Source organism: Ornithorhynchus anatinus, chromosome 8 (genome assembly GCF_004115215.2).
Source record: "Ornithorhynchus anatinus isolate Pmale09 chromosome 8, mOrnAna1.pri.v4, whole genome shotgun sequence".
Lineage (NCBI taxonomy): Eukaryota > Metazoa > Chordata > Mammalia > Monotremata > Ornithorhynchidae > Ornithorhynchus > Ornithorhynchus anatinus.
In genome coordinates, this window is record NC_041735.1 from 20200472 (window position 1) to 20723834 (window position 523363).

At 46.5% G+C, this 523363-nt stretch overlaps 12 protein-coding genes, 3 long non-coding RNA genes and 2 other non-coding genes across 42 annotated transcripts; 9 read left to right on the forward strand and 8 right to left on the reverse strand.

Annotated features, from left to right (window-relative positions):
* The first annotated feature begins 3739 nt into the window (after nucleotides 1-3739).
* ZNF512B (zinc finger protein 512B) lies at nucleotides 3740-58614 on the forward strand. Of its 2 annotated transcripts, XM_029070260.2 has the most exons (17): nucleotides 3740-3795; nucleotides 15021-15146; nucleotides 29535-29614; nucleotides 30560-30688; nucleotides 34704-35038; nucleotides 35214-35461; nucleotides 37131-37202; nucleotides 38454-38588; nucleotides 38748-38872; nucleotides 42748-42840; nucleotides 43259-43360; nucleotides 44477-44644; nucleotides 45851-46042; nucleotides 48558-48659; nucleotides 49187-49249; nucleotides 49816-49914; nucleotides 50853-58614. In XM_029070260.2, exons 2-17 carry the CDS (start codon nucleotides 15023-15025, stop codon nucleotides 51174-51176), a joined length of 2391 nt encoding a protein of 796 aa, XP_028926093.1. In that variant the 5' UTR covers nucleotides 3740-3795; nucleotides 15021-15022; the 3' UTR covers nucleotides 51177-58614. The 2 variants fall into 2 exon arrangements, with proteins under 2 accessions (XP_028926093.1, XP_028926094.1); XM_029070261.2 differs by lacking the exon at nucleotides 37131-37202.
* A 14443-nt stretch (nucleotides 58615-73057) lies between these two features.
* On the forward strand, nucleotides 73058-117673 carry UCKL1 (uridine-cytidine kinase 1 like 1). 5 transcript variants are annotated; one of them, XM_029070519.2, is made up of 15 exons: nucleotides 73058-73188; nucleotides 90750-90940; nucleotides 92613-92719; nucleotides 93176-93346; nucleotides 94234-94305; nucleotides 98229-98418; nucleotides 101338-101399; nucleotides 107255-107274; nucleotides 111185-111283; nucleotides 112064-112157; nucleotides 113472-113534; nucleotides 113766-113888; nucleotides 115132-115239; nucleotides 116380-116536; nucleotides 117348-117673. In XM_029070519.2, the coding sequence occupies exons 1-15, from the start codon at nucleotides 73103-73105 to the stop codon at nucleotides 117422-117424; spliced, it is 1620 nt and encodes a 539-aa protein (XP_028926352.1). In that variant the 5' UTR covers nucleotides 73058-73102; the 3' UTR covers nucleotides 117425-117673. The 5 variants fall into 5 exon arrangements, with proteins under 5 accessions (XP_028926352.1, XP_028926353.1, XP_007666955.1 ...); XM_029070520.2 differs by lacking the exon at nucleotides 107255-107274 and adding an exon at nucleotides 103735-103751 and having other exon boundaries at nucleotides 73059-73188; XM_007668765.3 differs by lacking the exon at nucleotides 73058-73188 and adding an exon at nucleotides 81477-81869.
* Nucleotides 117674-126810: 9137 nt separating this feature from the next.
* LOC114813704 (corticoliberin-like) lies at nucleotides 126811-138411 on the forward strand. The gene is made up of 3 exons (XM_029070220.1): nucleotides 126811-126922; nucleotides 137427-137482; nucleotides 137843-138411. The coding sequence occupies exon 3, from the start codon at nucleotides 137850-137852 to the stop codon at nucleotides 138156-138158; it is 309 nt and encodes a 102-aa protein (XP_028926053.1). The 5' UTR covers nucleotides 126811-126922; nucleotides 137427-137482; nucleotides 137843-137849; the 3' UTR covers nucleotides 138159-138411.
* On the forward strand, nucleotides 134443-134537 carry MIR1388 (microRNA mir-1388). The gene has a single exon (NR_034845.1). It is a non-coding gene; the product is annotated as a microRNA mir-1388 (primary transcript).
* A 391-nt stretch (nucleotides 138412-138802) lies between the features above and the next one.
* On the forward strand, nucleotides 138803-140584 carry LOC114813700. Its single transcript, XR_003761421.2, has 2 exons — nucleotides 138803-139979; nucleotides 140288-140584. It is a non-coding gene; the product is annotated as an uncharacterized LOC114813700 (long non-coding RNA).
* A 262-nt stretch (nucleotides 140585-140846) lies between these two features.
* Nucleotides 140847-149525, reverse strand: LOC100076642 (tripartite motif-containing protein 54-like). The gene is made up of 12 exons (XM_039912892.1): nucleotides 149388-149525; nucleotides 146244-146392; nucleotides 145430-145601; nucleotides 145141-145236; nucleotides 144358-144591; nucleotides 143898-143920; nucleotides 143661-143785; nucleotides 143001-143078; nucleotides 142756-142853; nucleotides 142156-142348; nucleotides 141144-141205; nucleotides 140847-141035 (listed from the first exon to the last, which is right to left on the reverse strand). The coding sequence occupies exons 1-12, from the start codon at nucleotides 149523-149525 to the stop codon at nucleotides 140847-140849; spliced, it is 1557 nt and encodes a 518-aa protein (XP_039768826.1).
* A 1078-nt stretch (nucleotides 149526-150603) lies between these two features.
* DNAJC5 (DnaJ heat shock protein family (Hsp40) member C5) lies at nucleotides 150604-162903 on the reverse strand. Its single transcript, XM_001509712.4, has 4 exons — nucleotides 162760-162903; nucleotides 160872-161085; nucleotides 159055-159226; nucleotides 150604-157821 (listed from the first exon to the last, which is right to left on the reverse strand). The coding sequence occupies exons 1-4, from the start codon at nucleotides 162864-162866 to the stop codon at nucleotides 157718-157720; spliced, it is 597 nt and encodes a 198-aa protein (XP_001509762.1). The 5' UTR covers nucleotides 162867-162903; the 3' UTR covers nucleotides 150604-157717.
* On the forward strand, nucleotides 162403-178935 carry LOC114813724. Of its 2 annotated transcripts, XR_003761459.1 has the most exons (5): nucleotides 162403-162617; nucleotides 166498-166583; nucleotides 168044-168234; nucleotides 173679-173747; nucleotides 178600-178935. It is a non-coding gene; the product is annotated as an uncharacterized LOC114813724 (long non-coding RNA). The 2 variants fall into 2 exon arrangements; XR_003761458.1 differs by lacking the exon at nucleotides 178600-178935 and having other exon boundaries at nucleotides 173679-174183.
* A 34073-nt stretch (nucleotides 178936-213008) lies between these two features.
* TPD52L2 (TPD52 like 2) lies at nucleotides 213009-242776 on the reverse strand. 7 transcript variants are annotated; one of them, XM_007668768.4, is made up of 10 exons: nucleotides 242646-242773; nucleotides 236551-236693; nucleotides 234091-234239; nucleotides 232577-232636; nucleotides 229621-229680; nucleotides 223657-223758; nucleotides 219055-219081; nucleotides 217497-217538; nucleotides 215670-215718; nucleotides 213009-214841 (listed from the first exon to the last, which is right to left on the reverse strand). In XM_007668768.4, exons 1-10 carry the CDS (start codon nucleotides 242662-242664, stop codon nucleotides 214746-214748), a joined length of 747 nt encoding a protein of 248 aa, XP_007666958.1. In that variant the 5' UTR covers nucleotides 242665-242773; the 3' UTR covers nucleotides 213009-214745. The 7 variants fall into 7 exon arrangements, with proteins under 7 accessions (XP_007666958.1, XP_039768797.1, XP_001508042.1 ...); XM_039912863.1 differs by having other exon boundaries at nucleotides 242625-242773; XM_001507992.5 differs by lacking the exon at nucleotides 229621-229680 and having other exon boundaries at nucleotides 242646-242772.
* A 9720-nt stretch (nucleotides 242777-252496) lies between these two features.
* On the reverse strand, nucleotides 252497-322550 carry ABHD16B (abhydrolase domain containing 16B). 9 transcript variants are annotated; one of them, XM_029070904.2, is made up of 6 exons: nucleotides 322374-322550; nucleotides 321542-321928; nucleotides 320614-320698; nucleotides 310773-310857; nucleotides 308408-308439; nucleotides 252497-254141 (listed from the first exon to the last, which is right to left on the reverse strand). In XM_029070904.2, exons 2-6 carry the CDS (start codon nucleotides 321589-321591, stop codon nucleotides 252759-252761), a joined length of 1635 nt encoding a protein of 544 aa, XP_028926737.1. In that variant the 5' UTR covers nucleotides 321592-321928; nucleotides 322374-322550; the 3' UTR covers nucleotides 252497-252758. The 9 variants fall into 9 exon arrangements, with proteins under 9 accessions (XP_028926737.1, XP_028926736.1, XP_028926738.1 ...); XM_029070903.2 differs by having other exon boundaries at nucleotides 321542-321937; XM_029070905.2 differs by lacking the exon at nucleotides 322374-322550 and having other exon boundaries at nucleotides 308408-308436; nucleotides 321542-322339.
* A 928-nt stretch (nucleotides 322551-323478) lies between these two features.
* LOC120638567 lies at nucleotides 323479-333688 on the forward strand. The gene is made up of 3 exons (XR_005660276.1): nucleotides 323479-323517; nucleotides 324999-325114; nucleotides 333508-333688. It is a non-coding gene; the product is annotated as an uncharacterized LOC120638567 (long non-coding RNA).
* Nucleotides 333689-338556: 4868 nt separating this feature from the next.
* On the forward strand, nucleotides 338557-439263 carry ZBTB46 (zinc finger and BTB domain containing 46). Of its 3 annotated transcripts, none has more exons than XM_029070437.2 (7): nucleotides 338557-338657; nucleotides 355635-355762; nucleotides 372301-373270; nucleotides 404508-404792; nucleotides 425387-425455; nucleotides 427180-427355; nucleotides 437579-439263. In XM_029070437.2, exons 3-7 carry the CDS (start codon nucleotides 372334-372336, stop codon nucleotides 437966-437968), a joined length of 1857 nt encoding a protein of 618 aa, XP_028926270.1. In that variant the 5' UTR covers nucleotides 338557-338657; nucleotides 355635-355762; nucleotides 372301-372333; the 3' UTR covers nucleotides 437969-439263. The 3 variants fall into 3 exon arrangements, with proteins under 3 accessions (XP_028926270.1, XP_028926266.1, XP_028926267.1); XM_029070433.2 differs by lacking the exons at nucleotides 425387-425455; nucleotides 427180-427355; nucleotides 437579-439263 and adding exons at nucleotides 414714-414886; nucleotides 415775-415826; nucleotides 415919-417481; XM_029070434.2 differs by lacking the exons at nucleotides 338557-338657; nucleotides 425387-425455; nucleotides 427180-427355; nucleotides 437579-439263 and adding exons at nucleotides 351430-351721; nucleotides 414714-414886; nucleotides 415775-415826; nucleotides 415919-417481.
* On the reverse strand, nucleotides 411719-411856 carry LOC114814041. Its single transcript, XR_003761784.1, has one exon. It is a non-coding gene; the product is annotated as a small nucleolar RNA SNORA7 (small nucleolar RNA).
* A 3896-nt stretch (nucleotides 439264-443159) lies between the features above and the next one.
* Nucleotides 443160-461158, reverse strand: SLC2A4RG (SLC2A4 regulator). 3 transcript variants are annotated; one of them, XR_003761486.1, is made up of 9 exons: nucleotides 460977-461059; nucleotides 455851-455963; nucleotides 455092-455315; nucleotides 454680-454780; nucleotides 453828-454077; nucleotides 453532-453636; nucleotides 453135-453259; nucleotides 452169-452382; nucleotides 443160-443289 (listed from the first exon to the last, which is right to left on the reverse strand). XR_003761486.1 is itself a non-coding variant. In XM_029070439.2 (8 exons), the coding sequence occupies exons 2-8, from the start codon at nucleotides 455924-455926 to the stop codon at nucleotides 452271-452273; spliced, it is 993 nt and encodes a 330-aa protein (XP_028926272.1). In that variant the 5' UTR covers nucleotides 455927-455963; nucleotides 460977-461158; the 3' UTR covers nucleotides 451354-452270. The 3 variants fall into 3 exon arrangements, 2 of the variants coding, with proteins under 2 accessions (XP_028926272.1, XP_028926271.1); XM_029070439.2 differs by lacking the exon at nucleotides 443160-443289 and having other exon boundaries at nucleotides 451354-452382; nucleotides 460977-461158; XM_029070438.2 differs by lacking the exons at nucleotides 443160-443289; nucleotides 453532-453636 and having other exon boundaries at nucleotides 451354-452382.
* A 10251-nt stretch (nucleotides 461159-471409) lies between these two features.
* Nucleotides 471410-486130, reverse strand: LIME1 (Lck interacting transmembrane adaptor 1). Its single transcript, XM_029070238.1, has 6 exons — nucleotides 486037-486130; nucleotides 474603-474738; nucleotides 473969-474026; nucleotides 473630-473720; nucleotides 473042-473442; nucleotides 471410-472357 (listed from the first exon to the last, which is right to left on the reverse strand). The coding sequence occupies exons 2-6, from the start codon at nucleotides 474710-474712 to the stop codon at nucleotides 472013-472015; spliced, it is 1005 nt and encodes a 334-aa protein (XP_028926071.1). The 5' UTR covers nucleotides 474713-474738; nucleotides 486037-486130; the 3' UTR covers nucleotides 471410-472012.
* On the reverse strand, nucleotides 486042-494542 carry ZGPAT (zinc finger CCCH-type and G-patch domain containing). Of its 2 annotated transcripts, XM_001510397.4 has the most exons (8): nucleotides 494457-494542; nucleotides 491586-492349; nucleotides 490588-490721; nucleotides 489750-489905; nucleotides 488905-489036; nucleotides 488247-488649; nucleotides 487006-487188; nucleotides 486042-486130 (listed from the first exon to the last, which is right to left on the reverse strand). In XM_001510397.4, the coding sequence occupies exons 2-7, from the start codon at nucleotides 492194-492196 to the stop codon at nucleotides 487050-487052; spliced, it is 1575 nt and encodes a 524-aa protein (XP_001510447.1). In that variant the 5' UTR covers nucleotides 492197-492349; nucleotides 494457-494542; the 3' UTR covers nucleotides 486042-486130; nucleotides 487006-487049. The 2 variants fall into 2 exon arrangements, with proteins under 2 accessions (XP_001510447.1, XP_007666974.1); XM_007668784.3 differs by lacking the exon at nucleotides 486042-486130 and having other exon boundaries at nucleotides 486139-487188.
* Nucleotides 494468-514774, forward strand: ARFRP1 (ADP ribosylation factor related protein 1). The gene is made up of 8 exons (XM_001510459.5): nucleotides 494468-494847; nucleotides 497743-497842; nucleotides 498803-498890; nucleotides 499899-499981; nucleotides 502073-502154; nucleotides 502283-502353; nucleotides 511528-511628; nucleotides 512451-514774. The coding sequence occupies exons 1-8, from the start codon at nucleotides 494489-494491 to the stop codon at nucleotides 512536-512538; spliced, it is 972 nt and encodes a 323-aa protein (XP_001510509.3). The 5' UTR covers nucleotides 494468-494488; the 3' UTR covers nucleotides 512539-514774.
* The last annotated feature ends 8589 nt before the right edge of the window (nucleotides 514775-523363 follow it).

Here is a 523363-nt window from a genome sequence, read left to right on the forward strand (position 1 = left end):
ATCCACTAGGCCATGCTGCTTCATTCTCCGTGGAGGCCTCTTTTCTCCGTCTGCCACAAGCGAATCCCCGGCTTAAATTTTCCGGGACTGGCCCTTCAGGCTCAGGGCTACCTAAGGACTGCCCTGTCTTGGAGTAGGAAATGGAGAACCGGAGAGGGAGGGACAATTTTGACATCATGGAAAAATGCTCCCTGCCCATCCCCATCCTTCCCCAGGTTCATGGTCCCCAGGAGGGACCTCCAATCTTCATTCCAGTTGGTTCAGCCATGGCTGCCCAGGAAACAGAGAAGCACAGTACAGATTCAGAGTGGAAGGTTTGGGCCAAATCTGCTGGGCAGGGAACATTCCTTATTCTTGTCAGGGTCGTACTCATGGCTCCGAAGCCTTTGACTTTGGCGTCTTTCCCCTCCCTCGCTGCTCAACCCCTTTCCTGAGCTGGATGTCAGGGTTAGACAAGGTCAGATGACTTCCGTCAGCAATCCAGGCCAATTCCCAGGATTGTAGCTCAGAAGGGAAACTCACAGATGACTTCCTGGTTGACATCATTAGGTGTACGGGATTAGGGGAAATCCAGAGGCACTGCTACTCTCTAAATCTTCTCTGGAAAAGTGCGCATAGCCCAGGGCAACTTACTCCACAGGCTGTAGGACAAATGTCTAAATTCCCTTTGGCGGTTATCCTACCCTGAGGCCCGGCTAAGAGTCCAGCCCGGCTTGGAGACAGCTTTTGGAAAAGAGCTAAACGTCTCAGATCCGGGACCCTCAATCTCTCAGATAATGTGACACTTTAGGTTTGCAACCCCCCTCCTCCCTCCAGCCGGGCTCTGCCAAAACTCTGGCTTAGAAGGAAGAGGAAGGGGGACGCGGGAAGGAAAGGGAGGAACAAGGAGAGACTTGACCCGGATTTTTGAAGATAGATTTCCCTGAGCGGGCTACACCGGGGATTGATGGAGGGCAAAAGGGGTGTGGAGTTGGGCCTGTCTGACCACCGTCTAGTCCGCCCGTGCCGCAGTGGACACGCTCGGGATTCCCCATTTTAAAATAAAGGTGGTCGTTGTTAAGCACTCACTCTGTGCCTAGTACTGCACTACGCTCCGGGGGTACACACACTATATAGAGATCGGACGCAGTCCCCTTCTCCTGTTCAAACGTAAACTGGTGGTGATCAGGGATCGAGTCTACCAACTCTGTTACAACGTACTCTCCCAGGCGCTTAGGATAGTGCTCGGCACCCAGTCAGTGCTTTAATAAATGCATTCATTCAATCGTATTGATTGAGCGCTTACTGTGTGCAGAGCGCTGTCCTAAGCGCTTGGGAAGTACAATTCAGCAACAGAGACGATCCCTGTTGGATTGATTCCGTGGGTGTGGCGGGGAGGGAAGGGGGATAGTTTTCTTTATAACCTTTATTTTCCCCTCCCCCAAAGGTCATTGAGTACTTATTGGTTTGGGGGGCGGCAGGGAAGGTGCAGGCCTGGGTCACCAGCCCCCCGCTCAGCTGGATGAGAACCCATCTTCTTCCCCTTGTCCCTCCGCCCGCCCGCGGGTCGGAGGGTAAAAATAATAACAATAATAATAATGATGGTATTTGTGAAGCGCTTACTATGTGCCAAACACTCTTCTAAGCGCTGGGTGTCGAGCAACCCCAGCCTTGGGGGAGTAGGCGGCAACACGTGCAGTCCAGGGATGGAGAGAGGCGAGGGGATGGCAGCTCGGCTTTATTATTTTTATTGTTATTAAGTTTCCCGTTCCTCCCCGACCCCTGCTCGTCCCCCTCCTCACCGCCTCCTGCCCCGCCACGCCGACCTTCGGGAACCCTAGAGAAGCAGTGTTGCTTAGTGGCCAGAGCCCGGCCTTGGGAATGAAAGGTGGTGGGTTCTAATCCCGGCTCCGCCACTTATCTGCTGGGTCACCTTGGGCAAGTCACTTCGCTTCTCTGTGCCTCAGTGACCTCATCTGTAAAATGGGGATGAAGACTGTAAACCGCACACGGGACAACCTGCTTGCTCTGTATCTATCTCGGCGCCTAAAACAGTGCTTGGCACATAGTAAGTGTTTAACAAATATCATCATCATCATCATCATCATTATCACCCCAGGGCTTAGAGCAGTCCTTGGCACATGGTAAGCCCTTAACAAATATCATCATTATTATTATTATCACCCCAGGGCTTAGAGCAGTGCTTGGCACCTAGTAAACCCTTACCCCATCTCATCATCATTAGCATTATGATCACCCCCAGTGCTTAGAGCAGTGCTTGGCACCTAATAAGCCCTTAACACATCTTATTATCATTAGTATTAGGATCACCCCCAGATCTTAGAGCAGTGCTTGGCACCTAGTAAGCCCTTACCCCATCTCATTATCATTCATTCAATAGTATTTATTGAGCGCTTACTAGGTGCAGAGCACTGTACTAGGCGCTTGGAATGTACAAATCGGCAACAGCATTAGCATGAGGATCACTCCCAACGCTTACAGCAGTGCTTGGCACCTAATAAGCCCTTAACCCATTTTATCATCATTAGGATGAGGATCACCCCCAGCGCTTAGAGCAGTGCTTGACACTTAGTAAGCCCTTAACACATCTTATCATCATTAGTATTATGACCCCCAGCGCTTAGAGCAGTGCTTGGCACCTAATAAGCCCTTAACCCATCTTATCATCATTAGGATGAGGATCACCCCAGCGCTTAGAGCAGTGCTTGGCACCTAATAAGCCCTTAACACATCTTATCATCATTAATATTAGGATGACCCCCAGCGCTCAGAGTAGTGCTTGGCACCTAATAAGCCCTTAACCCATCTTATCATCATTAGGATGAGGATCACCCCCAGAGCTTAGAGCAGTGCTTGACACTTAGTAAGCCCTTAACACATCTTATCGTTAGTATTACGACCCCCAGCGCTTAGAGCAGTGCTTGGCACCTAATAAGCCCTTAACCCATTTTATCATCATTAGGATGAGGATCACCCCCAGCGCTTAGAGCAGTGCTTGACACTTAGTAAGCCCTTAACCCATCTCATCATCATTAGGATGAGGATCACCCACAGCGCTTAGAGCAGTGCTTGGCACCTAATAAGCAGCGTGAAGCAGCGTGGCTAGAGAAGCAGCGTGGCTCAGTGGAAAGAGCATGGGCTTTGGAGTCAGAGGTCATGAGTTCGAATCCCAGCTCTGCCACTTGTCAGCTGGGTGACTGTGGGCAAGTCACTTCACTTCTCTGGGCCTCAGTTACCTCATCTGTAAAATGGGGATTAAGAATGTGAGCCCCATGTGGGACAACCTGATTCCCCCGTGTCTCCCCCAGTGCTTAGAACAGTGCTCTGCACATAGTAAGCACTTAACAAATACCAACATTATTAATAAGCCCTTAACCCATCTCATCATCATTAGGATGAGGATCACCCCCAGCGCTAAGAGCAGTGCTTGACACTTAGTAAGCCCTTAACCCATCTCATCATCATTAGGATGAGGATCACTCCCAGCGCTTAGAGCAGTGCTTGGCACCTAGTAAGCGCTCAGCCAAATCCTACCCTCCTCGCAAGGATGGGGGGGGGGGAGGAGTGGGGCGGGCGGTGCGCGCCCTCCTCACTTTTCTCGGGATTAAAATAATACCGCGAGAGTTGCAACTTGCATCCGCCCCCCCCCCCTCCGGGCCCCTCCCGCGCGCGCGCCCCCGCGCCGTAAAACTGTCAAAGGTAGAGGGCGGGAGCGCGCCTGAGCCAAGCGCGGCGGCGCGCAGCCTGCGCCGGCCCCGGGGAGCCCAGCCCAGCTCGCGCCGGGCCAGGCCGGAGGTAAGCGCGCTCCCCACCCTCCCCCCCACCCCCCCGGACCCCCCCACCCCTCCCCCATCACCTGCCAGGGGGGCAGTGAAAAAGGGGAGGGGGCTCCTTCTCTCTTCCCCCTCCCCGCCTTCGTGGGGGGTGGGGGGCGTTTTCTCCCTCTCTCCCGCTCCCTCTTACTGTTTTCCTTCCTTCTCCCTCTCCATAAAAAAAAGTCGCCATTTTGCTTCACTGCCTTCTGCTCGCTCCTGTGGGTCGCCCCCCTTCATTCATTCCTCCGTTGGCCCGGTAGTGTTTATCGAGCGCTTACTGTGTGCGGAGCGCTGTACCAAGCCAGCCCTCGGAATGGACGATTCCCCTCCCTCCGTCTCCAAAGGAGCCCCCCCTTTTCGCCGCCCCCGCCATCAGATCTCCCCTGGCATTTCTGTCCTCCTGGGCTGGGGAAGGACTGGCGGCAGGAGCAGGGGGAATCGGGGGTTTGCAAGCGCTCGACTTGGCTGGGAGGGGTGGGATCCCCTCCCTCTCCCTCCTCCCCAAGCCGGTCCCCCTTCCCCTGGTGCCCGGCCACCCACGGTGCCCACCAGAGGCCGGGCCCCGGGTGGGAAGGAGGGGCTTTTGACAGGTGGGTGGCAGGGAGACCCCCACTCCCCCAAAGGGGAGAGGTGGGAGGGTGGGGGAGACTGAGGCAGGACCGGGTCGGGGGTGAGATGGCAGCCAGGCCCAAGCCGGGGTGGGGAAGGAGGGCACGGGCATCCAGGTGCCCGCCTCCTTCGGCCCGTGACCTCGCCTGACCTGGTCACCGCCTGGAGGAGAAGGGATGGAGAAGGAACGGCAACAGCGATTCCCCCCACGCCCCGAGATGCCAGCCCCTCCCTGGGCCTCTCTGCCTCGGGTGGCCTGTATTTCCCATTCCCTCTGGGAATTTTTCACAGAGGTGTTGGGGAAGTGAAATCCTCACTCCCCATCCAAGGAGCCTGGGGAGGGACGAGGAGGGAGATTGCCTAGTAGAGTGCTCTGCACATAGTAAGCGCTCAATAAATGCTATTGAATGAATGAGAGTGGGGGAGGTCACCTCGGACTCCTGGAGGCCGAGGGGTCGAAGGCCGCCGGGGAGGGAGACGAGGGATAGGCCTCCTCGAAGTGGGGGAGGTCACCCCGGACTCCTGGAGGCCGAGGGGTCGAAGGCCGCCGGGGAGGGGGACGAGGGATAGGGTTCCTCTAAGTAGGGGAGGTCACCCCAGACTCCTGGAGCCGGAGGGGACCAAGGCCGCAACCCGAACCGCCCGGCAGAACTGGGAGTCCGCGGCCGCCCGCCGCCCAACAGAGCCCGGGGCCTTTGGAGACTTCAGCCCTGAGTCCAAGGAGCTGTCACGTCCCGTGGTCAGGTGGGAGACGGGCAGAACTCTAAAGATTACCTTGATTTCCTCCCCCACTTCACGAGACCTCACAATTAAGAGACCTCAAATGCCACCAGCCCTTGCCCCCCTGCCACGTACTTCCCAAGCACCTAGTACAGTGCTCGGCACACAGTAAGCGCTCAATAAAGACGATGGAATGACTATCTCTGACCTCTCATCCCCACCCCCTACCCCCCGCGAAATGGTCACTTTCAACGCACATTCCTAACCCCCACCACCACCCCCCGAAAGGCAGCCTGACCCTAATGTCCCCACTGCCAAAAGAGAGGCATTGATGCGTCCGATATCCGCATCCGTCTGGGATGCCCTAAAACCTGTGTTGAGAACTTTCCCCGAGGGCCCCTGCAGACCCTTGCAGGAATAGAAGTTTCCGAAGCCCGGCTCTCAGCCGATTATTTCTCTGAATTGCTTTCTCTGTCCCCAAGATTCCCTCCCTCCCCCCCCAGTCCCCACTTCTTAGTTACTTTTGACAGTCATTTCTAGAAGACAGCTGATGGATGACAGCTCCTTGAAGGTAGGGACTGACTCTACCTCAGTTGCACCCTCCCAAGTGCTTAGTAATGTGCTCATAGGTGCTCAATAAACGTCATTGATTGATTGAGCATATTTCTCCGTCCTTCTGCTCTCTCCCTCCCCACAACCCCACTTTCCGAAAGGCTAGTGAAGTGACCAGGGCTGAGTTGAAATTGGAACAGGGTGAGGCAAGGAGGGATATAGAGTCGCTGACGAATACTCAAGAGTTCCTCTGTGGGGTTTTGCCCCCTACATGTATTTTCTTTTATGTTTTAAGAAGACAAAGGGTTTGGGAAGGAACACACAATGTACAGTCTGCCTAGGTTAGGGAGAATGAGGTCCTTTTGCTTTTAGCTTTTCCTGGAGATGGGGTGGATAATAGAGAGTCAGTCAATCAAATTTATTGAATGCTTACTGTGTGCAGAGAACTGTACTAAGCGCTTGGGAGAGTACAATATAACAGATACATTCCCTGCCCACAGTGAGCTTAGGGTCTAGAGAGGAGCTGGGGCCTTTTCCCCCACAGTGGTCAGAGAGGGCACTGCCGAGACATCCCGGCTCTGAGCAGGACTTCTCAGAGCCTTCAGCACCACGGTTTCAGGGTGTTGCCCTTTAGGGCATAAGGGGCTGCCTTTAAACCAGAAAAAAGAGGGAAGGGGTGTCCAGGCAGAGAGTGCCCCCACCCCCAAAAGTGGAAATGAATGAATGATGGTGGGAGCCATGCCTGCCTCATCTTGTAGACTGATCCATAACTTAGTTCCGGGAGCTGCCCTCCCATCCACTTCCATCCCTGGTCCTCTATGCTCTGGACCCGGCTGGACTGAGTCTGGACACTAAACCAGCTTTCCCGGCAGCTGCTCCCGCCACTCCACCCTCCCGCCAGCAGCCAGCTTATGCCTTCCACTCTGGCTTGAGGGGTTTTCCCCTCAGGATGCAGCAATCTTACAGACCCCTTCTTCCCCCTCCCTCTCTCCCTCCCTCCCTCCCTCCCTCCCTTCCTCCCTCTCTCCCTCCCCTCCAAGTTTGCTCTGAAATAGTGAAACTTAATCTTGGAGGAGTGAAGGGAGGGAGTCAAAGTTAACCCTGTGTGCCCTGAAAGTCTTTCGCCTTTAGATCCTTGTCTTTTTCCTCTTTGCTCTAAACCTATAATTTTTTGTTTTTCATCTATGATTCTGTCCTGCCAGGCCATCCCAACGAGGGAAAATCCATTACATGTCTGGCCTTGCCTCTGCCCTCCACATCCAATAATAAGACTCAGTTGCACGCTGGGTTCTGAATGAGGCCGGTGACGTGCCTTTGAATTCAGGACACCTCCCAGGTTGGTCGGGGGAAAACCCCAAAGTCACCTGCCATCTTGGACTTTCCCTGCCTCCCCATTTCCCATCCCACAGCTCCAAGTTCCGTTGGACCAGTTAGAACCCAGGGCTCTGTGAATGTAGCATTATCCAGATCTTGCCCATAGAGAGCTCACCTACTGAAAAAGCGCTTATATGGATGCCTACCTGTCCCAGCTCACCCACTCACCAATCAGTACAAAGAAAAAGAGGACTGTTTGTGATTTGTTACTCTGTTTTATGGTTTTCCTTTGTTAGATGGCTGCAGTGTGCTAGTCTATAGGAGAGAGGGGAAAGACAGGGAAGAAGAGAGGTTTGAGAAGAGGAAATTTTCATGGGGAAAAGAATAAAGATGATGGCCTTGTGAAATTACAGTAAAGCATTTGATTTAAAACTTGAGAATTTTAGGTGTAAAAATCTGAGGGAATGGCAGTAGTGTCCCACCACCAACTTCGACTTACAGCATGTCTCGGTTTATTGGATTATTGATTTTTGGAGCCGTGGCGGTCATGGGAATGTGCTTGAGAGATGGGTCGGTGTTTGGATTTTGAGATGGAGTCCCACTGGGTTTGTTCCATTCAACTGTGTCCCTCCCCACCTCACAGAGTTTGGGGTGATAGTCACATGGCTTTCAACCTAAAAACCTACTAAGGAAAGACTGAGAGGAAATGCCTCACCAGGTATCTAGTGGAGACATAAAAAGGAGTTTCCCAAATGAGGATTGATGGACCCTAGATGATGTGACGGGGGGAGGTTGAGTGCAACCCTGCTTGGAGGCAGATGGTTGGAATAAATGACCTCTGGAGGAACCTGTCACCCTCTTACTGAGAACAGAGCAGGGTACTAAGTGCTTGGGCGACTACAATACAACAGAGTTAGGAGAGACATTTCCTGCCCACAGTGAGTTTATAGTGTATAATATTCTATTAAATAAACATGATGACTTTTAATAAAGAACCCTTGAATGCCATGGGTTTACTTGCGACCAGGGAGGGAAGATGGTTGAAGGAGCAGGCACAGGGAATCAATTAATCCATCATTTATTGAGTGCTCATTGTGTGTAGAGCACTGTAGTGAGCGCTTGGGAGAGCACATTATCACAGAATCGGTAAAGAGATTCCTTGTCCACTAGGACCTTAATCTAGAGGGAGAGAGAGACATTGAAACGAATTATGTATATGAGTGCTGAAGGGCTGAGGCTTAAAGGTTATAAATCCAAGTGCCTGGGTGACACAAGGGGAAATCAGGGGTTAGTGGGGGAAGGCCTCTTGGAGGAGATGTGATTCTATTAAGGCTTTGAAAGTGGGAAGAGTAATAATCTGTTGAATATGAAGGAGGAGGGAGTTCCAGGCGAGAGGCAGGATGTGGGTGAGGGGTCAGTGGTAAAATAGACAAGATCTAGGTGCAGTGAATAAGGTGGCGGCAGAAGTGTGCAGTGAATGTGCTGGGTTGTGTTAGGAAATCAGTGGGGTAAGATAGGAGCAGTAAGGTGGTTGAGTGCTTTAAAGCCAGTGGTAAGGAATTTCTATTTGATACAGAGGTGGATGGGCAACCAGTGGAAGAACTCACCGATGGGAATTAATTCCAAGTCACTCTTCCCTCATGTTTCAAATGACTGTTGACTTTCAATATTCCTGGATTCCTTTAGTCTCCCTGAGCCTGCCCCTGCCACACTCCCTCTAGTCTCTTGATGTTTGAGTTGGATGGCCACATCATTGGAGGTTTTGCTTCACCGTAACTGAAGTGTTCCCCTATGCAGACTGAGAAGTAACATGACCTAGTGGAAAGCGTATGGATCTGGGAGTCAAAGGACCTGCGTTCTAATCCCAAATCTGCCATTTGTTTGATGTGTGACCCTGGGCAAGTCAATTAACTTCTCTCTGCCTCAGTTACCCCATCTGTAAAATAGGGGTTAAGCCCATGAGCCCCATGTGGGACATGGATTGGATCCAACCTGATTACCTTGTATCTACCCCAGTGCTTAGAACAGTGCCTGGCAAATAGTAAATGCTAAAAAAATTACCTTTTTAAAAAAAAAAAAAAAGATGTTGGTTCAGCAATTTAATTCGACTCCTCCCACCACTTCCTAGTGAACTAGCTGTGGGGCCTTCTTCTTTAGCATTTTTTATGATATTTGTTAAGTGCTTACCCAGTGGCAGGCACTATAACAAAGCACTAGTGTAGATAGAAGCTAATCAGATTGGACACAGTCCATGTCTTACATGGGGGCACACAGAAATAATTCGTATTTTACAGCTGAGGTAACTGAGGCACAGAGAAGTTAAAGTGATTTGCCCAAGGTCACACAGCAGATAACTGGCAAAGCCAACATTAGAACCCAGGTCCTTCTGACTCCCAGGCCCATGCTCTATCCAATAGACCACATTTCTCTCCAGGTCACCACGACTCCTACTTCAGTGTGGCTTTGCAAAACCCACTCTTTTGGCCACTAGAAGGATGTTTGTCCCTGCCAGGGATTTGCTCCCGAATTCCTTGCCTCTGGGGCCCCTTTCCTCTCCTGCCTTCCCAGCACCTGCTCAGGAGAGGGAAACCTTGCATGAGTGGACAAACCTACTCACTTGAACAACACCAAGCCCCCAGAAACTAAACCTTACTCTTTCTAATAATAAGAAGAAGAGTAAGATTTACAAGGCACTTACTAAATGCCAAAGCATTATTCCTAGCCCTGGAAGAGATCCAGGATAATTCCGACTGCTGTGGCCCTGGGGCATGAAGAGATCGGAGGTGGACTGGGGGAGAGGATGGTGGTGGGGAGAGATCCGGCTGAACAGGATACTTAGCAGTTCAGCTAGTGCAATGGCACGCGTTTGCTTTTAGTTGCATTGTTCCTCGAGGACGGTGTTTCCTGAGGGGCACGGAGTGGGTGAAGTGAGGAGGAGCTCACCAATCTGACTGTCTCTCCCACTCCTCCCAGAAGGTAAAGTTCTCTTTCAGGAAGATCCCCAGGATTCTTCCAGGAGCCCATTAGTACAACTCTTTAACTGGGCAGTGAAGCTTCTCTTCCTGCTCCCCTGGGGCCGGTGCTGTTGTCTCTGCAGTCTGCTGGCCGCTCTCTGCCTAGGGATCTGGGCCCCAGACTCACTCATCCCTGCACAGCCCAGAGTGATGAAATAGGTATCGGGAGGCAGGGGCCGGCTGTGGCAGAGCTGCGCTGACACCATAAATGATGGATCAAGTCAGTAAAACGTGAAGGAAAGTGTTTCAGTTGATACTCAGAACATCTGAAACCCCAAAGTTTAACGTCACTCCCCCTCCCTGAGGCTTTAGCGCTCTCAGGCTGGATAATTGTCCTGACTGGGAGCTGTCGGAGAGAAGGCAGGAGACGGGAGGGGAGCAATGGGTTACTACTGTTTGCTGTTGGGTTATTTTTTCTCCTTTTATAGCCAAGGCCAGGCCTCCCAGAAGCAATGAACTCTGCGTGCCCTGGGTTCCGATTAAACACTCTGCTAAGAACTACTGAAGAGTAAAAATCCACCTCCCAGGTTTGATACACAGTATAGACTTGCTTGGTCGCATGTAGGTGTTACCTCCTTGAGGGACTGAGAAGAAGAGAGAAACTTAGAGAGAAGGGAAGGAGCAGGTGTGGGATGGTGAGAGAGACTAGGAGGAAAGAAGCTCTAGGTCCATGTTCTTAGATCTCTCCTACAGTTCAGGATCTTCGTGACGTTATTAGGGGTGGGATTGTTGCTAAGCCAGGCTGTGGGATCTCTTTTTAAGTGTGAGCCTCAGTCTGAAGAGGAGGGAAGAGAGAAAGTTGGGTCATTTTCTCTCGCATCAATAGGGGCTGTGTCTCAAGACTCCCCTTGTACAGTAATAGGTTTAGTATAATCATCGTCAGAGATGACCTTTTCCACTCTGTGGGTACTAGTACTTACTACCTACTCTACCGAGTGCTTAGTACAGTGCTCTGCACACATTAAGCACTCAATAAATATGACTGATTGAGTAGGGAAGCAGGCACTGAAAGGGAACACATTTTTTTTTTCTTGCAGGTCTTCCCCAGTTTTTCTCTCGCATAGAAAACTCTCTCAAAAATCATTGCATTTAATCCAGGGCCTTTTGGCCCCGTTGTCGAATTCCTTTAGGTCAGCTCCCGGACCACAGCTAACGTGGAGTTGTAGAAAATCTCCAGCAGACAAGCTTAGGGCTGTCCTTCCCATTCTCCAGCATGTCTCTGCCTCTGTCTCCACCAGTGTGACTTTAGCCTGAGCCCCTTGGGAGGGGAGGAGCAAAAGGAGAAGAGAGAAGAAGTTATTGACTGAGCGTGGTAGGGAATGTGTCTCCCAACTCTGTTGTCATCTCCCAAGTGCTTAGTTTAGTGCTCTGCACAAAATAAGCACTCAGTAATTGACAAAGGCACGATCGAAACCCAGAGGTTGGTCTTATTCAGATGCCTAATAAGTCAGTATTAAGCAGGCCCTGAGCTCAGATCGAGGTACTGTGGAGAGGGACAGAGGAGGACAAGACATGCTTGGTCTCTTCCTCCAAGAATGCCAGCCCAATAGGGGAGATGGGACAATTGGGGATTCGCTAGCCTACAGGAAGTCATGAAGTGCAGGTGCCAAAGAGTAGAACATAAGCTATGTAAGAATAAAATCATAGAACAATATATTAGAGCAAGGTAGAGCCACAATTTGGCTTGGGAGAGGCTCTATGCCTTTTTTCTTCTTCTTTATCGTATCTGTTAAGCACTTACTATGGGCCAAGCACTGTAGTAAGCACTAGGGTAGATACACAATAATCAGGATGAACAGTCTCTGTCTCATTTGGGGCTCACAGTCTAAGTAGGAGGGAGAACAGGTATTCTCCCATTTTACAGAGGAGGAAACTGAGGCACCGAGAAGTAAAGTGACTTGCCAAAGGTCACCCAACTGACAAGTAGCAGAGCCGGGATTAGAATCCAGATCCTCTGACTTCCAGGCCCATTCACTTTCCACTAGGCCACACTGCTTCTGGGGCCAGATCTGTTCAAGGTGAACCTGAATCTAGCTGGGTCAGGTTGCCTCTGCAGTGCCCTGTTTCAGGTGAGGGCCCGACACCCACTTCCACAGGACTTGGGAGGTTGTTTCGAGGGCTGGGGCAGCCCGTAAAATATGGTATTTATTAAGCCAATAGCAGATACTAAGCACTGTGCTACAAACAAGATAATCAGATCAGTTGCAGTCCCTGATTCACAGCCTATGAGGTAAGGGGAGCAGGCATCTTACCCCCATTGTACCAGTGAGGAAAGTGCAGTCCAGAGAAGAAAGTGACTTGCCTACGGTCACACAGCAGGCCAGTGACAGAGGTAGACTAGACCCCGGATTTCCTGACTCACATTGTCATGCCCTTTCCACTAGGCCACACTGCCTCCCATAAGGGAGCACCGAATTTCTGGCTTCACTAGGACAAAGAGCAGTGTGGGACCAGGACTGGCGGCTCAGACAGAAATTGAGGCAGGTCAAACCAGGCCAAGCCCTGTGTTTCCTGACCATGTGAGATTCTGCCTGGTGGGTCAAATCTGGGAAGGCTTCATGGACGGGGTGTATTTTTAATAGCTTCAAAAAAGAAGGATGTGATTTGGCAAAGAGGAAGTGAAAGGGCATTCCAGGCGAGGAGATTAACATGGGCCATGGCCTGGAAGTGGAAGTGTCGTGTGTGAGAGAGAAAGACTTAGAGGGTTATTTCATTGGAGTAGAGGGCATGAGGCGGCATATAGTGGGAAATGATAGGCGCTAGATAAGGATGGCAGGTGGTTAGGGAAAGACCTTGGTGCCTCCTAAGGGAACCATAATAATGAGGACTCCTTGTCCAGAGGTTTAATATTGTGGAAATTTAAAGAACTAAAAACATTAAAAGTGAATTTAAACTTAAGTTATGCATAAAAACTCCCCAGATGGGGAAACAACATGGCCTAGTGGATAGAGCATGGGCCTGAGAGTCAGAAAGACCTGAGTTCTAATCCCGGCTCTGCCACTTGTCTGTTGTGTGACTCTTGGGCAAGTCACTTAACTTCTCTGTGCCTCAGTTACCTCATCTGTAAAATGAGGGTTAAGACTGTGAGCCCCCTCTGGAATCTAGACTGTGTCCAACCTGATTAGCTTGTATCTGCCCCAACACGTAGTACTAGTGCCTGGCATATAGTAAGCATTTAACAAATATCATTAAAAATATGTGTAAATACAAACAGAATGTTAGGGCAAACACATTCAGGGTGGCATCAGTACAGTTACCAAACCCTTCAACCTGAGGGTGGGGCGAAAGGGGGTGAAGAGAGAGAGAGAGCGTGTGTGTGTGCATATGCACGCACGCATCCGCGTCCTTCGTGCTTGGAATACGATCAGACGCAGCTCAGCTGGTGCTGGCACACACGTGTTCCCCTGGGATTTTCTAATCTGGTCAGGTGGACGCTCCCCTACTCTCACCTCCACCCCTACCCCCACAGCCCTCACCTGTCAGCGGATGTAAACTCACTTGGGATGCCTGATCTATCGTCTGACCTTAATATGAAATGAAATAACATTTTCAACTAAATCAAAAAAGAGGATTTCAATTGCTCATAAATAGGAGGGGAGAGCATCATTGCAGAATTTCAGAATCTGGCAGGTCTGGTGGACCCTTCCTAGCAAGTCCAGGGCATTCCCTGCTGAGTTTTCATTTTATCTCCAGGCCACCCTGCCTAGAGGACAAGTGGCCTGGTGTTAAGAAGACTATGGTTGGGGAACCGTCCAATGGAGGCCAGCGTCACCAGGGGACAGGAACCGGGAGGAGATGGGGGGAAGAAGAGGGAAGGGCGGAATTGCCTCTGCTTGAACAGAGTCCTGCAAACTACCTAGTTCTCAGCCGCAGTCTTCAGAGTTGGAACTCCAACTCTCTGCCTGGTGAAGCTCATTTCTGGGATCACCTAGGGGACCAAAGTCCACGTCACCTAGCGACACGGATCTCTGAATTGGGTCTTAGCAGTAACCCTTTGCCCTCTGCTGCCCTGGAAGCGTGAGTGGGTCGAGATCATTGGAGAGTCCTCGAATACCAGGCCGATCCACTGGAGGAGGAGTTGTGGTAGAAATGGAAAAGTCTTTCTGATGGCCACTTTTTCACTTTCCATTATTTATGGGAAGATGTAACTTGAATGATTAAGGAGAAGATTGCCATTAATAACAAAAGCTAAAAAGAATTAGCTCTTTTTGTGAGGTTTCACTTTGAACTCAAATTGAGAAGTTGGAAATGGATATGTGCTCTTGCTGAAGCCAGTATTGGCTTTTCGTTGGTGGGAATTGAGCATTTGGATTCGATCCTGGATTGAGCCAAAGGGATATTTTCCCCTGAATGACATAGGAGGGATTCCTCCCTCTGAGGCGGTCATCCATCCACCTCAGTCAGTGACATTGTCCTTGCTTTACAGATGAAGCTCAGGATATCTGGTCCAGTTACCATCTGTAGGAGTTGGGGTGTAGGGAGGGTGGGGTGTGGAAAAGAGACCCAGCCCTCCCAAAATCCCAAACAAAGCCTGATTCCAGTTCCTCAAGGAAGAGACACTGTCTCCTAGAGAAAGGGCTCCCCTGATTCCCACAAGCAGCTGGCAGATCTGCCAGGAGTGACTGAACTTGGCAAAGTTGTGTAAGCATGGCCTGAGGGCTGAGGGAAAGAAAAGTCACTGACTGGGCTGAGGCCCTTGTCCAGGCAATGAAAGATAGTGCAGATGGGGGATGGGGATCAGGGAAATAGCTTTCTCTGCAGGGAAGGGGAGGGTGAGCATATGGCGTGGAGCACAGCTTGGAAACCCCTTCAGAAAGTTGACCGCTTACCTTAAATAGGAAGTACCCCCATCTTGTGACATACCTCCCAGCTGTGGGTGGGGCAAGGAGGCTCCACATAAGGTCTCTGATCCCAAGGATTCACTTTGGTCTCGCTCTTTAACTTCCATTGCACCCTATTCTCAGCCCCTCATCTGGGCTCCTCTACTTGTTTGTAGCAATGGCCGATCCATTCTGTGCTGGAGGGGGAAGAAGACTCGCGGGGTCCAGCAAAACTGGAGCAGGGAAAGACTCCAGCAGGACGGAGCGTCGGCTGCCTCCGGCCCAGGAGCTTCCAAACATCGGTAAGAATGTTTCCACTGGGCTGTTCCCCTCAATCCTCTTCATCGCTCAGACCAAAATTGTTTTCTTTGGGGATCCCAAACTTTCTTCTAACAGGGGCCCTAAGGATGTGTCTCTCTTAAAAAAAAATTCGATCCCTGGTATTTATTAAGCACTTACTATGTGCAAAGCACTGAACTAAGTGGTTGGAAGAGAACAATACAGTACAATTCTAATAATAGAATTAGCAGACACGTTCCCTGCCCGTAACAAGTTTACAGTCTAGAGGGGGAAGACATTTGACAGAATCATCTGGATTTTCCACCTGGACTAATTGCTAATTTCGGTCCAGAAGAACTGCAGATGATCGGTCACCGTGTGAACTTTGCCTGTTGTTGAAATTATGTCTGATTTTTGAGGCCTCATCAAGTGAATATATTAATAGAAGGTTCTGATTTCTGTTCATTCATACTATCACACCTTTTCTGTCTCCAGCATCATCCCTGAGTAGTTGTTTCTTTTAAAAAATTCTCCCTTCCTCTCAAAACACACGTTAAGCATTCAACTGCATGTTAAAATATATGAAATAAAATTATGGTGTTTTATCTCTTCCATAGTCCTGCCTTCCTTCCCTCCCCACCTCTCAAGACTTTGCGAAACAGGCTTATTTTTAAGCACATCGATCCCTGGAGACACAGACCAGCTCTCTGAGGGGCAGTCTGGCCGGGCCTGGCTCGGAAATGTCAGAACCCCTGTAATCTCAGCTCTGTTTCCTGGCTTTGCTTAACAGGAAGAGGGGGCAACCTGGCAGGAGGGCAGGTGGGTTGAAGGAGGAAACTCTGAAATCAGAGGAGATGGGGCAACGAAGTCCGTCCTGCCGACACTGTCGAGGAAAACACACTCCGAGTTTCCTCCGACTGCCCCGACTTCACCCTGAGTCGGGCTGGTTTGTGATCATCTCTGAGCTGGGGTCCCAGCTGCACTTAAAAAGGGAAGGACTGGTACAGAGATAACGTCAAGAGGAAACCACGTGCGCTTCAAAGCGCCCGCATCCCTACTTTGAAGCTGTATCTGCTCTGCAGTGAGCAAGAATATCGGGCTAGGCTGGGAAACGTCTGGGCAGAGCTGAGGGTCTGAAGAGCCAGCCCAAGGCCCCTGTCGTCATCCCCGGTGCCAGAACCTCCTGAGCCCTGGCTCTGACCCTGCTCCCGCTTCCCACCCTGCCGCTGGTGCTCTTCCAGAGCAATGATTGGAACCAAGGAGGTGATTTTTGGACCTGGAAGTGCTCATGGCTCCGGATGCTCTGTCTACTTCCGGGAAACAGGCCACCAGCTGCCTAGAGAGCCACCCTGTTTGCCCTCAGGGTTCCAGAAAGTTTGGGTTGGCTCTGGGTGAGGAATTCGGACTTTCTAATTGGAACTTTCTCGGGCTTTTGGACTTCTGAGCCTGGGGGCTCACCTCCTCCAGTTTACCTGAGGGCCATGATGATGCTGACCCTTCTTGGCCCAGCTCCACTTCCCTCCTATATACGAGCTGAACTTTCTGAGTATTTGGGGTGCCTTTCACTGTTAAACGTAGTGGTAACCTAGTGTCTGGTGTGTGAGTGGCTCCCTTTGGATAGTTTACAAGGGGTGGGGAAGATGTGGTCCCTGACCACCAGTTGCTTATGAGCCAGAGGAGTTGAAGGAAACACATCGACATCGAACTCCCCCCCGTAAGCATATACAGGCATATACCTAATACATATGTGTTCACAGTCCCATGGAAGGGTAATCTGGATTAATGGCGAGTTTTACCTCTCCTCTGTTCAGGCAAAAAGGCCTCAGAGGGCAGTCATTTTGGACTGGATTTTGAAAAACAGCTAGGTGATTGGGTAGAAGGACCAGAGGTTGATGGGAAGGTGGGCTCAGGTCTCAGAGCTGGCTTGTGGTGGTGGGAATAATATACCAACAGTAATTGTGATATTTGTTAAATGCTTACTATGTGCCCAGTACTTTAATAAGTGCTGGTAGATACAAGATAATCCAGGCAGATTTAGAGCCTGTCCCACTTGGAAGCGGAAGCAGGAGGGAAAACATATTTAATCCCCATTTTATAGTTGAGGAAACTGAGGCCCGGAGAAGTTAAGTGACTTGCCCAAGGTCACACAGCAGGCAAGTGGCAGAGCTAGGATTAGAACCCTGGTCCCCTGTCTCCCAGGCCTGTACTCTTTCCACCGGGCCGTGCTATTCCCAAGGCTCAGAGCCCTAAAGGTTGAAGGTGAAGGTGGGATGATGTGAATTACATGGAGTCTCTGCTGGAATTTGGTGGGGAGCTCTTGAGCAGAGGAGCCTTGCTGTGGGCCCAGTGCTTCCTAGGTCTCTCTGTTCAGTCAGTAACATGGCATTGAACGTGTTTCCTGATTTACCTGCACCCGTGAGAACAAAGCCTCATGGTCTTTGGCCAGAGTTAATGTTAAGCTGGAGAGCCGGTTCCCCTACATGTTTGTCCTATTTGCTTTTTTTTTTAAAATGGTATTCATTAAAATCACTGTGTGCTAGGCACTGTACTAAGTCCTGGAGTAGAGACAAGCTAATCAGGTTGGACACAGTCCATGTCCCACATGGGGCTCACAGTCTTAATCCCCATTTTACAGATAATGATACCGCGGCACAGAGAAGTTAAATGACTTGCCCAAGGTCACACAGCAGACACGTGGCAGAGCGAGGATTTGGACCCAGGTCCCTCACACTCAGGCCATACTCTTTTGCTTGAGAGAGAAAACTTTTTGCAAAGTGAGGAGGGAGAAACCTTGGTCCTGCCCCCGCTTAGGCCCCAGCAGGAGTGTGCTTGTCAATGTGGCCAACAGCTCTGACAGCTTGTGTTTGTGTTGAGTGGATAGTATGCTGCATATTTGCATTCTTTGTCAAGCTGGCTTGGTCCTAATGAGGAGATGAATAGTGTTCATCTGTAGTGTGTGTATGTGTGTGTGTGTGTAATTTACCTATCCTCCAAAATCCCAAAGCAGCCAAATAATTAGGAGCTTTTTATAAAGGGAGACCGTAGGATCAAGAATCTGCACAAAAGAATTGATTTTAGGATCGTGTTTTGCACAGGGTAGTGTACACTTTCTCATCCCTGCCCATTGTGCTCTAGTTGGGGGGGTAAAGGGACAGCACACTGTGGTATGCACCCAAAGGTTTGTTTTACCAGCCGAAGCCACTGATGGCTAAAGGGATGGCAGCATAGTGTCAATGAGGTAGTGTAGCCCCATGATCCAGAAGGTGGCTTTGGGGCCTTGGTAGCCACTGCGGTGTTTGTCTCCCAAGTTAGCTAACTGTTGGTCAGGATTCCTGCAGGATGTGTCCCCCTCAAGGGACATCATAGTCAGAAACCCTCATCACTCAGGGCAGAGCTTCAGGAGACAGTCTCCTGTTTACAGAGCCGAGACTAGAATCCAGGTCTCCCGATTCCCTGAACCGGGCCCTTTCCACTGGACCACCAGCAGGGCTAATAGCTCCAACATTTTCTAGCCCCTGATTCTACCTTAGTGGATTCATGATTTAGCCAAAAGTCAGTCTGAGTCCCTAAGATAAACCAGTTCATGGCACATAATAAGCACTTAACAAATACCATCATTATTATTATTTTACCATCCATTAAGCAAGGAAACGTGAAGTGAACATGGTGCCTGAGCAATCAGCTACTCCATCACACTGCACGTGTGTATGTGTGTGTGTATAGTCAATGTTGGCATCATGGCGTAATGGTTAGAGCACGGGCCTGGGAGTCAGGAGATCATGAGTTCTAATCCCAGCTCTGCCACTTGTCTGCTGTGTGACCTTGGGCAAGTCATTTTGCTTCTCTGGGTTCCTCAGTTCCCTCATCTGTAAAATGGGGATTGAGACTGTGAGCCCCACGTGGGACAGAGACTGTATCAAACCTAATGCTTAGTGCTTAGTAGAGTGCCTGGCACATAGTAAGTGCTTAAGAAATATCACCATCATCATCATCAGAAGGGGTGGACCACACTCTCTACTCCCATTTCCTTTCACCACCTCCTCTCCTCTTGACCTGGCCAGTTCTGAAGAGATGTGCCCCTGAGTGAGCTTTCCCATGGCCAGGTGACTCTCACAGGTGACATCCTCTGGGACACTGCTGGTGCCACAGTTGTCCCATGCCAGTCTTGGCATTGTAATCCAGCAGCTGGATGATGATTTAGGAGTGTCTGAGGCTGCTGTACCAGAATGAAATATGTTTCCCTTTCCAGTTTTAAATTTGACTCCATCTCCTTCATCCTTTTTATGGCATTTGTTAGTCACTTACTAAGTGCCAAGCACTGTATTAAGTGCTAGGGTAGATAGAATATATTCAGTTTGGACACAGTCTCTGTCCCACGTAAAGCTCACTGTCTTAATCCCCATTTTACAGATGAGGTAACAGGCCCAAAGAAATTAAGTGACTTGCCTAAGGTCAAACAGCAGACAAGTGGCAGAGCCAAGATTAGAACCCAGGTCCTCTGACTTTCAGGCCCGTGCTTTATCCATTAGGCCATGCTACTTCTCTCCCTGTCTGGGTTTGGGCTTCCGGTTGGGTCATTGGTGGAAAGTGTTTGTCCAGGATTGTAGCATCACCTCTCAGTAGCGTGCCAGTGCTCACAAGTTACTCCTTCACGCTGCAGCCTGCTCCATCCACATGAACCCCAAAATAGGGATGGTGGGGAGACAGGTGCCAGAAGCCACCCATTTTGAGTCCAGTCCATATTATTTAATGGCCCAGCCCATCCTCGTCCACTGACTGGGCAGCTTGTGGTCAGAGGCTCATCCAAGCCTACACCCGGCTCTACTTCCCCTTTGCTCTCTCCTCTTCTCTGCCTCAATCATGGAGTTCCCAGCACCTTCTCTACTCCAAGACTGGTCACTCTGACCCTTGAAAGGGATGTCCCACAACCAGAGATAGTAGAGAGTGGGAAGGAGCTAGGTGGAGCCTATAGGAGGTCAAGCTTTGGGCAAGGGAGAATTTTAAGGAAAACAGGAAAAATTCTACCTGCAGCATGTCCTTCATAAGGATGCCAATGCTCATGGTAATTGCCTACTAATACCATTCTAAATTGACTGACTACAATCCCAGGGAAAGCTGAAAAATATATGGTGCAGATGATAGATATTTAGGACTGGCCCTGGCCAGTTATACAAATGGGGTCAGATATGCTCTAAGATGAATGGGGGAGTCTCTATAGCAACCCCTGGGTCATTCGGGCAGAGGTAAGCAGGGTGCCATCCCTTATACCCGAGATACCCAGTGCAATTTATTACCAAACTCCATCACCATAGCTGCGATGTGAACCCATCCGGAGGTAGGGGAAGACAGCTGTAAGGACAGATGTTGAAAGATGAGGAGTTGGTTCATAAAACGCTTACACACAGCCATCCCTATTGTCCTAAATGAAGATGTAATGCAGGCCCCAGTTCCTGGATGGCTTTAGAGGAAATAAATTATCTGCTTTCCCCAGTGGGTTGGTCATCTTCGCTCCCGGGAGAAATGAAGTCTGATTTATTTCCTTTTAAACTTTCAGAGGCTCCTGAGCGGTAGGAGGTTGAGAGCATCCAAGGTGGTTGAAGAGGAGTGAATTCTCCATCTGAGGAGAAATCATGCTACTTGAAGCTGAGAACTGGGGGAGAACTTTGGGAAGATTAATTTATGCAGCAGAAACCCGGGTTCTCAGGGTCCTGATTCCTGACTTCAGTAGTGGGCACCAGGGCAGGGCTGAAACCTCAGCCAGTGAATCAGGAGTCGGCAAGCTCTTTAATACCCATTATTTGTGCTGGGTCCCACCTTTCATCCTGGAAGATCACAGCACCAACCGGATGTTCACTGGCCCTCTTAATGGCAGGTCAGGAGTACAAGTGCTAGAATTGCTGTTCCTATTTCACAGACAGGGAAACTGAGGCCCGGAAGCGGCAGAAACATGCCCAAAGCCACACAGGTGGCGCTGGATTTCCAGTTGTCTGACTGTATGCCAAACCCACTAGATAATACCTCCAGTAGAAAGATCAAAAAACCTGTTTTACCCCTGATGGTTTGGAAAGGGGTTGGGGAAACCTGCAGAATTGTTCAAGTCAGAAATTGTATCTGGGATGTCCTGAATCATCAGTGTTCCTGTCCAGAGATTTTCAGTCACCAACTTAAGAGGGGAAAAGATGCTTGACTCATAGATAGCCCCCCTACGCAGCAACAGTCGGCCTTTGAAGGTAATTCAAACAAATGGTTTTATTGAATGGAATCATCTTAGGGTACAGACTACTCTTCTAACAAGAGCCTGAGGCAAGTATGGAGGCAAGTATGGCAAACTACTGGCAAATTTACTCGCTTTAAAAAAATAAATCCCTGCTTGCCTTCACATGCTTCTTGCTTCAAAGACACCTCTGGCTGTCATCAGTGTCACCTCACACAGCAGGCTTCTAGTGCCTTTGTCCAAGCTCTCAGCTAATGTTTACTAATTAATCTTCAAGGAGCACTCCTGGAGGCCCAGGGAGTCAGGGGAGGAGCCAGCCCCCCTTCCTTCCCTTAAAGAAAGAGCTGAGGGGGTGGGGGGAGGGAGGACGGCTCTGATAATGAGCCTAGGGTGCTATTTTGAAAAGTGATTTTTTCAAAGTGGCAGAAGCCAATATCCAGAACATGCTTAGGTAGTACCAGCAAACTGCAATCCCAGAATCATCGCCGTCCACACTCACAAGGGCTAACGTGGCATCTGAGAAGTTATAATCCAGCCCACGCAGCAAGCGTCCAGTGATTTCTCTCAGAGGGTTAATGGGGCTGGGGCTGCTTCCAGATTTTGAGCCTCCCCAACAGCCGTAATAAAAATACAAAGTGGGCACGAAAACAGAAATCCTCCTCCTCATTAATAATAATAATGATAATAATGGCATTTGTTAAGCGCTTACTATGTGCCAAGCACTGTTCTAAGCACTGGGGTAATAATAATAATGTTGATATTTGCTAAGCGCTTACTATGTGCAGAGCACTGTTCTAAGCGCTGGAGTAGATACAGGGTAATCAGGTTATCCCATGTGAAGCTCACAGTTAATCCCCACTTGACAGATGAGGTCACCGAGGCACAGAGAAGTTAAGTGGCTTGCCCACAGTCACATAACTGACAAGTCGCAGAGCCGGGATTCGAACCCATGACCTCTGACTCCCAAGCCCGGGCTCTTTCCACTGAGCCACGCTGCTTCAGGTAGATACAAGGTAATCAGGTTGCCCCACAGGAGGCTTACAGTATTAATCCCCATTATACAGGTGAGGTGACTGAGCCATAGAGAAGTTAAGTGACTTGCCCAAAGTCACACAGCTGACAAGTGGCGGAGCTGGGATTAGAAGCCACGACCTCTGACTCCCAAACCCGTGCTCTTTCCACTCCTCTGCAGCTCCTTTAATTATTTATTGAGTCCCTACTGTGGACAGAGCACTGTATTAAACACTTGGAAGAGTACAAGTGTTAATAGGCACGATCCCTGTCCTCAAGGAGCTCACAATTCAGCTGGGGAGGCCGACATAAAAAGTACAGAAAGCACTAGCATTTAAAGCTATTACGTTAACTGCTGTGGGGGATGGGGAGGCCATACCTAAGTATTTAGGATGTGAGAACTCTAGGACGTAGGCGATAACGCTAGAGATAGGGTGGGGAGATGTGATTTTAGAAGGGCTTTGAAAATGGAGAGAACCGTGGTCTGCTGGATATGAAGGGGGAAGGAGTTCCAGCCAAGAGGGAAGGTGGGACCGAGAGTCATTAGCAGGTGAGGAAGAGCGAGGGACATTAAGTAGGCTGGCATTAGCAGCGTGGCTTAGTGGAAAGATCCCTGGCCTGGAAGTCAGAAGGAGCTGGGTTCTAATCCCAGCTCTGCCACTTGTCTGCTGTGTGACCTTGGACAAGTCTCTTAGCTTCTCTGGGCCTTAGTTACCTCTTCCATAAAATGGGGATTAAGAGTGTGAGCCCCATATGGGACAAGAACTGTGTCCAGCCTGATTAACTTGGACCTACCCCAGCACTTAGAACAGTGCTTGGCACATAGTAAGCGCTAAGCAAGTACCATAATTATTATTTCTAGAGGAGCAAAGCAGGCAGACTTGGTTGTAAGGGGAAAGGAGCAAGGAAAGGTGGATGGGAGAGCTGATCGAGTACCTTTTAAGCCAAGTACACTTGACACTTGCTCACAGTGCCTTAACAATAACCCAATCTTCCTACAGCTGTCTTCCCAATCCCATCTCCGTTATCCAAACCAGAGCCTGACTTTGAGCCTGGCCCTTCCTGTCTTTAGCTGGTAGCCAGTGAGGGCTTTAGTTTATTCTTGGCTGTTTTTGCTCTGTCTCTTTTCAAGTGCTAATTGTTCTATTACAAGCTGTTTTTGTGCCTCTTCAAATGGAGTGTTTTATGGCAAAGACTTTTTCCCTCTCCCTTTTTCTTTGCCTTTTCAATTCCTTGAATCGTCATGAGAACATGTGATGATTCCAGTTAAAGCATAGCTGCAGATCAGGGTAAAGACAGTTTCTGTTCTTTTACAGCACTTAAAAATTTTGAACAATACAGAGAGTCGGGAGAACTTGTGGCTCCATAAACCAAGGTTCTTCTTTCAGCATGATGTCTTATCGCCTATGTGCTTGACCCTTCACATCTCCCTAGGAGCTGGACCTAGCATATAATAATAGCAATAATAATGGCATTTGTTAAGTCTTACTATACGCCAAGCACTGTACTAAGCACTGACTAAGCTACTACATAATCGGGTCAGATACAGTTCATGTCCCACATGGGGTTCACTGTCTAAGTTGGAGGGAGGATAGGTATTCAATCCCCATTTTACAGATAAGAAAACTGAGGCACAGAGAAGTTAGGACTTGACCAAGGTCACACAGCTGGCAAGTGGCAGTCCCCCGACTCCCAGGCCTGTGTTCTTTCCACTAGGTCACACTGCTCCGTGGGAGGGATCTTTTCTGAGATCGTTCCTTAGATCTGAATCAATCAATCAGTGGTATTTATTGAGCCTTACTGTGTGCAGAATACTATATTAAGCTCTTAGGAGAGGACAATAGAGTAAGTAGGCAGGGTCTCTGACATCGTGGAGCTTATGATCTAGTGGGACCACCAAGAGGCTATCTGGGGTCTTTCTGCCAGAGAATTGCTAGGGAATTCAGCAATCAGGTGTCAAGGCAGATAATGCTGCAATAATAATAATAATAATAATGATGGCATTTGTTAAGCGCTTACTATGTGCAAAGCACGATACAAGATGATCAGGTTGTCCCACGTGGGGCTCACATTCTTCATTCCCATTTTACACCCAGAGAAGTTAAGTGACTTGCCCAAGGTCACACAGCTGGCAAGTGGCGGAGCAGGATTAGAATCCATGACCTCTGTCTCCCAAGCCCTTGCTCTTTCCACTGAGCCATGCTGCTTCTATCTGTGACCTAACTCCTAACTCTGCTCTTAGTGCTGCTCTGGGCTCTATTCATTTCTCAACAGCTTTTCTACCCTGCCCCCAACTCTCAAAATAATTCCCCAGTTCAAGGGATTCTCGTCAGCAAGGAGGAATTTAATACTCGTTAGCAAGGAGGAACTTAAAGCCGAGATTGAAACAAGAGTTCAGGATGGCCCAGTGGAAAAAGCATAGACCTGAGAGTCAGAAGGATGGGGTTCTAATCTCGACTCTGCCACGAGTCTAATGTGCTACCTGGGGCAAATCACTTAACTTCTCTGTACCTCGGTTACCTCATCTGTAAAATGGGGATTAAGACTGTGAGCCCCTTGTGGGACAAGGATTGGGTCCAACCTGATTAGCTTGTTTTTACCCCAGTGCTCATTACAGTGCCTGGCACATAGTAAGTGCTTAACAAATGTAAGCTTGTTATGGGCAGGGAATGTGTCCGTTTATACTCTCCCAAGCACTTATTATAGTGCTTTGCACACAGTAAGCGCTTAAAAAATATGACAGTGAATGAATGAATGAAAGAACGAATACCATTTTTTAAAAAAAGGCTACAGTTCCCTTGTTCCCAGTCATCAGGCACTTCCCAAAGGGCAGACATGCAGATGTGGTTGTCCCCTGCTCATTCTTTTACACACATCTGGAATTTAATTGCTGAATGGAGTATATTGTTTACAATGTGAAGTTGAGCTTGACTGTGTCCTCAGAAGATCTTGTTCTGTCCTCTTCTTGCATGCCCTCCATTTCAGTGGGACAACCCGGCACCTTCTAATCAAACAGTGATATTAATCGAGTGCTTACTGTGTGCAAAGCATTGTACTAAGTGTCTGGCACTTGCTAAGTGCTTTTAGGTGCCCTGTTCTTATCCATTCCCCTGACAGATCCCATCCAGCAGAGCTGTGTGATAGTGAGCAACAGCTCATGATCAATGTCATCAAAAGCATCTGTTGAGCACCTCTGGGTGCAGGTTATTGAACTAGGAGACCCCCGCCCCCCCCGCCCGATGCTGGTCCACTGATTGCACTCCAGCCCTTGGTTTGTAATCCTGTCTTGCCCTTTGATATTAAGTATAGCTACAGGTTGACTAAAAGGAAACTGCTTAGGAAGCCAGATGGGCCCTGAACCTGATTCAGGTTTCTCAGAAAATGGAACACTGTGCCATTCTGTAGGTTATCCACTTGGTATGAAGCTTGTTGCCATCTGGGTGTTATCTTCAGTATGTACTGGGCTTCTTGATTTCAGTTTCTACTTTGTCTACTCAAGAATAAAGGGACTATGTGATATAGAAGTAACTGAATCATTTGTCAGCACTTACCTTGCTCATGAGAATCTTTGCTTGGAGGTTTTCCCTGGAGATGGTGATACATAATCTTTGATTTCTTCAGTCTTACTGTCAGCTATTATGTCTTCACAGATTACTGAACTAAGCACTTGGAAGAGTACAGTGCAATAGAGTAGGTAGATGCCCACTAAGCGCTTACAGTCTAGAGAGGAAGAAAAACATTAATAGATCATTATTAATAAATATAGGTTGTGAATTACAAATAATTGTAATTATAAATAAGGTATAGTGATTATAAATAATTTATAATTGTTCTCTCCCAAGAATTTAGTACAGTGCTCTGTACACAGAAGACACTGAATAAATACTATTGATGCTTAAATAATAGAGCTCTTCCAATTTTGTTGAATTGGGGGTAACACATAGGTGGAGATATGCAGATGATTAGATTTAGAGCTCTTTCAGTCAATAAATCTGTATACTAAGAGATTATAGAGTGCAGAGCACTGTTCTAAGCACTTGGAAGAGTACAATGTAACGGAGTTGGCTGAGATGTTCGCTGCCCACAGCGAGCTCACATTGAAGAGGGGAAATAGACGTTAATAAAAATAAATAAATAAATCACAGATATGTACATAAGCGCTTTCAAAGATGTTCAGAACCTGTTGAGTTAGAAGGGTTTCCTAGTGGGTCAGAGACAAATCCCAACCCCAGCTCCCTTGTCATTCTCAAACATAGAATGTGTTGATCATCCCTGACCTTCTCCATAGAGACAGGAACAGACGATGCACACTCCTGACTCAACAGGACATTCCATTGTGGAGTAATCTCAGCATCTTGGCCATTTTCTCAGAGCAACCAGATTTGCTTAGTAACTGCCAGAGTCCAAGTCCGCTGACAGTATCAAGTGGTTTTTGTAAAGCCTGAGAAAAAACTGGTGAGGTCTTGATGCTGTTCCCTCGACTTGTCCCATACCTGTGCAGCAAAGATAACTGCTGAGCTGCTTTTTGGTTTGAAACCACATAGCAATTCTTAATGTGCCTTATAATACTAATTATGGTATCTATTAAGAACTTACTGTGTGGCGAGGACTGTATGAAACGCTGGAGTAGATGCAAGATAATCTTTTTTACGAGATGTTCTTCCCCATGACTCTATTTATTGCCATTGTTCTCGTCTGTCCGTCTCCCCCGATTAGACTGTAAGCCCGTCAAACGGCAGGGACTGTCTCTATCTGTTGCCGACTTGTTCATTCCAAGCGCTTAGTACAGTGCTCTGCACATAGTAAGCGCTCAATAAATACTATTGAATGAATGAAAGATAATCAATCGTATTTATTGAGCGCTTATTCTGTGCAGAGCTCTGTACTAAGCACGTGGGAGAATACAACAAACACATTCCCTGGCCACAACAAACTTACAGTCTAGAGGGGAAGGCAGACCTGGGGCTGGAGGTGGGGGGATGGTGACTAAAGGGAACATATCAGGGAGATGCAGAAGAGAGTGGGAGAAAGAAAATGAGGGCTTTTTTGGTATTTGTTAAGCGCTTACTATGTGCCAGACACTCTTCTAAGTGCGAGGGTAGATACAAACGCATCAGGTTGGACACCGTCCATGTTCCACATGGGAACCACAGTTTATGTAGGATTTAATTCACAGATGAGGTAACTGAAGCACAGAGAAGTTAAGCAACTTGTCCAGGGTCACACAGCAGACAAGTGGTGGAGCTGGGATTAGAACCCAAGTCCTGTGACTCTCAGGTTCATGCACTTTCCACTAGAACACACTGCTTCTCAGGCAGGATACTTCAGGCTAGATGGGGGAACACTTTAGTTACTGTGAAGCAAACCTCAGCTGATGCAGCAAATATGACAATAGCAGACAGGCTTTGACCCTTGGCATTTAGAAGTGAAATTAATTAATCAATCACTAGTATTTACTGAGCACATGCTTTGTACTTAGGGCTTCAGAAGGGTTCAGTAGAGTTAGTAGGCCTGGTCCCTAACTGCAAGGAGTTTACAGTCTAGTAGGGAGATGTACACTAAACTAAATTACAGAGAGGGGGAAGGAATAGAATATAAAGGTAATTCTCTAAATATTATGGCGGGGCTTATGTTGAAATGGCAGTAGTTGGAAAGAGGTTAGGTTAAAGAGAGAGTAATCAGGGAAGACTTGTTGGAGGAGATGGGCTTTCAGAAGGTCCTTGAAGGTGGAGAGAGCAGTGGACTGCCAGATGTGAAGGGGGAAGAAGGGAGAATGTGAGCAAGAAATTGGCAGTAAGAAAGATGACAGCAAGACAAAGTGAGTCAGTTGGCACTAGAGAAACGAAATGTCTAGGCTGGGTTGAAGTGGGAGAGGAGCAAGGAGGTTGGGGAAATCTGAGAGTGCTCTAAAGCTAATTATCAAGAGTTTCTTCTTAATGCAGAGAGGAATGGGCATCCATTGGAGGTTTTCAAAGGTGTGAAAGACTTGCGAAAACCGATGTTATAAAAAAATGACCCGGGTTGCAGAGTGAAGAATGGACTGGAGAGAGGAGAGACTGGAGGCATTAAGTAACAATAATAATAATAATTATTGTGGCATTTGTTAAGCACCAACTATATGCCATGCACTGTAGGAAGTGCTGGGTGGATATGAGCAAATCGGGTCAGGCACAGTTTTTGGCCCACATGGGGCTCACAATCTTAATCCCCATTTTAAAGCTGAGGTAGCCGAGGCCCAGAGAAGTGAAGTGACTTGCCCAGAGTCACACAGGAGACAAGTAGCAGAACCAGGATTAGAACCCAGGTCCTTCTCCCAGGCCCATCCTCTATCTACTAGGTCATACTGTAAGAGTTGGTTAATGGGATTATATGAATCAGGGTGTGGGAAGATTAACCAAGGAAGGCTTATTGGAAAAGCTGGGATTTTAGGAGGCCCTAAGCAACTAGTTTGGCCATCTTGACCAATGAAGGCAGGGTCCCGGCCCCTCCTGGGAATTGGGATAGAGAGGAAAGATGTAGAGAGTTAACCCTGCTGTGTAGTTGGATGCTCCTGGAGTCTGGGGGAGCAGAAAGCCCCTCAGAAAGTAATAGGACCACTAGACTGTAAGCTCCTTGTGGGCAGGGATCATGTCTACCACCTCTAAGTCAGTGCTCTGCACACAGTAAGCACTCAATAAGTACCACTGATTCATCGATCGAGCCCAGCACTGAGTTAGCAGTTTGGCCACGTAGGGACCAGGGTCAGCTCCCAGGCGAAAGAACTGTTGTACAAGAGAAGTAGTTTGGCTTAGTGGAAAGAACACGGGCTTGGGAGTCAGAGGATGTGGGTTCTAATCACAGCTCCATCACTTGTCTGCTGTGTGAATTTGGGCAAGCCACTTAACTTCTCTGTGCCTCAGTTACTGCATCTGTAAAATGGGGATTAAGAATGTGAGCCCCAAGTGGGACAACCTGATTACCTGATCCCAGCGCTTAGAAAAGTGCTTGGCACAAAATAAGCACTTAACAAATACCATTATGATTATTACAGGAATGGGATTAACAGCAGCCAAGGAGGAGGAGTTGGTGTCATGGTCAGTTGGCAGAATTGTGAGAGCCAGAGATAGACATCAACCAACAGCACTGAAGTGAACAGCCACACATAGCAGAGTCCTGATTTTTTTCTCTCTTTTTTCTGCTCTCCCAGGAAATGTGACCAGTGACAAAAGTGAAGGCAGAAAGAAAGGGCGGCCCAAAGCAGAAAACCAAGCGCTGAGAGACATTCCTGTAAGATGGACCAATTTCTCTTTCTATCTGTCTCTGTCTTTTTCAATAAAGCCAGTGAATAAGCATGTTGAAGAGGCCCTGGAGAAGATCCAGGTGGGGCCAGCAGACCAGATGTGTCTGACCAATACGAGGCATTTTGGTTTAGGAATCGGTTTGCTGAGACCAGCTTTTTGCTTTGAGCCACTCTGCTCCCTCCCCAGTTCTGAGTCCCCCATCTGGGGACCAAGCAAAGCCACAGTCACAAACATCCACCCTCACCCTCCTCACACACAGTTGGACAACTGCACAGCCCCAAAAGTAAGTACCGAAATACCCGCAAGGACAGAATTGGACTTTTTCCAACAGAAGCTACGGCTGCCTTTTACAAACCCTTGATTGAGCTACAGTCCAATTGACCCCCAAACTGAGTCCATAATAGCAATAATTATGGTCATTACTACTATAATTATCAAAAGTGTGAATCCCTGCCCTCAGCACTGAAGTAGGTATAAGAGAATCAGATCAGGCATGGCCTCTGACTCACACAGGGCTTCCAACTTAAGAAGTAAAGAGAACTTAAGCTTCCAACTTAAGAAGTAAAAAAAGAATCTTATCCCCATTTTGCAGATGAGGGAACTGAAGCTCAGAGAAGTCGAGTGACTTGCCCAAGGTCACCCAACAAGTCAGTGGCTGAGGCCATGCTCTTTCCACTAGTCCATACTACCTCCCCTGATTTTGCCCTGCTTGGAATTTTTAAAGAAAATTCCTCTTCCCATTTAAAGGGTTTTTCCTATTCTTCTCCATTATCACAGGGTTTTCCCAGTGTTATCTGCTTCCACTGCAGGACCTCCCCTGAAAAGTAGGTGAGCTGTAAGTGCATCTTTCAGATGGGAACACTGAGGCAGGATAGGATATGTGGGAGGAGTGGTTTATTCAACTAGATGCCTGCTTGTTTCCTCTTCCCAGCTTTCCCTGATGAACCAGTGGAAGGATGAGTTTAAAGCCCATTCGCGGGTGAAATGTCCGAATTCTGGGTGCTGGCTGGAGTTCCCCAGTATTTATGGGCTGAAGTACCACTACCAGCGCTGCCAAGGGGTAAGATGTTCCTGATCTTTTTTGTGTGTGTGTGTGTGTGTGTGTGTGTGTGTGTGTGTGTGTGTGTGTGTGTATCACAGGGATCCAACTCCCAGGGTTCAGGTTTCCCCATGCCTAGTGCATTTCTTCCTTCCAAAGTATCTCTTGTCCTAGGCAAGAAATGAGTTGTACACTTACCTGTCAGAGGATCAACTTTCACCTCTAGGAAGTTTCATTCATTCAGTCGTATTCATTGAGCACTTACTATGTGCAGAACACTTGGGAGAATACATTATAATTGTTATATTCCTTGCCTACAACGAGCTTTTGGTCTAAAACTTCTGAAGTTCGGTATTCAAACCCCTTCCTAACAAGCCATATAAGGATACTGCTACCCACTCCCCTATCTGCCCATGCATAGCCCACCCTCACTAGGTTCCACTGGAACCAAAATAAGCATGGAAGCCCAACCCTCCTGTCGACCGTGGCCCCATCTGGAGAGCAGGAGTAGCAGCAGAAACGAAACACCTGGGATGAAATGGGAAAGCGCCATCCAGGGAAAGGCGGGAACTCCCTGTCTGCCAGCCCCTTTTAGCTGTTCATCACCACCGGCCTGCAGGAGCACGGAGGGCTGGGTTAAGAGGGACAGGACCTTTAATTAATTTGCTCAAGTGAAGATCCAAACTGGAATCATTTCTAGAACTGATTTCTTCCAGGCTGATGTAGAACTATGTCTTTGGACCGGGTGAATGGAGTAAAATGCTTCTCATTCCTGTCATTCCCTGGGTCTAGAGAGGATAGAGGGGACAATACAGGAAAGGGAAAGTGTGCGGGTCAGTAACTGTTGTTTCCTGGGGTTTCTATGTGGAAGTTCTCTAGGCTGGGAGCTTATTGTGGGCAGGGAATGTGTCTACCAACTCTGTTGTATTGTACTCTCCCAAGTGCTTAGCACAGTTCTCTGTGTATAGTAAACGCTCAATAAATACTACTGATTGATTGGAAGCGACCATGGGGTTTGCTGAGTTAGGGACTTGTGCTTCAAGGTGGTTCTTCCCTATAAACGTCTCCCCACCATTCACCCACCTCCTCCTCGTCTAAACGTCCCCCCACCATTCACCTACCTCCTCCTCGTCCACCATGTTGAGTCTATCTGCCCAGGGTGTGTCTGACTCCTTTCTGGGAAGGGAGGATAGGGAGGGCAGAAGAAGGTGACCCCTTGAGGGAGAAAACCCTTGAAAAATAAGGAAAGGAGGAGAGACCTTTGGCCAAGCCCTCTTCCCAGTGGAAAGGAAAGAAAGAAAAGAAGGAAATATCAGAGTAACTGAATTTCTAAATCAGCTAAATTGATGGATGGAATTGAGGAAAAGGTGCTCAGAATTATGCAGAAGACAAGTCCTTCCATTCCCTGAGAAAGTTAAGTGTGTCCCTTCTACACACTGCATACATCCCAATTGTTTTTCTGGCAAGAGAATGTGTGTGTGCGTTTGTGTGTGTGTCCATCCCTGTCCCTCGATGCACACATGTATATTGCTGGATGTATGCATCTCCATGGGGCTCCCAGCAATTTATCACCCAGTGAGCAGCAATTTGCACTTCATTTTCCCTGAATAGCAGTAAACGCACAGGGAGTGGGGTTGGAAGCTGGAAGGCTACAGCTTTTCATGGGTTTTTTGGAAAAATTTCAGTTTGGATCTCAGAGATTTTCCCTATGGAACTCAGCAATGCGTTTATGACTGGGGGTGTATTTGTATGTGTCAGAGTGTGTTTGTGTGTACGTGGTATGAAGAAGTGTCTTTGCATCCAGGAATGTGCATCTCAGATTCTCTGTGGACTGTCCATGTGTGTCTCTGGTGGAGGAGTTGTCTCTTTGGGATATGCGTGTGTCTCTTGGGAGACTGTCTCTGTGGAATGTGTGTCTGTGAAGGATTGTGTATCCATCTCAGTGGAGAGATTGTTCTGTTTCTGTGGCAGCAAGAGAATGAGTGAGCGAGTCTGAGGCAGAGGATGAATGTGTGTCTCCAAGGGGAGGGGAGAGCATGTACATAACTGTAATTAGGGGACATGAGTATGTGCCTGAGTCAGCAGCATTGCATATGAGCCTCTGTGGTGGGGATGGGGTGTCTAGTTGGTGGGGATAAGTGTGTGTGTGTGTGTGTGTGTGTGTGTGTGTGTGTCTGGTGGGGATCTTGCCAGGGTCTCTGGGAGGAGTCCGGAAGGGGTGAGGTGAATGACTAGGGGGCATTTGTTGAGGTTCCCTGGAACTGTGTATATATGTGCGTGCCTGGTTCTGTTTGTGAATGTCTGTGTGTGTGTCTGTGTGTGTTTATGTTGAGACAGAAATCTGTATTAAATTACCAGGCCACAAAAGGAAATAGCTCTCCTGGATTATGTGATTTCACCTCTAAAGAAAACCACATTACCCACAAGCCCCTGGGGAAGGGGTGGGGAAAGAGCAGTGAATTGCTTATGTAATTGGGGCCTCTGGAGTGGATGGGTTTGATGCTTTGGATGGTAATGGGGAAGGAATCTCTTGGGCCACTTGTGTTGTGCTCCTAATCATGCAGACATGGGTATAATAAACTCTCTTTCACACTTGTGTATGATAGATGGCCAGTCTTGAGAAATCATACACTGTATAATAATAAACCTCCTAATCATTACACCCTTGTGTATCATAGTACTACTGACTATATTTTTTGTCTGTAATATATGAACAAATGTGAATATTTTGAATATGAGAGAGTGGACAAATACAATGAACAGGTATTATTTTATGTTTAATATTTGCATATTTGGTTATGTACAAGAAATGGTCCATTATAGATTCACGTATTCATATATGAGTACATATACTTGTGTGTGTGTGTGTGTGTGTGTCCGTCCGACTGCAAGAGTGAGGGCATATGCTACGTTTTGTTTGCTTATTTTTATTTTTCCTTGTGTAGTAGCCATTGGTATTCTGCACCATCCCTGGCAGGCTACATGCAAACTAAATTGTCCAGTTATAAAGGGAGTAAAACATTCATGAGGAGCAGTATTATCAACTTATTTGCAGGAATCTTTCTGTAAACAAAGACTGGTCCCTACCCCTCCCCTCGTTGACATTTTCTTCCATGTTATGGCACTGAATCTCAGTGTGGTTTTTCCAAAACTCCCCATTTTTCTGAGTTTGGGTATTTGTCTGCGAGCCAAGGCTATGAGCCCCTCTGACTCAATATCCCCCTTTGCCTGTAGAGGGGGGGTTTATGGAGCAGACCCTTGCCTTCAGTGAAGCCAAGTCCTCTGAACGAATCATTTCTGTGCCTGCCGCATCTAGCGGGTGGATGGCTGCCTCAGTGCAGGGAGAGGGGCTAGGTCCCAGAGGACTGTATACAGGGAGGAAGAGCCAGAATGCTGACAAACTGTCACCTCACCTGGTTCCCTTCTGTGACTCGGAATCCACCGTGGCTCTGTTCTGATCCAGAACTCCCTGGAGGATATTAGGTGATGGTCTGTGCCCATGGGAAATGGGCTCTCTGGACCTGAACTGAATGCTGGAGCCACCCAAACTTTTAGGGGCCTATTTGGCAATGGCCCTCCAGGGCCGTCCAGGTCGCAGTTTCACAGGCTGGGGATCCAGTCGGATTCAGGACCTTCTCCCTGGTCCATAGGGCTGAGGCTTAGCCCCCTGCTAGTAGGGTGAGGGGGGGAAGAGGCAGAAAGTCAACATGGACCTATGAGGGACAGAGGCCATATCCAACCTGATCACCCCAGTGCTGAATATAGTGTGGCACATAGTAAGTGCTTAACAAATACCTCCATTACTATTAATATTACCCAGTAGTTCTAGAGTCCAGGCTGACAAGGGTTGGCCCATATCCTTGGGCTCCTGACTGCAAGCGCAGACTCTCCCTTCACGGGGTGGACCTACCGGCTGCCCTGGTTCCAGCCGAGGCAGAGCAAGACCCTCCCATTTGCCATCCTCTTGGAGTTCTGAATGATATGGGGAGTGTGGACTGACACCCCAATGCACGTATAACACTTACCTGTCTTCTAGGGTGCAATCTCCGAGAGGCTGACGTACCCCTGCCCCTACTGTGAAGCCGCCTTCACCTCCAAGACCCAGCTGGAGAAACACCGGCTGTGGAACCACATGGATAGGCCTGTCCCAGCCAGCAAACCAGTCCCATCCAGTAAAGCAGTCCCTACCAGTAAACCAATCCCAACCAATAAATCAGGGACAATTAGCAAACCTGTACCAATGGGCAAACCCGTCCACCCTCCTAAACCACTATCAACCAGCAAGCCAGTACCAACTAGCAAACTGGTCTCACCGAACAAGACGGAGAACAGACTCCAGAAGACCGTTGGGAGGAGCAGTGGCAAGAAAAGGTACCAGCTCTAGCTGCTAGAGGCCCTTTCTTCGGCCCTGGGCACCCTAGGGAGGGGCTCTTCAGGCCTGCTGGTTTGGGAGGAGATGACTTATCCACAGTTTCCTTGCCCTGCTACCACCAGCTCAAACCTGAGGTCAGTGTGTGTGTGTGTGTGTGTGCTTTTCCCCCCCCAGAGCTGCTGAGAGCTCAGACTCCTCCCCCATCCACCCGAAGCAGGTGAAGCTGGAGAAGGCCGCTGCCCAGCACCCCGAGAATGGGGAATGTGCCATGGAGACGCGGGAACGCAAGGACTTCCAGCTGCCCGCAGCCGGGACCCTCGCAGCGGCAGTGCCCACCACCAAGCCCTCATGCTGCAAGGACTCCAGACAGGGTGGCGGTCAAGCGTCCTTCCCGGAGGAGGACCCCGAGCGGATGAAGCACAGTAAGAGTAGAGCCCAGGATGTGAGAGAGGGACTGAGACTGAGGTCTGGGGGAGAGGAGAAAGCTGGACCCTAGGCTCTGCTTCTAGCTCTACTCCAAAATCCACGGAGACTTTTTGGACAATCCTAGACCCACTGCCCCTGGCCCTGGCTCTGACCCTTTTCTTACCTGCCACCATGTGGGAGGCACCCTGGAGAAGTTGTAAAGAATTATGAGGATCCCAAATCCAAGGCTATGGAGGTAGACAAAATCCACATAGGGTAGAGTTTTGCCTTCAAGGTAGAGACCTGTTCGGAATGCAAGTCTTAAACTTGTGAACTGGGCTTGGAAAAGCCTGATCAGGCATGGGTCACTGACCTACTTCCTCCCGTGCCCTTGTTTTGGGGCATTTAGAACCCAAGAGGCCTGGGTCCTAGCTGATGAGACACAGCTACAGAAGCACTGTGTGTGCATTTTTGCTCAGTCCCAATTGTCCCCAGCAGGCTGTATATGTTGCAGCTTGTATCGTGCATGTGTAGAAGCACTCCCTCCAGGACCGGAAAGAAGGACTGGGGTCACCTTCCACTCCTAGCCAGACCCAGGCCAAGCCTGGTGATCACCATTATGGGGCTCAGTGGAGGCCAAACCTGGGGCCAAAGATGTTGACCCTAAGCTCCATCTGAATTAGTCTATCAGCCAACCATCTGTACTGAGTGCCCAGGGTGTAAAGAGAGACCACTGTACTAAATGCAATGGGGAGATGAAGATGAAGAACAAGACCTGAGCCTGTACTGGTGAGGCGCTCATGGTCTGATTGTGAGGTTCAGGACAGAGACAATTATTAGTGACGAGGCCAGATCAGGAGCCTCTCAGCTCCACCAAAAGTGAAGGGAGAAGGCAAATTCAACTTAGAAGAAACAAATACATCCCCTCCTCAGAGTCAAGCCATAAGGTAAAAGAGCTCAGCACTGGGTTTGGACCATCGTTATAGCCTTGAACTCAGGGCTGAGCCTTCCTGTGAGCCACTCAGCCTTCAGAATGCCCTGAACTCTTAGCAGCTGTAGAATCCACGAATGGACAAGTCCAAATTCTGTGGGACTTTCAAAGAGCTGTACCCTGTCAGACACTGGTCTCCCAAGAGAAGCCAGGGAAAAATGGCTTCTCTCTAGAACCCAGAAGTTCATCTAGAAAGGGTGGTGCTTGTGGCACGAAGGTCCACTCCTCAAGTCTCCCCATCCATGGCTGGTTAGGTTGGGAGCAGAGCCAGAGGGTGAATTTAGGACATCTGCCCCAGAGCTGAGCATGCACCTGCTTGCACCTCAACCTACATGAGGGGATTTGTGTCAGGAAAAGGGATCTCCCTTTTCCCCTCTCCCTGCCCTCCAACACACACACTTTGGGAACCCAGCCGAGGTCTCAACAAAATATTGAAGCTAGGGTGGAGGGTTCGATGGGTGGAGAAAAGTGGGGAAATGCAAAGGAGTGCTGGGCCTCTTCAGAGGCTCAACTAACAGGAGGGGCCGGATTGGTGAGTGCCTCCCAGCCTGGGGACCGGGGTCCCCCAAAAACGGGAACTCTTCACCCCCTGAACTGGCGGGGAGGAAGGAACTATCCTGGGCTGGGGGGCCCCAAACTTGCACTACGGTTATTTGACCAGAATTGTCCTTTCCGTTTTCTCTCTCTCGAGTCAGGAAGGAAACAGAAAACTCCTAAGAAGTTTACTGGGGAGCAGCCGTCAATCTCAGGGACGTTTGGGCTAAAAGGTAACAGGCCAGGGAGCTCTGTCCATGTAGCAACTCGGTTTTCCAGTGCAGGGGCGGGTGGGACCCGAACCCAGGGCACCCGGCCCCACTAGAATCCCTGTCGTTTCTCAGCAGCAAAAAGGGGTTCCATTCTCCATGCAGCAACTGCAGCTACTCTACCTGAGGACCCTTCCTTACTCAGGCTGGTGGCGTCTCGTATAGCACACCGACAGCTGAGACTCAGGCCCAGATGCAAGTCTCCCCGCGGTTGTCACCAAACTCTGGATGGGTCAGAGCACCGGACAGCAGTGGTTTTAGGTAGTTGTCCTGTGTGAACACTGCCCTTCAGCCCTTCACCAAAGTCCGTAGCCTAACGTCACTCAGAAAGGTGACTCCGGCACCGCCACTCCACCCCCTTATCCCCTGAGGCTGCATCTGTTCTATTGTACTCTCCCAGGTGCTTAGTACAGTTTCCTGCATGTAGCTCTCAATAATTACGAATTATTGATTGATCCCTTGGGGCAGATCAATGGACTGAACCGTCTAAGGAAGGCGGGTTCTTGCTAACCTCAATCTGATCATTTCTGCCCCCAAATCAAGAGGCACTCAGTAAATGCCACGGATTGATTGATTGATTGATGGATGGATGGATCAAGGCAGTGTGGGAAGGAAAGGGGCAGGGAAAAGCCTGATGCCTTTTGTGGGGTGATCTACCACTCTGTCTTACCTGTGACTTCCAGCTATCTGGTCAGCGATACTTGGAAATCATCTGAGCTTGGGCTGGCCCAGATACAGGTCAGCAATGTGGGCATTAAAGCCCCAGCCCACCTTGGGTTCTGGTGTTGCTTCTAAGCCAGGATGGACGCTCCTGTGGTACGATCAGTTGCTGTGTGGAGAGGAGCATTCGATCCACATTTCCTTGGGACCCCATGGTGAAGATGGGAATTGGCACCCCTTAGCGTGGCAAGTGAGAACAGGCCCAGTGCCTGAAATCAGTCCAAAGCTAAAAGAAGTCAGGTAGAGAGCAAGGATGAAGTTCAGTAAATACCTAAAATAACTGCTGCTGCTGCTGCTCACCACAGTCACAGGCTATTGGTCAGAACAGAAAGAAGCGAAAAGTGTTTGGCTGTGGTCTACCCAGCTGTTTCAGTGTCCCCGGTGTCAGGAGCCTTAGGCCAGGGCTTGCGGCCTCCAAGGACCCAGTCTCAGGCTCTGCAAGAGGAAGCCAGTGCGAAGGGTTGTTTTTTGTGAAAATCTCCTTCTCTGTCTTAGGTCTCGCTAAAGTGGAAGATAAAGCCAAAGCCCACCGAGCCAAGAAGTTGGAGGGAGTTTGCAGCACTGAGGATTCAAAGAAGAAACCTCAAGCGTCGAGTGTGAAAAGGGAAACTGCCACTTACCTCAGCACAGGTAAGCGCCAGATAGCCGCAGCTTCTGCGGCAGGGGCGGCTTGGAGCCGTGAGGCCGGAATCTGGTTCTCCTAAAGGCTGCCTGTTTTTCCCCTGAGGTAGTTTGTCCGAGCCTCCCAGGCCCCTGGCCGAATCTCTGCCCCTCCTTTCCCCCTCTCAGCAAGCCCAGAAGAGCAGTGGCAGCGCATCATCAGCGAGAAGGGGGAGGTCGCATGCCCTACTTGTGGAGTCGTCACCAGGAAGACCATCGTCGGGCTGAAGAAGCACATGGATGTCTGCCAGAAGGTAAAGACTAGCCCTCTGTGACCTCGAGTGAAGTGGGAAGAACTTATAGCGGACCGGGCCTTGGGTGTAGACCTAGAGAGATGATGGGGATGGGCAGATAGAAAGGGAAAAAGAGAGGAGTCACCTGAGGCCTGAGGAAAGGAGCCTGGAGCAGCAAGCCAAGTGACAGCGAGGTGTGTGCTGTTCTCCAAGTGAGTGCGAGAGGGAGAGAGAGAGAGAATGTATGTGTGGAGGAGTGGGGATTCCAGATTCACAGACAATGCTGCTGCAGCAGATAATAGAGGGAAAAGATAATTACAGTCCGCTCACCTTCCTCTTGGTCATCTCAGGCAGGGAGATCATGGATAATTGAAATCCGCTAATGATCCCCAAGACTCCTCTAGCCAATAGCTCCAACTTCCTCCCCAACCCAACTTTCCAGGGGCAAATAAGCAGCTAGAGTGACAGGTTTGAGGTTTCCTTCCATTCCCTGCCCTGTGGTACCCAGCGGAGGTACTAATTCATTGTGAAATGACAAATTGGTGGGCATGTTAGAGAAGGGAAATAAACAAGAGCCCAGATATTCCGAGAACTGCAGATTGACCCCTACGTATCTGAGAAATGGCTGAACATTGTCAACTTTCGAGCAAGACAAGTTTACATGCACATGAGCGGGGAGGGAGAGATTTACTAATTGTCATGCAGAATTAGATTTCTGTAGTTATCTCAAGCCAGGGTAGGGCTGAGGGCTGCAGAGAAGGGCATCTTGGTAGCCCAGGGGTCAGGGTGTGGGGAGTAAGAAGGGGAAAAAATTCATGTTCATCACATGTTCATGAGAACTGAAACAACCTGCATCAGACTAAGTGAAAAATCCCATTTCGAGATAGATTCATGATTCAACTTTAGACCAGGCCAGTTTGCCTGATGGCGAGGCCTCAGGATATTCAAACAGTAGCTTTTTCTACCTACCTAGCAATTCATTTACCTATCTAGGGCCTGATTCTCTTTAAAATGGCAATGAAAATTAGTATTCATCTTTGTTTAGTGTAATGAATGTGAGAGTCTTCAGTGATCACTCAACCCCTATTACACATTAGAGAATTCATACTGAATTGGAACCCTCTAAATTAATGTAGACATCACAGAATTCCTACTCAAAAGAGCATGGGCTGAGAGTCAGAAGACCCAGGCTTTAAACCCAATGGTGCTTTGTGACCTTGGGCAAGTCACTTAACCACTTTGAGCCCCAGTTTTCTCATCTGTAAAATGGAAATAAAATCCCTGCTTGCCTTTCCTCTGAAAGTTTGAGCCCTGTAGGTCAGAGACTTGTCTGAGCTGATTATTGTATATATACTTCAGTGCTTAGCACAGGGCTTAGAACTAGGGCTTAATAAATACCATATTAATTAAATAAATAAAGTGTCCTGGGCCTGAAGGAAGTCAGCTGGTAGATCCGAAGGAAACCAGCCAGAAGCCCCAAGTTCATAAACTCTGCCACTCCTTTATCAATCAAAAAATGCTATTTATTGAGCACGTACTCTGTGTAGAACACTGTACTAAGTTCTTGGGAGAATACAGTATAATGGAGTTGGTTGGCCCGATCCCTGCCCACAAGGATCTAAAAGTATTGGAAAAGTTTGCAATCTACTGGATTGAACAGTCAGCTCTGCCATATGGTGTGTTTTTGTGTGGTGTTCTGGGTAAAACAGCTGTGCCCATGCACATGGTGTCAAACACAAAGTGAATACTACAGTGAGAGTTTTCCTTAAAACTGTAGGAGACTGTATGAGGTTTTCACTGCTATGTGTGTGAGTGCATTTCTCCGCCCGGTAGATAGTGAAGAGGTGGGTATAGTCAGCATGACTGGGGCTACCATACTTTTCTTGGGCCGATGATAATCTCCCGAGACCCAAAGAGATTTTCATTTGCCTTCCAGGGCGGTTTAAAATGAGTTGTGCTCTGGCAGTGATTTCGGCAGTGAAAACCCTTGGATCAGGATTCCAAGGGGTACATTAAGCAGTTGCTGTCACCCCAGCACCTCATTCCCCCTGCACCACACATATAGGTCATTCCCCCATAATATTGTAAGCCCCTGAGGGTAGGGAGTGGACTTTTTACTTCTAGGCACTTCAGGAAAGCACTTAAGAATGTAGCTTGCACAGCAGTCATGGTCACTACGTGATTGTAAATGCCATTGATCCTAATAGCATGTCAGGTGTACTGTCACTTTAACTGATGGTCATCCTGGACAGGACCAGCTCTAGACCTTTTGGCTCCCTGGACCAAAGTCAGAGATGCTGAGGGCAGTTGAACCAAGCAGGAGAAGCAGAAGTCAGAGAGAAAAAGCATCCGAAACTGGATGCCATCTTCAGCAATTGCCTAGTTTGCACGGATGTAACCGATCCAAGGCTTCATCATTTTTCAGACTTTACAAGCACTTTGTTCCCCCATTAGCTCACTGCAAGTTGGCCCTGCTTTGCTTTGCCGCTGGATGGGAATAGCAACTGCATCAGGGAAAGTACCAGGTCATCGCAGTGTTCTCTTAAAGGCCAAAGACCCCTTTCCCCAAAGTCTCACAGCTCACCCACTCTTGGCTGCCTGCCTTCATGCTGTCCCAGAGTCACTGTAGCGGCTGGAAAACAAACCACATTACAGATGGAGCCCTTGGCAGGGGAGGAGAAAAATAGCAACTGCATCCACTGCCTCCCTGCTGCTTTCCTGAACATTCTGCTGAGACCCTGTCTTCCCTGTGACAATATAAGGATTCCCTTATAGTAATGTTAAAGGACCGAGCAGACACCAGGGGCTGGAATCTCTAACTCTAATCAGCAGGCAGTCCTGGTAGGTGTTCCTAGGCAATATTTGCATCCCCATGAGCCTGGAAAGGTCCCTCCCCTCTTGGCTATAGGCTCTTAGATATTTCAGAGATTGCTGGGGGCCTGCTTCCTCCATAGACATTTACTAGCACTAACTCACAGGATTTAAAATGAGTGTCTGGGGAGAACCAATCATTCAGTCAAAGCATCAAACACTGGTACTTACTGAGCACTTAGTGTGTGCAGGGCACTGTGCTAAGCACTTGGGAAAGTTCCATAGAGTACAGAAGAGGCGTTCACTGATTGATCGATTGACCGTCTGTATCAGCAACTGTTATTGAGCACCTACTGAATGTAGAGCACCGTATTGAGCGTTTGAGAAGCAAACTTAGGTTCCCTGATCTCGGAGTTTACAGTCAATCAATAATCGTCATTTAGTGCTTATTCTGTGCAGATCGCTATATTGAGCACTTGGGAAAATACAATTAGTTAGATTTGATATCTGCCCTCAAGGAATTTACAATCCAATGAAGGAAAAAGGCAGACATAAATTATTTATAAATAGTGGAATAAATAATGGCTATATATATATTCAGAAGTACTGATGGTGGATATAAATATGTAAATATTTAGAGAAGCTTTTGGATTGATGTGACTTGGGACCCCTATCTTTGAGGAGCTTATAATGCAATGGAAAGGCAAAAGAAGAGGAAACGTGTGAAATAGATTTTTAAAGACTGCAGTTAAACAATTGAATAAGTAATAGACATGTGCCTGAGTGCTAAGGAGGTTGGCAGAGCCAGAAAGATGGAGTATTTGTTAAGGAATGCTTCTTGGAGGAAGTGGGAATTTAGGAGGGGAGGGACGTGGAGCAAGAGGGAAAGGGCATTCTACGCCAAGGGAAAGGAGTGAGCAATGAATGAGTCAGAAATGGGAGAGCTGCAAGCTAGTTAGTTGGCTGTGGAGGAATGAAGAGTGGAAGCTGGCGGTAGTGGGGGGACAGATTAGGAGAGAATAGGTGACAGAGATAGGGCAGGGAATAAATTGGCTAGCACCCTGATGTCAGTGTGATTTACTCAGCTGCAGGACGCCCTAAAATGTCAGCACTGCAAAAAGCAATTCAAGTCCAAGGCTGGACTGAATTACCACACCATGGCGGAGCACGTCAACAAGGTATTGGACATCCACCTGCATGACCTTCCCTACCCCGCCTTGCCCCAAACAACCCTATTTCCAGTGGGTGGGAGAGGCCAGCAAATAAAGTGAAAGTTCCCATTTTGATTCTTGCCTCAGTGAACTGGTGGCTTAGGTTAATGACCCAGGGGATCTGGGGGAGGGAGGAGGATCTGAGATCTCTGGAGGGTTCTTACAAAGAGAGGGTGATGACGAGCTGTCATTACTGAGATGTTCACACACACACACACACACATATATATATATATATATATATATATATATATATGTGTGTATATCCCCTACCTCTGCTGTGAATGGAATAAGGAGAAATGAACTGAAATGGCCGCCGGGGAGGTGGAAATCCTCTCTGGGCCAACCAGTCCCCACGGGGCACTGACTCTGACCATGGTTCCAGGCCGTGACCACCGTGGAGACCTCCGAGCTGGATGAGCAGGAGGAGCGGGAGAGGCTAAGGAAAGTTCTGAAGCAGATGGGGAAACTGAAGTGCCCCAATGAGGTAAGGGAGCCCTGCGTCTGGCGACTAGTTAGAATAATAACTGTGGTATTTATTAAGCACTCACTATGTGCCCAGCACTGTACCAAAGTACTGGAGTAGATACCCTGACCACCAAAACCCACACAAAGCAATGCCCACAGATGCCCAGGTTGCTAATTGCCTAGTGTCTCCACGAAGCCCACCCAGATGGAACTACCTTTGCCCTGAAAGATTTCCTGGTGCCTCCTCCCACAGGCTCCCTCACTTGCTAGACTATTGATGCAGTGAGAAGAGGAGTCAGAGATGGGCAGATGGCTTGTAAGGGAATGAGATGGAGAGAGAAATATGGGGATAGGACAGGGGGATCAGCTAGTCATGCTGGTGGTTCAGGATATGAGGGGGGTGGTCCTAGATTCTTGCAGGATGTGTGCATACTTTGGAGCTGTTGAGGGGAGGAGGAGAAGGAGTTATTGTTTCAAGGAGGGGTGATGGGCGGTAGGGGTTCTGACTGATGGATTCCACGCCCCTGATGTGGCACCTTGTGGAAAGAGCAGGAGTCTGGGAGTCAGCAGACCTGATTCTAATCCCAGCACTGCCACCAGCCCTGCTGGGTGACCTTGGGCAAGTCATTTCATTGCTCTGTGCCTCAGTTTCCACATCTGTAAATAGAGATTCAATACCTTTTCCCTCTCCTCCTAAACTGTGAGCCCCATGTGGCACAGAGACTGTGACTGGTCTACATGTAATGTATTCATTCATTCAGTCAGTCATTTATTGAGCACTTTCTATATGCAAAGCACTGTACTAAGCGCTTGGGAGAGTACAGTATAGCAATAAACAGTCACATTTCCTGTGTACAAACCCCAGCACTTAGTTCAATACTTCAATATATTAATGATTATAATAATTGTTATTATAATTATAGTTTATTTGTCTGCCATTTTGTGGCATGGAAGTTTGGAGCAGTACTGCTGCCCCGAGGATTCTTCTGCAGCCTGTCTCCCTCCCACTCAGCTTCTCAGAGATCAGGAGGGAGATTATGATCCTTGATAGGGGGCCGGAAGCACAGCTGGGTGAAGGGGGAAGATGAGGGGGCTCATGCCCCTAAATGACCCACTCTGCCTCCTATGTTCCCAGGGCTGTATGGCCACCTTCTCCAGCCTGATGGGTTACCAGTATCACCAGAAACGCTGTGGGAAGCAGCCATCTGAGGTGGAGAATCCTGTGTTCACCTGTCCACACTGTGGCAAGAAGTACAAGTCCAAGGCCGGACATGACTATCACATCCGGTCCGAGCATGCTGCGGTGAGACCCCCAGGGACCTTCCCATTTCTGCACCTCTTTGCCCTCAACACCCCCTTTTGTTTCTTCTTCCTTAACCTCCTCCTCCCCATTTTCCTTCTCCAACTCTCCATTAGCTTCTTGTCTTCTCTCTTCAATCAATCAATCAGTGGCATTTACTGAGCATAGCTCCCCCTTTAAAGAAATATTCAAATGCTGAATGGCCTCATCCTGTGGCCCTCACCTCTGGAGCAGAGCCCTCTCCTGTGTGAAGGGTCAGTCTGTCCCCTGTCCACGTAACTGAGAGATTATTCTCCATAGTGAATCCCCATGACAACCAAAGGTAGTCCCTTGGGCTCTCCGGGAGGCTAGTCTGTATCTGTGTCAGCCTAGTATGCTGCTCATCCTGGCCAAGACCAACGACCTCTCTGAAATGGGAGGCCCCCTCGGGGAGCCAGCAGGTGCCGGGTTCTGGAAGTCCTGGGTCTTGTGTGTGGACGGCCCCGAGGAGATGTTGCACTGGTGGCCCCAGGAGAGGCTCCAGCAGGGAAAGTCTCTATTTGGGGCATCGAGCCCCTGCACAACAGGGTGGGAGGGATGAACCCGGAGATCCGACCCATTTCCTGAACCTCGAAATCTCATGCCCATTGTCAGCAGAGGCAACTGACTGCCAAGCTTGTGGCTTTAACCAATTTCAGCGCAAGTGAGTCAGTGACCCATAATGGATCGGGAGTGAACAGCTGGGTTTCCACAGCCACATCCTGCTGCACTGAATCACAAAATCCGTGTAGAAGGACAGGACAGCCCCATCCCCCTCCACCCAGGGTCACTGGCTGAAGAACGTGAGCAGTTTGGAGCTCTTTACTCTATTTCATTAATTCTTATTTGGAGGAAAAAGGTGTAGGTGTGAAATCTTAGAATGGCGCATTACTGGCGCATCCTGAGAAATCACCACTGAGCCCTCCCTTCTGTGACTGGATCCTGCAGCAGTTCTGCAATACTGCCGCAATACTTTGTCTCAGAGGAATAGAAATTTCCGCCAAGACCCCAGATCTGGGCCGAAACCGAACCCTCGGCCAAGGCCTGAGACTCCTAGCTACTGAGCTCTGAAAATTCTCCAAAATGTCGGAAGTCTGTGAACTTCAGCGTATCTGAGAAAAGTGGAAAATTGAAAAAATCCCTGCCATTCCCTCGCCTGATCTCTCTGCCGCCCTCCTCCATGCTCTCCAGCCAGCAGAGGAGCCAGAGGTGAAACCCGAGACTGAGGTCATACTGGACTTTGAGAGGACGCCCAGTGGCCGGATCCGGCGCACATCGGCCCAGGTGGCAGTGTTCCACCTTCAGGAGATTGCGGAGGACGAGCTGGCCAGAGATTGGACCAAACGGAGGATGAAAGATGATCTGGTGCCCGAGACAAAGCGGGTAAGGGCCTGCCCTTCCTCCTGACTTCTCGACTTGGGGGCAGGCAGAATGGAGAGTCCTGTGTCCAATGGAATTCACTGGGAATAGAACTGAAATTGTTGTTCTTGTATGGTTCGAGTTCTGGCAGGTCACGGCATAATTGCTCAGGCGTCCCCACTCTGTGGGTGCACAGCAGGGTCCCCGCCCCAGAAGAAACCATCAAAAACCTACCTGATCCAGTGGGAGGGCTGGGAAGGAGCCGGATGATTTCTGGTCAGGCAGGACTAGCTGGCACGATGAAGGTGTCTCACTCCAACTGATCAGAACAAACCCCAATTGATTATTTAGTGGTATTTATTGAATGCTCATTGTGTGCAGAACCCTGTACTAAGCATTTGGGAGAGTACTGTACAACAGAGTAGGTAGACACGAACCCTGCCCACAAGGAGCATACAGACTAGAGGGGAGACAGACATCAAAATAAATTAAAGTTTAGATTTGTACATAACTGCTCTGAGGATGGGGTGAAAATCTAAGTGCTTAAGGCCAACAGACCCAAGTATCAGTTTATCGTATTTATCTAGCGCTTACTTTGAGCAGAGCGCTGTACTAAGTGCTTGGGCGAGTACAATATAACAATAAATAGACACATTCCCTGCCCACAACGAGCTTACAGTCTAGAGGGATGCAGAATGGAGGGCAAATAGGGGAAGTGAGGGCTTAGTCAAGGATGGCCTCTTAGAGGAGATGTGGTTTTAATAGAGCTTTGAGGATGAGGAGGGTGGTGGTCTGTTGAATATGAATGGGGAAGGAATTCCAAACTGTAGGGAGGATGTGGGCAAGGGGTGGGCGGAGAGAAAAGTGAAATCAAAGTTCAGAAGTGATGTGTACAACTTAAGTTGTAGTAGGAGATCACTGAAGTAAGGTAGGATGGCGAGGGCTGATTAAGTAACTTAAATTTCTCTCTCTCCTTCCTCAGAAATCTCAAAGAACAACCAGAAAACATTATCTCTTTGTCATCTGTTCTAATATGCTTCCTAACCCTCGCTGGCAGGAACTTCCTGCTCTCTAGACTAAACCCCTCTTGTTGCAGTTTCAGCCTGACTTCCCCCATTCTGGCCTCCGTGAATCCCAGTCCTTTGTATAATTGGTTTGAAATTAGTTACAGAGTTCAATGTTAAGTATTTACTTAGGGTTTAAGACTTTATTTTCTTTGGCAACTTACACTTTCAATCCAGGGCTGCAGTTGGGAGGGGATACTGATTTCCTCCCCATCCCCTAGCCCCAAGTCTCAGGTCCCTGGGTTTCCTGGTCCTTTTTAGTCATGGGGCCAGGTCTTCCAGAGCAAAACAACTCACAGAAATGACCCAGCTTGGAGTTTGCTGCCACTAGGCAAACAGCGTGTGGTTTTGGTTTTATAGGGGTCATGTTTTCAGAGGTTGGGAGATTGAAGAGATTTTCCACAAGAGGAGAGAAGGATGGAAATAAAACTGGCAGTGCGAAGCTCTCCCTCACCCTGTTCTCCCCCTCCTTTGCTCCAGCTCTTTGTTCCAATCAGGGTGTGTTGCTTGGGCTGTGTGTTTCTCTATCTGGGTTAAGATTTTGGACCTGGCCCCAGTATGGTTATTTGTTTGAAGACAGGACTGGGAAGATCTTCCAATTTCAGGCTCTTCAGAAAATAAACAGAGGAACTGATTACCCCATCCTGCCCGTTGGGCTTTCTGAACAGAGGTGTCTGTGTTTCACACCAGAGTATTGTCTAGATTTCCGTTGAGCTGGCTCAAAAGACTTCTCTCTAACTCTCAAATCCTCCCATCTCCAAATCCATCTGACCCTTCTGCCTTCTTCCAGGCCACTCTCCTAAAGTGTGCAGATGCATGCGTACCCGCACACACACACACACACACAGCACACACAGGCCCTGCCTCCCCATCTACTTTAAGTTCATCATCTCAGTTCAGGCTGTGGGAACTGGGAAAGTCTCCTCCCCACAAAGGACTTTAGCATCCAGCGAGAAAGCCATAAACTGCTGTTGGTTCTCTGGCAGGATCCTACTTAGGCCGTGTCCATCGTCGTCATCCTAATCAGTGGTATTTATTGAGCACTTACTATGTGCAGAGCACTGTACTTGGGAGAACACAACATAGCAGAGCTGGCAGACATGTTCCCTGCCCACAGTGAGCTTATAGTCTAGAAGGGAAGTCCATCCAGAGGGACAGTAATGAATCAGGAAAATATTTTGAGTGGGGAAGCCAGGCATCAGAGATGAAGCACCATTACTGGTACAAGAGAAACTTTCTAATAATAACAAGAAAGAGAGACAGGGTTGCGATGCTGTTGCAGAAATCCTCTCCCTGTTTTCAATTCACCCCCCTCTGTTCTCAACCTGTTCCACCTCCCCAACCAAGCAACAGCCCGGTGGCATGCACCCTGGGGGTTTGGTACCCCCCCCCCCCCCCCCCGTCAGCAGAGTGTCTGAGCCAAGTGGCCCAGGGCCATCAGGACCACTTAATGGGCCATTCTGTGTTGTTTGCAGCTGAACTACACTCGGCCAGGACTCCCAACGCTAAACCCTCAGCTGCTGGAGACCTGGAAAACTGAAGTCAAGGAGAAAGGACACATCAACTGTCCAAATAACGTAAGAAAGCTCCCCAGTGATAGCAGACTGGGGCCGGCGTGAGGATGGAGGGAGGTTTTGAAAAGGGAAAGTTGGCAGCAATGATGGATCGAAAGCTGGGAAACCCCCAGACTCCCTCCCCGAAAAAACTGGGACATTGACGCTGAAGTTCATAGAGTACCGGTATCCAGGCATGAGAACACTTTAGTGATACTGACCACTGGATCCTTCCAGAAAAGGGCTAGAAAGCAAATCTATGCGCTGGAACTGTCCGTTCTCATCTTTGGGAATCGTCTGGCTGGCGATCGTTCTGGCTGCCTGAGACCAGATGGTATTCAAGGAGAGCTGCAGTCTCTGTGAGGGGCCGGGAAAGTGTGGGAACCCTGGGGAGCTGAGGAACAGACTGTTTTCTCCCAGCAGGTATATCTGGGGAAGCCCTAGAGTAGGCTTGATCTTGGCGTGCAGGAGCTAAGTGCCTCTGGAATTCCATAAGCACTGAAGCAGGTGGTTTCCTTCTCTGCTCTCTCTCCTCTCTCTCTCCCCGGTAGTGCTGTGAAGCCATCTATTCCAGTGTTTCTGGCCTGAAAGCCCACCTCGCCAACTGTAACAAGGTACGTCTCCATGGGGCTGCTCTTCCCATGGTTTATTTGTTTGCATTTTCAGGAGAGGGAGGTGGTGGTAGGAAGTCAATCTGAAGTGGGAGAAAAACAGAATTTTGTTGGAAGGCAGATGGGGGTTTTGTATTTTTCAGCCTTCGATCTGGACCATTTTTATGACTCAGGCCCAATTTCCACAACCACAACTATGCCATGAGGCACAGTAGTTCTAATAATACTATTTATTAAGTGCGCACTGTGTGCAGAGCACCGTCCTAAATTCCTCTTCATCAAGCAAATAGTCTTGGGGCACATGAGGGTGTCCGCAATGGTGTGGCTTTGCCCCTCTCAACGTTACTTAATGTTGGTTCAGGAGCACCCGTGAGTCTGTGGCTCTGGGCTCTGAGTAAGTCAGGCCTCCCCTAGGGAAACCTGGCACCCTGGGGCCTGGGAAGAGGGGGTTAGGGCTGGGGGGGGGGGGGGATGAGGAAAGCTGTGGGAGATTGTGAGCCCCTGGACCTGGAGAAGGCCAGGTGTCTGACCACCTGCCTGGATGCCAGCCACTGTTCTATGCCTTGCAGGGAGGCCACTCGGTGGGAAAGTACCGGTGTCTTCTGTGTCAGAAGGAGTTTAGCTCAGAGAGCGGTGTGAAATACCACATCATCAAGACCCACTCAGAGGTGAGACCCTGGGGTAGTAGAGAGCCATGCTCGCTTTCCCTCCCTGGGGCTGCACAAGAGGATTTCCTATTTGGCTTATCTGCATTTAGGGAGAAGGGAGAAAATGGTGGGAGGAAAGGGACGATCTCCATCCTGCGTGTTTGTAGCCAGGACAGGCCACTCTCCATGAACTTATAGATATCCCTAGGCTCCAAGGAAGAAACCAGGGCCCAAGTCTCCAGATGTTTAGGCCACACAAAACTAGATAGAGGAGATGGTGGGCCCAAGATAGAGGAAACCCACGTTTGCCCATGTAGTCCCTTTGTTCTGGGTCTCCAGTCCACTCCCAGATCTTGTCTATCCTGCCGCAGCCAATTTTAGCAACATCTCACCCCTTATTGTGCAGTTGCAGCAGGGGCCCTTCTAACATGTGGGTCAAGTGGACTTGGATCTAGAGTGATTGCACATCCACAGGATTGGGCAGGGCCACCAGGAGTCAGGAACAATCTTTGCCGGGCAGGGGGGGAGCACGCACGCACGTGTGTGTGTGTGTGTGTGTGTGTGTGCCTCTAGTATTTGGAGAGGGGAGGCACTGTATGGGGGATTGGAGTGAGAGCAGAAGTGAATGGTGTAGCTCTACTCTTGCTTTCCACTCACAGAGCCCAGTGACACAGTCTCTGAGTTCAGGATCTGGGCTTTGAGGCCTCACTCTGCTCCTCTCACCTTAGCCAGCTGATCACCAAGAGTGATTAAGAGAGAGGAAGAAGCATACCCACATGGAGTGATACATGGGTACCCCTGCCCTTATTCCCCACCTCCAGGAGGTGGGGAAAAAGGCTGGTGGCCAGATGAAATGATTCCCAGAAAGGCCCTGCTGGCCCCAGTAGGATCAGTACTGTGGCGAGGAGGTGAGAGAGGCATCCCGGAGTTCATCCTAGGCCTCTTCCCCCACATCACAGAATTGGTTTCGAACTGCGGCGGAGTCCTCACCCAAACAGAAGCACAGGGAACAGATCTCACCCAAGAAAGAGAAGAAGAAAAGCACATCAAGTGGAAAGAAACGAGGCCGGAAGCCCAAGGAGAGGCCCCCTGAGGCCTCATCCCCCAAGAGCAGAGAGGGTCCAGCTGCTAAGACTCATAACAAGCGTCCGGGTGCGGAATCCCAGCTGCGGGAGGAGTCGCCCAGCGGCCCCGGAGAGGTGGCAGCAAGAGACAAGGCAAGCCAAGCGCCGCTGCCGCTGCACAGCAGAAAGGGAGGAGCCAGTAAGATGCCTGAGAAATGAGAATGGGGGGATTTGGGTGTTTTTTCAAAGACTGTCTTAATTATTAGTTTACAACCCAGGGTCATGGGGTGATCTGTTTCTGATTCTTTTTCTGTCCCCCATTTCTCTGGCTCATTGTTTTTTAAAGAAGAAACAAACCACTTTAAGGAGATCCTAGGCCTTGTTTCACACTGAACAAACAACAACCAACTGTGCAATTCCTGTCCAGTTATGACTGACTCTCTCTTATCCTGCCTCTCTTTCTCCCTCTCTCTCTCTCTCTCTCTCACACACACACACACACACACACACACACACACACTTGTGTGTGCATGCATCTCTTCCACAGGTGAAAAGTTCTGCCCTGGAGCTGAGACTGAGTGTTCAAAGAGAAGTGCAATAGTCGGGAAGCGGGTTCTGGGGAGTGGGGATAGAGAGGATTGGCCCCTTTTTAGTTCCCATTTCCTGTTTTCCAAGTTGCAGGGGGTCAAGTCAGGGAGGTGATTATTTGCACCTTTGAATGATGGCTCCCATTTGATTTCCCGGAAGTCCCCCAGAGGCTCCAGGACAGTGTTTCCCAGGAGTTGGAAAGTGGGGGACTTGAGGCAGGACTGAGCAGTGTGGAGGAGGAACAGAGTGGGTGGGGTGTAGCCCGGCATGGGGCTAGGCTGGGCTGAACTTGGCAAGGAGAGGGAGAGCGGGAGGCACTGCAAGGACCAGCTATGTGGGGAGGAGGGTTGGGCTGTCTGTCTTACTTCTCCCAGGGTTTTAAATCCATGGTGGGGTGTGGACAAACAGTGGGGTCAGGGCTCTTGATTGGGTAGTTTGGGCAGTGGGGAAATGCGGGGAGGGTGGGGAGGGAGGCGGCTTTGAGATGGTGTGAAGGTGCACTTGTTTAATATAATGCTATGCTCCCTATGGGCGCTCCATAATATTTTTCGGTGGTTGGCTATGTGGACCAGCCTGGTTCTGCTCAGAGCCTGACCTCTACGACTTCCTGGTCATATTGCCCTTGTCCCCCAGACCCAAAACTGTCAATCAGCCCAAAGGGTACATTTCTGTTGCTTCAGCTCCTGTAGTTGGGGAAAAGCTTTCAAAAGCTTACAGTTGACTGGTTGTGACTTCTTTTCCTCCACCAAGGGCCAAGATAGGACTAGTTGGACTTCTGACATCTATTCCTACCTCTGACCTTCCTGATTCTGTGGTTTTCTTCCAAACATCCCTGAAGTAAAATTTCAAACCTTCCTGGGTCAGGGGCAGGGGCACGGCTCTAAGCTGGTGCTCTTTCCTCCAGGCAGACAAAGCCTGGCAGCTCTATCCCTCAAAAGAGGAATCTGACCAGGGCCTCAGGAGACTGGGGAGAGGTGGGTAGATGGGGAAGCATTTCAGTCCCACATACTCTCTCAGCTCAGAAATGAAGGTCAACTTTTAAAAAAAAATGTTCAGTTGGGTTGACTAGAGCTGGGAAACTGGGTCACTTTGGGGGTCAGCCCCACTGGTGAGCCAGCTCCCCCCCACTGGCCCTTTCAAACGCTGTTTTGGCTCTCTCTGAGCCTATCGCCCAACCCCGCTCCTTAGCCGTTTCTCCTTCCTGCTCCAGGTATCTCTTCTACAAGCCTCTGAGCTCTCCATTCCATATCTCCAGGCCAGGGATCAGTGTCCTGGAGGAGAGGCTCTGAGGCATACACTCCGGGGCTGAGTCTTCACAAATGACTGTTGCATGTGTTCCTGTAACCCTAGTCTCTGGCACTCTAATTATTGGCTAGTCAATAGCCACCAGGGATCGTTCTGAATTCTCTTTAGGGCTCCGGCTGCTTGGTGTTGTTCCCAAACTGTGGTCATTGAGCCGTACCCATCCCCACACTCTGCTGCCACCCAACAACCCCTGCAATCAGAGCACTAAATTGAGCCAGTCTGCACCTGTTGGCTACTTGGGCAGAAAAGGAAAATGAACCAAATACTTGGGATTTGCTGGTGTAAAGGTCTGTCTGCTTCTTCTAGGCAGTCTGCCTAGGATGTCATCACATCGTTTGTTCTCCGAAGGCCACTTGCCCCAGTAGCCAGCAGTCCCTTCCGAAAAACAGTCTCAGCTGGGTTCTGCCAGTCCCAGGAAAGCTGCTGTTCTTTCTTCTTTTCTCTTCTCATCCTTCACCACCCGTTCCTTACCTCTTCTGACTTCTCTCCTCCATTAGTCTTTTGCTGCTCTCATCTCCTTCCTTATGGGCTTCTTTTGAGCCCTTGCTCCTCAACAATAGATTTCTGGAGTGGTCCTGCAGGACTTCCCCCTGCAGCTGTGATGGAAGCCCATCAGATAGTCAAAGTTTAATCAGCTCCCTCAACTGGATGATTGCCCTGCCATTTATCAGAACAACACAGTTGAGAGAGGGTCACAGTAGAACACATTTATATAAACACTCTATCTATGCCTAGGGACATGGGTACAAATGTTTGTATATATGATCCATATATATATATATATGTATGTATACATATATATATGAAATTCAGTACATATTGTTGTTTACTTATATAAATGTTTAAAGTTTTAGATTGTAAAGGCTATTTTAATCGTAATTTGCAAGGAGAGTTTGAAACTCTAACAATTTGAAAAGCGTCTATTCTTGTAGATGGAGGGAGCTGAGGAGCTAGGGGACAGGGATTTATAAATGACAGTAATGGTGGGCCAGGGTATTTGTGCTTAATTCCCCAAGGGCAAATCTCATAAGTGTCCTGGTTTTTCTACCCCAAGAGTAGCTCTCCCCACCCTCACTCAGCACTCCCTTCCGAGTTCTGTGGTTGTGGAAATCGGGCTTTTTAAAAACTAATTTTGTATTCTGTTATCCAGGGCAAACAGTCGCCTAGCGAGTAGAGCAGAGTCTTACCAGTTAGCCAGAGTCTGGCTGTTTTATAAAGTTTTCCCAGTAGTGAGGGGGAGAGCCCTCTGTTGTTTTAACTGATTTCTCTCCTCCACCAGCAAAAGCTGGAGTGGAAAGGGATATGAGCCAGCAATGGGAGGGGCAGCGGGAGAGGTGAGTGGAGCCATTTTCTAGGCGTTTGCAGGAGTGATGACGGGTCAGCTTCATGTTTCCTTACCACTCCGAAGTTGTGCTCTTGCCTTGATCCACAGAAGCAATGGTTGCATGTGCAGGGTCCCCCAACGGGGCACGTATGTACATGCTCAAGCTTTGATACATGTGTAAAAATTGCAGGCCCAGGATAGGAGGGAGGGGAGTGGGAGGTGGTGTTTCAGCTCTGGGCTTAGTACTATGACTCTGGCTGGAGATGAGACCTGTAAAGAACGTATGGTAAATCTGCTTCAAAAATACACAGGCTACATGGAAGCTTTATCAGACTCCTATCCTGCTTAAATCATTCCTCTGGGTCTTCAGATCTCCAGAGGGGCATGTGTGCTCCCACTTCATGCACAGGAGGGAAGCATTAACTACCCTTCCAGATCTGGAGTTTGGATCCACTAGCTCCCTCAGGTCCCTGCTCCTCAACTTCAGCCCCCAGGAATTCCCAGGAAGATGGAGAAAAACAGAAGCCCGGAGTCTTTTCTCTGATTGAGGTTGTGAGCATCTAGAAAGGACTGGACCCCCAAGAGAAGCCCCAGGGAGTAATCCTTCATGCTCTCGTGAGCACCATTAGATTTTCTGTAGCTGCCTTCCTTTCCGAAACTCACAGCACTCTCACTTCTCTTCCCATCAGCCCTCAGAGAGCCAGGGCCAAGTATTTCTGTCCCCATTTTACAGATGGAGATGCTGAGGCATTGGAAAGTTAAACAGCTTGCCCAAGATCATGCAGCAAGTTAGAGGAATTGCTGGATTGGCACCAGGACATAAATCAAGTTGAGTTTCACCAGAGGTAACAGTCAAGAGTTGGTAACGGTTGAGTGCAGACTATATAAAAAGCCTTGAATTCAAGGCTGAGGAGAGAATGGCAGAAAGAGTACACTTGAGTCTTGCTGTCGAGGAGCAAACAGCATGATGAAAGAGATGCCAGGGCTGGGATGTGCACATTCAGCTGTTTTTGGGGGGTTTTATTTTACCATTCAAGTTCTAAACAGAACTCAGCCAAGCTGTCACCTCGAGCAGCTTTTCCTCTGCCCAAACTGCTCTTCAGACATTAATACAATCCCACATGCTATTCTAGTAGGAAGGAAGGGAAGGTCTCCTGAACCCCCAGTTATAGGGACCCACCTGCAAGCGAGAGAAATATTAGTGAGGTCAGAATACTGATGGACCGGGGTTGGCTTCCTGTGAGAGACACTGAAGCTGAATTTAAAGCTAGTTTAGGAGTTGCTCATCCTGAGAAGTGGCAGTCTGTCACCCAGTCATGTTGGCTAAAGAGAAGTAAAGTCCCAGCAATTGTAAAAATACAAGGTAATCAGATACTAGTATCCTCGGGCTAGCGGAGAGGAGGAGTGAGACAAAAACTCACTATTAGAGATTATTAAGGCACTTTATTTCGATCTCCTATTCTCTGTTTCTCTCTTCCTCCCTTCCTCCTTCCCCCACTGTACTGAGTGTGTGATAGGCTCCTGAAGGAATTGGTGAAATTTCCATTCAGGTCTAGGAGATGGGTGGGAGGGTGAGGGTTGGAGTAGGAATGTAAAGCCCTGAAATGCCATTCGTCATAGATGTCTTGTTGATGTCACAGTCCCTGTTGCAAGCCCCAAAGATGGGGCTCCAGGCACATTAATTCTGCCTATTCAAAATCTTGTTTGATTTTGCCAGTTTGGATCACATACAGATTTGAGCCCCAAATGTGTTTTTCTTTTGAAAAGTTACCATTTTGTCCCAGGCCAACTTGATTCTCATTCTGCTTCCCAAGACGTGAAACTTCTTTTTCAAATTTGATCCCACCTTCCTTACAGTTCAAATTGAAATTGCTAATGAAATCACCTCTGTCCGACAGTTTTCTCAAATTAATCTCCCTGCTCCTGTCTGCAGGGAGCTTTTGTTTCCAGAGCCTCCCTTCCTTTCCTTCTCTAAAGGCAAAGGTGATACCAGGGCTTTTTGCACATCCTCTGGTAAACAAACTGCTTCTAGTGACCTGTTCTCTGTACTGAACCTGCTCAGCCCCTCAGACTTCCTTTCCCCTCCCTTTCGGGTGTGTTGAGAGTCTAGCTTTCTAATTCCCAGCCTCTGACCCAAGGGAGCCTATTGGAACTCCCTGAGGCTTCTAAACTGAGATTCCATTTTTTCCACCTTTGTCCCTAACTCTCCTCCCCTCCTCCTTCCTGGCCCCCAGAACGGGAAGCAGAGTCCAGTGATCAAACTCAGGTTTCCTCCCACGGGCTCTGGTCCTCCTCCACTCTCCTGGGATGTGTCTCAGCTGCTCACTCCTCTGCCCGCTCTGCTTCAGAGAACAGAGAAACTGCTGGAGACCCCACCCCCAACTAGAACCTGAGAATCAGGCTTTGTCCCGGCTTGTCTAAGCACCTTGAAGGTAAAGGCAAAAGCCATAGGCTTCTGAGTCACTTTATTTTGTCCTGCGGTAGTTTTACCGGCTGATAGGAACGAGAGAGAAAATATATTCTTTACATGCAGCACCTCCCCTTAGGAAAACTGCACATAGTTCACATCCCTCCCTTAGTAAGAGGGTGGCTGTCTGTGGCATTCTAGTTTTTTGTGACTGTTTCTTTGGGGGGGGGGGGTGGAAATGAAAGTTTTATATAGCGCTTGGTTTTGCTGCCTTGCACTAGGACTTTGCTTCTTCTTATGCTTGCACTTTTTGGGGGTGGTATTTTTTGTGATATGCCCCCCCCCAGTGTCTTCTTGAAGTTGTGACATCAAGCCATTGAGTTCTGAGAGATGGGGAGTAGCTAGGTCTGGTATCAGATGTTGCTTTTGTTACGTGGCCTGATGGTGTGTGGATCCTTTAAGAGTAGGCAGGGGTGCCACCTCCAAATGGTGTCTAGGCTGGGGAGAGCTTGGGCCAGAAAGACACAGCTGGGGCTGGGGGGCCAGGATTCACTTTTGGACACCTCCGCCTGCCCAAGGCACTCAGGTGGCAGGATGCCTACTGAGGGTGCTCAAAGGGCCAGGGGCCTCTGTGGATTACAGGCTGGGGGTCAGCCCCTGCCCAGCAAATTTGTGCTCACTAAATGAGGTGGAGTCAAGACTTTACACAGGTTGTTGAGGGAGAGGGAAGGATGCCTATGGTCATGTGAGCATTCGCTGAAGTAGTCCCGGAAATCCCAAACAGGAGCAAGGGACTCTTTGGCTGGAGTGGGGTGGTGGGAGAGAGGGAAGGTCAGGGAGATAACTCTTGAGCCTTCCCAGAATTCCCAACAAGTTTGGCAGCTCGAGCCTTAAGGGGTCAGGCAGGAAGATTTTGGTCCAGGTCACAGGGGCACAAACCATGTGATAGGCTCAAGCTTATATTCTCCCATCTGCCTGTGGACTGTCACCCTCCCGTCAAGTAACTCATCTGTAAATAAGAGCATAAGCTGTAAGGATCTGTGGGTGCTGGTCTCTGGCTGGGTCTGACCCCTAGAGAATCACCAAACAGGGTTTCTCTGAGCTCACACTAGAAGTGAGCTATTGCCCACTCTGGGGCAACTCTAGACTCCACAGGGATGAGCCATATGTCATATGCAGCCAAGGGCCAGGAGAGCACAAAGACTTACTTTCTTAGTATCAGCTGAATGGGGGGTGGCAAAGGCCTCTCCTTTCCCTAAGCATTTTGGGGATCTTGGCTCCTCACTCTGTCTCCCAACCCAGAATATCCTCCCCAAGCCATATGTCTCATCTCTTCTATTTCCTGAACAACCTGGTTGTCAGAAGTCTTCAGCTAGTCAGTTATTTCCAGATTTTATGGACCGCTTCAATGGGAGCAGATGCCTCTGCCTGGAGCAGGGGAGGACAGCTTTAAAGATAGGGTCCTGAGTGAGCAGGTCACAAATGGGAATCCAGTCTGACTGCTCAAGCAACACTCTTCCACCGTGCATATCTATACCTGCCCAGGCCCACCTCTCTTTCCTGTGATGCCAAGCTCTCCCCATTCTTCCCCATTTGGGGGGGCAGCCCCCTTGGGGGAGTTTCAGACTAACTTCCTTTCTCTCCTGGATTAGGGACTCAATTCCCGTAGTTTGTGGCATATTCCATCCGACACACAGCAGGAGAGAGTCTGCAGTGGTCCAAACTGATCCAGTAGAAAAGTGACAAGAAAATCCTTTTGATTGCAACTTTTCAGATTCCAACATTGGGGTAAAGGGGAGAAAATTTTTTTAGTTTCCTCACTGAGCACAGCTGGGGTTGGGTTGGGGGCAGATGCACATTGGGAGACAGTCATTGTAGGATTCTTTTCTAGAGACTGTTTCATTCCTCTTTCTTTTTTGGAGCTGCACTTATGATATGAATTTTGTCATTTGGCATCTGTACGTGTCTTAGATATTGTGAGTTATCCAGCTGTTGTGACTAGTAATAAAATATTTTATATCCTTTTGATACTACATATTGTCATAACTATTGGATTTTTTTGGTGCTAAGATATTTTTGGTCCTAACTAGATTTATCGTTTAAATCTGTCACTAAATTTTTTTGGTCCAAACTAGATTTGTCATTTAAGTCTGTGACCTGTCAACCCAGCCGATGCTTTCATTGATGGCAGAAATTTTGTTTCCATACCCTGCCTTTCTCCCGGGTCCTAGCGGGAGCTAGGACTTTTCTACCCCAGTGAGTGGGAGCTCTCAACAGAATAGGTAATGAATACAGGAAGCTTGAACTCATTTGGGCACTTGCAGGCAGGTTGAGCTCTGTGAAGAAAAGGGTCTCTTAACCATTTCTGCTATTTCCTGCGAACTAAGAGGATTGAGAAGGAAACCAAACTGGGGCATCTAGATGGAGCAAGGGTTTCCAGACAAAGTACTGCTGCTGGCAGTGTTACCCCAGGAAGGCAGGTGGACTGGTGAAGGAAGTTCTGGGATCCATGTGGGAACAAGCTTGGGCTCTGGGGAAGGCAGAGTTATCCACTGTCTCTAATCACCTGTTGCCTTCTGGAGTCCTCCCTCTCATTGAATGTGCAAGAACACATGACCTGAACCCTGGGCTGGACTGAGAACCCCATAACCCCCTCATAGGTTGAGCTTCCTGGGGAATCCTGGAGAGCTTTCTGGATACGTTCATTGCCCAATTCAGTGATGTTACCTGGCCCACGCAGCCTAGCTGGGTTGAAGTGTGAGTGCCACTGGTAATTATGGCCCTCACATTCAACAGACCAGCATGAGGTGGCATCTCAGGACTTATGCAAGGAAAAAGGCCTGCAAGTCTTTCCTTCCCCTCCTCCAAAAGCCATTCAGGCCCAACTGGCCCTGGCCGATAGCAAAACAGATGTCAGGCACCAGGACCACCCCATCCTCATAGATCTTGGCTTGGGCCAGGCTGCCCCAGTAATTTTCAGCCTTCTGGAGGTTATACCGGCCGATGTCTCCATCGACCTTCTTCCCATATGCGCCCACCATATTGTGCCATAGTCGTCATTAAGCAATTAAGCACTCTGAGCTCACTGAATATTTGCCGAAGGCTTTCCCATTTTGCCTTTCAGTTTTCCCTCACCTCCTCCCTCGGAGGAAGCAAGTCCCACTCTCCCAACATTTCAGAGAGGAAGCCAAAAAGAGGTCAACTGCCCAGGCTACCTTATCCAGGCTCTTCAGATAGGCCCCCTGCACCCCATAACACCCATCACGACAGTAGTCCCCTCCCCCTGTTATCTTGACCAAGGCTACTGTGGATCTAAAATTAGCCCAGGCAGTATTTTGGAGGGGAGAACACCTCTCAGTGGCTGGGGTGTCTGTGGACACTATGGAGAGGGTGAGTGGATGAACTCTGTCTTCAACCTTAGATTTGTGGTTTCCCCAACCAAGCTGGCCTGCCTTCTCTCCTGCCTGGGACCTTCCCTTTCTCTTCCAGGTTACCCTTTGGGTCAGGCAAAGGAAAGGGAGAGAGAAGGTCAATATTGATCCTTCCCCTTTATCCATTTCAGAAATGCTCTGAAAGGGCAAGTTCAAGGTGAAGCAAAGTTCTAGGAAGGAGCTGTCTCCCATTGTCACTCCCCTAGCTGCTCGGGATCATCCCACTGCCCTCATTCTCTCAAAGAGGAGCGTGCAGAAAGTGGATCCCATTGCCCTACTCCCTCCCCTGCAGGGGCTTTCAAATCTGTCCCATCTGAAGATTGGACAAAATGTTCTGTAGACACTTTCTTCCCACCCCCCAACCCCTGACAGCCAGAAAGAGGGATCTGCTGAATCATCATTTGCGGCTCAGCTTCACGTACTTTTTCCCATAAAGAGTTCTTTCCTTGGTGTTGCCCTGAATGGGGAGTAAGTCTCTCTTCTGGAATTTCTGGGACAGCCAGCATCTTGGAGGCATCTGGGAAACAGGGAGAAGGGGAAAAAAATCTAGAGGTTGCTTGAAAAATGACAGATGTCATTAGCTGGTTCTGAATATATTGGGAAGGCATCTTGGGTCTTATTATAGGAGGGATTGGACTCAAAATGCAGATTGGAAAAACTGAGCTTCAGGGAGGAGGGATTATATCCACACCCAAATAAGTATATTTGTTCCCATTAGGGTGTGGGTTTGCCTCACTGAATCCGTAATGCTTCTCAGCACACCTGAAGCCAGTAACATTGGTGGAGATAGTAGCGAAGTTCTTACAGACTGGTTAGGCAGGAAGAGGTCTTGGGGGAAGCAGAAAATGAGGCCATTCACTTCTTCTCTTCCCATTCCTCCCCACGTTACCCTTAAATAAAGTTAACTTTTTGTCCTTTGAGAAACTGATTGATAGTGATCTCATGAGGTCCTTTAGGTTGCTATAAATTATAACAGTGGTGTTTGTTAAGCACTTACTCTATGTCAAGCACTATACTAAGCGCTGAGGCAGTTACAAAATAATTAGATAGTCCCTGTCCCACCCAGGGCGCCCAGCCTTTAAGACCAGTCTCTCCCTCTGCTGTTATATCTTGGCAAGGGGTGGGACACAATGGGCAAGGTTTTATCAACATCCTCCCTTATTCTCTCACCCACACACAGTGATATGCACGCAGCAACAGAGCACAGGTATCCATGTGGAACGTGGACGTAAAAAATTGATGGGAGGAGCACATGGGCCAGGTGCTCTAAAATGTTTCCACGCCCCCTCCTAGGTAGTCTTTGACCCCTCGAGACTGGATGGAAGCCATGTCCTTTCCAGACTATGGGCCGGGGTGGGGTGTTGGAGGGCGTGAGTGTTCAGGATTGGAGGTCTAGATATGGGCTTGGGGTTCTTTCCCCTTTTTTTATGCACCTCATCAATACAGGGGATGGAAGAGGAGCTTAAACCTTGGCCCTGTAGCTTTAGGACATTGTGGGCTGTTTTCAGTCTCATCCTGAAACTGAAAGCCAGCATGGCGTTCCCAGATGCACTTTGGAGAGTGATCCCAGGGAGTCCCCTCTGGGTTTGCATGTGCAGTTGATTACATGACTAAGTCGCTCAACAACCATGAGTTAAAGAAAATCGCAGCGGTCCCCTGGCCTGAAAGTCTGCCTGCTGGGCCTGTTGTCACAGGGGCAATTCCTAGCCCCGGGAGAAGCCTGAACTGTTCAGGTCACTTAGCTGTTAGCACTTTATTCCCACTAGAGAGGGAGACCTGCCCACAGAGCGATCCTGGTAAATTTGGTGTTTGGAGGTCAGGGAGGCAGTGAGGTACGCAAGGAAGACCAATGAGAGGACACAGCTAGTCGAAAAATTTCAGGTTGAGGTGAGAGGGAGATATGTTTAGTGCCACGTCCTGAACAGTGAGTCTTTGTGTCCCGCTCCTAAATCAAAGTGCAATGCCCAGGAGGAAACAGTTGTAGGCGGCGAAAGTTGGATGTCCCTTATATCCTGGGAAATTCCAGACTAAAAGCTGGTACGGTTTAATTGAAAGAATCTGAACTTTTCTATTTTTGTTTTCTCTGCTAGCATGAGCATTTCTGAGCAATCCGTGTCCCATTTTATTTTCACTGTTTAATGTCACTCCCTTGGAAAGTCTGACACTGCTCTCCAAAGGTGACGTGTGTATGTTGGGAATAGGAGAGGGCACATCCTTTGGCGGTTGGTTGGAGGAGTACAGGGCTACCTCTTGTGTTCAGGACCCCTTGGCCAAGCTGGTGGATGCATCCTGATATCAGTAGAGCCTCAGCTAAAAGAGATGAGAGGTAGCTATCTTGTTTGTACCACAATTGAGATGTGACTTTCTCACCCTATCACCTGATTTTGATTCCTGCTTGAATCCAGCTTGTGCAGAGAACACGGGCAAGGGCCTGGGGGGGGGGGGGGCGGTGCAGGGAGGCTCTAGATCCTCGGAGGCCATGTGAGGAAACTGGTTTAGTTCTCCAGCCGTGAACTAGTAGAGCCTCATCCACCCTTTCCCATATTTGTGGTAGCTGTGACGTTAAGCTCAGGATTCAAGTGGCTCCTTGGTACCAGAGAAGGAACACAATTGAAGGAGAGCTAACATGTCCCTGAAGCTCCCCATATGGCTGGGGGTCTGAGCCATTCCCTGGTGGCCACGGTGATCTTTCTTGTCACTCCCAATGCAGGTAAAAAAACAGATCACATCCAGAGCAGCTGGCTCCTGAAGCAACCTTGATCACTGAGCGTGGGTATTTCTTCCAGGTCTGCTGCAAGGGTGAAGAGGCAGAGGCCCAGGAGGCTCTCCTATTCACCCAGGCTACTGAAGCCTTAGCGTCAACCACACGTAGGTCCAGTCGCCCGGCCTCCTAACTCTCTTTGGTGTAGCCAGACCTCATCCAGAGATTTCTTTTGGGCACAGACCATGGCTCTCACAGAAAAAAGTTTCATGTGAAGTTGGGAAGTGCAGCAACCTGAACTTTACAGAGGGAATCATAGATAGAGAAACAGAGGGCCCAACTTTGTGACCCGGAAAAGTTAGAAGGGGGAAGCAGGAAAGCAGTACTGTCCAGCCTGTGACCGCCCCCCCGCCGACCGCCCTCAAATACAACCATGATGTGGTGGCTTACTCATTATTTGCCACACGAGTTAATCTTCGAGGGTTAGAAGGTGGTAACTGAAACTGTCCATTGTAGAATGGTACCCCTCCAGGCCTGAGCTCTGGAAAAAAAAAAACTTTGGGGACTTTATTCTCTTTGGACCTCTCGAGTTCAGAGATAACTTCTCCGAATCTACCTCGAACCACATAGAGAAATGGGGCAGAGGTGGGTTGCAGGCACAGTGGTGGGGGGAGTCTGAGAAAAGAGACTGCCTGCAGCCATACATTCTGGCCTTCCTCACACTGTTTGGACCCAGAGAGGAGGGCTCACGAGCACCCGGCCCTGGAAGCTGACCATGACCATGAGGTCTTAAGGCAAGAGGTAAAGGTTTAAAAAGATGGGGACAGAAGCCTGGTGGGAAGGGCTTGTCAAGTTGAATTTTCACACACAAAAAAGCAAAGGATGCACTTTATTGGCATGTGCAATGGTGGGATGAGTCCCTGGAGCCTGGGCAGATGGAGATTGGCTATTACGGCATCTCACACACAGCTCAGAACCAACTCACCCTCCCGCCTCCTCCCTGGTCAAGCCCCAGGGGGTGCAGGGAAGTGGTAGAGGGTGAGATCAGATGCATGTGTCTAGTATGCGCTGTAAAAAGCTAATCCATCCCTAAACAGGCCTGCAGTGGACACACTCCCTCCCTTCCCCTCCCCTCCCCCTCTCCCCAGACTCTCTTCCCCAGAAACCAGACAAAGAGCTTGCCGTCCCTGGAGTGGGGTGAAATGGTGGGCGGAAGCCTTACTTGTCAATGATAACAACGGTTCGTTTTTAAACACCGGGTTGAAGGGGCGACGCTTGGGACACTGGCTGCTTCGGACTGTTGGGATGGAGAGTAACTCAGGACCCCGGAGGCCCCCGCTACTGCCCCTCCGCGTGCCCTGGGGCCCAGGACTGGCCCAGACAGCTCTTCCCGTAGCCCGAGCCGGCCTGGGCTGGGCTGACTTCCTCGGAACTGAGGCTCCTCCTGGTTGTTTGGGCCCATTTCACAGCAAATCAAACTCTTCTGTTGGGTTTTTTCTATTGCTGGTTCTTAGTACATTAAGTGCATTTTGGAAAGGGTTTGAATTTATCACTTGTAACCATATATATACATATATATTATATCTATAAAAGTGTTTATTTGCAAAAATGTTTTAACGGTAAGCTATCTTATAATAAACTCCCAATTTGTGACGATCTGTTCTTTTGTTAATCATTGACAAATCCTCAGCTTGAGAGTACTGTAATAAATATGAATAACAGCACCACTGAATACCTAGAAGGGATAAATCATTGTACTGTATGTATTAAAAACGACTGTATCAAATAAATGTTTATTGATTTTTTTTCCATGGTTTGGTGTGAGTGAATCTGTTGCAGACCAACGTCCACTGAGTCTCCAGAGGAACAGTTCGGGGAGGGGAGAGGTCAAAGCAGAAAGCCAAAGCTCTTTAGGACGAGATTCAAAAAGAAGTCATAAAAGGGCTTGGCACAGGAATTTGGGGAGAATCTGCCTCTGGGGCACAGCTGCTCCAAGTGAATATTTCTCCCATTAATCTCACTTTTGGTCTGTTGCATTTGACTTGATATTTTTTGCTCTTTATGAGGAGGCTTAAACCTATTTTTAGGACTTAGAAATAGTTTCTAATCAGCTTGGCCTAGTGAAAAGATCACAGGCCTGGGAGTCCAAGTTTCCAGGTTCTAATTCTGCCTCTGCCACTTGCCTGCTGTCTGACCATGAGTGAGTCACTGCACTTCTCTGTGCCTCAGTGTCCTTAGCCGTAAAATGGAGAATCAATACTTTTTCTCCCTCCTACTTAATCTGTGAGCCCCATGTGGGACAAGAACTATGTCTGATCTGATTATCTTGCATTGTTTGGTACATAATAAGTACTTCATTAATATCACAATTTATTTTAATCATTTTTATTTAGTTACCCCATGATAGAACTAAGAACCATATGTGGAGAGAGACAGCTGTGGAGCAGGCCTCGACTGAATGGAGTCGAGGGGGAAAGGAATCCTGGTGTGCTCTTCTATGGGAAGAGCACATTTTTCTCAACATTAATTTGCAAACATCTTCCCACTCAAAAATTTCCAGTGGTTGTCCATTGCTCTCCACTCAAGCAGAAATGTCTGACTATTGGATTCAAGGCACTCAATCAGCTTTGTCTTCTTCCTTATTCACGCTCTCCTCCCATTACACCCCAGTTCACACCCATCATTCCTTTAAAGCTTAACTACTCACTGTGCCTCATTCTCATCTTTCCCGCCTGGAACTCCCCCACCCTTCATATCTGTCACACCATAGCTCTCTCCATTGTCAAAACCTTTGGAGATCACGTCTCCTCCCAGAGGTCTTCCCCAAGTAATCTCTCACCACCCCAGTGAGAAGCCACTTCAGCCCTTCTGCACCATCTAAAACACTTATTACAACCTTCAGAGCCCTTGTGAACATATATATTCTAGTACTCCCTTTTTTGTACTTCTAGTTTCTGTCTCCCCCATTAGGCAATAAACTCCTTGAGAGCAGGTGTTGTGTCTTCTAAAACTTTTGTTCTCACCCAAGTGCTTAGTAGTAGATATTTAATATTTATTGAGCATTTATTATGTGCAGAGAACTGTACTAAGTGCTTGGGAAAGTATAATAAAGTTGGTAGACATGATCCCTAACCACAACAAGCTTAAAGTATACAGTCACTCTGTAAATGCCAGGAAAAGTAGTTCATGAAGATGAGGAACAAAGGATGCAACCATCCCAAGCAAACTTACACAGTTTGATGGCAGCAAATCTGGACATGAGATCCAGATCTGGATCCAGACAGGCCACAGAAACAGCATGGCAGCATGGCCTTGTAGAAAAGGCATGGGCCTGGGAGTCACTTGGACAAGTCACTTCACTTAGTGCCTCAGTTTACCTCATCTGTAAAATGGGGATTTGAGACTGTGAGCCTCAGTTGGGACAGGGGCTGTATAATAATAATGGTGGTATTTGTCAAGCACTTACTACATGCAAAGCACTGTTCTAAGCGCTGGGGGATACAAAGTGATCAGGTTGTCCCACTTGGGGGGGGTCACAGTTTTTAATCCCCATTTTACAGATGAGGTAACTGAGGCACAGAGAAGTTAAGTGACTTGCCCAACGTCACATAGCTGGCAAGCGACAGAGACAGGATTAGAACCCATGACCTCTGACTCCTAAGCCCGGCTCTTTCCACTGCGCCACGCTGCTTCTCTGTCCGACTTGATTTTCCTGTATCTCTTCCAGCACTTAGTAGGGTATCTGACACAAAGTAAGCACTTAAAAAAAAACATTAAAAAAAGATATCCCAGTCTCAGCGCTGTGCCCTTCTCTTCTAGACAGAGCTGCCCAAGTGGATATGTGAAATTCACTGATACTGGAATATTGATTTGTCACAAGCAATTCCATGCTCTTCCTTGGGCTTCCATATTTCTCTTTAGAACAAGAGGCATGACTGTAAGCTCCTTTGGGCGGGGAATGTCTTCTTCTTCTGTTGTAATAGTATAATATTACTAATAATTCTTCTGTTGTATAATTGTAATATAATTGCGACATTTGTTAAGCAGTTACTATGCGCCAAGCACTGTACTAAGCACCGGAGTAGATACATGATAATCGGGTCCCACACGGGGCTCACAGACTATGTAGGAGGGAGAACAGATAATGAACCCCCATTTTGCAGAGCAAGGAACTGAGGCTCAGAGCAGGAAAGGGGTGAAGCTGGGTTTAGAACTCTGGTCTTCCGGCTCCCAGGCCTGTGCTCTTTCCACTAAGTCATGCTGCTTCCCGAGTCTTCAGAATAATACACTAGGCTCAGTTAGTATTCAATAAAAACCGTTACCACTACTGTTATCCCAGCTGTCTTCCTACCTTGCTGGACTAATGGAAAGATAAACAAGCACAGGTCTCCAGCGCTTAGAACAGTGCTCGGCACATAGTAAGCGCTTAACAAATACCAACATTATTATTCACAGCAACCCCAGGCCTTGGGAAGAAGCTGAGGACTCGGTTTGAGGTCTGGTTATTCAGCAAATGCTGGGACGCTCTCGGTGCTGCTGTGTTTAGGACAATGTTTGGTACAATGCAGGGTGTTGAATAAATAAATATGATGCTGATGCCAGGCTTCACGGAGTAGCTAGAGTCAAGAGGAAATCCTTTTCGGTAGCAGCGGGCGGCAGCAGCAGCAGACCGCCCTGGTACACAATCTGCGGGGGTGAGTTGGACTGAGAATGAATGTAATTCTGGAACCCCCACATCATCATCTTTCTTCATGGCTGTGGCTGGACCCCTAGCCCTGTCGTGGTCACCTACTCGATTTAAACTAGCGTCGTCAGGTAGGAAGTTGGGGTGGGAGAGGGAGCTGGTGGGGGGCAGTGGGAGAATTTAGAATTTGAAGGTGTGACAGAAACAGGAGCGAGCCTGGAGTATCCCAGGTGGGAAGCCAAAACCAAACTTCCCCCACTCCCGCAATGGCTCCCAAACAAGCCTGTGTGGTGCATGTCAGGGGCAAGGAGCAGAAGAGTGAACCCACTGGTGAAGCCCACTAACACCAGGCATGGTTTGCCAGCTCAGCAGGGCAACTGCCAGCTTGGCAAGGACACTAATTATTCTTTAAGGGATGAGCAATGCGCATGGAGGGAGGGAAGATGTGTCCCTGCCCCCTCCCCACCCCTGCAGCCCTGCTTCATCCGTAACTCCCCCTTTCCCCGATCCTGGGATTCTCCTCAGGGTCCTGGGGGGCAAAGTTTGTTGGAACTCATGCATCAGCCTCTTCCAAGACTGTGTGGGCTTTACCTCTTCTGAGAAGCCGCACTCGCTTCTTAGTTACAGTCAGAGAGAAGAGAGATGGGAGAGAGAAACAGGGGCCCTCGGGGGTGGGAATGCCACATTTCTGCCCCCCTTCCAAGCTTAGCCCAGCCTCTGGGCAACACTGCCATTAAGAAGAAGACACCTACCTAAGTCCACTCGGTGACCAGAGATGAGGAATCTTCTATCAATCAATCAAATCGAACAATCATATTTATCAATCACAGAGCACTGTGCTAAGCGCCTGGAGAGTACAATACGACAATATAACGATGTTGAGAGACACATTCCCTGCCTACAATGAGCTTACAATCTAGAATGGCATACAGACATTAATAAAAGAAATGTATTCATTTATATTAAATATATTAATGTAGTTACTGCGATTGTTCTTTGCTTTATTGTTCCTCAGGCCTGACCTTTTCCCAACCCCCACGTATAGGGGGTTGTAGGGGTTTAAAGGACTTTTTAAATCAATCAGAAATATTTATTGAGCGCTTACTGTGTGCAGAATGCTGTACTGAGTGCTTCTTAAAATCTGCAATGAAGGAGAGTCCACCATTCTTCCTGAAATCCAGTCTCCCAGCTAATCGCAACAGCTCGCCCAGCAGTGTTAGGGTATGTCCTCCTCTTCTGCTTTGGGTCTCCGTTAGTGGGCCCAGTCAAGTTCGAGTCCGGAACGGGTGACCCAACCCAAGGCTGGCCATTCTGTGGCTCGGCCCCATCCAGTCCCTACAGGGTTCTTGCAACCGAGGCTTGTTCCGCTCTCTTTTCTAGACCAAGCCAGGCCAGGCAGGTTTGGAGCAGTGCCACTGGATGGAGCCAGCATCACACGGACAGCTGCAAACCGGTAAATCTGCAGCCCGGCTTTCCATCTCGCCCACGGATCCTCTACCCATTACCCTCCACCCACTTCCCGTTTGAAAGACCTGCGTCTGCCTATCCTATCAAACTCTCCTCCAAGATTTTCCCGGGAGGGTCCCGGGCCTTTGATGGGATGTCTGAATCAACGGCCTAAAACCCGTCATCTCTAGCAAACTACTCAAGCTCTTTTTCCCCCCTCGGCCTGGATGTGCTATCTTATTTATTTATTCCTATATTTACTTGTTTATTTATTCATCGTGTTTGTTAAGCGTTTACTATGTGCCGGGTCCTGTACTAAGTGCCGGAGTAGATACAAGTTAATCAGGTTGGTTACAGTCTGTGTCCCACGTGGGCCTCGCAGCCCTAATCCCCATTTCACAGATGTGGCTACTGAGGCACAGAGAAGTGACTTGCCCAAGGTCACACAGCAGACAGTGGCAGAGCCGGCGTTGGAACCCAGGTCCTTCTGAGTTCTTCTGAGCCTTCTCCCACTTCCTAATCGTGCCTCTTCATCTTAGCACTCGTGCATATCAGGTCAGTTTTTTCATATATTCATTTCAGTAAATGGTATTTATTGAGTGCTTACTGTGTGCAAGAGTACTGAACTAAAAGCTTGGGAAAGTACAACATAACAGAGGAGGTATATGCGATCTCCTCCCACAAGGAGCTTACATGTTTAATTGCTTATGGATATTTTAGGTAATAGTAATAATTATATTAATGGTATTTATTAAGGGCTTACTATGAGCCAAGCACTGTGGTAGATACAAGATAACCATTGAAGCAGCGTGGCTTAGTGGAACGAGCACGGGCGTGGGTTCTAATTCCAGCTCCACCACTTGTCAGCCGTGTGACTTTGGGCGAGTCACAACTTCTCTGTGCCTCAGTTACCTCATCTGAAAAATGGGGATTAAGACTGTGGGCCCCATGTGGGACGACCCTCTTTCCTTGTATCTACCCCAGCATTTAGAACAGTGCTTGGCACATAGTAAGCGCTTAACAAATACCATCATTATTATTATTATGTTGGCCATAGTCCCTGTCCTTTTTGGGGCTCACAATTTAAATAGGAAGGAATTGGATTTAATCCCCATTTTACAGAGGAGGAAACTGAGGCACAAAGAAGTGAAGCCAATTACCCAGTGTCACACAGCAGGCCAGTGGCAGAACTGGGATTAGAGCCTAGGTTCTTTTGACTCCCAGGCCCACGCTCTATCCATTAGGCCACGCTGCTTCTCTTGAGAGCTGGGATCGGGGTCTTCTTGTTCTGTCTATTTTCCAAGCACTAGTACAGTGTTCTGCATACTGTAGCCACTCAGTCAGTGCTATTGACGAGGATAATCGTAAGGATTCTGAGAGGAAAACTGCTGATGAGCACCACAGATCAGAAGTGGGCCCAGCCTCAGGCTATGTTATTGATTCTCCGAATCTGGAAGCAGCAAATTTGCGGGTAGGAAAACTGGTTGCTGTTGGCACATTACTTTAGTGGTGGGAGGGGCTGGAGAACCCAAGAGTACGGAGCATCTGCTGACCACTTTCCACACGTTTTCTGCTTCTTCTAGTCTCAAATAATAATAATAATAATGGTATCTGTTGTAAGTGCTTAACCAGGTTGGATAGCGACCCTGCCCCACACGAGCTCGAAGGGCCCTAAGCACTGAACTCTAAATGAAGAGCTGCTAATTTGCCAACAATTGGTAATTAACATTCATTTACAGTTGAAGTACCCAGCAAACCCCTTAGGCGCTGCTCCTTTCTCCCGCTGTGTCATGAAGATTGCTTGGTCCAGCCTAGAGTACTACTTCTACTTAGTTCTACTTAGATGAGTTCTACTTAGATGCCTACTAGGGCAAGGCATCTAGTTCTACTTAGTTCTACTTAGATGCCCTGCCCTGCTTTCCACACGAGGTTAGACTTGCCCCAGGTTTCCTGTAGCATTTCCTTGCTACAGGAACACTTCTTTTTATTTAATATCACAAGGCAGGCAAAGATGATAGCAGAGCCAGAGAAACTGGGCTCTATTCCAGCTCTGCCACTTGTGTGCTATGTGACCTTGGGCAAGGCACTTCACTTCTCTGTGCCTCCATTACCTCACCTGCAAAATGGGGATTAAGACTGTGAGCCCCCTATGGGATAAGGACAGTGGCCAACCTGATTTGTTTGTATTGACTTCAGCATGTAGTACACTGCCTGGCACATAGTAAGTGCTTAACAAATACCATTAAAAAAGGGGGCTCTGAAACAACTTTCCCATGACGTTTTTGGATAGACTTCCCAGTGACATTACAAATGAGAAAAAGCAGAGATGACAGGACACCATGAAAACATTCTTGAGAGAGAAGGGATGTAGATGTCAACTGGGTTTCTTCTAATTCATTTAATAGTATTTATTGAGCGCTTACTATGTGCAGAGCACTGTACTAAGAGCTTGGAATGCACAAATCGGTAACAGATAGAGACAGTCCCTGCCCTTTGACGGGTTTACAGTCTAATCTACAGACAGTTCTAATGACTGTCGGGGCCCGGAGTTAACTCTTCTGGTTGTTTCTTTAACAGTTTTCTGCAGGGAAAAGGCACAGAGTTAGTGAAAGGAGGACTGGGCAGTGGCCCCCGATGTCCCTAGAACATTTAGGCCTTAAACCCGGGGTCCGTTTGCGGACCCATTCCCTCGCCCCATTCCTCACCCCTTTCCCGCCCTCATTCTTTCATTCATTCAATAGTATTTATTTAGCGCTTACTATGTGCAGGGCACTATACTAAGCGCTTGGAATGTACAATTCGGCAACAGATAGAGACCATCCCTGCCCAATAACGGGCCCACAGTCTAAACGGGGGAGGCAGCAAAGTAAAACAGAACAAAACAAGACAACATCATCAGGATAAACAGAATCAAGGAGCTATACACCTCATTAACAAAATAAATAGGATAATAAATAATAGTCATTTATTCATTCACTCATTCAATCGTATTTATTGAGCGATTACTATGTGCAGGGCACTATACTAAGCGCTTGGAATGGACAATTCGGCCACAGATAGAGACCATCCCTGTCCAATAACAGGCTCACAGTCTAAATGGGGGAGACAGCAAAACAGAACAAAAGACAACATCATCAAGATAAATAGAATCAAGGAGCTATACACCTCATTAACAAAATAAATAGGGTGATAAATAATAGCCATTCATTCAATAGTATTTATTGAGCGATTGCTATGTGCAGGGCACTATACTAAGCGCTTGGAATGGACAATTCGGCAACAGATAGAGATCATCCCTGCCCAAAAACGGGCTCACAGTCTAAACGGGGGAGACAGCAAAGCAAAACAGAACAAAACAAAACAACATCATCAAGATAAATAGAATCAAGGAGCTATACACCTCATTAACAAAATAAATAGGGTAATAAATAATAGTCATTCATTCGATAGTATTTATTGAGCGATTGCTTTGTGCAGGGCACTGTACTAAGCGCTTGGAATGGACAATTCGGCAACAGATAGAGACCATCCCTGCCCAATAGCGGGTTCACGGTCTAAACGGGGGAGACAGCAAAGCAGAACAGAACACAACAAAAACAAGACAGCATCATCAAGATAAATAGAATCAAGGAGACTATTAACAAAATTAACAAAATAAATAGGGTGATAAATGATATATACGATGAGCACCGTGCTGAGGGGAAGGGGGAGGAGCAGAGGGTGGGAAGGGGAGGAGGAGCAGAGGGAAAGGTGGGGCTCAGTCTGGGAAGGCCTCCTGGAGGAGGTGAGCGCTCAGCTGCCTCCACGTGACCTCAGCCTCGCACGCTCCATGGCCGCCCGCAAGCCTCCCCCCCCCGAACTACGACTCCCAGAATGCAACTGTCCCTCCCCGCCGGCTCCAAGGGAGTTGTAGTTCCCGACAAGCAGCTCGGCCGGAGCCCGTCGCGGCTGTCCATCTACAACTCCCAGAATGCAGCCGTCCGCCGCCGCGCTGCCCCCAGGGAGTTGTAGTTGCCGACAAGCCGCTCGGCCGGAGCCCGTCGCGGCTGTCAAACTACAACTCCCAGAATGCAGCCGTCCGCCGCCGCGCCGCCCCCAGGGAGTTGTAGTTCCCCAGAAGGGGCTGGGCGAGAGCGCGGCCGGGCTTTAAACTACAGTTCCCAGGGTTCCCCGCGCCGTCGCCGCCTTCTCCTCAGGCCTGGGTCCCTTTTCCCTCCCCTCGGGCCTCGTCCCCTTTTCCCCTTGGACGGGGAGGCGCGATGGCGGCGGCGGCGGCCCCGGGTCCCGCCGCTCCGGACTCTTCCTCCCCGAGCGGGACGGAGGGCGAGCCCCGCCAGGAGGGCAGGTAAGGGAGGCCGTTGGTCATGGCTGCCAGTCCCGCGCCGGGCAGGGGGCGTCTCCCCCACCCCCCGTCGCACGTGCCAAGCGCTTAGCACAGCGCCTTGCACACGGTGGGCGCTCAGTCCACACCACCCGGGGCGGGGCCGCCTGGCAGGCCCCCGCCTCCTCGTCATGGCGTTTGCTGAGCGCTTACTCTGTGCAGAGCACTGTTCTGAGCGCTGGGGCGGGGATAGAAGGGGATGAGGTGGTCCCACCTGAGGCTCACAGTCTTCATCCCCATTTTACAGAGGAGGTCACTGAGGCCCAGAGAAGGGAATAATAATAATGGCATGTGATAAGCGCTTACTCTGTGCAAAGCACTGTTCTAAGCAGTGGGGGAGGATAGAAGGGGATGAGGTTGTCCTACGTGGGGCTCACAGTCTTCATCCCCATTTTACAGAGGAGGTCACTGAGGCCCAGAGAAGGGAATAATAATAATGGCATGTGATAAGCGCTTACTCTGTGCAAAGCATTGTTCTAAGCAGTGGGGGAGGATAGAAGGGGATGAGGTTGTCCTACGTGGGGCTCACAGTCTTCATCCCCATTTAACAGAGGAGGTCACTGAGGCACAGAGAAGGGAATAATAATAATAGTGGTGGCATGTGTTAAGCGCTTACTATGTGCAGAGCACTGTTCTAAGCGCTGGGGGAGGATAGAAGGGGATGAGGTTGTCCCACATGGGGCTCACAGTCTTCATCCCCATTTTACAGATGAGGTGAATGATAACAATAATGATGGCATTTGTTAAATGCTTACTATGTGCAAAGCACTATTCTAAGCGCTGGGGGTGGTGGTTACAAGGTGGTCAGGTTGTCCCACGAGGGGCTCACAGTCTTCATCCCCATTTTACAGAGGAGGTCACTGCAGCACAGAGAAGGGAATAATAATCATCATAATGATGGTATGTGTTAAGCGCTTACTATGTGCAAAGCACTGTTCTAAGCGCTGGGGGTGGTTACAAGGTGATCAGGTTGTCCCACGTGGGGCTCACAGTCTTCATCCCCATTTTACAGATGAGGAGAATGATAATAATAATAATAATGGCATTTGCTAAGCGCTTACTATGTGCAAAGCACTGTTCTAAGCACTGGGGGGGGGGATAGAGGGGGATGCGGTTGTCCCACGTGGGGCTCACAATCTTCACCTCCATTTTCCAGAGGAGTTAACTGAGGCCAAGAGAAGTGAAGTGACTTGCCCAAGGTCACAGAGTTGACAAGTGGCGGAGCCGGGATTAGAACCCACAACCTCTGGCTCCCAAGCCCGGGCTCTTTCCACTGAGCCACGCTGCTTCTCTTAAATACCCTTGATCGACTGACTGTGCTTGGTGTTGTGCTTAACTTTCTTTTCAAGGGGTCCTCTATTTCTTTGTCACCGCTGCTATCGTCTCTGTAAGGATTTTTAAAAACGTCAATCTGCGGGTGAGCAACATCTCATAGAATTCTTGGGGAAAATTGCTCTCTGTTGTCAGGTGACCCTCTCTGTTTGAATGGACCATTTAATAAGAATAATAATAATAATAGTATTTGTTGAGCACTTACTATGTGCCAAGCACTTTTCCAAGCACTGGTGTAGAGAAGCAGTGTGGCTTAGTGGAAAGAGCGCAGGTTTGGGAGTCAGAGGACATGGGTTCTAATGCCGACCCCGCCACCTGTCAGCTGTGTGACTTTGGGCAAGTCACTTAACTTCTCTGTGCTTCAGTTACCTCATCTGTAAAATGGGGATTAAGACCGTGAGCCTCACGTGGGACAACCTGATCACCCTGTAACTACCCCGGCGCTTAGAACGGTGCTCTGCACATAGTAAGCGCTTAACAAATACCAACATTATCATTATTATTCTCTGTGCCTCAGTTCCCTCATCTGTAATAGGGGGATTAAGACTGTGAGTCCCACGTGGACAACCTGCTTACCTTGTTCCTACTCAGTGCTTAGAACCATGCTTGACACATAGTTAAGCGCTTAACAAATATTATTATTATTATTAGAAACAAGGTCATCGGGTTGTCCCACGTGGGGCTCACAGTCGTAATCCCCATTTTACAGAGGAGGTGAATGATAATAATGACGGCGTTTATTAAATGTTTACTGTGTGCAAAGCACTGTTCTAAGCACTAGGGGGGATAGAAGGGGATGAGGTTGTCCCACGTGGGGCTCACAATCTTCACCTCCATTTTCCAGAGGAGGTAACTGGGGCCCAAGAAATTAAGTGACTTGCCCAAGATCCTCCAGCAGACAAGTGGCGGAGTCGGGATTAGAACCCACGTCCTGCGACTCCCAGGCCCATAAGTAGATGAGATTTCAAAGACAGTCAGTTATAAAGCTGCGGGATACTGGTTGATCTTCCGTAAATCCCGGCGTCTGCATTTGGAGGTTGAATTGATTCTGGCCGATCAACACGGAGAGGGGCAAGGGCCAGGAAGCTTCTCGAAGGAGCCGGGGAGCCTGGAAACAGACATGGGGAGAGGAGGTTTTCCTTGTCTCCTTTTCTTCTAGCCCCTACCACCCCTCCTCGGCAACCCGCGTCCCCATCCAAACCCCCGCCTCGGCCAACTGTCTGGTCGCTGCCCCGTCATTCGCCGGGGTACTTTGGTTGGTGAGAACGAAGTCAGAGCCTGAACTTGGCTTCACTCATTCGAGCGTATTTATTGAGCGCTTACTATGTGCAGAGCACTGTACTAAGCGCTTGGAATGTACAGTTCGGCTTCAGCATGGGGCGACTCGAGACATGATGTCAGCAGGGGAAAAGGATTAACAAAGTTGTAACCTCCATAGCTGGTAATGGTATTTGAGAAGCAGCGTGGCTCAGGGGAACGAGCCCGGGCTTGGGAGTCAGAGGCCATGGGTTCAAATTCCGACTCCGCCACTTGTCAGCTGCGTGGCTTAGGGCAAGTCACTTCTCTGTGCCTCAGTTACTTCATCTGTAAAATGGGGATTAAGACTGTGAGCCCTAAGAGGGACAACCTGATCACTTTGTATCCTCTCCAGCATTTAGAACGGTGCACATAGTAAGCGCTTAACAAATGCCATTATTATTATTATTATTTGAGTGTTTTTTGCAAACTAGGCCGGATACTAGGCTCTGAAGGCAAACGGAAAACCAGTTCAATTTGCCCAGTGGGCTAATTGCTTCTCTGAGGGTTGAGGAACTTTCCCTGGCTACTCTGCAACCCAAATTGCCGGATAAATGGAGACAGCTATAACATAAAGCTATTTAGGAAACTCAACATCACCATTACTGGAGGGTGGATGAGTAATCAGACTTAGGAAACAGAGTTGGGCTTTTATCTCAAAATACCACTTGATGTATAAGGTACAGTTAATGCATGAGAATCAAAGTGGGGGAAAAATGTATTTTATTATCCTGATTGTTACTATTTTGATCTGAATAAAGAATTGAATGTGGTTTACCTCATTTTGCATCATATAAAGAGCTTCAAACGCCAAGGAGGCATTTTTGAAATTTCTTTTTATTCGATTTTGGTCTACTCCTTTGCCAATGAAGTTGAAACTGTAGACAGACTGTTAAGTCTGACAAATTTATCCCCTCTAGATCGTAAACCTGAGGGCCGGATCACGGTACTGACTTCATAGTCCTCGTCTGAAGTGTTCCGCAGAGTACGTTCTCAATAGATACCATTGAAGGTGCACGTTTCTCCAGTGCACGGGCTGTGGGAGTTGTCTGTGAGTGGCATCATGGATAATATATTTAAGAGAAGCTAATGGCTTTGCAGTTTTTTTATGGCGGTCCAGGCCTACTCAAGTTGTTTTTAGTCATTCTGGGAGGGTTTTTCTGAGGAAATAACCAGAAATGATAGTGCCCGGTATTCTTGCCTGAAGCGTACGATTTAAAGGACCATCCATCAGCAGAGGGAGCAATTGTCATCCCCTTGAAACGACTGTCCCTGCAAAGGAGAGAAGGAATCAATCGTATTTGAGCTCTTCCTGTGGGCAGAAGACTGTGCTAAGCGCTTCGGAGAATACAGGGTAAAAAGACAACAGACACATTCTCTGTAACTTACTCTACAGGGGAAGACAGACATTAATATAAATCAATAAAGTACAGATGCGGGTTGTGGGCAGGGAACACGTCTGTTTTGTTTTTGTGTTTATACTCTCCCAAGTGCTTAGGAGAGTGCTACGCACACAGTAAGTGCCCAGTAAATACTCTTGATTGATGTGTTTGTAAATACTTTGGGGCTGAGGGGGGCAGTGAATAAAGGGATCAAATCAGGGTGAGCAGGAGGGAGTGGAGAAAAGGAAATGAGAACTTTGGGGATGTGCTTTCAATAAGACTTTGAAGGGGGGGAGAGTAATTGCATGTCAGATATGAAGAGGGAAGGCGTTCCAAGACAACGGTAGGATGTGGGTGAGAGGTTGGCAGTGAGATAGATGAGATCAAGGTACAGTAAGCAGATTGGCATTAGAGGAACGAAGTTCACAGCCTGGGTTGTAGGTCAAGTAGGAAGTAGGAAGAGTTTAGTTGATTTTTTCTGGGTCCTGAAACAGAATTTACTGCTTTCTTTGGAAGAGAAAGTACATATTGATTGCAGCGGCCCATAAAACAAAGTGACCCTCTATGTGGAAATATGTCAGAAGAAGAAGCAAAGCCTAGTGGAAAGAGCATGGGGCTGGGAGTCAGAGGACCTAGGTTCCAATTCCGGCTCCACCACTTGTCTGCTTTGTGACCTTGGGCAAGTCACTTGACTTCTCTGTGCCTCAGTTACCACATCTTTAAAATGGGGATGATGACTGTGAGCCCCACGTGAGTTATGGACTGTGTTCAGCTTGATTACCGTGTGTCTACTCCAGTGCTTACTACAATCCTGGGCACATGGTAAACACTTAAGTACCATTAATTAAAAAAAAAACACCCACCTGTTCCATAGAAGGTAGAGTGGAAGGTTGATCTCGTCCACTCCAATTATGATAATGGTATTTAGTGCTTAATATATGCCAAGCACTGGGGTAGTTACAAGATAATCAGGTTGGACATAGTCACTGTCTCACATGAGGCTCATAGTCTCAATCCCCATTTTACAGATGAGGTAACTGAGATGCAGAGAAGTGAAGTGACTTGCCCAAGGTCACACACAGGTGGCAGAGCTGGGATTAGAACCCACTACCTCCGACTCCCAAGCCTGTGCTCTTGCCACTTAGGCCATGCTGCCAGCCCAAGACCTCTGATGCCCATTTGAGTACTTACTGATTACAGAACTACGGGCATGGAAGAATACAGTACAATAAATAGCCATGTGAGCATTCATTCATTCATTGTCATATTTATTGTGCACTTACTGTGTGCAAAGCACTGTCCTAAGCACTTGGAAAGTACAATTCAGCATCACAGAGAGACAGTCCCTGCCCACAAAGGGGTCACGGTCTACACCCTATCGCTAGGCAGAGAATACCTAAAACATCCTGGACAGATAGTTGCCTTTTAAAAAAAAAAATACTTTGAATCAATCATTCAGTTGTATTTATGGAGCGCTTACTGTGCGCAGAGCACTGTACTAAACGCGTGGGAGAGTACAGTACAACAGAGTTGGTAGACAGGTTCCCTGAGCACGACGAGTTTGCCGTTTGAAAGGGTGGAATTTTACCGCAGCCTTTATTAGCCTACTCTTGTACTTAATCCCCTTTACAGGTAAAGAGAAATACTGAATGGCTTATTCATTCATTCAGTTGTATTTATTGAGCGCTTATTATGTGCAGAGCGCTGTACTAAGCGCTTGGAATCTACAATTCGGCAGCAGAATTGTATTGCATCCTTATCGTTTGCATCCTCATTTGCAGGCTACAGTCTCCAGGGGTTTAAGGTTTCAGACAAAGGTCAGATATAAAGACTTGAGAAGGCTATTGAAAAGTAATTCATTCAATTGTATTTATTGAGCGCTTACTATATGCAGAGCACTGTACTAAGCGCTTGGAATGTACAGTTCGGCAACAGATAGAAGACAATCCCTGCCCAACAACGGGCTCACAGTCTCAAAGGGGAAGGCAGGCAACAAAACGAAACAAGTAGTCAGGCATCAATACCATCAAGATAAATAGAATCATAGATATCTACATATCATTAATAAAATAGAGTAATAAATAATATGTAAAAATAAGCACAAGTGCTGTGGGGAGGGGAAGGGGGAAGAGCAGAGGGAGGGAGTAGGGGGAATGGGGAGGGGAGGAGGGGTAGAGGGAAAGGGAGGGCTCAGTCTGGGAAGGCCTCCTGGAGGAGGTGAGCTCTCAGTAGGACTTTGAAGAGGGGAAGAGAGTTTGGCGAAGGGTTTTGAGCCCAGGGTTCCATTTGAAGGAGTACCTTCCGCTTTCTCAACTGTGCTGCCTGTTTGAGCATCATTCCCAGTCATCGACGGCTGTATATTAGTGTCTCCGGAAATTCATTCATTCACTCAATTGTATTTATTGAGCGCTTACTTGGTGCAGAACACTGCACTAAGCTCTTAAATGGGCACCAGGATGGGAAAGTGCTTAAAATTTCCATCACCCAGACGGATACTTCTGAGACCCGAAGGGCCGTGTGCTGTCTCTGAATGAATATTTCGTACTCTTCCAAGCACTTAGAACAGTGCTTTGCACACTGTAAGTGCTCAGTAAATACGATTGATGAATGTATTGTACTCTTCCAAGTGCTTAGTACAATGCTTTGCACACAGCGCTCAAATACAATTGAATGAATATATCGGACTCTCCCAGGCGCTTAGTACAGTGCTTTGCGCACAGTAAGTGCTCAATAAATACGATTGAATGAATGAATGAATATATTGGTCTCTCCCAAGCGCTTAGTGACAGCGCTTTGCACACAGTAAGGGCTCAATAAATAAGATTGAACGAATTATGCTCCTGAAACTAGACTCTTGAGCGCCTTGTGGGCAGGGAAGGTGTCTACCAACCCTGTTATATTGTATCCTCCCAAATGCCTAGTACAGTGCTCCGCACACCTAGTAAACGCTCAGTAGATACCATTGATTGGACAAATGCCAGACTTTCCCTTTACCTCCTCTTGCCCTCCCCGTCCCCAACCCCTTTTACTGCCCCTTCGCCTTCCCTGGCCCCGCCCCTACCCGTGTAAGCTTTGCCCCCTGGCACCGGCCAGAAATCCTCTCTAAACCAAGCCACACTGCAGTCTGCCAAGAACCCGATCCCGTCTCCAGCTTTCCGAAGATAAGACATCTTGGGCGGTTGGTTTTTCCCTCCTCTCTACGCAGGGAAGCGCTGCTGACTCAGTTGTTCAGCCGGTTTTAATGCCCTTGGCAACAAGATGGCTGAGAGGGCAGAAGGCGGGAGCCTTTAGTGAAGCGGAACGGCCTGGCTATTCTTAGCGGCTGGAAGGTCTTAAACCAGGAGTGTAGTGTTTCAGATTTGCTCATGCCTGGCCGGAGGCACCCTGGGGAAAGACTGAGCTGAAAACCAAACCAAACTTAAAAAGGATGGTATGACTGTAGGAGGGGGAGAGGATGTCACAAAAATGGGGAAGGGTTGAACGCTTCCACATACACCCTTGATTGAACGTGAGGGTAACTCAACTCTGCTAGACTGGGATCTCGTTGTGGGCAGGGACTGTCTCTATTGCCGTATTGTATTTTCCCAAGCGCTTAGTAAAGTGCTCTGCACAGGGTAAGCGCTCAGTAAATACACTTGAATGGATGCTACCCTCAACTCTGTGAGAGTAGCTCAGTAACTCAACCCTGGCTCCCAACCATCTCGGTGACTTTCTGGATACGCCCAGAGGACGTCTGTTAAGGTTGCTTAAATGAAGTGTTTCTACCTACATCCAGCATTTAGAGACTGTGAGCCCATCATTGGTCAGGGATTGTCTCTATCTATTGCCAAATTGTACATTCCAAGTGCTTAGTACAGTGCTCTGCACAGAGTAAGCGCTTAATAAATACTATTGAATGAATGAACACAGTAAGCACTTAACAAATATCATTATTATTATTATAACGACATAGCGTATCTGAGAAACTCTAATGTCTTTCCGAGAGCAAACCTTGAGCTTTAGAGGTTGAAACTTGAGGGACTGAGCCTGTAGGTGTTAGAGCTGCGTGCGTGCGTATGTGGATATTCCAGCCAAAGGGGCTGGCAGAGGAGGTGTTACTGTTTTGCGGTTGTTGTTTTTGTCAGTGCTATTAATATCAGGTAATGAACCTAATCTCTCAGCTAAGTTATCCTCTTATGCCTGTTGGCCTCTCTGGAAGTCTGAAGCCAGATCAGCCCTTGCTTTCTTTCTCGTAACTCGCATCCTGTTGCCGTCACCCCTCTTTGCAGATCAGAAACATTTAATTACGTCTTCTAAAAAAAATAATCTGAACATTCACCTCTTTCTCACATCCTAGGCTCCTGAATCAGACCCCTAGGGCTCACCCTCATAGAGAGCAACCCCACTCATGGATCCGAAGTACAATGTCTGTGGAACTTCTACAGCCCTCTTTTAGTATTTTTGGAATCAGTGAGAAGGGAAGTCTGGAAACATATACTCAAGAAATAATTTATCAATCACATCGATAAATTATACCCAGTATCCCCACAGAATCCATTTAATTGTGTGATTACTTCAAACTTGGGAAATGAGCAGTCCTCCTGGTTACCCAAGTATCAGGATATCAGGGTGCTGGGCCCTCGGGGCTGAAGCCAGGTGAGTCTCACAGTGGTTTTGTTTTATTTTGTTTTTGAAGCATTATATCGTTGCGTTGCCTCCAGTTATTGTGCTTGTTTATGTCGCTTGTGGCTATGGAAGTCAGGAAACCAACGGAGGAGCCACTGTGAGTTAGGAAGATTAGAAATCAGGTATTGATGGTTTGTTTACATTGCTATTATTAATCTTAACCTTTTTATGCTGGGTTCCCTCCAATGCATGTAAACCTTTTTGGGTTTTTTTAGTACAGTTTTTTGTCTTGTTTTTTAATGTAGTTTAAAGCATCTTAAACTGTTAGTTCGGGTAAAAAAGTGGTTCTGATACTTTTCTCCTTGTGCTATCAGGAAGATCTGGGTTCTGCTTTTGGGTAGAGATACTTCGTTTCTGTGAGGAATTACATATATGAAAATAGTTCTTGGTGTTGATAAATTTTGTCTGCTACAAAATAAACCGGGACCAACTCCTTTCAAACCCTTTTATGCCTACAGATTTTCTGCCTGAGTTGTCATTGACCATTTTGTTGAGTTTCTCATAGACTTTTGAAGCCCAAATCAGACCCCCTGGTCACACTCGTCTTTTTAAAATGTCTCTGAAATTGCATACTAATATGACAGAATTTGAAAGGAAGGTAATCATTGGATTTAACACAGTAGGCCAAGTAAATAATAAGAATGAGAGCTGATTTTAGAGTAAAGGGAAAACTATAAACATTCCTGGCTGAAAAAGAAAACTATCTGCATCCCAGAGATGGGTTGCAGAGGCTTTGAAACATTATTTAATCTGATTCCTGTCTTTTTGCTTACGGCAATTTATATTATTTTTTAAAGTCTTGTTATTATCTGCACTACCTTTCAATTTCCATTATGTGACATTCAATAAAATTATGTTTATGAATGGGTTTAGTCCATTGTGTGAAACGGTTAGATGAGAAAGGTGATGTCAGATAAATTTGTGAAGAGAGCTTGGCTTTATGCTAATCAGTATCTTCGAGTGATAGGTATACTACCAAGATAATGATAGTTCAGTATGTTCTCTTTCTCAGGACTTTTCTATAGAAAGTACTGAAATACTGCACTTTGAGGCAGTGGGGAAGGAGAGCTGAAAATCACACAGTTCATGTTCAGTAAATAACAGAAGTTAAGAGTAGGAGGACAAACACCTTGACTAGGAAAAGATAAGTGGAGAAAAATAGATTATTTTTATAGAATTGCTCTTCTCCAACCCCCAAGTAGTACTTTAGAGACTTTTTTTTATAGTATTTGTTATGCACTTACTGTACAGACACTGTACTAAACACTGGGATAGATACAAGCTAACCGGGTTGGACACAGTCCATGGGGCTCACAGTCTTAATTCCTGTTTTACACATGAGGGAACTGAGGCATAGAGAAGTGAAGTGACTTGAGGTGGACAAGTGGCAGAGCTAGGATTAGAACCCATGACCTTTTGACTCCCCGGCCCGTGCTCTGGCTACTGCGCCATGAGCAGGCTTCAACAAGCAATGAAAAGACCCCGAGAAGCAATGGTGAATTTCCTGGGTCTAATCCAGGCCAATCCTGAAAGACCCCTTTCTTATCTTTTGAGCAAAGGAGGAAATTTATCCCAAGTCCTCCAGATTTAAAGGATCAGAAGCATACGAAGTCGAGACCCATCAGCTTCTTTCCTCTAGGGGCAAAGTGGAATCTCAGCTAAGCTCCTCCTTTCCACAGAGGCAAGCATCTCTCAATCTGATCCAGGTAGCTCTAGTGCTTGCGTATGGGGAAAGGGGAAAGATAAATTTGGCTCCTCTTCTCCCACAAACAACTAACAGAACTGTTCCTAGTGGAGGTTCAAGGAAATCCTCTCCCCTCTGACCATATATCTTCCCTTCCCTGCAGCCCCTGATTCTTGTGGAAGAAAATTAAAAAGAGCCTCTGCCCAGGAATCCAAACTCCAGAAAAGTAGAGGACATGTGCCTTCTAAATCAGAGGCTGTTTGGGGGGGTTTCAGGTAACCTCTCTTTTCAATCAGTCCATCAGTGATATATTTTAATCAATTGTATTTATTGAGCACTTACTATGTGCTGAACAGTGTACTAGGCACTTGAGAGAGTACATTACAACAGAATTAACAGGCACATTCCCTGCCCATAACGAGCTCACAGTCTTGGCCATCTACTTCTATGTGCCCCAGCAGGAACACAGTCGACAAGGAAGTGAGAGTACCAGTGCCCCTGTGCCAAATACTATTACTGCATTAATCACCAGTATTTTTGAGCACTTACTCTGGGCGGGGGACTGTACTAAGCATTTGGGAGAGTACAGTGAAACAGAGTTAGTAGATAAGTTCCCCTCCCACAAATAATAAAATCCTCCATAGAGGTTCTTGGTCCTGAAGTCTCAGAACTGAGAATCTGCTATTATTTCTGACAATAGGCTCCATCATTCTGGGTACAGAGGATTGTACTAAATGCTTGAGGGAGGACAAGGAAGAAAAAGACATATTCCCTTCCCCGAAGACGTTAGAAGAGATTAGTTCAGTGCATTACACTCAGTCAATACCATTACTACTACTTTGACCTTTGACTAGGACTTCAGGATCACTTGAAGCCCTAGGCAGGAAGCAGAGCTATCTTAACCCATTTGCCTGAAGACCAAGCAAAGACGATCCAGGGAACTCCTAGATTCAGTTTTGAAATGGGGCTGGAAGGGGCAGTGGGAGGAGAGAGGGTTCACAGGGGACAGAAAGAAAGATGATTGGGGAGGAAAGAGGGATGGAAGGGGACAGAAAAAACTCTAAGAGCAAGGAGAAAGGGAATCAGCAAACCTGAGAGGGAAACATTTCTACAGGAAGAGAAAAAGGGGAAAACAGAGAGGGATAGGGAACCGGAGCCATTATAAGCAGCATGGCCTAAAGGGAGTGTGGACTGTAGATTCTAGACTCTAAGCTCACTTAGTAGCTCGTTGTCATCGGGGAATGTGTCTACCAACTTTATTATGTTGTACTCTCCCATATGCTTAATATAGTGCTCTGCCCACGGTAAGCACTCAATTAATAAATATAATTGCATGAGGAGGCCTGGATTCTAGTCCTCATTCTGCCACTTGCCTGCTTTGAGACCTTGTGCAAGTCATTTAGCTTCTGGACCTCAGTTCCTCTTCTGAAAGTGGGAATTAAACACCTCCTCTCCCTCCTCACTTAGACTCTGAGCCCCTTGTGGTTCAGGGACTGTGTGCTATCTGCATGTAGTATATATACCCCAGCTCATAGTATACAATACTTGGCCCATAGTACGCACTTAACAAATAGCATTTCTTTGATGATGATGAAAATGAATATTCATGCATTCATTCAGTTGTATTTATTGGGCTCTTAATGTGTGCAAAGCACAGTTCCAAGAGCCTAAGAGAGTATATTTTAACCTGATTGAAGACCAGAAAATAGTGCATTATATATGCATAATAGATCCCATTGCCTTTTTCCAGGAGCCAGGCCTCATAGTTCAAGTTTGAGATGTCGTCACCATCAATCTGTCAAGAATGTTGAGTAAATGTGTTTCATGTGAACTTTCAATATTAGAAGGTGATTAATTTCCAATGCTTTTAGCATGCCAAAAAAGTATTAAAAGAAATCCAGGTTGGTGCCATGCAGGTTTGGAGACAATTTGTAAGTCAGAGGCTACTTGCACCCCTTGATTGAATTAGGTGATGGTAAGACGAAAGGTAGATACCATATTAAAGGATCAAACTAGTGAGCATACCAAGGCAAACAAGAAAGGTGGCAGAAGGACAAGGATCCTGCCCTTGGTAAGATGTGGGTTTTTATTGCTCATACCTGCTGAAAGTTTGCAAGCAACTCCTGGTCCCCATCTCTGAGAAGAACTGTCATTCTTTTCCTTGACTTCAGAAAGGGAGGTACAATCAACATCTATTACTCAGTCATCTTTATAGCAGAGCATCTTTGTGTTTGCCCTGGTGTCATCCATTAATGTCAGCATCACCCTGGGAATGGTGCTTGTTAGTTAATTGCTGTTGCAGAAGCATCCAAGGGTGAAAAAAGCAAAATATGCACACTAATTGTTCTTGCTTCTCTCATCCAGTTTCTCCATGTTGGAAAGGATATAGCTGTTTTTGTTTATCTCAGAGTAGATGGGCCAAAAGCTTTCCTCATTAGGTACTGACGGATATTTTTCTCGTTGCTATGACTTGAGCTTTTTTCTTTTTCGACTGTATTCTACCTTCAAATTAATTTAAACTGAATCCTAATGACATAGCACCTTCCAAGTGTTTCATAAACTTGTCTCAGTTTTCTGGTGAGGTTCAAGCAGATGGGGGACTCTCTGTCTTGAAGCCAGAGAAACTTGGGCAAATCACTGATGTTCTAAGTTGGCAATCTAATCGGCAAGCTCTTTCTCCTCTTCTTTCCTCCTCACCAAAGTCGGCTGAATCCTAGCCCCAAATTCTGCCCATTAAATTTAGGAAAAACTATGTGTTTTGTGGGGCAGTTTATTTCACTCGTTACCAAGAAATGAAGGGCAACATTGAGGGGTTTTGGGGTTTTTTTGGGTTAAACACCTATTGAAGCTGTGTGCTCCCTTGGCAATTGAAAGAACTGTGGCACCAGCAGTGAACAACAAACTTTCAGATAGAGAACCGTGTTGTCAAGGGATCCGTTAGGCTGATGGCCAAAAAGGATTTTCGACAGAGGATTGGGTGAAAGCCAAGAACAGTCTTAAAACAAAAAACCCCATTCCTATTCTGTTCAGAACAGGGAGGTGGGGAGAGGCATATTGAAGCAATTTTGCTCCACAGGATTAGAGCGAATCCTGAAAGGGAGAAAACTTCAAAGATTTCCAGGCTCCGTAGCCAGTATTACGATATGACAAATGAAAGTGGCAGGTATTACTTACTAGAGCCCTTTCTAAATGGGCAGTAGACGACTCTGTGGGTTGGGGGTAGCACCACATGTTAGGAAGTTAGAGTCCGGAATGGTTCCTTACCCATGAGCAGGTTTTGCAGGAGCAGGCAGGGACCTAACTGACATTATTAAATGCCAGGTCATATAGATGATCTCTCTCATCCCTTGGCCAGTCGCCCACCATTGCCACAGCTGTGCTTCTCAAAAGGGGTTTTTGAAAGGTTAGAGCTGGAATGGTCCTGTGACCTGTACTTTTTTTACTCTGCAGCATTAGCCCAAGGCTTTCAGGAGTCTGGGATGTCTGTACATCCTCCTGCTCCTTCCTGGTCTCGTCTCTGGCTCTAAAAAGGTGCTGTGAGCTCCAGATGCTCCATAACAGTGAACTGTAAAAAAAAGAAACCCTGTCCAGTTTGTTTGCAATTTATTCATGCCCCTTTAAGATGGAATTAAACAGCAACTGTCCAGTTACTGTTCTAGAAGGAGATCGTTCCCCAGTGAGAAACTGATGGAAACCCTTGGACCCAAGTGGTTCTCTTGGAAACCCAATTGGTTCACTAACTGCATTCAGTTTCGCCGAATGTCATGATATGTGTTGTCTGGGACCTAGAGAAAGCTGGGCTCTGAAGGCAAGTATATTGATGTTCAGATGTTGAGTCAGGCAGGGAATGTGTCTACAAACTCTGTTGCATTGTACTGTCCCAAGCACATAGTGCAGCACTCTGCATGCAGAAAGTGCTCAATAAATACCATTGATTGATTGAGCCATTCATCAGTTGTGTCATAAGAGTGTTGAAGGGGTGCTTTGGAGCCAAACGATTAAAATGCAATGCTCAAGGAAAGGATTTCACTTCACCAAGCTTGGCTGTGTACCTGGACCTTTATTTCCTTTCTCAGAACTTGTCAGCTCAACTGAGATACTTGTGCTAATCACATCTCTCCGTGTGTGCGCGCGTATGTGAATATATCAGTTAGTCACGAGAATCTCCTCCACCCCGAGCAGCATCTGGTGAGGGAGTTGCTTTTTAATTTTAGTTATCTTAAAACTGACGTAAGAGGTAGGAAAAATAAGGCAGTTGAAGAAACATATAGTTGGCTTCTTTTAAAACTGACATAAGCAGGAAAAATAAAACAGTTGAAGAAACATCTATTTGGTTAAAGGCAACTAGACGATTAAATCTTTTTCTTTGGATAGGATGAATATTAAAGATTAAGGAAGTTTAATTTATTCCTAAAAACTTGTAAAACCTGAATATAAATAAAAGCATATATTTGGGATTTTGAGTGGTCATTATATTTAAAGACAGCCTCATGGCTGTGTATTTCAGAAATGCCTTTATTTCATGTTGGTATTGTCAAGCTTGTCAGTTTGTAGATGATGCTACCAAAGGCGAAACTCCATTCACCAGTGTCTTTAATAGAGAATATTTTGGCCACTTTGTCCATTTAAATGAGCAGTGCCAGTGCACCTTTTCTGGCCCCTTGCCATTCAAGTGAGCCTTATTTAAACCATGAACTCTGTGTGGGACAGGGACCGAGCCTAACCAGATTAACTTTATTTACCCAGTGCTTGATGCATAAGTGCTTAACAATACCATAATAATTTCTCAAGACATCTGTGGATACAAGTTAATCAGGTTGGACACAGTCGCGGTCCCACATGGAGCTAACGCACCTATCCCATTTTACAGGTGAGGTAATTGAGGCACAGAGAAGTTAGGTGACTTGCCCAAGGTCACACAGTTGACATGTAGCAGATCCAGGTTTAGAACCCAGGTCCTTCTGACTCCCAGGCCATGCTGCTTAGTGGATAGAAGGAATAAGTAAAAAATCCCAGAAGTAAGTGAAATTTGGGCTCCGCTGTCCTAATCTCTTCCTCCACGCTCTGGATGTGATATATGCTGTCTTTTTTTTTCTGATTAGGGTGAGCCCAGCCCTTTGGCTTTTCCTTATCTCTTCTCCCCTCCCTAACTTCACATTGTGTGGCACTCTCCTGACTTCTTGCTGTTCATAGCTCAAAAGCAGAAAGTGCTAAGGGGTGTGCCAACCAAGATTAGTATAGATGGTTCTAGTCCTGGCTTGGAGTCCTGGCATAGAGCCTACATCTGAGCCACAACCCAATCAGCTTCACTTAGCCTTAATATTGCTGCAGTTGAAAGGACACGTGTAAGCAATTCCTTTTCTTATTTTGAGCCATTAGGTAAATAAATTTGGAGGGAGCTTTTGGGCATTTGTGTCCTACACAACTGGACCTAGAACTTTTTCAGTTTGGGATCTCATCAGGACTGCTTTAGCTAGAGTGGAAAGGGCAGTTACCTTCAGGGGCTCCCCGGGTCATCCAACAGCCCTCTCTTCTCCTCTTTCCTCCTCTCCCTTCTTATTGAGGCCAGTGCTGCTGAGGGGCTAAAAATAGTCCCTCTGGTGTTGGGAAGAGGAGCACTTTCTTGCTTTTCAGTAAAAGAGGTAAAGGAGAACTTTGACCTGGGAGTGGAGAAGAGGGTAAGACAAAAATCCCGGGGCTGCTAGAGCCATAATCTGACTCTGGCCCCCAACCTGCAGTGATGCAGAAAGTAAAAGTTCCAAAAAAGCTGAATTTCAGGGACCTCTGTGGTCTCTGTCTTTAGGGTAAAGGGCATGTCACCTGTCATCAGTCTCTGGTGTACTCAATCCCAGCTTTGCATAGGCAAAGGAAGGTTTCATGCAGGGCCAGATTGTCTCCCAAATCTGATCCAAATTGTTGGGCTGGAGATTTGTAGATCCCTGCTTCCCTTCAGCAAATTTCTTTCTAAATCATATTTGCATAAAGTCATGAAGCTTGAAGGAAACTTGAGAGTTCATCTGGGCTAGCCTCCTGGCTCCTGACCAGTAGTACCGAAACCACCCAACACTGATATTTTCTGTTCTTTCTTTTAAGAACTCTCCAGGGATGACCACAGCCTTTCCTGATAAACTATTCCAGTGTTTCATCATCATGAGAAACCAGGAATCTCTTCCTTATGTCTAAATAAAATTTCTTACTGAAATTTAAGGTCTTTTCATATATTATACACTAAGTTGCTAGGGTGCTGACAAAATCCTTGACTTGAGACTCTCATCAGGATCAGATTATTAGCTCTGGCTTTTTCCCCCGGGGTTTTTTTTTAACTATTTAACTGTGTATTTTTCATTATTTTAATGCCTCATGAAAGGGCCAGGAAGCATTTGAAAGAAGTCCTGTGGATATGATTGTAAAAACATTATTTTCAAACCCAACTAAGTTTTTAATATTTCTGTTCAAGAAGACCTTGAGTTCTAATCCCTTCTCTGTGGGACCCTGGGCAAATCTGTTTCTTTGTGTGTGAAATGGATATGGCAGTGTTATTTATGAAGTTGTTCTGGAGAATGATAATTAAGTCCTTTTAAAAATATCATGAAGTCTTCCCCGATTAACCATGTTTGTTCTATTTACTCCTTTCAGTAACCGTTTAGTATTTACTATAAACCTGAAGAATAATTTGTGTAATCAGCATTTTACTGTCAACCGTGCTCTTGTAAATTTTATACATATGCTCTGCTGAATGTGTGATAGGTTATTTGTGAATTGGTGTTTTTGTGTTTAACTTCGGGTTACCACAGTAGTTCCTTAGAGATAGGAACTGTGTCTTTATCTTTCTTTGTAACTTCTCACAATATCAGCTGTAGTACTTTCATTCATTCAATAGTATTTATTGAGTGTATTTATTTACTGTGTGCAGAGCACTGTACTAAGCGCTTGGAATGTACAATTTGGCAACAGTTAGAGACAATCTCTGCCCAACAACCGGCTCATTGCCACACAGAGGGCAGTCAGTGCTGTTGACTGACTGAAAACAAGGTTATGCAGAGAGCTCCTATCTCCATGCAGCTGAAGCACCTTCTCAGGGGCATTTTAGTACCGCGCAATGAAGGAATGTTTACGTCCATTTTCAGGTGGCTCTCCAGATAAATTCTTGCTCCCTGTCTTTGCAGTACCAGTGCCGAATCCTTAGACAGACTCCTCCCTTCAGTGGGCACAGGCCGATCACCACGGAAACGGACTACCAGCCAGTGCAAATCAGAGCCACCTCTACTGCGGACCAGCAAAAGGACAATCTACACAGCTGGCCGCCCCCCATGGTACAACGAGCATGGGACACAGTCAAAGGAGGCTTTTGTTATTGGTAAGGTTGCATAGAAAAGAGATGGCTGATCCTTAGTTCTGACTACTTGACTCTGAGACTTGGGTACTTGCTTAGTGGTTCTCTTCTCTTCTAGTCACTCTTACCTTGTCCTGGGTTTTCTGTTAGGCTCAATATGGAAGATTTTCTCCCTCCTCAGCATCATTCACTAGCAATGAAGATAATCTCCCTGGAGCCCATTCTTCCTCACCATTGGGGACTCTGGTTGAGTCTTTCTTTGGCTTTTAGACTCCTCATCCACAATGGTAGGTTTGAGAAGATCTTATAATGAGTAAATATGGTTCAGTTGTTGTTTTGTTGTATTGAACCAATGTGTTAGAAGCCCTATAAGGATTCAGGTAAGTACTTGGGCCCGGTCAAACCAGGTCAGGTAAAAAGCCAGGACTTGCTTGGGCCAGGGTGGAGTACTCCTCTTCCCTTCTCTTCATTCATTCATTCAATAGTATTTATTGAGCGCTTACTATGTGCAAAGCACTGTACTAAGCTCTTGGAACGTGCAATTTGGCAAGAGCCCTTCCCTGCTGTTCAGTTCTCATTCTCTCTCTCTCGTTCTCTATTTGTAAAACACTTACTATATGCCAGGCACTGTACTAAGCACTGGAATAGATACTGGGTCTCACAGACGTAATCCCCATTTTGCAGTCGAGGTAACTGAGCCACAGAGAAGTTAAGTGACTTACCCAAGGTCACACAGCAGGCAAATGGCAGTACTGGAACCCAGGTCCTTATGACGCCCAGACCCATGCTTTATTCACTAGGCCATTCTGCCTTTCGTAAGGCCTTTGGGCCCCCTGGGTAGGCTTAACATGATGTGTCGTGGGAACCATGTGCATTTGTGAAAGCAATGGGATGTTGCTGGAGGGACTGGGACCTACAGTCTATGAACTAGTCCTAGCAACCTAAATCAACAACCTAACTCATGTAAGCAACCCTCCAAATGTGAGGTTGAGGTCCTTCTGGTCCTGTCAGGAGTTGGAATGGGCTTAGCTCCCACTATTGTTCAGCTATTGTTCCCACTAGGGTTCAGCTTGGAGCAGACTTGGCTGGACTCTACTGAGAGTCTTGACTTGTGGTTACTTGTTACCATCTCTAAGACCTGAACTAGGTGAGCCCATGTTTAGTATTCATTTCACTTTTTCTGTTCTCTTAACTAACTGGACTTTAAGAATTTAAATTTTGTCCATAGCCCAGGTTTCAAAGTTTATTAGCTCCTAATTGGGAGGGAGAATGCCTTAGTGGAAAGAGCACTGGACTGGAAATCAGGAGATCCGGGTTCTAATCCTAGCTGTGGAACTTGCTGTGAGACCTTTGGCAATGTCATTTAACTTCTTTCTGCCTGAGTTTCCTCATTCGTAAAGAGGGGATAAAATACCTGTTCTCTCTTCCTCTTAAACTGTGAGCCTGGGTGGAACAGGGTCTTTGTCTGATCTGATCATCTTGGACCTACCTACCCCAACATTTAACACAGGGCTTGATGCTTAACAAGTATCTTCACTTTTATCATCGTATTAACTAGATTATGAATATAAACTTTCAGGAGCTTATGGGTGTTTAAGGGTCATAGGTTTCAAGCAATTAGAGAGGAGAGTGGAAAAACTTAACAAAAGAAATAGTGCGTGTTCCTTCCATCTGATTTGTGTCTCTTTCGTGGCAGGCCTGGGTGGGGGGACTGCCTCTGGAAAAACCACTGTGGCCAGAATGATTATAGAAGCTCTGGATGTTCCCTGGGTGGTCCTGCTATCCATGGACTCTTTCTACAAGGTGAGATTCCGACTCGCTCCCCCGTGAGAATTGGTGTGAATTCCCCGTCCACGGACAGCTGAGATCCATTTTGTCATTACAGCTTGTTCCTCTTTCAGACACAGCCGTATATATAGTTAGTCATCCTGCAGAGATGAAGCTGACACCCCTCATGGAGAAATTGACTGATAGGATTGAGTGTGGCTAAAAAGAGCGATGCAGAACTGATAGTTCCAAACACACCATGTACACCCAAAGATTGTCCCTCGTTGTGCGGATGGGTTTGGTGTTTACCACAACTAGAGCAGGAATAGTATTTATTGAGTGCCAGTAAACTTAGGGCGTAGTACCCATAACACGGTACTAGGCCCAGCAACCCAAGTCTCCCATATTTCTCCTTTAGGTTTTCAACTCCATCCCTGTCTCTTCTCAAGGCAGAAAGAGCAGCCCCTTTCTTGACAGTCTTTCTCTTAACAGGTGCTTACAAAGCAGCAACAGGAGCAGGCAGCCAGCAATGACTTCAACTTTGATCATCCTGATGCCTTTGACTTTGACCTGATCATCTCCACCCTCAAGAAACTGAAGCAGGGCAAGAGTGTGAAAATTCCCATTTACGACTTCACCACACACAGCAGAAAAAAAGATTGGGTATGGCAGGGGCAGAACTCGGTCTTCTCTGGGTTTTCCCATATCGACCTGATTTAAATATGCTTTCTTTGCAGCTGATTTCTGGCTCAGTTGAAATAGATCAACCATCTGTAAGAAGTAGAAACTGAAGAGTGGTTGGGAGAAGTTGTTGGTGGGTGGGTGATACACTTAATTGCTATGTCTACCTTTTGTCCTCAGTTGAAGTCTAATTTTGGGCAACTTGTCTAGTAGAGAAACTTCCTCTTTTGAAAACCGGCAGAAACAGAGGTCACAGTTTCAAGATGCTGTTAGGATAGCATAGGCCGAGTGTCCTGGGAACTCCAGGGTAACCTAGAAATGAGGGAAAGCGTTAGGGATAATATTAGATGGTTCACTGCTAACCATGAGAATGGCTATCAAGTAGGATTAAAGCCACACAGTTCATGTTGCTAATTGGAGAAGATACTGAGCTGATTGAAACGTTGCTATTCCTCTTATGTTCCTAAGAGGCATCCTCTTTTCCTGAGAGCATGCTCTGACTTCTGAGTAGTGTCTTTTCACACATTAGAGAATTTTTCGGCATCAGGACTGTTTGTTCCCTTAGCTGGCCACTTAACTTCTCCATTTGGTCCCAACTCTTTTATTCCAGGAGAGAGTATGTCAAAGATCCCACATCAGCAATCAAAGAGACACCCACTGAAGCTTGAAGGTGGTAGGTTTAAAATAAACAAAAGGTGGAGGCCATATAAATGGAGGTTACTTAGACTTGCTGAGATTCCTATCCTCCTGGCCATCTGTACTGCTGGTTCCAATGAAGACTGACCTTTTTCTTTCTTTTTAGTCCTCTGTTCTAGTTTATTTGTCAAGAAGAAGCTTCTTAATACTGTTATTTTTTTTTTCCTTTTCAGAAAACTCTGTATGGGGCCAACGTGATTATTTTTGAGGGGATCATGGCATTTGCAGATAAGGAACTCTTGAAGGTGAGAAAGGATTGGTTTTCAGTTTTCAATGAGACGCAGAGGGGAAATAAAGGGTCTCATTCTACTTTAGTTGGGCAGTCTTTTATTGAGCAGCTGTTGGGCCCCAACAGTGGCTTGAGAACAGTGGTTCTCCAGAGGGAGTTTTGCTGTGTCTGCTTATGCAGGTACCATGACATTTTGATGGCTGTGTGTTTTTAAAATCACACCCTCCTACCCCCTGAAAGCTCCCTTCTTGATTCCTACACTTCTCCCCGCCTAGCACTTGGGTGCCCTTTGGCCGTACTGGGGTAGTGGATATCAGCATGGATGGCCACGTTTGAAAGCCGCCGCTCTTTGACTTTCGTTGTGATTGGGGATGAGGACAGTGGGTAAGTAAGAGACCCCAAGAGGAAAGCTTTGGCAGTGAGAAGAGTAGATATCCTTTCTAAAGCAGCTGTCCCATTCTCCCAGCTGTACTAGTGGGAGAGAGCCAAGGTGGAGATCACCAAAGAAAGAAATATTTATAAAACGTAGTTGAGAAAAAAGGATATGGAGCAAGTCAAAATACTGAGCTCTTAAAATTCAAAATGATTTTCAAAGCAGCCCTCAAAGGATCCGTCTGTCCTTCCCAGAATAGTGTGTGTGCATTAGTGACATGTTGTTGCTCTCACAAGCATCCTGGGCACTTCAGGTATGCGGTACCTTCACAACTGGCAAGTCATTAACACGTCACAAGCCAGAAGGGACATGATCCCCATTCAACTAAGGTTAGGTTAGGAAAAGTGATCCAGTCCAAACTGCTTGTGTTGACCTTAGTACTTGTTGAAGTAGCCACAGGTTAGTCCATGGTTATTTTTTTTTCTATAAAACATCATCCCTGTGAGCACTGCTCTAAAATTTAACCGGCCAGTTGAGGAATGGAGATTCAGAACTAGTCAATTGAGTGGAAGCTGCAGGGAGCCAGTTCATGTGGTCAGTATTAAATAGCATCATTGATTTGCATCATACTTGACTGAATAATTTAAACATTATTGGCTTAATCTTCACTTACTGGTAAGGGAGGGAAGGGGCAATTAGGCATACTTTCCCATTTTAATTTAGAGGAAACTTAGTATGGAAAAAAGGGATGTTGTGTCCAGATATTTCAAAACCAGAATTAGATTCCAGGTCTCCTGCTTCCTAATCCAGATCCATTTTGTCTCCCCCTTCATTCCTTTTACACAGGAAGAGCCAAAAAGCACCTGCCAATAAACTCTGCTTTTTCTGCCAGAAAAGGAGCTTATTGAGGAAAGGCTTGGCCTGGTAGAAGGAGGAATTCCAGTTCCACCACTGCCTGCTATGTGACCCTGGCAAGGTCATTTAACTTCTCTATGCCTCAGTTTCCTCATCTGTAAAATGGGGATTTAATACTAGTTCTCCCTCCTACTTAGACTGTGAGCCCCATGTGGGACAGGGGCTGTATCTAGCTTGATTAATTTATATCTACCCCAGCACTTAGAGCAGTGTTTGACACCTAGTAACAGCTTAACAAGTACTAATTACTATTAATAGTATTATTATTATTATTTTCTGACCACATCCCCAGTCAAAACAAGAGGTTTTGGGCAATATCCCACCCTATCTCTTAATATATTGGTAGCAGTTTGCAAGCTGAGATATAAAGAATTAATTTTTAAATAATGCCCTTTTGGGGCCATGTTTCTAATCGCAGCTACCTGAGGCAAAGTTCTGCTCCCCAGTTTTGCTATCACAAGGCGGCTAGCAACTTTAGCACTATTCTGTGGGCATTTTGACTGAAAATACGTTGCTACGTAACAGTCTTGCATACACTTCGCAATGTGCTGCAGTCCTGGTCACCTACTTGCTCCTTGCACCCATGGTCCCAGCAGGAACATGGCTGACAGGAATGAGAGAGTGTGGTTGGAGCTAATCATACCGCTAGGGCTATAGCCAGTTCCTTCACACAGCTTCTTTTCTCCATCCTAAAATCTTCATGACTGGACCGAAGCTCATCCATCTTTTACAGTGGGAAACTCCATCAACTGCACATACGTGGCATTGCCTGCAAATAAAAAATTATTGAGGTTGAGCATCAGGATCTTATATGTTCTGAACATTGATAGCACACTGGGCACCATATGTGATGATGAAATTTATCTGTAATTGTGGGTAAACAGGACACCACCTGCTCAGGTCTTTGGAACCGATGTTATGAGAAATCTTACTTAAACAGTCCTACCACCTGAGAGCTCTGCAACTTCAGACCCAGTGTTCCACAATTCCAGAACCCTTTTTCAATGGGGGAAAAAATGCCCTATGTGGAAGAATAATAAAGCCACAAAAGACACGATAAAGGTCCTTTTAAAAATATCCCTTTGTGTGCAAATACCCTTTATAAATGAAGATTATAGATGAGAACGTCTGTGCAAACGTGTGAAGCACACAGAGTCGGAAGTTAGAGTAACACTTCCCCATCTCCATTCTGACATCACTCAGTTTGCAGCCACCCTCTGTGCTGAGAATGTGCATTCAATTTGTTTGAAGGAAAATTATTTATTCTTTCCAAGAGAGCGAGTATCACTCATCCAGATTGCTCAAGTTATTATAGATTCAACATTTAGGTTGTTTTTATGACAGTTTAAAATGTATGTGAAAGAAAGTAAATGTTAAAAGGAAATGGGGTAAATTTAAACCAGTTCTCTGGATTTTTCTGGCATCCTGTCTCATTCCTACAGTATTTGGTCTTTTCTCTTATTTACTTTGCATTTCTAGAGCACCAGGTGCAAGCTAAGAATTTTACCAGGGTTTTTATTATTTCTCATAATGAACCTGTGAATTTTTCAAGTGAAAGTTCAGGCAAAGAAAGGCGTCTAGACTGTTAAGCTCATTGCGTTCAGGGAATGTATGTACCAACTGTTGTACTCTACAAATTGCTTAGTACAGTGCTCTGCCACAGTAAGTGCTCAATAAATGCCATACCATTGATTGATAAATGGCATCTTCAAATAATGAGTGAGCAGGCTAAATGGAATTTACTCTGAATAGCCCAATGATTAACTTAGGAAAGAGGGTGAGTCAAGCTCAGCTCCTCAATTGATTGAGGAACCATTTTTTAGAATCCATTTATATTTCTCCCAGTCACCTCAGGAGTTTACTTTAGGTCTATGCAGGATGGTGGTTTGACTTGGTTATATCTAGCCTTTAATCAGTCAATTAATGGTATTTGTTAAACGCTTACTCTGTGCCAAGCACTGTTTTAAGCACTGAGGTGGGGTCTAAGCACAAGGTAGGTTGGACACAGTCCCTGTTCCACATAAGGCTCACACTCTTAATTCCCATTTTACATATGAGGCAACCGAGGCCCAGAGCAGTGAAGTCACTCACCCCAGGTCACACAGAAGGCATGTGGCAGAGCCAGGATTAGAACCCATGACCTGACTCCCAGGTCCATGCTGTATCTACTAAGCCACGCTGCTCCTCTATAATACAACAGAGTTGGTAGAAACAATTCCCGCCCATACAAGCTTACAGTCTAGAAGGGAGTTTACAGTCTTCCTGCGAAAAACCCTCTCTGAGCCAACTTCCAGGGTTCATTTGAAGTGAGCTGTTAAAGCACAGCATTTGCCTCTTTCATCTTCTGGGTTTATCCTACTTAACTTGTGGCACATGAATTGTTGCCAGTGTAGATGTACTGGAGAATGAAATGTATTTCAGTGTTTAGCAGTAACATGCTGGTCAGTACAATACACCTTCCCGTGTGTCTCGTTGCACCCCTTCCCCCCCAAACATTTCCCCTCTTTCTAGGCCCTAGACTCTGTCTCACAGGGATCACGCAATCCCCAGTCAAGCTTACATTTTCTCCATGACATAAAGATTCCACCAGAGAGGTGGAGAAACCACTGAGGGATTGGGGCTAAGCCGAGTTAACACGCCTCTTGCATCAGCTTTTAGACATGAAGATCTTCGTGGACACTGATTCGGACATCCGTCTGGTCCGACGCCTTCGCCGGGACATCAGTGAGCGGGGGAGGGACATCGAAGGTGTCATCAAGCAGTACAACAAGTTTGTCAAGCCAGCCTTTGAACAGTACATTCAGCCCACCATGCGGCTAGCTGACATTGTTGTCCCAAGAGGTAATATAATAATCATAATTGCGGTGTTTACTGTGTGCCGAGCACTGTAATCCATCATTATCTATTGAGCACTTACTGTGTGCAGAGTGTTGTGCTTAGCACCTGGGAGAGTACAATATGTTAGGTGCATTCCCTGCCTACAGCAAGCTTACAGTCTAGAGGAGGGTACAAACGTTACATAAATTTCATATATGTACATAAGTGCTGTGGTGCTGGGGACAGAGGCGGTGACTAAAGGGAGCAAGTCAGGGCGATGCAGAGAGAGTGGGAAAAGAGCAAATGAGCGCATAGTCAGGGAAGGCCTCTTGAAGGAGATGTGCCTTCAATAAGACTTTGAAGGTGGGGAGAGTCATTGTCTGTCGGTTATGAAAAGACAGGGCGCTCCAGGCCAGAGGCAGGATGTGGGCGAGGGGTCGGTGGCGAGATAGGTGAGATCGAGGTACGGTGAGCAGGTTTGCGTTAGAGGAGCAGTGTGTGCGGGTTGGGTCACAGTAGAAGAGTAGTGAGGTGAGGTAGGAGGGAGCAAGGAGATCGAGTGTTTTAAAGTCAATGGTAAGGAGTTTCTTTTTGACGTGTAGGTGGATGGGCAGCCACTGCCCTGGTGTAGATACAAGATAATCGGGTCCCACATGGGGCTCCCACAGGCTAAGAAGGAAGTAGAAAAGGCATTGACTCACCATTTTTCAGATAAGGGAACTGAGGCACAGAGAAGTTAGGTGACTTGCCCAAGGTTTGCCCAGCAGGCCAGTGGAGGAGGCAGGATTAGAACCCCAGAACTCTGACTCCCAGGCCCATTCCCTTCCCACTAGCTCATGCTGTTTTCTCTACTTTATCTATGTGCCCTTTCTTAGTTCCTAAAATCAGGGCTCAAGTGAGGGCCAAAGCGATAGTTTGGGTTTTAATGGAAGCTGCTGTATAAATGGTAAATTCCATTACTATCTTAGCTTTGACTCCTTGTGAGTCCTCAAACCCTTCATTCCTAAAGAAAATCTGACCAAGCTATTTTATCGGGCTCCACCTAGTGGTATCATTAGGTTATTAATGCAAAAAACCCGCTAATCGATCAACTTTGAGCAGGGCGCGGTACTAAGCCCTTGGGAAAGTACAGTGCAGGAGAGTCGGTAGACACGATCTCTGTCCACAGGGAGTTTACAGTTTACACGGGGATACCGACATTAAAGTAAACTACAGATAGGAGAGATGGTAGAGTATATGGATCTTAATCTAAGCATTGTGGGGCTGGGGCAAATATCAAAACGTTTAAGGAGTACACAGCTAAGTGCATAGTCGATGTAGAGGAGAGGGTGGATGGGGAAATGAGGGTTTAGTCAGGGAAGGCCTCCTGGAGGAGAGGTGATTTTAGAAGGATTTTGAAAGTGAGGAGAGTGATGGACTGTTGGATATGAAGGGGGGCTGGGAGGAAGATCCAGGCCCGAGGGAGAACGTGGACCAGGTTTTGACAGAAGGATAGATGAGATCGAGATACATTAGGGGAGCAGAGTGGGCTGTGATAGGAGACCAGCAAGGTGATCAGTCAATCGATGGTATTTATTGAGCACTTACTACGTGCAGAGCATTGTACTAAGCAGTGGGGAGAATACAGTTCAACAGAGTTAGCAGACACATTCCTTCCCCACAACGAGCTTAGGTAAGGAAGGAAGGAGAGAGCTGATTGAGTGCCTGAAAGCCACTCAAAGTAAGGAGTGTCTGTTTGATGTGGAGGTGGACGGGCAGCCATTGGAGGTTTTGGAGGAGTGAGGCTTTCACCTCTCGCTGTCATTCCTGGCCTTTCCACCTCTGAACTTAATGAAATTATCACTGCAGAATTCTGCCGTTGCCCTACTCCCTCAACCCCATGCCTTGATTTACTTCTCGGTCATCACACTGCATGATGTTTACAGCATGCCTTCTCAATCTTTGAACTACTTTCCAGTTTGAATAAGACCCTACAGACCAAAAAGCAGTGGTATAGAAGGTGCATAGGGAACATTCGGATGAAGCCAAAGATGTGATCCCTGCCCTCAAGCAGCTTGTAATCTAAAAGTAGGCAGAGCGTGCCAACTAGGCCTTAGGAATAAGAGAATAGATTTAAGTAATAGGCACAAGTGAATAAATAAATAAGCACATCAGATCTGAAGTGGCTTGCTAGCTGGCAACATGCTTTTAATTTTATTATTAGAAACCTTTGGTTGTGAGTTGTACGTGGGGTTTCTATTTCTCAGAACTCCAAATTAAATAGATTCCAGAAAACTTGAATGAAAGAAACGTGAGTGTGATGATGCCCTCTCAAACTGAATTCTAACTACTGAGAAGATTAATTGGATTATTATGTGTGAGAAAATTCTAATGTCATCTTTTGAAACTCAGTGCTCTGGTTGAGAGGAGGTTGTCAAGAAGGTTCAAAATTAATTTTTAAATGTCAAGCAGATAAAAAAACAAGAGTGTTAGCATCCCCATTACTTTGCCAGCAAATTAGAAAAGTGCACCAGTATTTTTATAAAAGTTCCTGTCAGCTAAACAATCTCTTCTGGACAAATGTGAAAATAAATAAACTGAGCTATTTTAAGTCCATTAGGTGCCATATGGCAGCAGGAAACCTGCAAAGTTTGAGATGGGAGCTCAAAAGATGTAGCTCCTTTTAAACAAATCACTCCTTCACTCATGTCTGTTTAGACGTTCCTCTTCAAACAGTAGCCAAGACAACCAGATTCCTCAGTTTCAGATGAAATTCTTGAATTCGGCTATTGCCACCCCCGTACAAAAGTCACTTTTTAAACAACGCTTGGCAGCTTAAAAATTGAAGGGGAAAATTATTATGATCCAAATATATGTTCCCCTTTACAAATATCTGATTTATTTTCAGAGTGTTTCAGCTGCAGTGTATAACCGTTTGTCTTTTCTCCTCCTCATGCACATAAGGAAGTGGAAACACAGTCGCCATTGATCTAATTGTGCAGCATGTTCACAGCCAGCTGGAAGAGGTAAGTAAGGGTCCGGGCTGTTTGCAGGAAACAGGAGAGATCAGAAAAGAGAAACCTCAGTTACACAGTGCCATGGACTACTGCAATATAAGCTAGTTTATTACTTATGTAAGCCCCAAGGCTAAGGCAAAAATGCTTTCCAGAAATTGTGAGGCATTAAAGCGCACCAGAAAGACTTTTAATTGCCTCTCTCTTCGCCCAGCCCAAATGTCTCCCTTTCTCACCACTTGAAAGATGTGGGCGGGTGGGTGTCTCCGCATCTTTCTTTCCATCTACAGAATTTTCTGCAACCTGTATGTCCAAGGGGAGTGAATAACGAACATTTTCCCTGTAGATTTTGCCTTTTCCCGTGTTGTTACCACCTAATAGTATGTATTAAGTGCCCTTGCATTCTTGTGTTGTCCAATGGTCTATTTCATATGCGTATGAAATAGACCGGCTCAGTGGCACATTGTTCTCAAAAAAAGGATCAGAGTTCAGACTTACAGGAGCAAATCTCAAATGCTGAGAAAAGAAGTATAACGGTTGCAGCATAGAGCCAGTGAGCCAAGAAACCAAGTTGAGATTATTCTTGTTCTCGACTAGATTGGACAAAGGATGAAGTTATTGTGCTTGCATTTTAGAGCAATTCCTGGCAATTTTATGTTGCAAGTGTTATGAGCACAAATCCTTTTTCAGACTTCCACTGTGATGTTAGTCCATTTTCCTTTTGTGTATTTTAGCTCTCTAATATCCTAATATCTCTCTAAACCTAATATCCTAAACGTTTGTTGTGTTTTTTTTAAAAAATAACAACTACTTTGAGGCTTTTGTTAAGGAAATGCCATTCAAGGAAAGTTCTAAATTCTGTATTCTTTTGCCACATGTTTCAGTTTAGAATGAGTTTGAGAGTCTTTAGAAGCCGTATTGCCAATGCAAGTCGCCTCTTTGTAAAGTCTGTAAATTTATCCGGTAGATTGGCAGCCATAAATAAAGAGAACTAATTTTGCATGGTGGAGAGTTGGGGAAGAAAGAGTAGCGAAGTGTATCTTCAGAGCTTCAGCTTTTTCTTGTCAGTCACCCACCTCTTTAAAAGTTCCTCAATTATTAAGAATCATAAAAACAGAGCATGGAAGGGGCAATGATCATCGGATCAGTTCTTCAAATTTCAGAAGGACTAAAAGCATTGTGCTGAGATCATCAGGGAAGAAAATTTTACAGCTTCCCTTGGTAATTTTTACATCAAAAAATTCTAGTATCTACTCAAGATCCTGCCAACTGCAGTCGGATCCTCCCTCTAATTCAGTCCTCAGTGCGATTGGAGGGCATTATAGTTAAAGTTAAAGCTAAATCCCCTCCCAACCCCCTTCTACAGAAAGGTTAAATGATCCCAATTCTTAGTACTAATTCACACTGTTTATTTTGAACAGTCATTCCTAGTTATTACTGAAGAACTGGGACCCGTCTATATTTCTGCAGCCTTTGTAGTCTGAAAATTTGTGAGAATTATTGGGCAGGCTCCCGTGATGTCTAGATGTCTCGATAGCTTTTTGAAGCACCTCTCTGTACCCCCTGAAGTTATCGAGTTTTTGTCAGTTGACTTGGGCTCCAACTCCTTACACAAATGGGAGTTTCTATTACTTGAACTGCAAAGTTGTTCACTCCACTTAGGAAGTTATTTGCTTGCTTTGCTCAGGTCTGAGTTCGGAGTAAAATGTGTTCGGGCAGGTAGAGAGTTGAAACTGGGCTTGCAGACAGTTCTTTAGTCCCACCTGGCCTTTCTCAGAGTCTCCTGCTGGGCGGTTATCGTCTGCTTGATGGATACTCCGTGCCGGAGATCATAAAGCCACTTGCTGTGGTGCTGTGTTAACTAGGATATCAAAAGAAGTCCCTAACTGGGCAAGCAGTAAGTGTCTCACATAGAGATTAATCCTCAGTCACATCAGAAGCAATGCTAAAGGACAGTAGCTGCTAGGTCTAAGAAGTCCGATTACCCAAGTATCACTTCCGGTGACATGCGAGCAGGGTGGCCATGTCCAGAAAAGGACTCAGAAAAACAAGTCAATTCTTCCCAGCCGCTTCCCTTGACATTTTTTTGTAAAACACTTTGCAGATCATACACCATACAAGATGCTTTGCTTTTAAGGACACCCGCACTGAGCAAATGAGAATCAAACAAACCTTCCTTTGTGGTTCCTTTGTGGTTGGTGGGTGGATCGGGAGATGAACATTGCCTGAATGTGATTGCCGTGAAGTTCAATCGAGTTTTTCCCTGCCTTTAAAAAATTGATTCCTTAATTGCTGATGATGATGCGTAACCCCAATTGCATTGTGTCTTTCTGTGTTGCTGCCACAGCGTGAACTCAGTGTCAGGTAAGATTCTTCTAACCCTGTCCTGTCTGCAAGGAATAAGGCATTTCCAATACCTGGCTTGAGACACACTATTGGTGGCCAAAGCCTAACTCAGGCTTAAACTTCATTCTCTTGAATTCTGTCTACGCTCAGCACTAAAATTGGTAGAGTTCCCTCATCTCTAGTGGAGCAGGAAATGTAGTGCTTTGTTAACTGGACACATATTAGATAGTGGATATGTCGCTTCACTGGTATAACAGGTGTGGTCTTGATTGGGTAATGATTTTGCCCAAAGATATTTAGCTTTATAAAATTTTAAAAGCCAAAAATATATATCTTCCCAATCCAGATTTGCTACTTCAGAGATAAGAAATTGTGGTCCTGAACTCCACTAGTTGGTGGGGTTTTTTCCCTTAAGAATGACTTTGTTGAATTTTTTTGGAATTTGTTTTTCCCTTGCTTAATGACTAGTTTTGTCAGCCAAATCCTTCCTCTCTGGAATGAAATGACTTTCTTAAGAGCAGACATAATTTATTGCAAAGTTCTTGTCAGCGTGAAAATCATTTTTCCCTTCGGTTGGCGCTGAGTGCCAATCAGGGCAAAAAAACCCATAAAGTTAAATTAAGTCATCTTCCTGAAATCTATTCAGCTTGTCGCGTAGTAGCCCGGTGAGACAGGTTTTTAAAGAGGCTCTGTCCGTCCACAATTAGGGAACCGGCATTCACAGGACTCAGGAAAACAGGTCTTCAGCAACCTATAGTGCTCCATGAAGGTGGTCAAACCCTGACTTTGTCTATGGCCTCACACGATTCTAAGACCTTGTGATGAAAATTTGGCTCAGTAAAGTGATACCCAAGTTTCACAGGATAATAAAATGCAGGTTCATTGGGAGGGATTATGGGTTTTACCTCTCTCACATTTTGCGGGGAGTCAAAAGAAAAATAAGCCACCTCTTTATTTAGTTAAAACTAATATTGAGAAGATGAGATCCAAAGAGGATATATGATACCATTTGCAAAAATGGTCACTCTTAAGTAGTAGTCACCAAAATAACTCGGGTATTGCAATGCAAAGATTTTTGGTCATCTTCATTTCACAAACAACTTCCATTGTTTCCCAGGGGAATGTCAGTTCTTTCTCTGCATTTTGATAGACGATTTGGTGGTCCCTCATAAATGACACTAAAGTAACTGAAATCAAAGGACCGGGATTCGACTGGGTCTGTCAAAGCTCTTCCGAGTTTTATTGACGATCCCCCTTTGCTCCAATCCTTCAAATTAACTCACCCTTACAGTTTCTAAGAAACAGAAGACTGATGACCAAAAGTCCAGTTAGCAGATAAAGACTGAAATGATACTGTTAGTGGGAGAGCCCTGTTTTGTAAACCATTGAAACAAATATGAAAAGTGTAGGTTGCTTTAGCTTAAAGAAAGGCAACACAGGCGTGCTACCCACTATGTGTCTGTTGGTTACAAATGTCACTTATTTTCCTAGGAAACGTAAGTATAATAAGTATGTAATTTAAGAATAGATTAGAAACTCAGAGTTGCTGAGGACCCATATTTGTAGGCTGATTAACAGACTTACACGTGACTGGGCTATGTAGTTGATTGTGACAATATATTGAATCTTTCCAGGGGTTGTTTCTTCATCTGGGAACTGTAGATGATTCCCAGGAATTCCTGAGCCAAATAGATAGGACCACTTCCTTGAATACAGGTGGAAGAAGTTCCACGGCTTTGGGATTTGCTCGAGTCTTAAAGCTTTGAATTACATCAGTTCTCTCAGTGGTAGCAATAAAACCCTAGGAAATCCATATTATTTCCAGAAAAATACTCTCCTTCCTTCTGCTTTGTATGTATTTTGTAGTGCTAAAATAGCCCCTTATTTTTGCACCAGTATTCGTAATCCTTACGACTAGAATATGTCAGGAGCAGTATCCCTATTTTACGGTAAAGGAGATTGAGGCTCAACTGACCTTCTCTGGAAAACCCAGCAAGTTACTTGTGGTAAGACCGGTATCCGAACTCACGGCCCGGAATCGGCTGGCCAGTGGATGATCTGCTGAGCCGAACGCCTTATTCTTCGGCCTGCCCTAGATATGAGTTGTCTTCTAGACATTGAAATTCACATTCATAGTGCGGTTTAATGGTTGAAATGTCAACCGTTAAAGCAAGCTACGTGTTTGAAATGCCTCAACTTCATTTGGTCCTCGTTGCTTCTGCATAGCTCTATGCCTCTGGTCTGCTTCCTGTAAAATCGCATGTACAGCAAAGAGCTGACACCTCTGCACGGCCCTTTCTGAGAATCGGTCACCCTTCTGATTTTATTTTACTTTTTCTTTGTTTCCTTTTGAAGCTTTTGTTCTGCAAAAGAAAAAATAGTTTCCAAAGTTTAGACCTTTAGAAAACGCCTCAAAGCGGCCTGTTGAATTTTCCATTCGTTGGTCAGCCACAAGGAAGTGGTGGCAGGAAGCCCAGCGTACCTGCTTCAGACACAGGAAGCGTGACTATCATGATGGGAGGCGCTCCTGCAGTTCCCCTATGAGCAGCGCCCGTTGGACAAAGGGCGCCACGGGGCCCCTCGGAGTCGGCTAGTCGGGTTGGGTTCACGGTTGAGGCCATGGGCAGGACACATTCGTGTGGTCTCTGGGTCTGGTTTGCAGTTAGACCTGGAGACTTGAGGTCTTGAGGAGAGGCAGATCAGACTCGCTCCAAGGACAGGTGGTATTGTTCTGCCACAGCCTTCTGGGCTTGTGCAGAGTTCCCTCCCGGTGATCTCCCCAAACTTGCCCTAGATTGCCTGTCGCCCGGCTCCCAGAACGGAACCGGCAACTAAGACCTCGGGTTCCTCCCATTTAGAGTATCGGCAGCATCCTGAACACTTTAAGAGGACTCCTACGTTAATACCTTAGCAAGCCCTGAGCGGGGCAAGCCTCCTTCCTGTCTCAACTCCTCAAAAGGTGTCTGTAGGGCATTCGATTCTCCCGTGGTGATGATACTGGGCTTGGTATGACACATTTTTTTCTGCCTCACACATAGTCACACACTGTCACAAACACACATACACTCACCTCTCTTCCCCCCGCCCCCCAAATTGGTGAATTCTACAGTCTTCGAGGGTGAAGACCTACTGTGTACATATTAACCGAACCAGAGGAAGAAAATATATGATGTTGTCAAGGTACATCTGATTCAAGTGTCTTCAAGTTGGATAGAATGCACTGTGGGGTTTTCCAGGATCCAGAGAGTCTAGATTGAACTGTACATTTTAAACCATCTGCGAAGCAAGCAAAGGCTCAAATGGAAAACCCACTGCAGAGGACTGTGGCCTCAGCTTTGGGTCTGTTGCATGTTACTGACTAGAGATAATGCCTGCCGGGTAGTGTCCCCCTCGCCTCCACTTTAACTAAATTGCTTTCTTTCTTTTTGTCCTCTTTTTTTATATATATACATGTATATGTATAAACCTTTTGTTTCCTGCCTTGTTCCCTCCCCGAACATAAACTTCAATCTGGCGAGCAGAGGAAGCTACGCTGGGATATGTGAGGAAAAAGTTGCAATATTTTTATTTTGATACTAATTCTGTTAGCTTTGTGGTGGAGGTTTCTCTCCAGAGCTTGTTTGCATGCTGGTTTCAGAGTGTGTGCCTGTGCACCCAACCAATTCAGGACCCCTGGAAAGTTCCCCCCAAAGCAAATACAAAATGGCTCCTAGTATCTCTTTCTTAGCTCCCACAAAAGGAAATCTGGCCTAGGGGCTGGCATGAGTGAGTTCTCACCCTAAGCCATGCTGGAGATTTCAGCAAATGCCCCTCCGGTGGCCGTCATTTACCGAATGGGAAGATCTTACCGCCAGGTCAAGACTTGATTAGGGCTGAAGCCAGACAGAATGATTCTGGTTCTTCTGTCTTTTGTAGCTGATTTTTGGATACTGCATCCGAAAAAGTCAGTGGTTGGAGGCATAAACTCGAGCGTCGGCAGTTCAGCACAGTCTCTGGCCGGGGCTTGACCCCTTTCTGAGCTATGGGGATTTAATGCTTGCTCATTACATCCATGATCAACAGAATTTGGAGGGGGTAGAAATACCAGCGAACGTGATCTACGTTACTTAACAGAGAGGAACATTTACTGCGGGGTCTGTGTGAAAGGAGTGTAGGGGACGGGCTGGACTCTGTTTAGAAGCAGTTAGGATGCAGTTTAGAAGCAGTCTAGCCGCGAGACTGACTCAGTACTGGCGCTTTCAATCGGCTTCATTGCAATGAACTGAAACCCTTTTATGTTTCCCTAATCCTATCTAATTACAAGAGTGTTCGTTTGCCTGTTCAACAAAATTTGAGCCAAAGTAATTCCACCTATGGCAAATTAATACTGTCCCCCGTCCTTCTTTCCTCCTTACTCCCTGAAAAAAAAATTATTTTCCAAATAGCTGAAAGAGCCAGCCTCTGACTTTAATTTCTCAAAATGCTGTTTTTGCCATTTTAGGCTAGAATTCATTAACAGTTCCACACACAGTTGAAACTGACCAGGTGGGGAATGAGAAAGAGATACCATACTTCCGGGGTTTCAGTACCCATGCCATTAAACCCTCCTGCCCTCCTCTCTCCCCTTGCCCCTCTCCCCAAAATAAACACCTGTGAATTGCTGCTTGTTTGATAAAACTGCTGAGCAGTAATGATTATGATGATGATGGTATTTGTTAAGCGCTTACTATGTGTCAAACACTGTTCTAAGCTCTGGGGCAGATACAAGCTAATCAGTTGGATACCATCCCTGTCCCACATGGGACTCACAGTCTTAATGCCCATTTTAGAGAAGCAGCGTGGCTCAGTGGAAAGAGCACGGGCTTTGGAGTCAGGGCTCATGAGTTCGAATCCCAGCTCTGCCACTTGTCGGCTGTGTGACTGTGGGTAAGTCACTTAACTTCTCCGTGCCTCAGTTCCCTCATCTGTAAAATGGGGATTAAGACTGTGAGCCCCACGTGGGACAACCTGATTCCCCTATGTCTACCCCAGCGCTTAGAACAGTGCTCGGCACATAGTAAGCGCTTAACAAATACCAACATTTTACAGATAACTGAGGCACGGAGAAATTAAGTGACCTGCCCAGGATCCCCCAGCAGACAAGTGGCGGAGCCGGGATTAGAACCGAGGTCCTTCTGACTCCCAGGCCCGTGCTCTATCCACTAGGCCGTGATGCTTCCTAATGATGTCTTGCTTCGGCAGCCCAATATATTAATGGTAGGGAGTGTTACAAATCTTCTTCCTCTTGTTTGGTGACAGGGAGCCATGGGCTATTCTAAAACCTCAGTTCACCTTTGATTTTTCCTTTGAAACCCACTCCCTTCAGATCGCTCCTGGCCACATACTTAGTGAGTTCTGCTTTGGAAAATGATCAGTGGTATTTATTGAGCGCTTACTGTGTGCAGCACACTGTACTAAGCACTTGGTAGAGTACAGTGTAACAGAGTTGGTAGATGCGTCTCTCCCCACAAGAAGCTGGACTTGTCAAAAGCTACTGATGCATAGACTTCTCATTGAGGAAGGGAGCACCGAAGTTACCAATGAGTGGGAACAAAAATGGACAAAGATTAGAGCTTAGAAACTACCATTTTTCCTCACTAACCACGTGCAGCTTGCTTCCCTGATTGCCAGTGGCTGAGGCTCTGAGGTGTTCTGTTTATTTCCTACCGAGAGATGCACACAGTAAGGCCGACTTCCAGGAGTCACGCTTTCCAGTTGTGAATGAATCATTAGACCATTCACAGGCCAATGTGCGTGTTCCATCTAGCCTGTCCGTAATGTCTGGGAGGAGCTCATCAGCTTCCAGTCCTTGCTGAAGACTGCCGTGTCCTCGGAACGTTTATATCGGTTAAAATCCTGTCACTGGTGCATCCAGTCCACAGCTGGAAAGGGAGACTTCACCCTTCTGAGGCCTTTCAACAGTGGGAAGAGAGAGTCTCTGGCTTAGTAGCTGGTCACGGCCACCGTGAGCATGTATGGGGATAGGCGGATGCAGCTGTAGATTTCTGAGAGGAAGGCAGTGAGAGGACCCCTTTTGAAACATCAGCCAAACATGGACTGGAAATAACTGATATGGCCAGCAATTATAATGAAATAACCAGAAACCCTCAGATATGCCACGAAGGCTTTGCTAGTCAGCGGTAAGCACTAGCGTGATTTACTATTGTTTAGCCAACAAAGCAGAACGGGGAATTTGGACTAGATGTTTTTACCCCGGCTCCGCCCCTTGCTGCCTGCTTAATTTTCTGCCGATTCTGATTTGCTCATGCTTATTAACCATCCCAATAGATGATGTCTTGCTAAGCAGTCCCCCTAGTTGATGTGTTCTTCTTGCTTGGGGATACCACTATTCACGTGCACTAACTGGGGTACTGCTCTAACCTTGGAGTGTGTTCTAACCTTGCCTGTTCTTCCAATGGGGAGGGTTGCTATTTGACTCAGCCATATGGAAACCTGATAGAAACATTCCCAGGCCCAGCAATGTTACCTTTTAAAGCAGATTGGTGTGGTAGAGTCATTGTGATTTGCCTGTGTACGGCCCCCGGAAACTCCCAACCTTTGACAGTATGAAATATTTTTATAGGACCTTCACTGCAGAGAATGTGACATATTTCAAAACACACTGGAGTTACTCCCTATTTCAGCTCCAGGAGCATCCTACATACTATCCTCCCCATTTTATTGTTCTGGGGAATTTAGTGACTTGCCCAAAGTCTCTTCAGAAGAGCCAAGATTAAAGCCCTGAACTCCTCCTTTCCAGACTCCTGCTTAACCCCCTGAATCTCAGTGCCTGTGTATTGCACTGCTGTGGGATTTCCCAAACTCCAGAGTCCAGGAGGAAATGTCTTTAGGGCCTCAGTTTTCATGCCAAATTTTTCTGAAAGCTCATAAAGTAAATCAGATTTGATTATCCTGTTTTACCCCAGCACTTAGCACTTAATAAGTGCTCCGTAAACACCATAACTCATCAGGTTGATTTCCAATTAGTGTCTCCTTTCTAACTCCCATTCTAATTCCGAAAGCGCTGACTCCATTTCAGGAATGTTTAACTTGAGTGATGGGAGACTTGTATCTTCTGGCTCTGGCCCCATCAGAAGAGTAGCTTCGCTGGCTGAAAATTACCGGGTTTGTTTGGATAATACTTGGAAAGGAATAGCCAGAAAATTTGGTTTTGCCTCTCCCCACTCCCTTAAAAGGAATAGGCACATTTCAACCATCTGATCCCCCGGCGTTACTCTGCTGAGCCCTTTGAAAGATCCATATGGCTGGGCTAGGTACTTTGGGGAGGGTAGTTTGGGGAGGGTGAATCCAAAGTCTTGAGGGACTTTCCCATCCAATTGGTGCTCCTGGCTTTGAGCAGGTATCCTCTGGGAAAGTACCCGCTACCAGCAGGCTCTTGCATAGCATAGAATTGATGTCGTGTTGTTTTCCAGGGCAGCCCTGGCCTCGGCCCACCAGTGCCATCCTCTCCCAAGGACACTTAGCGTGCTGAAGAGCACTCCCCAAGTGAGGGGGATGCACACCATCATCAGGTAAGTGAGAGGTTAGGAAGTCATCCAGAGCCTGCCAGAGAGGGGATTCCCGACAGAACTGGGAGCCAAAGAAAGGAGGAGCAACCTCTGTCCCATTGGCGTAGCCAGGCCAGGACAAATAAACTCGAAAGTCAGAATAGAGACCAATGCCAAGAACAGCTATCTTCTGGGATCGTTTTTACGTGCTTCCTCAAGAAGCCCAAAATTCGCCACTGCTCGAAACTCCTTGAAATAGCTTGGCCCGTGGCAGCCCAACTTGCTCACCCTGCTCTAATTGATCTGGCGGGATCTCTGAGAGAACCTCAACTCTTCTCTGGTAGCAGTGAAAACAGTCCCTCATGAGAGATGGGAACATGGCTTGAGGCTTGGCTACAGGTGCCAAATTCCAAGTGGGATAGAAAGGCCAGATGATTTGCAATATAGATTGAAGCTGAGATGGGAGACAGGATCCTGCCCTGGTCTTCTGCATAATTTTCCATCTTGCTGCAGCAGACGTTTATCGGACACTGCCACACACACACAATTCAGCTGGACTCGCCCGCCCGGGGTCTCCCTATCCAAGTCAGACAAGCCAGAGCCATGAGGAAAGGGATGGGACCCGCTCAGGGAAGCCTGGCTGACCACTAGCTGTAGAGCATAAAGCCTTCAACATCCTTCCCCACTGGCAGTGCTAAGAAGAATCCTTCCATCTCTGAAGGGGAGGACACTGTTTCCCCTACCTCTCTCCATCCCCTCTCTGAATCTTTTCACATTGCATTTAATATCTGCTTCCCATCCCAGGGACAAAGAAACCAGTCGAGATGAGTTTATTTTCTATTCCAAGAGGCTGATGAGATTACTCATCGAGCATGCTCTCTCTTTCCTGCCATTCCAGGTAGGTTTACAAAGCGGGGGCGGTGGGGAGTGTTGTGGTGGGGGCGGGGGATGTTCTTCCAGCCTTCTGGGAGGACCTTTTTACTTTACGGCATAGACTCACCTTAGAAAGGGATTGGTGGGAGCAGGATTCCCCATAGACCTCTCATTCCAAGGATTTCTCAGACCTGACAGCCTTCCTTGTGTGGATTAGCCAAGGCTGCTGGGTGCAGAAGTAACTCGGGAACCTTCCCACTCCCTGACCCCCCGGAGAGATGGCATTCCTCCACCGGGCTTTAAACCGTCCCTAGCTACGAACAGCCGTGAAGGGGAGAGGTGTGTGCCATTTGTTCTGCTTCCTGCTGGGTGGGGCAATCTTCCTCCTTAAGCTGCCTGGCTGGCTGAGGGCTTCCTTTTCCTAGCCATGAGGCTGGGGCCGGGGTCCCTTTTGTCTGAAACCTATTCACCTCCCACCCTCATTATGACCTGGTCTTGAGACTCATTCTGGAGGCAAAGCCTCTAAATCCACCAAACCACAGCTCTCCCTACTTTCAAAGCCCTCCTAAAATACCATCTTGCCCAGGAAACCTTCCCTGATTCAGAACACCCCAGTGACGTCAACTTGACCTCACCCTTAACCCCTATATAGGTCATTACTTGGGACTTATAGAGCTATGTATATTTTTATTCGTAATAGTCATTTTTTCAGCCATTTCAATCTGATGCATGTTTTACGTCCCATTATACCTTTATAGTTCCTACTATTTGTAGTTATTTTTATGGTATTTGTTATGTACTTGCCTTGTGTCAAGCACTGTTCTAAGCACTGAGGTAGATGCAGGATAATCAGGTTGGACACAGTCTAAATTGGAAGAAGGCTAGAAACCCAATTTAGAGATGATAATTGAGGCACAGAGAAGTTGTGACATGCCCAAGGTCACACAGCAGACAGCTGGTGTAGCTAGGATTAGAACCCAGGTCCTTCTGACTCCCTGGCCCATGCTCTTTCCACTAAGTCACACTGCTTCCCTAGCTTGTCTGTGCATCCCATTTGATGGTCAGCTCCTAAAGGCCAACAAACCCAGTTGTCTTACTACTTGTGCTCCCAAATGCTGATTAGGGTGCTCAGAAAATACACTGTTCTGTTGATGACGATATGATGATAATTATGGTACTTGTTAATTGCTATGTTGCAAGCACTATTCTAAATGCTGGTTAGATACAAGTTCAGCAGATTGGACACAGGCCTTGTCCCACATGGGACTCAATCTAAGTAGGAGGGAGTAAGATGATGACGATAAAGCCTTCCCCCCCTTTGTACTTTTGCATTTCCCAGGGCTGCACCGTCAAGACCCCTCAGGGACAGGACTATGAAGGAAGATCTTATGCTGGGAAGCAAGTAAGTGGAGGTGCCTGCAGTGCGGGGGAACGAAAGCCTCTCTGTAGAGATTGAAAAGACCTAGAGCGGTGCTCCGCGCACAGTAGAGGCCCAGCACGTATTGCTGTTGGTGATATCCATCCCTCCAGGTATTTGGGTGATAACCGTTCCTTCACCGGCCCTCGGGGAGGGCTGTAAGAACCGTGAACCTCAGCTTCTCTACTGTTTCCTCTCCCGCACCGTGTGTTACAGATCACCGGCGTGTCCATCCTGAGAGCCGGGGAGACCATGGAGCCGGCACTCCGGGCGGTGTGCAAAGACGTCCGAATTGGCACCATCCTCATCCAGACCAATCAGCTCACAGGAGAGCCAGAGGTGCAGCCGAGGAGGGGGAGAGGGAGGAGGAGATGAGCCATTGAGGGTGTGAGGGCCAAGCGGTTAAGGAGAGGCTCACACTTACCTTGGGCTGTGTTAATGATCTGGGTTTCTCACCTCCAACCACAAGATGGTTCATAATGTTTTCCAGTCAGAGTTGCAGGAAGTCTGATCCAGAATGTGAGCGGTGCTCTTAGAATGTCTGTGCCCAAGACTCACTGTCTACTCTGGGCAAGTTACTGGTGCTGGAGCCCTCTCTTTTCTAGGCCCCTATCTAAGCCATTGAGAAGGTAAAGGAGACTTGGAGGAGCATGAGTCCCGGAAGATAAGGTAGTTGGAACTCTTCTTCCCAATCTGACTGGGTTCTTCAGGCCCAAGAGGCTCTGAATCCTAAATTGGGCTGGTGGCCCAACAGATTCAGGATGAATTTGGGATATGCAAGCCTGGAGACTGATGGGGGATGGAGAGGACAAATCTAAAGGACTGTGGGTTTGGGTGTACGCACCTGTGCACATGCGAGCCACACACCCACAAAGTAGTGATTAAATTGTTGGGGCGAAGAGTTTCGCCTGGGTATTGCAGGGTGGCCCACCATAAAACTTGCTCTTATTTGATCAATCAATCAGCCAGTGAATCGGTGGTATTTGAGTGCTTACTGTGTGCTGGTATTAAGCGCTTTGGAGAGTAGGATTGTTCCCTGCCTACCAAGAGCTTATTATCGTAATTAGGGGCCTATCACTTCTTCACAATCCTCAGGAAAGGCTACGTCAAGACTTATCATTGTTCATGTTCACCAAGTTCTTGGTGGATTGGGAATGTGTCTCCCACTCTGTTGCACTGTACTATTTCAAGCACTTAGTACAGTGCTCTGCACATAGTAAGTGCTCAGTAAATACCTTTGATGATGATGAAGGCTCACAGTACACTAGGCAAGGAAGAGCACACACAGTCATAGCCTCCACCCTCAAAGGGCTGACACTAAAAAGGAGTTTATTTCCCAAGGAATTGACTTTGATAGCTGGCACGAGGCATCCATCTCTGTGTGATTAGCTTGTAATTGTTCTACAATCCAAAAAAACGCAACCAATTAGAAATTCTAGGTTCAGATTTTCCCATCCCTTTGGGGTTTCTTCCCTGTGAAAATGCACTGAGGTGTGCCTCATAGAGAAGAGCAGCACCCGTCAGAGGCCTCTCCCTTTCACCGCTCCACTTCTGACCCCCCTTTTCGCCTTTGCTTTCCCAGCTTCACTACCTGAGGCTCCCTAAGGATATTAGCGAAGATCACGTCATCTTGATGGACTGTACCGTTTCCACGGGCGCCGCGGCAATGATGGCCGTCAGAGTGCTGCTGGTGAGTCACGTGGGCGATTGGTGTTTAGATTCGGACAAGAGAGTGGGGTGGAAAGCCAAAGGGGAGCCACCGCAGCTCTCTACACGATGTCTTAGAGAACACTGACTCTGCGCCGAGTCCTCAGATTCCGGAGACTGAGTGAGCCAGGGCGGATCCTGAGTGAGTCAGCCAGTCAGTCGTTTCTTTTTTTAATGGTATTTGCTAATCGCTTACTATGTGGCAGGTACTGTACTAAGCTCTGGGGTAGGTGCAAGCTAATCAGGTTGGATATAGTCCTTGTCCCATATGGGGCTCACAGTCTTCATCCCCCTTTCACAGGTGAGGTAACTGAGGCACAGAGTAGTTAAGTGACTTGCCCAAGGTCATACAGAAGACAAGTGGCGGAGGCAGGGTTAGAAGACAGATGCTCTGACTCCCAGGCCCATGCTGTCTCCACTGGGCCATGCTGCTTTGTTGAGCACTTACTATGTGCAGAGCAGTGTATTAAACACTTTGGAGAGTACAACAGAGTTGGTAGACACGCTCCTTGCCCACAAGGAGATTACAGCCTAAATCTCTGTCACTGTGACTTTGTAGAAAGAGCACTTTTCCAGATTACAATCCCAACTCTTCCACTTGCCTGTTTTGGGACTTTGCACCAGTCACTTACCTTCTTTGGGCCTCAGTTTCCTCACCTGTAAAATAGGGGTTCAGCCCATGTGGGACAGGGACTGCGTCCAACCTGATTATCTTAAGCTTTCTGTGGGCAGGGAACGGGTTTACCAACTCCTTGGTAGAGCACCGTCCCAAACACCTAATACAGTGCTCTGCCCACAGTAAGCACTCAGTAAATACCACTGATCGATTATCTTGCATTTACCTCCAAGTTTTGATACAGTGCTTGGCCCATAGCGAGCCCTCAACAGATGCAGACCACAGTTAATAAATAATATTAGTCTCATCTCCTACCCGCCAAATGAGACCTATGCAGTGGCACTGTAAGCACCATCAGAGCCACACCAGGTGCACCTTGGTTTCCTTCAAAGCCCCGCTGGAGCCCTGAGGTGGGGAAAGTGGGGCCCAGAGTGGGTGTGAGGTTGCGGTTAGTTCTGAGCAGCACCGGGGATGCCTCCTGATCCCCTCTTTGATGTTCTCTCTTAGGATCACGATGTCCCCGAAGACAAAATCTTCTTGCTCTCCCTGCTGATGGCCGAGATGGGCGTCCATTCTGTAGCCTACGCCTTCCCGCAGGTCAAGATCATCACCACCGCTGTGGACAAGAAAGTTAACGATCTCTTCCGGATCATCCCCGGCATCGGTGAGCCGCCTCGCCCGCCCGGAGCCCCCTCTGAGCCGGCTGGAGGCCGGGACGGGGCTAGAGGGAGGGGTCGGACCTGCATTTAAGCTGATTCTGGTCCCCAGAGAGCAGCCTCGGGACCAGCGGGATGCAGGAGGATCCATCCTCGCATCCCGGATTTGGCCGTGGGGACTCTGACGGGGAGATGCTAGTTTTAGTCTATCGATAGTATTTATCGAACACTCACCGTGTGCAGAGCACTGGGCTGGGCATTTGGGAGGGTTTATTGAAGTTAGAGGTTACAATCCTTGCCCTGAAATTACAGAGTGGCCAATTTAAAATTCATGGCTATGTGTGCCAATGCCTAGATTCTGGTACCTGCTCAGGGATGAAGGGTGGGTCTGAAGGGGATCAGCTTCCATTGTCATCAGTGGAATTTATTGAGCGGCTACTGTGTGCAGAGCACTGTACTGGCAGACTACAGTACAACAGAGTTGGTAGCCACGTTCTCTGCCCACAAGGAGCCCAGTCTGACAACGATCAGACGCGGGGCGGCGCTGAGCTGCACAGTACGCGGCAGGTCTGAGCGTCTGAGCCTGACTCAGCTGTGCCTTCAGCAATCCCCTCGGGAATGCGTGTCCCCCCACGGATCCCAGCCCGCCGGAGCGCTCCACCTGCTCTGTGTGGCCTCGCTCCGCTCCTCCTGATCTCTTTCACGACCCCCTCCTGTCCAAGGTCCACTGCGGGTTGGCCGGGGGTGGGCACTCAGGTTCCTGGGACGACGGGATTTCCTGCCCCATTCAGGCCGGCTCGTTCTCGGTCCCTCCTGCAGGAAACTTTGGAGACCGCTACTTCGGGACAGACGCGCCCCCTGATTGGAGCGATGAAGAGGAGCCGGTTGGCACTTAGCTCCAACCGGCCCGGAGGGAGACTGCCCACCACTGGGGCTGCCCCAGACTCCAGCTGCCTAGTTGCAGAGCTGAACGTGCATAGCAAGAGCCAGGGCTACCTAAGTTGGAGAGAAATTGCGTTATTTGGGTCCTGGTGTGATTTTAGAAAGAGATTAATTTATTTTAATTTAATTTTTTGCCAGTGTAACCTTTTTCAAATGTTTTATATATATATATATATATAAAATAAAGCTTTAACCAGATTGTACAGCAGGTGGTTGAGCTCTGCATGCACTGGGTGGGGCCAGGCCAGAGCAGAGGAGGGCTGGGATCCGGCCCCATTAAGGTCTTCCCCGTGACCTTCGGCAGAGATAGCTCACAGGCGCTCTGCACAGCTCCTCCCGTCCCCACAGGTCATCAGGTTGGGAACGGTCTACTCACCTGGGAAGTGGCAAGGTTCTCGCTGGTAAACTGAATCCGCTCACAGAAGCGAGGCAACCCACCAGGCTGCTGGACTCTTCCCTAGGCCGCAGTAGTGCTGATGTTTGGAGCCGTTGGATCAGAGAAAGTAACAAGCTATAAAAAGAAGTCTGTAGTGTTTGTTGAGGGCTTACTATGGGCCGGGCGCTATACTGAGTGCCGGGGAAGATACAAGGTAATCAGGTTGGATCCAGTTCCTGTCCCACATGAGGCTCACAATCTTAATTCCCATTTTACAGGTGAGGTAGCCGAGGCACAGAGAAATTAAGTGACTTGTCCAAGGTCACACAGCAGACAAGTGGTGGAGCCACTAGGAGAACCAGGTCTTTCTGACTCCTAGGCCTGTGCTCTATCCACCAGGACACGCTGCTTCTCTAAACGTCCTTGCTGGCCTCTGCCCTTGTGACTGGCAACAGGCGGACCAGTGCGTGGTTGGGGGGAAAAAATTAGCATGGCTTTGGAACCCGACTTGGGGAAGAGGACCTTGCGTGAGAAAAAGTGAGATAAAGCCAGCATCCGGCACTCAAGGGAGCGGCAGATGTGGAAGCCAGGCCCTCCAGGCCAGACTCCTTTTTAACACATCTTGACGTGAGGGCCAGGAGGGGGCAACTACTGATCAACAGCCAGGTAGGTGCCCCCGACAGACTGAGATAAAGCAGTTAACCATTTGTATTTACTGAGCATTCACTGTGTGCAGAGCATCGAACTAAGTGCTTGGAGGAGTACAATAGAACAGTCGGAAGGCACGTTCCCTGCCCTCTTGGGCCGATAGATTGATGCCCTGGCTTTCCTGGGGGCCGGTATTCACCCTCTGTACATGTATACGCGGGTGAGCGGCAGGAAAGATCAGCAAGAGAAGCTGGAACCGAGGGAGTCCCCCGATTCCTGCCTTGGGAGACAGCAGCACTGTCACAACTAACTCACCAGCAGTGGAGACGTTGGGATGGAAGCAGTGTTGCCTAGTAGGTAGAGCCCGGGCCTGCGAATCAGAAGGATCTAATCCTGACTCCGCCACTTGTCTTCCGTGTGACTTTGGGCAAGTCACAACTTCTCTGGGCCTCAGTTACCTCACCTGTAAAATGGGGATTAGCCTGTCTGTACCCCGACGCTTAGTACAGTGCCTGGTGTATAGTAAGCACTTAAATACCATTTGACAGGGAGACGGACACAGGCGAGGGTGTATGTGTGAGCAGCTGCACTGCAGCCTCTGGAGGAATATGGGAAGAATCGAGAGTTGTGAGTCGGTCGTTAAAAAAAAAAACGCTCACCTAAATCCTATTAACTTAGTGCAAAACACTGTACTAAGCTCATAAATGGGCACCAGGCTGGGAAAGTGCGAATCTGTAAAATGGGGATTAACTGTGAGCCTCACGTGGGACAACCTGATTACCCTGTATCTCCCCCAGCGCTAAGAACAGTGCTCTGCACATAGTAAGCACTTAATAAATACCAACATTATTATCATTATTATATTTCTGAGAGCTCAAGGGCCGAGTACCATCCCTGATTGAATATTTTTTACTCTTCCAAGCGCTTAGTACAATGCTTTGCACACAGTAAGCCCTCGATAAATACAGTCGAATGACTACGAATAGGAATATATTGTACTCTCCCAAGTGCTTAGTACATTGCTTTGCACACAGTAAGTGCTCAATAAATACGATTGAATGAATCAATTAATTAACCAGGCAGAGTGACTTAATAAGAATTCTAATAGTCGATAAGTGCTCACAATGTTTTAAACACCGGGGAGGTCCAAGATAATCAAGTCATATACAGTGCCTTATCCTACATGGGGTTCACGGTCTCAGGGAGGGACAGCAGGTATCGAATCCCCATTTTACGGACGAGGAAAGAAGCACCGAGAAGTTGAGCGACTTGCCATGGGTCACGGCCGGCGAGCGGTGAAGGCAGAATTAGAACCCAGATCTTCCGACTCCCAGACTCGGGGTCCTTTCCAGTAGTCCACGTAGGTGGGCGTGGGCAGGACCCCAGGCCTCTCCCAACCCCGCAAGGGCGGGTGGAGCGCCGAGGGAGATGAAGGCTAGCGTGGTATGCGACTGGGGGCCCCGTCCGCCCAAATGGCACCAGCTTGACTCCTCCTGCCAGGGCACCGGCTTGGCCCCCAGAACAATAGCGCGCTCACCCGCCCATCCTGTTGTCGCGCTCGATGGCCGCCCCCCCCACCCCCCGGCACTTGCCTCTTCATCAGAAGCCTCAATCTTCTTCCTTCTCTAGAAACACACACAGTGTGGTTGCAATTGCCTTTCCTGCTAGCAACCTGGGGTTTTGAAAGCCCCTTTCGTCAGAGTCGGGTGGGGAGGTAAGCTGCTTGGAAAGGAAAGGCCGTCCGATACACCTCCGAAGGCCGGGGAGGCGCCTTCTCTGTACCCGACTCCCCTCCCCACTGCGGGGAGAAACCAAGAAACGATATAAACCGAAACGGTTCCCGTTTTGATTTCCTTCTGGGGAAGCCACAGTCCCAGTAACCCCTTCCCCCCCTTCCCCCGGCCCCCTCTCCCCCCACCCCTTTGCCTCCCACCGCACCCAGCCTGCTTTGCTGTTGATAATGGGCCTCCAGGGGCCGAGGCCCAACCTAACCCAACGAACTCCGGAGGTCACTAGCTTTGACTATTGTCCAACGGGTTCCGTGGCGCCAAGAGAAAAGAGGCTCGGGGCCGGGGATGGAATGGGCTGTCACTGAGCCGCTCCGGCTGGGGTTTCTCCCTTCTGGGCCACTTGGGTAAGGGGAGGAGGTGCTGACTGGCCTGGGAGCCAAAATCACCAAAAGCGATTTCACTGAATCCCAGGATGGTCCCCGGGCAACTACTGAAGCACTCGGTACAGTGCTCTGCACACAGTAAGCGCCAGACAAATACCAACATTATTATTAATAAATACGACGGAATGAATTGAACGAAATACTCCCACCAACTCCTCCCACTGGCAAGAGAACAGTAGAGCTGCCTCCTCCCTGCCTGGCTCACTAGCTTGGTGTAGCCCAATTGTGAAGCCTGGGGGATGAACTTGGGGCAGAGTAATAATTAGGGTCTTCGTTAAGCACTTACTCTGTGCCAAACTAAGCACCGAGGTGGGTACAAGATGAGCAGATGGAGCACAGTCCCCATCCTAGGTGGGGCTCACAGTCTAAGTGGGAGGGAGAACAAGTATTGAATTCCCCACTCGACTGGTGAGGGAACTGAGGCACAGCGAAATTACGTGACTTACCCAAGGTCGCACATTAGGCACGTGGCAGAGCCGGCCTTAGAACCCAGGTCTACTGACTCCCAGGTCTATGCTCTTTCCATAAGGTCACACTGCTTCTAGAGAGAGAGAATAAGTTGCTGTCAAATAATCAGAATCCCAAAAAAGTTCATGATGTATGTTGAGCAAAGGACCCAGGTATACCGGGAGTCCAGTTTCCCCAGCCTCAGTGCTGTCCCTCACTGCTATAAGGACCAGAGCACGGGTCCTGTGAGCCCCTCCTGGGATTTAATTCCCATCTGTAAGCACTTTTTCCCAGGGCTTAGTACAGTGCTCTGCACACAGGAGGCGCTTAATAAATATGATTGCTACTAATAATAACTGAAGCCAGCTAGGACTTTGGGGTCAGAAGGCCCAAGAGGCCTGTGCCCAGGCCTGGGGCCTGATGGCGCGAGCCCCCAGTGAAGGTCGCCGTGCTCCACTGCCTCCTCTAACCTGTGCGGTCTCACCCCGCCCCCGGGCTGTGGTTCCGTCCCTGCAGATAATAATTATTGTGGTATTTGTTAAGCACTTACTATGCGCCAGGCACCGTACTGAGCTCTGGGGTAGATACAAGCAAACGGGGTTGGACACAATCCCTGTCCCACCTCGGGCGCACGGTCTTAATCCTCATTCTATGGATGAGGAAACTGAGGCACTGAGAAGTGACATGACTTACCCGAGGTCACCCAGCACATGTAGTGGAGTCGTGATCTGAACCCAGGTCCTTCTGATTCCCAAGCCCACGCACTATCCACTAGGCCACGCCGCTTCTCTTACAGAACGATAACCGTCCCTCTGGAGACCTGAGCCAGGCCGAGCCTTCGCTAACCATCTCCAAGCCTGCGTCGTCTCGCCCTCTCTAGAAGCGGGGCTTTCGGCCAAGGCGCATCGGCTATCGGAGCACCGGGGCACAAGCCCTCGCTGCCTGGGGCACCAACATGAGACTGGGGGCGGCGGCTTCACGGGAGAGCGGCCGCAACATAAAGCTGGTGGAGGGAAGGACATCCAGCGGGGGTCTTGGCTCCTGTGAAACAGCTGCTCGCACCCCCTGCAATCTCTGAAGAGGCTCCTGAATCTGCAGGGAGGACTACGTCTGTGCCAAGCATCAATCCATCAACTCATCCAGCCACCTATCAATCATGTCAGGGGAACCGGGGGTTAGTCACTTATTTAAATCACTTCATTTCTCCACGCCTCAGTTCCTCACCTGTCAGGGATTCCATACTTGTTCTTCCTCCCACTTAGACCGTGAGCCCCACGTAGTACGGGGACTGTGTTCCATCCGATCATCTTGTATCTACCCCAGTGCTCGGTGGCAGGGCTTAGCGCGGAGTAAGTGCTAAACAAATACAATTATTATTCTGACCCAAATTCATCCCCCAGGCTTCACAGTTGGGCTACACCAAGCTAGTGAGCCACGGAGGGAGGAAGCAGCTCTACTGTTCTCTCCTGCCCAGGCCTGCATCTGTCCAACAGGTCTGCTGCTGGAAGCCTGTGACTTCACGTGAAGGAGCACCCGGCCCGGAAAGGAGGTGGAGAAAGCTGTTACCGCCTCTCCCCGTCCAGGCCTTGACCCGGCTCGGCCTCGGCTTTGTTCCCCGCAGCGGCCCGGCCTGGACAGGGCGCAGCAAGAGGGGCGGGACCACTGGGTTTTGAATTCCCCATCAGGCCGCCGGCGGGCTCTAGAGCAGGAAGCAGGTGGCCTCTCGCCTACCCCCCCCCCCCCCGTCGCCCCCAGAACAGACTTGAAGTCCTGACCTTTCGTAAGCTAGCCAAGAGGTGGCCCACTTAGGCAGGGCCCCCGCCGAGGGCCGTCCCGCAGCCGACGGCCAGGTCTCCCCAGCACGAAATGAGGAGGCGAGTTGGGCCAATACCCAGCTAGTCCCCAGTGGTTCCCAGGCCTTCCCGAAGAAAGGCAACCGATCCCCCTCTCTGTCATACCAACAGCTTTGGGCCGAATGACGCCTGGCAGGTGAGAGGGCAGGAGAGGGTAAGAACACCCCAGGGGCCCATGCTGGGACACAGAGGACCAGGAGTCCAGCAACCAGCCCAGTTCTAAGCAGAAACAGACCCGGACCCGCTCCCATCCTCCCCGGCACGTTCACTGGACTCTGTCCTGCATCCCGACCTGGAGGTTGCCTAGAGGAGGCGAGGAGAGATGGGGGCGAGAGAGTAAAGCCCCTCTGGCCCGAAATTAGACCCCAGACTCCACATCCTCTCCCTCTCTGTCTCCCTCCTGCCCTACCCTTCCTGCTCAGCCCTCTGAGCTCTGCTTTCATTTGTTTACGGCAAACTTCTGGCAGCACACACACCACAGCGGAAAATCTGTGTGGGTGGATGGGCCGGGAGCAGCCCGATGTCTCGTGCTGTCTCTGGCCAAGAGACAAGACACCTGTCCGCCCCCGTCCTCTCCCCGACTCTTCTCTCTCCGGTCCACCCTCCCCGGCTCGGCCCCCGCCCCCGCCCCCGCCCCCTCCCCGCAGTGGCCAGAGCCGGTGAACCAATGGATGGGAAGACACCCGAGCACATTCATATAGCATTTGCTGCAAAGATACCTATCTGAGAGGCCAGGGCCAACTACTTCCTTATATAGCCTGAAAGAGACCAGGCCTGCAAGCCACAAGCAAAACCCAAACTGGTAACTCTTCCCGAAATGAGAGGGACCACCCTTTAGCCCCGGGGTCACTCTTGCCCTGCAGTTTCCTTAAGGCTTTTGGTCAACTGTCTCCTTTCCCCTCTGTCCCCCCGACCCCATGTTTCCCAACCCCAACATCAAAGGTGAGCAAAAGTCACATCACCCAGGAAAGAGTGGACAGAGAATATGAGTCCCTAGACTGGGATCTGAGACCCGCCCAGGCCGACAGCAAGCGGGACACCTGATTGCTGGAATCCGGGATGTGCCCCGTCCCTAATTGACAGAAAGTGGGACAGCTGATTGCTGGGCTCTGGGATGTGCCCAGCCCCTGACTGGCAGCTGGTAGGCTGTTTCCTCATCTGTTGAAAGACTCCTACCTTGGGGAAGCTGTGAAAAGGGAGCAAAGAGCTTTGGAGGAGGCGAGCTCAGCCAGAGTGTAGCCTCCCGTGGGGTCAGTCTTAACCCTGCACAAGCCCAGGAAAAGGTTGGTGGTGGGAGGTGAGGGGCAGAAGGCAGGGAACAGCTCTGCCATTTCTGGGAGCGGGACTCAAGCCCGCTCACTGGGGCTGGAAGCCGGACGGAAGCCAGAGGCCAACAGGACCCCAGAGAACCAAGCTATCTTTGCGCGCGTGCCTGGGTGTGTGTGTGCACGCGCGTGCCCGCACCCACGCATCCATATGTGCAGACCTCACGGCCCTGCTGGCCCCAGTGCTGGGGTGTGGTGATCACAGGTCATCCCCCTCTCCTGACAGGAAGCCTGGAAGAGTTCCCGGCTCCATTTTTCCACGTCTGTGCTAATAACACCATCCTGCTCCTAATCACACCCCACTCCGGCTGCAGTGGCTCTGGCCCCTTTCTGGGGAGGGTCCCAATCACAGTCATAATAATATTCCCATTTTATGGAAGGAAAAATTGAGGACCTCGGGGCTTTTTTTTTTTACGGTATTTGTTAAGCACTTATTATGTGCCAGACACTGTTCTAAGCGCGGGGGCAGATACGAGGTAATCAACTTGGACACAGTCCCTGTTCCCTATGGGGCTCACGGTCTTAATGTCCATTTAAAGATGAGGTAACTGAGGTTCAGAGAGGTGAAGGGACTTGCCCAAGGTCACGCAGCAGACAAGTGGCAAAACTGGGACTAGAACCCAGTCCTTCTGACCCCCAGGCCTGTGTTCTATCTACTAGGCCATGCTGCTTCTCACCAAGAAGCCATCACTTGCCCAAAGACACTCCTCACCCCAGCTGCAGACTCCTGCCCTCCTTCCCTTCCCTTGCCCAAAGACACCCCTTGCCCCAGAAGTAGGCTCCAGCCCTCCTTCGCTCTCACCTCTCCCCCTGCCCTCCAGGCCCCCTGCCTCCCCGGGGTGCCGGCAGGAGGAGGAGAAGGAGGAGGACAACGTGGAGAAGGAAGAGGAGGAGGAAGACGAGGAGGAGGGGAGGACGGAGGAGGAGGAAGAGGACGACGATGAGGGGTGGGCCTTGGTTGGGGTCTGTGTCTCTTGCTGCAGTCTGGGCCTGGGAGAACATCCATGAAGACTGGAGCTCTCTGAAATTGAATCAGTGAGTGTGGAATGAAGGAGGGTGTCCTCTCCCAGGTGCTTAGCACAGTGCTCTGCACGGAGTAAGCAAACAAATACCATTGATTGACTGATTGGTGTGGAATGGACAGATGTGAGGGACCTCAAAGACTCTGCAGTCTGGGTTGGGCTCCGTGTGACCCACATCAGCGTTGCGTGTTTTCCCTCCTCCCTGCGGCCTAGAAGCAGCGGGTCGCAAGCCCCGCTTGCCAGAGGGGCCGTGTGAGTTCGGGAAGGGTGAGGACCCTCTCCGGTGGCCTCTGTGACCATTGGGAGAGGGTGGGGGGAGTGGCCGGAGGAAGGGTCCTCGCCCTCGGCGGTATTAGCAACGATGAATAAGCCAAGCCTCCTATATGCGGACCATCCAGCGCTTAGAACAGTGCTCTGCACATAGTAAGCGCTTAGCAAATACCAACCTTATTATAAGCCTCCCTCAGGGCCGAGCCGTCCGACACGGAGACTGCCGCGGGCCGGGGAACCGCTGCTGCCTGGAGTGGGGAGGGGGTGGGTCACTAATAACAACGATAATAATACTAACTGCGGTATTTGTTCAGCCCTTGCTACGTGCCAGTCACTGCACTAAGCGCTGGGGTAGATACAAGCAAATCGGGTTGGACACAAGTCCCTATTCCACATGGAGTTCACAGCCTTACTCTCCGTTTTACAGATGAGGGAACCGAGGTGCGGAGAAGTCAAGTGACTTGTCCACGGTCACGTAGCGGACAAGCGGCGGAGCCCGCATGCCCCAGAGGGAGGAGGAGAGGGGATGCTGATGGTTTGGGGAGGAAGAAACGGGGCGTTGAGGTCTTGGGGGATGAAGAGTGGGGGTGCTGAGGCCCCGGGTGGAGGAGAAGAGGTTCTGATGCCGGGAGTTGGGTGGGGAGGGATGGAGAGATCTAATTCAATCAATAGTATATATCGAGGGCTTACTAGGTGCTGAGCACTGTACCGAACGCTTGGAATTTACAATTCGGTAACAGAGACGAACCCTGCCCAGTAACGGGCTCACCGTCTACTTCTAATAGATCCGTAATTATATTTATTTGTATCGATGTCTATGTGTATTGATGCCCGTCTCCCCGCCTCTAGACTGTGAGCTGGTGGTGGGCAGCAGGGACTGGCCCCCTTTATTGTTGCACTGTGCTTTCCCAAGCGCTTAGCACAGTGCTCTGCACGCAGTCAGCGCTTAGTAAACCCGAATGGATGGGGAGGGGCCTCTGGGGCTGCCGGTGGCTTCAGGGCCCGGGTTCCCAAGGCCCCCCAAGATAAAAGGGACTGGTGTCAGGGAAGGGGCCTCGACCTCCCTCCCCCAAAGCCCGCCAGCGAGGCGGGGGTCGGTGCGGGGGTCCGGGGCCGCCCTGCAGGCTGCGCCCCGCGCCCTCGTCGCCGTGTCCAGCGTCACGGAAACTGGCCCGGGGGCGGGGACAGGAAGCCCGCGGCGCGGGCGGCAACGTGACACTAAGCGCTCCGGCCGGGCCCCGCGGGGGCGGGGGCATAAAAGAGGCCGGCCCGGGCCCAGAGGGAGGCAGAAACGACCCGCTGACCCACCGACCCACCCCGCAGAGAGCCCGCGCCCGGGTGAGTGAGCTGGGGCGAGGGAGGGAAGGAGGGAGAGTCCAGGAGGGGGGAGATCCCCGCCTTGCCCCAATCTACTGCCCCCATCCACTCCCCCTGCCCTCTGACCCCCTCGAAGAAGGGGCCGGGCAGAGGGAGGCTAACTCTGCCCTCCTGGAGCCCCCTTCTCCCCAGCACCCCCCCCCCCCGCCCCAGAAAATAATCATGACGGTATTTGTTAAGCGCTTACTGTGTGCAAAGCACTGTTCTAATCGAATCCCGGCTCCGCCACATGTCTGCCGGGTGACCTTGGGCAAGTCAGTTCGCTTCTCTGGGGCCTCAGTTCCCTCATCCGTAAAATGGGGAAGAATGCGAGCCCCATGTGGGACAGGGACTGCGTCCAATCTAACTTGAATCTACCCCAGCGTTTACAACGGTGCTTGGCAAAGAGTAAGCACTTAAGAACCGTTATTATTATTATTGTAATTATTGCAGCAGGGAGAGCCCTGGCCTGGGATTCAAGACCTCCAGGGTCTGGGCCTTTCAGCCGCCCCCTCGGCCCCTCTGAGCCTCGGTGGCTTCTCAGAAAAATGGGGAGAGAAGTTGGAGTTTATTCCAAACTGCAGCACCGTCAGTGTGCGGGGAGCCCGGGAGGTAGGGGTGGAGAGGGCTCTGCCATAGTCAGCAAATGAGCAGGGACCGTGTGGGGTTTCCGTGCCCCCCTCCACTGTGGCTGTCAGGAGTTTTCTCCCAGAGACTTGCTCATTTTCCAGCTGCCAAGCCCCTGTCATCAGCTTCCCTCAGGGTTTAATTTACGGGAACAGACATGCCCTGCAGCTCAACCTACCTCTCTCAGGAGGGATCCAGGGGCACGCAGAGAGGAGGCGCGGGCAGAGAGGAGACGAAGGCAGAGAGGGGTGAGGATGATGGATAGGCGAGGGAAAAGAATGGAAGGGAGGAGGGGAAGAAGGAGGAGGGGGAGAGAAGGAAAAGAGAGACAGAACTGGTCTTGACCCCAGAGGCTCCTGAGAATACGTTGAGACGGGATGCTCGCTGCTGTTTCTCCGCTGTTACTCACCATCTATCTCCCTGGGCTCCGGGCCCAACGAAGCCTCCCAGACTGGCTTCTATCTAAATCCCGAAAGTCAAATCTATACTTTTCTCGGCCAGACTCTGGGAGGGCCGTCCCGGGACCCTGCTCTACTCCACATCCTTCTCCTCCTCTTCAGCTAGTGAAGAGTGCACGGCAGTCCCAGCCAAAAAAGGGATTGAAGGCAGGGTTTTTTGTTCTGTTTTGTATTACGGTATTTGTTAAGCACTTACGATGTGCAGGGCACTGTTCTAAGCGCTGAGATAAATAGAAGATAATCAGGTCGGACAAAGTCCCTGTCCCATGTGGGGCTCACTGTCTTAATCTCCATTTTACAGATGAGGTAACAAGCACAGAGAAGCGAAGTGACTTTCCCCAGGTCACACAGCAGTAGCAGAGCCGGGACTAGAACCCAGGTCCTACTGTCTCCCAGGCCCGTGATCTAACCCACAAGGAATATAGCCTCCGAACTGAGAGAACGATTGATAGTAGAAAGTGGGAGTGTGTGTGTCCGTCCGTCCGTCCCCACCCCTCCAAGAGAGCCCGGGGAACAGGGCTGGCAGGCCGAGGGTGGGGCTGGTGCATTGGCTCAGAGAGGCGGTTTCGGTGTGCGGGGAGGTGAGGAGGGCAAAACCGAGCAGACGTTTGAGGTGTACACATGCCGAAGTAGCAGGGCCACAGCCTAGGCTGCCAACCGGGCCTCCTCCCTTCACACCAGGAGGTGGGGGCAGGCCATGAGGGGTTAAGGAGAGCCCTAGCCAGAGGCCGGGTAGGTGGATGGACAAGGGGGCCAAGGGATTCAGGTGCCCACATCTGAATTCTCATGCTGGAGGGGGAAGGGAGCAAGGAGCCGAACGATCTAACGATCTGAGAGGGACGGACAGTGTAATCTGTGTTGGCACTGCCAAGGCCCCAGAGTTTTGCACACTGTGGGCGCTCAAATGCTATTGACTGATGGACAAACAGGACAACTTTCCCAGTGTACCCCCTTAGTGCTCCACAGCTTCCCACCCTCTTCCCTTTGCTGCCACCCCCACTGAGCCAAAACACTCCCAGGAGTGTCAGAGGGGAGCGTACCCCTCCTTCCCCCCCGACCCCGGGCCCGCTGGGTGGGAGGGAGCTTGGATATGGAGACCAAAGGTTTCCACGGGCCCAGACCCTCCGAGATCTAAATCTGGCCCCAATTTAGCGCCTAAAGCACGTGGCCTAGCCCTGCCTCAGGGCGAGAGGGAATGGGAGAGCGGCGTGGGTGGGGAAGCGGAGGCCTCCTCCAGCCGCAAAGGGCCCTCCCTGATGGGGGGTGGGAGGCAGGATGCTGGTTCTCTTTAAGTTGGGCCTCTCAGAAGGGACCCTGCTCATCCTAAACATGGGCCAGAGCACTGTGCTGGAAACCCTGGTAGGAAATGCTTTGCCCTCCAGCCTCATCCACCTCCATCCCTCTCTTCTCCTGGTCTGGAACTCCCTCCCTCCCCAAGTCTGACAGGCCACAGCTCTCCTCACATTCCAATACCTCCTCCGACAAGCCTTCCCTCATTCATTTCCCAGCACCCTAAACCACATCATTCCATCAACCAACTCCAGCATTTATGAACTTATTTACCCCCATCTTTGGCATGGTTAGGCAACTATTCATTTTGACCACTCTAATCACAAATAGTGTTATGTTTATTCCCCCAGTTTGAGCGTAAGCTCCCCATGGGCAGGGAATGTCATTTGTCAGTCAACTGTATTTACTGAGCGCTTACTATGTGCAAAGCACTGTACTAAGCGCTTGGGAAAGTACAATATAACAATACAAGAGACACGTTCCTGCCCGCAATTAATTTACGATTTTCATTCTGTCCTTCCTAAGCAACAAGTACAGTTCAGTGCACCAGCGCTCAATAAATTCTACTACTTGTAGCGAGAACAGAAACAGACCGTTAGTGGCTAATATGGCGGAAACACCAGGCGACAGGCAGGCGGGTTAACTCCAGCCATTTTGGAGGGAAAGGAAAGGGGGGAGGGGAGACCAGACCTGCCCCCACCTCTGCATGAGGCTAAGCCCCCACACCTTACTTTCATTTTCCTTTCAGTTTTGAGCCCCATGTCTCCTTCCTCTCCCCCTGCCCAGCGGAGGACAAAATGAAAATGATCATTTAGCAAATGAGCTAAAGACACCCGAGTGATGTCCCATAGAGTGGTAATGACCGCAGTGAGGGGCTCAAAAAGAGGCCTGGTGGCCCTCTGTCTGCTGGGCCCTTCTCCAGAGAGCCCCTCACCAGTCCTGGGAGAGAAGGAGCAAGAGCAACTCCATATGAGGAAACTAAAGCAGGGAGCAGGAGGGAAACGTATACAAAGGCTTGATCCCTTGATACTGAACCTGGGACTTTTCTCCTGAAAGGGAGATGCAAAATTGGCAGAACTTTAGTTGGGTGGGCTGGGAGACACCCCCCCACATACACACATACCCAACCCAGACCTGACTGCTAACACTGGATCAAAATACCCTATCCTCAGGCTAGGAAAACCCTTCACCCCTTCCCCCAATCTGCTTCCCTCCATTCTCTCTCATCAACCCCAAACCATGGCATTCTCTAGATCCAGTTCTCATCATCCTCTTCTAACAGGCCCTGAAGAAAAAGGAGAGAGGGAGACGGAGGTGGGGAGGGGCTGGACAGGGCTGGTGCAATGGGTCCAGAGCAGGGACCCTGTCTAGGTGAACCTCCCAATTCCCATCATCAGTTCTGTTTGCTCGGATCCCTGCAACAGCAAAGACACCTAGCTCTCCCACAGCAAAGGATTCAGGTGCAGAGGGGGGCTGAGAGGGTCCCGGTATTTGTGCTGAATTGCTCCCTGGCAGCCAGAGTGACAAAAGCATGTCAGGACCTGAAAAACTCAAGGAGGGAGCACGAAGCCGAAAGGCCCCTATACTCGCTCCGAGGAAGATGGAGAGGGAGGAAACTTTGAAATCAGAAAGAGAAGCAGCATGGCCTACTGGAAAGAGCACGGGCTTGGGAGTCAGACCTAGGTTCTAATCCCGGTTCTGCCAACTGCCTGCTGTGTGATCTCGGGCTAGTCACTTAACTTCTCCCTGCCTCCGTTTCTTCACCTGTAAAATAGGGATTAATTATCTGTTCACGCTCCTACTTAGACTATGATCCCCAAGTGGGGCAGAGACTGGGTCTGATCTGATTAACTTGTATCTATCCCAAAGCTTAGGAGAGTGCTTGACACATAGTAAGCGCTTAACAAATGCAATAATAATTGCCATTACTACTATTATTTTTGGAATCACTCAAGCTTCCACTGACCAACTGGGCCGTGCGGGAGGAGAGAGGAGTCTGCTCAATCTATATTTGGGGAAACTGAGCCCAGGTGGGGAGACACCACAAATGGACCACCCAGAACGATGACAGAGTTAGGAGCCAGCAATCCTGCCTGCCAGGCTCAACCTGGGCCCCTCAGTGGTGCCAGCTAAGAATGCCAAAGAAAGAAGCATTAGGAAAGTCCAATGTTGGGGTGATTCAGTCACTCCCCCAAGGTCCAGAATGTCCTCCCACCCTCGGGATTTGTGAGGACAAGTCCCCTCTGCTCAGCTCAGGACCCGAACCCAGCAGAAGCACGGTGAGGGATCAGGAGAAAAGCTAGAGGAGGAGAAGGAAGAGATCCAGAAGTGGGGGACCTGATTCTGAGCAGCTGCAGAGAAATGGGGAGAAGTTGAGGGGTGAGGGGAGGGTCTGGGCAGAAGGATCTGGGACCCCATTTGGGGATCAGGATCCCCGGATTCCGGTCCTAGCTATGACTGTAGGCTAACGCGGGTGAGGACTGCACGGGCGCTTTGCCATGTGCTGCAGCCCAGCTGGCCTACTCGCTGGCTGCCTTCCATCCCCCAGAGGGACTATGACTAGCTAGGGCAAGAGAGTGTGAGTTGTGCCCTATCATCAATTCCTCTGGGCAGATTTCAAGTTCTGAAGTCCCGGGACCCAGGCTCATCCAGCCATCGCTCCCGATTCCCTCGTGATAGTCTCGGGAAGACCGGTGTGGCCCAGGGGAGAGAGCACGGGCCTGGGAGTCAGAAGGACCTGGGTTCAAATCCTGGATCTGCCACTTGTCTGCTGTGTGACCTTGGGCAAGTCACTTCACTGGGTTTCAGTCACCTCATCTGTAAAATGGGGATTAAGTCTGCGAGCCCCATGTGGGACAGGGACTGTGACCGACCTGATTATCTTGTAACAACCCCCGCGCTTAGTGCAGTGCCTGGTGCTTGGAAAGTGCGTAAATGCCAGAACAAGACCAGAACTAGGATGACCCCAAAACCAAAAAAGAAGTTTACTATGGGCCTGGAAATCTTTTTACTGTGGGCCTGGAAATCTTTATCTGTAGCTGGCTTCTAGCCTGGTCTCCTTCCCCTCACCCTCCTGGGAAGTCGCGTAATGGTGAGAGGCAATTTTGGGAGAGGCGAGTTAGAGGGGGAACACAAATCCTGGAAGTTGGGGAAGATAAAGGAGTAATTCAGGGGGATTGGGACAATTAGGACAGATCAGGGGCATTGGCGTGGAGAGTGGTGGAGAAGGTTGTGTGCAACTAGAGACCGGAACCCAGAGTGAGGCAGCAAATTCTCCCGAAGATGGCGGTCCACTCAGCGTCAAAAGTAGCTCATTGCTGACTACGCGGGGTGGGAGTGTGGAGCAGCGGAGCAGGTGGGAGGTTGGCCAGAGGCGGGAACACCATAATACACATTTTCCACTTTCCCCAGCATTGTTGCCCTATTACAAGATTAGAACTGTAGTGGGGGAAAAACAAGTTTGCATCATTTGGATGTGATTCATTTATTATAATTAGGGCGTGGATTTTGGGGGCAGGTGTTTAACTAATTCAGAGAATAATGATCGGGTTTTATTTTTGTAAATTCGAGGCAATTTTGTGTTTAGACACCAAGCCCCTAACTTAAACAAGGTCGCCTTGCTATATTTTCCAATTCAGGATCGATATCCAAATCTTGGTTATGCAGTGAGGGCTTCATAGGGGAGAGAGAAGAGCGATGACACACAGTAAGCAGAAACTGACCTAGGGCGACAGCTACCCAAGGAAACTCCAACCCTTTACAGAGGGGGGGAAAGGGAAATTCCCCAGAAAGAAATGATGCGAGGCATTGAAAACACCAAAGTCTCCCGACCAGAGATCACACTTCCAAAACACACATAAACTGAATTGACCAATGGAGACAAAACCACTACCAGAGTTCCGGGAAATTCTAGCGAGCAGATGCCTGTGTGGGCCGAGCAGTGACCTTGGGCAAGTCACTTAACTTCCTTGTGCCTCAAGTTACCTCATCTGTAAAATGGGGATTAAGACTATGAGCTCCATGTAGGACATAGACCTGATTCTCTTGTATCTACCCCAGCACTTAGTACAATACTTGGCACATAGTAAGCGCTCAACAAATACCACAATTATCATCATTATTATTAGGGTCACAGTCCTGGCTGTAAGGGGTGAGCTGACGGACTGAGCAGCTGCTGGAAGCAGAGGAGCATTTACTCCTAAAGTCCCCAGTCCTCCTGCCTCGCCGTAGTCCACTCTCGAACAGTCCCGGTGGCCAGCTAAAGACTCCCCGAGAGTTTTTCTGGGTAGGCCTAGCCCTGAATGGAGATAACAAATTCATCACACAGATGAATTGCTAAGCGCTAACGGTGCTAAGCGCTTAGTACAGTGCTCTGCACACAGTAAGCACTCAAATACAATTGAATGAATGAAATGACCCATTAGGATGGATGCATGAATCACCTTAACTTCATTTTGGCAGAGAAATTGTTTTTCAAAAAATGAAATATTACCTTTTTCATTTGGGGTGAGGGGGAGGGGGTTTAAATCAATTCAGAGAGTAATGATTAGAGTTAATTTTTTTAAATTCAAGTAAATTTTGGGATTAAATACCAATCCCCTAAACTAAACAAGGTCCCCTTAACACTGCTCTTCGGTGGAATTCCAGATCAGGACTTGCTAATTTAACTGTAATTTTAAGAACATGATTCAGGGGATAGAAATTTAGTTAGACTAGGGAAAGGTACTTAACGAGTACCCACTGGGCGAACCGCACTGTACTAAGCATTTGGGGAAAGTGCAACCGACACAAGTGATACATCCTCATAAAGAACCGTACCCGTAAATATAATGCAAGAAGCACACGGACGGCTCATCTCCTCCCATTGTCCTATCCCTTACCGCTTCCAAGTGAATGTCTGAAAACACTGGGGTGGGTTCTGCCTGGTTGCTCTGCACCTCCGCTGCGGCCCCGATCTCACCGTCACTCCACGCGGTTCGTTACCTGTCAGCAGAGCCGTTGGTCTCTGTGGGTGCCGCCACGTTTTCCAGCTCCATTTCTATGCACTGGTCATTCGGTCAAGATCCAGGCCAGGTGGGGCCGTCCGGTCTCCAGCTTTCCAGGTTGGCGCGATAGGTGGGTGCCTGTTCAGTGGGGGGCGTGTCTAGGACTGTCTAACCTGAGAATGGTGATGTGTGAGGGTCAATCTCAGGTTCGTCAGCCCATGAAACGCCTTCTCCAGATCCAACGCAGGGGCGGCGGCAGCGGCGGGGCAACGCAGGGTCTGACCAACTCGGGCCACAGGTAAAAAAAAAAAAAAAAAAAGGTGACCAGGAGGGTGGAAGGGACTCTCTCGGCTGGACCCTGAATAGAGTTCAACCTAGAGCCCAGACCTGAGGTAAGCACTGTGATGAGGGCGATGACGATCCCTCGGTCGTAGGTCGTGGAGCCCTCTTGCCCGGAAGAGAGGAATGGACGAGGTGACTTCAGTAGGGCCTAGCTAGGAAAGCTGGGACTCTTACTCAATATCTTTGAGTGGACAGTCCATATTCCATGATCCCCGTTCATGGAGAGGTGGGCCCGACCCTCTTCACCCCTCCAGGCCTCAGTGACCACGAACCACCAAAAGGCTCTGAAGCTAGACTCCAGACTGGCTCTCCTCCCATTGACTAATTCTTGTGCCCCCTCCCAAGAAGAGCTTTCCAGGACACGCTCACAGCTCCCGTTCTTGTGAGGGAGATGGAGAGGGCACGCTGAGCCTGGATTAACTGAGCTGGAGCAGGGACCCTCTGAGGTGGGGTATCATCACGTGATTCTATCTGCTCCAAGCCTGCCCATTCCAGGTCAAACCCAGAAGGGGAAGGGGCTGGGAATGAACCACTGACCAACTGAATGGGGAATCCTAATTTCCTGGGGCTCGGGATGAGGGGGTCAGTGACTCTCCCAGTCCCACGACTTCTAGAGGTAAACTCGTTTAGGGCGGGAAACGTGTCTACCAACAGTGGGGCACCGTATTCTCCCAAGTGCTTAGTACAGTGCTCTGTGCACGGTAAGCACTCAGTATATTTGATTGAGTCTCCCAGAGAACCCCTTTCCCACCACTCCCCGGCCCGAGACCCACAGGCAAACCTGTTTCCTGATAGTCCCTGTCCCTCGCCATCACTAATGACCAGAGTGGCATCCCAGTGTCTCTGAAGGTCTGTCTGCTGCTTAAACCATAGTCTTTTCACTCTGGTGCAGCCTCTCCTCTTGTCTTCCGTTCTCGGGAATCCTCTCTTGGTGGAAGGTTGGCCAGGGGAGAGAAGAGGAAAAGGGAGAAGAGAAGTAGGGATGTGGCAGCAGGTACCCTAAACTTGAGATCTGGGAGTTTTATCTAGTTTCATGAGTTCAACCCTATTTTCACACTCATTCCCTGTCCCTCACCCATTCTCCCAGACGCTCAAGAGTCGCTAAGAAACAACACAATAGAAATCTCCTCGGCAGCCACAGCTTCACTCGTTGGGAAACAATCACACATACATTGAAGGTAGCAGCTCCACGGCTGCCGGTAGCAGGAGCTGTGCCCCTACAGGTTTCAAATCGTGGAGGTGAAGCTACTGTTTTCACCTCCCAGTTTGGGGCTGGACCTCCCCGCCTCACTTATCCCAAGCATCGGATCCAGGGCTACCAAATGGGGCTGAAAAGAGCGTGGCCTAGTGGATACAGCGCGGGCCTTGGAATCAGAAGGACCTGGGTTCTAATCCTGACTCTGCCACTTGTCTGCTATGTGAACTTGGGCTAGTCACTTCACTTTTCTGTGCCTCAGTTGCCTCATGTGTCAAATGGGGATTAAGACTGTAAACCTCATGTAGGACAGGGATCGGATCCAATCTGATTAACTATCCACCCCCGAGTTTAGAACAGTGCTTGACACATAATAAGCGCTTAACAAGTACTTTAATTAATTGTGACCCATTAGCTTTCGAAACCCGCCTGGCTCTCCTAAATCTATTCTGCCTGCTCCACTCCTAAAAGTTTGCTCCATTTTGTCCCCGTACTCACAAGGAAAGTTGGCATCCAGAGGGACACACGTCCAGTCTGGCACAGACACCTGGACACCGAGCGTCTCACATGGACTCAGCCAGTCCGGCATTCACTCACCAACACCCCCCTACCTCGGTAGCACAACGATTCTGGAGGCAGAGCCCGAAGACTTCCCTGCCCTGAGCGCTCCAAACCCTTCTGGGTTTGTGGCGGCCCCCTGGACTGTCCGAGCTACGGGCAGGGACGTCGCCTGTGGGAAATGGGGGGCCTGGGTCAGAGGAGCAGCGTGGTTTAGTGGAAAGAGCACGGACATGAGAGTCAGAGCTCCTGCGTTCTAATCCCGGCTCCGCCACTTAGCTGCGTGACTTTGGGCAAGTCACTTAACTTCTCTGGGCCTCAGGTCCCTCATCTGTAAAATGGGGATTAAGACTGTGAGCCCCACACGCGGGACAACCTGATCACCTTGTATCAACCCCAGCGCTCAGAACAGCGCTTTGCACACAGTAAGCGCTTAACAAATACCCTAATTATTATTAACCGCGGGGGGGGGGGACCGGGCCCTCGTTTAGAGAAGCGGCGTGGCTTAGTGGCAAGAGCACAGGCCTGGGAGTCAGAAGGTCACGGGTTCTACTCCCGACTCCGCCACAGGTCTGTTGTGTAATCGTGGGCAAGTCAGTTGGCTTTTCTGGGCCTCCGTTCCCTCATCTGCAAACTGAGGATTAAGAGCGTGAGCCCTCAGTGGGACGGGGACCGTGTCCAACCTGATTACCTTATATCTACCCCAGCGCTCAGAACAGTGCTTGGCACGTAGTAAGCCTTGAACAAATACCGTCGTTATTCCTATGATTATTTGCCCCCTTGCATCCCCCACTCCCGTCCCATCGGGAGGCTCCAGCACCAGGGACAGCGCCCGAGCTCCCTTCCCTTCCCTTCCCTTCCCCACCGCATCCTCAGCCGGTCCTTCTGATGCCAAGGCCCGGGACGTAGCCCCTTCCTCACCCCCTCATCCATCCGTGGCCCCATCACGTGAGGGATGGGGAGGGCCTGGAAGGGGTGTGGGGGGGGGAGGGACAGGCCTATAAAGCAACCGAGACCCTCCCTCTGGGCAGCCGCCCCTGGATCCTCCCACTCCGCTGACCGGCGCTGGAGCCGCAGAACCTCTTCCGTAAGTGTCCGGGGCCGGGAAGGAGGGCAGTGGGTGGACTCCACGTTCGGTCCTTCCCTCCTCCTCCTCCTCCTCCTCCTCTTCTTCCCCCGGGCATCCACCGGTGGAGGCGGCCATCCTCAGTCCGAGAGCCCGAGCCCGCAGGGTTTCCCGGGGAAGAGGGGAGGTCGAGGGCGGTGCCGCGCCCCTGCCCCTTTGCCCCGCGGTCCCCCGTGCCCGGCCGGAGGGCCCCTGGCCAGGTGAGGCGGCGGGTGTCCGGCTGGGACAGGAGGGACGAGGTCTTCTCAGCTCCGCGGCCGCCGGGGGCAAACCAAGGCCCGGGAGGGGCTCGGCGAGGGGGCTTAGAGCGATGTGTTGCAGGTGGGGGATGACCATGTTGGCGCTGGCGGCCGTGAGCGTGTCCGTCCTGCTGCTCCTGCCCCCGGCCTCCGGCTCTCCGCTGACCCTCGCCTGGGAAGCCTCGCCGGTCCCGGTTCCTGTCCCGGCCCCGTCCCGCCGTGGGTGGAGCGACTCCTCGAGTCCGGCGGGTGTCAGGGCGGGCTGGGGGCGGGAGAGGAGGCCCAACGCGCTGGACCTGTCCTTCCACCTGCTGCGGGAGCTCCTCCACCGGGCCCGGGAGGAGCAGCTGGCTCGAAAGGCGCACGGCAACCGCCGGAGGCTCCAGGCCCTGGGCTAGGACTCGCCAGGGACGCGCGCCGGGACGGGGTGGAAAGGGATGGGAAGGGACGGGACGGCACGCACCCCAGGGAGCCAGGGAAAGGAGTCAGGAAGGGACGGGATGGGAAGGGACGGGATGGGAAGGGACGGGAAGCAGCCCAGGGAGCCAGGGAAGGGACGCAGCCCAGGGAGCCAGGGAAGGGACGGGACGGGACACAGCCCAGGGAGCCACGTAAGGGACGGGAAGGGAAGGGACGCAGCCCAGGGAGCCAGGGAAGGGAAGGGATGGGAAGGGACGGGATGGGACGCACCCCAGGGAGCCAGGGAAGGGACGGGACACGGCCCAGGGAGCCAGGAAGGGAAGGGATGGGGGACAGCCCAGGGAGCCAGGTAAGGGACGGGAAGGGAAGGGACACAGCCCAGGGAGCCAGGTAAGGGACGGGAAGGGAAGGGACACAGCCCAGGGAGCCAGGGGAGGGAAGGGATAGGGACGGGACGGGATGGGACGCAGCCCAGGGAGCCAGGGAAGGGACGGGACGGGACACAGCCCAGGGAGCCACGTAAGGGACGGGAAGGGAAGGGACACAGCCCAGGGAGCCAGGGGAGGGAAGGGATGGGACGGGATGGGACGCACCCCAGGGAGCCAGGGAAGGGAAAGGAAGGGGCGGGACGGGAGGGGGTGGGAGAGGGTCCACCACGCAGGTCTGCGCCCCGGCCTGGGATCTGGACGCCGGACCGCTGGACCTACAAATGGACAAGTTTGCTCTGCGACAAGTGGCGGGCGGGGCTGGGTTGGGGTTGGGTGTTCCAGGAGGCCCGGGCTGCTGGAGGAGGAATCTGCTTCCTTCCTTCCCGGGAGATCTCCGGGCCTGCCGCTCTCCCCCGCGCCGCGCTCCCGGACCCGCAGGGGGTCGCATCGACTCCCCCTCCGCTCCCTATCTACCCCAGCCCCCCGGGCCCCGCTGAATTACAGGCGGGAAAACGCGGAGTCCCTTCCCGTGTCGCTCCGGAGAGGGAGGGGGACGACAGAGGAAGTTGGACTGAATCAAGTCGAAGCGGTTTATCGAGGGAACCTGTAAAACCCGAATCTTAAAAGGAGGGGGAAGCAAAGCATCCGTCACAGGCCACTCCCCGGCTGTTCGACAAGCCACCAGACCCTCTCTTCCTCTTCCCGCCCCCTCCCCACGGCTGCTGGGGGCTCCCGCCTCCCTTCGGCCTCTGTCCAACTTCAGCCTCCGTCCGGCCTCGACCTCCCTCCAGCGTCGGCCTCCGTCCAACCTCAACTTCCTTCCAGCCTCGGCCTCTCTCCAGCTTCGGCCTCCGTCCAACCTCAACCTCCCTCCAGCCTCGGCCTCCCTCCAGCCTCGGCCTCCGTCCAGCCTCAACCTCCTTCCAGCCTCGGCCTCCGTCCAGCCTCAACCTCCGTCCAACCTCAACCTCCTTCCAGCCTCGGCCTCCCTCCAGCTTCGGCCTCCGTCCAACCTCCTTCCAGCCTCGGCCTCCCTCCGGCCTCAGCTTCCCTCCAGCTTCGGCCTCCGTCCAGCCTCAGTGGACCACCTCTCCCTGCAGGCCCGAGCTCCCTTCCCCTCGACTTCAGCCCCTACTTCCAGCCTCCACCTCCTTCACTGCTTCTGCCTCAGCCCGTCAGCTCCGGCGGCCTGACCCAACTCCTCTTCTTCCCACCGCCCCGTTTCTCCGGCCCTTCCTCCTCCTCCACCATCACCGGGCCCCTCTGTCCTCATTTAAGTCCTCACAGAGCCCACCCTCTCCAGGAAGCCTTCTTTGATTTAGGCAAGAAAGGTTGTCCAGCTAGTCCAAGCCGCTTCTCTGCCCTTCGGGAGTAAGAAAGGGGAAAGGAAGGGGATGAGAACAAGCTGTGGGGGGAGAGGGAGGGAGGGAAAGAGGGAAAGGGGAAGGAGAGTGGGGAGGGAAGGAGGGGGGAGAGTAGGGAAGAGGTAGGAAGGGGAAAAGAGAGGGAAAGAGGAAGAAGAGTGGGGAGAGTAGAGGAAGGGAGGGGGTGGGAAGAGAAGTTGGAAAAGAGGGACGAAGGGAAGTTGGGAGAACAGGAGGAAGAGGAGGGGAAGGAAGTTGGGAAACAGTCGTTGGAAGAGAGGCACGAGTCTTTTCTTTGTTCCACCCTTTCCACAGCTGCCCCCAAATCTTACAAAATGAGGAAAGAAGGCCTGACACCCCCCACTCCCATCCCTGTGCCCAGAGAAAACCGAGTCTGTCAGAAACTTCCCTGCCCCAGCCAGGGAGGACGCCCGAGACCGCTCAAACTCATCTTGTTTGTCTCTCTGCCTCCGTGTTCCACGCCAGAGTCCGCATGCAGATGAGCCAAACCTCCTCACCCCCTCCCCACTGGCCACCCCTCTCCCAGCCCCATCCTGGAAGGGGGCCGGCCACCCAACAAGGGGCTGCCAATAAAATGAGTAAAACTTCAAACCAACCCGTGTGGAGCTGTGGGAAGGAGAGTGAGAGGGGCTAGAATGGTGGCAAAAGACTCCCCGGCCTTCCCCATCTCCAAATCAGCACGTCAATCAATCAATCAGTGGTATTTATTGAGCACTTACTGATTGCCCACACTCCCAGCTCCCCTCCCCTTGCGGGTCCTGATCCCCCCCCCCCCCCCCGACCACTTCTTAGGCGCCGTTCGGCCTGCCCACTCTCACCCGGGGCAGCTGGGGCAGTCACACCTGTGGACCCTTCAGCTTGGGGAGGTGAAGGGGGTGGGGTCGCCCCCAGGGTCCGCACCGACCTGTGAAGATTCCCCAGGGCCCAGGAGCCTCAGCACCCAGAAGGGGAACGTGGATGGGGATGGAAGGGCCGGGGGAGCCAGGGGAGAGATGGAGTCCAGATCCGGAGCAGTTCCCAGTCCCGGGGGCAGAGAGCGGCCCTGGGAGGAGAGAGGGGGGTCAGGGAGCGGGGCCCTCCCACAGGATGTCCGGGTGGAGAGCCGAGGGGCTATGCCAGGGCCAGCCTGCAGCTAGGTGGGCTTACTCACCCATCCTAACTGGCCTCTCCAGAGGGCTGATACCTGCCCCTGGCCCTCCTCATCCTCCCCCTCTGAGATCCAGACCCAGGGGGTCAGGGAGGTCAGGGCCCTGGTCAGAGAGGGAGAACACTGTCCCACGGATCCAGCCGGCCAGACTGTCGCTATTCCCCAACCCCTTAACCCCCACACCTCCCAAGGCCCCAGGCTTCTAGCCCTGCCCCCAGATTGACTACTCCGCTGAGCTGGGGAGGAACAGTGAGGGTGGAAGAGATGCAGGAGGGCCAGGGCACAGGTGGTTTTGAGCCTTCCCCCAGTGCTGCTCCCTTAGGCTGGTTGGCAGGGCCTGTGTCTGAGGGGAGAGACGCCCACCCTCATGCCACTCCCCCCCCCCCCCGCCCCCGGCTGCCCACCTGCAGTCAATACTGAGGGAACCAGGGCATCAGACAAAAGTGAGGGCCAACAGTGGACTCTGGGGTCACAGGCCCCCTCCCCTCGACAGGAACCTCAGGCCCCAGGCTCTAGGGATGAAGAGGGAGAGGAAAGAGTCAGAGCGAAGGGGACCAGAAGGGGAAGGGGCTTCCTATACCCGTCTCTACTTCCCGACCCTTCCACCAGCCACCTATCAAGGGGTCAGTCTTGGTGCCTTTAACTTCAGCTGGGAGAAGCATCCCCCAGTGATCAGCCCAGTGCAGGGAGCGGGGGCTCTCCCAGAAGGTCCCAACCTGCCAGAGCTGGGAAAAGGAGAGAGATGGACAGGGACTTGTTTGGAGCTCAGAGGGCAGGATTATGAAGCAGTCAGGGCCCTGACAGGCTGAGGTTCAAGTCCTTCCTCGCTCCTTGCCAACCCTTGGACGAGGTGCCACCCAAAAGGGGCTGAATGGCTTCCCTTCCCCCACCACACCTGACCCGGCCTGAGTTACACTTACCTGGCTCGTTCCAGCTTGCTCTGCGGCAGGGTTCCCCACATTCAGCTGGCAGGTCTCTCCGTCAGGGTCCCACGCTTTGGGACTTTTGCCCTCACCTCTCGAGGGGCTCCCTGCAGCCTCCAGCCCAAAGGGGCCCAGCATCGGAGGTGCATCTGCGGGCCCAGAAGTGTTATCCTGGGCATCGTGTCTGGCGGGCAGACTGGGCGGTTTCTGCCAGGTGTCAGGGACTCCACCAGTTTCTCCATAGGGCTCTGGAATCTTCTCTGCAGCAGCACTGAGCTCCTGGTTCTGAGGCAACCAAGGGGAAGGAGCTGTGTCGGGGTGTTCCTGGGAAGGCGGAGTGCGGTGGGCTCAGGGGTCTAAACTCTTGCAGGAGGCAGGCTTGGGCAGGGCTTTGGGGTCAACGTCCTCTCTGTTGGAAGCAGCCGCTAGCCCTGGAGTGGTGCCCCTAGACTGGGCAGCTGAAGGGTACCAGGAGGTTAGCCTATCATTACCTAGGGCCCCGGATGCCCAAGTCAGTCCTGAAGTGGAAACCTCTGGCCTGCTGGCCCGAGGGGGACTGAGAGGGAGCAGAGCAGGGCATGAATGACATTCCAAAGTCAGGATGTTCCAGCCCAGGCCAACCCAGCCTTGCCCTCCCCTGTCCAACCTAATCCAGCCCAGCCCCAGCCCACCAAGCCCAGACTAATCCCTACCTGCCAAACAGCTAGCAGCCCTTTGACCTCTTCCTTGGCCCCGACTTCGAGCTCAGCCTGTGTAGGCTCCTGAGTCGTGGCTCCAGGGACGTCTGATGCTTCAGGTGCCGGGGGTCCGGGCTCCTGCCCTGACTGGGCCTGGACTGCTCTCTCCTCCTCCTCATCTTCCTTCTGCTGCTGCTCCTGCTCCTTCTCCAGCTGCCCCTCTCCGCCCCACGGCTCATCATGGGCCTCAGCCGCCTCACCTCCTTCTGCTCGGGCCTCCTCAGCCTGTGGATCTTCCTCCACTTCCGCAGCCACCACCGTCTCCTCGGGTTCCTCCACTGCAATGGGGAACGGTGGGGAAACGGTGAGGTCAGGAGGAGGCCCAGAGTCAGAGGAGAGGCCGGAGGGGTCTGGTGGCTGAAGAAAGGCCCAGAGGCCAGGGAGATGGGGAACGGGACTTGGGAGGGCTCAGAGGAAAAGTACCAGCAAAGCGAATTGCTGAGCACTTTAATAACAATAATAATTAAAAATGTGATATCTGTTAAACACCATGTGCCAAACACTACTAAGCAGTGGAGTAGATACAAGATAATCAGGTCCCACATGAGGCTTACATTCTAAGTATGAGGGAGCACAGGTACTGAATTGCCATTTTGCTGTTCAGGGAACTGAGGCAGAGAGAAGTGAAGTGACTTGCCCAAGTCACACAGCAGTTAAGTGGCAGAGTGGGATTAGAACCCAGGTCCTCTGACTCCCAGGCCCATGCTCTTTCCATTAGGGCTCTCTACTCTAATTGAAAAGCACTTATTGAGAAGCACTTCACTTATTGAGCCATAGGGTCCCCCCAACACCAGGGAGCAACATGAGGGCTCAGTCGACTTGAGTGATCTGGGGGAGTAGGGGAGAGGGGCGCTTCTCACTCTTGATGAAGTCCAGTTGATACAGTGCCCGCTCCTCGGCGTTGAAGTCCACAGCATAATGGTCCATGTTGGCATAACCCAATTCCACCGACTCCAGCTCAGAACCTTCCATGGCCTCGGAAATCCTGGGAGAGGGGAGGAAGAGGGGGGACCAAGAAGATGACAGGATGTTGAGGTACCGTGCCGGCATGCCTGAGGGCCTAGGAATGAGCAGAAGCCAGGGAAGGGTGTACTCACTTCTGAATGAGGACCTTGGCATTCTGGGGCAGAGCGATGGGAAGATAGCTCAGGGGATGGAAAAGTCCAGGGAAAACCAGTCAGAAGAGGAAACAGGAAGAAAATCAGTTTAGTCGCCCACTCCCCCATCCCCTGGTCCTTAGAAGGGCACGTGCTTTGTAACTCCTGGGAACAGAGGCTCCCTTTACCTCTTCCCACTCCCTTTCTCTCCCAGTAACTCCCTCCTCACCCCAAGTGGTCCGGAAAGCTACCTCCTCTAGGAAGTCTTCCCTACTTTAGGAGAAAGAGAATAATCCAGGCCACAGGAATGAACGATAAAGGAACAGGAAAACCGAGACAAGAATGCACAAGCCTTAGAGTATCTGATGTTGTCCCTGAGGACTCATTCTCTGCTCTCCCAGCCCCGCAGCCCCCCAAGAGAGGACAGGGGTGGGAGGCAGCCCTCCCTACTGGGATCGACCTGCAGGAAAAGCGGCATGTGGGGCTCCTCCATGGACTGCAGCGCCGTGTCCACCAGCTTGGACGCGGCTTCGATGTGGTCGCTGTAGGCGCGGGTCAGCGTCCGCAGATGCTGCGTCTTCTCCGCCTGCTCATAGGACACACGCTGAAGCATGATCTTCCTCCGCTCTTCCAGGATGGCTGACATGCGGTCAAACTTTTCGTTTAATGTCTGCTTCTGCGCCTTACAATTGTCCTGGAGAAGGAAGAAGAGGGGTTTCCCAACTGGCCGCTAGGAATGTCTGGGCCTGCTGACCAGCCCAGAGGGAGAGGGGAAAGGTCCAGCAGATCCTGGACTGGGGTCCCAGGGAGCTAAACCGTTCTAATCTAGGACGGAAAACTGTATATTGCTCTACTAGAGTCGTTCACCCTTGGAGCAAGATCTAAATGAGCCGCTCGTGTTGGAGAGAGCTAATGATCGCATTAGGCTCTAATTAATCTTAAGAATTCTTTGGATTCACATCACCAAGGGCTCAAACTGCTTTTTCGTGTGGCTAATTCTTATTCTGTAATTTTGGCCACTCAGATATGCTAATGACTTATTAGCACATGTGAATGTCTAATTTTACTATGCTTTGGTCATGATGCACACTTTGGGACCGAAATGCTGTTTGTTGTTGGTAATAAATGGCCTGTGATCTGGAAGTGCTAATGAGGGGCGAGTGAAGGAGCCCCCTGATATGCTGTGGACTCAGCTAGGAGTCTCCAACTCTCCCACATCCTGACGGGCCCTCGCAGCTGCTACCTCTACGTTCCGGCAGGTGTCCTGCAGGTCATTGACCAGGACCTGGATCCGGTCACTGGCAGCTACCAGGGCTCCTACGCCATTGGTCAGCTCAGACTGTGGAGAAAAGGAAGGGGGGAGGAAGAGAAAATGGTGAAGCCGGAGGGAGAAGAAGAGAGGAGAGAGGAGCAGAAGAGAATGCTAAGCACATTTAACCCAGTCCCCAGAAATGAGACCTCCATCCCCCGATCCCCTTCCCCCTGGTCCCCCAAAGTACCACTGAGACCAACGACAGGAGGAGGGGACAGACCTTCTGCTTCAGGTAAACATCTGACAGAGGGGCGACCTCGCAGGCCTTGTGCTCCCCAAAGACCTTGCAGAGGGAGCAGGTGGGGACGCTACAGGTAACACAGTAGATGTTGATCTTCTCTTCCTCATGCTCCTCACAGGTTGGGCACTCTGTTTTCAGCAGAGGTCGGGGGCTGGAGCAGAGAGAGAAGGAGGTCAGAAGGTTGGGAGGTCCCTGAGGTCTTCAATCCATTGATCCAGGGCCTGGACCCCATGGAGGTAGCATTAGGGGGAGTGAAAAGGGTGGAGGTGGAAGAGATGTGAAGGGTCAGGGTGGACCTAATAGGAAAGGGGAGGAGCTTGATTCTTCAAAACAGATTCAGGTTTTGGTTTTAACCTGAGCTCCGGAGGAGCGAGGATGGAGGGGAGAGAACCCAGAATGGGCAACGGGACCTGGATTGGACAGTAGGGTCATAAAAAGAGAGGCCTCTCCCAGGGGGCAAACGAGGAGGCTGACACGACCGGCTCCGGGAGCAGCGTGCCGAGGGGCTTGGAATGGGGATGACTGGACCCATCCTGTGGGAGTCCCATCTCAACAGCTGCTCTCCCGACACCCAGCCTTTATTCGTATTCCCAGAATTGGGACTGCAGGCTCATTTTCAACTACACCCCCTCCACCCTACACAAGGACCCCGAAATTGTCACTGAATAGTGTTTCTGGCCCCTCTCTCCCACTCCGTGCTGGTTCTCTCCAGGATGGGGACCTCCTACCTTGAGGGCGTAGAAGACCTAGCAGACTAGGTGGGAATGAGGGGTGAGCGGGACAGGGGCAGCACCTGGCAGACTCCTGCTTGTAGATGTCGATGATGTTCTCCACCAGCAAGTTCCTCTGCAGCCCATAGATGCCATGACGGTCCAGGACCACTTCGTGGCGGCAAGATGGGCAGCGAAACCGGCCACCAGATCCCAGGGTCGTACCACGGGACTGAAACACAGGAGGGTCGGTGTCACGTGCCGCTTGGGGTGACGGAACTGGTTGAGATGTTGGTTTCAAGGCCCAATACTGTTTCCAGTTCTTCTCCTGGGCCTCTGCGGAAGGTGCTAAGCAGATACTGGGGCTGAGCACAGATATCCTAGTCATTAGCACCCAAATAGACTTGTTCAACTTTTGAAGAATCCCCTAATTTCCCACCTTCCTAGCCAGGCTACTCCAGACCTTACCACTGGTGGGCATGTAGGCTTGCTCCTCCTCTACTCAATTGCCTACTTTTGTTTTTATCATTTGCATCTATGCTCACACTCATTATTATTACAAATAATATATATATAATGTAATAATAATAATTGTGATACTTGTTAAGCACTTACTGTGTGCTAGGACTTACTGTGTTTAGCCCTGGGGTGGCTACAAGGATATCAGGTTGGACACAGTCCCTGTCCCACATGGGGCTCATAGTCTTAATCCCCATTTTACAGATAAAGTAACTGAGGCACAGAGACGTGAAGTGACTTGCCCAGGTTCACACAGTAGACAAGTGGCAGAGCCCGGATTAGAACCCATGACCCTCTGACCCCCCAGACCTTTAGTACAGTGCCTGGCACATAGTAAGCGCTCAACAAGTATCATTAAAAAAAAAAAAGACAAAGACGATGATAAAATAAGGTGTGGGAGGGCATTTGGGAAAGTGTGGTCTGCTGCCCTATGCCTCCCGGCTAAGCTGAAGAAGAGCAAAACACACATAGACTGCACATATTTGATTTTTCTTTCCCACTTTTTTGCTCTCTGCTACTGGGCTTTTCCTTACTCAACTCTTAATTTCCACTATTAGGACACAGGTAGCAGGTGGGCAGAACCAGAGTCAGCCCTTTCACTTTTACATGGTTTTACATTAGTCTGCCCTGGAAACGGGAGTTTCTGGTAAAGTGGGGTTCCCTGATTGGTGGGCTACTTTTTCACTGTGGTTTTAAACCTTTTCCACCACACTCCTTCACTAACTCCCAGTGCCACTTCCATATATCACACCCCTTCCGATCAGGACCCTGAGGGACAACAAGAACCACCCAAGATCTGGCTTCTCCTCCTAGGGACCCTCTCCCTCCCCGCCAGCCGGGCTGGAACTTGAGCCAAGGAAATTACACACCCTTTAAGGGAGAGGAGTCCAAATCCTAAGAAAATCTCCATTTATTGACTCACCCAGGGAGATTTCTGGGCTGCAGGGGAACCCTCAAGAAGAGAAAAGCTACTGTAGAACACAGGGAGGAATATTTTTAAAGGGAGGCATCATCAGATGTTGGGCATATGCAAAGCTCTGAACACCAGACATTTAATAACCAGGGCAGGTGACACATTTCCCTGGGGTAAGTGGTTGCAGTTGAGAGGAGCACATACTCAACTCCTGAGCTATGTGGAGACATCTGCCTATGATCCTTGTGGATAATTCTAGCATTGTGGCCCCTGAACCTACTGCTGACAGGATGGGGATTCCTAATATAGCTCGAACAGCTAAGGCTGAAAAATGAAATGACATGAAGGGTGGCCCAATATTTTCCTCCCCAGAGGTGGGTCATTAGCACTGATAAAGCCCACCCAGCCCACTGCCCCAGAAGATGGCAATAGACTAGCTAAAGATGCCCCAGACAACTCTCTCATTTGGCAGGTACCGCTCTAGATTGTAAGCTTGCTGTGGGCAGGGAATGTGTCCGTTTAGTGTTGTATTGCACTCCCCCAAGCACTTAGTATAGTGCTCTGCACACAGTAAGCACTCAACAAATATTACTGAATAAATGGATGGATCCCCCACCTTCCAAGGACTTGGACATACCTTCACTATCCACGGATTTTTAAACATCCCTGTGTGAGTCATCCATGAAGGACAGAAGGGGCATAGCTGTGTATTCCATTGGGCCTCTCAGTCAACACTGCAGTAGTCAGGGAGACTGAGGCCCAGAGAGAACCCCTGTAATTCACTCCTGCCAGACCAGAGCCGAGAGTCACCCTGCGGCTATTGACAGAAGTTAAACTGAAAACTAAGGATGTTGGATTCTATGGTCCATTTGCACCACAAAGCCATTCTACCCCTGGAAAAACTCACCAAATAAATTTTGATTTGCTTCTGGATGCAGTTTATCATCAACAGTTTCGAATGCCTCCTGGGGCGGAGCACAGTAGTAAGCACTTGGGAGAATACAATAAAGTAAAAGTCCACAGTCCTTGCCCTCAAGTAGCTTATACTCCCAAGTGGGAGATAAGTGGACATATAACGCAAACGTTCAATGGGTAAAACTGTACAAAGGCATAAATCATAGAAACAAAAGCAACAATAAAATTCCAAGCGTTTCAGTTCAGTGCACTGCACACAGTAAGCACTCAATAGCATTGATTGATGAGTGCTCAGGTGTCTGATGGGGTATTTTACTCTTTCTAGTGAGCACATGGTAGGCTCTCAATAAATGTTGATTGATTGATTGACAGCTGACCAGGAGGGTGGGGGATTACTCAGGGAATGCCCTTTGCTAGAAGTGGATTTTTAGGGCTTGGAAGGTTGGGGAGAGTGAGAGGGGGTTTGATCTTTGATCTTTCAGGGTCCTGCTAGGGCAGCTATGCTTCTACCCTTCTGGGCAGATCAGGCTCTATTTTCTAGTCCTTTGGATATTAGAGGCAGACACATCTATAGTCCGAGAATACACATTGTTCTGCCTCCATTGGACCAAGATTGCCACACAAAACTATCTAAGTCAATCTAAAAAGCGACAGAGAGGTTCATCATTTAGGATGCATGTGAGCCCGCTAGATTAAAATCCTTCCTTGCTAATTTCCTCTGAAAACCCCATTTCTGAGCTATTTAAAAATACAACCAAATCAGAATCCGGGGCAACTGTTTTCTGGACACTGGGAATGGAGGTCAAAGGGAAAGATGCTAGCGGCAGAGAAGGCTGGAAAAGAAAATCCAGAAAATAAAAAAGGCGGACAGAAAGCAAACGGTCATGAGGCGCCTCACCTGAAATATGTCATTGGCACACTTCCGGCAGAGATTGTGCTGGCAGGGCAGGATGACAACGGGCTTGGAGAACAACTCCAAGCAGATCGGGCAGATAAGCTGCCTCTCCAGGCTGTCCATGGTGGGGCAATCGCGGGAAAAAGAGTTGTATTCCATTTTAAGAGACATGTCAAAGAGGGGAAAACATTAAAAAAAAAAATTACAAGGCTTTTTTGACCTTCTCCCACGGTCCCCCCGACCCCACCTTCACCCAGTAGCTCTTAGACCAGGAAAATCGCCCTGCCTGTCTGGGGTGTGTGGTGGTGCCACGGGGCGGGTGTGGGGAAGCTGCAACCCCAGCCTGTCAACTGGGCTAAATGCAGGCTACAGCTGTCTGGACACAGGTCTCCAGGGCTCTGCCTCGGGGCCTAGTTACAGTTTTCTCATGTTACCTCAAAGGCCCTGGCCCTGCAGGGAAGGCAGGTAGGCAGACTGGCTCCAGAGCCTGGACAGCTGGGGATGCTGTTCCTAAACTGCTCAGCGGGGACTTGGTTCTTCCTTGCAGAAACTTTCATGATGCTTGGAAGTCCCTTGGAGTAGGAGAGTTTATAGCGGTGCTCTTCCTCATTCTTCCTGAAGATCTCCAAGGGCCCGTGGTGCTCGGTGGCCTCCACCTGTAAAAGGGGTACACGCTTCCCGGCCACTGATTCCCTAGGAAGATTAACATGTGAGTGAACACTACAAAGCGTCAGAAAGACGCCTCAAATCCAAATGAAGTCTGCCCTTTCTGATTTTAAAATTATCCTCCAAATCTCTGGTTCCCAGAGAAGTAGGAATTCAAACATGGTTGGGCCCAGCTGACCAACCTGGGCTCAGTAATTACAGATTTCTCCTTATTCCTTAGCCTGGAGCTAGGATCTCAGCAGACTTCCAAAGCCGTGGAGAACAGGTTTCTACCCGATGGGAATTTCTGTGGATATCTATTTTCTGGGGGAGTAGCTCAAGTACCCTCAGTTTTTTATTCATTTGTGGTAAACAGAATTTCAAGCCCAAGTTCCTCCCAGGTAAATTAGCCCTATCCCAAAGGACAGTGATTCCTACACCCCTTTACCTTTTTATGTGCTTTTTAAAGAAAGTCAACTTGCCTACTATCTAGTTTCAGCTACAAGTTAAACCGCATTACTAGTAGAGGGAAATTTCAAAAGTTAACACGCCACAATTTATCTGCATTGAAAACATTTATTTTACAACAGTGGTTTCAGATAATTTAGCAATCTTTATTTTAGTTTTATATTCAGACATACAATACATAAATTACCATGCTAAATCATAAAATAATTCCTTCGGCTTTAACCTTATGTATGTACAGGAGCTCAGTAGTATCAAGTGTTCAATCCACGAGGTTCTAACTGCCACATCTACTTACATACAACTCAAACTATGGTCCTTTAGTAACATAACAAAATATATATGTCTATATATATATATAATCGCTTTTTCAGATGCGTTTATTCTTAGATTGTTTTTACATTGCTATTTTTTAACATAAGTTTTTCCCTCTCCCCAGAGTTGCAATACAATGCAAAATTCATTCTCATTACATCTTCCCAATACAATAAAATCCACCTTGAATCGCTTCTCTCAAGGCCTCGCTTCCGTGCAAACCACCCCCCAAACTACTACTCCTGTTTCATATGGTTATGGGATGACAGAAATCCAATCCCTTTTCTCTTTCCCCATCCCAAAAGGGGACAGGGTAAGAGGAGACAGGCTTGCCGGTGGCTTAGGTGGGACAAAAGCATCAAATTAAAGAATGTTAACACCCAAAATTTTGTTGTAGAGTGGCAAGTTTCAGGGCTTCTCTACTGAGCCCGACAGTCCGAAAATGGATTTCAATATTAAAGGAAAAGACTTCCAAACACTGCTGAGGCTTTCGTGTTCTGTCATGCCGGTAACTCACGAGGAAACGCTCTGTGCTTTGTGCTGTTTACTTGAGGCAAGGCCACCAGGCCCAGGAGGGCGGGGGTTGGTTTGTGCTCTCCACCAAAACTGAGCAGGAAATGGATGGTGTTCGAGGGGCAGTCACCAATGTGGGAGGCTTCATTTCTGGTTTATACTTTGCAGCTGGGCCTGTGCCACCCTCATCTCAAATACCTTGTCCTTAGGAGGAAAAAGGGCATTTGGGCTAGGCAACAGAAGACGGGACTGAACATCTCATGTTCCAGATGTACTTATTCTAATCACGGCGAGATCTCCAGGGACTCCACAAGCAAGTTGAAAATGGGATTTTTACCTTGGTGATGGAATGATCTCTCATTCAACCACATTTCATTTACACAACAGGCTATGGATCTTTTAAAAAAATTTAAACTAGTTTTTCCGTTTTTGCCCTTCCGCAGCTGGAAGAAGAAAGCTTAGGCTTGGGACCCAAACTGCCATTCCCTTATTGTTTGTATTGTATTCTCCCAAGCGCTTAGTACAGTGCACTGCACACCGAGAGCACTCAATAAATACAACTGACTCTACTTTCAAGTTAAGGGTTCAAAGGAGTAGTTTCGGGAGCCAAATTTCCCCAGCAGCAATGCCACACCTGTTGTATAAATATATATTACACATTTATACACACAACACAAATACACAATATCACAATTCCACACCTACACCATGTGTTTTGAACCTTGCTTTGAAACTGACAGGGAAAGAATTCATTCTGCCAATCCCACAGGTGCCAGATTTAGACAAAAATCCCCCAAAGATCTATATTTATGCATTCGTACCTCTACATATTAGAAGGCTCAGCAAAAGTACCTCCTTCACATTGGCTCTCAACTCACTCATTCCCAAATCTCTCCCTCCAAACCTCCTTCCTATGGTTGCCTTCTATTTCTTTTGTTTAAAAAGAGAGTTAGGCTAGAACACCCCAACTCTCTGGACAATCTTTAGTGACCGTCTGATGGCAGCTGAGAGGATTCAGAATTGGCCACACAGGCACCAACTGCTGAATGTGCAAGAATGACAAATGCTACAACAAAATCACTTCATGGCTGGGGGTGGTGAAACAGTGAAGGAAAGCCAGCTTGTCTTTTGGATTGTCACCCTCTATTTCAGAGACTAAGAATCAGAGAATTCAATTCTCCCACCTTTAAAGGTTACACAATAAATCCTAAATCATGCATGGGGCATTTTCCAAGCTTGTCTTGCAGGACAAGTGCCATCGGGTCGTTTCAGCCCCTTTCCTCCATCTCCATTTCTGACAGACTATCTGCCTATGTACCAATAGCTTTGTATAAACCACTGTCTGTGAAATTTCCCGGGCAGCCCTCCCAGAATTGAAGCAATTTTGTCGAGACAGTGGACCTCTCCTTCTCCAGAAATCCCTGTAGGGCTTAATTTCTTCAGTTTAATGGAGTGCTTTCTAAATATTGCACACTAGTCCCCGGGCAGGGCTCTGCTTTAGGGATGGAGTCAGATTTGCAATCTCACAGAAGAGAGGCTTCACGAGGCAGTCACCGCCATAAGGCATCACTGGCCTGTTTAGCAACACACTGGAGGTGAAAGTGGAGCTGGTGAATGAAAGTGCTGAGCCAATCCCTGGGCAACGGGCAAAGGATGCGAGTGGGAGGCGCAGATGAGGAAAAGGAGGGAGGCTGCAGGGTAAAAAGCGATTGAGCTCGGAACAAAAGTATAAATCACCAGATGGGCTTTATAACATGATCTGGTTAGGGGTAAGAGCACCTTTCACTAAATAGGACGTTTAACATTATTGCCAACCCCACCTCTGCAGTTTTACAATTTAGAGCTTCTTCCCTCAAGCCTTGTTCTGCAACCTTTTTCCTAAATAGGTTTGACTTGTTCTGCTGGCTGGGTCCATTTCAGAGAGCTTCAGAAAGGTTAAAGAACACTAGGAGCACTAATATCTAAAGCAGTTTATAAACATTACAAAGCTAAAAATAAGACTAAAAAGATAATATGGATCTAAAACATCACTGTGTGGAAATAGAAATCTACATAATATCAGACGTCGTCATCAAGACGCTTACACAAACAAGTCTATATACAAATTCAGTTAAACAATTTTCTACACAGTTAACCAACAAAAATAAAACCAATTTCTAACACAGGTGCAATGCCACTTAATGCACTTCAAGGGAAACTTCTACTCCTGGCTTTAAGGGCCAGAGTCAGTGGGGCTTCCACATCCTCAAGAATGGAACATCAGCTGCCTCAACTGAAGTTTGGTCACTAGCAAAAATGGCCTTTTTTTTTTGTTAAAGCATTGACTGATATTAAGCAGCAGAGTGGAGTTAGAGAATGCAGTGCTTCTCTTCTAAAAGACTAGCAAGCATTGTTGGCCCCAAGATGTAGTCTCAAAATCCCACCATTTTAAATACTAGAGGGATTAAATTTGCATATATTCATGGATCCTTACCTTGCTAACAGTTTTTATTTAGTGGACTTTAAGATTCGAGTTTTTAGGTATTTTTTCAAGTTGACTCTCCAAAACCCACACCCCCTATAAATATACTGCAAATACTACAAGGTGGTGAACTTTAATAAAAGGCAAAGCTCAAGGTTGATGCTAACAAAGCACAAGAGAAAAAACTGCTTCTTGTTTAAGTTAAAGCTTCAAGTTTTGGAAGGATACATTCTGCATCTCAGACAGTGATCGTGGGGGCCTTGAGTTTGCCAGCAGTTGCATTTCTCAGCCTTGGCAATTTATGCCAGTTTAGGACACAGACCACAATTCCAGTTTTAAAAGAAATATTGACCGTTTGTAAATCTGGGACCCAGGACCATGGCTGAATCTTGGCACATTGTAGTTCGAGGTCCAGAAGCCACTATTCCTCCACTAAATTCTGATGTGCAAAAAAATTAATGACCGTAAATTCTATACTACTCCCCTGCTCTCCCACACATTTTAATATTTTTTAAATTGCATTTGTAAAACTGGACAGTAAATATGGCAACCTACTTTGACACACAAGAAAAAGGATCCTCTGAGTCTAAGTTCTAATGAATTACCTTATCTATATATAAAAAAAATTAGGATCCCCTTGACACTAGTCTAAAACCCAGAAATTAAAAGTTGTAGCCAACACCCCATCCTTACAGATGAACTACAAAGTTCTATTCAGTGGGAAGGGGAAAGTGCACTGTGACAAAACCATTTGTAATAGAGACTATAGTCTTCGACAAAATCAATGAAAATGACTTTCTTCTTCTAACTACCAAGACCTGATACCTGTATTTCTTCTGCAGCAGTAGAAGGATCATAACCATTTATTACATCACAGTTCCTTCTACTCTTTCAAGATTTCGTTTTAATTGAAAATTTGAATTTTGTTTTGGGCAGCTCTGGAAGAAAACCACTTCCAATATATTTTTTCTGATATACTATTACGATGGATTTTAATGGAACTGAAGCTGTAACATCCTCCTGGGTTAGTAAACAGCCCAGCAGCTTCCCCGGTGATTCCATCATATTCCATTTAGGGTGGACTAAAATGAAATTCCCTATAAATTTCCCAGTTTTCAAAGAACAGAAATAAACTGTCGGAATTTTAAATCAGCCCTTAACTACCTATTGTAGTGATGGCCTTTTTGTGCTGACTTCATACACTTCTGGTGACCCAAGAGAGTGGATACAGACATTTCCTGTTGTTTAGTGTTTAATTCTAAGAGCAAAACTCTCCTTTTGAAGTTTTCTTAGGGCAACCAGCATGAAGGGTCACTGAGATTGATTCACTCTCAAAACCAACTCCAAAGATGAATATAGTGATGAAAGCTTGTGCCTGCTCTTACCAATTACTTCCAATTTTTATACTAGTCAGGGCTCCCTATTGTACATCTCCTCAGCATGATTTGTTGAAATATGCACAGGGGGAAGGCATGCTGTCAAGGTCAACCAGCACTACACAACATTTATCCTTGAAAAGTTTTCAAAGAATAAATCATCTCGACCTCAGCTGGACCTTTCAGAGCTGCAGTCAGAGGTTTTAAACTAGCTAACGTACATTTTGGCAATAATTATAAAATAGTCAAGGCTTCCTCCACCTCCCTAATCTCACCCCAATTTACGCTCAGCAGCTGGTGCTGTCACCCTGGTTTTCACTGGGAGGGCAGAGGCCTGTCTGACGCTTTAAACCCCCTCGTGCTTCTAAGTAGGAGCCCTGGACTAAGAGAACAATGAATCAGTCCTACTAATCAATGGTCTTGGGAAACATACCTCCGGGCTGATCCAGGATGTCTTGCTCGGCACTGTGGTTCAGAATTCCATGAAAAATACAACATTAACTTTCCCCAGGAGGATTCAATGTTATGATCAAAACAGCAACATAAGTATCTGATCTCTTGGCTTCTTGAAAGACAAGTCCCCCAACCTGATCATCATACAGAATCATGAGGGTTTTGGAACAGATTTCCATGAGAACCTACTGGCAAAGACACACAAAATATTCTCTCCCAGCTTCTGTTAACTGGGCGCATACCACAGATGAATTGAATTTGGTTAAAAGCATCTTAATCAAGACCTGACATATTAATCTGAAGAGTCTATCATTATCTAATATTATTTGTTAACTTTCTAGAATGAAACATCAGTGCTTAACAGAACTGGAATGACCAAAAGATTGCTGAACATAGGATTCAGTTTTAAAGAGAGCTGAAAATGCAATTGATAAATCCAGTTTGACAAACTGGAATACAATATTATCTAATAAATTGGCCACCCCCATTGCTTTTTGGTAATCCAAGAACTACTGCATTCTATAGGTACTCAGAAGCCCCCCAAAAGTTCTCTCTGGATAAAGGATTTTAGGTATGTTTTGTTTCATTTCTGCTCAACAGTGCAAATTTACAAACCATATCTTCTCGGACCTTTTACATCAACTAAATGTGGGCAAGGGTAGGCCGGGAACATTTACCAGATGGTAATTCTTCTATATCTATGAAAAGCGTAAATTTCATCCTCAATGAGGAGTCTGTGTCAAGTGGGGCTTGTGGTAGAGTTCCCAGCACCAACGGCGATCCAAGCAAAGTGCCTTGTGTTTCTCAAAAGTGATTCCTTAAACCTGATAAAGAGAGAGTCCCACTAACCAGGCTTTCAACAGGGAATGCTGACCAGAGGAACATGAAATGAAAGGATGAAATATGAGAGGACAGCATGGAATTAGCAAATTAACCAAACTAGAAATCACTACAGATTGCAGTTCCGACTTCAAGTGTAGGTGTAGTGTGTAACTGCTGTGATGTGTTCTAACCCCTCCTCTCCCTGCCAATTTCAAATTCCCTTTAGTGGAATCTGTTATACAAAACTGAAGCTAAAAATACCACTGATAGTCACAGCATAGAGCAAATGCTGTTGGGATAATCTAAAGCAAAGCCTCTAAAGTCAAATGCCAATACAGAAGACCACAGTTTCAAACATTGCTCACACATGATTTGGTTTTGATATCCAAAAAGTTACTCTTTCTTTTATAGTTTCTACAACAAATTTACCTGAGGGGAGGTGGGGGGGGGGGTGTGTGGAGGGAGAACTACAATGGCATGAAGTAAACAAGGCTGAACAGATCAAGTGCAAACAATACATCGCACAAGCACAATCGGCAATGCTTTCTACAGAGTAATTTACACGTTCCAAGAGTCCTTCAAAATATAACAGTTTTCTGAGGGTCAGGAGCTGTTCATCATTTGGGTGGCTGAAGAGTACAAATAGAAAGGTAAAGAGGTAAATGGGAAAGACTTGAGCCAACCAGAAAATCCCCACCTAGAAATGTCTCTGATTTTGGCCTCTCTGTTTGAGACAGGTTTGGGGAGAGGGAAAGTACTCTTGCATTTGCTAGAAAATGATGAACCCACTCCCTTCTTTTTTAAGGTCATCACAGTTCAAATGTATGGAAGCAGATGGCTTCTCATTGATTTTTGTTTATCTTCTTGGTCTGGGGAAAAGCAAAATTAGGCTGGTACCCCTGCTGAGAATGCAGAATGTCTCCATCATACTCTTAATGTGGTAACTCCTCGATACATTTACAACACGGACGTACATTGAACGTAATCCCAAACATGCTATATAAAAAAAAAAAGAAACAAGGAAGACCGTAGCTAAACTGCTTTAAATACTGCATGCTACAGCACTTCATGTATCATCAAGATACGACATTGAAGGTGACAGAAAAGGCTGAAGAGATTACAAAATATTCTCGGCAGGTCAGCGGCTGCCCTTCCATTGTGACAGGAGTTGCTCCCTCCCCATTCACTATTTCTACTGTTCATGATTCTAACGTTGAATTGGCCAGGTACTGATTTAACCATTCTAATTACAGCATTTTTAAAACTTAGTTAAATCCATCAGTATGGTAGCTGGGGTGGGAATCGGCTGTGAGCTGAGTTGTCTCTGTGGCTGATGCTGGCTGTATCACAATAGGTGTGTCTGAGGCCTCTGAAAAACGAAAAAGAAAACACAAACATGCGCTTTACTAAACCGTGATAAACTCAGGGATGCAGCATTTGATTATACCCAGTCTACAGCATTTTCTCCCACTAAAAGACCAGCTGAGATTTGGCAGCTGTGTGACACTAATAATGGTAGACCACAATGTTGCTACAGTAGCACCAAGAGTATTCAATTATTTCCTCTTACTTCCACTATAAAATATGTTGGATTTAAAATGTTTCAGGTTTCAGCTACGCATCACTTAAGCTCACGCTGAGTCTTTAAAATTTTTCTTCCCACGGTTCTAATGTTACTTCAAAACCCACTAGGGAAAGTGGGGAAACCTAACGAGTTAAAAAAACAAACAAAAAACAAAACCCCACTCATTTCTGTTTTTACTGATCACATTTCATATACCCCATATTCATCAAAAAAGGACAGTTCAATTACAGAATCTGTAGCTTTTTATCACAAGGGAGTTTAGTCCAAGTTTGGGGACCTTTCTAGTTGTTACCATGTAAACTCCTCCTGTAGACTGTAAACTCCTTGTGGGCACGGAACATGTCTATCAGCTCTGTTATATTGTATCTTCCAAGTGTTTAGAGAAGCAGCGTGGCCTACTGGATAGAGCACGGGCCTAGGAATCAGAAGGACATGGGTTCTCAGCTCTGCCATCTGTCTGCTGTTTGATCTTGGGCATGTCACTTAACTTCTCTGTGACTCAGTTACCTCATCTTTAAAATGAGGATAAGAAAGCGAGCCCCACCAGGGACAGGGACTGTGTCCAACCTGATTAGCTTGTATCTACCCCAGTAGATTAGCACAGTGCCTGGCACTTAGTAAGCACTTAACATATACCATTTTAAAAATCATTACTATTAATAATAATGGTACAAGTGTTTACTATGTGTCAAGCACTGCTCTAGGCACTGGGGTAGATACAAGTTAATCAGGTTGGACTCAGTCCCTGTCCCTGGTGGGGCTTACTCTCTTATCCCCATTTTACAGAAGAGGCAACTGAGGCACAGAGAAGTCAAGGTCACACAGCAGACACGTGGCAGAGCCGGGATTAGAACTCAGGTCCTTATCCTGGGCTCCATCCACTTACGTCAGGCTGCTTCTCCTTAGTGCAGCAAGCACTTAGCATATAGTACAGCAAGTGCTCAGTAAATGCAACTGACTGACGCACACGTGGACAGTGAATCTAGTTGGTCCTCCATTACTGGCAACGGTGCTTACCCTTCTCATCTGATTGTAACTGCGCCTCCAGGTCCTCTGGAGAAACGTAGTATTCCTGGTCATCACCTTCAGGAGGTTTAGGTTTACACTTTCCACAGCAGCAGTTAAAGCAGCAGCACAGGCAGCAGCAGCAATAGCAGCCCGTGATGAGCCCACAGAACACAAAGAGAGCCTGCAAGAGGGGGGGTAAAAGAGAAACTATAAACATGACACTTTCTCTCCCAGAATAGACATGTTTCATCACCTCACCAGGAAGGCTTCAATTAAAATTAAAATGAACAAACATCTCAACCACATCAATAAACTGACCTGGATTCAAAAATAGCATCAGTTCAAAATGAAAAGGTTGAAAGATTAATGTGACATTTCCTTTCCCCCTCAAAAAAAAAAAAATCAAAACATCATTCATGTTCAAGCAACTCTGTGTGATATTGTGGTTAATGATTAGGATCAGTTCCAAAGAGTGGGATTTAAGCAGTAGCAATCCTTGTACAACGATCCCAAAATTATTGTTTAGAGACAGCAATGATGATTTAACACTAAAAGAAACATTTCACTTAAAAAGATGGGAGGAAAAACAGCCTAAAAGGGGGGTGAGAAATTCTTTCATTCTTGAAACAAATCTTTACAGCAATCCAAAAGGTTTGCTCATTTTATCCTGAAAAGGCCTATTTCATCTTTGCCCTCCCAAGAGTTTCTTTACTACTCAAAAGAGTTTCGATTGGTGATCAAATACAATTAGATCTACCCTGGATGCCTTGGGCAGAACTCAATATTCTGGCTACTATAAATGCAGCATTAATTTTTCACGTTTCAAAAAATCTTAATTACAAAAAAAAATAAATTCAGATTTAAATTTTTAAAAAAGGCATTTTTTTTCATTCCAGGCTTCACTTTGGCATTTATTTATAAAACTCATATAAAACACCTGCATGGCAAGCCCTTCTTCAGTAATAGTTTTTCCTTCTGCTCTATGCAAATGACACAAATGGCTAAGTGAACACTCACCATCATTGCTATTTATTTAGCAGTATAGCGGAGTCAAGGCACTCAAAATTAAGCAAAGTTATCTGACTCCAGTGTCAACCCCAAACTTAAAAATATCCAGTTCTTGGTTTTGAAGTGAGAGGTCTATTTTTGAAGGAGACAAAAGTTGACACTCATGCAAGAGATAAACTCAAATAGACTATGAGGTGCCAATTATTCAAGGAAATGGGCCAGGCTCTCTAAAGAGTGGGGTGAAGCACCCCCCAAAAAAGGATGTTTCATGCATTTAAAACTGGCTAAACCTTCCTGATACTAAATTCCAAAATACATGCTGATTTCATCTAAGGCAGAGATACTGACAATTCATCATACCATTTCCCTAAATTGACCCAAGTCAACTGGAGCAGTGTGGGTTTGCAAACCTACTCATGCCTAATTTGGCATAGAAAGTGTGAAGAAAAACAAAATTAAAAAATGGAATTATAAATTGATTATTTGGACTAAGATTAAAACTGAAGTTCAATTGGACAAAACCTTAAAAATCCTAATTATAAAGTGGGTGCCTCAAAAGCTCTAACACAAAGAGAAATAACCATCTTGCAAGTGAAAGGGCCATGAAAAACACAGGAGAACTTGGTAAACACTCAGACAGATTTTCCACAGATGATCAAGTCTGGAAGATTGTACAGTACTTCGTTCATAGGAGGTGCTCAATAAATGCAGTTGTTGACAGTGACGAAGAGAACATGACCAAAGGGCATTTAAGATTTGATGTAGATTTCAGAGAGCTTACTTGAGTGCTTAAGAGTAAAAATATCCTTGACTCTCACCTTTGCCCACCAGCTGGATAGCACAAAGTAAGTATTCACATTCTCCTCTCCAAACTGTTCTGCTACATAAAGCCCCAGTGAGCCATACTTGTCATATATGTTTCGTTTTGTGGCATCAGTCAATATTGCATGAGCATTGTTGATCTCTTTAAATTTGTCTGCAGCTTCTGGATTATCTGGATTCTTGTCCGGATGATATTTCAATGCAAGTTTCCTACAAACAAAGAAATATTTTTCTGCTGTTTAAACCTGGTTAAGTCACGTCTAAAGGCCCTCTCGTTGTTTCCTCCAAACTCTACAGGGGCAAACTACTTTGCTACGGCATGATTGCTGATTTTTTCCACTTCTGCGCCAATTCCTTGGGAAGGAAGAAAGGGAGGGCACAATGCCTTCCTTACCTCATTCACAGGAAGGATGGCTTCCTAAATTTGGTCTCCTAAATTGGTTCTATTTCAACGATGCTAAAAATAAAGCAGTAACGGCATCAAATATTATGACTGTCACACCAGAGAATCCAAGTCCTGCAGTTTGCATACTGTGGGTGCCCAATTAACAGCCGTTGACTGATAAACCTTTCGCAGAAGGGACACAAGGCTTATTACTGACCTCTGGTGTCCTGTTCATCTCATCACACGTTACAATAATTAGGGAAGAAAACAAAATTGTGTGTCTTTCTCTCCTTCCCCAGCTACACAACCGCTCTACAATCTTAAAATGGACTGGAGGAAAATTCTGATATAATTAGCTGACTCGATCTCTAGACCAAATGTTCACTGAAAAATCTGAGCGAACAAACAGATTTTTACGAATGACTATTCGAGGGAAATTCAATGCTGAGTCGAACTAGAAAATACTTGCCATCACCTAGAGGACAGGTAACATGGCAACAGCGTATCCTGTTCTGAGGCAATGTCTGGTGGAACTTTTATTGGCACTTGTTCATTTTATTAAAAGGAGTCAGATGCAAAGATTACAATTTCAAAATAGAATAGGTGCAAAAATGAATACAATGAAGTCAGAACAATATGTGTCTGATCAGTTCCTAAGAATGCACCGTCAAGATAAATATGGGGTAATTGAGAAATATCACTTTAAAGGTTTATAAATGTAAAGGCCGCCAGGGCAACAGCAAAGCCTCATGGATAGAGCATGGGCCCGGGAGTCGGAAGGACTTGGGTTCTAAGACCAGCTCCGCCCCTTGTCTTCTGTGTGACCTTGGGCAGGTCACTTCAATTCTCTGTGCCCCAGTTACCTCATCTGTAAAATGGGAATTAAAACTGTGAGCTCCATGTGGGACACAGACTGTGTCCAACCTGATTAGCTTGTGCCTACCCCAGCGTTTACAACAGTGTCTGGCACATAATAAGCATTTAACAAATATCATCTTAAAAAAGGTCTTCATATTGGTTCTAACCTAAAATTGAGAAATCTTTCAGAATGAACATCTGTCTGAGAAATCACTAAAATTCTAAAGTTCTTGAGCATCACTGCATTCTGGGCAGTCACAATCATATCAGAAAGAGCTTAATGCAAACCAGGCTCTAAAACAGATCTTTCAATGTATTCAAACAACTCACTCAAGGCTGCTCGAAATTAAGTTTTGAATTCAGTGATTTTAAAAGCATGTAAAGTGTCTCTTTTTTAAACTTTAAATGAAAATGATTTTCTGAAGTTAAAAAAAAACTTACATCCAGAAAAGAGAAACAAGAAGAGCGGGGTTCATACCTGTGGACAAAACTGATCCAGGTGAGATGTTACCCGTCGGGACTATTTTTTTTTCCCCAAATAAAACCAGCTTTTCTTTAACCTTTCCCATAAATCAGAACAAGATCAAGTTTTCTTCAAACTAAGTAAGCTAATGCCAGGAATCCAAACTCCACATCCTTACCTATATGACTTTTTAATGTCATCTGAGGTCGCATTCTTGTCCAACCCTAGGACATGGTACAATGATTCTCCAGAGGTAGAGAGTGAACGCTGCCTCTGGTCTGCCATCTTAATGGGATCTACAGAGGAAAAAAAATTGAAAAATTGAGAAACTATCTAAATTGTTTAGCATGCTAAACTACAGGACCCCAAAAGTTCTCAATAAATATGACTGAACATAACAAAAAAGCTCTTAAGAACTTGAACTTCGTACTAGAATCTTAGGCCAACCCCTTACCGAAAAACTATGCTAATGCTCTGGCTGAAAAGAAAAGATAAAAGCAGAAAAAACACTATTTCAGAGCCATTAACAGGCCTTAAATATTACAAAAAAAAAGGCTGCTAAACTCAATATTTTTTCTTTCCTGAAGCCTCAGGCACTGACTATGGTGTGACAAAAAATTATCACTTTAAAATGAGGTAAATTATAAAATCTGCACGTAACTCAAACTGTTAAAGTGGATGGGGATGCACTAAGAACTCTTCACAAACACTAATTTAGAATATGAATTCAGATTTCACCAATTAGCTGAACAGTTCAAATATGGAAAGCAAAACCCACAAATTAAAAAAATCATGCTGCAATAAAACAATCATATACCATACATTTAGTTCATTCTGATTTCTTGCAAAGGTGCTGGACTAGACTGAAACTATTCTACCAATCATATTTACAGAGTTCTTATACTTTGTGCAGAGTACTGTGCTAAGTGTTTGGGATTTGGAACAGATTTGGAAGGCACCCTCCTTGCCCACAAGGAGCTTACACATTAAGTTACTGCAATGCCCCTTCATTCACATTACTTCAATCATTCATTCAATCTTATTTTTTGAGCACTTACTCTATGCAGAGCACTGTACCAAGTGCTTGGGAGAGTACAATATAACAATAAAAAGACAATTTCCCTGCCCATAGCAACAAGGTGAATTGCCCTACATTCATCTAATCCCTACGTGACAAAATTTAGAAGGGCGAAAGAGGATCAGTGTGATTTAGCTTCATTTAACTCCTTTCTACCAAGTGACATTTAAAAGCACAGCCTTCTCTCTAAACACCAAACTCATTTAATGAAAGCTATTCATTTTATGTCCCTTTATTACAGGAGTTTGACTGTGACAATAAAAGTTCTGCATCTTGGCACAAGCCCTCTAGGTTGTCTAGATCCCACTGGTAACACAATTAGACACAGTGCAAAAGGTTAGCAAACAGTTAGCAAATAAAAACCATAATAGGATTTCATTCTGATGAAAACTCGGGTTACCATAACTAAGAGCACAAGGAACTCAGTTACATTAAAATAATACATACAAAACTTAATCCTAGACATCTGGGGAATATAGAGAATATTTTTAAAAAAGACAAAAAAAAATCTGTTCCCCACCTTGGCACAGCTGGCCTATGAACAAATGTGGACATTCAGTGAGTTAGAAGTACAGGTAAAAGCAACTTGCCTAAGTGAATAAATAACCTAACAAACATAAAGTGATACATGAGTGCTACAGTGAGGGTATCAACCTGGAAATATACGAAAGGAGAACAGCTAAGAGGCGGGGGTTGAGTGTTGATTTGAAAGTCATCATGTAAGCGAAATTGAAATTCTAAATAAACTCTCTCCAAAAGGTAAGTCTGAGGGTTACATGACAACTTGTGCAGTGGGATTATCACTACCTGGATCATCATTTCATGACATTTAGGAGAAGGACTTCAGCTTCCCAGGGTTGAAACAGGTTGGGGAGGAAAGTAGGAATGGATGAGGTAATAGTAGACTGTAATCTACTGCCTGTAGACCATAAACTCCTAGGGAACATAGAGAGTTTCTACCAACTCTCTCCTATTGTACTTGAGCAAGCACTTAATAGAGTACTCTACACAAAGTAAAGGTTCGTAAATACCATCAACTGATAGGGGATACAGAAAAGTTGCTTGATAGATGTCCTATCAGGTCAACTATCAACTACTGAAAGAAGAAGTTGATTAGCATTAGCAAGGCATTTAGTTCAACAATTTTGAATCCTGTGCTGTTGCAGGAGGCAACATAAACAATTCAGGATAAAGTTGAACTTGGAACAAAACTCCCAAAAAACTCCTCAAAAGAAACACTCTTCATTACCATCATCCATGATATTTACTGAGCATTTACTCTGTGCAGAGCACTGTACTAAGTGCTTCATTCTCCTAAGGGAAGGTTTACAAAAATTCTTGATTTCTGTGTTGAACTGAACAAAATGGCAGTCGAGCCCAAGACAACTGATTTTTAAAAATAAGCAAGATTTTTATTTCCTCCACATCTCCAGAATCCACCCCTTCCTCTCCAGCCAAATTGCCGTTCCCTGGTCAAGCACTAGCCACGTCCCAACTACATCAGCCTCCTTGCAGACTTACCTGCTTCCATTCATTCAATCGCATTTATTGAGTGCTTACTGTGTGCAGAGCACTGTACTAAGCACTTGGAAAAGCACAGACTCTTCCATTACCAATCAATCACAGTCCAGTCCATACTTAACTTTGCTGCCCAGAGCACTTTCCTAAAAACTGTGCTGTGCATGTTTCCCCACTTTCCAGGATCTCCAATAGTAGTTGTCCAAAGCAGAGAAGCAACGTGGCTTAGTGGAAAGAGCACGGACTTGGGAGTCAGAGGTTGTGAGTTCTAATCTCAGCTCTGCCACTCAGCTGTGTGACTTTGGGCAAGTCACTTAACTTCTCTGTGCCTCAGTTACTTCATCTGTAAAATGGGGATATGACTGTGAAGCCCCACGTGGGACACCCTGATTACTCTGTATCTACTCCAGCGCTTAGAACAGTGCTCGGCACACAGTAAGCGCTTAACAAATACCACCATTATTATTATTATTGTCCATTCCCCTCTATATCAAGGAAAACTCCCTGGCCATGGGCTTTAAGACAACTTAAAGAGTTATTTCCCCACAACTTACTCTTGTCTTCTTGCTCCCTCTTGTTCACCTCCTCTCTCCTGCCTAGACCTCCCTCCCCCTTCACATCCAGTAAACCACTCCTCCCACACATCTTCAAGGTCTTTCTGAAACCACATCTTCTTCCCACCCTATTTCCTTCTCAACTCTCACTTCAAAACTTCCTTGCCCCTCTTAAGCATTTGGGCATTCATCCTGTCCAAGTCCAGTACAAAACTGTCATCATCATCATCAATGGTATTTATTGAACACTTATTGTGTGCAGAGCACTCTAAGTGCATGGGAGGGCACAATACAACAGAGTTGGTAGACACGTTCCCTGCCCACAATGAGCTTTCGCTATAGAGGGGGAAACAACTTTAGACTTGGTTGCCTACCTGTACCTGTAATTTACTTTAGTGTCTGTCTCCGCCCACTAGGTTATAATTCCTTTGGGGTAGGGATCATGTCTACTAACAATTGTACTCACCCAAGTGCTTAGTTCAGTGTTCTGCACAGGGTAAACATTCAATAAATACTACTGATTGATAGTTTGAGAAATTCCCAGGTGGACAAACTTTAAGTGCTGAAACCATTTATACATCACGGCTTCAAAGAAAGTCCAAGACCTCACTAAGGACTTTTTTTTGCAGTATGGGCAACACAATGTAGGGTTGCTCTGTTAATACTTATTTTATAGCTTAATGCCATTTTTAAGATACAGTTCCCTTACTTGGTTACAATTCTATGTTATGACTTCTTAGTGAGACTTTTTTTCTTTATTTTTAAGATGCCAAACCACACTTTATGGAACATGTTGGCCCAGCAACTTCATTCAATGGGGATAATAAAATACCAGAGAAACCACCTCATAAGGTAAGAACAAATCAAAACTGAGGCAGCAATAAAAACATTGCTGTTTTACACCTCCACAGCAAGAACCTTTTATCCTCAAGCATACTGCACTCCTTATTTGAAAGTTATTTCATACCAATGATGAGCCAAGGGCACCAAATGAAACATACTATAACTGGTAACAGTCTAAAGGTACGTCAGCAGTTTTGGAAAACAATGCCCTATTTATTTTATGCTATGTGATTCTGACAAAATGTATACAAAGAGCTATGGATTCATTGAGGAAATTCGGGCATATGCTTTTGCCAATATTTCATTTCAGTTCCAGATCTATAGTTAGCTCTGTAAGATGTTCATTTTGGCTTGTTTCGATAGCCTGAAAGGTGGCATCAATTGCAATATTTTCTCCTAAAATATTTTCTTCCAACCTCCAGTTATAAAGAAGAAAAAAATATTTGGCCAGACCAAGGAATGACATTGAATGATTGTTGTTGATGCTGCTGTTATTAGTTCCTGAGCGAGTATGGCTGGCTCTTCCCTTCCTTCCCCGGGGAGATGAAAGCTGCCTTGTGTCCGGGCGGGAGGGAGACCCTCCCCCAGTTTCCGGCCCCCATCCCCTGCCAAGCCTCCCTGTGAGGGGACCCTGCCTGCTCCTCTGGGGTCTGGGGGGCGGCGGAGGAGCAGGAGCCGGGAGCCTGCAGACACATCTGTCCGGCTGTCCAAGGACAGGCAGAGTCTGTGCAGCCCACTGCTGCCCAACCTCAGACAGATGGACAAACAGATGGATGGACAGACAGAGATGGACGGACAGACGGACAGACAGACCGATGTACCGACGGAGAGCCGGTTTCATTTTTAAACATTTCAGGTGCAGACAGTGGCTCTCCATATTTCACCCTCCCTCCTATTTCCCTTTCATTTTTCTAGGATATTTTAAAGGATATTTGATTTTTGACTGTTACTTATAATTGATTTGCCAGTTCCTTTGGAAAGTTCAAGAAATTAACTGAATATTTTGAAAGAGCAATTTCCTCCCTTTCCTCTAATGCCCTTTCTTTACTGTTTTCCTTTTTTTCATATTCTTACCAGCACTCCTCGATTTATGATGTTTTAAATTATGATGAATAGCACACCTTAAACCTTTCTATAATTACTCTATTCCAGCCTTACATCCATTCTGGCTTTATACCATCATCTTTCTTGATGGCACTTCCTCCACTTACCATCTACAGAACAGTGCTTCATCCACCCTCCCTAGCAACTCCACCGCCCTCCCCCTGCCTCTTCTGCTCCATCTCTTTTTTAAACTTTTCATCCCTCTTCCCCTCTAATCATTTCACAGTTTCCACGTGGCACCCACTCACACTCATGCAACCCATAACACACATCCCCAAATCTATCCCCCAGGAGCCCTCTTCTCTTCTCCTTCCCAGTGCCATATTTTGGAACTTATTTTAGAGCAGTTCTCACTTGTTTCACAGGTAAGCCGGTTCCTTCTCTGGCTGTGAAACCCAGCTCTGCCACCTGCCAGAATGGCCCCAACACCCGGGACCGACCCAGAGTGGGTCAGACAAGCCGGGGTGGGAATGGAAGGCCAGGAGGGACTCCAATGTCACCTACCCTTCCTTCCCCACATACAACCCCAGGATCCAGATAGCTGTAGGGACCAAAGGTAAGGCAAGGGAAGACGGGGAAGAGGAAAGCATGACTGTGCCCTCCCAGGCTTTTTCCCCAACCCCAGTAAGTCTGTCTCAGCATACCTGTAGAGGTCCTGGGAGACAGGGAAGAGTTGCAACTGGGCACAATAATAATGAAAATTAATCACTGTGCAGGGTACCGCCAGGTGGAGTCACTAGGAGGGTTAACATGACCATTTTCTTTCCGTTGAAGTCGCTTATCCTACAGTCTAACCTCTCTGACTCTGTGTTCAGTAATGTAGTCATATTACTCATCTGGAACCCATTGCAGACCCAGAAATGTGCAATTTCGGTAAAAACAAGCTATGCGAACTTGGCTCAGCAGTCAACTTCACATTTATGACATTGTTCCTATCAGAAAATTCACTCTCACATGTGTTTTGAGATTTTTCGGGACCAGCTGTGTCCTAAAACCGAGTACTACTTGGTTTTACATTCTCATTTTATCTCATGATGACCTTTCAGTCCAACAAAAAATACAAAGCAAGGACAGTTCTCCCAAAACAGATTAAAAAAAGACTCCCACAAGAACTCCAATCAGGATACTTTTTCTCTCCAATACTTTCAGTTTAATTTGAAAATAAACATGACTTGGGTTTCTACTTAAAAATCTCACCACTAACACATTTTGCTCTTGATTTTTTTTTTTTTTAACATAGTCCCTGTTCCATTATGTTAGAAAAGCTTCTCCTGGAACCCAAGGTATTATTCACTTGTTCAATTGTATTTATTGAGCGCTTACTGTGTGCAGAGCACTGTACTAAGCCCTTGGAAAGTACAATTCGGCAACAAATAGAGACAATCCCTACCCAACAACAGGCTCCAAGTGGCTTAACTTTAAGGAAAGTCAGGAAGAGCTTGCATTGGGCTAGTCCATTCCAGGAGGGATTTTCTCTATCTGTTGCGAATTGTACATTCCAAGTGCTTAGTACAGTGCTCTGCACATAGTAAGCGCTCAATAAATACTACTGAATGAATGGAGTAGGACTCGCAGACATATGCTTCATTATTATCCACCGTTGTAGTAGGGGGCTACTGGAGGCCACGGCTCAATCCACGTGGACCTGGGCCAGGGGGAAGTGTGAAGTCTGACTCCCAATCTCAGCCCTTGCTGGCTGTCTCTTTCTCATCACCTCCCCTCTCCTCCCAGGAACACCTGCTCTCTGCCACTCACCATCACATCCTCCCTTTTCTCCCCAAGAAGATCTATTCGCTGCTCTGGTTAAAACAGTTTTTCTTGGTCTGCAGCTCTCAGCCATATGATGTTTTCACTTTGGCATTCTTTAGTTTCTGGGCCTTGGCTCCCCCACAAATGATCACTAATGTTCATATTCTAGGAGAGGGTGCTACTTGCAAGAGACAAACAGTACTCCTCTAATTGTTATTCACCTCCACCAATTTATTTTGCACAATACAACCTATCTAAATCAGTACTCTTAAAAAGTGTATCTACAGCAGAATTAGCAATACACTCAATTCTGAAAGACTGTGGATTTCTACCATACTTTCTGGTTAGATAGCAACAGCGAAATTGGGGATTCTTCAGATGGTGCGTGCCTAGTTTGTACACGAGTGTGAGTCTCCCCCTCTAGACTGTGAGCTCATTGTGGGTGGGAATGTGCCTGTGGTTATATTGTAGTCTCCCAAGTGCTTAGTACAGTGCTTTGCACACAGTAAGTACTCAGTAAATATGATCGAATGAATGAAGGGCACGGCAAGAGCACCATAACCTATTTTCCTTATAGTAGGTATGCAATCCCGCCCCCCCTCCCCATGTTAATGGACAACTGAGTGTTCTTAGAGCAGTGGCATCAGCATCATTTATGGGCCACATTCAACATCACTTGGCAAGCTAAGCTCACAAACAGTGAAGTTCTGGAATGAAGTCAGTCTCCTAGCATAGAAGCTACCACAGTCATCATAACACAGCTCCCCTGAGTGGGCCATGTAAGGGGAATGAATGACAGAAGGATACCACACAACTGCAGTAAGTCAAGCTGAAATTGGGAAACTTGAAAGCAAGGAGAAAAGGACACAAAAAAACAAGTCTTAGCAAATGCTGCATCCCAGATAAAAACTGGGAGTTGATCTCCAAGGACAAAGCAGCGTGATGTACGGCTATAAAGAAAGGAGTGGCTCTTTTGGAGCAAAAACACTGTAAGGAATGAGAGACAAGGAGACAAAAGTAAAAAGAGCACTAACTGCTGCAAACATCCAACACTACAACACAACAAGGGACAGTCTTTTTGTGCACACAACATGGCCAGTTCTGTAGGTTCTAGCTGGCCTTTTCGGTAACAAACCATTCATTCATTCAATAGTATTTATTGAGCGCTTACTATGTGCAGAGCACGGTACTAAGCGCTTGGGATGAACAAGTCGGCAACAGATAGAGACAGTCCCTGCCGTTTGACGGGCTTACAGTCTAATTGGGGGACACGGACAGACAAGAACAATGGCAATAAAAGACGGACAGACAAGAACAATGGCACTAAACAAAGTGAATTTTAAGTCAACTATATCCACAGTAAATATATTTAAATAGACTGTGAGCCCCATCTGGGACAGGGATTGTGTCCATCCTGATTAACTTGTACCTACCCCAGCGCTTAGAACGGTGTTTACTACATAGTGAGCATGTAACAAATACCATAATCATTATAGTGGATATCCCTGCTCTTTTCAAATATTTTCCATTTGAGAGTTTGCTCAAAGCAATTCAAAAACGAACAATGTTCTAGTGAAAAGTTTTCCTAATCAAGGATTCTACAGATTGTGTTAACCAAGACAAACTACCTTGGTTCTCAATTGGGGCACTGAAATCCACGCCACTAAAGGTCAAAGAAATATGAAAACACGCTGAAGTTGCAGGATATGGGGCCACTGTATCCCATCTTAGTGTTGTTTCTCTATATACTTCTGCTTCTGGTGATCTCCCGGGACAATTTAAGGCTCTGGTGGGCCCCCTCCAGAAAATATCATTTGCTGGAGCATGTAAGCACCTCCTCCTCCCAAGCACTGCCAGAATCATTTTTTTAAGAATTATCAGTGAGATAACAGAACAGAGAACATCAGGAGATATGTTGAACACACACATATCAATGGATGCTTCCAATAGTGATGGATTCTGGCCAACTACTCAGTTTTCCTAATGGATAAAATGATCCTGATTCCCACAACCCTAATGGATTTCTCTTAATATTTACTCCAACCCTCTGAGAGACCTTCCTACTCCTCCCACTAAATGTTTTTTAGTGAAGCACTCTTCATCTCTGCTCCTAATTTTATATTCTTCATAATAGACCACGACTCACAACATGAAATATCACCAAAACATCCTACCTTCACAAAAATCCTAGATTCATTTGCATAAGTGCCCCACCCTAATTTTTTAAGAGGAAATAAAAGATGATTTTTGCACCACATAATCATAAGCAGTAATAGAATTGAGCAGTGGCGGGGGGGGGGAGGAGGAGAGAGGAGAAGGGAATGCGGGTTTATTCACTGAGGGCTTATTGCACGCAGCTCTTGGGAGAGTGCAATAGAAGAGAGCTAGTCTCAATTACCCTCTTGCCTTTCCCTTCTGGCCTCTTTTTTTCTTCTGCTCTCTTTATTGTGAGACTTAATTCTTACATGACCTTGTAATAATCACAACCTTGTTTTTATGTTACAGAAATTATGCCCCAAAGTGGGACAATTAAACACATAAATATGGTAATCTCACTTTGTTACACAACAAAGACCATTTCTCAGGGCAAAAAAAAGCTATAAAACAGAAGATATATCCAGATGAATTTTCTGCCGACTGAAAATATTTAGAAAAAAACTGAATAAAACAGGAAGTATGATTTCAAAATTCCATCTGTTACAGTCAAAGTGAAACTTGTTTCAAGCATCCATTATTATTCAATCCAGTTTTAGGATTTTCATGTGTATGTTTATTGGGTTAAATAGTAAACACAGTGAAATACCTAACATTTTCAAAGGAATGCTGAAAATAATTGCATCAGTCTCTTGAGTTAGACTGTAAACTTTTTAAGAGAAGGGAATGAGTCTTATTTCTATTGTACTCTCAAGCCCCACTTACTCTCAAATTAGTGTGCTAAACATAATAGGATTCAATATTATTGACTGACTGGAGTGAATTACTATATTTCTACAAAGATCTTCTACTTCACATTAGAGTTGGTGCTAATGGACTTGATTGTTAGAAAAAGGATTATTTAACAACAAAAATTTATGAAGTAGATAATACAATAATATATTAGAGAACACTTTCGGTAATAAATTTGGATAAAACTACCGATTCCTGAATGTTTCTATTACATCTTTACCCCCCCCAAATGGTATATCTGCACCCTAATTTAATCAATGCAAATGTAGCTGCCTCTTGAAATCAAGCTATAGAAAACAACTTTAGTAGGTCCACTTCTCCCAAGCTGAGGAACTGGAAAACGTTTTTCGGGCAACTCATGCCTATCTGTAAAGAACGCAATTGTAATGATGGAAAAACTGATTGTTGGCACGCATAAGGGGTTGATCAAAATGCATGTATAATAGCATTAGTTTTCCTGAACTTTGGGCTCATCAGGAATGTAACCCACATGCTATAAGAAAAACTGACTCTATTTTTAACACTGCTAGGCAAAGTAGATTGATCATACCCCCGCATTTAATTTGGCTCCTTAAATAAGACCTGTCTTCCAAAATCCCCAGCAACACACTACTTAATCTACCAAAGAGGATTTCCTGAAGATGTTTCTCATTTAAAATACTCTGATTATACTGGACTGCCTTTAACTCTGTAGTATACAAAAATATACTGAGCATAATTCTCTATTTTGAAGGATACAGTACTTCCACTCTAAGGAATGAAGGTAAAAATGTTGTAAAAATGCAGTATAAACACTAACAGGCCACTCTGTTCACCTATCCTTTTCAAAATATAATTTTTAATCTTATTATGCATTGAATCGAATCTGACAATATAGTACTATTACTGTTATTTTTTAATAATGGTCAAATTATACGGTAGATGATTTCATTTAAAGAAAGCCACTTCAGCTCAGCAATTTCTCTTTGGGAGGTTTTCTTTTTTAAATGGTATTTGATAAGCACTTTTCATGTGCCAAGCACTGCACTAAACACTGGGGTAGATAAATGCTAATCAAGTTGGACACAGCCCTGTCCCGTATTGGCCTCACAGTCCCCCATTTTACAGATGAGGTAACTGAGGCAGGGAGAAGTAAAGTGATTTGCCCAAGATCACACAGCAGACATGTGGCAACGCTGGGATTAGTACCCAGGTCCTTCTGACTCCCAGGCCTATACTATCTACTAGGCCACCCTGCTTCTCCAAGTTCTCATATTTCTTATACTCTTGTATTGTGGTCATGATTCAAATTTTCTTTTTTTTTAGTGAAATTTCCTCTTCATATTAAATGCATACAACCCACAATACAACCGGTTCCAGCAAGGCGAGGAAAAAGTATGTGAGCAATTCTCTTTGACAATTACAATGTTTAAAATGTGAATTTTTAACCACACAAAAATCAACAACTCTATTTTCTTTCTGCACTACTTCTAAAGCCCAAGCAATTATCGCATAAGCTTTCTTTAGCATAGTTTTAGGAATGAAGACCCAGGAAACACTCTATAATAACATAGTTTCAAAGTACATTTTTACACTTCTAGACACTCATTAATTTCCATTTGCACATTTAATTCAACTGAAAACTGTAAAAAAAATACAATTAAAAGCTTCCAATGCCTAATCAAAACTAATCTATTATTTTCCAAGGAACTGCACATCTAGTCTACCTTTCCAAATGTTCTATTACACCTTGATAATTTTGGGTAGCTTCTTTGAAGGATTAAAAACCAGCAATGGAAAAAAAGAGCCAATAAAGCATCCACTCCAGGTTTATTCTCTGTAGTGTGTCCTTTGTCAGAGATGCTTTTATTAGGTTTTAGTTGAGGTTTTTGTCACCATTAAGTCATGGAACTGCAGGATGTGTTATAATGATGAAGCCAGCCTCTACCCAGAAAAAACAGTATCCCAACTGGATTACTGCATCAGCATCCTCTCTGATCTCCCAACCTCCTGTCTCTCCCCACTTCAGTTTATACTTCTCTCTGCTTCCCCGGATTATCTTTCTACAGAAACGTTCTGGGCACATCACTCCTCTCCCCCAAAATCTCCAGTAGTTGTCTATCAACCTCGGTATCAAGTAAAAACTCCTCACTATTGGCTTCAAAGCTCTCCATCACCTTTTCCCTTCTTACCTCACCATCCTCCTCTCCTCCTACAACCCAGCCCTCACACTCCTCTCCTCTGGTGCCGCTAACCTTCTCATTGTGCCTTCTCACCTCTCCCGCCGTCGACCCCTGGCCCACGTCCTACTTCTGTCCTGGAATGCCCTCCCTCCTCACATCCGCCAATCACACTTCCCCCTTTCAAAGCCCTACTGAAGGCTCACCTCCTACAGGAGGCCTTCCCAGATTAAGCCCCCATTTTCCTGTGCTCCCCCTCCCCATTGCCCTAACTCGCTCCCTTTGCTCTACCCCGCCCACAGCATTTGTGCCTATCTATATATGTACCTATTTATAATTCTATTTATTTATACTAATGATGTGTATATATCTACAATTCCTTTTATTTATATTGATAACAATGCCTCCTTACTTGTTTCAATTCCCATCTCCTCTCTTCAAGACTGTGAGCTCGTTGAAGGGGTTGCTGAACTGTACTTTCCAAGGTCTTAGTAAGGTGCTCTGCACACAGTAAGTGCTCAATAAATATGACTGAATGAATGAATGAATATCACAACACTACGTGAAACCAGACTATCTGATGGTGGATGGTTCACAGAGATGGGGCAGGAAACACCTGCTAAGAAGACATGCCCCCTTCATAGTGGCAGATGACTGGAGCCGGCTAGGCAATCAGCCAAGCGCTAGTCTCAGGCTTTCCAAGTTTGTCCAGAGGTATAAGTGATAGTCTGATGAATGATACCCCCTCCAGTCCTGAAACAAGAGCTTATTAGCTTATTAGACTTATTATTATTAGACTGAGCCCCATGTGAAACGGTGTCTACATCTGACCTGATTATCTTCTGCCTATCCTAGGATTTAGTGCAGTGCATGGCACATAGTAGATACACAATTATCATGGTTATTATAAGTAGTAGTAAAAGCACTTTACCACCATCACTAACTCATAAGCTCCTACAATGAACAACTGAGATGAATAAAAAGAACATTTCTTCACAAATTTCGACTCGTCCCAGAAACCCCAGATCTAGGAAGCTGATTACCATAGAAGATTTCAATTACTGAGTTGATAGTAAAGGGAGTGGGGAGTGAGAGTTGGGGTGGGGTTGGAGGGGCGGAGGGCATGATTCCATATGGGATTGGCAATAAAAGCAGGATAGTCTACTCTCAAACACCATTTCAAGATCACTAGCGCTATTTCAAACCTATCAAATAAAATAAAAATAGTGATGTCCAGATCCCTGATTTCTGAAATTGCATTTCAGCCTGGGAGATCCCAAGATTTGTATGGCAAGCTTCCTGCTGGACATACAGGACCATTAATAACAATGTATGTCTAAAGAATCATGATGTACTTGACAAATGTCCTAAGTGTAAACACTGAAGATGTAGTGAAGACAATTTTACACTCTCAAAGATGCTAAGGACCACACACACGCCGTACAAACCCTTGAGTAAAATGAGCATTGCAGCTAAAAACATGTTTCTGTTTTTCTGGTGAGTTAATTTCCATAAATAATTTTAGCTGCAACACCTCACTGTGGGACTCCTATCCAACTGGTGAGCAGAGGAAGTAAATTTTCTGGCCAGCTGGGTTCCCTCCCCCAGCAGGGTGATCTGGAGGCGTTAGCTGGAGGAGACTTAAGACAGGAAGCAAAAAACTCCTCCACAGATATCCTGAGGGCAGGGGGATTTGCCTCAACCAATGAATAATAATACCCAAGGAGCGGTATTACTCTAGGCTGTGTGCCTGTGTTCTGGTAATACTAGGTCCAGGACCACAGAGAGAAGAGCCCTTTGAGAATTTCCTGTCCCAATAGAGGTGGGTCTTTATCCTTCAGATTAGGGGTGAGCCTAATCCCCCCACACCAAGCAACCCATCCAATAAGGTCTAATGCTTGGTCTTGCAATCCAAGAGTTAGATCTGGGGGAGGGGAGAAAAACCAGGAGCCGCCAAAATTCACCCAACAATTAGCTCAGGCTCTCTAGAGAAAGCACTTGGGGACTGATAGCTTGTGGGAAGTTTTCCAGGGGATTAAGGAAAGGGTGCCAGTCAAAGGAACTCTGTGTCAGGCTATTACATAACAAAAAGGAGTTAAGGAAAGTTAAGATTGGGTAGTGCAGAATTAGTTTTTATCCTTTGAGGATGCCTAAAGATGGTAGTGATGTTTACAGGGATGCCTGAGAATAACTGATTGATCAAACAATTTTAGACTGACTTATGTGGAGGACCCCCTTTCCCATCCTGTGTTGTTTCTGATGTTACTTGTGCTTGTGGGATCCTCTTAACATCTGCCTAGAATCATGTGATACTGATACCCAGAAGTAACTAAATGGCATCTCATCAACTATAGCATAGTGCTACAGAGGGACCAGAAGGACATATGGATCACAGCAGTCATGCATGGAGTTCCCTGCCGGACTGATCATTGCCTGATAATTCTCGAAGTTAGGTTCCTGGAGAATGAAGATACCCTGCAAAGAATTCCACAGCAACATTACACCGGCCCTGCTGAAACAAACACCTCCCTCGCAAGTTCCAACATAAGCAGCAAGAGGATATTTCTCTGTTAGCTTGTTTAATCAGACAAAAATACTGAAAATACTGGACATGACGAATCAAAGCCACTGAAAGTGGTTCAATGAAAATAACTCTAAGATAAGAACAGATTACTTGAAGCAAAGCAAGCAATACATCGTCACCACCTTGCAAATCTCATGATCTGTCCAAAACAGAGGGTTAGAGAAACCTAAGTAATCATGTGCAGAGCATATACAACAGGCTGTGGAATGCCAAAACTGGGGAGACCCAAGCTTATTCACACTGCCACCAAACACTACTGCTATATTACTACACACTACTATACACACAACCACAGCCTCTGAAGAGGAGCTGTGGTTTCAAATTTGTCACAAACAAAAACAGCCTAGAGAGATGGTAACAACATTTCAATAGCTTCTTGAGCATAATGCCTAATATCAAAAATGAGGTTGCAAAAAGCACAGAAAACTTATTAACAGAAAACAAGGACCTTATTCCAACTATTGAAAGAGTTGACGCAAAGCCATAAAAAATGGCAAAGCACTGGACCTGACAATCAATACTCTGAGATATACATGTGTATATCTCAATAACCTATACATGTGTATATCCAATAACCTATACAACCTTTTCCTTAATACATGGAATACTGAAGAAATACCACAGGATCTCAGATGCTACCATCAGAATGCAACAACTATCTTGACATTTAATATTCTCTGTTCCTGGCAAGAATCCCAGCCAGAATTCTTCTAGAATGGCTACTAGAATGTAATAATGATAATAATAATAATAATTCTCATATTTATTAAGCGCTTACTATGTGCCAGACACTGTAATAAGCGCTGGAGTGGATACAAGCAAATTGGGTTGGACACTGTCCCTTGTCCCACGTGGGGCTCACAGTCTCAATCCTCATTTTACAGACAAGGTAACTGAGGCCCAAAGAAGTTAAATGATATGCCCAAGGTCACATAGCAGACAAGTGGAGGAGCCGGGATTAGAACCCATGACCTTCTGATCCCCAAGCCCGTGCTCCATCCACTATGCCATGCTGCTTCATAGACCACAGGTTTCCAGAATCACATATAGATTCCCCATAGAATAACACATCAGATATGATCTTTGCAGACTATCGGATAAAGGAGAAATGAATGGAGCAGCACCCAGGCCCTTATACAAATTCCAAGGATGATACCAGGGCATTTGAAATGGTTTGTACTTATGGGCTCTGGCACTCAGTAAATCTGGTTGCCCTATAAAGTTCATCAAGATCCAACAACACCATGGTTGGTTGTATCAGAGAAGAAGGCCTGCTTCCTGATCCATGCCTTATCAACAGTGCGGTAAAGTGATGCTGCATAATTCGTTCATTTTTCTTCAATTTGGTCTACACAACTCTATTGAGGGATGCAACGTGGGATTTGGATGCTGATGTTAGCGCATGTTTCCAATCCTTCAGCTGTGAGGCTACAAATATCCTCCGAAGTCCCAGGAACAGTTATTCACGAATTTTTCTCTGCAGATGACTGCCTCCTGGAAGCCCGCACTCAAAAGGAATATGAAGATGATTGTGAATCCCTTGACACAATCAGCCTGGTGCCATGGACTTGCGGTAAATTTGAAGAAAATAGAGTTAATGCACCTGCCTGCATCAGGGAAACCCTTCAAACAACCCAAATCTTCACTAGCAGCACTGAACTGAATGCCCTCATGGATTTGTTACCTAGGCAACACATTGTCGAACGATGCAACAATCAACAAGAAGGCAGAAAAATCAAATAGAGAACATTGGTGAATCCTTTGGGAAACCATCAGTGTGGCATCAGGCTTCAGACCAAATAAAATCTGGAGAGCTGTAGATCTGACAAAGCTTTTATAGACCTAAATCCACCAAAATGTTAAACCTTGTTCTTTATGCAGTTCTATCAATGTCACTTGCAGGTTACATCAAACGCCAGTAGCAAGACAGAATTACAAAAAAAAGAACAAATTCATATCTATAATAACAATAATGGTAGTTAAACACTCACTATGTGTCTTGTGCTGGGATAGGCATAAAACAATCAGCTCAGACACAGCACCTCTCTCCACCCTCCTCCAGCCCCTCACTGCACCTTCCCCACCAGTCATTTGACAGGATCCTACCCTTATTTTACTGAGACTCTTAAAATGAGAGAACAAGATGGTTACGGCTTACAACTTTATAAAAATTGCATTTCAGATATAGGCGGTAATTTTAAAATCATATTTGGACTTGGACCAAAATAAACTCATTCAGCTCATACCTGAATCAATTAATGGGGCACACTCAGGTAATTTCACTTCCCGGCTTCCAAATCTCTCATGCTAGCAGGGAACAAATATCCTCTTCATGAGAGTTCTTGATTTTCCCCAATTACAGGTCTAGGAACCATCTCTCATGTTTCAGAAATTTAAATATATTCGTTTATGCTTCTAGTCACTGCTAGCATGGAAGAGTCCAGGACAGGATGTAATAATGATAATAATTATGGTACTTAAGTGCTTATTATGTGCCAAGCACTGTTCTTATCACTGGGGTAGATACAAGCTAGTTAGGTTGGACACAGTCCTTGTCCCACATGGGGCTCCCAGTCTTAATGCCCATTTTACAAATGAGGGAACTGAGGCCCCAAGAAGTCAAGTAACTTGCCTAAGGGCAAACAGCAGACTTGTAGCGGAGTCAGGATTAGAACCCATGACCTTCTGACTTGCAGGCCCGTGCTCTATCTGCTACGCCATTACAACTTGGTGAGGGGAGGAGGGAGGATAGTGGGTGAAAGTTACTGGTGAGGGAAAATGGGGAAGGGAAGAGGGAAGAGAGAGTAAGGATAAAAAGTGAGAGAAACTGATGCCGCCTCTACTGTCAGTCTCCCCAACCACAGAGAGGTTGCTTCCAGTTTTAGAAGTCAATGAATTGAGGCCCAGCTGCCTTGCTACGACACACTACAGCTACCTAGATGATTTGCCCAATATGCAGGGCCCCATTAGTGTGGGATCTGCAGTAACTGTCCTGTCTTCTTCCCTTCTCCTTTGGCCCTGTTTCAATCTAAATTGGTGGTGAAAGTGGCAAAACATCTTCCTAGCTGGAGCACAGGGAGACCACTGTAAACAGCGCATACCGATGGGCTTGAGATCATAGAAAAATGAATGCAAGTGTAATATAACAACGAGGGAGTCTCAAGAGAGTCGCATTGTCTTGTATCTCCATTCCGCTCAAGGGGACGGCATTTGCCTTAGCCTTGAACACGTGCCAAAATTTGACTAGCCAACCCCTTATCTGAGAGACTGTAACACTTGGCATATCTAGAGTCAGTTCAGAGAAAAGAATGAGATGGAAGCACCACCTCAAGCTGCTCGATAAAGACCAATCCCCAAATTTCTAAAAGTGACAACGGCTTCCTTTGGGTGTAAGCTATAGGAAGGACAGGGGTTGAGCCTCTGAAATGATATGAACAGCTGTGAAGGATGGCTGAGCGGCCATTGCCTCTTTTATAAATATTACAGCAGCACTGAGGAACCTTGCCAAGAAGGGTTGTGGGGCTGGGCTCCCCGAATGACTAACCAAGAGAGGAAGGAAGGACAAGGGAGGAGCCAGATGGAATACCTTTTAGGGATCTTCTTTGAGTCAGGTGGGGCCCCTAGGATAGAGGTCACCATTTTATTGCAGGATGAAAAGGAGTTAAAGATTCATTCAATGGTGCGCCATTTAAATTAACAATATTTACCAGTGCTTGCTGCTTGTCCCCTAAAAATTCTCCAAGAATGAAAGCTCAGAAATATTTGGAGTTGTTGTCCATGCCCTCTAGTCTGTAACTCCTTGTGAGCAGGGAATGTGTTTGATCTAGTGTTTCGCTGTACTTTACTAAGCATTCGGTGCAGTCATTCATTCATTCAATCGTATTTATTGAATGTTTACTGAGTGCAGAGCACTGTACTAAGTGCCTGGAAAGAGCAATTCAGCAACAGAGAGAGACAATTCCTTCTCACAACCGGCTCACAGTCTACAAGGGGGGAGATTGACATCAAAACAAAGTGGCATCAATAGTATCGATATAAATAACTAGAATTATAGATATATACACATTAAAATAAGGAAACAGGCATTAATATAAATAAATAGAATTAGAGATATGTACATACATACATAAGTGCATACATACATAAGTGCTGTGGGTGGGGAGAGGAGTAGAGCAAAGGGAGCGAATTGGGGTAATGGAGATGTGGGGGACTGAGGAAAACGGGGGCTTAGACTGGGAAGGCCTCCTGGAGGAGGTGAGCCTTCAATAGGGCTTTGAGGGGGGGAAGTGTGACTGGTGGATTTGAGGAGGGAGGGCATTCCAGGACAGAAGTAGGACGTGAGTCAGGGTCGACGGCGGGACAGGTGAGAACAAAGCATAGTGAGAAGGTTAGCACCAGAGGAGAGGAATGTGCGGCTGGGATGTAGAAAGAGAGAAGGGAGGTCCGGGACAAGGTGATGGAGAGCTCTGAAGCCAACAGTGAGGAGTTTTTGCTTGATACGGAAGTTGATAGGCAACTCTCTGAGGACAGGAATAGCGTATTTATAGCCTTCTTTGTGGGAAAGCTGTGAGCTCTGTTAGAAAACTGCAAGAAAACCTCCAAAAGGAGCTAAAACCATCCCATTTCATATGCAGTACTGACCCATTCATTTCTTTCTCTGGCCCCAAAAGAAGGCCAGACTGCAAGAGATTTAAAAAAAAATTCAAAATTAATTTAATAACTTACTTTCCCAAGTCAAAGTAATTTATCCATTCATAACAGCTTAAAAATAAACATTTCCTAATACTCTTAGAAAACACTTCCAAATATTTCAAGAACTTGCTCTTAATGCTTTCATCAAAGTGGGGTCAAAAGAGTCTAGGTTTCAATTTCAATATATACTTCAGGCTATTATTATCTGACCTAATTCAAATAAAATAGAGCAGTATGGCCTAACAGAAAGAGCACAGGCCCAGGATTCAGAGAGTCTAGGTTCTAATTCTGGCTCTTCCACCTGCTTGCTGGGTGACCCTGGGCAAGTCCCCTAACTTCTCTGTGCCTCAATTACCTCATCTGTAAAATGGGGATTAAGACTGCGAGCCCCATGCTGTGGGCTATGTCCTACCTGATTCGCTTATATCTACCTCAGCATTTAGTACAGCGCCTGGCAAATAATAAGTACTTAACAAATACCACTGGAAAAAAAATACAATTTTTCTTCAGCCAATTATGCTCAAAATTGAACTCTGATTAATTTATATTGAATTATATTCCCATCCTACTTCAGCCCCCAAGAGATGATTAGAAAAAACAGAAAAAAAAGCTATCCTGTTTCAGTTACTTTGCACTACCAGCCCGGGACAGAGTCTAATTCCCACCTGCCTATTTTTTCACATTGCTCTCCACATAATAAGTGCTTAACAAATATCCTAATTACTACTATGGACCTACGTCTTCCACACTTGCCCAGACATTAGTGCTCACTTCATGACCATCAATAGGCCAGAATCTGCGGCCCACCCCATATGAGTTGAGCCCCTAGACTGTGATATCCCCATCTGGGTCGCCCTACACCAAACTAGAAAGTGATTAGTGGGAGTAGAGAATTCCAGGACTCCCCTTTGGGGCTAGTATTTTGCTGTATATGCCACTAGCTGACTGCTGGGACTACTAGTGCCAACAGCTCATTAGAAAAAGAAAAAGAACAGATGCAAAATTGTTCTTGCACAAACAGTGCCCCCCTTTGCGGCGCCGGGCTCCCTCATGAGCAGGTCTGTGGCAAAAATGGCCCGGAAGGTGGACAACAGCAGTCTTCCCCATTTCTGACCACCATCAAATCCCCAATCCAATGGATGGCTGGGCATCGGCCTTCCTTCTCCCTCCACCCAGTCATTTCAGAACATGGAAGATTTTCACTTTCACCTTCAATGGCTGTAACAGAGGGGCAGCACGGGGAGCAGCAGAAGAGGAGAAATAGCTTTCCACCTCCAACCCCTTTCTATCAAGATCTGATCCCACCGGTCACCTGTGACTTGGGCCTGTTTACTAGCATGAAAAAAACAAGCTTGTATTCACAGTTGAACACCACCCCAGTAAAAGCATGATTATATTATATGAACTACTGCACAGTTACAATATTGTTATATTAGGAATTACATTTTACTGTAAAATACTACCAAAGTATCTTCCTCCCATATTATAAACTTAATTACATGTAGTAGCAGATGCAATGACAGCGATTCTGCCACCTACAACTTTGATCATTTCATCTCCAAGAACTAGTATTCACTGGATTTTTATTAAAGCTTTTTTAAAAAAATCTTGGGTTTTTTTCTTGTTCTAGAAGCTCACTGATGTTCATATGCTCACTCCATTTAGTTCATGCCCTCACTACTCTGTTATTTCCCTTCCCACCTACATTCTCTGAATGAAAATTTCTTGGCTTGTCACCATATATTTGACATTTAAAATTACTATCATGAAATGACAATTCACTCAAGAAGAATTCAAATTATTTTGCAACAATTTTAACAATCAATTCTAGCAATATGTAAAATAAGGGCCTAATTATGTGCCTAAAAAATAGTAATGCTGGTGCGTATTACAACAAACAGCCTAGACATCTGAGAGGCTCCTACTCGAATTCTATGAATATCTGCTTGCACTTCTCTGGTAACTGCTGTTCTTGTGCAACTCAGATGGACCTGGAAATAGGTACAGGGGCCTAGCTGATTTTTGTCATGGAAGCCAAAGCAGAGAAACTTTATTTCATCTGAAATGCCAGCAAATTAAACACTGCAAAGCTCATTTATTTCTCTGTGGCTCCTCCAAAATCCTAAATCAAGAGATAGGTGACAAAAAAACCAAAAACGGATGATCATTCCAGAGATAAAATACAGTAAAAGATGAGCAATTCTCTCTGGATAAAGATCATGGCTGAGACCAATTCAAGGTCTTTAACATGAAGCATGTTTGGCAGGATGCACTGCCAACCACCTTTTCCACTCTTATTGTAGAAATGTCCATATGCTCAGATGATAGTTATCCACATCCTCACAATAGGAACGGGTGTAGAAAGCCAGAACTAAAGCGGTTTCAACTTGAGTAACATCACCATGAAAACAGGCAGCAGAAAGACAAGACTTTAATTAATCAACAATGGTACTTACTGAGCACCCCACTGCATGATAAATACAGTATTAAGCACTTGAAAGAGTACATTAGCAAACAAAAAGCTTATAGTTTAAAAGGAGACAGATGAAAAGTTATTTACACATAGTTGAACTTGCAGGAAAAAAAAGGATAAAGCAGGAAACAAGCAGTTCAAACATCAGGATGGAACAACTGAACAAATAATTGAATGCACAGGTAAGTACATAAAATGACATAGTAAATAAACATCCTCATGGACCAACTCCTTCAAATTCAGGCATCTCTAAATTTAGCAAACAAATTCCTAAAAAGCTGTTCATAAAGCAGAATTCTGCAGATACAAATTGCAGCTCAGCATGGGTCAAATTTCTTCAGTCCTGTTCCATCCCAAATGAGTCCAGGAACCAGAGGGACTGGAAGAGGTTTCAAGTTGCTGCTGGGCCACAACCATATTTTTTTTTTTTTAATGGTACAGGTTAAGCACTTACTCTGGGCCAGGTAACGAAATAAATGCCAGGAAAGATACAAGCATAACAGGTTGGTCACAGTCCCTGTCCCACATGGGGCTCATAGTCTTAATCCCCACGATGAGGTAACTTAGTTACAGAGAAGTAACATGATTTGCCCAAGGTCACACAGCAGACAAGTGGCAGATCCAGATTAGAACTCAGGTCCTTCTGATTCCCAGGCCCAGCTCTATATGCCAGGTCATGGTTATCTCCATGGGGCTGTGTAAACTGTAGCCTCAGCTGCCCACATGGATGTCTGCACCTGAGTGAATAAGTCACAAATGCCCAGCAGTCCCTCCCACCAGACAGTGGGTCCCCAACATTAAATGGGAAGAGTGTTGGGCGGGAGCCATCTAAGGAGAAGGACATTTCTGAACCAAGCCTGAACCTGTGGGTTCAGGACCTACAGGCTGAGCTGAAATATTCGAACTATTCTGAATAGCACACATTTTTCTGAAGCACTTTCATATCAATTATCTATTTCATCCACACATTATCCCTGACAGGCAAAGGGGAACAGGAATTATCCCCATTTTACAGGTGAGGTCATTGAGGCTCAGAGAAGTTAAGTGACTTACCAAGGCCACACAGCAGATTCAAGGTATGGCTGCACTAAAACCAGACCTCTTGACTCCCAGAACCATGATCTTTCCACTGGGTTATTTCGCCCAGAGTGTGGGCTCAGCGTGAATTTCTATTTTCCCATTGATTTACCCTTGCAGAAAAATTGCCAGCCCTAAGTTCTGAGACCTCTGCAGAGCAGTTTTAGTTTCCTTCTGGTTCTCCCTGACAATGCTTAGCAAATCACCTCTTTACTTCCTTATGAAATAATTGGGCCAAGCCAAAGTGGCAGCCAGATCACAGAGAATTACTCTTGTTTAATTTCCATTCTTTTCTCCATTTCATTCTTTCATTTTTCATCTGTTTGCAAAAAAGCTCACAGTCACTAACCCCCATCTAGAGGTGCAGAAAGAGAAAAAACCATCTCAGCCGCTGGAAGTAAGCTGAGCAATGCGGCAGGAGTCACTTGGATATGTCCCCAAGTTCCCTGAAGGGCTCAGGGGAGCCCTTGACCTTTAAGGGAAAGGTCCCAAACCAACTCTAAAGAGCTTTCTCTGCCATTGCTGCCCCTGAAACTCTACTACTCTCCCACTCAGACGACATCAGCAGCTCCTCTACCAAAGGCTTAATTCCAGAAACACAAATTTAAATAGTGCATAATAAATCAATTCCCTAATTTATAAATCGCAGCAGAAGTAGCTACATTTACCTGTAAATACAGCATATCTATATTTCCTTTAACCTGCAAAGAGAAAATTGCAGGCTTGTCACTAATTATATAGTCAACACTAGCAGGCAAGCACAAAAAAACCCTTCCAACATAGCTGCGGGTACACATAAAAACACAGTAAATGTCTAGACCTCAACTACTTGCGCAAATCTTTCATATCCTAATCAGCGATTAGTACAGGGCTCTGATCCCAGTCATGGTGAATGGGGTCAAGAAACTCAAAAAATTCAACTAAAGTCCACAAGCCAATTTTCTTAGGTTATACAGTAATGTACTAAGAGCAGTAAAAGATGGGGGAAGGCTAGATTGGCAGAAGACCCGCTTTGTATATCAATGCTAAGGCCCCAAGAACCTAAACTCCTGGAATAAGATCTAACAGTAACATATACATAACCACAGTCTGGTCTGAACAAAGCTCTCACAATTACAGTAAATCAAAAGAGCACTACCCCCAAATTTTCCTTGACAAATAATGGTACTGATATAAAGCAAACATAATTGTAGAGGGCTTCATATTCAGGGAAGAAAAACAGACATGTAAAAATATAGGTTATTTTCATGCTACCCCCAGTCCTGTTAAAGACTTTAACATGTTTTCAAACAAAAACATAAAATCCAAAATATATCCAACAAATGGATCTTTAAAAAAAATCTCAAAAATTTTGCATGGACAGTGCTCTGCGCACAGTAAGCATTCAGTAAATATGACTGATTGATCTTGGTTAAATTTGGCTGATACATCAAGTTTCAGTCTATGGAAATATCTCAGATGCCACCTCACCAAAAACCCAGAGAGGAATAGTATTTCAAGATGAAAAATTTAAGCAGATGATGACCTGCAACTTCTGACAACAACAGAACAGTATGATTCTGTGTTAACTTGGGGGCTCTTTTCAACCCCCGGATCACCGAATTACAAAAATACGAGAGCACTATAGAAGCTTAAGCACCTTTCAGCCAATTGTGACCTTTCATAATACTAGCACATTAGAACAATCACTCCTAGAAAACAATTTAAAATTACTGAGGAAAAATTAGAGTTAAAAGATGCCCTTCTGTAAAATGAGGAAGAATTCTAAGCCAGATGTTCCAGGAAAACTATTCTATGATCACTGGAGAAGTTAATCAATACTTGCCGTGCTTGGCTTCCAGAACTCAATCTAGGCTTGTAAAAATTCTTGCCGGATCAGCACTAAAGAGGCCTACTCTCAAGGCACTGGTCCAGACAGGCAGCTGGCCCACTCCCCAATTCTGTCATTCCTGGGCAGGAGTCTGCAACCTTTGGCTTAGGAGCCATATCTGGTTCTTCTTGGAATCAAATATGGCTCTTGAGTTGGGCAGGAAAGTGAGAGGTGGATGCAGCACTTAAAACTGTTAGATTTACATGGAAATAAGCGACAATAATGTGTGTTTCAAACGTACGACTGGCTCTCTGTGCACCAACCGATGAAAAGTTTCTGTTTGTCTCTTCTGCACAGAAGGGATGCTGACCTTATGTCTGATGGATACCATAAGGGTCCCAAGTGCTTCCACCAGCACTAGAATCCTTGGGCAATCCAAATCTCTGAGGCCTTTTCTGTTATACAGGGAAATAATATGCTCAACATTTGAAATACTTTTACAGGGACTTCAGACGTTAAGAACAAAAAGCACTAGGTAACGGTTACAAAAGGCGGTTCAAAAACAATGTAACCAAGTTATTATGCAATTTCAATTTTTAAGTTGAGCTGAAGGAGAAAGGGGGTGGTCATCACATAATGTGACGTCAGTCTCAATTTCATACCAAGCAAACAAGATTAACACCTGAGAAAAACAGATCACTCTTGACCACATAGAACCTGCCCCTGTGAGAAAAGGAAAATCAGGGTAATCAATTAATTGCTTGCTCGGGATGATGGAGGCAAAAGGGAGGAGGAAAGGGAGACGTAGAAGCTTATATGGTTCTCCAGAGTAAAGAAAGTACTGGGAAACATGCAAATTATAAAATCCCTTCTGTTACATAAAGTACCGCTGAGGGAAGAGAATGAAGGAGCTAGTGGGGGGCAAATGTAGTGACCCCATTCAATCTCTTCCCTCCCTGCTCCCTTTCTTTGACTCCTTATTAATAATAGAAATAATAATAATAGTAATTAGGGTACTTGTTAAGCACTCACTACATGCCAGGCACTGTACTAAGCGCTGGGGTGGGTATGAGCAAATCAGGTTGGACGCAGTCCTTGTCCCACATGGGGCTCACAGTCTCAATCCTCATTTTACAGACGAGGTAACTGAGGTCCAGATAAGCAAAGTGACTTGCCCAAGGTCACAGAGCAGACAAGTGGCAGAGTCAGAATTAGAACCCATGACCTTCTGACTCCCAGGCTGGTGCTCTATCCACTGTGTCATGCAATAAGAATCTAAAACAGCAGCAGCAATAGGAGGCACTGATAAGTTTGCTCCACCCCAGATATACTTAGAAGTGCTTTTTTAGAGGACTCCCTCTACCCCAGATGCACTTAAGTAATGGTTTTTTAAAGGACTCTCTCCACACCAGATGCACTTGGTAATGCTATTTTATTAAGCCAAAGGAATTCCCTGGTGTTTTAGCACCGATTATAGATCACCTCTTGGCTAACAGAGAGAATCTGGAACCTCGTTCCTCACCCTAAAAAATGGGTTTTTGACTGGAGTCAGTGCTAGTGTTGAGCAAGCTCGAAATGTCACATCTTTCTCTTTTCTACTTCCTTGGTAGAGGTTGGGGGTTGTGGTCAGAGAGACATGAAGAGACCAGCACCTCACTCTGTCAGTTGAGAGTCGGCGGGGGGAGGATTTCTCAGTTGTCAACTAAACTTGCGTGGACTGCGGGGGTGGCTCCATTATTCATTTCCTCAGAAGGGACCTGAATCAATCAATAGTAATTAGTGAGCACCTCCTGGGTGAACAGCACTGAACTAAGCACTCAGGAGAAAACAAACAAACCAAAAAGAGTTAGACAATATAATCCTTCCCTTCAAGAAGTTTACAGCCTACTGGAAAACAACAGAAATGGGGGGAGAGAAAGAGGTAGGGAGAATGCAGCGTGGCTCAGTGGAAAGAGCACGGGCTTTGGAGTCAGGGCTCATGAGTTCGAATCCCAGCTCTGCCACTTGTCGGCTGTGTGACTGTGGGTGTCACTTAACTTCTCCGTGCCTCAGTTCCCTCATCTGTAAAATGGGGATTAAGACTGTGAGCCCCACGTGGGACAACCTGATTCCCCTATGTCTACCCCAGCGCTTAGAACAGTGCTCGGCACATAGTAAGCGCTTAACAAATACCAACATTATTATTATTATTAGTCAAGAGGTGGGGCTGTTTTTCTTTTCCCTCCCTTTTCTTGTCAAAAACCTTTTAAATGGCCAGACCAGAATGGACTGTAGGGCCAATTGCAGGTGATCTGTTTTTTAAATGCCTCAATTAAATAATGCACATATTGGAGGAAAAGATACATTTTTATAAATATTTGGGGTTTCACTGCAAGATTTTAAGACGGTACTTGTTTTTAGAGAGGGAGCATAGCTTATTGGAAAGAGCACGGGCTTGGGAGTCAGAGATCATGGGTTCTAATCCCGGCTCCGCCACTTGTCAGCTGAGTGACTTTGGGCAAGTCACTTAACTTTTCTGTGCCTCAGTTACCTCATCTGTAAAATGGGGATTAAGACTGAGCCCCCCCATGTGGTACAACCTGATAACCTTTTATCTACCCCAGACCTGAGAACAGTGCTTGGCAAATACCATCATCATTATTATTATACCCCTCCATCCTTTTTAGTAATGTCTCTGAATAGCTCTTCACTAGAATGCCCATTCTCCACGTCTCATTTTCTTAGACCAAGGATTTAGCAAGCCTAGTATAATTCTAGATTCACAACCACTGACCACAATATACTACTTTCACATGTTAGAAAACAAAAGGAAAAAGACAGGAAAAAGAGCTACCGCCTCTGATGTACTAGGTGTTACCAGCAAATAAATCCTCTACAGACTGTCCAGGTAGGATATAAACAATGAAAAACTCGACTATAAAAATATTATTACATGTTGGAAGAAAGTAATATGCCTAAAATATAGAACTAAATAATTTGGGCACAGTTTAATAATCCAAGAAAAAGAGTATTGCCAATAAAATGTTTTCCAAAGTTCTCAGTTCACAGGGATTTATGACAGATTACATTCCTTCATCAGACAAAAATTCTGCATTTAACTTTAGTTATATGGAATATGCTTCATGGATACAAATAATATACTTGCAAGCAGCAAGTGTTTTTAGACTCCTAGAACCAAAGGTCACTTTAATTCCCAGATATGAAAAGTACATGATAAAAACCTGGGTTTTCAGAATGTATTTACTTTAAACATTAAAACTATAAAGCTGGGTGGGGCTATAATGGTCGGACAACATCCAACAAGAAATATAAAATGAAGGAGGGGGATGTAAGTTAACAGGCAGGATGTGTGAAAGGACAAGGTGCTCTGAAATTAGGGACTCAGAAAACATTAGAATTAAAAATACTTTTTAAAGTCTAATCTAAGATTTCAAGTCAATTGCATAACTATAATTAAAACAATCTGCTCTTGCGTTCTGAATCAATGGCATTTAATGATGGCCTAGGAACCTTTCTCTTTTTCTCTGTTTCTGAAAAACTGTGTTTCCATGTGCCTCAGACTGTGTTTCTATATGTCACTTTTTCCTTTAGGCGACTACTTCAGTGAAAGAACTCAACACTTGCGGTCCCTCAATCATCATGCTGCCACCGCAGCCATACAAACCAGGTTACAGCTCTTCACTCCCACCATCACCTTATTTCAGAGCCAGGTAATGGCAACATATGGAACGGTCACAGTCACATGCATGCAAAATAGATCAAATTATTTTAATAGGGAGTTCAGGCATAGTTTCCTAGGGATGAAAACTGGGTATTTTTCCCTTAAATTCCATTGATCAGAAATAGGGCCAGAATGTCTATTTCAGAAAGACTACAAAGACCCTTTTTTTGAACCATACTAAAAACTATTTAACAGTTAAAATTTATTTGGAGAGAAAATGACTTCCAATGGAACAGAAAAATGTAAACTCATTATACACTAAATATGAGAAGCAGCGTGGCTCAGTGGAAAGAGCACGGGCTTTGGAGTCAAAGGTCATGAGTTCAAATCCCGACTCTGCCACTTGTCAGCTGTGTGACTGTGGGCAAGTCACTTAACTTCTCTGTGCTTCAGTTTCCTCATCTGTAAAATGGGGATTAAGACTGTGAGCCCCATGTGGGACAACCTGATTCCCCTGTGTCTACCCCAGCGCTTAGAACAGTGCTCTGCACATAGTAAGCGCTTAACAAACACCAACATTATTATAACAAGAATTATGATAAAAGGACAACAATTGCACAGGGGTTGAACGATCATTTTTCCCCTCGTTTGTTAAAAGAGCAGAAAAGTAAAACATGACAAAATGAAGCAATCAACCTGACGAGATTTTCTACAATTCCTCATAACACTTCCACCTAAAGGTGAACGGCATATTTGGGAAACTTTTTCCTTCAAAGAGAGATTATCTAGCTTTACAACGACTTGGGTAGCTTTTAAATGTCCAAGAAAGGATTGCTAAGGGTCAAAATATATTATCAATTTTTTTTTCTAAGGTCAACTTCTGTCAGCCTTTCCCAAGGAACTGTGCTACAGTTCAAAAAATTAAAAGCACAGCTTGAATGGGAAAAAGCTTATCATCAAAAAATGGATGTGTTTTTCAAAGTACAGGACTCTCACTCCTCTCTTCCCAGCAAGAAGGGAAGATTCATTGAGGGCTGTTGAGGAGGAAAGCTTGTTACAAACAACTCATTATTCCATGCTGGACAGCTCCCAGAGAAGCAGTGTCTGATTTCTAACTGGCCTAAGCATTTCAGCCTACTAACTAGAGGTGGAGCATTGCATAACAAATTACATTTCAAGGGAAATTAGTATAATCAAGTCACAAATCTCTCAAAAATTAATGGAGACCTTCAAATCTGAGAATGGGTATGTATGTTTCCTTCTTCGGCTGTGAGCCCCATGTAGGACAAAGACTGTGTCCGACCTGACTAATTTGCATCTACCCCACTGCTTAGAACAATACTTAGCACATGGTAAGCATTTAATATACTACTATTAATAAAAATATTAATAATGAAGATGCAGTGTTGCACTGAATCTAGATTGCTTTCCCCACACCACTTTCATGGTAAATTTTTGAGTGTCACACAGCTTCAGAGCCTATGTTTGTGATCTCTACGCTCTTTTCTAAAAGAATGAGCGACTGTAACTTTAGAGAGGCAAGTGCCAAATACTAAAATTATGTTTACAAACCTCAGGATGTTGAATATGATCAGTTTTTATTTGCTAATGACAAACATTTGATGGTAAGCATGTCACTTCCCAATCCAAAGAAAAATTGAAAATGTACTAGTTGGTTAACATGGAAAATGAATCACAGAAACAACATGAAAGAAAAAAATGAAAATACAAAACTCCCAGATACCAAAAGTGCTGTAGCTTCAGTCAGCACAATTATCACACTTAAAATCTATACTAACATGTAACTGTTCAACCAGTGAAGCCACCCACTAGCTGATAATCACCTCTAGTTTACATTATGCCTAGTTACTATATTCAGTTCTGTCATACTGCACGCTTTACACATTTTTGACAGAATATGACAGAATTGAATATTCTCTCAATCACATGTATCTGCCTGGAGACCATAGTGGACATGTGCAAAAAGCATGAACAATGGGTAGGGACCACAATAGGTTTTAACTTGGGGCTCTGCTAGAATGATTAGAGAACTTGGTGTAATCTGGTTTGATACAGCTTCACAAATCATTCACCAATTTGCAATATTTTAAAAATAAGGTCCTTGTAAATAAGAAGTCATAACAATACTAATTACTGTGGCATTTATTGAGCACTTCCTATGTGCCAGGCACTGTACTAAGCACTGGAGTGGATACAAGCAAATCAGGTTGCACGCAGTCCCTATCCCACTTGGAACTCAGAGTCTTAATCCCCATTTCACAGATGAGGGAACTGAGGCACAGAGAAGTGAAGTGACCTGCCCAAGACCACACAGCAGACAAGTGGCGGAGCCAGGATCAGAACCCAGGTCCTTCTGACTTCCAGGCCCAGGCTCCACAAGGTCAGACTGAAGAACCCTGGCAGAAATATGGCCTTGGGCAAGACTCCACATAAGGATCCAACAGTCTGCAGGAAAGTTTCAGAAAAGTAAAATACTCCCTTTATCCTGTGGGCCAATTCGACCTGATCAAACAGTAAATATGCATACAATAAGGCTGATTATAGGAGATGTTTAGGACAGATTATCTGGTGTGATGAACCCAGATGTCCCAGTGATACAACTTCCAATCCTAGTAAAATCAGTTCAACCATCTTTCTAATAGTATCATACAATTTTAGGCTCTCTTTATCATGCAGCTAAAGGAGATTCAAAGCCAAATCACTAGTGTATTAGCACACTGACCTGAGGTGAAGAAGGAAGGGATTTTTACTTTTATGAGGTTTTCCTGCCACTGCACTGTCTTTAAGAAGTATCATGGCATTGAAGAAGAGTAGTCTACAGCTCAAATCTCTTTTCTTCCTCCACACTTGTGCATGGATTGGTTACAAACCCTCTCCACCCTAAACACTGCTGTATTTCATTAATAAAGCTGTATAAGCAGTTTGTTAAGCAGTCTGGGATCATTCAAGATGAAAGGCAGTACATAACGGTACATTAGGACAGTAGTTAGAGGACTGCAGGGGTTGCATTAATTAACAATACACTTTGCTAGAAATGTTGTTGAAGTCAATGGGCCTTGGGAGAGATTTCTCTCTTGCTTACTTTTCCCATTTAAATGCACTCAGTCCAGCCATAATCTGTGCTCTCAACTTTTGTTTTGGATAAAACATGATTAGGGAACATTCTTCTGACAGTGAAAGCCTGTTGAGCTCAGTGTGTCACAATATCAAAGAAGCAGCTTGCATGGACACACACTTCAGTGGGGGTGAATACTCCTAAAATCACATCTCCTCCAAGAGGCCTTCCCAGATTGAGCCCTTTATTTCCCCTCTCTGTCCTCCCCTCTGCACTGACTATGCCCTGTACTACTTAAGCACTTGTGATACTCTCCCCAACCCCGCAGGCCTTTCGTAAATACCCTTAGGGTCTATTTTCTGCCTTGACTACTGGACCTGCCTCCTTGCTGAAATCCCTGATGCTGTCTCTCCCCACTCCAGTCCATGCTCCACTCTGCTGTCCAAATCATTTTCCTTCAAAAATGTTCAGGTCATATTTCTTCACTCCTCAAGAAACTCCAGTGGTTGAACATCTATCTACCCCTGCATCAAACAAAAACTCCTCATCATTGCCTTGAAAGCACTTAATCCCCTTGCCCCATCCTACGTCACCTCACTATTCTCCTACTACAACCCAGGCCACACACTTTGTTCCTCTAATGCTCATCTTCTAATGCTCAACCTCTCACCCACATCCTACCTCTGGCCTGGAATGCCCTCCCCTCCTTATATCAGACAGATAACTGCTCTCCCCCACTTCAAAGTCTTATTGAAGGCACATCTCCTTCATGAAGTCTTCCCTGACTAAGCTCTCCTCTCTTCTCCCACTCCCTTTTGTGCCGCTCTTATTTGATCCTTCATTCATCCTTCCTCCCATCCCCACAGCACGTATGTTTATATATCTGTAATTAATTTATTTAAATATTCATCTATTTATATTGTCTGTCTCCTCTAGACTGTGAGCTCATTATAGGTAGGAATGTGTCTTTCTGTTGTACTGTACTCTCCCCAGTGCTGAGTATAGTGCTTAGCATACAGTAAGTGCTCAATAAATACAATTGAATGAATGCACGAATATTTCCCCTATCCCTACTCTATTTTAATGTCCCTTCCTCCCTGTAGACTCTTAGTTCTTTGTGGGCACTGACTGCATCTCAACCAGCTCTACTGTTCCGTACTTTTCCAAACGCTTCGTACATTTCTCTGCACAGAGTAAGCACACAATATTGATTTACTGAAGCATGGACTTTCCTTAACCCAAGATTTTGCAAAAACGCAACCTTCGCCCTCTAGGGGAATGTGCCTTGAGCCACAATATGAAGATACTATGTAATTGGTAGCCTAAAACAGTCATTGCGAAAACACTTCAGACTATTGTCTGGCTCTAAATATACATTATTGTCTGTATATGATGCTGGGTGTGGTGTCGCTGAAGAAAGTCTGTCCAACGATCCATTCCACACTATGTATATTGACAGCCCTTTGCCACAGTGATGCCTTGGTTAGGTGCAGTGACTATTATTTTAAAATCTGCCTCTTGGTATGCTTTTCCTGGAGAAAAGCCAGGTTGTGCTGTCATCTACCAAGGGTCCTCTGCTTTTGAGGCTATGTTTCAGCGTATGCTTTGTTCTGCTCTCCTTCCTTGTGCATGCTCTATTTCGGCTAACCACACATACCTGCTCACACATCCCACCCAAAGAACTTGTTGGGATAACCCATCACTTCATTTCTGACTGGGTTCCAGGACTTGTTGGCGGGCCCTTCTTGCTGGGAGATGCTGATCAAACTCCTCAAGAATCTAGATATGCCTTCTTTTTGGGTTGAGATCTTACAATCATAAAAAAGATCAAACACCATTACGGCTTTGAAGACTCTGTTATCTTTGAAACTTGATGCCCTAATGTAGCCATACAGTCTTTCACTCATCGGAAGTACTTATAGCCCATCTTGATTCAGTTTTTTCCTATCTAGTTCTACTTTGAAGGACAGCATACTTACGTTACAATCTAGGTACCAAAATTTTCTAACATTCAGTTTTACGTTGCCAATGAAAATACTGGATTATGTGAGGGTTTTTCCTAGTGTATGCTGGGTTTCTTTCAGGATTACTGTCAACCTACAGGACTCTGCTCTCCCAGATCAGGCAAAGCTAAGCCTCTTCTTTGTTCTTCCTTTAATCTTCATGTCCTTCCACTAGCTTAGCTCAGGAAAGAGGGGCTACTTTGTCCCATGCTTCCTGGCTAATGTGGAGAAGAGAGGAAAGAATGCACAGACTTTATAGATTTTAATTTTATTTCTCTTTTCAATAATTTTTGAATCTGCAATCTGCCATTACAGAGCTCTAATAGGGTTTAAACTGGATTCAGAGAGCAGGGTTAGCCATTCCTCTTTTTTTGTATGTTTTTCCACTGACCTGACCCAGAAAATGAGGGATTAAGGAAAACAATCTTCCTTATTGGTGTGGGGTAAGAGGCCTGAGCTTTGATTGACTGTTTTTCAATTCTTCTATCCCACTCCTTCGATTCTCTTTTAAGTGCCACTTTCATATCATAGACTTCAACTGGTGCACTTAAACTGTTAAGCTCGTGAAGGGCAGGGACCGTTTCTGCCAACTTTGTGGAACTGTACTCTCCCAAGCACTTAGTACATTGCTCAACACTCAATAAACACAACTGATCGATTGACTGTTTGGAAGATTACTGGACCTATGACTATTATGCAGTGGTTTCACAATCAGGCAATTGCTGGGGACAGTCCTTGCAATCTACACAGAGGTAGAAGATCTGAGGATGTTGCACTGTTCCTCAAACCATCAATCAACTACATAACCCTTGCTCTCATGCTCTGGTTGTTTCCACCTCTTATGTGTTTGGATGAGTAGAGAACAGCTAAGCATTTTCTTTTGCAGCTGCTGTTCTTTTTTGTTTATTTTTTCTTAATTTTGTTTTTCCTTCAGTTTTACAGGAAAAAGAGATTTCTCCTGACTCTTAAGCTATTCAGAAAATCCCACTTCAAGGTGACTTATGAAATGGGTGTGGGCACAATGGTGTCTGTTGCTGAAGTCTTTGAGATATAGGCCAGAGACCACAGACTATATCCATTCTCCCTGCTCTCTCACAATGTAGGCTGCTGAGCTTAAGGAACCCAAGCAAGAGCATGTGGATAATTCAGTGCAAGCCATCACCACTACAACAAAAACAACAAGAGATATCTGGCGATGGAGGGGAGGGTACAGGAACGGAAAGGGAGAAAAAAAATTTGCTTCTTGCTTGTGTATTTTCATGGGAATTATGTCCAAGTTTACAAGAGATTTTGGATACAGGGTCAAGCAACTTCAGTCTGGAGATAATTCCATATAGCATTTCTATACCGCTGACTCTACAAAGCAATTCAATATAATTGGCACAAATTCAGCATGTGCCACCAAAGCAATCATCAATCAGCACTTTGCAACTGCTGGGTGTTGCTCAAAGACTCTCATGACTCTGATGGCCTGCTGAATTTGCAGCACTTCCAGATGCCTTACTGCAACCTCAAGAAAAGGAGAAGCAAGATGGTTGAAGAGAAGTTGAACAAGGCTGGATGGATCTATTACACAGATCTACTTCACTTCTACAGTGATGGAAGAAAAGATCAGAAGGCACCATCACCTCAGCCAGCACTGGCCAGCCAAGGGAGAATCGTAGCCTTAAGATCTTGAACTTTCCTGAGCAGTCAAATTCACCTGTCAGAAAATGTCAAGGCTGACAAGAGGCTAATGGCCTAAAAATAAGAAAAACGGTTGAACAGCAGTTAATGGCTAAAATTTTGCACATTCAGAGTGCTCTGCATCTTGTCTTCTTGGACAGGCACTTACTACAGTGCCTGCACACAGTAAGCTCTCGGTAAATATCACTGATTGACTACGTACCTTGTGCCTCAGGAATTAAGAGGTCATTTAGTTTTCTCAGCTCTGCTTGCCAAGTCTGTCTCTCCCTCTAAACAGTAAGCATCATTGTGGGCAAGGAATGTGACTACCAACTCTGTGGTACTGTTCTCTCCCAAGCACTTAGTACAATGTTCTGCAAGCAATAAGTACCACTGATTGATGATTGCCATGAGCCATATACACATTCTTTTGGGTACTGTAGGTAACACCAGGGGTTGACAGGTATGCCTTAGAGATACACTTATTGCAGTGTACTGTACTCAGTGGGTGCTCAACAAACTCTATTAGACTACTACTTCTCTTGCTCCTGTCTGGCATACAGACGATCCCCTCCCCTCTTCCCTCCCTCCCTTCTTCTTAGGCTGCTCTTGTAGCTAAATACTTCGTGACTCTCTCTTTTTGGGAGAAGGAGGAAAAATTCTCATCTTGCAGCAGCCAGAATAAATCCCTTCGCTTTTCAAATGCTGGACATAAGTATTCGATAGTTTATCGACTTCGGGGGAAAAAAAAAACCCCGCTTCAGATCTGCAACTTCCCTGGAACGTGTCACTCACACTACTAGAGTCTTCCAATTCTGTTATTTCAGCCCTGGCTCCCTCTTCCCTTCATCCCTTTGTCTCCTTGGGTTGCGCCCAAGGTGAATGGGAGGAACTTGGGACGTTAGCTGGCTCTACTGGCAGAGCCATGTTACAAGTGAAGTTGGCAAACTAAGAGAGGAAGCTACACCTAGGAAAGAAAGTGCAAGTCTTTAGTCACACAGGGGCATAACCATCATAGCTGCTCTGTCCTCAGCAACACCTTAATCCAGGTTGTTAACTGAGTTCTACTGTCATTAATTTGTTATGCTAAGATCACTGTGGACAGAGAATGTGTCCATTCTCTTGTAATACCACTGAACAGTCACTCAGTTGTATTTATTGAGTGCTTACTGTGTGCAGAGCACTCAGAGCTTGGGAGAGTACAATACAACAGAGTTGGTACACATGCCCCCTACCCACAATGAGCTTGCAAGTCTAGAAGGGGAGACAGACATGAATATAAAGAAATTTATAATATATAATTTATAGATACCTAAGTGCCATCTCAGAAACATACAATTTCTTCATTAGAAAATATTTCATTAGAAATGCCCTAATGGTTTTACCACTAGAATCGGGTTGTTCTCAATTTTCAAAGTCAAGGGAAATAGAAGCAAGAAAGACTGAGAAACCACTTGTCTGGTTCATTAATACACGGTAGTGCCTATAACATATTGTATAAGCTAATTTCCAGCTCAGTAGTACTTCTTGAGCTTTTGTGTGCAGAGCACAACAGACACAATCCCTGCCTTCAATCAGTGAATAGTAGTTACTGAATTCCTTCATGCAGAGGCCTGTACAAGCACTTGGAAGAGTATAATAGAGTTAGGAGACATAATCCTTGCTCTCAAGGAATTCACAATCATTCAGTTGCATTTATTGAGCACTTGACTGTGTGCAGAGTGCTGTATTAGGTGCTTGGGACAGTACAATATAACAGCGTTAGTAGACACGATCCCTGCCCACAACAAGTTCACAGTCTAGAGGGATATAGACATTAATATAAATAAATTACAGAGATATACAGAAGAACTGTGGGGCTGAGGGAGGGGTGAATAAAAGGTGCAAATCCCAGGGCAACACAGAAGGGATTGGGAGAAGAGGAAATGAGGGCTTAGCTGGGGAAAGGCCTCTTGGAGGAGCTGTGCTTTTAATAAAGCTAGTGGGGAGACAGACACCAAAATAACAGAAGAAAGAAGAAAAAGGAGATAAGTACGATCTTGAAACATTCACTGAAGAACCACAAACCAGTTTCAAAAATAACAGTGATTATTGTGGTTTTTTAAATCATTTACTACGTGCCAAGCACTGTTACTAAACACATGGGTTAGATACAGGATAATCGGGATGAATACAGTTCCTGTCTCACTTGGGGCTCACGGTCCAAGAAGGAGGAAGCAGGATTTACTCCTCATTTTAAAGATGAGAAAATGGAGGCACAGAGCAGCTAAAATACTTGCCCGAGGTTACATGGCAGGCGAGTGACAGAGGGGGGATTAAAACCCAGGTCCCCTGACTCCCAGGTCCATATTCTTACCATGACACCCCGCTGCTTAGCTCTACTATGGTATATGATATTCATCTGAGGATGTAATAGGTTAAAAAAAAGTTCCCTGCTCTATTTTTGTGCATATACGGGCTGTCCTTCAGGGATACTTGAGCACACGCATGGCGGCTGACAGCCTGCAGCATTGTCTTTGAATACGAAGAACTAACGGTGTGTGGGTGTGAAACAACGGGCAGAGAAAGAGGGAGACAGCTTGGGCAAATACCCACAGTTCTGAACAAAATAAAAGGGGTCTTAATTATGGATTGAAGGAAACCTCCCAACCACTGTTCCTCCGCAGTTAGAAGGGGTGATAATGGGCCCTGTATCTTGGCCCCGTATCACCCCAATTCCAGCCCTGGGTAGGAATGTATCCACCAATTCCAATACCTGACCCACAGTTTTTCCACGGATTTGCTACTCTTCGTGAGGCGGCTAGTGTTTGTAATTCCACATGCCATAATGGTCTCGTTCTTGCTATTGCCTCCTGGCAGTCAATTCCCACACTATATGGCCTGAAGTTCCTGTCTCTTCAAATCAGGACAGCATATCTGCCATCCATGGCTTTAGTCACCCCACCCCACTCACTCTACACCAACAGTTTGGGTCTTTGGCTGTCATTATCCCTTGAGCACATCCAGTCAAGCGTAATGGAGTCACAATCAATGTCATTTTTGATCTGAAAGGTCAGGTGGGCTCCAGGCTTTCATTGCTGTGCTGCTGACATCTTGCCATTTGATCCTGGGTATGGGTGATGAAACCACTCAAGTCCCCAGCTGAAAGTCCCAGTTCTGCAGCCATAAAAGTAGGCCGATCACCATCACTAATCTGGAAATCTTAACTCTGGTCTGGAGATTGATGCCAGGCTGGCATTCCACTCTGCCAGCTGCCTGAAATACTGACCTAGATGGAAGCCTTTCCTTGCCCATTTCCATTCATTTTCATCAACACACATTTAAATATTTAACGGTTTTAAGTTATACCTTCTATGTGACAAAAATTAAACTTTGCCTTAAAAACCAGCAGCATAGTAACTTAACGAACCCCTTCGGCAGTTAATCTTATCTGATTCCCTGCAGCTAAGTGGAAGTTTCTCAACATCCACTCAAAAATGTTTCCTTAACTATCAACTCTATAATCACACAGATGCTTAAGAAGGAAAAGCAACCCCTAAAACGCTTATGATCATCAGACTGGGCCTGACAGTCTGCAATCCGAGTAACCCAGAGGCAGTTGACAAGAAACTGAAAAGCTTAATGTCATCTCTAGCTGCTAGGATTCCACCTTGGGCCTTTTAAATAAGGAATTCTTCTCTTCCATTCTGCAATTATAAGAAACGAAAAAATTCATTTATCTTTCTCAAGAAAAGCCAAAACTCCAACAAAACATAAGAGATTTGGTGTTAAAACTACTACCTCTTATCTACATCTTAAGCTACGGCAGATGACTTAATAGAAGTCTCTACAAAACTGATACACAATAAATCCAAAGGTGCAAGAGGATCCTCACCAAGCAAAAGAGGGCTGACATCTTTGTGCGACAAAGAGATCCAGGGTCAGTTTCTATTTCTATTCGCCTTGCTCTCAGACACTGCCTGTCTGGCATTAGTATATTCTCAGTCTACATATTTTATTGCAAGATGCTGAGAAGACATAAACACCACACACAAGTCTGTCGTTAGTAACACCAACTCGAAATCTCTATTTCATCACGGGCATCCAATCAGAACATCAAAGGCCCCATCTAGACATCTTCCATTTGTCCATCCCACAATAAATTATGTTTTCCACGAATCATTTTGGTGACAAGAACACTAGTCTTCCCAAGGATCCCCATGACCGGATCGTATAAGCAACAAAATGGGTAATATATTTAGCTGAGCCTAATTCTTTTTTAAAAAACAAAAATCGAACGCAGTTACATGGGGCAAGTAAAAACCTCTGGCATTCCCCAGCAGTCATTCACCCCCCAGTCAGTTTATGCTTCTCAGACTAAACTAACAGAACCTGGTTGATGTATGTTTGGTTTTTTTCCTCTCCTTTCTATTGAAGCTGTTGTTACGGCGATTTTATTTTTATTTTAAATTCTGGCGCTGGCGGGGGAGGGCGGGGAAGACATGTAGGCACGAAAGAAAGGCCATCCACCCTCCACACGGGGAACGCACAACGCACTTCTCCCCCCACCCCCAAATCTTGGGGGGAGGGGGGTTGGCGATACCCCAAAAGTGGGTCTTCCATTGGGCACACCCCGGCAGCCACCCTAACCCCACCCCCATCCCCGTCAGTCCTTTTAGGGCCCCCCACAAAGCCAGCACTTAGAAGAGTGACTGGCACATTCATTCATTCAATCGTATTGAATACAGCACTCAATAGAGCGCTCAATATAGTGCTGACTATGTGCAGGGCACTGGACTGAGCGCTTGGGATGGACAATTGGGCAACAGAGAGAGACCATCCCTGCCCCACGACGGGCTCACAGTCGAAACGGGGAAGACAGACGGCAAAGCAGTAGTAAATAATACTCATTCATTCGTATTTACTGAGCATTTACTAGGCGCAGGGCACTGTACCGAGCGCTTGGGATGGACAATTGGGCAACAGAGAGAAACCATCCCTGCCCCATGACGGGCTCACAGTCGAAATGGGGGAGATGGACAGTAGAGCAGTAATAAATAATATTCATTCATTCGTATTTATTGAGCACTTACTATGTGCAGAGCACTGGACTGAGCGCTTGGGATGGACAATTGGGCAACAGAGAGAGACCAGCCCTGCCCCACAACGGGCCCACTGTCGAAACGGGGAAGACAGATGGCAGAGCAGTAATATTCATTCAATCGTATTTATGGAGCACTTACTACGTGCAGGGCACTGGACTGAGCGCTTGGGATGGGCAACTGGGCAACAGAGAGACACCAGCCCTGCCCCACGACGGGCTCACAGTCGAAACGGAGATGGACAGCAAAGCAGTAATAAATAAATTTCATTCATTCGCATTTATTGAGTGCTTACTTCGTGCAGGGCACTGGACTGAGCGCTTGGGATGGACAACTGGGCAACAGAGAGAGACCAGCCCTGCCCCATGACGGGCTCACAATCAAAACAGGGGGGGGGGGGGGACGGACAGCAGAGCCAAAGAGAAAAATAGAACCCAGGGGATGTACACCCTATTAACAAAATCAGCGTGGCTTAGTGGAAAGAGCCCGGGCTTGGGAGTCGGAGGTCCTGGGTTCGAATCCCGGGTCCGCCACTTGTCTGCTGTGTGACCTGGGGCGAGTCCCTTCACTTCTCTGTGCCTCAGTGACCTCATCTGTAAAATGGGGATGAAGACTGTGAGCCCCACATGGGACAAACTGATTCCCTGGTGTCTAGCCCAGTGCTTAGAACTGTGCTCTGCACATAGTAAGTGCTTAACAAATATCAACATTATTATTATTATTATTAAATAGCTTAGCAAATACCAACATTATTATTATTATTAAATAGGGTTGTGGCACGTAGTAAGCGCCTATCCCATCATCAACAACACTCCCCCGTAGTGCACTACTCTATTTTGGAGGGGATAATAGGAGCCCCCCCGCCAAAAGGGCAGGTCCCCCGGGGTCTCGATGTCCCATTCCAAGCGCTGCGCACAGGGTAGGCGCTCTACACTCCAAGCACTTAGGACAGTGCTCTGCACGTAGTAAGCACTCAATAAATACTATTGAATGAATGGTGTTCTGCACGTAGTAAGCGCTCAATAAATACTATTGAAAGAACGGTGCTGTGCACGTAGTAAGCGCTCAATAAATACTATTGAATGAATAAATGGTGCTGTGCACGTAGTAAGCGCTCAATAAATACTACTGAATGAATGAACGGTGCTCTGCACATAGGAAGCGCTCAATAAATACTACTGAATGAATAAACGGTGCTGTGCACATAGGAAGCGCTCAATAAATACTACTGAATGCGTGAACGGAGCTCTGCACATAGTAAGCGCTCAATAAATACTATTGAATGAACGGTGCTCTGCACGTAGTAAGCGCTCAATAAATACTACTAAATGAACAGTGCTGTGCACATAGGAAGCGCTCAATAAATACTATTGAATGAATGAACGGTGCTCTGCACGTAGTAAGCACTCAAATACTACTGAATGAGTGAACGGTGCTCTGCACATAGTAAGCGCTCAATAAATACTAGTGAATGAATGAACGGTGCTCTACACGTAGGAAGCGCTCAGTACATGCTATTGAATGAATGAACAGTGCTCTGCACGTAGGAAGCGCTCAATAAATTCTAGTGAATGAATGGTGCTCTACACGTAGGAAGCGCTCAGTACGTACTATTGAATGAATGAACGGTGCTCTACACGTAGGAAGCGCTCAATACATGCTATTGAATGAATGAACAGTGCTCTGCACGTAGGAAGCGCTCAATACATGCTATTGAATGAATGAACAGTGCTCTGCACGTAGGAAGCGCCTAATAAATACTATTGAATGAACGGTGCTCTGCACATAGGAAGCGCTCAATACATACTATTGAATAAATGAACGATGCTCTGCACGTAGGAAGCGCTTAATAAATACTATTGAATGAATGAACGGTGCTCTGCTCATAGGAAGCGCTCAATACATACTACTGAATAAATGAACGATGCTCTGCACGTAGGAAGCGCTCAGTACATACTATTGAACAGTGCTCTGCACGTAGGAAGCGCTCAATACATACTACTGAATAAATGAGCGGTGCCCTGCACGGAGGAAGCGCTCAATACAATTGAGTGGATAAACGCTGGCTTAGGAAGGAGGGAGGCCCGGTCCTTTTCCCGCGGCGGGAGGGCGGCGGCGGGGCTCTGCGGCATCGCCTCCTCCTCCCCCTCCTCCCTCCGTGTCGTCCTCCCCGCAGCCGCCCGCGGCTCCCTCCATCTTGGGCGTGCGGGGGCCGGGGGGTGCGGGAGGCCCGGGGGTCCGGGTGACGAGGAGGAGGAGGAGGAGGAGGCCGTGAGGCGGCGGCCACGACGACGACGACGACGACGACGACGAGGAGGCCTCGCCCCCGCCCTGCCTTCTCCTCGGGCGCCTCACCTGCTTCCCGCCTTCGTCCTCTTCCCCCCTTCCTCCTCCTGCTCCTCTTCTTCTTCCCCGGGCCGGTCCTTTCGCTCCCTCGGCGAGACGGCGGATCGAAAAGCGGCGGCGGCGGCGGCGGCGGCGGGAGGAAAAGACGGGCCTGAGGAGAGGCGCGCGCCCGCCCCGCCCCGCGCACGCGCCGCCCGGCCACGGCCCCGCGCGCCAGCCCCGCCGCGGAGCCTGCGCACTGCGGCCCCCGCCGCGCGCGCCGGCCCCCTCCCCGCCCCTCGCGCCCTGCGCGCGCCGGCCCCCTCCCCGCCCCTCGCGCCCTGCGCGCGCCGCCCCGGCGGCGGTCAGCGTGGGGGAGGGGCCGCCGCTCCTTCTCCTCAACTACTGTGGGCCCAGCCCTGCTCTAAGCGCTGCGGGGGCGGGGTAGATCCCGAGGTGATCATTGTTCTTGTAATAATAATAATAATGATGTTGGTGTTTGTTAAGCGCTTACTATGTGCCGAGCACTGTTCTAAGCGCTGGGGTAGACCCCGGGGAATCAGGTGGTCCCACGTGGGGCTCACCGTCTTCATCCCCATTTGACAGATGAGCGAACTGAGGCACCGAGAATAATAATAATAATAATGTTGGTATTTGTTAAGCGCTTACTATGTGCCGAGCACTGTTCTAGGCGCTGGGGTAGACATAGGGGAATCAGGTTGTCCCACGTGGGGCTCACAGTCTTCATCCCCATTTTACAGATGAGGGAACTGAGGCACGGAGAAGTTAAGTGACTTGCCCACAGTCACACAGCCGACAAGTGGCGAAGTGAAGTGACTTGCCCGAAGTCACACAGCTGACAAGTGGCTGAGCCGGGATTCGAACCCCTGAACTCTGACTCCAAAGCCCGTGCTCTTTCCACTGAGCCACGCTGCTTCTTGTCTGTCCGTCTCCCCCGATTAATAATGTTGGTATTTGTTAAGCGCTTACTCTGTGCTGAGCACTGTTCTAAGCGCTGGGGTAGACACAGGGGAATCAGGATGTCCCACGTGGGGCTCACAGTCTTCATTCCCATTTTACAGATGAGGGAACTGAGGCCCAGAGAAGTGAAGCGACTCGCCCCCAATCACACAGCTGGCAAGTGGCGGAGCTGGGATTCGAACTCATGACCTCTGACTCCAAAGCCCGGGCTCTTTCCACGGAGCCATTAGACTGTAAACCCGTCAAACAGCAGGGACTGTCTCTATCTGTTGCCGACTTGTTCATTCAAGCGCTCAGTACAGTGCTCTGCACATAGTAAGCGCTCAATAAATACTATTGAATGAATGAGGTCGTCCCACGTGGGGCTCCCGGTTGTCAACTGCATATCTCTTCGTCACCCTATTTATTTTGTTGAAGAAGATGTCCATCGCCCATCATTCTATTTATTTGCTATTGTTTTAATGAGCTGTCCTTCCCCTTGACTCTATTTATTGCCACTGTTCTTGTCCGTCTCCCCCGATTAGACTGTAAACCCGTCAGAGGGCAGGGATTGTCTCATCTGTTGCCCATTTGTCCATTCCAAGCGCTTAGTACAGTGCTCTGCACCTAGTAAGCGCTCAATAAATACTGTTGAATGAATGAATAAGGCCCCTTTGGCAGATAATGATGTTGGTATTTGTTAAGCGCTTCCTCTGTGCAGAGCACTGTTCTAAGCGCTGGGGGAGATCCAGGGTCATCAGGTTAATCCCCATTTTACAGATGAGGGAACTGAGGCCCGGAGAAGTGAAGTGACTTTCCCATGGTCACACAGTTGACAAGTGGCCGAGCCGGGATTGGAACCCAGGACCTCGGACTCCCAAGCCCAGGCTCTTTCCACTGAGCCACGCTGCTTCCAGATGAGGTCATTGAGGCCCAGTGAAGTGAAGAGCCCGGGCTTGGGAGTCAGAGGTCCTGGGTTCGAATCCTGACTCTGCCACTTGGCAGCTGTGGGACTGTGGGCAAGTCACTTCACTTCTCTGGGCCCCAGTGACCTCATCTGGAAAATGGGGAGGAAGACTGTGAGCCTCACGTGGGACAACCTGATTATCCTGTATCTACCCCAGCGCTTAGAACAGTGCTCGGCACATAGTAAGCGCTTAATAAATACCAACATTATTATTATGTGCCGAGCACTGTTCTAAGCGCTGGGGGATCCAAGGTGATCAGGTGGTCCCACGTGGGGCTCCCAGTTTTAAAGAAGCAGCGTGGCTCAGTGGAAAGAGCCCGGGCTTGGGAGTTAGAGGTCCTGGGTTCGAATCCCGCCTCTGCCACGTGTCCGCTGTGTGACCTTGGGCAAGTCACTTCACTTCTCTGGGCCTCAGTGACCTCATCTGGAAAATGGGGATTAGGACTGTGAGCTTCATGTGGGGCAACCTGATGACCCTGTATCTCCCCCAGCGTTTAGAACAGTGCTCTGCACATAGTAAGCGCTTAACAAGTACCAACATTATTATTATTAATCCCCATTTGACAGATGAGGTCACTGAGGCCCAGAGAAGTGAATAATAATAATAATAACGTTGGTATTTAAGTGCTTGCTATGTGCAGAGCACTGTTCTAAGCGCTGGGGTAGACACAGGGGAATCAGGTTGTCCCACGTGGGGCTCACAGTCTTAATCCCCATTTGACAGATGAGGTAACTGAGGCACAGAGAAGTTAAGTGACTTGCCCACGGTCACACAGCTGACAAGTGGCAGAGTCGGGATTTGAACTCATGACCTCTGACTCCAAAACCCGTGCTCTTTCCACTGAGCCATTTTGAAGTGACTTGCCCAAGGTCACACAGCTGACTAGCGGCGGAGCCGGGATTAGAACCCGTGACCTCTGACTCCCAAGCCCGGGCTCTTTCCAGTCGACCAAAGGCACCCGGTCGATGCGGGGGCAACCTGCGGGTCCGAAGGGGTCGAAAGAGCAGCGATGGTTGCAGCGTGGCTCAGTGGAAAGAGCGAGTCAGAGGTCCTGGGTTCGAATTCTGCCTCAGCCCCTTACCTGCTGTGTGACTGTGGGCAAGTCACTTCACTTCTCTGGGCCTCAGTGACCTCATCTGGAAAATGGGGATGACGACTGTGAGCCTCACGTGGGACCACCTGATGACCCTGGATCTGCCCCAGCGCTTAGAACAGTGCTCTGCACAGAGTAAGCGCTTAAAAAATACCAACATTATTATTATTACCACCTTGTATTCCCCCCCCCCCCTCCGCCCCCAGCGCTTAGAACAGTGCTTTGCACATCCCAGCTCTGCCACTTGTCAGCTGTGTGACTGTGGGCCGGTCCCTTCACTTCTCTGGGCCTCAGTTACCTCATCTGTCAAATGGGGATGAAGACTGGGAGCCCCACGTGGGACACCCTGATTCCCCTGGGTCTACCCCAGCGCTTAGAACAGTGCTCTGCACATAGTAAGCGCTTAACAAATACCAACATTATTATAGCAATGGCTCAGCAAATGCCGTCATTATTAATCAATACGATTGAATGACGTGGGGAATCTGGGCCGCACGTGCACGCGCAGGCGGGAGCGCGCGGGAGGCTGTCACGGCCAGGGTCTCATTTGCATATCGTTGCTAGGAAACCAAACTTGTCGCGTCGCCTTCTTCGGCAGAAGTGACAACTCGTCCGGCCTTTCACCAGCTGCTTGCAATGTGCTCGTTTCCCAAGAGCTTTGGAGGCAACGCCAACAATGATGGTAGCTGTTGAGCGCTCACTATGTGCCAAGCACTGCTCTGAGCGCTCAGCATTCATTCAGTAGTATTTACTGAGCGCTTGCTCTGTGCAGAGCACTGTACTAAGCGCTTGGAATGGACAATTCGGCAACAGAGACCGTCCCTGCCCAAGGACGGGCTCACATGCAGCACTGGATGCAGCTGGCAAAGCCAGTGAGGCCCCACACGGTTTTGCTGCTCGCTAATAATAATAATGACGATGATGAAGGCATTTATTAAGCGCTTACTATGTGCCAAGCACTGTTCTACGTGCTGGGATAGATACAAGGTTATCAGGTTGTCCCACTTGGGGCTCACAGTCTTGATCCCCATTTTCCAGATGAGGTAGCTGAGGCCCAGAGAAGTGAAGTGACTTGCCCAAAGTCACACAGCTGACAAGCGGCGGAGACGGGATTAGAACCCATAACCTCCAACTCGCAAGCTCGGGCTCTTTCCACCGAGCCACGCTGCTTCTCTACCCTTGAGGTTAGGGGAGGAAAAAGGCAACAGCAACAAGAAGCCTTCGGGCACCTGCAGTTTTTATTGGAGCAATGAAAAGATTTTATTTGAAGCTAGACTTACCTCCCGGCGGGTTATTTCATTAATCGTAACCACACAAAAGGTATTATCTGCATTTCTAATATTTCACCCCAGACTTGGCCTCTTGCACACGGAGCAGGCTATCTTTTGCGCGTGGGTTCAAAACCAATAATCCTTCCTCAACGGATAGGCTGAGGCTCATTAATTTTCACTTTCTAGGGTAGAAGAGCAGAAGTGTTTTAGAGAAGCAGCTCTTTAGGGGAAAGAGCCACCAGCCTGGGAGTCAGATGATCTGGGTTCTAATGCCAGCTGGGCCAGTTGCTTGCTGTGTGACCTTGGGCAAATCACTTACCTTCTCTGTGCCTCAGTTCCTCAACTGTAAAATGGGATTATAAACCTGTTCTCCCTCCTACAAAACGTGAGCCCCATGCAGAATGGGCTCTGTGTCTGACCTAATTCACTTGTACCTACCCCAGTGCTTAGAACAGTGTTTGACACATAGTAAGCACTTAAATACCATAAAAAAGTGCTCTTGCAAGGAGGGTAAGCATTATAAACCCAAGGATAGGGAGAAATGGGGGACCAGAGGTGACCGACTAGCAACACCAAACCCAAGAAAACCTTCTCCACCCAACACTCCAACTAATATTTTTCAGTTCAAATTGGCAGTCTGGTTAACACCACAAATGTCAATGAATAACAATGCTGACTGCCAGCTCCATGACATAACAGGAGTAATGGAAGTGTTTTAGAAAAAGAACTCCCCAGATTGATTTAATGACTAAAAGTGGAGTCACACCGCAAATGGATAGATGGCGGAAGGGATGGCATCTGAAGTGATTAACTGAAAGGTCAGCTTGATCTCAACCTTTCCCCAGCACCACTCTGCAACAGACCAGGAGGAGCGGAGGGGCATGATCCCTACTTTACAGCTCAAGGTGTAGCCAAAATGATCTCCACCAAATTGCTACAAGTCTTGGCAATTGTTCATCTCAGCCTAAAATGACCAGTCAGGTTTCAACATGTTCATTGGTAAATGTGCGAAGAAGCCTGGCCTAGTGGAAAAAACAGGGGTCTGAGAGTCAGACCTGGGTTCTAACCCCACTCAAATTTATTAAGCACTATTTACTGTGGGCAGAGCACTGTACTGTTTGGGAGCACACGATATAACAAAACACATTGCCTGCCCATAACAAACTTACTCTAGAGAGCACTTGTCTACTTGTCTGCTGTGTGACCTTGGGCAAGTCTCTTGTCAGTGCTTGTTACTTCATTTATAAAAATCAATCGTATTTATTGAGTGCTTACTGTGTGTAGAGCATTGTACTAAGCACTTGGGAGAATATAAGAAAGGAAAATGGGGACTAAGACTATAAGCCCTATGTGGGACAAGGACTGAGTCCAAACTGATTAGTTTATCTACCCCAGCACTTAATACGTTGCCTTTAAGCCCATTATTTTGGCCCTTGGAGTGACTTCAATCCCCTACTTCCATCATTTAAATGCATTTAAATGCCTTGTTTGCATCATTTGGTTTTTGCAAAACAAAGTACTAAAATGTACCTCAAGAGTAGCTCCCCCCTGCCAGATTAATGCCATGAGGCTCAATTTCACCAGTGGGTGCACCAACACTAATTACTAATTCTCTCATAAAGGTAAATGGACATGGAACAGTAGTAGGAAGCATAGACTATAATCCTGAGCAATTAAAATTACCAATCATGCTAGGGATACCCTATCCATCTCCTTCTTATCCTTTGGCAGATGGTATAATTTTAATATTCACTCACAGATGCAGCTAATGGATAAGGAATTATGCAATCAGTTCTACAACCTAGTTGCCTTCTGTTCAAAGTTGGTCCTCCATTTTTTATGGTACTTGTTAAGTGCTTACAATGTGCCAAGCACTATATTAAGTGCTGAGGTAAATCCAAGATAATCAAGTTGGACAGTCCCTGCCCCACCCACATGGGGCTCCTAAGTAGGAGGAAGTAAGATTTCTTCTGTGTGGATCAATGTTTTGACCACCTTGATTTTGAGTCTGTTCTTTAATGCAAAATCCCCCTTCTCTAAATGCTTCCAGTTTTAGACATTGCCATGAGAAAGTGGTCACAGATTCACCTGTTTCTTTAGACATACTGCTTTCTACAACTTTTCCAAACATCAACAGACCTTTGTATATGCTGTGTGTTTGTGGCCAAGTATACATGGGATAAGATGTATTATTGATAGGAATCTGCATAGGACCAATATAATTCACGTTGCCATTCCAACATTGGAATGGAGACGCACTATGGCCTAGTGCTTGGAAGATGGTGGGATTGGGAGTCAGGAGACATGGATTTCCATTCCAGCTTGGCTTCTGGCCTGAAGTTTGACCTTGGGTAAAATCACTTCACTTCTGTGCCTCAGTTTTGGGATGTTGAAATTAAGGATTTAAGGATTTTTCTCTCCCCCCGTAGACTCTAAGATCCTTGTGGGCAGGGGATGTGCCTATCGTCTCAGTTGCACACTCCCAAAAGCTCAGGGCAATGCTCCAAATAGTAAGTACTCAGTAAATACCATTGATTGATGGATTGCAAGTGCTCTGGAAAAATAAAAAAACTCTACAAATGCCCATTTTTTTTTTTTTTATCAAGGAGCGTGTTATTCAAAGAGGAGCAGCATCAATGAAGCCATGGTCTGCCCCATCATCAGTCCCAGATATTCGAATGAGAGCACATCCACCTGACCGACAGACCTCACTTCAAACTTTTTCAGCTCCAACCTAAGCGTGGGTCTTTTAGCTATCTCTAAAATCCAAAGGGAAAATCACCAGCCTTCCCCAAGAATAGCTATTAACTGCAAAAAATGCAAGGTAACACCACGCTTTGGTCCAATACAGTAGGCAATTAATTCCAACAACTTTCAGCCCGATTGCAAAGTGACCATTTAATGTTTGCCAATTCCTTTTCGGTCAGAGTGAAAAGGGAGCTGTAATGGTAGATTTGGGATTTTTTTTTTTGGAAATTGGACATTTAGTTTCCCCTCTGCACATTCTATATGTATATGTCTCTGAATCCGTGTCCTGAGTATTTGTTTTGTCTGTACTGTAAAAGATTGACTTCAGATTTTAGATTTTAGTAATCAAGAATTGGGTCATCTTAGCTTGAAATTGTGTGCGGTGCTTGGCCACACCACAGAAGATTTTGGTTTTGAGTGATTGATGCAAGATAGAGCCAGACACTAGGGAGCTGGCTAAATATTCAAGAGCATGCCTACCTACTGTGACTGAAGTATAATAAAACTGAAGTCAAACAGAATTTTACATCTGTCCAACAGAGCCCCCAGATAATATTAACTATCAAACACTATCCAATTCTCTCCTTTCATTGGATTCTGGGGCCATCTTCAGGACTCTATTCGCCACACTTCAAGTTCTGCCTTCTCAACCAGGAAAAGGTGGGCAGCTGGTGTTCCCTGCGGGAATAATTCTGAGCAACCAATTCACATATATTAGAAAAAAAATGACTCGGGATTGGGAATGTCAGGCGATGCCCCAGATCAAAGTATTCCTACAATTGAGTAAGATTGTTGCCTCAAAAGTTCTCCATCCAGAAATCCCCAAACCAATGGTCTGAATCCTGATTGTATTTATAGGTCTCTGAGGGGCTTTTTGTCCTTGTAATATAACATCTTAGAGCTACAAACACCTTAAAGCTACAAGTGATAAAACATCAACATTTCTACAGTACTTGGAGACAAGTCCAAAAAGATAAAATTCCACAAGCTGTTTTTCCCCCCATAGGAATGATTTATTGACAAATTACCTAATATTCCGTTGTAATGGGGAAGAGATCAATTCCCATCCCTGCATCTATCTTCTCTCTGTTCCCCCGTCTGACATTTTAAGCCACAAGTAATAAAACTCAGTAAAATGATAGTTACACGGCATGCTTCCTACTACATCTGCCTCAATGTTGCATCAAATGCAACCTCTAAAGGGGTGTTTGGATTGATAAGAAGATTCAAATGTACCAGAACTTGCTTCTTTAGAGCAGGGAAAGCATTAAGGCTCAACAAAATGAGGTCACCTTATACTAGAGGGACTAATCCTTCAGTCAGTGAGTTTGATATGCATTCAAGTGAACCTAAAGATTTCAGTCCCACTGCTGAGAGCCTTCATGCTAGGCATAGCAACAAGATGCTGCCAGGTAATGTCATTCTGAAAAGGGGAAAAAAAAAGATATCTCCTGAGAAATGTTGATATCATGTTCAAAAGATACTGGACAAAGTCCCTTCCAGTTGTGAAATTCATTCCAGCCTGATCCAAGAGAGGTCTAGCCTGCCTTTCCATTACATCTAGAATAAATGTTCTGTAAACTATGGCAGGGTCAGACTCACTGCCCAATAGTATAAAATCATTTAGAACTATTCATAATCAGAAGAGCCCATATGACAGAGGATGGAGGTGGGTTGCTCTTATCTCATCCATGGCCAAGTGTTGTTTAAAACCAGGGTTTATCCTTCTCTAATCTGGCAGAGCTGTCCCTACCTTCAGAGGCCCTTAAGCCACTTTGCCCAAAGCAGTAACCGGATAAAAGCTGATGTAGCAACAAGCCAGAGAACGGAGAAGCAAGTTTTATACACTCAAGCAGAGTGAGTTAAATAAACATACCAACCAGCACAGGCATGCTGCCACAAAGGTTAAATGCAAAACTCCACACAGTGCTCAAAACCCAGGTCCAGAATACTTATTTTTCTCTAGATATAAAAAGATTACAAACAAGTAAAGCATAAGGCGATGTAAGGCTTGCATTTCAGCTTGAGTTCAAGATAATATTATTTGGATATGAGGCTAACGCTGTTTTGTTTAGCTTTGATACTTGAAAAATCCACTGCATTTTAAAAAATAAAGACTTTAGTTTTGTTAAAGCTAGAGCATTAGTGTAATAATTAGGCAGCTGCTAAATTGAGTTTCCTTTCTGGGGGAAATGGACAGTTTCACATTTTGACCACTTTGAAATAAGAAGAGACCAGTCAGAACCTTCCAGGTGACTTTGAATTCTTAAGACTATGGGGGGTTGAGGAAGGAATGCAAGTTTTCAAATGAGGATTCTTCCGGAATTGCCCCCTTTCTTGTTCCCAAACAGAAAAATCATCCATTTGGACACAGTGGAGTTTCTACATTTTTCCAAATGGGAGTTCGAATTTTGGCTCAACTGGCCCCTTCGGGAACCAAGATAAAAGCCTTGTCCATTTCAAAGTGCCCCCGGAAAGGATAGCACAGTGATACATTTCATCTATAAACTTTAGTGTAAAATATCTGTGTACAAAACTTTGTGTTCTCTACTCTACTTGAATCCAGCAATGTCTATGCTCTGATGGGTGTAGTTTCTCAAAACTGGACTCTATCCACTTCCTTGATTTTTTTTTTTTTGATTTTTTTTTTTTGTGGAGTTGCTATTGTGACAACTGGAGGAGGCTCTTGCACTCAGTGTGCAGCAGGGTAAAGTCACAGAGAGGAGTTAGAAAGAAACGTTGTCCTGCAGGGGCTTGTCACCAGTTCCTGTTGGAGAGTGGAGGTTGTCGCTGTCATTCTCCCTGCCACCCACGACTTTGGACTGTAAAAAGAGACACAAGAGAGAGCGACAAAGGACATTAAATATGACTGAATGGACAATCAAAGGAATTAAATAATGAAAGATACAGCAATCATATTTATTGAGGGCTTAGTTTGTGCAGAGCACTGTACTAAAGCTCTTGGGAGAGTACAATATAATAAAGTTGTAGACACTTTCCCTGCCCACAATGAGCTTACATAAAGCCAATTATCAAAACTAATGGAGAGGAATGCTGGTTCAGCTAACAAAAAGAAAAAAATATATAATTAGGTTTCATCCTCTCAGACTAGGGCACAGTCCATTTTGCTCGGTTATCCCAACTTTTTATTTTGGTTATTTGTGTTAACCTAACTTCAAATAACTAGTTTTTACGATACTGGCATCCAAGTAATCAGCCAATAAAAGATAGGAACAAGGCATACGTCTAGCACATTTGAGATATGCATGAATACAGTCAATAAATGCTCTGTAAATGATGCAGCAGGGCTAGTAGAAAGAGCATGGGCCTGAGAGTCAGAAGGCCTAGGTTCTAATCCCGACTGCCAATTATTTGCTGTATGAGCATGGGTAAATCACTTAACTTCTCTGGGCCTCAGTTTCCTCAACTCTAAAATGGGAATTATATACCTGTTTTCCCTCCTACTGAGACTGTGAGCCCTATGTGGGACAGGGACCATGTTAACCTGATTAACTTGTATCTACCCCAGTACTTAAAACAGTGCTTGTTGACATATAGTGAGCTCTTTAAAAATTCAAGTGTTATCATTATTAACAACAATAATAATGATAGCCAGGAAAATTTAGGAGAAGAGTCAAAACCATCATTACCTTTATAGTCCCAACTCGATCTTCAAAAGACTTGAAGGTTGCAGAGTTCCTTTACATGACAGGGAGAGAAAGGGGAAGAGAAATCTGAATTAAGGAGTAATTATATGTGAGTGTTTTGGAGATGCACTGGAAAGATATGACTGCCAAGAGTAAGAGTACAAGAGCAGAAACATGACCAACAATGACACTAGCAAATATCCATCTAAAAGAGCCTTTTATTTCCTAATTATACAGATAAGATGCCTTTTAAAACAATTTAAAAATGAATACCCTAATGTGGTGCCCAGAAAAAAACCAGGCTCCTTATAATGCCTCACATTTGAGGAGGTCATGATCTCTAATGGAGGCTATTCCAGCTTACAGCTGCAGAAGTTTGAACTGCTGAGTTTGCAGTAATATAGAAGCGGAAACACTGATAGGGATGCAAGTGGCAAATCACGAGAACTGGAACCACTTCCTTCACACAGTTTCTTAGGCCTAGAGTCTGAGGACCAGGGCTTAGCCATTATTCTTAGCGGGATAATCCTCACCATTGCATGCCGGGATGCTGGCAGTGTGGGGGTGTAGCTATCAAAAGTAACCAAAGTTTTTCTTTTGATGGGAACTGCAACAGAAAGGGCTGCTATATGAAAAACCAAGTTTATTTCTCCTTTATATTCAGTTTGAATATATTCTTGGCCCTAATCTCTGCAGTGTAATTTAAAGAGAATGGAAATCTAAAATTAGCCTAATAGACCCAGTTTAATCTATAGTCTGTAGTGGATTTCTTAGGTGATGGAGAGGAGTGGGGTGGTAAGGAAAACAAAACAAAACCCAGAGCTTCTGCTGGTAAATAGGGAAACAGAGAAAAGGGCAGAGACAGAGAATATGCCACCGTTCCAACTCTTTCATGGAGACCCTCTTTCATAAAAATATTGCCATTCCCCACTAAGCCAGACCATGTGCAATACGATGTATACACAGCCTCCAAGGAAATGGTTTAAGAGTGTGAAAACTTGTGAATGTGGAATCCATGTCCATTTTATTGGTGGCTGTGTTTCTTTAATATGAAAATAGGAGCTTACTGAGTGCTAAAGAGCTCGATATCTAATGAGGAATACACCTCCAATGTCTTTCAGCAGGAAACTAAGTAGCAAAGTCTCTTTGGCTCCTGAAATGTTCCCCAGTTTGAAACAGAAAGGCTCCCAATTAAAAGTAGTAATGTAATCTAAAGAAATTATGTAAGGTTTACTAGTTCTGTAAACCTAGTTCTGTAAACCGATTAGACTGCAAGCCCGTCAAACGGCAGGGACTGTCTCTATCTGTTGCCGACTTGTTCATCCCAAGCGCTTAGTACAGTGCTCTGCACATAGTAAGCGCTCAATAAATACTATTGAATGAATAGTTCTTCTATATCTACCAAAAGAGAGAGAGAGATCCTGGATGAATCTAACAGGAATGGGTATGATGCTTTAGGTGTGAGAGACTATTTACCCAGCTTGACAAAGCAGGTGACTGGAGTCTGGGCTCCTTAGGGACCTTTTTAAAGTACAAAATTGCAGCACAATTTCGCAGGAGAAAAATTTCTCTGGAGAGCTCATTAGGAATGTCTTACTCAACCACTACTCGAGATATTTCCAGAACCTGTGCAAGAAAAATCACACTTTGGCTTGAGATTTCAAGAGATAAAGGAGTAGTGAGAAGTGGTGCGGAGGTTAGAAAATCGATGTCCTGTGATAAACATCATTGGAAAATAAACTCTGTGGCTGGATCCCAGCCCCCTTTTTACATACTCTCTACATAGAAACCCATACTCTTTGTGGCTTGCTAAGATCATTTATACATTACCTCATGGCTGGCATACTTATTGAATGACGGATGGAGTAACTGCTACTTGGAAGCATTGTTAAGACCAGAAAAGGAAGCAAAGGTTAATATCGCAATTCAGACAGAAATGAAAAATTTCTAGCATTCATTCATGGTTATTTTAAACTTTGGTTCACGTACAAAAAAAAGTCTTTCCAAAAGGAGCATTTAAGGGAAAGTGTTGCCCATCACCCAATTCAACAGTTTGCTAGCTGCCAAACTATCTGGCTTCCTGCTAAGATGACAAAGATCTGACATTTCAATCTTTTCTTTCCCTACCACCTTTCCTAAGAGTCCTCTGGGGTTCCTTTGGCTGGTATATTGCACCACAACTCAGAAAGTCTAGAAGATGTTGATCACATTATGAAGAGTTGAAATATTTACGACTGCCCATATTTCATGGTGCAACAACCTAACATTCTTAAACAGTTCACAGCAATTTAAATGAAGTTCTTGAAAAAGATAAAAAGGACCATGCTAGGTACTTAAAGTTAGTTTCAGCGTTTTCAATTCATCAGTGTTGTCGGATATAGCTTAGTTTAAAATGGTCTCACCTATTTAAGATGCTTTTTGTTGTTGTTGCTTGCTCCGACCTACTTGGCTTGCACAGAGCACAAAGTACTTTTGGTTTGGGGTTTTGCCCATTAATTTTTGATATAAGGTTTGCATGAAATAGTTACTCCCAGATCAGAGATGATTTAGAACTATGGGTTAAATTCAACAGATCCCTTCTTTAGCTCCAGTGTGGAAAGAGTGCCCAAATGCCTTGAACTAAATAAAACTAAAAACGAACATGGAAACAGGAATAAATGCTTCTTGGAAGAATGAAGAAAAATGAAAGAGTGGTTTAAAGAAGGAAGAGGATACCCCAAACTAGAGAATTTCAGTAACAAAGGTCAGTATGGTTCTTTCAAACAGAAATATTTTTTTAAGAGTCAGTGCATAGCCAGTACCTTGAAAATGATGCTCTATAATGAATGAGATGGATAGCATGCTATTTAAAGCTTTTCTGCAATGCCACTGGAGACTGCACGATCTGCTTGTGTCAGTATAAAAAGATCCAAACCTCCTTAGATATGCTCACTTAATTTAGGTAAAGACATACCAGTTGAACACAGCCTGCTCCAGGGACTCAAACTAAAATGTATCTGGCCTAAAATGAGATTTGAGTGGTAATTTAAAAGAGGAGGGGAAAAAAACACACACACATTAGACAAGCCTGTCAAGAATGATTACAGGTCAATAGCCACAAAATTGGTCACAGGGCTCATTTCTGACATTGCAGATTAAAGCTGTGAAATGTCATTCCTAAAACAATGTTAATAAAATTGTCTAAAGATGGTGCTGATGTATGAGAGAGAGAGAGTGCAGAGAGTGAGAGCAGAGGGGCAGAATCCAGACTCATTTGGGACTCAAACCCTCTGTTGCTGCCTCAGCCTTTAAAGAACAGGACTGAGTCAGAATCTCTGTCAGCTCTGCCCTGCACTGTTCCAGAGAAAGCCTGGTGTATGTTACGGTGTTCATGGAAGGTTAGTCTTACCTAAAGGAATATGAGAAGGGATGAGCCCTAAAAATTAAAAAAAAAATTGACAGCAAGAGAAAAGAGGAAATATAACATTAGGCTAGAGAATCAAGCTGCCTAAACTGTTCTCTCAAACCCCTTTTCCAGGAGAAATAACAACCTGGGAGTCATATACTCTGAACTTAAATACCTTTTGTGAGCCCTAATGCCTAAAAAGACTTCTGAAGAGGTGAAAAATGTAACTCTATGTAAACTAGTTACAACATTTTAGAGATGTTAAAGACAAGTTCCCCCAAACCTGTAAGCTTAAAGTGCTAGTATTGCTAAAGAAAGGCTCACAGCTCAGCCTGAAAATAAACTCGGTGCTACACTCAGGCCTTTAAAGGTACATCACGCTAAGAATGAAAGCACAGTTAGATATTCATGCAACAAACCCAATGCTTCATGAACCCAATTCACATTTAACAACTATTACAAGAGTTGTTTTCAAGGTGGTAAACTCTGCATTCATAACCTTTTCCTAGAACAGAGAAAAGTAAATGGAAAACTTGGGAGCTAACTGAAAACATTACAGTTTTTTTCCCCCCTCTCAAAGAGGTTGCGCTAAACTGCTTAGGAACCTCAGTCTATTAAACATATGCCTTCCTCATTACATGTGAAGATTTAGTTCTCCTTAAGGCTAAAATCCATTTTGAGATTGCTGTTGGTCTTTGTCAACTCAGTGTTCTTGCCACCCACTAAATGGACCCTAAGAGATACTGATAAGTTCTGTCACATAACCCTCCCTTTAATGCAGCCATCCTCAAATAATCTCTCTTGCACTACTTGAGACATGGAATCACCAGATTTCAATTAAAACCCAATCTAGTAGAACACTTGCCTAACTCGGCTTGCTATTCCACAGGTGCAGACATGTTGTGGGGTTGACTTGGCTTCAAACAGCCCTGGCCCCTTCTGCCTTCCCTATCTAGCTTCCCCATATACCTCCACAGAGTCCCAGGTCAACCATAGTTTCTTTTAGGAGTTGGCCGGACAGCCACATAAGGAATTCAGCTCTCTGGATGTGAGCAGCTTAGGCCACACTCCTCCTGTACCTTGGAGCTTCTCAGAGAAATCAGAGGAGCAGTGTAGTCTAGTGGATAGACCTTGGGCCTAGGAGTCAGAAGGACCTGGGTTCTAGTTCCAGCTCTGCCACTTGTCTGCCGTATGACTCTGGGCAAATCACTTAACATCTCTGTGCCTCAGTTACCTCATCAGTAAAATGGGGATCAAGACTGTGAGCCCCAGGTGGGACAGGGACTGTGTCCAACCCAATTATCTTGTACCTACCCTAGTGCTTAGCACAGTGCCTGTCACATTGTAAGTGCTTAACAAATAACCATTAAAAAAAAAAATCTCCCTGGCCAACTCACCTTCCCCATCCTCCCTAGTCGTTAAAGAAATGTTTCCATCAGACTTCTGAGTCTTGTTGGTGAGGCAGTGTGGCAGAGGTAGCCTATAATATGGATATTATTCCTGTTTCCTTATATCTCTATTAAAATGGGCCTTTTCTGTTTAGAACAAAAATTGATACCCTTCTTCTAAACCTGGCAGTCAAGGGGACCCTAACATACATGCCGTGATTTAAGGTAGGGTGCACAGTAGTGATCCAATCAGATAATCCAGATTCCCAAAAGCTGTTGTAGTTGATTTGCGAGTTTACATACCTAAACAGATGCGATTCTGCAATTGCTCTAAGCACTGGGAAAGTTCTAACTAAAACTGCATCCACCTAGAATGGTACCCTAGAACACTCAGAACCGACTGATTTGGGTTTAATCAGTTGCCATATTTATTGAGTGCTTATTGTGTGTAGAGCACTGTACTAAGTGCTTGGGAGAATACATTATAGAAGGTAATTCTAAAGAAAATTTAGATTAAAAAATTATTTTGATTACAAGTTTCCTCTTCTGGACTGAAGATTCTTGTGGGCAGGGATTGTGTCTACCAATTCTATTGTACTGTACATTCCCAAGGGCTGAGTCCAGGGCTTTGCATAAAGTAAGTATTCAATAAAAATACCACTGATTTATTGATTGGAAGGTACAAACTTTAGTTCTTTCATATACTGTAGCTTGAAAGAAAGACAGGAATTCAAAGAAATCAGTTTTAGTTCCAAAAACCCACTCTCTACTCTCTGACAAATGCTGGAATAAGGCAGAGGAAAAGTGATAGATTGGTAAAAAGAAAATATGAGAATATTTCACCTAATCACAGAAAGTCTGTTCACGGCAGGCAATTTGTAGCACTCTCTGTAATCTATGATCACATGCATTATAGTCAACAATGATTCATAGTGCTCGTAAGGGAACCAGGTCAGCAAGAGCCTATTCTCCTTCCGAAAATCACTGTGTCAAATCGACAACCTGGAATTTGCCTCCAGCAAGAGGGAAAAATATCAATTCTAACAGGAAAAGGGCATGGGTTAGTTCTGTTGCAACACTTGAATTTAGCACGAGTTCAAGAGGCTGCTGCCTAGTTTAAGCAATCCATAAAAGTCACACCTTTAAAAAAAATGCCCAGTTATTTAAGAGCTTTAAGGACTGGTAGGTAGCTTCTCAGAGGATCTCTTACTCAATTTCAGGAGAACCCTTCCAAAGGACTTGTAGAGAAAGCAAATCATGTTGCTTCGAAGTTTTTGGGCAGGATCTCTGACTCCAAGAATATTTCAGAGACATGAACAGAGTCATAATTCCAAGAGGCTATCTTCTGAAAATAGTAGCAAAGGTGTTAAAAAGGTTCCTACTTCTTCAAAAGTTGAAAAAAAAAGGTCACCTTTGGAGAGAAAGCTGGGAATCCGAAAGGTTCTACTGGAAAATTTAGTTATGGTTAGTGTACTTCACCCTCCAAAACCCCAGACCACCAGTCTTGTCAGAAGAGCCCAATTATGATAAGTGAGAAAATGATACTAGCAGCATGTGATCAGAGGTTACTGCCAATGCTTACCACCTGAATTCCACCACCAGGCAGGAGGATGAGTTCCAAAGAGGACTGCTGTGATGAGGGAACTGTCCAATCTAATTCCAGATGCAGTTTGTTACAGGATTTAAACAGCCAGGAGTTGAGTTTTGTTACAATTCTTAATGACTTTAGCATCAGCTCCCCTTTCTCAAAATACTGCATAACGGCTTCTTTACCCACAGGCAGTATGAAGGGGAGTAGGAGGTCTTTTTTTGCCCCTAAATACACCCTGATAAGCATACTGCCTCCCTAACCACCAAATGGAGCAGAAATCTTAATGATTTCAGCAATGGAATATTCCAATAGCACTGGGTGCTTTCATGAAGACCACTGTACTAGCCACTGTCGAACCCAGTTAATTCACATGACAACATATCCTGTTTTAGTTTTTCTGCTTTGGTAGAAAATGATGCAATACTGTTATGCAGCAGTTTCCTACTTGCCTGCCTGATTTATATGTTTGGACAGTTCTAAAGTAATATACCCAAAATAAGGAAGCTAAAAGTTTCAATACCCTAAGGAAAAAATACATTTAAAACTTCACAAGAAAGGATCAAATCTAAGATGCTGTGGTTAACCTTAAAAATACAAACCCTAACAAAGATACCGTGTTATCACCTTGTAGTCAATCGCACCAGAGTCCAAAGTCTTACACAGATCTTAAAATGTTATCATGAACTCAACTACCGATTTCTATGTCCCCTAATTTTCTGAGTCCAGCATGGTCTCCCTTGATGTAATCAAGGCTAACAAAATACAAAAAAACCCCCAAAAAACCCACCCCAAAACCCCACAAAAACAAAGAGGAAAATCTGAAGGGAAAATCCCACAGAGAAATAAAAAGCAACAATTATAAATGGTTTTCTGTACAATCTGAATTACATTATAGCTAAGAAGTGCACTTCATTGAGGGCATGGATTATGAGTATGAATGTTCTGTATTAGGGCCTCACAGCAAGACTCTTCAATTCAGAATCTAAATACGGGCAAGGGTCCACTATGGGATACATTATAGCTGCTTAAAATGGGCAGAACTGCCCTCATAGGCACCCCACTACCCCATGGCTACAAAGGAGTTCACAATGACAATCAACAGCACCTCATCGGTCCCCACAGCTTTAACTTCCACCACAGCTACTGCTGTGCTACAAAGAGAACAGGTAATGGCAGGGAGGGAAGCACATTAGTACCCACTGGGGCTGATCCACTCTTCAGAGAGAAATCGAGCCTCGGGTGTCCACTGAGCTTCCACAGTCCCAAATCCACAAGAACTTTAACCTGGCCCTGGTGGTGGAGAGCAAGGTCAGCTTGAATAATTGAAATTCCCAGCAGAACGGAGATAGCCTTTACTGGTGATTTGGTATGGCAACCACCTCTGAGGTCTACAAATGAAAACTTTCCAATGTCAAGACGAGACTTTTTCCTCTCCTTTTTTCACCCCCAAAGGTCACACTTCACTTTTAAGTCACAGTTGACCAAATGTGTATCTTTATATTTACCGCACTTTTTCTTTGAATGAACCTTTCTCTACTGGAACCCCAGGGCTGGAAAAGGCTAAGGGCCCACTGTGATGGGTTAATGATCCCTCAGCGTTCAAGGGAAATTGTGGGTGGAACTTACCTCATGTCACCAAATTTTCTACTGATAGCAGAGCCCACATTGGACAGAGCAGCTGAAGTCTTCTGCCCTGCTTGAGAGAGTGTTTCCTGAGTCTTCTTGTAACTAAACAGAAGAAAAACATGTTAAACACACCAGATATGGAAAGGGAACACCACCACCCAGTAAGCAGAGAGAAAAGCATTATAGCAAGTGGGAAAAAATGCCCAGAATCAGAAAAAGGTGCCCAGAAGGAGTAATTAAGACAGATTAATAGTGAACAGCATTGCTGCAACTGAAAACTGGTTTCTTTGATTTGGGTAGCCTAAGGGATTCAGTTTAAGGTGCCAATGAAAATGTCTTAGTGTTTTATTAGAAGGAAGTTTTTTTTTCCCCCAGCCTTCTAAGTTTATATCCCTAAAATGTGAGAGAAATTTTACAAAATTGATTTCACAAAAGTTAGTTAGTACCAACTCAGGGAAAGGAGTCAGAAAAATCCCTTCAGTTACCTTTGACCACACTTTTAAAAAATTTCATGAAATAAAAATTTTGCAAAACAATCTCCTCCTCATTCACTTTTGAGAAAAGAGCAGAAGGCAAGTGTGCCAAGTCCACTTTCTGCTATCGGTAGGACTTAAAATGGGTGAGATCTTCCTTGATTCACATTAACTTTGAAAGATTCTTTTTCAACGTCTTTATTTTCTTTTCGGAATGGAGTCCACACAGACGCAATAGATTTTTCTCATTTACAGTGCAAATTTCAAACCCTCCATTTGTCATGTATCATCTTGAATTTACAAATAGAATTTAAAATCTGTTTAGGTCTTGCCCTCCTCACCAGGCATAGCATATTACTCCACCCACCCATTACGTACGTGAAGGCTGTGACTATTCTCTGAATGAATAACCTAACAGGCAATTTAAAACAAGTTGATTATGACGAAACCCATTTGAAATATCATGAAAGCTGAAAAAGAGTTAATATTCCATGTGAGATTTACCCTCACTAGGGTAAATTAGAACTTTCAACCATCTCCCATTTTCCAACAGGTCACAATTAACATGAGAGAGCCCAATAATCTCCAGCACCCCGAAATCCAAGACAAAGTAACAATGAGAAACTAGAAACTATTCATATTTTTAATAAGACACAAGCCAGTCATACTCCTTAAGGCCTAAGGGTCCAAGTTAGAAGTGAGAGGAAAGCTTGAAGCCTTCATTCCATATTCACAGATTCTAATGTCAAATTATGAGAGAAATTTCATGCATTCTAGAAACTCTCCCATTCTTTGATTTTCATTCCAACAGAAGTAACTCATTCTGAGAGGATACATTAGAAAAGAGAGAGGCAAAACTGACTGCAATTACCCTGTAGCGATCACACTTTGGCTTTCATATTGCTTAGATTGTTCTGAGGCAGTACTGATCTCCCAACATTGTGCCTTAAAAGATGGTCACCTCACTCATGTAACTCATCCAAAAGCACTCACAAGGAGGTGCCTAACTTTACTAGTAAATTACCAAAAGAATAGGCAACGTCCAAGGTAACAAAATTCCACTTTCTATTCAGTACCACAACATCACTGAAATAAATTACACTAATTTATTTTTTTAAACCTGAAACCCTGATAATCATGAAGCCATCCAAAACAAGAGATTAATCAAATTTTCAAAGCCCTCCCAAGATCCCACCCCTTCACATAAACTTTACCCAATTAACTCCCAACACAACTTAGTTGTATCGACTCATCAGCCATCTTCAGTTCCCAATCACAGCAGTTGAGTAGGTTTTTGCAATGACATATTCAATTTTTCATTCCTATTACTCTATTTGTAAATAGGTTTATGCCTCTTCCTTCTCACCCCCTAACCCCTTAAAGTGTAAGAGCCAAACGAGAAGGGAATATATCTCTTCTTCTAGTGTGCCAAGTGCTTAGTTCAGTGGACTGCACCCAGTGGGCTCTCAAATATTATTTATACTACAGCGTTTGATTTTTGAACCACTTGTTCTTAACCTTCTGTTTGGTCAGGAAGCCAAATTTCACCACTAAACAATTTATCTTTAACACTGCAAAATGCACTTTGATCAAAGAAAAAATACTAAAATCCTGGAAGGAAATGACTAATAAGATTCCTATAATTCAGCACATAAACGTCCTCAGAATTCTCTTCCTCCCAAAACTCCAAGTCTGGGATGTTAACATAATATTTTCCTTGGTCAAGGAAAAGTTGTCCTATTTATTAAAAAAAAAAAAGGCAGCCCAATATCTACTAGAAGTGAAGAAACCCTGCTGAGGGAGAAACAATCCAAAAACCTGTTCTTATGCCTTGAAAATCAAAATATTTCCTTTTATGACTTGAATAATCATTGAACAAAAAGGTAAATAATCAAAATGAATACTTCAAACTTCACTCAGGACCAACACAGGGCATTTAATTAAAACATTAATTAAAACCCGAATTTTAAAAATCACTAATGATTAAACAAAAGCTGACTATGATGAATGCTCCACTAAATGTAAACATTCAATCCACATTAGAAGGAAACAAATCTTTACTTTTTTTTTGAAAGAATATATTATTATGTATCTTGGACATATTACTTTTAGTATGACCCCCCCCATGGCAATTTTTTAATCTGCAGTTTTTTTGTTGCATCCAATATAAACAACTTTATCTACCATTATCTACCTCAACAGTGAGCCAGTTCTAAACAGCCACCCCCGCACTGACAGGCATTTGATAATTCAAAGGCTCTTAGTACAGAACAGCAAGTTCCGTACCAAAATCTTCTTTGAAACCCTGGGGAGATGGTAGCAATAAACAGCCAAGGCTGGAGCTCAGTCCCAGATGAACCTGCCCCCCAGTTTCCACAACCCACATCTGGCAAAGAAAAAATAAGGGTGTCCTCCTCTTGCTGCATTTTTACTTATTTTGATGTTTTATTTTCTCCTAAATCCATCTCCACTTCTTTAATGAATTGGGTACAAAATTTTCCTGGGGTTAGCTTCTTCATATTTAAAGACCATGGCCTAGTGGAAAGAGCAAGGGCCTGGGAGCTGAAGGACCTGGGTTCTAATCCCAGCTCTACAGTTTGGGCAAGTCACAACTTGGACAACGTGGGTGACGTTAGGCAAGTCACCTAACTTCTCCATGCCTCGATTATCTCATCTGTAAAATGGGGATAAGATTATGAGCTTCATGTGGGCTATGGACTATGTCCAATCTGATTGGCCTTTATCTACCCCAGCACTTTAAACAGTGTGTGACACATAGTAGGCATTTAATGCCATAAAAAAAATGTCCATGAAATTGACCCATAGGTGCAGCTGTGGCTGAAGGGGCCAGAGTGAGCCTGATAGCCCCACCCTCAGCTTTACTGTTGTCCTAGCTTCTGCAGCACCTGGTGATTTGTGCCTTTGCATTTCTCATTATCTTCTTGAAGATCCACTCAAGATCCTGCTCCTTCTTGATTTGCGGTGCACCATGAGGATCTGTCACATTATGTTGTCTGAGGCTGGGCTTCACTGCATCCTTAAAATATTTCTTGAGAAGCAGTGTGGAATGGTGGAAAAAGCACGGGCCTGGCAGTCAGAGGACAAGGGTTCTCATTACAGCTCTGCCACTTTCCCGCTGTGTGATCTCAGTCAAGTCACTTAACTTCTCTTTTCCTCCATTTCCTCATCTATCAAATGGAAATTGAATACCAATTCTCAGTTCCCACTAACCTGAGTCTCCCTGTTGGACCAGGTCCAACCTTATATCTACCCCAGCGCTTAGTACGGTGCTTGGTACATAGTAAGAGCGTCACAAATACTACAGATTATTATTCCTTTGAACCCCCTGTTTTGGTTACTCCATTTCAGCTCATCATATGCAGTAGCTGTCTGGAGATTCTAATCTTTCTCTTGTCCCACTTGATAAAGTTGTGTTGGGGTGAAAGCTAGTTGACTAACTTCTTTCCAGCACTTCATCATTTGAGAATCTTTTGTTTCACTCGAAGGTGAATAAGATCTGTTAAATTATGCTGATGGGGCTGTTCAAAGACTCAATTACTGGCATTTACGATAAACTCAAGTCCTACAACCATATAAATGTCTGGACAAGATTACTGTTCCAAAACGTTTCATTTTAGTCTGAAGCTGATACCATGTGCCACTGCACTGGCTGAGGATCTCTTAAAGGATACGATGACCTTCTATATTCAGTTTTCTACCCCTTGTTTTAATCACTGCATAGGTACACAGGACAAGTGCCATATAAACACTACAATAGAAATCACCACTGCTGTCACAGTAAATGAAAATGGACAAGTTCTAGAGCTGATGATGCACCTATTGTGATACACAAGCACAGAGCGAACACACTGTTGAAAAAACTGACAAGTTAATCCTCTACATAGGAGCTTTGTGGAAATACCATCATCTACCAACACCATCATCTATGCACCCGAATCTGTGACCTTTGGGCATTCGATATCTGCCCCACTCTCAAGCTCACAGCACTGATATACATATCTCTAAATTACATATTATAAATTTTTGTTCTTAGTAATGTCTGTCTGCCCCTCTAGACTGCAAGCCCATTGTGGGCAGGGAACATGCCTGCCAACTCTGTTGTACTGGATTCTCCCAAGTGCTTAGTACAGTGCTCTGCACCTAGGCACTCAATAAATACCGCTGGTGTTCACAAAGAAAGGTGAAAGTTCAGACTGCGGCAACTATCACAGTACCTCACCGAGCTCCCATTCCTGGCAAGATTTTAACCAGAGCCCTTCAGAACCAGCTACTGAAAAAACAGTGCAAACCTGGTCCTACACAGTTTGCAATGTGGCTTCACACCATGGCATATCCCAGTGAACTTGATCTTCAGAACACAAACATAGGAGAAGTACATGGAAAAAAGCATGAGACACCATCTGGTGATGAGACTCTAGCGACTGCTCCACAATTTGGCTGCCCTGAAAACTTGATCAAGATTCTGAGACTGCTTACTGACAACATAGCTGATTGATTGAGAACAATAAGTGGGTACTCTTCTTCATCTATTCCCCATCACCAATGAGGTAGAGACAAGCTGAAGATTTTGTCTATTTCTAGTCAATCTATTCTACTCAACCATGCTAGAGGGTACAAACAATCCAGGAAACTCTTTCAACTCTTCGAACAGCTTTTGAGAATCACTGAAATTCCTAGAGACATTCAAGAAATGCAAATACTGTCAGACAACCAACCCCCATTTATTATCATCATAAAATTGTTAACATGCCGGGTTTTTAAGGATAAGTGTCCTAAAAACTTAGTTTTAGACATTCCAACTGAATCCTGGTCTTCAAGTTTGATTTTGTTTGAAAAAAAAAGACTTGACAACTTTTTAGATTCCATTCATATAGATAAGCTGCAGAGGTTTTTGAGAAGAAATCCAGACACAGTCCTATCTTTATTTTTCCTAACATGTAATGACCGAAGTTGGAAGATAGGAGGAAGATGGCAGGGGTGAGGGAGGGGGGACCATCCACTCAAAAATAACTCATGTTTCTCTAATGAAAAGCCTGAAAAGGGGATATATAACGCTGATGTATTGATTCTGAGATCTGTTCATTGGATTATTTCTGATTTCCATGTCCACTCAGTGATTGTCTTGTCTGTGCAAAGTACAAGGTGAGATTCTGGGTGACAAGGATCAAACCACCGACCAACTTGCTTCACACACTTCCTTACTACCAACGATCCAAACCAATTCAACTAGGGACTTTCATAGTTAGCATGGAAATGAGGCTAGAATGAATTCTAGACAGCAATCAGTTTATGAAAAGAACTACACTGATGTGACCATCAGTGGTTCTGAAGCATAGATTCCTTCATAGGAGTAATTTGAATCAAAAGAAGCAGTTAGCTGAAGGCAGAAACTGTTAGTTGCAATAAGATTTATTAAAAAACCCACAAGAATTAAAAAAAATTAAATTGTGCTAAATATTCAGACACTCACGCTTCTGATTGGGTTAATTTCTCATTCCAGTCCTCCAATGTGCTGCTTGCTGAAAGATAGCTACAAACATAGGGATGTTAGAAAAAAAGGTACCAACCCTTTTGACATCCACTTTCCCTCTATTCTTTAAGTCCAGTAACAGCTCTAGACATTGCAATACAATCTTTCTGCAGATTTTGAAAACTCAGTGCTGATACCAGGCAAGTTCCTCTTTTCAGGAGAGCCCTGACCAGTAGTAACTGCACACATCTCCACTCTCTTGGGTCTCTCTCCCCCTCTTTTGAACCCTACTGGAAGCATTATCTTCACAATTCTTCCCATCTGAGAGATACTGGAAATAAGTGTACAGTTTAGGGTGTCTGGAATTGTCACACGAAATACTGCTCCACCCCCCCAAAAAACACCTAAATATCTCAATTAGTCTTCTCCATGGATGTGATGCCCAAATTTGCAAAAATACATCAATCTTGGCAAATCATCCAGCAAAATCTCTAATCTTCCAGATAGCCCAAATCACTAACCAGTATACTTATATCAGCACACAATCTCATCTATCACAGTTTCATGAGTTCCTACATAGAGTGAGTACATTCACCACAATACTAGAATCTCTTCAGAGTTTTAACAACTTGAGCTTTCCATCTCTTGGCTCCTGTCAGATATGAGACAGAAATGAACTGGAGAAAATATGTTTTAGAAGACCAAGAATTAAGGTGAATTTTGAATAAAATGGCTTAGTTCCATTATTTAAGAGATAAAAATGTTTTGATCAGAGTATGCCAAAACAAGGTGAGTTCTCGGTATCATCGACCTGAATGATTCACAATGACAAAATATCAGAGAAAAGGCCAAACAGGATTTAAGTTTTAGATAGAAACTTTCTCCAAAATAGTCCTAGGGAAAGTCTGATTTCTTAGGGTAAAGGGAAATGAGAGGTCTATGAAAAGTTGAAGTGAAAGAATCGAGGGAGCGTGAGACAAGAGAGAGAGAGAAAATGGGTAAAAATCCACGGAGACCTTGGGGATGACGCTACCATTAGCAGGTAGTTCCAAGAAGATGGGTAAAATTAGCTTGATGCCTTTTGTGTGGTTGAGTTGCATTTAACTGTTAAGAATAATTGCCTCACTCCTGTGAGTTAAGAGTATTTCAGTAACTGTTTGATTGTTTTGTCAATTTCAAATACTGAAATAATTTTAAGACACTGACTCATTTGGTTACGGTATCTGAACTTACACAGGGTGTATGTACACACTAGTGGAAGAGATGAGATATATTTTTCCTTCCCAGGACATAAACCTTATCTTCAGGAAAGAAAATGGGGCACTTGGAATTCCTCTGCTCTCTCCAGTGCTTCTCTAAACAACCTTGAAGACAATAGTCACTTTGGGCCCATGTTTCTAAAACCTCATCCTGGGGCCAGAGTGGCCTGACTCAATGTCTCTTCCAAGAAAAACTACTGTGTTATGAACTGGAAGAAAGAGCTGATCCAAGGCAATTACAAAAAACATCACAGTAGCCTCATGCCAGATCTTTGACTGGCATATGTTCAACTGACATTCAGCCCATTCCTAGCAACTAGTTTTACATTGGATGAGGAAAAAAAAGTGTAGGAAGAAGAGAGGTTTCAGTAATACTAATTGAGCACATTTACACCTGGCATTCAAGATAAGCCTTGCCAGTAATTAATGTACTCTTTGGGGAAATCTCTTCCTAGTCACAAGAAAATACAGGCTGAATCGCTCCTGGGTTTCACCTAATAAAAATACACCCTACTGCGCCTTTCAAATTAAGTCTGCAGTCTGTATTTGTCCAACAACTATAGCAGAGAGAGCTTTTAACAACCTAGAGAGGATGCTCACTATTACGAATATTGAGACCCAAAGACAAAGAGGTATCAGCACAAAGACAGTCATAAAACTGAGGCCTCCAACCTCTCAACAGGATGCCATGATGATCATATTACTACCAAGAAATCAGTTGTACAAAAAATGGCAAATGCACAGTCAGACAAGGATCCTCAGTTAAACTGTTAAATCCTGAGTCAGGGAGCAATGCCAATTTCCTTTCCTCACACACGGGAGTTTCTGCCCATGTTCTCTGGCAATCAGAGAAGCACTTCCCTTCAAATCAAGAAATGGAAAAAATCCTTCAGAGAAAGTTTTAATGACCCTCCACTCCTTTCAAATAAAGTTAAACCAGATTTAAATCAAAATAAATGAAGATACCATTAAACTGGTGACAAGGCCTCAAAGATGCCTACCTAGAGAAACGTTCCACGGCCTGAATTAGAAACAACAGTAATAAATTATCAGCTTCTGGTAAATGCCCCACCCACAAGCTAACATTTAGCTGCATGACCATACGAGACTAATAATCCCTTGCAATTAATAATGAGCAACTTCAACTGTTACTCAAAGCCAACTTAACACCTGAACTGTTTAGGACCCATACATAACTACGGTCACAATTCTTCTGCAACAAAATGTTCTATGAAACCCCAGTTTTGGTGAATGTTTACATTAGTGAGGAGGAGTGATGGGAAAGTGAGCAGAATGGTGGTATACCAGTTGCCAGGATTTACATTCAGGAATTCCCACCACTTAAAAAAAAGAAAAAAATCCCCCCCAAATAGAGAACGTTGTACTATTCAAATGTCTCTTTGGCAAATCCTAGTCTAATGATTACCTGAGATCAGACTGCAGAATAGCAAAGCTAAATGAGATGTTAAGTGTGGACCGGTAACTGATAGGAGTTTCCTTCACCTATCCTGATGTGCTAGAGGTATCTGGACCTTTCCCTTTCCCTGGTGTTTCATTTAATTTTCCAGCTGAAACACTCAGAAAGGCTTCACTGCATGCTTTTACACAAATGCAACCACCTGCTAAAAGAGGATAGAAGGGCTGACAGGAAAGAATAAGGAGGAAGAGAGTGGTGCTGACTGGCCAGAGGAACTCACAGCTCAGACTGTGTCACTTTCTCATTCCACTCTCCAAGTTTCTCAGATGTTTTCACATAGCTAGAAACAAAAAGTCTGATGGTGAATTATTTAGAATGGAAAGGAATTACAACTCTGTAATTCTCAATTAAAATGTTTGTAATAATAATAATTATGGAACTGGTTAAGCGCTATGTGCCAAGCACTGTTATAAGTACTGGGGTAGATACAAGGTAATCAGGTTACCCCACTTGGGGCTCACAATTTTAATCATCTTTTTTCCAGATGAGGTAACAGAGGCACAGAGAAGTTAAGTGGCTTGCTCAAGGTTACACAGAAGGCAAGTGGAGGTGCCAGGATTAGAACCCACATCCTCTGACTCCCAAGCCCTTGCTCTTTCCACTAAGCCACACTCCTTCTGGTATGAAATGGCAGAAGCGAGGCACAGAGACTGTTGGCAAAAATTTCATACTCACAGTTTAGAACAAGGATCGTCATGTCCAACTGTCCCATGTATTCTCAATTAATAGCTCAGGACATTTTATACTCGATTATTTACGCCCTGGAGCGTTCCTTTATTTAAGACATGGCCCACAGCCACAGATAGATGAGAAAACTCATATGTAAAACTCAGGTGAACTAGCAAGTCCTTTTTCAATTACAGTGGGGTAATCCCTATCCATCCTTGCAAATAAGCATCATTATACAATCTAGCCTTGAGATAACAAGAGGAGTGGGGAAGGGAAATCGCAAACCACATCACTGGACCTCACATGACTTGAACACTGAAATTTCTTCGCAAAAACCCGGCTGCTTTGTGTTGGAGTGATGTCTATGAACTGTAACTCAATCTGTCTTTCAGCAGGGATGTAGCCTCTAAATAGAAGCCACTGTGTGGTTTTTTTAAAAACCGTTATTTTCCCACCTACCTCCAAATGGATAGGGACAGAAATGGAGAACCCTCAAGAGTGAGTTCTATAATGGAAAGTTAGCTGTGCCGTTTCCCAACCCCTACGCTTCATCAAAATTTGCAACTCCTCAAATGAACCAGCGTCTTAGTCTGAGAGACAAAAATAGACATCTTTGGTAGAAGACTAGAATAGTGATTGGGTTGGAGATTCCAAACTTGGGTGACTAAGCTCTTAAAACAAGGGCATGTCTTCAAAGAACAGAACACTATATTACGTGCACGGCCAAAGAAGGTTAGTGTCTGCTAGTGAGCAGAGGGGTACCCTTAAATTTAGCCTCCTAGAAGCCATTTAGCCTTTGGATCCTACTTGAAAAATTTATACAGTGAGCTAGCACTTCCTCAGTACAGATACAGCTCCATGACAATTCCAGATAGAATTAAAATTTAATTTCCTTTAAAAATAAAACACTAAGACAGGGTGCATTTTACCTATTTCCTCCCTCGTGTTTGGCCCGAGAATTTACAAGCTTTCTCTCCAATAACAAGACACACGGAACTTGGATTTCGGGAATGGTTGTCTAATAAATGTGCAGCTCCATTTATAAGGATAACTGGGAACACCTACGCATTGGAGACTTGAACATCATGCCAGCTCTTTGACAGATTCTGCTTTAGACCATCCAATGGGGTCAAGCCCAGCTTTCTCTTCAGTTCTCCACAGTGTCTCTCTTTGGCCGCAAGGACTTGGCGTAACGTCACAATCTCCTCTTCCACCTACAAAAAGCAAGCAGTTGTCACACTTAGTGGTTACTGCTGCAGAAGGTATTTTACGTCATTATGCCTAAAACCAGAAGAGGTTCAAGAATTGAGCAAGAACTGACTTCACACCAGGGCTCTGGGGAATTATAGGACTTTCTGATAACAAAATATGCATTTGTGAGAGTTAAGCCTGTAATAAACATAAAACTCTAAAGCAGTGGGACTTTTGGAAGGGTCTTTTGATGTATTCTTTTAATCACCTATATAAAGCATAGAGTTTCCAATTCCAATTGCAGGAAGCAACATCAACATATTCAGATTAAAGGCAAATGTGACCATTTATTTATATTAATGTCTGTTTCCCCCTCTAGACTGTAAGCTCGTCGTGGGCAGGGGATATAACTACCAACTCTGCTGTACTGTATCCTCCCAAGTGCTTAATACAGAGGCCTGTACATGGTAAGCACTCAACAAATATACACAGCAGTAGGCACTTCAGAGAGTACAATAAAATTAGTACATTGGAAACTCCTTGAGAGTAGAAATCATATCTAATGGGTACGGCAGACACTAAAATAAATTACAGACAGTGGGAAGAAGGAAACGGGGACATACACAAGAGTTTGTGCTTAATAGAATATGTAGGATTTGTGCATACATGCTATGGGAAATAGAGGGTACTTACAGATTTAGGTGGCATTGAAGTGCCAGTTGTGGGGATGTAAACTGGGGAGATTAGATTAATTGCAGAAAGACCTCCTTGGAGGCTATCTCCAGAAAGATGAAAAGCACTACCTTGGGTTTAGAGATCAAGTTTAAACAGTTCAATTGCAAATGTGTCCCTCGTTTCCCCCCATAGTAACACTGCCAGGAATTGAAACAACTCAAATTTGTTTTAGTTATTTGGATTTTGCTTCTTCAAGACCTGGACACTGAGTAACACCTAGTCCTCAATAGGAAAGAAACTTCCCAAGTAGATAACTGTTCAAATGGCAAAGAGAAACTAAGCTTCATGTTATTATTCAAAGCCTTCACTTGGCAATCAAATTTGCTATTTAGACATTTTGCCATTGTTCTGATTCTTAAAAGAAGTCAGGATGTACATGAGTCATGGTCAGTAGGAAACAGTGTTCAAACCAACAAGAATGCTAAAACAACAGTATTAATAATCGTAATCATAATTGTAATCTGTTGATAATCGTGCTCAATACTTTAGGCAACACTTTACCTGAATTTCTCATTCAATCATAATTCTAACGATAGGAAAAAAGTTCCTACTAAAAGGCCCAAAACTGAAAGTTTTGCAGGGTACCAATACATGCTTCAAAAAGGAATGAATAGTATTACACACCAATCCCAAAGAGTCATGATAAAACAAAAGGCAGATCACAAACGAAATTACAACAGTAAAATGCAGAGCCTAATTATCTCCCAGTAATCTAGGACAGCATTTAAAGTGACATTAGGAATAAAAGATCTCCTTCCACCTATCAGTCCACCATGGTGGCTCTTTGGTTTTCTAACCAACTATTCTGAATCATAGTGCCAAGCTGCAGTTCCTTTTTTACCTCTAAATCTTCTCTAACCTCTCCCCAACAAAGAAGAGTTGCTGCGGGGCACAGTTGCTACTCTTTTAAGCAATAGGCAACCGGATACTCTGTGGGGTAAAGTGCATTTTGCTTGTCCATTGCATCACTGTGGTCTGTTAAATGGGATTCACAAGGTCAGGATAAGATTCAGCCCTTAAAGAAAAAAAATATCATAGCAGCTGTTTGTGGCTCCGACTCTGTGTTTGGCTCCGAGCTAAAATTGGTCATTAAATAAGTTTCAGAATGCTTGCCCAAATGTTTAGTTAGGCTATTTCTCCAGGGCCTGGGATATCAAAATTTTCAGCAGTAAAGTTTGAATAAGTCAAAAGCAATGCAATGGAAGTACTGTATCATACTTCAAGGGCACCGATTCTAACTGTAGTCTTGGGATGGAAACCAATACTACTAGTAAAGCAAATAACAGTTTTAAACATTGTTGAGTACAATCAAACAGGGATCTTGTCATCCTCAGCCTCTTAGTTTTTAAAAGTCAATGAAAGGAAGTGTTTTGACCATGCTCTTTGGTATACCGGTTTATCTCAACCCCAGACTCAATTCCTAAAGAGTAGATAAGGGCTCATCCTTCGAGGACATTTTTTTTTTAAACGGTAATATTACCAATTGGTAACCGTTCTTAAGTAGAATCCCTGTTCTGCTAGACTTACTTTGCACAAATACAGAAAGCTCCAACCAGATATATATGGATAGAAGGAGCAAACAAAGCAAGACTATATTACCTTAGTGAGCTCAGATCTCAGCTCTTCCTCTTCTGCTTCAGTCAGCCCCTCAGGAGCAGGAGTCTTGGGAGGAGCAGCTGGGCTCACCGGGGCATTTACGACAAAGTCCAACAGACCTCGGTTATTTGAGTTCAGGTTGATATCTGTCACAAACACGGATCAAATTGTACAAGTCACATAAGCGGATTCACATCTCCATAAAGTCTATTAGTACGGAAAGGAAAAGGAGAACCATGTTAGGGTGACTAGATAAGAGGGAAGTAAACTGTAAAATCCAAGCAGAATGTCTTCTTTATATAATGGGGCGGGGGGGAGGAGACAGTCTGAGGACAAAGAGTCAACAACTCTTGTTTACTGAAGTGCATTTTTCATACCTATGAGTACTTGAAAAACCTTCACTCACCCTTTAATCCCACCTGTCAAAATTATACCCCTGGAGGCAGTAAACCCTCAAAAGATAAACATGCCAAGTTCTAACACATTTTGCATGTATTGCTGTTTCTTTCATGAAAGAACCTAATATGGCAGGAGCATTCCCACCTTCAAATTCTGTTCAATGGTACTGCCATACTGAGTTACATAAAAGCACCTGCCCCATGAGTTTCTGCACAGATGTACCATCATCTTGCAAGGTGCCTAACAATATTAAGTCCTACTATCCAAGACATCATGTCAAGCCCTATATTCAGGGACCCTGCTGGCCTTAAGTTGGTTAATATTGTCTTCAATCAATCATTCGCATTTATTGAGTGCTTACTCTGTGCAGAGCGCTGCACTAAGTGCTTGGGAGAATCTTCCTATTTCTTTTCAATCCCCAAGATAATAATAATAATAATGATGATGATGGCACTTGTTAAGTGCTTACTATGTGCCAAGCACTGTTCTAAGCACTGGGGGGATACAAGGTCATCAGGTTGTCCCCATTTTATAGATGAGGGAACTGAGGCTCAGAGAAGTTAAGTGACTTGCCCAAAGTCACACAGCTGACAAGTGGCGGAGCCGGGATTAAAACCCACGACCTCTGACTTCCAAGCCTGGGCTTTTTCCAGTGAGCCACGCTGCTTCTCTTAATGTAGACATTATTCATCTACTCTGTATTATCCAGGCATACACATATGCTCCCGAGAGTCCTGCAAGGGCTTGGCCCATAGAATGAACTACTAAGAGGCCACCTGGACTCTGGACAGGATGGTTGTGGCATGTCTCCTGAGTCAGACTCAATGGAGGCATCATCAGGACCGGCACAGCCTGGGAACACACACCTGCACAGGAGAATCCCTGCAGATGCTCAATAGTGAAATGGGCCAAATACAATTTCTAGTAACCTCAGTGGGCCAAATAGGCTCCTGAGCACAACAGAAGCTCATCTTGTCTTCACTCTTTTCATGGGTGACTCGAGTCACCCATGAAAAATAAGTTGGGACCAACCAGGCCTATAGGGTATGGAGAAGTATGGGACACCAGCACCTTAGGTTGGGAGTGAGAGGGAAGGGGGAGATAACTTCTTGCCCTGACTTGCCCACTCTCTCTTCAAGATGAGCAGGTTAGCTTTACGTAGTCTCTCACTGGAATATAAAACACGCGTCAACCTGAGCAGGCAGAGAGAGTCAGGCTACTTCAGTACCACATTGTTTTTGCTAACAGTTCTTACAAATTTATCATAATACCAGTTCTTCCCTCCTTCACTGGCACACATGCAGTTCTCCACATTTTTTCTTTAAAGTCTATCAACTGCTAAAGTATGGCACCTAAATAAGCTCCTTTTACTTTCAAACTAATTCAGAAGCAGCTGTTTGACTTGGATTCTCTTCACTAACCACTTTCATCTACTGGCATGTAAGAAGTGCCCTGTCCCAGCCTAAAGCAAGCACCATAAAAATCTGGGATCGGATACAAACCTTTTTCTGTCAGCTTCATTTTAGGAAGCAAACCTCTTGGAAGGAATGCAGCATTGGACACGGTAGAATGCAAACCTTCTCCTATAAATACTTGTGGAATAGCTACCAGTCAGGAGCACCAACATACAGTGTTAACAGTAACATAACTACCCCCCATTAGACTGTGAGCCCGCCACTGGGCAGGGATTGTCTCTATCTGTTGCCGAACTGTACATTCCCAGCGCTTAGTACAGTGCTCTGCACACAGTAAGCGCTCAATAAATACTACTGAATGAATGAATAAATGAATATACCCATTGCATATTCTCTAGTTACCGTTCCACATATGTAATGAAATTTAAAGCTATTCTGAAATTACCCAGCCTTGCAAGTTCTCATCCCTGGATCAGCAATACCACTTCAAAGTTAAAGAGAAGCAGCTACCCCAAACTGATTCTGAGGCAAATTGCAGAAGCAAGCCCTGGTGTGCTGGGCTCCCAGTTATGTGACTTCCATTAGGTAACTCGCAGGAATACTGGCTGCAACCACAGGGCCAGGAGTGTATACTACAGGGGCCATGTATACTACAGAGGCCATGGGTGGGGGAGAAAGGTGAAGAGGAATGATTAGTAATGTGCTTACTGAGTATCAAGAACAACCTGGGTGTCTTCCCAAATACAATCAGCTCCTGCAAAGAGGGTGCACCTAGACCACTCCCCAAACCCCACCCTGGGACAAACCCCCAGGAAAGCATAAATCCGAGGAGTAAGTAGAGCAAAGTACCTCTTAAGCAACTGGCTTAGGGCCCTGGGAAGGAGGAGAAGGCAGGGGAAAGGGGGAAGTAAGGGCCTGGCTGGGGAGAAAGGACTCAAAGAGTCCAAGAGGACACCTCCAGTTCATTCTAGGTGCAAGGGGGAGAAAGAGGGAAATCCGGGAAGCGGATGCTGAGAGAGTGAAGCACCACTGCAGTGTAAATTCTCTTTGGGCAGGGATATGTGGGCCCACCAACTCTACTGCACTGTACTCTCCCAAGCACTTATTATGAGCCTGGGAGTCAGACGGATGTGGGTTCTAATCCTGGCTCCACCACATGTCTGCTGTGTGACCTCAGGCAAGTCACTTCACTTCTCTGGGCCTCAGTTTCCCCCCTCTAAAACAATGCCAGTCCCATGTGGAACGGGGACTGGATCCAACTTGATCAACATATCTTCCCCAGCACTTTGAACAGTGCTGGGTACACAGTAAGCACTGAACAAGTACCACAGTGCCCCTCTAGACTGTGAGCTTGTTGTGGACAGGGACTGTCTCTCTTTACTGCTGTATCGTACTTTCCCAAGCGCTTAGTATAGTGCCCTGCCACACAATAGGCACTCAATAAATATCACTGAATGATTTACAGTGCTCTGCATACAGTAAGCACGCAATACGATCAAATTATGATTTACAGTGTTCCGCACACTGTAAGTGCTCAATAAATACTATTGAACGAATGATTTATAGTGCTCCGCACACAGTAAGTGCTCAATAAATACACCTGAAAGATTTACAGTACTCTGCACTCAGTAAGCGCTCAAAACGATTGAACGAATCAAGACGTACAGTGCTCCGCACACAGTAAGTGCTCAATAAATACGATTGAACGAATCACGATTTACAGTGCTCCGCACACAGTAAGCACTCAATACAGTTGAACAAATCGTGATTTACAGTGCTCTGCACTGAGTAATTACTCAACAAATATGACTGAACGAATCATGATGTACAGTCAACTCTCAATATATACAACTGAATGATGTACAGTGCTCTGCACACAATAAGCGCTCAATAAATACGACTGAACAAATCATGATGCACAGTGCTCTGCAGTCAGCTCTCAATATATATGGCTGAACGAATCATGATTTACAGTGCTCCACACACAGTAAGTGCTCAAAAAATACGAATGAACGAATCATGATTTACAGTGCTCCGCATACAGTAAGTGTTCAATAAATGCGATTGAAAGAATCATGATTTATAGTGCTCCGCACACAGTAAGCGCTCAATAAATACGATTGAACGAATCATGATTTACAGTGCTCCGCACACAGTAAACTGCTCAACAAAAACGACTGAACGAATCATGATGGACAGTCAGCTCTCGATATATACAATGATTTACAGTGCTCTGCACACAGTAAGCGTTCAATAAATACGACTGAACGAATCATGATGTACAGTGCTCCACATACAGCCAGCTCTCAATACATACGACTGAATGATGTACAGTGTTCTGCACATAATAAGCGCTCAATAAATACGTCTGAACGAATCATGATTCATGAATCTTGTACAGTGCTCTGCAGTCAGCTCTCAATATATACAATGATTTACAGTGCTCTGCACACAGTAAGCGCTCAATAAGTACGACTGAACGAATCGTGATTTACAGTGCTCTGCACACAGTAAGCGCTCAATACATATGACTGAACGAATCATGATTTACAGTGCTCCACATACAGTCAGCTCTCAATACATATGACTGAATCATGTACAGTGTTCTGCACACAATAAGTGCTCAATAAATACGACTGAACGAATCATGATTCACGAATTATGTACAGTGCTCTGCAGTCAGCTCTCAATATATACAATGATTTACAGTGCTCTGCACACAGTAAGCGCTCAATAAATACGACTGAACGAATCATGATTTACAGTGCTCCGCACACAGTGAGCGCTCAATAAATACGATTGAACGAATCATGATTTACAGTGCTCCGCACACAGAAAGTACTCAGTAAATACGACTGAAGGAATCATGATTTACAGTGCTCCGCACACAGTAAGTGCTCAATAAATGCGATTGAACGAATTATGACTTAAAGTGCTCCACACAGTAAGCACTCAATAAATACGACTGAACGAATCATGATACATGAATCATGTACAGTGCTCCGCAGTCAGCTCTCAATATATACGATTTACAGTGCTCTGCACACAGTAAGCGCTCAATAAATACGACTGAACGAATCATGATTCATGAATCATGTTCAGTGCTCCGCAGTCAGCTCTCAATATATACGATTTACAGTGCTCCGCACACAGGAAGCGCTCAATACAGTTGAACAAATCGTGATTTACAGTGCTCCGCACACAGTAATTGCTCAACAAATACGACTGAAAGAATCATGCTGTACAGTCAGCTCTCAATATATACGACAATGATTTACAGTGCTCTGCACAGAGTCAGCGCTCAATACAATTGAATGAATCATGCTGTGCAGTGCTCTGCAAACAGTACACTCTCAATAAATAAGATTGAATGATTTACAGTACTACGCTCACAGTAAGCGCTCAATAAATACGACTGAACGAATCACGATGTACAGTGCTCCGCACACAGTCAGTGTTCAATACCCATTTTGTTAATGAGGTGTACATCCCCTTGGTTCTATTTATCTTGATGATGTGGTCTTCTCTCTTTGGCTCTGCTGCCCGTCTCCCCCGTTTCGACTGTGAGCCCGTCGTGGGGCAGGGCTGGTCTCTCTCTGTTGCCCAACTGTCCATCCCAAGCGCTCAGTACAGTGTCCTGCACCTAGTAAGCGCTCAATACGAATGAATGAATATTATTTATTAATGCTTTGCTGCCCATCTCCCCCATTTCGACTGTGAGCCCGTCGTGGGGCAGGACTGGTCTCTCTCTGTCGCCCAACTGTCCATCCCAAGCGCTCAGTACAGTTCCCTGCACCTAGTAAGCGCTCAATACGAATGAATGATTATTATTTATTACTGCTTTGCCGACCGTCTCCCCCATTTCGACAGTGAGCCCGTTATGGGGCAGGACTGGTCTCTCTCTGTTGCCCCACTGTCCATCCCAAGCGCTCAGTCCAGTGCCCTGCACCGAGTAAGCGCTCAATAAATGCTGTTGAATGAATGCATATTAATTACCCTATTTATTTTGTTAATGTGCATCCCCGTGGGTTCTATTTATCTTGATGATGTGGTCTGGTTCTCTTGGATTCTGCTGCCCGCCTCCCCCGTTTCAACTGCGAGCCCGTGGTGGGGCAGGACTGGTCTCTCTGTTGCCCCACTGTCCATCCCAAGCGCTCAGTGCAGTGCCCTGCCCGTAGTAAGCGCTCCATAAATACTAACTGAATGAATAAATAATATTAAGGAGGGGGGAGGGCAACCACCGCAGCCAGGCCGCCCCCTTACCTTGCCCCCCCGCCCCGGTACCTTCGCCGGCGGGGTCCATGTCCGGTGGGTGGGGTGGAGGGGGGGGGGGGGGGGGGGAGCGCAGAGCTTCGCTCAAAGTGTCGGCCCTTGGGTCCCGCAGGCCTCACGCCGCCACCGCCGCCATGATTGACTTTCCCTGCGGGGAGCGCTAAGCCCCGCCCCCTTCCCGGGCGGCGGCCAATGGGAGGCTCCGCAGCCCGCGCGCCGCGCCGGCCGGGCCCTCCCCATTGGCGGAGGCCGGGTCACGTGGGGCGGAGGGCGGGGCCGGGCCTGAGGCCTTCCCTCCGCGCGGGCAGGGCCCGGGGCCCAGGCCGGCCGGAAGTGGCGGGGCCCAACAGGGAGGGGCGGCGTGGCGCAGTGGGAAGAGCCCGGGCTTGGGAGGCAGAGGTCGTCGGTTCGAATCCCGCCTCTGCCCTCTGTGTGGGCCTCAGTGACCTCCTCTGGAAAATGGGCGTGAAGGCTGTGAGCCCCACGGGGGGCAACCTGATTACCCTGTAATAATTTCATTCATTCAATAGTATTTATTGAGCGCTTACTAGGTGCAGAGCACTAAGCGCTTGGAATGGACAAATGGGCAACAGATAGAGACGGTCCTTGCCCTTTGACTTACAGGCTAATCGGGGGAGACGGCAATAATAATAATAATGTTGGTATTTGTTAATTCATTCAATAGTATTTATTGAGCGCTTACTAGGTGCAGAGCACTGTACTAAGCGTTTGGAATGAACAAGTCGGCAACAGACTTAAGCGCTTACTATGTACAGAGCACTGTTCTAAGCGCTGGGGTAGACACAGGGGAACCAGGTTGTCCCATGTGGGGCTCACAGTCTTCATCCCCATTTGACAGATGAGGGAACTGAGGCACAGAGAAGTGAAGTGACTCGCCCACAGTCACACAGCTGACAAGTGGCAGAGCTGGGATTTGATTGAACTCATGACATCTGCCTCCAAAGCCTGTGCTCTTTCCACTGAGCCACACTCCTTCTCAATAGAATCAAGGGGATGAACATCTCATTAAAACAATACAAATAAATAGAATCAAGGCTATGTACATCTCATTAAAAATTAATAATAATGTTGGTATTGGTTAAGCGCTTACTACGTGCAGAGCACTGTTCTAAGCGCTGGGGGAAATACAGGGAAATGAGGTTGTCCCACGTGAGGCTCATTTATTACTATTCTTGCCTGTCTCCTCCTATTAGACTGTAAACCCGTCAAAGGGCAGGGACTGTCTCTGTTACCGATTGGTATATTCCAAGCGCTAAGTACAGTGCTCTGCACAAAGTAAGCGCTCAATAAATACTATTGAATGAATGAATCCCCATTTTAATAATAATAATGTTGGTATTTGTTAAGCGCTTACTACGTGCAGAGCACTGTGCTAAGCGCTGGGGGAGATACAGAGGAATGAGGTTGTCCCACGTGAGGCTCACCGTCTTCATCCCCAATTTATTAATAATAATGTTGGTATTTGTTAAGTGCTTACTACGTACAGAGCACTGTTCTAAGTGCTGGGGGAGAGACGGGGAATGAGGTTGTCCCACGTGAGGCTCATAGTCTTCATCCCCCATTTTAATAATAATAATGTTGGTATTTGTTAAGCGCTTACTACGTGCGGAGCCCTGTTCTAAGCACTGGGGGAGGTACAGGGTAATCAGGTTGTCCCACGTGAGGCTCAGAGTCTTCATCCCCATTTTACAGATGAGGGAACTGAGGCACAGAGAAGTGAAGTGACTTGCCCACAGTCACACAGCTGACAAGTGGCAGAGTCGGGATTCGAACCCATGACTTCTGACTCCCAAGCCCGGGCTCTTTCCACTGACCCACACTGCTTCTCTACCTCTGTACCTCCCCCAGTGCTTAGAACAGTGCTCTGCACATAGTAAGCACTTAACAAATACCAACATTATTATTATTAATTCACAGTCTTTCTGGAGGGACAAGCCCGAAGTCACGGTTATGCTCTTAAGTAAAACCACAGGGCCCGGAAGGAGAGCAGTACATCAGCCCAGCTCAATGGAAAGACCTGGCAGTCGGAGGCTGTGGGTTCTAATGCCGCCCCAGCCACTTGGACTCGGTGACTTGGGGCAAGTCACTTCATGTCTCTGGGCCTCGGTTGCCTCATCTGTAAAAGGGGGGTTCAGGCTGTGAGCCCCACGTGGGACAACCTGATGACCATGTATCGCTTAGAACAGTCCTTGGCCATAGTAAGCACTTAACAAATACCATCAACATTATTATTATTACCCTAGTGCTTGGCATAGTAAGCGCTTAACAAATACCATCATCATTATTATTACCCTAGTTCTTGGCATATAATAAGCACTTAACAAATAGTATCATCATTATTATTATTACCCCAGTGCTTGGCACATAGTAAGCACTTAAATAACATCATTGTTATTATTATTACCCCAGTGCTTGGCATATAGTAATCACTTAACAAATAGCATCATCATTATTATTACCCCAGTGTTTGGCACATGGTAAGCGCTTAACAAATACCATCATCATTATTATTATCCCAGTGCTTAGAACAGTGCTTGGCACAGAGAAAGCGCTTAACAAATACCATCATTATTCAATCCATAGTATTACTCTCCCCTCCCTTCAAAGCCTTTCTGATTGAAGGAGTGCCAACTGTTTATCTGACTCTTTGTTCCCTGCTTTCATTCGTTCAATCGTATTTATTGAGCACTTTCATTCATTCATTGTATTTATTAAGCACTTACTGCGTGCAGAGCATTGTACTAAGCGCTTGGAAGGTACAATTCGGCAACAGACAGACAATCCCTGCCCAACAACGGGCTCACAGACTAAAAGACTGCTTTGTCTTCTCTAGGTTGAATATCTCCAACTACCCTAGTCTGTCCCTTCAAGCTACCTCTCCTTTGTCTCCTCATCCAGCCTACTTCCTCCAAACATGTCTTTTCCCCCAATTCCTAGAGAAGGGGAATGAGTCTCAGATACTCAAGCAGCCTGGAAATACTATCCCACATCCAGCCCTACCCCACGAATGTTTTGCTGATTCTCCCCAGTTTACAGTTGGGAATATGAAGCCCAGCGAGGGGGAGTGATGTCTTCAAAGCTTAATACAGTGGTCTACACACAAAAAACACTCAGTAAATACTATTACTATTTTATAGCCTCAGTGTGTCAAGTGGATCAGGGAATGATTTGAGAAGAACAGATGAAATCAAAGTGATGTTGCAAAGTATTCCTTTCATCCCACCCTCTGTCCCCCATTGTTCCTGATCATCAGGATGAACAATATTTTGGAAGTTCTTATGAGTTCACTGTACTAGACACTGCAAAGGATTACAGATAATCAGTGTCTCTACCTTGACGAATTCACAATCTAACTGGAAAGACAAACATAAAGACATGATTATGCCCTTAAGGAAAAGTACAGGACCAGAAAGGAGAGAAATATATCAAATATGCTACATTGTCTTACAAAGGAAGCAGCGAGGTCTAGTGGAGGAGAACCTTGAAGTTCATAGTCAAAAGTCGAATTTAATATGAGGTGGAGGCAGGGGGGAACAAGATGGAAAGAAAAGGCTATGGTCCCATGCCATCTCTTCTTGCTCCATCTGGAGAAACACAGCCCGAGGTGACTTGGGCTGTAACCTGATAATCAGCCCTTGGGGGAGGAGAGGAAAAGTATCTCCTCTGAAAAAGAAACTGAGTTGTCTGCTGACCTCTAAGCCAAAGAGCCCCTCAGACACTGAGAGTTCAGATGGCTGGGGCTGGGAAATGAAAGGAGGGTAAGGAGAGAGAATAAATAGGACTGGGGGAGGGGTGAAGAGCTGGACCAAACCAGACTCACCCCACCCCCTTGAGAGACCTCCTTGCTCACAGGTCTCTCCATTGACTCAAGCCCCCTCCACCCCCAAACCCTGGGAAACCAGAGAAAAGGAAAAACTGGGTGGGAAGGGGTCAGTTAGCCTTTCACTTGCCAGTTGGATCCCAGACTAAGCTCATTGTTTCTCTTTGCCTAGGTCTTATCTCAATCTGCAGAGGACAGAACTGCAGATGACTAAGGGCAAGGGTTTGGGGGTGGGGGAGGCTGGGGGAGAAGGCCCGTCTGATCTTATCCTTAGGCAGCCTGAGTTAGCAGGGGTGAGGGGCAGTGTGATGGAATAAAGAGCAGTTTAGGAGGGTTTTTTGCTGTGTTTGTCTCTCTGGCCAATATTAGAGTGTCAAAAAGTGTCTGTTGAGCACCCACAAAGTGGGCAAAAAGGTGTCATGTCCATGTGTCTGTCTACTGGATGACAAGAGAAGCAGCGTGGCTCGGTGGAAAGAGCACGGGCTTTGGAGTCAGGGCTCATGAGTTCGAATCCCAGCTCTGCCACTTGTCGGCTGTGTGACTGTGGGCAAGTCACTTAACTTCTCTGTGCCTCAGTTCCCTCATCTGTAAAATGGGGATTAAGACTGTGAGCCCCACGTGGGATAACTTGCTTCCCCTATGTCTACCCCAGCGCTTAGAACAGTGCTCGGCACATAGTAAGCGCTTAACAAATACCAACATTATTATTATTAACTCAGAATGGTCAATCACCTTCCCTTCTCCATTCCCAGAGAGTGGGAGAAAGTGAATGTGTGTGTGTGTGTGTGTGTGTGTGTGTGTGTGTGTGTGTGTGATGGGGTGTTGCTTGTTCAGGATTCAGCTTAGAGGAATAACTGGTATTTAAGTGCTTCACTGTGGTCAGGGACTGTGTCTGTTATATTGTTATATTGTACTCTCCCAAGCACTTAGTAAAGGCACCTGTACACAGTAAGCGCTCAAAAACTACAATTGAATGATGTGCTAAGCAATCTAGTAAGCACTGAGGTAGATAAAGATAATCAGGTCAGAGGCAGGTCCCAGCTCAGTCTAAGGAAGGCTGAGAAATGGCCCCCAAGGGCACTAAAGCCAAAAGTAGAGTTAGAGAGGCCTTCCCCAGATTATTACCCAGCTAACTCCCAACAGTTGAAAAAGTGACATTCTGTCAGAAAATCAGAGCTACTCTCTTGGATAAGTGTCTACTAAAAAAATTGAGAGGATATTGGGGAAACAGGGACCTGGGGATCTAAAAACTAATCTAAACCTTCCTATAAGTGAAAGCTGGTTTAGGATCAGTTCAAAGAAGAAGGTCTGCCCTGAGCTAGAGTATGGGACATGTAGACTTAATGGGGAATAAAGAAAAAACTACAGCCTGGGATCTGAGGGCAAATTCCTTTGTTCCTTTCCTAAAGTCTCTCTAATCTCTACTCAACTCTCCATCCCAAGGGAGTATCCTCTGATATTTTGAAGTCTAGATTCACCTAGATTCTAGAGAGGAAGTTTGATTTAGTGGGGGAAAAAAATGGGCCTGGAAATGATCAGCTCTGCCATTGACCTGCTGTTTAACCTTAGGGGAATCCCTTAACTCCTATGTGCCTCAGGTTCTTCAACTGTAAAATAGGGATAAAATACAAGCTTTTCCTAAACAGGGTAAAGGGGATCACTCTCTCATACACACACACACTTCAGTGATTGGTACCATGTTTGACACATGTCAGCACTTAATAAATCCAGTGATAATAATAAATAGAAGAGCAATTCCAGATTGTGTTGCAGTGACTCGCATTCACTGCATCCCACACATTAAATGAAACTGCCTGAAATCCAGAGTCTTGCAAAGGGGTATTTTTCATTACCAATTCTAGTTCTCCATACGCCGAAAGCAAAACTCTGCCTTACTCATTACACCAGGGCAACATCAGGAACTCTAATGGCAGTTGTGGTCTTGCCCTTTATATCTGTCACAGAGGCTTGTCACCCCTGCTGTGAAGGTGGTCAGCCTTCTATTTGGCAGCTTCATCCAAGTCACCTTCAAGGATCTCCCACAATAAAGTAATAGAATTCAGCCAGCTCATTAGAGTAATGCTATGCCCCTGCTCATGCTGCTTAGCTGGATGGGACATGCTAAGAGAATGAGTAATAACTGAAAGGACAACATTGCCAGAATTTCTTGATATGTTATCCTGCCCCAAGTATTCTTTACCAATTGTTTTCCAATAACCTCTTGGATTTGTACTCTTAAAACAGCAGTAATCTCTTTGTCGATTTGCAATTGAGGACTAACCGACTAACCCTTGATATACAGGTTTGTATCAGGCCTATGGGAACAATGCATAGCAGCCAAAGTAGTACATTTTCTAATTAGGCTCAGTAAGAATAGTCATTAGTTGTCAAAGTCCTAATAGTGTCTCTGCCTTCTTCAGCAGGATCCTTTTCCCTGCTGGATTATGGTTACAAACCACATCAGCCTCTGAGAAAGAACCCATAGCACCAGCAAGCCTGATGGTATGTTTTCATTATTGGAGGCATTGAAATGAACTCAAAACTGAAGTGATGGGTCCTAAACTCCCTATTACAGTGAAGCAGTGTGGCTGAGCATCAAGGGACCTGGGTTCTAATATGGCTCTGCCCATTGCTTTCTATGTGAACTAGTGGCCTTCATTAAATCCTCATTTCCTCTATCTTCCACCTCCTTCTGCATCACCTTGGCACTTGGATTTAAACCCTTCATTCACCCTTCACTCAGCACCATAACACTTATGTACATACTCTTAATGTAATTATGTATATTAATGTCTCTCTCTCTCTCTCTCTAGACTGTAAGCTCATTGTTGGCAGGAAACAAGTCTACCAACTCTGCTGTACTCTCCCAAGTGCTTAATAAAGTGCTCTGCCCACAGTAAACACTCAATTAATATGGTTGATTGATTGATTGATTGATTGATTGATTGGGAGGTCAGAGATTCCCTCTTACCTTCCAACAAGACAGGTTTCCTCTGGGAGTGCAGATCTCTGAGTCTCAGAAGAGTCTTGTTAGCCTGTTAGGGCTTGCTGAGCTTGAGCAGTGACTGGTTTTCCACAGCCAGTTTTTCCACAACAGTGTGGTCTAATGGATAGAGCATGGGGCTGGGAGTCAGAAGACCCTGGATTCTAATCCTATCTCCGCCACTTGTCTGCTCTGTGACCTTGGGTGAGTCACTTAATTTCTCTGTGCCTCAGTTCCCTCACCTGTAAAATGGGGATTAAGATTGTGAGCTCCATGTAGGACAGGGACTGTGTCCAACCCGATTAGCTTGTATCTACTCTGGCCACTCAGTACAATGCCTGGACCATGGTAAGCGCTTAACAAAATACCGTAAAATTTTAAAAAGCCAGCGGGGAAGCACCCAACTCAGCTGGAGAGGGAGCAGGTGGGGAAGAACCGGGAGGGAATGGGGGAACGCAGGGGAGCAGGGTACTGATTGACTTGTCTGCTGTGGGGCCTTGGGCAAGTCAACTTCCTTATGCCTCAGTTACCTCACCTATAATATGGGGATTAAGACGGTGAGTCCCATGTGGGACAGGGACTGTGTCCACCCTGACTTGCTCGTGTCCACCCCAGCGCTTAGTACTGTTCCTGGCACATAGTAAGCGCTTCTCGAATGTCATAATTATTATGATTAGAATAAAGTAGGAGCCTGAAAAGGCTGCGGGGAGAGAAGGGTCAGCGGCCCTGCCGTGCGCCCGACCGAGGGAAAGAGGGCAGTAGCGTCACGAAGAAGATGGGCCCTGGATCCTTCCATCTCCCCCTCCCACCTCCTAGCCCTTGGCGTCTCCGCCCTACTCTCCTTCTGATTCAGGCAGGAAAGATCAGCGGAAGAGAGGAGGCTGGTGAGGAGGAGGAGAAGGAAGAGAAGGAGGAGAAGGAGGAGGAGGGGAAAGGGCCACCGGGCGGGGGAATCTGCCTGCAAATCCTCCTGCAGGGGAGGAAGGACAGGAACCCTGATGCCATCGGTGGGGGTGCCTGAGTTTCGGCGAATTCTAGCCTCCTGCAGACCCCCTCCCCTATTTCTTCTACCTCCTCTCCCTCCCGCCACCTGCCTGAGACTGTCAGGGGATGGTGTAGCAGGCGGCGGAGAAGAGACGGATCGGCTTCCCCCAGATCTGTAATAGCTTTGGTGAAACCACTGAGAGTCAGAAATCGGATTTCCCCGGGGTGCCGTAGGTATTAATAATAATAATGATGGTATTTGTTAAGCGCTTACTATGTGCCAAGCACTGTTCTAAGCGCAGGGGTAGATGCCAGATAATCAAGTTGTCCCACATGGGGCTCACAGTCTTAATTCCCATTTTACAGATGAGATAACTGAGTCACAGAGAAGTGATTTACCCAAAGTCACACAGGTGACAAGTGGCGGGGGCGGGATTAGAACCCCCGACCTCTGACTCCCAAGCCCGTGCTCTTTTCACTAAGCCACTCTCCTTCTTCAGAATTGGGGGTACCGGGCCGCCTCGTCCCTGCCTCTTAAACCATTCCTTGCCTCCCTTAGAGCGGATTCTATACTGTCTCCATCTATACCTTCCCGAATACCTGCTGCCTACACACCGGTCTGCGGGGATGACCCGCTTTTCAACCATTTCAGTTGTCAGGGGAGGACGAGTCACCTGCGAGGGTCCTTTTCTAATATCATCAGGCCGGACACATACCCCTCCACACTTTTTGCCCCCCAGGTCACTCACTGGGCTGTCTCCCTCCCGCCCATCTTTAATCAATCAGTCAGTCGTCTTTATTGAGGATTTACTGTGTGCAGAACACGATGCTAAGCCCTTGGAAGAGCATAATATAACAGAGTGGGTAGACACGTTTACAGTCTAGAGGGGGTTTAAACATAATTCAGATCCTTGTCCCTCCCTCCCCTCCCCGTTTAGACTCCAGAGGGCAGAGGGTGAATGATCTTTTAGCTCCTCTGCCTGATTTCCAATAAAGTCGCTGCCGATTTCTTTGAAGCCACGGGCCTCTCGCCCTGTGCTTCATTTCCACAGCTGGAGTATCTTTAGACATAAACCAGCAGCCCTGCCCGAATACCTTATCTCCGAGTCCAGTTCTTATCTTATTTTATCTTATCTCATCTGCCTCCTTCTCTCCCCTCCCCCAGACCAGAATTCTGCTGTCAATCCGCCCACCTCTCCCTCCTCGCGTCGGCCAGGGACTCGGGGTTCCCGGGGGGGAAGCCCCCCCACTCTCTGGCCTCGCCCGCGGCGACTGTCTGAGGCCTCCCCGCGGTTGATCCCAACTGCCCCCGCTCCTGCATCGGGCTTTCTGCGTGTCCCTTGGTGGCCCGGTGACAAAAGCAGGCCCCTTGCCCACCATTCCACCTGGGCATCCCGGACTGCTGACGCAGGCCCGGTGGAACAATCAAGCTCGAGACTTCTTGTTTCTTCTTCACTGAAACCATCAGTTGTTGCGTGGCCTTTTTAGTCTCTAGTAGATAAAGGTCTGGGAGTCAGAAGGACCTGGGTTGTCTGCTGTGTGACCTTGGGCAAGTCACTTCACTTCTCTGGGCTTCAGTTACTTCATCTGTAAAACGGGGATTAAGACCGTGAGCCTCAGGTGGGATAGGGACTGCGCCCAATGTGATTAGCTTGCAGCCACCCCAGCGCTTAGAACAGTATTTGACATAAAGTAAGTCCTTAGCAAACACCCCCATTAAGGAATGAATTTCTCCTCTCCCTGGCTCGTGTCACTCCTTCTTCCTCCCCTTTTCCCTCCTCTCTCCTCGGTTCCTTCCCTTCCCTCCCCTTTCTGTAAAATGGGGATTAAGACCGAGGGCCCCAGGTGGGATAAGGACTGTGTCCAACCGATTATCTTGTAGCTTCCCGAAGCGCTTAGAACAGCGAGTGCTTAACAAATACCATCATTAATGAATTCATTTCCCCTCTCCCTCTCACGTCTCACTCCTTTTTCCTCCCCTTCTCCCTCCTCTCTCCTCGGTTCCTTCCCTTCCCTTCCCTTTCCTCCTCAAAGAAAGAAAACTCCAGGCGAGGCCCTGGTGCTCATGGTGGCAGTTTTACTGAAGCCCAACTGGGTATGGGGTTGTGGGGTGGGTGGGGAAATGGGACACGTACTAGACACAGGCTAGGCACACGAAAACGATCCCCCCACCCCACCCCCCGCAAAACCGCTACCACCGTGGGTCGGGTTTCGATGGGAAAGGAGGGAAAGCCCCGCTCTTCTCCTCTGGTTCCCTCTGCCTGTCTGCTTGCCTCTCTCTCTTTATCTCTCTCTCTGGGTCTCTCAGCCATGGTCCCTATCTCTGTCCCTCGGCCCCCGTCTCTGGTCCCGCGTCTAGAGTCCAGGGCAGCTGGAACTCTTCCGGCTCCAGGGGACAACAGTGAGTCGCCTCCACATTCTTCAGGTGCTTGCGGGCCAGGAACAGGGCAAGCTGTCGGCGCTTCTTGGGGGGCAAGGTCACCCCGACACTCCAGGGAAAGTGGCCGCGGCCACCGTCTGGCCAGGCCCGGTCCCTGTAGGCCTTCAGGATGGCCAGGCACCAGGTGTCGTCCACTCGGTAGTGCCTGTACATTTCCTCTTCGTGGGCCAAGTTGGCGGCCGCCAGCCACCGATTGACTGCCCCCACCGACTCGGGGACCATGACGTGGGGGTAGCGGTGCTGCAGCAGTCGCAGAAGCAGCCGGTTGCCCCGATTGCCCTCCACCTCGCTGGGCGAGCCGGGACCGCCTGGGGCCTTGGTGGTAACCACGTCATCCTGGGTCCGGCGGATGAGCAGGACCGGGCCCGGGTACCGGCACAGCTGGTCGGCGATGTTGAGGTTGAAGTGTCGCCGGACCGTCCTCACCACCAGCCCCTTCCAGCTGCTGGGCATGACCTTCAGGGCCAGCGGGACCAGGTCGTCGAAGGTGGCGTCCAGCACCAGGGCGCCCAGGTCCGGGTGGGTCATGGCGGCCCAGGTGGCAGTGAAGCCGCCGATGGACCAGCCGTAGACCACCACGTGGTCGATGGGGAAGCGCAGTCGGTGCAGGGCGTACTTGATGACCACGTCCATGGCGTTGGCGTCCTGCTGGGGGAAGGGCGCCCCGGTGCTGCCCGCGAAGCCGGGGTGGTTCCAGCCGAGGACCGAATATCCGGCCTCCAGCGGGGCCCACAGGCAGCCCATTTCGTAGAAGCCCGCGTTGCCCTCGCAGCAGATGACCAGCTGCCGGCCCCTCCCGTCCGGGCCCGGATGCCCGCGCCGGTCCATGAACATGGTGTCTATCTCGTTGCCATCACAGGCCTCCAGCTTGGCCCGGCGGCCGTGGAACTGCTCCACCAGCCGGGCCTGGCCCTGCAGCAGCAGCGGCAGCAGCGCCTTGGTCATCAGGCACATGGACCCCGGGTAGATGAGCCAGCGGCCGAACGAGTGGGCCAAGATGTAGCTGGCCAGCTGGCCCGGCAGCTCCTTGATCTGGTGCAGGCCGCAGAGGAGCGGGGCCCGGCTGACCCGGCCGTGGCTGGCCAGCCGGGTCGAGCCCGAGCGGAGTAGCCACACTCCGGCCGCGGCGGCCACGCAGGTCAGGGCCCGGTGGCGGCTGTTGTTGCTGTTGATCTCATCCCAGCGGAAGTCCACGGGCCTGCTCTTGAAGTCATAGTTGTAGTTGGCCGTCAGGTAGATTTTAAACACGTGGACCAGTGCCTTCACAAAACAGATCACGCACATGTGGGACCCCGGCGTCCATAGGCGGCTCCTGACCCTGAAGGGGGGCGGATGGGGTGGACCGGCCCAGGAAAAGAGGAGGCTGAGGGGGAAGGCCCGGCTCAGGGAAGGAGGGGGCTGAGGAGGGGGGAGGACCAGCCCAGGGAAGAGAGAAGGAGGAGGCTGAACCGATCTCGGGAAAAGGCAAAGGTCAAGAAGCGTCATTGAAGATCCTTGGCGCCAGATGGTCAAGGGCCCCCGCGAGCTGACCCATGCCCGGCGAGGGCCCCAGGGAAATGGCAGAACGAAACCATCTCCACGGTGACCTCCGCCCTTTGGGGAGGGGGGAGGCTTTATGAGGCAACACTGGGCAGGAGTACTGAGTCTGGGGGGGAGGGGAGTGGGACACTCTCCCACCCCTCTTATGCTGGGATGGGGAAGGGGGGTGCTGCTGCGGGGCTCAGCTGTCCCCCAAATTTGAGAGATCCGAGCCTGGGGGCGGGGGGAGAAGTGGAGCCTGGAAGCACCCCTTCCTCCACTTTTCCCTCCCAAGATTATTCGGCACCAAGGCGGTGCGCCATCTCTTTTGATCTGGCTCAAAGACCCTTGGGGCCTCGTGTCCTGGTCCCAGAACCAGTGTTTCCTCCCCACCCACCCCACCCCATCCCTCCTTCCGGCCTTCTGCTTCTCTCCTCCATCCAGCATTCAGCACAGGTCGCAAACTGTAGGGGACGGAGCAAACCCTCGGGGACGGAGCAAACCCTCCCCGGCTACCAGGGGACTGAGATAATTCTCCGTACCCGCTGAGGGGGGTCAGTTTAGAAAAGCAGGTGGTTTAGTGGAAAGAACCCGGATTTGGAAGTCAGAGGATGTGGGTTCTAAACCCGACTCTGCCACTTGTCTGCTGTGTGGCCTTGGGCAAATCACTTAACTTCTCCATGCTTCAGTTACCTCATCAGTAAAAGGGGGATTAAAACCGTGAGCCCCATGTGGGACAACCTGATTACCCTGTATCAATCCCAGCGCTTAGAACAGTGCTTGACACACAGTAAGTGCTTAACAAATACCGTAATAATAATTATTATTATTACCTATATGGTCCCATCCCCTCTCCAGCCTCTCCCCGCCCTGTAGACTGTAAAATCCTCGTGGGCAGAGATCGCGCCCGCTAATTCTACCATATTCTACTTTCCCCAGCGCTTAGTACAGTTCTCTGCAGGCCGTAAACGCTCAATAAATACCAGCGGATTGACTGATTGACGCGCCCGGGGGAAGAAAAGTGATCTCTATTAATAGCCGAATGTTCGGGTTCAAGTCACATTTAGGGTTTTGTTAAGGCGTAGAATTTTTCCACAAGACCAAGGCGTGGTCCACGGTTCGTGGAGGACTCGGGAGCCCCAGAGACCGGCCCCGCCCCACAGCACCTCGCCCCCAGATTTCCCACGAAAATTACATTTAAGAAGGGGAGTGATCTCAGAGTTGATGGTGATGAGGGTATTTGTTAAGCGCTTACTATATGCCAAGCATCGTTCTAAGCGCTGGGGTAACATACAAGGTAGTCAGGTTGTCCCACGTGGGGCTCACAGTCTTCATCCCCGTTTTACAGATGAGGGAACTGAGGCCCGCAGAAATGAAGTGACTTGCCCAAAGTCACTCAGCTGACAAGTGGTGGAGCCGGGATTAGAACACATGACCTCTGACTCCCAAGATCATGTTCTTAATAATAATAATGATGACGGCCTTTCTTAAGCCCTTACTATGTGCCAAGCACTGTTCTAAGCGCTGATTTGCCACTAGGCCACACTGCTTCTGACGGGATGTCCCCCCCGGGATGAAGGCGTTCCTACAATTTCTAACCTGGGTGGGACCGGAGCGATTTTTATTTTTTTCATAAGGGAAACTGTCCCTATTTTCCACTCCCGGCCCTGACAGCGCATTTCCTTTTCTGAAATTTCGGGATACTCCAGGGAGTGACCCCTTAGGGGGAGGAGGGCCAGGGAAAGAGGGCCTCATCAACAGGGGCCTGTTTTAATTGACCTGACTGAAAGTGGGGGGTCAGGGCGGAGCTGACCACGGTCGAGCAATAGACACTGGGATCCGGGGTTCAGATTTTACACCGATCCCCAACCCCCACCTCCCTGGCTCCTTCGAAGGGCTATTTCCCTGTGTCTCGGAGTCCTGAGTTAATCAGGAAGGGCGTTTTAGGGTTCTGGCCTGCTGTCCCCGGGGACTCCCAAGCCTGGGTTTCCCTGAGCTGGATCCCACGCCTTTCCCCCCAATAGGGAGCGACCCTTCCCCACGCCCACCCCCGGAGGGTCTCCAAAAGTCCCCTCCAGGGCAGCCCCTCTCCTTCCCCCTTCCCCGGAGCAGGGGGATGGCCACGATGAAGTCGGTTTTTCTCTCTGTGTTTGGACGCGGAGGTTCGGGGACTGGAGCTGGTGGGCGCGCTGGGGTGATGGGGGGTCGCGGGGGTTCCCCCTAATGAGGGGAGGGGGGTCCTGGGAAAGATGAGGCGGGAATTCGGACCTGGAACTTTTCCCGCGGCGCCAGGGATCGAGCCGTGCGGTCCGAAGAAGCGCTGTGAGGTCAAAGTCATTCATTCAATCGTCTTTTTTGAGCTCTTACTGTGCGCAGAGCACTGAGTCCTCCGCTCGCCAGTCGGGGGAAGTTGACCCCTCTCGGGCCTGGGAAAGCATCAGAAAGCAGTGTGGTTTAATGGAAAGGGTACAGGCTTGGGAGTCAGAGGTCGTGGGTTCTAATCCCGGCTCCGCCACTTGTCTGCTGTGTGACCTTGGGCAAGTCATTTCACTTCTCTGGCTTCGGTTACCTTATCTGTAAAACGGGGATTAAGACTGTGAGCTCCAAGTGGGACAACCTCATTACGCTATATCTACCCCAGGGCTTAGAACAGTGCTTGGCACGTACTAAGCGCTTAACAAATGCCATTATTATTATTATCATTATTATTAAGAGGACGATCTTGGGAGTCAGAGGTCATGGGTTCTAATCCCGACTCCACCACTTGTCAGTTGGGTGACTTTGGGCAAGTCACTTCACTTCTCTATGCCTCAGTTGCCTCGTCTATAAATCGGGGGTGAAGACTCTGACCCCCACGTGGGATGAGCCCGTCATTGGGCAGGGATTGTCTCTGTTGCCGAATTGTACATTCCAAGCGCTCAGTACAGTGCTCTGCACATAGTCAGCACTCAATAAATACGATTGAATGAATGAATAACCTGATTACCTTGTAGGGACCCCAGCGCTTAGAACGGTGCTCGGCCCATAGTAAGCGTTTAACAAATTCCATGATCATTATTACTCTTATCGATTTCGCCCCCCCGCCCCTCTTCGCCCCTCCCTGCCGTAGTAGCCGCCCCCCACCCCCACCCCCTTCAAGGATAGACGCTGCTTGCTGCGAAGGGTTGGGGGCCTAAAGGGCAGTGGGTCCGTCCCCCCGGGGGCGGGAGGCCCCAAAGGTCAGGGATTTTGCTGAGAACGGAGACGCAGGAAGCAGATGGGATCTTCTCGGAGGAGAGGGGCCCGAGCGTGGGTCTGGTCTGGAAACCCCCTCCCCCTCCCGCCATGACCTAGATCCGCTTTTCCGTTCGCGTTTGACCTTCTCCCTGGTCCGTGCGGGGGTAGGAGGGCCCATCCGCGGCTCCTTGCGGAAGGGCCGAGGGCTGGGGACGTGCCCCAGGCCCGGGAGGGGAAAGAGGGAGAGGGAAGGGAAGGAAAGAAGGGAAGGGGATTCGGCTCCGGCTGGGGCCCTGCCTCCCGCCCCGGACCCCCCGCCCCCCGCCCCAGTTGGGCTGCTCGCCCAATGTTCCTCTTTTTTAGAGAAACCCAAAATACACCCACTCCCCAATCTCACGGGGGAGGAAGGAGTGAGGGAGGCAGTGAGGCCAGCTTGGGGTGAAGGTTCCTCTTTCACAGGACCCGAGGCCGGGTGGAAAGAGGGGCGGGGGGCGAGGGGGAGAGGCGCGGTTTACACCTGGGGGCTTCTCCTTGGTTTTAATGGTATTTGGTCAGCACTTACTAAGTGGTAGGCACTGTACCGAGGGCTGGGGTAGATAAAAAACCTCATTACTAGCTAATCGGATTGGACACAGTCCATGTCCCACTTGGGAGCTTTCAGTCTTATTCCCCATTATACAGATGAGGCCAAGGAGGCACAGAGACGTTCAAGCGTTGCCCAAGGTCACACAGTAGGCAAGTAGCGGTGTCGGGATTAAAACCCATGTCCTCTGATTCCCAGTCAAACTCTTCCCACTTTCTTCCACAAACTCCCGCCCTCCAGAACTTGGAAAACCGAGGGAGGGGAAACCGTGGGTGGGAAGTTTCTTGTGGGCAGAGAGAGGGGTCGGGTCGCCAGCTATTTCCACCACACTACTCCGACTCTGATTATATACCTGTCCTTTGCCTGAAAACTCGTTATGGGCAGGAATTATATTATATTCTCCCAAGTGCTTAGTACAGTGCTTTGCACGTAGTAAGCACTCAATAAATACCTTTGATTGACTGCTATCTTTATATTCTGTTACTTTCTCCTATCCGCAATCTACTGCCTCCCCCGTTAGATTGTAAACCTCTTGAGGGTAAGGATTATATATATATATATATATGAATTTTATTTTATTCAACCAAATAATGATGGTATTTGTTAAGGGCTTACTATGTGCCAAGCATTGTGCTAATCGCTGGGGTAGATACAGCGTTATGAGGTTGTCCCACGTGGGGCTCACCGTCCTCATCCCCATTTTACAGATAAGGGAACTGAGGCACAGAGATGTGAAGTGACTTGCCCAAAGTCACACAGCTGATAAGTGGCAGAGCCGGGATTAGAACCCACGACCTCTGACTCCCAAGCCCGGGCTCTTTCCACTAAGCCACGCTGCAATACTCTACACACGATAGGAGTTCAATAAACACTTTTGATTGATTAACTGCTGAAGAATATTCCGGAAAAAGAAAAAGAGATGACTGTTATAATAAAAATAATAATAATGTTGGTATTTGTTAAACGCTAACTATGTGCAGAGCACTGTTCTCAGCGCTGGGGTAGATACAGGGTCATCAGGTTGTCCCACGTAAGGCTCACAGTTAATCCCCATTTTACAGATGAGGTAACTGAGGCACAGAGAAGTTAAGTGACTTGCCCACAGTCACACAGTCACAAACCTCTGACTCCCAAGCCCGGGCTTTTTCCACTGAGCCACGCTGCTTCTCCTATTATAATGCCCAGGGATAGAAGCTGTAGTACTCAAAGCGATTGCCTCCTAAAATAAGATACTAATTTACAAAATACATGCATCCTGTTCATGCATTATTCATTTAATGTCCAAATGCATAGAAATGCCCCCAGCCCATCATCTAGGTCCCTCTGAGTAGAGTCAGAGTAGAGCGAAAGAGTAACAAGCCAAGTTCCCGGTTTTTGAAAAACTCACAGGCTAATTAGGGAAGTCAGACACAGATACCTATAAATATATATAGATACATTTGATTTTATCTCCCTAAAATAAGATGAATGAAACACAAATGATAGAAACTCTGAGGCAAGGAGCACAGACATTTAGTATACCCAACAGAAATGAATCTAAGTGCTGAAAAATCATCAAAGTGAAAAGTGTGATGGAGTCAAGCAGGAAGACTTCCTAGAGGAGGTGGGCTTGGAAGGTTTGAAGCCAGAGGAAGTTCCAGACAGTGGGGAGGGGATATGAAAGAGGCCTAAGGAGAGAAAAGTGAGAGTTAGGGATCGTAAGGTTGTGAGGGATAGTGAGCTTCGTATGGGGGAAACAAAGAGTGTGATCTGGGATATAGTGGAAAAGAGAGTGGATAAGTAAGAGGGAAAAAAGTTGCTTGAAAGTCAATAATCAAGGAGTTTTCGCTTGCCCACAACGGGCAGCCAAAAGGTTTTTGAGGAGTGGAGAATTATGTGCAGAATGACATTTTAGATCAGTTATCTGGGCAACAAAGTGAAAGATAAAATTGGAGAGGGAAGGGGCTGCAGTCTGGGAGATTAGTAGTCTAGCAGGGCTAAAATATACGGAGATGAAGACAATTTTGGTGCTGATGCTTGGCCTTAAAGTAAGTGGGAGTTTCCATTGTCCATTCCCTTCCACCTCCGACCTCTCCACCAAATCTTGGGCATTTCCCTGCCATCCCACACCCTACTCCCTGCTCCGAAGTGGTCATCAGCTGCAGTCACTGGAGGCCCGCAGGGCTTATCCAACAACTGCAGGTCCATCTCCCCCATGCTAGACTGTGGGCTCGTTGTGGGCAGGGATTGTTCCCCTTTATTGCTGTGGCGTACTTTCCCAAGCGCTTAGTACAGTGCTCTGCACACAGTAAGCATTCAATAAATTTGATTGAATGAATATAAACGCTGAACTCGAGAGCAACCATGCCGATATTAATATCAGTCCACAGAAACCAGGTTGCAGTCACCCTGGTGCTTGCCTCTCACAGGTGTTCTGTGTGCGTGTGTATGTCCTCTTATGCCTCTTTGGCTCTCTCCTGCCTATCTTTCGGAATCTACGTCTTTATATATCCTCAGAGGAAAGAGCACGGGCTTGGGACTCAGAGGACATGGGTTCTAATCCCGGCTCCACCACTTGTCTGCTGTGTGACCTTGGGAAAGCCACTTCACCTCTCTGGGCCTCAGTTACCTCACCTGGAAAATAGGGATTAAGACTGTGAGCCCCACATGGGACAACCCGATTACCTTGTATCTACTTCAGCACTTGGTGCTTGGCACGTAGTAAGTGCTTAACAAATACCATCTTTATCCTTATTATAGCCCTTCCTTAAGTGCGAGTTTCTCTCTGCCTCTGCCCTTTCCAGTTTCCCTCCCCGGGGTTTCCCTCCACCAGCTCCCTGCCCCGACTTTCATGCCATCAGAGGGTCGAGTGGGTCATGTCCAGATGCCCCGGTCGTCAACCCGTTTCCCCGAAGGGGTGGCAGCCGGTTCTGGCTCTGATCCGGGGCCACGCAGGACGAGGGCCGCCGCCTCGAGAGGGCGTTTCTGCTCCGAGCTGGCATCTGGGCTGCGGCCGGACCTGCGGCCGGACTTGGCTGGACCCGGGGTGGGGGAGGAATGAGTCAGCCCGGCCTGGAGAGACGGAGGGAACGGGGGCGGGGGTCGGAGGCCAAGCTGCAACCCCGGATTTCCTTCTTCAAATGGCGGTGGAGCAGAAAATTTCATTCCCACCAGTCCAGGGGTCAAGAAAGAGAGAGGCCAGGATGGTGGAAAGGGGACGTGTGTGTGTGTGTGTGTGTGTGTGTGTGTGTGACAGAGACAGAGACAGAGAGACAGAGAAGCATGGCCTAGTGGATAGAGAACAGGCCTGGGAGTCAGAAGGTCCTGGATTCTCATCCCATCTCCACCACTTGTCTCTTTTAGGTGACCTTGCACAAGTCACTTCACTTCTGTGGGCCTCAATGACCTGGGAGTCTCTCGTGGGACAGGGACTGTGTCCCAATCCGATTTGCTTGTATCCACCCTGGCACTTAGTACAGTGCCTCTCACGTAGTAAGCGCTTAACGAATACCGTCATTATTATTATTGGTGGGGGGGCGGCGACCAGCAAAAGCCAAGGCCGGGACAGGAGACTTGAGAGGTAGAGAGGTCGAACCAGGAGGTTAACAGAGGGAGAAGGGGTCAAAGGGCAGAGAGCCAATTAGCCAAATGGAGGGTTAAGGAGTCGAAATTTCTAAAGGTGGAGGAAGGTCCAGGGGAATGAGGAGGGAAAAGAAGAAAGAGGCTCTTGAGCAGGGAAGCCTCCTAATCCACACACTTCGGGGGAGTTGGTGGAGGTGAGGGGGGACAAAGTGTAAGAGCAAGAGAATTAAGGAGAAACTGAGGAGATGGGTGGGCCAAAGCAAAGGAGGCAGAGTGTAACGGTGCTGGTGCCTCCACACTAAGGAGAATCCATGGACCCTCGGGGTGGGCAAAGCTACCAGAGGTCATCACAGTCCTTCCCCTATATCTGGTGAGGTCGACCCCTCTCCCATCCCAGGTGTTTCGCCGCAAGCTCCAGAGAGCAGCATGGCGTAGTGGCTAGAGCACAGGTCTGAGAGTCAGAAGTTCGTGGGTTTTAATATGCCTCCGCCACTTGTCTGCTGTGTGACTCTGGACAAGATGCTTCACTTCTCTGGGTCTCAGTTACCTCATCTGGAAAATGGGGATTGAGACTGTGGAGCCCCACATGGAACAGGGACTGTGTCCAACTCGAATTGCTTGTATCCACCCCAGTGTTTAGTCCAGTGCCTGGCAGAGAGTAAGAGCTTAACAAATACCATAATAATAACAATTATTATTATTATTAACCTGGAGATTCCTGTCCACAGAGAGGCAGGTGAGGGTGAGTGAAATGGGGTGGCCCCTGGACAGCTGGGTTCTCCTTCCCAACCCCAGCTAGGCCCTGCGCCCTTATTCTGCTCCCTCCTTACACCTCTCTGCAGCAGCTCTGCAGAGGCCCCTGAGTGATTGTGGAGGCAGCAGGGAGGGGAAGGGGGCTGGGTGGGGGGAGGGGGGAGGGGGGAGGAGAGCGGGGGTGGAGGGAAGGGGCTCTGAATTCTGCAGAAATTTCCATCCCTGGGTGATGAGGGAGGAAGCCAGCGCGGTTAGAGGTGGGAGATGGAGATCTCCAGCGTGGGGGATGAGGGAGAGAAGGGGGAACTCAGAGTCAGGGGGCGGTGGGTGGGGGGAAGAGAAAGGAGGGGTGGAGGGAAGTACTTGCAGCAGTTCTTTCTCTCTGAATGTTACACAGTTTTCAGCCCCGCAGGTGGGGGTGAAGGAGAGGAAGGGAGAAGGTCTAACAGATTCAATTAGAAAAGGAAGCTTGGGGAACTAAACCTGCTAGACCCAGCCCAATGTGGCCTGGCCCAGTCCAACATGGCCTCGCCCTCCTGCTTCCCCGTTCCGCCCCCAGCTTCCGGGGAGGGTCTCCTCAGCATCTCAGGGACAGCGACCTTTCCCGGCCCTGGCCCTATTAGGAATTAGTTTAATAATGAATGACATGCAATTTACCCAAATATTCCCCAGTAGCCTGTTCTTTGAGCAGGTTCTGGACACTTCCTCATTCCAGATTCAGGATATCTGGCCCCCACTCCTCCAAGGTCTCTAGTAAGCCTGCTGCAGGGGCCGGGGAAACTCAAACTGTGTGGGGGCCTCCTCAAATTCACGTCTCTTTAGACCTGAGGACCTTTTCAGCCAGGGCCCCCTTAATAATGATGCTTTATGTAAGTTGCTCACATTAGCTAGAACGATAAGAGACAAGTAGGCAAAGGAGAAAACAGTGCCAGGTGTGCAAACATGAAGAACAACAACACAACAGAGTCCAACCTTATGTACCCAGTGTGACCTGGACTGTGGATCTTGCATTGGCCTTTTCAGCCATACGTGCATTCACAGGTGAACATCACTGTCTGTGATGTCTTCTTGGAATATGAATGGCAACTGCACAATCGCCATCAGTGGTATTTATCGAGCGCTTCCTGCATACAGAGTATTGTGCTAAACACTTGGGAGGGTACAATAGAGTTGAGGGACACTTTCCCTGCCCACAGTGAGACTACTGCCTAGAGGAGGAGACAGATATAAATATAAATAAATAATTTATAACGTACAATTCATCAATATGTAAATAAGTGCGGTAGTGCTGAGGGTGGGGTGAATAACAAATGCCCAAAGTTCACAGATCCAAGTTCAGTATAACACAGACAGTGCAGAATTTCACCAGCCAGCAGGCTTGGTGCCTGAGAGAAACAAAGCTGCAGCTGCAGTTGGGTCATATGAATAGAAAGGGAAAGTGCAGAATTTGGGAGTTCAAATCAATCAATCAATGGTATATATTGAATACTTACCTGAATGAAGGCACTTGGGAGAGTATAGAAGCAATAGGGGTGGTAGACACGATCCCTGTCCACAAGGACTTTATAATCTAATAATAATAATAATGATAATAATGGTATTTAGTAGCACTTATTATGTGCTAAGCACTTTTCTAAGCCCTGGGATCGATACAAGGTAATCAATTTGTCCCACGTGGGCCTCACAGTCTTTATCCCTATTTTACAGATGAGGTAACAGGCCCAGAGAAATGAAGTGACTTCCCAAGGTCACCCAGCGGACAAGTGGTGGGGCCGGGATTAGAGCTCACATCCTCTGACTCCCAAGACCGTGCTCTTGCCACTAGGCAAGGTGCTTCTCTACAGCCACAGATACCTACTTAGTGAAGGAGCTTCCAATCTAGGTCCCAGTCAGGGGAGCCCATTGGACCAACCACACCCACAGTCACTGGGCAGACCCTGATGCCCTCCTTCCCCATCTCCCAGCTTCCCTTCAGTTTGGGCAGACTGGGGAGCTCTGGAGTCTAAGTGACAGAGAGTGGAGGCACATCTTCAACTCCTGTAATCCCCTGTTTTCTTACTCCTCAGCTGCTGAGCCAGTGCCACCCCACTCTGTGAGCCCCACGTGGGACAACCTGATCACCTTGTATCCCCCCAGTGCTTAGAACAATGCTTTGCACATAGTAAGCGCTTAACAAATACCACCATTATTATTATTATTATCATACTGCGTGCAGTAGATACGGTGTGACTTGGGCACAGGGGGTGGTCCTTTCCCATTCAGAAACAAACTCAGCCTTGTCCACAAGCTATCTGACTGACCACTACACACCCATGCACTTTTTTTTAAATGGTATTTGTTAAGCACTCATTATGAGTCAGGCACTATACTAAGTACTGGGGTAGTTACAAGATAATTGTGTCAGACACAGGGCTCACAGTCTTAATCCCCATTTTGCAGATGTAATTGAGTCCCAGGTGAGTTAAATGACTTGCCCAATGTCACACCGCAGACAAGCATCAGAGTCAGAATTAGAACCCAGGTCCTCTGACTCCCAGGACCATGCTCTTCCATGCTCGTCTGTGTTTCACTTCTTGGCTTTCTCAGATTTCCTCCTCCTTACCCTCCCTTAGTTCAGGACTGTCCTGAAAGCAAAGTGAAAGGAATCAACTCTCCTGATATGAGGTAGTACTTGCTCTTGACAAGTAGCTATTAGTTCATGAAAAACTTTGAAAAAGGGTGAGTCTGATCCCCAGGGAGGGAGAAGATCCACATTAATATGGGTCAGTCTTTCCCCACCCACCTACCAACCAACCTTGAAGCTCTTTTACCTAGCGCTGGATCATCTCTCCCACTCAGTTCCCTGGCCCCCTTTTCTCACCCTTCCACCGTGGGAGAACTTGCAAGGCCCAGAATCAGCAGCTTTGCTCCAAGACAGGAAAGCATTTGACAGGAAGTGAGCCCTCTCCCTCCCCCAGCACAACATAGTGCTCTATCCTCTCCCCACACCGGCCCCCCCAACTTCCCTGGGCTGTGTGGCCAGGACCAGCTGCAGCCACTGTGACCTCTTCCCCCTGCTGTGCCACTCACCCAGCCCGAAAAAAACATCTAGGCAAGGAAAGGTTAGCTGGTTTCCCCCTATCCCGCCCCCAGAAATAGTGTCTGGTGTTGGGGTTATTTCCCCATTCAGTGCTGAGGTTTTAGATCTCCCCAGACTACGGCAGGATTAAATTCCTAACCCATCCTACCAATCCTCAGTACTGAGTCCCTCCACCCCAGGAGCTGGGGGAATTTTTAGATATGTCAAACTGAGTGACTGAAGTTTCTGAATAAAACCTTGCTCACATGTTAGACTCCCATCTCCTGCAAACCTCACTTGGCTTCAGCTGCAGTTTAGCCCTGCCCTCTTTTCAGTATAAAGACCACTGATTCTCTTCCCCCAACTCCTTAAGGCTACTCCTCCATACCAACCCAAATTAAATTTCTAAGCCTTTCCAACACTCCTCTCTTCCTCAGACTCTCCTAACCTTGCCCTTCAATAGAGATGCTGAATTTTAGCCCTTATAGCTGAGTGCTTGCCCAGAAGCTCTGGGCCTGCTCCTCCCCCACCTTCCTATTCCTTCTCTTTCTCCTTCGTTTTCCACTCCCCCGGCTGTGCTCTGCTCTGTGACCCCTCAGAATCCCCCAGGTCTCAGCTTCCCTCACAGCGGCAGCCCCCGGGCCCCCCGGCCCCTCGGGCAGCTGAGACCCTCCTGGGCCTTGAACAAGCCGCCCTCACATCTGGTGGAGCTGACAGGAGAGACCTCTCATTCCAGCCCCTCCACCCCCACCCCCACTGCCCTCCCATGCCCCTCTCCCTTCCCTAGCCTGTGTTCCCAGCCACTCTCTAGGGAGAGAAGTGATTTATTCTGCACTAAACACTGGAGAGCAGAGGAGTGGAAGAAGCTAAATAAAGAAAACAGCCACACTGCAGCCTCTGGGAGTGACAGAGGACTGTAGCTGTCTCTGAGCAGGGTAGGTCGTGGATAGATTTGGGGGTTTGAGGGCATAAATTACAGACTATTTGCTGGGAAGAAAGCTTCAACCTCACCCACCTCCCAGAAAACAAAAGGAAGGTTTTTGCCATGTGGTGAGCAGACCAGCCCTGCAGCCACCAGCCCTCTGACAAGGAAGAGTGGGCAGGAGCGACAGCAAGTGCTGGAGGGGAGTTGGGGGGGAGGAGAGAGAGGCAAAGAGAATGAAGAGAGAGAGGAGGAGGGGGGGGGAGAGAGAGAGCGAGAAAGAGAGAGGAGGAGGAAAAGGAGGTGGGGGAGGGAGAAAGAACTGAATTTGAGTCTGAACAAACAACCCGACTCAGGAAACGGGGCTGGAGGAAAGGTGGGGAGCCACGGGTTCAGTGCCTGAGGACAGGCAAGGGAGATCTTCCTGACGGATACTGGGGTCATGGAGGAGGGAAAGGAAATGGCCAAGACAGCTGCAGAACATCTGGCATCAGACAGAATTACCAAGAGACCCAAGAGGACAGTGGGGCGGTCAGTGGGCCAGGGGGTTCCCGCCAGCGCCCGGTTTCCTGTGCAGATCTTGTTTACCCCGCTGTCCCCTCTCCTTTGTCTCCCATCACCCTGTTTCCCTTTGAGCTAGTCACAGGGACAAAGCTTCCCCAATTCCTGCCAAATCCTTGCCCCTGGCCATTCCAGAGTTGGTGGAAGACCACTTGGAGGAAGGGTGAGAGGTTTTGGATAATCCATCTCCAGCTCGTTTACCCGCCCTCATTTCTTCTCTGGATGTACAGGTCCCATGCCTAATGCCTAGGCCCTGCCAGTCTCTTGCAGATGTGAGGTAGCTGTGGTATTTGTTAAGTGCTTACTATGTGCCAAGTACTGTACTAAGCGCTGGAGTAGATATGAGGTCTCTTGAACAGTCATTGCTGGGACCAGGAGTGGGGACAGGAGGCTTCCCCACCATTTCCTTCCTTTACCTTTGACTCTGAAGCTCTCTCTGTTTGGGAGCATGTGCCCCACAGTTGGGCTGGGATTTTCCTAGTTGGGAAGCAGCATGGCCTAGTGGGAAGAGCCCAGGCCTGAGAGTCAGAGGACCTGCATTCTCATCCCGGCTCGGCCACTTGTCTGTTGTGTGACTTTGGGCAAGTCTCTTCACTTCTCTGGGTCTCAGTTTCCTCATCTATAAAGTGGAGACTCAAAATACCTCTTCTCCCTCCTACTTAGACTGTGAGCCTCATGTGGGTCAGGGACCGTGTCCAGCCTGATAAACTCTGTATCTACCCCAGCGCTTAGTACAGTGTTTGGCACATAGTAAGCACTTAACAAATACCACAGTTATTATTCATGATTATTCCCCTTGGCCCAGGCCTAGCCTCCCCGGCTCCATGGGAATACCCAGAGCTGAGAACCCCTCCACACAGCTGCTCTGTCTCCGTCACACCCATGATTCAGTCCCCACTCCCCCAGATCCACTCCCCGTTGTGACGCCCTCTGACTTTCTCCTTTCTTCCCCTACTTCCCACTACAGTACTCATACTCCCCACTGCTGCATAAAGAAAAAAAGATTTAAGCTCTCCTTTTCCGAGTCTACTCATTCCTTGTGGGCAGGAATCGTGTCTACCAACCCTATTATACTGTCCTCTCCCAAGGGTTTAGTGCAGTACTTGGCACACAGTAAGCATTCAATAAATACCACTGACAGATTGATAGATTGGTGTGATCATCTAGGTGCAAACCTGCAACTGTACCTCCCCACCCCTCCGTCCTGTATTTGATACAGTGAAGCACAACTGTAAATGATATGACATATTCATATACTCCTGAGAGCAACTGTGAAAGTCACATCAGTCTGGCCTGGGGAAGTGAGAAATGGGTGCTGGTGAAGGGGTAGGAGTAGGGGGAAGGAGAGGAGGGCTGTCCTCAAACAGAGATGTTGGGAGAATTGCGAATAAGAAGTCAAAATAAAAATCAGTACCAAGAGTTGCAATTAACAAATTCGGTATCCCAGAAACATACTTCTACCAGAAGAGAGACAGCATGGCCTAGTGGAAAGAGCATGGGCCTGGGAATCAGAGGACCTGGTTCTCATCCCAGCTCTGCCATTTGCCTGCTGTGTGACCTTGCACAAGACATTTAACTTCTGCGGGCCTCAGTTTCCTCATCTGTAGAAATGGGGATGAGTTGCCTGTTCTCCCACCCCCTGAGATTGTGACCCCCATGGGGAATGGGGAATATGAACAGTCTGCTTCTAGTGTATCTGCCCCAGTCCTTAGCTACAGTGTTTGGTCCATAATAAATGCTTAATAAATATTATTATTATTATTACTACTATTCACTAGTAAGTTCATCACATGCCAGTCTTCTCAGCTACCTCACCTGAACAGTGATCATCAGTAGCACCATTTCTAACTCAAAGAGCAATATATTATATATGAATGAATATAAATCATTCATCTGGTCTACCTCTCAATCTTCTATCTTCAGCTTCTCCCTGCCTACCTCAACTTTTGATTGAGAAGGGCTGTGACTTGGGCATTTCATGGCCGCCTGTGCAGATTCAGGGAACACTAGTGGGAAACAGAGCCCTTAGTGGTTATGTGACACTCGGCCTGACTCTCTCAGAATTGAGAACAGGTTCCCAGGCACATGGTCCCCCATTCCTAGATTCCTTTCTTCTTTCCCCCAACCCCAGCCCGGCCCCTGCTACTTTCTCAGGGGAGAGTTTGCAGATTGGCCTGGCTGCTTTCTGACAGCACAGCTGCTGGGGTTGAAGCCAGAAGCAGCTCCCACCCACTGCACCATGTCTCTGCTCACAAATAAACTGTCAGCAGGAGAAGGCTGGATGACTGAGCCCCCTGGGGTTCTGCTGGTCTTGGCCTTTGACCCCTGATCCCAACTCCATTCCATTCCCAGCCCTGACCTTAGGACCCCCAACTCCCAGCCCTAACTTCAACCTTAACCCCAGAATCCTCAACCCCAACCCGGTCAGCTGATTGTGGGTGGGAATGTGTCTACCAACTCTTGTATTCTCCCAAGCACTTAGTACAGAGCTCTGCACATAGTAAGCATTCAATAAATATCAGTGATGATGATGATACCCTGAGCAGCCTGTGGAGACTTGGAGGATAGAAAGGCATCTCGGAGAGAATGTGAACTCATCTAAGGCCAAGGGTAATACCGAACCTTAACCCTGATCTGGAGCCTAATCTAAAGTTTCTAATGCCTCCCCATGGGGAGAGGAGAGGTTGGCTTTTCACACCACTCCCCAAGTGAAGGGACTGCCTAATGAGAGCAATTCCCTCAGGACCTCAAGGTAATCTGCCAGCACTCAAATAAGTACTGAGGATTGGTCCTTGGTGGAAAAAAGAGAGATGACAGCATCTGACCACTACCAGGAGGGGAATACCTGTTCAGATCCTTCCTGCCATAGACTTTGCGGGTTGGGCGTTTTTTAATGTGTGTGTTGAGGGGGTGGGGTGGTATTTGTCAAGCACTTACTATGTGCCAGGCACTGAACTAAGCACTTGGGTAGATACATGTTAATCAGATTGATTAACTGAAGGTATTTGTTCTAAATGCGGGTCACAGTCTTAAACCCCATTTTACAAATGAGGTAACTGAGGCACAGAGAAGTGAAGTGATTTCCCCAAGGTCACACAGCAGACAAGTAACGGAGCTGGGATTATAACCCAGGTCCTTCTGTCTCCCAGGCCTGTGCTCTTTCCACTAGACCACGTTACTTCTCCAGTTCCACTTCCTAGTTCTTCCTGGGCTGCTAGATCATCACTTGGTTCTGTGCCCAGTGCTTCCCAGATTTAGGAAGCACAGGCAGAGGCTGGCCTGACCCAACTTATGTGGTCCATGGAACAACGTTTTTGGCTTCCCAGTCTCTCATTTGATGGTCTGCTGAACTGGGCAGGTGTGAATTGAGTCATAATTGGAGCCTAAATTTTGGAGCCAATCAGAAGTATCATTCTTCATCCCATAGCCCCTTCATGTTCCCTTCCCCATTCATCTCCCCAGTCCAGATGGAGCCCAGGGAAACCTGGGGATCTAATCCAATTTTCCAGAACATCGGGATGGGGGCAAAGTAAGAAAAGGTAAAATGGGAAGGGACAGGCCCTGGCTTGATCCAGGTCATATGGCTCTTCCAAGGGTGTCCTTTGTCCTAAGTATCAACCCTGCTTGGACTAGGCCCTTGCAGTCTCATTAGACCTTTCCCAGAATGTGCCACTGGAGACCCATGTCAGAGGCTTTAAGAAACAAACCCTGTTTTTTCCTATCCATGCTTTTGAGGGAGGTCTATACCTGTCAACCCAAGAACTACTTTGGTATTGTAGATACCAGGCAGATGGAATCCCAGTTTAGATTTCCGACAGATGATCCCAGCATGGACTGGCTCTGAGTGGTGCATTGCAGGACTTACTGGTCTTGAGATGGGGGAAGGGGATGGGGAGATGAGAGATGAGACCAGTACTCACAATTTGGGGCACAGGGATCTAGCTTCCTTAGTTTTGGAATCCCCCACTTGGGGGCAGAAAACAATGAAGACCTGAAACTCTGGCCCCCCTTTATCTGCTTCCAGCCCTATCCAGGAGGAACGGTCACTTTCCTCCTCACTGTCAGAATGGGAAAACTGAGGTGCCAGACTGAGGTGAGGTAGGTTAGCAAGTGGGATGCCAACGATTCTCCTGAGGGGGCCCTTTGCTCTGATACCCATTCCATCTCCATCTCTCCCTTCAGCTGGCAAAGGTGGAAGATGCCTGCTGCTTTATTTGGGAGGGGCATTTCCCCATGGCAGCTGGCAGAATGGTAAATTCTGGGGGAGCCCAATGAAAGAGAGGCAATTCCAGGGTTGGGGAAGGGGTCAGATTTGGGGACTCTGCAGCTCAGGCTGCCTTATTTGTTGCTCCCAGGTCTTCGGACCAATCTCAAAGCGAGCTGCTCAGCTCACGTAGTGGCCTGCACCTCTGGGGAGCAGAAGAGCATGGGTGAAGCAGCATGGCACAGTGGATAGAGCACGGGCCCGGGAGTCAGAAGGTCAAGGGTTCAAATCCCAGCTCCACCACTTGTCTGCTGTGTGAACTTGGGTAAGTCACTTCACTTAGAAGCAGTGTGGCTTAGTGAAAAGAGCCCGGGTTTGGGAGTCAGCGGACATGGGTTCTAATCCCAGATCTGCCAGTTGTCTGCTGTGTGACCTTGGGCAAGTCACTTAACTTCTCCGTGCCTCACTTAGCTCATCTGTAAAATGGGGTTTAAGACTGTGAACCCCACATGGCACAACCTGATTACCCTTTATGGACCCCAGTGCTTAGAACAGTGCTTGGCACATAGTAAGTGCTTAACAAATACCATAATGATAATAATAATAATAATTATTATTCTCTGTTCCTCAGTTCCCTCATCTGCAACATGGGGATTGAGACCGCAAGCCCTACATAAGGCAGGGACCGTATCCATCCCAATTTACTTGTATCCACTCCAGCACTTAGTACAGTGCCTGGCACATAGTGAGCGCTTAACAAATGCCACGATTATTATTATTATTAGAAGAGAGTGGCGCTGGAAGCTGGAGAGCCCGAGAAGAAGGCAAGTGGAAAACTAGTCCGAGGCCTGGCTAGGGCTGGGAGAATGCAGGGGTGAGGGGCCGCAGGAGTCAAGGGGAGCCTAGAGGAGAAGGGAGAGCTGAGTCACCAGCCGGCTGAGCCGGTGCGCCTTTGAGCTTCCCCCTGCTCCCCACCCGGGAGTGGTATGGCCCGGGAGAAGAAGGAGCCAGAGGAAATGCCAAGTCTCCAAGGAGCCGGCGGTGCCCCAAGGAGGCCAGGCCGGGCAGGGCCGGGCCACGCCGGCCACTCAGGGAGACGCCGGGGGGGACCAGAGGGCTGTGGGGGCCCTTATTTGGAGACTCAGCTGTCAGCTGCCTCCTTCCCTCAATTCCTGGGGAGGCAAAGTGTGTGTGTGTGTGTGTGTGTGTGTGTGTGTATGTGCTTGTAGGGTGGGGGAGATCTCCCCCCGTCCCCTCCCCACGCTGACCTTCTCCGCATCCTCCCTCTCTGGCTCAGTGCAGCTTCCTGGGGGCATGGTGGCTTTTGCCCTGCCCGCCTCCACCCTCCTTCCCCTGGTCCTCAACCCCAGTGGGAGGCCGACCCCGAGATCTCTGGTCCCAAGATCAATCGTTGAGCAGGGGCGGGGGGAGTTGAGGGGCCCCGGCCAGGGAGAGAGAGGCCTGGAGGGGGAAAGAAGAATCATCCGAGGCACCGCCAGCACCGGCTTCTCCAACGATTCCCTGCCTCTGAGCCTCCGCGCTTCCCTGCAGGCCCTCCTGGACCCTGGGCATCTCCAATCCTCCCTGTACCCCCACAAGCCTGACTTTTAACAGCTTGCTCCTCCCCATGCACCTTTACCTCTACTTAGATACTAAGTGTTCTCCCTGGAGGCTCTACTCCCACAACTGCACAAAAATAAAGCTCTCCCTTCTGCTGCATCGATGCACTGTACCCTTTAAGCACTTGATATTCACTCTACTCCTCTACCCCACAGCAATTTAGGTACATAGCCTTATAATCTGCCTTTTCCGCTAGCTGTCATTTGTTTCAATATCTGTCACTCCCTTTAGACTCCCTACACTGTAAGGTCGTTGTGGGCAGGGAATGTCACTGTTTACTGTTGTATTTCCCAAGTGCTTTCCCAAACGCTTAGTACAGTGCTCTTCACACAGTAAGCACTCGATAAATATGATTGAATGAATAGACTGTAAACTCCTCGAGGGGAGGGATCATGCCAACCAACTCAACTGTATTGTACGCTGTCAAGCACTTAGTACCGCCTTCTAAACACAGTAAACTCTCAAAAATATCCTCAAGTGATTTACATGTATGAACATGCACACAGACATGTACATCCATATTGCCCACCTACATGTAATTTCAGCTATCTAGCCTAAGGGTCAACTCTGGTTGGCTTGATAGCTTTAACTGCAACTTTAAGTTAAACTGTGAGCTTCATGTGGGATAAGGACTGTGTACAACCTGATTATCTTGTATCTTAGCGCTTAAGACAGTGCCTGGCATCAAGTAAATGCTTAACAAGCACCATTAAAAAACCCCAAAAAACAAACCTCTCTTTCATGTGGGGTGGATAACAGAAATCAGAGCAATAGGAGGCTCCCAATAACAAAAGTTGCAGAGAAGGAGGCTCTTTCACCGTGAGTTGCAGGATCCTCAGCACTTAGATATATAAAGAGATAGTGAAAGCTGAGCAAAAGGAAGTGGATGTAGCCCTCAGAAAGAACAGGGGGATCTTCAGGTAAAGACTGCAGCCAGGGTTCTAGAAACTTGTAAATGGTAAGCTTGTTGTGAACAGGGAATATGTCTGTTACAATTGTAATATCGCCTTCTCCCAAACGCTTAGTACAGTGCTCTGTGCACAGTAAATGCTCAATAAACATGATTGTTTGATAGAAAAGAGATAGCAAGACAGAGATTCAGACATACTGAGTGGCCCTGAGAGAGAATGGGGTTGAACAGAGTCAGGCCCACATATTTCCCTGGACCTACAACTTACATGAAAACTGGAGGGTCGAGTCTTGGGCCTCAGTTTCCCCTTCTATCACCCACTCCTCCTTGGGGAGGCAAGAAGGAGAGCTAGATTTGAGGTAAGAGCTTGACGATTCATCTGTTTGACCTACTGCAGCCAAAGCCGGTCCTGGGCCCCCCGCCAGACCATGAGCCTCAGGCAGCCCCCTCTGAGCTGCCCCCACCCACCTCTTCCCAGACTTCTCCTCCCCCCAGACACCCACGTTCAGGAACCAATGTAGGTTACAGCTCTCCCTCGCTCCCTCTAAGTCACTTACATGGATTAAAAACAGCAACTGTCCCAGTCCTGACCCCAGGGGACCCCAGCTAAGACTTCCTCCCCAGCTCCTCTCACAAGTACTCTCTGTTCTCAAGTTTATCCGTTCTCCTTGGCACTGCAGCCACGACCCATTCTGGACCCCGGTTTCCCTCCCTCTCTCCCCTCCTCCCTCCCTGCTCCTGTCCCTCCCTACCCCTTGCTCCCCACTCCCTGAAGGAGACAGTTGTCACAATGACAACATTCTCAGAAATTCCTGGGTCCAAAGCCAAACGAGTAAAACCCCAAACCCCAAATTACCCCTCAGCTGGTCTCCTCACAGGGAGGAGGGGCAGCCCCCTGGGAGAAGGTATTGTTTGTAGGTAGGAAAGTTCAGGAGAGGGGATGCAGGGGAAGGGAAACCTAACGGCAAGAACACAATTTGGGAGTCAAAAGATGTTGGCCTGTTCCTGCTTCTGCCTCATTCTATAACCCCGAGTGGAGTTACCTTCACCCACCGCCCCTCTGCAGAGCAGGGCAAGGCTGGAGAAACTCGATATGGAGATTAGGTCCTGTCTGTATCCTTTGTAAAGGCAGAGGGTCATGGAAGCTCCCTCTAAACTGTAAGGTTGTTGTAGCCAGGGAACATGTCTACCAGTTCTGTTATATTGTACTCTTCCTAAGTTCTTAGTACAGTGCTCTGCACATACACAGTAAATGTCCAATAGATATGATTGTTTCATTGATGGAAGTCTCTCTCTTTGGTTAGTGTTCAGGATAGGGAGTGACTCTCTCAGTAAATACCATAAATAAATTAATAAATTGATTGATTCCTACCTATTTGCCCAGGGTAAAATCTAATTGCAGTTCAGGACCAGAGGGCATTGCAGGGACAGATGACATGGATGAGGGGCAGAAAGACATGAGTTCAAGGACCTCCAGTAGTTAGGCATCTATTCAGAGCACACAATGCACCCATACCATCAAGCACTCAACAGTATTTCTTGAGCACCTACTCTGTACAGAGCACCTACTCTGTACAAAACACTGAACTAAACACAGAAGAAAGAGTCCAGTGGAGTTAATAGACACTGTCCCTGCCCTTCAGGACCTAACACTTTAGCAGGGGAGGCAGACACTAAAATAATTTACAAAAAGGAGGAAGGAGGGAAAGGGGATATGAACATTAGTTCGTGCTTAAGTAACGGGGTATGCGAGTTATGTGCTACCGGAGGTTGTGAATACACAAGTGCTTAGGTAGTGCAGAAATGCTGAAGGGGTAACTGGGGGGATATACACCAGCCAGATTTTAGAGCCAGCTCTAGATCAAATGGCTACCTTAGTAAAAAGGGCATCTCCAGAGGGGAAGTGAGGTAGGAAAGCAAAAGGAACTAAATCAGCCTTCGGGAGGAATCCACTTGTATGAGGGGTATGGGAGTCACTAGGAACAGCGAGGTAGCATAAGAAGCAGCATGGCCTAATGGATAAAGCCCAGGCCTGGGAGTCAGAAGGACCTGGATTCTAATCTTGGTCCGCTACTTGTCTGTTGGGTGACCTTGGGCAAATCACTTCACGTCTCTGGGCCTCAGTTACCTCATCTGTAAAATGGAGATTAAGACTGTGAGCTCCATTTGGGCCAAGGACTGTGTCCAATGTGATTATCTTGTATCTACCCCAGTGCTTAGTATAGTGTCTGAAACATAGTAAGCATACCATAAAAAACAAGCAAACACTGTGGGTTGTTTGGATTTTGGCCAAGGCAAGGTTTGGGACAAGTGGTCAGATGTGAAAGAACATAGGAAGCAGCATGGTTTAGTGGATAGAACCTTGCCCTGGGAGTCAGAAGGACATGGGTTCTAATCCTGGCTCTGCCACTTGTCTGCTGTGGGACCTTGGGCAAGTCACTTCACTTTTCTGGGCCTCAGTTACCTCATCTGTAAAATGGGGAATAAGACTGTGAGCCCTATGTGGGACAGGGACTGTGTCCAAATCGATTTGCTTGTATCCACTCCAGCAGTTAGCACACTGCCTGGCACATAGTAAATGCTTAACAAATACCATCATCATCATCATCATTATTATTATTATTATAGGAGATTGGGAACAGCAGGAGAAACAGGACCAGTTGTCAGTAACAGGATTCAGCAGTGGTGTTGGAACAGAACTACACATTATAGGGACTGGACTCCAGAGGGACCAGACCCTCATTCTTTAGGGTATATTTCTGCTTGGCTTCCCTGTTGGACTGTAAGCACCTCGAGGGTATGGAGGGTATGTCTTTTCCTTCGGTTGTATGTTCCTAAATATTTAGTACAGTGATGCTGGGCCTGCTGATAACAATGGGTGGTAGTGGGTCTCACTCAATATATCCAATCTCCCCCTCACCCAACATCTTTCTGGGCTGCATCCTGCACCTCCAAACCCAATACTTCAGGCTAATTCCTGGGTCCAAATACCGCTAAATTCAGCCCAACCTCTGGAAGCATACAACCCCCCCGCCCCCCACCACCCCCTGCCTCAATACACTCCGCCTCCCCCACCTGTCTGCTGTGTAACCTTGGGCAAGTCACTTAACTTCCCTATGCCTCAGTTACCTCATCTGTAAAAGGGGGATCGAGACCGTGAGCCCCACATGGAACAGGGACTGAGTTCAACCCGATTTGCTTGTAACCACCCCATCACTTAGTACAGTGCCAGGCACATAGTAAGTGTTTACCAAATACCATAATTATTATTAATTACTATGATTATTAACACACCCACAGGCTTGCCTTCTCCATTGCTTGACCTAGTCAGGATTCTGGGCATAATTGGGCTCTAACTTTGCCTGCTGCTCTTCAATCACTCTGAGACCATCTCTAGTGGTGAGGGATCAAGACACAAACACAGGACCTATGGGCTGGGAGACCTGTCCACGACTTCTCTCCCCATGTCTCCACCGGTATCAGGCCCTAACTCCCTGCTGCCTTCCCAGTCGCCAGAGAAATCTCCCAGGGTTGAACCGCCCTTCTCTCTTCCTGCCTTCTCCCCCTGCCCAGGATCAGAACAAACAGCCTTGCTTGCGGACAGTAACATTTCTCCTTTGAAGCTGCATTGAGGTGGGGGAGGAGCAGGGGGCTTGGGGCTGATCTGCAGCCTGGGGTTTGCGTGCAGGCCCCCTTCTTCGTGCAGGCCCCCTTCTTCCTCTGCCCTGCCCAGGCCCCCCCAGCCTCCCTGCAGCACTGCGTGGGAGCCGGGGGAAGTGACCACAGGGCAGAGTGCTGGGGAGCTTTGATCTGCCAGAGAAGTGGGCTCAGGAAGTGCTACCACAGCCCCCTCCCCTCGGGTGATGGGGACTTAGTCCCTTACCCTGCCTCATCTGGTCCTTCCCTCCCACTCCCACCCCCACACACCCTATCCACTGCCTCTCCCCTGTTGTCCCCAGGAAAACCGCCCCCCATCCTGTAGTTCCCTGATCTTCTTCCATCTGGTTTCCCAGTCCTTTATCCTTCCCCTCTCTCCAGTGTTCCCATCCTGCTTCTGACCCCTCATCTGACCCTTGGCCTCTTCCCCCAGCCCCTGGCTCCTCATCCACATGTCTTCACCAGGCCCCTGCTCAGGCTCCCCTCTCTCCCAGATGTGATATGTGCATGACTGATTGAAGGGATAGGCCTGGGGCAAAATGTAGTCCTGGTGTTTGAAATTCCCCATGGTTGCGACTTGTGTGTCTGTGTGTTGGAGGGGGGGAGAGGTTGCCAGGCATTTGGAAGACCACCCCTTCAGCGACCGCCACATTTCGGGCAGCAGCTGTCCCCTATCCTCCCCTGTCCAGGTGATGTCAGAAACCAGGGGACCGAGCTGAGTGAGGGGCTGGAGATCTTCGCCCCCCTTCCTCCCCTCCACCACAAATGAGGGAGGAAGGAAGGACTGAGTCCTCCAATGTCCAGCTCCGGCTCTGTGAAGATAAAGAGGGGCCTCAGGGAAGCTGGGTGTGTGGTTACCCCAAACCACAGCTCCCCTTACTGAGGGCTCTGACCCATAAAGCGAAGGGGGGCACGGGAGGAGGGAGGGGAGAGTAGGCTTCAGGGACATCTTTCTGGAAACTGGTGGATCTGGGTCACTGGCACCAAGGGGGGACACAGAAGGTGAGGGGGAGGGGAGGGAGGTGTGTGTGAGTGTGTGTGTGTGTGTGTGTGTGTGTGTGTAGGGGGGGAACTATGCAGTTTCTTTTTTTAACTCTCAGAGTGGAACTGGAGCTTCCTGCAGAAATAGTGCCTCCCTGTTCTCCCCTCCGCCCCTCGCCCCACCACCTCCCCCTTTCCTCCCAAGCCCCTTCCTCCTCCTCCTCCTCCTCTTCCTCCTCCTCCTCGCAGTAACCTAACCTCCTCCCGGCTTCACCCAGTGTGCCAGACCCCCTACCCGACGGCGTCCTCCATAACCTCACCCTTCACTCAACAGCCTCCCCTGGCCCCTGGGCCACTTCTCCCACGAACAACCCCTCCACCCCCCAATCTGATTTTAGTATTAACCCTTTCTTCACTGTCTTCTTTCCGGATCCTTGGAGGCCTTAGGGGACTCTCCCCATTGCCCCCCATCCTCCTTGTCGGAAACATCTGCCCCTAATTTGTACACAGTCTCTCCCCTCTCTGTCTTCCGACGCCCCCTCCCCCGTGGGGTCCCAGCTTTCTGTCCCTCGCTCGGGGAGAGATGACCTCTCCATCTCTTGTGCTCCATCTGGGGATCCCCCCCTCCCTCCCACCCCACCCATTTCTCTGGGGAACGGACGGCTCTGAGCACAGACCCTGGCTGGAGACCTTAGCTTTTCCCCTCTGTTAAAAATAGCTAGAGATTTATTCTCTGGCGCATGGAAAGCCCCCAGGGCGTAAGAGAGGAAGCAGACGGGCTTCTGTGAACGAGGGGGTGGGGGGATGGGGAGTGGGGGGCGAGGGGAGGGGTGTGGGGGGGATCGGAAAGGGCAGGAAATCACCCCCGGCCGCACTGGAGAGGGGAAAATGCTCAAATGCAAACAGCGTGTGGTCGATGTGGAAACTCCCATGGCAGAGCCAGACGGGCCCTGTGTATCCTGCTGTCCGGCGAGACGCAGCCCTTCCTGCCCTGGTCAGGGGCCAGAGTGCAAGGAGCCAGGCCATGGCCGGACATGGGAGCGGCCAGAACCCACCCCTTCCCCCCCTGCCCTCATGGCTCATTCAGCCCTTCCCACCTCTCCCAGGGCCTTGGACCCCCTCTCTCCTCCGTGGGTCATGCTCCGCTCTTCCTTCCTCCACTCCCATTTACCCACTGGCTCCTTCCCTCGCCTTCTTTCCTGCTCTCTGATCCCCCACCTTCCTCCTCCTCTGCCTCCTATCCTCCCTCCTCCCTTTCTTTTTTACTCCCCCTTCATTTCCTGCTCCCTCTCTTCTAGTCTTTCATTCACCTTCCTTTTTCCACTACGAGGAACCGACAGTACGCAACAAGGAAAAATGCCCTTAGAAAGCTCAGGAAGAAAGATTAATTATTATTATTATTATTAATAACAACAATAATAATAATGGTATATGTTAAGCACTTACTCTGTGCCAGACACTGCACCGGGGTGTATATAAGCATATCGAGTTGAACACAGTCCCTGTCCCACATAGGAGGCTCGCAGTCTTAATTCCCGTTTGAGGCATAGAGAAGTGAAGGCCACACAGCACACAAGTGGTGAAGTATTCTTTAATCCTTTATTATGTGCCAAGGACTGTGCTAAGCACTGGGATAGATACAGGATAATTAGATTGAATACAGTTCCTAGCCCCCTCAGGACTCACAGTCTAAGGGGAGGAAGAACAAGTATTTAGTCTCCGTTTTCAGGTCAATCAATCAGCCAATAGTATTTATGAGTGCTTACTGTGTGCAGAGCACTGTACTAAGCACTCGGGAGAGTACAATACAAGAAAATTAGTAGACTTCCCTGCCCACAAGGAGCTTATAGTCTAGAGGGGGAGACAGACATAAATACAAATGAATAAATTATGGATATGTACCGAAGTGCTGTGAGGCCGAGGGTGGGGTGAACATTGAGTGCTTAAAGGGTAGAGATCCACATACATAGGTGATGCAGAAGGGAGAGGGGGTAGGAGAAAAGAGGGCTTTATTGGGGAAGGCCTCTTGGAGAAGATGTGATTTTAATAAGGCTTTGAAGGTGGTGACAGTTCTGGTCTGTTGTACATGGGAGTTCTGGATCAGAGGGAGAACGTGGGGAAGGGGTTGGCAGTGAGATAGATGAGATCGAGGCACAGTAAGGAAACTGAGGCACAGAGACTATTTATTAAGTGATTACTCTCTGCCAAATACTGTAATAAGCACTTGGGGTAGCTACAAGATCCTACATGGGGGTCATAGTTAAGTGACTTGCCCAGGGTCACCCAGAAGGCAAGTGGTGAAGCAGGGATTAAAACTCAGCTCTCCTGATTCCCAACTTTGTGCTGTAGTCACTAGGCCATGCTGCTTCTCATTAAGGAGGGATGCTGAAATGTTCATCACTGCATAGAGTTTCTTTCTCTGGAAATGGTTAAGAATGGAGGAGACCTCTGCCTGAGACTATTTAGGTATAATTCATGGGGAGATGGATAAAATGACCTCTAGAGCAGGGCTTTTCAACCACCAGTGCTAACATCAGAGTGCCAGTATTTGTTTTTCTTAAGGGAGGAAAAGGGTAATCTGTTTGTCTACTTGTTTGCTTTAGATAACTGTTAGGATCCTCTAATGCAAAGAGGCTGTTTATTGTTAAAGTTTGCTGGGCCCCTGTAATTCTTAGTTCGGTTCTCTATTCTGGGTATATCAGCCAAGCACCACCTGAGGAGTATCTCCAAGCATCCCCTCCCCTTTTTTATTTTCAGATTATAGGGACAGGGACGGTGTGTAATTCATTCATTCAATCAATCAATCACATTTGTTGAGGGCTCACTGTGTGAAGGACACTGTCCTAAGCGCTTGGGAGAGTACAGTGTAACATAGGTGGTAGACACATTCCCCGCCCACAACAAGCTTACATTCTAAGGGGACTTCCCACCTGTATATTCTTTCTCAGCTCTTAGTACATTACTCTGTACGTAGTAAGTGTTCAATAAACATTTGTAGTGCTAATACTCCTATATTTCCACCTCTCATTCCTACTTCTGTGGGTCCAGTGAAAAGAGCACTGGTCTGGGAATCAGGAGACCTGGGTTCACTGCCTGTGCCTGGTTCACATGGCGAGATCAGACATGCACTTCACCAAGTGGTGAATCCCCACTCGCCTACTCGCCCCACGCTCCTCAAGTCTCAGGACCACAGCTCATCTGTTATTCCTGACTGAAGACTCCATCATGTGGGACAAAATGCCATTTAAAAAAGAAAAGGCTTGGCAAACACCAGTCTGGAGGCCCTTTCTGGACCTTTGCTCCCTCTTTCTGGGGTCCTTGCAGACTTCATGGGAACTCACAGCCCCCAAACCAGGACTAGAGAAATTCAGTACATGACACCTGTCCTGTGACTCGGTGGCGGTCAGCCAGTTCAGGATGGGAGTTACTGTGAAGGAGCAAATTTTGGCACAAGAGGCCAGTGGTAACTACAATACTTGTTAAGGGCTTACTATGGGCCAAGTACTGTACTAAGCACTGGGGTAGGTACAAGATAATCAGGTTGGACACAGTCCCTATCCTACTTGGCATTCATAGTTCAAGTAGGAGGGAGTATGATTTAATCCCCATATTACAGATGAAGAAACTGAGACAAAAGCAAGTTAAGTGATTTGCCTAGGGACACTTGCAACGGGCAACAGGCAGAATTAGAACCCAGGACCTCTGGCTCTCAGGCCTGTGTTCTTTCCTGTGGCCTAGTGGATAGAGTGTGGGACTGGGAGAAAGTCCTGGGTTCTAATCCCAGCTCCGCCACTTGTCTGCTGTGTGACCTTGAGCAAATCACTTCACTTTTCTATGCCTCGGTTACCTCATCTGTAAAAGGGGGATAAAGACTGTGAGCCCCATTTGGGATAGGGAATGTGTCCAACCCAATTTCCTTGTATTCACCCCAGCATTTGGTACAGTGCCTGGCATATAGTAAGCGCTTAACAATACCATACATAATTATTATTTTTATTTCCACTAGGCCATACTGCTTCTGCTGTGGCAGAGGTGGAAACGGCTTCTCATCACCATGGGGACCACTTTCTCTCGTGCCCTCAATGACGTGAATGAGATGCCTCCCTGTCACCAGCAGGATAACCATTAAAGGCCTCTGGGCCTAACTCTAACCCTGCAATGATTCTCTGAAAGTGCTGCAGAGGTGATGAGGCAGAAATCCCCACAAGTCTACATAGGAGATGAATAAATCAACCCCAAAGATCAGAAGGAAAATCCAAAAAGCTGGTGTGAGTGTCTGCGAATGGCTAGAGGCAGGGCCATGGAGAGTCATTCTGAGACCCATGGCACAAGACTAATTCTTCACTTCATCCCCCTCACTGGGCATGCTGAATAAGGGCAGGAAAGGAAGGAAGGTGGGTGTGCTAACCTGAATGTCATTTTGCCCCATGGCTCACCCTTAACCCTCCCCTCCCTGCTGATCAGCTGGACATTTTTTAAAATGGTACTTGTTTAGCACTTGCTATGTGCCAGGCACTGTACTAAGCAGTGCTGAGGTACATAGACGCTAATCAGGTTGGACACAGTCCATGTCCCATGTGAGGTTTACAGTCTTAATCCCCATTTTACAGATGAGGTGAGACACAAAGAAGTTAAATGACTTGCCCAAGGTCACACGGCAGCCATGTGGCAGAGCTGGGATTAAAAGCCAGGTCCTCTGATTCCCAAGCCCTCTGCTCTTTTCACTAAGTCAGTCAGTCAGTCAGTCAATCTTATTTACTGAGTGCTTACTGTGTGCAGAGCACTGTACTAAGCACTTGAGAGAGTACAATATAACAGACACATTCCTTGCCCACAATGAGCTTACAGTCTAGAGAGGAGCTTCATTCTGGGCACTTTTGCTCCTCTTCCAACAGCTTGGGTGGGGGCTGTCCTTTAGCTCTGGGCAGGAGGGCACTGTGCGTGTTGCAAAAGCAATAGCTGGAATTTGCTCAGGATTGCTCTGACTTGGCTCTTAGAGGACACATCTGGAGCTGCAACAAAATCTCCTAGCCCTGAGCCATGACTCTGCCAAACATGGTTCCTCTCTGGATTCACCTTCCTGCCCAAACCCCTAGGCTCCACCACCCTATTTCGGGGTTAGGATTTTCCATTTCGTTCATTCAATCGTATTTCTTGAGTACTTACTGTGTGCAGAGCACTGGACTAAGCCCTTGGAAAGTACAATTCGGCAACAGATAGAGACATTCCCTACCCAACAACAGGCTCACAGTCTAGAAGGGGGAGACAGACAACAAAACAAAACAAGTAGACAGGCAACAAAGAAAAGGCATCCAGAACAGTTCCTGCTGCTGCTTAAATCACCTTTCATTTTTAGTTATTAATTTTTTTCTTCCCATGCCCTATCCCCACAGCAAGCCTCCTACCTCCCAGTCTCTCCAAGCAAGAAATGACCCGATGTAACTGTCTCCTTGAGCTCCTTCCTTCTTCTTCGACCTCCCTGACATTTTCATTCTCCTCATATAATAGTGTTTCAGAAGAAATGGAGTGGGACTGGTGACCCAGGTTCAATCCCTGCTCCCTGAGGGTTTGCAGGCTTACTATTGTCTGTCCCGAGGCATCTTGTGTGCAGACACTCTCTCATCTGCAGTTCTTCCTAACTTCTCAGGGAGTGCCGACAGTGTCTTAGGTGCCAGCCAGAGACCAGTACTGGAAGGGATCTTCCCAGCACAGTATATGCAGGAAAACAGGGTCAGATTAAAGCTTTGGGGACCCCTTGAAGGGGGAAAAAGAGAGAGAAGGGGTAGGGGAGATAAAGGGAGGGGACAAGAGTAGCCAAGGGAGAGGAAGAAAAGTCTTCATCTTCTGCTGCCACATCGTTGCCGCGGCCACCGCCACCAGCCTAGTGGTCCCAGTCAGTGCCGATCTGAGGCCACAGTCACGTGGGTGGGGGCAGAGGAGGACTGTGGGCCCAGCCTGGCGTGCAGCTCGGAGGCTTGACAAGGTGACCCTAAGGGAGCGTGGCTTAATGGCTTAGTGGAAAGGACACGGTCCTGGGAGTCAGAAGGACTTGGGTTCTAATACCGGGTATGCCGCTAGTCTCTTGTGTGACCTTGGGCACTTAGCTTCTCTCTGCCTCAGTTACCTCATCTCTAAAATGGGGGTTAAGACTGTGTACTCCATGTGGGACATGGATTGTGTCCAGTCTGATTAGCTTGACTCTACTTCTGCTTAGTACAGTGCCTGGCAAATAGTAAGTGCTTAACAAATACCATAAAAAGGCAGTTGGGGGTGGGTGTGGAGGACAGTACTGAGCCACTGCAGCAGCTCCTTAACCAGGGTCCCTATCCGATCCCCAGAGCCTGGTGGGAGTAGGAGGATCCCCCGAGCCCTCACCCCCATGGAACTGGTGGCCCAGATTGGGGGCATCCCTAACTATGGGTCCCCCTACCTCCCCACTCTCTCCTGTGCCCCCTCTTTTAGTGAGGAGGTGGGAAGATATTCAGGGATCAGGAATGAGAGGATTCTTGAGCCGAGTTTCCCAAATTGCTTTTGCCACTAATAAGCAGAGTCCATTGCATTGCCCAGGCAGATTCACATCTCTTAAACAAGCAAAGGGGCAAATTGCAACAATTATCGAGGTCCCCCACTGCGGTGTCTTCCAGCACCAACCACCTGGGAACTCTCTTGAGCACTCCTAACTCCCTGCACATCAATGCTGCAAATGGCTTCCCATTTCCCTGTCTGGAATATGTCCTTGGGCCTGGCCCTAGCCCCCTCTGCACCGCCAAAACTCACAAATGACCTTCCTGTTACTTTCTAGAGCTTGGTCTGTACCTTATGCCTTTTTCCTCTCCCTTCACCCTCTTCTCTATTTCCTCTCTTGCCCATAGATTATCAGTGTCACTGCTGGGTATGATTTCCTCCCTGTCTCCCTTCTGCTTATTTTAGCTGTTTCTTCCTTCCTCTCCACTGCTGGCTTCCGTGCAGTCTCCTCCTGGGGCCAATCCCTCCCCCGGTCATGGTTCCTTTCACCCTCTCCCAAGAACATTCCCCACACCCAGCCTTTTTCCCATCCCCAACTGTCCCCACCATCCACACACTCTAGAGGGTCTCCTCGATTTCAGAGGTCCTTAGGGATTCTTGATCCCTTAATAACAATAATAATAATTTTTGAAAACCTGTGGAATGTTAAGTATTTATTCCAAGTACTGTATTGACTGACTGATTTGTTCAAATATCTCTTTTCCCTAGCTTTTTATCTTTTTGTCATCTATTTTCCCCCAAATTGGGATTTACATTTTTCCTTTAGGGACTAGCATTTCCAGTTCAGCAGGTCTGAATATAATAATAATAATAATAATAATTGTATTTTATTCAGCACTTACTATGTGCCAAGCACTGTACTAAGAGCAGGGGTAGATACAAGATAAGCAGGCCAGACAGTCCCTATCCTACATGGGCCTCACAATTTAAGTAGCAGGGGGAGCAGGTATTGAATCTCCAATTTACAGATGGGGAAAAGGAGGCACAGGGATGTGAAGTGACTTGCCCAAGGTCACACAGCAGGTAAGTGGTAGAGCCGGTATTAGAACCCAGGTCCTCTGACTCCTAGGTTTGGGTTCTTTCCTCTAGACCTCACTGCTTTTTCATTGTTGCTGGTGGTATTTGGCTTCCAACTCCAGTCCCAGGGGTGATGGAGACTGCTGGGAGAATCCCCTACAGCCTGGTGTGAACTGGGCCAAAAATTTACTTGTGTGGTCCTGCTCTCTGCCCAGCCCAAGTGCATAACTTATCAGTGAGTGTGTGGAGGGAGAGCGAACTCATTTTTAGCCATCTAGGACACACCCTGGAGTAACTTTCCCAGGGCTGGCATCTCTGGTAAAGATGCCATTTAGCTACATGCCTCAGGGTCCTCATGTCCTCCAAGCCCCCTCCCTCAGGGTCCTCATGTCCTCCAAGCCCCCTCCCCCCAGCCTCTTGAGTTCTCTTTGGCCCTAAACTAGACCGCCTCATTCCCCTGTTCTCCCCTGCTTCTCAGGAGCCTGCCAGACCAGGAAGTGACTTCACCAGCCAGGCAGCAGTGACCTCAGCAAAGGGAGGGAGTGGGGCTGGGAAGGCAAGGAGCTGGGACATCCGGCCCCCACCCTGCCCCACAACCCCCTGGCCCCAGCTTCTTGTTTATCTCAGATCCTTTGGGACTCCTCAGCCATGACGCTCTGGAAGCTTGAGGGAAAATGAGTGGACTTCACTGCTCGAGTTCTGTCTGATATCAAACTGAAATGCACAGGGAGCTGGGGCAACCCTGCCCAGACTGCTAACCTCTCCCCCTTGCCCACCCTCTCCAACCTGACAACCTTGCCCCCCCGTCCACCCTGTCCACCCTGCCCTCCCTTCCCACCCTGTCCCCCCACTCACCCTGCCCATTCTATCTACTCTTCCCACCCTGTCCACCCTGCCCACCTACACACCTTGTCCCCCCACCCATCCTGCCCACCCTGTCCACCTTGCCCACTTTGCTCACCCTGTCCACCTTGTTCCCCTGCCCCCCCTACCCACCCTGACCACCCTGCTCACCCTCTCCAACCTGTCCCACCTGCCCACCCTATCCTGGAGCCAAGGAAATTTCATCTCCCTCATTTACCTTGCTCCCCTCTCCTTTCATCCTCTCAGGAGAGTTTCCAGTAAACCCATCTCAACTATGGGAGGGAGAGTCAACCAGAGGCATACCCATTCCATTCCTAGCTTGAGCAGTGGCTAGCGAGTGGAAGGCAATCTGCTACAAATCAAAACTCACCTGGCAACAGCGGCATAGGAGAGATTCATTCATTCATTCAATCGTATTTATTGAGCTCTTACTAAAGACTCAAGTTTAATGTCTGGAAGGAGGCAATGGTAAACTAGTTCCGTAGTTTTCCGACCAAGAAAACTCTATGGATCCCCAATCAGAACGATTGCAGATGGAAGTGGGGCATTCTGGGAGAGATATTGTCCATGGTGTCTCAATGGGTCGGAAACGACTGGACAGCATAAGAAAAGACCGCCTTCCCCCTCTCTCACCACCCCTCTGTCCAAGTGGGGTGTGTGCACAGGAAGCTCAGACCCCTCATCTCTACAGTAGGCCACATTCTTCAATAGGCTCATGTTAGGGGGGTCAGGGTCCTATTCTTTTCTGGCCCCCCTCAACTGAGTGTGGGCAGGAGTTCTTCTTCATGGCCTGCTCTCCCAGTCTTCCCTGCCTTCTCTTGGTAACACCTACCAACCCCTCACTCTCTCCATCCTTCCCAGGTCTCAGCTTTTCACCTTCTCACTGTTGACTATGCACTTGGCGGTATACGCTTCAGGCACTCCGAGGCTCACCCCAGCCTCATAGCACTTCTATACATATCATTTTAATCTACTATTTCCTCCACCTGTAATTTATTTTAATGTCTATCTCACCCGTAGACGGTAGGCTCTTCGTGGTCAGGGATTGTGTCTACCAATTTTGCACACAGTAAGAGCTCAATAAATGCCATTGATTGATTGGTTTTTTCTGGTGCTGCTCGAATCAAGTCGCTGAGCATCATACAAAGTCAAACTCGATGACTGAAGCTGAAGGCCAATAGCAGCAGCAGGGGCAAAGGGCAACAGCCCACACTGGCTCCCTCACAGGTAACCATTGTTGGTCTGAGCCAGAGAGGAAAGAGTAGGCACAGGACATAAGCAATACCAGTACTGGACCAGACCAATGGTCCATCCAGCCAGAATTCTGCCAAGGACAAAATCTGGGGACCTCAGGGCCAGAATCAGGGACCCATGACACTGTTAGGCCAGTCCTGGAGGACACGGGCACAAGGAGACAAGGGCAGAGTCCAGGGTCCAAGTCCCCACAACCAGTGGGGTACAGGGCAGTGATGTCTGGAGACTCACCGCTTTCTGGAAACTAAGGGTAAGAGAGATGATTATCTAGAATGGTTTGCCTAGAGGCAGTGGAATGGACTTGATTTCCTCTTGAGTTTCCCTTTTCAATTCTAGAGTTGTATGGAGAGGAAGACAAGCCCACATCTTGCCTCTGGCCTGAAACATCCTCCTTCCTCAAATCCGACAGAAAATTACTCCCCCCGACCCTTTCAAAGCCCTACTTAAGGCACGCCTCCTTCAAGAGGCCTTCCTAGACTAGGCCCCTGCTTTCCTCTTCTCCCAGTCCCTTCTGCATGACGCTGACTTGTTCCCTTTGTTCTTCCCCCCTTCTCAGCCGCACAGCACTTTTGTGCATATCTGTAATTTATTTACTTGTATTGATGTCTGTCTCCTCCAGTCTAGACTGTAAGCTTTTTGTAGGCAGGGAATGTGTCTGTTTATTGTTGTATTATACTCTCTCCAGTGCTTAATACAGTGCTCTGCACCCAATAAGCACTCCGTAAATGCAACTGAATGAAAGAATGAATGAATGAAAGGTGTCTTGATGAACTCAGCTAGGTTCCAGCTGAGAACCTCATCACTAGAGAGAAGTGGCTGACTCAGCACTTCCCATTGGACTTAACCCTAGCATAGCTGAACTTTACCTGTCTAGTTCTCACGCCGGCCTGGATAGGAAAGCAGCGTGGTCTAGGGAAAAGAGAACAGGACTTGGAGCCAGAAGACCTGGATTCTATTCCCAGCTCTGTCACTTCCCTGCTGTGTAACTCCTGGGCAAATCACTTATCTTCTCTGTGGCTCAGTTATCTCATTGGTAAAATGGTGATTAAATGCCTGTTCTCCCTCCCCTAGATGTGAAACCAATGTGGGACAAGTACTGTGCCTGGTCTGATTGTACTCTAGCGCTTAGCACTGTGCTTGGCACATAGTAAGTACTTAACAGATATTATTACTATTATTAATACTATTATTCTCTTCACCAGGAGGTTCAAAGGCAATGAGTTCTCTAGCTAAAGAGGAATCCAGGAATCTATTCCTTAGTCTGCCCTAGAGTTCTCCATAGACCCTCTTCAAAAAGGCAAGCCAAAGACTCTTCAATTCTCCCTCTCCTCTCTTTTCACTCCCTTTCTCTCTTCCCACTCCCACTTCTCCAGAGTGGAAGTTGGCACAGTGAGTGGGGAGGAAGATAGGCTAAAAAAGAAGGAGAGGGGCTCTGGGAGGGCTCTTCAGGAAGAGAGAGGCCCAGGAGTTGGGAGAGAAAGAAGCAAGGCAAAGTAGTAGGATGAGTTGAGAATGAAGAGTGTGGTAAATGAGAAATGTGTGCATAGGGAGGAATCATAGCATAGATCAGGAGGGTGGGTAGGGCCTTTCTGAGGTCCTCTCAACCTTTTCCCCACACTTTCTCATCACTTATGCACTTGAGTTCTCAACCACTAAGACCTTCAGTGCTCCTCTTCTGCCCCAATCCTCCGATAGCACTTAGGCACCTATCTTTAAACTCTGTTGCTTCCCCCTACTTGTAATTTATTTGAATGTCTCTCTCCTTCTTCTCCCCCATCCCACAGGGTGTACCTACTTGAATTCAGGGATTGCACCTATTAACTCTACTATACTTTCCAATCTCCCAAGCACTTAAAACAGTGCTTTGCAAAGTGCTCAAAATACTCAATCAGTACCACCGATTTATTGATTCCCCTTGCCTTGAGTCAGTATAGAAAAACCTCTCTCCAGACTCCGCAACTTCCCTTCCTCAAGCATCTGCAGCTCACATTCCTCCTGGCAGAAAGTTCTTCCTCATGTCTAGCTTTGATCCCTTCTTGATCTACATTTGTCCTGGATCATCATTTCCTTTTCCATCAGGGCCTCTCTCTATGAGTTTATGTCTACTTGTTTCCCACTGTCACTCCCAGATCCTACAGTTCTGCTAATTTCTAACCATCCCTCTCCCAGTTGGCCCCCTTGACATTCCTTTCCTGCAGATATATTACCAGTATTTAACTAAATTGAATCTTGTCCTATTGATTTTTCCTCGGTTTTCTAAACTCTTTAGATTACCCTATAATTTCTCTTTACTTTTCGCTGCATGGGCAAGGCCTCCTGGTCTGATATCAATATTATCTGGGAATCTGATCACTGTGCTATTAAGTTCTGCCACCCTGACATTATGAAGATATTCAACCAATATTTGAAGTCTAAGGATTCCTTAAACTCCTAGCTGAAAATACAACGTCCTGGAAAGGGAGTTGGTTTGAATTTCTTGAAATGCCTTTTTTCCTCTCCTTCTTTTTCATATCCTTCTTGCCCCCTCACATCCTCCCTTTTCATCAGTATGTCCCCACATGCAACTGATGGGGTCTGGGGGATGGGGGGTGCCTTCCTATCTCCCTTCCCTGAGGTTAGAGCAGAAGCATATGCTGAGTGGAGCAGAACACTGGGCCAGGATTCTGCTGAGGAAGGCCAAAGGCAAAATCATGGCACCCTCCACCTTTACTTCTGAGGGGAGAGAGGGAATGTATGGGTCACCAGGGATGTATGTGCTGGCCAGAGTGGGAGCAGGGCTTAGTAGGGAGCAGGGCTCAGTACAGAGCTTTGCACACAGTAAGAACTCAATATATTCCATTGATTGTTAGATTGATTGATCTATTGCGGGCTTTGAGGTCCTTAGAGAAGGATGCAGTTGTATGATTCCACATCATTAGAAAACTGCCCCTGATGTAAAGTTCTTTCCTACAGTATTTAATTTCATGGATAACTCTGCTTAAGGAAAACTGTTTCAGGGGTTCAAAGAAATCGGTTGCACTGAGTTTCTCCCCCTGAGAAAGAACCAGATTTGGAATAAGCAGGAGAAGACATCTGTTTCAGCAAAGTTCTTTCTACTTGGGTCTAAACTAAGCAGCAGGATGTAGAGTTAGGGAGGACAGGGGGTGTGGGGGATAAACCCAAGGGAATGGAGCTCTGGAAAGAGCCTCCCACCTTTTCCTCCTCCCTCTCCTCTCCCCCTGCTTCCCCCCATGCTCCTCTGGACACACAGCGGAAATCATTCAGATTTCTACTGGAGAATGCTGAACTGCCTGGGAAGGAGGAACTGGAAATGGCTGTAGGGGGCTCTTTCCTCCAGCCTACCCCTGACCCCCTGCTCCCTCAGACCCATCTTGCTGAAAAAGTTAGGGACCCAGAGAAGCCAAAGTGAGGCCGGGGAGGGGTGAGCTCCAGTCCAAGTCTACTCCAGGGCCAAAAGAATAGCCCTCAGAAATGTGCCATCCTGGTAAATAATTAATGAGAAATTTCACAATTACCTCACTATATGGCACAATTTAAAATTTGCTCCAGGTTTTTTTCTTGGCAAATTGAACTTTTAAGTAAATAATGGCTATCCTGGAGTCAAACTATTTATTAAAATAATTAATTTTGACTGGGTATTTTTAGGCTTGAAACATTCCTTTTTGTCAGAGTCCATATTAAAATCATTGAGTAATTAGAAGTGAATTTGTCCCTCCCATCTGTGTTGTTGTGTGTGTGTGGTTTTTTTTAAAAAAACTTAAAACAAATGACAAAATGTCCTGCTGTTTGGCTATTTATAGGGGGCTTAGTCAGTGCCCTCTCCCTGATCTGACCAACACCAGGAAATCTGTGCGTTATCGGGATGGGAGAGTCTCAGGGGCTGGGAGTCCAAGGGGCAGTCTTAGGGGAAAGTACCAGCCCTCCATTCCTCCCTCTCTCACCCTGCTCCACCTCAGCCCTGTAGTGATGGGTGCCATGAATGCCTGGGTTTCTCCCAGCAGTCATAGGTTCGGAGGTGCCTGAGGTTGGGGAGTGGTCATGTTCTTGAAGAAAGGAGAATTCAGATTGTGAGCATGGAAGCATTGAAGGGAAGGTGAAACAGTGGAAACACTGCAGTTATTAGCCTGGCAACCTTCTGTCTAAGCTCTTTCTGTGTTTAAAACCAAATAGCTCCTTCCAGATAGGCTACATAACTGTTAGCAGGAGGTTTTTGCTGGGACAGGTCTCATGTCTTCAGAGCATCCTCACACCTTCATTTCCCCAAACCATCCCTTCCTCCCCTGAGTTCAAATGACTTTAATAGTAATTATGGTAGTTGTTAAACACTTACTCTGAGCTGAACACTGCAAGTAGGTACTGAGGTAGAAGCCACATAATCAGGTTAGTCACAGTCCCTATGCCCACAGTTTAAGTAAGAGGAAGTAAGATTAAACCCCTATTTTATAGATGAGGAAACTGAGGCACAGAGAAGTTAAGTGCCTTGCCCAAGGTCACTCAGTAGACAAATGGTGGAGCTGGAATTAGAACCCAGGTCCTCTGACTCCCAGCCTGTTTGCTTTCCACTAGGCTACGTTACTTCCAAAGCATTTTCCTAAAGTGAGCTAGAAATTAGGCAGCCTGGGATCAACATACCGGACCAGTTATGCTTAGCTCAAACCTCAGCTTGAACACTGAGAGCAGCATGGCCTACTGGAAAGAGCACAGGGCTGAGAGTCAGAGGACATGAGTTCTAATTCCAGCTCCACCACTTGTCTGCTGTGTGACCTTGGACAAGTCACTTAACTTTTCTGTTCCTCAGTTACTTCAGCAGTATCGTGAGGATTAAGATGGATTAAGACCGTGAGCCCCACGTGGGACTTGGACTGTGTCCAGTATCCTGTATCTATCCCAGCGCTTACTACAGTATCTGGCACATAGTAAGTGCTTAACAAATACTGTAAAAATAAAAACACTAGTTAAAGAGGACACATTTAAGTTTTGGGGCTTGTCAGCTGCACAGAATTCTAACACTTACTGAACACCAGGTACATCCCTACAAACTGGATAGGCTGATCCATCCTAGTCATTGTTTAGTTCGCTTGTAGATGGAGCATTTCTAAAACACTGAGAGATTTATCCAGCTCCATCTTTAGTTCTCTTGATTATGGGGGTGGTGGTGGTGGGAGGAGCATTTGAGAACTCTTCATGATCCTCTGGATATTGGTCTGTGTTGACAGAGATTCCCCAACCTTGTATCGTAGGGTGTCCTCCAGTTTGAACCAGTTCCTGTAGTATAACAATTCTGAACCTGAGTACATGGGAAAAGGTCAGAGATTTCAGACAGATCCTGCTAAAATCAGTAACCCAGAGCCTGGCAGCTTTTTCAGGTGAGCCAATCTCTCTGAACCATGGCCTTACAGGTAAGGAATTAACATCTCCCCTAGGGGAAGGAGAGAGGAATCTGGGGAAGGAGTGAGTAAAAAAGTGCCTTTAAGACCCAGGAAGTCCTGGTCCCAAGTCCTGAGTGCTTATCTTCAGAGGGAAGTGATATGTTCAGGCAACAACCAGTGGTCACAATTAGTCTGAAGAGACTAGCTCTCCTGGCTGCAATTGCCAGGGTTCAGCCTGGTTCATCCTCTGCTCACCATGGATGGGGAGAAATTGGACAGAAAGTGTCAGCTGAGAAGTAGATTTGCTGCAAGAGCAGTGGTTTAGTCAGACTCATCTGGCACCTGGGAGAGCCAAAGGCCACTTGTATCTACACAGCTTCCTGCTCGGAGATGGAGAGAGCTTCTTTGAGTAGACCCTGGGACCCCTGCTGCCCTCAGTTTCTGGGATGGAGAGATGCACAAATGTCCCCTTACCCTTGAGCAGTCAAGTTCTCTGGGAAATCTAGTGTCTAGTTAGGGTGGAGCAGCAGTCTGGCCTGAGAGCAGAGGGTCAGAAAACACCTGGCCTGAGAGCAGAAGGTCAGAAGAGGGATGGTACTGAGCTGAACCAAACCCTGGCGGGAAAAAAAGGGAGGTTTGTAAACCCTGAAGCTTGGTGAAGAAACAATGGAGATCTGACCGGGACAGTTGGCCGGGCCCAAATCTCATCATCTCGTTTTACACCTCCCCATCTTTTGTGGAGAGTGATATTTTCAGGGCACTGGTGACAGAGATGGAACTCGTTTCTTCTGCTGTTTGTTTTCAATGGGAGGCCATTCCAGGTCTGAAAATGGCTGTTGGTCCCAGGGAGACTGAGCTACTTAAGGTGGAGAGAGGAGAGTTGCCCTGAGCTGCTGATCTTTCATGACCAAAGATGGGGAAAGATGAGACTACCATCAAGAAGCTGGGAAGTTCTGTCAAGTTCCCAAGCAGGGGAACAGTAACGGATCTGGGCTTCTCTGGGCTCCTTCCCATCTTGAACTCCAATCTCAAACTTCTGCCTAAGACTTTGTATTTCCTGAGGGATGTTAGACACCAGGAGAAACTTCCTGGCTGTAGACTGTATACGTCTAAGTGCCCCGCTCTAGACTGCAAGCTCACTGCAGGCAAGGAACATGCCTACCAACTCTTATATTGTACTCTCCCAAACGCTTAGTATAGTGCTCTACACACAGAAAAAAACTCTATAAATACAATCGATTGAATGATTGAGTGTGCTGCCCCAGAACAGGGAGATATTAGAAGCTGTAAGATTGGCTCTCTATGCCTGGCAGGGACAGGGGCAGTTCAGGGTGAAGGCAGGATGGATGAGGCGATTGGATTGGAGAGGAGAAGACCACCACTGAGGAATCTAGACTGTCCTCTAGACTGTGAGTTCATTGTGTGCAGGGAATATGTTTATTGTTGTACTCTCCCAAGCGCTTAGTACAGTACTCTGCATATAGTAAGCACTCAATAAATAAGAATGAGTGAATGAAAGAATGAATCATGAGAAACCTAGAAGGAGGAGAGCGGTTGCAGAGCTGCTGCTGTCATGGCTGGGCTCCTGGGACTCATTTATCTCCCCCTGACCGAGGCCTCCCTTTTCTTTCCATTTCCCTCCTCTTCCCCTCCAGATCCAGCTCACAGACTCTCCATTCTCTAGAGACTGGGCAGCTCTACCTTTAGTTGGCTGGGAAAATCTGAATGATTTTAACACTCTCACATTTGTAATCTTTGGGGAATAGATACATAGTTCTCTGCAAGAGGGGAGTTAGTGCTTTATTTATTGCCGATTTTATCCATTTCCCTGATGTCACCTGGGCCAGGAGGGGTGAAGTCACACTTTCCACCATTAGACAGTGTGTATTTGTGTGTGCATGTCAGTGTGCATGTCTTTGAATGTGGGCCTGTGAGTCTGGGCGTGTTGGCAGAGATGTGTGCATTTGTGTCTTGAGCTACTCTCATGTGCAGGTATGTGTGAGTCAGGATGTTTGTGTGCAACTGGACAGATCAAGCACAGATATTTTGCGCACTAGGGAAACTACTTACAGTTTTTTTATGCTATTTGTTAAGTGCTTACTTATGTGGCAAACATTTTTCTAAGCGCTGGGGTAGATATAAGTTAATTAGGTTGGATACAGTCCCTGTCCCACATGGGGTTCACAGTCTAAATAAGAAGGAGAACAGGAGAACTGAAGCACAGAGAAGTTAAGTGACTTGCCCAACATCACCCAGCAAGCAACTGAGATCGGAATTAGAACCCAGGTCCTCTGACTCCCAGGCTGGTACTCTCTCCACTAGGCCATGCTGCTTTCCATGCTGTTTGTGAATGGATCTCCCCATAGGTATGCTAATATCTTTTGGGAAGGGCCCTGTCATATCATAGTCCCTCTTCAAAGCCTTATTAAAATTAAAAAATTAAATTTAATATTAAAAGACTTTCCTCACTAAACTCTCATCTCATCACCCTATTCTCCTTCCCTTCAGCATTGCTCGTGCACTTGGGTTTGTATCCCATAAGCACTCTGATACTCAACCCACACCCAGCCCTACAGCACTAATGCACATATCCTTATACTCCGCTGCATCCCCTGTCTAAGACTGATTTTATTGTCCATCTCCCCAGTAGACTTTAAGTGCTCCCAACTCTAGTGTATTTTGCTCTGTCAAATGCTTAGGACAGTGTTCTGCACACAGTAGGTGTTCAATAAGTATCACTGATTGATTGACTGATTATTAACTTCCCTTCTCCTTGTGGACAGGGAACTCGTCTACCAACTCTATTATATTCTCCTCTCCCAAGCACTTAGTACAGTGCTATGTACATGGTAAGCGTTCAATAAATACTATTGACTGATTCCCTGTGTGCATGTATGTACAGATATGTGTAGCAGTCTGTGTAGAGGTGTGTCTGTATGAGTGGGCGATTATACAAGAATGAGTGTGCATGTGAGTGAGCACATTCTACCCACAGAGAATTCAGAGTTAGTTTTTCAGTGGCGTGAATGGGAATTAGTGCAGAGCCAGTCACCACTGCCCTAGGTGACAGACCAAGAAGATCAATAGATCAATCAATCAATCAGTGGTATTTATTGAGCACTTCAATGTGCACTGTACAATACAACAGAATTAGCAGGCTCGTTCCCTGCCCACAGCGAGTTTCCAGTCTAGAGGGGGAGGCCGACATTTATATGAATAAATAATTTATAATATGTAATCAATCAATCGTATTTGGTGAGTGCTTACTATGTGAATTGTACACTCCAAGTGCTTAGTACAGTGCTCTGCACATTGTAAGTACTCATAAATACTATTGAATGCAGACCACTGTACTCAGCACTTGGCAGAGTACAACAGAATTCGCAGACATGTTCCCTGCCCACAAAGAGCTTACAGTCTAGAGGGGAAGACAGACATTAATATGTATAAAATAATATAATACATGAACCAATAATTAAAAATATAATTTAAAGATAAGTACATTAGATGAAGTAGCCTCATCTTGGTAAGCCAATGCTACTGTCAAACCAGAACCACTTCAGGCTCAGTTTCTCAGGGATCATGGCAGAATTTATCTGTGATCTGTAAACTGGGGATAAGGTAGATTGTGAGCCCCGTGTGGAACAGGTACTGTGTCTGTCCACTCTGGTAACCTCGTATCTAACTCAGTGCTTAGCACATAATAAGTGTTTAATGCTTCCATAATAAGTCCCACTAGTGGCCAAGCAAGGAGCCACACATCCTAATTATCATTGAATAAAATGTTACATACATACATATATTATATGTTTTAACGGTATTTATTAAGAGCTTACTATGTGCCACTCACTGTTCTAAGCTCTGGGGTAGATATAAGGTATTCAAGTTGGACACAGTCCCTGTCTCTCGTGGGCTCACGGTCTTAATCCCCCTTTTCTAGATGAGGTAACCGAGGTACGTAGAAGTTAAGTGACTTACTTAAGATCACACAGCAGACAAGTGGCAGAGCTGGGAATAGAACTCAGGTCCTTCTGACTCCCAGGCCCCTGCTCTTTCCACTAGACCATGCTGCTTCTAGAAAACCACAGGTTTGCCTCCTTCAATACACTATGGCAGTCAGTCTGTCAGTCAGTCAATCATATTCATGTTCACTGACCACAACTCTTGGAGGGCAGGTGTGGGCAGAGAACGTGTCTGCCACCTCTGTTATACTGTACTCTCCCAAGCACTTAATACAGTGCTCTGCACAAAGTAAGAACTCAATAAATACAATTGATTGATTGACCGAGTTTTCAGTGTAGAGGGAGTTCACAGTTTTTCCAAAGGGAAGGGGATGGGTCCTTCCTGTTTCTTGTCTCCACCCAGAAGAAAAGAACACAATTTTCTGTCTCCAAAATACCTAATGCTTTAAAAAGGGACAATCCTTTATAAAGGGGGATTCTGGTTCCCCTCTGGCCAGGAAAATCCTGAGCTTGGTTAATGTAGTAAACAAGCAAGTTCAGTTGAATAATAATCATAATAATAGTGGTGTGTGTTAAGTGCTTATTTTGTGCCAAGCACTGTTGGAGATAGAAGAGAAGCTGGTAGCTTGTATTTACTCCCAGCATTTAGTACAGTGCCTGGCACAAAGTGCTTAACAAATACCATTAAAAAAACCATAAAAGATTGCCACACCAAAAAATGATGAGAACCAGATCCAACTGCAGCTTTCCTGGGAGAGACATCAGAACCAGTGCTTCTTTGCTTGCACAAAATCTCTAAAGCACTCCATCCCACTCTGCCCCTGGAGTTTTCTGCTCTCGTGACTGAGGGTTGCCAAAGAAAGGGCCTGGGAAGAACCTTGCAACTCAGCCTCCTGCCTCTGTCAAGGCAGTGGGAGGGAAGGAGGGAGGGAGAAAGGAGGAAGGGAGGGAGGTGGGACAGTAGAAGGTGGGGTGGGAGGGAAGGGTGGTTCTGAAAGCCAAAGAACTAATTTCTTTCACTCTCAGGAAGGGGGGGAGGGCTCTCAGAATTCTTCACCCTCTTAATTTGGGTTGCCCCTAGTCACCATACCCTCTGCATCTCTCACCCCTAAACCCTTTATTCTCTTGCTGCTGATCCTGATTCTGTAGTTTTGATTATGCCTCAGAAAGCAAAAAACCTTCAGCAATAGCAATCAAGATTCGAGCAGAATGCCAGGCTCTTTCCTCCCCTCTAGGCTCCTCAAAGAAGCATCTCCAGGGATGGGCTGAATCTGGCAGCACTAACAGCAGCTGAGTTCAGCAGGAGTGACCGCTTTTTGACTATTTGAAGCCCTCAAGAAAGAATCCCACCCACATGCTTGAAGGTTTTAGAGGCAGAAAGATACCCCAACTCTCAAAGAGAACAAGGAGAAAATCCAGCCTAACTCAGAAGGCAGTTTCATTGTGATCCTGAAAGAGACACAGGGCTGGAAAATAAAGCTTTTGAGGAAAGGTGAAAGGAAAGAAGATAATTCAGTCTGGCCTAGGGAAGCCTGAGGTGGGATATTTAGTGAGAACCTTTAAGTCTAGGAGAAGAGGACGCTCAACTGCTCTTCCTCTCGGTGAGGATAAAACAAGAAGAAATGTGCGGAACAGAAGGGGAGCGAGAGAGGCTTGGTGGTTTAGAGTCTTCTCTGTCATGGAAGGCAGGGATAGCGCCCCATTTCTCTGAAGGGTAAATTCAGCAAGGGGAGCCAGCATATACTAGTGGAAAAAAAAGGGAGTGGGAGTCAGGAGATCTGAGTTCTAATCCTAGCTTTGCCTCTTATCTGCCTAGTGACCTTAAGCAGGATACTTAGCCCCTCTGAGCCTCAGTTTGCTCATCTGTAAAATGAGAACATATCCCCTTAGATTGTTAGCCCTTGTGGGACAGGGTTTGTCTCCCCCTCTAGCTGTATACTCATTGTGGGCAGGGAATATGTCTGTTATATTCTTACATTGTACACTCCCAAGAGCTTAGTACTGTGCTCTGTACACAGTAAGTGCTCAATAAATACGGTTAACTGACATCCTGTATCAACCCCAGCACAGTGTTTAACTCCGTCAGTGATTAATAAACACCATTATCATTAATAGTATGGGAGGATTTCCCCAGCCTAAAGTAGCAAAATCTTTGTTGTGGGGTTAGCAGATTCCTAGTGGGGAAAAAAAAACACCCTAAAAACACTAATAATTCAAAATTCCTTTACTTTTTTTTCAGCTACAGTTTGCACCCTACCAACAGAACACATTACAACACAAGTCGTTCATAGGACACAAAGAGGCAGGATTCCTTCCCGTGGACAGGGAATGTGTTTGTTTATTGTACTCTCCCAAGTGGTTAGTATAGTGCAGTGCACACAGTAAGCGCTCAATAAATACGAATAAATGAATGAACGACCAGGGTGGGTGAGAAGAGCCCTCCCTCCAGGAGCCCTGCAGTCATAGAATGCTTTAGTGTTTAAAACTAAGGGGCGGCAATAAACTTAATGTATTTGCAGTAGCACTGAATTAAGTGCCAATGGCCAGCAGAAAGATAAATCCACACTGTGAAGGCCCGGATCTGCTAACTGCCCCCATTTTGAGCATTCTGTGTTGAGGTCAGTTTGATTGGTGTGTTGTGTGAAAAGCCACCGATCCCTTGTTGGTTTGAGATCAATAGCCTCTGGGGCATGAGGGGCGGGGGCAGGATAAGGATGGGATTACCCCACGCTGAGTGAGTGAATGGCCCCTGCTGAGTGCTGTTGGGCTAATTAAGAGCCACGAGCTGGCCAAACACCTGGCTGGGTTTGGCTGAGTGTCAGGAGACCCTCCAGTGAAGCTGTCGGTTCCTTAAGGCTGGGAGAGGAGAGTGGGGGACAACTTTGCCGCACAGGGTGGAGGAACTGTGGTCAGGGCCATGAGGGTGGAAATAAAGAGGATGAATTTGGTGAGCGGATTATCCGGCTGTAAAATTTGCTATTGGAAGCGTTTGTGGAGGAGGGGATGGGGAGTTGGTCCCCTTGGGGTTTGGGCTGGCTGACAAAAGCATGAGGCTGTTTGGAAAGACTGCTCTGAGCAATCCAGGAGGTGAGACAGACGGGTGGGGGGCGGTGGAGTGGTGGTAGGGTCAATGGAAGTGGTCCCTGGGAACAGGAGGGGGATGATGGAAAACAGGCGTAATTGAGCTAATTATTGGATGGATGCAATAGGAGAGTCACAGTGGGAGGGGAAAGAGCTTAGTCTGGAGGTTGGAGAGGGCCCTGTGCTCTGGGCTTGGTTTTGCTGTATTTGCTGTTTTGATCTCCTGCTATACCTCAGTTTACCCAGCCCCAAGGGAAGGGCTGAAGATTAGACTTGAAAGGAAATAAAAACCCAAGTGAAATATCACTGAAGCCTTCCATTTTACAGAAAGACCCTTCCCAAATACACACTTCCTAGAGGGGCCCAAGGCACTCATTCTTCCCCCTCTCTTTTTCTCCCTCCCCAGCCCCCCAACTCTTGAACCTGATCTCAGCCCCTCCATGACTTTATTTCAAATCTCAAATACTTACAGCTCTTTGGTGTCCTTACACCAAAGGTGGCTGTTAGCCACAAACACCACCTGGGGTGTGTGTGTGTGAGATACACAGAAGAAAAGTGGTTTCCTGAAGACTCAAATGGGGGCAGCAGGGCAGTTCCCAGGGCTATTCTAAGTTGGGTTTGTCTTTTCACCAAAATTACTATGTGTGTATGATGTACGTTCCTGGACCCACTGGAGGGAAAGTTGTATTAACCAGTATGGAACAGAGTTTCCCTACAGCTCTTAGAATCCTAATCAATCAATCACATTTACTGAGTGTGTACTGTTTGCAGAGCCCTGTATGAAGCACTTGGGAGAGTACGATACAACGGAGTTGGTAGACGTGTTTCCTGCCCACAAGAAGCTTTTGGTTTAGAGGGGTAGACAGACATTAATGTAAATTAAATTGCAGATATGTATGTAAGTGCTGTGGGACTGAGGGAAGGGTGAATAGAGTGCAAATCTTAGTGCAAAAGTCCCAAAGAAGAGAGTGGGAGAGGAGGAATTGAGGACTCAGTTGGGGAAGGCCTCTTGGAGATGTGCTTTTAATAAGGCTATTATATCCTAAAGTTGGAAGGAGCCTCAAAGGTCAGCTTTGTCTCTAAGTGAGTGAATACCTAAACCCTCTAGATATTATCATTATTAAATGCCGTTGATTTGTTTTCGATCCATAGCTACTCTGCGGATATATTTTCTCCAGAACGTCCTGTCTTCGGCCATAATCCGTAATCTTGCTAACTTTATTTATTTATTAGATTTCCAGGGATGGTGACAACTGAATCTCCTTTGGAGAACAGGGTTGTTTATGGGGACGGGGAAGTCGTTTCTTAACTTAGTGGGTTCAACTGTCTGAGCCACCTGAGATCAAAATGTTTGCCCAGATGGTGAGGGCTTGAGAGAGGGTGAGGCCACGCGAAGGGTGGGGCTGTCAACAGACTTCCAGGACAGCTTCCTGTGGCCTGGTTCTCTCTCCCTGCCAAGACTTGGTTGACAATACAATGCCTCTGCCCAGCTCTTCCTCATTCTGGAAGGCACCCCAATGTGGTATTACAAGCAGTCACTCTGTTCAGCATTTAACTTTACACCACGTTGCCTCACCCCAATTTCCCAGGAACTCCAGCTCTTGCCACACGTGCACTAATTTCATGTGGAGGATAGAGGGCCATTTGCCTAAATGGGGCTCCAGCTTTGGAGGCAAAGACATTCTTTTTGCTCTCATAGACATTTGTTTATTCCGAATAAATTCAAGTTTCCAAGCAGGTATAAAAAGACCCTCCCCACCCCCAAATCGGGTCTTTTGGATCCATTAGGTCTTCAAATCCTGCCTGCTCCTCTGTCAGCCAGCCCTTAGAGCCCCATCCCCTTTCCACCCTAATTAATCAATGGTACTGAGCAATTACTATGTGCAGGGTACTACTAAGCTCTTAGCAACAGAGTTAGTAGACATGATGCTATCTGTGCCTCAGTTACCTCATCTCTAAAATGGGGATTGAGACTGTGAGCCCCACGTGGGACAAGGACTGTGTCCTACCCGATTTGCTTATATTCACCCCAGCGTTTAGTATGGTGCCTGACATATAATAAGCGCTTAACAAGTACCACTGTTATTATTAGTAGTAATAGTATTACATGGTCCAGGCCCACAGTGAGTTTACAATCTGCACTCAGAATGAACAGCTGGGACTCCCAAGCACACCATGTCTCCTTCATTTCCATGGCGGATCCAGGAGCAGTGGGAAGTAGAGAGGGTCCTGAGCCACATGCGGAAAATGGGGAAAGTGAGGCCCAGAGAAAGGAACCCATTTTTGTTAAGCACTTACTATGTGTCAGGCATCGTACTAAGCGCTGGCTTAGATACAAACTAATCAGGTTGGACACAGTCCAGTCTCAATCCCCATTTTACAGATGAGGTAACTGAGGCCCAGAGAAGTGAAGTGACTTGCCCAAGGCTTCATAGCAGGCAAGTGGTGGAGTCAGGATTAAAGCCCAGGACCTTTTGACTCCCAGGCCCATGCTCTATCAACTAGGCCATGCTCCTTCTTGATGTCCCACATTGAGACATGATGGTCTTCATGACTCCACTGGTCTGTGCTCACTTGACCTTTGATTTTCCAACCAGTCCCTGAGCAGAGTCGGTGTCTTCTCTGGGTCCCACCTCCGGGTAAGGCAGGGAGGGTCCAATCCCCAACTTGGGCACGGGGAGCGACCCGCAACTGGCTGGGTTTTGTTTTCTCCTTTCTCAGGAGGAAAGAGAGAGGGAAGGAAGGAAAGGAAAGAAAGAAAGAAAGAAAGAAAGAAAGAAAGAAAGAAAGAAAGAAAGAAAGAAAGAAGAAAGAAAGAAAGAAAGAAAGAAAGAAAGAAAGAAAGAAAGAAAAAGAAAGAGGGAAGGAAAGGAAAGGAAAGAAGGAAAGAAGGAAAGAAAAAGAAAGAAAGAAGGAAAGGACAGAAGGAAGGAAAGAAGGAAGGAAAGAAAGAGAAAGAAATCCAGAGGGGAAAAACCCGGCGGCCCTTGCCTGTCGGAAACACCCCGGTGGTTGGCATCAGAAGCTCGAGATCCACACGGGGACCCCGGAGCACGAGGTTAAGCTGGGGGTGGGGAGGGGGAGGCCCTCTCCCCCCACCGCCCATTGGGGATGGGCTCCCTGCTCTCAGTCCGGAGGCAGAGCCACCCTTCAGTTTAAAAATAGGCCTAAGGAAACGGAAAAAAGTCCCCCTACCCGGGGTCCTCCAGCCTGCCCGGGGGTGGGAGGAGGAGAAGATGCCAGGGGTGGGAAGGGGTCGCCCAGATCCTCTGGCCTCTGCGGATCAGGATGCAGGGGGAAAGAGGAGAAAATCCGGGGGTCCGGGGTGGGGACTGGAGGGGATCCAGCTGCTCTAAAGCTGGGAGTGATGAGCTGTTCGCTTGCTCGTTGGCAGGCTACGAAGTTTCTGAGCCCCTAAGAGGAATCTGCGACAGGGATGCTGAGCCCCCACCCATAGTGGCTCAACCAGGACAGCAGCACGGGCCAACACATGGAGCAGAGCAGTAGCCAACACGGTGGTGGCCCGTGCCCTTTCCGAGCCCAGACCTCCTGCCACCTATTTTCATCCCATCCCATCCTACTCTTCCTGCTCCACCCACCCACCACAACATTCTTTCAGCAGCAGCATGGCATAGTGGATAGAGCAGGGGCCTGGGAGTCAGAAGGTCATGAATGCTAATCCCAGCTATGCCACTTGTCTGATGTGTGACCTTGAGCAAGTCGCTTCACTTCTCTGGGCCTCCGTTCCCTCATCTGTAAAATGGGGATTGAGACTGTGAGCCCCCATGGGACCAACCTACTTGCTGTCTCATCTATCTTACTACCAACTTCTTGCCCACGTCCTGCCCTGGCTTGGAACGCTCTCCTCCTGTCCAACCTGATTTGCTTGTATGCACCCAGCATTTACTACAATGCCTAGAATATAGTAAGTGCTTAACAAATGTCGTAATTATTATTATTATTATTATTCACTATCATTCACCTCACCCCTCTTACTACACGTCCCCCCGGCTTAATAACAATATAATAATATATTTGTTAAGTGCTTACTGTGTGCCAAGCACTGCATTAAGCCCTGGGGTAGATACAAGATAATCAAGTCCCACGAGGGGCTCAAAGTCTAAATACAGGTGTTGAATCTCCATTTTGCAGCTGAGAAAACTAAGGCACAGACAAGTAAAGTGATTTGCCCAAGGTCACCCAACAGGTAAATGGAAGAGTGGGGATTAGAACTCAGGGCCTCTGACTCTCAGGCCCATATTCTTTCCACTAGGCCCCACTGCTTGTCCATCCCACCCACACCATCGTTCCTTCTCTGCACTACCTGCCTCACCCCTCCTGAGACACCCTTCTTGTTCCATCCTACCAATCCCATCATTCCTTCTCCTTGCCACTCTTTTCATCCCTCCTTCCTGACCCCTCCTGCTCCACCCAACCCCATCTGCTCCACCCTACTGTTCTTACTTAACACTACCCACCCCTCCTGCTACAATCCCCCACTCCTTTTTAAGTCTCTTCTGCTTTCTGCCACCTGAAGGGTCTAGGGAGTTGGGCTTTCCCATGGGGTCTGCCTCCCTCTTTTGCCATCCTGAGGTTCCGTCTTGTTCTGGGGCAAAGAAGGGAGAATTCCATGTGGACCAGCCCAACTTCCATGCCACCGTCAATGCCACCATTGTCACTAGTGAACATGTGCCAAATTGCCAAGAAAGGATGGGCTGCAGCCCTAAGGGAGCAGGGGTGCAAAGTTTCCCATCTGCCCACCCAATTGTGGTTCTGTCTGCTCCCAGCTCCTAAGGCAGAAAGAGCCAGGGAAGACCTGAACAGAGGTGCTGGAACTGAGGTGGAAAGGTGTTGGATGTGTGGAGGAGATGGGGAGAACCATTGTGGGGGGAGCAGGAATGAGTAGGGGGATGCGGGGGTCTCCCCTTAGGCATTTCCAGGGGTCAGCAGTGGTGGAGACTCTGGATGCAAGCTGCTCCTTTCCTGTGGATGGCCCCAGCTGCAACAGGTAGCTGCGACAGGTAGCCAGACGAGGGGAACCTGGGGGGGGCCCCTCGGTCCTCCTTGCTCTCCTCCTCCTCTCCCCGGTAAAACCACTCAGTCCATGTTTCCCCCTCTTCTCAAGAACCTCCAGTGTTTGCACATACCACCTCCACATCAAACAGAAACTCCTTACCATCTGCTTTAAAGCACTCCATCACCTTGCCCCCTCCTTCTTTACCTCACTGCTCTCCTACTATAGCCCAGCCCACACACTTTGCTCCTCTAATGCCAACCTACTCGCTGTACCTTAATCTCATCTATCTCACTGCCAACCTCTTGCCCATATCTGCCCATGGTCTGGAATGCCCTCCTTCTTTATATCTGACAGATGATTACTCTCCCCACCTTCAAAACTTTATTAAAAGCACATCTCCTCCAAGAGGCCTTCCCTGACTAAGCCCTCATTTCCTCTTCTCCCACTCTCTTCTGAGTGCGTTCACTCAGTGCGCTTGGATTTGCACCCTTTCTTCACTCCCTCAGCCCCACAGCACCCATGTACGTATCTGTTATTTGTTTATATTATTGTCTGTAAGCTCATTGTGGGCAGGGAATGCGTCTATCAACTCTGTTATACTGTACTTTCCCAAGCACTTAGGACAAGGCTCTGCACACAGTATGCGCTGAATAATATGATTAACTGATTGAGAGGAAGAGAAAGATGGGGAGGATGGGTGCTTTAGATCCCTGGTGGCAGGGGGTGGTCAGTGAATGGGTCGAACAGGATAGCAACAAATTAAAACTCAGATCAATCCTAGGATTACTCATCCTCTGAGACCTGTTGTTTCTTCTGTCCAAAGAAGTATCCCCAAATTGGAGACAGAGTGCCATCAGTTGGGGTTGCAGAGGGTGCTGCAGCATGGGACTATCAGAACTAGAAAACTACAAAGTGTCGCTGTAGACTTCGGGGCCCTGAAATGGAAAAATCAGGCCTCTGGAATAGCTTTTCTTTTCTCTGGCCCTTAACTCTCATTTTCACTTTGTTAGCTCTTGACCTCCCTGACTAAAGTTGATACCATTCTCAAGGCTGTGGCCTTGGGCACTGCAGTTAGGGGTAATGTGTGGCTCAGAGATGACTGGATCCTCAGCGAACTTCATTGTCCTGATTCCCATAAATAAAATACATTGGGAACATCCCCCTCACTAGCCTATTAATTTTAGATCCCAGAGGCTTTTCTCTATCTGCTGCAGCAGTCCGCAGTGGTGTGTGGCTTTAGCATTTTCTCTTCAGGACTCCTGAATCAATTGCTTATGAGCTTAAAAACAAAACAAAAAAAACTCTGATGTCCTTGGGCTCACACTGAGAGATTAAGACTGGGGTCAGACAACCCGGTGGAGCAGGATGGATGGTTTTCATCATGCCAAGAGAAGCAGCTTGGCCTAGTGGAAAGAGCCCAGACATAGGAGCCAGAGGACCTGGGTTGTAATCCTACCACTGCCACTAGTCTGCTGTGTGACATTGAGCAAGTCACCAATTTCTCTTTGCCTCAGTTCCCTCATCTACAAAATGAGGATTCATTTATTCAGTTGTATTTATTGAGCCCTTACTGTGTGCAAAGCACTGTACCAAGTGCTTGGGAAAGTACAATACAACAATAAACAGTGAAATTCTCTGGATTCTGTACTTTTTAGAGAAGCAGCGTGGCTCAGTGGAAAGAGCCCGCGCTTGGGAGTCAGCGGTCAGGGGTTCTAATCCCGGCTCTGCCACCTGTCAGCTGTGTGATGTTGGGCAAGTCACTTGACTTCTAGTGCCTCAGTGACCTCATCTGTAAAATGGGGATGAAGACTGTGAGCCCCACGTGGGACAACCTGATCACCCTGTAACTACCCCAGTGCTTAGAACAGTGCTTGGCACATAGTAAGTGCTTAACAAATGCCAACATTATTATAATTATTATTTCTTTAGGCTGTAAACCCCATGTGGGACTGGATTATCTTATATCTACCCCACCTAGTGCTCAGTACAGTGCTTGACACATGTAAGCATTAACTAATATTATTATTATTATTAATGATAACAATAATAATAAGACACAGGATGAAATTCCTAGGGAATAGAGCGAGGACTCAGCCTTGAACAATCTACCTTGAAATGTTTGGAGCACGCTGTTGCCCTGGGCACCCAACACTTTCTTTGTTGAGGGAAGGGCTGTGGTTAGGGGCTGCTGCATCTCCTATTCCACCACCTCTTTTTTTCTCTCCCTTCCTACTTCTACCTAGTAAGTTCCACTTTCACTTCCCTGTTTCTACACTTCCCTCCCCCCATCCCTACCAGATCCCACCCCCTACATTTGCTCCCCTCCCCTTATCTGGTAGATAGCACAACAGTAACTTATTACAATTTAAGATTGCTATTTGACTGTTAAACTAGCATTCAGCCTCCCTAGTTCATTTCCAAAAAACTGATGCACTTCTCTGATTATCTGTGGGCTAACACAGCTGTTTGCCAATTGAAGTGGCCATCACAGCTTCAGTGAGATGATCTAAAATGCTACTTTAGAATAACACCCACTGCCATTGTGAAAAACTTATACCTTTGACTTGGTAGAGTAATAGGATCAAATCCAACCCAGCTGAGGCCTGGATACTTAACCCACTCTATTGTGCTGATTTGCATTTTCTCCTAAGCGGGTCTACTCTATTGAACATTTCACACTTCTACAATTTTAGAATTAAAGGGTCTTAATCATAAGGAGCACCATTTCTGAACTCCTCTTTGGGAAGTGGAATTAACATTCCCATATGAACTGGAAATGCTAGATTATTAATAGGTTTTGTAGGGTTTTGCTTGATGTGACATTCAGTGATTTCAACATAGTTTACATAGAGTAAAATATCACAATTTACATTAATAAGTATGAAGCACTTACATGTTCTTCAGTATTTTCCTCAGCCTGTTCTGCTATTTAACATAGAAGAATTTATGTCACAGTCTGAGTACAAGACAATGTCAAGATCAGTTTATAAGACTAGTAAATATTATTACAAACACTGCTTAAAGTTTGTAGTTTTAAAAAACACTGTCAGAAGAGCTACTGAAATCTATTTTTCTGTGTCATGCTCCACTGGTAGAAATTGTTTTAATCTATCCTATTTCTGAGCAAAGCCTTTTGGCTGATCTTTGAGATCATTAATTTCCACTGTGGTCTCTAAATGGGTTAGTCTGTCCTCTTCCCCCAATTATGTGAAGGACGGTGACCAATTAGAGAAGCAGAGTGGCCTACTGAGAACATGGGCCTGGAGTCAGAGTACCTGGGTTCTAATCCCGACTCCTCCACTTGTCTGCTGTGTGACCTTGGGCAAGTCACTTAACTTCTCCGTATCTCAGTTCTCATATGTAAAATGGGGATTAAGCCCTATGTGGGACAGGGACTGTGTCCAACCTGATTATTTTGTATCTACCCCGGGGCTTAGCAAAGTGCCTGGCACATAGTAAGTGCTTAACAAATGCCATAAGAAGAAGAAGAATGGATTAAGACTGTGAACCCTGTGTGGGACAGGGACTGTGTCCAACTTGATTATCTTGTATCTATTCCAGTGGTTAGTACAGTGCCTGGCACATAGTAAATGCTTAACAAATACCATTTAAAAAACAACAACAACAAACCCTCCACTAAGGAAAGAACAAGGAGAGAAGAACTTCAGCTACAGGAGGAGGGATTTAAGTTAGAACAAGAAGAACTTCCTGGTAGTAAAAGTTGTGAAACAGCAGAACAAGTTCTAGAGTGAAGCTGAGGAATCTTGTTCTCTGGTGGTCTTTAACTATAAAACAGATTCTGGGATGATTCAAGTGTGATTCACCCTGAAGTCTCAGGTATGAAAGAGACAGCCTCTCCTTTCAGCCCTACACAATCTGAAAAGTCAGTCCACAGATGCTTTCTTTCCTTACAACGTAAGGCAAGGTGATTTCCTTAAAACAGGATCCCATTTAAATTGGCATGACATTCAGTGTAATTTATACTAGCCATGCAAATTAGCCCAGACCAAGAGCCTAAGCTGTAAAGAAACCATGATGCAAGCTATTTCAGTTTTCACAGAAAATGGATATTCTTCCTCAACCTCTAGTCGCTCCGATGTAATCTCTTGGAACCTGATTGAGGTGGGAAAAACTGAGGGACATTGCAGGCCAGCTGTGTCCCCTCCCTGTAAGGTCCATCTATTCTGAAGAATTTGGTTTTGGTGGAAAAGAATTTGGGGCTCAGAAACAGGTCAAGTTGAAAGGACTTAAGTAAACCCATCACAACCTTTCATTGCCCTTTGCTATAAAGAGAATGGACAGGAGGGAGCGAACTTCATTAACATTCTTTTCAGGCCCATTGGCTGACTTCTTTTAGTCCCTAGTCGAGTGGGCTTGGGATAATGTGCTTGGCTAGTCCGTGCAATCAAGATACAGTATCTTATTTCACATCTTTCACTTTGGATTACATCTGGGAATGCCAGTTGGTGCACTGTGTTGGGAAGAACGCAACTGTCCCTTTAGGTGGACAGGTACCACGACACTGGGTAGAGAAGCCTCCACAACAGGTACACGGGACCTGTGGCCTCCCCTGGCTGACCTCACACCCACCGCTGCCCCTCCAGAGTTGCATCTGGCCTGGTGTCACATTACCGTGACTCGCTAGTGAAAGAGAAGATTAGTTCAAACAGTTGATTTGTCAAGCCAGTCACCAAGGATATTAGCTGAGTAATGAAGTTTAATTATCTGGGATTCTTTATAGGAGGGCAAGAACCTATCTCTCTGCTGCATTTATCAACTGCTGCTAGATTTTATCTCTTGCCTTCAATTTTCTTGTGATGGTGTGTTTGGTTCCCCAGGCACTGTGGTGGGAGTAGCCTCCCTTTCAAAAATGCAAGAACTCCTCCTGATGAGAATGGTAAATTATCCTTCCTGATTGTTTCCAGGACATCAGTTCTGGGTCTTTCCTTTACTGTTTCATTCTGGCATTATGGGGAGAGGAGGACCACTAGGATGATGTGATATTAGGGGAACTCTGAGTCCTCGACTCTCCAACCCCTCACGCTGCCCGGGGGAGCGGCCCCACTGTAGAGTGAGAGCAGTGGCTTTGGGGTTTCCAAGGAAAATGCTGGATGAGCCAACTGGAGGAAAGACCATATGCTCTTAGTTTGGGAATGAGAATGACTTCTGCCTGAGACCCGTAGGAATTGGAATACAACGTGGTTGAGGTAATAAATTCTATTAGTCCTGGTAAAGGGAATGGCTTTCCATCAGATTACCTGAATGCCGGAACTCAGTAGTCGTGGGTTGTATCGGGTTTGAGAGGACATGGGCCCCGAAGTCTAGGGCATGATGAAAATCCATCTGTGGGGGAGTAAAAAATCAAATAAATGTGAAAAATAAACCCTCAGCCCAGTTTCTGTCAATCGGGCAGTGGCTGCACTAGTACCCTCCCTTAGACTCTGGCTGCTCACTGCCCCTGCCTGGGAAGGAGCAGATAGGGCGGGGTACCATTTTGGGGAGTGGGCAGATTTTTCAAGCCCATCTGCAGAGCTGGGTTTTGTTCAGGGAAGGTTCATACAGGCTACCTCTTCAGCAGCCCGAAAAAGGTAACTGCTTATTCAGAGTAGGGCCTCTGTGGTGGGGTGAACTGTGACTCAAGTAGTCCTTTGGAGCAAATTATTTGCCTCCTTTTCCTAAGGGTGGGGACAGGAATAGGCTGGACCCAACCCACTCCCCTGGGAATGTTTGTGTGAACCAAAGCTAAGTGAATCTTCCCTGCCATTGGCCAGTGGGGCTGTCAGCTGATAGGGAGAGTAAAGCCTTTGGGAAATGTTGCCTTGCAGAAACAAGGCAGAATGCCAAAGTGTGAGGAGGCAAAATCTGCCCTGAATTTCCCCTGGGTCAAAATGTCTCTATTTTTTTTCTCTTCGAAATAAGACAATTCCATTAGCTTTTTAAATGGTAAATTTTAACTAATCCTTCCCTTTTCTTGTCTCCTTCCTCCCCGCCCTCCCCACTACCACCTCAGGGCTGGGCTGCCTCAGGGCTGTGGTCACCATTTTGTCCCATTTTTCCAAGGTTATTTCATTGTTTAGGTCTATTGCTTGATATCTCTGAAAAATTGTATATATCTGTAACTTATTTACTTATTCATCTATTTATTTATATTAGTGTCTGTTTCCCCTTCTAGACTGAGCTCGTTGTGGGCAGGAATGTTTGTTGTTATATTGTACTCTCCCAAGTGCTTAGTACAGTGCTTAGCACACAGTAAGTGCTCAATAAATACGATTGAATGAATGAATGAATGAATGAATTCTACCTGAGGGGCACTGTGCCTCCTTTCCCTACTCCCCACTCTTGGGGGCTAGCTGGCACTTCTGTGGAGAGGGTGCCATTGGACAGCAAGAAGGGAATGAGTTGCTTCTTTAACCCCACCAGTCCTTCCCCTTATATTTCTTCCCCTTATATTCCAATTTCCTGTGCCCATTACAGACGGAAAGAAGTGAAAGCCCATTTCTCCCTGCATCACTCGGGGTTAAAATTCAAGCAGTAGAAATTCTAAAGGACAGATCCAGCTCCAGTGCCTTCCCTCTCATTATTGGCCCCTGCTTGACACACCCGGAAAAAAAGGGCCCCCATTTTGAGTTTCATAGACTCACCCTTCCTTCCTCAGGAAAACCTGTGATCAGATAATGTCGTCCTACTATCTGGTATCAAAACCACCCCGGTGCACAGACTCACTGAGGCCAGCAACCCACCTCACAGGAAGAGGGGGGGAGACATGCTGAGGTAGGCAGTTCCCCCAAGGAGAACGTAATCCTTCACAGCAACCACAGAGGAAGGAAGAGGAGCTTCATTAGCAGAACTAGGGATGGAGAGACAAGGCTGGTTATTCCTGTAGGGTGGATTGAGCCCTGAAGCCAGGAGATAGGGAGAGGCTCTAGTTCTGATTCTGTCACTATTTTTCTGTGTGACCTCAGGCCAAACTCTTAATCTTTCCATGCCCCAATGTCAAATGGGCATAATAATCCCTTCTCATTTTCTCAAAGGAACACGGGTGTCAATTGGATCATTTGTAGAAAATCATTTAATCTTACTGGAAATGAAGGTTCAATAAATAGTCCCCAAATTTACCCCCTGACAGTTTACTAGTAATGATGTGTCTGACGGCCGTTAGCATAACGAACCCTGTCAGGTACAACACCGGTCTCATGACTGCAATTTTAAATTTTGTAAACGTTCTTACTTGCCTTCAGCCTAATTTCCTTTGGGTTCAGCCTAAATTCTTTCCCGGTTTGCTGGGTGGGCTAATTTACTTTTAATTATGTAAATATCCTAGAAAGGCGAGTCCGATTTATTAAAAAGGAATTTCCAGAAGAGCAGCCCTAGATGGATGGGGTGAATGGCTGCAGCGATAGCTTCCACAAGGCTGGCAGGGTTGAACGGGAGGAAGAGGCCACTCCCCTTCCAGGGCTTCAATCAATTGTATTTGTTGAGTGCTTACTGTGTGCAGAGCACTGTACTAAGCACTTGGAAGAATGCACTATAACAGAGTTGGTAGACATGTTCCTTGCCCACAACGAGATTACTGTCTAGAGGGGGAGAGCATCATGTTGAAGAGCACAGGCTTGGGATTCAGAGGTCGTGGGTTCTAATCCTGGTTCTGCTACATCTGCTATGTGATTTTTAGGCAGATCACGAAACTTCTCTGTGCCTCATCTGTAAAATGGGAATAAGGGACCGTGTCCAACCTGGTTACCTTGTATCTATCCCAATGCTTAGAACATAGTAAAAATAATAATAATAATTATGGCATTTGTTAAGCGCTTACTATGTGCCAAGCACTGTTCTAAGCACTGGAACACTGTTAACAAATACTATAATAATAATGATTATTATGGAGATACCCAAAATGTTTCAGCTGAAATTGGCCTGCTATGACTGTGATACTGCAATCGACTCGGGATCTCTGAAGCCCAGCCAGTCAAACCAAAGCGAACCAAGCTTTTCCCAGGCTGGGCCTCCCAAATTGCATTCTGGGACAATGAAGGGGTGCACAACGGGAATGCAATGCCTAAGATAGTAAAGATGGAAGTCATAGGTCCCCTTTACCGGGGAAGATCCTGGAAGAAGCATCTTACTGGGAGGGCCAGTATTGAGACAGTAAGGCCCATGTGGGATAGGGGCTTGTATCCGCCCCACTGCTTAGTACAGTGTCGGCACTTAGTAAGAACTTAACAAGTACCACACATTATTATTATTATTATCACGGTGATCATTTATCATCTTTCTTTAGTTAGGGGAAGACATTTTTCTGGGATCTTGGTTCCCTGGGCCACTACCCCAGCAGGCTTGCAGGGAAGGCACATCTCGACCTCATTCAGCAGGTGTTATTCAGGGTTCTGGGTCTAATAGAACAGGCAGGATCCACCCTCCAAAGGCCCTGCTGAGAAAAGTCACACATCTAAACCACCTGCCCACTCTGATTACCATCAGTCTTTCACACAGAGGACATCCTTATGATATTTGAGTTTTTCCTCCTCGTAACTTTCAGCTTCTGGGTCATGTGATTTCCCCAAAATAAGAGTTCTGAGGCCACTGCTGGAAAATTGAGCCCTTGTGCTACTTCTTGGAAAGGATTATGCCACGATGAGGCAAGGTCTTACTGAATAGCATCCAGAGAGTGAGTGATGACGGGATTCAGGAAACTTAGATAGAGATGTCAGATTTCTGTGTTCTTTAGAAAGAGGAGAGGAAGAGGGGATGTAGTGAAGAACATCAAACTCCAAAGGGAACAGAGGACAGTTACCACAGAGCTATTTGAATTGGGTCAAATGCAAGAATTAGGGACATGGGCTGAAATTCAGCAGAGGTTGGTCACTAGAGAAACCAGGTGGCATTTTGTAGGTGGAGAGCATGTGGAACAGGGACTGTAGCCAACCTTATTATCTTGTATCTACCCCAGTGCTTAGTTCAGTGCTTAGAGAAGCAGGGTGGCTCAGTGGAAAGAGCACGGGCTTTGGAGTCAGAGGTCATGGGTTCGAATTCCGGCTCGTCCACTTGTCAGCTGTGTGACTTTGGGCAAGTCACTTAACTTCTCGGTGCCTCAGTTACCTCATCTGTAAAATGGGGATTAAGACTGTGAGCCCCATGTGGGACAACCTGCTTCCCCTGTGTTTACCCCAGTGCTTAGAACAGTGCTCGGCACATAGTAAGCGCTTAACAAATACCAACATTATTATTATTACAGCGCTTGGTACATAATAAGTACTTGAATAACACTGTTGATATTATTATTGTTATTGTTATGTATTTCTACTTCAAGGAGTTTTGAATGTAAATAGAATAGGCTTTCAAAAGAAATGGAATAGACTCTCATAAGGTAATAACGGGAAAAACTGGTTAAATTTCTAAAAGGATTAAGCAAAGAATGGTGGTGGTGAGAGCCCATCAATTTGGCTTGAGAAGGCTGAAGTCAATGGACAGTATGGTCTGGAGGGAGAATAGTCGTTAGTTGTTTGTAACGTCAGGGTGTCAGATGAATCACTTGCATTTTGCAGTTTTCTTTCATTAATTAGGAGGCTTCCCAATAGTTCATAATTACCTTCACCACCAACATGTCACTAGTATGTTTTCACAGTGTTCACAAGGGTGCGGAGCCCCGAACTAGTTGGAGTAAAATATAGACATGCTCCCTCTCCTCTTGGAATTTACAGATGAATAGAGGAGGCAAGACAAAGATAATTATATACACAAATAATTATATATCTATATAGTGTTTTTCTAGAAAGAAAAAGCATCAAGAATGCCTGCAGAGGCGTTAGCTCACTCCCTCACTCCCTGATGTGAGGGAAGACCATAAAACTCAGGGGGATGGGAACTATTAGAAAAGCAGCATGGTCTAATGGATAGAGCATGGGCCAGGGAATCAGAAGGACCTACGTTCTAAACCCAGCTCTGCCACTTGCCTGCTGTGTGGTCTTATGTAAATCACTTAACTTTTCTGTGATTCAGTTCTCTCATTTGTAAAATGGAGATCAAGACTGTGAGCCCAATGTGGGACAGGGACTGCGTCAAACTTGATCATCTTGAATCTACCCCAGTGCTTAGAACAACGACTGGTACATAGTAAGCATTTAAATACCACAATTATTATTATTTTTATCGGAAATTGTAGTCTTGAAGTCTGACATATATTTCTGGCAGCAAGATACTTCAAATATACCCAAGGCCCCAAAAAGGAAAGTCTGGGAGATTAGAGCCAGGGCAAAGAGGTGCCAGAACAGAACTCTGAGAAGTGGAAAGTGCATGGACCTGGGAGTTAGAGGACATGGGTTCTAATTTTGACTCGGCCACTCGCCGGCAGGGTGACCTGGGGCAAGTCACTTCACTTCTCTGGTCCTCAGTTATCTCATCTGTAAAATGGGGATTCAATACATACTTATCCTCCTTTCTACTTGGACTGTAAACCCCATGAGGGACAGGCACTGTGTCCACCTTGATTATTTTGAACCTAACCTATCCTAGTAATAATAAATAATAATAATAATAATTATGGTTCTTGTAAAGCACTTATTACGAGCCAAGCACTCTTCTAAGCACTGGGGTAAATACAAGTTAATCAGGTTAGACATAGTTCCTGTCCCCAAGAGGCTCACACTTTTAATCCCCATTTTACAAATGCGGTAACTGAGGCACAGGGAAGTTAAGTGACTTGCTCAAGGTCACACAGCAGACATGTAAGCTTGTTGTGGGCAGGGAATGTGTCTGTTTATTGTTGTAGTCTACTCTTTCAAGCACTTAGTACAGTGCTTTGCACACAGTAAGTGCTCAATAAATACAATTGAATGAATGTGGCAGAGTCGGAATTAGAACCCAGGTCCTTCTGACTCCCAGGCCCATGGTCTATCCACTAAGCCTTGCTTCTTCTCTAGTACAGTTTTGTCATATAGTAAGACACAAATATCACAATTATTATGTTCTGACAGTCAAGAAGCTCTGATATACCATATATATATATTACAGTACAATACAAAAATGATTTAAGGGGAGGTGTAAATCAGGTATGGCAGGGTGGTTGAGAGTAGGTGAAGCGAAGTAGGGAATGCTTCCTGAAGGAGGTAGACCTGAAGATGCACCACTATAAAGGAGAAGAGGGAAGTGGTGTAATGGACAGGAACAATGAGGTTGATCCAGGCATGAGAGACAGCTTGGACGAAGACATCTAAGGCCACAGAGACGCTCAGGGAAGGAGGCCTGAAAGTAGCCAAGACCAGCTGGCACAGAGTTTGGGCTTGGGAGCATCCTAACCCTCGGAGGAAGATAAGAGCCGCTAGGTGAGATGGTGCCTGCTGGTGGAGAGCTTTGAAAATAACAGTTAAGATCTTGCATTTGCTACAGAGTGTGATGGTGTGAACCCACTATAGGTCTATGAATAACATGACTGAAAAAGAGGGTGAGGGCATATAGCTGTCCTTAACTGTAGTGTGCAGAATGCTTTGGAATTAGGAAGCGTCTAGGGGCTAGGGGACCAGCAACATGGCCACTACAGTTATCCAGATATGAGGTGTCCAGGACTCATGGCAAAGGATTCAGCAGTGGGACTGGTTTCTTTCAGGCTCAGCCTAAATTATTTTGGGCCTGTGTTTGAGTGCCCCCATGTTGCCCATCTTTTTTGAAGATCATCATACCACAATACCTTTCCCTTTTGACTACAAGTATGTTCTTGTTGGCTGTGATGTTAAAGGAACTGTGAATTCTCTCAACCGCTCCTTTTTTTGAAGGAATCCAGATGCTCTCTTCTCTCTGAAGTCTCTTAATGGAAAACCTCCTTTTTATTGCTCAGTACTTGCTTGCTCAAACCCACCAAAATCTATTCTGTCTCATATGTAGATGGATATAGTTGGCTCTTCTACTTTAATGCATAAGGCTGATTTGGAACATTTGTATATCTGAGAGGTTGATATTCAAATGGATTATTTAGACCCAAATTATAGGGCATTCCCTGGGTCACTAATAAATAACTAGCCTGCTGATTGATGGGTAGTTTAGAGACCCTTATGGTGACTTGTGTTCTGAATCCTACAAATTTTTAGGCCAGCCCTTTCTGTGAGTTTCATGTTACTATACATCAGGTCTACAGGATGATCAGCCATATTGAGAAGGTAAATAATTTGCCCACAGCCATAGAGAGAAAATCAAGGCTTAAATCAGGTGGGATCTCAGAGGATTTCACATCTGGTACTTTTTTTTTCCTCAAGAGGTTCAGGGAAAGGGGGTGCTGATAATTTGTTGTTTACTCATAACAACCTACAAAAAGTCCAGAGTTAGAACCCAATGTCAATTCAGCTTCTTTCTATGGCACTTGCCCAAGTCCCTTACAAAACTCTGAAAGGAGTAAATTGTACCTACCCCAATGCTTAGTACAGTATGTGGCACAAAGTGAATGCAGAATACCATTTTTAAAAAAAAGCTGGGCAAAAGACACAACCCGGCTCAAAAGCTCTCTTGATGTCAACTTGATTTACAATGTGCCTGCTGGAATGAGGGCTAAGTCTCCAAATCCTACTCCACAAAACCCACTGAGGAATCCCCACCCCTAACTCAAGTGATCAAAGTACTTTAAATTCCCCTACTCAACACATACTATTCCGTGCTTGCATGCTCATACATTTACCTACTCACCTGCATTCTCTTTCCATAATAATCCTAAAGACCAAATCATCTAGTTAGGGTGGCTTTTGTTACTTGCAGTGGCCTTCCCTAGAAGGGGATGGATGGATTCAGAGACAGAGAGAAGTTGGCATATAAAATGAGCTCCATTAAGAAAAAAGATCCTAGAGGTTCAAGATAACATGCTGTACCTGCCGATGTTTGAATGCTATAAATAGGGACATTTGGGGAAGAAAAAAATTGAGAGGCTGTATAACTCCCCTGAAATACATTGAATCAGAACAGCTTTTTAAACTTTTATAGGCTGACTAATCCCCCCAGGAGAATTGTGTTACTGAGGGGTTTCGTCCAGTTACAGGGTCCTGGACGAGGTCTTCGAAGGCCCCACCCTGTCAGTGATGAATCATACCTGGGGCCCTAGATCCCTTTTCTGAAACCCCCTCTTTGTGGCTTCAATAAACCCCTCTGGAGAGAGAGGCAAAACTGAGCCGCTGAAAGGGAGGGGTGACCCCTTAAAAGCCCAGCAGGGAAGGGAGGGGTCTAGAATTACGCTTAGGCTAGGCCCAAACCACAGCTCCTCAGCAACCTGGAAGGAGAAGGTGGCAGAGCAGTGGGAGTCACAGTAAGAGATGAGGCAGCCTCTCCTCTGAATGGAAAAAGGACCTAAGGACTCAGGAGTCAGTGAGAATGTGAGGAAAATTTGCAGCAAACTTAAGAATCCTCTAGAATGTGGTCTACCTTCCTCTTCCTATTGCATTCCTTGGTCTTGTGAAATTTCTCTTTATTATCAAACCTAAAGTCCTCCAGCCGCAGAGCCAAACTCTATACCAAGAGTCCAAGTTCTAAAGTGGAAGCTGCTGAGCGGTGATCTCAGGCCCCCAGAGAGTTCCTACCCTGGGCCGGAGGGTGAACAGCCAGTCCTGGTAGTTTTTGCAGCCCCAGAACACCGATGGGAGGACACGGTGTCCATTTCACTGAGGATTTCCTATCTCTTCTGGAATCACAAGCCTGCAATGTGAGCCCTGGTCCCAGTCAGGGTAAGGACCACCTGAGAGTCATCCAAGCTCACTGTGCAGTCACGTTTCCAACCTCTGGGTACAATTCCTGATAGACTCAGATCTGCCCCTAGCTGACCCCCCTCATTCCTCTGCACAGGCTGAACCCAGTTCCCCTCTGGGGTGATAAACTCCTCTCAACAGGAAGTGCCGACTCCTACGCGGAAGCAGGGGAAATTGAGGGAGGAGAGAGTCGGCATCCCCTTAGTGGTCAGGGAGCCGGGGGTTGGGGGGCAGGGCTGGGGATGGGAAGTTGTCAGATAAGGTCTGAAAACCAGCAAAGCGATCCAGCCCTCTGCTTGGGATCAGCTCCAGTCACATCCTCCGAGTGGGCTGCCGTTACAGGATCCAGCGATGAAATTTCAGCCAGACGGATACCGTACCTGAGCAGGGGCCTCCCTTTGGGAGTGGGAAGGTGGGGGCTGAAGGAAAAGATAAGACTCTCCGTGACACACACAGTCAATGGCCAGATAGGAAAATCTCTCCCAAGCCTGGGTACTGGCTTCCCTTCCCACACAAGGACTTCCAGATACTTCACATTGGAGGAGGCTATGAACACTGACAGGGCTGTTTGATGATGATGATGGTATTTGTTAAGCGCTTACTATGTGTCAAGCACTCTTCTAAGTGCTGAAGTAGATACAAGGTAATCAAGTTGGACACAGTGCTTGTCCCACATGGGGCTCACAGTATTAATCCCCATTTTACAGATGAGGGAACTGAGGCCCAGGGAAGTGAAGTGACTTGTCCAAGGTCACAGAGCAGACAAGTGGCGAAGGCAGAATTAGAACCCAGGTCCTTCTGACTCCAAGGCCCACTTGTGCTCTACCCACTAGGTCATGGATGAATCTCATGTTCACTAAAGTGTGTAGCCTCAAGAGTCCAAGACACATTTGCTAAATAATAGCAATCCTGCCTGGAATATCGATAGATTTTGAGAAACTCATTTCTGTGGGGCAAGAGGATTATGATTTCTCTAACAAAGATGGAGAAACCAAGGCAGAGAGAGGATCAGGATCTTGCCCTGGTTCTCATGATGAGTCAGAAATGGAGTTGGCACTAAAACTCCGATCTCCTGACTCACATCCAATAATCTAGTCATTAGGACTACCTTGCCCCTCTGAATCTGAAGGTCTGAAAAAAAAAACCCTCGGGAATTGGGGTTTGGGTTTGATTTCACGTCATCATATTTAACGACAGGGACTTAGACAAAGAATGTCTGAAGGATGACCATCCACAAGTCTAGGAAATGCTTGCTTGCTTTCGGGCTAGCGCTCCCATCCCATTCCAGTTGCCATTTCAAGGGACAGAGCAGAAGGCTGATGGTGTCTGACCTGGTTCAGCACAAGACACACTGCTTTATGAGCTCAAGGTTCATTTTCTCTCTCACCCTTCTTGAACTTACTGGTCCTCTTCCCATTTTCTCACCAGATGACAGAGAGCACAATGAAGAGTGAAGAGATGGAAATTGAAATCTAAGAGGGCAGATAATGAGATTGTTTAGTGTGGGAAGAGAAGAGTGAGAAGGTCGAGGGGTGTGGAGGGAAGCTGAAGGCTTAATAAAGTTATTTAAGTTTATGAAGAACTAGCTGTTCACAAGGACCAAATAACAGAAAAATGGCTGTAATTGAAGCAAGAGAGACTAAAGTTAGATTTGAAGCAGACTTTCCAGAGCCTAAGAGCCAACTTTTCCTTTTGAGTGTAGTGGGGAAAAAGGGATAGAGCTTTTGTGGGGGAAAATTAGCAGGACATGATTTGGAGAGTCGCAGGCTGGCTTCAAAAGGCTAGCGAGTCCGAAAGGTCCTAATTTGGGGGTTTTTCAGCCCTGCTTAAAGCACTTGGGTTTTGGAAGCGGGGGGGCTGGTGGCGGAGTCGTTGAAACATGGCGGAGGAGTCGTTGAAACCTGGAATGAATAAATCCAGTCACAAAATCTGGAAAACCAGTACCATAGCTGGAAGCCTGTGAGGGCAAAGGTCCCCCATTATCTCCAGGGAGTTTGCTTCTAAGGTCCTAAATGGTTGTTGAGTACTAGAATAAGTTTTTGCAGGAAATTGTGGAATCTCCTTTCCTGGAGTCATTTTTAAATGGGCTGAACCCCTGTAGGCTTTAAGCTCCTTGTGGGCAGGGATCACATCTACCAGTTGTTGTTATATTGTACTTTCCCAAGCAATTAGTACAGTGCTCTGCATACAGTATGTGTGCAATAAATATCACTGATTGATTTCATTCAGGTTTGCTGAATGAGGGTTAACTTCATCATTATCATCACCATATTCCTTTCATGCCTTAGAGAAAAAGGAGCAGCAGGTCAACTTACCTTACGGTAGAATACCACTGGTCCATCACATCGACCAGCAGTATGGCCATTGTCCACAGGTTTGGAGAACCTGTCAAAATGGCTCAGTTCTTGGTGGGGAACATAGGTCATTTTCATTTTAGGCAAGCTGTAAGTACCTTCGGGGTTTATTTTTGGAGCCAGGTTTCAAAAGCAGGATGACTTGAAAATGGCCACTTTGGAGGAAACCAAACTCTAGGTCAAATCCAGGCCTGGGGGTAATTATGTTGCTTTCTTTTTGGAAGTTGGAGTGTGGAAATCCCATCTTCTCCAAACACATTTCTCCTGTTGAAGGTCTTCAGCCTGAAATGGGTCCAGGGACTTTGGAAAAATCCTTCTTCACAATCAGTCTGCCTCAGTCCTGGTGGCCTAGTGTGACTTAGAAAAGATTGTAGACCTGAAATCCAATGACTCGTTCTCTACTCTAGACTACAAATGAGAAAACCATAAGGCTGTTTGAGGTGGAGGGTTAGGAGGAGAGAGTCACTTAAGAGTGAAAGAAAGGGGGAGATGAAAGTTTGCACTCTTGCCAATATCATACAGGTCAAAAGTTATCTCCAAGGGTGGTGACAGGGGATGAGAAAGGCGGTTATTTTCATTTCTAGAAACGGGATGCCTCTATCCCCTCCCAGGACATCATTCGTCCAAACAGACTTCCTCCCACTCTAGCCATCTTCCCACCTCTCTGATGACTTCAGTCAGGTCTTCCCTGAGTTAGGGATGAGAGGTGAAAACCATTTTTTAAATTTTTCAGATTTGCTATTCTGACCAGATGGTTGCACTTGGGGCATCTTGGCACAAAAAGTCAGCTCACCAGGGTTGGTGGGGTCATGGAAACCCAAGATAATGGTATCATGCACCATCAGGGGAAACCCAGTGTTCCTTTGTTCTCCATCCATACAGCAAGTGCATTTCTGGGGGAATCTTTCTCCCAGCCTGAGAAGGGGTGGAATGCTGGAGTCCCCCTGGTTCTGTGGCAGTTAGGAATGACACTTGGCAGTTTGGGATGGCAATTGGAGGCTGGCACTTGGGAATGACAACTGGGGTGCTGGCAGTTGGCACTGGCATTTTGGAAGGACAGTTGGGGGTTAGCAGTTTGGAATGAAGGTTGGGGGCTTGGCAGTTGGAAGGTTGGCAGCTGGGAATGACAGTTGGGAATTGGCAGTGGGGAACGGGAGCTTGGGATGACAGTTGGGGGTTGGCAGGTTGGAACAGCAGTTGGGGTTGGCAGTTGGTGCCTTCTGGATGAGAAGAAAAATTGCACTCAAGGGGGTCCTCCCTGGGAGAACTGGGCGGGGGGAGGGCAGGGAACAAGAAATTCACAATGACGGAGTCAGTATCTGTGGCTTGTCCCTGTGAACTATACTGAAGAGTGGGAGTGAACTTCTTTTACATGAATGTTAGAACGATGGCAGAGTTGAAGGATAATTTTAAAGATGTAGCCGTGCAGAAATATTCAGTTCAGGGCCTGCGAGGACCATTGACAGCACTTTGAGCCCCGCCTCCTACTTCAGGAACCCTGCCTTTAGCTACCTTGTCTCTATGCTTCTGAGGAAAAGCGAATTAATTTAGTAGATAATGACAGGAGATAACACTGTCTTGGGAATGCAGACAGATACCAAACTTCCATTTTCCCCACTAAAATGACGATTTTATGACCTCTTGGAAAAGGGGGCAAGATGCCATTCCTCTCATAATAATAATGGAAAAGGAGGCAAGATGCCATTCCTTTCATCATCATCATAATAATAACTGTGGTATTTGCTAAGTGCTTCCTGTGTGCCAAGCACTGTACTAAGCTCTGGAGTAGATACCAGATAATCAGGTCAGACATAATCTCTGCCCTAACATAGGGCTCACAGTCTAGAGCTGTGGGAAAACGGCTATTTAATCCCTATTTTACAAATGAGGAAATCGAGCCACAGAGAAGTTGTGATTTGCCCAAAGTCACACAGCAAGTAAGTAGCAGAGCTGGGACAAGAACGCAGGTCTTCTTACTCATGCTTTGTCCATTAGGCCATGCTGCTTTCTCCACTAAAAGAACATCTTTTCTAGCTAAACCTACTCTTTTTTGTAGAGCTCTCAAAAATGTCTTGTTAGGTTGCACCCTTCTCCATTTGAAAGGTGCCAAATATCCCTTTCATCCAGAATTTCTGTTAAATTCTGTCACTCCTATTGGAATGATTGGACAGCCAAAATAAATTCTAGCGCCTGTTTTGAATACTGGTCTGTAATGTAACCTGAATAATTTAACAGTGGATAATCTCTGGGTCTACTCATCATAGAGAAGACCTTTATAACATGGATGGATTCAGTGTGAAAGTTCAGAAGTTGTTGACGGCATTTCTGTTGTATCTGCCATGCAGTAGAGATCATGTCTGCCGTGTTGTGTTCCAATTCCAAGAATGCATAGTTGACTGTACAAGAAATAATGAGTTCAGAAAGTCTTTGGGCAGGAAGGTGGAGCAGTGAGATGCCAATTATTGCTACTATTGTCAGCTTTCATGTCTTCTTATGAAGATGATCATGGTGAAACTTGCTTTGATGATACAATCGTATAGTCGATTTGTTTCTCAGGGATTTCAGTTGAACTACTCATACCATCCCCCATTCTATCCTTGTTCTTCCTTCTGTTGGTGAATAAGTTATGTCTGTCTGTCTCCTCAATTAGGCTGTGAACACCTTAAGGGAAGGAGCTGTCTTTTTCTGTTGCTTTTGCATAGTTCCTCAAACTCTTAGCATGGTGCTCAGCGCCCAGCAGTGCTTAATAAAATCGATCGATTGACTGACTGTTGAATATCCTTGTGGGGAAAAAGGCACCAAAGGTATCAATCAGCCCTACCTGAAATCTCAACAATATCCCTCAACAGGGATTCCAACAGGTACAGAGGTGTTATAACCTTTCATGATTTTAACTCTACATTGGACCAGAAAATTTTGAGTAATTCTGAACAGATCCATAATTTATTTTAATGCCTGTCTCCCCCTCTAGACGGTAACCCTGTGGGTGGGGAACATATTCATTCATTCAACAGTATTTATTGAGCGCTTACTATGTGCAGAGCACTGTATTAAGCACTTGGAATGTACAATTCAGCAACAGACCTACTAACTCTGTTGTATTGTACTCTTCCAAGCACTTAGTTCTGTGCTCTGCACCCAGTAAGTGCTCAATAAATACCACTGATTGATTTTCATATTTATTGTTTGTGTTGGTGAAAATATATCTGAAGAATTATTTTTTCTTCTATATGTGTACTCTCCAGAGTAAGATAAGCTCATTATGGGTCTTTCTAGTCCCTGAATCTACTTCTATTTCACTCAAATTTCCTTCTCACCCAAAGCAGTGCTCTGCACATAGTGATGCTCTCAATAAGCTCTAGATGTAAATGATGATGCTGATAACTCCTTACAGTCCCTTCTGGCTTTATGGATTTAGGATTGACTTCCTGACTTGGCTGCAAAGTGATGTGAATTTTGGGGTGAACGTCATAAAAAGGCCCTGCTCTGGAGCTTCCACGATGGGTGATGGTGTCACACATTCTCAACAACTGAGTGAGTACAACCCCCAGAACAGTGCTGATACAAGTTCTATTTGGTCTCCACCTTCAGAGCCCACTCCAGCCCAAGTTTAAGAGTTTCTAAGAGGAGTAGCCAACAGCAGGGCACAGCAATGGGGGAAACTCTGGTCTGGGATCTATTGTGACCTGGTGGCATGGGGCTGATAGGCTGAGATGCCTTGGGGTGACTTCAAGCAGTCAATCAATCAACGGTGTTTATTGCAAGCCTAATGATGACCCTAAGAAGCAGGGTGGCCTAGTGGATAGAGCATGGGCCTGGGAGTCAGGAGTCAGAAGGACCTGGGTTCTAATCTCAACTCCATCACTTGTCTACTTTGTGACCTTGGGCAAGTCACTTTACTTTTCTGTGCCTCAGTTCCCTCATCTGTAAAATGGGGATTAAGACTGTGAGCCTCTTGTGGGACAAGGACCGTACCCTATCTGATTAACCTGTTTCTACTCCAGTGCTTAATATAATGCCTGGTTCACAGTAAGCTCTTAACAAATACCATTTAAAAGAACCCAACAAAACTCTGTATTAAGCATTTAGGAGAATAAAATAGAAACAACACACACATTCCCAGCTCCCAAGGCTTCGATTGTGCAGATCATTTAGCTGTGCCCCATTTTTGCTGCTCAATCCCCGCTCTTCCTCTGCCCTCGTTACCTTCTTTAGTGTCAGATCTTGGCAAGTTCTCTACACTTCTTGGGGCCTCATTCCTACTGGTAGAAGTTGTGAATTTCCTGAAGTGTTTCTGCCATTTTAGGACTTTCTCCCTAACCGTGATGTGGGTGGAGTTGCATATTAATTACACTTGCTTAAGGGAAAGAGTATCCTCCCTGCTTACATTGGAACTTGTAGCTAGGTTTTCTCTGATCTAAGAATGCTGCCAGGCAAGAGGAGTCAAAACTCTCTACTTCATCTTCATTCTCCAGGAGTCTCATTTTGTGATGTCTAGATGATCGGGATACCACTTTGCAAATCTGAAGCTAATTAGGCAATGGTCAGTCCAACACTTGGTGCCTTGCATATCTGAATAGTCTGAACATCCTTCTGAATATCAATGAGAGGCTACTAAGAGATTTTCAGTGCATAGACTATGACATATAGGTTATTTGTATAGTTTTCAGTCCACCTTTCAGAAGGCACAGTAACTCTAAACTTCCTGACTTCTGCCAGCTTAACTTCCCAAACATAATATAGGATTGATTCAAAGAGGTAATAAAGGGAAATGATTTATCCTCACTTCTATTTAGAACCCGCTTCACTGCACGTTTATAAGATAATCTGTTGCCCACTCTTATTTCTGACATAATGGTCCTTCCCTCAACAACTTTAATCTCCTTGGTCTGCTCTCATTCATTTATTCAGTCATATTTATTGAGCGACTACAGTGTGCCGAGCAATCAATGAGGTGCTTGGGAGAGTGTAGTACAAATTAGAGATATGGTCCCTGCCTTGCAGGATCTTACACTCTAACGTGCATTTTATAATATAACAGTACCTCTCAGAACCAAAGCCTGGGTGAGCTGTCTGTTTTCAGCAGTAGAGTGAGCTGGCCAAATCAGCACCAAATGATGGAAATTATATACTAGAAAGAAAGATTTCCTGCTTAACTCTGGAGAATTTGCGTGGCCTAGGGGAAAGATCACAGCCTGGGAGACAGAGGGCCTGGGTTCCAGTCCTGGCTCCGGCACTCATCTGCTGGATGACCTCGGGCAAGTCACTTAACTTCTCAGCGCCTCAGTTACCTCACCTATAAAATGGGGATTATGACTGTGTCCAACCCAATTATCTTGAATTTACCTCAATAATAATTATGGCATTTGTTAAGTTCTTACTACGTGCCAGGCACTGTACTAAGCGCTGGGGTGGATACAAGCAAATTGGGTTGGACACAGTCCCTGTCCCATGTGGGGCTCACAATCTCAATCCCAATTTTATAGATGAGGGAACCGAAGCCCAGAGAAGTGAAGTGACTTGCCTAAGGTCACACAGCAGACAAGTGGCGAAGCAGGGGTGAGAACTCCCTCACCCATGCTCTATCCACTGCCATGCTGCTTCCCCTTGTACTTAGTACAATGCCTGGCTCATAGATGAAGCACTTAAAAACACTATAAAAAAGCCCAAATCAAAACAAACAAAAAACTCTGAGCAACAGAAAGGCAACCCGAAGGCATCTCGGCCGGCTGGCCTTGGACAGGGATCTTCAAATTGCAAATGGGTGAGTTGAAGATGAGTATTGATGACCTCCCAAAGTTATCTGTTCATCACATTCCAAGCAGAGCACCAATGCAGTCATGGTGGGGAGAAACATTCTTACAGGGAAATCCACAGAAGCGAAATTCAAGCGGCACAGCAAGGCCACATTAACCACTGGGCAACACCAAGAGCAGCAGCAGGAACATCCTGACACAGCACACCCAGAAATGAAAGGTAGCACCTTTTTGCAGCGCAGATGCAACCCAGAAGGTGAAAAGGCAGAGTGATATGCAACAGACCCTGCAAACACCAACAAAAGCTGCAAAGCAGAGAGGGGGCTTCCTGGGGATTTAGTATGCGAAGAATGAGCCCTACCATTGCCTGCAGCATCATCAGTACCAACGACTTCAAATACAATGAGTTCAGTGAAATGGATGTAGAGAATATGACTTTTCATTAATGTCCTTTCTTTATGGAAGCACTAAAGCATCTGAGGCAGAAGGCAGGCAACTCCTTCCACGTACTGCCTGCATCAGCACTAGAAGACATGTCTGGTCACCTATAGCTTGGTCCTTGACCACATCCTCGCCCAAGCCTGGAACTTTCTCTTCCTCCACATACGCCAGACCACCACGCGCCCCACATTCAATCCATTACTAAAGTCACATCTCCTCCAAAAGGTCTTCCCCGATTATGCCCTCTTTTCCCCTGCTCCCTCTCCCTTCGGTGTCACCTATGCATTTGGATCTGTGACTTTTGGGCATTTGATATTTGCCCCACCCCAACCCCACAGCACTTATGTACACATCTTTAAATTATATATTATAAAATATTTATATTCATGCCTGTCTCCCACTCTAAACTGTAAGCTCATTGTGGGCAGGGAATGTATCTGCTAACTCTGTTGTACTGTACTCTCCCAAGTGCTTAGTATAGTGCTCTGGACACAGTAAGCACTCAATAAATACCATTGATTTACTGATTGATCAAGTGAGGAAAAAAATGATGGAGAAATAATGAACTCACCTATAAGAAGTAAACGAACTTTTAGAACGCACCAAGGAGCATTTTTCCACAGAGCAGATTCACTTATTCCCTAGTTCATGTTTTCTGTACACATTTTGGATAGAATGTGTTTAAAGAATTAGGAAACATCATTCCCACTATATGCTTCTAGCTGGATAGAGAACAATGCAGTGTCAGAAGAAACAGCTGAACACACAGGTAAAAAGTGGGCCAGGTCGTGTGCACTATGAGTTTTTCCTCTTTTTATGGTATTTGTTAAATGTTTACTATGTGCCAAGCACTGTTTTAAGTGGCAGGGTTAGGTACAAGTTCATCTGGTTGGACCCAGTTCCTGTCCCACATTGGGCTCACAGCCTAAGTAGAAGGGAGAACAGGTATTTTTCTGGGGTTTGTCAACAATGTTACCCCCATATTATGGGGGTTACTGTTGAACAATGCAGAGCACTATACTCGAAAATGTGCAGGGTTACATAGAAAGAAAAAGTTGTAACTTCTCTCCTAAAGAAGGTTTACCACTAAATCCGCTGTTCTTATACTCATCTCTGAAGATCAGGCTCTCAGTCTAAAGATGGGGGGAAAAACAGGAATGACTCCCACAAACTAATAAACCAGAAATTTCTTTAGACTGTAAGGGTGGAATATTTGGAGTTAACATTTCTATAAACAGAGTTCTGAACCAACAGAAATTGATGCATTTTCAAATCAGATGCATCCAGAATCAAACCCCAAGGAATAAGGGGTCTGAGGTTAAATAGGGACCACCGGGACCCCTGTAGGAGAGAACTCATAGACATAGTCCCAAAATGGAAGTCCAATCAAATTGCATCTTTGATGGCGATAGTGTTTCAGGTGCACAGACAGGATAGTAAATGACAAAGGGAAGGTTCAAGGCAAATGGGTGATTTCAGGTTCAGGTGGTATTTTCCCAAATTTATAGGCCTCTTTTTCTTCTCAAATTTACACTCACTCCCTTGGAGAGCTCATCGGCTCCCATGGCTTCAGTTACTACCTCTATGAGAGTGATTCCATATCTACCTCACTAGCACTGATCTCTCATTTTCTCTGAAATCTCACACTTCCTCCTGCCTCCAGGAACTCTTTACATGGACATCCCGCTGACATCTCAAGTTCAATATGTACAGATCAGAAATCCTCATTTTCCATCCCAGATTCTCTCATTCATCAACTCTCCCTTCAGTTGACACCAATACCAGCCTTCCCGTCTCAAGCCTTAGCATTAGCTCGACTCTTACTCTCCTTTGAACCCCCATGTCTAGTCTGTCACCAAATTCTGTTAGCTCTTCTTTCACGACATTTCCAGGATCTTCCCCTCCCTCTCCATTCAACTGGCCACCACGCCGGTCCAAACATTTCAAATAAAGCAGCTTGATTTCTGCACCACCCTCCTCTCTGATCTGCCTGCCTCATGTCTCTCCCGTTTCCAGTCCATATTTCACTCTGCTTCCTGGACCATTTTCCTGCATGTCTCCCCATTTCTCAAAAAGCTCCAGTGATTGCCAATTCATCTCCCATCTTATGAGAAAGTCGTGACCTCTGGCTTTAAGGTACTCAGTCAATCCATTTAATTCACTGGGCACTTACTGTATACAGAACACTGTGCTAAATATGCACTTGGGAAAGTACACTACAATAGAATTGGTATACATGATCCCTACCCACAAGGGCCTTGCAGTCAACCAGCTCCCTAGCTCCTATTTATCTGCTCTCTTTTACCACTACACCACAGCTCACACTCTTCAGTCCTTTCATAGTAACCTAATAATAATAATAATAATGTTGATATTTGTTAAGCGTTTACTATGTGCAGAGCACTCTTCTAAGAGCTGGGGAAGATACAGGGTAATCAGGTTGTCCCACGTGAGGCTCACAATTAATCCCCATTTTACTGATGAGGTAACTGAGGCCCAGAGAAGTTAAGTGACTTGCCCACAGTCACATAGCTGACAAGTGGCAGAGCTGGGAGTCGAACCCATGACCTCTGACTCCGAAGCCCAGGCTCTTTCCACTTAGCCATGCTGCTTCCCCAGTATAATAATAATTGTCAAGTTCTGACTATACACCAAGCACTGTACTGGGACAGATACGAGATAGCCAGTTTAGACACAGTCTCACTGTATCTCACTCTCACCTCTCCCACCGTTCACCTCTGGCTTTCTTCTTTCATCTCCAACTGATCACAGCTCTCCCCATCTTCAAAGGTCCTTCTGAAGTCCTGTTTCCTCTAAGAGGCTTCCCCAATTGATTTCTAGTCTCCCCACTTTATATCCCCCCACTTCAGTATTTCCACACTATCTAAGCACTTAAGTACTCACGGGCCCCATTAGCACTTATATACATATCACATACACTCTATTACTTCCTCCTATCTGTAATTTATTTTAGCATCCATCTCCCCAACAGAATTGGAAGTTTCTTGAGGGCAAGAATCAAGTAGGCTAATTCTACTGAACTCTCCCATGCGCTTAGCCTAGTGTTCTGCCCACAGCAAATGATCAGTAAATACTATGGATCAATTAAAACTATAGAAAAGTCAGGCCAAACTTACTTCAGCATTACTGACCACATGATCAATCATAGAATTTACTGAGTGCTTGTTGAGTACAAAGCTCTAGACTAAGTGCTTGGGAGTGTAGTGTATCGATGTTTGGTAGAGTATAAGCTAAGTACACCTTCCCTGCTCTCAGGGAGCACAAAATCTAATGGGAGAGGCACATAGACAACAATAATTTATAAATGTGGTGGCGGGGGGAGAGAACAAATATAAAATGGGTCAGGGTGAAATAGCAGATAAATACAAAGGTACCTGTGTGCTGGGAGGGCATACAAAAACACGTGATAAAGGTAGCCATTAGCTTGACACAGCTCAGGGAATTAATTGGAGAAGTCTCCCACGAGGACCTGGAACTTCAGAAGGGTTGTGAAGATGGGCATGGCCGCAGTCCGGTGGATTTAGGGGAGTGGGAAACTCCAGGCTAGGGTATGGTATGACTAAGGCGATAGGAGGCAGAAGAATTGAGAGCTGGGTAGTAAGGTGAGCTTGGGAGAAGCAAAAGGGAGAGCAACGGGATAGTAAGTCAAGACACCCAATGTGTAAGATGGGAAAACCTGGGGGAGAGCCTTGAAGCTTGTGGTGAGGAGCTTTTGTTTTTGATGGGAAGAAGCGTAAACTTGGGTGTCATAAAAGACCAAGAAAATAATCACACCATGGATTCATCCTACTCATTCCATCCATAAGTGAACAAAACATCAAGTTTTCATTAACTACAGATAAACAGAGAGAGTTGACTATGGTCTGATTTAACTGCAGCCATTTTAAAAGACCCAAAAAGAGCGGAGAAGACCATGCCTGTGGTGGTTCTGTTGTTTTGTTTTCAATCTTCTTTCATCATATTTAGTCAGACTATGCCTTGCCCTTGTTCACTCAAGGAGAATTTCCCCGAAGTTTTCCCTCCCACTCTCCAGTGAATGCCTCCTTACACATCAGGGAAAAAAAAATACAATTATGGCATGCCGACTCCCACTAATGAAGGAATTCTAACTCACTAAGCACAGACAGGGAGTGAGAAGCACATACACACACAGGCACTTTTTCATTGGCTCACCCAAAATGCGGTTTACTCCTAAAACAGTCTGCTTGCTGGTTACACATATCACCTCCCTTTTCCCTTCATGGTCCCCTGATGAAGAATCTAGGTGACCTTTGATCCACTGTAATTCAGTAAGGAATGTGGGACCTCACTCAATTCTGCTATCCATGCTGCTGAGGAAAGTGGCATTTTCACTTTTCGCCTGCCATGATAGGTTGTTGGTGGGTAAGGAAGGACAAAAAAAAGGATTTGGGTCCCAGGTCAAAATGAATGGCACAGAAAAATCAGGGGGTACCACGATGCAAATTGGTTACCAGAGAGACATTTGATTGGCTTTTGCACCACGGGGAAGGATATCAGGAGGCAAACTTTACATGGATGTCAGCTTTAATTATTATGGTATTGATTCAGGACTAATCCGACTCTACTACTTGCCTGCTGTGTGACCTTAGGCAAGTCTCTTAACTTCTCTGTGCTTCAGTTACCTCATCTGTAGAATGGGGTTGAAGACTGTGAGCTCCACGTGGGACGTGGACTATGTCCAACCTTGTATCTATGCCAGTGCTTGGTACAGTGCCTGGCACATAATAAGTGCTTATGAAATGCCATTAAAAAAGGGACTAAGTATGTACTAAGCGCTGGGATGGATACAAGCTAATCAGGTCAGACAAAGTCCCTGTCCCACAAGGGGCTCACACTCTAAGGGTAGGTTATCACATCCCCACTTGTCAGATGAGGAAAATGAGGCGTGGAGAAATTAAATGATTTGCCCAAGGCCACACAGCAGGGCTTTGGCAGAGGTGGGATTAGAATCCAGGTCTTCTGGCTCCCAGTCCCAGGTTTTTTCCTACCAGGCCATGCTGATGTTTTCATTCCTTAGCAAGTTTCTAAACTTGCTGAAAAATGCTTAATAATTTACTCTGTGTTTGTAAAACACAACTCAGTGGACTGATTTAATTATGCTTGTGAGTGTCCTTAAATATATTTAAAAGTGGGAAGGTAATTAAAATTTTACATTAGCAGAAGGGGTGAAATGTCAAAGTTTCGCCCCCCAATTATCTGCACTTTTAGAAACCCTACTTATCACATCTTTGACCTGAAATATAGGTAATTTCCACATTCTAGATGAACTTTAATGCTCCACACTTAATTAGTTGGGGTGAAGATAAAAGAAACAAATTACTTATCACCAATTGGCAACCCTCGTAGGTTCCCACTATAGCAAACAGGAATTTATCTCCTGAACCAAATATAAATTAATTCATGCTTGTAAAATCTTTAAAAATGGATACCATTTGTAATATTTTCTTTTCCCAACTTCTGCTGTAACTTTCTCAGAGAATAAACCACCCACAAAATTGGAAACTAGGTGTAGCTGGTGTGCAGTGCCGTACTGTGCCCAAAAGCCGATGGATGAAATCGTAAATGAGCACACGAAAAAGAACTAACTTTAGAAGTAAGCCAAAAACGTCTTTTGGGATTTTCGACTCAAAAGCGACTGATGAGTTTCAGAAAACAAAACAAAAAACAAGTTTTCCTTTTCCCCCACAGGCTGAAACAATAACAAAAAAATCACCACATTTCAAAGTGAAGGCAAAGCGGGAAGGAGTGAACCTGAGAATCGTTCCCAAAGTCCAGGAAAACAGACTGGCCAGGAAACCTCCGCCAATTTCCCCCGTCCGGGCTCACTCTCGGCTCCCCTGTCAAGCAACCCCTCAGTGGTATTTATCGAGCTCTTATTATTATTTTTAATCGTATTTATTGGGCGCTTATCGTGTGTAGAGCACTGAACTAACGGCTTGGGAGAGGACACAGGTCCTGCCCACAACGAGCTAACGATCTAGAGGGGGAGGCAGACATTAATATAAATGAACAACAGATAAATATTACCGTGTGAGAGCACCGTACTAAGCACTTGGGGGGAGTACAATCTAACATCAAACTCAGTCTCTGCCCACAGCGAGCTCACACTCTAGGGGGGGAGATGGACATTTATATAAATAAATTAAAGATAAATATTACCCTGTGGAAAGCACTGTACTAAGCACTTGGGGGGAGTACAATCTAACATCAAACCCAGTCTCTGCCCACAACGAGTTCACACTCTAGAGGGGGAGACGGACATTTATATAAATAAATAAGAGAAGATTACTGTGTGCATAGCACTGTACTAAGCGCTTGGGAGAGAACACTGTAACATCACACACACACAGTCCCTACCCACAACGAGCTCACGCTCTAGATGGGGAGGCAGACGTTAGTATAAATAAATAAGATATAAGATTACGGTGTGCAAAGCACTGTACTAAACGCTTGGGAGAGTACTATAACATCCTGCCCACAACGAGCTCAGGCTCTAGAGGGTGGCTTAGTGGAAAGAGCCCGGGTTTGGGAGTCAGAGGTCCTGGGTTCTAATGCCGCCTCTGCCACTTGCCTGCTGTGTGACCTTGGGCAAGTCACTTCACTTCTCTGGGCCTCAGTTCCCTCATCTGTAAAATGGGGATTGAGACTGGGAGCCCCACGTGGGACAGGGACTGAGTCCAACCTAATATGCTGCATCTACGCCAGCTCTTAGTGCTTGGCACATAGTAAGCGCTTAACAAATACCACAATCATTATTATTAGAGGGGGAGACGGACGTTAATATAAATAACAGCTATATGAGCGCTTAGAACAGTGCTCAGGACATAGTAAGCGCTTAACAAATGCCATCATTATTGTTATTACTGGGTGCAGAGCACTGCACTAAACGCGTGGGAGAGTACGCCACAAGAGATTTTATAGACCCGTCCCTCAGAGTCCTGCCCTCCCAGTCGTCGCCCCCCTCCCGTCCCCTTGTTTTCCCTTTGGGTGTGGGGAGGAGGGCCGGCTCCATCGTCGCTCAGTGGAAAGAGCCCGGGCTTGGGAGTCAAAGGTCATGAGTTCGAATCCCGACTCAGCCACTTGGCAGCTGGGTGACTGTGGGCAAGTCACTTCACTTCTCTGGCCCTCAGTGACCTCATCTGGAAAACGGGGATGAAGACTGTGAGCCTCACGTGGGACAACCTGATGACCCTGTATCTCCCCCAGCGCTTAGAACAGTGCTCTGCACAAAGTAAGCGCTTAACAAATACCAACATTATTATTATTATTATCTCCGCTTCGGGGACACTCATTCATTCATTCCATCGTATTTCTTGAGCGCTTACAGTGTGCAGAGCACTGGACTAAGCGCTTGGAAAGTACAATTCGGCACCAGATAGAGACAATCCCTGCCCAACAACTGGCTCACAGTCTAAAAGGGAGGGACAGACGGCAAAACAAGGAGTCAGGCATCAATACCATCAAGATAAACAGAATCATAGATATCTACACAGATAATAATAATAATAATGACATTTGTTAAGCGCTTACTATGTGCCAAGCGCTGCGGGGGCGGGGTGGAATAGAAGGCAATGAGGTTGTCCCACATGGGGCTAACAGTCTTTATCCCCTTTTTCCAGATTGAGGCCCACTTCTCTGGCCAAAGCCACACAGCTGACAAGTGGTGGAGCGGAGATTAGAACCCAGGACCTCTGACTCCCAAATAATAATGTTGGTACTTGTTAAGCGCTTACTATGTGCAGAGCACTGTTCTAAGCGCTAGGGTAGTCACAGGGGAATCAGGTTGTCCCACGTGGGGCTCACAGTCTTCATCCTCATTTTACAGCTGAGGGAACTGAGGCACAGAGAAGTGAAGTGTCTTGCCCACAGTCACCCAGCTGACAAGTGGCAGAGCTGGGATTCGAACTCATGACCTCTGACTCCCAAAGTCCGGGCTCTTGCCACTGAGCCACAATCCAAGCGCTTAGCACAGTGCTCAATAAATACAATTGAATGGAGAACATAGTAAGCGCTCAATAAATACAATTGAATGGAGAAGCAGCGTGGCTCAGTGGAAAGAGCATGGGCTTTGGAGTCAGGGTTCATGAGTTCGAATCCCAGCTCTGCCACTTGTCAGCTGTGTGACTGTGGGCAAGTCACTTAATTTCTCTGTGCCTCCGTTCCCTCATCTGTAAAATGGGGATTAAGACTGTGAGCCCCACGTGGGACAACCTGATTCCCCTGTGTCTACCCCAGCGCTTAGAACAGTGCTCGGCACATAGTAGGCGCTTAACAAATACCAACATTATTGCTGCTCCCAGCTCTACACACCCTGGAGCGATGGGTGGCGGGTGGTCCAGCCGGCCAAGGCAGGGATTGTCGCTATCCTTTCCCGAATTGTACATTCCCAGCGCTTAGCCCAGTGTCCTGCGCGCAGTAAGCGCTCACTAACAGGGCTTCAACCCAGTGCCCCGCACACAGTCAGCGCTCAATAGCGTGGCTCAGTGGAAAGAGCACGGGCTTTGGAGTCAGAGGTCATGGGTTCAAATCCCGGCTCGACCATTTGTCAGCTGTGTGACTTTGGGCAAGTCACTTCACTTCTCGGTGCCTCCGTTACCTCATCTGTAAAATGGGGATTAAGACTGTGAGCCCCACGTGGGACAACCTGATTCCCTTGTGTCTACCCCAGCGCTTAGAACAGTGCTCGGCACATAGTAAGCGCTTAACAAATACCAACATTATTATTATTAACAGCCTTTCGTCCAGTGCTCTGCGCGCAGTAAGCGCTCCGTAACAGCGCTTAGCCCAGTGCCCCGCGCGCAGCAGGCGCTCACTTCACTCAATCGCATTTATTGGGCGCTTACTACGTGCAGAGCACCGGGCTAAGCGCTTGGAACGTACAATTCGGTAACAGATAGAGACCATCTCTGCCCATTAATGGGCTCACAACAGCGCTTAGCCCAGGGCTCTGCGCGCAGTAAGGGCTCAATTCATTCATCCACTCGTATTTATTGGGGGTTTACCATGTGCAGGGCACTGTACTAAGCGCTTGGAATGTGCAATTCGGTAACAGAGACCATCCCTGCCGAATAACGGGCTCAGAACAGCGCTTCGCCCAGTGCCCGGCGCGCAGTTGGCGCTCAATAACGGAGCTTAGCCCAGTGCTCTGCGCTCAATAACAGCGCTTCGCCCAGTGTCCTGGGCGCAGTAGGCGCTCCCTAACAGCGCTTAGCCCAGTACCCTGCGCTCCCTAACAGCATTTAGCCCAGTGCTCTGCGTCCCTAACAGCGCTTAGCCCAGTGCTCTGAGCTCCCTAGCAGCGCTTAGACCAGTGCTCTGCCTCCCTAACAGCGCTTAGCCCAGTGATCTGCGTCCCTAACAGCGCTTAACCCAGCGCTCTGCGTCCCTAACAGCGCTTAGCCCAGTGCCCTGCGCTCCTTAACAGCGCTTAGCCCAGCGCTTTGCGCGCAGTAGGCGCTCCCTAACACCGCTTAGCCCAGCGCTCTGCGCTCCCTAACAGCGCTTAGCCCAGTACCCTGCGCTCCCTAACAGCATTTAGCCCAGTGCTCTGCGTCCCTAACAGCGCTTAGCCCAGTGCTCTGAGCTCCCTAGCAGCGCTTAGCCCAGTGCCCTGCGCTCCCTAGCAGCGCTTAGACCAGTGCTCTGCGTCCCTAACAGCGCTTAGCCCAGTGATCTGCGTCCCTAACAGCGCTTAGCCCAGCGCTTTGCGCGCAGTAGGCGCTCCCTAACAGCGCTTAGCCCAGCGCTCTGCGCTCCCTAACAGCGCTTAGCCCAGTGATCTGCGTTCACTAACAGCGCTTAGCCCAGTGCTCTGCGCTCCCTAACAGCGCTTAAGCCCAATGTTCTGCGCTCCTTAACAGCGCTTAGCCCAGTGATCTGCGTCCCTAACAGCGCTTAGCCCAGCGCTCTGCCCCTCCCTACCAGCGCTTAGCTCAGTGCCCTGCGCTCCCTAACAGCGCTTAACCCAGTGCTCTGCGCTCCCTAGCAGCGCTTAGCCCAGTGATCTGCGCGCAGTAGGCGCTCAATAAACACGATTGAATGAATGAATACGATGGAGTGACTGAGTGGACACGATGGGATGAATGAATGAATGAGAGGGGGATGAATGAATGGACAGGATGGAGTGAATGGATGGATGGGAATGAATGAATAAATGAATGAATGAGGAAGGGGGGGAGGGGTCGGCCGTGCACCTTGCGGGGCCGGAGCCCCCCTGCCCCCCCCCCCCCGGGCGCGCGCGCGCGCCCCCGCCCCCCTTCCTCTGCGGGCAGGGGCGGGGGGCCGCCCGCAATTCCCAGCATGCTCCGGCCCTCACTTCCGCCGTCCGGCCACTGGCGCGAGGCGGGGGGGGGGGCGCGAGGCAAGGGGGGCGCGAGGCGGGGGGGGGGGGCGCGCGCGCGGACCCAAGCGCGAGCCTCCTCCCCCCCCCCCCCGCCCCTTCCCGCGAGGCGGCGCCGGGGGGAGCGGGGAGTAGTAGGGGGCGGGGCCGAGGGGGCCGGCGGACCAATGGGGAGCGTCCGGGCGCGCGCGGCGGGCGGGGAGGGGGGCGGAGGGGGCGGGGTCGGGGTCGGCACGCGCTCCGCCGGCCGCCTCGGCCTGCGCTCGGGCAAGGGGGCGCGCGGGGGCGCGCGCCGGGCGGGCGGGCGCGAGCGAGCGAGCGGGGCGGCGCGCGCGCGCGCCAGCCAGCGGGACCGACCGACCGACCGACCGACGGGCGGACCGACGGGCAGACGGAGCGGCTGGGGGGCAGCCGGCGGGGGGCGGGGAGGAACGGAGAAAGGGGCCGCTCCTGGACGGGCATCCCTCCGCCGCCCGCCCCCCCACTCATGGGCGAACAGGTAAAAGCCGCTCGGGCTCCTCATTGTGTCCCCCGGGGGGGGAGGTGGGGGCGACGGTGGTGAGGAGGGGGCTCCCCCCCCCCCGAGGTGGACGTGAGAAAGGGGCGACCTCCATCCCCTTTCCCCCCCGAGAGGACCCCCAAACGGATGGGTGGATGGTCCTGGGGGGGGGGGGTCACCCCTGCCAAGGACCGGCCGCTCCCTCCCCCCCCCTTCGGGAGGCGAAGGTGGCAGCGGGCAGAGATGGTGCCGGCGGCCTCTCCCCTTCTCCCTCCTCTTCCTCCCATCCTCTTCCCGCCGGGGGGTCCCCGGGGTGAAGGGAGGCAACGGCAAGGGGTGGGTGGAGGAGAGATGGTGGGGGTGGTCCCACCTCCCTCCTTTTTTTTTTTTTTTTTTCTTCCTCCTTCCCCCGGCAGCGGGTCTGCCGGCGCCTCCCTCCCCTTTTCCACCCTGGCAACACCTCTGCCCAAGCCCCGGGGGGGGAGCCCAGCCGGCCCTGTGCGGGGAGGGGAGACACATTGTGCTAAAGGGGCGGGGGAGGGCGGACCCCGAGCCTCCCGGCTGGAGGAAGACACCGGGAGCGAGGTAAGCGTGGCGAGGGCCAGGGTTTTGCCCCCTGCCTCCCCCTCCCCTCCCGCCTCCTCCCTCCCCTAACCTCCAAAAAGGGGAATTTTCCAGCTGGTAATTTCTGCTGCGTCAACACCCAGCTCCAGGGAGAGGAGACAAGGGGCATCTGAGCAGCGCCCACTGCCCACCAGAGCCTCCCCCTCAGAGCCCCGGAATGAAAATCCGCCTCCCCCCCCCCAAATAAAAAATAAACGCAGCCCGCGGGCAAGTTGCACCAAGAGTTTCTGAAGAGCGTGTGGCTCCCAACTGCCTAGAAAAGGGGGATGAGGTAATACAGTGGAGCTTGTGTATTTCTTTCTTTCCCTGTGTCTCTCAGGCCTGTTTTGGGTTATTGTCTCCCCCTAAAGCCAGACACAGATCGCCTGGCCTTGCCTCCATTTTAATTACAGGCTGAAATGGGGGAAGAAGTGACCCTAGAACAAAACTGCAAGATCATTTCTCTCCCCCTTTGGGAGAGGGAGCTAATTCAAGGTTGGGCTGGACCAGAAACGTCTCCCCCGCTCCCTCTGTTTCAAAAATACAGAGGGGAGATGGTCATAAATATTGAGGGGAGGAGGTCCAAGGGGGGGCCTTTTCTCCCCCCCTTTCACCCCTGACCACCCCCTTCCCCAAGCGGTGTTTATGGAGGAGGGAGAAAGGATAGCTCTGGAAGGTGTGTGGGCAAAAGAAGGGTTGGCGGGGCCGGATTGTCTTTGTCTGTCGGTAAATAGACATGTCAGTTTTACAAAGTGATAGAAGTAAGTGTCTGATAACTCAATCTCGGGTGACAAACGGGGCACAGAGCCGATCTTTCAGAACTAGCGGAGGATTTCTAATTCGCAGAAACCCTCCGAAATTGAGTACCTCGTAGGGATAATGCAGCACGGAGAGCTGGACGCTCCGGAGCTGAAATAGTTCTTGGGGAAAAGCAGACTCTCGGGAGCCGAAATACGGCGCTTGAGGAAAAAAGCCAGATCTGGGGAAGCAGGGTGGTTGTGTTGTGTTGTTGGGTGGGTTTTTTTTTGACACTTGCCAAGGAGATAGAAACAAAAGAAAGTTTAACGGAGATCTCGGATGAATTTCCTCATGCCTTTTTTTTTTTAATTTTACAACCTCAATGATTCATTCGGTAGGGATTACGGTGACAAGATTATTATCAGCATTGTTTAAAGAAATGCTAATTAGAAAACGTGTTTGGCAAACAAGCGCTGTTGCAGACACCTGTATAGAGGTTCTCGCGTGCATTTTAATTGTATCAATTGGATAATCCTTCATATTTGACGTTTATGGCAATGCCTGTACTTCCACTCTGTGTTTAGAAAGCGAATGGGCCATAAACGTTTCTCTCCCTCTCACCTCTCCCCCCCCCCCCCGCTAATTTGGCATCTTTAGCTGTTCAGCTCAGGTATTCCTCTTAGCTTGGAAAAGAAACTTGGACTTGGACAAAGATAGAGAGACCTTGCATAAAAAGAAGAGAGAGGAAAATAACTTGACACATCTCCCCAGGGTGTTTGATTTCGGCAAAAATCTATCAGTTTGTGAACTTTCATCCTCAGGCGACTCTTGGAAGGCAGGGTTTGCCACCCTCCCTCACCCTTTTGATTTAGGAAGAGTTTAAAAATTGTGAGCATACTGTTGATAGGTCTCCTTTACTTCACTTTAATATGAATTTAGTCACTGGCTCTCTCAAGTTCTGTAATGGTTTTGGAGTCCCTTTTGGATGGGAAGACTGGGTGGAGTGGATTGTTACCATCGTAACATTTTTCTACATGTGGTGAAAAATGATCACTTTGAGGTATTTTGAGATCTAACGCTTAGAGCTTAGACTGCCCCATGGGCCAGCCTGGGAACTACAAAACAGTATTTGGATTTGAATTTACAGGAACTCTCATTTACATGTTCCTGAGAATCAGGATTGGTTTCTGTTAGACTAATGAGATAATTTCTTTTTAAATGGAGGTTTTAGGCGTTCTGTATTTGGTTTCCTCCCCCATCAGGCTTAGGGTGCGATTCCGTTCCATCTTCTTGGGGGTTTTTTGTAAATGACTAATTTTTTTTTTTTAAACTACGAACTCTCAATCTTTAGGGCACTGAAGAGTTCATAGCGGACTAATTTAAGAGATCCTTGGTACTCTTTTATCAATTCTAAGGTGTACATTATTCAACAAGCGAAACTGTGAAATATAGATCTTTTGCAGGATTAAAAAAAAAAATTTTTTAAGAGAAATTGGGCCACGTTGGTCCCTGTGGTCTGTGTTTCTGGGACAGTAGTACAGCAGTGGATGCTTTGTTCTCTGTCAGGTTTTTATAACAGCTGTAAGAGCTCAGGAAAACCAGTTTAGCGAGCATTTTTTTTTTTAAAAAAAAAAGGCTGCACGAGCTCATGAACTTGAAGGATTGACTCGCTGTTGCTTTAAAATGTACCCAGTCTTGGTCGGACAGTGCTTCGAGCCTTTCTCTCTGCTGTTGTGTTCATGAAAACAGGCGTCTTTTAAAAACACTGTTCCTCCTTGCCTTCATATCCCACCTTTAGAGAGCTCTAGTCTTTATTCATTCATTCAGTCGTATTTATTGAGCGCTTACTATGTGCAGAGCACCGTCCTAAGCGCTTTATGTGGAGAGGTGATCCTCCACAGTCGTCCGGTTACTTATACGGTAGCCTGCAGGTTTCCACCCAATTCACATTTCATTCTAAGATGAGAAAAATATTTAATCCAACAAATCGACCCTTCCTGAGTTTCTGCGGCGTTGACTGTACCTATTTTAATTGGCTGTGTTAGATTGTTCGATGATGATGGATAGTTAAGGATGCCACCTTTCCTCGCCCCGTAATTGCATTTTTAGTTTAGTGGCCAAAAAAGGAATAACCGGACGTTCATTCAGCTGCACAATAAGGAGAGAAGGCTTAGTTTGAATCTTTGAAATGATACTTGCAGTCCTAATTTAGGTTTAGCGTATCAGATGAGGGCAAGGAAAATTTTTCACTTCCCAGTTTTTTTCCCCAAGCTGGGGACTTTGATGTTTCTGTCTGCCATTCCATCTGAAACATTTAGGCATCGCTTAACGCACCACTCCATCATTTACACCCTGGCATTTTTGTTGAAGATAGATCTTACGATTCAATTCAATAATGACAAAAAAAAAAAAAAGAAAATGCCCCACGGTGTTGTCTCTGGATTGCCAAGGCGTAACAGGAGAGAATGAATGGTTCCCGACAACCATGGGGAGGAGGTTATTTTATTAAAGAGCAATAATGAAACTAGTACACAAGTGTGAGACGAGTACATCTGTCCCCTTATCTGACCTGAGAAATATTTTCCAGCTGCTTTGGGTGTAAACCTGTTGAGTCTCCTCATAATTGTTAGTAAAATTAAAGAATCTTACATTTTTCTGGGGTGTTTACGTGTGGGTTTCTAGCTAATTTGGCAATCTATCATAAATTTTAAAAAATCAACCATTGAGAATCATGAATTTTCCACTGTGGCCGGGTGACTGCGTGGGGTTAATCTGACCTGTTGCCAGAAAGTTGATCTGCTTTAAAATCTCAATGGGCAGAAATAAATTTCAAGCTTTAACTCCTTTGTACTTATTTTCTAGTAACTGGTGCAAACTAGGACTTGCAGTGCTGTATTAAACTAAAAAAATAATGAAGGTTTTCAAGCAAGTTCCGACAGTCAGATCTAATGCTGTAATCTGCAGAAACTCAACCGATAGCAGCTTTCCTCACTGAGGGAAGAATATCATCTTCACTCTTTTGAAATCACCATTGGTGTGTTTTGTTTTTTTCTTGATTTCTTGATTTCTTAGAAGGCAGAATTATGTCACTGACAGTGAACTACAGATGAGTGAAAAATCATTTTCTGGCCTGAAAGTAGAGCACAGTATCCTTGTTGATGATCTCTTGCTTTTTTAAAAAACAACAGCAGCAAAAAAAAAGAATGTATGTACCAACATGTAGTAAGATTAGTTGAAAAGCTCAAAATTCTTGTTGTAAAAACTTGTTTTTCCATTTTGTTTGGGGAAGCGTGTAACCTTCCCATCGTTTCCTTTGGAAGCAATAAATGCTGTGAAACATTGTGATCGTTTCTTAAAATTTGTCTACTCTTTTGAAATAACTCAGGGTTTAAGTAGCAAGGAATTTTTCAGTGGACGATATGACAGGCTGAAGATTTACTTTAAAGGATGTCTGTATGGATGGCGCTTTAGTGTACGTCGTAAGAACTCTGTTGAGATCGGCAGACCTTTTCCTAAAACATACTGACCTTTTACACGAAAGTTTTCTTGTTACAGAGCAGAGTTATTTGGGTTTAAAGAAGTGCTTGCCTCACTTGAGAGTTTTGGACGAGGTCCAGAGAAAAGTAAAGCAATGAAAATTAATAAAGAAACTGGGGACGGTTGGGGAAGGCCCTAGGAAAATGATTAAGGAAATCGAGATTGTTTAGCCCGAAGGAGAGATAGGGGTTGCTTTATCCTTCTGGTCTGTATGCATCTAGAGGCTGATTTATTCTTATTCTCTACTGTTTCTCCTGTTCATTATCTATTTTAGTGTCCGTGCCCCCCGAAGACTGTAAGTTTCTTGTGGGAAGGGATCCCATCTTCCAACTTCACTGTACTGTACTTTCTCAAACATCTAGTACAGTGCTCTGTCCACAGGAAGCAGTCAATAAATACCATTGATTATAAGGAGGATGATAAGCAGTTATTCTTTAATTCCAGAGTACCAAATGAAAGAAAATTGTGGTTGGAGCGTTCAACCCATTGGACATACTGTAAATTAGAACTTCTTCAACCCCGAGACAGAAGTAGTGAAAGCTCTCACTAACCTCTGAAGCGGGAGGCCAAAGAAGTCTGTGGAATCACCATTATTTTGAATGTTTTATAGTCCTGTATTTTGAAGGGATGAAATTCTGCCCTGCAGGATTGGAGAGTCAGGTATTAAAAAAAAAAAAGTACACTCAGATGACCTCTATGTTATGGTTCACAATATCTTTTTTCCAAACTGAGGTATGAAATTTAATCTGTGCTCATGAAAAAGGATAGTCATGCTTAAAATCAGACACGTACCCATTATTCAAAAAGTTCACATCCTTGAAAATGTCAACTTGAGAGTCTTTGCTTCATGAGAGTAAGAAAAAAAGATTAGCTTTATTTTAGTGATGGGTAAACTATCTTTCGAGATGTCAGAAAGACTGGAGTTAGAAGGCTAGTCAAGAGAGCATGGGCCTAGGAGCCAGTTGATTTGATTTCTAATTATAACTTTTACGAGGCTTGCAGTTTGATGTTGGGCAAGTCATTTAACATCATCATCATAATAGTCATAATTATGGCATTTGTAGAGCACTTGCTCTGTGCCGGGCACTGTCCTATGCGCTGGGCTGGATACAAGCAGATCAGGTTGGACACAGTCCCTGTCCCTCATAGGGCTCATCGTCCTAATTCCCATTTTACAGATGAGGTAACTGAGGCACAGAGAAGTGAAGTGACTTGTCCAAGGCCACACAGCAGACAAGTGGAAGAGCCAGGATTAGAACCCATGATCTTCTGACTGCCAGGCCCACGATCTATTCATTTCTCAACCTCCCCGCCTGTTTCCCCATCTGTAAAATTGGACTAATGATACCCATTTCTGCTTAATTCACATGGATGTTATGAGGGTAAAATGAGTTAATCGTTGTGGAAGTGCTTTGGATTAAAAAATCCTGGGTGCAAGAGCCTTGCATGAAGTTCTATTGGAGGCTTGTAAAGAAATTAGAAAATCCCTGCCATAAGGGAAAAATTTAAAGTAGTATTTCATGATCTGTCTGAGCTTTGTCCATTGCAAATCTCAACTCTTTTTTTTTCTAGTATCTCCACTAGACAATAGGGGAATCCGAGATTTCTATGACCATATTTTAGAAAATTCTCATCTACTATGCTTGGAGTTAGTAGCAACTGTCACTGGATGGTTGAGGATTAGCTTCAAGTTCTAAAATGTCATTTCCTGTAACATAGTCTCATAGAAGATTCTTCCCAACTTCCACCACCTAATAATAAATATTTGCCTTGAAGCATCAGATTGGAGTCCATTTCTTTTTTTGTCCTACCTATGGTGACCAAAATACTATTTTGATTCACGTGTTTTTTGTAAATTTTTTTTGGACACCTCCATTCCTTTCTACTGTTTGGAAATTGCAGCATTCCATTTTTCTAACATGTAATTTGTTTCTTTTTATTGACCACCCATGTTGGCTACAGTATGGAAGTGCTTCCTGAGTATTCTTCCTGCACACTGCAGACTAAACAATGTGGAAGGTAGCCGGGCAGTACTTGCAGCTACCTATCTAGGCTCCGTTCAGATGAGATGTAAAGAGAGAGAAAGGAACTAGAGAAAGGAAAGGTATTAAGAGGAAAAACTGTATGGAGTCAGTCAACACTTAAGCTTCGACCTTGTCTGCCTAGGTTTGGTGTACTTTCTAAAAGCGATTTTCATCTAGAAAACGCCATTATTTGCGAAGGGGAAGCCTAACACTAGGTGCCAAGCTAATGTTTGCAAGGGTTGCACTGTGCAGGAGGGATAAACGTTTTTGGAACCTTATGCCACTAGTTTTACATCTGAGCCAAAAAGCAGTGTACCTGTGGGCCTGAGGGCAGAGTTCTGGCTCCAGACTGGTCCCTCCACTGTGTAGCTACAAATATTGGGGGGCGGGGGGGGGGGGTTAACATGTGCTTAAAGCCCAGGGTTAGCCCAGGCATGGCTTAGTCGTGGCTTAGAAATTGTGATCTACACGAATATGCATGTGCCAAGCCTCAAATATAGCAGTCTGGCACCTGCTTCTGCATGGATCCTGGAACTATAGTATGGCAGTTAGGGGCCCCAGGACCTAGAGCCCCCCAGTGCGTGGGTGAAGCCTGACCTGTTCTGGGTCTTGCTGGATTTGGTCCAAGTAATAGTAGTAGTACGTAAATTCAGTCCAAGCCTTGTTTGAGTTGGAAGTGAGCTGAGCCTCCCTTTGTATGTTTCCTTCATTCCCTGTAACAGACAATCAGTAGAATTTATCAACCGTTTACTGTGGAGTAGAAAACTCCATCAGGTCCTTGGGAGAGTATGATGTGATAGAGTTGATAGGCCCGATCCCTGCCCATGAGGAGCTTCTAGGCTAGATGGGGAGACAGACTGAAATAAATTACAGGTAAGGGAAATGGTAGAGTTTAAGGATCTCTACCCAAGTGCTGCGGGACTGGGGGTGGGGTGCATCTCCAATTTGTACCAACTGCACCTGTGAAGTCACCTTACTTCCATGGCAGCAGTATGGTTAATAAGCTCATATTTGTAGTTTAGTAGTGCCTCAGTCTCTGCTCCATAACGCTTTTCATTCCATCTGAGGTTTTGAGGATGTGCCCAACCTGGGTGGATGCAGCTTCACTTGACTAAGGCCCCCGGGGAGGCAAAGGCTGGGGGTTGCAGTGTCAGAAAATTGTACTTTCCGCACCAAGATCAGCCAAGCTAGCGCTTTTGAGGCCTTTTACATCCTTAAGGGGTGCAAAAATTACCAGTGTCAACTGGCTTATATGTAAAGATATAAGCTATTGTAAAGAAGCAGGTCAATTGGTTACATTTTTTTCATCCTGATTTTAGGTGTTCCCTAGACAAACATAGCCATTAGGTGCAAGAGTTTTGAACTATGTTCTGTAAGGGGTTTCCGAGGAAATAGTTCCCTGTCTTCACGGAGTTTATTCAGTCATTCAGTCATTCATTCAATGGTATGTATTGAGCGCTTACCATGTACAGAGCATTGTACTAACCGCTTGGAATGCATAATTCGGCACAGATAGAGACAATCCCTGCCCAACAATGGGCTCATCTGAAGGGGGGCGCTGGCATATTAAACGCAAGTGACAAGTAAACAATGGCCTGCAGCTTTAACAGATAGTTGAAAAGAGCTAAAAATCAAAGGAATAAGAAGGCTGGGGAGATGGATAGGAGCATCTGGATCCATGAAAGGTTAGGGCTAGTCCAGGAAGCCTTTTTGGAGGGAATGAGTCTTGGACTGTGTCCAATCTGAATGAATTGCATCCATCTCAGCGTTTAGTGGAGTGCTTGATACCTAGTAAGCATAAATCAAATCACACAGGTATTGTTACTTATTATCATTTAGAGTTTTGGAGGAGTAGAGAAAAGATGGTTTGGTAACAGTAAGAAGGTAGTCCAGATGATGGGAATAGCACTCATAGGGAGAGAGAAGACAAGTGTGGAGGATGGAAAGCCGGTTTGGCTGAATGAAGCAAGGAGTGTGAGCTGAGTTGAAACAGGAGACAGGAGTACTGCACTTCAGTAATAGGATCCCATCTAATGAAAGACTTAAAAATCCTTGATCAGAAGTTTTTCATGCGACCGACAATTGAGAGCTGCTGCTATTAGGGATGACTTCTCTGGCCTTGCTTGTAACGTGCTGCCAAACTGAAAAAAACCCAAACTTGAAATTCCTTATACCATCTTCTTCAGATAGGACTCCTCTATATAGTGTAAACATCCCCATTTTTTGAAAATATTTGCCAGCAAACTACACCAAGAGGAGAGTGTGTAGGTTCTATAGGCTGAAAAATCCCAGGTGAATTAGCAGACATTAGTATTGGTGGCTAGTGACTACGCGAAGCGAACTGGAAAGTACTTTCATTGTTTAGCACATGGGAGGGGCCAGAGGGGGGAAGTTTTCTTGGCTCATCTGATCCACCCTGATGAACTAAATCCCCAAAATAAACCCCCACTCCCATTCCCCCCCCCCCCCCCCGCCCACTTGCTGGAGCTCAAGGTTGGGGTGGGGGGGCTGATTTTGGGGTTTGTTGGGGGACTCTGGCATATTAAACATATGACTTGTTGGAGCTCAAGGTTGGGTGATTAGGTAGGCAGGGGCAGGTGTAGCTTGAACCCTCAATTCCACCGTGGCGAGGTTAATATTAGCCACTACTGTATTCTGAAGTGATATGATCAGATCAATGATTGAAAAAAATGAGGCTCTTGCTGGGTGAGGGTTAGATTGGAACGATAATGAAGCTGGATAGGAAGCCGTTGCAGTAGTTCAGATGTTGATCAGTCCGTAGTATTTACCGAGCAGCTGCTGTTTGCAGAGCACCGTACTAAGTGTGGGGAGGATATAACCAAATTAGTAGATATGGTTTCCTTCAAGTAACTTACAAACTAGTCGGGGAGACGGTCATTAAAATAATTTACAGATGGAAGAAAGAAAAGAGGATATGAACATGAGTTAATGTTTAATAGCATATGTCGTACGCACAGGAAGGGGTCAAGTAGTTCCTAGATTTGGGCTGTAGACACTGGCAGAGTGAAGCGGGGCAAAGGAGTCCCCTGACTACCGGCCTGGTGGTCGTCCTTGCCCTGTTCCACTTTCTTCCTCCTTTAGTCTGCTAATGGAGAAGGAAGGCAAGGTGGGCTTACCCAAATTCTCCTGGGATGGTGGCAGTTGAGGAGCAGCACAGTCTGTTGGCCCTGGCCCCCATCATGCCTTGTTGCCACTGCTCCCAGTCTGGAGCTTCCCAAGGTTTCCCCAAAGCAGTAACTCTCGCAGCCAGAAGGCTTAGCAAAAAACCAAAGAACTTCCCCTAGGTATCCTCCCTGAGCTCTGGGAAATGTGCTGTGGGCCCGTCACCCCTCTTTTCTTTTGTCCTTTTGGGACAGGGAAACAGAGTTACCTCCCAGTTGCTCTTAGAAAAGCACTTAGTGGAAAGAGCATAGGCCTGGGAGCCAGGTGGCCTGTGTTCTAATGCTGGCCCTGCCACATTCCTGCTGTCTGACATTGGGCAAGTCACTCAACTTCTCGATGCCTCAGTTCTCTCATCGGCACAGTGGGGATTCAATACCTATTCTCCCTCCTACTTAGACTGTAAACCCCATATGGGACCTGGTTACCTTGTATCTATCCCAGTGCTTACTATAGGGCTTGGTAAATCATAAGCGGTTAAGAAGTACCACTGTTATTATCTCTAGCCACAGCCTTCCTGCGGTTTTGGAGAGGCCGTGAATGAGATGGGATTGAGAAGGGTGGCACAAATCCCTCACTTTTGTCCTGGAAGTAAATTTCGCACAGTCCTCCATTAGTTAGGGAAATGAAGAGGGAGGAGCCAAAGAAAGAAATATAAGAGAAGAATTGGCATGAATCTGTAATTTATAACTCAGGGTTATGAGTTCTCAAAGCCAGAAAGAAAGGGATGCCTCCAATGATGACTGGGAAAGGGTTGTGGAGACCTAGAGAAGGAAGGATGATAAGCTCTGTTTTTGGCATATTTTGTTTTGGGTGATTCAGGTGGGCCAATGAAGAAGCTTGTAGAGAGCAAACAATACAGAACTAAAGATGTCTCTCTAGAGAAAGAGAGAAGGGGGGCAAGATTTACCTGAAAGTTATCCACTTAGAGTTGGAAATGGAAGTCATGTGAAAGGATGAGCTCCCCAGAAAGTGGAATTTAACGAGAGGTGGAACTACAGTGACAGCATAATTATAGTGGATTCCAAACTTGTGTCACCATCAGGGACATGGCACATCCATCTGCTGCTGCTAACCTTTCTACCCTTCAGTCATTCAATCAGTGATATTTATTAAAGGCTTCCTGTGTGCATGCAGGATACTGTACTAAGTACTTAAGGGAGTACAATACAACAGAGTTGGTCAACGTGTTCCTTGCCCACAATGAGCTTACAGTCTGGAGGGGGAGGCAGGTGTTAATATAAATAAATACTTTATAATATGTCATTTAAAACATAGATAATTTAGTAATAATGTTCATCATGGTTACTTACCCAAATATGCTATTGGGCAGGAGGACTAAAAATAAGCTCCAAGAGTGGGAGATACTTGCTTAGGAGAGAGAAGTACAAAATGTATCACTTCACACCACTCCCTTCCTTTGACACGTAGCTGGTTTTTGGACAATGTGGTGCCCAAAATAAGTGGTGTGTACCATTGAAATGCTAGATGTGCAAAACCATATTGATCGAGCATAGGGATGGAAGAGAGCAGAAGTCCTAAGAATGAACCTTGCAGGTTGCCCTCAATTACTGGACAGTCGGTTTGTAGAAGTTTAGATAAAGAAGGTTCAGAAGAAGCAATAGAGTGGTATACCCAGGGCTTAATTTGTGCCAGTCCACAATCCCGATAAAGCAGCGTGGCTCAGTGGAAAGAGGACGGGCTTTGGAGTCAGAGTTCATGGGTTCGAATCCCGGCTCGGCCACTTGTCAGCTGTGTGACTTTGGGCAAGTCACTTAACTTCTCTGTGCCTCAGTTACCTCATCTGTAAAATGGGGATTAAGACTGTGAGCCCCACGTGGGACAACCTGATTCTCCTGTGACTACCCCAGCGCTTAGAACAGTGCTCGGCACATAGTAAGCGCTTAACAAATACCAACATTATTATTATTATTATTATTATTTCAGAGCCCTAGAATACTAAAAAGCAATGGGGTTTCAGGGTTGGAATCATATATGCTGCTGAAGGTGAAATATACTGTTCCTGGCTTCTTTTTTTTAAATGGTATTTCTTAAATACTATGTCAAGTACTGTTTTAAGCCCAGGGGTAGGTACATGTTAATCAGGCTAGGTATAGTCCCTCTCACCTGGGGCTCACGGGCAAGTCACTTCACTTCTCAATGCCTCAGTTACCTCATCTGTAAAATGGGGATTAAGACTGTGAGCCCCACGTGGGACAACCTGATTCCCCTGTGTCTACCCCGGCGCTTAGAACAGTGCTCGGCACATAGTAAGCGCTTAAATACCAACATTATTATTATTAAGTAGTGGGAAGAAGAGGAATTGATTCTCTATTTTGCAGTTGAAAAAACCAAGACTTTGAGAAGCAGCATGATGTAGTGGACAGAGCACAGGTCTGGGAGTCACAGGACCTGGGTTCTAATCCCAGCTCCACCATTTGCCTGCAGTGTGACCTTGAGCAAGTCTCTTAACTTTTCTATGCCTCAGTTTCTTCAACTCTAAAATGGGGATTCAGTGCCTCTTCTCCCTGCTACTTAGACTGCGAGCCCCGTGTGGAATGGGAACTGGGTCCAATCTGATTGATTTGTATCTATCCTAGTACTTAGAACATTGTTTGATGCACAGTAAGCCTTTAAAAGTACCAGTAAAAAAAAAACCCAACCTTTACCCACTAGGTCATGCTGTTTCCCTCAGGTCACCTCTGGGAGCTTCACAGATGTCATGGATTGGAAGACACAACTAGACGCAGGTCCAGTGAGATTGATCCTGAGGGATTGTCTTCCATCCCTTCTAGACTTGAAAGCTTTTTCCTTCCACCTCAGGTACCATAATGGCACCTCTTCTTGGAAAAATTAAGAACTAGAAGAACTAAGAGAGTATGGTGTCTCTGAAGTTGAAGCGAGAGAAATGATCACTGAGGAAATGTGTGCTGAGCAATCTCAGAAACAGCAAAGAGATACAGAAGAAACTGCAGGACTTTGGTAGGAATAGATCATTAATGACCTTTATGTCAGGGAGTGGTGAAGTTGTAAGCCAAAATGCAGGAAGTCAAGGAGAGAGCTGATGGAGATAAATTGGTGATAGTGGAAGGCTAGCCATGAATGGGAGAAGGGATGGAATGAACTGGAAGAGGAAGAAAATCAAATAATAGCTTTTCTAATTCTTAATGGCGGAAGGGCAAAAGCCAGAGTCAGTGGATCGATCGATCAATCAATCAGTCACTGGTATTTATTGAGTACTTACTGTGTGCAGAGCACTGTACTTAAGTGCTTGGGAAAGTCCAATACAACAGAGTTGAGAGGTATGTTCCCTGCCCTCAGTGACCTTACAGTCTAGAGAGGGGAGACAGACATGAATATAAATAAGTCATAATATATAATTTAAAGATATGTACATAAGTGCTGGGCTTGGGAAGAATACTAAATGCTCAAAGGTCACAGTTCCAAGTGCACAGATGACACAGAAGGGAAAGCAATTAATGCTAGAGTGGGAGGGGATAAGAGTAGGAGTAAGGTCTCTTATTTTCTGGGAGGGGAAGGATTTAAGGCCTAAAATTTTGAGTTAGGAAGGGCATCTCCCCTTTTCTGTTCCAATAAGTTTTAGAGAAGTCAAGGGAAGTGTCCCATTGAGGTAGGGAAAGGACAGCGGAGGAATTCAAGCTTGATGACTTTGTTCTTCATTAAAGAAATCGTGTGCTGGAAGGAGTAGAAATAGGGGAACCAGAGACTGTGAGCTAGCTGAAAGCTAGAAATGGTTATGAATTGGGTCTGTTTATTGTTATGTTTTACTCTCCCAAACACTTAGTACAGTGCTTTGCACACAGTAAATGCTCGATAAATATGATTGAGTGAATGAGTGAATTATAGGCTCGTGGCTCAGTGGAAAGAGCCTGGGCTTTGGAGTCAGAGGTCATGGGTTCGACTGCTGGCTCTGCCACTTGTCAGCTGTGTGACGGGCAGGTCACTTAACTTCTCGGTGCCTCAGTTACCTCATCTGTAAAATGGGGGTTAACTGTGAGCCTCACGTGGGACAGCCTGATTACCCTGTATCTACCCCAGCGCTTAGAACAGTGCTGTGCACATAGTAAGCACTTAAAAAATACCAACATTATTAGGCTAGGGAGTGCAAAAAGGAAAAATGTTTCAAGTTGCTTTGTAGAGTTGTTGTGTAAGAGCCAAACTTTATAATATGGGTTACAAGAGTTTGGCTCCTAGATTCCCTCCACCGGTGATCAGTTGAACTGAAGAGAAGGAAATAGATTGTGGGGGTGATTGTGGCTGGAGATTGATGGGTTGCGTTTGTGCGCCACAGAAGAATGGGGAGGAAGCTAAATCCAAAACATTTCTATGAGGTAGTTTTGAGTTGACCTTGGAACCTAGGATTATAGGAAGACCAGTGGGCATCATACCATGGCTATCATTTCTGAATGGCAACTGAGGCACAAAGAGGATTATGATTTGTGTAGTCAAAGGGAGTTTGGATTTAGGAAAAAAGCTGCCTTTCAAATAAATACCGTGTTTTGAATATCCCCCTTTCTTATTACAATGAATAATAATAATAGTTTGTGGAGTTTAAGCACTTACTATTTGCCAGTAAGCACTGTACCAAGCACTGGAATAGAATCAAGATAAGCGTGGGGCTCATAATGTAAGGAGAAGGGAGAGCTGATATTTAATCCCCATTTCCAGAATAGGAAACCGAAGCACCAAGCAGTTAAGTGATGTATCAGCGGTCACACAGGCAAATGGTGAAGCTGAGATTAGAACCCAGAGCTCCTAAATCCCAGGTCTAAGGTCTTTCCACTAGGCCATTGCGTTTCTCTGGGCAACGTAATTTATAAGCAATACTTTTAACTTTGTTGTTCTTATTAAATTCTTTAATTTTTAATGTTTCACCATCATCTGAGTCCATACACATTTTATGCATTTTGTAATGTCTGTCTTCCCTTTTCTTTTTGGTGGAATGCCTCCTGCATGCCACCCCCTAAGCACCCCACCTCTCTGTAATTTTCTTTCCCTTATGTATTCCCCTCCCTGAAACATTCACCATCAACACATAACACTTAAAAAATACGTCTTCACTTCCCCATGTTTGATTTTTTTTTTTAACTTTTAAACTTTTGCAGAATTCATTGAGCATTTGTTTTTCTTTCAGTTACTCCGGTATCTATAGTCAAATTATCCATCAATGGAATTTGAGTGCTTATGTGTGTATAGCACTGTACTAAGCACTTGAGAGAGTACTGTATCATGGAGTCGGTAGACACGATCCTTGTCCACAAGAAGCTTGCAGTCTAGAGTATTTCTTTTCTAGGTTTTTCTGTCAAGGAATTTCCTGGGCTTTATTATTAATAATAATAATTTTTTTACTTGTTAAGCACTTACTATGTGCCAAGCCCTGTTCTAAGCGCTGGGATAGGTATGAGGTAATGAGGTTGGATACAGACCCTGCCCCATCTGGAACTTACATTCTTATCCCCATTTTACAAATAAGGTGACTGAAGCACAGAGAAATAAAGTGATTTGCCCAAGGCCACACAGCAGACAAGTGGCAGAACCGGGATTAGAACTAGGTCCTTCTGGCTCCCAGGCCCTTGCTCTATCCATTAGACCACACTGCTTCTCTAGTTTATATGAGCTAAACATAATCCTAAATTTTTCAGTTTGGTTTTTTCTGTATTTCGATTTGGAAGATATTTGAGAACTTTGCTGTGAAATCATAAAGACACCATTAAAAAAAATGGCCTGCAGTTTTTCATTCAGAATTACTTTTGCTGGCCACTGGTATGTACACACATGCATACCCAACATGCTCTCTTTGCTCCTCTAATGCCAACCTACTTACTGTACCTTGATCTTGTCTGTTTTGCTGCTGACCCCTCACCCACATCCTGCCTCTGGCTTGAAACTCCCTCCCCCTTAATATCCGACAGACTATCCACTCTCCCCACCTTCAAAGCCTTATTAAAATCACATCTTCTCTAAGAGCCCTTCCTTCCCCGACTAAGCTCTCATTTCCTGTACTGTCTCTCCCTTCTGCGTCAACCTCATACTTGGATTTGTTCCCTTTATTCACCCTTCCCTTACCCCCACAACACTTATGTACAGATCTGTCATTTATTTTAATATCTGCCTCCCCTTCTAGTCTGTAAGCTCCTCGTGGGCAGGGAGCATGTCTCCCAATTCTTTTGTATCGTACTCTCCCAAGTGCTTAGTTCAGTGCTCTGCACGCAGTAAGCACTCAGTAAATTCTATTGATTGATAGATTGGTGATCTACCAAGCAGCATGGAAGCTGCATGGCATAGTGGATAGAACATGGGCCTGGGACTCAGAAGGTCATGAGTTCTAATCCCAGAGCTGCCCCTTGTCTGCTTTGTGGCCCTGGGCAAGTCACTTCACTTCTCTGTGCTTCATTTACCTATCTTTAAAATGGGATTAAGACTGTGAGCCCTACGTGGGATCGGAACTGTGTCCAACCCGATTTGCTTGTATCCACTCCAGCACTTAGTATAGTGCCTGGCACATAGTAAGCGCTTAACAAATGCCATAGTTATTATTACTACCATAAGAAGTTAACAGCTAAGGCCAGGATTGGTGTGTTGAAAACCATACTCGAGCTTTTTAAACAATAGTTGATAATATAGAAATTGTGATTTTTAAAAGATAAAATATCTACTAAATGAATACTTCTGGGTCTTTCATGGTTAAATTGGCTGTTGGGCTGCCTGAATCTTTTTATAGTTAAACCTGAATATAGCTGCTAACAAAGTGTACAGGTTTTGTATGGGTGTTTAGTTTCCACATCACTATAGGCAACAGCAAACACAAAGTATAGAAGTATTAAAAATGTTTTAATTTGCTTTATGTTAAAATAGATTATTTTTTCCATTTCAGGACATTTTGAAGAATTCTTCAAAGCATGCTCCCTGAAACATTTTCCGTAGTCCATTAAAACATGTATTGTACTACTGTGACACATTGGGACAGCTACCTTTACTAAACGAGATCATTTTCAACATTTGGTATGTTCAAACTCTTAATAATTTCTTTTTTTTTTTCCTATGTGGTTGGGAGCATGGAACAAGAATTAGAAATTAGATAACATTGTCTATAGGGTTTCCTGTTTCCTGTAAAAAGCTGATGGGGGAAAAATTGTTCCTTGAATTTAATTTGGACCATGTCACAAATCTTTGAAGTCTGAAATTGGTATTGTTGGCTGCTTGCTATTTGACTTCTATAGTATTGGTATATATAGTTCTGGATCTATCAACTAGTCCTGTTGTCTTCCTTGATCTTTTTTACTTTCTATATGTTTAGCATGTTATAGACCTTGTGACTAGAGTTGAGAGTTGTAAACTAATGTAGAAATATGGTTTCCACAGTCTTTTCATTTTGACTCTGGATCAGTTTTACAAGTTTGATGTCCTGATGGTTGGAGGTAATTCATACAAAGTGGTGGTATTAAGTGATTGCTGTGTGCAGAGCACTGTACTAAGCATTTGTAGAAAATACACAGTAAGTGCTCAATAAATACCATTGAATGAGTTTTATAATTGTAAGATGCTTGCATATTGTCATGAATAAATCTATTTTAGGACGGATTTTGCATATCCTTGCTACAACATAACATAGGTTAACTTTTAACAATGAAGTCGTTAAAGTTGAGTGTTTGTGGGTAGGCTGAAAAACTATAATACTCTTATGCTTTGGTGCCCGTTTGGATATTTCTGTCATTCAAGAGACTGACATTATTGATTTTTTTAAAATTGAGCAGCTTTTGAAAAAAATGTAGTCACTATACTTACACTTTTTCTCCAGCAGGGCTTTTAACCTATGTCACTCACTAATAACATGTATCAAGACCTAGTAATACTTTTTATTTTGAAGTGGCTCAAAGTTTTTCTTTAATAGATTTTTCTTTTTTAACTTGCTCACTTTCTCCAAATAGATGTGCAGTATTAGCAGGAGTTAGAATTTTCATATTTAAACCTACATTCTGTCACAGAAAGATAGGTTTACAAATAAAGATTGTCAAAATAGAAGCTTTAATTGGCTTATTTCCCAGAGTTTAGGTAAAAATTATGAAATATGTCTAGTATGGCTTTTATGGGTAAATAAAGTAGTTTTTTAACAGGAGCAAAAAAATCAAATTTAGATGTTGTCCACTGAAGTACTTCTGGAAATGGCAAACTAATGGCAAAATAGATGTTTCAGCCATAATGAGCACACCCTGACTCTGGAGTCCAACATCGTTATATTTGATGAAGACCATAAGGGACAGGGATTGGGTTCAACCCAGTGCTGAGAACAGTACTTGACAGTAGTAAACACTTAATTCAGTAATAATAATTATAACAATGCTCTGGGCACAAGGAGAAATCCATGCTGTAGGAAAGGTGATACCACTTCTCACAGCCTCAGGCGTCTCCACAACCTTTGGTCACTACGACCCACTGATGCCCAAGCTGTTTTCCTAAAAGGTCATTTGGCCAAAATCTCTCCACTTCTCAGAAACCACCAATTTTGCATCTGATCCCTTGCTTTTGGTCTCCTGACCTGGAAACTCTTTCCCCAAATCCACCAGACCACAGCTCTCCCCACCTTCAAGGTCCTCTTAAAGACGACCTGAAATTAGAGTAGAATCCCCTAATTAAGTCATGTCAACCCGACAGCAACTCTTACCTCTGATGCATTTATATCCTTCTTAGTACCTGTGTATGTGCATTCAATTATTCATTCTGTTTCATCTTGATATTCACACTGCTATTTTATCCTTGTTATTCTTCCTGCTCTTATTATTTGTAAATACTTTTTGCCCTTCTCCCCCATTAGAATGTAAGGTCCTTGAGAGCAGGAGATAGCTTCTATTATACTCTAAGTGCTTAGTGCAATAAATAGCATTGATTGGAATCCAGCTGTGCATACAGTCTAGAGGCCCAAACTTTCTTCCCCTGTTGCGGTGTGCTGTATCCAAACAGGCTTGCATTGTCAGTCAAAAGTTTCCCGGTTGTCTAGTTGCATTTTAGAGATTATTGCCTTTCCTATTTCGCCACTGGGCCTCAATTCAAAGATAATCCACTGGTACAGTTCCTAATCTTATATAATCCCTGTTTAATGCCTAGAATAACTACTGCAACCTCTGGTCTCCCTGCCTCCAGTCTTTACCATCCTTAACCCATTCTACATGTAGCAGCGTGTTTGGTCTTTCAGATATGTTAGTGGAATCACATCTCACCCCTTTCAGAAATGCCTCAGGGGATTCCCACTTGCTGGTCTCATCCAATTTAAATGCCTGCCCATCTGGTTCGGGGTTCTGCCTCAGCTGACACACTCTGTCTACTGATTTCTTTTATCCCTGTACCCCAGCTTGTGATCTCTTATCTATCCTGCTTACCACCTCAGGCCCCGAAGCCCACTCTTTGGCCACCGGACCTTTGCTTATACCAAACCTCTAATTAGTGTGTGCCTAGTATATCCTTCACCTTCAAAACTTAAATCCCTTCTCCCTTCCTTTCCTGCTGCCCTGGTTACCCAAGTTGCAACAGCTGTCATACCTTTTACGTATTTATTTCCTGGCATTTTGTTTTAAGCTCATCAAGGCCAAGAACCTTGCAGTGTACTCTTATTGTAATCATTCCCCAACATTCAGTTCAAGGTGTTGCGCAAGGTGGCCCTAAATAAATAATCCTTCTCCAGCTCCTGAGAAACTACCACCAATATAAGGAGAAATCCACCCTTGAAAGAATAGACTTCATCCTCAGAATGTATCCCTAAGATTTAGGAGCTCTTTAATTTTGATGGTTTCCATTAAATTGTATTTATTGAGCGCTTACCGTGTGCCAGACACTGTACTAAGCACTGGGGAGAGTACAGTACACCAATAAACAGACACATTCCCTGCCCACATCGAGCTTACAGTCTAGAAAGATGGCAGGCAGTTTCAAACAAACTGGGGAACAGAGGAAACAGGATCCAGCCTCTTACCTTGACGACGTAATTTTTGCTGCTAGGAAACATCAAGGACACAAAGGGAGAAGATGCAGGAGAGATACCAGGTTGTTTGGTCTGTATTAAAATTTAGGACTTAGAATTGGCCATCCATTACTGAGGTGGGCATGACATACAGTACTAGTATATTGTGGGCATAGAGTATTGAGGATTTGATGTAACACACTACTCATTTCTTTAATTTCTTCTGTCTTCTGTTTTGACCTAGGATTAATCATTAAGTTTCTCCCTCTCTTGCCTCCTGATTACAAATAGACCTCATTTTCATTCAGCTGTCGCTGTTCAGGAGAATTTGTAAGAAGCCGAAGGGCTATAGGCCTAAACCTCCATTATGGAATTCTGTATTATTTTAAGCAAGTTTGAATGAAGTCCCATCTTGAAAGAAGACAAGTATACATTTCTCACATTATACTACTAAATTTATCATGCAGTTATTCATTTTATGTCTACCTAATTTGACTAGTTGTGCACTATACAACATGCTCCATTGTGGTATGCATATTTAGTTTAATTTTAAATTCTTCCCTAAAGCATAATAATAATTTTTTTTAAGGTCTGGCCTGATGTCTTTCATGCAATGCCCAGTAAACTAGGAAACTTTAAAATGTTTATACAGTGATTAAATTATATACATTTAATTAGTTTTGGCTTTTACTAGTGATGAAAATGAGGATGTAGGAAATGAGACTCTTCCCTGTCCGCCCCGTCACTAGTCAACTCTCTTAGTGGTATACAAATAATTTGTCGTAAGGTAGGATTCTGAGGGGAATAACTTTCATTTACACGTTTGGTCTTCTGGAGCAAATATTTGTGGATTTAAATGTTTGTGAGGGCAGGAGAGGGAAAAGAGAATCCAAAAGTTATTGTCCTACTGAAGTGTCAGTGCTACCCAGCCTTCATGGGTCAGGGCCACACTGATCTGGGTGTCATCACCTTGGATGCCACTGTGCATACCTTGGCCTACTCCCAGGGGTAGGCTTGGTCTGTGCTTGCATAGTGAGTTCCAAGATGTGCCCAGAGGAAAGATTGTAGGCCTCCATTTAGGGGCTTTATTATCTCTGTTACTCCCTTCCCCAGGCAGATCCCCTCCTGAGTTTGGGAGCATGCCTGTGGGGCCTAGTGGATAGAACACAGGCCTGGGAGTCAGAAGGACCTGGGTTCTAATGGTGGCTCTCCCACGTGTCTGCTTTGTAACCTTGGGCAAGTCATTTCACTTCTCTGTGCCTATTACCCTATCTAAAAAATGGGGATTAAGACCGTTAGCCCCTTGTGGGATATGGAGTTTTCCAATATGGTTGGCTTTTATCTACCCTAATGGTTAGTACAATGCCTGGCACATCGTAAGCACTTAATAACATAAAAGAAAGAAAAAAAGTTTGTTGAAATAATAGAAAGGGACCTTCAGAGATCATCTGGGCCAATCCCCAGCTTTAGGCAGGTGAATGATTTAATCAACCATGACAAATGATTGTCTAGTCTTTCCTTAAAGATCACCAGGGATAAACTCTGGTCTTCTTAGCCTTACTGTCTAGATCTTCCCCCTCTCATTCCATAGCTGAGGTGTGCCACAAGGTCCTGGTTTGGATTTTTTTTTTTTACTTGTTCTTCACACTCAGAGAACTCAGCTGCTTACGTAACTTCAACTCCCAGTTCTATACGATTGACTTGTTAGCCTCAACTTCACTCATACTATACCATCTCCCATTTCCTATTGCCTCCAGCCCATCTCCGCATGGATGACACCTTTACACTGAATTCCTTATCTTTTCTCCTAAGCCTACTCCTCTGAACTTCCTCATCTCTGTTGACAACACCACCCTCATCCCTCTCCCAGAAGCCCTCAACCATGGTATCCCTTTGACGCCTCACTACCTTTCAAATTTCCTGATGTCAATCAATAATATTTGAGTCCCTGCTGAGTGCAACACTCTCTACTGATTGATTGAGAGGAAACCAAAGAAGACACAAGTTCCCTGATCTCAAGAAACTTACAATATAATAGGGGAGAAAGATAGATTAAAATAATTTACAAAATAATAATGTTGGTATTTGTTAAGCGCTTACTATGTGCCAAGCACTGTTCTAAGCGCTGGGGTAGACACAGGGGAATCAGGTCGTCCCACGTGGGGCTCACAGTCTTAATCCCCATTTTACAGATGAGGGAACTGAGGCACAGAGAAGTTAAGTGACTTGCCCACAGTCACACAGCCGACAAATGGCAGAGCTGGGATTCGAACTCATGAGCCCTGACTCCAAAGCCTGTGCTCTTTCCACTGAGCCACACTGCTTCTCCAAAATAGTGGGATCAGGAAGAACACAGCAGAAAGTAGCACAAATCGATCAGAAATAAAATGGGTGAATAATTGAATATACAAATGATATATATATTTGTGTATATATACACATATATGTACACACACACACTTTATTCCTGTTAACAAATCCTACCACTTTTTTCTCCATAATATTTCTCAGACCTGCCTCTTTGTTTCCATCCAAATAGCTATCTCGGTTCAAGCCCTTCTCATGATTCTGGTTAGAGTATTCTTATCCACCTCCTCAGTGGTTTCCCTGCCTCCAACCCCTTCCCTCTGTATTGCTGTACTATCACTACAACTCTCTGCAGCCCAGTTCATCTTCCAGAAGCATTCTCCCCACATCTCTCCCCTCCTCAAAAACCTCCAATGGTTACCTAGTTCCCTTTGCATCAAGGAAAACTTCGTCTGACGATTGGCTTCAAGGCTTCAGGTTTCATGGAGCTGGAAGGAGAGCATTAGCACAAGGTGACAGCTGTGAGTGAGTGAAGTATCTACATTTGCTCCCTCAAGGGGACAGCATGGACACGGGCTATGGGGCAACCGTGCATCTGCACCGAAGGAGGAACATGCCTGGAGTGAACATTTCCTGGGGAGTAGCTGGAGATAAGGTTGATAGGAGTGCCCGGTTGTGTTGTGTGGCATCTCTCAAGCGTGGTCCATTTCAGCCAGACCTCACAGCCTCAGCTTAGCCAAGGTACCAATTCCATTTCCACTCCCTCACCCTCAGCCTGGTCTTACTCGCCACATGTTCTCTCTTGTCTACCCCTCTGCTGCTGCACCTTGGATGCTCAGGTCAGGAGCTAAGGAGTGTTCCAGGGAGGAGGTGCTCTGACAACTTGAGGAGGGAGACTTCAGGTCCAAGTAGCAGTTCCCTGGGCCAGCCCCATAGCCCTTGAATCATCCCAATTGCAGGTGTGAGTGGGAAAGGTGGAGGTGGGTAATGGTTCATTCTTGAGGGGTTGGGGGGAAGGGGGGTTTGTCCCTTCCCAACAAGTAGAAGATCAGGGAGGTTCTGAAGTCGAGCCTGATCTGTATGAGGGTCATCAGTGTACAGTTTCCTTTTGGTATTCAAGAAAGGTTTGAAGTAGGAATCTAATTGTAACATATTCTGGACAATTGGGTTGTGCTTATTTCACAACTCTCGTGACAGCCCACAACTACTCGTTGCCACCAGTATATACCAGTGGGAAAACTGTCCTCATAAGCTTTTCATTGTGCATCTTAATGTCAATATTTCAGTGTTTAAAAGCACTCACAATTCATGTGTCTGGGATGTTTAAAAGAAAAAAAGACCGTGTTCCCAATAAACCTACTCTGAGAAAGCAGTCAAAATAAATGGAAGGAATGAGTGAGGTGGGGTTACGAAGAACATTTCTGTAGCATTTAATTTCAAATTAAAATGTTTCTTGAAGTTTAAAAGAATTACCTGCCATCATTTATAAACCTCATGTGTTAGAACAAATCACATGTTTATTTCTTCTGAGCATGTTTGCACAGGTTAATTTTTAAATAAAGATCAAAGTTGTGTTTCCTGCAAAACCTTGTGTTATCCAAAAAGTGGTGTTATCAACAATTGTTTGTGGGAAATAAGGGATTTAAAAAGAATGTGGTTCAAAAATAATTTAAATTCTACCTGATTTCTATGACACCAAATGAAATTTTTAAAAACTGGTTTTTTTGGACACCAGATACTGATCTGATACTTATCAGTGCTCATTAATTTACATTGATTTAAGTCAGTTGAAATGAGCCTCATGTGAGACTGTGTCCAATCTAATTAGCGCATAGGATAACGCTTGGCAATAGTAAGCACTTAATAAATACCACAATTATTATTACTATTGTGCTTTTCTTCCAAAAATAAAATTGAGTGCAATATTAGTGCTCATAATCATCATGCAATATTTGGATGAATTAAGTGTGTCAGTGACAGTCGAAACTGGTATCTTGTTTCCCCTTTCTTTCATTTAGACATTGTTACTCCACTTCTATAGCAACCCCCTTTTACTTTCTAAATTGTTACTTGATTTTTTCCTTTAAAGTTCATCATCAGTTCTGCTTTCAGATTTAGCCAGTCCGTCCGTCCATTACCGCCGCGCCCCCCCCCCCCCCCCCGCCCCGATGCTCTTCTTTTCAATGAGAGTCGGACTTGTCTTCTTGTGCCTTCTGAACTCTGTCCTCTTCCTCCACCAAGCTTTGGCCCTATTTGTTTTTTTAAATGTGGAACAACCTCTTTGCTTCTGTTTGCTAAACCACACTATTCTCCTCTTTTACATCACAACTCCAGGCTGACCTCTTCCAAGAAGATTTCCCCTTGAACTCCACCAATTCTCCAACCCATCAACACACTGACTGAGTTTCCTTAATCCATTCTTTTTGTTTGTCTTGTCTCTTCTCTTAGATTACACACTCCTTGAGGGCCAGAATCATATCTGTTTTTTAATTTGTGTCCTAAACCATGGCTAGAACAGTTTATTCTGCAGATTTATTTATTCTGCAGATGTTTGTTGACTGACTGACCTTCCATTTGATTAAAAAAGTAGAAATTTTATCCCTTCTAGGAATATGTTAAAATTATCTAACATTACAATGGGAAAAAACCCTGATTTAATTCTCTTTTTAAGCTAAAATACTTCTAAATTTAATATGAAATGTACACAGATACCTGAACCTCTGGTGTCAAGCGTATGGTCTTTGAGGGCAGAGAATATCATTTGTTTGTTTTGTCCTGCCCAAGTGATTTAGAATAATGTTTTCCCCAAGAAGCATTCCTTAATCTCCTCCTCCCCATCAGGTTATATTATTAGTCACCCTAAGAATTTAACTATATGTTTGTTTATTCATTTTTTTGCTTTCTCTAATTACTAATTGTATCTGTGTTCCCTCTTGTTCTCAATTAATTTATACGCTCATTGTCTCCCCCATTAGCTTGTAAATTCCATAGAAGTAGGGACCATGCCCTGTAGTTTTACTGTGCTCCGAAGCCCATAAGTATCATGTACTATGCACAAAAGAAGTACCGTATAGTCTAATGATAATACTATAATCCAAATGAATATGTGAAAAATTAGGCTGAGATTTCAGGGTTAAAATCTTCTGATTGACCAAGTAAATGTGCTTAATTTAGAAACAATTTCAGTTCAGTTCCCTGTTTTGATGTTCACTAAAACTATACTTGGAGTAAAGTGAAATTTGTGGAATAGAGAACTGAGTAGAAAAAACATTTCCTAATTGTGGTGATTATGAGATATATGTTAAACTCTCCCATGTTTGTACATTCAGATATTCAGTAATTCAAAAGACTGTTCAAATACGATTTTGAGATGTGCCTAATTTTCCATCAGTTTATTTATAAATAAGCGCATTTATTGAGCGCTTACTGTGTGCAAGTAGCACCAAACTTATTCATTCATTCAATAGTATTTATTGAGCGCTTACTATGTGCAGAGCACTGTACTAAGCGCTTGGGATGAACAAGTCGGCAGCAGATAGAGACGGTCCCTGCCATTTGACGGGCTTACAGTCTAATCGGGGGAGACGGACAGACAAGAACAATGGCAATAAATAGAGTCAAGGGGAAGAACATCTCGTAAAAACAATGGCAACTAAATAGAATCAAGGCGATGTACAATTCATTAACAAAATAAATAGGGTAATGGAAATATATACAGTTGAGCGGACGAGTACAGTGCTGTGGGGATGGGAAGGGAGAGGTGGAGGAGCAGAGGGAAAAGGGGAAAAAGAGGGTTTAGCTGCGGAGAGGTAAAGGGGGGGTGGCAGAGGGAGTAGAGGGAGAAGAGGAGCTCAGTCTGGGAAAGCCTCTTGGAGGAGGTGAGTTTTAAGTAGGGTGTTGGGAGAGTACAACAGTATAACAGACATTCCCTGCCCACTGTGAGCTTTCAGTCTAGAGGGGGAGATAGACATTAATATAAATAAATTACGGATATGTACATAACTGCTTTGGGGCTGGGGACAGAGGTGCTGAATAATGGGAACAAGTCAGGACAATGCAGACGGGAGTGGGCAAAGAGAAAATGAGGGCCTAGTCAGGAGCAGATGTGCCTTCCATAAGACTTTGAAGTCAGGAAGAGTAATTGTCAGTCACATGTGAAAAGGGAGGGTGTTTCAGGCCAGAAGCAGGACATGGGTGAGAGGTTGGTGGTGAGATAGATGTCGAGATACAGTGCATAGGTTGGCATTAGAGGAGGGAAGTGTGTAGGCTAGATTGTAGTAGGAGAATAGCGAGGTAGCAGGTAAGGTGATGGAGTGCTTTAAATCTAATGGTAAGGAGTTTGATGTGGAGGTGGTTGGACAACCACTGGAGGTTCTTGAGGAATGGGTAAACATGGTCTGAACGTTTTTGTAGAAATTCTGGGCAGCAGAGTGAAGTATGGACTGGAGAGGAGAGAGACAGGAGGCAGGTAGGTCAGCAAGGAGGCTGGTATAATTATCAAGGCAGGATAGGATAAGTGCTTGAATTAATGTGGTAGCATTAATTCATTCAGTTGTGTTTATTGAGCACCTACTGTGTAGAGAGCACTGTACTAAGCGTTTGGAAAGTACAATTTGGCAACAGATACAGTCCTTACCCAGCAACGGGCTCACAGTCTAGAAGTGGGAGACAGACAAAACAAAACAAGTAGACAGACATCAACAGCATTTTGGATGGAGAGGAAAGAACATATTTTATTTGTTCCTTCAATCGTATTTACTGAGCGCTTACTATGTGCAGAGCACTGTATTAAGTGCTTGGAATGTATATTTCAGCAACAAATAGAGACAGTCGCCTGCTCAACAGCGGTCTCACAGTCTGGACACCCTAATGTGAAAGTTAAACTGACAAGATTTAGTGTTAAGTTGAATATGTTGTTTGAATGAGAGAGAGGAGTCAAGGTTAATGCCAAGGCTACAGGCTTGTGAGACAGGAAGGATGGTGGTGCTGTCTATGATGTAAACTTAGACCATAAGCTCGTTATGGGCAGGGTACGTGGCTGCTAGCGCTGTTGTAATGTCTTTTCCCAGTGCTCTGCATATAGTAAGTGCTCAATAAATAAATACCATTGATTGATTCATTAAAGTGATAGGAAAGTCAGGGAGTGGAAAGGGTTGGGTGAGAAGTTAAGGAGTTGACAGGTATCATTTTTGATCCTGAATCTTTTTCAGCCAGGGAAAAGAGAGTGAATCTATCACGAAGTTTTAAAAGTCAAACATTTGATCCAAGTAAATAAGCCTGCAATGGAGAAGTAATGCTTGCAAGAGTCAATTATGTTTGCTACTATTTGACTCCTGGTTTTAAAATTTAACAGAAACAAATAGCCATTTATTTACTACTACTGCTGTAATTAAGGAATAAAAGTTGTACAGTTTCAGAAATCCAGAATGAAGTTTAATGAAGTATATTAGCTTTGGGAGCCTGAAAAGATCCAGTAGAACATGAGTTTTCTCAAAGAATAGTGGTATACTAGTGTTCCCCAAAGAAATGGACCGAAGAACTTTTAGTTGTGAAACTAGGAAATTTTCTTTAATGGACTTGTTCTGCTCCTTAGAAGAAACCCCTTGTTTGATGTATGACTTGGATAAACAGTCAAGTTTATAATTAGGCGTGAGTAAAAGTTCACCAAATAAAAATGTTTTTCAAAAAACATTTCTGAACATTTAGTTGGTATTCAGTTCTTTCTTTCATGATCATCTCTTTCTCAAGCTTAAACAGGTCAACCATAGGTATTTTATGGCTTGAACACTGAACTGTGCTTTTAAATATTATTTTTCGCCTTTTCACCAGTTGAAGCTTTTTCACTAGTTGAAGCTTTTAAGATAACTGCAATCGCTACAAAAGTCCAAATCTTTCATCTCTACTGTTCTTGAGAGGTAGAATAAAAGGTAGGAAAGTGATATATTATAGGATGACCATGGCAATATAGATGGCATTAGTTTATTATATGGAGAAATATATTTGTGTTAAAGCTGACCTATATTCCTCAGTGAATAACAGATTCTATTTTCTGTGTCTGTGAACAAAAGTCAAATTATTTTTGGATATGACAGTGTTGTAAGATCTAAATAACATGGAATCTTTTAAATTTCATTAGGACAAATAACATGCAAGGATGGTTCCTTAGGGCAAAAACTATCATCCAGGTTCCTGCTGTAGTATTTTGCGTATTCTTAGTGCATCAAATGAAATATATTCATGGCTGTCTGCAAATTTCATGGTTCTTGTGAGTTTTCAGACATGATTTATATGGTCCTTATCCATGAAGTATTAGCTGTTGTATGACAGTGCAAGAGTGAATAATAAATGTAAATTTTACAGTAATGTAGATCCTGTTTGTAACTTTAAAAAAATCCATTGTAAATTTCCTTTGACTTTAGCCATTGATCGAAGAGACTTTGTGGAATACCCACTATTTCTGCTATGGTGATCTTATATTAATGACATTAGAGGAAGAACATTTTTGTCAAGAATATTGTTACAGATTTTACATTGTCACCATCAATTAATATCTACCTGCCTGCTATTTGTGTGGCAGAAGAACATACATGGGTTAATAACAGATATTCCAGTGCTCAATAAGAAGGCATTATTTATTGCAAGTTTTGTGTAATTACATTTATTTTAGCATGGACATTTCTGACATTGGGTCTCTTTAACGGGTCTTGCTGTTCTTTTGTTCTGCTGAACTAAGGTGACTGTTGAATTCCTAATGGAGTTTTTGCAGTACACCTAGCTCTCCTAAAACACGGGCGTTATGTTCTTGCCGAATCTCACCTTGTAGTAGCTCCCGTGATGCTCCACTTATTCTTATGCCCCGATTCTTCCAACTCTGTGATATACTATATCCAAACAGGCTTGTGGTGGTGGATGAATATTCCCTAATTCCCTAACCTTGTTAAATGCATACATACATACATAATGGCAGAACTGAGAGTATCTTACCTAGTAGGCGTTGTTAATGAGACATTAAATTGTTGGATAAAGGAAATAGCTTCTGCTATTCCTTCTTGAAATTCCAAGGACATCTTGGACTGTCAGCTGTATCTTTAAAATGTTATTGCCACAAGTGGTAGCCCTTTCTGATTTCTCAAATCAAATGAGGGAATTGGGGAATCTATTTTTTTTCTGAGCTACTTGTGAGTGAATTGATTGAGTGCTTTACTGTATGCCCCTTCTGAAAGAACTGCAGAATTTGGTGAAATTTAATATGCTAGCAGTGTGCATTCTGTAACCTGTTCATTAACTTAATGCACCCACTTATAAAGAAAAGATTTTTTGGTAGTCAGAACTTACGGTACAGGAATAGATGAGAATGGCATTGTATCAAAGCAGAATTAGAATAGGGTCACTATAGTAGTATACCATCTGTCTAAAATCCTTCAGGCAGTGCTGGTTGTAAAAAATGAAAACATGGCATTTCAGCAAGTGATTAAATAATATGGCTACCTTAAGATATACTTATGGGCTACCACACTTGCTTACCTGGCTGTAAATGAAAACATTTACTTATGTGAGTTGTTCAGTTTAAAATTATAACTTGTTAATTATTAGTAATCTATCATCAGCGGTTTGGGATGGGGGATGACAAGTAACAACTACATCAGATATCTTCCATAAATGGAGTGTTTCTCGGCAAGAGAGTTATATTTTCTCAAATCTTGTGTACTTTGGAGTGCAGATAAAAGTTTTTGGCCTTAAAGAGAGCTGTGTTAAAGTCTGGTTAATTTTCCAGTTTCATTTGCTGCTCAAGAATTACGTGTTTGGAGATGTGTAATCACATAACCTATGAAAATAGAGTTGACACTAGCAAAGAAACAAGAAAGTAAAATAGGGAAAGCAGATTTTTATATATCTTTTTTTAAAAAGCAGAACAAAATACCCAGGCAGGCTTTTGATTATTCTGACTTTAGACTATGGAAAGCAAAAAAGTGGCAACTGCTGAGATTATAAAGGTAAATCTAAAAATTAGGTAAAATTTTAGAGCTTTACTACGAAAAAGTAACCTCCACCCCTAAATTCCAAAGGAAAAAAAAATGTACTGGAAAAAAACAAACTTCAGTCTACATCTTAAACCTGAATTTTTTTTCTTTTGGAAAATAAAACAAACAAAAAAACCCTTTCAATCGGTTTGGGGAGCCCCTAAAATTATTTTCTAGTGAAGAATGTTCTATTTTCTGTTGCTCAAACAGCATCTTTTCTATTTGTTTTTTAACTGGCATTTAAATATTCCCATTCAAGTAACTAATTTCATTTGCTAAAAAAAATTGAATCCAGAAGTAAGGACAAGCTTAGTATTATTTTGAAAGGAGTGCATATTCAACTCTGAGAAATATTGGGCAACAAGTTTAAGTGAACATATAGTTTTTTACACCATTTTTCCACATAGGTACATATATCTGAGCTTATTTTTCAAAATATGGGGGTGGGGCGGTGCAGTCAAGTTCAGTATTTGCAGAATATTTCCTCTTATATATACTGTAATTCCAAGAAAGTTTTTTAAATTACCTGCAAACACATTTAGGAATGTTTATTTTTATAAGCAATATGCTTTCATAAGAAAATCTGGGGAAGCAGCCTGACCTAGTGGAAAGAGTACAGGCCTGGAAGGCCGAAGTTCTGGGTTCTAATTCCAGATCTGCCACTTGTCTGCTGTGTGATCTTGGACATGTCACTTGGCTTCTCTGTGCCTCAGTTTCCTTATCTGCAAAATGGGGATTAAGTCCTCCTCCCTCCAATTTAGACTGTGAGCTCCATGTGGGACAAGGACTTTGTCCAACCTGATGATCTTGTATCAGCCCCAATGTTTAGTACAGTGTCTGGCACGTTGTAAAAGCTTAGCAAGTACTATTAAAATTTGCTTTACTTTTCCAGTTCTTTTCAAAATGTGCATATTTTGCTTAATTGGGAAAAATGATATATTCAGGGTCAAACTATAGAACTGAAAATATCAAAATTGTAATTTAAAGTTGTTGAAGCATTTGATGGAAGGAAATATCCAATTGCCTTTTTAGGAAGACAGTTGTTCCATATAGATTCTAGGCTTTAAACCAGTGCTTTGTTTTCAACAGTGAAATGTATTACTAGTTATTCTCAATTTGAAGCACAACTCAAAAATATCTATTTTTCAAGACAAGGCCTTTATAGAACAATGTATTTAAAATACTTAGTTCTTTGGCAAGTGTTAGCCCAAAATAATGTCATCTGTAGTTTTTTTAGTGTCTGGCCACCCCACTCGTTTATAAACTCCTTGTGGGTTGAGGTCATGTCATTCAACAGAGAGTACTCTGTTGTACTCTCCCAAGCGCTTAATTCAGTGCTCTGCACACAGTAAGTGCTCAATAAATATAGCTGATTGATCTAATACCAGCCACTCCACTAGTCCTGGGCTTTTGAATCTTCTGAGCATCTGGCCCTAACCCCTTACTGCTTGCTGTTTTCCAGGGATGCTAAGAAATTATTCTATCCCTGAACATTTTAAGGAATCACTTACTTTTTCTGTGCCTCAGTTTCCTCTGTGAATTAGAGATATTGCAGAGCTCTGGGTAAAGTCACTGTTCTCTTTGGAAAAGGGCATTTTGATAGTCCCTGATAGTCCCTCCATTTCTTTTATTTTTCACCTTTACATTTAACAAATTGTGGTATTTCTGAGATGGAATACTGCAGTAGTGAATTTTTAAATTCAGGATCATCTGTGCTATTAGTATTTAGCAATAAAAATCTAAAACTGAATTAGAACCTACTGGTTCTTTAGCCCTTCATATTCTTAGTGAATTCTAAAAACAGATACCTGACCTTGAACTGGGACAGACATTGAAAGTATTTAATTTGACATAACCTCCTGTTGCTGATGTCCATTACCCAAAAGATTCACTTGTTTAAAATGGTGATGAGCTCAAAGGGTATGAAAGAGGAATGAGCTTGAATTAATTCAGGAAGGTTTTGCTCCAGCAGTGTGATACAATAGTGTAGTAAGGAATGAAAGATTCAGTGAATCTAGGGGCAGTCACATTATAGGGTCTTAGCGAAGGTAAATAAATGCTTTCCTGGAATTGAAGATTTGGTGAAGTATCTCCCCATGATTACGATGATGATATTTTGTTAAGCACCTATAAGCACTGGGCTAGGAACATATTAATCAGGTAGGATGAAGTCAGCGTCTCATATGGGGCTCTCAATTTAAGTAGGGGAGAGAACAGACATTGAATCCCCATTTTATGGGTGAGGAAGCTGAGGTACAGAGAGAAATTAAGTGACTTGCCCTAGGTCATTCAGCAGCCAAGTGGCAAAAATGGGATTAGAACCTGGTTCCTCTGACTACCAGGCCCGTATTCTTTCCACTTGGTCACACAGCTCCTCGGTACAGATTTTAGTGGTGAAATATCTTGATGAAGTGCTAACGGTTCCCTAACCAGTTGTTACACATGAATGAGATTGATGCTGCAATAATCATATTAACACCCCTCTCCTCTAAAGGACAGAAATTCAGTGACTGGGCAAGTTCACCCTCTCTTTACACTTGTTGAAGGTTTGAAAGGGTAATAAATGGCACAGTATTTTGCTGCTTGTAAAGCCATTAATATGGTGTGTTTGAGTATCTTTTTTTAATAATAGGCTATACCTCTATTTTCTAAAGTCTTCAAGCAAAAGTAGATTAGGAATTTGGATTATGAAAAGCCAGTGAGGCACAGTAGTAATTTAGTTTAAAAATACCTGTCAGTTGCTTATCTTAACTTTTGGAGGAGGTTTAACTTTTTTCATCATAGTTGCTTATAAACTATCCTGTTCAGGGCTCCTGTAATGAGCTTTAAAGCTCAAAGATTTAAAGCTTTAAAGTTCACACTTTTTAATTTCTGATTTTTCTAAATGGTAATGCCAATTGAAAGAAATTCATCACCGGGGCATTTATAAAACATTTTCTACTCCGATTGACTGTGGTAAGTTAAATAGCCGTTGTCCCTTTGGTACATAACTACATGTTGGTGAAGCAGAATGAACCCTCCTTTAGTATTTTTTCACACCATGTGGAGTGTTTGATTATGAGCATAATGGCTAGGATGAATCATATTAAGAATGCACAGCCAGTTGGGGCAATAATTTTTGTTAGTGGTGACAGACTAATCCTGTAAAAGCTTTAATTTTACTGCAGTTTACTTTGACTTCCTTCCATCCGTACTACTACAAGGTTTATGCCATTTATGTATTGAATTTAGGAATAACCATTTTATTTTTACCCTTACAGCATTTATAGAAGAGGAAACACAAAGATTTCCAAATGAATAACCGAAAGGAAGATATGGAGATTGCCTCCCATTACCGTCATCTGCTTCGTGAGCTCAATGAGCAGAGACAGCATGGCATCCTCTGTGATGTGTGCATCATAGTGGAAGGGAAAATCTTTAAAGCTCATAAAAACGTTTTGCTTGGGAGCAGCCGCTACTTCAAAACACTGTACTGCCAGGTGCAGAAGACATCTGACCAGGCTACAGTAACTCATTTAGACATTGTCACCGCACAGGGCTTTAAAGCTATCATTGACTTCATGTACTCTGCTCACCTTGCGTTGACCAGCAGAAATGTCATTGAGGTGATGTCAGCGGCTAGTTATCTCCAGATGACGGATATTGTCCAGGCTTGTCATAATTTCATAAAAGCAGCTCTTGACATAAGCATCAAGTCGGATGCATCGGACGAACTTGCTGACTACGAAATCGGCGCTCCCTCCAGCAGTAGTACTGATGCTTTGATTTCCGCGGTGGTGGCTGGTAGGAGCATCTCTCCCTGGTTAGCTCGGCGAACAAGTCCAGCAAATTCCTCTGGAGACTCAGCCATTGCCAGTTGTCACGAAGGAGGAAGCAGCTATGGGAAAGAGGATCAGGAACCAAAAACAGAGAGTCACGATGATATTTCATCACAATCTCTGTGGGCTAGTGACATAGGCTATGGGTCCTTACGTATCAAAGAGGAGCAGACCTCACCGTCGCATTACGGAGGGAGCGAATTGCGTTCTGCAAAGGATAGTACAATTCAGAACACTTTCCCCGAACAAGGTGCGGGGGATGCTTGGCAACCCACAGGCCGCAGGAAGAATCGGAAAAATAAAGAGACCGTGCGTCATATTACACAGCAAGTAGAAGATGACAGCCGGGCAAGTTCTCCAGTGCCATCTTTCTTGTCTGCTTCCGGCTGGCCATATAACAGTCGTGATCCTAGTAAGTCTTGCATTTTTACATAAGCTGTATTGCAGCATTGAGCAGAAATGAACCCCATGGTCAGCAGTTTCTTCCTTTGCTCTAGACAAAATATCTATAACCAAATAGATGTTGGTTATAATAATTGGTTCTTAGTGGTGGGGATTGCCAGAAAATGTAAAGTTTCATGTCGATGCCGTGCCTCAGACCATCTTAGCCTGAAACTTTCAAAATGAGGGATAGATCCAGATAGATTCAGGTATCTGAACATGACTAGGATTGGCTTGGTATCGACCCAGACCCACAGGTTCGGGACATGTGAGCTGAGGTACAGCTCACAGGGTTTGACAGGGTAGGGGACTCCATCTTCTTCCTTTGTAACTCCCCATAGTACCTAATGAAGTATCCCATACCATTTATTGTTGTAGCGTACTTTCCCAAGCACTTAGCATAATACTCTGCACACAATAAGCTCTCAATAAATATGATTTAATGAATGAATCCTGTATACTGTGTCTGTTCAATATATGCTCCTGATTGGCTAAAAAAAAATTAAAATCACCTAACATAAGACTTTGGCTTTTAAGGTAGTTAATAGGAAACTGAATCGCAGTTAGACATTTTAGAGAACTCTGCCACAAAACTCAGAAGAATTTCTTTATCCAAAATATGAAAAAAAATCAGATTTATTTCACTAATAATTGCCCAGATGGTGTAGGTACAGATAAGGAAATGGTTAATCTCTTAAATAGAGGATTTAACTTTTTTCAACCTCAACCGCCTCCTGACGAAACCCAGTAAAATGGCACAACTCTTTGGTCATATCTGCTTTAGTTCAAGCATGCCTTTAAAAAAACTTTCTAATGGAAAAGTACTCTTTGGATCCAACTCTGCCTGGAGAAGTTTAACTTTAAGCACCAAGTCACTGTTAGCAGGAACTGCTGTTTGCAGGAAGGTGCTAGTGTTTCCTCCAACACTGTAGTTATTGTGTTTCCTAAATTGATGGATAGTATATTGGGCTTTACTAATCCCTCTTCTTGTCCTCCCATCTTGCTGCCAGCCTGAAAGGCTCCAGAACAAACCCCCGAGTCCGGGCTGACTGGTGATGGAGTGAATGGAGCGGTGCAATTATATGGGCTTTTAGGCAGCAACTGTCCATCAGGCAGGTTCTTGGGCCAATTAGTTAATGCAAGATTGTACTCTTACAGGGGAAATAAAGAAGTCAGGACCTCAGTTTAAGGCTTTTCTTCCTTTCTTGCTGAATTGTGCCACAATGAATAAGTAGCAAATTCCCCTATCATTAGCAGGCTAATTAGACCATTTTCATAGGCCTGTTAGGAAACATAGTTTCTGGAAAAAAAAAATTCAGAGTGACTTTAAACTTTTCCCATACAAACCTGGCCAATTAGAAAACATTCCACTTGGAAATTACAAAAGGGAAAGCAAAATAGTGTTTCTTAAAGGGGTTGTAGTAATCTACTGATTTTTTCAAGTGTGTTTGTGTGTTTGTGTGGGCTCAAATTCTAAAACAGTTGTTGCTCTATATTTGCATTAAATTATTCAGTTTTTGACAAAGATGCTTGAACCAGAAGGGTTTTATGTAAATAAATTTATAAAGCATTAAATAATACATTTTATAAAGAAGTAGGTTTTCATGTTTTTATCTTTAGACATAGAAGGGTTTTTTTAGAATCAAATGACTTAAGCAATTGTGTACACAATGTGATCTTAAAACCCTTTGGTTACCAAGGAAACCTTAAAATGCTTCTGCTTGGCTTATTTTCAGTTGCTAAGAGAATGGTCTAAAGTTGGTATATGGACTTGGTCATGAGTGCTTTTAGGTAGTTTGTCATTCATTTTGCATTAGGTGTATATTTTTAATATTAAAATATTTTAAATTTTATACATCCCCGATTTCTTTGAAAGCATGGAACATTACAAATAAATCTTACAATAAAGAATTAATTTTCATCTTGCCATTTTTCATGTGTAGCTTGCTAAGAGAGAGGGGAGAAAGCTGTCTCCAAAGGAATGCATTCTTCGAGCATGTTGAAAACACAGCTCAACTCAAATAGTTCTGATTCAGTAGTCTTTTCTAAGGAAGGAAACTCCCACTCATATCATTTTGTTCTTCATAGCCTGCAGTTCACAGTGATTCCATTACCTATTAGTTTAAACTTCTAAGAGTAGACTGCTCTATTAGTATTAATAGTTTTGATGACAAAGTTAACACATTTATAAAACTTTCCTAAAGACAGTAGTCATTGAAACTTTGCAATGAAATTTCAGCTATTACATTAACTAGTTATTACTTTAACTTGAAGAAATAACTGAATTGTATACTTGTGTAGAAAGATCTGTATTCTTATATGTTAAGAAATACCAGTTGAATAGGTTTGTGTATCCGTTATCCTTGGGAAGGCTAAATGTTTCTGTAAATTAAGGTGCACATTCAAGGATGTTCGTATTCTTTATTGAAATCCCTGATGGAGGTTGTCTCTAGAATGAAAGGTTCATCTTTATTAAATCTCTCCCCCATCTAATCGACTCAATGGAGGCCCAGCACTGACACTGGCCCTCCCAGAAACCTTCTAGACAGTCTCGAGCCTGAGTTATTGGTGTGCCCCTTTCATCCCACTGACAGCAGCTCTTCAGGATGGGCCCCCCAGCTCACGTTTTTCAATTCTCCCAAGCTGTCCTACTTGTTGTGCCTCATTCTCGTCCCTCCCACCACTGAACTCTTGCTCATGCCCACTTGGAACTCCCTCCTCCTCCACTTGCGATAGAGCACAGCTCTCCCTGTCTTCAAAGCCCTTCTGAAACCCCATTTTCTTTAGAAGGCCACCTCAGATTAATCTCTTACGTTCCCATTTTATATCCCCTAACTTCTATTTCCACTGTTAAGCACCACCTAAGCAATTATGTACTCACATCACCCTCTCCCCCCAAGCACTTATGTACATATCTTGTGTATGTTATTACTTCCACCTATATGTAATTTAGTGTCTGTCTTGAGGGCAAGAATCATGACTACTAAGTATATATAAAAAAAAAAAATCAGACCACCACTTTCCCCATCTTCAAAGCCCTTCTAAAATAATATCCTCTAAGAGGCCTTCCCTGAGTATCCTTCATGTCCCAATCCTACTTTCCGTCCTTTTCTGCATCACCTTTGTACTTGGGTCTCATAAGGATTTTGATGCTCACCCTGCCCCCGACCCCACAGCATTTATGTACACATCCTTATAGTAATTATTATTATGGTACTTGTAAAGCGCTTACTATGTGCCAAGCATTGTTCTAAACGCTGGAGTCCCTGTCCCACATGGGGCTCACAGTCTTAATCCCCATTTTGCAGATGAGGTAACTGAGGCCCAGAGAAGCTAAGTGACTTGTCCAAGGTCACACAGACATATTTCAGAACTGGGATTAGAACCTAGGTCCTTCCAACTCCCAGGCCCATGCTCTATCCTCTAAGATCTGCCATTTCCCCATCTGTAATTATTTTAGTCTGTCTCCCAATCTAGACCGCAAGTCATCTGAGGTCAGGAATCATGTCTACTAAGTCTGTTTTCTTGTAATCTCTCAAATTCTTAGTACAGTACTCTGCCCAATAAATGCTCAATAAATACCATTGAGTGATTCCAAGCACTTAGTACATTATTCTGAACACAGACATCCCTTAATGACTCTTGCTTGCTTTATTGGAACTATCTAGAATCACCAAGGCAGAGGGCAGGGAGCTAGCAGTTGCAGCTCCCCTGTGAGTATTGCTACTGTACAGTATTGCTGGTTTAAGGAAGGTAGAGGAGAGATTTAATATAGTCCCACCATAAAATCTCCCCACAGCCTTCTTCTGTCCGTCCGTCCCACCCCCCCCAACCTTGCTTCTCTGCACCTTCCCGTCTTATTTCACTCCTTCTCCCCAACCCAGAGACATTAAGGCCTGTTTAGCTGAATTGGAGCATCCAAGTGCCTTCATCCAGCCCAGCTTCAGCTCCCATCCGTTTTCTTAAAATAGAGTGCAGTATGTTTAACAGTAAAATAAATGATCCGTCAGTGGTCTGAAAGAGTTCGTGCTTCTTCCAAAGTATCCTTAGACAATGGAGAATTGGCCTCATTTTTTGTAGTTACCACACTGACTAATGAAAATGCTTTTTGCTGACTCTTTATAGTGAACCCAATTCTCTCAATGTCTAATCTTCCTTCCTGATAGTGTAGTAAACATTTTGGAGGGAACTAAGCATCAACTTTTATTATTAAAGGCTGTTTAGTGCAGAGGTTTTCAGGTAGGGGTTCAAATTACCCCAAGATCTACCTCAAAGTATCAAAGGAACAGTAATAGCAATCTTGGCTGTTACCAAGTTGCTTCTCGGGGGACTCCCTCATAAAACAAGAGCTCCGGGAAAACTAACAAGAAGTAGTTGCTGGAGCAAGTGAGAAATGGAAATTATTTCTTCTGCTACCCTTCGAGAGTTTATGCTGCCAGGAGCAAAGGAAAAAGTGGCCTCAGAACCCTGGAAGAGATAACTAAACTCTGCTGTATTTAGTACATTCCTGTTCTCATTGTGCAAAAACTATTGTATTTTGCTAAGTAGTTCTGTACAGTAGGGATCTAAAGTTAATGCTCCTCTCAAAGTCCCTAATTTACTACTGAGGAGGAAACTTGGTCACTGGAAGAATTGGCCTCAAGATCCCTTTTGGAGTTAGTCACGTTGTGAACTCCAGTACTTCCATGCTGTCGTTTAGTCTTTTCCCTTTCATATATGGTATGTCTCTTACTTTTTTCTATAAATATTTTACTAAGTAGAATTTTTTTTCCCCTCTAGCACCTGACTTTTTTATTTTTTTAAAACATTATGCAATTTGGCAGGTGATGCATTATGTGAAGTAATTGACTTGGATATCAGGGGTAGATTAAGATCATAATGGGATCCTGGGATAATAAAGTATAATGGGTTCCCCCAGGCTCCCCTCCCAGCACATATATGCACGTGTTTTCAAGCACACATCTCTCCCTTTGTTTTTGTGTCACTACTCTGTGAGCACTTCCCTCCCCAGTACTGCTGGAGCTATTTTTAACCCCAGAACAGCTACTATGGCAGAGGTAAAGTGAGCAGAGGTACTGTGGGGATGTCCATAGTGGTGCCCCACATTTGCTGATAAGTGCTGAGTTGCTCCTCAGTTGCTCTCTAAGTTTGGCCCAGGTAGGTACCTGTCAAAATACAACATTGGGTTTCAGAAAAGCTCTTACATACATAAATAATGAACAGACAAGTTAAAGTCACATTTTTTGTCCCTCTTCAAATTCATCTTGGGCCCCCAGATTTTTCACCTGAGCAGAGGAATATTGACAGTAATAATGATGGTATTTTTTAAGCACTTACTACATGCCAGGCACTGAACTAAACCCTCGGGTGGATACAGGTAAATCAAGTTGGACACTGTCCCTGTCCCATGAGAGGCTCACAGCCTCAATCCCCACTTTACAGATGAGATAACTGAGGCACAGAGAGGCACAGTGACTTGCCCAAGGTCACACATCAGACAAGTGGTGGAGCCTGGATTAGACCCTTTGAACTTCTGACTCTTAGGCCCACTCTCTATCCATTAACTTATGCTTCCCATAACTCAGCTGAAAAACTCAACAATACTTGGGGGCCCAAAATTCAAATCCCTTACAGCCTGCGTACTTTTTGTGCCAAGTTGTCAGGGCTCCTTACTGGCTTTTTGCTGTTTAACTGAGACTCTGCAGAACAGCAGGTGGTTATAGCAGCATGCCTGGTGGAAAGAGCATGGATCTAGAAATCAGGAGGCCTAGGTTCTAATCCTGGTTCTGCCACTTATCTGCTAGGTGATTTAGGGCAAAACACTTCACTGTGCTTGTCCTCATCTGTAAAAAAAAAATCAAATAGTTAAAATACCTGTTCTCTGCCTTCCTTGCTTTGAGCCCTTTTGTAGGGCAGGAACTGTGTTCCATCGGCTCATTGTATCTGTCCCAGTGCTTAACATAATGCATGGCTCATAGTAAGTGCTAAACAGATACCACCAATATTATTATGACTCTTGAAGGAGTGGGGTGGCAGTTCTAAATCTGCTATGGAAATCAACTGAGAAGCCTTGAAAATCTAGAAATAGATGAAGGGGACATTTAAAACTCTGGGAAATGTCCAGTGGCCACTGCTGGCTGGCCACTAAGCAGCTTGGCTTCATGGATAGCGCACAGGCCTGGGAGTCAGAAGGATCTGAGTTCTAATCCCGGGTCCGCCACATGTCTGCTGTGTGACTTTGGGCAAGTCACTTCATTTCTCTGTGCCTCAGTTACCTCATCTGTAAAACGGGGACAAAGGTTTGAGCCTTATGTGGGACAGGGACTCTCTCTATCCTGATTAACGTGTATCTACCCCAGTGCTTAGAACAGTGTTTGGCAAATAGTAAATGCTTAACAAGTACCATTATTCTTAGACAGATGAAATGCTGGGAATTAGGGATAGGAAACACCCTGCTGCCCGGAGTACTGGTATTAATCCCTTTATAGAGGCAGGAGCTGTTGTCTGTGGCCCTGGAAATGAAGACGCTCCAGCATTAGTAGGTGTGTGTGTTAAATTCAGCTTCTACTTTTTAACAGTACTGTTTAGTTTTAAAAATGATCCCACCTCATATAGAGTCTTTGGAATTGAATTGCTTTAGTAGGCTAATGTGCTGTGGTATTACAAGCATTTTTTTTTTAAAGTTCGTTCAGCAAAACCTGAGGCTTGCTTCGGGCATATATCTTTCTTTCAGAAAGAATTCTTGCTTTCCACTTGTACCAGAATGTAGAATTATAGCAAAATTTGGTAGTTTAGAGTAGGGAAAAGAGGAAGAGAATGGGTGGGGAAGAAAGTTTTTAATGGGTAAATGAAAATCTCTCCATTTTTCCATGAGTATAAAAGAGGAAAGAAGATAAGCCGGTTTTCTTTTAAGCAGAGGCAAAAAAAAAGAGCAATCAGAATTTATCAGAATAAAATGAAATTCTTTTCCAAAGTCAGTTTTAGTAGCAGTCTCACAATGTGAAGTTTTAATTATGCCAACCTAAAACCCCCTCTAATAATAGTACAAATAGGAGATGTTAGCCATTTTAACATTATATTTTGAATACCTGCAAGGTGTTTGGAGCCAGTTTAGGCTTTATTTGATATTACCAGCCCCAAAAACTGCCATGCTGCTGAGCTTACTCAACCTGGGTCCCTAGCTGTTATTTACAGAAGTACCCAAATTGAAAGTCTTGGCTCTAAATTGAGCTCCAAGAAATACACTCATTTGGATGCTTTCTCTACTGTAAACCCTCAGTAAATACCATTGGTTGATCAATTGGGGAGCTCATCTTTTATTGGGTCTGTAACTACCACCTCTATGCAGATGACTTCTTTTTTTCCCACTCGCCCCAGCCTAAAGCCACCTCCTGCAATTTTGCATTTTCTTTTGCCTCCAGAATATCTCCACATTAATATTCAATTGGCACAATCTAAAACTGAATATATTTTCCCTTTTGTAGCCTTTCCTTCATCTACCTACCCCATCACAGTTTATATCACCAATATCTTCCTTATTTCTGAAGCCCAAAACCTGGATTTCTTCATCTTTCAACCCTCCGTAATCTGCCTGTCAGTAAATCCTGCCATTTTTTCCTCCACTGCATTTCCAGGATCTGCCCTTTCCTCTCCATCCAAACACTTGTCATATCCTTGCCATCATCCTGTCAACTGGTCTCTCTGCCTCCAGTCTCTCCTCACTCTAGTCCATACTTACTCTGCTGCCCAGATTATTTTTCTAAAACAATATACTACACATCTTCCTACTCTTCAAAGACCTCCAATGATTGTCCAAGAAGAAGCTCCTGACCACTGCCTTCCAATTAGCTGTCTTCAGTGTCAACTCTAACCTGTTGCCCACACCTTTCCCCCAACATGAAACTCTCTACCCCCATCAAATTCACCAGATCACAGTTTTCCTCTTCTTCAAAGTTCTCTTGAAACCGTATTTCCAGGAAGCCTTTTCCAATTAATTTCTCTCACCTCACTGGCTATATTCCCCCCAGCAAGCATTTTAGCACTAGTGCACTAGCCCGTGAACTCACAACCACCTCTAGCACTTCCGTATATATTAATTTACTCTACTATTTAAGCACCAACTCATATTTATGGTAGTAGGATATGTTTGCACTTGTCTTTCCTCCTCATACTGTAAATTATTTCAATGTTTCCACAAACACACATATACACACACCATAATGAGCTCCTTCAGGGCAGGGATTGTATGTACTAACCATATTGTCTTCTCCCAAGTATTTATATTTGTGAATGGTTTGTGTGACAGTCCTTGATGTTAGATCATAATGTTAAATGGGCATAGATAATATTTTTCTAACAAATCCTCGAGACTTTTAAACATGTGCAGTAATCAAGTCCACTAGGACTCATAGTTTCATTGTGAATCTTAAGTAGATCACTTTGGCCAGCTTAGGTCCCTCTTCCAACAACTCATGTTGGTGTGGATACTGTGCAACAGCTGCAAATCTACAAATCCCAGCAATGCCCATTAGCAATCAGAAATGTACAACACAGTGTGCCCACAATGCCAATTACTCTTCCATTTTTTCCTTGTTAAGAAAGTTTGGTATTTGGCTGAATATAGGTTCCACAGGTTTTGGGGCCTTAATTGCCCCCTTTTTTTTTTTTACCCAGGTACCAGATCCTACCAAGCAGGCCATGTTATTCCAGCCCCTTGCAAGTAGACTGAAACATTTTGAAGGCCCTTGGATTAATTGGCCTAGTGCGATGTTTTTCAGAGTTAACAACGGTCCAGAATTGACCTTATGTTGTAACGCTGGACTAGAGTGGGTTTCCCAGTCAGCCTTGGGATGGCTCCAGAAGACCTTGGAGCTACTCCAGAGTTTAGTGATGAAAGAGAAGGGCGGGGTCCCTCGGTCCAACTCGGACCAGCATCTAACCAGCCTGCCCAAACTACCTTGGAATTTGACAGTTATGCTGTGAGGCTCAGGCACCTCTCAGGGAATACCAAATTCTTGAGGTTCACTGGCTGAGTTCGGGGCACACCTGTCTGGAAGTAACCAGATAGACTTCTAGTCTGTAATTGATGAAAAAATATATATGGAATGAAATCAGGAAACAACCTATTACATTTCCAAGAAAAATTTAAAATTACATAGTAAAGACCTCTTAGAGGCCTTCCCCGATTTTGCCCTCTTCCCTGACTCCCTCTCCCTTATGCGTCATACATAGTAAAGGCCTCTTAGAGGCCTTCCCCGATTTTGCCCTCTTCCCTGACTCCCTCTCCCTTATGCGTCATCTAGGCATGTGGAACTGCTCCCTTTAAGCACTTGTCACCCCAGCCTCACAACACTTACGTATTTATAATTTATTTGTGTTAATGTTTGTCTCCCTCTCTAGACTGTAAGCTCATTGTGCTACCAAATCTGTTGTATTGTACTCTCCCAAGTGCTTTGTACCGTGCTCTGCACACAGTAAGTGCTCGATAAATACCATTGATTAATTGTAAATATAGTAATTTTGTAGAGACCCATAACCAGAGTGGATGGGAAAAAGGAAATGGACTCTTTATTCTGCTGTAGAAAACAGTTATACTGTTGGACTATATGACTGTGTCTTTCAGCTCTTTGGCCACTGATAGTATGACATCAAATTTTGCACCCTCTGATTTACTAATCCGTAATTACAGACTAGAACTTTTTAAATCTTTGGCAGTAAGTTTCTGTTTCCTGTTCACTTTTGCTAGAACCATAATTGTTATGTCCTTGGAGTTAGCAAGCTCAAAGTCATTTTATTGTCAAACTTACATTTTATCTTTGCTGAAATTAAATGCTCTTTTGCAAAACATCAATATGCAGGACATGATTCCTATAAAAATCAATGCCTAAATATGTTGGGAAGTATCTAAAAAGTCTTTTTTTTTTCCATTCTTCCAGGCTTGAGAGAAGCAGTTGAGCTAGTTTCCTCTAATGTTTTACTAAAGTATCATGTGCCTAAGAAAGAAAGACATGCTTTTCCAAAACTACGAGAGGGCTTCCCAGTTTCCAGAGTTTGTCTGATGATGGAACTCCTGAAAATTAGCCAAATTTCCCTTTTTAACATGTATATATGTTCAAAGATTGGTTGCTGTGCACACATATATAATACATAAGTATAAAGAAAGAGAGAGAGAGAGAGAGCTAGAGAGGGAATATCAGTTTTGAAACCATGATGGAGGTAGTGTTTTTTCTTTTCTGGTTTTTCAATATTATATTTTAAGGAAAAGACAGTCATTGAAAACTGTTTGTCCAAAATGACTAATAAGCTTAATTTTGTTCCTAAAAAACTGTTAAAAAGAGGATTGAACTCTGAAGAGCTCTCTAATAGTTGTGTAATTCACTAATTAATTCCAGGAATGGTGGTAATAATGTCAAACTTATCCTAGAAGGTCCACATCCTTTTCTGCTAAGCTGTAGGCTCCTTGAGGGCAGGGATTGTGTCTCCCAACTCTACTGTACTGTCCCAAGTGCTTAGAACAGTGCTCGATACACAGTAAGTGCTCAATAAATACCACTGATTGATTTCATAAAATTAATTCATTTTCTGAGAGCTATCCTCAGTGACCCAGTTGGGGATGCTCTTTATTCAGCAGGATTATGATCAATTTAATTTACTCGTTACAGCCTTCAGTTGTCAATTTGGGTGTTTAGGTTTCTTATAGTTTCCATAATTTATACTGCCTTGGCCCTTTTTGCATCTGATACAGTTCTGATTTAGGGTTGCTAAATTTCTGGGAGATCATTTTGGGATGTGGCACTAAAGTACTCTTTATTTTTAGGGTCCAAAAGCCTAACCATTTTTCTGTCTTTACCATGGAAGAATTTTTTTGAAAGTATTTTACTGGAATAAATGCAGCCTTAAATCACTTGAAGGTCACCCCACCCACAAAGCCACAGTAGTTATGTACATATCCATAATTTATTTTACTGTCTCCCCCTCTAGATTGTAAACTCCTTGTGGACAGGGAATAATGTGTCTACCAACTCTGTATTGTACTGTCCCAAGCACTTTAGCATTCTGTATATAGTAAACCCATGATAAATGCCATTGGTTGAATGAGGTAAGAACAGTTCACAAATATTCTTATGAAATGAAGCTAATAAATGGAAGTGGAGGAAATTTAGACTGTATTATCATGATTGTGTATTTGGATTGACCAAGTGCACTGATATATTTATGCTTTGGAGTGTATGTTATATAATGCGCATTATGTGCATACTCAAAAGCAGCATGTCACCTTAAATTTAAATAATTATTTTGGGGGTTGGCCAATGTAGTTCCTTAGTCAACAGTTTATGTAAAGAAGTTGGATAACGTTTTAAACTGAGCTTGAACAAAGACGGGGACACAATCCATAACCTAGATATCTGGGAAGCTTAAATCAGCTTTATAGCCCAAAAGGCGATTCATTTTTTTAAACTGTAAGTGGAGAAATTTCAGAGCATTTATGTGGAGAAAGAATTAAGTTTTGTCCCAACTTGAGCTTCAAGCAGTAAACCACCTTAGAAAACCTAGAGTAATCAAAAACAGATGGAAAATTCAACAATTAAGCCTTGGTTTAAATGCAGGTTATTATAACGTTTTTTACACTATTAAACAGTTTACCCCTGAAACGCTTTTCCTGTATCATTTTGTAGGAGTTGTGTGTGATATGAGGTCTGGTGGTAGTTGACATAAATACTGTTTTTATCTGAGAATGAGGATTGGTCTGTACAGGCCTGTAGGGGTTACAGATTTCTGTGTGCTAATACCACCCCCAGAATTCTTTCCTTGGAGTCTAAATCAGCTTAGCCCGTGTTCTACATTCCACTGGCTTAGGAAGCTGCCCAGATTTTTTTTTTTTTTTGGTTCTTTTCTGTACACATTTCCCTTAAATGTATATTATACACATGTCTTTTACATAGGAGGGGAAATGCTGGTCTTAAGAATCTGGAGTTGAATAATACTAACCTACAATCAAACCTGTTTCATCTAGGAATTGTACATGGATGAACTGAAATATTTTACCAAGCTACCTGAGGTTGCATTTTTCATTAAATTCATGAGATGCGATCTTTACAGTAAGACTACATAATTATTTTAAGTTTCCATTATTAAAAGGTTGAGACATTTTCAAGTCTTTGGAAAATCAAATGATTGCTTTAAACCCAGTTTTTTTTCCCTTTTCCCCTGGCTACACCCTGGTTGTAAAATGGTTCCACCCTAAACCAGCTTTAGCTCAAAGCTCTGTGTCTGTTTCCCTTCCCCACCCTGCATTCCATTTTCCCCAGGCTCCAAAGCTGCCCTTCTCCTCCTACTCCTCCCTATGGTAACAGCTATGTTCCTGCTAAACTGCTTTAACTCCCCAGATCACAGAGTGCACTTCCCCTCTATTTAAGTGCCTTTCTCCCTGCCTTAATTTATTCTCTTCTTGAGTAGAGGCTACACCATTCCATAATCTATTTATAGGCCACTTTTCTACAAACATTTGAAGTATCCATTTTAATCTTTTTAATCCTGTTTTTTATTTTAATTATAACCCCTTTTCTGATTATTAAAGATTTAGATTTTAATGATGAGCCGAATTTTCAAAGTATTATAGTGTCTTCTGTAGGAGGTAAACTATATTTTTCTCTTGCTCTGTGAATCAGTCATTCTTGCATCTGATATTTTCAGCTCTTAGAAGGTTTGATTTGGCATTTTATATAAGTAGGAGTTGATTTTTCTCTGGCTTCAGTAGCCTTCAATCTAAAATATTCAAGAGCAAACATTCTAGAGCAATGCAACCAAATTATTACAACCTTTTCTGAGGTTACTCATTAATTTGCTTCAAGGGCCAAGAGTTGTTTAAGTGGATCCTGAATTGATACCATAACCTTTTTGAAGTATGGGATTAAAATTTTAATGTTAATTTTATGATACCTGCTCCATTGCGCTCTTACTAGATAGATACAATTTTAGCATGTTCTCTGTTTAATGATATGTCGGAGTATTAAGTACAACTGATGCCCCATTTTATGATTGTAGTTTATTCAGCTTGTAGGGGAGAGCAGGTTTTCATTGAATTTTAGCATCAAACCAGAGTCCTGAAAATGAATTGGTTGATTCCAGTCAGATTTTCAGATGAATAATGTAATTCTTTCTGAGGGAAAAGGTCCTCAAAATTGAAGACTAGTTAGGCTTTTTTTGGTATCCCAGTAAATGGAAATTTGTACTCTGGGTTCTTTACCTTCGAGATTAACTGAAACCTAATCTATTATGCATCTTTTAAAGATGGACATCTGAAGAAGATATTACCAATATATCTAATTAATTTAGTTGAAAAGGCTGATGCTTGAGGATCAGGGCTTTTGTACATTTTTAGTACAATTCCATCCTCTAGCAACTGAGATCTCTGTTAGCAGGGCCTGTCACCATTTACACTTCTGGTCTTTGCCCCCCCTGACCTGTGGTGTGTGCTTCTCATTTCAGGCTGCTTTGCAGTGGTTAAAAAAAAAAGTTAACTGCCCCTACTTCCTTAAGGTTCTTAAATTATCTTTAGCTGTGAAAAGTAATAAAAGCAAAACTAACTCCGAAGGGAATTAAGAGATGGGATGCCAGAAACAATAGTGATGGTAAGATTTAAGATTTTGTCCTGTGCAAGCCCAAATAAATAACTAAAGGAAATTTAAAGTTAAGGAAAGAATAATCACAATTAACATCCCAAAACTTCCTTTAAGCTTGGCATGATTTTAGAGAAATCAAAAATCTGATTTTCAGAGACTTTGGGAACCCATATTGTGCTCTTTTAGTTGCATTCAGTAACCTTTCCCTTCCCATTCCTGCTTTCCCTAGCAAGAAACTGAATATTAGCTAATGTTTTAGCATTTCTGTTTTCATATTTCTTAGCTTATGATAGGAATTGAAATTGTAAGAAAGTGTTCTTTAGATTAGAAGAGCCAGGCCATTCAAGAATTCCCCAGGAAGATTCTTTGACCGTAGTTTTTGAAATTTTGTGTTTGATCAGAGTGATCTAGTGGAAAGAGCATAGGCCTGGAAGTCAGAGGACATAGGTTCTAATTCCAGCTTTGCCATCTGGCCTGCTGTATGACCTTGGGCAAGTCACTTAACTTCTCTGTGCTTGTTTCCTCATCTGCAAAATACAGATTCAATATCTCTTCTCCCTCCAACTTAAACTCTAAGCCCCATATGGAACAGGGCCTGGGTCAGTTCTCTTTATCTTGAATCGCCCCCTCTGTGTTTAGTACAGTGTTTGGCATATAATAAGCGTTTAACAAATACCACTGTTGCTGTTGTTGTTGTTGTTATCATCATCATCATTATTATAGGACATTTTTTGTTGTAGGCAAAGCTTGGACCTCTGAAGTTGTGCCCATTTTTACTGAGAATAAAGACAATTGTTAATTGAATTCATTCAAATATGAGCAATTCTGTGGAAGCCTAAAGAATATCCTAATTTTGATGTCTTTTATTTTGTTGTAAATATTAATGCTTTTTTTTGTTCTCTTGACTTGTTCTTGGGGAACAAATCCTCATAGCTGCTTATCTCACCAAGGCCCCCTCTTTCTGTGGGATTTTTCAATGTGATCCCTTTCTGGATATAGTTAGTGAAAATCTAAAATATTACTCACCTTGTTAGAATACTCTCAGATGGCTATTCTGGCTGTATTTGTCACAACTGTGCAGTTATGATATCCATGGAATATAGTTATGTTATCCATGGAACATATTGTTGAGTCTGGATTCAGTACTTGCAAATTTAAACCAATGTGTAATTTTTAGTGTATCAAGTATTAATATTTTCTATAAAATTCCTAAAAGACAGCGTAGGTAGGTACCTAATGCCATGAACAGTCTCCCCCATCCCACCCTTGATGATTTGATCACTAGATGGAGATTAATGTGTTGGTTCATTCTTGTAGATAACAGTAGTTGGCTGCAAATGATGTGGAAGGAAATTCTGCTTCATCTGATTTTTCTGTAAATGTACACTTATGCTGAATGGAAGACTGAATGCTGTACAGTATTGCTCATGGGAACATTTTGTATTTTAAATTTTTCATTTTCAAAAATCAGTACAGAATTGTGGGCATTGATTTGCAGAAATGAATATCTGTAGTAATGAACTGATAACCCATGTAGTAATATTTAATATAAAAATGAGATCTGTGTGAAATTTTATTCTTTAATACAGGATTTTTCATAGCTCAGTGCTTATTCAAAAGAAAACTTCCTTTTTGTTATTGAATTTATTAAGCACTTCCTAATCAATCAATGGTATTTATTGAGCGCTTACTGTCTGCAGGACACCATACTGAATACTTGGAGAAAGTACAAGACAATAGAATAGATAGACATGATCCCTGCCCACCAGACTGTTACAGCCTAAAGGGGAGACAGATACTAAAATACATTGCAGTTAAAGGAAATAGTAGTGTAAGGATATGTACATAAATCCTGTGGGGCCAAGGTGAATATCACAGAGCTTCAAAGGTTCAGATCTGAATTAATAGGTGACACAGAGGGGAGGGTAAATAGGGGAAATGACTTAGTCAGGGAAAGGCCTCTTGGAGAAGATGTGATTTTTAGGAGGGCTTTGAAAGTGGGATGAGTGGTGGGTGGTCTGGCAGATATGAAGGGGGAGGGAGTTCTAGGCCAGAGGAAGGATGAGGGCAAGGGGTTGGCGTGGGATAGACAAAATTGAGGTAGAGAGTAGGTAGACTTGAAGTGGGTGGGTTGGATCATCTGTAAGGTAAGGTAGGAGAGGGGAAAGCTGATTAGAGTGCCTTACCGCCATTAGTAAGAAGTTTTTGTTTGCAGAGTTAGCTGGGCAACCTTTGGAGTTTTTTAAGGAGTGGGGAGATATTGACTGAATGTTATTTAGAAGAATGCGCTGGACAAGCAGAGTGAAATATGGATTGGAGAAAGGAGAGACAGAAAGCAAGGAGTTCAGCAAGTAGGTCAATGCAGTAGTCAAGGTGGGATATGAAAAGTGCTTGGACCAGGGTGGTAGCAGTTTAGATAGAGAGGAAAGGATGGATTCCAGAGATAATGTGAAGGTAGGATTGCAGGATTTGATGACAGATTGAATATTTGGGTTGAATGGGAGAGATGAGTCAAGGATGATGCCCAAGTTACGGTCTTGCGAGACAGGGAGGATGATGGCTTTGTCTACTGATGATAGGGAAGTCAGAGGGGAGACAGTTTTGGGTGGGAAGATGAGGAATTTTGTGAGTTTGAGGTGTCATTGGACATCCATGAGGAGATGTCATGAAGGCAAGAGGAAATAGGAGACTGTAGAGAAGGAGAGTGATCAGGGCTGGAGAGGTGAATATTGAAATCATCTGTAAAGAGTTGGTAGTTGATACTGTGAGAGCCAATGAGTTTTCCAAGGAAGTAGGCCTAGTTGGAGAGGAGAAGCCTGTGAAATAGACTGAGAAGGATTAGTCGGAGGTAGGAGATCCAAGGTTAGATGATGTTTCCAAGAGAAGTGGGTGGTCCACAGTGTTGAAGGCAGCAGAGAAGTCAAGGAGGAATAGGATGGAGTAGAAACAATTTGATTTGGAAAGAAGAAAGTCATTGGTGACCTTAGAGCCTTTTCATTGGAGTGAAGGGAGCAGAAACCTCATTGCAGTGAGTTGAGAAAATTGAAAGAGGGGCAGTGAAAGCAGTGGGTGTAGTAGACAACTCAGTCAAGGAATTTGGAGAGAAATGGGAAGAGGGAGAAGGGGCAATAACTGGTAGGTGCTGTGGATCAAGCTGGATTTTGAGGTTTTTTTTTTAGGATAAGGGATTCAGGGACATGTTTGAAAGCAATGGGGAAGGAGCCTTTGGAAGGACCAGTTGAAGATTGTGGTCAGGATGGGTAAAGGGGAGGAGACAATATTTTGAGAAGATGTGAAGGGATGAGGTCTGAGGTGGTATAATTTAAGAGGTGAGAGAACTCCTCTTGAGATATTGCTGGAAAGGATGGAAGAGTTGAAGAGTGGGTGGAAAGAGGAAGGACCTGGAGAGGAGTAGGGGAGATTTTAGGGCAATCATGCCTAATGGTTTCAGTTTTATCAATGAAGTATGTATGTAACAAGGTCATTAGGAGCAAGAGAAGGGGGTGACCTGTGGGGCAAGGGGTTTAAGGAAAGAGTTGAAACAGCTGGTGTGGGCAGAGGGCATGGGAGTCAATTAGAAAGGAGAATTATCGTTGCCAGGTGGAGGAAGAGGCAGAATTAAAGCAGATGACGGTGAGTTTGAGATGGATGAGGTCAGTTTAGTGTCTGGATTTCTGCCAGCAGCACTTCCTGTGTGACAAAGCTTGTGCTAAATCTTGGGGTAAATATAGTTAATCAGATTGGACTCAAACTCCATGTGGAACTTTCAATCTGGTGGGAAGACTAAGTATTTTGTTCCCATTTAAAATATGAGGTAAACAGTATCAGAGAGATTATGATTTGTCCAAGGTCACACAGCAGAGCTGGAATTAGAACCTAGGTCTCTCGACTCCCAGTCCTGTGATCTTAACACTAGATCATGTTGCCTCCCTTCCCTTCCCTCTTTATCATTATTTCATTCAGCTGGGTGACTTTGGGCAAGTCACTTAACTTGTCTGTGCCCCAGGTACCTCATCTGTAAAATGGGGGTTAAGACTGTGAGCCCCATGTGGGACAACCTGATTACCTTGTATCTTCCCCAGTGCTTGGCACATAGTAAGTGCTTAACAAATACCCTCATTATTATTTGTTCAATATCTGTTGATACATTATACCTTGAATTTTGTGTAGCACTTGTTTTCCAAAGCACTTACACATCATTTATCTCACTTTTATCCTCACAACATGCCTGTGAGGTAGAGCTAGGTGGGTCCGCTTCTACTGGCAGAGCCCAGGTTCACTGCCAGTTTGATTTGGTGCTTGGAAATCAGGGTCCGTCCCTGCACTTGGGCTGGACCTGAAGTAGACCTGGGGTGGACCTAGAGTAGCCTCCTTGCTGACCTCCCAGCCTCCCATTTCTCCAGTGTGACTTAGTGGCTTGGGAGTCAGAGGACTTGAGTTCTAATCCCAGATCTGCCACTTTTCAGCTGTGTGACTTTGGGCAAGTCACTTAACTTCGCTGTGCCTCAGATAACTCATCTGTAAAATGGGGATTAAGACTGTGAGCCCCATGTGCATTTTATTTAATTTGCAAGTTTATACTCTTTATTCCCTGACCTTTTCCAAAACCCTTCCTGATTATCAAATTATTGTTATTGAACAGGACTCTTGAGACTGGTTTGTTAATAATGAATGTATCTTAAATAATGTGCGTATCACTGAAATGCTATAGTGTATATAAAAATTTAAACATGTATGTGTGATCTCTGAAGATTATGGTTAGATCAGGGTAGAAAAGTTTTCGACTATTTTAACTTAAAAAATCTCTTAAGAACAGATTAGTGTTTTTAATCTCTGGTTTATTTATACATGAAAAAGACCTCCATTAAGAAGTCAAAACCCCTCCTTGTCCCACATCCACATACCAATGCTTTTTCATTTCCCTCTCCCACACAAGTTTGTAAATTGCCTTCAGATTCCTTACACAGTATATAGTTGAGAGAAAATCCTCCCCTTTCTTGTAGATTTGTTTAACTCTTCAGTGATCATCCATTAAATTTATCAGGATACTTCAGAGAATATGAATTCCTTTTTTTTTACTTTTAAAATCTAAAGTTTTCCTTTATATAAATATAATATATATAAATAAAATATGAATCCTGTAGTTTTCTTTTAAAAAATGAAAACATCTTTCCTGGAGTTATTTTTCAGAAATCATAATAAAAATTAAAATTTTGCATAGTTAGGGGCATTAGTTTTGGAATGCCTTCCTTCTTATTTACTGAAATGGACTATTTTTTTTTCTGAGATTTGATGATTATAATGTAGTCTATCATATTTTGCATCTAATCAATCCAGTAATTTTATGTGCATCTTCTTTACTGTTCTCAGTTTAATGTTTTAAAAATATGAATTGATAGGTAACTGGCTGTTATTTGCTGCTCTCCTAAATGCTGCATTGTACTGCCTGGAAAAGTAAGATACTTCTTAGTCATAAATAAGAGAAATGCCTTTTTGGAAGACCTGGAGCAAGAATCATTCCTAATATATTTAAATGTTTTTAAGGGAATGTGGTGGAGAGAGGAAGGAATGGTGGGGGGGAGGAGCATATAAGATGATTAGGCTCTCACATTGGTCTTAAATTGGTTCAGGGAAATCCTCCAAAATGAAAACTCCCAGTAACTGAAATTCTTCGGAGCTTCTCTGTCCATTAGGAACTGTCGAGAGGCAGTCTTCTTCCAGGGGCCTTATTCTGAAAAAACATTTTCTTTGGTTTTAAATTTTAAAGTCTTCCTCTAAAGGAGTGGTTGTGTAGATGTTTTGGATATGAAACAGGCAGCATTGCTAATAATTTCCTCAGAGTGCAGTTTTAAGCTTCTACACCATTTAGTGGAGGAAGGAGAATAGTTATTTACTAAAAGCTAGGCTCACCAAATCCTGATCAGTGTTAGGTTTATTCTCTTGTGAAGATGAAGTTTATTATGGGAGTTGAAAGGAATCCTGGGGAGGGAAGTGTCTCCTGATACTTTAACTGATATGTGAAAATGTGAAGCACTTAGTATAGTGCTCTGCACAAAGTAGCTCCTCAGTAAATATCATTGATTGTCTTAGAACTGGTTTGTGGGTTGCTCAGTAACATACAAATTTAGTAAGCCATAGAAATGCAAAATAAAATATTTGGATGCCTTGCCTCCTTACCTATTTTCTATCTCCCTTGGCTTCCATCTCTATGAGGACGATTCCCAAATCTACATCTTCAGTCTTGATTTTTCTTCTTCTCTGCAGTTTTATATTTCCTCTTACCTTCAGGACATCTCCTGCCGACACCTCAAGCTTAATATGTCCAAAACAGAACTCCTTCTCTTCCCACCCAAACCCTGCCCTCCCCATGACTTTCCCCATCTCTGTAGACAGCACCACCATCCACCCATCTACCCTGTCTCACATTCCTGTAACCTTGACATTATTCTCAACTTGTATCTCTTGTTCAACTCACATATTCAGTCTGTCACCAAGTCCTATCAGTTCTACCTTCACACCATTGCTAAAATCCACCCTTTCCTCTCCATCCAAACTGCTTCCACTTTGATCCACACACGTATCCTTTCCCACCCGGATTACTGCATCAACCTCCTTGCTGACCTCCCTGGCTCCTGTCTCTTCCCCACTTCAGTCTATACTTCATCTGACCTCCTGGATTATTTTCATATGAAATTGTTCAGTTCATGTTTCTCCACCCCTCAAGAACCTCTAGTGTTTGTCCTTCTACCTCCATACCAAGGAAAACTCCTTGCCATAGGCTTTAAAGCTTTCATTTCCTCACCCCCTTCTTCCTTGCTTTTGATTTCTTACTACAATCCAGCCAACACACTTCGCTCCTCTAATGCCAGCCTCCTCACTGTACCTTGATCTCATCTATCTTATTGCCAACCTCTCACCCACGTCCTGCCTCTGGCCTGGAACTCCCTCCCTCTTCATATCCGACAGACGATCACTCTGACCACCTTCAAAGCTTTATTAAAAGCACATCTCCTCCAATAGGCCTTCTCCTACTAAGCCCTCATTTCCTCTTCTCCTACTCCCTTCTGCATTCATCCTGGTAGTTGGATTTTCACCCTCTGTTCACTCCACCCTCAGCCCTACAGCTCTTATATGCATATCTGTAATTTATTTATATTAGTGTCTGTCATCCCTTCTAGACTGTAAGCTCATTGAGGGAACAAGTCTACCAACTCGGTTGTATTGTACTCTCCCAAGGGCTCTCTGCACACAGGCGCTCAATAAATAATTGATTAGTTACCGTCATAGGATAGGTGTATTCAACTTTTGAAAATTGGTGCAGTGCTTTTTGAAGCCAGCTGTGATTAATTTGTACCTCATGTGCTTTGGGGAGGCCTAAAGTTTCTAGGGTGCCTGAAAGGTTCTATCTAGACACATCTCTAGCTTTGAACATAGTTTGGTGGTTAGACTATAAATGACATGTAATAAAATATATCATTTAACAAAACAGAATAAGGATGACGAGAGCAGATAAAGAGCAAACTGAATGGAAAGATGAAAAAGAATAGGAAGATTCCGGAATTAATGTGAAAATTTGGGGTTTAGTGACACAGAGATCATACTTCAGGTAAGGGAAGGTAAGAAGCCAATTAGATGGATCAAAAGATAAAAAGCTAGGCTCAGAAATAAGTGATGGCTTTAGATGGTGGGCTGTACAGCAGGACTAAGCTATAAAAGTTTCTGAAAATAATCTGAAAAATAGGAAACAAGAGTAAAACAGCGAGAAATAGAAGTTTTAATTACTTTGAATGTTTGAATGCAAGTTAATCAGATTGGACACAGTCCCTGTCCCACATGGGTGTCTCAGTTTTAATCCTTATTTTACACATGAGTTAACTAAGGCATAGAAAAGTTAAGTGACTTGCCCAGTGTCATATAACATACAAGTGGTGGAGCAGGGATTAGAACCCAGATCCTTCCTATTCCCAAGCCTGTGCTCGAGCCACTAGGGTGTTGCTTCCCAGAGGAGTTCGTTGATGACCTTAGAGATCAATTGAGTGGAGGGGGTGAAAACCTAACTATTGAAGGTCAAGAAGAAGAGAAGGCACTGAATTTATACAATCCTATCAAGGAGATTATTTTTTTAAATGGTACTTCTTAAGTCCTTACTTTGTGCCAAGCACTATTCTAAGTACTAGGGACAAGTTAATCAGGTTGGCCATAGTCCTTGTTCTACATGGGGCTCACAATGTAAGAAGGAGCTGAACAATGTAAGAAGGATCTGAGTAAGATTTAGTCCCTGTTTTACAGATGAAAAAACTGAGGCAAAGAGAATCCAAGTGACTTGCGTAGCATCACAGATCAGAAAAGTGGCTGAGCCAGAATTAGAACCCAGGTTCTCTGATTCTCAGGCCTGTGCTCTTTCCACTAGGCCATGCTGTTTACGTGAATTCTGTTGTCTCTCATGAATTCTGTGAGCATAGAAGGAAGTGTAGCTATATCTCAGTTGTTCTAGGTCTACTCATCCAATATATATTTGCATCTTCTTTCTTCCTTTTGCTGCCCCTCTACCAAACTGTGAATGTTCCATGCTTAAAGTGGAGTTGGATTTCTCTAACCCATATCATCCATTTTGCCTCCTTTTAGCAACTCTGGTGTAAAATCCTTTGGTGAGAGGTGGCTGAAACTAATGGGTAATTTGAGATTTCAATAAGCCAAGCTGGTTTCCCCTTTCCCCAGTGGTCATCTAGAGTTGGCTGTACATATTTAGAATTGTGTTCTTTGTAGACCAATTCATAGTAGTATGAAAGTTCAGTATGTCTTAGAACATGACGCATCACTCATGTTCAAGGTTACCTCTGTTATATGTGGTATCTATATTACATGAGGTGTCTAGAAATACATGTCTGGAGTGTATTAGAAGATGGGTCTTTGAACTGTAAACTCTACAAGCAACAGCATACAGTAATATGTCAGGGCCTGAGTTAGATCAGCAATGATATACACAATTTCACAGGCTACACACAATTTATGAACACCTAAAGTAGTCATCTATCCTCAGGTAACCTTTGAAGTAGTAGGTTCACATAAATTTAAAGTGCCCCTGCAACACTGCTAAAGCAGTGTCTTGGCCCCACTAAGAATATTAGAAATTTAACTTGATCAATTGTAAATTTGGATCTTCAACATTGAATTGGCCTTTAATTTATTACTATCCAGAAGAACTTTAAGGGTATAAATGCCAAGAAAACAAGTACCTAGGTAGGCTTAGGAAATGTAACTAAGACTGATGTTCAGTCAAATCTTTAAATGCCAGAAAGGTTGCCAACTACATGATCTATTATTAAAGAAAATTGTAAAAGTCACATACAAACCGTAGCCAATTTTTTTGAAAATAAAAACAGGAAATAGATACAGAGATTTGTGGACATTCCATTTACATCATTTTCAAAATCTCAGGCCACCTCTTCTACATAAAAAAAATTACAAAAATTCTCTTAAGCTAAAAAGTGAAAACAAATCTTAGTAAAATACTTATTGAGGGACTCGTGAGACATCTAAGATTTGATAAAATCAGTACCAACTAGTAAAATTTATTTTTGTGGGACAAAAATCCTATAGAAAACAATGTAATACTAAGAAAATAGCCATTGTTTCAGGGATCACTAGCCATTCCAAATTTACCCAGTGGCCAAACTGACATATATTTGTATCCAATTCTCATATAACAAAATTACTGGAGTCTTGCAAAAGCTAACTTCAAGGAAAAACCCATGCTTTAACACTCACCCATGCTGTGCTGCTCAGCGCTTGCACGTGCAGAAGCTGTTTCTTCCTGTAATGTGGCATGCTGATTCCATATATGTTCATATTGTTTAAGAATGTTCCCTAATTATGTATTCCTGCCAAAATGCATAGTGAAAGCATCATCTGTACATGTACCACTACCTTGATGAATACTGGTTAAGATAAATTTTGCAAGGACCTGGACAGTCATCATAGATTGTCAAGAAGGATAACAATGCTCAGGTTGGTACCAATGCGTAAACATTAAAAAAATCAAGACACTAGAAAGTAAATAACAGTTTTCTACTTTTTCTCAATAAGTTTGTCAGGAATCAGCTCTGTGTTAGAATCATAGAATCTTCTTCCTGGCAGTGACCTTGAAAGACCATTTGGTCCAGGCCTATCTCTCAAGGCTGGAGAATAACTAAACCATCTTTCTGTTTATCCAAGGATGCAGATTCCACAATCTGTCAGTATTTCTTCATTTTATTAGTCATTGAATTCTTCCTCATTTTTCAGGCAGTAATTACTGCCTAGTGTCCAATCAAAATATTTCCTTCTTCAAGTCTATTTCTCATGTCTTCATGCCCTCTTCAAACACTTGAAGACAGTAAAAATCACTTCTTACTTAGTCTTTCCTTTTCTAGACCAAATAACCCAAGTTCTTAAATCTCTTATTGTAGTACTGATTTCTTAACCCTTTAATCATTTTTGCTGCTCTTCTTTGGACTATCTTTAATTTCTCTACATCCTTTTCAAGTGACATTGACCAAATCTAAGTACAGTACATACTATTAATACTTTATTCTTAGTTGGAATGTATATACATATATGTATGTGTGTGTATAATGTATACATACACTCCTACTAAGCATAGTACTCCCTCTAGACTGTATGTTCATTGTGATAAGGGAACATGCCTACCAACTCTGTTGTACTGTAACCTCTCAAGTGCTTAACACAGTGCTCTGCACATGTAAATGCTCAATAAATATAATCGATTAATTGATAAGGTTTTAATGAGTGCAGAGTTCAATATAATAATCTAACCGGGGTGGAGGGGCGGAGTGGCATAAATTATCACTTAAGCAATCGATGGTATTCACTGCATGCTTACTGTGTGCAGAACACTGTTGTAAGTGCTTGGGAGACAATACAACAGAGTTTGTAGATACATTCCCTGCCCTCAAGTAATTATTTACACATACTTGTAGTGGGAACAGGTTATGGCAAGTGTCAGGATGAAATAACTGAATAAATAATTGAATAAACAATTAGATACAGGCATATTGTATCCTTGTGGTATATAAGGGTAACAGGCTTCCAGCCCTATTTCTGCTCACAGAGCTGAGTTGCTGCTCCCTCTACCACCAAAATAGCAGCACTAAGTTTTAAAAAGCCTGGCATAGTGTATCAGCAGCAAATGGTGAGAGAGGAACCCCGGAGCCCGCCAGCAAGATGGGAGAGCAAGCACTCCATATCCTCCTAGCTGGATTAGGTCAGGAGGGCAAGGTGTCAATGAGAGGACCGGGTGCACCTCTCTCTTCCACTCCTGACTCCCTGGCCAAGGGGTGAGATGATGCTGAATTTAAGAGGGAGGAGATCAAGCCTGCTTCCTTTCTATTTCTGTTACCCCACAATAGGAACAACCAGGCTTTCAAAGAGGAGTGTAAGGAGTTTATGACTTGAAGCATTTCAAGATTGGAGGTGGGAAATGGCCTGGCCTGGAAGACCGAATTGGGAGTAGGGTTAGATTTAGGAAAGTCCTCAGGAGAGTGTGAAGGTCCACAAGCTGGAGCTGGAGATGTAAGAAGCATCTTCTCCCTCTGGCAAATTGAGAGTCTGAGCTTAAGGTAGGTTTTATACTGGACAGTCTGGTTTTCAGAGATTCTGTCGCTTCTCTGGTATGGATGTGTATATACAGGACACCTTTAGGTTCAGGATTTGTATTTTAAATGTCCAGCTCCCGCAACCAAGTTTTGTGATTTCAAAACGTCAGTGTTCCGAGAGACCTGAGAGATGAACACAACAGTTCAGAAACAAGGTGGGAAGAAAGGATCAGGGGGCCTCTTGAAGAATCACTCTAGACTCAGGCTCAGGCAAAATGGGCCACGTGATATCATTATGTTACACCGTGTGCCCAATGTAACATCTATAATAACGTCAAGTGTGTCTGGGTGTCCGGTAGCTCAGGGATATGTCTCCTTTCCAAATAGGGAGTGGAAGGAAGGGAGAAGAGGCCCCTCGTGATGGGAGGGAGGAGTGTATATGATGGCTGTCTTTTCTTTGTCCTCTGGCTTGTGTTACTGACTCTCTCCGGCCTTTTCTCCCCTCCTCGATACTTGTTGCAGTTTTGCTGCCCCCCGCCCCTCCCAAAAGCAATCGTCTTATTTTATTAATCAATCGGTGGTATTTACTGAGTCATTACTGTGTGCAGAGTCTATCTCGCTGCTGATTCTTCATCTGGGTCCTGACTTGTGGCCTGGAATGCCCTCCCTCTTCATGCCCGACCCATGATCACTCTTCTCTCCTTCAAAGCCTTATTTGAAGGAGCAGCTCTTCCAGTAGGCCCCTCCCCAACTAAACCATCATTTCCTCTTCTCTGATTCCCTTCTGCATCCCCATAGCACCCTTTATTCATCCACCTCTCAGGCCCATAGCACTTATGTACATATCTGGCATTTATTTATATTAATGTCTGTCTCCGCCTCTAGATTGTGAGCTCACTGTGGGCAGGGAACGTGGCTGCCAACTGTGTTGTAATGTACTCTCCTGTACTTTATCTAGTGCCCGGTGCACAGAAAATGCTCAATAAAAATGATTGACTGCAGCACATTGTACTAAATTCTTGGGAGAGTGCAATGTAACAGAGTAGGTAGACACATTCCCTGCACACAAGCTTTACAGTGAGAGGGAGAAAGTTTAAGTTATGAGAAAAATCTGTCCAAACTGCTTATTGAAGAGATTTTTCTCCTTGAAATTATGATCTACTTCAGTTCTCAGGCACAAAATAAATAATAAGTATTTGAACTAAAGAAAAGCTTAAGCACTGGAAAGCACTGGGAATTTGGGGTTGGAAAATTAAGGGCTTTGGAGAGGCAACTCAGACTTTTACTTAATTTGTATATGAAATGTGAAATGCAGTACAAATTTCCAAATTAAATGTTAACAATAAGTAGTGAGTGATGCAAATATATTGCAAGTAACTTCTTCCCATGAGCACACCAATACATATTTGAATGTTTTCCCCCTAAGACATTTTACTGTTGTCAACCTTTGCTGTTAAGATGATTTTGTACCTGAAATGTTACCTACTAAAGAGGAACATAGCTGGTTTTTAGTTAGGTACAGGAGCAAACCTTTACAGAAGAAATATCGTCAGAAGGAACGTAGTATAGTGGAAAGAGCACAGGCCTGGGAGTCAGAGGACTTGGTTTCTAATTCTGGCTCTGCCTCTTGCCTTCTGTGTGACCTTGAGCAAGTCACTTAACTTCTCTGTGCCTCAGTTACCTCATCTCTAAAATGGGAATTAAAACTGTGAGCCCTGTATGGGACGGGGACAGTGGCCAACCCATTATCTTGTATCTACGCCAGTGCTTAATAAAGTCCCTGGCACATAGCAAGTGCTTAACAAATACCATACAAAAAATAGGGTTCAAAAAGTCTTGGTGCTCTCCTTCCCTTGACCCCATACTGATTCCCTGATCCGAACAAGACAGGGGCAGGATTTTGGTGTGGGGATGGAAGATGGAGAGTAGAGAAGGATCTTATAGTCTTAGTGAAGAAATATCGAAGTTGAGGGGAGGAGGGACGTGAAAGGAAATGGAAGGAACATCTTTAACATTTCCTTACTTTGAGAACTCCAGGTGTTTTTTTACTGCACGCAGGCCTCACAGTTCTGGTTAAGTGATTTGTATATTTGCTATGCAAGAGACGCAGCGTGGCTTAGTGGAAAGGGCACGGGCTTGGGAATCAGAGGTCATGGGTTCTCATCCTTGGTCCACCACTTGTCAGCTGTGTGGCTTTGGGCAAGTCACTTATCTTCTCTGGGCCTCAGTTACCTCATCTGTAAAATGGGGATTAAGACTGTGAGCCCCATGTAGGACAAACTGATAACCTTGTATCTACCCCAGTGCTTAGAACAGTGCTTGGCACATAGTAAGCGCTTAACAAATATCATCATCATTATTATTATTGTGACCATTACTTGAAATATAAAGATCAGAAACTTTTTGGATTAATAAATCAGTATCCTTCCAGTGATATACTGTAGAATGCAAACTGTTTTTGTGATATGGAATGGATCTGTGTGTGTTAGAGCATTTAATGCTAATGACTGACATGCATAGCTTGTTTTCATAAAAGCAGTTATTGAAGTATGAATTTTTCAGGATGAAACAATATGAAAATAAAAATATATAATTCATGGGGGGTGTTTACTATTTTTTTTAATTGAGGAAAAAATTCAACAAATTTAAACAATTGGTGGTTTTTAATTATAGTTCCTGAATAATTTTCTGTGCACACAATAATGAAGCACACCTCCTTGATTCAGGAAGCAATCGATCGTATTCATTAAGTGCTTGGGAGAATACACTATAACAATATAACAGAGTTAGTAGACGTGTTCCCTGCCCTCATTTGGCTTCTAGTCTAGAGGGGGAGTCCCCAGAGTCCTTGAAGCAGTAGTGCCTTCGCTCAGCACCTCTCTTGAAATTCATCTTGGCTCTACAATCATTCCTGAAAACCATCCTGGTGCCCCAATTACCCAATGAGGGTAATTTTGTACTCCAAACAATTGGGTGCTAATCATATGTAGTGTAACAGCCGTCAAAAGCCTGTCCTGGATCAGGGGTACAACTGAAGCACCAAAGACACAGCCTGGCTCAGGGTCCCCCTTATTCCCTCTTGGGTCTCCAAGCCTTCATTGGTAGGAGAGGAAACAGAGGGCTTCTTCCTTTCCCCAGCCACCAAGACTACCCCCCTACTGTTCTACCTTGCCCAGATCTAAAGTATTGTATTAGCAGTAATGATATTTAAGAGCCCATTGTTTGCCATGTACTGAATTAAGGGCAACAGAAAGTACAACAGAAGCCCAAGAAACTTTCCTGTCCACAAAGAATGAAATGCACAACTTATACGCACAACTTATACATCAACATAAATACTGAGGTGTGTGAACATTTATATGCTAAAGGTAGATGTTGGACTGATGCAATAAAGGGTTTGAAGAGTTAAGTGGGGAAGGTTTACTAAAGGAGGCAGATTTTAGGAGGGCTTTGAACATGAGGGGAGCTATGATCTGGCAGCTTTGGTGGGATGGAATAAAAGTTCTGGGCTGGGGGAAACAGCATGAGCAAGGAGATGGAGGCAGGATAATTGGTAACAAAGTACAATTAGAAAATTAGTTTGGGATGAATGAAGAAAACAAGCTGAGGAGTAGTGGGAAGCAGTTTGGCCTAGTGGAAAAAGAAAATTAGTTTGGGATGAATGAAGAAAACAAGCTGAGGAGTAGCAGGAAACAGTTTGGCCTAGTGGAAAAAGCATGGGCCTGGAAGTCAGAAGATGTGAGTTCTAATCCCGGCTCTGCCCCTTGTTTGCTGTATGACCTTGGGCAAGTCACTTCTCTGGGCCTCCGGTTTCTCATCTGTAAAGTGGGGATTCAGTACCTGTTCTCCCTCCTACTTAGACTGTGACCCTCAAGTGGGACAGGGGCTCTGTCAACCTGATTAACTCATATCTACCCCAGCGCTTAGAATAGTGCTTGACACATAATAAGCACTTAATAAATGCCATAATTACAATTAAGAGAACAAATATATTAGGTGAAGAAAACTGGTGGAGAGCCAATTGTGAGGAGTTTTTACTTGACGCAGAGAGAAATGGGAAGCCATTGGAGGTTTTTGAGGAGCAAAATTTCAGCAGTAGCAAGATTGAGTATAAATAATGGGATCTCTAATACCATATAAAGTTTAATTTCTATAATTTTATTGCCCAGAAATTGGTACTTGTTATCATTATGTTGTGTTAGAAGTTATCATCTTATTCATAAAAAAATTGTTGTAATCTGAAAATCTAAGGGTAGCTTTTTCTTGCTTTTTTCTTCTCATTCTCCTGAAATTTCACCTTGCATTTCTTCTAACTCCACAACTCATCTTTACTCACTGTTTTAATTTAATGTAAACTGGCCATATCCATGTAGTTCCCCAAAGCATTATTTTGTGAAGGCCAGAAGTTTCTTTTTTAATCTAATTATTTTTGCTAAAATTGTAAGCTTCATTTCTTAATCTTAGATGATACTTCTTAATCCCATACATCTGAATCATTGCAAGACTGTCTCTTGGATTCAAGAGAATCCTTGTTGACTTTATAATCAAGAGTTTTATGAGCTTTTCTCGCTTTCCCCTCCTTTTCTTCTTCTCTTTCTTCCATGGATTTTAAGGCAATCAACAAATATCAAATCAGTACTAGAGACACCATTCCTTCTGTTTTCTTGTCATTTCTGTTTCTTGGAAGCATGAATTGAAAGGGACAAGGAGAGGTCATCTGGTCCATTCCCTGCCTCTGGAAAGATGAATGGCTGATTGATTCAGGATCAATGATTCTTGACTTCAAAACTTGCATTTGGTAGTTCATTCCGATGATATCATCCTGAAGATCGAGTAGTTCTCTCTTATGTCCAGCCAGACTTTGTCTATTGCAGTATAAATCCAGTACCTCTTGTATGGTCCTGTGAGGACATGAGCACTAACAGATTACTGTCTTGATTATAAAAACGCTTCATGCACTTGAAGCCATTAAGTCACTCCATAGTTCTCTTTTCTCCAGTTTCTTTTTTTTACAATTTTACATTCAGGTAATTATTCTTGTCCTTTTGCATTTATTATTATTATGGTATTTATTAAGTGCTTTCTATGGCCCAAAGCACAGGAGCATATACAAGACAATCACATCAAGCACAATCCCTGGGCCACATGGGTCTCACAAACTAAAGGTAGGGAAAGCAGGTGTCTTATCCCCATTTTACAGATGAGGAAATGGAGGCAGGGTAACTTGTCAAGATTACATAGCTGGCTTGTGTAGATCTGGGATTAGACCCCAGGTTTCCTGTCCCTTAAGGGACAGCCCCCTTGAATTTTATTTATGTCAGACAACTTTTGCTTAGATTAGAGAAGGGACAGAACTGATGGCATCTTCATTTTTTCATGAAGAAACTGAGGTGTAGAGTACTGAACTGGACAAAGGTTCCTTAGTGTCTCAGTGTTGAGCCAAGATCCAGGTCCTGACTTTTATTTCTTCATTGGTTCCTCTAAATTTAATTGCCTCCCTAATTGCCATATTAAGCCAGTATGGCTGTCATGCTATCTCCTATCAGAAGAACAAGAGACTATGACGTGCTGTTTATTCTTAAGTCACAAAGTTTGATTTGACTTACTATAGCAAATCTGGGTTCTTGACCATTCATAATGTAAGCGCCCTCAAGGTGTATGTGTTTAAGAGAAAAGATCCAGAAGGCTTTCAGCCAGTCTATCAGTGGTATTTATTGAGTGCTTACTGTGTGCAGAGCACCATACTAAGCATTTGGGGGAGTACAATTCAACAGTCGGTAGACACGTTCCCTGCCCACAACAAGCTGGCAGTCTATGACCTTACAGTCTAGAGGAGTCTAACCTACTGTTACTGTAAAAAAGAAGATTGGCAAGGGCAACCTAATTACAGAAGCTTAGCTATTTGCCCCTCTTTCTCTTAATTTGTGCAACATTCCCCCAAACCTCAAGTTTTCTAATACCGGGTGTTCTAATTGTGTCTTTATTCACACAGATGCTGATGTGACAGTGACAGAACCCAGCAGCTCTGATAGCCGAGGGGAGAGAGCGGACCTCTATGCAAATGCTGATGAGGCACTCATAGGAGGAGAAGCTAGTTACCTATCTCAGCCCCTAACTCCGGAGAAAGACGATGCACTTCACCAGGCTACGACTGTTGCTAATTTACGCGCTGCCCTCATGAGTAAGAACAGCCTGCTGTCTCTCAAAGCCGATATGCTGGGAGATGATAGCTCTCTGCTGTTTGAGTACTTGCCCAAAGGCACCCATTCATTATCTCGTAAGTTCATTATTTCTCTCTCCCTCTCTCTGTCTCTCTTTTTTGGAATTGTTCTTGAAGGATGCTTTGAAAAATCTCTTAGGAGAAAAGGTCATTCTTGAAGCCACATTTTAGACTTCTGAGTCTGTGGTAGTATCCATCAGATTTCTAATTAGAATCAAGATGGAGCAGTTAAATATCCTTATGGTGGTATTTTAAAATAATAATTATGGTACTTGTTAAGCATTTGCTAGGTGCCAATCACTGTTCTATGCACTAGGGATGATGCAAGTTGATGAATAATATCTTGAGATAAAGCTCATGCCCGATATATTTAGCAAAACCTTGTTTTGAATACATTAAAAAAGTGAGTCTTTTGGTAGGCACCTTGTAGTCTTATAATTGCTTAGATAATTTTGGTGTCCACATAAATGCAATTAGGCTAGATATAGTCTAATTGAGACTTAAGTTAGAAGGATACAGATTTAAACTGCACATGAATAAAAAACTGATACGGAAACTTTACCACTTAAGAAAGTTTAAGAATTTATTGTAATTTCTTACAAGTCCTAAAATGTTTTGTGCTCCCTCTGCTGGTTTTTCTGCCACTGCCAATTCATGAATATGATTTATACAGCAGTATGAGAAAATAAGGATTTTAAAGCACCTTATAACCAAATCAGTATGCAGGTGCTAAATTACAATATTCAAATGTACGTTGCCTTAAGCATATGATACTGAGTGTAGTTTTGTACCATGACATTGTTGAGTATGTTCATTTTTGCTGAATTTCATTGCACAGAAATCAACCTCAGGAATTGGAGTAAAATGCCCGGGAGGTGAGGGAATTATCCAGTTCCGACATTTTAAGACTCAATGATGGAATTATTGAGTTATTTTATGAGGCTCAAGTAGTAGTAGCATTTACTGGGCACCCATTTGGTGTGGTGCACTGTACTAGGTACTCTGGGAAAAGTACGGAATAGCACATTTCCTGCCCTCAAGGAACTCACTCTCTAACAAGTAACTTGCACAGGTCTGTTGTGTGTTTTTTTCAAAGTACTAATATTTCTCAGTAACCAGTCGAGGGGCATTTAACTGATTGGTAATGAAATATACCTATTTATGTTTCTACAAACCTTGTAAATATAAGCTCATTGGATGACTGACTCTTGTTACAGCAATGTTCTTGGAAGTATTGTGCTGGTGATATCACATGTTAAATTGTGCTAGAATATAGCAGCTGCCTCTGAGGGTAATTTAAGTTGGTGTTTTCTCTAGTGTGAGATTTCCAAATATTTTTATGTAATATTCCAAATTACATGTTAAATGCTCTTAGAAAATTCAGCATGAGAGGGGAAATGGATTTGCCTTGCCTTTCTTGTTTTTTCCTGCATGCCCATAAATATTTATTTGGGGATGCAATATCGTTTGATGGGCAAGCAATACTGTCATATAGGATATCAATACTTTGATAATCTTGGAGGAAGAAAAAATGGGCATACTCTTGTGAAAAATAATTAATGGACTAAAATGCCCTAGATGCATAAAGTAAGAGGAATAAGGACATCGGCATATAATATGACTTAGTTTGCTAGTCCCCGTGGGACACCTTTAAATCATTTGCCCACTAGGCATGAACTGACAAAAATGAATGTACCACTGTGCCCTGTTGGTCACCAATGAAAATTTTCTTGGGAGGAAAGATGGCAGTATTTCTTATTGATGGAAGGGACAGAGCCTGAAGTAAAGACAAACCGTCTGTCTCTCTTCCTCCACTTACTCTATTCCCTTCTTTCCTGCCTTCCCTTTCAGGTCTCCCCTCACCAGGACCTGGTCCATTTGCTGGTCACTTTCATCGGGCTCCTCCCCCTCCCCCTCCACCCCTGCCATTTCCATTCAGGATCCTAGTGGGTCTGCATTACTCCATGCTTCCAGAGAAGCCTAATTTAAGACTGAATACAGTAGCCTCTTGCTTTGAGTATGCTTTTTTCATGGCTGAAAAAGGCCAAGCTGGGCAGGATGTTGCCTTTTACGGTTCCTCTTGCCTACTTGCCTCCAGAGTAACTCCCTAATGGGCTAGGGAGAAGTGGAGTTCGGACAGGGTGGTTCAGCCCCCCCCCCACAACAACTCGGGGGCTGTGATGTGCAAGCTCGCCTCTCCTCCCAGTGAAAAAGAATAGGATTTTTCTTTACTTCATTTAGGTATGGGTAAAATTCATTGACATGATCGACATTTTTGAGACTTGGTGGAGGAAAGAAATCAATGGTTGTAGAACTGCCAGTTTAAAAGCTCTGTAGGAATGACTGGGTTTGTGTGTGTGGTGAGGAGTGTTACCCTAAGTGATGTAGAGAATATAAACAGTATAAGCATTAAAAACTTTGCTGATGGGTACTGTGTGCTCCCAATCTGTCTGTCTCCAGTGCTCCCGACCCCATTAATAGATTGTGAGCCTCTTGAGGGATGAGGTCTGTGTCTAATCCCCTCCTGTATATTCTTTCCCAGTGTTTAGTAAAGTGTTCTACACAGAGTAAGTGCTTAATCAGTACTGTTTTACTACTGGCAGATAGCACTGGTGATCTATAAGCCCATCTGTAACATTTTTGGGGGTGGGGAGGAAGATCTTGGGGTCATTGTTTCTGTTCTTTGAAATTATTGGTCTGATGTGCAGTAGAGATCTATCTAAAAAGCCAACCAAGGAAGAGGCTAGTAATTTAAATCGTTAGTAAGAACAGGTCTGGTCACCACATAGTAGGCAGGGCATAATAGAGCTAGAGAAGGCAGAGTTGGATTGGCTTGCCATGATCCTGGGAAAATCCTGGTGTGTCAGTGCTCATGTGGGCCAATCTGGGTGCATCCATGACTGTGATTGATGCCTGCCGGGAGAGGGTTGTTGGCTTTTTACAGGCACTGGACCGGCCTGGCAAAAAGTGGCATTCAGGCATCAGGCTGCAGGAATTCCTGGCACTTACACACCTTAAGACCTCTTTCCTCACTCCACTCCCAAACTTTTATATGGGGGGGTTCCCAATAAGTATTTTGGAGTCTGTTGAATCTTTTTATGGTATTTGTTTTTTATGCTGTTTGTTAAGCACTTATTGTGTGTCAAGCACTGTTTCAAGCACTGGGGTAGGTGCAGTTTAACTAGGTCAGATACAGTCCCTATCCCACGTGGGGCTCTCAATCTAAGCCTACGTTGGCTGATGGAGCAACTCAGTTTAATCAGATGTATCAGTAACTCCAGTGGTGGAATGGGTGAGGTTGAATAAGTGTAAATCAAATATTTTCACAGGAGGCTGTACATTCATTGTGTATAAAAGCCTGGAGACCAGCCAGGTAACCATCAACACAACAATGATCCTGAAATTACATTGGATATATAGTAAGCTCATTGTGGGCAGGGAACAGGTTAATCAAATCTGTTACATTGCACTCTCCCAAGCACTTAGTACAGTGTTCTGCATGCATTGTTCTTCAATTCGGGGAGAAAGTACACGAAAGGGAAGCCAAGATGATCAAGGGGATGAGGAAGTTTCTGGAAGAGGATATGCTGAAAGGATTAGGACTCTTCATTCTGAAAGGATGCAGACAAATAGGGAATATGAGTAAAATCTATGAAATCTTTAAGGGTTGGGACTGGGTGAAAACAGAATTGTTCCCCAAATCCTGCAACACCAAGATATGGAAAAACCCACTGAAGCTTATAAGAGGTAGGGTCCAAACAAACTAAAGGAAAAACTTGCTTACCAGAGGTTGGACAAGTAAAAATGAGCCAGGTTGTATAAAATGAATGAGTGGATTAGTAAAAACAAGGGGGTGAAGCCATGACAATAAGAACCCTGACTGCAGTCAGACATCCTATGGCCACTTATGGAGACAGAGTATTGGGGTAGACGAACCATTGATTTAACTCAGCATTTCTTATGTTCTTAAACTCCCTGTCTGGTGGGTCTGATTTGCAGCCTATTATAGGGATAGTGCATGAGACTCCAGAGCAGAAGCTTTTAGCAGCCACTCAGAAGTAGCCACTTCTCCTGAGACTGAGTCACTCCACTCAGGTGTGCCAGGTGGTGCCCAAGTGCAGAAGTGAAAGGAAGGGCTGAAATGGCACTCTAGGGGAAGTAGGGTGAGGAAATGAGAGATTAATTAGTGCAGGCCAACTGAAGTAGATGGGATTTCAGAAGGGCCTGAAAGATGGTAAGAGCAATGATCTGCTAGATGTGAAATGGGAGAGAGTTCCAGGCAGAAGGGAGTGTGTGAACAAAAAGTTGGCAGTGAGAATGGAGAGAAGGTGGCACAGTAAGTAGGTGGGTTTAAGAGTAACAAAATGTGTGAGCTGAGGTGTGGTGGGAGAGCAGTGAGAGTAAGTAGTGGTGGAGAGAGCTGATCGAGTGCCTTAAAAGCACTTGTCAGTAGTTTTTGCTTGATGTGGAGAAGAGTGGGCCACCTTTGGAAGGTTTTGAAGAGAGGGGAGTCGTGCACATGACAATGTTTTAGGGAAACGATCCAGCTGGTATAGTAAAATACAGACAGCAGAGGGCAAAGACTGGAATCATGGAGGTCCGCGAGGAGGCTGATGCTGAGTAGATCAGATTTTAGTTTCAGACTTTTCTTGTATTTTAAATGGAAACTTGGTAGACCAACTTACTTGGTGAATTAAGGACACAGCTTGATTCCCATGGAATTTTATAGAACTTGTATTTTACCTTGTTCTTATCAACATTCTTTATTTTTCCTTGTCCAAAAAAGCCCTGTGGGAAAATATAAAGTTTTAATGTTAAAATATTCTTTGTAAATGGAAGAGAAACATCCTAAATTTTATGGTGGATAAGCTAGAATGGAGAAATAATTCACCCCAATTTTGAGTATTAAAAAGATAGAATATCATTTGGCATAATAGTATATCATGTTCATAAAATAGTGTAGTACTTTTAAATTTTACTAATTCAAACGCCTTTCGTAATATAGTAAATGGGACTTTTTTGGCTAGTTGCTCAGAAATGGCCATGGGTATAACCCAGGAACTTTTTTACATATCAGTAGATATACCATTAATATTGTATATGGTTTTTCAAGTTAACTTTTGTGTATTTATAACAATTTTCCATTCTTAGTCTCTTTCAATGTAAAATGAACTAGAAAAATAATGAACGGTAGTAATCCCTAAGGTAACTTCTTGTATCTAAACATCACGTTTGGTCTTACTTGATATTCATAGGCTTTCCTTTCTGGTGCACTTTACTTTGTAACTACTACAAATTTGTATTTGTAAACTCCTAAAATAAATGATTGGGTGCAGCATATTGCATCCTGGGTGTGTATTGAGATTTGTCTTATATAATTGATTGCTGTAGGCCTGCCTCCTTTGTGTTTTTTCTCTGTACAATAGCTGAGAAGGAGGTTGTAGAAAGAACTGTGTCTAAGCCTTTTTCTAATACAGCTGTCATGTCTAAATGATCCTAGTTGGGTTTATACTCTTGATTAATTTGTGACTTTCATCTTATATTAACCCTCCTTTTTATTCCCTATTAATTTTAGAAGTTAGAACTCTGTTTTACAAGTTAAACTATAAAAAGTAAGTTTTGGGCTAAAGATCACTTGAAAACTCAGCGTTAAATGATTTATGTGATCGTACTCAAATGTTCTTTGTCTTGTGTTCCCACCTGAAGAAATTGACAATGGATTTGATTTTTTAAAGTTATAATTTCCAAAATGCAAGGGCAAACAAGATTTTTAGTTTTCACATTGATATAACTGACTTAACAGAAACCGCTTTCATGTCTTTAGACTCATATTTTGTGGGGTGCATATGTCTAAGTTTGCCTTTTCCTGTTTACTTGGTTGTCTTTAGTTATTAAAACTGTTTATATAACACTGGGTCCCCTGAAGTGTATTATAAAAAAGTTTCATGATATACCAGGATTTTTTCCCATGCATGCTTAGTGTTTAACATTTTATTTTTAGGTTGTCTGTCATTGACAAGAATAATGTTTACTTGAAGCAAAGAATGTTTGAGATCATGCTTAGTTTCCTCAAGTTATTGAATTTTAATGTATTCAGATTTTTCATTGATTTTCCTTGGGTTGACAGTTATTTGGGAGATGTGGTGCCCTTTGAAGAATGAATTGATATTTGAATTAAATATATTTGAGGGTAAATGAGATAGATTCATTTCTACAAAAAAATTTGTAGAAATACATGGGAACTTCAATATGATCTCTCTTTTAAGGGGAGAAATAAAAAACATTCAGTAGATGCTAAATAAATGTCAGTGGTCAGCAGCAGGAGAATAAGCACGTAAATTAAGAAAATTCAGCTGCTGGGATATGGTCCCAGCTATTCAAAGTTTCCCCAGCTCGAGTCGAGCTAGAACTAAACTAATCTCTTTCCCTCCTACTTTCCTTACCGATCTCCAACCAGGACCCAGCCCTCACTCTTCATTCCTCTCTCACCAACCTACTCACTGTCTCGCCACCAGTCCCTTGCCCACATCCTCCCTCTGGTCTGAAACTCCCTCCTCCCTCTCATATCCAACAGACCACCACTGTATCCACCTTCAGAGCCATACCAAAATCACATCATCTCCAAGAGCCTTTCCTTGACTAGGCCCTCATTTAATAATAATAATAGTGGTATTTGTTAAATGCTTACTATGAGCCAAGCACATGTCCCCTACTCACCCTCCGTTCTCATCACTTAAGCACTTGGATCCATAACCCTTGTCTTGTCTTAGGCCGTCGAATCGTCCCTGACCCATAGCGATGCCAAGGACGCATCTCTCCCTGAATGCCCCACCTCCATCTGCAATCGTTCTGGTAGTATATCCATAGAGTTTTCTTGGTCAAAATATGGAAGTGGTTTACCATTGCCTCCTTCCACGCAGTAAACTTGAGTCTCTGCCCTTGACTCTCTCCCATGTTGCTGCTGCCCAGCACAAGTGAATTTGACTTGTAGCAGATGGCCTTCCACTCTCTAGCTGCTGCCCAAGCAAGGAATAGAATGCGTATGCCTCTGCATGACTCTTCCTCCCATAGTCGAGACTGGTAGAGTACTGGAAACTCTCCTGGTACGACCCTGAGAGGACTGTACCCATTAAGCAGTAGATATTTACCCCAGCCCTTCAGCATTTAATGTACATTTCCTTCTACTCTCCCATTTCCCCTATTTGTAATTTCTTTTAATGTCTGCCTCCCTCTCTAGACTGTAAGCTCATTTTGGGCAGGGATCATACCTACCAACTCTATTGTATTGTACTCTCTCAAATGCTTAGTGTGGTATTCACCATCCAGTAGGCACTCAATAAATACCACTGATTGATTAGTATTATTAAAGGCTCTTACCCTTTCCTACTTTTCTTGCTCTTCCCTTTGATGTTAAAGCCATTATTTAACCCTGAAAATTACAGTTCTGAATGTTTTCATGATCTTGTTTTTTAAAAGATTTATGGACAACAGGGCAAAGTCTATACTAGGTAGATGTATTGTGAAATTTGCCATCCTGTAGTATACCAGTCCTAGATTCTCTTTTTTCTTTTTTTTTTTTAGATAAAAGTGATTTCAGTAGTAAAATGGGTAAATTGCATTTTTGAAATTACAGTGAATACCTGTGCCAGTTAATTAGAAAAGTCGGCACATTTCTTGTAAGAACTTTTCTGTGAGGAGACTGGTAAACCACAGTGATGGGTTACAAATGAGATTGCTGAATCACTCTGAAAATGGAATAGTATATCCACGGATCTTGGATTGGTTATGGATAAACTTGCCGTAAAGCACAGATTCTGTAAAGAAAAGGCAATGTCTAATGTTTGGGGAGCCGCCTTGTCCTTGATTTACTCATGGAATTTATTTAATGCCTTTCTATTAAAGAATTTGCCGCTTTGGAAAAAAAGTTGCATGGAATTTAAGTACAACGCCATCATTTCTTAGAGTTGAAGCAAAAAGTGAATATAATTTGAAATTTTTGTTTTGTTATTTATGCATGTATTGTGGAATCTGATATAAAAACTTGGTGCTTCTTAATGTTGCCATTTTTAAGTGCTTCAGTTTTGCATTGGTTACTTTGTCGATGTTTGTTAAATGCTTTAAAAGTTCACAGATGATATTTTACCTTTCTATTTTCAATGATGATATATGTTTATGCTTGTAAGATTGCCAGTATGACCTTTTCAACATGACCTTATACATCATCATCATTATTTTAATGTCTTTCTCCCCTCCCTAAGACTGTAAACTCTTGGGCAGGGAATGTATCTACTAATTCTGTTGTATTGTATCTTCCCAAGCGCTTAGTACAGTACTCTGCACATGTAAGCGCTCAATAAATACAATTGATGATGACGATCCACAGTGTCAACTGTTACCATTTTTTGAGTACCCAGTGCTATTTCGGTATATCACAGAATATAGGGAATATACAATCATCATCCTCAATGTTTACTTATTTACTGCCATTTTAGGGTAAATAGAAGCACATTATATTTTATTCTGTGTTAAATTTCCTAATCCTACATCAGAATCAGCAATAGCATTGCATTGGACTGTTATTACAATCTGGTGATTTTAACTTCATGATAAAAAATACTGGTGTTTTGGCCTCAAACAGGGTACATGGGTACCCATTGCAGCTCTTTTGGACTTTTTTAAACTAATTTCAATATTGAAAGTGGATCCCACGGTCTGGTTTTGAACACTTTTTTGCCTTAAGGAAATCCTGATGGCTTGGTTTAGAGTTCAGGAATTGGAAATTCTCTTTGTAGTAACTGAAAACATCGTCAGATAATCACTAACTAATATATTCCAAGCTTTGTCAGTTTGCCATGTAATTTAGTTTCATGTTGCCTTCCACTAGCTCTTTTATAATAGGCTATTCTGTATTCACACTCAGTGGAAACCCTTCAAAATGCTTTCCCCTCTTTAAAATTTTCTTATTATGTTTGATATATGTGTGTGTATTAACTTGATGAGGTCCCATAAGTTTTGTTCTAGTCACATCAAAAGAGTGAAACTAAAACACGACTCTTGACATGAACTAAAGATGGAATTGCTTTGACCAAAAAACATATGCGTACTAATGGGTAAATGTAAAATTTTTAATACTTGTGTTAAATAAAAGTGATGCTTCTTCATTTGATTAGAATTGCCAAACTTTTCTGGCTTTGTCAGGTCTAATAATAAACCAGGTTCACTGTTGTGCAATATCAGAGGAACATCTTTAAAAGGTTCTTACCAAGTATTTTTAGGAAATCATCTTTTAACACATTTGACATGTGTTCTGGGGTAACGAGTAGAAAATCCAGCAAGTCAGTTAATTTATTCTCCCATTTCTTCTCCATCCTCTTGACCCCAGGATGTGCACGTGCACACATACACACATATGCATAACACACACGTACACAGAGTGTTTTGGGATTTGTGAGTGAAGTTAATTCACGTGTCCTTGGTGAAGATATTTTTGTTCAGAGTTTGTAAGATTGTCTTTATACTACAATTTGTAAGGTGAATTTGACACTGATACATTCGAACAACTTTCTGCAAAAAAAAGAAATTGATAAATCTTAACATACCTTTCTTTAGGTGAATATTGGAAGTTCTTTTCTAAAAAGAACGAAAGTGAGACTAATTGTACTTAATGCTTTTCTTCCACTGTGATGCTGTCTGTGCTGTAACTCTCTTTAGTGACCATTTTACTGCTGTGAGAGAGAAATTTCCAACTCAGACAACCCATGCAGGAAACTGGCATTTTGGGTGGGAAAGCTGATTAAAGCATCCAAAAAAAAAAATACCCAACCCCAGCAAAAATCCTGGCATCATTATACTGCTGCGTTCCCTCCCACTGACAGAAGATAAACTACAAGTGCTCATTCACTGCCTTTCGGGGCCTTTTTTTAAACCACCAGCTGGTGCTAGTTCACGTGGGTGAGACTCGTTTCCTGTGTTCCCCAGGGCCTGGCACCAACTTGAATCGTTCATGGGGCGAATTTGATAGCAAAGTGGAAGCATCATCTCCCCTGCTGCCTTCATCACACCTTTCCAATCAGAGCCCCCCCGGGATCTCCCATTCTGGTGAAATGTCACCAGAAACCATGATAAAAGGAGAGATGCTGCCTTCAACTCAGGTAAGAGTCTAAGGATAGCCCCATTTTAAATACTGGGGTGGGTGTATAGGTTTATAAAAGAGACTTCATCAGAAAACCCTCAAGAACTGTAGTTTGTATTTAACTCACCAGTACATTTGAAATGAATAATGTGCTTAAAATTTCAGATTGTAGTAATTCATTTCTAATATAGCAAATCAGATTCTCTAGCATTTTGCCTACCTTCTGCCCAGTGTTTTCCCTTTCTCGATTATCTTGAATCTGCTACTGGTAGAGAGCATGCATATAGGTTTTTCAAAGAATTGTCATAAAACCTTTCATAGCCCGAGGTATGAAGAGTACATGCTTCAAAATCATTTAAGATTTTCTTTAAAATGTAAAGGTCAGAAGCAGAGACATTTCCCCCCAAAAAATTTGATCCATGAAGTAATAAATGACTATGTATAAATGAAAACTCTGCCTCATCTAAAAAGCAAAAGTAAATGTTTAGTTCATTTTACTCACAGTGCCTTGGCAAAGCCATATTTCTTACAGATCAGTCCGGACTTGTGCTTTGCTCTACCCCATAGAGGGGTCACCATCTGCCAGACCATGGCACAGTATAAAGAACTTAAAGAAAAAGGAACTATTCGTTTACCATTGAAACCATGAGGCCAGAGACTGTGTTAAAAGAAAATAAGCAATCCAGGCCCTTACCTAGGTTTATGTATTTGTGGGGGAAAATAGTTACTTTTAAAGTTTAACAGTATTCTTGATTGAAAAATAAGCAGAAGTGAAATGGGCATCCCCAGTACCCTTGTCCTCCATTAAAACAAGTATCGTTTGGATTTTTTTTTAGACTAACAATGTAAAACATTTTTATTTGGGTGTGTTTGTTCACTTAAAATTAATGAAATTTTTCATTTGCAGGTGACCCACGATGGCATTTTCACCTTCTGGCAGTTTGACAACACCGACCCAGGTAAATGGGAGCTGGGATTAGAATTCATTTGCTTTTGTAGTTCCATTTGATTTTGCACTGGCTGCCTCTGACTTGTGTGTTTCTGTTTTTAGATATAAATGCTTCAAGACCAGAAGATGTGTATTTAAACAATGGAGCTCTCTCTTTGGACTCCAGCCTAAACCAGAGAATGATGTGTGGCTTCTGTGGAAGGATGTTGGAAAATCCAGAAAAGCTGAGAGAGCACATCCATGAACATGCCTTTTCTGTATTTCTCCCGTTTGACTTAATTGACTATCCTCAACCTCTGCTCACTAGGCTTGCTGATCACATACCACCCGCTCAACTCGCCCGTTTCCGATGTTCAAAGTGCCCTGCCAGTTTCACTCTAAAGTCAAACATGGATCGACATGAAAAAACTATTCATTGTAATCACAAGAAGATGCAGTGCCCCCATTGCTTAAAGTTGTTTAGGGACAAGACAGACCTGAATCGGCACCTTATGTCTGTGCATTCCAGCGAACGGTCTTTTATGTGTCTCTTCTGTGGCAAGGGTTTTGGTACCCAGAAAAATCTTACCACTCATATTAAAGTATGCTACATGGGCACTTCCCAACCAGTGGAGGATGAACTTTTGGATAGTGTGGAAACTGATGAGGAAACAGCAGTTGACTAGCAAAGATGCTACACTTTCCTGTTAGCAAAAATAACTAGCTTCTGCTTTGTAACTTTTGCTGGGTGGACTCATACTTTCTGGTGGGAATTAAATAGTCAGTCTGTATCATGAGCTCTAAGTTCCAAGGTAGAAATATGAAACGGATCTGGTTCTTTTTTACCCTTTCTTTTTTGGGTGGTCGTAGAGAGAAAGAATTGGGAAATGTGTTGTCGCTTGCCATTAGGGAAGTAGAACCCACTACTTTCTATTATGCATTTTAAAACACTTCACATCTTGTAAACTTAAAGTTGAAATACCAAGATGTACTTTATTGAAGAGTATTTCTTCTTGATTAGCACTTTAGTGGTGTTTTTATGTTTCCAGCTGCACTATTTACTGCACCTTCTTCCTCCTGTTCACAGATATCTGGTTTCCAAGAAAAATGAAATTGTCCATTTAAATAGATATTATAAACTAGTTGAGCTCAAAGGAGTCTACATAGGTTATTTAGTTCATTTTCTCTCTTATAAGCATAAATCTTTGGAGTGATGAGCTACTAGAATAGTTTTGTTGTTGGGGTTGTTTGTTTTGGGTGGGTTTTTTTTTTAAAAGATGTCTTTTTGACTAATAATTTATTTGCGTTATTTAACCTGTAGTAAATTGAACTCTAGTTAGAAATGATGAACATTTTTAAACATTTCTGCTTTTGAAAATGCATCATTGGCTTTGTTGAAATTGACACCAGAGAGTGAATGTAGTGAGTGAATGTAGTGAGTGAATGTAAATTCCTCTGTAGGTGGTAGGTTTGTTGTGGGTAGGGAATATGACTCCCAACTCTTGTGTTACACTCTCCCAAGTGCTTAGTATAGTGCTCTGCACACAGTAAACACTCAGTAGATGTCATTGATCTACTGATCAATTAATTCTGAGGTAAATTTTAAAGTTTGATTTTCATAGGGAATTTTTTTTCCCTTTCTAAATTTATTTTCTGTTTTTATGGTATTTGTTAAATACCAAGGTGGTCCAGTCACTCTTCCAAGTGCTGGGTTAGATACAAGCTAATCAGGTTGAGCATATGGGCTCACAATCTTAATCCCCGTTTTACAGATGAGGTAACTGAGGCATAGAGAAATTAAGTGACTTGCCCAAGGTTACACACCATCCAGGTGGCGGGGCTGAGATTAGAACCCAGGTCCTCTGACTCTCAGGCCTGTGCTCTTACCACTAGGCCACACTGCTTGCCTTGATTGCCAGTTGTTGCCTGTTCCTGCATTATCTTTGCATGGTGGATTCTCTCATCAGGAATGACATAACGAGCCTTAATCCTTCAGGAACAAGAACCTATGCGAAGGAATCGATTGTAGTGGTAGTGGCTTGTGCAGTACGTGTGGGTAAGCCAGGGCTGTAGCACATTGCAGTATGAATATGAAGAGTTTTTATATGCAGGACCCATTTACGGCCAGTGTGACCACAGCATATTGCCAGTGCTGTGCCGTAGTGCCATTGAATCAGGTAGATGCTTTAGTAAGTGCTGCGGTCTTTTCCCATTATTAGCCAGATGTGATTCCCGTCACACCTAGCTGGTGTGAAACTTTCATCACCAGTGGCCTAGTCCCAACAGGCAGAATCAGGATGGGAACCCAGATCTCATGATTGGTCCATTGGACCAATGACAGGGCTGTAAGATGAATTACTGTGTTCTGAAGTGCATTATCTCAGATTTGGGGAGAAAGATGAGGCTCTTCGTCACTGAAGCTTGAAACAGACAAAAGGCAACATTTAATCAGAGAGTGCATTGGTTTTGGTGTTCCCCAAAATTGGAAAAGCAGAAAATGTCAAGGATGAGAAGGGTAAAGTGCATTGTTAGAAAGAAAGTTGGGGGTGAAAGGGGGAAAGTTAGGTATGTTAGCCAATGCTAGTAGGATGAATTTCACAGATTAGCCAACACAAAGTTCCTCCATGCATCCTTGTTGCCACTGACAGGGACAGGATACTGGACTGGATAGATCACTGGTCTGATCCAGTGGTGTATGTCTTATATTCTTAAACATATGCAAAGAACTAGATTTTTAAATACAATGTGCAAACTTTGCCATGGATTTGTCAGCAACTTTGTTTGGTGCTAAATGGTTTTTCAAGTGGCGGTAGATTTATTGTTGATGTTAACAAAAAGTATTCACTGAACAATGCCAGAATGATCCTTGAACAAAACAGTTGTTTTTCACAACTATAATAATAATAATAATAATTTTGATATGTGTTAAGCGCTTAATATGTGCCAAGCACTGTTCTAAGCGCTGAGTAGATACAAGGTAATCTGGTTGTCACACGTGGGGCTCACAGTCTTAAACCCCATTTTACAGATGAGGGAACTGAGGTACAGAGAAGGAAAGTGACTTGCCCAAAGTCACACAGCTAAATGGCGGAGCTGGGATTAGAACCCATGACCTCTGACTTCCAAGCCCGTGCTCTTTCCACTGAGCCACGCTGCTTCTCTATTACATGGTCATCGAAACTCGGTCAAGACAACTTAAATGGTATCTTAAATGGTAAAGTAACAAAATTAAAATAAATTACTTGCAGTTCATGATATGTTTTTAGAATCGAAAAAACAGTGTGGCCTAGTGGAAAAAGCACACGTCTTGAAGTCAGGGGACCTGAATTCTAATCCCAGCTCTGCTACTTGTTTGCTGTGTGGCCTTGGGCAAGTCACTTAACTTCTTTTTGCCTTGTTTCCTCAAATGCAAAATGGAGATTCAATCCCTCTTCTCCCTCTTACTTAGACTGAGAGCCCCAGGTGGGACAGGGGCTCTGTCTGACCTGATTAACTTGTATTTACCCCAGCACTTTTAGAAAGGTGCTTGACATACAGTAAGTGCTTAACAAATGCCATTTGAAAAAAAACATGGAAGATGCCATTTTGGATTAGCTTTGTACATTATATCTTAATGCAGAATTTAGTTTGGTAGTTATTTTATAGAATACTTAGAATTGAGAAAATGGTGTGATATAACTGTTTAGGTTAGTGATTAAAAACAACTACTTAAATCTTGTTGATATGATATGCAAGTGAATGTTTTTTATAGTAACTTCCACAGAATCAAACAGTAGCACTTGTCTTAGGTTGATTTGTGGCTAGTATATGTCCTGAGGCAGGTATATTTTGAGACCTGTCTCCCTTATTTCTCATCCTTGTTTTCCCCTCCTCCATGCATTTGGGTAAGACCAGATTTGGCTTGAATGTTGTAGGTGTTTCTGGGGCATCTCATAAGCAGGCAGCTGCCACATTGCAGTAATCAATGGTATTTATTGAGTACTTACTGTGTACAGAGTACAGTACTAATCCCTTGGGAAAAGCACAATACAGTAGAGCTAGAAGATATGGTTCCTGATGGTGATAATCCTGCCTGGCAAGGAGTTGTGCCTGCCATACTGCCTTTCCTACTTCCTATAGCCAAAAGGAATGAACAGGTTCTCCTGGAATTAGAAGCAGATGGTAATGGAAATGAAGAAAAAGGAGAGGTAGGAACATCAAGAACGAATGCCAATGAAATCCAAAAATCCTCTTTCGGGATTTAGGAAATATTACACAAGTATCTTGGAACTTGTCGTCATAGGGAGAGGGGTTTTTAATAGAGCTGCATCGTATTCCCTTGATTTTGCCAGTCAGTCACTGTTCACAGAACACTTATATTTCTGTAAAATTGCAGCCAAATGTTTTGATAGAGCTTTCTGCAGACTTTCAGATGCCAAATCAAATAAGTTTCCTCTATTACTGATTTAGAAAGCCTGCCACATTTAGACTTGGAATATCTACCTTAATAAAGATTTTTTCTATCTTTTAATAGGATTCTGTATTTGAACTTGGCACAGCAAGATTTTGATTTCTAAGAATATATAATATCTGGGCATCTTTCATTTCAGTCAGCCTTCTCAGTGTTTTTATGTTTTGCTTTTTACTTATTCTGTAGGTCTTTGGGGTATATTAAGTTTTGGCTTTGAAAAGAGATGATTAGAGATTGTTCAGTACACTCAGTTCTGCCGTTCCTCGTGTTTTCACTATGCATCCTGGCTAGAACACTGTTAGGAAATTAGGGAATGTTCGTCTGACACTGTGTACCTGTTTGAGTATGGACATCACAGTGTCTGAATAAAAGTTTTTGCAGATAGTTTCCTTACCTCTGAGTACTTTGGTGTGAATTTCCCTTGACAGTAGGTTTTGCAAGAATGCAAGCCCCTCAGTGTAGGAAACAGTTCAAAAAAAAATGACAGGAATATAATAAGCCAGCTTTTTTACAAGCTGCAGGTACCAAAGGAATTATTTTTAAAATGTACAATAATAATGAAAGTTACCTCTGAATTCAGTTGTTACTTGAGAAAATTATAAAGTTCATAATGCAGATACTTTTTTAAAAAAACATAATTACCTAAAATGTTTGTAAAGAAGTATTGTCCTAGTTTTAGTGTAAAACTGTTAGGGAATAAATGCTTTATTTACCTCGTGTTACTCTTTATGCCATATAATTGTTTACCTCACTGGTCTTGGTGGATGATCATTTCCTAGGGTTCTGATGCTGCTACTTTTAGGGAATATCACTTTCACATTTTAACATTTTTAGAATAATCTATGCATTACACACTTATATCAAAATTGTTGTTATTAAATGTTTAATAAATCTGTACTATGAAACTTAGAAACCTAAAATATGTAAAACCTTCAAAGTATTTTTGTATGTCTCACGTGTTTATAGAAATAGAAATCATGGATATTTTTTAAAATGATCTTGTTTTTAATAAAATTGCTTCCAAAACACTTTTGTTGCTTTACAGTACTAAAGTACTCAAAATGTGAGAATTGTTGAGGAGTTGCTCTGGTTTGGGGGGATGAAGATAGCAGAAATCATTTTTATTGCTTGTTTTGACTGTAATTAATTAATGAATCAGGGAGTTGAGATTCAAGTAGGGAGAGAAACCTGGATCTTATTCCTGATTTTATTTCGATTATATAATTTTGGACATATCTTTTACTCCACTGGTGCCTCAGTTTCTCCATAAAAACCTTTCCATTTGACTGCCTGAGGGAGTGTTGTAAATGCACTTCAGAAAACTTAAGGTGATAAGTGATTATTTTCAAAAGAACATAGAGATTAATTTTGGAACAGTGAACAGTTAAGTAGGCTTGTGTTTAATTCCACATCTCCTTGATTGCAGAGCTATATTGCTTTTTCAAAAATGGTCCAAGGCCATTAAATTTTTCAGTGACTCCTGTGACATTTGTCCGCCATTTCCTCTTAGAGGTTGGAAGAAAGAGATCCAGTCTCTCTGAGGAGATGAGCCCCAGGATGGACCACCTCTGAAAGGAGGCAGGACAAGTCTTAATCATTCCAGACACTGTCAGTCTCCCTCAGGAAGGTCCATTACAATCCTCAGGGCCAGAGCTGTGTCAACTGGGTGCTCTTCCTTTGTGGACCTTCCTCTTGACAAGCACTGTTAGCAGTAGAGAATCAGCCTCTGGATAGAGCTTGGGCCTCTGAGTCAGAAGGATGTGGGTTCTGATCCCAGTCCGCCACTTGTCTGCTATGTGACCTTGGGCAAGCGACTTAACTTTTCTGTGCCTCAGTTCCCTCATCTGTAAAATGGGGATTAAGACTGTGAGCCCTGTGTGGGACACCCTAATTACCTCGTATCTACCCCAGTGCTTAGAACAGTGCCTGGCATATAGTAAGTGCTTAACAAATACCATAATAATAATAATTTCTCTGAGCCTGTTACCTCAACTGTAAAATGGGGATTGAGACTGTGAGCCTCTTGTGGGACATGGACTGTGTCCAACCCAATTTGCTTGTATCTACCACAGCGCTTAGTACAGTGCCTGGCACATAGTCAGTGCTTAACTATAATTATTATTATTATTATTAGTGAAGCAACATTCATTGTATCTCTGGTATAGGTTCTACTACTGTTGTTTGCCAACTCAGCACTACCCAAGGTAGAGAGGGAAGCAGTGTAGGAAATCTCTCCTCCCAGTGGGGACTCCCTAGTAGCCAGGGCCATGAGCAACCGCCCCAGTTAACCCAAGGACTTGCACTTGGATTTATACTCTTCGTTCATCTCACCCCCCCAGCACTTATGTACCTATCCGTAATTTATTTTAATGTCTGTCTTCCCCTCTAGACTGTGAACTCCTTGTGGGCCCTTTGGAGTCTACCAACTCTCTTATATTGTTCTCTCCCAAGCGCTTAGTACAGTGTTCTGCATAGAGTAAGCACTCAATTGATTGATTGACTGATGGACTTCCTTGGAGTCGGGATGAGGGAATGGAGCAGTGCCAAACTGAACTGAAGGGGAAGTCAGTAAGCCTTTGTTGTACATGACAGGGCGGGTGCATCCATTTAAGAGAAGTCTGGGACATGGTCTATGTGTCAATATTTTAATTTTGTGGAATAGATAGCTCTTTTCTCCTTTGAGGCCAATTGTTCAGAATAAGCACAAAAATGAAATAATATTGTACCCAAATGATTCCTTCAATTTGATCTATATCCTTGAGGTAATACTGCAGTTTAAGTCAGGTGTGTCTACTCACAGGAAAGTGTAGGTTCCTATGTGGCTAAGCAGTAATCGAAAGGTGCGACTTGCCTTTACTGTGCCTAAAAGTATTGTCATCAGTTGAGGAGTTTGGCAAAATTTAATTGTATTGTAACATGGCGGTTTCTTCTAGAGAACCTTCTTTTCCCTAAATCTGTCCAAATTAGGTTTCCATTTTTTTTCTCCAGTATCACTTTGGCTGCGTATAACATACGGTTTTTGTCTCCAGATTACCTCTCCGTCTCACCAGTCTCCTCCCCTTTGCTAAATATGTGTCTACCCATTGAACATTATTAAGCCTGGATTCAGAATAAGTAAAAGAGTGCATAAGATTAAGTAGAAGTTCAAAGGATTGATTTAAGGGTTTTTCAATTTATGTGGGGTATGTGGAGTATTTGCTCTAGCGTGTTCTATTAATATATGTGAGATTTTGAAACAAGCCTATCCATGCATGGTTATGAATGGTTTTTAAGTGTTTACTTGATGCCTATAAAACTAGGCCTTATGGGGCTTTGAACTGATGGCCAGTTCTTTTCCAAAATAATTAGTGCATTGTCTTAACTCTTTTGAGAGCTTCGTTTGTGAAAGTATAGCATCAAGTTACACCTGGCATAAGGCAACTTTAAGAAACCATATGGAGAGAGAGAGGGAGACGATGAAGTAAATTCTTATTTTTCCTTCTGAACATGATAGCACTGAAAATTTCTTTGCAACTAATTAGGGTTACAGTGATTGACACTCTGTAAACTAATCTGCTTATAATTGGTTTACTTTGGGTAACCTGATAATTAGTTTATAGTGATCCTTGGAAATATGGACTACAAATGTACTTGATCACTTAGCGTGAGTTAAAAGAACTCTTCCCTGTGCAATTTGTGAATGATTATGTTCATCATTTTGGCTCCCGTAATAATATTCGCTAATAGCTTTAGTGACCTGCTCTTCTTTTAAAAAATCTAGGTATTTTAAGCATTTTAATCAAATAGAAGACATGATCTTGAGTAAAATTGTTGACCATTCAAGTTTGTCAGAGCAGAAGATTTTTCCATACCCTTTAACTCGAAGATTCTTCACAAAGAAATAAGTTAAATATTAGTTGCATGGTGACTGGGTAGAGAAGCTTAGTAGCTATTATGTGCTGAACAATGGATCACACAAAGCTTCAGACACTAGAACCTGTTTTTATTGCGGGTGAATGGTGGCCAGGTCTCTGGGGTTAGAAATACTATGACTATGAATTTCAGCTCTTTGGCCTATTGGAGTGCATGTGTGTTTTGCTTTACCTCCACTGAAAAGCAACCATTTCCAAGGTGGTCACAGCCACTCTTTAGCAGAGAATAGGCAACTGATTAGAGCCTGTTGAACTGAACAGCAAAGGGTAAAGGTGGGCAGAAGATTTAGGTGGGTAGAGACCAAATCACAGAAACTGTGATATGCTGGCCCAGCAAGCTTTTACAAGTAAGAAGTACTCCATTGAGTGCCTTTTAAGTTTACAAATACTCGGGACTTCCCCCTGTAATAACCTCTCTGAATTGAAGGCCCTGAAAGCAGCTTGGGTGTCTTCCGATAACTACACCGTGATAGAGCCAGTGAAATTGTTTCTCCTTTCTTTTGTTGCGTGCCTGTGGTCATTCATAACACTTCATGCCAGACCAGTGTATCCATCAGTCGATGAGGGGCAGTGGGGTGGAAGAGGAGCTAGAGTGGTGGTAATTGGGAGAGAGGGGCCGCATTGGGAAGCCTGAGAAGGGGAGCCCCCAAAAGAGGAGAGATCTATAAAATTCTCCCCAGAACCTTAACAGTGTCTGTCTTGCGCTGGCCACCTTTTTATTCCATGCCCAAGCTTCCCTGGGAAGCTCCCTGGTACTTAGGTTACAAGGAAGAGTTTCTAGTCATGCCACGGGAGCTTGTCAAAGAAACCAATGTTTGTGCTACCTTTAATAAAGCAAATTAGTATCTTTTTCCTAGGGAAGGTGGGAGAAACAAATAAAACATAAACCAGTTCTTTTTGCTACTTGTTAGCAGTTCTGGTCAAAATGTGGTGGGAGAGATTAAAATTATCAGGTAAAATGATGCTTTTAGGTGCCTGTGGGTTTTATTCCCATTGTCTAGAGCTAGAAACTAGAGTTTAGTCCTGCAGAGTGCAGAGGGAAAACTGTCACTCAAATCTGTGGATCTCAGGATCTCATTATCAGATATGTTTTTTTCTCTGTTCATTTCTTTTTTAAAAAAAAACATGGGATCTTGAAATTCCACTTTAGCTAGTCACAAGAAGGGACTTTAGAATGAGACATTAAAAGATGATGTCTCTAACGGTACTGCATGTTCTAATCCTACACAGCCTTGTCAGCACTGGCTATGGGCCTTAGTCCTGGATCGGAATTTGAACCCACAACCTTCAGGCCCGGATGTGAGTATGCAATATCCACCCCAGAAATAACTTCTTCAATACTAAAACAGAGCCTATTTCCCACAGTGTCCCTGAAGGGGAGCCTTTTAAGGCGGAAAAAAAAAAGCCGTATTCATCTAAGAAATGTCATGCTCCAGAAGTAACTAAATTATCAATCAAAAAGAGATTTTTGTAAGCTGATAATCATTTTACCAGGTGCTTTGACTGACATTAAACCAAAGGGAGAACTGTCTTCTCCTTTTTAACTTGGGCTTTTAGAATGCAATGATATTTACTTGGGCAGAAATTGGTCATCTTATAGTAGTAACCATTAAGCCCACATTAAGTTTTCACTTAAGCCCATTAAAATGTGAGAGCATTTGTGCAGAGTACTTTATTGAATACAAGCCAGGATACCTTCAAAGAAAAGGTCTCCCACACTACTAATACTGTACTTTGGATGAAATGGGTGTAGCTGGGAGCTCAAGGAGGTTTCATTTCATAAAACATCAAAATTTAAAGGAAATAAGTGTATCAAAATCAGTATGCTGTGAATGGGTGCTTCAAAATGGATATTTTTATTAGGGTGAATATCAGATCGTCTGTGTTCACCTTTTTTTTAATTTTTTGCTCTTTTTGTTTATACTTGCATTTTTCATTTTTGTTTTTATCTGTACAGTATGTTCTCTTATGCAATGAGATACAATGTTGGTTGTCTCAAAACATATAATAATGAAAAGGAAAAACACCAGCACCTTATATCATCACCAGCAGCATTTATTGGGTGTTCTACCGTGTGCAGAGCACTGTACTAGGTGCTTGGGAACATACCATGGAAATAAAAGAAATAGCCCCTGCCCTTGAGGAGTTTACCCATCACCTCCAGTTTGGGCACTGACACTCAGGCTGAAAAAACACACATATAATCCCATAATGAGGTTGAGAACTCCACTTTACCTCTGAACCAAGGATGACAATCAAAGAACTGAAATTGGAGATTTACCTTTTTTTTAAAACTACAATTTTTGGAGAAGTGTGAAAAAATGTGCTAAACTGGCAAAGATTTTAGAACTTTCCCAGGAAGTTGGTTACAAATACAAATATTGATCAGTCTTTGTAGACGTTTACCATTTTTATTTGGGGATTTGTTGGGAACTTTTTAAATCCAAAATGTAGCTGGTTTTGAAAATGCTTGCCTGCCCAGTAAATATATTCAGTATCCATCCAGTCTTGATCAGTATTAACAACATGGCCGTGCTTTTTTGCTCTGTGGCCTTAGTGTGTGACAGCCCCATCTGAAATTCAGAGTTCAACTCTGTAATCTCAATTTTAAAAAATTAAGTTGTTTCTGGCCAAGCAGTGCAGATCACAGTTCCCATATGTCAGGGCAAGACTGATGTAATTGGATCTGTGCCTAAGTTTCAGATTTCTATTTTACGATCAGCTAATTCCTGATCGCTTGATAATATAGAAAACCATTTTTCTTTTATATTCCCTCTTAAACTTGGGGCAATTTGACTAATACAAGATGCCTCTGCTAGAGGTTGCTACTTAAAATGTATAAAGGTTTGGCATCTACACCAGAGGCTTCCCAAAGCAAACCTCAGAAAAAAAAGGGATGCAGTCATTTTAAACTTCTGAATGAGGATTTAAAACTTAGAATTTATTTTTACTAAAACTGATCATCTGCATGCACCTGAAATGTAATGAGTTATAACTTGCTTGTTCTGGTTGCTATTTTTCAGTAAACGAATTCACGGTGATTAGAAAGAAATTCAAGTGCCCATATTGCAGTTTTTCAGCCATGCATCAGTGTATCTTGAAGAGACACATGCGATCCCATACAGGAGAGAGGCCCTATCCTTGTGAGATCTGTGGGAAAAAATTCACAAGAAGGGAACATATGAAACGACACACCTTGGTAAGTAGCAGACTTTGAAGCAATTTCTGAATCCTGGAAGAGTAAGTGACATTTGTAATTCGTATATTTGGGGTGGGGAGGTATAAGTACCTCTTTTTCTGTTTGTATTCCCGCTTTTCAGAACCACTTCCTTATTCTCTTCTCCACTTCCCACACACCCCCAGCCACTTAAATGCCCTCACATATTTTGGCCCAGGCTTTATTGGCTCTATCTCTGCTTAAACCTAGTCAACACATCTCCACAGCTGGAAGGATTACTGTTCAGTTTAATGGGAAACCAGCTATCCCCATTAGCATCCCTTCTCTCCAAGGAGAGAATGAGCTAGAATCCTATATTGTGATCCGCATGTGGTAGTGAAGCATCATAACCCCCAGAAAGCCTCTTTTCTTTTCTAGAGGAAATGCAATTTGGGAATTGGAAATAACAGAATCATGAAAATTTTATGCCGCCCCCCTCCCCCCCAGAAAAAAGCATGGCCCCTAAATTTGGGCAGGAAGAAGTGCCAATTTTTAATTATTTTAACATGGAATGTTACATATTCGCCGTTCAGAAACGTTGTGCAGACCACAGAAGTTGACAGAATCTTCCGACCTTTACTCCAATCATATGATTTTCTGTGAGATTCCTTCTTACAGAATAATTTTCCTCTCCTCATATAGTTTCCAAGGGCTTGATTTCACCATAGCATGATCTCCCTGAGCAAGTAATGGCAGTGTGATCATTTTTGACATGAAGACCCACTTAGATGAATGTGAAATTAGTCACCATATAAGAAACTGTTCTCTGTAGTCACTAGATAGTTATTTTTCAAAAATTTTGCCCATCAGGTTTTCTTCTAAAGACTTTTAGCCAGAAATGACTATAGGAGTGGAAAAATTGGTTAAAGCTAGGAAAAGTAGCTTTTTTAGCCTAGAGAAGAAAAGGGTAAGGAAAAACTTACTTTTACAAGAATATGAAGGGCATTTTTTTTTAATGGGGAAGATGCTGACCAATGGTTTCTTTATACCCTCTGAAAAATGAAACTATTTGGATTGTAGTTTAGACTGACAAGATGAAGGATCAGAGTAGACTACTATGGGAGGTTAGGGTGTCTCCATCCCTAGAGATTTTTAAAGAAATGAATAGACAACCATCTGTCCTGACTGGCTTAGTCATTCACTTACCTTGAGGTGGGGAACTGAACCAGATGATCTTTCAAGGTCGTTTATAGGTCTGTGATTATAGGCTTAGAAGCATCTTTTGTAGATGGGGTGGGTGGAGAGGTGTCCCCCCGCCCCCAAATAAAAGGTGTATGAGTAACTGTGACTGAATATTTTCAGTCAGTGATAAGGGAGTTATGCCTAAAGGGAGATAGGCTCACATTATATGGAATTTTTCTTTTGAAGGAGAAAATTGACAGTGAAGTCAGTGCCTTCACTCACTATAAAGGTTGTTGCTCTGAATTATAATTTTCTATTTGAAGATTATAGTGAATTCTAGTCATATTCACTATATAGTGCCACCATATGACCAAACCACAAGGGGAAACATGGAAGGACCTCACCTATTCCTGTCATAAATTGCAGTCTAGAAGACCAATCTTATCTGTTTTTCTCTTGGCAAAAACACAAAATGAATCTCTATCAGACTCAGACACCCAGGCCTCATAAGACTGGGGCCACCTGGCTGATTTACACTGAACGAAGATTAAAAATATGGACCCTCCTATATATTCACTGCAGTCCAGAGGGAAAGTGGAGGCAGAGGGGTTAGCCAAGATCCATTTGCTGTCTCTCCAAAGGCCCCAGTAACCATGGCTAAACCATATTCCCAAAAAGAATAATGGCCAAAGTCAATGTTGAATCAGTATTACAAATTGGAAAGAATACCAACAAAGATAGTGGATTGAGCATTGGCCTGGGGATCAGAAGGACCTGGGTTCCAATCCCTGCTCCACTACTTGTCTGCTCTGTGACCTTGGGCAAGTCATTTAACTTCCCTGTGTCTCTGTTACCTCATTACCTCAGTACAGAGCTTAGCATACAGTAAGCACTTAACAAATGCCATTGAGAAAAGAGATGCAAAGACTGAGGTTTGTAGAATGATATAACAACCACTGAAGGTTTAAACTTGTTGAGTGTAAAACTTGACTGCGTGATTACAAAAGCCAATCACCATGCGCTAGGTGACATGGACTCCCTGAGCCTAAGGTTTTTCCTTGGAAGGTGGGATGGGAAAGTCTTAAATTGAAATAACTCCGAGTTAGATCACCCCTAAAGCCCCTTTCCCCATCCATATCGGTTAAACAGAGAGAAATGCCGTACCACCTGGAAGTCTTCAGGCAACCAGCAAATGGGGAAACAGCCACCTGTAGGACATGGAAGCAGCAAAGAAATTGAGGCATTACTACTTTGCATAGTCATCTAGGACAGAGATCTGCAGCTCTTCTTAGAAACAGAGAACCAGTTGTGGCGCTCAAGCCAGGGAGGAGTCATGGCATGTAAAATCATTAAAATCTTCTAATGAAGTAAACTACATTAATGTGTGTTTAAATTGTATGATTGGCTCATTACCCACCAACAGCTCAAAGATCTCATTTTGTTTCATTCCTGGGCACAAAAAGGATGCTGACCTCTGACTTAGTAGAACTCTAGCTCTACCCAGGGTGCAGGGTAACTCTCGTCTTGTGACAGAGGAGACAAACTCCTCATCAGCAATGACGTTTGTTGAGCACTTGCTGGGTGCAGAGCTTTGGTAAGCGCTTGGGAGAGGACAATATAACGGAGTTGGTAGATACTTTCCCTGCCCACAATGAGCTTACAGTAGTGGGGTTGATAGACTGTATGAATAAATAATGTATAATATATAATTTATAGATATGTACATAGGTGCCGTGGGGCTGAAGGTGGAGTGAATAGCAAATGCCCAAACCTCACAGATTCAAGTGGACAGATCCTTCCTGAAAGTTCACATGCTTTCTGGGAAGTATAAGCTCTCTGAATCGTGTAATTTTGCCTTTTCCTTCCCTGCAATTTCCTTGCCAGCTTTCAACCCACTCTATTTGGAGGGTTTCTAAAGCTTACCACTTGGGCCCTGACCAAGGTGTCTAATACTCTCATCGGTATCTTAACCTTCACATGAGCTGCCAATTAGTTGACAATGAAGAAACCAATTGCTTCTCCTGTTTCTTCTTTGAATTTTAATTACGGGGTCTTATTTACCTTTTGATAATAGTTCTGTGGCCTGAATGGCAGCTATTCCAGTGAACTAGTATTGCTAATGAAAACTGTCAGCCCATTTTAGGTGAAACAGCCTAACAGCTTTTAAAATAATTCCAGGATATGTACCTGCTGGTGGTAATGATCATTTTCCTATAAAATTAAAATAAATTTAAGGCTACCATGATTTCTACCTTTCACTAATAAGTTTAAAGTTTTCCAGTGTCTGATCATAGGTATGGAAAAAGAAACCAGCAGTATGTTTATTTCTTCAAAACTCAGGAAATATTTTCATGAATGAAATAGATTTCTTTTTGTAAAGCCTGATCTAGTTATTCTGTGACAAAATTTGTTATTGGGGAACAAATCCCAAATAAAGTCACTAATTTTAAAATGACAGCTTGCTTTGAATTAGACATTTCTATTATAATGCAGTAGCTGTGTTCTTGCGGTGTCATGTGGTATGAGAAAATTGCATTATAGTAACCACTGATTCAGTGGGAATTATTGGTTTGGGGTAGATGTTTCAGAGATAGCATAATACCAACATTTTTCCAATTCCAGCCTTCCTACGTTTTTGTAATGTCCCACCATGACTGAATGCTATTTTGCATCCTTGCCAAATATTGCTATTTTACCGTAAAGTTTCAGAGATGCAAAGAAGCACAAAATACTGAATGGTACACTGCAGTACAGTTGAGGCAGAGGCTGGCAAGCCTTGACTCACACCATCCATGCATTCAACCATTGTTTCTTACTCTAAATCTACGTGTGCTAACTTGTGGGCCGCATTTTGCCCAGAACAGACTTGTGGGTGGGTTTTGCTTTATGTCTAAATTGTGTAATGTGTAATGAAAACACACATTATTGCAGAAATGACTGCCCATAGATATGGATATTCAGTTAGCCAGTGGAAAATGAAGCCTCGATTAATGTAATTTTCAGCACCTTATTTTTTTATCCAGTAATTTTGTGTCTTATGCCGTCGAGTCGTCTTTGACCCATAGCGATGCCAAAGACACATCTCTCCCAGAATGCCCCACATCCACCTGCAGTCGTTCTGGTAGTGTATCCATAGAGTTTTCTGGGTAAAAATGTGAAAGTGGTTTACCATTGCCTCTTCCCACACAGTAAACTTGATTTCTTCACCCTTGATTCTCTCCCATGCTTCTGCTCCCCAGCACAGTTGAGTTTACTGTCTGGAAATTCATTACCGTTCAAATAGAGTGATTTGATTTCAGTAATCTGATACATGACAGAGAATGGCCTCAGAAACAAAGATGGCTTAGAGAAATGGCCCCATCTTTTAGGTCTCTTCTGTTAATAAAGTTTTTAAAGTTGTAGTAGAAGATTGAGTTTGGGGTTGTCCTAAATGGTTGTTTACCTTTCCATTCAGTTGCATTAAGTGTGAGAGAGAAGATCCAAGAAAGTTCACCTTTGCTTGCTTTTGAACTCAGTTTACTTTGAACTTGAGTCACTGGGATTTTCTTAAGATCAGTGTTTTCTTAAACCAGGAATTAAGGCAAGGGATTAGTAAATATGTTTTGTTCCCTGCAAGAGAGCATACTTTCAGATCAGTTTTACCCATTTCCTTGCTTAGGAAGGGTTTGTTTTGTCGTCAGCCAGTAAACTGTTGTCTGTCTATGTAGCAGATGCCAGTGTCGTGTCATAGCTTGCCAAATGATGGTGTTTATACACAGGTTGGGCAGCTAGCCCACACCACTTAAACCAGAGTGATCAAGGGGCTTATGTTATCAGTTGCCATGGTACCCAAAGCCCCACCATCTTTTACTTCCTTCTATGAGTATTTGTCCATTCGGATGAGTGCCCAGCCATCTGGTCCTGGGGCTCTCTGCTCCCCAAGATGTCCCTTTATTATCTCTTTCGGGTATTGCTCTTGTAGTTTTCAGTGGACATGGCCAAGAAGTAAGCTATTTCCCTGCAGATACAGAAGCTTAAAGGTCCTCTGTTGGTGATGCATCCCCTTTGTAGACACCTTGTTTTGCCAGCTGGTACCCAGTACCTTCCCTGTTCAGAACACGGCCTTTTCCTGAGATTTAGAGGTAATGCACATCCTTGTTTCTCTAGAAAAAAATAATGAAAGGTCCCTTGCCAGAAATTGTCCTTTTCAATCTGTAGACAAAATTGGGAGTTTGCTAGGCAGTATGAATGCAGAAATCACTTGTGGCTTAATTTCAGTCAGTGATATTTATTGAGCACTTGCTTTGTCTAGAGCACTGTAGTAAGCCACTTGGGAGAGTACAGTTTGGTAGAGTTGGTAGACATGATCCCTGCCCACAAGGAGTTCACAGAATAAGGAGGAGGCAGACATTAAAATAAATTTCAGATGGGGGAAGTAGGATATACATGCAAGTGCTCTGGGGCTGGGGTAATATCAGAGTGTTTGAAGGAGTACATAGCCAAGTGCATAGGTGATGCAGAGTGGAGGGCAGATGGGGAAGTGAGGGTTCAGTCAGGAAAGGCCTCTTGGGGTGAGTTGGATATGAAAGGAAAGGGAATTCCAGAACAGGAGGAGGACGTGAGCAAGGGGTTGGCAGTGGGGTAGATGAGATCGATGTACAGAGAGTAGGTTGGCGTTACAGGAGCGGGGTGTGAGAATTGGGTTGTACTAGAAGTTCAGCAAAATCAGTTAGGAGGGAGAGAGCTGATCGAGTGCCTTGAAGTCAAGGGTAAGGAGTTTCTGTTTGCAGGGGTGGATGAGCAACCATTCGAGGTTTTTAAAGAGTGGGGAGTTAGGGACTGAATGTTTTTTTCAGGAAAATGATCCGGGCAGGAAAGTGAAGTACGGACTGGAGGGAAGGAAGAGAGGTCAGCCAGGCTGATGTAGTAGTCAGGGTGGGAAACGACAAGTGCATGGATCACCATGAAAGTAGTTTGAATGGAGAGGAGAGGGTGGATTCTGTGGGAGTAAAATCTCTATTTGCAGTAATCAAAGGAAAGTTTTGTGGCAAAAATGAATAAATGGATTAAATTAGACACAATTGCTCTGTTGACAAATGACAAGCTTGTGGAAGAACTAATAAGTTGGCTGATGACTTTGGATAAAGTAAGTTTTCTTATATTTTTCCCTAGAGATCATATATTTGGGATTAAAAATCTTTGCCAGAATTCTGTCTGGATACTACTTAGCACAGTGCTATGCATACAATGAGTGCTCAATAAATACCTCCGATTTGTTGATTCATGGCATACAGTAAGCAGTTGAGAGTTCCTGCTAAAGTTAGGCATGGTTTCTGCCCACATAAAGAAAATAGAAGGAGAAAATTCAGAGGTAAAAGCAGCATAGCAATTTGTATGAATACAATAATTACCAGGATGTTTTGGTCAGACACTACTATACGGTGCTCTTCCCCTTGACTCTATTTATTGCAGTTGTTCTTGTCTGCCTGTCTCCCCCGATTAGACTGTAAGCCCATCAAACGGCAGGGACTGTCTCTATCTGTTGCCGACTTGTTCATTCCAAGTGCTTAGTACAGTGCTCTGCACATAGTAAGCGCTCAATAAATACTGTTGAATGAATGAATGATGAAATGGAAAGTAGTTTGTATTAATGGCCTCATTTCAGTGAGGAAGAAACTTGCAGTTTCTTTCCTTGAAGTTCCATGGTTGGTTTGGTCCTACCCCTCCATACTCCTTTGATCTGAGTTGGACCTGGTTGGGCTACCAGCATCCCTAAGGACTCTGCTTCCATCGGCAGTGCTTCTTGAAGACTGTCCAAAGACCTTCTGGGAAATTGGTTTTGAGCCTTCCAGAAATTCAGATTATTGTTGTCCTGGGCCAGATCTCGATGAGTCCAGAAACTGCAGGTCAGTCCAAGCCTGTGGAACAGGAAATCGAATCCTAGAGAGTGTGAGATCCTGGGGCCAACTCATTAGTCTGGGATCTCTAATCAACCAGTCGTAATTATTGAAAGCTTACCGAATGCAGAGCACTGTACTGAGCATTTGGGAGAGTAATAAATAATAATAATGTTGGTATTTGTTAAGCGCTTACTATGTGCCGAGCACTGTTCTAAGCGCTGGGGTAGACATAGGGGAATCAGGTTGTCCCACGTGGGGCTCACAGTCTTCATCCCCATTTTACAGATGAGGGAACTGAGGCACAGAGAAGTTAAGTGACTTGCCCACAGTCACACAGCTGACAAGTGGCAGAGCTGGGATTCGAACTCATGAGCCCTGACTCCAAAGCCCGTGCTCTTTCCACATATACAATATCAGAGTTGGTAGACACATTCCTTAGGTTTGGGGACTACTATCTGGTGCTTCCATAGTATTTATTGAGTGCTTACTGTGTGCAAAGCACTGTACTAAGCACATTGGAGAGTACAATATAACAACAGACACATTCCCTGTCCACAGCGAGCTCAGTCTGTTCAGATCTCCACAATTCACTGTCCAAGGGACTTGGGTTTAGAATCAACCCCTTTCAAGCCCTGCAGGAAGGGCAGCAGCCTGTCAGATAAAGTTCACTAGCCGTTTCAGGTCCTGATTAGGCAGGAGAAAATAGGAGAAATAGGAGAAAGTTTTCTCGTAGAGATGGCTCTTGAACAGTGAGACAGAGAAGAATTTGATTTGGCAAAAAGGAGAACGACTTCCCCAAGAATTTGAAGCAGACTAAGTAGACGTTCCAAGGCTAGAAAGGAAGAACAGAATGGGGCAGCCAAGAAACCAAACTGGACTGGAGGATTTGGTTCAGATCAGATACAAGTGAAACTCCCTAGTGGAAACCCTAAGAACCCCAGTTATTCAATCGATCAATCATATTTATTGAGTGCTTACGGAGAGCAGAGCACTGTACTAAATGCTTGGGTATCTACAAGGTAATAGAGTCGGGGGGAATTAGAAATTACATTAAAAGTTTACTTTTGTTCCAGAATGTGAAGGGAATATTGGGAGGACAATGGGAGGTTCAAAATGCCAGGGGTTGAAGTTGATTTTAGGAGCATTTCATTTTTAATGGTATTTGTTAAGCATTTATTTTGTGTCAGGCACTGTACTACATGCTGGGGAACATACAGGATAATTAGGTTGGACACAGTTTAATCCCCGCATGGGGTTTATAGTTTTAAACTGAGGTAGGGGGATTTAATCCCCATTTTACAGATGAGGTAGCTCAAACCCAAGGAAGTTAAGTAGCTTGTCCAAGCTCACACAGCAGACAAGTATCAGAGTTGGGATTAGAACTCAGGTCCTCTGTCTCCCAAGCCCGTACTCTTTCCACTAGGTTCTACCAAACGGTTTACAGTGAATAGAACCTACAGACCCAGAGGGAGGGAGTTAGCAATAACCAGCACCTGGACAACAGATCTGACAGTAAAGGACAGGAGAAGTGAGTAGAATCAGTTGATGCAGAAAAGGAAGTATCTGGAATTGGGGAGCAAGTGACAAGGTGTGGAAAATTACCTTGAGGTGTTAGACTAAAGGGATGGATACAGTGCTTTTTCTTTCCACAGTGGTAGAAAAGTAAGTGGAGAAATCTTTAGAGCAAACATAAGGAGTTCTGAATTCAACAAATTTGATTTCGAAATCAAATTTCAAATAGGATTTTGGCATCAGGTTATCCAATTACAGATGTACTAAAAATTTAGACTTGTGATTGGAGATCAGGGTAGGGAGAAGGATTTAGGAGACATCTTTTAATGGAAAAATTAGTGGTAGTAATACAGACATTGAGCAATCAGTGGTACTTATTGAATACTTACTGTGTGCCAAGCACTGTACTTAAACACTTGGGAAAGTACAATAGAGTAGATAACATTGTTCCTGCCTTGTACACTTGCTGTGTGCAAAGCACTGCACTAGTCAGTGGAAAAGTGTACAAGGTTGGGAATTTTACAGTCTCTGGACCTTAAAGGGCTCACAATCAAAGTAAATAAGATTCCCTAGACAGTGAAAAGACAAAAAGAAGAGTAAAGAGACCAGCATGGAGAGTGGGAAGGCACACACAGGTGGGGAAGCCAGTGAAGGAGTTATAATGGATCAGTAACTGGAGGCAGTATGGCCTAGTGGAAAAAGAATGGCACTGGAAATCAGAAAGCTTAGGTTCTAAACACAGCTTTGCCATCAGCTTTCTGTGTGACCTCGGGAAGGCATTTAACCTCTGGAGGCCTCAGTTTTCTCATCTATAAAATAGAGATAAGATATCTGCTCTCTTTACCTCTTATATTATGAACCCTATGTAAAAAAGGTAGTACTCCTGATCTGATTATTTTGTCTCCAGCTGGTTGAACCTAAGTCCAAGGATCATGAACAAGTGCATTCAGAGGTAAAGCCTAAAGTGCATTCTTGTCCTACTGCTCTTGTTAAAACTGGCAGAAGTTGTTGTGAAGTGGTTATTGTCGATCATCATTCTCGGCTCAGGCAAGGGCCTGGACTCCAGCAGTATCTTCTGAAAACTTCAGGTTCCGCATCCTGCAGCCCTCGCTGACACCCACACGTGGATCTGTTGTAGCATACATTGCCCCCACCTTTCTCTCCTCCCACTCAGCAAGGGATCGTGCTCATCAAATGGTCATGTGGGGATTCCTACATTGAGATTGAGAGAATGGATGACCTTCCTTCCCCCACACTTTCAAGGGTGCCCAGGGACATTAGGGGAAGTGCCTAGGGGTAAGGGCCCTAAGGGCACTGATTCTGCCACTGAAATGGCCACTCTTGTTTGCTTCCTTATGGCACATTCCCCTTGCCAGTCAAAGAGACCCGTTGAGGAGGAGGAGAAGATGAGGATAGAGGGCTTTGCAATACAAACCACCTACCATCTGGGCAGTTATTTTCCACTTGAAGGGGGTGTACACCTGCGTCATGTTGAGAATAAAGAAGAGGGAGGAAGGATGTATTCTTTGTCCTTGGTCTCGGGAACCATGGCTCATTATTATTATCTGCCGGTCAGAGATATTATCTCCCGAGCTCTAGCAATGTTCCCAGTGAAATGAAGTTCTCCTTTTCCATGGAAGTCATTTGTGTTTCCTCAATTCTCCAAATGAATGTTTCCATCCCTTTCCTCAGGTCCACAGTAAAGATAAAAAGTACGTGTGCAAAGTGTGTAACCGAGTATTCATGTCTGCCGCCAGCGTGGGAATCAAGCACGGCTCCCGCCGTCATGGAGTGTGTGCCGACTGCTCAGGCCGGGGCATGGCCGGCCACCTGGATCAGAATGGAGGGGAGGGGTCTCCGGACGAGATGTACCCTGGTGAGGGTCACTACATGGAGGATCCCGATGACATCAAAGTGGAGGGCGATGAGGAGATGGGTGATGACGACGACATCAAGTGGAAAGAGGATGTCGGCATCTCACAGGATGATGTGATTTTAGAAGATGACAAAGAGGATGTCGACTCTCCACCAGAGCATGAGAACTCTGGAGAAAATGACAAAGATTTTACCTGGATTTCTTAGGGAATTGTTTGTTCGTGTGGGGGGAGGGAAGGGAAAGAAAGAGAGTGTGGAAAAGCAAAGTAGCCTTGTTGTTGTCCATATGTGTAAGTTTTGTTTTTTTGTTCGTTTGATTTAAGCAAATGTAAGTCCTTGAACTGTTCCATTCAGCTATTAGTAATGCCACTCTGAGTGGCCACTGTTATTTCCCTTGAATCCTTCCCCACCCCTGCTCCCCTACCCCGGTCCAATCTGCCTTTGCCTCTTTGTGAGTGCGGATCAGATTGCATGCAAGTGACTTAGTTTCTCAAGGGTGAGCACTCTAAATGGAGTGAGAAATTGGGAGAGGGAGACTGTAAAAAGTGTGTGTTCCTTTTTCTAAACTTTCCCCACCCCAATCAGCCACCAGGGTATGACCCAAGTTCAAAATCATAACTAACTAAAAATTCCCAGCAGCAGTGCACTTGCCCATCAGTACCACGTAAACAGTCCGATCTGTGTATTTGGAGGGCGTCCCCAACCTACAACACCGCTCCCCGTTTTGCAAAGGGGAAACATACGCGTTGTTGTTGAGTGGGGGGGTTATTTTTAAATGACATTTTTTGGATAGGTCCGAGGCAGACGAAGCTGCTTCCTGAAAGGGTGTCCTGCCCTCCTGTTGCCCTCAGATCGGGTATCAGAAGCTGGAACAATCTGGGGGGCAAATAGCTCCTATCGGGCTTTTCTTTCGCACCAGCTCATTGGTCCTGCCGAATTCTGTTCCCTAGAGGGTTGGTGTTCCCAGGGGATAGCGTTTTTTCACATCATGCCATTTGGTCCCAAGTGGTCAGCTCCCGTGGGCGGTCACCCTCCGCCGCCATGTCTTCTGCCCTCCTTGCCGTAGGTATATGCAAACTCTCATCTTTGAAAGGCATTTCCCACATTTAAAATAAGATTGATGGGAATGCAAAAACCGAGGCATTATAATCTTCATTGCCAAGCTAAACATTCCTCTTTTATTTGTTTCTTAAAAGAGCTGACCCCTATTTATATTAATCAAGGAGCCCCATATCTTAAATCGGTTCATATAAAACTTTCTCCCTTCCTGCCACACCTCCCACCCCCAACTACTGGAGTTCTCCTCCTGAAGTTTTCCTCTGTACTCTACAGAAGAAGTTGTCATTGGGGTAAGCCAGGGATGGTTGTCGGTTCACTCTGCTCATATTGGCCACTGCTGCCTTCCTCTGGCAACTTTTGAAAACATGAAAGTGTCCTGTTTCGAAAGAGAGGCTTCCGTTGTACCTCTCACCTCTGTGCTTTGGTGCTTAAAACAAAAATCCGAAGACCTCACTGTTTCCTTGCCATGGAGCAGATTTTTATAAAGCATGTCTGGTAATAGGGTCGTCTTGAAACCTGCCACAAAAGTCTACCCTTTAATCCGGTAAGCCAAATGATTAAAAGGTGCTATATTCCATGTGGGGGTGGGCGGGGGGGGGGAGGGGAAGGGAGGAGGGGAGGCAGTTGCCTATGAAAAGCATAAAAAGATCTTGCAACTTGATATTTGAATGAGTCCTATCTGGAGGGGCAGGGGAAGCCTATTTCCCTTCCAAGTGTAAAGCAAAAAATCCTTAAGGAGGTCAATAATGGACCGCGTCTTGCCCCCAGAAGGCACGACCATGTGAGTCCCCCAGCAGGCCTGAAGTCCAAGAGGGGTTCTCCCTTCGGGCTTTATTCTCCTAAAACTTTATGCCCCCTTTTCTATCCATTTCATTCCAGGATCCACAATCATCATCGAGTTCCTTTCAAAATAACGCTTAGCAGTTTTCCTGTGCGTGCTTCCTTTTGGAACACTGGGCCAGCTTTGTCCAGCTTTGTGACTCCACCCGCAGTGTGTTTGTTTTGTTGTGCCTAAGAGTTTCCCCAACTAGGGACAGAGAGCTATCGGTTCTCTTTGGTGGAAGGAAGGCAGGCTTGTACATAAGAGTCTTCTAAGCCACTCCGTGTCGATAGCTTGTGTATCTCAGAGCAGAACTCTGGGATCGCTGTCTGAATTGCTGCTAAAATTTAAAAGGATTGATACCTAACTGCAGTTTGCTGCTTGATCCTTCCAAAATGGGTAGCCAGATTCTTTAAATAGTCAAGGAATTAAGTATGTGGTAGTCACATTAATCCGTTTTGTTTGGGTTTTTTGGTGTTTTTCTTTTAAAAAACAAAACTGTAAAAAGCTGTTTTGCATTTCTGCTTATGTAAAACCCTGTTGCTCTATTTAAAAAAAGAAAAAAAGAAAAAAAACTACTGCCACAACACATTTAAAGTTTGAACCGTTCTCTTCCTTTTTTGAAGTGAAAAACACAATCGGCAGTCCTGTACGCTGTGTGCGAGGGACAGAATCCAACCCTTGCTTCTTGAATTGGATTAAGCCTTTTCTGCTCCAAAACGCAGGCTGTCCACTGCTTGCCTGTGATCCTGTAAATACTACTTTTCCCTTCTACTGCCAGAGAACGTCTGTTGCAGAGAAACAAAATGCATACAGTACCTTAAAGCCACCCCTTCTCGTTTTTTTAATATATATGAAAACCCATTTTTTAAAAAGCTTAAAAAACTTTCTGTTTCTAAGACATTCCATCTTTCACCCATCTTGATGCCAGTGTACAAATTCACCACTTCGAGCTATTGTGTTTTAGGAATAAAGATTTTGATCTGAGGTTGATTTTCTTTTTTCCCCTCCCTTTCTAGGGTGAACTTGATTTTGTATTAAGACTTTGCAAGGGGGAGGGGGTTGCTGAGCTTTATTTTGTGTTCATTTGGAAATATTTTATATCGCTTTTTCTTTTCTTTCTTTTTTTCCATGGACAATAAGCCCAATGGCTTTTCATGAACATTTCTAATTGTGCCACTTCTATACTCTTTAGGCAAAGAAAGCAAAAAAAAACCCACAAAAAGTAAACTTGTTATAATATTAAAATTATAATATAGCACATGCTTCTATATTACTAACATACACTAAATATATATACCAAATAAATCATGTGATGTATACTTTAAGTGCATTGTTTTTGATGGAGGTGTGCAGATTTGGAAATGCAAAGACTTCAGGTATCGTTCTTTAAAGTTTCATCCTGTAGAGGAGAAATCTTGGGTAGTTTTGATTTAAATCAGTGATAGTTTCTATAAAGTAGAAGAGGGTGCTCTCTATACAACTTTATCAGCTGCTTTACGTTGAAGTGCAGACATATTTTAGTTGGAAGCTATGCTGGACTTTCCTCAAGTTAGAACCCATGGAGAAAAGTGGAGACTCAAGATTTTCATAAAAACAGGAAACGTAAAATAGAAGAAGCCAGGGCCGTCTCTTTGGCTCAGCCTCTTTCCGTATCTTACTCGCTGCTCTAGTCACTCTTCTGTTGCTCCGGTTTTGAGTTACTGGCTTTTGGTTGGTTGTTTTGGGGCTTGGGGTTGGTTTTCTTTTTCCATCTCCAAGCTGAATTTCATTAGTGCTAAGCTAACATTTTGCCCCTTTTTCCCATATCCGTCTCTAACTCGAGTAACCCAGTAGCATCTCGCCTTTGTATCACTGTCAGAACTTTGTACGTTGAATAGAGGTTCCCTTTCTTAACCTCTTTTTCTAAATACAGACTTAGTTTCTTAGAAAAACAATGCATTTGGAAACAAGACTTTTATTACCAATGGGAATTTTCTGGTTCAGTCTTTTGAGTTTTGTATCTCTAACCCCCTGTCTCTTTCAGGTTGCCCTTTACTATTTCCTCTTATAACCATCTTTTGATAAAATGATAACCGGAGACTGCAAATGGGATTCCAGTTGTTGTGGTTGTTGTAATAGCCTCGCTAGACTCTTGCACACAGAGCTGGGAAAATGATTCTCCAACTTCGATTCTTTGTGTCTCTGCAGCTCAGGATATTTTGCTTTTTTTACTAATGCTGACTACTATCTCCATACTGTCCTTACTAACCTTCGGGGTTAGCCATCTGTGCCGTACTGTACAAAAGGTTTTTATTTCATGTTTTAAAAAAAAATATTGTACAGGTAAATTTAGGTTCTGGATTCCTCCTACACCGACTTCCAAAAAAAGTATTTTAAATGCTAATTAGTTTCTAGGATGTACATTTTACAAATTGGAATACTGTCTTTTTCGTTGGCAGTTGTGAGGTACACCCCACCGACCTCACAACTGCTCTGACACAGGGAGGCCTTGGGAAGGGAGGTCCACAGTGAAGGTTTTTGGGGTTTTTTGTTTTTGTTTTTGTTTTTTAAAGTAACTGACCCTTTCTTTTTTTTTTAAATCAATGTTTAAACTAATAAAGAAATATTTTTTTATGAAAAGGAAAAACGTGTAGATCACATTTCACATTTTGTACTTTTAATTATGTGTTTTTTGTGTTTTGCAACACCAAAGTGGAAAATACAGTCCATTTGGGTTTTTTTCTTTTATTTCTAAACCATATGATTTTTGTATCAAACTCTGGATCCTGACAAAGTTGTATATTTGGACTCTCTATCTGGATTATAGGATACAGTCAGAACACTGCCATCTTTCAGTAGGAACCTCGGCTTAAAAAGATACACCTTAATGCTTCCAATTTTGCACATCTTCCTTTTTTTAAAGAGAAAACTCCAAGAAAAATGCAAAAACTGGAATTTTTTGCAATATTATGAAAGATAATCTTATTTTAGCTCATTCTGTGACATGTGCAACTCTTAAGAAAGCCATACTTAATGGTTCTTTTTATTTTTAGATCCTATATTGTGTTTTGAACTTCTGCCTTTTTTAGGATTGACGCGTAGTGAGAGTGCTGTGTGTATGCTTTTCAGATATATTTATTTTTTTCAACATGCTTTCAACCTGTCAACAAAGACAAAACAGACAAAAAAAGGGCAGTGTTTGAAGATTGTTGATTTTTTTTGCTGGGAATATTCTATATTATACTGACTTTATATTAATTATTATAAACCTGTGTTTGTATTGGAGATGTGTTTAATATTTGGGGGGAAAGATTTTAGTAATCAGAAGTCAGTGGGAGAACATGACTGTGTGTTGTACTGATTTTCTGTAAATGTAGTACAGGTAAATATTACCTTATTTTCTAGTTGATCTCACGGTTTCTTGTCTGCGTAGGCATGCCGAGGGTTTGCCTATTGATTCTCTTTACTTTATGTGACGGGATTAGCTTAGACATACTTGCAAAATCGATCAGTTTCAATAAATCGGGAAATTGCTGCTAAAAACATTGTCTCGGTTTATTTTACATCACCACCAAATTGGGACTTGTGTTATCTCGGTGCCCGATACTAATTCGGTAGGTCTCCAGAGGGTTATTAAGCAGAGGATGGTGCCCGGCTGTTGTCCCCTCTGTGGACAGAACAAGAGGAAATAGATTTAAGCTGCAGCCAAAGGAATGCAAGTTCAACATAAGGAAAAACTTACTTCCTAAACAGGTTAAATGCAGGAACTCAAGGCCAAGCCTAGGTGTTTCGGTATCTTCTCTATAGCCTGAATCATATCGCCTCCCCGTCCCTGCAGGCCTCTGGAGAACTGTAGAGGCCCTGACACATGCTTGGCAGTGGAGAAGAGGGAAAGGTGTAGGAGAGATGCTGTTATAGTGTTTTGTGTTCCTGCCTCTGCCTAGGCCTTTCCGTTGGTGCTTTTTTTTTTTAACATGCTGGACAGGGGAAGGCTTAGACCCGACATAGGGAGAGAAGGCCAAAACCAGCTGATAACAGCCCTCCCGCCACCAGATCAAGGATGCTGTCCTAGACTCCTACCCCTTCCATCCCCTGCCTCCGACCCTGGTGCCGCTAAACACAGAGGTGGTCCAAGTTTTTTTTCAAGAGTGGGCCACATGACCAGAAATCCACTTTTGGGGGTGGGCCGCAATCATATTTTATTGTTAACAGTGGTGAAGTATTTATCCCGTCAAATATTTAAAAACAAGGATTTTTAGCAGTGAGAAGAAACTTTTAAAAAATGTACCATCAATTTCATTAGTACAAAAGTGGACCAGTTTATGCATTCACTCAAATGTATTTATTGAGCGCTTACTGTGTGCAGAGCACTATACTAAGTGCTTGGGAGAGGACAATATAACAATAAACAGGTATTTTCTCTGCCCACAATGAGCGTACAGTTTAGAGTTCCAAGCTGGGTGCTAACTGCTGGTCAATTTTGATCAAGTCAAGGGAATGGAACTGTTCTCCAGGACTGTGGGGTAGATTCAGGAAGGGCTCATTTCAATCCTAACTAGGCCCTGCTGGCCTACATAGTTCATGGGTGCCAACCAGCTAGGGATAATCCCAGTTAAAACTCTCAGATGGGCTGAACTTTACAGCCAAGTGGGGTTGTGTTAGGCCCAAAAGCTGCATATTGGGCACCCTTGTTTTAGCATATGCCCTACTTGCTGCCCTCTCATCGCTTCTGGTAACAAGCGATGTGGGATCTGCTTCTCTGGATATCTTTAAGAAAAGGAGAGATTTCTGTCTGGCTTTAGGGAAAGTTAAGCAGGGAATTGGACAGGGTGGCTTCCTAAGGGACTCTGCTGATGGTCTGATGCTAGTATTTGGCATTTCCACTTGGGACGTCCTTTTTATGTTGTTATGACAATCCCATCAGCTTGTGGGGCCTTCTGAGGGTTTTTTTAAGTGCCAGGGAGAGTTTTCTAATTCCGTTGGTGCCTTTCCCAGCATCCGGGTGACTGGTCGTTGCTAATGGCCTCTATCTCGCATTGACCCATGAAAGAACTTGAATTCCGGATTTGCAGCCAGATGAGAACTGCACCGCTCTTGAGAAAGGAAGGTCTGATGGTGTTCTCCTTTCCCTCGATCCCATGAGATTCTAGGCTTTTTCAGAAATGTTCAAATTCCAGGAACATCTTGGCTCCAAGAAGTAAAGTTTCCCTGCTCAGTGAGGATGACTTACAGCTGAAAATAGCCTCCAAGTGCTCTCAGCTGCCCTCTTAATCACTAGGTCTTGTCTGCTTTGGATCTGCAGGTCCTAAAGTTGCCGTAAGGTTTGCTCCATTTCCCCAGTGGAGAATCCAGTGGTGGGTTCTTTTTTTTAATGGTATTTGTTCAGTGTTTACCAAGTGCCAGACACTATACTAGGTGCTAGAGTAGATACAAGGTAATTAGGTGGGACACAGTCTATTTTCCACCTAGTGCTCACAGTCTTAATCCCCATTTTACAGAGGAGGTAACTGAGATGAGAGAAGTAACTAGCCCAAGGTCACAGCAGACAAGGGACAGAGCTAGGATTAGAACCCAGGTCTTTCTGACACGCAGGCCAGTGGTCTTTACACGAGACAATACTGTCCATCTGCTCCTTTGGCTGACTCGGTTCCCATGATTGAATTGGCTGGTTGTAGATGCACTGAAACCAACCTGTCACCTTGTCTGCCTGCCCTCTAGACTGTAAGTTGTTGTGGATAGGGAAAGTGTTTACCAACTCTGTTGTATTTTACTCTCCCAAGGGCTTAATACAGTGCTCTGCACACAGTAAGCTCTCAGTAAATACCATTGGTTGATTGTCATCTTAACCTTGCTGAGAAGTCAGGCTCAGCTAGCCTAACTCTACTCCCTGAGCCCCCACAAGTGGTCTTGGGTAGGGGTGTTGGGGCATTCTGGAATGAAAGAAAGAACTGTGACTATTTAAGAACGACCTTTGCCTTCAGCCTAGGGAGAGGAGCCCAAGCTTGAAGATCAATGGGTGGGATTGCCTTGGATGGATGATTTATATCCTTGGCCTCTCCATCCTTGTGAGACCCTTACAGGCCACTTCTACTATTTCTCCCTGAGGAATCAATCCCCCTTTGGCCCTGAGAGTTGAGCAGCTGCATTTGAGTCCCTACTGTTGCCTAGTCTCATTTGATCAAGGCATCAGATACTCATGTTCTCCCTTGACACTCTCTGGCTCTCCTGAAGGGAGGGGAGGAGAGGGAAAGGGGTGCTAAGGAAGAAAAGGAGCTTGTTAGGGTGGTTTATACTTGTTGAGCCAGACGTCTCTGAGCTCCCTCTAGGAGCCATGTGAGCAACTGAGGCTCATGGTCCTTTTCTGCCATGGCAATTAAGGGCTGTACAGATTCCTCCTTGAAATCCAGGTGGGATTATGCTGTCCCCTCCCACTAAACTGTCGGAGGTGGGGAAATGGTAGACAGGTGGGCCTGAGCAGACTGAATTTAATTGGGCATTTGCCACAACCTATTAATGCATTCTGGAAAAGCAAACCGTCTCAATTATCTTCAGAGTTGGACTCGTTTCCATCTTCATGACCCACGGGAAAGAAGGAACACACCTGGCCACCAGATATCCCCTCCTGTGTCCTGTCCCCACCCTGACCGTCTCCTCTCCCGCCTCCCCTTCCCCCACTGTGTCCTGTCCCCCACACTCCATTCTCTCCCCTGCCAGGTCTCTCCCTCAGGGCTCCAGCTCCCCCTGCCACGGAAATGATTTGGGCCTTGGCTCCTAGTTCCCTGCTTCTCCATTCCCTGGAGCATGAATGTGGATCAGCTGGGCCCAGCTTCTGCCTTTGGAGAGAACTCAAAAACAGCATGTCCTAGAAGATGGAGTACAGGCCTGGGAGTCTGAAGGACTTCAGTTCTAATACCGGCTCGGCGACTTGTCTGCTTTGCGACCTTGGGCAAGTCACTTCCCTTCTTTGTGCTTAAATCCCCTCATCTGTAAAATGGGGATTAAGATTGTGAACTCAATGTAGGACAGGGACTGTGTCCAACTCAATTACCTTGTATTCACCCCAGTGCTTAGTACAGTGCCGGCCACAAGGTAAGTGCTGAAAAAATACCATAAAAAAAAAATGCCATTTGTCCCAAATCAGAAGCTTCACATCCATGTCCCGCAGAGGTTGAGGGGAGGTTTTCCCCATGGTTGAGGCACAAACAGCAGGTTGAGAGCAGAATGGGGCGTGGAGAAGTACTAGAATAGGGCAATGCCTGCATTGGCAAATCACCAACCTAAATCTAGTTTCCTCTTAGGTGGGTGGGTGCCAGTTGGGGGCAGTGGTGGAGGGCGGAGGGGGCATCTTCAGCCCAGAAAGGAAGCTGCCAAACTTCCTACCTGTGGGTGCCAGGCTTCCCGATCCTTTTCCTTTAATCCCTGACTGTGCTACCCTCCTTCTTTACCCCATACCTCCCTCTAGCCTGTAAGCTCAGTGTGGGCAGGTAATGTCAGTCATTGTAGTGTACTCTCCCAAGCATTTAGCACAGTGCTCTGCACACAGTAAGCACTCAAAGACGATTGAATGAATGAACCTGGGCCACTTCAGGGGACCCAGCTAGGCTCCTTCCCCATAATAATAATAGTTATTATTATTATGGTATTTAAGTGCTTACTTTGTGCCACACACTGATCTAAGTGCTGGGGTAGATACAAGGTAATCGAGTTGTCCCACTTGGGGCTCACAGTCTTAATCCCCATTTTCCAGATGAGGTAACAGGCACAGAGAAATTAAGTGGCTTACCCAGGGTCATGCAGCAGACAAGTGGCGGAGTCAGGATTAGAACCCACGTCTTCTGACTCCACCCACGTCCTAGTCTCCCATCTGGCTGAGTAGCACCCTACACCTCCGTGTGCCTTCAAGCAGCCTGGGTCCCTGGAGAGGTAACAGAAAGGTGCAGATTCCACCTCCACCCACAGGCCTCCTGCTCCTGGAAAGCCCCCCAGTCAACTTGATTGCTGCACTCTGGAAGGGTCAATGGTCCATTTCTCTGTTGCGGGTTTGCCTCAGAAAGCACTGAACAGCCTAGGGGCTGCGGTGTAGCCGGGGCAGGATCCCCAGGTTGGACAGGAGAGATCAGGCTCGGGAAGTGAGTTTGGGAGCAGAAGGAAACCCAGGGCAGTGCCCATTTTCTTTGCAATCTTAATCTTTCTGTTCCTGGCCTGTCCACCCACCTCTGCCTCGCCCTGGATTCCAAATCCCTTGCCCGGTCAGGGCGGCTGGAGTCCCTGAGGGAGAGAGGAAAGGGAGGGAAGGAAAGAGGGAAGCAGGGGCCTCTTCCTGTGACATCCACTTGAAGGCTGCAGGACAGCAAATAACAGAGAGCGATGGGGCCACGGTGAGGGACGGGAGGGGCTGTGTGGCCACTCCGTGAGGTCTCCAGAGTCCGGCTGGCCTGGGAAACAGAGAGAGCTGAATCCGGTTTGGACGAGTTCAAAGTTAGAGGCGATGGGAGGGTCTGCCTACATTTTCCGGCTCTGCCACTTGTCAGCTGTGTGAATGTGGGCAAGTCACTTCACTGTGCCTCAGTTACCTCATCTGTAAAATGGGGATTATGACTGTGAGCCCCACGTGGGACAACCTGATTACCCTGTATCTATCCCAGCGCTCTGCACATGGTAAGCGCTTAACAAATAACATTTTTTCCAATACGGATCCCAAAGGCCTCTTCCCTTTCCTCTTGCCACCGCCGGTGCAGGGCCCTCGGCCACTAGGCCCCTTCTCCCCCTAGGGGGCGCTGCGCCGCCCCGTCTTTTCCCGCTCCGGCGGCCGCACCGCACCCTTCAGTGCGGCCTTCTGACCAGCAGGGGGAGCCCGCGGGCCGCTATTCCCTGCCAAGGGGGGGAGCCTGGTGACGTCATCCGCCGCCCAGGCTATTAAAGACCTCAGCGTCCAGACTTTTCCTCCTTCTCCTCTTCCTCTCCCCTTACCCCACTCGGAAGGAGCCTTGGGCCGGCTGAAGAGAGTGAGTTCTCACCGCAACGGCTCAGGGGAGGGAGGGGACTCATTCTTCTCGGCTCCTAACTCCAGGGGAGGTTCTCCCACCCACCCACCCACCCAAACCAGGAGCCTTTCCTGAGCTGAGATCTCTCCAGGGCCAGAGGTTCCCACCATCTCCGGTTGGTAAGTTCTTTCTGTTGTGTATCTTCCCTTCCTCCTGCTTCTGTTTCCTCCCGTGGCAGCAGAAATCCACTAAGCTGGTGGCTCTCTGAGACAAAACCCCTCTCCTCCTGCTCAGAGACAAGGCCCTTCCGCCCACTAGAGAGCTGGATAAACTGAGGTAGGCATAGAGAATCGTGGCTGACCAACTCCCTCCAAGCCCATACGGAAGCAGACTGGCAGAGATGCCCACCTCCAGCATCCATCCCTCCAAGTGGGCCCATTTTTTTCAGTCCTGCTGCAGTTTAGGAGCTGCACTCCTCCAAACAGGGGAGACTGCCAAATATCCAGCTCTGACCCTTGTCCCGGTGCGGTCACAAGGGGCAGCCTCACCCTTCCACTCTCACCCAACTCATTCCCTCTACCCACACACGAGGCCAGGATACCTCTGAAAAAAAACAAACAAATCTTTATTTCTCCTCTCGCAGAATAAACCTTTCTGCCATTGGCACATTGCAGGAGCGAGAGACCTGAGCATTGCGTACATGGTACAAATAGTGTCAGCACGGAGACTACCCCAGCCTCGCTGGGGGGGCCCTCTCTCCCTCCTCCTCCTCCCCCAGTCCACTCCCTCCCACATCTCCCTCACTCCCCACCCCTACCCCAGCCACCATGACACACTCTCCTCCTTATCAAGGCAACCCAAACCCCAACCCGCGGGCCAAAGGAAAAGAACTCGAGCCAGAGAGACACAGAGCGATCTGCTTTGCTTTAAAATAGAACATAAACTCCCAAGTTTTCAGCTTAAAAGAATAAGGCTTAGAAAGATCCGGAGTGAGAAAAGAGCTCTGGAATGTCTCAGCAGAAAGCAGAACGGAGGTGGGGGCTGCACCGGAGGCCAGGGAAGGGGGTCTCCCAGGCAAAAATACGGTCAATCACTCAGGTTAGGGTCGGGGGGGAGGAGAGGGAAGGAGAGGAAAGGGTAGAGTCTAAAGGCTTCTCCATCCAGGCCTCTGCTCTCCACCGTGCCCTCTGTCCCTGTATGTTTCCCCTTCATTCTCAGCCTGCAAACCCTGTCCCCATGTAGTGCAGCAATCCTGGAGGACTCCCTGTCCCCATCCCCTCCCCCCAGAAGCTGAAACAGAGCACAAGGCTGCTCTGGCCCTTCAAAGTGCATTAGAGATGCCTCCACTTCCCTTCTCTCTCCCTGCCTCCCCGCAACACACACAAAAACATGGCAGTCCAGCACCTATGCTCTCCCTCGTGAAAAAGGTTCAGACAGCCCTCTTCCATCACCCCCAACCTGCAGCAAAGCGAATGAAAGGGAGAAGAGAACGCAAGCTGTGTGGACTCAGGAGTCCGACTCACCACGCCACCTTCCCTCCCTCCCCACTCCGTCGTATCTGCTGAGAGAGAGGGAGGGGAGGGAGAGGGGGCGGCTGCTGCCAGGGCCAGGCCGCCAGCCAGCTTGGGCCCCAGGGCCAAGCCGCCGCCACGGAGGAGGAGGAGGAGGATGGCCACTCCTCCTGGCCTCATGCCCAGACTGGGCATCCGGCACCAGAGGCTCCTGGGCTGGAAGGGAGAGAGAGGAGGGGGTAGGGGCACAGCTGGAGCCCTTAGATATGGGGGAGGGGGGACATCAGTGCTCCCCACCCTCCACCCCGGTGCACGGACACCCACAAAAGTCCCTTGCCACATAGCGGATGGCACCAGCAGGCACCTTCAGCCCCCTCACCGTACCAAGGGGAGTTGAGAGGAGAAGGGGAGGCCCTAGGAGCCTCACGCAAATTACATTCAGTCCCTGCTGCTCTCAGCAGGTCTACAGACTTACCGTTTTTGGACGGGCAGAGGGCATAGGCTGCACACACACATACACACCCACACACCCCCGGCCTTCCTCATGTCCCTCTGCCCCACCCGGTCCAAATCCCACCCCCGGAAGGTGAGGTCGACCTGGGCATCTGCAGCCAGACTGCTGCTCTCCCATCCCTGGCCTTCCCCTTCCCTTCCCCAAGGCCAGAGAATCCTACTGGTCACATTTGGGGCCAGGGGAGGTGGGGAATGCTCTAGCTTCCGTACTCCGCTCTCCACCCCTCCCTGGTTTTAAAATAAAGTTTAAAAACCTGCCCCCCGTGCAGGACGTCAAAAACTCTGTGTCCCTCTGCTCTGGCTCCTTCAAAGAGCCCGCCCCCCTCACCCCCCCACCCAAGACTTTGTCTTCTTTTTGCTTTTTAAAAGTCAAGAGATGGCTATAACAAAACCAAAAAGGAAAAATCCAAACATTTGTTGTACAAAATGTGACTTTTACAAAAACAGACATTCACACCCACATCTGAGAGGGTGGGGGCGGGAGAAAGGGAGGACCCCTGGGGCTCACAAACAAGTGACACGCTGAGGCGCGCACACACATTCACATACAAACACACTGCCCAGTCTGGAGGCAGGATTGTCATGGAGCTGGGACCATTTAGACACCTCCCCACACACACATTTCCCCCGGCTGAGCAAATTGGAATGGGGCTGGGGTGGGGGCGGCAGAGTTGGGGGGGGGGGGGGGGGGGAGGCAGGCAGCAGCTGCCACAGTCAGCCTTGACGTTGGGCCGGGGGGGGGGGGGGGGCGGGGAGAAGGGGGCCTCAAGGAGGCCAGGGCCGGGTCAATACAACACTTGTTTACTCCAATGACAGGGGACAGGCGGGCTGGGGTGGAGGGGAGGGGGGACGCACTCTCTGTGCAGTTTGGCTTTAGTGCAAATGGCTGGTTTTCCTCACAGGCACTTCCTCGAGTTCTCCCTTGACAACTGGCTCTGCTGGTCTGGCACAAACCCCGGCTCCGGCCCCCAGGTTCAACGCTCCGGCCGGGCCTGGCTCCGGCCGGGCCAGCCCACTCCTAGCCCGCAGCTCGTAAAGCCTTTCTGAGAGAGGGCCCAGAGCCTAGGCGGGCCCCGGCCCCTCGCGCCCCTTTCCGAATTCTCTTCCCCTCCCCGTTCCCAGCCAGAAGGGCCATGGCTCTGGTGACCACGGGAATGGGTTTGGGCCGCTCGGCCCCTCAGCCCGGGCCCTGCTTCCCATCCTCCCGGAAGGGCACCCCACCTGGGAGTGGCGGAGGGGGAAAATAGCTTATTTTTTCTCGATTTAAAAAGCCCCAAGGAACGTGGGGTCGGGGGTGGGGGCCAGGCCTGAGAGGAAATGGCATCAGCACCAATGCCCTCAACCCCCTCACCTCACTAGTCAGGGGCTTCCTGTAGAGACTTCCTGGCCCCTTGGGAAGGGGCTCAAAGGAGGAGGGACAGAGAGGCCCAGAACCTGGTGGTCCCTGTCAGTCTGAGGTGGCGGCGGGCAGCGGCAGCAGAGGGGGGCGGGGGGAGAGAGGGAAGGAGGGAGGAAGGAGCGGAGGGGCTTCAAGGCACCTGCAGTGCAAACTGTGCAAGAAGGGCACGGGAAGCTGCCGCTGGGCCCGCCGCAGCCCGGAGGATTGGCCGAGGGGCCGCGGAGCTGCTGCGGGCCAGGCCTCAGTCAAGGAACCTCTGGCAAGCCTTCTTCCAGCGGCAGGCCGTGCACCACATGTCCCGGTTCTCCATCCCGTACACCTTCCGGCATTTCTTGGCCTCTCCCCGGGGCTTCCTGCGAGAGAAACGGGGAGTTCGGTGAGGCCACGCGGAGTCCCGCCGAAGGTCTCACCAGGCCGGACCCGCTCACCCCGGAGAGCGCAGGGGCTGTGGACGTTACTGGGCTTTTTTCATTTACACGACTGCGATGCCAAAGAGCCTTGCGAGGGGTAATCTGAGACAACCACAGGAGCTGCAGGCGCGGTGCTAGCAGAGAAGAGGGAGGGCTAGGGAAGGCTTGGTTCTTTCTTTCTAGACTGTAAGCTCCTTGTGGGCAGGGAATGTGTCTTCCAACTCTGTTCTAGTGCACTCTCCCAAGCACTCAGTATAGTGCTCTGCACACAGTAGTAGTAATAATAATAATATTATCATGGTATTTAAGTGCTTACTATGTGCCAGGCACTGTACTAAGCACTAGGGTAGATACAAGCAAATCAGGGTGGACATATCTTACAGATGAGGGAACTGAGGATCGAGAAGTGAGATGACTTGCCCCAAGCAGTCACACAGCAGGCAAGTGACAGAGCCCACTTGCCAGGTCCTTCTGATTCCCAGGCCTGTGCTCTATCCACTAGGCCTTGCTGCCTTCTCTGTAAGCGCTCAATAGATACCACTGATGGACAGGGAGCCTGAAGAGAATTCCCAAGACCCCAAGCAGACTATGCCCAGCCAACTGAGAAAATGGACCCCCCGCCTGTCTGCCCCCACCCTCGGCGCCTCACACTCGACCACCATCCCCATCACCCAGAGATGGGTGCTCCATTTCACCTGGATCCCATGGCTGGCCTTGGGCCAGAAGTGGCAGCAGGAGCTGGAGACTTAATGATCGACGGGTGGGGGATCAGCAACCGCTTGTCCCCTAGGCCTATGGGGCGCACCGGAGCCAGGCAGCCCTGGGGAGAGACGAGGGCGGCAGTCAGGTCAGGTTAGTCCCTCTGAAAGCGATTGCAGACGCCCCCACGCTCCCGTGAACCATCAGTGCCAGCCGGAGCCCAGCCCGGGGCCCAAGCCCTGCCCCTGAGCAGCCACCTCACTCTGCTGCCCCCGGGTGCCTTTCAACACGCCCCCCCCCATCTGGGGGTTCTCCTCCTCCCCCGGGACTGGGGTATGGCTAGAGGTCGGGGACCCGGGGGCAGAGGGGAGGGCACGCAGCCTGGGTACTCACCGCGGACTCGTTAAAAAGCCCGGGGGGTGGGGAGGGCTGCCAGATGCTGAGGGCCATCCCACCAGGCGGGGCAGTGGCCACCGGGAGCCCCACCGGAGCCACAGCCTAGAAACCACAGGAAAGGGTGAGCAGGGACCCTCCCCCAGGTTGCCCCCAGGTCAGCCCTGGCTAGGAACAGGGGGTTGGAACAGCCACCGAACCGGGGATCCCCTTGGAGGCAGCAGCACAGTCACCTGGGCCCGGGGGCACCTGGACAACCCCCCCACCCCATTGCCCGCTCCACCTGGGGGGCTCACCTGGTAGGCGTGGTCAGTGTGGATGTGGCAGAGAGAGGTTGGGGCCAAGGGACTGAGAGGGGACACGGGCAAGGCCTCTGGCTGGAGCGGGGCAGGCAGCTCCCGGCCAGGAAAGACCGGGGGTGCTGAGGAGGTGGGCGACATCGGGGTCAGGCTGGACAGGCCGTCAGTCAGCGAGTCCATGTTGATGTCCAGCTCTGTGTAGTAGAAGTCCTCCTCTCCGTCGCTCTGCTCCGGCTCGGCACGGCGGCTGGCAGGAGGGGGAGGGTGGGAGTGGTCAGGAGTCAGCAGGTCCCCCCACCCTCAACCGCCACCCCGCAATGCGGGGGAGAAGATAGGGACCCCCCCCCCCTTCCTATAGGGGAGAGGAGGAAGAGGAGGAGGAGGGAGCAAGGAGAACCCTCTCCTCATCCCATTCCCCCCTCAGCCTGTCCTTCCTTCCTCCCATTCTCCAACCTCATCCCTCTCCTCCAAATGCTGAGCCCACTTCCCCATTCAAGCCCCCACCATCAAGTGCCTCTAAACTGGAGCGAAGGCAATAGTGAGCCTGAACACTAAGGACACAATACTGTATTCTTTTCTGTGCCTTACATGTCCAGCCCCTGGTCTTTGCCTCTACTGCTCTGCTTGTGTGCTTGTGTCTGTCCCATCTTCCACACTACCCTAGGAGGATGTCAGAGACCACGCACGGCTGGTCTTCTGGTCCCCCCCGGCCCGCCGACAACCGGTATAGGACCCGGACTAAAGTAGGGTGCCAGATCCACTGGAGATCGACTGCTTGGGACAAAAATCACCAAGTCCAGCCCCCTTCTCCCCGGTTCTGTTAGCCGCACCCCTGGCCCCGGCCCCTACCCCAGGTGCATCGTGCGAATGTGCTTCTGGATTCCCGAAGATGTGCTCAGCACCTTCCCGCAGTTCTTCCACAGGCACTTGAACATGACCTTCACCGAATTCTGGAGGACAGAGAACAGCCATTAGCCCAAGACCCCACTCCTGTCCCTCAGCACCCTCGGGGCGGGGAGGCCTCGGCCTCAGAGTCTGCCTGGCAAGGCAGCAGGAGAATGGTCAAATCTAGTAGCGCCACCACCCTCTCCTGGGGCCGGGGGCAGGTTTCCAGATCCTGACCAGCCCACTCCCCGCATGGCCCGTCCGTACCCTCAGGGGGCTCCCCACCATCCTGTGCGCACCCCTGGGCTTCTAGGCCCCACGTCCAAGCTGCAGGGGTGGAGGCTCTCGACCCCCTCCACGCGGAATGGTCGCTCACCTTCCTTTTCCTAGGAATGGGGTCCCCGAACAGGAAGTGGGCAGCTTCGGTCTCCTCAGCACAAGACAGGAGGCTGCGGCCAGCCTCAGGGGGCAGCGGGGGGGACGGGGTGGACGGGGAGGACTGGTCGCTTGGAGGGTCCCAGCCCCAGTCACCGCTATTGTTGCTGCTGCCGTAGCTGCTGGACACCACTGGGCCCTCCTTCCAGGGCTCACAGCAGGGCTCTGAGGAGGATCACAGAATGAGCCCTGGAGAGGCCAGCCATATTTTCCAGGCAGCGGGGGTTGGGGGAGGTGTGATGTGGGGTGAGGGAGAGAGTTGGAAGCCCAGGAGAGTGGGGAGCTGGGGTTACTTCTCCATATTTTGACATTAAAGGAATGTGCCAAAGTAAAAAAACGTGAATCTGTAATTCTCAAGCCAACAACTTGGGCACAGTGGTGACAGTTCTATCACCCCTTCTTATCGGGAAGGGAGACAGGTCCAGTCTGAAGCCCCCATAGCTAGGGCCATCCCACAGACCTCACATGACCCACTCTCCACATTAGACTGTACTCTCCCAAGCGTTTAATACAGTGATCTGCCTACAGTAAATACAACTGATTGGCTGATCACAGCAGAGTGGTATCCTCAGGCAGCTCCTTATCACCCTGCTTCCCTCCCCAGCCTCCCCGAGACGCCCCCCCCCAGCCTCCCCGAGACTGCCCCAAGCACCCAGAGATGAGCCCTTTCCACCACTCCCCAAACCCCGCTCACCCTTACCTGTGCCGAAGGGGACCGTGGGGGGGCCCAGCACCAGGGGACTGGTGGACAGGCTGGTGAGCACTGCAGCTGCCATGACTTCGTCCAGCCCAGCCTTTCCGGGAATGGGGTGCCTGCCAGAGAGAAGAGGGAGTGTTGGGGGAGGAAGCCCATATCTGTGACACGGCTTGAGCCACAGGAGAAGGGGAGCAGCAAAAATCTGGCCAGCTGCCTGACCAAGGACACAGGTGTGCATTCCCACACACCTCTCGGGGACCCTGGTGTCCCAGCTCCTCAGGAGGGACGAGTTGCCTTTAAGGAGCCCACGTGTCTCCCCAAAAGCCCACCCCCATCCAGGCACTGGAGCCAGGTGGGGGGGGGGGGCATGTGCCCCCATGGTCCCTCCCCCCTGCAGCTCCCCATTCCATAGGGCTAAGACCAGGGGTGGGGAGGGGCAAACGCTGCCCATTTTATCTGGGTCATTGGCCAAGCTGGGCAGGATGCCCAAGCTTGGGGCGGAGTGGCTGGCTCCCAGCCTGGGGAAGCTGGGGGGTGAATTAAGATAGGTCAGGCGCCATCTCTGGGGGCAGAGGCGTCATCTCCCCACTAAGTCTCTGTGCCCACGTTGGGCGGGGGGGTGTCTCTTCCCATCATCCCCATCATCCTCTCTTTTTTCCTCTCTACCCCAGAAGTATGGACCTCCTCCTCCTCCCTCCTGCCCTTCCAATCCAGGCCCTTCCCAACACCCTTAATGCCGACTCCGCCCAACCCCCTGCTTCCCTCCCCACCGTGCCCAGAACCAGAACTCCGGGGCCACGCTCCGCTCCTCTCCCTCTGCTGCTCTCACACGGTGGCTGGCTTCTCTACTTCCTCCCTCTCGGCTCCCCTTCTCAGGTAGAGACCTGAGGAGGTTCCAGCACAGAGGAGGCGGTCAGTGCACTGGGGTGAGGGGGAGGGGAAGGGGGAAGGTCTTCTGAGATGGCCAGGCCCCTGGCCGAGTGAGCAGCAAGCGAAACAGAGAAGGGAGAGATGTCGGCAGAAATGTTACAGAAGGGTCTTGGGGCTGCCTGAATCTAGGATTTCCTCCTGTGCAACCATGTAGGCGGGCATGATACACTGACACACACACACACGCCTGACACATGCACACCTCCCCCCCTCCTTCCCCCTAAGCCCTATCCTCCCCGGTCCAGCAGCACGGACACACTGGCTGCCTGTGAGCTAGCTTCACTCCCCCAGCTGCAGGACCACAAATCACCAGAAGACAAGTTACTCCCCTCTCCCGCCAGAAGGGGAGGTGACCGGGAGGAGTCCAAGAGGAGGAGCTTCTAGTCCTCTCTCCCAACTGGAGGCTCCTTCTCTTCCACCCGGGCCCGCCTCCCCAGCTTCCCCCGGCTCCTGGCAGCGGTGCAACTGACCGCAGGGAAGGAGGGGAGGGAGAGGAAGAGAAAGTTTGTGTGTGTATGTGTGTGTGTGTGTACGTGCGCAGGAAAACATACCAACAGGTTTCTCCCCAACAGCTCCAGGGCAAACTGTGAATATGGAGACAAAGCACCAAATTGTGTGTGTGTGGGGAGGGGAGGGATGAGGGCAACAGGTCAGTGACATCTGGTCACCTGAGGCAGAGAAACTCTGATTTCCCCCACCAACTGGGTCCCCCCTCCCAATCCCTGTCCCCCTCCAATCCTCCCCAGGTCCTTGGACCTCGTCCTCAAAAACTCGGCCCCAGTCTGGCAAGCAAAATGCCACCCGGATGTGACCCAGGCCTCCACTGTGCCAGGGCGAGAAAGCACCAGAGCCCAAAACAGGAGAACCAGTGTGGCTTAATGGATAGAGCGCGTGACCAGGAGCCAGAGGACCTGGGTTCTAATCCCGGGTCTGCCACTTGTCTGCTGTGTGACCATGGGCAAGTCTTTTCCCTTCTCTGTGCCTCATTTCCCTCCAGTAAAATGGGATTGAGACTCGGAGCCCCTTGTGGGGCAGGGACTGTGTCCAATCTGATTAGTTTAAATCTACTCCAGTCCTTAGTACAGTGCCTTGCACATAGTGAATACCAATTTAAAAAAAAAAAAGAAAAGGAAGAGACCCCTAACTTCCAGACCCCCACCTTTGAAGGGAGTAGGGGAGAAGCTGAGTTAGCAAGGGGTTGAGGGAGGTAGAGAGGGGTGATCAGGCCCTAAGCTGGGCCCCAAATGTTTGACCCCTGCACACTGTTAGAGTCCCCAGCAAATACCCTCAGAGCTCCCTCCACCACCCCATCATGCCTCCTCAGAGAAGAGGGGAAGCGGGGGAGGCATCGACACAGCAGGCTAAGAATGGAGAGGTGGCATTTAGTCCTGATTCCAGTCTGCCCCAGAGCTAGCCAGTTTTAGTCCAGATTCTTCCCATTTCCCTTTGGCTTTGCCTACCAGTCCTCAACTGTCTCTCCCTCCCACCCTAGCCTCCTACAGAGAAAGCCGGTCGAGCCCACCCCAGTCCTCCCCACCTCCAGGGAGCCAGAGCTGTAGCGGCCTCTCCAGCGGGAGACGGAACACACAGCCCAGACGGCAGGAAGGAGGGGTAGGGAAGGACCTAGGGGCCCAGAGGGCAGCCTGGTGATCACACATTAACCAGAGTTGTGCAAGGCCAGGGACCTGACAAACAACAGAGAGGGTGAATGCTGGCCCAGCAGGGAGAAGGAAGGGGGAGAAAGAAAAGAAGAATTGAGGTGGGTGGGAGGGTACCCAGCCCCCTAGGGCAGATATAGGGCCAAAGAGCTGTGGTCAAAGAGCTCAAGCCTCAGTCCAGCGTCCACCCTGCTACACTGAAAGCTCGTTGGGAGATACAATAATGTATCTCTTTATTGTTGTAATGTACTCTCCCAAGCGCTCAGTACAATGCTCTGCACACAGTAAGTGCTCAATAAATACGACCGACTGACTGATTGACCACCTCCCCCAACACACACACCAAATAACTCTCCTTTAAAGAAAGCTGTCTGTGCCCAGGTTCCACGGTTCTAGTGGGCCAGGGACAATCACCTCGCATCTTAAGAACTGTGGTATGTGCTAAGCGCTTACTATGTTCCAGGCACTGTACTAAGCACTGGAGTGGATTCAAGCAAATCAGGTTGGACACAGTCCCTTTCCCACGTGACGCTCACAGTCTCAATCCCTATTTTATAGATGAGGTAACTGAAGCACGGAGAAGTGAGGTCACTTGCCCAAGGTCACACAGCAGACAACTGGCGAAGCTGGGATGACCCATGACCTTCTGACTCCCAGGCCCGGGCTCTATCCACTACGCCATGCTGCTTCCCCAGTGGGTCCAGTGCCACCAGCTGTCCCAGGAGTCCATGTGGGAAGGGCATCCCCGGCCGGACAACTTCACAACTAAACGGTTCAGGCCAGTGGTGAGAACGAAGGGGAACTCACAGGCCGGCTCAGGGAACCCCCTACTGCGCTGACTAAGTCGGGGCCCTCGGAGGAAATTCTCTCCTCTCCCAGAGTGAGCATTTGAGGAGAGGAAGGGGGCCGTCCTCAGGAGTAAATACCCCACCTGAGGGTGGGGTGGCAAAGGCGCATGGTCCCTGGGAAAAGCAGATTATATGGAGTTATATGGGCACCCATTCCCTTGGATTCCCCCTGGGCAAGGAGGAACCACAGCTCCATCCCCTAAGACTAGTTCCAGACCTGACTGGACTAAATGCCACCTCCCCATTCTTGATCTGCTGTGTGAGACCCCCTCATGTTCTCTGAGGAGTTATGGTGGGGTGGTGGAGGAAGCTCTGAGGGTGTCTGCTGTGGACTCAGTGTGCGGGGGTCAAACATTTGGGGTCCAGCTTAGGGCCCGATCACCCCTCTTTCCCCACCTCGACCCCTTGCCGCCTAAATGGAACGACCAGCCTCAATGGTACTGAGAGGTGGTGAGACCTCACCTGCAGCCTCCCAATGAGGAAAAAAATTAAAAGGGGAGGAGGAGAGCAAGAGAGAAAAATGGAGCGGTGGTGGTAGTGGGGGGAAAGGTCTTTTCTGATGCAGAGGCAGCTGGGACACCAGCCCAGAACTGCCGGTTCCCGTAGTCCATCTCACCATCAGGATCTACTGGGCACTGTAGTAGATGCCCGGGAGGATACATTACGCATAGAAGCAGGAGTCCTTGACCTCTAGGCCATCTCCTTCCCTGGGCAAGAAACCCACCACCCCGTAACCTCTCCCAGGGAGAGGACCCCCTCGCAGCCGACCTCATTTTGATCACGTGCCCCAGGTCCGATCAGGTCTGGCCATGTCCTTCACTGTCCTCTGTGTTTCTCGGCTCCTTCGCCTCCTTCTCCTCCTTCTCCTCCTGTCCATGGGGCTCAGGGAAGGCAGCCAGAGAGACCCCTCACAGACCCCAGCCTCGCGGCAGCTTGCAAACAGACACAGGCAGGGGGGTTGCAAGAAACAGCCACCTCCCACACATCCCATCAGGTGCTATTTTTCAGTTTGGCATTTCCTTGACCATTTCCCTTTTCTTCTCCATCAAGAGGTGGATGCCGGGGGGAGGGAGGAATAAGAAATGCCCCAGACTTCCTATAACCCCAGATCAAACACTCAATCGAGCGCATACTAGGTGCAGAGCGCTGTACTAAGCGCTTAGAGGAAAAGGCTGTCAGGAGTGGGATATGAACCCAGGGCCTGACCTGAACGCAGGGCCGGACCTCATCCCCGCCCCGGCCCCGCCCCAGGCTGCATGCCTGAGTGAACCCAGGATTCGGACCGGAACCCACGAAGACGAGTTCAGGCACTGGGTCCATCCCTGGTCGCAGTGTCTCCCTCTGTGAAGTGGGTCAGTGACTCCCGAGCCCCTCCCTGACCCGCCCTAAAGCGATACATTCTCCACACTGGTCTCAGACAAGTCCCCTCACCCTGGGCCCTACGTACACCTTCCCCAACAGGAAGCACACAGCCATCCACATTAATCACACGCATGCACCAGCACACTCTCTTAGGGTCAGGTCACAGGCAAAGCCCCCTCCCTAATCAAACTCTCCAGACTCGGGGGGCCAAAGAAGAGAGCTGGGGGGATACCGAGTCCCGAAGCCCGGCCCTGGTCAGCAGCAGGATGGAAACATCGCCTGCTTCCTCCCCGCTTCGCCAAGCCCAGCGGTAAGCGCTTGGGTCGCTCACCTGTGCCGCGGCACCGGGATGTAAGGTGACTGAAGTAGGCGGCTCTGCTCCCACTCGGCCTCCTCCGGCCAGCTGGACAGCGGGCTGGTCAGCCCCCACCGCTCCTCCGGCCTCCTACCGTTCAGGACCAGTGCGAGGTCCTCCTCTGGCCCCGGGGGGCCACTGCAATGGATGGGACCCTGCCGAGGAGATCGAAGTGGGGTTCAGGTCAGGGAAGGAGGGGGCTACAGGGGAGGCTGTCTACTTAACCCAAAAGTCTCTCAGTGTCCTCACCATCCCCCAAGACACCGGGAAACTCAGGGCCTGCCAAGAGTGGAAGAAATGGGTTTTTCTGCCTTTTCTCCCCACACACCCCCATATCCAGGTGAGAACAGGGCAATCAGAGAGGGCAGAGGGAAGATGGCAGCTCCCTATACTTTTTCAGAGGGTGAAGGGATGGGTGGGTAGATAAACGGAGGGATGTGGAGAAAAGCCGGCTATCAACTCGTTATGGGCAGGGAACACGTCTGCTAATTCTGCTGTATCGTACTCCCCGAGCGCCTAGTACAGTGCTCTGCACACAGTAAGCGCTCAATAAATATTATTGATTGATTGGAAGTGCCCTCTTCCCCACAGCTCCCTGGCAGACCCAATCAACACACCGCACCCCCCCACTCCAAACCCCAACTCTCAAGCACATAATGGGGAGTGAAGCAGTCACCCCCACAAGGCAATCTCCACTCCCCTCCCCATCTTCCCTCTTGCCCGTGGCACCGGCAGGAGGAAGACAAAGGGGGAGCTACATCGGAGCCAGAGGGCAAAAGGGCAGTGGGGAAGGACAGTGGCTCAAGTGGCTGGGGAAGTGCGGGAGCACCTTGGGAAAGGAGGCAGGATTCAGGCTGGGGAAAAGAGGGAAGCGAGGGGCCAACCAGAGCAGCCCGGCATGGGATAGTCTGAGAGACTATAAGCTCGTCGTGGGCAGGGAATGTGTCTGTTATATTGTACTGTCCCAAGTGCTTAGTACAGTGCTCTGCACACAGTACTGGCACGTAGCAAGCCCTTAAGAAATCCATAATTGTTATTAGTAAGCGCTCAATAAATACGATGGACTGCCCTCTCCCCCAGCCTCCCACCGCTGTGGACCTCTCTTCCGAGCCTCCCCCGGGCTGGAGCCTCACTCACCCCCTTTCTGCCTGATCCGTCTCAGCCTGAGGCAGTCCTCCTGGCTGTTTGGTGGTAGAGGAAGAGATGAGGAGATGGGAGTGGAGAGGGAAGAAGGGCACGACTGTGCAGGTTTGAGGGAGGAGAGTATCTTGCCTTCTCCATCGACGGCTGACTGGACTCTGGTTCGCTCCTCTTAACCTCCCCACCCTGCCAGTGGGCAGGAAACCCACCACCCCATAACCTCTCCCGGAGACAGGGCCCCCTCGGTGATGGTCTCGTTCTCATCACATGCCCCGGGTCCACTCAGGTCTGATGCCACAGGTGCCCGCCTACAGATGGAGTTGGGCCAAAAAAAATCTGGCGGGCCTGGGGTGCGAATCTATGGCCGGGGCCTGCCGGCAGGATCTAACAACTAACCCCGGTCAGCCCGGGACGCCCAGTCTGGCCGAGACGGGGCTAATGCCCCACAAGTAAGAAAGACTCGTAACGGCTGGGCGTGCGGTTCACAAGGCAACACTGCAGGCGTGACAGCACCTCCCGCCGTCAACCAAGACGGGGGGCTCGGAAGGGCCCACCGTACGTGGGGCTCTTAGTCTTCGCTCTTTCCACACTCCTTCGCTTCCTGAGATTTCCCAGGGTCCGCAGGGCGGAGACGCGCGGCAAGGTATTCCCCACGTGCAGTATGCCTATATATGTGCATTCGTTCCCCTGAGCTGCCGGAACTCCCACGTCCCAGCAGCACGGGGAGACGACTGCACCCATGCACCCGCGCGGATGAAACTCCCCTCTCAGAAGCAACGCCCGCTCCCACGGGTCTGGATGAGACTCAGATGCCACGGCACCCGGGGGCAGTTCGGGCTTACGCAAAGCTGCACCTCACGAGCCCTAAATTCCACACTCCCCAATTCCCAAGGGAGAAGACGACATTTGGAGGGTGAAGTCAGAGGGGGCTCCCAGACCCTGGCCCCCCCACCCCTTTCTGGTCCTGCAACCTGAACAGCCACGGCAGAGACCCTGGGAGCGATGTGCCTTAGCAGGAGGGGCTTGACTCCCTTCCAGGCACCAACAAGCCTCCCGTGGGCTGGCCCCTGCCCTGGCCGGAATCCATCCCCACCTCCTGCCACCCCCTCTGCATACTTCTCCCTGAGGTACGAGTTCCGCAGGGCCAGCCGGGAAAGCTTTGCTTTTGAAGATTTCGATTCGACTTCTTCCCGTCTCCTTTTCTCACCGCACCTTCCTTGCCACGGTTTAACGGGACTGGGCACGAAACCTCTCATGTCACCCGCCCCGTTCCCGGCCGCCAGGGCTTTTCTAAACCCTCCGGGCTCCCTGTTGATGCCTACACAACCCTTCTCAACCCGAGCCCCCGCCCGGCCCCGAGACAGGAGTTTGGCTCCCAAAGGACAGGACTCGCAGTGCTTGGAAGCCGGTAAGCGTGTCGTGGGCAGGGAAAGGGTCTCCCCACTGTTGCGGTTTACTCTCCCAAGCGGTTGGCACGGTGTTACTCTGCACACGGTAAGATCTCAGGAAATAATGATGGTATTTGTTAAGCGCTTACTACGTGCCAGACACTGTACTAAGCGCTGGGGTGGTTGCAAACCAATCGGGTTAGACAGAGTCCCTTGTCCCACACGGTGCTTCCCGTCTCAATCCCCATTTTACAGAGGAGGGAACCGAGGCCCAGAGCGGTAAAGAGCCCTACCCGAGGTCCCACGGCAGAGAAGCAGCAAGGCGCAGTGGCTAGAGCCCGGGCCTGGGAGTCGGACGGTCCCGGGTTCTAATCCCCGCTCCGCCACTTGTCTGCTGGGTGCCCTTGGGCAAGTCGCTTCACCACCCTGGGCCTCAGTTCCCCCATCTATAAAATGGGGATGGAGACTGTGAGCCCCACGGGGGACGGGGGGGCTGCGTCCAACCCGATTTGCTTGTATGCACCGCAGCGCTTCGCGCAGTTCCTGGCGGATGGTAAGCGCTTAGTAAGTTCTGTAATTTATGATGATTATCAAGTGCTGGGCAGGGGGGATCAGTGTGGCCTAGTGGCAAGAGCCCGGGCTTGGGGGCCGGAGGTGGTGGGTTCTAATCCCGGCTCCGTCACTTGTCTGCTGTGCGATCTTGGACAGGTCAGTTCTCTGGGCCTCAGTTTCCTCGCCTGTGGAATGGGGACGGAGCCCGTGAGCGCCACGTGGGCCAACCTGCCGGGCACAGAGTAAGGGCTTAAGAGAAGCAGCGTGGCACAGAGGAAAGAGCCCAGGCTTGGGAGTCGGAGTTCATGGGTTCAAATCCCGACTCCGCCGCTTGCCGGCTGCGTGACTGTGGGCGAGTCCCTTCACTTCTCCGCGCCTCAGTCCCCCCATCTGTCAAATGGGGGTGCAGACCGTGGGCCCCACGTGGGCCCACCTGATCCCCTCGTGTCCCCGGCGCTTGGAACAGCGCTTGGCACCCAGTGAGCGCTCAACAAACGCTAGCATCATTATTCCCGGGTTCTGCCGCTTGCCGGCTGCGTGACTGTGGGCGAGTCCCTTCACTTCTCCGCGCCTCAGTGCCTCCATCTGTCAAATGGGGGTGCAGACCGTGGGCCCCACGTGGGCCCACCTGATCTCCCCCCCCCCCGTGTCCCCAGCGCTTGGCACAGAGTGCGCGCTTCACCACCCCCCCCCTTTTATCTTGCGAGCCCTTCCCGCTCCCCAGAGCGGCCGGTGCCGGGGGCGGAAGGTGGGGCGGGCCGGTGGGGGTCCCCCTCCCTCCCTCCTTTCCTCCCTCCCTCCCTCCCTCCCTCTCTCCGTCCGTCTCCCCCGCGGCCCCGCCCCTCCCCCGCCGGAGCCCAAACTTTCTGCAGCCGCCTCCAGCGGCGCCGCCATCTTAGCGGGGCCCGGCCGGGCGAAACTTTCCGCGGGGAGGGTCCGGGGTGGGAGTTGGAGCGGGGCCCGTCGGTCCGGCCCCGGGCCCCGGCCCCCGTTACCTGCGGCGGCGGCGGCGGCGGCGGCGGGGGCGGCGGGCCCGGCCGCCCTCCTCCCGACGCGGCCCCCGGCCGGCGCCTCCACGGCGGCCGGTCCCCCAGCGGGGCGTAGACGGCGTCGGGGCCGGGGGTCGGGCGGGGCCCGGGGGTCGGGGGCGAGCGGCGCGGGGGCTCCATGGGGGCGGGCGGGCGGCCCGGCCCGGCCCCAGCCCCAGCCCCGCTCCCCGCCGCCTCCCAGCAGCGCGGCCCACGCCCCCCTCGCCCTCCCGCCCGCTGGCCCTGGCTCCCCCCGGCGCCGCGCTCCCATTGGCCGCCGCCCTGTATCAACATTCGCAGCTGGAAGGCGGCCCCCGCTCCCATTGGCCCGCCCGCCACGGCCCCCGCTCCCATTGGCCCGCCTCCCCCCGCGGCCGCTCCCATTGGCCGCCCAGCGCGCAACGCCTTCCCCCTCCCCACCCCGCCGGCAGCCGCCGAGGATGGTGCCGGGCGCGGGGGCGGGGGAGGCGCTGGGGAAGCGCTGACGAGGTGCGGAGCGCTGGCCTGAGCGCTGGGGGGGGGGATGCAGGGTCATCGGGGGGTTCCCCCGTGAGGCTCACAGTCTTCATCCCCATTTTGCGGATGAGGGAGCTGAGGCCCAGAGAAGTGACTGGCCCCCGGTCACACAGCGGGCAAGTGGCAGCGCTGGCATCCTAATGTTGGGATCTGGGAGTGCATCGCACTGTCCTAAGCGCTGGGGGAGATGCAGGGTCAGCGGGTGGTTCCCCCGTGAGGCTCACAGTCTTCATCCCCATTTTGCGGATGAGGGAGCTGAGGCCCAGAGAAGTGACTGGCCCCCGGTCACACAGCGGGCAAGTGGCAGCGCTGGCATCCTAATGTTGGGATCTGGGAGTGCATCGCACTGTCCTAAGCGCTGGGGGAGATGCAGGGTCAGCGGGTGGTTCCCCCGTGAGGCTCACAGTCTTCATCCCCATTTTGCGGATGAGGGAGCTGAGGCCCAGAGAAGTGACTGGCCCCCGGTCACACAGCGGGCAAGTGGCAGCGCTGGCATCCTAATGTTGGGATCTGGGAGTGCATCGCACTGTCCTAAGCGCTGGGGGAGATGCAGGGTCAGCGGGTGGTTCCCCCGTGAGGCTCACAGTCTTCATCCCCATTTTCCGGATGAGGGAACTGAGGCCCAGAGAAGTGAAGTGATTTGCCCCCGGTCACACAGCGGGCAAGTGGCAGAGCTGGGCTCATAATGTTGGGATCTGGGAGTGCATCGCACTGTTCTAAGCGCTGGGGGAGATGCAGGGTCATCGGGTGGTCCCCCGTGAGGCTCACAGTCTTCATCCCCATTTTCCGGATGAGGGAACTGAGGCCCAGAGAAGTGAAGTGACTTGCCCACGGCCACACAGCTGACAAGTGGCAGAGCTGGGATTCAAACCCATGATCTCTGACTCCCAAGTCCGGGCTCGGTTTGTATCCTTTCCCGGTGACCTACCCCGCGCACTCATTCATCATCATCATCATCGTGTCGGAATTTGTCAAGCGCTCACTAAGTGCCGAGCACCGTTCCAAGCGCTGGGGGAGAGGAAGGGTCATCAGGTGGTCCCACGTGAGGCTCACCGTGTTCATCCCCATTTGACAGACGAGGGAACTGAGGCCCAGAGAAGTGAAGTGACTCTCCCAAAGTCACACAGCAGACAAGTGGCGGAGCTGGGATTAACTCCCAGGCTCGTGCTCTTTGCACTGCTTTCTAGAGCGCCTTATCCCACTAGCCGGCCTTGCGTTTGAGGTCTGGTCCCACGGGCCCAGGTTGAGGCTCCTCCTTACAGCTTCCCCTCCTGCAAAAACACATCTTTTACAGCTGTTTTGGGCCGTGGGGGGTGCGGAGGTGTCAGGTGGGCTCTCCAGCAGGGGCCCCTACTGCCAAGGGGCAGTTGGAGAGGTCGCTGGAGCTGCAAGTCTCAGCAGCATTTGGGGAAAACTGCACAAATCCACCGCATTTATGGTGGTGCCTCGGCCGCTTCTGGACTCACCGAAGCTCATTTCTGGTGGGATCCGTGCTGGGCCTGGATATCGTGGTCCAGGGATTCCCCTTGGGGCTTGGAGCTGCAACGTCGTAGACCGTTCAAACATCCATGTTTTCCACTTTCCCCTGCTACCCCATTCTCTTCTATTCCATTTCCATCTGCTCCCTCTTTTTCTGGTTCATTTTATACATGATAAATAATCTTGTGTTAAAATTCAAAAACGCTATTTTACCGTCACATCAACACATACAACCTCCTTCGTCCACTGACAGAAAGTGAGTACCCTTTTTGACACTGTGGACAATACAGCTGTTTGTTAACTGAAATGGCCAGCCATATTCTAGTAAGTTGCTTAAATTTGAAATAGAACATCCTGACTTCCACTCTGATTAAACATCGTTTCCTCTTTTGAGCTGGTGGAAAACAGTTCACATGTGTCTTGGGTTTGGATTGGAACCAGACTTGCTTGGGTATCCTTTGATAAGTCTGGTCATCCAGGTAATAATAATAATAATGGGCTTACTATGTGCCAAGCACTGTTCTAACCACTGATGTAGAAACAAGTTTATCAAGTCGGACATAGGCCCTGTCCCACACGGGGCTGACAGTCTAAATGGAAAGGAGAACAAGTATTGAACCCCCATTTTACAGGTGAGGAATTGAAGCACAGAGAAGTGAAGTGACTGGCCTAAGATCACACAGCAGGCAGGTGGCAGAGCCTGGATTAGAATCCAGGTCCTCTGACTCCCAGATCCGTGCTCTATCCACTAGGTCATGCTGCTTCTTGGTTCTGCACAAAACTCATGGGTCTGGACCCTTCTTCTGTAAGGCCCTGGGGGGACTTTCGATTCTGGACCCCTTGCCCACCTCATCTGTAAAATAGCGATTAAGACCGTGAGCCCCTTGTGGACCTTGACTCTTTCCTCCCAGATCAATTTGTATTTTCCCCAACACTGAGTTCGGTGCCTGGCATATAGTAAAGCGCTTAACAAATACCATATAAAAGAACCAAATTAGACTCTAAACTCATGGGGAGAGAATCCACAAGATGACGCTGGTATGCCACTAACACTAGAATAGGTCTCTAAGAGAAGGTGGGAGCTCTATTTTGGGGGATCTTTTCAAACAGAATAGACAATCTGTCCTGGAGGTGGGTGGCGGGCAAGATCAGATAACCTCTGCAGCTCCCTGCCAATGCTACAATCCTATGAACACTCAACCCTGGGGACAACGGTCTCCCTGTTCATGATTCTTTATGGAAACCCGCCCAAAGGAACTCCAGGTGTTTGGGATTTGTCTCTGAGTCTGCTCTCAGAGAAAACACCGTCTGTGACCCAAAGCTGGTTGCGGGTGGGGGGATGTGTCTGTGTCTTAGGGTGCGCTCTCCCAAGGGCTTAGTACAGTGCTCTGCACACGGTAAGCGCTCAGTAAATTCGATTGACAGGCTTGACTGAAGTAACCCTGGCCTAATGCCTCTCCTGCTGGCTGACTGTGTAGAATGCAAACCCAAGCAGAATATTCCACAACTCTAAAGTGAAATATTAGTTTTTGAAGACCCTAGCCAGACCGTTGAGGTCAGCAGTATGAAGCTCAGGGTCAATACTAGTCTTTAAGGCCAAAGATCCCTGGAAAAGCTGAGGTTTTCCAGGAGAGGGAGCTGGGGACCACCCTCCTTTCCTTAGGATTCACTCTAGCTGCGACAGGCAACGGCCCCAGAAAGGACTCCGGTGCCCAGACCGGAGTTAGTGATCATTATCAGCTGATGCGCAGTGGGAGGGGAGAAGGAGAGGGAGATACCTTAAGAGTGGATTCTGTTTTCCGGGAGTGCAGAGGTCATTCTATTCTACTATCTATTTATCTTGCTGGTTCCTCATATAGTGCTCGGTTCACGGTATCCTGTATGCCCCCCATACAGTGCTCCACACTCAATACTGTTGACTGCTCTCTCTCTCAAGCTGTTTTCCCTCTATCCAGGTTAATCTTTAGCTTTCCCCCTCCTTTTATGTAGCATCTTGAAGGATGGAAGGAAGAGGAGCTAAGCCTCGGGGGAGGGACATTGTCTAGAGATGCACACATTATCTAGGGATGCAACTGCCGCCTGGGAATCTAGAATGTCCCCTCCCCAAATAATTTCAGGCAGTTTTTCATCTGTTGACTTCATGATAGATGTTTCTTTGCACTTTGGGGAGGCAGTGTGGTCTGGTGGACACATTCTTGGCCTCCATTCGCCAAACACCCTCTCCGCCTATTAACTCAAGAAACTGAGGCCCAAAGGGGTTTGTCCCCTTCCCTGAACCGTGAGCCCCTGGAGGTGGGCGTAGGTCTGACGCAAACATTGCAGGTTCAGAGACATTTACTTCTTTTCTGGTCATTCATCGGAACTGGGAAGGGGCCTGGGGGACAGAAGAGGGGGAAAGTTAAAGAGAGGGACCCTCCCCCTCCCTGTGATGGGTACAGGTACAAAGGTGGCCAAGTAATGATAATGATTTTGGTATTTGGTGAGTGCTTACAACCTATCGAACGCAGTACGAAGCACTGGAGAAGATGCAAGGTAATCAGACCGGGCACAGTCTCTGCCCCTCATGAGGCTCACAATAAATGTGGGAGAGAGACAGGTATTTGTTCCCCCCTCTGCAGATGAGGAAATTGAGGCACGGAGAATTTGACATAGCAGGCCCTGCTCTTTACACTAGGCAACCGATCTATTGGCGGAGTTGGGATTAGAACCCAGGACCTCTGGCTCCCAGGCCTTTGCTCTTTCCACGAGGCAGCCGATATATTGGCAGAGCTGGGATTAGAACCCAGGACCTCTGGCTCCCAGGCCTGTGGTCTTTCCACTAGGCAGCCAATATATATGACACAGGCAGCATTTTTATCAATAACTGTGCTTTAATATTGTACTTTCTAACATACTTATTGACTCTGGCAGAGCATGAATGCCTACCCATGAGCACAAGTCCTTGATGCTTCCAAAATCCGCCCTCCAGCCCTCCTCCAGAAACCCGTCAGAGGGGGTGGCAGTCACCCGTGGCCTCACACCTCTGCAAGAATTTTCTACGACTTCAGAAATACAAGCTTGAGCTCCACCGACGGTTAGATTTAAATGATTAGTAAATGGCATTTAGATGGGGTTTTTTACTATTCTATTCTTGACACAGGTTTGGGTAAACGTCCACAGAACGTTCCGCCTGACGTCAAGACATTCCGCTACTTGCCCGGCTTAGCCCTGCAGTCTCGCTCATGTTGGGGGGGGAGGGAGCGGGGGAGACATTCTAGGGAGGAAGTGGCAATTTTTTTTTCCCTCCTCGGGGCAGCCAAATGCCTGTCACCTCCCCAGTCCCCACATGAAAATCTACCAAGGAGGGCTTTCATACCATCTACCCCCTTTTCCTCAATCCCCCCCTCCATTTCTAATGTATTATTATTGATAATAAATAATAACCATGACATTTCTTAGCCTTTGCAATCTTCCGCGATAACGAACAGAGGTTCTTGCCCGTGAATCAATCCTATTTTGACCTCTGTTCAAGTAACACCTATTGTGTAATTCAACTTACTCTAAAATCATCTAGACGGTAAGCTCCTCGTGGGCAGAGAACGTGTCTACCAGTTCTGTTGTATTGTGTTCTCCCAAGCACGTAGTACAGTGCTCTGCACCCAGTAAGTGCTCAATAAATACCACGGACTGATTGATTGAGAAAAGTGTATCTTTTGTTAGTGCTTTGGTGCATACGACATAAAGTGAGAACAGGAAATTGATGACAAAGTGATACAGATCCAGGGATCATGTGAGACGTCATCATGGCCTTGAAACATCTACTAATAACAATAATAATAATAATAATAATAATTGTGGTATTTGTTAAGTGCTTACTATGTGCCAGGCACTCTACTCAGCACAGGGGCAGATACAGGGTAATTGGGTAGGACACAGTCCCTGTCCCACACTGGGTTCAGAGTTTTCATCCCCATTTTACAGATGAGGTAACGGAGGCACAGAGAAGTGAAGTGACTTACCCAAAGTCACACAGCAGGTTAATGGTAGAGTTGGGATTAGAACCCAGGACCTTCAGACTCCCAGCCCCTTGCTCTATCCACTAGACCACGCTGCTTCCCCAGTGATTTGAACCTAATGATTTGGGAAAGGGCTGGTACATAGAGTTCATGAGGGATGGCGGCCCTGGCCCTTGGTTTTGTTTTGTCCTTATTTCCTCAGCCTGATGGGCTCAATCCCCCTCTAAGAAGGGAAGACAAGAGGAAGAGCTAGATTGTAAACTCCTTGAGGGGAAGGAACGTGTCTATCAACGCTGTTATATTGTACTCTCCCAAGTGCTTAATAGGGTGTTCTGCACACTCTAGGTGCTCAATAAATACTATTGACTGATTGACTGATTGATGAAGGGAGGGGAGTGGAGTGCTGGAAATTCTGGGTGGCAGGAAAGAAAATCCCCTTTCTGCCCCTGTGCCTCTGTGCACACATTTTACTCTGCAGAGAGAAGTTGAACTGGGTGGTTCTGGGGACTGGACCTCAGGGATGGGGATGTTGGCTCCGCCGGGCAGATGGTCCTACAGCACCTGCCAGGCCGTGCTGTCCACCTCCTCCTCCTCCTCTTGGGCTGGGAGATCAACATTTCTGTCACTCTTCCGGTCTCGAGCAAGAGGGGAGTGGCTTTTTGCCAGGAAGCACTAAGACCAACACCTGTCCCCACCCCACATTCTGCTCCTGTCAGAAGAGAGACTGAGACGGGATACGGATAATCTCCCCTTCCGGAAGCGACACAGAGGGGTTGAGGGTGAACGAGGAGCAAAGCAGCAGCAGCCGGGAGACATTCCAGTGTTTCCCCAGCCTTGGTCTCAGGCTTGCAGTTGCCCAGGAAGGTGCGGGGGGAGGCGGGAGGTGGGGGGACAGGAGAGCCCCAGGGAAGGGGCTACAACTGAGTAACACAGAACATCTCCTCACCGAGGGGTCCCGGGGAGCCTGGATTCCTGGGGCCCTGACCCCTCATCTCTCTGATGCTCTCGTACAGGTTTTCGGGGAGCCTGTTCTGGAGGGCCGGCCCCTCGGGGGTCGGGCCTCGGGCAGCAGCGATGGTTTCATAGGCAGGGTCGGGACTGGGGCTCCAAACACGGTCTCTGGTGGGCATGGCTGGCTGGGTCTGGGTTCCTCTGCTGCCCTTGGGGTTCAGCTGGCCCGCGGGCAGGCTCTCCGCAGCTCCATCACAAGCCGGGGGCTTCCGGCCGGTCTTGTTCACTCTGGAGTACACGACCTCCACCTTGGGGCAGGGGGCAGGAGACAACACAGCTGGAGTCATAGGCCCCGCGGCTAAACTCTGAACTGAAAGTGTGTGTGTGTGTGTGTGCGCGCGCTCACACAAGACTGCCAGGAAAATCTCTCAACCCTTTAGCAACAGCTACACAACAAAACTAGAAGAAAAGATCCAGAGGGGCCTGGGGGAAAATGGGTGGCAGTAATCTTGGGAGCTGAAGAAGGGAGATACCCCAGAACCAAACTACGGACCCCTGATCATCCACCTCCTCCTCTTCCTCATCTGATTCAAAGCCTTATTGAAGACACATCTCCTCCAAGAGGCCTTCCTCGACTAAGCCCACTTTCCTCTTCTCCTATTCCCTGCTGCATCACCCTGATTTGCTCCCTTTATTCATCCCCCCCCCGGCCCCACGACACTTGTGTACATAGCTACAATTTATTTATTCATATTGTCTGTCTCCCCCTCTAGATTGTAAGCTCATTGTAGGCAGGGAATGTGTCCGTTTACTGTTGTATTGTACTCTCCCAAGCACTACAACGCTTTGCACACGGTAAGCACTCAATAAATACGACTGACCGATTGAGTGATTCAAACCCATAGATCTCCAAAAAACTCCCAGTACCCCTAAGCCCAGGCCCCATCCTCCTCTCCATGTATTCAAGGTGAGATAGGGGTCGGCATATATACCTGGGTCACTTTGGGTTGCTGGGCAGTTCCCTCCTTCGGGAAGATGTCTCTCAGGCTTGAGGATCTCTGAGGGAGAGCAGGGGCATCAGGCCCCTCTTCCGCCCCCTTCTTCACCTTTCGGACACAGGCATAGTCTGCAAACACAGCTCCCCCCAGGGCTTCGGCCCCTCCTGACTTCTTCTCCACATTCGGCGAGTCCCCAGGGGCCACGGAAGGAACGGCCAGCCCCACGTTGGAGTAGGTAGGGTCAGGGTCCGGGGGAGCTGCGGCTGTGGGGAACCGGGGTGGCTCTCGGTGGGAGAAATCAGGGGGGGCCGCTGTGGTCAGCCTGGACACAGGTTGGGGTCCTCTTGGCCACGATGGGTACAAGAAGTCCATGCTCGCTGGACGCAGGGCTGCAGCTGGTAGGGAAGGGGGTGTGGGTTACAGTGGGAACGGAGTTTATTCTTCAAACAAGCTATACCAACCTCCATCCGGTGGCCCCGCTCTCCTCTTCCTTCTCTCCCACCCCCGCCTTTGCCCACATCCTCTGATGCCAGTCCCCCGCTGCTCCTCCTCTTCCCCCGCCCACCTCCCATGGCTCCTCACCTCTGCTGCTGCTGCTCTGTACCCGGTTGAGCTCGTGTAGCTTGGTATCTGACTTGCTGAGCGAACGGAGATGGATCTGTCGTAGCAGGGACTGGGAGGAAGGGGGAGAGGGGAGAGGGGTGTGGGAGGGTCACAGTCCTTCTCCCTGACCTGTAACCCAAATCCCTTCCCTGCCCCAGTTCCTCTGCCCTGGACCTCTTTATTGCCCCTCCCCAATTCTCCCAGAGTTCGAACTGCAGGAAAGAGGCCACCTGGGGATGCTTCCCAAAGGGTCAGGCCTCCGCATACCCACCGGCACCCCCAGTCCTTCCACCAGCCCCCCATTAACCCAGCTCCTACCACGTCCACCAGCTTCACCCCTTCCTGAGGCACTGGCTTCCGCTTCCGCTGACCTTTCCTTGAGGGGAGAAAGAGGCCGGGTGAGGGGAAGAAATTAGAACAGTCTAGGCCTAGGGGCTTGCAGCAGAGAGGGCAAATGTAGAGGGAGGGGCAGAGATAGGTATGAGGTTAGGGGTCCATGATCTTCTTTCCTGGAGAGTGCACTGCCCAACGGTAACCAGGCCGGGGCAGATGAGGAGAGAGGGAAGGTGGCACAGAGAAAAGGGAGGGAGGGTCTGAAAGTGAGAATCACTGCTTCTGCTGATGGAAATACGGAACTACAGGTCTTCAGGAGAAGATGCCGGGGAGGGGGAATGTGGAAACATCTGAATTGTACTTTCTTGCTGAATTGTACTTGCCAAGAGCTTAGTACAGTGCTCTGCACCCAGTGTGCACTCACTAAATATGATTGAATGAATGAATGAATGAAACAGAGAGGGGAGAGATGGACCGGGCTGAAGGAAACAAGCCAACTGGGAACCCAACAGAGACGCAGGGGGAAGGAGAAAAATACAGAAGGAAACAGGAATAAGAAGCAAGAGTGGTCAGGGAGCAGGAGGATGGGAAGAGAGGCGCGGATTGGGGAATGGCCTACCTGTGGCAGATGGCACAGAGGCCAGCGAGCAGGAACAGTAAGCTCATCCAGCCCAGGGTCCAGAGGGCAAGGGGGGCTAGGAGGGGAAGGGTGACCTGGGCTTCCACCATGGAAGAGCTACAGCCCGCCACCAGGCCTAGTGGGGGAAAAGAGCAGATCGGGGGGTCAGAACATGTCCTCTGGGTCCCCCACCCTTCGGGGTCACCAGCCTTAGCTCTCGCTCTTCAGTGGAAGTGGAAAAGTCTGGCTCATTTGCGCTGCTGTGCCGCAATCTCATCTATCTCACCGCCGATCCCTCGCCCACGTCCTGCCTCTGGCCTGGAGCACCCTCCCTCCTCAAATCCGACAGACAATTACTCTTCCCGGCTACAAATCCTTATTGAAGCCACATCTCTACCAAGAGGCCTTCCCTAAGTCCCCCTTTCCTCTTCTCCTAGTCCCTTCTGCTTCTTTGCGACTTGCCTCCTTTGTTCTTCCCCGCTCCCAGACCCACAGCACTGATGTACATATCTATCATTTATGTATTCTTATTAATGTCGGTCTCAATGTCTGCCTCACTTGGCCCCGCCTAGATGGTAAACTCATTGTGGGCAAGGAATGTGCCTGTTCACTGTGGTATTGTACTCTCCCAAGTGTTTAGAACAGTGCTCTGTATTACGTGCTCAATGAATACGACTGAACCAACGAATGATTGAATGAATGATGGAAAGGGCTGAGGCCACGCTGGCAAGGTGCAGGTGGCAGGAGGCTAGCAATCAAGATAGAAGCCCTTCCCACAGGATCCCTAGAGCCTCCCCATCGCAAGGCCCTTTCCTTTCTTTTGTGGTATTTTGGGTTTTTTTATAGTACTTGTTAAATCCTTATTATGTGGCAGGCACTGTACTAAGCACTGGGATAGATATAAGCTGATGGGGTTGGACACAGTCCCTGTCCCACATTAGGCTCACAGTCTTAATTCCCATTTTACAGATGAAGTGATTGAGGCACAGAGAAGTGAAGTGACTTGGGCAAGGTCACGTAGCAGACATGTGGCAGAGCCGGGATTAGAACCCAGGTCCTCTAACTCCCAGGCCCATGGTCTATCTGCTAGACCATGATGCTTCTCACAGCCTTTCTTTGCCCCCGCAACCTCTACCCAACCAGGACGCATCATCACCCAGCAGCCCCGCTGAATAAATGTCACTCTGCACCACCCACCTCCATCATCGCTCAGCAGGAGACTGGGGTGAGGGGAGGCTTTGACTCAACGAACAGGAAACCAGAAGGTTGAACAGCTACTGCCCTCAATACATCCACTCTGCTGTCTTTCCTCTCCCCCCCTTATCTCCCAACCACAGCCCCCTGTTCTGCCTTCACCAGCTCAACTCCGCACCCCAAGAACAAAAAGCCCTGAAGGTCTTGCCTCAGAAAGCTCACCCAATACGTCCCAGGGCAGTCCATCCCCCCGGTATCCCCGGCCCCTGCTTCTGTCCTCTCGGAGCCCCCGGCCCCTCTCCTCTCCCCGTAACCCCTGGCCATGTCCCAGTTGGGCTACATAGAGGGTCTTGGCCTCATTCACATCCCCCTGGGACTCTGCAGTTAGAGCAGACCTGGGGTGAGGCTGGGGGAGGAGGGTGCAGGGAGCATCCCCGGCATTAGCCGGCTGTGCATTTCCTGTGCATCGGGTGTGCTCCACACAGAACCAAAAGTCAGAACTCTCACAAAGCCTCTATTCTTCCCGCCCTCGGAAGCCTCTAACAATCCAACCGTCCTTTCCTAGAGAACCCCGACAGCACCTTACCCTCATTCTCCCCTCCCTAAACTCTCACCTCTGCTCCCAGCATGCAGTTTTTCCAAGGCAGGGACGCCGGGGTCAGGGGAGATAAAAACCGCACGCAGGGTCCTCTCCGTGTTTAATGACCCACTCCCGCCCCAAGAGCGAAGCCTGTGGTTGGAGGGAGGGGAAGACAGGGGAGCTGAGTCCCCAGACAGTGTTTCTGGCCCAAAATCCGGCCAAGTTCTCACCCCAAACCTCAGTCCCCTGTCCAACCTCCCTTGTTCGCTGACCCCGCAAACCACAGACTATCAACTGGTGCCTTCAATCTCTGCTATTACCATCTTCTGCATTCACACTCCCTACACTGGGCTCTCCTGCCCATCACACCCAGACAGGGAAGTGGAGCTCTCGAGCATGGAAAGACTCATCTCAAGTCTTCAGAGATAATTTCTCAGCAAGGAGAAGAATAATAATAACAATAATAATAATGAATAATGGTATTTGTTAAGGTGCTTATTATAATCATTCATTCATTCAATAGCATTTATTGAGTACTTACTATGTGCAGAGCACTGTACTAAGCGCTTGGAATGTACAATTCGGCCACAGATAGAGACAATCCCTGCCCAGTAACGGGCTCACAGTCTAACGATGTGACAAGCACCGTTCTAAGTGTTGGGATAGATACGAGATAATCAAGCTGGACACAGTCCCTGCCCCACAGGGACCTCACAGTCTTAACCCCCATTTTACAGATGAGGTAACCGAGGCTCAGAGAAGTGAAGTGACTTACCCAAGGTCACACAGCAGACAAGTGGTGGGACTGGAAGGCCGGAATTAGAACCCACGTCCTCTGACTGCCAAGCCCATGCTCTTGCCACCAAGTCATGCTGTTTCTCCATGTAACACCCGCCCCCACACACACCCCGCCCGCCCCCATTAGACCACACTTTTCCTCCAAGCCGTCTCACTGGACAGGGTGGGTGGGGAACCGGAGGAGCTGTGAAAGATGGGGGACCCCGGGGGCCGGGAAGGAAGGGAAAAGGAGATGGGCACAGTCCAACAACAAAACCATCACATGGGGCTTTTGTTTTCCATGGTATTTGTTAAGAGCTTACTATGTGCCAGGCATTGTACTAAGCACTGAGGGAGATACAAGCTAATCAGGTTGGACACAGTCCATGTCCCACATGGGGCACAAAGTCTTATTTCCCATTTTACAGATGAGGTTAATTGAGGCACAGAGAAGTAAAGCGACTCAGCCAAGATCATACAGCGGTTAAGTGGCGGAGTCAGGATTAGAACCCAGGCCTTCCTGACTCTCAGGCCCATGCTCTACCCATTAGACCACAATGCTTCTTCAAAGATTCTTGTCTCCCAGTCACCCTGCAGCCCTGTCTTCTCAGACCGCCATTCTGCAGCAAGGGCAGGGCAGGGGGTATTGCTAAGATACCATCCTATCTGAATTTGGGGTTTAGTAATCACCAAGACTGCTGCTAGCACTTCCTCTATTTCCCTTTCCCGGGGCTCAATGTGAGCAGCGGAAGAAGACTGGGGAGAGGCTGGGTTGGGGGAGGGGCGGAGGGTGGGAAACCATTGTGCCTTGGGCACCATTCCTCCCCAGCTCCTGGTTGCTCTCCCCTTCTCCCCCTCGGCTTCCTCGGCCTGGGATGCTACAAGCCGGATCGGGATCCCCAGCCTACTCACACCACCGGATCCAAAGAGATTGAGGCTGAGGACCCTGAGGGCTGGGCGGGAGATGCAGCCGCCGTCGGGGTGGGGACTTGGGATCGGAGCCCTGGGTCTGAAGGGAGGGGAGCCCCAGTGGTTTCAAGGATAAAATGGGCCGAGAACAACCCAGGGTAGAGTCTGTGTTGGGGTGCAGGGTCCTGGGGGGATCGGAAAGGTAGGAGGGATTGGCTGGGGTGAGTCAATGGCTGAGAGAGGTGACAGGCCACCAGGGCTGATTGGCTTGGATTTAGAGGACGGAGAGGGGTTGCTTTTCACCTCAAGACATATGCTTCCCCCCAGCCCACTTCCTCAGAACTGCCCCTCCTGGGCTGTACGCCCCCGGCCAAACTTCAGCCCCAAAGAGAGGAGTGCGGCAGCGCCTCTCGGCCATTTTAAACACAGCCAGTATTTGAACTCATTGGCTGCCTTTGTCATCCACGTGTGCTGGTTGGGCAGCCGCCACGGCAGACTGCAACCGCCTAGCGGGGAGCAAACCTTCACGGTGGTCCCGGAACCTCAGAGGACCAGACAGGGCTGATTCGCATTCCCCTCTTGCTTGTTCCTATCCTGCATTCACCCAGGAAGAGAAACCTCTCCAGGGAGGCTGAGGTTTGTGGTGGAAAAGGCCTCAGGCAGAGCGGGAAAAGGCCTACGGACACGGAAGGGTTTTCGGTTGGGAGCAAACGGAAGTCTGTGGAGGGGGTGTCTGCTCCCTCTCGGGAGACAGCTTCCCTCATCCAGCTTGAAGGAGGAAAGGATGGGTCCTGGGCCTCGGGCAGGACAGGGCTTGCATGCATGAGCTGTACTCCCACAGGCCTTTGGGGAAATCTCCTAATGAGAATTCAGAAACTTCTCTGCTACTCAATTGTTTGGCTTAAGAAGCAATGTGGCTTAGTGGATAGAGCACGGGCCCGGGAGTCAGAAGGACCTGGGTTCTAATTCCGGCTCCGCCACTTGTCTGCTGTGTGACCTGGGGCAAGTCACTTCACATCTCTGTGCTTCGGTTACCTCATCTATATAAAGGGGATTAAGACTGAGCCCCATGTGGGACAGGGGCTATATCCACCCCAGAGCTTAGTACAGTGCCTGGCACATAGCAAGTGCTTAACAAACACCACAACTGTATATTATGATTACTGGTTCTGCCAGGGCAGCTCAGAGGCACGAGAGACATGGAGGGTGCTCAGCGCCGCTCGGGGACCTCGAGTCAGGGGATGACCGGGACCTCTTAGGTAGGTGGGGGCTCCTGCCCTGGGAACCATACTCTGAAAAACAATGCCATCCCTTCCTCCTCACTGCCACCATCCACTCAGCTCCAATCCAGTGGCTCAAGGCCTCACTGGGGACATCAGTGGCAGGCTCAGCCCCGCATGCCAGGAGGAGCCAGCTCCTCTACCTCCCTATCTCCAATTCCAGGTTGCCCCCAAACACCTCTGATATGTAGGGGAGGGACACATCACCCCAGGGAGCCCCTATTCCTGAGCAGAAAATGGCCCCCAACCCAATACCAACCCATGAGCTTGCTCAGAGTACAGGCAAGAGAACTGGTTGATGGGGAGGATGCTTGAGGGAAGGGGAGCAAAGGAGGAAGTACAAGAGGGGAAATCTCTCCCTGCTGAGATACCAAGCCGTCTGTAGCCTGCACGCTTATATCAAGTCACCCGATCTCCGAGCTAGACACAAAGGGAACCCTCCTCTCCCCCGGCAGGGGCACTGGGGGCATGCGACTTGGCGCATAGTAAGTGTAGGTCCCCTCTCCTGGTCAGCTTCTTGGACACCCAGCAGGAAACAACTGGGCCCTTTTGGAACTAAAAGCCTTCAGACCAGAGTAAGTTTTGCTTACTTCTCAGAAACTTGGCTGCTGGGCTCGCCCGCGTCCTCGTCCTCCCCACGTCCTCGTCCTCTCTTTCTCAGCTGCCCTCCGGGGCGGTAGGTAAAGGGTCTCCTCCTGCCCCTTCACTCCGGGGCCGCGGCAGGCGGCTCTGAATGGCACAGGCCTCGGGGCAGCCCTAGCATCCCGTGCCCCGGTGGCTCCGCTGCTGGGCGGCTCCTTTGTTCAGTTACTGCTGTCAGCTCCCCGGGTTGAGGCCCTGGCCGCATTTCCTGGCTCACACACATCTCCCCACCCAACAGTACCTTCATCTCCTGTGCACCTACTCCAGTTCTGCAGAAACCTCATTGGTGAAGGGCCCTGAGAAGGGGGCGGAGAGCCAGGAGGGCCTATCTTCCCTCAGGCCCCTCCCCCTACGGGCCAAAGTCTGCTCTCCCCATGGCCCCAGGATTTCATTTTTTGAGTTATTTAGACAAAAGGAAGAGAACTAACCAACGCTATCCACACCACTTGCCCTCGGACAGGTGGTGGACACAATTTATTTCACTGACGGAGGAAATGCAGCCAGTTTAGGGGTGGAGCATCAGCATAGTTTAGAACTTGCTCCCTCCCTCGGGGCTGGGCAGGAAGTTGTTTGGTACCTGAAGAGACAAGTCACTGGTTACATACTTACTTCTCACTGCTCATTTAGCTTCTTCAAGGCTGCTTGCAGCCAAAAGGAGATGAGGCCAAATTTGGAGTGCCTGAAGCACAAATGAGAACGGAAAAAGGAGCCAGACACTCAAGGAAATCTCAGTCCTGGGACACCTTTCTTTGTGGTATTTCTTAAGCGCTTACTATGTGCCAAATCCTGTACTGAGCGCTGGAGTAGACACAAGCTTATCAGATTGGACACAGTCCCTGTCCCACATGGGACTCACAGTCTTATTCCCCATTTTACAGATGAGGGAACTGAGGCACAGAGAAGTGAAGTGACTTGCCTAAGACCATACAGCAGACAAGTGGCAGAACCAGGATGAGAACCCAAGTCCTTCTGACTCCCGGACCTGAGCTCTACCCAGTAGGCCACACTGTTTCTCCAGCTTTCACCTGCAGTTACCCAAAGGAAGGGACGGAGCTGCAGAGCCGCGTCAGTCAGGAGGCCAATCAGGTTCGATGGCCACTGCAAAGCCCCTTCAGGATCCAGTCACCTTCCGCCATGCTCCTCTAGCATAGCCCTCTGCCCTGGACACATTTCCTATCCACTTGGATATGTACCCTTAAGCCCTTGTTATTCACCCAACCCTCAGCCCCACTGCACTTACGTACATGTCTGTACTCTATTTTAATATCTCTCTCCCCCTCTAGACTGTTAACCTACCTGCCTACCAACTCTGGGGAAGCAGCATGGCCTAGTAGATAGAGCACAGGCCTGGGAGTCAGAAGGTCATGGGTTCTAATCCTGGTTCCGCCACTTGTCTCCTGTGTGACTTTGGGCAAATCCCTTCACTTCCCCATGCCTCAATTTCTTCCTCTGTAAAACGGGGAGTAAAAGTGCGAGCCTCAAGTGGGGCAGGGACTGCATCCAGCCCCATTTGCTTGTATCCACCCCAGCGCTTAATAAGGTGCCTGGCATAAAGTAAGAGTTTAACAAATACCACGATTATTATTACTCTCCCAGGTGGATAGTACAGTGCTCTGCCCACAGTAAATGCTCAATACATACCACTAAGACACTGACACAGCTGCTTAAGGAATGGGCCTAGTTGTCCCACTTTCCACAGAATTGGCACAGAATCTAAATGCCTGATCTGCTCCCTGAAAACAACCAGCTGGGATAGCGGTGGGGGTCGGAACACGGTGCCCAGTGCAGGACAGAAACAGTAGTGGGTTGGGAAGGAATAGGGAAGAGGCATCCAAAAGCAAGCTGGCCTTCTCCCAATGTGACTCCATTACTTCTGCCATGCCATTCTGCAATCCACTCCCTGGAGGTTTCCCTTCCCCAACCCTTCATGCCAGAAACCTCAGGGGACAGGCCCCTAAGAGCAGAGAAGCCCCGGAGCTTCTTCCCTCTCTCTTGCAGGGGACCTGCGGGATGAGGATTATGTAATTTATGTGTGTTTTGTCACACTTAAATTTGTCTACTCCAGCACTTAGGACATTGCTTAGCATATAATTATGGTATTTAAGTGCTTACTTTGTGCCAGGCACTGTACTAAGCACTACTTAACAAATACCATAATTATGTGCCTTCCATATCCCCTTTTCCTTCTCTGCATCTATGGCGGTGTCACCTATGTGCATCCAAGGGTTGATTTACACTTCACACTTCATCATCATCCTGAAGCATTGCTCCACCACACCTCTCCTCTCCTTCAAACCTTCTATTGGCTTCCCGTGTCCTTCCACTTCTACCCAAAACTCTCAATCCGCTTCAAACCTCTTTCTTCACTCACTCCTGAGCTCACTCTCTTCATTCCTCCCATGCTGAGTTTAACTGTGGTAGTTTTTAAATTGTGGTATTTCAGAGCTTACTATGTTCCAAGCACCTGTACTAAGCATTGGGGTGGATACAAGCAAATCAGCTTGGACAAAGTCCAAGTGCCACATGGGGCTGTCTTAATCCCCCTTTTACAGGTGGGGTAACTGAGGCACAGAAGTGAAGTGATTTGCCCGAGCTGACCCAGCAGACAAGTGACAGAGCTGGGCTTAGAACCAAGGTCCCTCTCTCTGACCATAACCTTCTCACCTGCCTCATCTCTCACACTCCCTCCCCCTGCAAATCTTCGCTACTGCCCCACAGAGACCTCCGCTCTCTCGATCCCATCCGTCTTTCCAATAGCATCTCTCCTCACCTTGCCGTCCTGTCCTCTCTTCCCACTCTCGACGAGCGGGTCTCCGCTCTCAACTCCACCCTCTCTACTCATCTCGACTCTCTCGCCCCCCTTTCCCTCCGCCGCTCTCGCTCCACTAACCCACAGCCCTGGATCACCTCCTCCGTCCGCCTCCTACGCTCCTATGCTCGAGCTGCTGAGCGCTGCTGGCGAAAGTCCAAGCACCGAGCCGACCTCACACACTTCAAATTTATCCTTTCCTGCCTTAACTCTGCCCTCTCCTCCGCCAGGCAAAGCTTCTTCTCCTCCCTCATCGACACCCATGCCCGTCACCCCCGCCGATTGTTCCGGACCTTTAACTCTCTCCTTAGGCCCCCTGTTCCTCCCCCTCCCCCATCTCTCACCCCCAATGATCTGGCCACCTATTTCCTCACGAAAATCAACACGATCAGGTCTGAGCTTCCCAAAGTCACCCCTCCGCCTCTCCCCTCCCCCCCACCAACCCCCTCCCCTACTTTCCCATCCTTCCCTGCAGTATCCTCAGAGGAGATCTCCTCCCTCCTCGCAAGTGCCACCCCCTCCACCTGCGCCTCGGACCCCATTCCCTCTCACCTTCTTAAAACCATCGCCCCTGCCCTCCTCCCTTCCTTAACTTCTATTTTTAACCACTCAATCTCCAAGGGCTCCTTCCCCTCTGCCTTCAAACATGCCCACGTCTCCCCCATCCTAAAAAAAACCCGCTCTTGACCCCACTTCCCCCTCCAGTTATCGTCCTATCTCCCTACTACCCTTCCTTTCCAAAATCCTAGAACGAGTCATCTACAATCGATGCCTAGAATTCCTTAACTCCCATTCTCTCCTAGACCCCCTCCAATCTGGCTTCCGTCCCCTCCACTCTACCGAGACTGCTCTCTCTAAGGTCACCCATGACCTCCTTCTTGCCAAATCCAATGGCTCCTACTCCATTCTGATCCTCCTTGACCTCTCTGCTGCCTTTGACACTGTCGACCATCCCCTCCTCCTCCATACCTTATCTCACCTTGGCTTCACGGACTCTGTCCTCTCCTGGTTCTCCTCTTACCTCTCTGGCCGATCATTCTCGGTCTCCTACGCTGGAGCCTTCTCCCCCTCCCATCCTTTAACTGTTGGAGTTCCTCAAGGGTCAGTTCTTGGCCCTCTTCTGTTCTCCATTTACACTCACTCCCTCGGTGAACTCATCCGCTCTCACGGCTTTGACTACCATCTCTACGCAGATGACACGCAGATCTACATCTCCGCCCCTGTCCTCTCCCCCTCCCTTCAGGCTCGCATCTCCTCCTGCCTCCGGGACGTCTCCACCTGGATGTCGGCCCGCCACCTAAAACTCAACATGAGCAAGACTGAGCTCCTCATCTTCCCTCCCAAACCCGGTCCGCTCCCAGACTTCTCTATCACCGTGGATGGCACGACCATCCTTCCCGTCCCGCAGGCCCGCAATCTCGGTGTCATCCTTGACTCGTCCCTCTCGTTCACCCCACACATCCTATCCGTTACCAAGACCTGCCGGTTTCACCTCTACAATATCGCCAAGATCCGCCCTTTCCTCTCCACCCAAACGGCTACCTTACTATTACGGGCTCTCGTTATATCCCGGCTAGACTACTGTGTCACCCTTCTCTCTGACCTCCCTTTCTCCTCTCTCGCCCCGCTCCGGTCTATTCTTCACTCCGCTGCCCGGCTCATCTTCCTGCAGAAACGATCTGGGCATGTCACTCCCCTTCTTAAACAACTCCAGTGGTTGCCTATCGACCTCCGCTCCAAACAAAAACTCCTCACTCTAGGCTTCGAGGCTCTCCATCACCTTGCCCCTTCCTACCTCTCCTCCCTTCTCTCTTTCTACCGCCCACCCCGCACGCTCCGCTCCTCTGCCGCCCACCTCCTCGCCGTCCCTCGGTCTCGCCTATCCCGCCGTCGACCCCTGGGTCACGTCCTCCCGCGGTCCCGGAACGCCCTCCCTCCTCACCTCCGCCAAACTGATTCTCTTTCCCTCTTCAAAACCTTACTTAAAAATCACCTCCTCCAAGAGGCGTTCCCAGACTGAGCTCCTCTTCCCCCTCTACTCCCTCTGCCATCCCCCCTTTACCTCTCCGCAGCTAAAGCCTCATTTTCCCCTTTTCCCTCTGCTCCTCCACCTCTCCCTTCCCATCCCCACAGCACTGTACTCGTCCGCTCGACTGTATATATTTTCATTACCCTATTTATTTTGTTAATGAATTGTACATCGCCTTGATTCTATTTAGTTGCCATTGTTTTTACGAGATGTTCTTCCCCTTGACGCTGTTTAGTGCCATTGTTCTTGTCTGTCCGTCTCCCCCGATTAGACTGTAAGCCCGTCAAACGGCAGGGACTGTCTCTATCTGTTGCTGACTTGTTCATCCCAAGCGCTTAGTACAGTGCTCTGCACATAGTAAGCGCTCAATAAATATTATTGAATGAATGAATGAAAGGTCCTTCTGACTCCCAGGCTCGTGCTCTATCCACTTCGCCACAATGCTTATCTGTTGTAGAAGAATTTATTGAGCTGTTACTGTGTGCAGCATACTATACTAAGCACCGGGAGAGAATACACAGGTGGGAATTACATTTAGTTGTACCTTGCTCTCCTCTACCCCCTCGCTCAATTTTACCCCAGCCAGGAACTCCTTCCACCTCCACATCTGACCACAATTCCTCCTGAAATTCTACTTCCCAAAAAGATTCATTTCCAGTACCCAAATTCACATGAACCCAGCAGCCATCTCTAGCACTTGTATACTTATTTATACCCAGCCTCAGCACTTTAGTATGCTTGCTTCGTTGAACGATTTTATATCGCTTACACTATTTGTAAATATTTTGACAATATTTTACCGTTGTACTCTCCCAAGTGCAGAATACAGTGCTCTGCATACATTAGGCACTCAAGAAACGCCAATGATTGATGTCTGGCTCCCTCTGTTGGAGTTTAAGTTCCTTGTGGGTGAGGAATAGGTCGCTTCTGTTTTGTACTTCCCAAGTGCTTAGTACAGTACCATGCACCTAGGGGGAGCTCAAAAGATACTATTACTACTTGTCTGGCCCTGACTTTGGGTGTTTCTGTTGGTATTTTGGGGTCTCTCTGTTCCTATCACGCTTCCTCTGTTGTTTTGGCCCCGCCCCCTGCAGACCCCACCTCCTGTCTCTCTTTGAACTCCAGAAAGAATGAAGCTGTGTCTGAGAAGGGCCACAGATGCGGGGTAGTAATAATCACAGTAATAATAATAATGGTATTTGTTAAGCACTTACTTCGTGTCAAGCGCTGTACTAGGCGCCGGGGTAAATCTGGAGCAGTACTGGGGCCATGGCCACCCCCCACCCAATGGGACAGCAAAAGTCTCCACTGAAAGACACAGATCAACAAAGTCGCTTTAATTTCTCTTCTTAAAAAAACATCTCTAAGACTTGGTCAACCAAATGGGGCCTCCCCAGCTGGGTCGTCCTCAGAGTCGGTCAGAGGCTGCAGAGTGTTACCATTCCATCCTCTCACGGGCCCGCCTCGATCCGCCAGTGGTCTTTAGGGAGAGAGTGGAGATGCCCAGCGGTCCCCTAAGGGGCAGTCTGCTAGGAGGGGGTTTTCTGACTCGGCTTTCTGCCTCCGACCAGCTGCTGGCAGAATAATCCCTGGGGTTAGGAGGTAGAGTGGAGAGGTGGAAGGGCGAGGCGGGGAGAGCTGTATGACCCTCCAGGATCAGGCACTGAATTTCTCAGAGGTCGGAGCTCTCCCTCTGCTCCAGATACTCCTCATGTGGAGTATCAGAATCGGCCAAGATGGAGCCGGGCTCTGGCTGAGAGGTTCTGGGCCGGTCGGCTCCCTGTGTTCTGGTTTGGAAGTCGGCCCCTTGGAAAGTATCGTCTACTTTCCACCAGCCCAGCTCCGGCCACCTCATCCCCTTTCCCCACTTGGTCGTCTCCCAGCCCCCAGGGCCCCCTCCGACTCTCCCAAAGGCAGGTCGAGAATAGCCCCTGCTTCTTTTCCCCTTGCAACCTCAAAGGAGGGGATCCCCGGCCCAAGGAACAGGAAATCAGGGGCGAGAAGCCACTGAAGGAACCGAGTCCCGTTTCGCACCTTCTGGCTGAGGCCCGGCTTTGGTGGGGTCTACCCTGGAGTGGATATGGGGCCAGGGGCTTCCAGAGGCTGAAAGGATGATCGGGGACTTCGGCCCCACCCTGGGTGGGCTAAGGCTGGACACGGCCGCTCCGGGACCTGGACCACACCTGCTCTTGATGGAGATGTGGAGGCCCAGGGGCCTCTGGAAGGACTAGAACTCGGTCATCTTCTTGTGGGTATCTGCCTTCTTCTGGTCCCGCTGCAGGCTGGCTTCCTGGGCCCGCAGCTGCCCCAGCTGCCTCTGGGCTCCGGCCAGCTTCTCTTCAAGCTGGGCTGTGGCCACACTGTGCCTGGGGAGAGACCACAGAGTCAAGACAGTTCTTGAGAACAGGCCCTCGCAGCAAGCTGCCCTACTGAGGCAGCTACTGTATAACTACTACTAATAATTATGGTACTTGGTAAGTGCTTACTATACACGAGGCACTGTTCTAAGTGCTGGGGCAGATGCAAGTTCATCAGGTTGGACAGAGTCCCCGTCCTACAAGGGGCTCACAATTTTACATAGGAGGGAGTTGGCTTTAATCCCCATTTCACAGATGAAGAAACTGAGGTTCAGAGAAGTTAAAGTGGCTTGCCCATGGTCAGACAGCAGACATGTGACAGAGCCAGGAACAGGACCCAGGGCCTCTGACCCCCAGATCCGTGCTTTTTTTTTTTAATGGTATTTGTTAAGTATTTACTCTGTTCCAGGCTCTTTACTAAGCACTGGGGTAGGTACAAGCTGACGGTATTGATTAAACACTTAACATGTGCTACAGACTGTATTAAGTGCTGGGTGGATACAAGCAAATCGGGTTGGACACCGTCCCTGCTCTAGCCTCAATCCCCATTTTACAGATGAGGTAACTGAGGCACAGAGAAGTGAAGTGAATTGCCCAAGACCACCCAGCAGACAAGTGGTGGAGCCGGGATTAGAAATCATGACCTTCTGACTCTCAAGTTTGTGCTCTATCCACTATAGCAGGCTGCTTCCCTTAATCAGGTTGGACACAGTCTGTGTCCCACGTGGGACTCACAGTCTTAACCCCCATTTTACGGGACAACTGAGGCACAGAGATGTGTCCAAGGTCACATAGCAGACAAGTGGTGGAACCGGAATTAGAACCCAGGTCCTTCTGACTCCCAGGCCTGTGGTCTTGCCACTAGCCTGAGCCAAACCCCAGGTCCTGCATTCCGGATGACTCTAATGCCTAGGGAAAGGCTGCCTCCAATCCTGCTAAGGAACTCCTTAGCCCATTTGGAAGTTGCACGGAAAAGAGAAAAACTCCTCCTTCCTGCCTAGCTTGCCTCCCCCCGGGAACCCTAGCTCTCCCTGGGCTAACCCGCCCCCGGACAGCCCGCTCCATACCGGCCCACGTTGCGGGCCAGGGCCTCCTGGATGCCACGGATATCTCTCTGGGTTTGCTCGATCTTCTCCAGGGTCTGGAAGAGCCGGACGCTCAGGGCTCGTTTGGTGCTCTTGCTGGCATGGTAGATCTCCTTGCCATTCCTCTCGGGAACGGCTCTCTGTTCATTCTGCTCCCTGGGGCCCTGGCTCTGGAGCTTTTCATTCAGGAAGTCAAAAACGTTGTGGGTGGAGGGGCGTTGCCTGGCCCCTTTCCCCTTCGCTTGACATTTTCTGGCTTTGCCCACGTCGGGCTTGCTCCTTGTCCTCTTCTGAAGGATGTCTGCGCATTGATCCAAGGATTTCCCTTTCGGCAGCACCACGGCGTGGACAGGTTCCACCCGGCCCTCTGCATTCTTCCCCAACCCTAGTGGGGAGACAGAAACATATCCACACACATTCCGAGAAAATGTAAACCGCCATGATGTCCCCCATCTCCCTCGTCCCCAACTCCGGCGGAGAGACGGATACACATCCAGAAACATTCTAGATAATCGTTACCGGCGTGACGTCCCCGATCTCTCCGGGAATCTCCCACTGCCTCTCAAAAGACCTCTCTCGTCCTCCACTACTTTGGAAGGCAAGTAGAGACTCGAGGCCCCAGATGCTGTAGAGGGTTTACCTTTTCCGAATTCATAGCCCATCCGTGCGAGGAGTTTGGAGCCGATGCCTCGGGTATGGGCCTCCCAGCCCGCAAAAGAGGAACTGCAGGCCGGGGCCCAATCGCCGCCCTCCGAGGGTTCTGACTCAAACACTGTTGAGACAGAGAGAAGCTAGTCAGTTGGGCTGGGGAGAGCAAGCCTCATAGGCGCACGGTCAGATGGACATACACGCATGTGCGCGCACACATCTCTCAGCAAAATGTAAACAGCTTTCCAACCCCGGCTGTCAGTTTCTGCGGCTCCCAGTTTATGGGGAATAAAATCCGAGGAATCGGTTTTGTTTTCACTTGACTGGCACAAAGCATTCCTTATGTGCTGTGGGGTTTGTGGCTCCCAGAACAATCTTGAAGAATGAGAGGGAGCCAAGGAACCCAGCCCGGGGCAGGGGGAAGTTTTCCTAGGGTCCCTGCTTTCTGCTTGCCCGGGCTTGGTGCCGGTTGTCTGAGTGAAAAGAAGCCAGGTTATACAGGCCTCGCAACTATCACAACCTGGAAGGTCAACTCCAGGGAACGGGGCTCCATGGCCTGTGGTGCTTCACGACCATTATTCAGCCACAGACGACTGGGGATTGGGAGAGGACGAAGGGGGGTGAAGGGGCAGAGGGAGTGAGACGATGAGGCGTACAAGTCTTGGGAAACCTCCCTACCTTACGAGACTCCATCTTGTAGAATGAGGACAAGTCAGCTTCCCCCCTGCCCGGTGGAGGTGGCGCCATTAATTTGCAGCTGTGCCCTATCAGGAGAGCCCCACTGGCAGCTGCCTGTCCCAGAGCAGAGCCCTCAGCCCAACCTTCTCCGATCGCTACCTCTGGCGTAGCCCGCGTCGCTGGCATCCTCATCCTCAGATGCCGAGGAGGCGCTCTCCTCACTGCGTAGCGGGGGCAAGATGCCGTCACCTTCCACTACTGCCTCCTTCAGCAGGAGAGAGTCGAACTTCACTGTGTAATAGCCGCTGTCCACGTCTGGAGGGAGGAGAAGAAAAATCTTTAGCCCTGGCTCGCCCCAGGGCGTTGGGGACGGGACGAGAAACGAAAATCAACGAAAATCGAGGGTGAAAGTTGCCCTTTCTGCCTTTGGAGATGGCTGGAGATTTGAGGGTTGGGATGTGACTTAATGCAAGTTTCTCCTTCCCCACCTATCCAAAGCCTGTGTCTCTTTAGCTTCCCAGCATCCCTAGTTTGGGAGCATTTGGGAGAGTATGATACAACAATAAAAAGACACATTCCACGCCCACAACGAACTCACAATCTAGACTGCGGAGGGGGGTGGTGGAGGGGGTGGGAAACAGACATCAATATGTACATAAGTGCTGTGGGGCTGGGAGGGGAGAAGAACAGAGGGTCAGGGAGACAGAGAAGAGAGCAAGAGAAAAGGGGGCCTTAGTCTGGGAAGGCCTCTTGGAGGAGATGTGTCTTCAATAAATTGTCAGATTTGAGGAGGGAGGGCCTTCCAGGCCAGAGGTAGGACGTGGGCTAGGGGTTGGTGGTGAGGTAGCTGAGATCGAGGCACAGTGAGAAGGTTATCAATTGTTATCAAAAGCAATCAATTACTTTTCTTCATTTCCCAGGCAGACCAACTCTAGCTCCTTCTTCAGTACTTCTGAAACTGGAGAAGATGCTGCATCATATGCTCCTAGGGCCTCACCTGTGATTCTGGCCGGGTACCAGATGCCGTCGTGGTGTTTGGCCAAGCAGGCTGAGCCCACCTGTAGGGAGCTCAGGTCTGGCTCCTGGTAGGGGCGGAGTTCGTCCACGGCCACAACCTGCCCGTGGGAGAACCTGCAAGGACAGACCTCCGAACGATCGGTCAGATACTATGAAGCACCACCCCTTTACACACAACGCTCTAAAGAAATTCATCCAAAATGACACAAACCTTTCCCCTGCCCCCGGGAGATTATAATCCAACAGGACTCACCAAAAAGGCGGGGGGGGGGGGGGGCGGGGGTGCCCATCCAGGGGAGGAAAGGATTTTTAAGGACTTGTCTTTTTTACTTTTGGGGGTTATCTCCTTATTTTATTTGCTGCCAGGGCAAAAGGTGAAGATAAGAGAAGGGTGTGGGGGGGGAAGAGCAAAACCCTCTTCCCCTCTGCTAAGTGGAGCACTGAACAAGGACTGAAGTAACAGTCTCCACATCAACCTCAACCTTGATAACAGGCATGAAAATATTATTGGTTCAGTAGGAAGGAAATAAACCATTTGGTATTATCATCATTACCTGGCCAGCCTAAAACACTGCTTACCCCACATAATAAAAACTTGACACATGGATTACATGGACAAGAACAAAGCATTAACCTACCGTCTCACTTCACAGACCTGGGCTGGAGAAGGAAAGGACAATTATCACAGTAAATCAGCTCCCCCAAATTCTCTTCCACCCTAACCTTTTGGTGGATGGGATTTTTTTGGCCTGATAGACAAATAATTCAGGCAAAGGTGCCTTTTTATCTTATTTAGAATTGGGAAGGATATAAAACTTCATAATCCTCTTACCACGGCATTAATAAGGGTGATACTCAAACACAGAGTGGAGCACCTCTTTGGTGTCTTAATGTGATGGGAGAATCAAAGAAAAAAATTCAAAGCTGGCATTGTTCAGATCTCTTGCAAACACCTATCTCTATGGAGTGGGACTTTACCTGCAATTCTCCTTAAAGCGGCATTTTCCTTCCAGGAAGAATGGGCAGGGCTTCAAAGACTTGTGAGTTGGGTAAAGGTAGAGAACCCTGACCCCAGAGCTGCCATCTTCCAAATGTTCAGTCCCCACAACCATGGCATTGTGGTACTCCAATGTTCCCCAGGAACTGTAGTATGGAGCATTGACTTTCATCCCACTTAATTCCTCTTCTTCCTCCTCCTCCTCCTCTGCCTCCTCATGACCAGAGCTCGTCTCTTCTTTCCCTCTATCTCCCTTGAGAGAGGCTGCAGTCTCGGCTTCCGAAGCTTCTGACTCACCGGTGACTTCACTAATAGCCAATTTAAAAGCTGCATATTCATCAGCAGCGGCTCCGCCGCCCACTCCTGGAGGATCTGGGGAGGAGACGCCCGGATCTAGCGTGGCCAGCAGTTGGCTCTTTCTCACGGACACCAGACTAGCCTCGGTCAGTTCAATCAATTGCTTTAAGTCCCCCTGTAACTGAATCAGGTCGGACTGTTCTGTGGGATCCAGTCCGGCCCCCAGGGCCAGCTCCACCTGCTGCAGCTGGACACGGTAGGTCTGGATCGCGGTTTCCAAGCTTTCTTCATCCATCCTGCCGAGGGACTCTTTCACTCCCACAGCCTTGATGAGACGTCACTACATCCTCCAGGCTGCTGGCCAGAGTGAGAGAGTTTTGCGCTGGTCCAGCCTTTATTTACTGTCGATTCAACCAGCTGAGAGTTGGGGGAGGGCGCGGGTGACAGGCTGCAGAGAACAAACATGACAAGACAGAATGGAGGATTTGACAAAACACAACCTGCCTCTGCACGCGATCTCTTTTAATCATAACAATGGTGATATCTGTTAAGTGCTTATTATATGCCAGGCACTGCACTGAATGCTGGGGTGGACACAAGCAAATCGTGCTGGTCACAGTCCCCGTCCCACATGGGGCTCACCATCTTTTCCACTGTCATACCCCCTCCAGGAAGTTTTCCTTGACTAATCCCCACCTCACATCAGCTCCCTTCACCACATATGGATATATAGGTTTATTCCTTTTTCCGCTCAATTCTGTTACCAGCTCTATTTATTTTCCTTATTATTCCATTATACGTACATTGTATCTGCCTGCCTGCTCAGGAGAGTGAAAACCCAAAGGGGCAGGCCTGAGCCTTCTATTTTTATTTTAGTCTTGCCTAGCGCTTAGCCCGGTGTTCTGCACAAGGTAGGCATCCAATAAATACTTTTAATGATGACGACAATAAGAGTACCTTCAGGGAGAAAGGGCAAACGACCGGGAAGTAAAGGCAGCTCAGGTGAGTTCAGCGGTCCGGGGAAAGGAGGGTGAAGTGGGAGGTGGCAGGCTAGAAGGTGATGACCAAGTTGGAAAAGGAGGAAGCGGGGAACGAGGGTGGCGTAGGCTAGAACAGTGCTTGGCACATAGTAAGCACTTAACAAATACCAACATTATTATTATTATTATTATTATTATTAACGAACGCCCAAGATGCAGGGCCATAGTGTGGAAGGCAGGGGAGGAAGAGCCATCTATTGTGAGCCCCATGTGGGACCTAGACTGTGTCCAACCTGATTATCTTTTATCCACCCCAGCGCTCAGTACAGTGCCTGGCACATAATCAGCGCTTAATGAACAGCATTCAAAAAGGAATATACTGTCACCCTTCCATGTCCCTGGCGGAGGAATTCAATCGTATTTACTGAGAGCTTAATGTGGGCAAAGCACTGTACTGAGCGCTTGGGAGAGTACAATAGAACAAAAACAGACACACTCCTGCCCACAACTCCAGCCCCATTTCATCACTGTCCCTAAGGAATCACTGCAAGCCCATTGTCGGTTAGGGATTGCCTTTATCTGTGGCCGAATCGTACTTTCCAAGCGCTTAGTAGAGTGCTCCGCACACAATAAGTGCTTAATAAATGCGGTTTTGTTGTCTGTCTCCCCCTTTTAGACCGAGCCCGTTGTTGGGCAAGGATTGCCTCTCTCTGTTGCCGAATTGTACCTTCCAAGCGCTTGTAGAAGCAGCGTGGTTTAGTGGAAAGAGCCCGGGCTTGGGAGTCCGAGGTCATGGGTTCGAATCCCGACTGGGCCACTTGTCTGCTGTGTGACCTTGGGCAAGCCACTTCACTTCTCTGGGCCTCAGTTCCCTCATCTGTAAAGGGGGGGATGAAGACTGTGGGTCCCATGTGGGACAACCTGATGACCTTGCTCGGCACAGAGTAAGCGCTTAACAAACACCACCATTATTATTATTATTATCCACTGCTCCGCACAGGGGAATCGCTCAATAAATCCAGTTTTCTGTGTCTCCCCCTTTTGGACCACGAGAGACCCAGGGACAGTCTCGGTTGCCGAACTGTACAGTCCAAGCGCTCAGTAGAGTGCTCTGCAGAGGAAGCATTCATTCAATAGTATTTATTGACTACTTATTTATTTACTTATTGAATATTTATCGAGGAAGCGCTCGATAAATACGACTAAATGAATGAGTGACTCTCTTTACCGTGGTTAAGTGGTCCTATTTTGCCCGTCTTCCTCCCCCGATTAAACTGTAAGCCCGTCACTGGGCAGGGCCGGTCTCTGTTGCCAAACTGTAAGTTCCAAGCGCTTAGCGCAGTGCTCTGCACGTAGTAAGCGCTCGATAAATAGGAAAGAGTGAGTGAATCGCTGCTAAGTGTCCTCTTCCTGAGCCCCAGGGAGAGGACCCCTAGCAGGGATTCACTCACTCGCCGGTAAGTGTCCTCTCCCTGGGGCTCAGGCCAGTGCTCCGCCCCCAGTAAAGGGGCAATAAATAGGATGGAAGCGCCTCGCCCGTCCCCTCCGGGGTGGCCCGGGGATGTCGCTACTCACCCCGCAGAGACGGCTACCCCCCGGCCGGCGCCATGACAGGCCTCCAAGGGTGGGCCACCGCCACGGCTGGTCCTGGGGCTGGAGCGAGGCGGCTGGGCCTCACTTCCTCCTCGTCGTCCTGCCCCCCGCGGCCGCCATCAGGCCCTCCTCCAACCGGAATTCCCTCCTCCTCTTCCTCCTCCTCCTCCTCCTCCTGCTCCTGCTCCTGCTCCTGCTCGGGCCGTCGTCAGCCGGAAGTGGCCAAGGCTCCTGGGCCGGCAGGGCCGAGCCTTGGCCCCCCGCGCGCGGAGGCGTCTGGGGACAGTGGCCAAGGCCGGCCAAGTTGGGCCCCCCGGGCGGGGTCGCGACTCTCGCCACCCAGAGCCCGAGGGAGCGCGGCGGCGCCGAAGAGGTAGGGCCCCCGGTCGGCCCGGGGAGGGGACTCGGGTTGGTCCTGGGGGGAGAGGGGCCGGCCCTCCCTCCCCCCGCTCAGCGAGAGGACCGGCTGCCCCTAAGGCGACGGACGGGGACCCCTCCTCACCGCCAAACCGACCCCTCCTCCCAGGGCACCTTCAATCAACCGCCTCCTTCAGCCTCCACCTTCAGCCTCCTCCTTCAACCTCCTCCTTCCGCCTCCTTAATCCACCTTCAGCCTCTTCCTTCAGCCTCCTTCAGCAGCCTCCTTTAGCCTCTTTCTTCAGCCTCCTGCATTCTCATTCTTCCTCCTTCAGCAGCCTCGTTCAGCCTCCTCCTTCAGTCTCCTCCTTCCTCCGTCAGCAGCCTCCTTTAGCCTCTTTCTTCAGCCTCCTGCATTCTCATTCTTCCTCCTCCTTCAGCCTCCTTCATCCTCCTTCAGCAGCCTCCTTCAGCCTCCTCCTTCAGCCGCCTCCTTTAGCCTCTTTCTTCAGCCTCCTGCATTCTCATTCTTCCTCCTCCTTCAACCTCCTTCATCCTCCTTCAGCAGCCTCCTTTAGCCTCCTCCTTCAGCCTCCTTCCTCCTTTAGCCTCTCTCTTCAGCCTCCTGCATTCTCATTCTTCCTCCTCCTTCAGCCTCCTGCATCTTCCTTCAGCAGCCTCCTTTATCCTCCTTCATCCACTTGTCAGCTGTGTGACTGGGCAAGTCACTTAACTTCTCTGTGCCTCAGTGACCTCATCTGTAAAATGGGGATTAAGACTGAGCCTCACATGGGACCACCTGATTACCCTGTATCTACCCCAGCGCTTAGAACAGTGCTCTGCACATAGTAAGCGCTTAACAAATACCAACATTATTATTATTCATTCTCCTTCAGCCTTCTTCAGCCTCCTTCATCACCCTCCTTTAGCCTCTTTCTTCAGCCTCCTTAATGTTGGTATTTGTTAAGCGCTTACTATGTGCCGAACACTGTTCTAAGCGCAGGGGTAGACATAGGGGAATCAGGTTGTCCCACGTGGGGCTCACAGTCTGTAAAATCCCCATTTTACAGATGAGGGAACTGAGGCACGGAGAAGTTAAGTGACTTGCCCACAGTCACACAGCCAACAAGTGGCAGAGCTGGGATTCGAACTCATGAGCCCTGACTCCAAAGCCCGTGCTCTTTCCACTGAGCCACGCTGCTTCTCCTTCTTCAGCCTCCTTCAGCAGCCTCTTTCAGCCTCCTTCTTTAACCTCCTCCTTCAGCCTCCCGGGTTGGGGCCTGACCTCCGACTTAGCCCCTCGCAGGTCTTCCCCCGGGGCTGGGAGTTGGAGGGCTCCAGATGTGCTGCAAAAGTCTCGAGGAGGTTCGGGGTCTTGCCCAGACTCCGCCTAGGAATACTAATGATTTTATTATTTAAGCGCATACTAATATGCCGAGCACTGTTCTAAGCACTGGGGGCGGGGGGGGGGGATACAAGATAATGACGCCAGACTACTTGTTTTGTTGTCTGTCCCCCCCGTTTGGACTGTGAATCCGTTGTTTAGGCAGGGATTGTCTCTATCTGTTGCCGAATTGTACTTTTCCAAGCGCTTAGTATAGTGCTTTACACTTAGTGCTCAATAAATACGAATGAATGAATCAGAATGCCCCACGTGGGGCTCCCACTCTTAATCCCCATTTTACAGGTGGAGGTAACTGAGGCACAGTGAAATGACTTAAAAATAATAATGTTGGTATTTGCTAAGCGCTTACTATGTGCAAAGCACTGTTCTAAGCGCTGGGTGGAGATACAAGGTGATCAGGTTGTCCCACGTGAGGCGCACAGTCTTAATTCCCCTTTTACAGATGAGGTAACTGAGGCACCGAGAAGTCAAGTGAATTGCCCAAAGTCACACAGCTGACAAGTGGCAGAGTTGGGATTAGACCCCACGACCTCTGACTCCCAAACCCATGCTCTTTCCACTGAGCCCCGATGCTTCTACGGCCCCGGGGGAGGCGCCCAGCGAGGAGGGGGCAACAGGGCAGGCGGCCCCCACCACCCTCAGGGTCAAAACCCAGAGTGAAAAACCCAGAAATTTCCAAACTCACAGGCTCCAGGACCTCTCCATGCTGCAAGGTCATGTGAGAAATCAGAACTTGAAGAGTTTTCAGTCTCTCTGTCGGTTAAAAGTTGACTTTGTGGGTGTGTTTTTTCTTCAAGTGGTATTTGTCAAGCCTTTACTACCGGCCAGGCCCTCTGGGGTTGTTAATCAGGTTGGGCACAGTCCATGCCCCACAAGGGGCTCGCAATCTCAATCCCCATTTTACAGCTGAAGGGCCAGAGGCCCAGAGAAGTTAAGTGACTTGTCCAAGGTCACCCCACAGAAAAGTGGCAGGGTGGTATGTGGGATCTGCTCAAGGTGCGATTTTTCTGTCAGTTAATTCTCCTATTGGGGAAGGTATTTGACCTGAGGTGCCAGGTGACACCCACCTTAACGCTTTCCTTACTCGGTGGGAACAATTTGCCTATTGAAACCACTGCTAGACGAGCTTCTCCAGGATGCCCTTGTTCCACCTGTGATATCAGGAAAGGGAGTGGAAAGAGATGAGGGCGGGGTCTGATAAATAGTCCGTGTCAATTTTAGCTTTTTTGAGGACTTCAAGACAGTTTCTAATTCTCCCACTGTCCCCGGGAGCCCACCAAAAAACACATTTTACAAGTGGATAAACTCAGGCAAAAATATGTTTTCCTAATTGACTTGCCTGGGATCACTCAGCTAGTTAACAAAGGAATGCAGCACAGACCACAGACTCAGTTATTATTATTATTAGCAGTTGCAGAAGTGTTGTTGTTCTGCCCTGCCAAGATGGGAGAATCAGGAACTCCTGAGACATCCTCCACTGACTGGTGGGTTCTTGTTGACTCCTAGGAGCAGGATGTACACATTGCTGTCTGGGCTTTACAAGTACATGTTCCGGAGGGATGAATACTGCATCCTGATCCTTGGCCTTGACAATGCCGGAAAGACGGTAGGTGTTTTCCCCTCGTGTAACCTGAAGGGACGAGTACCGTAGTAGCTCTTCACTCCTGTAAAATGTACTCTCCCCCACAAAAAAAAATAGAGGTCAACAATTTCAGGTGCAAATTCACCGAGACCTCTGAAAACCTTCTAGACACCATACCCTTCCCTTATTTCCTTAATTTAGAAGAGAGTGTATTTCTTCAAATTTCTACCCCCAGCAATGAGAAACGTGAAAAAGCCTAGACTAGAAATCTTGCTGCTGTAAATTTGAAACTTACACTATTCGTATATTTTAAACTGAATTGTCATCAAAGTGTATAGTGGATTTTTCTCTGAGTTTTTGCCATTCAAAATTCATTTGATAGAGGGTTCAGTTCCGGAGTAAGGTTTCCAGCCTCATAATATCCCTTGTTTTAAGTGTGTTTTTAGATTTTCACTTTAGGGGACCTTGGTTCCTCAATAATATGCAACTGAAGAATATTAGATAGGATGGGAGACTGTTGTGTTTGTGTTGGGAGTTTGGTGTTTGATTGTTTTTGTTCTTTAGAATGTGATCCTAATAGGTCATCTTACATCCCTCCAACTGCCACTTTAGCACTTCTCCACCACATAAGCACTATGGTGCTCACACCCCACCTTATATGTACCTATCTGTATGCTCTATTTCTTTGTCTTATCCATCATGTATTTTGGTGCCAACCTCCCCTGCTAAATTGTGAACTCCTTGAGGTCAGAGAGCTTGTCTACTTAATTTCTTGTCCTCTCCCAAGTGTTTATACAGTACTCTGTCTCAAGTAAGCACATAATAATACTATTGATTTGATCCAGTTACTAGGCTAATTCCCATCTAAATCCAAGAAAATATTTCTGCATATTCCTCCAGGCTCCATCCTGATGGGAATTGATTTAGCCAGGAAATTCTGAAAACTAACTTTGCTTTCCTTTTTTATTCCTCCTCCTCTTTTAGACTTTCCTGGAGCAGACAAAAACCAGATTTAATAAGAACTACAAAGGGATGAGTTTATCCAAAATCACCACCACAGTGGGTTTAAATAGTAAGTGGACCTATATGAGCTTTTAAAGTCCCTAAACAATTTCCCTTTGGAATTAGTTAAGCCCCCTCTTCCCCACCCCATCCCCCCCAAATCCCCCCCTCCTCCCCACCCCATCCCCCCCAAATCCCCCCCTCCTCCCCATCCCATACCCATGGTCTTAAACTATAGAAATAATGCAAAAGAAGTTTACAAATCTGCAGTCTTTGAGAATCAAGCCATGTCAGGATTTATTTTTATGGATTTTAGATCTATCTACTCTACATTGTAGTCTGAGCAGACAGTAATCTCTGTGAGTATTTTGAATTCTAATCGTGGGTTTTAAATGTTCTATATTTGCAATATGTGTGATTTTATAGATATGTGTGTGTCTGTGTAGCGTATGCTAGATAAAATATTTAATAAATATGTTCTGTAGTTACAGTTCATATCCAGAAGAGATGAACAAAAAATATGCCCAGTACACTCAATTGCCTTATAATGTGTGGATTTCATTCTTACAGAATCCCATAAAAAAACTCCCGCTATAGTACTCACCTGTTCTGCCACCTCACACATGTGCCCATACTGCTTTAGCATCTTAATGCACCGTGTACAAATAAACTCACATTGTTGAACCAACATTCCCTAATTTGTCACAGTTTTAGCTGAAGTGTGTAGGGAAAACATGTATTATGGCAGAATTGAGTGTACTGTAATTTTGATGGACTACCGATTTGGGATGTTTATGATTTTTAGATGTGATTTTCACTTCGCTCTAATAAGGTGAGATTGTAAGACCAGTGGTTGCATAATTTTTGATTTCTGGTTAAGATAAGTGAATTTTAGGGAGCGTGTACCTGATTTGAGCAGCTATCTTCCTATCGAGTAGCATGGAAATGGGTTCTTTCCTGGATTTGATTCCTGGGTCTGGGAAGATGAGTACCTCTTTTTTTTTTAAAAAAAAAAAAAAAAGAAGATAATTTGCTCTGCCTTGAATATCTCATCCATCACTTTTCTGTTGCTTTGTAGTTGGCACCATTGATGTTGGTAAAGCCCGACTCATGTTCTGGGATTTGGGAGGACAAGAAGAATTGCAGTCCCTCTGGGACAAGGTAAGCAAAAGACCATTTTGGATCTAAATATTTGGATTTTACTTCATGACTCCCTCATTCATACTGGAGGCTCCCAGGTTACGTCATGTTAAGGGCTATTACTGCTGGAGGGTCTTTTGTGTGGTCTAAATTTCTTAGAAGGAAGCAACCTTCCAGATTTCTTCCCCAAATTTTCATGTTCCCAATCCTCCAATACTCTGCCATCCTACCACCCATATTGTGAAATCCAGGAGGTGAAGTTGTGTTTCCCAGTCTGAACCAGGTCTCATTCCCTTGACCCCCTCTCTGTGCTCATCCTTGCTGTTACTCCTCTACCTCTTATTCTGTCTGCGTTGACTTAATCCCTCTTGACAGAAGTGGGATTTCTATCCCTAAGTATAATGTGTGGCACCTAGTAAGTTCTTAACAAATACCACACCAAGGTGAGGAACTGTCTCTAAAGCCGAAAGTCATTAACTTCCATCTAGCTAAATAGCTCATCACTGGGATAATATTGCTTCATTAGATGTCTTACTGTAACTGTCTCAGCCTAATGTGTGGAAACAGGGGTTAATACAAGATTCTTCAACGCCCCCTGTTATTGTCAGCTATGACACCTGTGACTGATGCGTCTAAGGCATTTAGAGTTTTTGACATCTGTTTCTCAAGACTAGTTAGAGAAAGGTAATTGTAAGAGGAGAATGGCAGGATGCAACAAGATCATGCCATAACACTTGTAGAACAGGCATGTGGGGGTTACTGTAATTTGCTCACTGAAAAAAGGGCCAGAGCCTTTTTGGCTTTGCAGCTCTAGACTGTAAATTCATTGTGGGCAAAGAACGTGTCTTCCAACTCTATTGTGTTGTGCTTTCCCAAGTACCTAATGCAGTGCTCTGCACACAGTAAGTGCTCAGTCAGTATGATTGATTTATTGATTCAGCCTATCTCCCAGTAATAAGAGTTTTTTGGGTCACATTCCAGGGTTAGAGAATTGGGCATTTCATTCCTTGAAGGACTTAATCAGGGCATAAAACTTAGTCCTGGTGTGTAACAAAGGTTTAGACCCAGAGTTTTTTGGGTTTTTTTTTTTTACCATTTTTTAAATGACATTTAAGCACTTACTATATGCCAGGCCCTGTACTTGGCACTAGGGTAGAAATAAGACAATTGGGTTGGACACAGTTCCTGTCCCAAATAGGGTTCACAGTCTTAATCCCCATTTTACAGATGAGGTAAGTGAGGCACGGAGAAGTTAAAGTGACTTGCCCAAGTGGTGGAGCCTGGGTTAGAACCCAGGTCCTCTTACTCCCAGGTCCGTGCTCTTTCCACTAGGTCATGCTGCTTCTCATTCTCATCCTTTATTGAGTCTTCAAGAGTATAGAAAACCAAAGGCATATAGGAACTGGAAATACTACATACATTTCTGTTCACTATTTCTTGGGAAGGACATAATTGACCTCAGGGACACACCATGGAAATCTGTAAGATGATGAGGGGATGTAGAAGCTCCCGTAGGTTAAACTGAAAATATTACAGATGCTTCAGTCTAGAAAGACAGAGATTGATAAGAACATAATTAAGCTTGACAAAATAAGAAGGGATCAGCCAATCTGTGGTCTTTATTGAGGACTTAGAGTTTGCAGAGCACTGTACTAAGGTGATGAAGGGCAAACATGAGATTAATTTTCACCAAATCTCAATGGCAGGATGAGGGGAGCATCCACTGAAGGCTGAATATATAGGTTTGAAGTACTTCTTCATAAAGCAGGTGGTAATTATGTAGAATCCATTCCCTCAGGAAGATGGGCATTCTAAAAATATCAGCAAGTGTAAGAGGAGTTTGGAAAATTCAGAAGGTGCAGTTTATAATGAGTTATTAAAGGGCAAGTAGGGTTGTTAAGCTCAAGAAAAATTCATATAGATGCCTAAGTCCATAATTATAGGCAGGCAACCATCACACAGTTCCTCCAAGCATCTAGTTGCCACAGAATACCAAGTTGGGAGGTTTAGTGGTCTTCTCAGTAATGGCATTGGTTATGTTCTTACATTCAAAATACCTAGAAAGAGAACAGGGACAGTCTTTGGCTAACTGTCCTCCTCCTGTCACTTTAGTACTACGCAGAATCCCACGGGGTCATCTATGTCATTGATTCTACAGACGAGGAGAGGCTTTCTGAGTCCAAGAGAGCATTTGGTGAGTGTGGAATTTAAAACTGCAGGGACTTTGGTTTCATTGCACACTTTAAAAAAAATGGTACGTGGACTGAGCCTGCCTTGCTGGGCCACAGAGCCACTCAGCTTCCTTGTTTTTGTGTCTCGCAGAGAAGATGATCACCAGCGAAACCCTGGAGGGTGTTCCCATCCTGGTGCTGGCCAACAAGCAAGATGTGGAGGTAGGTTTGCACCTTCTGCTCAGCCTGAGGGTGGATTCTCAAATCAGAAGGCTGGACCCCCCAAAGATTCTCCATTAACGAGTGAGAGTGAGAATCCAGGTCTGTCTATTGAGTAGATCTTGTCGTCTCTGGCTCAGGTTAAAGATTTTTGTGAATTGAGTTCTAGAGAAATTGGGCACTAGGTTTCCAGGGATTTGCTGAAGCAGTGCCCATCAGTGCCTTAAATGTTTATATGGACACTAGCTAGTCTGGACCCAAACACATTGCTTCTTTAGCTTCTAGCTCCTGGCAGCTGTCATTGTGGATCAAGACATTCTGCCTCCCCTTGGTCTGGATATCTTAGCATCTATTCCTTACTTTCATTATTTTACAGCAACTGTGTCAGATTTTCTACAATGGAGTGTGTATTGAGACAAAAGTATTCTCATCCCTTCCTCCCTTTGAAAGTTTTCCATCCTCATTCATCTCAGAAGTCCTGCAAGGCTAGGGTTACCTGTAAAGCTCCTTGTAGGGCAAGGATGGATTCTAACCTGCTTATTTTGTATTTATCACAGTGCTTGACACATAGTAAGTGCTTGATAAGTTCCACAATTTTTATTGACATTGACTGAGGTTTGGGCTTAGTTCAGTGGACAGGAGCTAGTCCCTTGAGTTCTTCCCTTTCTCCTAATTCCTTTGTGATTAAGGTAGCCCGATGCAGTGGATTAGGCAAGACAGGCCAGAGGTTTGTCCTATATGGTAAGTGTTCAACAGTGCACATTTTGTCCTATTTTTAAACAGTGGTATTTATCGAACACTGTGTGCTGAGCACTGCACTGAGCCTTTGGGAGAATACGGTAAAGAGTCGGTAGATGTGATTCCTGCCCCCCAGGGAGCTTACAGTCTAGAGTCTGTTTTTGGAACCCGTTTTTCAGGGTGGCAGAGTCCAATGTGTCAGGAGCCTCCTAGGGTTTGGTGGCTATTAGGTGCTTTAGACAAGAAGAATGTGACTAAAAATGTGTGTTTGACCGGTTTGTATCTGAAATCTGGTCACTTTATCCATGAGGTATCCATAGAGGTAAGACTACATATTGCCCACTAGAGGGCGCCAGAGCCACAATTTAAAAATACTTTGCCCAGAAAAAGCATGCAGAACTTTTTTTATTCATTCAATCGAATTTATTGAGTGCTTACTATGTGCAGAGCACTGTACTAAGCGCTTGGAATGTACAGTTGGAGATAAGCACTTCCTATGTGCCAGGCATTGTACCAAGTGCTGGTACAGTCTTGTATAGTGGGTGCGTACAAGCTTTTCAAGAAGTTTGGATGGGACTGCGTGACTGCGGGATCCCGAAAAAGCTTTTCTAAATATGAGAGATTTAAGCATATTTAAAAGCGGAGGGGAAGGAGTCACCAGAAAGTGAAAGGTTGAAGATGGTGGTTAAGGGGAGAAGAGTACTCTATACAAACTATTCAGGTTGGACACAGTCCATATCCTTGATGGGGTGCCCAGTTTTAATCCCCATTTTACAGAGGGGGTAATTGAGGCACAGAGAAGTTAAGCAACTTGTCCAAGGTCACACTGGAGATTAGTGGTGAAGTCAGGATTAAAACCCAGGTCCTGCTGACTCCCAGCCCTGTGCTCTAGCCACTAGTCCACACTGCTTCTCTAAGTCGTACTGACTTTTACTGGCTGAGCTAATTGTTGAAAATGTATTTGTTCACTTGCTTTGTTGATGCCTTCATTTTTCTTCTAAACCTGAATTTAGAATAATCGATTAACTGTTGTCCACCCAGTAGACAGTAGCCATTCTTTGAGACCTACAGATATCATTGGTTAATTTTTGTCTCATCTTGCTACTAGTAGCAGAGTAGAATCCAGCCCCCCAGACAAGGCAACACTGGTGGGATGTAGTCCAGGGTGGCTTCTGGTTTGGGGTCCTTCCCTCGTCCTTTCCTGTGGCTAGAGTGACTTCTAGGTCCTCTTCATGTTCTGATGGGTTTGGGAGCGCCCTTCCTGGTGAGGTCAACATGGGGAACCTCCTCCCCTTTCTCAAACCTATCTATCAGTAGCTTGCTTTTTTTTTTTTAAAAAAAAAAAAAGGTATTTGTTGCATGCTATGTGCCAGGCACTCTGTTAAGCACTGGGATAGATACAAGATAATTGGATTGGACACCCAGTCCATGTCCCACATGGGGCTTGCAGTCTTAATCTCCATTTTACAGATGAGGTAACTGAAGCACAGAGACGTTAAGTGACTTGCACCAGGTCACACAGCAGACAAGTTGCAGAGCATGGATTAGAACCCAGGTCCTCTGACTCCTAGGCTCATGCATGTTCCACTAGGTCACATGGCTTCTGATGTTGTTTGATCGACTCCAGCTCAGCTGGGACCTATGAACTGTGCCATCTTAATGCAGCCCAGCACCTCCCGGGGACACCTGTGGATTGGATCAATTATCCTGGACCTCCCTCCCTTCCCTCAAACTCTTCTGGTGATCTGGCATACCCGAGAGTACTGCAGCATTACTGGGGAGAGTTCTTGCAGTGGGGACCTCGCAACTCCTAGCAGAGCAGTGTATCAACCCCTCAGACTGAAGAACCAGCTCTGCTTGCTACGTGATGAGGACTTAGTAGGCAGAAAAGCTCAGGCTGCACAGGTGGTTTAGGTCTGGCATTGTGTGAATGTGTTCTGGCCCTATGTGCTTGGAGCCGGGGTGATTGCTGTTCGGTCACCTTTAAGATATGCTGAGAATCCCCTCTCTCATACAGAAAACCCAAGATGTTTTGTTTATTTGGAAGGGCTAGCCTCGGCTCATTCCACCAGTTACCGTTAATTAGGGTGACTCCATTATGTGTAGTGAGTGAGTTCATCTGTAGTGATCAATGGTGGAAAACTCTGGAGAACTGGCATATGTACTTATACAGTGACACCTGGCCAGGAGGTGCGGTCAGTTCTCTGCATAGCAAAATGTTACCGAGGAGTTGGTCATTTTACCAAAAAGGTTCATTCATTCATTCAATAGTATTTATTGAGCGCTTACTATGTGCCGAGCACTGTACTAAGCACTTGGAATGTACAAATTGGTAACAGACAGTCCCTGCCCTTTGACGGGCTTACAGTCTAATCGGGGGAGACGGACAGACAGAAACAATAGCAATAAATAGAATCAAGGGGACATCCCCACACTTGGACCCTCTGTTTTCCTTGCCTCTCGGCCACCTGGTTCCCAGAAGAATTTCATCCTCTTCTTCTCCACTGGAGAGTCTGAGTCAAAGCATCGGAGGTTTATCTCCCCCATCCCATCCCCACTTCCTCTCTCCCCTCCTCAGAGGTGGCAAATGGGGAGCCCAAACCCCAGCCCCAGTCCGTATGTCACTCAGATCTCGGGAGGAAGTGGTAGTGAGGCAGTCCCTCGGTTGTTTTTTTTAATGGTATTTGTTAAGTACTTACTATGTGCCAGCTACTGTACTAAATGTTGGGGTAGATACAAGCTAATCAGATTGCACACAGTCCATGTCCTACATTTTACAGATGGTCCAGAGAAGTGAAGTGACTTTCCTGTGGTCACACAGCAGCCAAGTGGAGGAGGTGGGATTCTCGTTATATCCCGGCTAGACTACTGTGTCAGCCTTCTCTCTGACCTCCCTTCCTCCTCTCTCGCCCCGCTCCGGTCTATTCTTCACTCCGCTGCCCGGCTCATCTTCCTGCAGAAACGATCTGGGCATGTCACTCCCCTTCTTAAACAACTCCAGTGGTTGCCTATCGACCTCCGCTCCAAACAAAAACTCCTCACTCTAGGCTTCGAGGCTCTCCATCACCTTGCCCCTTCCTACCTCTCCTCCCTTCTCTTTTTCTACCGCCCACCCCGCACGCTCCGCTCCTCTGCCGCCCACCTCCTCGCCGTCCCTCGGTCTCGCCTATCCCGCCGTCGACCCCTGGGTCACGTCCTCCCGCGGTCCTGGAACGCCCTCCCTCCTCACCTCCGCCAAACTGATTCTCTTTCCCTCTTCAAAACCTTACTTAAAAATCACCTCCTCCAAGAGGCGTTCCCAGACTGAGCTCCTCTTCCCCCTCTACTCCCTCTGCCATCCCCCCTTTACCTCTCCGCAGTTAAAGCCTCATTTTCCCCTTTTCCCTCTGCTCCTCCACCTCTCCCTTCCCATCCCCACAGCACTGTACTTGTCCGCTCAACTGTATATATTTTCGTTACCCTATTTATTTTGTTAATGAATTGTACATCGCCTTGATTCTATTTAGTTGCCATTGTTTTTACGAGATGTTCTTCCCCTTGACGCTGTTTAGTGCCATTGTTCTCGTCTGTCCGTCTCCCCCGATTAGACTGTAAGCCCGTCAAACGGCAGGGACCGTCTCTATCTGTTGCCGACTTGTTCATCCCAAGCGCTTAGTACAGTGCTCTGCACATAGTAAGCGCTCAATAAATACTATAAATACTATTGAATGAATAGAAGCACTTAGTACAGTGCTTTGCACACAGTAAGAGTTTAATAAATAAATGGTGCCTCTCCCTTACTGATATCCAGTGATGCTGGGGCTGCTGCAGAAGGAAGTGGTTGTGGTGCAGACTTGGGAGGCTGTCTTCTTTCATCCTTCATTTGGTTTGCTAATTATGGAGTAATAACCTGTACTTCTTCTCAGGCCCTCTGGAACCTACCTAGAAGCAGCATGGCTTAGTGGAAAGAGCCCAGGCTTAGGAGTCAGAAGTCATGGGTTCTAATCCCGGCTCTGCCATCTGTCAGCTGTGTGACTTTGGGCAAGTCACTTAACTCTTCGGTGCCTCAGTTCCCTCATATGTCAAATGGGGATTAAGACTGTGAGCCTCACGTGGGACAAGCTGATTACCCTGTATCTATCCCAGCGCTTAGAACAGTGCTTGGCACATAGTAAGCGCTTAACAAATACCAACATTATTATTATTATTATTTACCCCTGCTCAACTCAGAAGAGTTGATGCAGAAATTACAAAATAGGGAAAATCTGGTTCCTCACTGCCAAACCCCCATGGACGTCCCCTCCCAGGGCACTCGGTTAATCAACCCCAAACTGTGGTAGCCGGTGGACATCCACCATGTCTCTTTTAAAACTGCCGTCTGTTAGCTTTATCGTGTTCCCTGAATTCCCAGAATGTGGCAGACTCACTGGACCCCCTTCTAGGCAACCCATGCCTCGGGTGAGACAGGGCAAGAGGGGTTAGTTTACTCCTGCCATCCCAGATTGCCCCTCCTGCTACTTCCGCAGCCCCATGGATTCTGGTTCAAAGGCACAGTGCCACACTGAATTCTGTAGTAACAAAACGAAGCCCTGTGAATTTCAGCTGTGACTCAGCAGGCCAGTTTGTGTTGAATTAGTAACACAAAGAGAAGAGACTTAAAGGTAGAACCGGATTTAGGAATTTCTGACGAAAGATGGAACTTTAAAACAAAAGAGCTTCCTCTTCAAACATTTCTGCCCAAACTGCTGTTTGCACACATTCAGTCTTTTCAGAAAATCCATTCGTGCCCATCACAAAGCCAATTGGTTTAAAAGTTTAGGAACCTTAATTCCTCAGTCCTGATTCTTGCAGTCCTTTGTCTGATCAGGGTAATCAAGCAGGGTTGGACCTAGCTTTTTTTTTTCTTTTTTGGTATTTGTTAAGTGGTGACTAAGTGCCAGGCACTGTACTAGGCGCTGGAGTAGCTACATGTCAGTCAGGTGGGACACAGTCCATGTCCCACATGGGGCTCACAGTCTTAATCCCCATTTTACAGATGAGGTAACTGAAGTACAGAGAAGTTCAGTGACTTGCCTATGGTGACATAGCAGACAAGAGGTGGAGCCAGGTCCTTCTGACTCCCAGGCTCATGCTCTCCTTCTTCCCCCTTCAAAATGACATTTCTTACCCCTGAAAAAGAAGTTCAAAGGTTTTATCTTTTGTTTTCTGTAGTTTCGTAATCTTTTTAGGTTTTCTCTCCCTTGTCATTCTTCTTTCTCGCCTCCCTCCTTTCTCTTTCCCTTTTCCCATTCTTTTGAATTTACTCCTGGGAATCCTAAAAAAAAGTTAGATTGAGCAAATATATGGGGTATGTATTCTGGAGATCTTCCAGACTCCAAGAGGTCAGGCCCGGGTTACAGTATCCTGACATTTTTACTTCTAAGGATCTTTGTGTTTCTCCCGTCCCACCCACAGATGAAGGAACAGGGCAGGCATAGCCCTGAATTTTCTTGTAAAAATGTCCCTTTGGGATTTGCAGTTGGGTTTTAGACCCATCCTGTGGTGGGGGATAGTTGAACTGATGGCGGGGAGAGTTGGACTGGTGGCAAAATGGGATGAATTTCAACCAAGGCCAAAGAGGACAGCACAGTCTGGGTGAAGCGTTGGGCTAAGAGTCTTTCTAACTTTGCCTGCAATTTTCTGGCTGACTATAACCAAGTCACTGAGCCTCTCTATCTTGCCTGCCAGTTTCCCCATCCAGAAAATGGAGGCGGGGGCGAGGAGGTTAGCTTTAGTCTTTTCCGAGGAGATTGTGAGGATGAATGAGAAAAATCACTCTTTCCTCCTTCCTGGCTGTCCCCTCAAAATCTACCACCTCTACTTATGTCTCAGACATGATCATCTCTTACACTTAGAGTCATTTGCTTTGACCCTTCTCCTCTTAACCACCATCTGCAACCTTTCACTTTCTGGTGACTCCTTCCCCTCCGCTTTTAAATATGCTTAAATCTCTCATATTTAGAAAAGCTTTTTCGGGATCCCGCAGTCACGCAGTCCCATCCAAACTTCTTGAAAAGCTGGTACACACCCACTGCCTTCACTTCCTCTCCTCCAGTTCCCTTCGTGACCCATTTACCCCCTTCACTCCATTAAGACTACATTCTCCAAGGTCACAAATGGGGAAGCAGCGTGGCTTAGTGGAAAGAGCACGGGCTTGGGAGTCAGCGGTCATGAGTTCGAATCCTGGCTCTGCCACTTGTCAGCTGTATGTCTGTGGGCAAGTCACTTCACTTCTCTGTGCCTCAGTTACCTCATCTGTAAAATGGGGATGAAGACTGTGAGCCTCACGTGGGACAATCTGATTACCCTGAATCTATCCCGGCGCTTAGAACAGTGCTCTGCACATAATAAGCACTTAACAAATGCCAACATTATTATTATTATTCCTCCTTTCCAAATTTAATGGGTTCTTTCCTATCCTACTCCTCCTTGACCCCTCAAATGCCTTCAGCATTTTGGACCACTCCCTTATCCTAGAAACACTATCTATCCTTGGTTTTACCAACACAGTCCTCTTTAGGTTCTCCTACCTCTCTAGAGCCGTTTTCTTTTTTGTACGGTATTTAAACAGTAATGTGCCCGGCACTGTATTAAGTCCTGGGGCAGATAAAAGATAATTAGGTTGGACACAGTCCATGTCCCACATAATAATAATAACTGTGGTATCTGTTAAGTGCTTACTATGTGCCAGGCACTGTATTAAGCGCTGGGGTGGATACAAGCAAATAGGGTTGGACACCCTTCCTGTCCTACATTGGACTCACAGTCTTAATCCCCATTTTGCAGATGAGGGGACTGAGGAACTGAGAAGTAAAGTGACTTGCCCAAGGTCACACAGCAGATAAGCACCAGAGCTGGGATTACAGTCAAGGTCCTCCGACCTCCAGGCTTGTGCTCTTTCCACTAGGCCACACTGCTTCTCAGTCTTTAAGCACCTATGCACATTCACAGTTTACATTAATTTACTTATTTATGTATCTTTTAATCCTTAGATCTATTATTAACAGCTGTAGCATTGTTTCTTTCTCCTTCAATTGTGTGAATAGCTTGCATTTCATCCTTCTCTTTTATATTATAAATTCCCTGAGGGCAGGGACTGTGTCTGTTTCTCAACTCTAAGTAGTGTTGTGGCCTGCATGCCCTCACTTAAAGACCTGTCCTTTGGTTCAGAGGTGATACTACCAACAGAGGGATCAGATAAAGGATGACCTATAGCTTCTATTAAGAGTCATCGTCAAAAGTTTTGGGGTTGTTGGTGGGTTTTCCCCTTTCAAAATTCTTCTATCTGTACATATTGTGCCATTATTTACTCCCAAATCCTCCCATCTTCCCACCCCTTCAGTTTCTCATTTCTGTTCTTTTGCCAAAAAGAGGAACCCTGCCCAGGCCTGTGGGTCTCTGGCACAAGAAGTGGGTGAAGCTCCAACCGGGCAGATCGTCCCAGGAAATTCAATGCTTGTTTTTCTCTCCTTCCCTTCCCACCTCCCCTCCTGTTTGGTGCAACTTTGGGCCAGAGAGACTCATCATCCCAGGCAAATGCAGCCGCTGAGACACTGCTGCACATGGCCTGAAGTTCCTGGGTACTCTCCCGGACTGTCAGACACATTCCCAACAGCCTGGAATACGGGAGGATCTAGAGAGGTAGAAGTCCTGAGCCCCTAGGGTTCGGTTTGAGCCGGGCCCTTTCTCTGGAGCTCATATGGATGACTGTGCAAGACTGGGTTTCTTTTTGCAGTCTGCTCCCATTCTTGACCAAAGCAGAGTCCTCATTCCTAGAAGGTGAGGAATGATTGCTTCATTCGATTAAATAACAAATTGGCAGCAGGGAAAGGGGCCTGGCCTGGCAGATACTATGTATGCAGAGGGATAACGTCTTTTCGATTACCAAACACAATGCCACTGGGAGCTTTTAGAATGGTTATTTTTTGTCCCTGCTCTTTCAGAAATTCCCAGTATGTGCCTTACTCTTTTCATTGCAGTGTAAAAAGGTCAAGGTCGGGAGAGGTTTTGAGTTGGGGCACTGGGCAGCGAAGACTGAGAGAAGCTTGCTTTAAGGAAGAAGGAGTAGTTTCTGTTTTAGGAAACTGGGGACTTCTCACTGCAGAAGGTTAGTCACCAGGCACCTGTTCTTTGTCTTTGAAGGTACAGGTACAGAGACAAAGGCAGCTGGTAAGGACTGTAATTTCCATTTTAAGTGTTTGTCCTGACTCAGAAAGAGAGCGAATGAGAGCCAGGAATAGGGCCTCTGCTGTATTGGTACACAGTCCTTTTCTAACCCTTCTGACTCTTCCCAACAGACCCCACTCTGCCAAAAGCCTATTGAGCTATTCCCATCCTTGTGGGAATCAGATAACATCACAGAGGTCACGGTGGAGAGGAGGGGAATGTCTCATTTGATTTCCACTTTTCCTCTCTCTCTAGACCTGCCTATCTATTCCTGATATCAAGACAGCCTTCAGTGACTGCATTAATAAAATTGGAAAGAGAGACTGCCTGACACAAGCCTGCTCTGCTCTCACGGGGTAAGTGTAGAAATGAGTGGTTTCTGTAACACGATGAAATACTGCAAGAGTATTTCATCGGTAGGTGCCTGAGTATCTCTCTGTGCAAGCATTACTGAAGCGGAACCTTGTAAACTATGCCAGTGAGGAGCAGGCCCGAGGTTCGAGCGTAGCCTGAGAATGGCCTGAGCTTGGACTGATCAGTAGTTTTCCAGAGAAACGAGGCCATGTAATTGTTTAAGGAAATGGTCTGTTGACTCCTGTCACAGGAGCCGCAGAGAAGTTTCTGTGGGTAGGAGTAGCGTTTGAACATGTACCAGGTCTAGGTCTAGGGGACCGGAGCACCTCAAGCTTTGTAAGTGACCCCATCTCATCTGATTCAAATCTGAGAGCAAGGGGAAGACATGCTACTTAGCAAACCGTGGCCAAGGGTAAGGGATTATTCAATTATAAATTGTCGTATTTATTGAGCGCTTACTGTGTGCAGAGCACTTTATTAAGCGCTTGAGAAAGTACAATACAACAATCAACAGACACATTCTCTGCCCACAGTGAGTTTACAGTCCAAATTATGGATACAGATTATGTATCGTGAGCTAGAGGTCACTCCCAGGTATTGTGCACTCCCAGGTCCTGCCCTTGTGTTACCTCTCCAGCCCCCACCTCGGGGCTCCTCCCTACGTCCCTTCAGAGCTCCTTCTGCTTTATAGCCGGGTTCTCCAGGAACTCATTGCAGAGGGGTGAATGAGGGCATCAGGGCTCCTTCCCCTTCCCTTCAGAGCCTCCCCGCTTCATAGCTGAATTCTGTAGGGACTCACGGTCCTGTGCCTGGTATCTCCTCAGCAAAGGGGTGAACGAGGGCATCGAGTGGATGGTGAAGTGTGTGATGCGGAACATCCACCGGCCTCCGCGGCAGAAGGATATCACGTAGCGTGAGGAAAACCGCAACCCTCGGCTCCGACAACTGGTCTCCGGCACGGACTCTGCCCTCACTGTGGAAAAGGTTTCCGGGACTCCTCTTTCAACTGATCCCTTTTGTTTTGTTTGGGTTTTTGTTTTATTTGTGTTTAAGACAAGCTTTCTTTCTCTTCGTGTCAAAAGAAATCTTGAGGGTTCTTACTTGGCATTGGGGGAGTGCCCCCTGTGGCTATGTGCATGGAGCCCCTGGCCTGAGGGGCAAAGGCAGGGGGCTTCCCCATCCTGGAGCCTTTTCTGCCCCCTCGCCACCTCCATAGTCCATTAACTTCCAATCATGGCAGAGGGCTCAGTGACTTCTTGATTCCCTGAGGAGTTGGTGGTGGACAGGGAAGGGTTAGGGTTATTGAGTTTTTATAGTCCAGCAAGAATAGGCTGTAGAAGAGGAGTCTACCCAAACCTTGATGGAAGAGTTGAGTCCTCCCTGTGGGGCTGGCTAGGAGTTCAGGTCGGGGTTGGTTGTCTCAAGCCATGAAGCTACTTTTGGCCACCTGCTCTGCCCAATCCACCCGGCACTACAGATCTGTATACTGGGTTTGTTTAAATTCAGTCAGTTGGGTAATGGGGGACATCGTTCTCCAGAGTCTTCTCCCCAGGAGTGACAGCTCCCCACGTCTCTCATAGATGACACTGCCCTCCAACGAGAATGGAGAGGAAGTTTCTTTTCAAGAATCAGTGAAGGAGTTTTACCTAGTCCGTTTGATTACTATTACAAAGATCAGGGTGAGGTTTTGCCAGAGTCCTTTTATGGGGTCTGGGAGAGGCTGCCGGTAAGCAACCTTTAGTGAGTCCTTCATGGTGCTTTCACAGCTGTTTCCCAGACAGGAAATGCCTGCTGATTTCCAGGAATTCTCCCTGGAACCTCCTGCTTCAAAGCAGGGTTGTATGGAACTGGGGCAGCACGTGTGATGCCCAATGGGGAAAAAGTTTGAGCGTGAGCAGGGACCCCAAGGACCCAAGAAGCCTCTGGGCATGCCACGGTTAGGTACGTCAGTGCAGAGTCTGGGATGTGGTCCATCAGATTTCAGTCCGAGAATGGGCACACTATAACTGCAATCCAGACCCTCAGTCATAGAGGCATTTAATCATCGAGCCACCCATCGAGGTAGAGGCGGAAGACGGAAGAAACAAGCATTTCCTAGAAAAGCTGGTCTTGAAAACCCATTCAAAAGCCACTCAAGTGTTTTCGTATTTAGTGGCTTCTGTTAGGCGTACCTCTGCCAAGCAGCAGTGTTATGCATCCCAAGCTCAGTTGATAATCGGGCTCTCTCACCCTCTAATCAGGTTCCTTCTGTCTTTAATTATGAGCTTTCTCTTTTACTTGCAGTAGGAATTGATTTTCTGGGTGATATTTTAATTCTGTAATCCTGAAACTTGCTCCCTCCACCCAGATGTGGGGGTGGATGAGTTCAGTGGTAAAGTTCTGAAGAGCCAGCCACCCATTTGAGAGTGCTTTGATTTTTTTTTTTTTTTCCCCCTCCATAAGGAGCGGGCTAACCAGTTTGCCTGTTAAGAACTTGTGGAATCAATAGGATGGGGGCCTCAGAGCAGAGGCCAGGGCTACTTTTTAGTGTCCGAGTAATGCTTTCATCAGCCCTTTGCATCCCTGAGAATCAAAACCACGGGCATTTTGGAAGTGCTACCTTCCTCGGTGGCTTTATTGATTCTGGGATGGGATCGGCCACTCCATGTTGCCGATCAGGATATTGCAAATGGGAGAGAGCTGAAGAGGCAAGATAAAGGTCCCGTTTTCCTAGTGAACCAGCAGCAGTGCGGGGAGAGAAGGCCCTCGTCGGTTCCACTTCCCATAATGCGTGGCAGCTCCAGATGAATAACAGTTTAATGTCAGTGATGGTGAAGTCTGGGGTTTTATTACATCTAGACTTTGCCCCCATCTCTGCCTCAGTGGGCAGACGGAAACAGAACAAGGAAGGAAAAGTTCCCTGTGTGATGGGTTCTTTGCCCTGTATCATAAAGGGTTTCAAAATGGAGGGGGAGTCTTCCAGCATGCCAAGGACTACTAATGAATCCCCCCATGCCTTCCCGTTAATTTTTCCAGTAGAGCGAGGCCTAGCCACAAAGGAGTCTTGGTCAGAATCATGTCTCTTGGCAGCTTCCAGGATTGTGCTCACCTCATTCGTGCCATTATTTGGAAAATGTTCGTGTAATAAAGCTGAAAGGACAGTTCTGTTTTTTTTTGTTTGTTTATTGGGGTTTTTTTGGAACTGCAGCACTTCATCTCAGTGAAAATCAGAGGAATCAGTAAGCCCGAAGCTACAGGGACCCACAGAAACTAAGTGATGAACTGACTGGTCCAAATGTGATTAAATCAGAAAAAATAATACCGAAAACTATGAACATGTGACTGCATAATTTCCTTCCTCCCCTCCTTTTCCACTCTTCTATTCCTGTCTCTGCCAGTTAAGCAGCGTGGCTTAGTGGAAAGAGCACGGTCTTGGGAGTCAGAGGTCGTGGGTTCTAATCCTGGCTCCGCCACTTATCAGCTGTGTGACTTTGGGCAAGTCATTTAACTTCTCTGTGCCTCAGTTACCTCATCTGTAAAATGGGAGACTGTGAGCCCCATGAGGGACAATCTGATTACCTTGCATCTACTACAGCGGTTAGAGCGGTGCTTGGCACATAGCGCTTAACAAATACCATTATTGTTGTTGTTATTTCTTGAACTCTTATTTTAATCTCTCATGCCTGTTACTCATTAACTGATTTTCCACTTACCAAGTTTTATAGAGCATTTGCGTTTGGAGTGTTCAATGAGAATTCATTCTGGAAATGTTTTGCAGTGGGAGCTAATTTGAAGGTTTATGGTTCTCTCTGCTCTACAATGGGATATGGTTCTCCCTCCAGGCTCAAATTGTTTGGCTGCTGGAGTGTATCAGCAGCTAAATTGCCAACTCAGGAGTGGGGGCAGTGGGGTGGGGTTGCTTGGTCGGTAGTTAAAGCTACTTACTAGTAGCCTGAGTCACAGGAGACTTAGTTCCTCCAGCCCCATTCCTGACTGCTGTGGGACCACAGGTGGGTCACTGTCCCTCTCTGGGCTTGAATTTCTCTTTCTGAACTGGGAGGGGCCCACCTCATCCTAGGTTTGGAGTTAGGGCTCTGAGCTCTTGAGATGTTAGGGGCTGCTGAAATTCAATATTTTAAAATATTAGTATGTTGAAACGATAGTAATAGTGTAAAATGGTCTCAGCGGTCTTGAGAGTTTACAGTTCTGGAAGCTGTGCTGTTTCCCTTTAGGCCACATTCCTTCCGGCAGGGACATTAGGCTCTAAAGATTTTGCAGGAACAGGAAAATGTGAGTAGAAAGCCCCCTTTTAAAAAAAACCTAGCCACCCTGACAACCTTCCCAATTTCCTGGCAGCCGTGTCCTCGATACAGCTGCACTGTCTGTTGGGGCCTCTGGAGTCTGGGCTGTTGAGGGGAAAGGATTACCTTTGCAACAGAACCTGAAGAACCAAATGAGGGGCTATCAGTGCCAACCCCCAAAGCCCTGTCTGCTCCCCAGATCCCAAGTGCAGTTCACCTCAGCGGCTCCCTAAGAACTCTAAGCAGAGAGGGAAGGCCTGGGTGAGGAAACATGGCTCTAGGAGATATGTGGTGGTCACAGTGTTTGTTGGTGGGGATGAGGCGGGGGGCTCCCTTTCGAATCGACCATCGTGTTGAAAGCTCAGAATATGAGCCAGATTGGGGGTTGCCCTTTCTGTCCAATCTCCCCTTCCCTCTAGGAGGCCTGGAAACACCAGCCATGACCAAAGAGAAACTGCTCCCTGAACTTCATTAGTTGGAAATGGCCAGACGAGGGCTGGCGCCTCCTGAGAGGGAGGGCCTCGGAGCCAAGTGTTCGAGAGACAGGACTCTAAATAGTTTTCCCTACTAGGGTGGGAATAATAGCCCTTTCCGCTTCTCTTGGAAATCTCTTTCTTCCCATGAAATTGCCTTCCTCTTACTATGAAGGAACCAGTGGATGAGGAGCAAAGAGAAAGCTCCAGATTCTGCTATTGGACAGGATTTGGGATTCCCCTAGTTTCAGCTTGATTCACTCCCCTCATCCCCCACTTTCTCCAGAATAGTTTGGCAGCTTCTTTGGTTGCGTCCTTGTCAAGGTCGTCGGTCATGATTCTTGCCTTTGTTATCTAGCATGCCTTCCCCTGCTGTTTTCATCCGTTCCTAGGAGGGGTGGAAGAAAAGATGCAGCATCCAGATCTATTCCAAATAGCCTCTTTCCGCTTGGAAATTCCAGCTGGGTTTGCCCCCTCCTCTAATCCCGCCCTCCAGCATTTCCAAGAAAGCCAGGCTTTTCACGGCATAACTTGGGTCCTGCAGCTCCTTTGAGCTGGTGAGCGCTCTCCTGGGGAGGATGGGTGATGAGTGAATGCCGGAGCTAATGAGCTGGGCATAGGGGAGCGGTCATCACTGATCTTCCTCGTAAAACCCCTCCCTGCCAAAATGCCACCTCATTCAAATAGCCCTGAGGAGTAGCGACAGAACATTTTACAGCACAACCTGCTCAAAGTCCTCGGCTTGGGACCCGGGGTGGGGATTTCCTGAGACTGAACTGGATGTGTGTCTCTCCATTGTGTCCAAACCCACCCTTAGGTGCCCATGCGCTGATTCACTGAGCAGATGCGATCTGTGTTTCTCTTCTAGTGCAGTCACCAGTTTGGAACAGAAGGTCCACACTTCCCCAGGGAGAAGTGCACAGAGGCCACCTCTTTCTGGGGTTGCAGCTTGGATCGGAAGCTGTTGGACTCCCTGGGGTTCTAGGTTTGAAAAATAAAAATCTGGTGGTGAGGATTCTGAGCTGCTCCTGAACTTGTGTTGGTTTCTTTGAAGTATAGGGAGACAGGCCTGGAGCTGGTTTGCAAGGCCCTGGTTAGAGCCAGGTCTTCCCGACTGGCACTCGCTGGCTTCCTTCAAGGCCTTCTACAAACTGTTCATCATGCACAGAAATGACCATGGCCCTTGATTGCGTTTTCTGCCTCAGGTGTGCTTCTCCTTCCTGACCCGCTCAGAGGCCTTTCGTTGTTGGCAGCATCCATCACCCAGAGCCCGGTGCCAGGAAAGGAAGATTGATGTGGCAGTTAAGTTGAGAGGGGGTCCTCTCTCCAGAAGCCTCCATTTGTCTGACATGCTGGCAAGGATATGGTGCGGGATGAGGAAGAAGCTCTAGCAGAAGCCCCAAGCAGGGTAGGGCCTGGTAGTGAGGCAATCTGCATGATTTTAATCCTGTCTGGTTCAGGCGGGGCCCAAACAATCCAAGGGTCTACTGGGACTTTGGCTCCATGGATTAGCTTTCCCTAAGAGGAAATTGCCAAACTGCTTTGGAGTCCCAATAAACCCCAGGGGCACCACATAGGCACCACACATGAAAGGCAGAGCTGAGGTTCCCTCTGACTGCAGAGACCCTAAATGGGGAGGGAGAGGTGCCATAAGAGTAGCCAAAACCTGGCCAGGTTAGAGGTTTGGGACCTGATCTCTCCCAGCCTGGGGGCTCCATAGTGGAGAATTCACGGGTTGACTCAAACCCCCTCAGTGATGGTTGTGCTTGTCACCATTGCCGCCCCGACCACACAGCAAGCTGGAGGCAAAGCTCGAATTGCTGGGAAGAAAGCACCCTCAGGAAAAGACAATCCCCAGAGCTTGAGATCCGATCAGAATAGTGCTGATCTTAAGTCCCTGTGTCCTTTGGCTCCTGACTGGGGGGCCCTCGCCCGGGGACCCGTGGGAACAAGGAGCTTTCTAACTGCAGCATCAACACAGGCTAGTAGCTTGTATATGTGTCCCAGAAATCCTTGTGCGTCTGTTGCCTTCCCAGCCAGTGATGCACATATAAGTAAGAGTCATGGCCTCTCTGCAGGAATATTTATACCCTTACCCAAAACTCAGGTTGGGAAGATACTCCGACGCCATTCTGATATCCTTCCTTCTCTTCTGCTGTTGTAGTTCCCAATGGCCCCTTTGCACTGGGGAAGGGAATAGACTTTTATTCCCCCGTCTCAGCCACCCCTCCCCATGTGAGAGCCTCTGGGATAGTAGTTTTCCCCAACTTCTGCCCCCTGCCCGGCTTTGGGCCCTACGGAAGAGAAGTTTGGGCGGAGGAAAGGGGCTTGAGGAACAGATGTTCCTATACTTGCTCTGCCCTCCTACTTGGTTCCCAGTATGTCCTTAACTTAGAGCAGGGAGGCAGAAGTAAAGGAAATCCTTTAGGGTGTTCAGCCCCATGTAACTCACACCAATTCTCTGGATTTTCCCAGTCCAGAGCATGTCCAGAATAGACCTAGAGCCGTTGCTCTACTGCACCTGCACAATTCTGGCCCTGAGGATTCAGTTGACTCCTCCAACAGTGAATAGGAATCTGCAGTTTGGATCCCTCAACTGGAAACAACCGTAACAGGAAATTAGTTTCTTGGTGGCCAGTAGAGTGCCCACTTCCCTCTCCCAAGTGGTCAGGTGGGGAGATTGTGGGGCCGTAATGTCCTTTTGGCCCGATCTCTTAACCTCCCTTCTCACCCAGCCCAGTGCCCCTGTGCTGACACAAAACAATAGTCTTACTAAATCAGACAGGGTGCCTGGAACTGACAAGAAAAGCTTCATTTTATCCCGAGGTGGGTGGGAGGAGTGGAAAGGAGGAGGGAGGGAGAGCATAAAACCCTGGTGATTTGCTTTAAGCTATTTCCTTTAGCCTTGCCAGGAAATTCCCTAATTTCACCATGGGGGAGAGGGAGCTAATGGGCGGTCAGGGAGGGCCTGGAGCCAGAATGTGGGCACATTGGAGAGTGAGGCTTCCAGGCACTGCTCTCCTCCCTCTTAAGGGTAGCTGAGGGCAGCTTTCCAGGTCCACTGTGTATGCGAGTGGGTGGGTGGGTAGGGGGTGTTTGTCACCTGGGGTCACCTCTCCAACTCCCGAATCCCTCGGGACTCAGGATTGTCACTGCCGCTGCGTAAGGCGAGAAGCAGCGTGGCTCAGTGGAAAGAGCACGGGCTTTGGAGTCAGGGCTCATGAGTTCGAATCCCAGCTCTGCCACTTGTCGGCTGTGTGACTGTGGGCAAGTCACTTAACTTCTCTGTGCCTCAGTTCCCTCATCTGTAAAATGGGGATGAAAACTGTGAGCCCCACGTGGGACAACCTGATTCCCCTATGTCTACCCCAGCGCTTAGAACAGTGCTCGGCACATAGTAAGCGCTTAACAAATACCAACATCCCCAGGGAGGCAGTAGCTTCTAGAGGATACTGCCCATGACTCAGTTCAGTTCTGCTTCTCTGAATGAGCTTGGGCCACTTTTTCACTTGTTTACCCGCCCCAGTGACAAGTCAGTTCTGGGGAGTGATAACCTGCTTGATGTCATCCCCCCTAAGGGATAGAGTTGGGGTGGGTGCCCTGGTTTTCAAGAGTTTGTGTAAGATGGGGAGGCCAAGGTGATGATGGCCTTTCTCCATGGAACTGCTGAGTTGCCAGCCTCTCTTGCCCCCCCGCCTTCCTCTCCATCCACATGCAGGAAAGCCAGTGTCCCCACTTGCCCAGATCTCCTTCCCAACCCAGGCTCCATGGTTAACATGTTCCCTGTTCCTGTTCCCCTGCAGCCATGGAATCTGCTTAAGTCTCCCCATCTTTAACATGGGAATAGTAATTCCTGCCCCTCCTGGCTACCCATTAGTGTGAAGAAATTGAACGAGATAATGGCTGCAGTAGTTCTTCAAGTTCTGTGAAGAGGAGGAACGACGGAAACCCAGGGCCGCATTTGTTAGCTATAAACCGGTACTGCCTGGGCTCCTGGATTGCTGGACTGTCATTTGCGGCAGGGAGGAAGCCCCCTCGAGGCTTCTGGGTTGAGGCCAGTGAGTGCGACCGGACACAGACCGGAGATGGAGGACACTGGCACAGCCCAAAGGTAATCAATCAGAGCACTGTACTGAATGCTTGGGAAAGTACAGTTCAAGGAATTGGTGGATAAGCTCAGCTTAAAGTCTACAAGGAGGAGGTGAACATCAGATTTGGATAAGCAAAATAGAGTATAAGAATTCATAAGCATTGTGAGGCTGGGGTGAGTATCAAAATGCTGAAGGGAAACACAGCCACATTCATAGTTCACATAGAGGGGAGGGCAGATAGGAGAAATACGGGACTTAATCTGGAAATGCCATTGGAGATGTGGACTTGGGTAAGTCTCTTACCTTCTCTGTGCCTCAGTTTTCTCAACTGTAAAATGGGGTTTCAAAACCTGTTCTCCCTCCTACTTAGACTGTGGGACGTGTGGGGCAGCAACTGTGTCCGATCTGATTGATTTGTATCTGTGACAGTGCTTGACTCATTGTCAGCACTTAACAAATACCATTTTTTAAAAAATTGATTTTAGAAGTGTTTTGGAGGAGAAATGGTGGACTCTTGGATATGAAGGGGAGGGAGTACCATGCCCAAGGGAGAATATGGGAGATGGGAGAGATTAAATTTAAGGTACAGAGAGAAGATCGGTGTTGGAGTAAAGTGTGCTGATTGGGTTATAGTAGGAAATCAACGAGGTTAGATAGGAGGGAGAGAGCTGATTGAGTGCCTTAAAGCCAGTAATAAGTAATTTCTGTTTGGTGAGGGGGTAGTTGGGCACCCATTAGAGGTTTTTGAGGAATAGAGAGTTATGGACTGAATGGATTTTCAGAAAAATGATCCAGAGAGCAGAGTGAAGAAAGGACTGGAGAGGAGAGAGGATGCAGGGAGGTCAGCGAGGAAGCTGAAGCTCAGGAGGTGGGAAGGAGGACACTTCATGATGGGAAGAGAAGAAAAGGACAGAGAGTCATATCAACCCACCAGCCACTCATATACATATACCCATTCTCAGCACTTACTATCTATGTATTCCCAGCCAGAGCGTCCAACCCGCACGCCACCTTAGTGTGGGTAAAATAGCTAGAAGTAAAGATTAATCAATGGTATTTATTGAGTGCTTACCATGTGCTGATCACTTGGGAGAGCACAGTAGACATGACACCTGCCCTCCAGGTTCTTAAAACTTAGTAGGGGAGATAGATATTAAAATAAATTACAGATAGGGGAAGTAACTGAATATAAGGATGTGTACGTAAGGGCTGTGGCGCTTGGGTATCAAACTGCTTTGTGCTCAAGGGTATAAGTGAAACAGTGTGGCTTAGTGGAAAGAACATGGGCTTGAGAGTCAGAGGATGTGGGTTCTAATCCCTGCTTCATCACTAGTCTTTGGTGTGACCTTGGCAAACCATTAACTTCTCTTTGCCTCATTTACCTCATCTGTAAAATGGGGATGAAGACTGTGAGCCCCATGTGGGGCTATGTGATTACCTTATATCTACCCCATCGCTTAGAACAATGCTTGGCACATAGTAAGCACTTTAATACCGTTGTTATTATTATTATTGTTAGAAAGGAAAAAGAGAGTAGGGTGAGGAGAAGACTTCCTGGAGGAGATATTTTACTAGGGCTTTGAAGATGGGAAAGTGGTGGTCTGGTGGCAAGAAAGGGGAGGGAGTTACAGGCAGAAGGGCAGGCACAAGGTCGCCAACAAAAGATGAAATCGAGACACAGTAAGTACCTGCTAGGTCTAAGGGATGAAGCCTTGTTCAGAAAAACATCCTGAAAATAGCTGGCCGTTGTGGTGGCAATAGCTACTGAGGTGGTTACCTTGGCAACTGGCAGCTGGCAACTACAGGTAAACAATGGCACTATTCTGTGGTCACTTTAGCTGTAAATAGTAATAATAATAATAGTGGTATACACTGGGGTCAGAATAGGAGACGAAGGGGCGATTCCGTGGAATGCCGTGGAGAAAAACTGGCAGGATTTTCGAACAAACTGAATACGAGAGTTAAAGAACTGCGAGTTGTTGAAAATGACACCAAAGTTGCAGGTTTCTGGTGTAAAGAAAATATTAGGGATGTTGGAAGGCAAAGGAAAATTAGGAGGAGGAGTGGATTTAGGAGGGAGTTCAGTTTTAGACATTGTTTGGGTGCTGGCTGAGCATCTGCGTGGAAGTGTCCTGTTGGCAAGAGGAAATATGAGATTGTACAGCAGGTGAGAAAGAAGTGAGTGTTGGAATTGTCTGCATAGAGATGGCAGCTGAAGCCATGCAATCTGATGTGCTTCCCAAGAGAGTGATTGTAAAATAAGAAAAGTAGAGGACCCAGAACAGAGCCTTGTGGCCCATCCACAAGTAAAGAATGTCAGATTGAAGAAGAGCCAGCAAATGAGACTGAGATGGGATTGTCAGAGATTCAGGAGGACAACCAAGTAAGTTCCATGTCATATACCATTTCCCAGAGAAGCAAGAGGTCAGTGGGGTGGAAGGTGCCTGAAAGGGTAAGGAGAACTGGACAGATAGAGCTCAGTGGACTTGGTTATGAGGAGGTCTTTGGGAACTTTGGGGGAAAACAGTCCCAGCGGAGTGAAGGGACAAATGGAATAGAAAGTGACAGTAGGTATGTTCAACCCACTGAAGATGTTTGGACAGGAATGGGAGCAGGGAACGAGGGAGAGAGCTGGGGGGGAGCTGGGGGAATCCAGAAAAGGCTTTTTTTTTTTTTTTTTTTTACAGTAATAGGAATTTGAACATCTGAAGGTAGTGGGAAGGAGAATGAAGTTGAAGATGGCACTAAGGGTTGGGGAGGCTGGGAGTGGGTGGTTTTTAAGGGACAAGAGGGGTTGGGACAGATCTCGAGAGCATGTGGGAATTTTCTTGAGAGCTGGGAAGGAAAAGATAAAAAGTGGGCATAGTATGAGAAGGAGAAATTATTTAGGGAA

Coding starts and splice junctions, on each gene's coding strand:
- ZNF512B (XM_029070260.2), top strand. CDS start 15,023: ATGGCCGATCCATTCTGTGCTGGAGGGGGAAGAAGACTCGCGGGGTCC. Junction 35,462..37,130: donor CCCCGAGCGGATGAAGCACA/GTAAGAGTAGAG, acceptor CTCTCGAGTCAG/GAAGGAAACAGAAAACTCCT. Junction 37,203..38,453: donor AGGGACGTTTGGGCTAAAAG/GTAACAGGCCAG, acceptor TCTCTGTCTTAG/GTCTCGCTAAAGTGGAAGAT.
- UCKL1 (XM_029070519.2), top strand. CDS start 73,103: ATGGCGGCGGCGGCGGCCCCGGGTCCCGCCGCTCCGGACTCTTCCTCC. Junction 101,400..107,254: donor TTCACAGCCAGCTGGAAGAG/GTAAGTAAGGGT, acceptor TCTGGCGAGCAG/AGGAAGCTACGCTGGGATAT. Junction 113,535..113,765: donor GATCTTATGCTGGGAAGCAA/GTAAGTGGAGGT, acceptor CGTGTGTTACAG/ATCACCGGCGTGTCCATCCT.
- LOC114813704 (XM_029070220.1), top strand. CDS start 137,850: ATGACCATGTTGGCGCTGGCGGCCGTGAGCGTGTCCGTCCTGCTGCTC.
- LOC100076642 (XM_039912892.1), bottom strand. CDS start 149,525: ATGGACAGCCTGGAGAGGCAGCTTATCTGCCCGATCTGCTTGGAGTTG. Junction 144,592..145,140: donor ACACCTGCCGGAACGTAGAG/GTAGCAGCTGCG, acceptor TTCCTTCTCCAG/GACAATTGTAAGGCGCAGAA. Junction 143,921..144,357: donor ACATGCCGCTTTTCCTGCAG/GTCGATCCCAGT, acceptor GCTCTGCCCCAG/AATGCCAAGGTCCTCATTCA.
- DNAJC5 (XM_001509712.4), bottom strand. CDS start 162,866: ATGGCAGACCAGAGGCAGCGTTCACTCTCTACCTCTGGAGAATCATTG. Junction 161,086..162,759: donor GACATTAAAAAGTCATATAG/GTAAGGATGTGG, acceptor CTTTGTTTGTAG/GAAACTTGCATTGAAATATC. Junction 157,822..159,054: donor GTTACAATCAGATGAGAAGG/GTAAGCACCGTT, acceptor TTCGTTTTTCAG/AGGCCTCAGACACACCTATT.
- TPD52L2 (XM_039912863.1), bottom strand. CDS start 242,664: ATGGACCCCGCCGGCGAAGGTACCGGGGCGGGGGGGCAAG. Junction 229,681..232,576: donor AAAGTGACACAGTCTGAGCT/GTGAGTTCCTCT, acceptor CTATGTTTGTAG/CTATCTTTCAGCAAGCAGCA. Junction 215,719..217,496: donor ATAAGTATGCCAGCCATGAG/GTAATGTATAAA, acceptor TGTCATGTAAAG/GAACTCTGCAACCTTCAAGT.
- ABHD16B (XM_029070904.2), bottom strand. CDS start 321,591: ATGGCCATACTGCTGGTCGATGTGATGGACCAGTGGTATTCTACCGTA. Junction 320,699..321,541: donor CAGTGGTATTCTACCGTAAG/GTAAGTTGACCT, acceptor CTGCCCTCTTAG/ATTTCAATTTCCATCTCTTC. Junction 254,142..308,407: donor AGGAAAATACTGAAGAACAT/GTAAGTGCTTCA, acceptor TGTTTTGTGAAG/GCACTGGTCCACGTGTTTAA.
- ZBTB46 (XM_029070433.2), top strand. CDS start 372,334: ATGAATAACCGAAAGGAAGATATGGAGATTGCCTCCCATTACCGTCAT. Junction 373,271..404,507: donor ATATAACAGTCGTGATCCTA/GTAAGTCTTGCA, acceptor TTATTCACACAG/ATGCTGATGTGACAGTGACA. Junction 415,827..415,918: donor GTTTGACAACACCGACCCAG/GTAAATGGGAGC, acceptor TTCTGTTTTTAG/ATATAAATGCTTCAAGACCA.
- SLC2A4RG (XM_029070439.2), bottom strand. CDS start 455,926: ATGGCAGCTGCAGTGCTCACCAGCCTGTCCACCAGTCCCCTGGTGCTG. Junction 453,637..453,827: donor ACACTGACCACGCCTACCAG/GTGAGCCCCCCA, acceptor TGTGGTTTCTAG/GCTGTGGCTCCGGTGGGGCT. Junction 453,260..453,531: donor GGCTTTTTAACGAGTCCGCG/GTGAGTACCCAG, acceptor GTCTCTCCCCAG/GGCTGCCTGGCTCCGGTGCG.
- LIME1 (XM_029070238.1), bottom strand. CDS start 474,712: ATGGTGGAAGCCCAGGTCACCCTTCCCCTCCTAGCCCCCCTTGCCCTC. Junction 473,721..473,968: donor GGGTGAAGCTGGTGGACGTG/GTAGGAGCTGGG, acceptor CCTTCCTCCCAG/TCCCTGCTACGACAGATCCA. Junction 473,443..473,629: donor ACAGAGCAGCAGCAGCAGAG/GTGAGGAGCCAT, acceptor CTTCCCTACCAG/CTGCAGCCCTGCGTCCAGCG.
- ZGPAT (XM_001510397.4), bottom strand. CDS start 492,196: ATGGATGAAGAAAGCTTGGAAACCGCGATCCAGACCTACCGTGTCCAG. Junction 489,037..489,749: donor CGACGCGGGCTACGCCAGAG/GTAGCGATCGGA, acceptor CTGTCTCAACAG/TGTTTGAGTCAGAACCCTCG. Junction 487,189..488,246: donor CTGGCCCGCAACGTGGGCCG/GTATGGAGCGGG, acceptor GTCTCTCCCCAG/GCACAGTGTGGCCACAGCCC.
- ARFRP1 (XM_001510459.5), top strand. CDS start 494,489: ATGACAGGCCTCCAAGGGTGGGCCACCGCCACGGCTGGTCCTGGGGCT. Junction 497,843..498,802: donor TTGACAATGCCGGAAAGACG/GTAGGTGTTTTC, acceptor CTCCTCTTTTAG/ACTTTCCTGGAGCAGACAAA. Junction 498,891..499,898: donor CACCACAGTGGGTTTAAATA/GTAAGTGGACCT, acceptor GTTGCTTTGTAG/TTGGCACCATTGATGTTGGT.